The sequence below is a fragment of the Hyperolius riggenbachi genome, chromosome 10 (genome assembly GCF_040937935.1).
Source record: "Hyperolius riggenbachi isolate aHypRig1 chromosome 10, aHypRig1.pri, whole genome shotgun sequence".
Lineage (NCBI taxonomy): Eukaryota > Metazoa > Chordata > Amphibia > Anura > Hyperoliidae > Hyperolius > Hyperolius riggenbachi.
Window position 1 is genome coordinate 260117604 of NC_090655.1, and position 480382 is coordinate 260597985.

At 46.1% G+C, this 480382-nt stretch overlaps 5 protein-coding genes and 1 long non-coding RNA gene across 7 annotated transcripts in view; 2 read left to right on the forward strand and 4 right to left on the reverse strand.

The window, feature by feature from the left end:
• LOC137535361 (zinc finger protein 568-like) overlaps positions 1-15764 on the reverse strand; it is an 18553-nt gene extending 2789 nt beyond the window's left edge. The window contains exons 1-3 of one of the 2 annotated variants that reach the window (XM_068257191.1): positions 15320-15764; positions 10527-11161; positions 1-1349 (exon numbers count right to left, since the gene is read on the reverse strand). The exon at positions 1-1349 is cut by the window's left edge and continues 2789 nt beyond it. In XM_068257191.1, coding sequence (XP_068113292.1) covers positions 472-1349; positions 10527-11037 — 1389 coding nt within the window. In that variant the 5' untranslated portion in view covers positions 11038-11161; positions 15320-15764 and the 3' untranslated portion in view covers positions 1-471. Of the gene's footprint in view, positions 1350-10526; positions 11162-14599 lie in introns of both variants that reach the window. The other variant, XM_068257190.1, reaches the window with a different exon arrangement.
• A 71609-nt stretch (positions 15765-87373) lies between these two features.
• Positions 87374-88332, reverse strand: LOC137536534 (zinc finger protein 300-like). Its single transcript, XM_068258750.1, has one exon. It carries the CDS (start codon positions 88142-88144, stop codon positions 87407-87409), a length of 738 nt encoding a protein of 245 aa, XP_068114851.1. The 5' UTR covers positions 88145-88332; the 3' UTR covers positions 87374-87406.
• Positions 88333-88373: 41 nt separating this feature from the next.
• On the reverse strand, positions 88374-99049 carry LOC137537134 (microfibrillar-associated protein 1-like). The gene is made up of 3 exons (XM_068259264.1): positions 98560-99049; positions 93349-93982; positions 88374-88393 (listed from the first exon to the last, which is right to left on the reverse strand). Exons 2-3 carry the CDS (start codon positions 93908-93910, stop codon positions 88374-88376), a joined length of 582 nt encoding a protein of 193 aa, XP_068115365.1. The 5' UTR covers positions 93911-93982; positions 98560-99049.
• A 15998-nt stretch (positions 99050-115047) lies between these two features.
• On the forward strand, positions 115048-286577 carry LOC137537135 (uncharacterized). Its single transcript, XM_068259265.1, has 19 exons — positions 115048-115086; positions 134180-135235; positions 160283-161988; positions 166134-166345; positions 166470-167245; positions 168393-170166; positions 181513-181645; positions 183552-184526; positions 185076-186040; positions 197341-197822; positions 208118-209913; positions 219741-219828; positions 225628-225780; positions 225894-226062; positions 228394-228526; positions 230375-230417; positions 241764-242483; positions 269640-270581; positions 285030-286577. The coding sequence occupies exons 2-19, from the start codon at positions 134224-134226 to the stop codon at positions 286415-286417; spliced, it is 13467 nt and encodes a 4488-aa protein (XP_068115366.1). The 5' UTR covers positions 115048-115086; positions 134180-134223; the 3' UTR covers positions 286418-286577.
• Positions 286578-301019: 14442 nt separating this feature from the next.
• Positions 301020-435370, forward strand: LOC137537136 (uncharacterized). The gene is made up of 11 exons (XM_068259266.1): positions 301020-301080; positions 315803-317114; positions 336458-337348; positions 378488-379470; positions 391501-391815; positions 395773-395906; positions 397324-399200; positions 403184-403316; positions 404725-404825; positions 421664-422455; positions 433739-435370. The coding sequence occupies exons 1-11, from the start codon at positions 301072-301074 to the stop codon at positions 435208-435210; spliced, it is 8019 nt and encodes a 2672-aa protein (XP_068115367.1). The 5' UTR covers positions 301020-301071; the 3' UTR covers positions 435211-435370.
• LOC137535369 (uncharacterized) lies at positions 346985-349186 on the reverse strand. The gene is made up of 2 exons (XR_011024400.1): positions 349069-349186; positions 346985-347396 (listed from the first exon to the last, which is right to left on the reverse strand). It is a non-coding gene; the product is annotated as an uncharacterized lncRNA (long non-coding RNA).
• Positions 435371-480382: the final 45012 nt, after the last annotated feature.

The following is a 480382-nucleotide window of genomic DNA, read 5'->3' on the forward strand; positions in this document are numbered from 1 at the left end:
AAAAAGACACAGAGAGACAGAGAGAGGGAAATCTCCTTTCCTCAGGTCAGTCTGGATGACTGGGATCATCTAATATTCCCAGATAATAGCATGTTGTTTTATGTACTTTTCAGGAGAGCTGTGACTGCAGATTCTGCATCATTTGCATAAAAAAGCACCTGGTTTATTAACCCTTACAATTAAAAATATAAAACATGAACTCAGGCAAGTTCTATCTCAGGTTAGGACTATATGTAACCATGTTTATCTCCTCATTGTCACCTCCATTCAGCTTTACCAAACCAATAAACTGAGTAGCATGAAAGTGTCCTCAGGACTCCGTGTTGAAATATTTCTATGAGCACTTTGCAAGAGACAAAAATAAAAACATTGTAAAAGACCACTTATGGCCAAAACATTTCCCACACTCAACACAAATATATAACAAGCAGTGATTTCCAAACAACAACATTTCCCATACACAACACATGCTTAGGGCTTCTCACCAGTGTGAGGACACGATATCTCATGACTGACAAGGCTTTCTTTACGCCTAAAACATTTCCCACACTCAGCACAAGAATAGGGCTTCTCACCAGTGTGAGATCTCTCATGTCTGACAAGCTGTGATTTCTGTACAAAACATTTCCCACACTCAGCACAAGAATAGGGCTTCTCACCAGTGTGAGACCTCTCATGTCTGACAAGCTGTGATTTCTGTACAAAACATTTCCCACACTTAGCACAAGAATAGGGCTTCTCACCAGTGTGAGATCTCTCATGATATATAAAGCCTTCTTTAGATGCAAAACATTTCCCACACTCTGTACATGAATAGGGCTTCTCACCAGTGTGAGATCTCTCATGAATAACAAGAATTGATTTTTGAATAGAACATTTTCCACACTCTGCACAGGAAAAGGGCTTCTCACCAGTGTGAGATCTCTCATGCCTGACAAGATTCGATTTCCAAACAAAACATTTCCCACACTCAGCACATGAGAAGGGTTTCTCACCAGTGTGAGACCTCTCATGTCTGACAAGATTTGCTATCTGTACAAAACATTTCCCACACTCAGAGCATGAATAGGTCTTCTCACCAGTGTGAGAGCTCTCATGTCTGGCAAGGTCTGATTTCTGAACAAAACATTTCCCACATGTTGAACAGGAATAAGACCCTCCAGCAGGGGCAGAGCTGTGCTGGGTATGAGGCCCCTCAGGGTTAGACAGGTGAGGGGAGTCTGGGGGAATATTTGGGGTAACCAGGATATCTGCAGGAGATTCTTGTCCAGTGACATCATCATCCGTTGTACAGTCTGTGGATACAGAGAGACGAGTCTCTGAGAGGTTCCTGATGCTGGGACTCCGCACTGCAAATACAGAAACATCATCACTTCCTGTTAAAGAATTCTGGAACAATTATCATTAGGGATGGTCAGTGAGCAGCTGAGAATTCTAAGTTGAGGCAAAGTTTATGCAGTTTGAAAATGGACCGGATGCAGCAGATGCATAACTTTGCATATAATTAGCATAGAATTTGCACCAGCTCAGAGTTAGGCCTGGAACCCACTGGCAGCAATTTTCTAAGTGTTTGTGATTGTAAAACTCTTGCTAATGTAATACTATGGGTAATTAAAAAAAAAATCACATCCCTCAAGTGGGATCGCACCCGTAGCATTACATTATCAAGGGCTTTTTAAATCCCAAGCACTTAGAAAAGGGCTGCTAGTGGGTCCCAGGCTTTATTGGCATGTCACATTTTTGTTTACAATAACAGTGAGAGCTGCGTAGGTATCCCCCTAACGTCTTTTGGGTTAATTTAAGACCATTTTGCAACCCACTGTGTTTTCACTTCATAATGATGTTTGAGCAGCTTTATCCTAATTTATTATTATTTAGTTTTTATCCTAATTTATTTAAGAGTTACATCTTATTACTAGTTTTTCTCCACTTAATGTTATATACGTATATCCATATTAATAAGGTGTGAGTACTGAGGAAGTTAAAAATTCAGACAACAGTACCCAGGTAAACACAAGGTGCAATTTCCCTGCTGTGGCACCTACTGTGAGCTGGGAAGTGTAAGCGATGGGGGTGATGGATGTCACATGGGTGCCCACAAGAGAGGAACAGAAGGAGGAGCAATCAGAGGGAGAGACAGAGCCTTGGAAAGGGAGGATAAGAGTGAGAAGCAGTGAGAGGTTGCAGGAGACAGGAGGCAAACAGGAAAGTGTGAAGTCACCTGGGGTCAGCCAGACACATTGCCCAGTCACTCCTACCGGTACCAGAGCATCAGTACAAGGCTCTGCAGTGTGGGCTTATTTCTGTGTGTCTGCCTGATACAGTACAGAAGCCAAATGCATCCTGTGTCACAAGAGACTTAGTCGTAGAAAGAACAACTTCAATGAGTAAATAATTTTTATTTGGGCAGCACGGTGGCGTAGTGGTTAGCGCTCTCGCCTTGCAGCGCTGAGTCCCCAGCTCGAATCCCATCCAAGTCAACATCTGCAAGGAGTTTGTATGTTCTCCCCGTGGCTGCATGGGTTTCCTCCGGGCACTCAGATTTCCTCCCACATCCCAAAAAACATACAAGTTAATTAGCTTCCCCTTAAATTGGCCTTAGACTAAAACACATGTATTGCACTAAACATACATAAACATATGACTATGGTAGGGATTAGATTGTGAGCCCCTCTGAGGCACAGTTAGTGACAAGACAATATATACTCTGTACAGCGCTGCGGAAGATGATGGCGCTATATAAATACTAAATAATCATAATAATAAAAAATAATAACAATGTAGATGAGGATTGGGAAGATGCCCTTGATGCTGTGAAAAAGGTATCCCCCTATGTTCATGGTAGAATCATGCAATTATATATTCTCCAGCAGGACTATCTGACCCCGAACAGGCTAGTTAAATATAACTCCATGGCCACTGATGTCTGTCCCAAATATCTCCCGCACCCCCCTTTTTTCATCTTATTAAGGATTACCCCGTGATAATAGATTACTGGAAACAACTTACAAAATTCTTGCATGACAAGGTTCCCTATGAACGCTGATCCAATTGTATGCATTTCGGGTGTCATACACGATTAGGGTTTGGCAACTCCCCATAAATCCTTTTTGTCAGGAGTGCTGATCATGGCCAAGCAAGAGGCGGCATGCAGATAGATGGCTTGTGCCCTCGCCACTAACCTTTCAAAACTGGGTTAAAAGAGTAGACAGCTCATTTCCTTATAAAAAACAAACAAAAAAAAAACGAGTGTGTGTAGATAGGAGGCCATCAAGAACTCTAGTATGGGATAGATGGAAGGAGCGCCAATGATACCCCAAAACACAGGTTGTGTATTTTACCCTGCCAGCCTATGGGATGCCTCTGCTAGCTCTCAGCCTGACATACCTGACGGACTGACATCCTACTGCTATGCTAATGACACCCAACTATATCTTTCCTTCAAGCCTGGGGTGACAGACCCAACTCCCAACAATAAACACCTGCCTAGCTGAACTACAGCAATGGATGAGTGACAACTGGCTGAGACTAAATGCAGATAAAACTTAAGTCCTTCTAATCGGAGGGAAGCGAATGACAACAAAAACAACTTCTCCTGAAGTCTTCACCTCTGGGAATAGGAGGCACAGATCTACACAGCTCTGAGCATGTGCGTAGCCTGGGAGTTCTAATTGATGGGGATTTAAACTTCAGAACCCACATCTCTGCTGTGGTAAAATCATCCTATTTTCACTTGAAGAACATCACAAAAATCAAGCACTTCATCCCCACAGATCTGCCAACCTTAGTTCATGCCTTCCTTACATCCCGACTGGACTAGGTCAATGTTCTCTACACCAGCCTTCCAAAAAAGGACTTGTACTGATACAGAATACTGCTGCCAGACTGTTAACCAACCCCGTCACTGCCACATAACACCAGTCCTGCACTCCCTTCACTGGCTACCTATAGAATGGAGGGACCTATTCCAGATTGGCCTACTGACATTTAAATCACTACATAATCTGGCCCTGGATATATGAAAGAAATGTTACAGCTGTGTAGCAATCCCCGCAATCTCAGATCCACACGTTCTAATAATCTAGTCATACCCAGAGTTCACCTGGAAACTTTTGGTCCCAGAGCCTTCTGTCATGCTTCTCCGACATTATGGAAATCCTTACCTCAGCAGATCAGGACAGCTCCATCTCTGGACGTGTTTCAATCCAGACTGAAAACCCACCTGTTTAGTCTGGCATTTGCAGAAATATAATTTCTGTTGTGTCAATACTTCATCCTACTGCCAATTTCTGAATCTGAGAGAGCCTAAGCGCTTTGCGTGCTATGGGAGAAAAGCTCTATAGAAATGTTATTATTATTATTGTTATTGTTAGCTTTCAGTATGTAAATACCTTGTAATCATGGTTAACATGCTTCCCAGCTGGCAATAGATTATTTCATGCATAGCAGACACAATCCCCTTTCCAGTAATGCCAAGATACCAACCTGTTGCTGTCTAGCAGATTTTTTTTTATATCTTCTAACATGTGACAAACTGGCTAACATGCTTAAACATGCTTAATTGAACTGTGCACGTTTTTATGTATATATATATATATATATATATATATATATATATATATATATATATATATATATATATATATATATATATATATATATATATATATCAGCATTTACCTGCCTAAACATTTTAAATTGCTGCCACTGACTGAGAGGCTTGACAAATTTGGGATTACCTGCCTAATACATTTGTGGTTGCAGCCACTGTCTGAGATGCCTGAAAAATTGGGCATTTACCTGCCTAAATATTTTTTTTAGGCCTCTCAGACAGTGGCTGCCACTAAAAATGTTTAGGCAGGTAAATAGTGTGGCTTATTTAACATTTCCTGAAATAAACGCAGCATGGATCTCACAGGGATGCAGCACGGGCGTGTAATTCCCATTCCTCATGCAACTCAAGTGTCCGCCAAATCAGGCGCCGACCTTCACTTTAATACAAAATAGCAGCAAGCCCGGGCCAAAGGGGAAAATGGGGCACTCGGGTACAACACTCTTCTCCAGGCCTTATTAATACAGGGGTATCTACAAATACACATGGTAAGTGTCTGCAAACCACGCTGCCTACTGCACTCACCACGTTTCAGCCCACGTCTTACATCTATTTTCAAAACTGAGTTTTACCTACACTGCACAGGATTCCTGTGTATTAAAGTGACACTGAAATGAAACAAAACTTATGAGATAACGAATTGTATGTGTAGTACGGATAATTAATAGTATATTAGTAGCAAAGAAAAGAGTATCATCATTTTATTTTTAGTTATATAGCTTTTCTCTAAAGAGAGTCTGAAGCCTTTCAAAATACCTGTTTTTATGCTGCAGGCCTCTTCATCATCATAGCTCAAGCTGATTCGCCGTGGGGACGCGGCAGAACAAGGTCTTAATCCCCCTGAAATAGCCGGGGAAAGATTTGGGGCTCCTTCCGGGTAGAGACAGAGCTTTGTGCAGTAGCTCTGCATCTACTCGCATCACTCTGCACTGATCTCCGCCTCTCCCCGCCTCTCTCAGTCTTCTTTCACTGAGAGGGGAGAGGCGGCGATCAGCCAGACTGACTGTACTGGAGGCAGAGCTACAGCACAAAGCTCCGCCTCTCCCCGCCCCTCTCAGTCTTCTTTCACTGAGAGGGGAGAGGCAGCGATCAGCCAGACTGACTGTACTGGAGGCAGAGCTACAGCGCAAAGCTCCGCCTCTCCCCACCCCTCTCAGTCTTCTATCACTGAGAGGGGAGAGGCGGCGATCAGCCAGACTGACTGTACTGGAGGCAGAGCTACAGCACAAAGCTCCGCCTCTCCCCGCCCCTCTCAGTCTTCTATCACTGAGAGGGGAGAGGCGGAGATCAGCCAGACTGACTGTACTGGAGGCAGAGCCACAGCACAAAGCTCCGCCTCTCCCCGCCCCTCTCAGTCTTCTCTCACTGAGAGGGGAGAGGCGGCGATCAGCCAGACTGACTGTACTGGAGGCAGAGCTACAGCACAAAGCTCCGCCTCTCCCCGCCCCTCTCAGTCTTCTTTCACTGAGAGGGGAGAGGCGGCGATCAGCGCAGACTGACTGTACTGGAGGCAGAGCTACAGCGCAAAGCTCCGCCTCTCCCCGCCCCTCTCAGTCTTCTTTCACTGAAAGGGGAGAGGCGGCGATCAGCCAGACTGACTGTACTGGAGGCAGAGCTACAGCACAAAGCTCCGCCTCTCCCCGCCCCTCTCAGTCTTCTATCACTGAGAGGGGAGAGGCGGCGATCAGCCAGACTGACTGTACTGGAGGCAGAGCTACAGCACAAAGCTCCGCCTCTCCCCGCCCCTCTCAGTCTTCTATCACTGAGAGGGGAGAGGCGGAGATCAGCCAGACTGACTGTACTGGAGGCAGAGCCACAGCACAAAGCTCCGCCTCTCCCCGCCCCTCTCAGTCTTCTCTCACTGAGAGGGGAGAGGCGGCGATCAGCGCAGACTGACTGTACTGGAGGCAGAGCTACAGCGCAAAGCTCCGCCTCTCCCCGCCTCTCTCAGTCTTCTTTCACTGAGAGGGGAGAGGCGGCGATCAGCGCGGACTGACTGTACTGGAGGCAGAGCTACAGCGCAAAGCTCCACCTCTCCCCGCCTCTCTCAGTCTTCTTTCACTGAGAGGGGAGAGGCGGCGATCAGTGCAGACTGACTGTACTGGAGGCGGAGCTACAGCCTAAAGCTCCGCCTCTCCCCGCCCCTCTCAGTCTTCTATCACTGAGAGGGGAGAGGTGGCGATCAGCGCGGACTGACTGTACTGGAGGCAGAGCTACAGCGCAAAGCTCCGCCTCCCCGGCAGCACAATCCGCGACATGGAAAGCCGTGGAATTTTGCCCCGGGATTTGGGGGGTATAAGGCCCTCGTTCTGCTGAGACCCTGCGGCGAATCAGCTTGGGTTATATTGATGAAGAAGCCTGCAGCATAAAAAGAGGTATTTTGAAAGGCTTCAGTCTCTCTTTATAACATTGCATTGTTCTGTCATATTTGCAATTACAAACCACACTCTGTATTTCAAACTATAAAACAAAGCGGAGCTAATGATCCTCTGAACTCCCCGGCAGTAAAACCTAATCTGAAGCTGTGTCTCGCTTTCTATTTGATGTATAAGTGCCTCAGAAAACAGGACTGTATTTCACCCAGTGGGTCGGAGAGCTCACAGCAGCTCTTCTGCATAGATAACAACTGAAGTTTCTTAACTCATCCTGTACTGGAAACAATATGAGACTATCTTTGCTACTAATGTTCTTTTTCTTTGCTGTACTACACATAAAATTCATTATATCATTTTTTTCATTTCAGGTTCCCTTTAACTACCATTGAACATCAGCACATTCTATTAGTGATTATCCAGTCATTGCAGCAATTGCAGCTAGTGACTTACATTCACCCGCACAAAGGGAAAAGCAATCTGACCTGCATCATCCTGCATAAGATTTACACTAAATGTGCTACGACTACAAACTGCTAAACTACTTTCAAGCACATTTAATGGTTGATGATTGTTTCACAGAAGCCTGCAGAGCTTATTAGCAGGTTCAATGCATCATTTTGTTTATAAGTAGGTTAATGACATATTTTTGCTTTTCATTTTTTGCTTTTTACTATTTGCTATTTTTGCACACTTTTTCAGGACCCTCCCAGTTCATTTTGTCACTGCAGCGAGTGGAGGTGTCCGTGGTCTGAATGCGTGAGTGGCTGTAGGTACGTACCGATATATACTATTGTCTATTTATTCACGTATTCTTGTTACTGCACATTTTATTCTGATGAATTGCTACATAGCGGTGTTTTAAATGCACTTAGCACTTTTTTGATTATTACACGATATTGTTTATCTTTGTAAGAGAGGTGGATACTCTTATTTTCAAATTAGCTGGTGTTAAATGTACTATTTACTGGTGCAACACTGATCCAGGGCTGTGGAGTAGTTACAAAAATCCATCGACTCCGACTCCTCAGTTTAGGATTCCACCGACTCCGACTCCTCTAATTTGCATATTAAAATCTTGTTGATTGAAAGTATGTAACATGAAATTCGTCTCTTAACTGCCAACGCTTAGGAATTTTAAAATTCATCTGAAGTGAGAAGGATATGGAGACTGCCATATTTTTTCCCTTTAGTCATAGACTAAAACTAGTCCTTGGTAAGATTACTTGTAAAAGGTACAGACTGGAACAAAGAACATCTATCAGGCCCTAGGCAATGTAACTGTGGGTACATGTAAGAGTGATGTGCAGGTACTCTGCAGGGGAATGAGGAGATTCTTCCTCTATTACACATTCTTCATGCACAATCTGAACAAGGTTTATGGATGACAGACAACACCTCTCTGTTCAATGTGCACAACATTCTCAGTGGATTCCCTGCAGCTCTGTGGGGAGTGCATATGTAGAGTATAGTACTACTGTGTACCAAAGTAAACCTGAGACAGATGAAATTAAAGTTTTATACATACCTGGGGCTTCCTCCAGCCCCCTTCAGGCTAATCAGTCCCTCGCTGTCCTCTTTCGCCACCTGGATCTTCTGCTATGAGTCCAGGTACTTGAGCCAGTCTGGCGTAGTGCGCATGCACACACTCCGCTGCCGGGGGCGTACTACACCTGTGCAGAATGCTCCTGGCTGTGGAAGCGGCACGTAGCCAGACTGCTCTGACTGGCTGAATTACCGGGACTCATAGCAGAAGTTCCAGGTGGTGAAGGAGGACAACGAGGGACTGATTAGCCTGAAGGGGGCTGGAGAAAGCCCCAGGTATGTATAACACTCTTCTTTTCATCCGTCTCAGGTACCCTTTAATTTGTAGTCACCAAACCAAATTTTAACAACATATCAATTTATTTGATTTTATGAGCAAAGAGAGTACATTTGCATAAACCAGCATCAATGCAGAATTATTTCCATCTCATTGACCATCTCTATTAGTGACACGGCTACACATCAGGCTTTATTCTTACAGCATAGACGTTATTTAGTATATATAAGAGATTCCTGTGTACACATCATATATACTGTACAGTCACAATCAGATGTGTATATCTGACTTTAAATATGTATATCTGACTTTAAAAATACGGGGACTGCTTTATTGAAGCAGCACAAATAACTAATTCTTGTTCTTTGTTCCGGTCTGTACCCTTTACAAGTACTCTTATAAAGGACTAGTTTTAGTCTAAAGGGAATAAATATAGTAGTCTCCATATCCTTCTCACTTTGGTTGTCTTGTAAAATTCCTAAGCGTTGGCAGTTAAGAGACAAATTTCACGTTACATACTGTTAATCAACACAATTGTAATATGCAAATTAGAGGAGTCGGAGTCGAGGAGTCGGAGGAATCCTAAACTAAGGAGTCAGAGTCGGTGGATTTTTGGACTGACTCCACAGCCCTGGTATACACCCTGTATACAGTCTGTGTGTATGCTCTATCTGCCTGGTCCTGCTGTGCTCTCTGTCACAGGCTCTGCTTCATGCCCATGCAGCTTAGCCACTACTTTAACTAGCCTGTCTGCCTAGTGCTTCAGGCTTAACAGTGGCAGTTGCAGAGTAGTCATTGTAGCTGCAGGGGTTAAGTGTAGTGTAGCTGGGAATGGGGTCAGAAGGTGTTAAGCTGGATCTAGACGGAGCGATCCGGCGGCTCGATTAGCCGCCGGATCGCCTCTGCCGCATCCCCGCCGCGTCCCCACGTGCATCGGATTCGACCCCCCCTCGTCCCCGCCGCCGCCGCTTATCTTCTGCTCGATTCCCTGCCATTGTCCGCTCGTGGGGAATGAGCAGGGAATCGGCGGCGGCGAAATCGGACCTGTCGGAACTTATCAATCGAGCCGCATAAGCAGCTCGATTGATAAGACACATCGCGGCGTCTAGAGCGAGCATTAGAGTAGTGCATTGTAGCATAGCTGGTGGGCATCAGGAGTTAGCTTAGTGTGTTATTGATGGGAATCAGAGGTTAGCATTGTGCAGTGGAGTTTAATTGGTGGGGCATCAAGATTCAAGTTAGCATAGTGTAGTGTATTGGTGGATCATCAGGTGTTAGCAGAGTGTAGTTGGGGCAATGTGAATTTAGTGCTAAAGCTTGATTTGAAGAAAATCGTGAAAAAATCGAAATCGCAATTTTTGAGAGAATTTTTTATTTTCCCTAAAATCGTGCAGCCCTAACAAGTAACTAATTTTGATTGGTTTATTTCATTTTTGTGGACTAAGCACAGCTATTACTGTATGTATAAATTATTTATGATGACTATTATCTGAGAAATAGAACATTTTATCATATTTTCTATTTTAATTACAGTTTAAATTCATTAGGAGTCGGAGTCGGTGCATTTTTCCCCGACTCCAGGCACCCAAAATTGCCCCGACTCCGACTCCACAGCCCTGCACTGATCCTTGCATTCTAACTCCTAATATGGCCAGTCTGTGAGCAGTGACACAGTCATAATAATCAACAAGATATTCAACACTTAATATTGATTACTCACCTGTTCTGCCCTCTGAATATGGGGTTTTCTCTATATTTGTCTTCATCATGTCACCCGGCTCCATAGACTGCTGATCACTCTTCACATATGTCATGTCTTCTTCCTCCTTAATGGTCCCCATCATGTCTCCCTTCTCCATAGACTGCTGATCACTCCTCACATACTTCTCTTCTTCCTCTTCTTTAATTGTCCTCATCATGTCACCCTCCTCCATAGACTGCTGATCACTCCTCACATACTTCTCTACTTCTTCTTCTTTAATTGTCCTTATCATGTCACCCTCCTCCATAGACTGCTGATCATCCTTCACATATGTCATGTCTTCTTCCTCCTTAATGGTCCCCATCATGTCTCCCTTCTCCATAGACTGCTGACCACTCCTCACATACTTCTCTTCTTCCTCTTCTTTGATTATCCTCATTAGGTCACCCTCCTCCATAGACTGCTGATCACTCCTCACATACTTCTCTTCTTCCTCTTTAATTGTCCCCATCATGTCACGCTCCTCCATAGACTGCTGATCACTCCTCACATGCTTCTTTCTCTTTGTCTGTTCTCATCATGTGTTTCTCTTCTACAGACTGCAGAACACTCCTCGGATACCTTCTCTTGTTTTTTTAGCTCAAATCTCAGTTCTGAAATGGATAACAAATTAAAGCTGTAAGATATTAGCAGTAATAAACCGAGCACAGGAAAGAACATAATTTGCTAGGGGGTGATAATATCCCATAAGCTGTGGTATCCTGCACATTCAGTACCACAGTCCTCTCTCCCAGTGTGCCTTGCTCATCATTTGGTGCTTCTCTCCTCCTCTCCATGCACACATTCCTAGGAGGTTACAGCAGTGCCGGCAGCGGTAGATGGATGAGGATGTGAGGAGAGAACAGCTGGAGACAGAGGAAGATAGGAGCAGAGGCCTGCAGCTAATTAGCTACAAATGATCATTACTTATGGCTCTGGCACCTAATGAACTAGGCAGAGGGAACTGCAGCTCCATATCCTGACCTCACCTGTCCATCACCTACTAACCCCAAACCCTCCAAGAGCAACAAACCTCCCAACTGGGACAGTGCCAATACCAAGACCAAAGCAGCAGAGGCCACCCAACCCCTCCCCAGCTGCAGCCTCCATCTTTTCTGCCTGTCCTACCAGCCAAGCCCCTTGTTACCTGGCTCCACCCCCTAGCTGTGACTCACCAGCCATCATCTTTCTGCAGACTCCAACCTCTCCCACTGCGGGACCACCCAACACCAGTGGCTCCTGACTGCACATTGGCTTCTCTCCATCAGAGATACAATGGATATGGTCATCCGGTGGCACTGTCTGAACTGCTGCAACTGGACACAATGGACAGAACCTGCTCCATCAGAACATCCCTACCCTGAGACCTCCACTGACCCACAACAACTGTATTGCACAACATATTATTGATCAAATCAAGGAGCAAAAGGTTGCCGGCACTACAAAACCTGTAGCCGTGTCACTGGGAATGGGGATGGACAGATGTTCTAAAGGCCACCTTGATACTATAACAGATACTACGTGCTCATGACTAATTAGCGAAAAATACACATAGGATCAGCATCAAAAAAGAAAAACAGTTGAATCAGGCACTGCAGTGGTTACTGTTTTAATGGTGTTTCAGATTGTGGATAAAATCACCATTGTTATATCAAAATTGTGACATTCAAAAAGGTAGGTGCAAAACATCATCATCTGTAGAAAAAATCGTCATGTGCAAACATATTGTGCATTCAAATAGTTGCAAGAGGAGGATGTCCTACCATATCAAAAGGTGGCGGTGGTGGGTGCAGGGCTCTTCCGAGTGGATCAGCCTCGGAAGAAGCACCGCCGTGCGAAACGGCGTTAGGCTACCGATTTTGCCCTGCACCCACCACCGCCACCTTTTGATATGGTAGGACATCCTCCTCTTGCAACTATTTGAATGCACAAGATGTTTGAACATGACGATTTTTTCTACAGATGATGATGTTTTGCACCTACCTTTTTGAATGTCACAATTTTGATATAACAATGGTGATTTTATCCACAATCTGAAACACCATTAAAACAGTAACCACTGCAGTGCCTGATTCAACTGTTTTTCTTTTTTGATGCACAACATATTATTGGCTGCCGGCCTTAGTGACTGTTGCTATGAACAGCTGCTGGGAAAAGCTATCAGGGAAAATGTCCTCCTTCACAGGGAAGAGAAACAGGCCGGCCTCCCATAACGGCTGGGATAAACATACAACTCCTGTGACTGCAGTAATAAGCACAGGTCCTGAGGAAGCGCTCCTATGTAGAGTGCGAAACAGCTGTTGATGATCTGTTACATGCTTGCCCCTTTCTCTTCTGGCTGACTGTCGTCTAGTTTGTCTGCACCGATTTTAAATGCATTTCAATAAAGGTCTTTTTTTACTGGATGTGCCCGGCCGCTCCTATCTCTACAGTATCTAACTTGGTGGAACTATTTTGGGCCTTGAGCACTCCGGAGTGACCCAGGCTAGTTGTCCTGTGCACCTCGTTTTCTACCTATCTTACAGATGATAACAGGTGTATTTAGCTGCATAATTTATAGCATAAGAAGTAATAGAAATCCAGAGATAAGGTAATGCAGAGAGTGTGCATATGTGTGAGGCACCAGCTGGAGGTGGCAGCTGCTCCACGAGGATCTTATGGGCTCAGTATTCCATGGCATACAGGATCAGCCAGTCACAGCTCCACTCCACACTATTCACAGATTATATTCCTCTATGTCTCCATCCCTGAGGGGCAATTATCTAACCTAGTCCAATATATAGATACTTTGTATCATTCTCAGGAATAAAGGCCTACTACCCTAAAGTAAAATTCTACTACTCCCTTCAAGGCGTACATTTAAAAGCACCACATGTTAAAATGGGTGCAATGTTCCCTCCACACCTCTACCTAATACTAACCCTTCACCCTACGTACACCTAATTAGAGTTGGGCGAACTGTTAGCGCAACTGCAGCCGAACTGTTCGGCTGCCCAACCTGTCATGTGGCTGTGGCTCTTACTACTTCCGGGTCGCAATGACCCGGAGTAGTACGTCTGCGCGGGCCCGGCGGAGCGCATCCTAGATCGCGCTCCCGTTGCCGGGCACTCTCTGCGCATGTGTGTGGCGTCATGAGTGACGTCACACACATGCGCAGAGAGTGCCCGGCAACAGGAGCGCGATCTAGGACGCACTCCGCCGGGCCAGCGCAGACGTACTACTCCGGGTCATTGCGACCCGGAAGTAGTAAGAGCCACAGCCACATGACAGGTTGGGCAGCCGAACAGTTCGGCTGCAGTTGCGCTAACAGTTCGCCCAACTCTACACCTAATACTAACCTCCCTCTACCTATGCATAACACTAACTCCACCCCCCACATAACACTAACATCCCCTCTACTTATGCCTAACACCAACCTCCCCCCTACCTACACCTAATGCTAACTCCCTTCCTACACTGAACACTAACCTCCCCCTACCTACACCTAACACTAACCTCCCCCTTCCTACACCTAACACTAACCTCTTCCTACCTACACCTAACACCAACCTCCCCCCTACCTACACCTAAAACTAACCTCCCTCTACCGACACCTAACACTAACCTCCCTCTACCTACACCTAACACTAACCCGCCCCCCACACCTTACACTAACTCTTCCCCCCCCACCTTCCCTCAACAACACCAACCTCTCCCATACCTACACCTAACACTAACCTCCTCTTCCCTACACCCAACACTAACCCCCCACCCCATTACTTACACCTAACACTAACCTTCCCCTATGCCTAACACTAACCTCCTCCTCCCTACACCTAACACTAACCTCCCCCCACCTAAACCTAACACCAACCTCTCCCTATCTACACCTAACACTAACCTCCCCCCACCTAAACCTAACACTAACAGTAGTTATAAAAGTCTCTTGTATGGCAATTACTTCAAGGGGGATGATAAGGATAGTGACAGGTGTACTATCACCTCCTCTGTAACAAAGTATGTCCATCCCGACCTCTGCTCTGCTCAATTTATAACAACAATCACACAATTACCTCTTCCATTCGTGTCTTCTCTCCATCTCCTGCAACTTCTCTTCCTGCTGTTACATCATTTCCTGTCAAGAAAAAAATTGTATGACTTGGTGCACAAGTCCCTAAAAAGACTAAGTTCACCTCAAGCGAGTGCCCGAGGGAAGGCAGGTTGAATGATGCAACACCTATAAAATTTAAGAACAACCACCACTCTTCAGAACTTAATGTCAAAAAATACTTTATTAGTAGAAAAATTCCAAAAACCCCTCTGAATATCCCAACCCCCTAAAACCAAAAAGGACACGGGCATCCAAAGCAGGAGTACTCAAACAACAATCACACAATTCCATGTTTCAGCCGTGTGTTCCCTCCATCTCCTGCAACTTCTCTTCCTGCTGTGACATAATTTCCTGTCTTTGGCTTCATTGCCTTCTTTCTGTGCGTTCCACCTGGAAGTGGGAATTCCTCCATCTTGTGGTGAGTAGGCTAACTGCAGCCTCTGGTTGTGCAATGATTGTAATGATTGTAAATCCCCCGATAATTGTAGGTCAATTTTCAGGCCTCCAGCAGCTGATAAGAGCTGGGTGGTCTGCCTGTCCAGTCATGAATGAGCAGAGATGGGCATTGACTGCTGGCTGAATTAAATGTCAGCAGGGGGGCCTGTCCCTCCCCAGGCACAGAGTCCAGCTACGTCATAGAGAGAGTGTTTCGTCACAGTAGAAGTCATCTTGCTGCTGTTACCTAGCAACCCGCTGTACACACAGCCGTGCCACAACTTGTCTGTAAGAGCTTCGAGCAGGCGGGGCGCTGTTTGCTAAAGAGGAGGAGAAGGCTGAGGTGACAGGGAAGATGATAGAGCAGGAGGGGAGAGGGCAGAGGAATGGGTCGTCAGGGAGAGTGCAGAGGAATGCGCCCTCTAGGGTAAGCGCTGAGAGGCTGCAGCCAGTCTGCCTCGTCCCGGTACCGTCCCTGAATAGGAGTAATAAGGCAGTAAATGTTGAATCAGGGCTGGTCATGTTTTCCAAGAGAGGAAGCCTAGATGTGATGGGGATACAGTAGCAGGATGACCCAGCATAAGTTGTCAGTCTAGCGGGGTGGCGACACTAGGCGCCTCTGTACTGGTGTCTCTGCGATCCCCGGCCGTGTAGCATGATGAGTTTCCCCGGCCGGCCGGGCGGCCATGAAGTGAATTGTAGGAGGTGGGGTCTAGCAGAGAGGTAGGCATGTGAGGCCGTGAGTGAGTATGGGACAGCCAATGAGCTTGAGAGAGGCGTGTCGGAGGAGAGATCGCAGATGGAAAAAAAAAGGTGAAGTGCAAATGTTCAAAAAAAGTTAATTGGTGCGACGTTTTCGTCGCACCAGACAGGCTGTAGCGTGTAAAGCAAGCATTGCGCCCACAACGCATCCCATCACGCTGCTCTAATGGGCAGTAGCAGAAGCGAGATCTTGGATCATCGACAGGCGTACTGGCCATTGTGGTATAGTGCTGCCATCTTATGGACGATTTCTGTGCTGCATTATATCCATTATGACATTGGGTATGGATGGAAATGGGGGTTTCTCCATTTTTTTTTCTGGATGGCGGAATACAGGATAGCAGAATAGCTTGTTTGTACCAGGACATTTTTTCAACATTCAACCGGCAAAATAGAAGACGAAGAAGAAATATTATTATATTCAAGGTGACCAAAAAAAAGGGGAATATGATATTCAAAATATTCAAACTTAATATAGTTCAATACAAAGAAATAGAAAAATCATGATGACATCTTATACAAATCAACGCATACAAACAATATGTACACACAACATATCGATTTTTCTACAACAACAACCGCTAGTGGAACATCAACATTCTGTGCTATTCTTACGCCAAATTATGTTCCACAATTCTACTTTTGCTTATTATAGATGATTCCAATATCATTTCTTACATATTATATTAGCAATTACGTCTCTTATTACAAACCTTAAATATGGTCAAATAATCAACAAAAAACAAAATGGTACCAAGGAAGAAAAACTGAAAACTGACAAAAGCATGAGAAAAAGAGAGTAGAGATGCCTCAAACCTACCATTTTAGGTTCACAAACCTCCAACGCAAAAGTTCAGGTTCGCGCGAACTTTGCAAACCGCAATAGACTTCAATGGGCAGGCGAACTTTCAAAACTACAAATACTAATTATGGCCACAAATGGGATGGAAAGGAAGTTTCTAGGGGCCTAACACCTTTAGGGGGGCATGGCGGAGTGGGATACACGCCAAAAGTCCCGGGGAAAATTACGGATTTGAGGCACAGCAGGGTTTTAAGGGCACAAATCACATTGCATTGCTAAACTGGAGGCATAAAGTGCTGCAAAACACCTTGCATGTGTATACATCAATCAGGTAGTGTAATTAGTGTACTGCTTCACACAGGCTTGAGCAAGTTGACCCCATTGATGTTAGTTAGAGGACACTGCCCCCACCCCTTTCCCCCCCAATTCACCCTACCCAACTACGTGGCTTCCAACTGTCCCTCTTTTGGCTACCCTGTCCCTCTTTCATCCTAATTTGTCCCTCTTTCAGGACTGATTTACAGATCTATGTGAATAAATGTATTATTCAATTCAAAAATGTGTTTCATTGACTTTATTCCCATCCTTTAAACTGATTTATTTCATATTTTAAAATGTTAATGTGAAGTAAAATGAACCAGGATAGAAAGGACCAGTTTGGTTTGAGTTTCGTTAGAATTTTAAACAATCTTCATTTTCTTATGAAATCTTTATGGTATGCGTGACTAGGGGTGTGGTTGGGGGTGTGGCAGGGGTGCTGCATAAGTGTCACTCTTTTTTATCTCAAGAAGTTGGCAGGTATGCAACTACCCTCTTTTGGTCTCCCCCTGCTCCCCCTTGTCAGTGTGCTCTTGTGCAGCCCCCAGGCACTCCAGACTTCAGCACCCCAGCACTCCGGATCCAGCGACTCACCACGTAGGTAAATCCAGCTGATCGCCCATGTGACTCTGGCCACAAGGGAATAGAGATGGCCCGAACGGTTTGCCGGCGAACAGTTCCCGGCGAACTTCGGTGGTTTGCATTCACCCGCGATCTCCAACATTATGGCGGTTCGATTCGCCTCGTGTAATTGCTACTGTGCCACTGCCAGGCCCAGCACAGTCACTGCATACCTGTTCACTCACCTGTGTGACTGCACATTGTACTAGTCAAGTCAGTGCATACCTTTCACTTTATCCCCCCTAATATGGGCAAAAAAGGCAGAGGCAGGCCACCCGGCAGGTCTGTTCGAGGTCGTGCTGTCGTGATTTTGTGCAGCCCTGGACCAAAGTACAGTGTTCAGAAGGCGCATGCCATCAACCCCCAAGATTGTCAGGACATAGTTGACTATTTAACACAGAACACAGGTGCCTGGCTCTTCTACTGACCACATATGCTATTGCTCCGTTGTTATTGCCTGATGAAGCGGGGTCAAACCTGAGAAACGCGTTGCATATTTGGAGTTCATAAATAAAATATATTGACTGTCTTTATTACAGTTGTTGTGTGTCTACTTGGAGGAGGTAAGTCCACCACTGCCTCCTCTATTTACCAAGAATTTGGTTTTTAAGCTCATTTAGCTTCCTTTTATCCTCTTGGCTCCTCTGTTCTCCTGCATAATCATGAGTCCACCCTGGGTGGAGGGTTGAACCCCCTTTTTCTCATCTACAGAGAGCGACTTCTTATTCCTGAGTGGGGTCAGGAAGATCTCACCACCTGCCTTTACAGTGGTTGCCTAATGGTAACCCTGGTTTAAGAGTATTAATATTTACTCTATCTAGTAACCATTTACCAGTACATATAACACTATTGGTGTTCTTGGTGTTCCTTGTTTTTATTTAACACAGAACACCTCATCTTCCTCAGCTTCCGCACGGAAGCGTGACATATCTTCCTCCTCCTGCTCTGATTCTGGCACCCCACTTAACACTCAGTCTGCCGCCACCACCAAAGTGCCATCACCCCAGGGCTCAGCGGTGTGGAAATTTTTGTGTGTGTTAGTGTTGGGCGAACAGTGTTCGCCACTGTTCGGGTTCTGCAGAACATCACCCTGTTCGGGTGATGTTCGAGTTCGGCCGAACACCTGATGGTGTTCGGCCAAACTGTTCGGCCATATGGCCGAACTAAGAGCGCATGGCCGAACGTTTGGCTAGCGCTGTGATTGGCCGAACGGGTCACGTGGTTCGGACCTGAACGCGCTCTGATTGGCCGAACGGGTCACGTGGTTCGGGTAAATAAATACCCGATCCACGTCATTTCTCCGCCATTTGTCTGTGGGTTTAGCTTTGGGTAGGCAGGCAGGGTAGTTCTATCTCCAGCCAGGCTAGCCAGGGTCCCCCTAGTCATTGTGTCGCTGCTGGGAACAGTAGTACACCGCTCACCCACACTATATAGCATTGTGTTTACTGCCACTCTGTGTCTCTGCTGGGAACAGTAGTACACCGCTCACCCTGTATAGCATTGTGCTCTGTGTCGCTGCTGGGAATAGTAGTACACCGCTCACCCACACTTTATAGCATTGTGTTTACTGCCACTCTGTGTCTCTGCTGGGAACAGTAGTACACCGCTCACCCTGTATAGCATTGTGCTCTGTGTCGCTGCTGGGAATAGTAGTACACCGCTCACCCACACTATATAGAATTGTGTTTACTGCCACTCTGTGTCTCTGCTGGGAACAGTAGTACACCGCTCACCCTGTATAGCATTGTGCTCTGTGTCGCTGCTGGGAATAGTAGTACACCGCTCACCCACACTATATAGCATTGTGTTTACTGCCACTCTGTGTGTCTGCTGGGAACAGTAGTACACCACTCACCCTGTATAGCATTGTGCTCTGTGTCGCTGCTGGGAATAGTAGTACACCGCTCACCCACACTATATAGAATTGTGTTTACTGCCACTCTGTGTCTCTGCTGGGAACAGTAGTACACCGCTCACCCTGTATAGCATTGTGCTCTGTGTCGCTGCTGGGAGCAGTAGTACACCGCTCACCCACACTATATAGCATTGTGTTTACTGCCACTCTGTGTGTCTGCTGGGAACAGTAGTACACCGCTCACCCTGTATAGCATTGTGCTCTGTGTCGCTGCTGGGAATAGTAGTACACCGCTCACCCACACTATATAGCATTGTGTTTACTGCCACTCTGTGTCTCTGCTGGGAACAGTAGTCACCGCTCACCCTGTATAGCATTGTGCTCTGTGTCGCTGCTGGGAATAGTAGTACACCGCTCACCCACCACTGTATAGCATTGTGCTCTGTGTCGCTGCTGGGAACAGTAGTACACCGCTCACCCACACTATATAGCATTGTGTTTACTGCCACTCTGTGTCTCTGCTGGGAACAGTAGTACACCGCTAACCCACCACTGTATAGCATTGTGCTCTGTGTCGCTGCTGGGAATAGTAGTACACCGCTCACCCACACTATATAGCATTGTGTTTACTGCCACTCTGTGTCTCTGCTGGGAACAGTAGTACACTGCTCACCCTGTATAGCATTGTGCTCTGTGTCGCTGCTGGGAATAGTAGTACACCGCTCACCCACACTATATAGAATTGTGTTTATTGCCACTCTGTGTCTCTGCGGGAACAGTAGTACACCGCTCACCCTGTATAGCATTGTGCTCTGTGTCGCTGCTGGGAATAGTAGTACACCACTCACCCACACTATATAGCATTGTGTTTACTGCCACTCTGTGTCGCTGCTGGGAACAGTAGTACACCGCTCACCCTGTATAGCATTGTGCTCTGTGTCGCTGCTGGGAATAGTAGTACACCGCTCACCCACCACTGTATAGCATTGTGCTCTGTGTCGCTGCTGGGAACAGTAGTACACCGCTCACCCACACTATATAGCATTGTGTTTACTGCCACTCTGTGTCTCTGCTGGGAACAGTAGTACACCGCTAACCCACCACTGTATAGCATTGTGCTCTGTGTCTCTGCTGGGAACAGTAGTACACCGCTCACCAACCACTGTATAGCATTGTGCTCTGTGTCGCTGCTGGGAACAGTAGTACACCGCTCACCCACCACTGTATAGCATTGTGCTCTGAGTCGCTGCTGGGAACAGTAGTACACCGCTCAACCACCACTGTATAGCATTGTGCTCTGTGTCTCTGCTGGGAACAGTAGTACACCGCTCACCAACCACTGTATAGCATTGTGCTCTGTGTTGCTGCTGGGAACAGTAGTACACCGCTCACCCACCACTATATAGCATTGTGCTCTGTGTCGCTGCTGGGAACAGTAGTACACCGCTCAACCACCACTGTATAGCATTGTGCTCTGTGTCTCTGCTGGGAACAGTAGTACACTGCTCACCAACCACTGTATAGCATTGTGCTCTGTGTCGCTGCTGGGAACAGTAGTACACCGCTCAACCACCACTGTATAGCATTTCTGTACTGCCACTGTACTGCTGCCAGTCAGCGTGTACTTTAAGGATAAGTGAAATGAAGAAGAAATCCTGTGAAAGAGGGAGGGGCAAGGGAAGAGGTGTTTCCCCTGACGGTTCACGTACAGGCCACAGTGGAGCACCGAAGAAAACCCACTCAATACCGCCCATGTTGTCCAGGAAATCAACCCTCACAAATCCAAAAGAACAGGACCAGATAATTAATTGGATGAGCTCTCAAGCGTCCAGCAGTGGGTTAAGCAGCACCAGCACATCACGCACGAGGTCTGAGTCCTCAGCCAGTTACAAGGAGCCAGTGGGCACAAAGCTGACACAACCGGCAGCGACACCACGCACACAACTGCCAAATAACCAGTCCGATTTCCTCAGGACACAATGGGGTATTCGCAGGAGCTTTTCCCAGCCCAACAAACGTCCACCTTTCAAAGGTCAATGGAACAGCCAGAAATGTTGTGCCCGGATTCACAACCATTGACTGTGGGAAATGCACCGTGCACTGAAATGCAAGGCAAGTCCGAGGACTTTGAAACCCAAATCCCAGAGCAAGTTGGGCAGGAGGGGTTTCAATTGCAGGAGGTCGGCCGAGAAGATCTGGAAGACGACGTTGGAGTGAGCTGCGCAGAGGTTGTTCTGGGGAGCTCTACTCCACAGCGGCGGCCCACAATCACATATGACGAGTTTGAGGAGATGGAAGAGGAGGAGGGTATGGACAATGTTGACAGAGACCCAGATTTTGTATGTGAAGGAGAACATCGCCGTCGTAGCAGCACAGATGAGTCTGTTGAAGAACCCACTGCTGCACGAGTTCGCCTTGTGCCACAAGGTAGGCGGCGCGAAATTTCAGGCACCACAAGCGTGGAAGTTCAAGTGAGACGCAAAAGAGGCGCAAACAGAAATCGCCAGCAAGGCAGGTGCTCCAAAGTCTGGCCTTTCTTTGAAGACTGCAATTTCGTTGTGTTACACAATGACAATAAAGTGAATTGAATTGTGAATTGAATTGAATTGAGGATGGTACCATGGTGATTTGCAAGGTGTGCAAGACCTGCCTGAGCAGGGGGAAAAATATTAACAACCTCTCCACCACCAGCATGGCCCGCCACATGGTATCCAAACATCCCACTCTGTGGGCGCCAGGACAGGGTACCAGCAACACTGCCTCCCTTGGGGTCACCAGACTCACCACCAGACCCTCCTCAGCAGCAGCAGTAGCCCAGCCATTGCGTGGTTCACAACATTCACAAACATCAGACGACGCTGACACTGTCACTTTCCGGAATAGTGCTCTTGAGGTCTCCCAGTCTTCATCAAACACAACAACCAACAGCCGTTCACTGTGCAGCCCTACGGTTCAGTTGTCTGTCTCGGAGATGCTTGAGCGCAAGAGGAAATTGCCAGCAAATGACCCCCGGGCCGTGGCACTAACAGCCAGCATAGCCAAGCTTCTGGCCTGCGAAATGCTGCCATATCGAGTGGTGGAGACAAACAGCTTCAAGGGCATGATGTCAGTGGCCATCCCACGTTACTTGGTTCCCAGCCGCTACCACTTTGCGCGCTCTGCAGTGCCTGAGTTGCATGAGCACGTGGTCAGCAAAAGAACCCGAAGCTTGAAGAATGCCGTTGCCTGCAAGGTTCACCTCACCACTGACACCTGGACGAGTGCGTTCGGCCAGGGTCGATACATCTCCCTTACCGCGCACTGGGTGAACCTTGTGGAGCCTGGCAGCGATTCCTCACCTGCTACGGCGCGGGTGTTGCCCACGCCGCAAACAGCTGCACCGCCGTCCCTCCCACTGGATAACAACAGCAGCACCTCCCTCTCTGACTCCTTCTCCTCCAACGCATCTCAAAGCTGTACCTCATCCGGAAACGCTAACCCAGCAGCAGTAGGATCGTGGAAGCAGTGCAGCACAGCTGTTGGCATGCGTCAGCAAGCGTTGCTGAAGCTGATCTGCCTTGGGGATAAGCAGCACACAGGGGAGGAAATTTGGAGGGGAATAAAGGAACAGACGGATTTGTGGCTGGCACCGCTGGACCTGAAACCGGGCATGGTTGTGTGTGATAATGGGAGTAATCTCATTCGCGCTTTAAGGTTGGCTAAGCTGACACACATCCCTTGCCTGGCGCACGTGATGAACCTAGTAGTTCAGCGGTTCCTGAGGACATACCCAGGCGTGGCCGATCTTCTGTTGAAGGTGCAACGAGTGGCCAAACATTGTAGAAATTCCAGTACTGCTTCGGGGGCACTCGCCAAGATGCAGGAGCGCTTCAATCTCCCCCACCATCGCTTGCTGTGTGATGTCCCTACGCGCTGGAATTCTACGCTGCACATGCTAGCCAGCTTTTGCGAGCAGAAGAGTGCAGTGGTCCAGTACATGACGGCGCAGTACCGAGGCACATCCGGACAGCTGCCAAGCTTCTGTGGATCCGATTGGGCCAACATGTTGGACCTCTGCCAAGTCGTCCAATATTTTGAGCAATCCACGTTGCTTGTGAGCAGTGACAACTCTTCAGTCAGCATTACCATACCACTGCTGTGTTTACTGAAGAAGTCAATGTTGAAAATCAAGGAAACAGCTGTCATGATGCAACTGGGGGAATCTGAAGGAGAAAACGATCAGCGTGATGATACCAACATCAGGCCATCCGCCTCAGGAAACGCTGGCCCCAGCAGCTATGACAAAGAAGAGGAGGAGGAACAGCTGGAGTTGGAGCAGGAATTTCATGCCACCACTGACGAGGGCCAGAGCGGTGCACGTTGGACTTCCACAATTCAGCGCGAATGGTCAGCAGAAGCAGACCAGGAAGAAGGTGACGACTATGATGCATCACAACAACTATCACAACGCTCACAAGAGGATGATGAGGATTCTGGCAGGACTCTGGCACACATGGCTCAATTCATGCTAGACTGCATTGAACGCGACCCACGCATTGTGCGCATTCTGGACAACACCAATTACTGGGTTTATACCCTTCTGGATCCACGGTACAAACACAATGTTCCAAAACTGCTTGAGGAAAGAGTCAGACAGGTCAAAATGGAAGAATACCAGCAGGCCCTTGTGGAGACTTTAGAGAGGAGATTGACATCCTCCCACTCCTCTAGCCAGTTGTACGCCGACAGACTGACTTCTGCAAACCCAGGACGACCAGGAGGGCAGCAAACAACAGAAGCCGCAGCTAGTGCCCAAAAGGGAATGGTATCGGCAGTGTGCTTGGAGTGGGAAAATTTTCTGACACCCATGCAGCAGCCCACAGAACAGCAAGCGTGCAGATCCACCTCCAACACCGATCGCCTGGAGAAGATGGTCAAGGACTACATGTCAGATGGCGTAGCTGTGTTGAACAATCCATCTGCACCCTTCAACTATTGGGTATCGAAGCTAGACACCTGGCACGAACTGGCAATGTACGCAATAGAGGTGCTGGCTTGCCCGGCAGCCAGCGTTATGTCGGAACGCTGTTTCAGTGCTGCCGGAGGAATCGTCACAGATCAGCGTATCCGCCTCTCCACAGAAAATGCAGACCGTCTGACTCAAATTAAAATGAATCAATCCTGGATTGGAAACGACTACGCAACACTCCCGGACCCCAACCAAGTAACCTGAACAATTAACATCTGTGATGGGTTAGCGTTTCCGGTCCCTGTTTATTGAACCTCTCATCTGTATTACATTTATGAATGCATGGCGACAAAATGCAAATTGCTATCCGCACGCTTCTTGTCCTCCTGCAAGGCCTGGGTTGTTGTGTCTCAAAGCGTGGCCTTCTCCTCCTGCGCCTCCTCCTGTTCCATCACGTGTGCTTCTGCTGGGTTAGCGTTACTGGTCCCTTTTCCTGGAACCTCTTATCTGTATTACATTTATGACTGCATGCATGGCGGCAAAATGCATGCTATCCGCACGCTTCTTGTCCTCATGCAAGGCCTGGGTTGTTGTGTCTCAAAGCGTGGCCTTCTCCTCCTGCGCCTCCTCCTGTTCCATCACGTGTGCTGCTGCTGGGTTAGCGTTACCGGTCCCTTTTCCTGGAACCTCTTATCTGTATTACATTTATGACTGCATGTATGGCGGCAAAATGCATGCTATCCGCATGCTTCTTGTCCTCATGCAAGGCCTGGGTTGTTGTGTCTCAAAGCGTGGCCTTCTCCTCCTGCGCCTCCTCCTGTTCCATCACGTGTGCTGCTGCTGGGTTAGCGTTACCGGTCCCTTTTCCTGGAACCTCTTATCTGTATTACATTTATGACTGCATGCATTGCGGCAAAATGCATGCTATCCGCACGCTTCTTGTCCTCATGCAAGGCCTGGGTTGTTGTGTCTCAAAGCGTGGCCTTCTCCTCCTGCGCCTCCTCCTGTTCCATCACGTGTGCTGCTGCTGGGTTAGCGTTACCGGTCCCTTTTCCTGGAACCTCTTATCTGTATTACATTTATGACTGCATGCATGGCGGCAAAATGCATGCTATCCACACGCTTCTTGTCCTCATGCAAGGCCTTGGTTGTTGTGTCTCAAAGCGTGGCCTTCTCCTCCTGCGCCTCCTCCTGTTCCATCACATGTGCTGCTGCTGGGTTAGCGTTACCGGTCCCTTTTCCTGGAACCTCTTATCTGTATTACATTTATGACTGCATGCCGACAAAAAGCATGTTACCTGTGCAAAGAAAACAGACATTTCCCGCATTTAAAAGACAGTTTTCCCTTTGAAACTTTAAAATCGATTTTCTCAAAAACTATAAGCTCTTTTTGCTAAATTTTTTCCCTCTTGTACCCACTCCCAAGGTGCACATACCCTGTAAATTTGGGGTATGTAGCAAACCCGAACATCCAGGTGTTCGCCCAACACTAGTGTGTGTCTGCCTCAGATGAGAGCAATGCCATCTGTACTCTCTGCCACCAAAAATTGAGCTGTGGAAAGACCAAGACCCGCGTAGGGACAACTTCCTTATGAAGGCACATGATGACAAAGCACAGACAGCAATGGGATGACCACCTGAGGGAAATCAGCACACAAAAGCAAATCCACACACCGCAGTGGAAGATATGCAATTATTTCTCAAAAAAGGCGCTACCCAAACTGTACCGTCCGTGATGTTGAAAGGCAAGTGGTGACATCTCTGGCACACAGCGTTGGGTCAAGGGACCATCTGACCACGTGGTCTGCAAAGCACAGTCAGGCCTGCCCGAAGACTAAGTCAGTCCCCACACACAGCATCTCTGCCTGCACGCCATGTGACTGCCTGCCCCAAGACTAAGTCGCTCCCCACACAGCATCTCTGCCTGCACGCCGTGTGACTGCCTGCCCCAAGACTAAGTCGCTCCCAGTCCCCACACAGCATCTCTGCCTGCAGGCCGTGTGACTGCCTTCTCCGCCACCAGTGGGTCCAGGACTCTAGGCAGTTTCCGGAATTTTTAAGGTCGCTGCTAGCAGCAGCCGCTATAATTTTTTCTGGTGCGTGTACATGCCTACCTTATTTTCCTGGCTGCACTGCAGCTGCAACAACATAACAAAAGGCATGTACATGTGCCAAATGCCAATTCCCCTTCGTGATCGTTACCTTGCCACGGTGAGGAGGCTTGCGTATCACAATGAAGCAATGACCGCCAGCTATATGAGTGTCTCGGGGGGGGGGGGGCGCACACCCAAGATAATAAGGTCGTTGTTTCATTGTGGACAGACCAAATTCGATCAGCTGGACAGTCACTGTTGTTCTATCATTGAGCTACCACAGCCCGGCGACCATATGGGCTTGAAAACCGCCACGGCCTGCACTCTCGCCATGGTGCGCACCAGTCCAGCACGGCCGTCACTACACAAACAGCTGTTTGCAGTGCGTTACACAGTGAGTTTAGTGTGTCAGTGTGAAGCAGTACTCTAATTACACTCCCTGATTGATGTATACGCATGCAAGATGTTTTAAAGCACTTTAGGCCTGCAATTTAGCATTCAATGTGATTTCTGCCCTTAAAATGCCGCATTGCATCAAATCCAGACTTTTCCCCTGGACTTTTGGCGTCTATCCCACTCATCCATGCAAAAACTCAGATGTTAGACCCCTTGAAACATGTTTTCCATCACTTTTCTGGCCAGCATAAGTGTTTCTAGTTTTCAAAATTCACCTACACATTGAAGTCTATTGCGATTCGCGAATGTTCGCGCGAACCGAACTTTCGCGGAAGTTCGCAAACCGAAAATCGGAGGTTCGGGCCATCTCTACAAGGGAACCAGGTCCTTGGATCCATCTGCTGCTGCCCTTGATCCGACCACCACCTCTGCAGGCTATCCAGCTGCCTTGCTTACAGCTCCCAACTGTCCATTCTTTAAGAGGGACAGTCTCTCTTTTGGAACCAAATCCCTTGGTCACTCTTCATCATTAGTCCGTCTTTCAGGATTGATGTACAGATTTATCAGAATCAGGATAATTTATTCACCAAGTACAAATGGGGGTTGTACCTGGAATTGGTTTCAGCCCATACAGGTTCTGAATGGATGGGGGATATAATGTCTGAAAGCCAAGAGCCGAGGCTGCCATACTACGGCGCCACCAGTCACACTTGGCAATCATCTGTCATCCCTAAGGGCCCTTTTCCACCTGCAATCGCTAGCGTTCACGCTGAACGCTAGCGATTGCTGAATCGCAAAACCGGCGATTCCCCCCGACGTTTGCGGCCGCGATTTTGCTATGCTATGCACTGCATAGCAAAATCGCGGCAATTATCGCTCCGCCGCGCGTTCGCGTTCCCCGCAAAAACGAATCGCGGTAGTGGAAATGACCTACCGCGATTCCCATGTTAAAAAGCAAACCGTAGCGATTGTAAAATCGCTAGCGGTTTGCGTTTTTGCGATTCAGCATCGCAAACGCCGCTAGTGGAAAAGGGCCCTAAGGAGACATGGGGGGAGGGGGGCAGAAGGAAATGAGTTATATTACGAGATATTTATGGAAATATACAGATTTTTTTCTACTTAAAAATGTATTTTAATTGACTCCAAACTTTTTTCCCATCCTTAAAATGTACATGTTTTTTATTCTGAAATGTTCACAGGAAGGAAAACTAAGGACTTCAAAAAGGAACAGTGTGGTTAGAGTTTTTAAAACTATGCCTTTTACATATTTATTCTGTTTGGTATATGTGGTGATGTCATGATTAGTGGTGTGACAGGAGGTGTGTCTAAAGGTTCATCTACACCTACCAACTATCTGTCCAACTATCTGCCAAACTTGTCTGTTATGCTGGGAATACACGGCTCCAATCTGAGCCATTTAGTCGGCTCGATAGACAATTTCCGACACGTCCGATCTCCCGCCCGATCGTGTCGCCGCTAGAGTTGGGCCGAACCTCCGATTTTAGGTTCGCGAACCGGGTTTGCGAACTTTCGCGGAAGGTTCGGTTCGCGTAAAAGTTCGCGAACCGCAATAGACTTCAATGGGGATGCGAACTTTGAAAAAAAAAAAAAATTATGCTGGCCACAAAAGTGATGGAAAAGATGTTTCAAGGGGTCTAACACCTGGACCCCCAGGTGGAGGAGTGGGATACATGCCAAAAGTCCCCGGGAAAAATCTGGATTTGACGCAAAGCAGCGTTTTAAGGGCAGAAATCACATTGAATGCTAAATGACAGGCCTAAAGTGCTTTCAAACATCTTGCATGTGTATACATGAATCAGGTAGTGTAATTAAGGTACTGCTTCACACTGACACACCAAACTCACCGTGTAACGCACCGCAAACAGCTGTTTGTGTAGTGACGGCCGTGCTGGACTGGTGCGCACCATGGCGAGAGTGCAGGTTTTGGTGGCTTTACAGCCCATATGGTCGCCTGGCTGATGTTGCTGAATGACAGAACAGTGACTGTCCAGCTGATCAAATTTGGTCTGACCACAATGAGGCAACGACCTTATTATCGTGGGTGTGCCCCCCGAGACACTCATCTAGGCGCCGGTCATTGCTTCATTGTGATACGCAAGCCCCTTCACCACGGCAAGGTAATGATCACGAAGGGGAATGCGCGCATGTACATGCCTTTTCTTTTGTTGTTGCAGCTGCCCGCAGTGCAGCCAGAAAAATTAGGCAGTCATGTACACGCACCAGAAAAATTATTACAGCGGCCGCTGCTAGCAGCGGCCTAAAAAATTCAGCAATCCGCCTGGAGTCCCGGACCCTGTTGGTGGTGGCGGAGTAGGTAGTCAAGCGGCCTGCAGGCAGACATGCTGTGTGGAGGGACTGGGAGCGTCTTAGTCTTCTTGGGGCAGGCCAGGCAGCCAGTCACACGGCGTGCAGGCAGAGATGCTGTGTGTGCGGGGACTGACTTAGTCTTGGGGCAGGCAGCAGCCCTCCGGGATCCATGCCTCATTCATTTTGATAAAGGTGAGGTACTTAACACTTTTGTGACTTAGGCGACTTCTCTTCTCAGTGACAATGCCTCCAGCTGCGCTGAAGGTCCTTTCTGACAGGACACTTGCGGCAGGGCAGGAGAGAAGTTGGATGGCAAATTGGGACAGCTCAGCAGTGTCTACATCCACACTTAAGGCCAGGTAGTCGGCTACCTGCCGTTCCAGGCGTTGGTGGAGGGTGGATCCGGAAGGGCTACGGCGAGGCGTTGGACTAAAGAACGTCCGCATGTCCGACATCACCATGAGATCGCTGGAGCGTCCTGTCTTTGACTGCGTGGACACGGGAGGAGGATTAGTGGCAGTGGTACCTTGCTGGCGTTGTGCTGTCACATCACCCTTAAAGGCATTGTAAAGCATAGTTGACAGCTTGTTCTGCATGTGCTGCATCCGTTCCACCTTCAGGTGAGTTAACAGGTCCGCCACTTTGTGCCTGTACCGAGGGTCTAGTAGTGTGGCCACCCAGTACAGCTCATTCCCCTTGAGGTTTTTTATAAGGGGGTCCCTCAACAGGCAGGACAGCATAAAAGACGACATCTGCACAAAGTCGGATCCAGATGTACCATCCATCTCCGCTTCCTCTTCCTCAGTGACGTCACGTAAGTCAACCTCCTCCCCCAGCCGCGAACAATACCACGGGAAGGTTGAGCAGCACAAGCCCCCTGCGACGCCTGCTGCGGCTGTTCTCCTGCCGCCGTCCCCTCCTCCTCCTCCCCCAAAGAAACACCTTGCTCATCTTCCTCTGAGTCTGACTCGTCTTCTGCACACGACTTCTCTTCTTCCTCCTCCTCCCCCCTCTGTGCTGCCGCAGGTGTTGAGGAAACACTGGGTCTGATGAAAATTGGTCCCATGCCTGTTCCTGCCGTAACTGTTCCTGGTCACGCTTATTCACAGCTTCATCCGCCACTCTACGCACAGCACGCTCCAAGAAGTAAGCGTAGGGAATCAAGTCGCTGATGGTGCCTTCACTGCGGCTCACCAGGTTAGTCACCTCCTCAAACGGCGCATGAGCCTGCATGCATTTCTCATCAGTGTCCAGTTGTCGGGCCAGAACATCCCCATCTTCCCAGACTGTTTCGTTCTACTGTAGTTGTAGAGGTACTGGGTGACGGCTTTCTCCTGTTCTAGCAGGCGGGAGAACATGAGCAGGGTCGAATTCCAGCGAGTCGGGCTATCGCAAATCAGGCGTCTCACCGGCAAGTTGTTTTTCCGCTGAATTTCCGCAAAGCGTGCCATGGCTGTGTAAGACCGCCTCAAATGCCCACAGAACTTCCTGGCCTGCTTCAGGACATCCGCTAAGCCAGGGTACTTTGACACAAATCTTTGAACAACTAGATTCATGACATGTGCCATGCAGGGTATGTGTGTCAGCTTCCCCATATGCAAAGCGGCAAGCAGATTTCTGCCGTTGTCGCACACCACGTTGCCTATCTCCAGGTGGTGCGGGGTCAGCCACTCATCCACCTGTTTCTTAAGAGCAGCCAGGAGAGCTGCTCCAGTGTGACTCTCCACTTTCAGGCAAGACATGTCTAACACTGCGTGACACCGTCGTACCTGGCATGCAGCATAGGCCCTGCGGAGCTGGGGCTGTGTAGCTGGAGAGGAGAACTGCCACTCAGCCAAGGAGGAGGAGGACAGCGAAGAGCATGTAGCAGGAGGAGAGGAGGTGGCAGGAGGCCTGCCTGCAAGCTGTGGAGGTGTCACAATTTGGTCCGCTGCGCCCTGCTTGCCATCGTTCACCAGGTTGACCCAATGGGCTGTGTACGTAATGTAGTGGCCCTGCCCGTGCTTGGCAGACCAGGCATCCGTGGTCAGGTGTACCCTTGACCCAACGCTCTTCGCAAGAGATGACACCACTTGCCTCTCAACTTCACGGTGCAGTTGGGGTATGGCCTTTCTAGAAAAATAAGTGCGGCCTGGCATCTTCCACTGCGGTGTCCCGATGGCCACAAATTTACGGAAGGCCTCAGAGTCCACCAGCCGGTATGGTAACAGCTGGCGAGCTAACAGTTCCGCCACGCCAGCTGTCAGACGCCGGGCAAGGGGGTGACTGGCCGAAATTGGCTTCTTCCGCTCAAACATTTCCTTCACGGACACCTGACTGCTGCTGTGGGCAGAGGAGCAGGAACCGCTCAAGGGCAGAGGCGGAGTGGAGGAGGGTGCCTGTGAAGGTGCAAGGGAGAAAGCGGCAGAAGCAGATGATGCACCTGAAGGAGGAAGAGGAGAAGGAGGGTGACTTTTCTTTTGTGTGCTGCTGCTGCTTTTGCTCAGGTGGCCATCCCATTGCTGTTTGTGCCTTTTCTCCAGGTGCCTTCATAAGGCACTTGTCCCTACGTGAGTGTTGGCCTTTCCACGGCTCAATTTTTGTTGGCAGAGCGAACAGATGGCTTTGCTCCGATCTGAGGCACACACATTAAAAAATGTCCACACCGCTGAGCCACCCTGGGATGTGGGCACTATGGGGACCTCAGCAGCTGATGCTGAAGGGCAAGTTGGCTGGCTGTACATAGGTGGCGATACATGGTGCCGGACACTGCCACCAGCTGTTTCTGACGAAGAGCTGCCCCAGCTTCTTTCAGCAACTTCTCTCCTCCTACTACTCTCTGACTCCCCCTCTGAACTGTCCCCCTCTTCATCTCCACTATTGGGAACATACAGAGGATCCGTATCATCGTCATCATCCTGCCCAGCTTCGCTTGCCTCAGAAAAATCCAAACATGCACCATCAGAAGGTCCTTCATCCTCCTTACACGTTACATCCATAGTGTTGCCGCGTAACTCAGACATATGAGCTGGTGAAAATTCATCTGGCTGTAACAACAATGGCTGTGCATCAGTGATTTCACCACTAAATAATTCTTGCGAAGTGTCAAATGCAGCGGAAGTGGTGCTAGTAGTAGCGCTGGTGGCTGAGCAAGATGAGGTGTTCTGTATCGCTAAATACTCAACCACGTCCTGACAATCTTGGAAGGAGATGGGACGTGCCTTCTTCCGAGCACTGTACTGTGGGCCAGGTCCACACGAAATAACATTTACACGACCTCGCACAGACCTGCCGGGTGGCCTTCCTCTGGCTCTGGCACTACCTCTTCCTCTACCTGTTTTGTCCATATCGGGTATGCACGGAGTGGTATATCACACTGCGTGCACTCACGTAGGTAGGTGGGTTCACTTAACTGCACAGGTATGCGCACTGATGCGGTGGGTTCACTGAACAGAACAGGTATACATTGGCGGGTTCATTGAACAGAACAGGTATGCAGTGGCAGGTTCACTGAACAGGTATACAGTGGCGGGTTCACTGAACAGAACAGGTATACAGTGGCGGGTTCACTGAACAGAACAGGTATACAGTGGCAGGTTCACTGAACAGAACAGGTATACAGTGGCGGGTTCACTGAACAGAACAGGTATACAGTGGCGGGTTCACTGAACAGAACAGGTATACAGTGGCGGGTTCACTGAACAGAACAGGTATGCAGTGGCGGGTTCACTGAACAGAACAGGTATGCAGTGGCAGGTTCACTGAACAGGTATACAGTGGCGGGTTCACTGAACAGAACAGGTATACAGTGGCGGGTTCACTGAACAGAACAGGTATACAGTGGCGGGTTCACTGAACAGAACAGGTATACAGTGGCGGGTTCACTGAACAGAACAGGTATGCAGTGGCAGGTTCACTGAACAGAACAGGTATACAGTGGCGGGTTCACTGAACAGGTATACAGTGGCGGGTTCACTGAACAGAACAGGTATACAGTGGCGGGTTCACTGAACAGAACAGGTATACAGTGGCGGGTTCACTGAACAGAACAGGTATGCAGTGGCAGGTTCACTGAACAGGTATACAGTGGCAGGTTCACTGAACAGAACAGGTATACAGTGGCGGGTTCACTGAACAGAACAGGTATACAGTGGCGGGTTCACTGAACAGAACAGGTATGCAGTGGCAGGTTCACTGAACAGGTATACAGTGGCAGGTTCACTGAACAGGTATACAGTGGCGGGTTCACTGAACAGAACAGGTATACAGTGGCGGGTTCACTGAACAGAACAGGTATGCAGTGGTGGGTTCACAGAACAGGTATACAGTTGCGGGTTCACTGAACAGAACAGGTATGCAGTGGCGGGTTCACAGAGCAGGTATGCAGTGGCAGGTTCACTGAACAGGTATACAGTGGCGGGTTCACTGAACAGAACAGGTATACAGTGGCGGGTTCACTGAACAGAACAGGTATACAGTGGCGGGTTCACTGAACAGAACAGGTATGCAGTGGCGGGTTCACTGAACAGAACAAGTATGCAGTGGCAGGTTCACTGAGCAGGTATACAGTGGCGGGTTCACTGAACAGAACAGGTATACAGTGGCGGGTTCAGAGAACAGGTATGCAGTGGCAGGTTCACTGAACAGGTATACAGTGGTGGGTTCACTGAACAGAACAGGTATACAGTGGCGGGTTCACTGAACAAAACAGGTATACAGTGGCGGTTCACTGAACAGAACAGGTATGCAGTGGCAGGTTCACTGAACAGGTATACAGTGGCGGGTTCACTAAACAGAACAGGTATGCAGTGGCGGGTTCACTGAACAGTACAGGTATGCAGTGGCAGGTTCACTGAACAGGTATGCAGTGGTGGGTTCACTGAACAGGTATGCAGTGGTGGGTTCACTGAACAGGTATGCAGTGGTGCGTTCACAGAACAGGTATGCAGTGGTGGGTTCACAGAACAGGTATGCAGTGGCGGCCGGCGGGTTCACTGAACAGGTATGCAGTGGTGGGTTCACTGAACAGGTATGCAGTGGTGGGTTCACAGTACAGGTATGCAGTGGTGGGTTCACAGAACAGGTATGCAGCCAGGAACAAGCTAAGCCTAACTAATCTTTCCCTATGAGAGACAGTCTGCAGCAGCTCGCCCTACTCTCACTAACGCAGGCACACGAGCGTAATGGCCGCCGCTGCCTGCCTTTTATTAGGGGGGAGTGGCTCCAGGGGCTAGTGTAGCCTAATTGGCTACACTGGGCCTGCTGACTGTGATGTAGAGGGTCAAAGTTGACCCTCAGGGTGCATTATGGGGCGAACCGAACTTCCGCAAAAGTTCGCCTGCGGGACGCGAACGCGAACCACTGAAGTTCGCGTGGAACCGTTCGCAGGCGAACCGTTCGGCCCAACTCTATTCGCCGCACAATTCTGCATTGAGGACAATGCAAAAAGATAAGAAAAACGAGTGGAAGAGAAGAGAATCGCCTGCGGAATCGAGCGGGGAAACGATCGAGCGGGAGGATCGGGCGGCAAAATCGCGCCGTGTATGCCCAGCGTAAAGCCCCCATACACACGCTCAACAGCGATCTTTTATGCAGCACAATTGTCAAACCGCTTTTGTTGTGAAACAAGTTGAAACAACTAAAAAAAGTATTTTGCTCTTGTTCAGAAAGCTGATAAGACTGATAAGAAGTCAGTACAACAGTTGGAATGACTTCTTATCAGTCTTATCAGCTGTTTGAACAATAGCAAAATACTTTTTTTGTCAACTTGTTTCACAACAAACGTTGCATGGGGCTTAACAGACAAGTTTGGTAGATAGTTGGACAGATAATTGGTAGGTGTGTATGAAACCTTATAGGAGTCCCTCCTTCTTATCTTAAAGTGGACCTGAACTGAGAACTTCCTTTCTGCTCTAAAAGGTAATCAACAGCATAATAACCTTTAAACAAAAACACATTCTTGTTACAGCTTATAGAGCTCCTACAGAGATGCTGCAGTGTAGTTACTTCCTGGTTTTATGGTAGCACAGAAAGGGTTAACCTCCTGTGTTTACTTATTAGCTTACAACTCAGAAGACAGTTGACAGCTCAAATTACACTGGCTCATTACTTGCTGAGAAGGGACAATGTGACAGGCTGTTCTCTATAAACACAGGCAGGTTAGACACAGGGTGGATTTCTCTGTGTTTCCATCTCTCCTGTGCAAGAGTTAAGCTAAGACACTGCTGCTCCCTCACGCCATCCTGGACACAGTATGCTGAGCCTGCCAGCCACCAAACATCACTACAGCCACCAGCTCTGACCTCCAGTCCTAAATCCTCTGGCCCTGGATAATCATCATCCAATCCTCACTCTGAAGGACTAGAAGGGGAGTCAGGCCAACAACATTAGTAAGGATTCAGGAAGCCACCGTGTTGGATCCGCCAGCCCAGTCATCGCTGCAGTCCATTCTCTTACTCTGTCCCCCAGGGGAGCAAGGCACCACCACTGACTCTGTCTCTCTAGGGAGTCATGCATCACCAACAACTCTGACCCCAGGGGAGCCTGGCCACCTCCGCTCCTCACACTGGCCAGCAGAATAGCCCCCATACTCGGTCTGACTCCTAACAGCCTAGACCAGGCCCACACTCCTGCACTCTCCTGTCTCCCCCAGAAAGCCAGGCACCCAGAATGGCAGCGTTTCTAGGGATTCAGGTCCACTAGTTACAGCCCACCAATGTAAGTCCCTATGCACCACTGAATGCACCCTGCCTGCTCTGGGGGTCCATGGGAAAAAGGAAGAAGGACAATTTTGGCCCTGTCTTACTATGTGTAACGATTGTGTAATTATTTCCGTGGTCAGCGCACAGGATGCGCGCTGACACTGCGGAAATCCTCCACAAGCGTATAATCGGAGAGAACCCAGCAATGGTGCTATGCACCTGTAGAGGGGAATTCCTGCCGCCAGATAGAGATGTCGCGAACCTCCGATTTTCGGTTCGCGAACTTCCGCGGAAGGTTCGGTTCGCGGTAAAGTTCGCGAACCGCAATAGACTTCAATGGGGAGGCGAACTTTGAAAAATAGAAAAAATTATGCTGGCCACAAAAGTGATGGACAAGATGTTTCAAGGGGTCTAACACCTGGAGGGGGGCATGGCGGAGTGGGATACATGCCAAAAGTCCCGGGGAAAAATCTGGATGTGACGCAAAGCAGCGTTTTAAGGGCAGAAATCACATTGAATGCTAAATTGCAGGCCTAACGTGCTTTAAAACATCTTGCATGTGTATACATCAATCAGGGAGTGTAATTAGAGTACTGCTTCACACTGACACACCAAACTCACTGTGTAACGCACCGCAAACAGCTGTTTGTGTAGTGACGGCCATGCTGGACTACTGCGCAACATGGCGAGATTGCTCTTCCTCACTCAGTGATGTCAGGTAATGTGTGACTTCCTTCTCAACTTTCCATGGCATTGTTAAAAAGCTTACGTTTTGTTTTTAAATTACATTTTCTACTTGCTGTGTACTTGTTCAGTACCGCTACAATGAGAATCCTGTGGAGGCGGGCAAGTCTGCCATTGTGACCCCGGGTAATGGCCGGGGAATGAGGGGTTTGAATCCGGTGTGGAGCCTGAGCAACGGCTACCACTACACATCCAAGGAGGGCAGCGGGCAGGCATGCACGCCCGCCCACCCCGAGGTAGTGACCAAAAATAACAATACAGGAGGAGGACTTTCAAGGCCCTGCTGTGTATTTGAAATGAATGTACTTTAAATCCTTTAACGAGAACCAGTTATGGCGGGCAAAGATGACACCACATTCCTTTCACCAGAATCATATGGAGGCGGGCAAGTCTGCCATTTGTGACCCCGGGTAATGGACGGGGAATGAGGGATGGAATCCGGTGTGGAGCCTGAGAAACGGCTACCACTACACATCCAAGGAGGGCAGCAGGCAGGCATGCACGCCCTCCCCGAGGTAGTGACCAAAAATAACAATACAGGAGGCGGACTTCCAATGCCCTGCTGTGTATTTGAAATGAATTAACTTTAAATCCTTTAACGAGAACCAGTTATGGCGGGCAAAGATGACACCACATTCCTTTCACGAGAATCATATGGAGGCGGGCAAGTCTGCCATTTGTGAACCCGGGTAATGGCCGGGGAATGAGGGATGGAATCCGGTGTGGAGCCTGAGCAACGGCTACCACTACACATCCAAGGAGGGCAGCGGGCAGGCATGTAATACAGGACTTTGAGGCCCTAATTGTAATGAATCAACTTTAAATCCTTTAACGGGAATCCGTTATGGAGGGCAAGTCTGCCATTGTCACCGCGAGGAATGAAGGTTGGATTCCGGTCCGAAGTGGGAGCCTGCTGAGACCCATGCTGTAGCTGCCCTGGCCGTGCTTTGCAGACCAGGCATCTGTGGTCAGATGGACCCTTGAGCCAGCGGAAGACAAACCAAGTCGAAAGCATTTGCCAAGAATGTTTTACAGAGGGCAAGTTTTTTTGCCCTTTTTTTTACATTTTTTGAAAATGATAGATGGCTGTATTTTTAAATTGTTTGAAAGTTTAGATGGTTGTATTTTTAAATTGTTTGAAAGTTTAGATGGTTGTATTTTTAAATTGTTTGAAAGTTTAGATGGTTGTATTTTTAAATTGTTTGAAAGTTTAGATGGTTGTATTTTTAAATTGTTTAAAAGTGTATCCATTCTTCCTCCCCCCAGCCACGAACAATACCATGGGAACGTGGAGCAGCAGAAGCCCCCTGTGACAGCTGCCGCGGTTGTTCTCTGTGGCTTGTCTTTTGAGGGGTGCTGCTTTTCCTCAGGTGTTCTTGCCATAGCTGTTTGTGCCTTCTCTCCAGGTGCCTTCGTAAAGCACTTGTCCCTACGTGACAGTTGCCCTTTCCACGGCTCAATTTTTGCTGGCAGAGACAACAGATGGCTTTGCTCCGATCTGAGACACACACGTTAAAAAATTTCCAAACCGCTGAGCCCCCCTGGGCTGATGGCGCTACGGTGGCATCACCAGCTGACGTTGAAGGGCATGTTGGCTGTCTGGCCATAGCGGGCGATACATGGCGCCGGACACTGCCCCCAGCTGTTTCTGAGGACGAGCTCCCTCTGCTTCTATCATGGAGTCGTCTCCTCCTAGTCCTCTCTGACTCCTCCTCTGAACTGTCCCCCTGGTCATCTCCTCTACCGGGAACATATGTGGTATCCGTATAATCGTCATCATAATCCTCCTGGCCAGCTGCACTTTCCTCAGACACCTCCTCACGATTTTGGGAAGTGATGGCACATGCCTTCTTCTGAGCACTGTATTTTGGGCCAGGTCCGCACGAAATCACAGCAACACCACCTCGCACAGACCTGCCGGTGCCTGGTGGCCTTCCTCTAGGTCTGCCTCTACCTCTTTCTCTACCTGGTTTGTCCATTTTGTCCATCTCGGGGGGATGCTAGGTATATGCAGTGAGCTGGGTTCACTCAACACAACAGGTAGTAGGGCAGCAAACCTGGAGCATCCCTGAGCGCACCCATGCTTCTGTCTACACCCATGCCTGCCACTGCACGTCTACAATAACGCAAGTATTGCCTGCACTGCTCATCTCTTGCTCCTCGCATGTTTTTTGGCTTGGCTCTGTGCTAATTTTCTTATGCCATATGGACAGTTTGGTCATGTTTGCTTAAACGCATAGAAGTGATTTTGATGGTTGATGCTTTGCAGCTGTTTGCTACGTGCATGGAATAGGCAATAAATGACAACAGTTTTATCCATGAGTGCCTGCCTAATTTTTTCTCCTGTGAAACAACAGGTAGTAGGATGCAGTGTGCTGGGTTCACTCAACACAAAGCTAGGTATATGCAGTGATGAGGTGGGTTAAGTAAACACAACAGGTAGTAGGTATATGCAGTGAGCTGGGTTCACTCAACACAACAGGTAGTAGGTATATGCAGTGAGCTGGGTTCACTCAACACAACAGGTAGTAGGTATATGCAGTGAGCTGGGTTCACTCAACACAACAGGTAGTAGGTATATGCAGTGAGCTGGGTTTACTCAACACAACAGGTAGTTATGTGCAGTGATGAGGTGGGTTAAGTAAACACAACAGGTAGTAGGTATATGCAGTGAGCTGGGTTCACTCAACACAACAGGTAGTAGGTATATGCAGTGAGCTGGGTTCACTCAACACTACAGGTAGTTATGTGCAGTGATGAGGTGGGTTAAGTAAACACAACAGGTAGTAGGTATATGCAGTGAGCTGGGTTCACTCAACACAAAGCTAGGTATATGCAGTGATGAGGTGGGTTAAGTAAACACAACAGGTAGTAGGTATATGCAGTGAGCTGGGTTCACTCAACACAACAGGTAGTAGGTATATGCAGTGAGCTGGGTTCACTCAACACTACAGGTAGTTATGTGCAGTAATGAGGTGGGTTAAGTAAACACAACAGGTAGTAGGTATATGCAGTGAGCTGGGTTCACTCAACACAAAGCTAGGTATATGCAGTGATGAGGTGGGTTAAGTAAACACAACAGGTAGTAGTAGGATGCAGTGAGCTGGGTTCACTCAACACAAAGCTAGGTATATGCAGTGATGAGGTGGGTTAAGTAAACACAACAGGTACTGGGTATATGCAGTACTGGGTAGTACAATGTGCAGCTCCCTGTCACACACACAGGTAGTCAGTCACTGAATGTGCTGGGCTGCTGGCAGTGGCACACACACACTATCAATTAGCAAGGCTGTGCAAGCAACAAAAGTGTCAGTTTGACACACAGTAAAAAAAAAAAAAGTACAGGATGAGCTCTGAAAAGAGCTAGGGTGCTATAAAAGCAATAACAATCAGCCAGGAGCAAACTAAGCAGCAAAGAACCTAACTAATCTGTCCCTAGAAGAACAAGTCTGCAGCAGCTGTCCCTTTCCTCTCACTAGCAGGCACACGAGTGAGTGTAATGGCCACCGGACCCTGCCTTATATAAGGGGGGGTGGGGCTCCAGGGCTTACTGTAGCCTGAATGGCTACAATGTGCCTGCTGACTGTGATGCAGAGGGTCAAAGTTGACCCTCATAGTGCATTATGGGGCGAATCGAACTTCCGGAAAAGTTCGCCTGGCGCAGGCGAACGCGAACCCCCAATGTTCGCCTGGAACCGTTCGGCGGCGAACCGTTCGCTACATCTCTACCGCCAGATGGAGCTGTGGAGAACAGAGGAACAACCCCTCTGTACTGCCACAAATGCCAGATAGGAATTGTACGAGGGGAAGCAATGCAGGGCAAGATAGCCTTTAAAAAGAGAGAGAGCACAGAGACAGGATGTATGTGTGTCCACCAATCTAGTCGCCACCCAGCGACGATGAACACGCAACAGTGAAGACCAAGTGGGAAAGCAATCGCAAGAGATGGCGATTGCTAACAGCGACACAAGACTGAATAAGCACAGAGAAGGAATATATGTATGTCCACCAATCTAGTCGCCACCCAGCGACGGCGAACACACAACACCGGAAACCAAGTGAGAACGCAATCGCCAGAGATGACGATTGCTAACAGCGAAACAAGACTGAGTAATCACAGAGATAGAATGTATGTGTGTCCACCAATCTAGTCGCCACCCAACGACGGCGAACACACAAGGGTAATGAAGTGGGAACGCAATCGCAAGTGTAGCGATTGCCAATAGTGACACAAGACTGAACTAGACCGAGCACAAGTATAAAGAAAGAGCACAGGGACAGAATGAATGTGTGTTCACCAATCAAGTCGCCACCCAGCGACGGTGAACACGCATCAGCAGAAACAAAGTATGAATGCAATCGCCAGACTGGCGATTGCCAACAGACACAAGACTGAGCAGGACAGAGCACGAGAGTAGCAAAAGGCACAGCAAGCAACAACAACAAGAACATCAAGGAAAATAACAAACGCTAGCTAAACGCGAACACCGCACTCATTCGCAACAGTGAACGAGTTTAAGCACGATCACCGCGTGTTAGGCGCCCAGTGATAAGCGTGCCACCCTAACTAACCAAAGTACACAAACACGAAAATAGAGAACGCGAACACTTGCTAAACGGATACCTCACTGAGCCTACAGCAAGCGTTCGTACCGGACAAGACAGACAGACAGATGGGGCTACCAGTAGGAACCGCTGCTCTGGCTAGCACCCCTAAGGCAGTATATAGATGGAACCACCGCTGCTACCGCTAGAGCGGATGCGATCCAGACAGACAAACAGATGGGGCTACCAGTAGCAACCGCTGCTCTGGTTAGCACCCCTAAGGCAGAATACAGAAGGAAGCACTGCCACTACCACTAGGGCGAATGCAATCCAGACAGATAGAGCAGCCAGCAGCAACCGCAGCTCTGGCCTACACTCCCAGATAGACAGAACGATTTCTTGTCGACCGCCGCTGGCGACAAGACAATCGAGGTAGAGAAACAGAATAAGGCAATACAAGCAATACAACCTGACTGCACTAGAAGGGATGCCTAGTGCAGTAAGGAATACTCTAAGATAATCTTTAGCAAACAATAGCAAGGCTGACACTCCAGGAGTGTTTAGCAGTAACAAACCATCATGATCAGCAAAGGACTCTGGGAGAACAAGGTATTTATACTGCAAGCCTTCAAAGGAGGCGGGTAGGCAATTTGCATGACAAGTGTATGCTAATACCTCAGCAGAGCAACTCTGAAACTTGCAAAGCGAAGACAGGTCTCTTTTCCAGAGACCTGCAGCCCACAGACATAAGGAATGGTCAAACAGCTGTCTGCCTGTGCAGACAGCTGAGCGGATCATTACACTATGCCACAGTTTCCATTCAGGTCTCATCCACTAGGGGATACTGAAGGTGATTGCACTGTGAGCAAAGTAAACGTTTAGGATTGGATGGTGTGTCCATATATTATACAATCTCAATTGTATGTACAATCAGTAAAACGTAATGATTTAGTGCTGAAAATTGGGATTCCCTATGGTTCCATATAACCACACCTGGGTAGTTGCCCCGTCCCCTCTACCCCATAGGACCTTAAGGCTACTTGCACACCAAGACGTTGCGTTAGGTGGCACGTTAAGGTCGCATAACGTGCAACCAACTCAACGCATGCAGCAGTTAAAGGTGGACGTTATTGTGCAGCGTTGACTAGCGCGTTAGAGTGATCTGACGTCATATGATATGCGGCGGTTAGTGCGCGGTTTACGGCGCACAATGGCGCACAATGATGACTATAAATAGACTTTTTTTTGGCTTATTATTGTGGGTTGTTTGGTGTTGGAAACATGGATGTGGAGGAAGAGATGGTGCTTGGTGGCATGTGCATGTTATTTTTTATGCGTCTTCTTCGTCGCAGGCGTCGACGTCGGCTTTTTTGGGTCCATCCCCTCTTAGTGGACCGTCCTGTAAGTGGGCATTTTCATACCCTCCTTCCTGACCTGTTGCAGGACTCCTCAAAGTTTTTCAGCTACACGAGGATGTCCATTTCCAGGTAATATAGCATAGTTTTGTGTAATGTTTGCAATTATCCAACATAAATTATTATGCATCGCTTAATTGGGTCCCTACTACATAGTGTAATTTGCATAATGTTTGTGCAATGGTTGTTATGTTTCAATTATACCACTAAATGTGTTTATAATCAGAACAAGCTCCTTGCATATCATTTCACCTTGCCTTTCCATTTACTTACAGTGTAAATGACTTAGGTGAGGTTAGTGTGGTAAGCAGGAGGCTGAGTGTTATAGCCATTGCTTTCAGAGGCAGAGGGGAGGAGGGAGGCTGATAGTGGTTTGAATGTAAAGTAAAGCAACACTGAGAGGGATTGTGTATTTCATCTAACAATACCACTTGTTTGCCATCCTGCTGCTGTCTGTGTCTGCAGAAGTGTCTGAATCATACAGCAAAAAGAAACATGCATGTAATGCTGTATACATGTAGTGTGTGCACCTGTTCTGTGTGGTTGTTCAGTGGCTGTGGCAAAAACTATTACAGACCCAAGATCAGCAGGACACTCATGCAACAGGTGTTATTGGCAACTCCCAAACATATCCTATTAAGTTTAGGTGCCCTGTATACACACACAACTTGTTATAAACCCCTGCCCTCAGCCTCTAACAATGGGACAAGCTGACATGTCTGGCCTCATCTTTCACCTATTTAATTATGTTTGTTTAATGACTGATTCGGTTTGCAATACAATAGTGGTAATGTGTTGTTGAAGTTTGTTGTTGTTGTTTTCATTGTAGCTTTTATGTCCTGCTGGATTTGGTGAGATCTGATCTCACCAAGGCTCACACCAACTATCGGCAGAGCATATCTGCGGAGGAGAAGTTGTTGGTGACCTTGATGTATTTAGCTAAGTCATTTGGTATTGTTAATGTGTATGTAATGTATAATTTTAATGAGTACTGTTTTTAATTGGTGTCATTTTTTTTGTTTTTTTCCTTTCAGATACCTTGCAACAGGCCAGTCTTTCTCCTCTCTGCATTTTTGTTTTCGGCTGGGGGTGTCGACCATTGGCTACATAGTGCGCGACACATGCCGAGCCATCTGGGTGCGGGTGGCACCTAGGCATCTTCGCCCACCGGAGGAAGCAAATTGGCAAGAAATTGCTAATTTGTTTTGGGAGAAGACAAAATTCCCCAATTGCCTAGGTGCCATTGATGGCAAACACATACGGCTAGTCATGCCTCCGTTCAGTGGCAGCCGTTACTATAATTACAAGAAGTATTTTTCTCTTGTTTTGATGGCTATAGCTGATGCCAAGTCACGGTTTATTTATATTGATGTGGGCTCATATGGGAGCTCAAGTGACTCATTCATCTTTCAGCATTCCAATTTTTACCGCAACATGATGGATAAAGTGTAGAGAAACCGAGGCGCTACACCTGCTATTGCTGAAATTCTATCTTGTCCCCATTTTTATTGCCTGATGAAGCGGGCTGGGCCTGCGAAACGCGTTGCACTGTTTTGGGGTACTAATTAATAAATGTGACTACTATTCAGACAGTCTTTTGTGTCTGCTTTATGGAGGTAAGTCCACCACTTCCTCCCAGCAAATTTTAAAGTTTTTATCCACTTTTATCCTGCTGGCGCTTCTGTTCTCCTACTGCAACATGATGGATGATCGCTTGAACTTCCCAGCCCCCATGCCTTGGCCTGGCACAACTGGTCCTCCTCGACCATTCACTCTTATTGGTGATGAAGCCTTTGGGCTGAGCCAACACCTCATGCGCCCTTTTTCTTCTAGGTACTTGTTTGTGGATCGCAGGAATCGTACCATGTTTAATTTTCGTTTGTCCCGGGCAAGGCAGGTTGTGGAGTGTGCCTTTGGTGTTTTGGCCAATAAGTGGCGAGTTTTGCATAGCTCCATCAACCTTTCTGTTTCCAACGCCATCTCTGTAGTGAAAGCAACATGCGTGTTGCACAATTTTGTTTTGGACCTTGAGGGTGTGTCGCCAGATGGCAGCGATTTTTGCCATGTGTGCGATGTCCGGGCAAACCCACCACGGGGTACAAGGGATAGCTTGTCACTCCGTGATGATATGATTTTGTATTTTTTGCATGAGGGTAGAGTTGATTGGCAGGACAATTAGCCTATTTTTTTTTTTTTTTTTTTACATTTTTCATGCACATTTTTTTTTTATTTTTTTATTTTTCTGGATGCCTTGTTTTCCTTAGTAGGTAATCCAATGTAAATAGTGTAGGGTCCCCTCTATGAGATAGGCCTTGCCGTTGGCAGAGGGGCTTAACCACATTCATGTTGAATTGTGGGACCAACAATCTCGCAGGAAATAAAATAGTGTATATGTTGTGTTGAATTGTGCAATATGTTATATTTGTAATGCAATGTTGTTAAATTATTATATATTTGGTCTTAAATGCGCCATGTAAGCCGCATGCAAGACAAAAAAAAATAATTTAATTTCATTCTATGTGCGACGTTAGCGTCGCATCACTACCTAAAATGGTTTCATTTCACCATAATGTCGCATCTTGACATTAGACCAGACTGGCACTATAAGGTCGCATATTGAACTCTCGGCAAGACTGGCTCCGTTAAGTCGCATAGTTCGTGTCAAAGTACTAACTTTGTCATTTATACAGTCTTCGCATTGTGTTTGAGGGACAGCTAATGTATGTAGCTCCGCCTCTCACTGCAATATTTTCGCCAGAGCACCGCCTCTATCATACCCTCTCAATCTGCATGTTCAGAGTGGGGCGGGGAGAGGCGGCGATAAGGCTGCAGAATGTTGTAGATGGAGTCAGAGCTGACACTTGTAGCTCCGCCTCCACGAGTTCGAAACAGCACGAACATGAAAGTCTTTAATGTCCTTCCCCTTAATGCGACGTACACGTCGCATCTAGCACATTATGATCGTATTAATGCGAGCGTATGATCGCATTGTATGCGTCCATAATCGGTCATGTGACATATCTGAATCATGTGTCTACAGGAAGCTAATCTACATACTTCCTGTAATTGCTTTTGCATGGGTTGTCTGAAAGATGCCACCAGCAGCATTTACTGAAGATGAGAAACTTCTTTTGGCCAAAGTAAGTTGTAAAGAAACAATAGTTGGGAGTACATAGTTGATGTTTTTTCACTATGATAATGTTAATGTTGGTTACAATCCTTTGGCTAATTATATTTGAAAATACTGTGTGTGTTTATGTTTATGCTCTGTTAGTATAGTTGTGTACATACAGTCTGTAGGATTCATCTAATGATAGGTGTGCTGTGGGGTGACATATTGATGATGAAATATAGTTTGCATATGAAACGATGACTGTAGTCAGCAAAAGATAGTGAGTTATGGTTGAACTCATGTTTGTTTTGTATTTTTTGTTGTTGTTGTAGATAATGATTTCAGCGAGATATGACCTGGTTCGTACCCGGTATCAAAAGCGGAGCATTTTGCTACGTGCCCAGCAGCGCATAATGGAGGCCAATTATGCGTACCACACCATTGAGGCCCTGAAAAAGTGCTGGTCAGACCTCAAGCGCCGGGATCCGGACTTTGTACGCATCGTTCGGCGGGACTTGCGACAGGGTAAGTCATAGAAACTTCTGTATTTTTTGATTGTCATTTAATGCATAATTGATGTTGTTTAAAATGTGTTCTCCATAAGTATTATGTTGATTTTGTGGTAGTTCGAAAACCGTCCTCCTCCATGTGATAGTCACCGGATCAGCCTTAAGGCCCATACACACGCAGGATGGGAGGCAATGACGGGTCTGTTGCTGGCCAGAGTTTAAACCCACAATAGCGTGTGTATGCGTCGGTGTCTGACGGAGAAGCCTGTTCATGAGGGATCCGCTGAGTGGATCTATCACAAACAGCCTAATGAGTCCACCAACAGCGTGTACACAGGCGCTACTGTGTGGTGACAGTGTGCCCAGCCAAACGCAACGACAGACCTGTAGTTGCCTTCCATCTTGCGTGTTTACGTCCCTTTGCACAATTTAAGTCCAACATACATTAGAACAACAAAGAAACAAATCAACCCTCACATTTACAGGAAAAACTTTACTAAAATATTACCAGGAGATTGGTGGTGGGAAGTGGATGCCCTAATAACACATACAAGATGTGTGCAAATGAAATAGGCCACACGTTTGCTCACACATGTTGGCCAATATTGGACCGAGGTTGGTTGTGTGGGTGTGTGGCGTGGCAGGTTTAGAAAAAACAAAACTGGTACGCAACCCCTACAATGCTATATAAATGTATGCAGTGTGTACACCATTTACACATGCCGGCTACATTACTCTTTGCAACATGTTGACAGGCCATATGGTGGTGTTGCGCATACAAGCTGATTATGCTCAGCGTCCAAACTCAGACGCTATGCACTACTAGCGTGTATGCCGGATTGACCACTGAGATCTGCGGACACTGCATTGGGAATGCTGCAGGACTGCTAATGTATACATACACTCAGAGGCGGGACAAGGTCCTCCAGCACCCAAGGCTGAGACACCAAAGTGCGCCCCTCCATCCCTGCCACCCCAGCCATCACACACTGATTGCTATTAGACTAAGAGGCGCCACAGGGCCCACAACCTCCCCAACACCTTAATATCTAGTTATCTGGCTTACAGTCACTGCCGTGTATCCCCTTTTCTTATTTCTTTCTGCTTCAAACACAATTAGGAATGACAGCTGAATGAATTCTGTGCCCCCTCCTACACTGCGCCCTGAGGCTGGAGCCTCTCCAGCCTATGCCTCGGGCCGGCCCTGCATACACTACACACCATACATTACTTTTTTGGCACATGGACAAGGGTGATGCAGCTGCTCAGCCAATTCCCTGATCTTTTTACCTTTAAATCGTATTGAAATCTGCCACTAGGATCTGGCCACAGTAAAAATGTGAACATGTTGTGCATTCAGACGCAATGACATATACATGTGTCTGTGTTGTGAATCAGCACATACTGTTTGGAATGCATCTACACCGTGAAGAAGGCCACACATCATACAATGTTTCTGGTATCTTGACATACAATCTATGTGAATTTTTTGATATTTGATGTATGTTAAACTGGTATAACAATGTCACACTCTGATTGTATTTGAATTGCATGGTGTGAGGCCACCTTCACACACAAACAACAAAATATAAGTCGTACACTGTCATAAACACACCAGGTCATGACTCCAAACCACAAAAACAACATGACTGCAAACCCCCACCCCCAAGGCTGAGCCCTCCCTGCTCAAAATTATTTCAACACAAACATCATCTATCGGCCTCTTCACCTTAGTTTGTTAATGCAAACATGCAGAGTACTCTATGTGGTACAGACCCTTCACCTACATGATGTTTGGATCAACATGGCAAGGTTACGAAGGCTGTGTGCGGAGCGTAAAATGTGTAATTAGTTAACGTTTATTAAATGTTGATGCAAGTAATGCATTGTGAAAATTTTAAATGAAGTGGCAGCCTGTGTATTATGCCTAAATGGAAGCTGATAACCCATTTTTATCATGATATTTACATATTGTTGTGTAACTAATGATCACATCATATGTTTGTTTTATGTCTTCAGCTTCAACACAGAGGAGAGCACAGAGGCCTGGGCAGGCGCTAGCCCCCTCTGCTCCAGCACAGCCTGCTCCACCACCGGCGGCTCAAGCACAGCCTGCTCCACCACCGGCGGCTCAAGCACAGCCTGCTCCACCACCGGCGGCTCAAGCACAGCCTGCTCCACCACCGGCGGCTCAAGCACAGCCTGCTCCACCACTGGCGGCTCAAGCACAGGGCAGACGACGGATTTATGTTCTGTCTGACTCGTCCTCAGAAGAGGACACCTATTTATAATTTTTGTAGAACATTTTGTACTTTTTATGGTGATATACCAGTTGCTCCCCAGTTAATATTTTGGAAATACAGTTTTGTTTAAAAAACAAACATGGCTTCCTTATTTTAGAATATGTTGTTAGTGACCTGCACAGAAATCTAAAAGGTACATACACACCACCTGCTATCCAAACACACTATATATATATATATATGTGTGTTTTGTAGGAGCCTCCACCACTACATCTACAACCTCTATCTCCTGGCACACACAACCACTGTAAGTTGGTGTATGTGCAATGATGGTGGATGCTTGCACAATAACCATCCTTGCTTTGTGTAATGTAATGCTGGATACACATGCTGCATTTTGCCATCCATTCCACACAAGATTATGGTTTTATTGATTGTTGATAAACATGTTACTAAAATATGACGATGTATAGTAATGTTTAAACACATGTACATTTGGGCACATTGACCTAAATACACATGGAAATGACAATTCGACATGTTTCCTATAAAGGAGTATAAGAGAATTGAGGGCAACATATATTGTAGGAAGCCAACGTGTGTAGCCAGCAAAACTGATAAATACACAGATCACCTTAATCAATGTGTCATTAATATTGGTGCCAATAAGTACAACAGACGTAAGATTGTTGGTAATGCAATGGTTTACACATGTGATTAGTCCTATGCGTTGAGTACATGTCTCATTACTGTTTCCGAATGGACATGTATAAACGCAGTTCTTATTACATGGTCAATATATCTTACACACACAAATGCAATGAGAACAGTTGATTAGTTACACAGTTTATTGCATTGTTAGAATGGGGAAATTGCACTCAAACCCAAAAGTAAGCATCACTAATAAGAAATCAACAAAAACATTATCCAAAGTAACTATTTACATCAAGGATATTGTCTATCCTCATGCGGTGGACCATATGAAGGAGGAAGATTTGAGGTATTATCCGGATTTTGCTGAGGATTGGGAGAAGGGTCATATTGAGCTGCAGCATCATAGTGTTGGTGGTATGGATAGGTTAGAGGATACATTTGAGGAGGGTGACTTTCAGAATAGTGACTGTACTGATGTGGAGGCAGAGAGATTTGGGATAACGGTGGGCGGAAAGGGATAATGGGTTGAGAAAACATGGGTGGGTGGGATGGCAACAAGGGGTTTTGTGATGGCATTGGTCCTGTGTAACTTGCCATATGTGGCCTCTGTACAGGCATGTAGTCCTGTGAGGTTGACATTGGTTGTGTGGTGGGGTCAACAGAGTTGGTAGATGCAGGGGGTTGATAGCGCAGGATGACATCCATGATGTCTTTCACCATGTTTGGACGTAGGTGCGTCGGGACTACTTCCATTAGGGGGACAAAGGCATTCGCCAACTTCTGGCAGTCGGTTAGCTGTGACTGGCTATGCTGCCATCTGTCCATCAGCTGCTTAAAAGCAGACAACATACTCATATCAAATTGTTGGCTGGAGGTTGGTTGCCGATTGTATCGCTTGCGGGTCGGTTGATCAGCACCCGCTTCAGAGGTGCCTTCCTCAGCATGAGAAGCCTCCTGGGTCATTACGAGGTTGGGCACATTGTCAGCGGATGCTGACTCTGTTGTTGCCCGTGAACTGTCCTCTGTCCTGTGAACAAATTAGACATGCCGCTATTACATCGTTGTGGAAACATTATGCATTAACACAGCATTATCAACAACATACTTACTGTCGTCCCTCAAAACATGGGCGTAGGAAATCAAGTAGAGCAAAGTGCACATATTTTCCACTACACGCTGATCCGGCACCACTACGCTCCATTTCTTGCATTTTTTGTAGATCGCGCTTGTAATTGTCCCGAAGGGAGCGCCAGCGTTCACGAATATCCAAAACTACAATACAAAAGAAAACACCACATGTAACTATCCAAAAACAAACATACTTCACCGGCAAACGGTTGCTTACAGATACACTTTTAGGTAGACACACATCATAAACATTGACAGACATGGAACAATAAAATAGATCTTTTCCATTTTACTGGAATAAAACATAGTACCAATTAAAATGCATACCATTCTTTATACCTTTTTGCCCTCTATTCAACAATATTGAATGCGCTACACTACGCCTTTCCCAATTTCATCGATCAGCAAAAAAACTCTTGCGACCAATGCAATATCAAAAATTACAACATAGACAAGTAAAAGGCCTAGGGAGGCGGATTATGTGTCAATGGAAAGAGGATCAATACAGCGTCAAAATGGTACGCATCTGTACAAATTTAAAACTATGTTGGGAGTCCATTCCCAATGAGGACAGATTGGTTATTAGTTTGTGGAAAACAGGGCACACAGAGTTGCTTACACTTTTGTGCAATATCAAGACAGCAAACAAAAAGTTGAGGGATGAACTCCATTACACAAATAAAAAGGTGGTGATACACAATACTAATTCCATGTCATTGCAATCTTCCATTGGAATGATAATTACAAGCCTCCATGTACTATAACAACACTTGTAGCTTGATAATAGAGACCAATTAGCTGAACATTGTATGGTGTGTGCTGACCTTAATGCAGAATTTATATAGTCTAGCAAACAATTTACAAAGCCATTACCATTCTCTTTACCATCCCATTAAAAATTAACTGTCGGATCACGTTTCCATTCTATCAAAGCTGATCTACCATTACTAAACAATTGCACATAGAATGACATCTAACCATGATTACACATGCCTAATTTAATAGGATTGCACATATTATGGAAATGGAATCCGAAAAATATTTGTATTGTGTACATTGGCCTTTAGGAGGCCATAACCACCGTCCATTTTACTGCAGAGAGACTTTGACCTTGATACCTGTATGATACCATATGATCATACACCGATTTAATGGTTAATAACAAAGTGTCTTTGTAGTTACAACTAGTGTTGGGCGAACAGTGTTCGCCACTGTTCGTGTTCTGCAGAACATCACCCTGTTCGGGTGATGTTCGAGTTCGGCCGAACACCTGATGGTGTTCGGCCAAACCGTTCGGCCGCATGGCCGAACTAAGAGCGCATGGCCGAACGTTCCCCGAACGTTCGGCTAGCGCTGTGATTGGCCGAACGGGTCACGTGGTTCGGACCCGAACGCGCTCTGATTGGCCGAACTGTCACGTGGTTCGGGTAAATAAATACCCGAACCACGTCATATTTCTGCCATTTGTCTGTGGGTTTAGCTTTGGGTAGGCAGGCAGGGTAGTTCGCGCTACAGCCACGCTAGCCAGGGTCCTCCCAGTCATTGTGTCGCTGCTGGGAATAGTAGAACACCGCTCGCTCAGCATTCTGTTTACTGCCACTCTGTGTACCTCGCTCAGCCACACTATATAGCATTCTGTTTACTGTTCTGTGTCTGCTGGGAATAGTGGTACACCGCTCGCTCAGCCACACTATATAGCATTCTGTTTACTGCCACTCTGTGTCTTCTGGGAATAGTGGTACACCGCTCACCCGCCACTGTATAGCATTGTGCTCTGTGTCGCTGCTGGGAATAGTGGTACACCGCTCACCCGCCACTGTATAGCATTGTGCTCTGTGTCGCTGCTGGGAATAGTGGTACACCGCTCACCCGCCACTGTATAGCATTGTGCTCTGTGTCACTGCTGGGAATAGTGGTACACCGCTCAGCCACACTCTATAGCATTCTGTTTACTGTTCTGTGTCTGCTGGGAATAGTAGTACACCGCTCGCTCAGCCACACTATATAGCATTCTGTTTACTGCCACTCTGTGTACCTCGCTCAGCCACACTATATAGCATTCTGTTTACTGCCACTCTGTGTCTTCTGGGAATAGTAGTACACCGCTCACCCGCCACTGTATAGCATTGTGCTCTGTGTCGCTGCTGGGAATAGTGGTACACCGCTCACCCGCCACTGTATAGCATTGTGCTGTGTGTCGCTGCTGGGAATAGTGGTACACCGCTCAGCCACACTATATAGCATTCTGTTTACTGTTCTGTGTCTGCTGGGAATAGTAGTACACCGCTCGCTCAGCCACACTATATAGCATTCTGTTTACTGCCACTCTGTGTACCTCGCTCAGCCACACTATATAGCATTCTGTTTACTGTTCTGTGTCTGCTGGGAATAGTAGTACACCGCTCGCTCAGCCACACTATATAGCATTCTGTTTACTGCCACTCTGTGTACCTCGCTCAGCCACACTATATAGCATTCTGTTTACTGCCACTCTGTGTCTGCTGGGAATAGTAGTACACCACTCACCCGCCACTGTATAGCATTGTGCTCTGTGTCGCTGCTGGGAATAGTGGTACACCGCTCACCCGCCACTGTATAGCATTGTGCTCTGTGTCGCTGCTGGGAATAGTGGTACACCGCTCAGCTACACTATACAGCATTCTGTTTACTGTTCTGTGTCTGCTGGGAATAGTAGTACACCGCTCGCTCAGCCACACTATATAGCATTCTGTTTACTGCCACTCTGTGTACCTCGCTCAGCCACACTATATAGCATTCTGTTTACTGCCACTCTGTGTCTTCTGGGAATAGTAGTACACCGCTCACCTGCCACTGTATAGCATTGTGCTCTGTGTCGCTGCTGGGAATAGTGGTACACCGCTCACCCGCCACTGTATAGCATTGTGCTGTGTGTCGCTGCTGGGAATAGTGGTACACCGCTCAGCCACACTATATAGCATTCTGTTTACTGTTCTGTGTCTGCTGGGAATAGTAGTACACCGCTCGCTCAGCCACACTATATAGCATTCTGTTTACTGCCACTCTGTGTACCTCGCTCAGCCACACTATATAGCATTCTGTTTACTGTTCTGTGTCTGCTGGGAATAGTAGTACACCGCTCGCTCAGCCACACTGTATAGCATTCTGTTTACTGCCACTCTGTGTACCTCGCTCAGCCACACTATATAGCATTCTGTTTACTGCCACTCTGTGTCTGCTGGGAATAGTAGTACACCGCTCACCCGCCACTGTATAGCATTGTGCTCTGTGTCGCTGCTGGGAATAGTGGTACACCGCTCACCCGCCACTGTATAGCATTGTGCTCTGTGTCGCTGCTGGGAATAGTGGTACACCGCTCAGCCACACTCTATAGCATTCTGTTTACTGTTCTGTGTCTGCTGGGAATAGTAGTACACCGCTCGCTCAGCCACACTATATAGCATTCTGTTTACTGCCACTCTGTGTACCTCGCTCAGCCACACTATATAGCATTCTGTTTACTGCCACTCTGTGTCTTCTGGGAATAGTGGTACACCGCTCACCCGCCACTGTATAGCATTGTGCTCTGTGTCGCTGCTGGGAATAGTGGTACACCACTCACCCGCCACTGTATAGCATTGTGCTCTGTGTCGCTGCTGGGAATAGTGGTACACCGCTCACCCGCCACTGTATAGCATTGTGCTCTGTGTCACTGCTGGGAATAGTGGTACACCGCTCAGCCACACTCTATAGCATTCTGTTTACTGTTCTGTGTCTGCTGGGAATAGTAGTACACCGCTCGCTCAGCCACACTATATAGCATTCTGTTTACTGCCACTCTGTGTACCTCGCTCAGCCACACTATATAGCATTCTGTTTACTGCCACTCTGTGTCTTCTGGGAATAGTAGTACACCGCTAACCCGCCACTGTATAGCATTGTGCTCTGTGTCGCTGCTGGGAATAGTGGTACACCGCTCACCCGCCACTGTATAGCATTGTGCTGTGTGTCGCTGCTGGGAATAGTGGTATACTGCTCAGCCACACTATATAGCATTCTGTTTACTGTTCTGTGTCTGCTGGGAATAGTGGTACACCGCTCGCTCAGCCACACTATATAGCATTCTGTTTACTGCCACTCTGTGTACCTCGCTCAGCCACACTATATAGCATTCTGTTTACTGTTCTGTGTCTGCTGGGAATAGTAGTACACCGCTCGCTCAGCCACACTATATAGCATTCTGTTTACTGCCACTCTGTGTACCTCGCTCAGCCACACTATATAGCATTCTGTTTACTGTTCTGTGTCTGCTGGGAATAGTAGTACACCGCTCGCTCAGCCACACTATATAGCATTCTGTTTACTGCCACTCTGTGTACCTCGCTCAGCCACACTATATAGCATTCTGTTTACTGCCACTCTGTGTCTGCTGGGAATAGTAGTACACCGCTCACCCGCCACTGTATAGCATTGTGCTCTGTGTCGCTGCTGGGAATAGTGGTCCACCGCTCACCCGCCACTGTATAGCATTGTGCTCTGTGTCGCTGCTGGGAATAGTGGTACACCGCTCAGCCACACTATATAGCATTCTGTTTACTGTTCTGTGTCTGCTGGGAATAGTAGTACACCGCTCGCTCAGCCACACTATATAGCATTCTGTTTACTGCCACTCTGTGTACCTCGCTCAGCCACACTATATAGCATTCTGTTTACTGTTCTGTGTCTGCTGGGAATAGTAGTACACCGCTCGCTCAGCCACACTATATAGCATTCTGTTTACTGCCACTCTGTGTACCTCGCTCAGCCACACTATATAGCATTCTGTTTACTGCCACTCTGTGTCTGCTGGGAATAGTAGTACACCGCTCACCCGCCACTGTATAGCATTGTGCTCTGTGTCGCTGCTGGGAATAGTGGTACACCGCTCACCCGCCACTGTATAGCATTGTGCTCTGTGTCGCTGCTGGGAATAGTGGTACACCGCTCAGCCACACTATATAGCATTCTGTTTACTGTTCTGTGTCTGCTGGGAATAGTAGTACACCGCTCGCTCAGCCACACTATATAGCATTCTGTTTACTGCCACTCTGTGTACCTCGCTCAGCCACACTATATAGCATTCTGTTTACTGCCACTCTGTGTCTTCTGGGAATAGTAGTACACCGCTCACCCGCCACTGTATAGCATTGTGCTCTGTGTCGCTGCTGGGAATAGTGGTACACCGCTCACCCGCCACTGTATAGCATTGTGCTCTGTGTCGCTGCTGGGAATAGTGGTACACCGCTCAGCCACACTATATAGCATTCTGTTTACTGTTCTGTGTCTGCTGGGAATAGTAGTACACCGCTCGCTCAGCCACACTATATAGCATTCTGTTTACTGCCACTCTGTGTACCTCGCTCAGCCACACTATATAGCATTCTGTTTACTGTTCTGTGTCTGCTGGGAATAGTAGTACACCGCTCGCTCAGCCACACTATATAGCATTCTGTTTACTGCCACTCTGTGTACCTCGCTCAGCCACACTATATAGCATTCTGTTTACTGCCACTCTGTGTCTGCTGGGAATAGTAGTACACCGCTCACCCGCCACTGTATAGCATTGTGCTCTGTGTCGCTGCTGGGAATAGTGGTACACCGCTCACCCGCCACTGTATAGCATTGTGCTCTGTGTCGCTGCTGGGAATAGTGGTACACCGCTCACCCGCCACTGTATAGCATTGTGCTCTGTGTCGCTGCTGGGAATAGTGGTACACCGCTCACCCGCCACTGTATAGCATTGTGCTCTGTGTTGCTGCTGGGAATAGTGGTACTGTATAGCATTTCTGTACTGCCACTGTACTGCTGCTAGTCAGCGTGTACTGTAAGGATAAGTGAAATGAGGAAGAAATCCGGTGAAAGAGGGAGGGGCAAGGGAAGAGGTGTTTCCCCTGACGGTTCACGTACAGGTCACAGGGGAGCACCCAAGAAAACCCACTCAATACCGCCCATGTTGTCCAGGACAACAACCCTCACAAATCCAAAAGAACAGGACCAGATAATTACTTGGATGACCTCTCAAGCGTCCAGCAGTGGGTTAAGCAGCACCAGCACATCACGCACGAGGTCCGAGTCCTCAGCCAGTTACAAGGAGCCAGTGGGCACAAAGCTGACACAACCGGCAGCGACACCACGCACACAACTGCCAGATAACCAGTCCGATGAATTACCTCAGGACACAATGGGGTATTCGCAGGAGCTATTCCCAGCCCAACAAACTTCCACCTTTCAAAGGTCAATGGAGGAACAGCCAGAAATGTTGTGCCTGGATTCACAACCGTTAACTGTGGGAAATGCACCGCGCACTGAAATACAAGGCGAGTCCGAGGAGGACTCGGAAACCCAAATCCCAGAGCAAGTTGGGCAGGAGGGGTTGCAATTGCAGGAGGTCGGCCAACAAGATCTGGAAGACGACGTTGGAGTGAGCTGCGCAGAGGTTGTTCTGGGGAGCTCTACTCCACGGCGGCGGCCCCCCACAATGACATATGACGAGTTTCAGGAGATGGAAGAGGAGGGTATGGACAATGTGGACAGAGACCCAGATTTTGTTTGTGAACGAGAACATTGCCGTCGTAGCAGCAGCACAGATGAGTCTGTTGAAGAACCCACTGCTGCACGAGTTCGCCTTGTGCAACAAGGTAGGCGGCGCGCAATTTCAGGCACCACAAGCGTGGAAGTTCAAGTGAGAGGCAAAAGAGGAGCAAACAGAAATCGCCAGCAAGGCAGGTGCTCCAAAGTCTGGGCTTTCTTTGAAGACTGCACTGAGGATGTTACCATGGCGATTTGCAAGGTGTGCAAGACCCGCCTGAGCAGGGGGAAAAGTATTAACAACCTCTCCACCACCAGCATGAGCCGCCACATGCTATCCAAACATCCCACTCTGTGGGCAAACGCGGCAGGACAGGGTACCAGCAACACTGCCTCCCTTGGGTTCACCAGACTCACCACCAAACCCGCCTCAGCAGCAGCAGTAGCCCAGCCATTGCGTGGTTCACAACATTCACAAACATCAGACGACGCTGACACTGTCACTTTCCGGAGTAGTGCTCTTGAGGTCTCCCAGTGTTCATCAAACACAACAACCAACAGCCCTTCCGTGTGCAGCGCTACGGTTAAGTTGTCTGTGTCGGAGATGTTTGAGCGCAAGAGGAAATTGCCAGCAAATGACCCCCGGGCCGTGGCAGTAACAGCCAGCATAGCCAAGCTTCTGGCCTGCGAAATGCTGCCATATCGAGTGGTGGAGACAAACAGCTTCAAGGGCATGATGTCAGTGGCCATCCCACGTTACGTGGTTCCCAGCCGCTACCACTTTGCGCGCTCTGCAGTGCCTGAGTTGCATGAGCACGTGGTCAGCAAAATAACCCGAAGCTTGAAGAATGCCATTGCCTGCAAGGTTCACCTCACCACTGACACCTGGACGAGTGCGTTCGGCCAGGGTCGATACATCTCCCTTACCACGCACTGGGTGAACCTTGTGGAGCCTGGCAGCGATTCCTCACCTGCTACGGCACGGGTGTTGCCCACGCCGCAAACAGCTGCACCGCCGTCCCTCCCACTGGATAACAACAGCAGCACCTACCTCTCTGACTCCTTCTCCTCCAACGCATCTCAAAGCTGTACCTCATCCGGAAACGCTAACCCAGCAGCAGTAGGATCGTGGAAGCAGTGCAGCACAGCTGTTGGCATGTGTCAGCAAGCGTTGCTGAAGCTGATCTGCCTTGGGGATAAGCAGCACACAGGGGAGGAAATTTGGAAGGGAATAAAGGAACAGACGGATTTGTGGCTGGCACCGCTGGACCTGAAACCGGGCATGGTTGTGTGTGATAATGGGAGTAATCTCATTCGCGCTTTAAGGTTGGCTAAGCTGACACACATCCCTTGCCTGGCGCACGTGATGAACCTAGTAGTTCAGCGGTTCCTGAGGACATACCCAGGCGTGGCCGATCTTCTGTTGAAGGTGCGTCGAGTGGCCAAACATTGTAGAAATTCCAGTACTGCTTCGGGGGCACTCGCCAAGATGCAGGAGCGCTTCAATCTCCCCCACCATCGCTTGCTGTGTGATGTCCCTACGCGCTGGAATTCTACGCTGCACATGCTAGCCCGCTTTTGTGAGCAGAAGAGTGCAGTGGTCCAGTACATGACGGCGCAGTACCGAGGCGCATCCGGACAGCTGCCAAGCTTCTGTGGATCCGATTGGGCCAACATGTTGGACCTCTGCCAAGTCCTCCAAAATTTTGAGCAATCCACGTTGCTTGTGAGCAGTGACAACTCTTCAGTCAGCATTACCATACCACTGCTGTGTTTACTGAAGAGGTCAATGTTGAAAATCAAGGAAACAGCTGTCATGATGCAACTGGGGGAATCTGAAGGAGAAAACGATCAGCGTGATGGTACCAACATCAGGCCATCCGCCTCAGGGAACGCTGGCCCCAGCAGCTATGACGAAGAAGAGGAGGAGGAACAGCTGGAGTTGGAGCAGGAATTTCATGCCACCACTGACGAGGGCCAGAGCGGTGCACGTTGGACTTCCACAATTCAGCGCGAATGGTCAGCAGAAGCAGACCAGGAGGAAGGTGACGACTATGATGCATCACAACAACTATCACAACGCTCACTAGAGGATGATGAGGATTCTGGTAGGACTCTGGCACACATGGCTCAATTCATGCTAGACTGCATTGAACGTGACCCACGCATTGTGCGCATTCTGGACAACACCAATTACTGGGTTTATACCCTTCTGGATCCATGGTACAAACACAATGTTCCAAAACTGCTTGAAGAAAGAGTCAGACAGGTCAAAATGGAAGAATACCAGCAGGCCCTTGTGGAGACTTTAGAGAGGAGATTGACATCCTCCCCCTCCTCTAGCCAGTTGTACGCCGACAGACTGACTTCCGCAAAACCCAGGACGACCAGGAGGGCAGCAAACAACGCAAGCCGCAGCTAGTGCCCAAAAGGGAATGGTATCGGCAGTGTCCTTGGAGTGGGAAAATTTTCTGACACCCATGCAGCAGCAGCCCACTGAACAGCAAGCGTGCAGATCCACCTCCAACACCGATCGCCTGGAGAAGATGGTCAAGGACTACATGTCAGATGACGTAGCTGTGTCGAACAATCCATCTGCACCCTTCAACTATTGGGTATCGAAGCTAGACACCTGGCACGAACTGGCAATTTACGCAATAGAGGTGCTGGCTTGCCCGGCAGCCAGCGTTATGTCGGAACGCTGTTTCAGTGCTGCCGGAGGCATCGTCACAGATCGGCGTATCCGCCTCTCCACAGAAAATGCAGACCGTCTGACTCAAATTAAAATGAATCAATCCTGGATTGGAAATGACTACGCAACACTCCAGGACCCCAACCAAGTAACATGACCAATAAACATCTGGGATGGTGTAGCGTTTCCGGTCCCTGTTTATTGAACCTCTCATCTGTATTACATTCATGACTGCATGGCGGCAAAAAGCATTGCTGCTATATCCGCACGCTTTTTGTCCTCATGCAAGGCCTGGGTTGTTGTGTCTCAAAAAGCATGGCCTTCTCCTCCTGCGCCTCCTCCTGTTCCATCACGTCTGCTGCTGCTGGGTTAGCGTTGCCGCGTGGTCCCTGTTTATTGAACCACTTATCTTTATTACATTTATGACTGCATGGCGGTACAAAGCATGCTATCCGCACGCTTCTTGTCCTCATGCAAGGCCTGGGTTGTTGTGTCTCACAAAGCGTGGCCTTCTCCTCCTGCGCCTCCTCCTGTTCCATCACGTCTGCTGCTGCTGGGTTAGCGTTGCCGCGTGGTCCCTGTTTATTGAACCACTTATCTTTATTACATTTATGACTGCATGGCGGTACAAAGCATGTTATCCGCACGCTTCTTGTCCTCATGCAAGGCCTGGGTTGTTGTGTCTCACAAAGCGTGGCCTTCTCCTCCTGCGCCTCCTCCTGTTCCATCACGTCTGCTGCTGCTGGGTTAGCGTTGCCGCGTGGTCCCTGTTTATTGAACCACTTATCTTTATTACATTTATGACTGCATGGCGGTACAAAGCATGCTATCCGCACGCTTCTTGTCCTCATGCAAGGCCTGGGTTGTTGTGTCTCACAAAGCGTGGCCTTCTCCTCCTGCGCCTCCTCCTGTTCCATCACGTCTGCTGCTGCTGGGTTAGCGTTGCCGCGTGGTCCTTGTTTATTGAACCACTTATCTTTATTACATTTATGACTGCATGGCGGTACAAAGCATGCTATCCGCACGCTTCTTGTCCTCATGCAAGGCCTGGGTTGTTGTGTCTCAAAAAGCATGGCCTTCTCCTCCTGCGCCTGCTCCTGTTCCATCACGTGTGCTGCTGCTGCTGCTGCTGCTGGGTTAGCGTTGCCGGTCCCTGTTTATGGAACCTCTTATCTTTATTACATTTATGACTGCATGGCGGTACAAAGCATGCTATCCGCACGCTTCTTGTCCTCATGCAAGGCCTGGGTTGTTGTGTCTCACAAAGCGTGGCCTTCTCCTCCTGCGCCTCCTCCTGTTCCATCACGTCTGCTGCTGCTGGGTTAGCGTTGCCGCGTGGTCCCTGTTTATTGAACCACTTATCTTTATTACATTTATGACTGCATGGCGGTACCTCATGCAAGGCCTGGGTTGTTGTGTCTCACAAAGCGTGGCCTTCTCCTCCTGCACCTCCTCCTGTTCCATCACGTCTGCTGCTGCTGGGTTAGCGTTGCCGCGTGGTCCCTGTTTATTGAACCACTTATTTTTATTACATTTATGACTGCATGCGGTACAAAGCATGCTATCCGCACGCTTCTTGTCCTCATGCAAGGCCTGGGTTGTTGTGTCTCACAAAGCGTGGCCTTCTCCTCCTGCGCCTCCTCCTGTTCCATCACGTCTGCTGCTGCTGGGTTAGCGTTGCCGCGTGGTCCCTGTTTATTGAACCACTTATCTTTATTACATTTATGACTGCATGGCGGTACCTCATGCAAGGCCTGGGTTGTTGTGTCTCACAAAGCGTGGCCTTCTCCTCCTGCACCTCCTCCTGTTCCATCACGTCTGCTGCTGCTGGGTTAGCGTTGCCGCGTGGTCCCTGTTTATTGAACCACTTATTTTTATTACATTTATGACTGCATGCGGTACAAAGCATGCTATCCGCACGCTTCTTGTCCTCATGCAAGGCCTGGGTTGTTGTGTCTCACAAAGCGTGGCCTTCTCCTCCTGCGCCTCCTCCTGTTCCATCACGTCTGCTGCTGCTGGGTTAGCGTTGCCGCGTGGTCCCTGTTTATTGAACCACTTATCTTTATTACATTTATGACTGCATAGCGGTACAAAGCATGCTATCCGCACGCTTCTTGTCCTCATGCAAGGCCTGGGTTGTTGTGTCTCACAAAGCGTGGCCTTCTCCTCCTGCGCCTCCTCCTGTTCCATCACGTCTGCTGCTGCTGGGTTAGCGTTGCCGCGTGGTCCCTGTTTATTGAACCACTTATCTTTATTACATTTATGACTGCATGGCGGTACAAAGCATGCTATCCGCACGCTTCTTGTCCTCATGCAAGGCCTGGGTTGTTGTGTCTCAAAAAGCATGGCCTTCTCCTCCTGCGCCTGCTCCTGTTCCATCACGTCTGCTGCTGCTGCTGCTGGGTTAGCGTTGCCGGTCCCTGTTTATGGAACCTCTTATCTTTATTACATTTATGACTGCATGGCGGTACAAAGCATGCTATCCGCACGCTTCTTGTCCTCATGCAAGGCCTGGGTTGTTGTGTCTCACAAAGCGTGGCCTTCTCCTCCTGCGCCTCCTCCTGTTCCATCACGTCTGCTGCTGCTGGGTTAGCGTTGCCGCGTGGTCCCTGTTTATTGAACCACTTATCTTTATTACATTTATGACTGCATGGCGGTACCTCATGCAAGGCCTGGGTTGTTGTGTCTCACAAAGCGTGGCCTTCTCCTCCTGCACCTCCTCCTGTTCCATCACGTCTGCTGCTGCTGGGTTAGCGTTGCCGCGTGGTCCCTGTTTATTGAACCACTTATTTTTATTACATTTATGACTGCATGCGGTACAAAGCATGCTATCCGCACGCTTCTTGTCCTCATGCAAGGCCTGGGTTGTTGTGTCTCACAAAGCGTGGCCTTCTCCTCCTGCGCCTCCTCCTGTTCCATCACGTCTGCTGCTGCTGGTGCTGGGTTAGCGTTACCGGTCCCTTTTCCTGGAACCTCTTCTCTGTATTACATTTATGACTGCATGGCGACAAAAAGCATGTTACCTGTGCAAAGAAACATGACATTTTCCACATTTAAAAGACAGTTTTTCCTTTGAAACTTTACAATCAATTTTCTCAAAAACTATAAGCTCTTTTTCAAATATTTTTTTTCCTCTTGTACCCACTCCCAAGGTGCACATACCCTGCTAATTTGGGGTATGTAGCATGTAAGGAAGCTTTACAAAGCACGAAAGTTCGGGTCCCTATTGACTTCCATTATGTTCGGAGTTCGGCGCGAACACCCGAACATCGCGGCCATGTTCGGCGAACGTTCGCGAACCCGAACATCTAGGTGTTCGCCCAACACTAGTTACAACTAATATATACTTACATTTCGACATAATTGAAAGAGCACCACACATGTGCTTGCCACACTCACACATGTTATCTGACTCCCTGGGGCCATGCAGAGTGTTCCATAGTCGACAGTCATGCTGCCATGATACCTGCACTCATACTCTACCATGCACCTTCAAACAGCTGTACCATGTGACAGCAGGCCATGTAGTGACAGCTGTGCATGTGGTGGTGTTATGTGTTACAGGCACTGTAGCAATCGATCACAATGCAAGCCACATAAAGAGAGCACTAATAACAACACCATTACAAGTGACCATGCAGCACTCAGAAAGGGCCCAGGGGGGGTGAGATACACTTGTTGGAAGAGATGCCAGGAGTTAGGTACATGTCAAATGGCGTTCACAACACACACATGAATAATTAGCCCTTTCATATAAATATCAACATACCATTCCTCTGTGTCATATATATATATATATGTGTGTGTGTGTGTGTGTTTTAAAAAATTGCAACAATTTTTAACACACATATATAATTCAATTAATACTAAACATTACATACATCACTGCTACTTACTTTTGTCTGGTTTATTTTCTTACACTTTCCCAATCATCATAAAAGGTCGCTGTGATCTCCTCCCAGATGAGGGCACTTGCTGCAGTATCCTTATATTTCGGGTGGCTTTGATCATACAGCTGTGGCTTGGCTTGAACCCGAGCCACAAGATCTTCCACATCAAATAAAAACCGTTTGCGGCTGCCTGTGGCCTTGCCCTTGCCCTTTCCGCGCCCACGTCCTCCTGACTTGCCTCGACCCACCATATTGGAGTTGATAAGAGCAAATGGCATTAGAACAAAAGCTATACTTATAGAGGGCCTAATTAATGATGTCTGTCAGGTGCGACCTAATTAAGACATTCAAAATAGTTGCTGCTAGGTGCGTCCTTATTAACGCATAATTAATGATGGTGCGTCCTTATTAACGCATAATTAATGATGTGCGTCCTTATTAACGCATAATTAATGGTAGCTGCGTGATGCGTCTTTATTAATGCATAATTTATTCCGGTTCTGACCTTATTAAGGCATTCATGTGCGATTTTCAAAACGCTAATAATCAATCATTTGACATCGTTATAAAAATTACAATAAATAAATGTTTGCACAGAAAAACACATACATACATAACTTGGTACACAAACAATTGTCATTCTGAGTTCTAAAATTTCAAAATTACTATACTACAGCATGCGCTGTAATGAACGCTACAAAAACCACGTTCATTACATGCAATCCAAACGGCGCATGCGGCATATATCCGCCAAACGGCGCATAGTCAGATAGAACGGTAACGGCGCATGCGTCAAAGGTTTTGTTTTTTTTCCCCACCCTCTCGCACATTCCAAACATGACAATACTGAGCATGTGCAACACCTTCAACGCACTAGATTCATTGTTGAACGCACAGCATGCAGCACTTTTTATAAACGCGACACGTTAGACTGTAGCGCAACGCATGCGATGTGAATGGCGCATAGAGTTTACATTACTATGCGTTGCTGTGCGTTCGAACCGTCTTCAACGTGCGACCTTAATGTCTTGGTGTGTAAGCAGCCTAAAGGTAACACAAGTTACATTATCCCTCCTGCAGCACTTTTGACCTGGAGCTCTTTGCAGTAAGTCACTGCGTCTCCTCAGAGGCGGAGCTAAGGATTTCAGCACCCGGTGACAAAGTTAGTTTTTGCGCCCCCTGGTGACAAGGTGTGATCCATAAGGGTGTCCATCATGCTTTCCCAGAGATGTTTGAGTTTTAGAATAATTTCCTGCATGTTTGAACAGGATCGATTTTCAGATCAGCACTGCACAAAATCGATCCTGTTTTCCATCAGATCGGACATGCTGGATATGATCAATTTCACCCATCCACCCGGCAGGAAATTGCATCGTGTGTACCAGGCATTAGGAGGTTGGGAGATACGCAGAAATACACATCATCTAATTTGCTGATACAAACAGGGCAAGGGCCGGTTACAGCAGGGAGATAAAATACAACAACACTCCGGGCCAGAGAGAAGGAAGCAGGGAAGAAGATTGGATCCTTCCACTGTCTTTCATAGAATCTTCAACAGGAACACATCAGGGAAAGTAAAACCTGTAACTTCCCCCCAGATGCTGCGCCCGGGGACAGATGTACCACTTGCGCCCCCCCCATAGCTACTCCTCTGCGTCTCTTATCCAGGGCTAAAGGGCGATTCCACTTCATTACTATGATAACCCGTCTGAAAAAGTAGTGCGAAAAGCCAGTAAAACCTCCCAGGAGCCCTTCCAAATCAGCAGCAGGTCTTCTATATAACAGCCATACCACTGTATGTGAGCAGAGGAGTTCTCTCCTCCCAAATATGCGGAGCTCCTCCCACCAGCCCATAAAGAGGCTGGCTAGGAAGGGGGTGAATTTAGTCCCCACAGAAGCTCTGCACTTCTGAAGGTAGAAGCCCCCATCAAATATAAAATAATTATAGGCCAATAGATGACTCGTCGCTAATGGGAGGGGAAAAGGCTGCAAGGGCAAGATTGGGCGCTAAGGCTCATCAAAAGGTGGGGAGTGTCCCGAAGGTAACCTGGAAGCCTATGGACAAGGGGTTAAAGGCAGAAGTCCACCCATTCACTCAGACGCTCTCCCAGGGAGCCTATTCCTGCCACAATGGGGCGGCCCTTTAGGGGAACATCTGCTTTATGAACTATGGAATATAGGAATGACTGGGAACACCATAAAAAACTCTCCCTTTTAGTCAAAACTCCTAAGGTCATCCAAAAATTCAATAGCCATGCTACTATTCCCCCTCTGAGTCGTAGCAACTCAGAGGAAGAAGTAATTCAGGGTCCAGCAATCGCCGGGTCTCTGAATCACCCTTACACGGGGTGCGCACTATAGCTTCAGCGCTACGCGGCACGCACTGAAACGCCCTGCCTCGTCTAAACCATCGATGCTTATCCTGATGCTAAAGATGAAACAGCTCTTCTTTAGTATCCGATACCAACAGAGCCAGAGGCGTAACTAGAAATCACCGGGCCCCCCTGCAGAAATTTGGATGCCCCCCCCACTCAGCGACGTTTTGGGGGGCAGGAGTGGGCGCAGCATACGGGGAGAGCTTAGCCACACATCGGCGGGGAGGAGGACAGTCCTCCCCCCTCACCTCGGGCTCTCCCCTCAGCACAACCCTCCAGCATCAATTAGTGGCAGCAGGTGGCGGCAGGAACACATACCTCCATCCACCGTGGAAGTCCGATCACTAAGTGCCTCACGCTACTTCCTGTTTAAACAGGAAGTAGTGTCAGACACTTAGAGAGAGGAAGGTCTGGCAGTGGAACGCAGGAAAATATGTGTTCCTGCCTGCAGACACTAAGTGATGCTGGAGGGGAGCGCTGAGAGAAGAGCCTGAGTTGAAGGGGGGGGGGGGGGGACTGCCCTCCACCCTGCCGATGTGTGGCCAAGCTCTCCCCTCATGCTGTGACTCCTCCTGCCCCCCACGGGAGCAGGGTCTGCATCCACTATTGTTACGCCCCTGGACATTATATCCATTTGTTAAAGATCACCTTGCAGGCAGGGATTGGCTTTCAAGTACAGAAGTACTCGAATTCGGAATGCTAATTTAGGTTGAATAATGCACCTGTGCCTGCGGGATAGAGGGAGTTAACTTAGCCAGAAGTCCGGGGATCCCATCATGTCACCACTGTAATACGTGTTCTATAGGACACATTCCACCACACACTACCTTCTTCCGCCGGAAGGAGGATGTAGACGTGCGGTAGTGAGTGGTGGAACGCGTCTCATAGGACGCATATTACAGCGTTGATACGATAGGAAGAAATACACCCTTATTTCCAAATAATATATTGTCACCATACTATGTACTAGGGCAGTGGTTCCCAACCCATGTGCCGCGACACATACATGTGTCGTGGCAGCTTCGGGTATGTGTCGCGGCTCCCTCGGAGGGGAGCAGCGCAGTGGAGGGAGAGCTGTGGGCAGCGGCGGAGAAGGGGGCCATCTCCCCCCCTTCTCTCACCTTAGGGTGCTCTGCCTCCCTCGCTCTCCCCTCCGATACTAAGTGTGGCGGCGCTTGGCAGCGGGCGGGACTTCACTTTCGTGTCGCTCCAAGCGCCGGCCGGAAGTTCTGGTTCTGCAGCCGCTGCTCTGGTCTGGATCAGGCCAGAATAGTGGCAAATCATCCCGCGCCGGCGACGAGACCAGACGGAGACATGGAAGGTAAGTTCCGCCCCTCTGCCAGCCACCGGACTTCGTTCCGGAGGAGAGAGCGAGGGAGGGAGAGCACCCTGAAGTACCGCTCTCCTTCCCTCGCTCTCTCCTCCTGGGGGGGGGGGGAGCACCTGGCTACATATACTGGGCACATATACCTCTGGCTACATATACTGGGCACATATACCGGGGACATATACACCTGCCTACATATACTGGGGACATATACCCCTGCCTACATATACTGGGGACATATACCCCTGCCTACATATACTGGGGACATATACTCCTGCCTACATATACTGGGCACATATATCCCTGGCTACATATACTGGGGACATATACCCCTGCCTACATATACTGGGCACATATACCCCTGCCTACATATACTGGGCACATATACCCCTGGATACATATACCGGGGACATATACACCTGCCTACATATACTGGGGACATATACCCCTGGCTACATATACTAGGCACATATATCCCTGGCTACATATACTGGGCACATATACCTCTAGCTACATATACCGGGGACATATACACCTGCCTACATATACTGGGGACATATACCCCTGGCATTATATACTGGGCACATATATCCCTGGCTACATATACTGGGCACATATATCCCTGGCTACATATACTGGGCACATATATCTCTGGCTACATATACTGGGCACATATACCTCTGGCTACATATACTGGGGACATATACCCCTGCCTACATATACTGGGGACATATACTCCTGCCTACATATACTGGGCACATATATCCCTGGCTACATATACTGGGGACATATACCCCTGCCTACATATACTGGGCACATATACCCCTGCCTACATATACTGGGCACATATACCCCTGGATACATATACCGGGGACATATACCCCTGCCTACATATATTGGGGACATATACCCCTGGCTACATATACTGGGCACATATATCCCTGGCTACATATACTGGGCACATATACCTCTAGCTACATATACCGGGGACATATACCCCTGCCTACATATATTGGGGACATATACCCCTGGCAATATATACTGGGCACATATATCCCTGGCTACATATACTGGGCACATATACCTCTGGCTACATATACTGGGCACATATACCTCTGGCTACATATACTGGGGACATATACCCCTGGCTACATATACTGGGCATATATACCTCTGGCAACATATACTGGGCACATATACCCCTGGCTACATATACTGGGCACATATACCTCTTCCTACATATACTGGGCACATATACCTCTGGCTAAATATACTGGGCACATATACACCTGCCTACATATACTGGGCACATATACCCCTGGCTACATATACTGGGCACATATACCCCTGGCTACATATACTGGGCACATATATCCCTGGCTACATATACTGGGCACATATATCCCTGGCTACATATACTGGGGACATATACCCCTGCCTACATATACTGGGCACATATACCCCTGCCTACATATACTGGGCACATATACCCCTGGATACATATACCGGGGACATATACACCTGCCTACATATACTGGGGACATATACCCCTGGCTACATATACTGGGCACATATATCCCTGGCTACATATACTGGGCACATATACCTCTAGCTACATATACCGGGGACATATACACCTGCCTACATATACTGGGGACATATACCCCTGGCAATATATACTGGGCACATATATCCCTGGCTACATATACTGGGCACATATACCTCTGGCTACATATACTGGGCACATATACCTCTGGCTACATATACTGGGGACATATACCCCTGGCTACATATACTGGGCATATATACCTCTGGCAACATATACTGGGCACATATACCCCTGGCTACATATACTGGGCACATATACCTCTGCCTACATATACTGGGCACATATACCTCTGGCTAAATATACTGGGCACATATACACCTGCCTACATATACTGGGCACATATACCCCTGGCTACATATACTGGGCACATATACCCCTGGCTACATATACTGGGCACATATATCCCTGGCTACATATACTGGGCACATATATCCCTGGCTACATATACTGGGGAAAACTGGCTGTTTGTCATTATGTACATTTACCCGGTTGAAAAGCTGTCTCTTATTATGTGCATTTACTGGTGAAAAGCTGTCTCTCATTACGTGCATTTACTGGTGAAAAGCTGTCTCTTATTATGTGCATTTACTGGTGAAAAGCTGTCTCTTATGTGCATTTACTGGGGAAAAGCTGTCCCTTATCATGTACATTTACTGGTGAAAAGCTGTCTCCTATTATGTGCATTTACTGGTGAAAAGCTGTCTCTTATTATGTGCATTTACTGGGGAAACGCTGTCTCTCATTACGTGCATTTACTGGTGAAAGGCTGTCTGTCATTACCTGCATTTACTGGTGAAATGCTGTCTCTTATGTGCATCTAGTGGGGAAACGCTGTCTCTCATTACATGCATTTAGTCTACGTGTCACGGAGATCTGAACGTTTGGTTTGATGTGTCACGACTCCAAAAAGGTTGGGAACCACTGTACTAGGGACATCATTTACATCTTGTGATAACCAAGACAAATAGGCATGTACAATGTGTGGGTATTATGTACAGTAGCTTTGTTCATTTTAAAACTATAGGGAATGGAATTTGAGAAATAGTATATTTTTTTCATTGTTTTTCCCTTGACAATGCCTAGAAATTATAGTAACTACTAAAAACAAATATCACCCCCAAAGAGCCAAATTTGTGGCAAAAGAAACAAATTAAATATTTCCCATGCGTTTGTGTTTACAGATTGTGGGCGGGGCATAAAAAATTTCATTGTTCTAAAGCAAAAGGAACTTTAAAGTTCTTGCAGTACTTTGTTTCTCTGCTCTACTCTGCGAAAAAAGGACATTAAACAAACCAGAAACATCTCAATAATGAAGCGAATGAATGGTGGGGGAACTTTTCTCTTTTATAAAAATCTTTAATAACAAATAGAAGAGGGCTTTTTGCATCACAAACGGGCACAAACCAACCATCCCATTGTCATGCCTGTGCGTTGCTGTAGGAAGGCCGGGTGATGCCATCGTCTGGAAAAAAATAATTGCTGTGATCTTCAAAACAAAGCAGCACATGGCCTCATTTTTTTCAGCCCAGTATAGCTTATTTATGCCAATTGTAGGGGGGGGGGGGGGGGTTATTGTGCATCAACTCAGAATTATCTGCATCTCATTGACCATCACCAGTGACAGACTACAGACCTGCAATGTTACAGAGAGCTCTGGCTATAAACACATATATTACAGTAAATCTGAGTGATGCAGGTAATAGTACATCTTACATCACATGCAGAGGAACAAAGCACGTCACACAGTGGGAACAATATACAGCTGATATTCAGCACATTATCCAGAGGAATAACTTTATTAGCAGCTTTACACAGGAGAGATACTTGGAGATGCATCAGATTTCCATTCTAATAGGAGTTATTTTGTTACATAACACAGAATCGTTTCCAGCAACAGCTTCCCACATTTGTGTACAGCAGTGTGAGGAAACGCGGAAAAGCCGCCGCAAATACTCAGAGTGAGGCGGCTGTTTCCGCGTCTAACATGGCGGCGCAACGCGAAGAAACCGCCGCATGCCGCATGGGCAGAGCGGTGGAGTCCGCATTGGATTGTGCACAGGAGAATGCTACTGACAGTATGGTTGGACGCGGGGAAGCCGCCGCTTGCTCGGAAAGCGGTGCGGCGGGCCCCGCGCCCAAACCAGTGGATACATTGCAAAACATGTCTGGTGTGGCTGGGACTGATAGTCCACACAGGTTCAGAAGGACGAGCGCGCGCGCTGAGAGGCAGAGGTTATATGACAGCCAGAAGAGAGTCAGCTGACCAGGCCGGTCAGCTGACATATTCACCAGTTCCTATTGGTCCAGCACTTAGGGGAGGCGCTGGAGAGCGCTATAGTATATATACTGGGTGCTGGTCATTTCTCTGGTGTCTGGCGTTGCGATCACTACGTGGTAGCACTCAGACCTTGTCAGTATCTGTGTTATCTAGTCAGTTTCCAAGGTGTTGATGATCATGGAGCTCACACCTTAGTCTAGGAATTCTGTTATTATCTGTATTATCATCTAGATCAGTTTCCAAGGTGTTGATGACCAGGGAGCTCACACCTTAGCTTAGGCATTGTTGATTATTTGTTATGACCTTCTGCTTCCCTGACTATCCTTCTGATATCTGATTTTGTACCTTTGCCATTCTGATACTCTGTTGCCAAACTCTGCTTGCCTTTAGACTTTGCATCTGTCTCCTGATCCTGTACCTTATCTGTCTGTGTTAACGACCTGGCCTGCCCGACCTCGAGAACTATCTTTCCGTTAGAGATAGTTCACTAGCTGTCAGTGACACTCCTCATTGGTGTCACTTACGTTCTGTCCTTCCCACTCCCAGCTTGACTCCTCCCCCGGGAGAGTCCAGGCTAACGGAAGGAACTTGTATCTGTGCAGTACTCCTTACTGCTTCTGTACCTACTCCTGAGGTGCAGTCCGCAAAGTATTACTGTTGCACCAAACACTCACTTGTCACTCAGGTGTCCAGAGGTTAGAGATATATCTGATTATCGGTGATACTGCAGATCATCAATAATCGGGTATATATCTGCATTCTCTGTGATACTGCAGATCACCGGTAATCAGACCCTCTCTGTGTTACACCGATCGTTACAAGCAGCAGCGAATGTTCATCCGGCTCACTGATAGGCGGCCAGATTCCTCTCTCCCCCACTCCCTCCTTCCCTCCCTGCAGTCCTCCTGAGTGGGCGATTTGCGGAAGTCAAAACTCACTTATCGCCAATTCCATTATCATGTATCCAAGGCAACAGTATCATCAAGACGTTCCAGCGTGTAATACGTTGTCATGTGAAGAGTGTCTGTTGCCATGGAGATGTGGTGCTGGAATGGCCGAGTTTTGAACAGGGCTGTGGAGTCGGTACAAAAAATACTCCGACTCCTCAGGTTAGGATTCCACCGACTCCTCGTCTTCTCTTATTTGCATATTACAATCTTGTTGATTGAAAGTATGTAACATAAAATGCATCTCTTAACTGCCAACGCTTAGGAATTTTAAAAGACAACTGAACTGAGAGGGATATGGAGCCTGCCATATTTATTCCCTTTTAAACAATACCAGTTACCTGGCTATCCAGCTGATCTTCTGCCTCTAATACCTTTAGTCATAGACTTAGGCCTCGTTCACTTCATATACACTTCCGTGCACATTTGGAAGCACGTATGACATGGTAACATGCAAAAACAGCAGAAGGGTATAGACAGCCCTTCTGCCGTTCACATCAAATGCGCTGCGCAGCAGTACAATGTGCTATGATGTGGTTGTGTACTGCTGCATGCATTCGGCCCGCAAGCGCAGAGCTGACCCATTCACCGTCAATGAATGGGATTAGCAATACAGCAGGTAGCAGCGCACATGGCGTGCGATCATACGCGTTGCGTTCCGATCGCACTGCCATCTACGCTGCATAGACGTGAACGAGGCCTAAAACTAGTCCTTGGTAAGAGTACTTGTAGAAGGTACAGACAGGAACAAAGAACATCTATCAGGCCCTAGGCAATGTAACTGTGGGTACATGTAAGAGTGATGTGCAGGTACTCTGCAGGGGAATGAGGAGATTCTTCCTCTATTACACATTCTTCATGCACAATCTGAACATGGATCAGGCCCTAGGCAATGTGACTGTGGGGACATGTAAGAGTGATGTGCAGGTACTCTGCAGGGGAATGAGGGGATTCTCCCTCTATTACACATTCTTCATGCACAATCTGAACATGGATCAGGCCCTAGGCAATGTAACTGTGGGTACATGTAAGAGTGATGTGCAGGTACTCTGCAGGGGAATGAGGGGATTCTCCCTCTATTACACATTCTTCATGCACAATCTGAACCAGGTTTATGGGCGATAGACAACACCTCTGTGTTCAATGTGCACAACTTTCTCAGTGGATTCCCTGCAGCTCTGTGGGGAGTGCATATGTAGAGTATAGTACTACTGTGTAACTTAAAGTAAACCACAGACAGATTAAAGTTTTATACATGCCTGGGGCTTCCTCCAGCCCCCTTCAGGCTAATCAGTCCCTCGCTGTCCTCCTCCACCACCTGGATCTTCTGCTATGGTTCCAGGCACATGAGCCAGTCGGGCGCAGTGCGCATGCACACACTCCGCCGCCAGGAACGTACTACACCGGTGCAGCACTATTGCGCAGATGCAGAACGCTCCTGGCTGTGGAAGCGGCACGTGGCCAGACTGCCCTGACTAGCTGAATTACCGGGACTCATAGCAGAAGATCCAGGTGGTGGAGGAGGACTGAGAGGGACTGATTAGCCCGAAGGTGTCAAATATCTGATCGATATCTGCTTTTAAATGATTACTAATTACCATAAAGGGCCAGCCTTAAGGTCGTCATAATCAATATAAGTCAGTAGTGGGTGCGTAGCTCACTATAAACAGAATATTTATAGGTTAACAGGTTTACCTCTGGAAAAAATACGCAACACTCAGCTGATGAATTTTATAAAATTATATTGTTGTAAAAAATAGATAAAGCATATATATACAGGAATATACATCTCTCCAGTTGTTGTCAATCATCCAAAATACATTTTAAAAGTTCCTTTAGTGAAACAAGTCCATATCAATATAGCAATTCTTCTGCTGTAGATTTTAACCTCAATCGATAGTTGTTATCTCGAGATTGTACAGTGTATGGTACACACATTATAGCTTTATGCTTAAAAAATGATATATGAAGTTTTATTCTTGTATAAAGAACTTAAAGTAGATATATCTTAATCAATCAAAGTTTGGTAATTGTCCCTAAGCTTGCAATTGCATTTAAATAGTAATGCTTACTGATTGTATATGAAGTAGAGCATAAAACAAGTTATCTAAAAAACTTAAAAAACTGCTGAAGTGTGAAAATTACAAGTCTTTAACGTTTATATAAACTATTTGTCAATGAATTCACCAAGAATAATGCATATTACCTCTCTGATGTGGCTTTCAGAATCACGTCTATGAGAAGGCAGACTTTCGGGCCTAGGATGTTTTCATCAGCAAAGATCTCGGGCAATGATAAAAGATACAGTCTGAAAACTCTCTTTTATAGAGACTTTCTCTCCCGAAATAATATAAGTGGCCTTCCAAACTTTTTTAAATTAGTACATTATGACTCAATTGATGTTCTTTTTATAACATTTCTAAAAATACATGTACATGACTTCACTTTTATAATTAGATGGGGGTCTCTAGATGCCCCCTGTGGTCACAAGTGATAATGGCCGGCACAATGCTTCTGGCCTAATAATAGAACAACTGTTTTAAAGAGACACTGAAGCAAAAAAAATACATGATATAATGAATTGGTTGTGTACTATGAATAATTACTAGAAGATTAGCAGCAAAGAAAATATTCTCATATTTTTATTTTCAGGTATATAGTGTTTTTCTAACATTGCATCATTCTCTAATATGTGCAGAATACACAACACTCAGCATTCAAAATGATTCTTTCAGAGCAGTCTGTGAACTAATGACCTCTCCTCTGGTAGAGAAAAAGACATTTGTTTACTTACAGTTGAGATAATAAAAGTCAGAAGACAGCCCTCTCCACAACTTTGAAAGTCGTAGAGCATAATGGCTTCTTTGCATAGAGATAACAACTGGAGTTTCTTAACTCTTCCTGTACTGGAAACAATTAGACTGATGTATCTGATCTTAATGTTTTATTTCTTAGCTGTACTACGCATACAAATCATAATATATTTTTTTTTTCGCTTTAGTGTCTCTTTAATACAATCTGAAATAAAATGTATATTATTGATCAGCTTATTAGATATGTGTGAACACTATGTGATTAACATTTAGCGTATAAAGCAGGCTTTAGTTTCAGCAGGGTATATCTTGACCTTAAATGGTTAAAACTTACTAACACAACAAATACTGCATAGCATATGAACATTTCTTCAAAATTATCTACATTTTAACCTTGTAGGAATAGACAGCTCGCTTCCAAAAATAATACTGAAAATTATAACAATCTAATTCTGATTCTGCTCATACTCACAAATCTTGAAATTCACTGAAATAATTAGCAAACCATTTAAACATTTGTAAATGATCTGGGCAAGGTGGAGATAATTTCTCTGCATGAATATAAGAATCTGACAAAGGGGGCTGGAGGAAGCCCCAGGTATGTATAAAACTTTTCTTTTCATCTGTCTCAGGTACTCTTACATTTCTAGTCACCAAACCAAATTTTAACAACATATCAAATTATTTGATTTCATGAACAAAAGGAGTGCATACATTTGCATAAACCAGCATCAACGCAGAATTATTTCCAGCTCATTGACATCTCTATTAATGACACGGCTACACATCAGGCTTTATTCGTACAGCATAGATGTTATTAAGTATATATAAAAGATTCCTGTGTACAGATCATATATACAGTCACAATCAGATACAGTATGTTTATCTGACTTTAAAAAATACAGGGACTGCTTTATTGAAGCAGCACAAGTAACTATTTTTGATTGGTTTATTTCATTTTTGTGGGCTGAGCACAGCTATTACTGTATATATAATTTATGATGACCATTTTTGAGAAATAGAACATTTTATCATATTTTCTATTTTAATTACAGTTTAAATTCATTCGGAGTCAGAGTCCGAGGATTTTTCCCCGACTCCAGGTACCCAAAAATTGCTCCGACTCCTCAACTCTGACTCCACGGCCCTGGTTTTTACACCTGCATATCACCCGCTCACGACTCTGAAGGGAGGGAGGTTGGGAGGCGGGAGAAATTTTAGGAATCCACATGCAAAGTTTGCCCAGTCCTGATCTATAGCATGTGATTGTAACACATATCTCCATCCCAGAATGCCTGTATCTCACCTCCAGCCCAAACACCTGTATCCAATAATCTCCTAATTTACATTTGGGGTGCAGCACTGAGGCATTGGGGTGTCTATAGCAGTGATTGTAACACATCTAACAATAACCTGTCCCCTCCCCACCCCAGAATTTCTGTATCTCACCTCAACCCCAAACACCTGTATCCAATCATCTCCTTCTAATTTATATTTGGGGCGCAGCACTGAGGCATTGGGGTGTCTATAGCAGTGACTGTAACACATATAACAATAACATAACATGTCCCCCTCCCCACCCCATAATTCCTGTATCTCACCTCCAGCCCAAACACCTGTATCCAATCATCTCCTTCTAATTTACATTTGGGGTGTAGCACTGAGGCATTGGGGTGTCTATAGCAGTGATTGTAACACATATCAATAACCTGTCCCCCTCTCCACCCCAGAATTCCTGTATCTCACTTCTAGCCCAAAAACCTGTTTCCAATCATCTGCTTCTAATTTACATGTGGGGTGAAGCACTGAGGCATTGGGGTGTCTATAGCAGTGAGTGTAACACATATATCAATAACCTGTCCCCCTCTCCACCCCATAATTCCTGTATCTCACTTCTAGCCCAAAAACCTGTTTCCAATCATCTGCTTCTAATTTACATGCGGGGTGCAGCACTGAGGCATTGGGGTGTATCTGCAATACCTGGGAATCATGACTGTGGAGTCAGTAGCAAAAAATCACCTGAATCCAACTCTGACTGGATGTATATGCACGTCAATACCAATCGCAGTATGTTTTGTATTTGCATGCATACACGTCACTACCGTCAAGGAGGTTAAAGCTAATGGGAACCCGATCTGAAAAAAAAAAAAGTCAGACACTCACCTAAGGAGAGGGAAGGCTCGGTCCTAATGAGCCTCCCCTCTCCTCTACCGGTGCCCGGTCCCGCGCAGGATCCCCCGTAGCAGCATTTGACCGTTTCGGTCAAATACTGCCACTTCCGCCGCCGAAGGGAGGTTTCGGAAGTCTTCGGGAGCACTCGGGCTCCCGAAGACGGGCCGCTCCATACTACGCATGCGCGAGTGCCGTCATAGACGCACTTGCGCGTGTCTATGACGTACTCGCGCCTGCGCAGTATGGAGCCGCCGGCCTTCGGGAGCCCGAGTGCTCCCGAAGACTTCCAAAGTCCCCGCGGCAGCGGATTTGCACGAAGGATTTACCGGGCACCGGGAGAGGAGAGGGTAGGCTCATTAGCTTTAAGACTATGACCATCACCACCCTCTCTGGGTACCCGAGTGGAGTTCGTGCCTCTCCCACCTGCTTCCAGTGGTTGGCGGCTCCCTGTGCAGCTTCCCTTAGTGGGTATTCATGTCACCTAATTTCCATCTTTCTATACTTTGTGAGCTAGTGTCCCATTTAGGCTCCTGTTGTCTCTGTGTGTTTACTTCCCAGGGTGCATTGCTCACCCTTCCACACAGTCCTGCAAAGGTGGAAATTGATTGGTCCATTTTCAAGCTGCATACATTTGCATATAAAATGTGCATAATCCTGCAGCAACACAGAATTATTTGCATCTCATTGACAATCCCTACCAGTGACACAGCTACTCGTTGGGCTTTATTCTTACCACAGAGATGCTATCACATTTATAGTAAAGGATTTGTAATACAGCACAAACAAAACGTTACAGTGATTTGCAAATAATAATAATGAAACATCCATCACACTATATCATATAAACATTATACACACAAGTTTCTTCTATAGATCAGCTGGATGTACATCCCATATAGAAACAGAGGTTTGAACATTTTTTTTTTTTTTTTTGATACTTAATATTTTTTTATTGAGGAAAATGCGTTACATCCAAAAGCATCAAAAGAAAGATAATGGGCTCAATTCTGGTAGCGTTTAGTAAATAATTACCTCATGAAATTGGGTTTACCTCATGAAGGAAATCAACTTTTGAATTCTGGTAGTTTAAGTAAAGTTTTACCTCATGTAATTTCATGAGGTAATTCATGTGGTAATTTTCTACAAAAAATGTGTGGTATTTAGTAATGAAATACCTCACACTTGAATTCTGAAGAAAAATAGGGTGCGTGTTTGCATGTCGTTTACCTCACATAATTAGACCTACCTCTACCACATGATAAATGCAGTACTGTGACAGAATTGTGATATCTGTCACATAACATGGAGCCTTTTCAGCTTGTTCTGTTGTTCTGTGTTCAGGACCCCCATATTTTGCTGAAATAAGTAAAAGTGATCTGACCAACGAATCCCCCCCCCCCCCCCCCTCCCAGCTTCCATTTTGTTTTAAAAAAAAAAGAAAAAGTGCTCCAGACCCTGTACAATCCTTCATGATTTTTTTTTTTATATAATGGATGCCTATAAATTGACTTTTCATAGGTTGCTACATAATCAAATACACCTTCCCTCCTCCAAAAAGAAAAAAAAACAAAAAAATGACATCTTCCAAAGACTATCCAAACTTATGGGAGACAATTAAAGACTATTACTTATGTGCTGCATGCTTACCACAGAAATACCTCATGTTTTACCTCGTGTTTGGAAATGAAGAAAAATCTTTCTGAATTGATAAAAGAAGAAGAAAATACCTCATGAGGTATTTTACCTCCTAAAAAATATTTACCTCACATAGCTACCAGAATTGAGCCCAATGTGTATGATACACTGAAAAAAGAAAATATGTAGCAGTTGAAATCCTCAATAGAATTTTACTAAATTTTAAACAGATGGACAGCAGAGAGATATCTGCAGAAGATAGTACCTTTAACACTTAAACAGAACAATATAACAACATAGATAATGTTGGAGACATTGTGAAAATAAACAGGTCGTATCTGAAGTCCCAAGACCCCCTCCCCCGTTCTAACCAAGCCAAATGGAGAACACGTTCCTACGCATAAGTTAATCAGAGAGCGCTTCAGCCATAGTCACATTTATATCCCAGAAGTCCCATATTTTTTCAAAAGCCGGCATCGTATTGTTTTTAACAGCTGTTAAATAATCCATGTTCCTAAGGAACTCAATTTTAGATCAGACTCTATCCAGAGCTGGAGGAGACGTGGAGTTCCAGAGGGCCGCAATTGACAATCTGGCAGCAACCAATATAATATTAGCCATTTTCTGGGTGGAGACCCTAGTATTTGGGATGGGAAGGCCCAATAGCATTATCCATGGATCATATGGAATCTCTTTTTGAATGGTTTGATTGACTAATTTGTGAACTGAAGACCAAAAATTCTGGATTCTAGGGCAGTACCAAAATATATGTTCCAACGAGCCCTTGTGCCCACATCCCCTCCAACACCGGTCAGACGCCGATGGGAAAATGCCATGAAGAATCTCAGGGGTGCGATACCATCTGAAGAGTAATTTATATATATTTTCTTTTACCACTATGCATATAGATGTCCGGCGAGCATTATCCCAAAGCTTTTGCCATTTAACCATGTTCATAGAGCCCGGGAGAACACTCTCCCACTTAACCATATAAGGACAAGGCTCAAAAGATTCCACAGGAGTCAGAGTCCAAGCTTTATATAAAGATGATATTAATCCCTTCTGCCTATCTGAATTCCTAGTCAGATTCAAAAAATGTTAGATGTGTATTCTGCCTCTCCTACTTCAACTCCCCGAATATCCGGGTTAGCTCTTATGGCCTGGGCAAGGGGCTCTATACTTAATGCAAATAGCAACGGTGAAAGGGGACACCCCTGCTGTGTACCATTTTTAATCAGAAAAGAATTTGGGGGCGCATATGGGAGTTTCAGGGCCACCCTAGGACCTAAGTACAGAGAGCGTATTGCTGTAAGGAATGGGCCTCTGAAGCCAAATACTTCCAAAGTTTTAAATAAGAAGGGCCAGGAAAGGTGGTCGAAAGCCTTCTCCGCGTCCAGACTTAGGAGCAAAGAAGGCTACCGACCGCGTCCCATCAGTTCAACTAGATCAATAGTTCTCCGTGTGTTGTCTCCCGCCTGGCGGTTTTTCACAAATCCGACCTGATCCCAAAATACCAAGGATGTCATTCAGCCGATTTGCTAAAACCTTAGTAAATATTTTCAGATCAGAGTTCAACAAAGCAATAGGTCGATAACTCTGAGGCTGCTGAGGATCCTTACCCTCCTTGGGTATAACTGTAATAAAAGAGCTCTGAAGGGAATCCGGAAGAGGTTTTCCCTGTAAAAACAAATTAGTCAGGACCACCAAGCGAGGAGACAGAACCGAAGAAAATTTCTTATAATAGATGTATGGAAAGCCGTCCGGGCCTGGGGATTTTTTATTGGGTAAGGATTTTAAAACCTCTAAGATCTCTTCCAATGTTATTGGGTCATTCAGTAATTTCAGTTGTTCCTCTGATAATGTAGGGAGAGATAATGTCGAAAGGAAATCTGTTATCTTAACAGAATGTCTTTCCTGAGATAGAGGTTGTGGCAAATCATACAACTGCTTAGAATACTGTGTAAAAAATTCTGAAATTTTCAAGGGATCAGTGGTCGAGGTACCATCGGGTAATCGTAAAGAATGCACCATTTGCATGCTCTGCTGTTGTCGGAGCTTCCTAGCTAAGAGAGTATGGGGTTTATTCCCCTTGTTGTAATCAGGGCTGTGGAGTCGGAGTCATGGAGTCGGGCAATTTTGGGTGCCTGGAGTCGGAAAAAAATGCACCGACTCCGACTCCTAATGAATTTGTAACTGTAATTAAAATAGAAAATATGATAAAATGTTCTATTTCTCAGATAATAGTCCTTAAAAATAATGTATATATACAGTATATATACAGTAATAGCTGTGCTTAGTCCACAAAAATGAAATAAACCAATCAAAATTAGTTACTTGTGCTGCTTCAATAAAGCAGTCCCCGTATTTTTAAGGTCAGATATACATATCTGATTGTGACTGTATATATGATGTGTACATAGGAATCTCTTATATATACTAAATAACATCTATGCTGTAAGAATAAAGCCTGATGTGTAGCTGTGTCACTAATAGAGATGGTCAATGAGATAGAAATAATTCTGCATTGATGCTGATTTATGCAAATGTATGCACTCCCTTTGCTGATGAAATCAAATAATTTGATATGTTGTTAAAATTTGGTTTGGTGACTACAAATTAAAGGGTAACTGAGACGGATGAAAAGTAATGTTTTATACATACCTGAGGCTTCCTCCAGCCCCCTTCAGGCTAATCAGTCCCTCGCTGTCCTCCACCACCCGGATCTTCTGCTATGAGTTCTGGTAATTCAGTCAGTCAGCGCTGTCCGGCCGCATGCCGCTCCCACAGCCAGGAACATTCTGCACCTGCGCAATAGTGCTGCACAGGTGTAGTATGCTCTTGGCGGCGGAGTGTGTGCATGCGCACTACGCCCGACTGGCTCAAGTACCTGGACTCATAGCAGAAGATCCAGGTGGTGGAGGAGGACAGCGAGGGACTGATTATCCTGAAGGCGGCTGGAGGAAGCCCCAGGTATGTATAAAACTTTAATTTCATCTGTCTCAGGTTTACTTTGTTACACAGTAGTACTAATAATCTACATATGCACTCCCCACAGAGCTGCAGGGAATCCACTGAGAATGCTGTGCACATTGAACACAGAGGTGTTGTCTGTTTACAATCTCCTCATTCCCCTGCAGAGTACCTGCACATCATTCTTACATTTACCCACACTTACATTGCCTAGGGCCTGATAGATGTTCTTTGTTCCGGTTTGTACCTTTTACAAGTACTCTTACCAAGGACTAGTTTTAGTCTAAAGGGAATAAATATAGTAGTCTACATATCCTTCTCACTTCAGTTGTCTTGTAAAATTCCTAAGCGTTGGCAGTTAAGAGACGAATTTCATGTTACATACTTTTAATCAACAAAATTGTAATATGCAAATTAGAGGAGTCGGAGTCGAGGAGTCGGTGGAATCCTAAACTGAGAAGTCGGAGTCGGTGGATTTTTGGACCGACTCCACAGCCCTGGTTGTAATAGTGCTGTTTTAGCCAAGTTAGAGATTTCTCCACTTGAGCTATTTGTAGGCCATATACTTTTTCTTTGGCAGCAAGGAGATCAGAATAGTGTCTCCGAGAGGGTTGAAGCTGATGGAGATTCTCTGCTCTACTTAAGTCAGCCAAGGCCTCTCGGAGAAGTCTAGTCCGTTGTCATTTGCGCCAGGCTGCCTCAGAAACCATATGCCCTCTTATGAAAGCTTTATGCGCTTCCCATAAAGTAGAAAACTCAGATACTGAACCCTCATTCAGTTAAAAAAAAACCACAAGTTTATCCCTCGTGCTTTGAATAAACGATTGGCCATTTAGAAGTAATTCGTCCAAACGCCATGTTGGGTGCTTAATATATTTCGGATTAGATGATAATTGAAAAATGATAGAGGAGTGATCCGTCCAGGTCATTGTTTGTATATCCACAGACCCCAAGAGGGGCAAAAGGGATCTGCTCCCTAAAAAGTAGTCAATTCTTGTGTATACAGAATGGGGTGGGGAGTAAAAAGTATACCCTCGTTCAGTGGGGTGGGTCATACGCCATAAGTCTATAAGGTGGAATTCACGGACAAGTTGGCGAAAGGATCGAGAGACTGAGTCTATCTTACGTTGAGCCACATCTGATGGAGGCGAGGACCTATCTACATTAGGGGACATGATTAAGTTGTAATCCCCCCCATCAACCAAGGTAACTTCGGCATAATTTCTGCTTTAGAGAAAACTTGACGTATAAATGCGATTTGATTTTGATTGGGGGCGTAGAGATTTCCCAATATTACCTCTGTCCCCGGAATTCAAGCTTGTAATAAGATAAAGTGACCCTGGGAATCAAGAACTGAGTTAAGAATTTGAATCGGGGCATTGCGGTGGATTAATATAGCCACTCCTGCCCTTTTAGTAGATGCAGAAGCATAGAACACCTGAGGATATAGTTGAGATGACAAGGACGGATGACTGGCAGCTTTAAAATGTGTCTCCTGTACCAGGAGAACATCTGCTTTAAGTCGTTTAGCTTCTCGAAGCAATAAAAGTCGCTTACGCGGGGTGTTAAGGCCCTTTGCATTAAGAGATATTATACGAACCATCTATAGACAGGGGCTAGGGGAGTAGCCATAATAGCTATAAACACCATATAAGGGGGCAGCATGAAGTCCAGATTTAGACCTGTAAAAAAAAAAGGTTAACAATGTCCAACATAGACACTAAGAAACCAAACAGAAACCCCTACCATCCGGGAATCCAGGATCCATGACTGAGGTCGAAGGTCAGCATGCCAAGTCATGGAGAGGCCCAAAAAGTCATGCAACAGAAACAAAAATGTTACAGAAAAAGAAAAATTCCCTCCCAGAGTCAAAGCTGGGTAGCGGGGTGACCTCCTAAATGGGGGTACCATGCCGTGAACCAAGGGTCACAGGTGGTGGGGAGCTGTTCCCACCCGGACTGCTTTTAATCTTAATTTGTCCGTCAGGGAGGTCTGTCTTCTCTAGGTGAGCTGCTCCATAAGGGGGAAGAATTCTGACTTCCCGAACGTGAGGATCTCTTCTGAGGTACTGAGGTCCATTCAATCGCAGGTCTGGCCCTTTGCGGTTTGGGTGATGCTGCTAGCTCAGACGTAGTTGCATCTCCACGAGGAGATTGAGGTGCTGGCGCTTGTAAGCCCAATGACTTTAAAAAGGGGACCGCTTCATCAATATCTAACAAGACATAGGTACGGCCAGCTTTTACCACTATTAACTTGAAGGGAAAGCCCCACTTGTACATAAGGCCTGCCTCTCTGAGAGCTTGAGTGGCATGTCGTAGATTCCGTCTCCTTGCTAATGTGATGGGAGACAAGTCATTCTATATTGCAAGCGAGTCCCCTTGAAAGTTCACTGATTGTTGGTTCCGAGTTGCATTAATGTTCAGTTCTTTAGAATCATAGTAGTGCATACGCAGGACTATGTCCTTTGGTAGCTGTGAGTTTTGTAAAGCTGACCCCAGTGCTCTGTGAGCTCTGTCCATTGGCCAAGTGTCAGGGTATCAAGAAATTAAATAAATCCACTAAATAGGGATGAATGTCAGATGCTTGAACTGTGTTAGGGACCCCTCTAATCCTGAGGTTCTGCCTTCTGTCCCTGTTTTCATGGTCTTCCTGAGTTAGACGAAGTGATTTAATGGCAGCTTGGGTTTGCTCATGTTCATCAGCAAGCAAGTTATAATGTTGCACCATCTCATCTACTTTCTTTTCTAAGGCATCAGTACGCTCTCCTATGCCTGTCATTTCTGTTTTCAGGTCAGTGACAGCAGCGTGCAGCATAGAGTTTATAGTAGTAAGAAGTGAGTCCCTGTGTTTTTCTAGGGCCTGTTCTAATATGGCAGCAGTGAGTTGTGGATGGTGTGATTGCTGGGATGAGGCTTGACTCGAAGTGGGGGAGATAGAGCTTGCCCCTTTTGCAGTGTTTCCCCCGTTAGGCTGTTGGGACTGCATAGTACTCACTGTAGGATGTAATGAGATCGACGGGGTCTGCGCCTCCTTCATGTCCTTCTGCCCCTGTGCCTTGCTGAGCGGTGTGAAGCTGCGAGAGGCCAGAGCTTTCTGGGCGTTTCCCACTCCCTGTTGTCCGGCGCCATCTTGGTTCTTCCTCGCATCTTGGAGGAAGAAGCGATCCAGGCGCGGCGCCTCCGTTTTAGAAGCCTGCACCCTCCTCATCCTCCCGACAGGCTGTAGCTGAGATTCCCCAGCGGATTAGTGCGCTCTGTGTTGCGGATGGCGGGGATTTAGTCCGGGCGAGAGCGGAGCTCCTTTATTTAGCGGCCATCTTGGTCCGAGCCGCGCATGCGCCCCCGAGGTTTGAACATTTTATATATAAGCCAGGCCGGGTTTTGGATGGAAATAAAATGATAAGTCTAGCCACAGAGGTTTTGTTCACCACCATAACAGAGAGAGTTGTCTGTTGTTGTGTCACTACATAAAAGCTTCATATAAGCAGTACTGTACTTCCCATAGGCATATATTTTTCCATATGGGGAACAACTGCCAGGAGGGCTGGTCCCCTATGCGAGATTTTTATCCGATATCTTCAGAATGGTAGTGTGGCGTTAGATTGTATCTGTAGACAGACACACACAAAAAAAAAAAAAACACAGAAAAAATACACAGAGAAATTAACCAAAAAATCATCCATACCTTAAAGGAAACCAGAGATGAACGATTCACACAAAATAAACATATCAGTTGATAGCTTGTAAAGAATAAATGCTCTACCCGATAATTTCGCCACTCTGGTGTGCCTTTTTGAGTGTTTTTTATCCATTATTGCTCCAGGAAATATCCAATATGGCCGCCGGCTCATATTCCTTCTGTTTCCAGGTTATGAGGTGTTCTGGATGTGCTGTCTAGGCTATATGAGACTATAGAAAAGCAGGGTGGCTGTAGGCTTTCATCTGTGTGCTTTCAACTTCATATTCTGGTATGCTTTGTGGCTGCCTGTAGGAAGTGTCTCTCATAGTAATGAAACTGCATACAGTAGATAATAATGATGACTGGCTGCACAGACAGAGCACACAGATCACACAGCCACACTTGTCTGTTAGACAGAGATTTTTCCTGCAGCAGCAGCTCCACCCATGTAATCACAGCTCTCAACATGTAAAGCATGAAATTTGAGCCAGGAGGTGGCAGGCTTGGGCTTGAAAACACTCCACAGAAGAGTGACTCAGCTATAATGATTCCAGGTCAAACCTCGACTGAATAGTCGGTGGATTCTTATCACAGTTGATAACAGATAGATTAGACTGAGAAGAATACAACTAAAAGCAGGGTAGGTGTTTACTGTCATGTTCCCACTGATAAATGTAATAAAATACATGAGGGTGCTTCATCTCTGGTTCTCTTTAACAAAGGAAAAAGATGGGGTGGAGTAAATAAGTAGTTACAACAAAGCTTAGATCCACATTTGTGGCAGTTTAGAATGCAGAGATGTTATTATATATAAAAGATTCCTGTGTACACATCACACATACAGTCAGTTACATATCTGTATCTGGTGTTAAGAATATGGTGACTGCTTTACTGCTGCAGCAAAAGTAACTTGTTGTTTGATTGGTTTATTGTTTCATGTTTGTGGACTAAGCACAGCTATTACTGTATATTTCAGATTTTTGTGAGCTATCTGCGAAACAGAATATTGTATCACATTATTTCTTCTAATTAAAGTATCCATTTATTAGGAGTCGGAATCAGTGCATTTGTGGACAACTCCGACTCCAGGTACCAAAATACTGCTCCAACTCCACAGCCGTGCTGCTGGGAATACATCTGACTAATAATACCTTATCTTTTCCTGCTCCCATATTTATACTGTAGTATTATCATGTAAAATAGTAGCCAATCTTCCTCTGTGAGGGCGTAACAATATAGATCTATAACGTTACCCCTAAAATTATGTAGAGAAATCAGGAGATCCCTGGAAGATCCCGTCACAGTCGCAGTGATCCAATCTCTCTGAATATCAGTCCTGTGTGTGTCCAGCGTAACATTGCTGGGAGATAAATCCCTCTCTTCTTATCTTACTGGACTTTGTGCATTCAGCTCAAATCTCTTCATGTTTCCTGAATATAAAAAGACACAGAGAGACAGAGAGAGGGAAATCTCCTTTCCTGAGGTCAGTCTGGATGACGGGGATCATCTAATATTCCCAGATAATAGCATGTTGTTTTATGTACTTTTCAGGAGAGCTGTGACTGCAGATTCTGCATCATTTGCATAAAAAAGCACCTGGTTTATTAACCCTTACAATTAAAAATATAAAACATGAACTCAGGCAAGTTCTATCTCGGGTTAGTACTATATATACCCATGTTTATCTCCTCATGTCACCTCCATTCAGCTTTACCAAACCAATAAACTGAGTAGTATGAAAGTGTCCTCAGGACTCTGTGTTGAAATATTTCTATGAGCACTTTGCAAGAGACAAAAATAAAAACATTGTAAAAGACCACTTATGGCCAAAACATTTTGCACACTCAACACAAATATATAACAAGCAGTGATTTCCAATCAAAAACATTTCCCATACACAAAATATGCCTAGGGCTTGTCACCAGTGTGAGATCTCTCATGACTGACAAGCTGTGATTTCTGTACAAAACATTTCCCACACTCAGCACATGAATAGGGCTTCTCACCAGTGTGAGACTTCTCATGTCTGACAAGCTGTGATTTACGAGCAAAACATTTCCCACACTCAGCACATGAGATCTCACCAGTGTGACATATCTCATGATGTATAAGGCCTGCTTTAGATGCAAAACATTTCTCACACAGTCTGTACATGACTAGGGCTTCTCACCAGTGTGAGATCTCTCATGAATACCAAGAACTGATTTCTGTACAAAACATTTCCCACACTCAGCACAGGAAAAGGGCTTCTAACCACTGTGAGATCTCTCATGCCTGACAAGATGTGATTTCCGACCAAAACATTTCCCACACTCAGCACATGAGAAGGGTTTCTCACCAGTGTGAGACCTCTCATGTCTGACAAGATGTGATATCTGTACAAAACATTTCCCACACTCAGAGCATGAATAGGGCTTCTCACCACTGTGACATCTCTCATGTTTGATAAGGTTTGATTTAGAGCCAAAACATTTTCCACACTCAGCACAAGAATAGGGCTTCTCACCAGTGTGAGATCTCTCATGATGGATAAGGCCTTCTTTAGATGCAAAACATTTCTCACACTCTGTACATGAATAGGGCTTCTCGCCAGTGTGAGATCTCTCATGAACAACAAGAATTGATTTTTGAATAAAACATTTCCCACACTCAGCACATGAGAAGGGTTTCTCACCAGTGTGAGATCTCTCATGTCTGACAAGAAGTGATTTCTGAACAAAACATTTCCCACACTCAGCACATGAATAGGGCTTCTCACCAGTGTGAGATCTCTCGTGTCTGACAAGATGTGATATCTGTACAAAACATTTCCCACACTCAGCACATGAATAGGGCTTCTCACCAGTGTGAGATCTCTCATGTCTGACAAGATGTGATTTCTGAACAAAACTTTTCCTACACTCAGCACATGAATAGGGCTTTTCACCAGTGTGAGTTCTCTCATGTCTGACAAGATGCGATATCTGAACAAAACATTTCCCACACATGGAACAGGAATAAGACCCTCCAGCAGGGGGAGAGCTGTGCTGGGTATGGGGCCCCTCTGGGTTAGACAGGTGAGGGGAGTCTGGGGGAATATTTGGGGTAACCAGGATATCTGCAGGAGACTCTTGTCCAGTGACATCATCATCCGTTGTACAGTCTGTGGATACAGAGAGACGAGTCTCTGAGAGGTTCCTGATGCCGGGACTCCGCCCTGCAAATAGAGAAACATCATCACTTCCTGTTAGAGAATTCTGAGGGGAGGAACAATTATCATTAGGGATGTTCAGTGAGCTGCTGAGAATTCTAAGTTGAGGCAAAGTTTATGTAGTTTGAAAATGGACCAGATGAAGCAGATGCATAACTTTGCATATAATTAGCATACAATTTGCACCACCTCAAAGCTAAGCCTGGAAACCACTGGCAGCAATTTTCTAAGCGCTTGTGATTTGTAAAGCTCTTGCTAATGTAATGCTATGGGGGATTAAAAAAAAAAATCACATCCCTCACGTGTGATCCCACACATAGCATTACATTACCAAGGAAAAAAAAAATCAGCATTTACCTGCCTAAACATTTTACATTTCTGCCACTGACTGAGAGGCATGACAAATTTGGGATTACCTGCCTAATACATTTGTGGTTGCAGCCACTGTCTGAGATGCCTGAAAAATTGGGCATTTACTTTCCTAAACATTTTTTAGGCCTCTCAAACAGTGGCTGCAACTAAAAATGTTTAGGCAGGTAAATAGTGTGGCTTATTTAACATTTCTTGAAATAAATGCAGCATGGATCTCACAGGGATGCAGCACGGACGTGTAATTCCCATTCCTCATGCAACTCAAGTATCAGCCAAATCAGACGCCGACCTTCACTTTAATACAAATTAGCAGCAAGCAAGGGCCAAAGGGGGAAATGGGGCATCCGGGTACAACACTCTTCTCCAGGCCTTATTAATACAGGTGTATCGACAAATACACATGGTAAGTGTCTGCAAACCACGTTGCCTACTGCACTTACCACGTTTCAGCCCACGTTTAACATCTATTTTCAAAACTGAGTTTTACCTACACTCTGCACAGGATTCCTGTGTATTAAAGTGACACTGAAACGAAACAAAACTTATGAGATAATGAATTGTAGGTGTAGTACGGATAATTAATAGTACATTAGTAGCAAAGAAAAGAGTATCATATTTTTTACTTTCAGTTATATAGCTTTTCTCTAAGGAGAGTCAGAAGCCTTTCAAAATACCTGTTTTTATGCTGCAGGCCTCTTCATCATCATAGCTCAAGCTGATTTGCCATGGGGACGCAGCAGAACAAGGTCTTAATCCCCCTGAAATACCCAGGGAAAGATTTGGGGCTCCTTCCGGGTAGAGACAGAGCTTTGTGCAGTAGCTCTGCATCTACTCTCATCAATCTGCACTGATCTCCGCCTCTCCCCGCCCCTCTCAGTCTTCTTTCACTGAGAGGGGAGAGGCAGCGATCAGCGCAGACTGACTGTACTGGAGGCAGAGCTACAGCGCAAAGCTCCGCCTCTCCCCGCTCCTTTCAGTCTTCTTTCACTGAGAGGGGAGAGGCGGCGATCAGCCAGACTGACTGTACTGGAGGCAGAGCTACAGCGCAAAGCTCCGCCTCTCCCCTCCCCTCTCAGTCTTCTTTCACTGAGAGGGGGGGGGGGGGGGGGGAGACGCGGAGATCAGTGCAGACTGACTGTACTGGAGGCGGAGCTACAGTGCAAAGCTCCGCCTCTCCACGCCCCTCTCAGTCTTCTATCACTGAGAGGGGAGAGGCGGCGATCAGCGCAGACTGACTGTACTGGAGGGAGAGCTACAGCGCAAAGCTCCGCCTCTCCCCGCCCCTCTCAGTCTTCTATCACTGAGAGGAGAGAGGCGGAGATCAGCCAGACTGACTGTACTGGAGGCAGAGCTACAGCGCAAAGCTCCGCCTCTCCCCGCCCCTCTCAGTCTTATTTCACTGAGAGGGGAGAGGCAGCGATCAGCGCAGACTGACTGTACTGGAGGCAGAGCTACAGCGCAAAGCTCCTCCTCTCCCCGCCCCTCTCAGTCTTCTTTCACTGAGAGGGGAGAGGCGGAGATCAGCGCAGACTGACTGTACTGGAGGCAGAGCTACAGCGCAAAGCTCCGCCTCTCCCCGCCCCTCTCAGTCTTCTATCACTGAGAGGGGAGAGGCGGAGATCAGCCAGACTGACTGTACTGGAGGCAGAGCTACAGCGCAAAGCTCCGCCTCTCCCCGCCCCTCTCAGTCTTCTTTCACTGAGAGGGGAGAGGCGGCGATCAGCGCAGACTGACTGTACTGGAGGGAGAGCTACAGCGCAAAGCTCCGCCTCTCCTAGTCTTCTTTCACTGAGAGGGGAGAGGTGGCGATCAGCGCAGACTGACTGTACTGGAGGCAGAGCTACAGCGCAGAGCTCCGCCTCTCCCCGCCCCTCTCAGCCTTCTTTCACTGAGAGGGGAGAGGCGGCGATCAGCGCAGACTGACTGTACTGGAGGCAGAGCTACAGCGCAAAGCTCTGCCTCTCCCCTCCCCTCTCAGTCTTCTTTCACTGAGAGGGGGGGGGGGGGGGGGAGAGGCGGAGATCAGTGCAGACTGACTGTACTGGAGGCGGAGCTACAGTGCAAAGCTCCGCCTCTCCACGCCCCTCTCAGTCTTCTATCACTGAGAGGGGAGAGGCGGAGATCAGCGCAGACTGACTGTACTGGAGGCAGAGCTACAGCGCAAAGCTCCGCCTCTCCCCGCCCCTCTCAGTCTTCTTTCACTGAGAGGGGAGAGGCGGAGATCAGCCAGACTGACTGTACTGGAGGCAGAGCTACAGCGCAAAGCTCCACCTCTCCCTGCCCCTCTCAGTCTTCTTTCACTGAGAGGGGAGAGGCGGCGATCAGCCAGACTGACTGTACTGGAGGCAGAGCTACAGCGCAAAGCTCCGCCTCCCCGGCAGCACAATCCGCGACATGGAAAGTCATGGAATTTTGCCCCGGGATTTGGGGGGTATAAGGCCCTCGTTCTGCTAAGACCCCGCGGCGAATCAGCTTGGGTTATATTGATGAAGAAGCCTGCAGCATAAAAAGAGGTATTTTGAAAGGCTTCAGTCTCTCTTTATAACATTGCATCATTCTGTCATATTTGCAATTACAAACCACACTCTGTATTTCAAACTATAAAACGAAGCAGAGCTAATGATCCTCTGAACTCCCCGGCAGTAAAACCTAATCTGAAGCTGTGTCTGGCTTTCTATTTGATGTATAAGTGCCTCAGAAAACAGGACTGTATTTGACCCAGTGGGTCGGAGAGCTCACAGCAGCTCTTCTGCATAGATAACAACTAAAGTTTCTTAACTCATCCTTTACTGGAAACAATAGGAGACTCTATCTTTGCTACTGATGTTCTTTTTCTTTGCTGTACTACACATAAAATTCATTATATCATATGATTATTTTCATTTCAGATTCCTTTTAACTATTATTGAACGTCAGCACAGTCTATTAGTGATTATCCAGTCATTGCAGCAATTGCAGCTAGTGACTTACATTCACCCGCACAAAGGGAAAAGCAATCTGACCTGCATCATCCTGCATAAGATTTGCACTAAATGTGCTACGACTACAAACTGCTAAACTACTTTCAAGCACATTTAATGGTTGATGATTATTTCACAGAAGCCTGCAGAGTTTATTAGCAGGCTAATTGCATCATTTTGTTTATAAGTAGGTTAATGACATATTTTTGCTTTTCATGATTTGCAATTTTTGCACACTTTTTCAGGACCCTTCCAGTTCATTTTGTCACTGCAGTGAGTGGAGGTGGTCGTGGTCTGATTGAATGCGTGAGTGACTGTAGGTATGCACTGATATATACTATTGTCTATTTACAGTATTCATGTATTATTGTTACTGCACATTTTATTTTTTATAAATTGCTACATAGTGGTGTTGAAATGCACTTAGCACTTTTGATTATTACAAGATATTGTTTATCTGTAAGAAAACGCGGAAGAGCCGCCGCCATGAGTCAGCGGCTGGTGGCTCTTTCCGCGCTCAGCGGCCACACACACGGGGAGGCAGCCGCCTCCTCCCAGCATGAGGCGGCTGTCCCCGTTGTGGAGCACGGAGAAACCGCCGCGTCAGACGCGGCGGTTAGCGCGCATGGCCCCGCCACGGAAGTTCCGCAGAGCGGGGCTGGTGTGGCTGGGACACGTAGTCCCTCTGGTTCAAGAGTGACGCGCGCGCACTGAGGCAGAGCAGATATGCCAGCCAGAAGGGAGTCAGCTGACCCTGGTTCTGGCTCCTGATTGGTCCAGCACTTAGGGAGGTGCTGGAGAGGCCTCTGTGCATATATACTGCGGGCTGTTCACTTGCTCTTTGTCTGGCGTGCGATCACATATGTGGGAGCACCCAGATCCGTAGTCAGATCCGCAAGTGTGCCGGGACCAGCTGGAGCTGTAATCCTACACTTAGCTAGATTCTTTTGATAGCTAAAGTACTAGTTTGATTGTGATTATCTGTTATGACCCTTTGCCTGCCTTGACTATCCTCTTGAAACTTTGATCCTGTACCTCGATATTTCTGATACCCTGTTGCCGAACCCTGCCTGTACCTTGACTCCGCCTTTGCTTTACGATACTGTCCGTTATCTGTCCGTGTGTGTACGACCTGGCTTGTCCGACCTCGAGAACCGACCTCACTGTTGGAGGCAGTTCCCTGTCCTGTCAGTAACACCTCCTCCAGAGTGTCACTTTCAGATCTGCCTTCCTACTGTCAGTCTGACTCCTCCCGTCTTGGAGAGCTCAGGTCTGCGGAAGGAATCTGTGCAGTACTCCTTGCTGCACTGAGGCTTAGTCCTCTGTGTTACTGTTACACCAAACACTACACTCTACTCAGGTGAACAGAGGTTAGCTAGTATATCGGATTATCGGTGATACTGCAGATCACATATAATCTGGTATACATCTGTATTCCCCGTGATACTGCAGATCACCGGTAATCAGATCCTGTCTGTGCTCACCGATCGTTACATTATCTTTATAAGATAGGGGGATACTCTTATTTTCAAATTAGCTGCTGTTGAATTTACTAATTACCGGCACAACACTGATCATTGCATTCTAACTCCTAATATGGCCAGTCTGTGAGCAGTGACACAGTCATAATAACCAACAAGATATTCAACATTTAATATTGATTACTCACCTGTTCTGTCCTCTGAAAATTGGGTTTTCTCTTTATTTGTCCTCATTATGTCACCCGCCTCCATAGACTGCTGATCACTCCTCACATATATCTCTTCTTCTTTAATTGTCCCCATCATGTCACCCTCCTTCATAGACTGCTGATCACTCCTCACACACGTCTCTTCTTCTTCCTCTTTAATTGTCCCCATCATGTCACCATCCTTCATAGACTGCTGATCACTCTTCACATATGTCTCTTCTTCCTCTTTAATTGTCCCCATCATGTCACCCTCCTTCATAGACTGCTGATCACTCCTCACATACGTCTCTTCTTCTTTAATCACTTTTATTATTAAACCCTCCTCCATAGACTGCTGATCACCCCTCACATACACCTCTTCTTCTTCTTCTTCTTCTTTGATTGTCCTCATCACGTCACCCTCCTTCATAGACTGCTGATCACTCTTCGCATATGTCTCTTCTTCTTCCTCTGTAATTGTCCTCATCATGTCACCCTCCTCCATAGACTGCTGATCCCTCCTCACATACGTCTCTTCTTCCTCTTTGTCTGTTCTCATCATGTGTTTCTCTTCTATAGACTGCTGAACACTCCTCGGATACCTTCTCTTGTTTTTTGAGCTCAGATCTCAGTTCTGCAAAGGATAAATTATAGCAGTAAGATATTAGCAGTAATAAACGGAGCACAGAAAAGAACATAATTTGCTAGGGGGTGATAATATCCCATAAGCTGTGGTCTCCTGCACATTCAGTACCACAGTCCTCTCTCCCAGTGTGCCTTGCTCATCAGCTGGTGCTTCTCTCCTCCTCTCCATGCACACATTCCTGGGAGGTTACAGCAGTGCCGTCAGCGGTAGATGGATGAGGATGTGAAGAGAGAACAGCTGGAGACAGAGGAAGATAGGAGCCGAGGCCTGCAGCTAATTAGATATAAATTATCATTACTTATGGCTCTGGCACCTGATGAACTAGGCAGATGGGACTGCAGCTCCATATCCTGACCATACCTGAGCCCACCTGTCCATCACCTACTAACCCCAAACCCTCCAAGAGCAACAAACCTCCCAGCTGGGGCAGTGCCAATACCAGGACCAAAGCAGCAGAGGCCACCCAACCCCTCTCCAGCTGCAGCCTCCATCTTTTCTGCCTGTCCTACCAGCCATGCCCCTCGTTACCTGGCTCCACCCCCTAGCTGTGACCCACCAGCCATCATCTTTCTGCAGACTCCAACCTCTCCCACTGCGGGACTACCAAACACCAGTGGCTCCTGACTGCACATTGGCTTCTCTCCATCAGAGATACAATAGATATGGTCATTCGGCAGCACTGTCTGATCTGCTGAAAATGGACACAATGGACAGAACCTGCTCCATCAGAACAACCCTACCCTGAGACCTCCACTGACCCACAACAACTGGATTGCACAACATATTATTGGCTGCCGGCATTAGCGACTGTTGCTATGAACAGCTGCTGGGAAAAGCTATCAGGGAAAATGTCCTTCACAGGGAAGAGAAACAGGCCGGCCTCCCATAACGGCTGGGATAAACATAAACCTCCTGTGACTGCAGTAATAAGCACAGATGATAACAGGTGTATTTAGCTGCATGATTTATAGCATAAGAAGTAATAGAAATCCAGAGATAAAGTAATACAGAGAGTGTGCATACGTGTGAGGCACCAGCTGGAGGTGGTAGCTGCTCCACGAGGATCTTATGGGCTCAGTATTCCATGGCATACAAGATCAGCCAGTCACAGCTCCACTCCGCACTATTCACAGATTATATTCTTCTCTATGTCTCCATCCCTGATGGGCAATTATCTAACCTAATCCACCATACAGAGACTTTGTATCATTCTCGGAATAAAGGCCTACTACTCTAAAATAAAATTCTACTACTCCCTTCAAGGCGTACATTTAACAGCAGCACATGTTAAAATGGGTGCAATGTGATATATTCTACTATAGCCTTATCTTTTTCCTGTTCTCACACTAACCCTGCCCCCCACCTCTACCTAATACTAACCCTTCACCCTACCTATACCTAATACTAACCTCCCCCTACCTATGCATAACACTAACTCCACCCTCCACATAACACTAACCTCCCCTCTACTTATACCTAACACCAACCTCCCCCCTACCTACACCTAATGCTAACTCCCTTCCTACACCTAACACTAACCTCCCCCTACCTACACCTAACACTAACCTCCTCCTAACTACACCTAACACTAACCTCCCCCTACCTACACCTAACACTAACCTCCCCCTACTTACACCTAACACTAACCTCCTCCTAACTACACCTAACACTAACCTCCCCTTACCTACACCTAACACTAACCTCCCCCTACCTACACCTAACACTAACCTCCTCCTACCTACACCTAACACTAACCTCCTCCTAACTACACCTAACACTAACCTCCTCCTAACTACACCTAACACTAACCTCCCCCTACCTACACCTAACACTAACCTCCTCCTACCTACACCTAACACTAACCTCCCCCTAACTACACCTAACAGTAACTTTCTCCTATCTTTAACACTAACCCCCCAACCTACACCTAACACTAACCACCTCCTACATACACCTAACACTAACTTCTCCCTACCTACACCTAACACTAACCTCTTCCTACCTACACCTAACACCAACCTCCCCCTAACTACACCTAACACTAACCTTCCCCTACCTACACCTAACCTCACCCCTACCTACACCTAAAACTATTCTCCTTCTACCTAGACCTAACACTAACCTCCTCCTTCCTACACCCAACACTAACCCCCCCCCCCCCCCCCATACCTACACCTAACACTAACCTTCCCCTATGCCTAACACTAACCTCTGCCTATCTACACCTAAAACTAACCTCCCCTACCAACACCTAACACTAACCTCCCCTACCTACACCTAACACTATACTCCCTCCTACTTACACCGAACACTAGCCTCCTCTCTACACCTAACACTAGCCTTCTCCATACCTACACCTAAAACTAACTTCCCCCTACTTACACCTAACCTCACCCCTACCTACACCTAAAACTAACTTCCCCCTACATACACCTAACCTCACCCCTACCTACACCTAAAACTATTCTCCTTCTACCTACACCTAACACTAACCTCCCTCTACCTACACTTAACACTAACCCACCCCCACACCTTACACTAACTCCCTCCCTACCTACACCAACACCAACCTCCCCCATACCTACACCTAACACTAACCTCCTCCTCCCTACACCCAACACTACCCCCCTCCCCCCATACCTACACCTAACACTAACCTTCCCCTATGCCTAACACTAACCTCCTCCTCCTCCCTACACCTAACACTAACCTCCCCCCACCTAAACCTAACTCTGCCTATCTACACCTAAAACTAACCTCCCCTACCAACACCTAACACTAACCTCCCCTACCTACACCTAACACTATCCTCCCCCCTACTTACACCTAACACTAACCTCCTCTCTACACCTAATACTATACTCCCTCCTACTTACACCGAACACTAACCTCCTCTTTACACCTAACACTAGCCTTCTTCATACCTACACCTAAAACTAACTTCCCCCTACCTACACCTAACCTCCTCCTCTATACACCGAACACTGACTAACCTTCCCCCTACTTAAGCCTAACACTCCTAAACTCCCCCTATGGGATACAAGAGTGCTGTGATATGGCTGACTGTATGAATGTATATCATGTATAGTCAATATGTATATTACAGTCTGATACATTTTCAATAAGAGGTAATAGAATACTGGTTTTTTTTACAGGGTAAGCAGCAGAAATGAGAACCACAGGAGGTTTTGACGCCCTCATGTCTCTCTCCTAGTGTGAGTGAAAGGTAATGGTTAAGGTACAGGGGAAATGCCAGCACTGGAGGGACATGGCTATATTCCATATACATCTTCGCGTGTCTCTATAATGTGACTGAGTTATTACTAGGAAGGTGAGATGCCAGCACTGGGGAGACATGGCTATATTCCATATACATCGTCTCTTGTCTCTGTGATGTGACTGAATTATTACTAGGAAGGTGAGATGCCAGCACTGGAGGGACATGGCTATATTCCATATACATCTTCTCTTGTCTCTGTGATGTGACTGAATTATTACTAGGAAGGTGAGATGCCAGCACTGGAGGGACATGGCTATATTCCATATACATCTTCTCTTGTCTCTGTGATGTGACTGAATTATTACTAGGAAGGTGAGATGCCAGCACTGGAGGGACATGGCTATATTCCATATACATCTTCTCTTGTCTCTGTGATGTGAATTATTACTAGGAAGGTGAGATGCCGGCACTGGAGGGACATGGCTATATTCTATATACATCTTCTCTTGTCTCTGTGATGTGAATTATTACTAGGAAGGTGAGATGCCAGCACTGGGGGACATGGAGATATTCCATATACATCTTCTCTTATCTCTGTGATGTGACTGAATTATTACTAGGAAGGTGAGATGCCAGCACTGGAGGGACATGGCTATATTCCATATACATCTTCTCTTGTCTCTGTGATGTAACTGAATTATTACTAGGAAGGTGAGATGCCAGCACCGGAGGGACATGGCTATATTCCATATACATCTTCTCTTGTCTCTGCGATCTGAGTTATTACTAGTAAGGTGAGATGCCAGCACCGGAGGGACATGGCTATATTCCATATACATCTTCTCTTGTCTCTGCGATGTGACTGAATTATTACTGGGAAGGTGAGATGCCAGCACTGGAGGGACATGGCTATATTCCATATACATCTTCTCTTGTCTCTGTGATGTGACTGAATTATTACTAGGAAGGTGAGATGCCGGCACTGGAGGGACATGGCTATATTCCATATACCTCTTCTCCTGTCTCTGTGATGTGAATTATTACTAGGAAGGTGAGATGCCAGCACTGGAGGGACATGGCTATATTCCATATACATCTTCTCTTGTCTCTGCGATCTGAGTTATTACTAGTAAGGTGAGATGCCAGACATAATTTATGGCACATGTAGGGGGGGGGGGGGGGGTCACTACAACTGGCAAACAAGTCTCAGCAGTTACAAAAGTATGGCAATTACTTCAAGGGATATGATCAGGATAGTGCCAGGTGTACTATGACCTCCTCTGTAACAAAGTATGTCCACCCGACCTCTGCTCTGCTCAGTTTATAACAAGAATCATACAATTACCTCTTCCAGTCGTATCTTCTTCTCTTGCAGGAGGCCTGCAACTTCTCTTCCTGCTGTTACATCATTTCCTGTCTTTGGCTTCATTTCCTTCTTTCTGTGCGTTCCACCTGTAAGTGGGGATTTGTCCATCTTGTGGTGAGTAGGCTAACTGCAGCCACTGGTTGTGCAATGATTGTAATGATTGTAAGTCCCCAGATAATTGTAGGACACTTTTCAGGCTTCTACCTGATAACAGCTGGGTGGTCTGCCTGTCCAATCATCAATGAGCAGAGATGGGCATTGACTGCTGCCTGAATTGATTGGCAGCAGGGGTCCCTGTCCCTCCCCACAGAGTCCAGCTACGTCATAGAGGAGCCTCCCAGGTGCAGTCCACAGTGACAGTGTGCAGGAGTGTTTCGTCATAGTAGAAGTCAGCTTCCTTCTGTTGCCTAGCAACCCGCTGTACACACAGCCGTGCCACAGCTTGTCTGTAAGAGCTTCGAGCAGGCGGGTCGCTGTTTGCTAAAGAGGAGGAGAAGGCTGAGGTGACCGGGAAGATGATAGAGCAGGAGGGGAGAGGGCCGAGGAATGGAGAGTGCAGAGGAATGCGCCCTCTAGGGTAAGCGCTGAGAGGCTGCAGCCAGTCTGCCTGGTCCCGGTACCGTCCCTGAATAGGAGTAATAAGTCAGTAAATGGTGAGTCAGGGCTGGTCATGTTTTCCAAGAGAGGAAGCCTAGGTGTGATGGGGATAGAGCAGGCGGACACAGCATAAGTGATCAGTATAGTTGGGGTGGCGACACTAGGCGCCTCTGTACTGGGGTCTCTGCGATCCCCGGCCGTGTAGCATGATGAGTTTCACCGGGCGGCCATGAAGTGAATTGTAGGAGGAGGTGGGGTCTAGCAGAGAGGTAGGCATGTGAGGCCGTGAGTGAGTATGGGACAGCCAATGGGCTTGGGAGAGGCGTGTCGGAGGAGAAATCGCAGATGAGAAAAAAAAATGTGAAGTGCAAATGTTCAAAAAAAGTTAAGCGGTGCGACGTTTTCGTCGCACCAGGCAGGCTGTAGCGTGTAAAGCAAGCATTGCGCCCACAACGCATCCCATCACGCTGCCCTGATGGGCAATAGCAGAAGCGAGATCTTGGATCATCGGCAGGTTACTGGCCACTGTGGTATTGTGCTGCCATCTTATGGACAATTTCTGTGCGGCTTTATAGAAATTATTACATTGTGTATGGATGCTCGATTTTTTTCTGGATGTCGGAATACAGGATAGCAGAATAGCTTGTTTGTACCATGACATTTTTTCAAGATTCAACCCTGAAAATATAAGAAGAAGAATAAATATCATTATATTCAAGGCGACCTAAAAAGGGGGAATATGATCTTCAAAATATTCAAACTTAATATAGTTCAATAAAAAGAAATAGAAAAATGATGATGACATCTTATACAAATCAACGCATACAAACAATATGTACACACAACATATCGATTTTTCTACAACAAGAACCGCTAGTGGAACATCAACATTCTGTGCTATTCTTACGCCAAATTATGGACCACAATTCTACTATTGCTTATTAGAATATAGATGATTACAATATCATTTCTTACATATTATATTAGCAATTACGTCTCTTATTAAAAACCTTAAATATGTTCAAATAATCAACAAAAAACAATATGGTACTAAGGTAGAAAACCTGAAAACTGACAAAAGCATGAGAAAAAGAGAGTAGAGATGGCTCAAACCACCGATTTTAGGTTCGCGAACCTCCAACGTGAACTTCCGCAAAAGTTCGGGTTCGTGCAAACTTTGCAAACCGCAATAGACTTCAATGGGCAGGCCAACTTTCAAAAATACAAACACTAATTATGGCCACAAACGTGATGGAAAGGATGTTTCAAGGGGCCTAACACCTTTAGGGGGGCATGGCGGAGTGGGATACACGCCAAAAGTCCCGGGGAAAATTACGGATTTGAGGCACAGCAGGGTTTTAAGGGCACAAATCACATTGCATTGCTAGATTGGAGGCATAAAGTGCTGCAAAACACCTTGCGTGTGTATACATCAGTCAGGTAGTGTAATTAGTGTACTGCTTCACACAAGCTGGAGCAAGTTGACCCCATTGATGTTAGTTAGAGGACACTGACCCCACCCCTTTCCCCCCAATTCACCCTACCCAACTACATGGCTTCCAGCTGTCCCTCTTTTGGCTACCCTGTCCCTCTTTCATCCTAATTTGTCCCTCTTTCAGGACTGATTTACAGATCTATGTGAATAAATGTATTATTCAATTGAAAAATGTGTTTAATTGACTTAATTCCCATCCTTTAAACTGATTTATTCCATATTTTAAAATGTTAATGTGAAGTAAAATGAACCAGGATAGAAAGGACTAGTTTGGTTTGAATTTCGTTAGAATTTTAAACAATCTTAATTTTCTTATGAAATCTTTATGGTATGCGTGACTTGGAGTGTGGTTGGGGGTGTGGCAGGGGTGCAGCATAAGTGTCACTCTTTTTTGGCTCAAGAAGTTTGGAGGTATGCAACTACCCTCTTTTGGTCTCCCCCTGCTCCCCCCTGTCATTCTGCTCTTGTGCAGCCCCCAGGCACTCCAGACTTCAGCACCCCAGCACTCCGGATCCAGCGACTCACCACGTAAGTAAATCCAGCTGATCGCCCATGTGACTCTGGCCACAAGGGAATAGAGATGGCCGGCGAACAGTTCCCGGCGAACTTCGGTGGTTTGCATTCGCCCGCGATCTCGAACATTATGGCGGTTCGATTCGCCTCCCATAGTACATCATTAGAGTCAACTTTGACCCTTTACTTCACAGTCAACAGGCACATTGTAGCCAATCAGGCTACACTACCTCCTGGAACCACTCCCCCCCCCCCCCCCCCCCCTTATAAAAGGCAGGCAGCATCAGGCATTGGACTCACTCGTGTGCCTGCAGTAATTAGAGAAGGGGCAGCTGCTGCAGCAGACTCTCATAGGGAAAGCTTAGTTAGGCTCTTGTAGGCTTGTTAGCTTGCTCCTTGCTGATTCTTATTGCTAAAGAAGCACCCCTCAACAGCTCTTTTGAGAGCTAATCTTGTTCTTGTCATCTAATTTTTTATTTTTTTTTTTCTTATTGTGTGACCCACTCAGCCCTGTCAGTCAGTCGCAGCTGGCCTTTAGTGTAATTGCTACTGTGCCACTGCCAGGCCCAGCACATTCAGTGACTACCTGTGTGTGTGACAGGCAGCTGCAGATTTGTAATCCAATCCCAATCACTGCACCTGTTCACTGTTCAGTGCGCTTACCTACCTACCTACATGAGAGCACGCATTGTTAATATCACCAGTCATTGCACCTGTTCACGGCTGTGAGTGTGTGAGTGTGTGTGTGTGTGTGTGTGTGTGTGTGTGTGTGTGTGTGTGGGACAGGTGCACACTTCTAATACCCATCACTGCATATACCTATCTGTTGTGTTCAGTGCACCCACCTACCTACGTGAGCGCATGCTTTGTTAATACCACCAGTCACTGTACCTGTTCACGGCGGCACTTGTGTGTGTGTGAGACAGGTGCACACTTTTAATTCCCATCACTGCATATACCTACCCGTTGTGTTCAGTGCACCCACCTACCTATGTGAGCACACGCATTGTATATACCAGCAGTCATTGCACCTGTTCACGGCGATACCTGTGTGTGTGTGTGACAGGTGCACACTTTTAATACCCATCACTGCATATACCTACCTGTTGTGTTCAGTGCACCCACCTACCTACGTGAGCGCACGTATTGTTAATACCACCAGTCACTGTACCTGTTCACGGTGGTACCTGTGTGTGTGTGGGTAGTGTTCAGAAGAAGGCGCCAACACTTACCCGTGCCATCAACCCCCAAGATTGTCAGGACATAGTTGACTATTTAACACAGAACACCTCATCTTCCTCAGCTTCCGCACGGAAGTGTGACATATCTTCCTCCTCCTTCTCTGATTCTGGCACGCCACTTAACACTCAGTCTGCCGCCATCACCCCAGGGCTCAGCGGTGTGGAAATTTTTTTGTGTGTCTGCCTCAGATGAGAGCAATGCCATCTGTACTCTCTGCTACAAAAAATTGAGCCGTGGAAAGACCAAGACCCGCATAGGGACAACTTCCTTATGAAGGCACATTATGACAAAACACAGACTGCAATGGGATGACCATCTGAGGGAAAGCAGCACACAAAAGCAAATCCATACACCGCCGTGGAAGATCTACAATTATTTCTCAAAAAAGGCGCTACCCAAACTGTATTGTGATGTTGAAAGGCAAGTGGTGACATCTCTGGCACACAGCATTGGGTCAAGGGTCCATCTGACCACGTGGTCTGCAAAGCATGGTCAGGCCTGCCCCAAGACTAAGTCGCTCCCAGTCCCCATACAGCATCTCTGCCTGCAGGCCGCTTGACTGCCTTCTCCGCCACCAGTGGGTCCAGGACTCCATGCGGATTCCGGAATTTTTAAAGTCGCTGCTAGCAGCGGCCACTATAATAATTTTTTCTCGTGCTTGTACATGCCTGACTAATTTTTCTGGCTGCACTGCGGCTGCAACAACAAAACAAAAGGCATGTACATGTGCCAATTCCCCTTTGTGATCATTACCTTGCGCAGTGAGGGGGCTTGCGTATCACAATGAAGCAATGACCACCAGCTATATGAATGTCTCGGGAAGGGGGCACACCCAAGATAATAAGGTTGTTGCTTCATTGTGGACAGACCAAATTCGATCAGCTAGACAGTCACTGTTGTTCTATCATTGAGCTACCACAGCCCGGCGACCATATGGGCTTGAAAACCGCTACGGCCTGCACTCTCGCCATGGTGCGCACCAGTCCAGCACGGCCGTCACTACACAAACAGCTGTTTGCGGTGTGTTACTGTAACGATTGTGGAACCTTCTCCGTGATCAGCGCACACCGCGTGCGCTGACACGGCGAAAATCCTCCACAAGCGTATATTTGCAGGCACCCAGCAAAAGGTGCTACGCACCCATAGAGGGAAAATTCCTGTCGGCAGATGGCGCTGGGGAGTGCAGAGGAACCAATCCTCTGTACCTCCACAAATGCCAGACAGGAATTGTACGAAGCGCAGAACGCAATCGCAAGAGAGGCGATTGCAAATGAGACGAGCAAAGGGACAGGTTGTATGTGTGTGCGCCAACCTAGTCGCCACCCCGCGACAGTGCACACACAACAGCAGATATGAAACAGGAACGCGATCGCGAGAGATGCGATCGCCAGACGTGACACAAGGCAGATCAGGACAGAATACGAGGTTAGCAAAGGCACAGCAAATAATACAATGAGGAGATACAGAAAATAACAAACGCTAGCTAACCGCGAACACCGCACTCATTCGCAACAGTGCACACGGTTATGCGCGTTCTCCACGTGATAAGCACAATAGAGACAAGCACGCCTAACTAACCATTAACAGACAAACATGAAACAGAGGACGCGAGCGCTTGCTTAACGGTTACCTCACCGAGCCTCCAGCAAGCGTAGCAGACAAGACAGACACACGAAAACAGGGACAAGCGAGAGATAGGATCCACAGCACTAGCGAAAAGTGGTTAGCGCGATCCAGGTACAGAGTAGCAGAACAGAAGGATCCACTAGCGGAAAGTGGCTAGCGCGATCCCAGGAGACAGAACAGAAGGATCCACAGCGCTAGCGAAAAGTGGCTAGCGCGATTCCAGGAGACAGAACAGAAGGATCCACAGCGCTAGCGAAAAGTGGCTAGCGCGATCCCAGGAGACAGAACAGAAGGATCCACAGCGCTAGCGAAAAGTGGCTAGCGCGATCCAAAGAGACAGTTTAGAAGAGATAGCTGGTAGCAACCGCTGCACCAGCTATACTCCAAGAACAGAGATCAGAACCATTTCCTGTCGACCACCGTTGGGACAGGACAATGGCAACAGAACAAACAAAACAGATAAACAATCCTAACTGCACTAGGGAAAACCTGCCTAGCGCAGATTCAGGAATTACTCTAAGCTGATCTTCAAACAGAGAGTAAGGCTGACATCCACCAGGAGTGTTACATAGGACGAAATCCTTATGACCAGCGAAGCATTGTGGGAAAGACATAGTACTTATAGTACACGCCTCCAATGAATGTGACCAGGCAATTTGCATGACAACGTATGCAAATTCCTCAGCAAGCACAAGCTGCAAAACTGACATTAGCTCTTCTTTCCAGAGTCCTGCAGCATGCAAACCTACACAATGGTCAAAAAGCTGCCAGCCTGCACAGGCAGCTGAGCAAATTATCACAGTTACACACAGAGTTTGGTGTGTCAGTGTGAAGCAGTATCACTCCTTGATTGATGTATACACATGCAAGATGTTTTCAAGCACTTTAGGCCTGCAATTTAGCATTCAATGTGATTTCTGCCCTTAAAATGCCGCTTTGCGTCAAATCCAGATTTTTCCCCTGGACTTTTGGCGTCTATCCCACTCATCCATGCAAAAACTCAGATGTTAGACCCCTTGAAACATGTTTTCCATCACTTTTCTGGCCAGCAAAAGTGTTTCTAGTTTTCAAAATTCGCCTATTGCGGCTTGCGAATGTTCGCGTGAACCGAACTTTCGTGGAAGTTCGCGAACCGAAAGTCGGAGGTTCGGGCCATCTCTACAAGGGAACCAGGTCCTTGGATCCATCTGCTGCTGCCCTTGATCCGACCACCACCTCTGCAGGCTATCCAGCTGCCTTGCTTATAGCTCCCAACTGTCCATTCTTTAAGAGGGACAGTCTCTCTTTTGGAACCAAATCCCTTGGTCACTCTTCTTCATTAGTCCGTCTTTCAGGATTGATGTACAGATTTATCAGAATCAGGATAATTTATTCACCAAGTACAAATGGGGGTTGTACCTGGAATTGGTTTCAGCCCATACAGGTTCTGAATGGATGGGGGTATAATGTCTGAAAGCCAAGAGCCGAGGCTGCCATACTACGGCGCCACCAGTCACACTTGGCAATCATCTGTCATCCCTAAGGAGACATGGGGGGAGGGGGGCAGAAGGAAATGAGTTATATTACGAGATATTTATGTAAATATACATATTTTTTTCTACTTAAAAATGTATTTTAATTGACACTTTTTTCCCATCCTTAAAATGTACATGTTTTTTATTCTGAAATGTTCACAGGAAGGAAAACTAAGGACTTCAAAAAGGAGCAGTGTGGTTAGAGTTTATAAAACTATGCCTTTTACATATTTATTCTTTTTGGTATATGTGGTGATGTCATGATTAGTGGTGTGACAGGAGGTGTGTCTAAAGGTTCATCCACACCTACCAACTATCTGTCCAACTATCTGCCAAACTTCTCTGTTATGCTGGGAATACACGGCTCCATTCTGAGCCATTTACATGGCTGGATAGACAATTTCCGACACGTCCGATCTCCCGCCCGATCATTTCGCCGCTCGATTCTGCATTGAGGACAATGCAAAAAGATAAGAAAAATGAGCGGAAGAGAAGAGAATCGCCTGCGGAATCGAGCGGGGAAACGATTGAGGGGGAGAATTGGGCGGCAAAATCGCGCCGTGTATGCCCAGCGTAACGCCCCCATACACACGCCCAACAGCGGTCTCTTATGCAGCACAATTGTCAGACAGCTTTTGTTGTGAAACAAGTTGAAACAACTAAAAAAAGTATTTTGCTCTTGTTCAGAAAGCTGATAAGACTGATAAGAAGTCAGTACAACAGCTGGATTGACTTCTTATCAGTCTTATCAGCTGTTTTAACAATAGCAAAATACTTTTGCTCTTGTTCAAACAGGCGATTTTATGGTGAAACATGGCTGCATTACAATTATTTTATGGTGAAACGCTGTCCCATTACAATTATTTTATAGTGAAACACTGCTCCATTATGATTATTTGGCACCTATGTGGGGGGCCCATCCAAATTTTCGCAAGGGGGCCCAGTGATTTCTAGTTACACCCCTGACTACTATCTAAACTGGGGACACCTATAGACCTGGCTACTTACACTGTACTTAGAGGGGTGTGGGAATGTTGGGGTGGAGGGTCCTAGAGGAATGTTTGGGTGGGAGGTCCGAGGTCCGTGGGGTTGGAAGGTCGTGGGGGGCCCTAAAAATGTTTTGCTATGGGGCCCAGTCATTTCTAGCTATGCCCCTGCATCCTTGGCTTTGTCGACGAAAGCGTGATGAACGCATACCACAGCGAGATTGAACAGATCTGCAGGTGGTACAAAGATAACAAGCTTATCCTGAATGCAGCAAAGACTGTGGAATGGATTGTGGTTTTCAGAAGGCCCCCCACCCACACTCAACCCGCTGTTCATCAATAGCACTGAGGTCTACAGGGTACACAGCGCCCGGATCCTAGGCTCTACCTTCACTGGTGATTGGCATTGGGGCGTAAACCCAACAATAATACAAAAGAAAGACAGCAGAAGCTGTTATTCCTGAGGCAACTGAGAAAGTTTGGAATCCCGCAAGAGCTGCTGAGCAGTTTCTATAATGCCACCAATTAATCTGTCCTTTGCTCTTTCATCCTTGTCTGGTACACTGGGGTGAATCAATGCCACTGAGAAGATCACTGGGTCACCCCTGCGATCCCTGGACCTCCTTCATACATTTAGAATGAGGTCCAGGGCCAACCGGATAACCCTGGCAGTGGTTTCTTCACCCTCCTTCCGAAAGGGCAACGCTACAAGACCATCCTCACCACAACCTCCAGGCACAGGAACACCTTCTTCCCCCATGCAGTCCTCCTCCTGAACTCAAGCCCCTCCTGAATGTAACCTCCCAGACTTCATCCCCAGTATCTTTGGGGTGCTAGCATATTGCACCTATGTCTTACACTGTAGTGTCTCCCATCGGTTGCACCGTGTCACTGGTTGTAATGTCATATTTTGCTATTTGCACTATGTTTGTGCTCTATGTAATGGCCGTGTGTACCACAAATAATTTCGGGTGTGGCAACTGCCGCACTTGCTGAATAAAGACTATTCTGATTCTATGGGGTTGATTCACAAAGGTTACTTATTTTTCACCTTAACTAGAGTGACCAGATTTTTGTGGGTCCAACCTGGGACAGGGAGTGGGGGGGCGCGGGGAGGGGGGGCGGCGCGCGCAGCGGCGCAAAGTGGGGAGGAGTGAGGAGCGCGCAGCGATGAAGACCAGGGGGAGGTGGCGAATAATGGGCATGGCCATGACATTGTATGGGCGGAGCTAACGTAATGATGTAACAGCGAGGCATAAGAAAGCAGTGTTTACGCCATGATGTGGACAAACGAGACTTTGCATCATGGGTGTGCAGAAACTGTGTGATGCTAATAGTATACCGTAACCACAAAGCAGCAAACATAGCCATCTATGACCATTAAATAATAAATGCAGTAACAGTTACCCCAGACACCAGAAAATAAACGCAATGGGCAACATGTCAGCACAAAATAAACGCAATGCGGGCAACATGTCAGTATAAAATAAATGCAATGCGGGCAACATGTCAGTACAAAATAAACGCAATGCGGGCAACATGTCAGTACAAAATAAACGCAATGCGGGCAAACATTTCACCAGAAAATTACTGCAATGGGGGCAAACATTTCACCAGAAAATTAACGCAATGTGAGCAAACATTTCACCAGAAAATAAACGCAATGCGGGCAAACATTTCACCAGAAAAGAAACGCAATGCGGGCAAACATTTCACCAGAAAATAAACGCAATGCGGGCAAACATTTCACTAGAAAGTAAACGCAATGCGGGAAAACATTTCACCAAAAAGAAACGCAATGTGGGCAAACATTTTACCAGAAAAGAAACGCAATGGGGGCAAACATTTCACTAGAAAGTAAACGCAATGCGGGCAAACATTTCCCCAGAAAAGAAACGCAATGCGGGCAAACATTTCACCAGAAAATAAACGCAATGCGGGCAAACATTTCACTAGAAAGTAAACGCAATGCGGGCAAACATTTTACCAGAAAAGAAACACAATGTGGGCAAACATTTCACCAAAAAAGAAACGCAATGCGGGCAAACATTTCACTAGAAAGTAAACGCAATGCGGGCAAACATTTCACCAGAACATAAACGCAATGCGGGCAAACATTTCACCAGAAAAGAAACGCAATGCGGGCAAACATTTCACCAGAAAAGAAACGCAATGCGGGCAAACATTTCACCAGAAAAGAAACGCAATGCGGGCAAACATTTCACCAGAAAAGAAACGCAATGCGGGCAAACATTTCACCAGAAAAGAAAAGCAATGCGGGCAAACATTTCACCAGAAAAGAAACGCAATGCGGGCAAACATTTCACCAGAAAAGAAACAATGCGGGCAAACATTTCCCCAGAAAAGAAACAAAATTGCGGGCAAACATTTCACCAGAAAAGAAACGTAATGGGAGCACATTACACCTGGAAAAGAAAGCATTTACTCACCTGGCAGAAGTCTCCATCCTCTGGCGCGCTGCTCCCGGGACCACCTTCCTCCTGCTCGTCTCCCGTGCTGACAGGGCTACGGCAAGATGGCTGCCGAAGCCCTGTACTGGAGACACAAATAGTCTCCAGTACAGGGCTTCGGCATCCATCTTGCCGTAGCCCTGCTCGCCTGCCGGTGTCGGAACAGACAACGGAAGAGGAGGCTGGAGCGGGGCTGCAGGCAATGAACTGGCACGGCGTCTATAGACGCCGCTGCCAGTTCATGAAGATAGAGTGGCCAGAGTCCCGAGGCCGGGACGTCCCGCTGCTGAAAGCCTGGGACAGCGGACCCCGAATCCGGGACGCGTCCCGGGCAATCCGGGACGTCTGGTCACTCTACCTTAACTGTGCAGAGTGCTAGTGCATGAGATAAACAAATAAGGAGAAATAATTCATGAGATATATAGATAAGGAGAGCTAAATCATGAGTTATGTCAAATAAGGAGAGTTAAACCATGAGTTATGTCATATAAGGAGAGCTAATCCATGAGTTATGTCAAATAAGGAGAGATAAACCATGAGTTATGTCATATAAGGAGAGCTAATCCATGAGTTATGTCAAATAAGAAGAGCTAAACCATGAGTTATGTCAAATAAGGAGAGCTAAACCATGAGTTATGTCAAATAAGGAGAGATAAACCATGAGTTATATCATATAAGAAGGAGAGCTAAACCATGAGTTATGCCAAATAAGGAGAGATAAACCATGAGTTATGTCAAATAAGGAGAGATAAACCATGAGTTATGTCAAATAAGGGGAGATAAACTATGAGTTATGTCAAATAAGGAGAGATAAACCATGAGCTATGTCAAATAAGCGGAGCTAAACCATGAGTTATGTCAAATAAGGAGAGCTAAACCATGAGTTATGTCAAATAAGGAGAGATAAAGCATGAGTTATGCCAAATAAGGAGAGCTAAACCATGAGTTATGTCAAATAAGGAGAGATAAACCATGAGTTATGTCAAATAAGGAGAGCTAAACCATGAGTTATGTCAAATAAGGAGAGATAAACCATGAGCTATGTCAAATAAGGGGAGCTAAACCATGAGTTATGTCAAATAAGGAGAGATAAACCATGAGTTATGTCAAATAAGGAGAGATAAACCATGAGTTATGCCAAATAAGGAAAGCTAATCCATGAGTTATGTCAAATAAGGAGAGATAAACCATGAGTTATGTCAAATAAGGAGAGCTAAACCATGAGTTATGTCAAATAAGGAGAGCTAAACCATGAGTTATGTCAAATAAGGAGAGATAAACCATGAGTTATGTCAAATAAGGAGAGATAAACCATGAGTTATGTCAAATAAGGAGAGATAAACCATGAGTTATGTCAAATAAGGAGAGATAAACCATGAGTTATGTCAAATAAGGAGAGCTAAACCATGAGTTATGTCAAATAAGGAGAGATAAACCATGAGTTTATGTCAAATAAGAAGGAGAGATAAACCATGAGTTTATGTCAAATAAGAAGGAGAGCTAAACCATGAGTTATGTCAAATAAGGAGAGCTAAACCATGAGTTATGTCAAATAAGGAGAACTAAACCATGAGTTATGTCAAATAAGGAGAGCTAAACCATGAGTTTATTTTATACAAAAACAACGGACAAGCACCATCAGCATAAATATTAGATTATAATAATAAGGGTGGGATGTGCTTATTGGGCAATAGGAATATGCATATACAACTAGGAGAGAAGTACCCAATTAAAACAGCACCAAACCACACAAGATATTATTCAAAGGTACAAAACTTTATTGAATATGGAAACAGACAGAATAAAAACAACAATAAAATTCACCGAAGGTGAAGGTGGCGGTGTAATTATGTCAAAAATTAATAGTTTATACAAAATAGCAGCTCCTCACAACAATTCCCCTAACAATTATAATTGATCATACAGATCATAGATACCAACACTTCCAATATATATTCAAAATAATAGGTCAAGCAGGTGCCCTAAAAAAATGGGACACCTTGTGATAATGCAAAGAAATCAATTTGAACACAAGGTGCTTGTAATAGTGCAATAATAAATTACCTATAAAAAAGGTGATGGACCTAAAGAGTCCAAGTAGAGTAACAGTTAAAAAACTGCAGTGCACCAACAGTGATAAGGTATAACAACAATAAGTGAAGAAATTCAGCATGACCCGATGCTGTACAGAAATAAGATTGAAGTAGAGAACTTACGTGAGGGAAGAGGAGGAGGAGGATTAGACCACCGCCTTAATGCATCACGCGGGTTCAACCCGCTTCAAAAGGAGGCCCTTTTTTATAGGTAATTTATTATTGCACTATTACAAGCACCTTGTGTTCAAATTGATTTCTTTGCATTATCACAAGGTGTCCCATTTTTTAGGGCACCTGCTTGACCTATTATTTTGAATATATATTGGAAGTGTTGGTATCTATGATCTGTATGATCAATTATAATTGTTAGGGGAATTGTTGTGAGGAGCTGCTATTTTGTATAAACTATTAATTTTTGACATAATTACACCGCCACCTTCACCTTCGGTGAATTTTATTGTTGTTTTTATTCTGTCTGTTTCCATATTCAATAAAGTTTTGTACCTTTGAATAATATCTTGTGTGGTTTGGTGCTGTTTTAATTGGGTACTTCTCTCCTAGTTGTATAAACCATGAGTTTATGTCAAATAAGAAGGAGAGCTAAACCATGAGTTATGTCAAATAAGGAGAGATAAACTATGAGTTATATCAAATAAGGAGAGATAAACCGTGAGTTATGTCAAATAAGGAGAGATAAACCCAGGGCCGGTCCTGGACTTTCTGCTGCCTGAGGCAAAGACCGTGAAGGCGCCCCCCCCCCCCCCCCCCGGTCGACAACCCCTCCCCTCCCTCCTCTAGGATAATGCAATCCTAGGAAAGCCTTTGTAGTGTTCTTCATGTACATTATCTAAATCTCAATTTTAAGTTCAGCATATAAACAATAGGATTAGTCTTGCTTATGTGTTTGAGCATCTGTCTGTGAACTCTGTATAAGGTTCTGGGAGTAAAAGATAAGCTACAAGAGGATGCATCAGCGTGTGGAGGATGCATCAGCGTGTGGAGGGAGGATGCATCAGCGTGTGGATTCCTGTAGGGCGGCAGGTACTCACCTGTTCAGAAACAAGATATGCTCAGAGTCTGATGCCAGCAGAACAATGGCAGAAGCTATGCACCATAAAGCCATATTTACTCAGCTGCTTTTTCAAAGGAAAACATTCTGAAGACTGGGGCAGTCACTGTTTAATAATAGCAGTTGCACAGTCAGTGTCCCGGTCTTATGACTTGTTTACTCGAATGAGTCGAATCTGTCTGAGTTTAGAACCCAGAATCACTGGAACATGTAATATTCTATTTATAGAGGAACTTATCCGCATTTTCAGTACACAATAAAGGATACTGCTACCTCAAAGCATAGTTAAGGAAACCTAACATCCCCCACACGACCGACCAACCGACCATGAAAGAAAGCCTGAGTGAGGCAGCAAAGTGACTGACTCACCGGGGATGGGGTCTCCCTCCGGGTCTGGCGGCGGCGATGGCGAAGGGCGGGCGTCGGGCATCCAGCATGCATCCTGGCTGGCACTAGCAGGCAGGAGACAGATGGCTGTGGCGGCCGCTGGCATGCTCCATCCATCTCGGATCTCGCGCTGGCGGGCAAGGCCAGTGAGCTGCGGCCGGCGGCAGCCAGGCTCATCATCATCGTCACGTCGGTGGCGCTCAGTGACTGACCGTGCCAATCAGGCAGGGTAGCAGACCGGGCGGCAGCCGCCGCCATCAGCAGGCTTAGGCAGCGTGCAGCCTTGGAGGGGACAGGAGAGGCCGCAGAGCTCGGAGTCGTCGGACTCGGAGGCCAGCGGCATCATGTGGGTGGCATGTGGCAGCAGAACTGGCGGGCGGTACACAGCATAATGGGGGGCGGGGCGGGTCGAGTCCGGGCAGACTCGGTCTCGGCGGCGGAGGGTCACTCACGGTGTGTGCAGCCAGGCACGGGTTCGAAGGCACGGTCGGGCACCACAGGAGCAATCGGACTTCACTGCAGAGTCTGCACTGCAGCCTGCACAGCACTCTCTCCGGCTCTGCAGTCACTTCCTCTTTCTGTCTGGTGCCGCCCCTCCACTTCCTGCCACCTGAGGAACCCACCTCACCCCGCCTCATGGGCGGGCCGGCCCTGACTGCTACCTCAAAGCATAGTTAAGGAAACCTAACATCCCCCACACGACCGACCAACCGACCATGAAAGAAAGCCTGAGTGAGGCAGCAAAGTGACTGACTCACCGGGGATGGGGTCTCCCTCCGGGTCTGGCGGCGGCGATGGCGAAGGGCGGGCGTCGGGCATCCAGCATGCATCCTGGCTGGCACTGGCAGGCAGGAGACAGATGGCTGTGGCGGCCGCTGGCATGCTCCATCCATCTCGGATCTCGCGCTGGCGGGCAAGGCCAGTGAGCTGCGGCCGGCGGCAGCCAGGCTCATCATCATCGTCACGTCGGTGGCGCTCAGTGACTGACCGTGCCAATCAGGCAGGGTAGCAGACCGGGCGGCAGCCGCCGCCATCAGCAGGCTTAGGCAGCGTGCAGCCTTGGAGGGGACAGGAGAGGCCGCAGAGCTCGGAGTCGTCGGACTCGGAGGCCAGCGGCATCATGTGGGTGGCATGTGGCAGCAGAACTGGCGGGCGGTACACAGCATAATGGGGGGCGGGGCGGGTCGAGTCCGGGCAGACTCGGTCTCGGCGGCGGAGGGTCACTCACGGTGTGTGCAGCCAGGCACGGGTTCGAAGGCACGGTCGGGCACCACAGGAGCAATCGGACTTCACTGCAGAGTCTGCACTGCAGCCTGCACAGCACTCTCTCCGGCTCTGCAGTCACTTCCTCTTTCTGTCTGGTGCCGCCCCTCCACTTCCTGCCGCCTGAGGAACCCGCCTCACCCCGCCTCATGGGCGGGCCGGCCCTGGATAAACCATGAGTTAGGTTAGATAAGGAGAGGTAAATCGATAATTTGTAAGTTATTAAATAAGGTAAGATCATTTAACAGAAAAGCTTTGTGAATCAGGCTCTATGTGATGTCAGCATATTGTGGGCAATGGAAGGCCATGAAGTTCTGGTGCATTTGAGTGAGTGATGCGTCAGCTGTTGCCATGGTGATTTGTCACTATGAAGGAGGAGGCGGGAGGAATGAGAGGGAGCCGAGCAGATCTTCCTTCTGCATGACACTATCTGCTAGAATGGAAAAGAAGTAATCAATATTAAAGTGAACCTGTGGTGAAAGTGATCTGGAGGCTGCCATATTTATTTTGTTTTAAGCAATACCAGCATGCAGTAGATCAGGTGTTTCTGACAGTATTGTCAAATCTGACAAGATTAGCTGCATGCTTGTTTCTGGTGTGATTCGGATACAACTGCAGCCAAATAGTTCAGCAGAATGCCAGGCAACTAGTATTGTTTAAAAGGAAATAAATATGGCAGCCTCCATATACCTCTCATCTCGGGTTCCCTTTTAAATGGACATCCCAATCCAGACAATTTCTCCAGTAATTCTGCTTCTGCCTCCCAGTCTGGTGCAAGAAACTGACATTTCCTGTAACTATGGAGCCACATCCCTATGGTAGCTCTACACCTCCAGCAACCGTCTGAGGACTTATAATAATAATTATTATTAATCATTATGAAATGGCATGCGTCTGCATAATTAAGATGTTGTTTAATGAAAAGAAAAACATTGCAACACAGTGTTGCAATGTTTTTCTTTTCATTGATCAACATCTTAATTCTGCAGATGCATGCCATTTCATAATGATTAATAATAATAATTATTATTATTATTATAAGTGTTGCCAACACTACGTTATAGTATTAGATGGCTGAATGGAGAGGATTCCACAGAAGCTGCAGTTAGCATATTTACCACAAGATGGAGACCACACCTCCCCCAGCTGGAACGCACAACCTGGAAATAATGAAACCAAAGACAGGAAGAGGCGTAACAGCAGGAGGAGAAGTTGCAGGAAGTGGAGAGAGGACGTGGCTGGAAGAGGTAATCGTGTGATTGTTGTTATATATATTGAGCAGAGCAGAGGTCGGGGTCGACATACTTTGTTACAGAGGAGGTCATAGTACACCTGTCACTATCCTGATCATCCCCTTGAAGTAATTACCATACATCTACCCAACCTAGGCTACTCAATATGGGGTTCATCTGGCTTCCTATATGGGGCCTACTAAAATCGGGCATGCCTGGCTACCTACATGGGGGGTTGTTACCCAATATGGGCCACATCTGGGCTGGCTAACTTTATGGGGGCTGCCTAATATGGTGCGCATCTGGCTACCTGCATGGGGGGGGGGGGGGGGGGGGGAGGCTACCTAATATGTGGCAGATCTGGCTACCTGTATTGGGGGCTACCTAATATGGGGCACATCTGGCTACCTACATTGGGGGGCTACCTAATATGGGGCATATGTGGCTACCTACATGGGGGACTACCTAATATGGGGCGCATCTGGCTACCTAATATGGGGTACATCTGGCTACCTACATGGGGGGCTACCTAATATGGGGCACATCTGGCTACCTACATGGGGGGGGCTACTTAATATGGGGCACATCTGGCTACCTACATGGGGAGCTACCTAATATCGAGCACATCTGGCTACCTACATGGGGGGCCTACCTAATATGGGGTACATTTGACTACCTGCATGGGGGGCTACCTAATAAGGGGCACATCTGACTACCTACATGGGGGGCTACCTAATATGGGGCTCATCAGACTACTGACATGGGGGCTACCTAATATGGGGTACATCTGGTTTGCCCTATTGCAAAGTAGTGGTATGTTCCCACTTTAAAGTTACCAGTGCTTTTGATTTTTTTTTCAGCTGAAACAATCATTGTTTGGTGAAAAATGACTGCATACGGGGTACCCACAGGTCATTTAGCTCTCCTCCAACAACAGATTGAAATTGGCCCAATCAAATGCTATTACAGCTGACTTTGATTGGTCTGCAAACTTATTGACCATCCATATTCCCTACCTTCCTATCACTAGAATCTACTTATTACTGCCTCTCTGTGATAAGAAACCATTTATCAGAATTTGTATTAATAGAATGTCTTTGTGATTTGTATTATGTGCATGTTGTTGGTAATATTAGCCTATATTCGGTAAATCCTACATGTTGTTGGTAATATCTGCACATTGTTGGTATTCTCTACTTGTCTTCGGTAATATCTTCGTTTCCTTTTGTGGTTTTATGTAGTAGGGGAAAAGGGGCGTAGCTTTAGGGGTGTGGTCTGTGTTGAGGGGCGGAGTTTATGGCACAAGATCTTGTGTGCCTATTGGCTCCTGAGTTGTAAATCCATCCCTGATTGCTATATTCCCCATCTTGTGATTACTGGTTAGTGATTATTGAATATTGATCGACTGTTTCCTGCTATTGCGTTTCCTGTATATTGATGATCTGCATATATGTCCCACTGAGATCTGTCCCCCCTACATAGTCTGCTGGGCCATGCTCTTCTCCAGTTATGTACTATGTTCACAAGGAACGCATGGCCAGACTTCATTATACAGAACCCCTACCGGCGCTCCCCCCTCACTTCCGACTTACACTATCCATCCTCTGGCCATCCTATCCACCCTCCTAGCAATTGTCTGATCCCTCCCAAGCAGGGACGGATTTACCATAAGGCACTGAAGGCATGTGCCTACAGGCGCTTCATGTTGGAAAGGTGGCTCACTCCCCTTCCTGAGTGCCTCTCTCCCTCCTTCTCTATGCAGAGTCCTGATGAGAGTATAAATGAGAGGTTACTCACCATATTCTTTGCATTCAACTGATGAGATTTCCTTTCAGTCAGGGGCACTTCTAGCTACTTAATACTGAGGATCCTCTAGATACTTAATGTTAAAGGGACACGTAAGTAAAAAAAAAATGAGTTTTACTCACCTGGGGCTTCCAATAGCCCCCTGCAGTTGTCCGGTGCCCTCGCCGTCTCCCTCTGATCCACCTGGCCCCGCCGGCAGCCACTTCCTGTTTCGGTGACAGGAGCTGACAGGCTGGGGACGCGAGTGATTCTTCGCGTTCCTGGCCACAATAGCGCCATCTATGCTGCTATATCATATACCATATAGCAGCATAGAGGGTGCTAATGTGTCTGGGAACGCGAAGAATCACTCGCGTCCCCAGCCTGTCAGCTCCTGTCACCGAAACAGGAAGTGGCTGCCGGCAGGGCCAGGAGGATCGGAGGAAGACGGCGAGGGCACCAGACAGCTGCAGGGGGCTATTGGAAGCCCTAGGTGAGTAAAACTCATTTTTTTGTTTGACGTAAGTGTCCCTTTAAGGGTATTTCTGGATACGTAATACTAACAGGCACTTGTAGCTATTTATAACAAGCAAGGGAAGTAAGGGAGAAGTGACAGCTGGGACAGCCAGCACACTTGCGGTGCAGTTCGGCAGAAGTTTGTAGGCTCATTGAGGGTGAAGTCTAAGGTGCCAGGACATCTGTACCTATAGGCTCCTGTGAGGTAAATCCAGGCCTGCCCCCAAGTAAACTTAAAGTGGATCCGAGGTGAACTTTTACTCATTGCATAATTGTGTTCCTTTCCTATTGTTTGTAGGGCATTCCTAAAGCAAAATACTTTTTTGTTTTAATACTCTAATTCCCCATAAACTAACTAAACCACGCCCACAGGTTTTCAGAGAGCCTTGGCAATAGCAAGGGCTCATGGGAGCTCAGTCTGGACAGGAGGAGGTGTTACTAGCCATTGATTTCAGAGGCAGAGGGGAGGAGGGGGATTAGGTTTTTTTCACAGTCTTAGTGATCAAGATACAGATAAGCCTGCCGCTGTGTAATGTTTACAAACAACATGGCTGCTGTCATTGTATCACAGGAATAAATAATCATTTTCTATTAAAGCTGTTTGCAGCTAGATTTACTGTGTAAACTATCTAAACGTTAGATAAGTTATATAGACAAGTTACTTGTTATAGTTAGTTTTTCATCTCGGATCCGCTTTAATGAGCTCCTGCTAGTACAGGACCAACCACTTCCCCATCCTCTGCTTCACTGAGACCTGGCTCAACAATAACATCCCAGATAACTCATGAAATCTCCTGAACTTTAGCCTCTTCCGTGCTGACAGAGACACTATATTATCTGCTCCTCCGAGAAGGCGGCATCTGCTTCTACATCAGCTCCGCGTGGTTCCCAGCCACTATAATTCTGACCAAATGCTGCTCCTCTGACATAGAGCACCTCCTCATCAATCCTCACCGATATACCCATGAAGAGAGTTATCCTCTTATGTACTTGCAGGGGTCTACATCTCCCCCCCTGCCCCCCCCCCCCGAAATAGATGGACACTGAGCTCCCTCAGTGACTCCATCTCGTACTGGGTAACCGCCTTGCCAGACTCCCTGGGGAGATTTTAAAAAAGCCAACTTTTGCTCAGAGATGCTACATTACATTCAGCACATCATGATCAACTAGGAATAGCAACATTTTGCACCACTGCTACATTGTCCTCAAAGGTGCCTACAAAGCTCCCCTTTGGGCCGCCCTCAGGAACTCTGACCACTGCCTCATCCAACTAATCCCCACTTACAGGAGGCACCTTGAGTCCTGCATGGATGAAGAACGCAGAAAGGCGGCAAACTGTGTTCTGCAGGCAATTGAGCAAGACGCCTGGGGGCCAGTTCACGGGGCCCTTCTAAACCAGCCCTAAAGGATACCCGAGGCAAATATTAATGTACAAGATGAGGCTGCTGACAGATGTGGGCGTGTTTGCAGAGCTACACCACAGCTTCTGATGACTCCCCAGAGGCTCTGTGCTTCTGTAAGAGGTTCCATTAGTGTTGATGACTTTATAAGTCATCCATCCTTTACCCGGAAGAATTATCTCTGCGCATGACCAAACCTGAATGCCACCACAGCAGCATGGATTTTCCCAGAACGTCTTTCAGGACAGCACCCCTTCTTGAGACTTGTCTCTCTTCCCTCATAGTGGACAGGAAGCTAAAAGATAAAAAAATTTGCATAGCGGATATGCAGGCAGCATAAATACCCCCCAGCTCACCTAGAGCCCTCAGTTGTTTTTTCTGTCCCGGACGGGACGCTTGGCGGAGCCTCCGCAGGTGCCATCTTTGTCAGGCGGCAGGGGCAGCGTGGTTGCGGACTGCAAACAGAGCTGGTCATGGGAGCCAGCGTGCAGTTCGCACAGCGTGGAGGAGGCTTCTCCAGATCTGGCAGCTTCTATATACGCGCATGGGCGCGCAAAGGAAAAATTCCGGCCGGATACCGGAAGTGCGTCACGCGCTGCGTCCCGCGTGACCGGAAGTAGGAAGCGCCGTTTGGCAGTGGCAATTCGGTGCACCTGGACCTACCCCACACTAATCAGGTAATCAGCCAACACTATTTTAATGTTAGCAGTGCATGTTCCCACCTCTCTGGCAACATGGAGGACGCTGCAGGCTCCGCTGCAATCTGCCGAGCCTGGCACTGAACCCTCTCTGGTAAGCGGCACAGGGGTGCTCAAATACCTGGGGAATATGTTTAAGTGTGGGGTATGATAAGATGTATGGGATATGCACTAATTTAGGCCATATTATCCTTTTTTACAGCCTAAAAAGGACAAATCAAGCTCCCAGCATCACTCATCTGCTTCTACATCTTCTAAGGGAGAAAGAAAATGTCCATTATGCAATGCAAAAATTTCCTCTTCTTCAACCAAGAAATTATGTCACCATTGCACTGATAAGATTGTGGGACATTTCGGAAGATGAAGGGGGGGAAAAGTCGGGGAAGAATCAGAAGTTTGCTTTTTCTCCCGATCTTATTAATGATTTATTATCTGCCATGCACAGTACTATGGGTATTGAGACAGAAAGGAAATCTCTATCCCAGTTGGATCAAATGTATGAGGGGTTATCTGATCCTCATTTCTCTTTTATCCCGGTCCACTCTTCTCTCAAAAATATGATAGGAAAGGAGTGGGATAATCCCGAGAAACGGGCTTTTTGGCCAAGGACCCTTAACAGGCGGTACCCTTTTTCCGCTGAGGATCAGAAATTCTGGGGTCCCTCTCCTAAGCTTGATCCAGCTTTATCAAAGATTTCGAGAAATACAGTCAAGCTCATATGATTCTGATAGCCCCGTTTTGGCCGAAGAGGCCATGGTTCATGTTATTACAGGAATTGGCAGTATGTCAGCCAATTATTCTTCCGAATCGGCAGGATCCACTACAGCAGGGCATAGCCTTTCATCCGAACCTACAACTTCTTCACCTTACAGCATGGAAGCTGAGTGGAAAATCTTGAAAGCAAAGGGGTTCTCAGATAAGTTATCAGAGACCCTAATACAATGTCGTAAAAAAGTAACAAGGAATATTTATAATAAGACATGGTCAGTGTATTCAGATTGGTGTAAAGAGAGATCCCTGGATATATCTTTATCTACCTCAGTTCTTGAATTTCTTCAACAGGGACTACAAAAGGGATTAAGTGTTAGTACCTTGAAGGTTCAGACATCTGCAATCAGTGTTTTTCTTGAAAGAAAACTGGCGGCAGAAGAATACTTTATTAGATTTTTTCAGGCTTTAAAGAGAATTCGACCAGTAGTTCGATCCAGAATTCCTTCATGGGACTTAAATACAGTTCTTCAAGCTATGTGTACAGCTCCATTCGAGCCATGGAAGGAGATTTCAGATAAATTTCTTTCTTTAAAAACCGCCTTCAGGCTTTATCGATTCAGGAACCATACTGTATTATTTCAGATGATAGGATTACATTAAGGATAGACAGCGCCTTCCTTCCTAAGGTAGTATCTAAATTCCACAGAACCCAGGAGATATTTCTACCTTCCTTTTGCGCAAATCCATCCAATGAGAAGGAAAAACGTCTGCATTGTCTAGATGTAAGAAGATGTATCATTCATTATCTCGAAAGGACTAAGGAATGGAGAAGGTCGGATTCGATGTTGGTATTGTTTGGGGGAGTGTCTAGAGGGAAGCAGGCCTCCAAAGCTACATTGGCCAGATGGATTAGAGAAGCCATTACTACTTCATACCGATCTCAGGGGAAACTGCTTACTACTTCAATCAAAGCTCATTCGACAAGGGGTATCTCTACATCCTGGGCAGAGAGGGCTGGTGCATCCATCGAACAGATTTGCAAGACGGCCACCTGGTCCAGTCAGAATACTTTTGTCAGGCACTACAGGCTAAATGTCCTATCCAGTGCAGACTTGAGTTTTGGCAGAAAAGTTCTACAAGCAGTCGTCCCACCCTAAGATTTCATCTTGTCTATCTCTCAAGAAGGGGTGCTGTCCTGAAAGACGTTCTGGGAAAGACCACATTTACTTACGGTAAAGTCTTTTCCAGTAGTCTGAAGGACAGCACCCCTGCGACCCACCCAGTGTGGGAAATATTGAGGTAAATATACATATAATTTTTTTGTTTTGTTATTTAAGCATACGTCCGTATAATCTTTTTTATTAACTGAGGGCTCTAGGTGAGCTGGGGGGTATTTATGCTGCCTGCATATCCGCTATGCAAATTTTTTTATCTTTTAGCTTCCTGTCCACTATGAGGGAAGAGAGACAAGTCTCAAGAAGGGGTGCTGTCCTTCAGACTACTGGAAAAGACTTTACCGTAAGTAAATGTGGTCTTTTTTTTACATTTGGGCATCTGCCTTAAATGAATCATCAGCCAAACCTAAAGTACATCCTATTTAATTACCATGGGGCTTTCTCCAGCCCCTCACAGCTAGCTGTCCCACGCTGACAGCTCAGTTCGCAACCGCCAGCTCGGGGTCCCCGCACAGTGCAGAGGACGACCTCAAGGTCGTCCTTACTGCACCTGTGTGAAGCGGCGTACTGCGCAGGCTCAGAACTACTTCGCCTGCACAGTGCGCCATGGACAATGTCGGTGCACGCGATCTCCTGCAAAACCCAGCCCCAGGACTTGACGCCTTTCGGTGTTAGGTGGTCCTGGGGCTGCCACCCTCCTGACGATGATCGATGTTAGATTTTCTTTAACCCCCTCCTGACCGCCTACCAAAGAAACTGTTCTTCTGTAAACCCCACAGTCTGAGCTGAGGGTGGAAAGCAGGGCCCGGTGTCAGGAGATCTGGACGATCTGGCAAAAAGATAGGTTCTGTTATTGCCGAACTCTGCAGTAGAGCAAACCATGGTCTTTAGGGGACAAAGAGCTTCTTTTAGAATAGCTCGGGCCTGGTATCTCCAGATCTTGTTGAGAACCTGCTGTAATAAGTTTAGTGGAGGAAACACACATATTAGATTCGATCCCTAATCCACCGAAAACCCATCTAGAGTCAAAAGTTTGTGGGCATAGAGAACAAAATATTTTGCGTTTGCTGGCAAATAAATCCACCTCTGGAGCCATGTTGTTTAGACAGCATTTGACTCCTTCAGGTGTACTGCTCTTAGGCATTCATAATTCTGTTCTGCCCAATAAAGAATTCGGCAGGTCTAAAACCACAATTGTCTTCTCGCCCCCCTGACGATTTATATACAGTACAGACCAAATGTTTGGACACACCGTCTCATTCAGAGAGTTTTCTTTATTTTCATGACTATGAACATTGTAGATTCTCACTGAAGGCATCCAAACTATGAAGTAACACATGTGGAAGTATAGTACATAACCAAAAAGTGTGAAACAACTGAAAATATGTCATATTCTAGGTTCTTCAAAGTAGCCACCTTTTGCTTTGATTACTGCTTTGCACACTCTTGGCATTCTCTTGATGAGCACAAAACATGTAGAAAGCAGTCCTCGAAAAATCGGATCCAAGTTGAAATGTATCACATGAGGGCCAAGCTGCATAAAAGCCTTCGGCTCCTCAACCAGAACAACTCATATGGGCCCTAAAAACCAAAAAGTAGATTTAGGCAAAAACAGGAGCAATAGTAGCTTAAAGAAGAGCCTCAATGGGATCCAAACATACAAAAACCTTTATTAAAGACCAAGGGCTTGATTCACAAAGCGGTGATAACTCAGTTATCACGCCTAAAAGACTTTAGGCGTGATAACCTTTGCACCACTGAGTTATCACCGATTTGTGCTGCTCTTCGCGCGAAGCTACCGCGCGTACGCGCAAAGTCCCATAGGGCTTAATGGGAGCTTCGCGCGAAGCGCCGGGTGCTGCGCGCGCGGAAAATTCACGCGAGTTTCTCCTTATCACGCCTAAACTGAGTTTAGGCGTGATAAAGGGCTTTTCACAGGCGTGCAAACACTTTGCACCGCTTTGTGAATCAAGCCCCAAATCTCAATTTTCAACACTCAGGTAAAATCAATTAAAAATAAGGGCCCCAGGAGCTCCTCATCCACTCCTCACACACCATACCGCATCACACATACAGCCCACACACTAATACTGGTAGATGAATGCTGCAGCAGCTAAAGCAGAGCAGGTAAGTATCAATAATTGAATCATGTGGCTGTCCCTTTAAGAGCGAATGCATTGCCCGTATATATGTTTTTTTTTAGGGAATCTACTTTTTCAGAGAGGTAGATCAACAAATTCTGAGTCCAGAGCGGTGCTTGAGTGCACTCAAAACAATAAAAGTCGCAAAGTTCCTCTATGGAGATCAACTTGTCGCTTAATCACAGCTTATGGATGCCAGCACATCCTCTCTACTCCCTTGGCGGATTAGTGACAGTTCACATGGATAGAAAACAGTCCCCGCAGCTTACTTGTGTATCCTGATGCGTCCACAGACAGTCGCACTGCTAACCCTCCAGCATATAGTGGGGTCACAGTGGCAGCGGTGAGCGCGATCAACCTGGCCGGGACGCTGATGCTTAGGAGCAACATGTGGGTTGATCGCACTCACCGCTGGATGGTTAGCAGTGCGACTTGTGAGAGCAGAGACTCGGACACAAACGGCGCCTAACCACCGCGGACCGCAGAGTGTTGGGGACCTGTGAGTCCTGTCGGGTGCAAGTTGTTCCGAGTCTGTGGACGCATCAGGATACACAAGTAAGCTGCAGGGACTGTTTTCTATCCATGTGAACTGTCACTAATACGTTCTACGGTTTTTGTATTTTTGGATCCCATTGAGGCTCTTCTTTAAGCTACTATTGCTCCTGTGTTTGCCTATTCTCTTGATGAGCTTCAAGAGGTAGTCACCTGGAATGGTTTTCACTTCACAGGTGTGCCTTGTCAGGTTTAACCTCCCTGCCGTTATATGCCTAGCGCTAGCTACATGCTTCCCCCCTCCCTGCGGCGTCCCCCCGAATGCGCCGATCGCCGCCGGCGCATATACCCATCCGGAAATCCCGTTCTGAACGGGATTTCCAGGAGGGCTTCCCCCGTCGCCACGTTGTGACGTCAGAGGGAGTCCCGAACCACCCCTCGACGCTGCCTGGCACTGATTGGCCAGGCAGCGCACGGGTCTCGGGGGGGCACCCTCTGATGCGGCGGGTTGCGGCGAATCGGCGCGGAGCGGCGGCGATCGTAATTTACACGCAGCTAGCAAAGATATTTTCACCCCTACCTAGCTGGTTCCTCTGGCTGTTTCCACTAGTCGCCTCTGCTAGTGAAGCCCCTAAATAGCTATAAACTAGCTCGGAGGGGACCCCCGTTTTCTGCTGGTCTTTCGGGGGAAAGGTGCAAAGTATAAAGGTATAAAGTACTTAACCGACTAGGAGTATGCATCACTTTAAATTATCTTTTAAACAAAGATTGGTTGTGTTCGGATCCTTCTCACCTTTTCTCCTGCTTTTTTTCTCCGTCTCTGCGTGCGTTCCACTGGTCTCCGCCTATTCCCCACCCTCTCCGATCTGTCTGCACTGTCCTCCTATCCGGCGGTGGCGTACATGCGCTTCACAATGCGGAATTCCGGCCGCATGACGTCATTTCCTCCGCATCTCGCTCCATGATTGGGGCTGAATGACGAAGCGGGGAGGAGTCTATTTAAGCGTACGGCGCGCGCTGGTGGCCGGCTTACCTGCAGAGGACTCTGACACTGCGCACAGCCGAAATGGAGGACGGAATGGAGACACGGGAGGATGGTAGGTCACTATGCTCTGGGACATATATGTATGTTATAGAGGTATTATTAGGACGCAATATTATTCTCACTTTCTTGATTCTCATACTATTTCCTCTGCTCATCCTTGCAGTGGCTTCATCTGCATCTATGGATCCTGTAACACCTAAAACAGACCAGCCACGGGCTGACAGGTAGGGGTAGTTTAAGGTAGGTTCTTGCCCGTTTGTTTATTCATCAGAGTGCAGACTATAGTAACGTCCTGTTGGTTTATGGCAGCCCGAGGAAACGTGCCAAGAAATCATCGAGCTCAAGATCTCGCTCCAGGAGGAGAAGCCCTTCTCACCACCATAGAAGAGATAGAAGCAGTTCAAGATCTAGACGGAGTTCAAGGTCAAGATCTAGGGAGCGTTCCTCGAAGAGATGCTGGGCTTGCAGCAATTACGTAATGCCTGGAAAGACGGTATGCAGAGTCTGCTTTGAGGAGATGGCAAAGGAACCGGATCAGACACCTGTGGATGTGTCCAACCTGATCAAACAGGCGGTACAGGACTCTATGAAGGAGTATATTGCCTCTATCCCAACTATACAGTCTGCGTCGGTAGGACAGCCGCAGGATCTTGAGACAGAAGATGCAGATGATTTAGACGTTGGATTTGACTTTGCGCTTGTGGAACCGTTTGTATGTGCAGTGAGACAAGCAATTGAATGGGAAGATGAGGAAGAAGGATCAGCTGAAGTCGCCAAGAAGCAGAAGCAATATTATGCTCACCTCAAAAAGAAGTTTACACCGTTTCCGCTCATGCAGGAAATATCGGAAATAATTAAAGATGAGTGGAAGAAAGCAAAAAAACGGTCACCTCTACACAATAGGCTAGGGAAGCTTTATCCCATGCTCGAACGTGATTCTAAACAATTAGACAACCCACCAATAGTGGATGCCTGAGTAATGAGATTGGCAAGACCGACTACGCTTCCCCGGGAGGATGCAGTGACCTTTAGGGATGGTATGGACAGGAGAATAGATTCAGAATTGAAGAGAATCTACGCCACTGCCGGCGGAGCTGCAAGACCAGCAATAGCCCTGACTGCGGTCTCAAGAGCCCTTAGAGTGTGGACGACAAATATCGAGGAAGCTATAAAGGCAGATGCTGACAAGGAGGCGATAATAGCTGGCCTGGAAGACCTTAAACTGTCGGCGGATTATATCGGAGAAGTGGCAGTGGACGTAGTCAGATGTTCGGCAAGAACGATGTATTCTTCGGTAGTTGCCAAGAGATCGTTATGGCTAAAGGCATGGATCGCTGACCCATCTTCTCGTCAGGATTGGTGCAAAATATCGTATGATGGAGAGCACCTGTTCGGAGATGAAATGGACACCGCTATAAAGAGAGTGACGGAGGAAAGTCTGGGTTGATACCACTGGATAGGAAGAACAAACGCCCTTTTTCCCAAGAGACTAGTAGATACCAACAACAGAGATTCAGGTCAGCAAGAACTTACAGACCTGGCAAGGAGTTTAGAAGGAATTGGCAGAGTGCCCAGAGTAACCTCCAACGGATAACAAAGCAAAGGAATACAACTAGCCAGCCGTCGTCTCAACAGAAGTCTTTTTGACAGTCAGGAAGCTCAGAGCTGGCCGGTGGGGGGAAGACTAAGTTACTTCGGTCAGGTCTGGGCGGAGAACGTGACCAATCCTTGGGTCGTAAAAACAATTTCACAGGGGCACCACTGCAAATTTATTACAAAACCCCCTCGATCCAGGTTTGTGAAAACGAAGATTCCGATATCCGAAGACAAACGTACAATTCTGACAGATTATGTGTACACACTTCTAGAAAAGAAAGCTATAATTCCGGTACCGACGAACGAAAGATGACAGGGTCTATATTCCCCTTTGTTTTTCGTACTGGAGACTGGCGTCCGGTACTAGATCTGAGGTTCTTAAACAGGCATATTCATCTCAAAAGGTACAAGATGGAAACCCTGCAATCGATAACTCAGGGTATATTAAAGGAAGATTGGATGCTTTCGGCAGATTTAGAGGACGCGTACTTGCATATCCCCATCGCTCCAGCATTTCAAGAGTATCTAAGATTTGCAGTAGGGAAGCAACATTTCCAATTTACGTGTCTCCCGCACGGCATATGCACCGCCCCCCGAACGTTCTCCAAGGTGCTTCTTGCATTAGTGGCTCTTCTTCAAACACGAGGTATTCGCATCTTCCACTACCCCGACGATCTTTTGCTACTGTCTCAAAGTTGGCAGACAATCAACCAGCACAGAGAGATACTACTCAACATGCTGTCTCAGTTCGGTTGGAAGATCAACAGGAAAAAGAGCCTGCTGGAACCAACCCAGGAAATGGTATTTCTGGGGGCACTGATCAACACACGGACCAACTCGCTATCACTACCAGTGGGAAAGATGCAGACAATAATATCGAGATCTCAGAGAATTCGATCATTGAGGAGCCTACCTGCGAGAGAATGTATGAGTTATATAGGGACTCTAACATCTACTATTCCGATGATCCGTTGGGCCCATTGGCATATAAGGCCCTTCCAATGGGGTTTTCTCTCTCAGTGGAACGGGCAATTTCAATCAGACAATACTCCTTATTCCTCTAATGAGGAACAGTTTGGAATGGTGGACGGTAAGAGAAAACCTATCCAAGCATCACCTGATACAGCCTGGAGTTATGATCACACTTACTTCGGACGCCAGTGCCAGAGGCTGGGGAGCCCACTGCGAACACCTAACCGCTCAGGGACGCTGGGAGACATACTCCAACCAAGTGCCAGCAAACATACTGGAGTTGCGTGCAGCTCATCAAGCTTTACTGAGCTTTCAGCAGATAATAGTAGGAAAGACAGTAATGTTAAGGATGGACAACTCCACGGCAATTGCTTACTTGAGGAGGCAAGGTGGAACGAGAAGTCTTCAATTGCTGCAGGAGTCTGCGGAAATCTTCCATTTTGCAGAGCGGAACCTATGGGATCTGAAGGCCATTTACATTCCGGGCAAAAACAACACCACGGCGGACTATCTGAGCAGGCATACCATCAGCAACAACGAGTGGTGCCTGTCTCAGGAGGTTTACCAGTGGATCTGCAACAAATGGGGAACACCAGATCTGGACCTGATGGCAACCCCCCAGAACACCAAGTGCAGCAGGTTCATATCCAGATATCCAGATATCGATGCAGCAAGGCAGTGGCAGTGGATGCGATTACGGCACCTTGGGACACCAAGCTAGCGTATGTTTACCCTCCAACCCCACTCATTCATCGCCTATTAGTCAGTCTACTGAGGGAAAGGGTGACGGTATTAGCCATCATACCACACTGGCCCAATCGCCCATGGTATCCACTGTTATGGGAAATGAGCACACAGCTACCACTACCTCTACCCTGCAGTCAGAACCTTCTGTATCAGGGGAAAGTATATCATCAAAACCCAATGAGGCTGAACCTAATGGCATGAAATTTGAGGGGCAAAGGTTAAGAAAGGAGGGCTGCTCCGAGGCAGTAATACATACTATGTTGAAATCAAGAAAACCCACCACCAATAGAACTTATAGGAGAGTTTGGGACCGTTTTCTTCTTTATACTCAGGAGAAGGGAATAGACCCTTTGAAGCCAGAACCTCATCAGATACTGGAGTTCTTACAAAGGGGTTTGGACTTTGGCCTAGGTGATCATACTCTGAAGGTCCACACTTCGGCACTGTCAACATTTACAGGTACAGCGTGGGCAACTAACCTACTAGTCAAACAGTTTATGAGGGCTGTTCTTAAGGTAAGACCACCTAAGAAGCCAGTCTTCCCCAAGTGGGACTTACCCATGGTCCTTGACGTTTACTCATCACCACCATTTCACCCTATTGAGGGGTGCAACATCTGGAGTAAGACGTTAAAGACGGTCTTTCTTGTTGCTATAGCATCAGCACGGAGGGTGTCGGAACTACAGGCACTAGGATGCAATGAACCCTATTTGACTATTTTTCCGGACTGAATAGTGTTAAGACCCCTACAACAGCTTATCCCAAAGGTGGCCACAACGTTTCACCTTAAAGAGACTCCGTAACAAAAATTGCATCCTGTTTTTTATCATCCTACAAGTTCCAAAAGCTATTCTAATGTGTTCTGGCTTACTGCAGCACGTTCTACTATCACCATCTCTGTAATAAATCAACTTATCTCTCTCTTGTCAGACTTGTCAGCCTGTGTCTGGAAGGCTGCCAAGTTTTTCAGTGTTGTGGTTCTGTGATGCATCTCCCCCCTCCAGGCCTCTCTCTGCACACTGCCTGTGTATTATTTAGATTAGGGCAGCTTCTCTCTTCTCTCTTATCTTTTACAAGCTGGATAAATCCTCCTCTGAGCTGGCTGGGCTTTCACATACTGAGGAATTACATACAGGCAGAGCTGTCTGCACTCTGCAGGAAGAAACAGCCTGACACTTCAGTGGAAGATAGCTGCAGGGGGAAAGAAACACACAAATGATCTCTTGAGATTAAAAAAGGAAGGCTGTATACAGCCTGCTTGTGTATGAATGTATTTTCTATGTGTGGACATACTGTACATCAACCTACTTCCTGTTTTGGTGGCCATTTTGTTTGTTTATAAACAAACTTTTTAAAACTGTTTTTAACCACTTTTAATGCGGCGGGGAGCGGCGAAATTGTGACAGAGGGTAATAGGAGATGTCCCCTAACGCACTGGTATGTTTACTTTTGTGCGATTTTAACAATACAGATTCTCTTTAACCAGGATTGGGCATTACCGGCATTTACATTGGATGAAACACAACAGCCACATCCACTGGACGTGGTACACACAGTAAACCAATATCTTCAGGCTACAGCAGAATTTAGAAAGACTGAAAGGTTATGGGTAATCCCGAATGGCTGCAAGAAGGGTGAGCCAGCATTAGTGAGAACCATTGCCTCCTGGATAGTGAAAGCTATACAACTGGCGTACAGAACTCTTAATATGGCTCCACCGGAACAGATACTGGCACACTCTACCAGAAGCATATCCACTTCATGGGCTGCGTACAATAAGGTGCCAGCGGAGAAGATATGCCAGGCTGCGAACTGGTCTAATATTCATACATTTATGAGACATTACAGAGTTGATATGACGGCACAGTCGTCTGCTTTATTTGGTAAAACTGTGTTATTGTCACATACTGCATAATTAAGTAAAATTTTGTGTTGTGCACAGCATCTGGTCTCCCTCCCTTCATTTGTTTTCCTAGTTAAGTCCCAAGTGTGACGACATGAAGCATAGGGAAAACGGAAAATTGTTACTTACCTATCGGTAATTTTCCTTTCCCGATGCTTACATGTCGTCACGCGACCCTCCCTTCTATGGGTTTCAGTGCTTGAGGCTACATAGACTGGAGAGGTGGGGCCATAGCTAAATATTTATAACATCAGGGTCCTATGGGGTAGAGGGGGCGAGACATCTACCCAAGTGTGACGACATGTAAGCATCGGGAAAGGAAAATTACCGATAGGTAAGTAACAATTTTTCGTTATATACACTCCCACACAGGAAATTAACTCATAGTTGCCTGGAAACCAATCCAAACAAAACAGAAACTATAACAAACCATTGTATCACATGTGTTCAATCACACTTATTTGAAAAAATGAAATAAGAATATCAGTTCATTTTTAACCTATTTTCGTTCCTGGATGTAGAAACTACGTCCAGGAACCATGCGCACTGCCGCGCTCTCCCGCGGCCGATCACGTGCACGCGCGCTCGCGGCCCGCGGTTCGTTAGCCAGGCAATCAGTGTATCGGGCTATGGTGCCCGATCACTGATTCCTCTCCCCCGCTGAAAAAGCGACAGCTTCTCTCGGAAGCTGCGCTTTTTCTGGCTGTTGCCTCCCCCATGCGTCTCTCTAAGCGTATGTTACGCTTAGAGTGACGTCATGTAAACAAACTCATGGCCACCATCTTGTGGCCAAAAAGTAAAACTACAACTAAAAGTAAAAAAAATAAAATTCAAACACACATTTACATTATAAATCTCTTGTTTACATCCCACCCTCCCAAAACTACCCAAATAAAATGTTTAATATAAAAAAACAAAAAACATTACAATAAAAAAAAACAAAAAAACATGTAAATATTTACCTAAGGGTCTAAACATTTTAAATATCAATGTAAAGATGAAATATTTCTATATTTTTTTATTTTAAACTTGTAAATAGTGATAGATGCAAAACGGAAAAAATGCACCTTTATTTCCAAATAAAATATTGTCGCCATACATTGTAATAGGGACATAATTTTAACGGTGTAATAACCGGGACATATGGGCAAATACAATACGTGATGTTTAATTATGGAGGCATGTATTATTTTAAAACTATAATGGCTGAAAACTGAGAAATAATGAATTTTTTTCCGTTTTTTTCCTTATTCTTCCTGTTAAAATGCATTTACAGTAATGTGGCTCTTAGCAAAATGTACCCCCCAAAGAAAGCCTAATTGGTGGCGGAAAAAACAAGATATAGATAAGTTCATTGTGATAAGTAGTGATAAAGTTATTGGCTAATCAGTGGGAGGTGAGCATTGCTCAAGTGAAAACGACGGAACGCGAATGGGTTAAAGTCCAGCAGTAGTTCCATGGTGATGTGGGAAAAAAATCCACGGTGACCTAAAACAATCACAGAAACAAATGCAGGTCATAATCCCTATTTAAACCAGATGGGAACAAAGTCTCTAATTTATGTATCCAAAAGACTTCATGCTGTTTTAGTTTCATGACGCGGTCACCACTTCTCCCCATCTTAAGTATATGGTCTATCACCATAAATTTTAGGTCATTACCCTTGTGTCCTTCTTCCACACAGTGTTTGGGCACCGGAAGCTCACAGCGCTTGCCACGCACACAGCTCTTATGTTGTCCAATCCGGTTGCGCACTCTATGCGTCGTTTCACCGATATAACATAATCCGCATGGACATCGTAAGAGAGACAACTTCTTCTCTGCCTCATTTAATATTTAATTCTTATGCTAATAGCATCCTGTCCAAAGCCGGTTAGGAGACAAGTCTCAAGGAGGGGTGCTTTCCTGAGGATGTCCTGCAGTGTTCTCCCTAGAAATTTTTTCCAGCCGGGTGGCATGAAATAGTAGCCAGGTGGCCTGAAAAAATAGCCGGGTGGGGCGATATGAGAGAATGCAGAGCCGATGCTTCTGTGTGCAACTCTGCTTGCAGAATAAAAGGAAGCGATCCGATGACAGCCGGGTGCTCACCAAAACTAGACGGGTGGAGCACCCAGCTAAAAGAGCCTGGGGAGAACACTGTCCTGGGAAAAACTATTTTCACCATCACTGGCTTTTATTTAAAAAAAATGTACGTATGTATGTACTTTACTGAGGGGGCTCACAGAAAACGACTTCCTTTAACCCTTTAACAGCCAATTTATTTCGAAACTTGAAAGTGCTCAAGGCAAATTCATTTTGGCACATTTTTATTTATTTATTTGTTACATTTTCCTACTTCTAATTAGTACTGCTGTTATGTGTATTTAGTGACAGTTGTCACTAGGGGGCAGGGTGAGACAATAACAGAGGACTTCTGCTTGCTTTTTCTATATTTTCTGGTAGAGCGAGAGACAGAAAAGCATTCCAAGAATTTACAGCACAATGAGTTCTGCCAACTGAGGTAAAAAGCAGCAGAGCACTTATCTCAAAGAAGATAACTCTATTGAAGCTGCTAATGGGATAATAGTTGTGCTTTAAATACTGAGCCCATAAGGTCCTCTTGGAGCAGCTGCCACCTCCTATGTTAATTCTTATGCTATAAATCATGTATCTACATACACCTGTTATCACCTGTGTTTATTACTGCAATCAAAGGAGTTGTATGTTTACCCCGACTGTTTTGGGAGGCTCCCTGTGAAGGAGGACATTTTCCCTGATAGCTGCTTTGCATGTGCTGCAGTTGTGGCTTGTGGTAATCACTGATGGACTGCCGCTGTGCATGTGCTGCAGTTGTGGCTTGTGGTAATCACTGATGAACTGCCGCTGTGCATGTGCTGCAGTTGTGGCTTGTGGTCATCACTGATGGGCTGCGCCTGTGCATGTGCTGCAGTTGTGGCTTGTGGCAATCACTGATGGACTGCCGCTGTGCATGTGCTGCAGTTGTGGCTTGTGGTAATCACTGATGGACTGCCGCTGTGCATGTGCTGCAGTTGTGGCTTGTGGTAATTACTGATGGACTGCCGCTGTGCATGTGCTGCAGTTGTGGCTTGTGGTCATCACTGATGGGCTGCGCCTGTGCATGTGCTGCAGTTGTGGCTTGTGGTAATCACTGATGGATTGCAGCTGTGCATGTGCTGCAGTTGTGGCTTGTGGTAATCACTGATGGACTGCCGCTGTGCATGTGCTGCAGTTGTGGCTTGTGGTAATCACTGATGGACTGCCGCTGCGCATGTGCTGCAGTTGTGGCTTTTGGTAATCACTGATGGACTGCCGCTGTGCATGTGCTGCAGTTGTGACTTGTGGTAATCACTGATGGACTGCCGCTGTGCATGTGCTGCAGTTGTGGCTTGTAGTAATAACTGATGGACTGCCGCTGTGCATGTACTGCAGTTGTGGCTTGTGGTAATCACTGATGGACTGCCGCTGTGCATGTGCTGCAGTTGTGGCTTGTAGTAATCACTGATGGACTGCCGCTGCGCATGTGGTGCAGTTATGGCTTGTGGTAATCACTGATGGACTGCCGCTTTGCATGTACTGCAGTTGTGGCTTGTGGTAATCACTGATGGACATCCACTGTGCATGTACTGCAGTTGTGGCTTGTGGTAATCACTGATGGGCTGCCGCTGTGCATGTGCTGCAGTTGTGGCTTGCATCTGTAGGTAAATTCTGCCTGGTAGATCATTTTCAATTTGTTATTTTTGAAGTAGCTCACAAGCTGAAAAGTGTCAGCTCCTCTGGTCTATGGGAGATTACCAGCCCCTAGAAAAATGTTATTTTGTGTTCTCTGTTTATTAGTACTAATATCTTACATATATAATCTCTTATCCTTTTTAAAAGGTATTACTTTTACAAGACTTTGTTTTTTTCTACCTACTTATCCTTATTTAGAATTAGATCTGAGCAAGAAGAAGAGACATGTTGGTCAGCAGTCTATGGAGGAGGGTGACATGATGAAGACAATTAAAGAGGAAGAAAAAGAGACGTATGTGAGGAGTGATCAGCAGTCTATGGAGGAGTGTGCCATGATGGGGACAATCAAAGAGGAAGAAGAAGATAAATATGTGAGGAGTGATCAGCAGTCTATGGAGGAGGGTCATATGATGAGGACAATTAAGGAGCAAGAAGAGGAGACGTATGTGAGGAATGATCAGCAGTCTGTTGAGGAGGGTGGCATGATGAGGTCAATTAAAGAGGAAGAAGAAAAGTATGTGAGGAGTGATCAGCAGTCTATGGAGGAGAGTGACATGATGAGGACAATTAAAGAGGAAGAAGAAGAGACATATGTGAGGGGTGATCAGCAGTCTATGGAGGAGAGTGACATGATGAGGACAATTAAAGAGGAAGAAGAAGAGACATATGTGAGGAGTGATCAGCAGTCTATGGAGGGGGGTATTATGAGGGTGACAATTAAAGAGGAAGAAAAAGAGACGTATGTGAGGAGTGATCAGCAGTCTATGGAGGAGGGTGACATGATGGGGACAATTAAAGAGGAAGAGACATATGTGAGGGGGGATCAGCAGTCTATGGAGGAGGGAGACATGATGAGGGCAATTAAAGAGGAAGAAGAAGAGAAATATGTGAGGAGTGATCAGCAGTCTATGGAGGAGGGTGACATGATGAGGGCAATTAAAAAGGAAGAAGAGAAGTATGTGAGGAGTGATCAGCAGTCTATGGAGGAGGGTGACAAGATGAGGACAATTAAAGAGGATGAAGAAGAGACATATGTGAGGCGTGATCAGCAGTCTATGGAGGAGGGTGACAAGATGAGGGCAATTAAACAGGATGAAGAAGAGACATATGTGAGGCGTGATCAGCAGTCTATGGAGGATTTAAGAAAGGTGATTAAAGAAGAAACATATGGGAGGAGTGATCAGAAGTCTGCAGAGGAATGTGACATAATGAGGACAACCACAGATGAGGACCCCCTTACAGAAAGCAGAACAGGTGAGTAATCAACATTAAATATTGAATATCTTTAGTAGTTATGACTGTGTCACTGCTTACAGACTGGCCATATTAGAGGTTATGCTACATACAGTACACGTTATATTTTTTTTCATCTAAAACATCTTTCTTTATTGTGTTTAACCGCTTGAGGACTGTATGCTTACACCCCCCTAGTGACCATGCTATTTTTTACAAACTAGGCCACTGCAGCTTTAAGGGCTAGCTGCACGGCCGCAAAACTCAGCACACAAGTGATTCCCCCTCCCACCTTTTCTACCCACCAACAGAGCTTTCTGTCGGTGGGGTCTGATGCCTGGTAGAATAATACACAAAAGAAAACGGACTTCAGCACTCTCCATCAACTTCTTCTTTATTAGGCCATGGTCTCAAACTACAACAAGTGCCCCCTGTCTACATCTGTTTCACGTGTAAGCACGCCTCCTCAGGACACGTCGGGCCTGCCTAATCCACCACCCATCTACCTATCTACATGTATCTGTACACACCCACCCACTAGACAAGGGGAGGGGGGAACAGCAAAGAGAAATGGGGGGGGGGGGGAAAGACAGCAGTAACATAAAATCAATTCGGATAAAATTGCAGGACACATTTATCTGAAAAAGGCATTAATCTCATTTCTTTCATTAAAACCAAGATTCCCCAAAGCATCAGTACGTGCAATCATGGCAGCCTCCCTCTTTAGCAATCTATCATCCCTAGAACCACCCCTTTTGTCAAAATCCACCGTTTCTAATCCTGCAAAAGTTAAACAACTCGCATTTGCATTATGTGTTTCCCTTACATGTTCTATGAGCCGGGTTGCACCTTCCCCATTCTTAACTGATCTTTTATGTTGAAGGAAACCATTTTCCCGATATAATATCGTCCACAAGGACACCAAACACAATAGACCACATACTTGGTACAGCAAATGATGAACTGTCGAACTCTCCATGTGACTGCACCTACCTGTACAGTGTCACCTCTTTTCATAGAGCGACATGCACTGCAACATTCACAGGTGAAGTTTCCCGTCCATTTCTTTTTAGTCAACCAATTATCCACAGTTGTCGTCGCGTTTTTTTCCCACATCACTAATGGTTTTACCTCTACGAAAACTGACTCTAGGGGGTTGCTTAGTTAGATCTTTAAAGTGATTATCAAAATTTAGGAGGTTACACTGTCCGCGTATTACCTGGTGGATTCTATCAGATAGCGGTGAGTAGTCAAACACAAAATTAAACCTACGCTCTCCACAGCGTCTTCTCTCTCTCCTATTCAGGGCCTGTAAAATGGATTTAGGTTGATAACCCCTATTTTGGAGTCACTGGCACAATTCTTCCACCTGTGACTCAAAATCTGCCTCAGAACTATTGTTTCTCCTGAGTCTAAGAAACTGGACGTACGGAATGGCGTCCTTTACATGTCTGGGATGATAGCTGTCGAAGTCAAGGAGGCTGTTGGTAGCAGTCTCCTTCCTATAACCCTTGGTAATTTCCTGGTCATTTTCAATCATCCCCTTCGGATCCAGGTACTCAACTTCCTGCTAGAATGTTTGTTTATTTTGGTTTGTTTATACTTTATAATAAAAGTTTGTATTCATTTATTTTCTTATTTTTTTCAGAACCGCCCTTCCTCCCCCCGCCTGCCAATGACAGTGATCAGCTGTCATAAGCTTCAGCCTATGACAGCGGATCGCTCCTGTCTCCCCCAGGGTGTAACACGGCTGTCCCCAGTACAGTGCTGCCGTGGATCGCAGTGCTGTACACAGTAAATAGAGGGCATTTTAGCCATCTAACAGTCTCCTAGCAGCGATCGCCACTGGGAGACTGATGGCAGAGCTGAGCTCCTTCATCGAAGTGGAGATGTGCGCGCGATCTCCTGCAAAACCCCGCCCCAGGACTTGACGCAGATTGGTGTTAGGCGGTCCTGGGGCTGCCGTCGCGCTTATGGCAGTTGGCGTGAGGCGGTCGTTTACAGGTAATGACAGCTTACTAACAATAACAGTACAGACACCCTTATGGCTTTGGAGTGCCCTTTTCTGTGAAGGGCTACCGGCCTGTAATATGCTGATAATGGCCACTGTACATTACTGTACACAGATTGGTCACAGTAGGGGTGACTTAGTATTACTGGCCTGTAATAAGCTGATAATGGTCACTGTACATTACTGTACACAGATTTGTCACAGTAGGGGTGACTTAGTTTTACCGACCTGTAATAAGCTGATAATGGTCACTGTACATTACTGTACACAGATTGGTCACAGTAGGAGGTGAGTTACTGTTACTGGCCTGTAATAAGCTGATAATGGTCACTGTACATTACTATACACAGATTGGTCACAGTAGGGGTGACTTAGTGTTACTGGCCTGTAATAAGCTGATAATGGTCACTGTACATTACTGTACACAGATTTGTCACAGTAGGGGTGACTTAGTTTTACCGACCTGTAATAAGCTGATAATGGTCACTGTACATTACTGTACACAGATTGGTCACAGTAGGAGGTGAGTTACTGTTACTGGCCTGTAATAAGCTGATAATGGTCACTGTACATTACTATACACAGATTGGTCACAGTAGGGGTGACTTAGTGTGGGCAGCACGGTGGCGTAGTGGGTAGCTCTCTCGCCTTGCAGCGCTGGGTCCCTGGTTCTAATCCCAGCCAGGGCACTATCTGCAAAGAGTTTGTATGTTCTCTCCGTGTCTGCATGGGTTTTCTCCGGGTACTCCGGTTTCCTCCCACATTCCAAAAACATACAGATAAGTTAATTGGCTCCCCCTAAAATTGGCCCTAGACTACAGTACTTACACTACATAATATAGACATATGGCAATGGTAGGGATTAGATTGTGAGCTCCTTTGAGGGACAGTTTGTGGCAAGATATATATATATACATTGTACAGCGCTGCGTAATATGTCGGCACTATATAAATACTAAATAATAATAATAAATAATAATACCCGCCTGTAATAAGCTGATAATGGTCACTGTACATTAATGTACACAGATTGGTCACAGTAGGGGTGACTTAGTGTTACTGGCCTGTAAAATGCTGATAATGGTCACTGTACATTACTGTACACAGATTGGTCACAGTAGGAGGTGAGTTACTGTTACTGGCCTGTAATAAGCTGATAATGGTCACTGTACATTACTATACACAGATTGGTCACAGTAGGGGTGATTTAGTGTTACCCGCCTGTAATAAGCTGATAATGGTCACTGTGCATTACTGTACACAGATTGGTCACAGTAAGAGTGACTTAGTGTTACTGGTATGTAATAAGCTGATAATGGTCACTGTACATTACTGTACACAGATTGGTCACTGTAGGGGTGACTTAGTGTTACCAGCCTGTAATAAGCTGGTGATGGTCACTGTACATTACAGTACACAGATTGGTCACAGTAGGGGTAACTTAGTGTTACTGTCCTATAATAAGCTGATAATAGTCACTGTACATTACTGTACACAGATTGGTCACAGTAGGTGTGACTTAGTGTTACTGGCCTGTAATAAGCTGGTAATGGTCACTGTACATTATTATACACAGGGAGAAAGAAAAAGGAACAATCGAGGGCCCCCAATAGTGTATTATTGTAGATCAGTTAGCGTAGATTAAATAAGTAGTAAATTATACTCACAAGTATGGGTTGCCGCGATCATGCAACCACTTGTATCACAGACGGGGAGATTAGGCCTGTCCCCGCTCAGGCTAAAAGTCGCTCTCTGCATAGAAGAAAAGGGTTTCCACGCCCATCCACCAGGTGGATAATCACGTAATGAAAGAAATAGAGGCGCTAATAGAATAAAAATGATGCCAATTAAAACCAATTAAAATGTGGGTGGCAATGGTGGACTTGCCTACCCTACAAAATCCAAGGACCACTATGTATAGTAAAAGATATAAATTTAATCAATTTTATACTCCCAATAAAACAATTAGTCTGCAACGCGTTTCACGGGACACAAGCCCGCTTCCTCAGGCAAAACACATACAAGCAGGAGCAACTGAAACAACAAAAACACATAACAAAAGACCCATATAAAATCAGAATAATTACACAAAAAATGATCATCATCGTTTATTGTGGTTTTTTATTTGTACTTGTTTTTTTTGTGTAATTATTCTGATTTTATCAGAATACCAGCCTGTAATAAGCTGATAATGGTCACTGTACATTACTGTACACAGATTGGTCACAGTAGGGGTGACTTAGTGTTACCGGCCTGTAATAAGCTGATAATGGTCACTGTACATTACTGTACACAGACTGGTCACAGTAGGGGTGACTTAAGGCCCATACACACGTCGGATTTTAGCGAACGACCCGTCGTTTGAACGTTCCGTCGTTCGGACGTTTCCGCGTCAAATCCGACGTGTGTACAGACTATCGTTCGGGTGATAAGACTGGTTACCAGCGATCCGCCCGGCGGATCGCTGGTAACCAGTCTTATCACCCGAACGATAGTCTGTACACATGTCGGATTTGACACGGAAACGTCCGAACGACGGAACGTTCAAACGACGGGTCGTTCGCTAAAATCCGACGTGTGTATGGGCCTTAAGTGTTACTGGCCTGTAATAAGCTGATAATGGTCTTATGGATTATCAGCAGCCTCAGCTGACTTTAATCTAGCATGTGGGCGGGGCTTTACCTCCATTCCTCTGTGGTCTCAGAATCACAATTGCAGCAAAGTTGCAGTGATTCTAAGAAATTGCAGCAAAGATCATGGCAGAATTGCTGCGACTGGGTCTGGGATTCTGAGCCCTGACACACACGGACGCAGACAGACACAGAAACCTGGCACTTTATTAGGCAGGATGGCCAGCTTGAGTCAGGGAGCACGCTGACCTGAATCATGTGCCTTGTGCTGCACATAGCAGAACACACACTGCAGAACTATCCATTTATAGGCAATGGCCCGCTCGAGAATTGCATGCCATTTGCATATTTCCCATGATTATGAATCTCACAGCTTTCTGCTTTATTATGCACAACACACATTTTTGATTCCAATGTATTTCACTACATCCTAAAAGAAGGGTGTAAGCTGGGGGGTGTTCTGTAAGACGCACGGCCACTTGTGCTGCAGACAAATCATGACAAGTGTGCTCCCTGCCTGAGTCTCTAGAAGGGTGTAAGCTGGGGGCTGTTCTGTAAGACGCACGGCCACTTGTGCTGCAGACAAATCATGACCGGTATGCTCCCTGCCTGAGTCTCTAGAAGGGTGTAAGCTGGGGGGTGTTCTGTAAGACGCACGGCCACTTGTGCTGCAGACAAATCATGACCGGTATGCTCCCTGCCTGAGTCTCTAGAAGGGTGTTAGCTGGGGGGTGTTCTGTAAGACGCACGGCCACTTGTGCTGCAGACAAATCATGACAAGTGTGCTCCCTGCCTGAGTCTCTAGAAGGGTGTATGCTGGGGGTGTTCTGTAAGATGCACGGCCACTTGTGCTGCAGACAAATCATGACAAGTGTGCTCCCTGCCTGAGTCTCTAGAAGGGTGTAAGCTGGGGGTGATCTGTAAGACGCACGGCCACTTGTGCTGCAGACAAATCATGACAAGTGTACTCCCTGCCTGAGTCTCTAGAAGGGTGTTAGCTGGGGGGGGGGGAGGGGGATCTGTAAGACGCACGGCCACTTGTGCTGCAGACAAATCATGACAAGTGTGCTCCCTGCCTGAGTCTCTAGAAGGGTGTAAGCTGGGGGGTGTTCTGTAAGACGCACGGCCACTTGTGCTGCAGACAAATCATGACAAGTGTGCTCCCTGCCTGAGTCTCTAGAAGGGTGTAAGCTGGGGGTTTTCTGTAAGACGCACGGCCACTTGTGCTGCAGACAGATCATGACAAGTGTGCTCCCTGCCTGAGTCTCTAGAAGGGTGTAAGCTGGGGGGTGTTCTGTAAGATGCACGGTCACTTGTGCTGCAGACAAATCATGACAAGTGTGCTCCCTGCCTGAGTCTCTAGAAGGGTGTAAGCTGGGGGGTGTTCTGTAAGACACACAGCCACTTGTGCTGCAGACAAATCATGACAAGTGTGCTCCCTGCCTGAGTCTCTAGAAGGGTGTAAGCTGGGGGTGTTCTGTAAGACGCACGGCCACTTGTGCTGCAGACAAATCATGACAGGTATGCTCCCTGCCTGAGTATTTGATTATTAGGCACACAGATAGGGTAATCTGTTAAAGAAACCGTGAATGCCGTACAGTGTGTTGTCTCCCGGGTTCGGCATGTAGTGGAAGGAATTAGCAGATTATTGGGTGGGGCTGGGCAAGACCCGGCTGTCATGGTACACATTAGTAACAATGACAAAGTTAGTGGGAGATGGAAGGTCCTCAAAAATGACTTTCAGCTACTTGGGAGTTAAACTTAAAGCAAAGACCTCCTTGCGGGCAATCTGATCACCCACCCACACCAATAGATCGCCCGCAGATCCAACGTCCGATCACCTCCCAAGTGCAGTGTTTACATCTGTTCTCTACCCTAAACACCCACTAATTACCCATCAATCACCCATCAATCACCCTCTATCACCACCTGTCACTGTTACCCATCAGATCAGACCCTAATCTGCCCCTTGCGGGCACCCAATCACCCGCCTACACGCTCAGATTGCCCTCAGACCCCCCTTATCAATTCGCCAGTGCAATATTTACACCTGTTCTTCCCTGTAATAACCCACTGATTACCTGTCAATCACCTGTCAATCACCCATCAATCACCCCCTGTCACTGCCACCCATCAATCACCCCCTGTCACTGCCACCCATCAATCAGCCCCTAACCTGCCCCTTGCGGGCAATCTGATCACCCACCCACACCAATAGATCGCCCGCAGATCCGACGTCCGATCACCTCCCAAGTGCAGTGTTTACATCTGTGCTCTACCTTAAACACCCACTAATTACCCATCAATCACCCATCAATCACCCCCTATCACCACCTGTCACTGTTACCCATCAGATCAGACCCTAATCTGCTTCTTGCGGGCACCCAATCACCCGCCTACACGCTCAGATTGCCCTCAGACCACCCCTTATCAATTCGCCAGTGCAATATTTACACCTGTTCTTCCCTGTAATAACCCACTGATTACCTGTCAATCACCTGTCAATCACCCATCAATCACCCCCTGTCACTGCCACCCATCAATCACCCCCTGTCACTGCCACCCATCAATCAGCCCCTAACCTGCCCCTTGCGGGCAATCTGATCACCCACCCACACCAATAGATCGCCCGCAGATCCGACGTCCGATCACCTCCCAAGTGCAGTGTTTACATCTGTGCTCTACCCTAAACACCCACTAATTACCCATCAATCACCCATCAATCACCCCCTATCACCACCTGTCACTGTTACCCATCAGATCAGACCCTAATCTGCCCCTTGCGGGCACCCAATCACCCGCCTACACGCTCAGATTGCCCTCAGACCCCCCCCCTTATCAATTCGCCAGTGCAATATTTACATCTGTTCTTCCATGTAATAACCCACTGATCACCTGTCAATCACCTGTCAATCACCCATCAATCACCCCCTGTCACTGCCGCCCATCAATCACCCCCTGTCACTGCCACCCATCAATCAGCCCCTAACCTGCCCCTTGCGGGCAATCTGATCACCCACCCACACCAATAGATCGCCCGCAGATCCGACGTCCGATCACCTCCCAAGTGCAGTGTTTACATCTGTTCTCTACCCTAAACACCCACTAATTACCCATCAATCACCCCCTGTCACTGCTACCTATCAGATTAGACCCCTATCTGCCCCTAGGGCACTCAATCACCCGCCCACACCCTCAGAACGCCCTCAGACCCCAGCCCTGATCACCTCGCCAGTGCATTGCTTGCATCTATTCCCCCCTCTAATCACACCTTGAGACACCCATCAATCACCTCCTGTCTCCCCCCTAGCACTCCTATCCATCAGATCAGGCCCAATACAACCTGTCATCTAAAAGGCCACCCTGCTTATGACCGGTTCCACAAAATTCGCCCCCTCATAGACCACCTGTCATCAAAATTTGCTGAAGCTTATACCCCTGAACAGTCATTTTGAGACATTTGGTTTCCAGACTACTCACGGTTTTGGGCCCGTAAAAAGCCAGGGCGGTATAGGAACCCCACAAGTGACCCCATTTTAGAAAAAAGACACCCCAAGGTATTCTGTTAGGTGTATGACGAGTTCATAGAAGATTTTATTTTTTGTCAAAAGTTAGCGGAAATTGATTTTTATAGTTTTTTTTTTTCACAAAGTGTCATTTTTCACTAACTTGTGACAAAAAATAAAATCTTCTATGAACTCGCCATACACCTAACGGAATACCTTGGGGTGTCTCCTTTCTAAAATGGGGTCACTTGTGGGGTTCCTGTACTGCCCTGGCATTTTAGGGGCCCTAAACCGTGAGGAGTAGTCTAGAAAACAAATGCCTCAAAATTACCTGTGAATAGTACGTTGGGCCCCTTAGCGCACCTAGGCTGCAAAAATGTGTCACACGTAGTACCGCCGTACTCAGGAAAAGTAGTATAATGTGTTTTGGGGTGTATTTTTACACATACCCATGCTGGGTGGGAGAAATATCTCTGTAAATGGACAATTGTGTGTAAAAAAAATCAAACAATTGTCATTTACAGAGATATTTCTCCCACCCAGCATGGGTATGTGTAAAAATACACCCCAAAACACATTATACTACTTTTCCTGGTACGGCGGTACCACATGTGTGGCACTTTTTTACACCCTAAGTACGCTAAGGGGCCCAAAGTCCAATGAGTACCTTTAGGATTTCACAGGTCATTTTGCGACATTTGGTTTCAAGACTACTCCTCACGGTTTAGGGCCCCTAAAATGCCAGGGCAGTATAGGAACCCCACAAATGACCCCATTCTAGAAAGAAGACACCCAAAGGTATTCCGTTAGGAGTATGGTGAGTTCATAGAAGATTTTATTTTTTGTCACAAGTTAGCGGAAAATGACACTTTGTGAAAAAAAACAATTAAAATCAATTTCCGCTAACTTGTGACAAAAAAAATAAAAACTTCTATGAACTCACCATACTCCTAACGGAATACCTTGGGGTGTCTTCTTTCTAAAATGGGGTCATTAGTGGGGTTCCTATACTGCCCTGGCATTTTAGGGGCCCTAAACCGTGAGGAGTAGTCTTGAAACAAAAATGACCTGTGAAATCCTAAAGGTACTCATTGGACTTTGGGCCCCTTAGCGCAGTTAGGGTGCAAAAAAGTGCCACACATGTGGTATCGCCGTACTCGGGAGAAGTAGTATAATGTGTTTTGGGGTGTATTTTTACACATACCCATGCTGGGTGGGAGAAATACCTCTGTAAATGACAATCTTTTGATTTTTTTACACACAATTGTCCATTTACAGAGTTATTTCTCCCACCCAGCATGGTTATGTGTAAAAATACACCCCAAAACACATTGTACTACTTCTCCCGAGTACGGTGATACCACGTGTGGCACTTTTTTGCACCCTAACTGCGCTAAGGGGCCCAAAGTCCAATGAGTACCTTTAGGATTTCACAGGTCATTTTGAGAAATTTTGTTTCAAGACTACTCCTCACAGTTTAGGGCCCCTAAAATGCCAGGACAGTATAGGAACCCCACAAATGACTCCATTTTAGAAAGAAGACACCCCAAGGTATTCCGTTAGTAGTACGGTGAGTTCATAGAAGATTTTATTTTTTGTCACAAGTTAGCGGAAATTGATTTTTTTTTTTTTTTTTCCACAAAGTGTCATTTTCCGCTAACTTGTGACAAAAAATAAAATCTTCTATGAACTCACCGTACTACTAATGGAATACCTTGGGGTGTCTTCTTTCTAAAATGGGGTCATTTGTGGGGTTCCTATACTGTCCTGGCATTTTAGGGGCCCTAAACCGTGAGGAGTAGTCTTGAAACGAAATTTCTCAAAATGACCTGTGAAATCCTAAAGGTACTCATTGGACTTTGGGCCCCTTAGCGCAGTTAGGGTGCAAAAAAGTGTCACACATGTGGTATCTCCGTACTCAGGAGAAGTAGTATAATGTGTTTTGGGGTGTATTTTTACACATACCCATGCTGGGTGGGAGAAATCTCTCTGTAAATGGACAATTGTGTGTAAAAAAAAAATGAAAAAATTGTCATTTACAGAGATATTTCTCCCACCCAGCATCGGTATGTGTAAAAATACACCCCAAAACACATTATACTACTTCTACTGAGTACGGCAATACCACATGTGTGGCACTTTTTTGCAGCCTAACTGCGCTAAGGGGCCCAAAGTCCAATGAGCACCTTTAGGCTTTACAGGGGTGCTTACAAATTAGCACCCCCCAAAATGCGAGGACAGTAAACACACCCCACAAATGACCCCATTTTGGAAAGTAGACACTTCAAGGTATTCAGAGAGGGGCATGGTGAGTCCGTGGCAGATTTCATTTTTTTTTGTCGCAAGTTAGAAGAAATGGAAACTTTTTTTTTTTTTTTTTTTTGTCACAAAGTGTCATTTTCCGCTTACTTGTGACAAAAAATAATATCTTCTATGAACTCACTATGCCTCTCAGTGAATACTTTGGGATGTCTTCTTTCCAAAATGGGGTCATTTGGGGGGTATTTATACTATCCTGGAATTCTAGCCCCTCATGAAACATGACAGGGGGTCAGAAAAGTCATAGATGCTTGAAAATGGGAAAATTCACTTTTTGCACGATAGTTTGTAAACGCTATAACTTTTATCCAAACCAATAAATATACACTGAATGGGTTTTTTTTTAATCAAAAACATGTTTGTCCACATTTTTTGCGCTGCATGTATACAGAAATTTTACTTTATTTGAAAAATGTCAGCACAGAAAGTTAAAAAAATCTTTTTTTTGCCAAAATTCATGTCTTTTTTGATGAATATAATAAAAAGTAAAAATTGCAGCAGCAATCAATTAGCACCAAAAGAAAGCTTTATTAGTGACAAGAAACGGAGCCAAAATTCATTTAGGTGGTAGGTTGTATGAGCGAGCAATAAACCGTGAAAGCTGCAGTGGTCTGAATGGAAAAAAAAGTGCCTGGTCCTTAAGGGGGTTAAAGCCCACGGTCCTCAAGTGGTTAAGGACGCATTAGAAAGAAAAATGGATATTGATTTAAAGAAAGCTTAGTCCACTTTGGGTTCAGCTTGCAAACCTGGCGTTGCGCTAACGTCCATAGCTAAGGCTCTAAAGTCATGGACAGATAATATTGAGACTGGTTTGAGGGAAGAATACAATAAAGATATATTCTCATTGCTGCACCAGAAAAGTTCAGATCGGCGGCAGAGGTTAAGCCGTTATCGATGTGGTGAGGTGCGCATTCAGATCTATGTTACACACTGTTACAGGTAAAAGGGCTATATGGCTGAGATATTGGTCGGCCGACAGTAACTCTAAGGTTACATGGTGCAAGATTCCATTTGATGGAAACACTTATTTGGAGAAGTCATGGATACAGCTATTTCCAGGGTCACTGGTGGTAAAAATGGTCTGATACCTCAGGAGAGAAGAGGGAAAAAACAACAAGGAATATCAGATAGAATGTCATTTTGTTACATAGGCAGAGATAACCCAGCTGTCGGGGGGGGGGGGGGACGAGACGAGGATACAGGAGATAGTGGCATGGTGCTCAGACTACACTTTCAAAAGATCACTAAACAGAGAAACAGCCAGATCAGCAATCAAATGCAGAAGTCTTTCTGAGGACTCGCCAGCCCACACCCCTGCTGTGGGAGCCTGTTAACAGTTGTTCCTGGAGGTGTGGGTGAGGTATATAACAGACAGATGGGTCTTAGACATGATAAAATGGGGTCACACATGGAGTTTCGTGTTCCAGTCTTCAGAAAACGTATTTGTTGCAACGAAGATCCCTCACGACAGAGAAAAGTTACAAATACTAACATCGTACGTACAGGACTTGTTAACCAAGAATTCCATGGTACAGGTATCGGAAGTGGAAAAATTCAGCGGCATTTACTCCCCGTTCTTCGTCGCAAAAAAATCAGGAGAGCTAAGACCAGTCCTGGGTCTGAGACGTCTGAACAGACATATAGAAAAACTCGGTTTCAAAATCGATCTATATGATAGCAAGGGTGATTCAACCCCAAGATTGGTTAATATCGGTGGACCACTCCAACGCCTACCTGCACATTCCTATACACAAGCACTTCAGAAAGTACCTCAGATTCGCGATAGGACACAACCATTACGAATTCACAAGCTTACCCTTTGGAAACTCAACGGCCCCACGGAAGTTTACAAGGGTTTTGGTAACTGGTATAGCATACTTCAGGCGTTTAGGATTAAAGGTACACCATTACTTGGATGACATACTACTGATTGCAGCCAGTGCAGAAACGTTAAATTTATACAAACAGAAACTGATCAGAACCTTGGAAGATTTTGGATGGATAGTGAACTGTGAAAAGAGTCAATTACAGCCAACACAGACGCTAGTCTACCTCGGAGCACAGTTCACTACAAAGGAAAATGCGATGTTACCAGAGGAAGAAATTACTACAATAATTTCCAGAGTGCTTCACTTCCTTGGAGAGCAATATTGGACGGCCGAGGAATGTCTAAGGCTAATGGGAACTTTAGCCTCGGACATTCCTATGGTTAGGTGGGCAAGGTGGCACTCAAATGTTTCAAGTGGAGTTCCTGAAGCAATGGAACAACAAGATTTTTTCTCAAGTGATGCAAATAACCACTCAAATGAGATCAAAGTTAGCCTGGTGGTTGGAGAAGAAAAATCTAAGTACCTTCTGCTAACAGTATCGCAGTCACAATATTAACATTGGATGCCAGCATGACAGGCTGGGGGGCTTGGATGTAAGACAACTATGTTTAGGGCTGTTGGAAGTTTCAGGTCAGAAACTTGACAGCGAAGATCTTAGAACTGACAGCGGCACTTCTGGCACTCACACATTTTTCAAAGGAATTGATGGGTTTACATGTCATTGTGAGAATGGACAATGCCTCAGCAGTTGCATATATCCAGAACCAGGGGAGAACAAGGAGTATGACCTTGCTGAGAGAGGTGACACCGATTATGCAATGGGCTTAACAAACAGTGCAATCTTTAAAAGCAGTTCACATCCCAGAAGTGGACATAATGGCGAGCCCACAGAATCACAAATGCCCCAGGTCCTTCACGAGATGCAGGACACAGCAGGCAGAGCAATGGGATGCTCTGACATGTCGCTGGAACTTTGCTCTGGGCTATGCTTACCCCCCCCCAATACCGTTAATTATAAAGATTCTTTGCAGAATTCAAACAGAGAAAGTCAAGGTAATAGCAATAATACCGGACTGGCCGCACAGACCATGAAACCCACTATTTAACCAATTGAAAAATCGAACCTCCATTGCCACTGGCCCAGATTTGGGACATAATATCGCAAAGATCATTTCTACATCCAGACCCGGGCAGGCTGAGATTGAAAGTGTGGATATTGAATGGAGCAAGTTTACTCACAGGCTTAGATTACTCACAGGCGGTACAAGATACTTTACTTCAGGCCAGTAAACCGACTACAAATGTTACCTATAATAAAGTCTGGAACAAATGTAAACAGTTCATGTCAGAAAAGGGGCTTAACAAATTGGAACCTGGAGCCACTGATATTCTTGAGGTCTTACAAAGAGACCTGGATCTTAATCTAGCCCTGTATACACTAAAGGTACATATATCGGCAATTTCTGCACTGACTGATATAAGATGGACCGCACATCCACTAATCATACAATTCTTTAAAGCAGTTAATAAGATAAGACCTCCAAAGAGGAATATTTTTCCACAATGGGAACTACCCCTGGTGCTTAAAGCTTTAACTAAAAAAACATTCGAACCTATACATGAAGGTACTTTGCTGGATCTCACATACAAAGTGTTATTTCTTGTAGCAGTAGCATCGGCCAGAAGAGTATCCGAAATACAGGCACTAGGATATAAAGGTCCTTATCTTACACTGTTTAATGATAGAGTGGTCCTGAGACCGGTTCAACCCTTCATTCCAAAGGTGCCAACAACTTTTCACTTCAATCAGGGGTGTGGACGCTTCCTTCATTTACCTTGTTGGAAGAACAGAATCTTCACACTCTTGATATTCCAACTCCTTTGAGGTTATATATTTCTAGAACAGAGGACATAAGGAAATCTGACAGACTTTTCATATGTCCTTCTGGATTAAGGAAAGGGGAAGCTGTCTCTGCGCGGACGATTGCATCGTGGTTAGTATAGAAGATTACCTTAGCATACAAGGCAGAGGGTCAAGAACCACCAAGAGAAATAACCACGCACTCTACCAGAGCATCGTCGTGGGCGGCCTTTGCCAAAGTATCCCCAGGTGTAATTTGTAAGGCAGCCAATTGGTCTACTGTCAATATTTTCATTCAACATTACAAAGTGGATCCGGCGATCCGAACAACAAGAGACTTTGGAACTGCTGTATTAAGTTCGGTATTGAATTCATAGTTATTAATTGAGTTTAATGTCATATTTTTGTTAATTAAGAAGAAAACTAAGAGTATCTTTAAGTGTCCAAGTGGACCCTCAAGTTTTTTTCTTTGGTCTTTGAGAATTTTCTCTGTTGCGTCAAAGTCAAACGTTTTGGTTTTGCACTGCATTTGCTCTCCCAACCTTATTGGTTATGCTAGTTAAATCCCATTCGTATGCTGCCATGAATACTGCAAACATTGTAGATTCACACTGAAGGCATCCAAACTATGAATTAACACATGTGGAAGTATAGTACATAACCAAGAAGTGTGAAACAACTGAAAATATGTCATATTCTAGGTTCTTCAAAGTAGCCACCTTTTGCTTTGATTACTGCTTTGCACACTCTTGGCATTCTCTTGATGAGCTTCAAGAGGTAGTCACCGGAAATGGTCTTCCAACAGTCTTGAAGGAGTTCCCAGAGCTGCTTAGCACTTGTTGGCCCTTTTGCTTTCACTCTGCGATTGGGTTCAGGTCTGGTTACTGTGGAGGCCAGGTCATCTGGCGCAGCACCCCATCACTCTCCTTCCTGGTCAAATAGCCCAGGTGTTTCACACATTTTGGTTATGCTCTATACTTCCACATGTGTTAATTCATAGTTTGGATGCCTTCAGTGTGAATCTACATGAAAATAAAGAATACTCTTTGAATGAGAAGATGTGTCCAAGCTTTTGGTCTGTACTGTATATATGTATATGTGTGTGTGTATATGTATATGTATATATATATATATATATATATATATATATATATACACACACATATATATATATACAGCATAGATAGATAGAGATAGATAGAGATATATAGATAGATAGAGATATATAGATAGATAGATATATACATAGATATATAGATATGTGTGTGTGTGTGTGTATGTATATGTATATATATATATATATATATATATATATATATATATATATATATATATATATATATATATATATATATATATATATATATATATATATATATATATATATATATATATAAATATAATGTGTATGTATACAGGGATGCTCATAAAACCGAATTCGAATGAAATCCAAATAGGTGCTATTCGGATTTCATCCAGTTAATTGCAGCACCTGTGCGGGTGGGCGAGGGGGGGGTTAATCTTACCCATAAGACGTCTTCTTCGCTCGTCCCTCGGCGCCTCCCACGCTGAGTTCCAATCCGGCGTCATGTGACGAATACACTTCCTCCTTCAACCCGGAATGTATATGTATATGTATGTATATACATGTATATCTGTACACACAACTGAAGTAGTTCAAGCCTTTTATTGTTTTAATATTGATGATTTTGGCATACAGCTCATGAAAACCCAAAATTCCTATCTCAAAAAATTAGCATATTTCATCCGACCAATAAAAGAAAAGTGTTTTTAAAACAAAAAAAGTAAACTTTCAAATAATTATGTTCAGTTATGCACTCAATACTTGGTCGGGAATCCTTTTGCAGAAAGGACTGCTTCAATGCGACGTGGCATGGAGGCAATCAGCCTGTGGCACTGCTCAGGTGTTATGGAGCCCCAGGATGCTTCGATAGCGGCCTTAAGCTCATCCAGAGTGTTGGGTCTTGCGTCTCTCAACTTTCTCTTCACAATATCCCACAGATTCTCTATGGGGTTCAGGTCAGGAAAGTTGGCAGGCCAATTGAGCACAGTAATACCATGGTCAGTAAACCATTTACCAGTGGTTTTGGCACTGTGAGCAGGTACCAGGTCGTGATGAAAAATGAAATCTTCATCTCCATAAAGCTTTTCAGCAGATGGAAGCATGAACCCACTTTTGAACCAGAAACAGCGGCAGAAGCACCTGACCTGGGCTACAGAGAAGCAGCACTGGACTGTTGCTCAGTGGTCCAAAGTACTTTTTTCGGATGAAAGCAACTTTTACATGTCATTCGGAAATCAAGGTGCCAGAGTCTGGAGGAAGACTGGGGAGAGGGAAATGCCAAAATGCCTGAAGTCCAGTGTCAAGTACCCACAGTCAGTGATGGTCTGGGGTGCCATGTCAGCTGCTGGTGTTGGTCCACTGTGTTTTATCAAGGGCAGGGTCAATGCAGCTAGCTATCAGGAGATTTTGGAGCACTTCATGCTTCCATCTGCTGAAAAGCTTTATGGAGATGAAGATTTAATTTTTCAGCACGACCTGGCACCTGCTCACAGTGCCAAAACCACTGGTAAATGGTTTACTGACCATGGTATTACTGTGCTCAATTGGCCTGCCAACTCTCCTGACCTGAACCCCATAGAGAATCTGTGGGATATTGTGAAGAGAAGGTTGAGAGACGCAAGACCCAACACTCTGGATGAGCTTAAGGCCGCTATCGAAGCATCCTGGGCCTCCATAACACCTGAGCAGTGCCACAGGCTGATTGCCTCCATGCCACGCCGCATTGAAGCAGTCATTTCTGCAAAAGGATTCCCGACCAAGTATTGAGTGCATAACTGAACGTAATTATTTGAAGGTTGACTTTTTTTGCTTTAAAAACACTTTTCTTTTATTGGTCGGAAGAAATATGCTAATTTTTTGAGATCGGAAATTTGGGTTTTCATGAGCTGTATGCCAAAATCATCAATATTAAAACAATAAAAGGCTTGAACTACTTCAGTTGTGTGTATTTGAATCTAAAATATATGAAAGTCTAATGTTTATCAGTACATTACAGAAAATAATGAACTTTATCACAATATGCTAATTTTTTGAGAAGATCCTGTATATATATATATATATAAGTACAGAGGGGCTGCAGCACACAACAGGAAAACAGTGACAGGGGCTCTTGGTTACGCTTTAACGCGCTTAAGCTCACCAACTGCGCCAAAGTGTCCCCAATCTGGTGAGTCCTACTCTACCATGCAAAATGCCAGTTTTTATAAGCAGTCTAGTGGGAACTAAACCAAAAACCCTAAAATGTCAACTAGATGGGAAAAAAGGAAATTAAAAACACCTCACCCTTCACCTAGCTACCAAACGAACTCTCTTAACATGTGCAAAGCACTCATTTATATACTTAACTGTGCTAGAGGTGGGCGTGGTCATGCAGGCTCACAGGGGAAAATTATAAATAAATTACCAAGGGGTGAGCAGCACAAACCAAATTTTTTTATGCAATTCTATGCAAAGCATGCACGCAGCGCTGGAGGTCCCCAGACTCCATAAGAAATATATAAGTACAGAGGGGCTGCAGCACACAACAGGAAAACAGTGACAGGGGCTCTTGGTTACGCTTTAACGCGCTTAAGCTCACCAACTGCGCCAAAGTGTCCCCAATCTGGTGAGTCCTACTCTACCATGCAAAATGCCAGTTTTTATAAGCAGTCTAGTGGGAACTAAACCAAAAACCCTAAAATGTCAACTAGATGGGAAAAAAGGAAATTAAAAACACCTCACCCTTCACCTAGCTACCAAACGAACTCTCTTAACATGTGCAAAGCACTCATTTATATACTTAACTGTGCTAGAGGTGGGCGTGGTCATGCAGGCTCACAGGGGAAAATTATAAATAAATTACCAAGGGGTGAGCAGCACAAACCAAATTTTTTTATGCAATTCTATGCAAAGCATGCACGCAGCGCTGGAGGTCCCCAGACTCCATAAGAAATATATAAGTACAGAGGGGCTGCAGCACACAACAGGAAAACAGTGACAGGGGCTCTTGGTTACGCTTTAACGCGCTTAAGCTCACCAACTGCGCCAAAGTGTCCCCAATCTGGTGAGATTCACCAGATTGGGGACACTTTGGCGCAGTTGGTGAGCTTAAGCGCGTTAAAGCGTAACCAAGAGCCCCTGTCACTGTTTTCCTGTTGTGTGCTGCAGCCCCTCTGTACTTATATATTTCTTATGGAGTCTGGGGACCTCCAGCGCTGCGTGCATGCTTTGCATAGAATTGCATAAAAAAATTTGGTTTGTGCTGCTCACCCCTTGGTAATTTATTTATAATTTTCCCCTGTGAGCCTGCATGACCACGCCCACCTCTAGCACAGTTAAGTATATAAATGAGTGCTTTGCACATGTTAAGAGAGTTCGTTTGGTAGCTAGGTGAAGGGTGAGGTGTTTTTAATTTCCTTTTTTCCCATCTAGTTGACATTTTAGGGTTTTTGGTTTAGTTCCCACTAGACTGCTTATAAAAACTGGCATTTTGCATGGTAGAGTAGGACTCACCAGATTGGGGACACTTTGGCGCAGTTGGTGAGCTTAAGCGCGTTAAAGCGTAACCAAGAGCCCCTGTCACTGTTTTCCTGTTGTGTGCTGCAGCCCCTCTGTACTTATATATTTCTTATGGAGTCTGGGGACCTCCAGCGCTGCGTGCATGCTTTGCATAGAATTGCATAAAAAAATTTGGTTTGTGCTGCTCACCCCTTGGTAATTTATTTATAATTTTCCCCTGTGAGCCTGCATGACCACGCCCACCTCTAGCACAGTTAAGTATATAAATGAGTGCTTTGCACATGTTAAGAGAGTTCGTTTGGTAGCTAGGTGAAGGGTGAGGTGTTTTTAATTTCCTTTTTTCCCATCTAGTTGACATTTTAGGGTTTTTGGTTTAGTTCCCACTAGACTGCTTATAAAAACTGGCATTTTGCATGGTAGAGTAGGACTCACCAGATTGGGGACACTTTGGCGCAGTTGGTGAGCTTAAGCGCGTTAAAGCGTAACCAAGAGCCCCTGTCACTGTTTTCCTGTTGTGTGCTGCAGCCCCTCTGTACTTATATATTTCTTATGGAGTCTGGGGACCTCCAGCGCTGCGTGCATGCTTTGCATAGAATTGCATAAAAAAATTTGGTTTGTGCTGCTCACCCCTTGGTAATTTATATATATATATATACGTGTGTGTTTGTGTATTATATATATTTTTTTTTTACAATTTGTGTCCTCCACTTTAAAAATTTGTTCTGCCCCTGAGGATGTCACAGCGCTCCTCCGCTGTCATTGGGTCCCTGAAAGAAGAGCGGAGACAGGGAGTTCTCAGCGGCCGAAGAGAACGCTAACTATCTGGATGGAGGGGGAGAAGCCTGGCTGCCCGAAATCAGAGGAGGGACATGAGGATCCTGGCAGCCAAAGATGTTGCACACAGTGGGGGGAGAAGCCGGTCCATCAGATCAGAGACATGGGGATCCCAGCGGCCAGGGATGAGGCACGCAGATAGCGGGGAGAAGTCTGGCTGCCGGGTCCCCGGAATCAGGGCGGGGACCTGGGGATCCCAGCAGTCGGAGCGGAATACAAACAACTGGGGAAAGATGCCTGGCGCACGCTGTATACCGCTGGTCGCGTGCGGGACCCAGGTAGCCAATAGGAGCGGCGGATTTGGCCAGCCCGACCTGAGCTCGAGTTTACCGCTTCCAGCTCCTAAAACTGAGCTCAGGTCGGGATTACCGCCAGGGTGGTTAATGTGACATAGTAACAGTACACGATCACACAGCAGGCAGTGACCTGCCAAGCGGTATTGACACAAATCTATTTTTTTAGGGGGCACACGGACATCACCTACATCACACAGTATGATCACACAGATGTTGAAGTGACACGATAAGTCAGTACACTTGAAACACACAGCAGGCCAGGCAGTGACCAGCCAAGGAGTGTTGTCACAAATCTAATTTATTTATTTATTTATTTTGGCCCACAGAGATCACCTAGAACGCACAGTACAGTCACACAGGTGTTAGTGTGACATGGTAACCGTACACGCTGATCACACAGCATTCAGTGCCCAGCAAAGGGGTATTGCCATAAATGCAAAAAATCCAATGCGCTCCAATCCAGAACTCTCCTCACAAAGAAACGACAGGCTTCCCCAGAGTGCAGCTCCTATCTTACTTGGGAACCAGTAAGGGGCTGTAAAAAACAGTGAAAAAAGGGGAGGACAAAAGAAGCGCTCTCTGGTGCATTACCTTTTTAATATGCTTCCTATAAGCAAATAAAATCACACGTACAATGTTAAAGTTAAAAAGTGCACTTATCACACTGAGGAGCACATCCCCACGTCCTCTGGATGTTGCATCCGTCCAATGCTTCTCCTCACTATGGCCAGTAGCGGGGGAACCGATCGGTGTCTAGCAGCGGCGGATCAGGGAACACGGAGACGCTAATGGCAGCTGCCTTGCGCCTGTTGCGTCATGACGCGTTTCGGCGTTCCACGCCTTCGTCAGATGACGCAACGGCGCAAGGGACGCGAATTTGTATGCGTCTGGTATCGATGATGTATTGATAATATGGGATGGCAAGGAAGAGGAATTCAATTGTTTTGTAGAATATTGTAACAATAACACTTTTAATCTAGCTTTTACACATGTATTTGATAAGGAAAGTATTGTATTTTTGGATCTTACGTTAATGGCTGATCTTTCTAACAATAGCATACAGTCCAAAACACACTTCAAGCCAACGGCAGGAAATTCCTACCTGCATGTATCTAGCTGTCATCTTCCCAGATGGATCCAGAATATACCTAAAAGTCAATTTTGTCGATTAAGGAGAAATTGCTCTTTAAATAAGGATTATGATGAACAGGGCAAGGTTTTGGCAAATAAATTTGTGGAGAAGGGTTATGAGGAACAGTTTATCTCTAGAGTCAAGGATGAGTTTAGAGGTAAGGATAAGGGTAACAATTATAAAAGAAAGGAAAAATTCAAGTCAGCCTATAACAACAGTATGAGAGGAGGCACCAGAGAGCGCTTCTTTTGTCCTCCCCTTTTTTCACTGTATTGCCATAAATGTCTGCCACACTGTTCTTTTTGGTAAACTATTATCACCGATAAGACAGTATGGTCGGTCAAACGGGTCTTGCTGTAATGCTGTATGAGGGTAACACCGCATGCGTCGTGTCAGACCCGAAATTACTTTTGCGCAGGGTGGTGGGCTGTAACCTTGACGCAGCCACACACTATACTGTATATGGTGGTGTTGTGTTGCTACAACACTTCGCGAAAAAGCAACAACAAATAAGATCTATAGCAAGGTCAATGTCTCTGTCAGTCTTTAAAAGTACTTTTATGGTCAGGAAGGTCCCCTAGTTGGGGAACTGCAAGTAGCAGAGCACCTAGGAAGCAGATATACAGCACAATATCACAATACAGCTTCTCTATCACTGTCCTTGTATCAGCAGCAGCAGCAGCTCCTCCCCCTACACTGACTGCTACACAGTACTATATCACACTACAGCCTCTCTAACACTGTCCCTGTATCAGCAGCAGCAGCTCCTCTCCCTACACTGACTGCTACACAGCACTATATCACAATACAGTCTCTCTAACACTGTCCCTGTATCAGCAGCAGCAGCTCCTCCCCTACACTGACTGCTACACAGCCCTATATCACACTACAGCCTCTCTAACACTGTCCTTGTATCAGCAGCAGCAGCTCCTCCCCCTACACTGACTGCTACATAGCACTATATCACACTACAGCCTCTCTAACACTGTCCCTGTATCAGCAGCAGCAGCTCCTCTCCCTACACTGACTGCTACACAGCACTATATCACACTACAGCCTCTCTAACACTGTCCCTGTATCAGCAGCAGGAGCTCCTCTCCCTACACTGACTGCTACACAGCACTATATCACACTACAGCCTCTCTAACACTGTCCCTGTATCAGCAGCAGGAGCTCCTCTCCCTACACTGACTGCTACACAGCACTATATCGCACTACAGCCTCTCTACTAGTGTCCCTGTATCAGCAGCAGCAGCAGCTCCTCCCCCTACACTGACTGCTACACTGCACTATATCACACTACAGCCTCTCTACTAGTGTCCCTGTATCAGCAGCAGCAGCAGCTCCTCCCCCTACACTGACTGCTACACTGCACTATATCACACTACAGCCTCTCTAACACTGTCCCTGTATCAGCAGCAGCAGCTCCTCCCCCTACACTGACTGCTACACAGCACTATATCACACTACAGCCTGTCTAACACTGTCCCTGTATCAGCAGCAGCAGCTCCTCCCCTACACTGACTGCTACACAGCCCTATATCACACTACAGCCTCTCTAACACTGTCCTTGTATCAGCAGCAGCAGCAGCAGCTCCTCCCCTACACTGACTGCTACACAGCACTATATCACACTACAGCCTCTCTAACACTGTCCCTGTATCAGCAGCAGCAGCAGCTCCTCTCCCTACACTGACTGCTACACAGCACTATATCACACTACAGCCTCTCTAACACTGTCCCTGTATCAGCAGCAGCAGCTCCTCCCCCTACACTGACTGGTACACAGCACTATATCACACTACAGCCTCTCTACTAGTGTCCCTGTATCAGCAGCAGCAGCAGCTCTCCCTACACTGACTAATTCTGAATAAAAATGGCCGCCGGGATTGCCATCACTAATAATTTATAATATAGTTTATAACAAATAGCAAATGACCTATGCAATACAGAAATGCATTCATTTATATGCTGTATATCACATCATCCTGTATGTAAGCCACCACTTTTATCCTCAATTGAATTGGTTTCAAACCATTTTATCTTTTCCCCTTTGCATTGTCACCTCCTCACCAGGAGGGATCGGGCTCCAGCTTGGGCCACCAGGCCTGTCCCACCAACTATAGCTTTATCAAGAGTGTGACCAAGACCTAGAGGGAGCCCTGGGGAGCCGAGTGCAGACTGATTCCTCCACATGCCTATATGGCTGGTGCCCTAAAAAGCAGCCTTATTTTGTGAGTTTCCCTTCACACTCCACAAATCACCAGCTCAGCATTAATACTCCACAATCTGGGCTCCCTTTGTCTCTGTATATTTTATAAGGTGATGAACATCTTCTCTCTCAGATGAGGATACAGTGGTAATAAGAATGTGTAAGTGACACCACATTGCCCTACAACCGGGGTGCCCAATAGGTCGATCGCGATCTACCGGTAGATCGCGACCGCCTGGTGAGTAGATCGCGGCTGCTTGGCCGCGTCCTGCTATAATCTGAAGCCGTGCAGCCGCGGCTGTCAGATTTTGCTGCCATAGCAGCATTATGGAGAAGAGGGGAGAGGCGTGGCTGAAGGGGGAGACGAGCTGACGGGGAGAGGAGCGAATGAGGAGACAGGTCTCCTCCCCTCCAAGCTGTGTGACTCACACAGCGTCTCCTCCGCTTCTGGCTGCTAAGGGATGCTGGGAGGGGAAGACTGGCTTGGCACTCAGCTCTCCTTGTTCTGTGCATGTGCAATGTATCTGTGCTGCTGGTGTCCTCGGAGCTCTCTCTCAGAAGGTATCTGACACACATGCATCCGTCCTGCAGCTCTCTTTGCCCTCCGTTTTTCATGTACTCTGCCTAAGCTTTTAACAGCTAGCATCCCCCTTGTCAGCCTGTCTGTGCTGCTGTCAGTGTGCAGTGAGGTGAGCTTAGCTCACCTTGCATGCACAGACCCTGTTGATGCAGACATTCCTGTCCTGCTGAAATAACTGGTTGCCTATCAAGTTTGGGGATGACAGCATGCAAAGCTCAGTCATCTGCCACAAGAGCTAACTAACTTGGCTGAGCTAAAGAATCAGGGTAAGAAGGATGTGTGTATACACTGAAGGGGGGGCGTGTATGCTTGGGGGGGGTTGGGGGAGAGGGTGGTAGATCTCGGGGACTCTGCAGTTTTTAAAGTAGCTCGTGAGCCAAAAAAGTGTGGGCACCCCTGCTCTACAAACACAACACAGATCTCTTGCTATAAGTACATATAGGTCTGTTGTCACAGGAGTAACACATTGCTTCCATTGTCTCAGCAAGCTCTACAACTTGCTGCGTTTCCATGTATGGCCAATGCTTTAGCTGCAGGGATAGTCAATGAGATGCAAATAACTCTGACTTGTATGCAAATGTAATGCAAATTGTATGCAAATAATCACATTTGTCAGGAAATGCATTTGATTGGCCAAACATCAGGCTACATAGAATTTGCTTGCATACCACAGTTATTGGCATGTGAATGGCCGCCTGTAATGTGCACAACCTTCTGCAATTCTCTGTCAGGCTGATAACTAGTGATGTTCAGTGACATGCCAATAACTCAGAGAGGGTGCAAATTGTATGCCGATTTAATGCAAATGTACAGTGAAGATAAGGGAATTGGTCGGCACCTGATGCTACTTTGCAGCCTATAGGGGGTGAGGGGGGGGGGGGGGGGTCAGGTGACTTACTGTGCCTCCAGACAACCAGACACCAATCGTAGAACCAATCAGAAGGAAGAGTCCGGGCACCAGATAAGCTGCAGATCACCACTTTATTTCTTCCCCCATCCAAACGTACTGATAAACAGAAAACAGCGTTTCACGAAACGAGCTTGCTTCCTCAGAGACCAGGTGATCTGCAGCTTATCTGGTGTCCAGACTTTTCCTTATGATTGGTTCTACAATTGCTATATGCAAATGTGCAGCTGCTGCACTTGGTTCATTTCTAATCTGCATAAACTTTGCATCAACTTGGAATTCTCAGCAGCTCACTGACCATCCCTAATGATAATTCTTCCTCCCCTCAGAACTCTCTAACAGGAAGTGATGATGTTTCTCTATTTGCAGCGCGGAGTCCCAGCATCAGGAACCTCTCAGAGACTCGTATCTCTGTATCCATAGACTGTACAACGGATGATGATGTCGCTGGACAAGAGTCTCCTGCAGAGATCCTGGTTGCCGATCAAGAGAGATCGCTCACTAGAGAGAAACCCTTTTTATGTGCTGAGTGTGGGAAATGTTTTGTTAAAAAATTAGATCTTGTTATTCATGAGAGATCCCACACTGGTGAGAAGCCCTATTCGTGTGCTGAGTGTGGGAAATGTTTTGGGCAGAAAAAAAACCTTTTAAGACATGAGAGATCCCACACAGGTGAGAAGCCATTTTCGTGTGCTAAGTGTGGGAAATGTTTTGGAGAGAAAGGAAACCTTGTCACACATGAGAGATCTCACACTGGTGAGAAGCCATTTTCGTGTGCTGAGTGTGGGAAATGTTTTGGAGTGAATGGAAGCCTTGTGAGACATGAGAGATCTCACACAGGTGAGAAGCCCTATTCATGTGCTGAGTGTGGGAAATGTTTTCAGCGCAAAGGACACCTTTTAACACATGAGAGATCTCACACAGGTGAGAATCCCTTTTCATGTGCTGAGTGTGGGAAATGTTTTGGAGAGAAAGGAAGCCTTGTCACACATGAGAGATCTCACACTGGTGAGAAGCCTTTCTCATGTGCTGAGTGTGGGAAATGTTTTGTGCATAAAGGACACCTTTTAAGACATGAGAGATCCCACACAGGTGAGAAGCCCTTTTCATGTGCTGAGTGTGGGAAATATTTTGGAGAGAAAGGAAGCCTTGTCAAACATGAGAGATCTCACACTGGTGAGAAGCCCTATTCATGTGCTGAATGTGGGAAATGTTTTAGAGAGAAAGGAAGCCTTGTCATACATGAGAGATCTCACACTGGTGAGAAGCCCTATTCATGTGCTGAGTGTGGTAAATGTTTTGGAGAGAAAGGAAACCTAGTGAAACATGAGAGATTGCACACAGGTGAGAAGCCCTTTTCATGTGCTGAGTGTGGGAAATGTTTTGGACATAAAGGAAACCTTGTCACACATGAGAGATCCCACACAGGTGAGAAGCCCTTTTCATGTGCTGAGTGTGGGAAATATTTTGGAGAGAAAGGAAGCCTTGTCAAACATGAGAGATCTCACACTGGTGAGAAGCCCTATTCATGTGCTGAATGTGGGAAATATTTTGGAGAGAAAGGAAGCCTTGTCAAACATGAGAGATCTCACACTGGTGAGAAGCCCTATTCATGTGCTGAGTGTGGAAAATGTTTTGGAGAGAAAGGAAACCTCGTGAAACATGAGAGATTGCACACAGGTGAGAAGCCCTTTTCATGTGCTGAGTGTGGGAAATGTTTTGGACATAAAGGAAACCTTGTCACACATGAGAGATCCCACACAGGTGAGAAGCCCTTTTCATGTGCTGAGTGTGGGAAATATTTTGGAGAGAAAGGAAGCCTTGTCAAACATGAGAGATCTCACACTGGTGAGAAGCCCTATTCATGTGCTGAATGTGGGAAATGTTTTAGAGAGAAAAGAAACCTTGTCACACATGAGAGATCCCACACAGGTGAGAAGCCCTTTTCATGTGCTGAGTGTGGGAAATGTTTTGGAGAGAAAAGAAACCTTGTCACACATGAGAGATCGCACACAGGTGAGAAGCCTTTTTCATGTGCTGAGTGTGGGAAAAGTTTTGAACGTAAATCACTGCTTGTGAGACACGTGTGTTGAATGTGGGAAATGGTTTGACCATAAGTGTTATTTTCCAGTGTTTCTTTTACTTCTTGCAAAGCGCACATGGCAGCATTTGTACACTGAATCCCGAGGACTCTTTCATGCGGTGCATTGGATTGTTGCTGCTCTGTTACTGTCTACAGTATATCAAACTCTTTCGACTCCTCAACAGGCATTTACAGGTTGTGGCATTGGCTGGTTGAACGCTCTGCTACCACATATTGGGCTCGATTCACAAAGCTAACCCAGTAAAATATTTTAGGCGTGATAACCATTGCACCACGCTGGTGAAAAGCCAGTTTAGGTGTGATAAGTTTAGGTCGCGCGCAAAGCAGCACCATTAAACTCTATGCGAAGAGCACCAGACTTTGCTAGCGCAAAACTTTTGATCAGCTGTGCACTGCGGTGCTAACCCAGTTGGTGCTTAAACTTATCACGCCTAAACTTATCACGCCTAAACTGAGTTTAGGCGTGATAAGGGGCTTTTCACTAGGGTGGTAACTGTTAGCACCGCTTTGTGAATCAAGCCTATTGTGCTTTTGTTGAGAGTTTACTTGGCATTTAATAGGTAATTTGACTTAAAGCCAAAGGAACCTGGAACTTCTTCTACTGTGCGGAGAGTATGGAGAGTGCTGGAGTGTGTGCTGCTCCCCCCAGGCCCCTGTAAGCCCCAATGCAAAACAAATTAACAGACGGCACTAACTGGGATGGAAGCTGCGGCTCCCCTGGAAAGTACTCGCAGCACACAGTCTGAGAACCACTGCTGTAAGCTTTTCAAAGGGTTGGGGAGATTGTTACCTTCTTTTGGTCATAGAGTCTTCATGTTATCGATAGGAAGATCTCTGTTATTTACATACTTAGATAAGCTTTATATAAAGCTAAGAAAAAACCTTCCCTCAATCACGCTGGCACTGCACAGCTCCTCAAAGTTAGGCAAAGGCACCCAAACCATATAAAAATGGGGGACATATAGACACAGACCATTTATATCACACTTTTCTCCTGGTGGACTCAAAGCACTAGAGCTCCAGCCACCAGGACATGCTCTATAGGTGGTATCAGTATTAGGGAGTCTTGCCCAAGGTCTCCCCACTGAATAGGTGCTGGCTTACTGTACCGGAAGAGGCAAGATTCAAACCCTGGTCTCCTGTGTAAGAGGCAGTTTTTAACTACGATTAAGGGCAGATGGTAGGCCCGATACGTGTGAGTTGATCCTGTGATTTTATTGCATTGTCTGTGGATTTTTTTCAATAAACATATCAGCCTTTTTACTTCAACCTGGTCTGGCTTGCGGATCCTTTCTGCTCATCTACCTGCTATGGTTTGGCTCACCTGATCCTGCAACAACTGGTATGATAGTTGGTGGTCTTGAGCGTACATGAACTCTTTTTGCTATCACTGGGGATAATGACTGTATAGGGACCTGTTTTAGAAAAAACAAAACAAAAAAAAACATGGGTATATGTTTAGATTTGAGGCACTATCTATTGGCAATTTTTGTTTATTTGTGGGTGATACAACCCCCTTTAAGAAGGCCTAAAGTAATACAACATCAGTAAAATACAGTATGTGCAAAAATATTTTACATGAAAACAGGGAACTAAACACTCAGCAGTTTCATACTCCTGTGAGGCGTTATGTGATGTCATCTATAGAAATGGTGCATTTGCCTCTGAAGGCACAAACATGTGAAAATACTCTCTTAAAATGTATCATAAAGCGAGGAAATTAGTCGGAGAGGAGGGTTCTAACTGTTTGCTGAGTTCCCCACTATGGTGCAATCCGAATTTGTCAGCATTTGCTTTCCTTAGTGATGGGGGATTCTGGATCCGGAGGGGGGTAAATATACTCACCAATAAAAGATAAAATGGGGGACTCCTGCGCCCAGGCTGTATATAGCTTGAAATTAATAATTTTAATTAAAAATCAATCTATTAAAATATGCAATACATAATACATGCACATAAAAATTGTTCAAATACCATACATATTGATATCCCAATCAATCAGGAAGCCCTGACGAAGAAAGGCGTATCCTTTTGAAACGCGTTGGCGTGATTGGAGGAAACTGTGTGTGACGTCACGTAAACGGTGTTTCCGGTGTTCGAGGTTGATTCCTCGCAGAGATGCTTACTACAATCTAAGGACTCTCCTGTCTCAAGCTAGCGGCCGCAGCTATACGGGATTGAGGAATCCACCGGAACTTAATTTTTATCCTCCCCCTGTCGCACTTTCATCCACCTATCTGGAAGGATTAACAACGTGCAACAAGACGTTATATATGCGTTACGGTAGCGTGAGTATACGGAACATCGCTACTCAAAGCCAGTACTACTGCTGTTTAACACATTTAACAACATTGCTGACTAATAGGATTTGCTATAAGTACGCATGGACGCTATATGAACTCGGCTATATGATATAGCCAGAAGCTATTTACGTATTGTATGAGTTGCTTATATTTCAATGAAAGAAACATCTTTTGGAACTTTTATATTGGAGAAATTTTTAATTTTCGATATATATATATATATATATATATATATATATATATATATATATATTCACAAAAGGCTCAAAGACGCTTACAATTGATCAAATTATCTTTTAGGTCACGTGTACACGGCCGTTTGGATGTTCAGACGGGCTTTTTATACACAGCCCTGATTGATTGGGATATCAATATGTATGGTATTTGAACAATATTTATGTGCATGTATTATGTATTGTATATTTTAAAATAATTAATTTCAAGCTAAATACAGCCTGGGCGCAGGAGTCCCCCTTTTTATCTTTTATTGATGCAATTGATGGGTGAGTGAACACTATCCCATTTCTCTGTGCTGCCCTAATAATAATCTGTGTTATTCAGCACTGCAATCCTTTTTGTGTAAATATATTCACCACTTGTACCATAATAATCATTGTAAATCGTGGTCTCAAATGGTAGTGGAATTTCACCTTCCTAGGCATTCCCGCTTCAGGTACTGTCACCTCAGGCATGCAGCCCAATGTGGGAGTGTGACTGCTGACCTGGTCCCAGGCACTGTGGAAAGCTGGCTGCTACATAAGGAAAGCCTTATATCCAGGTTCTGCTCCAGTCTTGCTGACTATGAATATGCTCATAGACTAGCTAAGACTGTGGCATTATGGGAGGGGGAGAGATTTCTGGGGAGGAATGGACTGACTATGAGGACACATATATAAAGATGGTAATTTGCTCTCGAGATTAGTTGGTTCAACTGCACTGGTTTCACCAGATATACTTTACTCCTGTTACAATATCCAAAGGGGGGTGGGGGTGTGAGTGATGTTTGTTGGAGGTGTGGTCACAGCCCAGGCTCCTTTAAGCATAATACTTGGGACTGCAGCTCATCCAATCATCTTCCAAGAGTCTTCCTGTTGTGTCCTCTTATAAGTCTTGTCTGTTGTGATTGAAACAGGACTGGTCCTTAAAAAAGAGAAACATTTTTTTCCCAGAACGTCCTCCTGACAGCACCCCTCCTATGAGACTTGTCTCCCTCCTAAACTTTGGACAGGAAGCTAGAAGATACAAATTTGCATAACAGGCAGGCAGGAGTAGTATATAAAGATGTTACTCACAAAAGGTATTCAGTTGTTTTTCCTGTCCCGGACGGGACGCTTTGAGAGGTCTCCAGGTGCTACTACGTCAGGCGGCGAGTGCAGCGTGCAGCGCGGGCATAGTAAGGCTGAGCAGGGGACTCAGCTGGTCCAGCGCACAGCGTGGAGGAGGCTTCTCCTAGAGATGCGGAAGCTTTATGGCGGCAGGAGCGCGAAACCGGAAGTTCCGGGTGGAAGTGACGTCATGCGCATGCGTCCCGCATGACAAGTCAGCTGACGGCATAGCGGCAGGGGCCGCGGCGGTGTTAAGATTGACTTCAGCTGCAGGTAATTAACAGGGGTATATATATGTGAATGTTAGCCACGATCACCATTGCTGTCGGTGATCATGGAGGACGCTGTAGGCCCTTCTCCTCTGACTTCTGCGGAGTCTGGCGCTATCCCCTCTCTGGTGAGCTGTAATTTTTCAGGCTTTGAGGGAGTTGATTTGTAATCATAGGTCCACCTTGTAAGGCTGACAGTCTGTCTTTATTTCTTTTTAGCCTAAAGCCCCAAAAGGTGATAAAGACAAAGACAAGGCTGTGTCTCAGCAAGGTCAAGGGGGACAATCTTCTGGTAGAACTGAGAAACGCTGTGTTATGTGCAACTCTCGCTTCTATTCTTCTTCTACGAAGAAACTGTGCCAGTCTTGTAGAGAGAAAGTGGTAAAGGAGGAATCCCCAGTGGTATTTAAGGACTTGATGGGATGGATGCGGTCTGAGATGGCCTCGGCCATTAAAGAGATAAAGGATTCAGCAATGACGGAATCTACAGTTCCTTCTACTTCTGCTGCTGATACTGTGCCTGCTCCCTTACCAGCCCCGGTGATTGACTAACAGTCAGTTAGAGGCTTCACCTCATCAAGTTGCAGCTAAACGTAAAAGAAAGGATAATGAATCAGGGGATTCAGATTTATCTGGAGAGGAAGGAGAGATTTCATCTTTGGAGGAGATTTCTGGGGAGGAGGAGGAAAACCCAGAGGTTACTCAGAAGTTTGCTTTCGCACCCAACTTAATGAAAGACTTGTTGTCGGCAATGCAAAATACTATGGGGATAACAGTGGAGCGGAAATCTTTGACCCCCTTGGATCAGATGTACGTGAGTTTGGCGGAACCCCAGAATTGTTTCATCCCAGTCCATTCCTCTCTAAAGTCAATGATTGGGAAGGAGTGGGATGACCCTGAAAGGAGGGCATTTTGGCCCAAGTCTCTTTCTCGTCGTTATCCTTTCAGTCTGGAAGATCAAAAATTCTGGGGTCCGGTTCCCAAACTGGACCCGTCGTTTTCAAGGGTGTCGAGAAAATCCGATTTGCAGTTTGAGAACTTTGGGAATTTAAAAGACCCCATTGATAAAAAGATGGACAATCTGTTGCGTAGAGCTTGGGAGTCAGCATCTTTAACATTTAAACCAGCAGTGGCATCCACGGCAGTGGGACGATCCCTTAAAGCTTGGCTCACGCAGACTCAGTCTAAGATAGCTTCGGGGGTGCCCAGAGAAGAAATTTTAGAGGACTTTCCAGATTTGTTTAACGCTACTAATTACTTAACTGATGCAGCGGATGATACGGTTAAATTAACGGCCAGAACAACTGCCCTTGTCAACTCTGCAAGGAGAGGTATATGGGTAAAAACATGGCAGGGGGACAATTCGTCTCGCTCCAAGTTGTGTGGTTTGCCCTGTGAAGGTGAACTGTTATTTGGTTCAAAGCTAGACCAGACGCTAGAGAGAACCTCAGATTATAAGAAAAATTTTCCGACCAAAAAGAGAGCTTTTCAGTACAGGGGCCCAGCTCGCAGCGGCAACAAGGAACCTGAGGCAACGATCCCACCTAAAAAGAAGTGGATTCCAAATAGAAACCAAAAAGGGAAGGCTCTTTTTCCCCGGTCCAACCAACCCAATAAGCAATGACGCCAGTATTCCAGTAGGGGGAAGGCTTTCCCACTACTACGAAACATGGTGCCAGCGGTTCACAAGTCAGTGGCTCTTGAAAATAGTGTTGGAAGGTTACAAGATAGAATTCGAGTATCCCCCACCCCTGCAGTATGTGGTAACTCCACAGCCAAAATCACCAGACCAAAGGAAGGCATTACAGGAGGAGGTTGCTTCCCTTCTGGAAAAAAGAGTGATCCGAGAGGTACCATCCTGCCAGAGAGGCCAAGGGTTCTACTCACCAGTTTTTCTGATAAAAAAGCCTCAGGGAGCCTTCAGATTTATTCTAAATTTTAAAGGGGTTGAACAGGGCCGTAAAATACAGGAAGTTTCGAATGGACAATGTGAATTCGGTAATAACCCTGTTGCAAAAAGACTGTTTTCTAGCTTCTCTGGACCTCAAAGATGCCTACCTGCATGTACCAGTTCATCTAGAGTCCCAGCAATTCCTAAGATTTGCAATTCACCTACAAGAAGAGGTAAGACATTTCCAATTTAATGTGTTACCTTTTGGGCTAGCTTCATCACCTTGGCTGTTCACAAAGGTGATGGCAGAAGTTTTGGCAGTCTTGAGGTGTAGGTCCATTAACATCATTGCTTACCTAGATGATTTATTGATTTGGGGTAATTCTTTACAGTCTGTAAGTGATCAGTTTAAGATATGCATTGATAGTCTAGAGTCTTTAGGCTGGTTAATTAACTGGTCAAAATCGGCGCTAATACCCAGCCAATCTATGGAATATCTGGGGTTTATTTTTTCCTCCCGCCAGCAAAGAGTATTTCTCCCAGAAAGAAAAGTTTCGGCAGTACTTAATTCTGTTCTTTCTTTTCAGAAATCAAGGTCCATCAGTATAAGAAAAGCCATGGCACTTCTCGGTCTGTTAAGCTCAGTCTTCCCTGCAGTACAATGGGGTCAGTTCCATGCCAGGAACCTGCAGTGGTGGATACTAAGGAGCTGGAACAGGAACATTTCAGCACTAGAAAGGAAGATTCTGATCCCATACGGTGTGAAAGTGTCGTTAAACTGGTGGCAGGAACTGTCTCACCTATCGGAAGGCCGCATGTGGTTTTTTCCAGTACAAAGAATCATAACGACGAATGCCAGTACGTGGGGGTGGGGCGCTCACATGGACTCTCTACCAGCACAAGGGCAGTGGTCCAGGGCTATGGCAATAAGATCCTCCAACAGCAGAGAACTGGAAGCAGTATGGAGAAGCCTTCAATTCTTCAAGGATCAAATCAATCAGTGTCATGTCCTGATCAGGTCCGACAACAGCAGTGTAGTGGCTTACCTGAATCATCAGGGAGGAACAAGAAGTCGTCGGTTGTGGTCTCAGACAGCAAGGATTCTGCATTGGGCAGAGAGCAACTTAACATCCGTCAGAGCAGTTCATTTGAAGGGGACTTGCAATGTTGTGGCAGACTATCTCAGCAGGTCAGCAAAATTACAAGACGAATGGTCTCTGAATCCAGAAGTATTTGTTCAGATCAGTCAGGCATGGGGCACCCCTGCAGTAGACTTATTCGCAAGGAGACAAAATTCAAAGTGTCTAAAGTTTTGCTCCCTGTATCCAAAGGACAATCCGTGGGAAATAGACGCTTTCTCGATAGAGTGGCGGTTGAACCTGATGTATGCATTTCCCCCAATACCTCTGATATCAAGGGTTCTGAACAAGATTATGCAGGACAGAGCACAAGTAATTCTCATAGTATCTTTCTGGCCGAAAAGACCGTGGTTTGCTCTGTTACAGAATTTAGCGATGTGTCAACCAATAATGTTACCAGTCAGAACAGATTTGTTGTCGCATGGCCCAGTTCTTCACCCGGACTTCAAGCGTCTTCACCTTTCAGCATGGAAATTGAGTGGGGAATCCTGAAATCAAAGGGGTTTTCGGATAAACTTTCTGAGACGTTAATACAATCCCGCAAGAAGGTGACGAGGCAGACTTATCAGAAGACATGGAAGATTTACTGTGAATGGTGTACAAGGAAAGAGAAGGATTCTAGACTTTCCGCCTCAGCTCTGGAATTTCTTCAGGATGGATTTCAGATGGGGTTAAGTTCCAGCACTCTTAAAGTTCAGACAGCAGCTTTGAGTGTATATTTAGAGAGAAGATTAGCTCAGGAGGAGTTTTTTCTTCGTTTTTTTCAGGGAATTAAACGTCTCAGGCCTGTGGTGATATCTAAGGTGCCCCCTTGGGACTTGAATGTGGTGTTACAGAGTCTTTGTGAACATCCCTTTGAGCCTCTGGATCAGATTCCAGATAAATTGCTGACGTTGAAAACGGCTTTTCTTCTGGCAATCACCACAGCCAGGAGAGTCAGCGAACTTCAGGCCTTATCCATTAAGCCACCTTATTGTACCATCTCGGAGGATAGGATTACTCTACGTCCAGACTTTGCATTCCTTCCTAAAGTGACTTCAAAGTTTCATCGATCTCAGGAGATCTTTCTGCCATCATTCTGTGATAAACCAACTAATGAAAAGGAGAGGAAGCTTCATTGTTTGGATGTTAGAAGGTGTATCCTTCATTATCTTGAAAGGACTGCATCTTGGAGAAGATCAGATGCCTTGTTGGTGCTGTTTGCGGGGAAATTCAAGGGGAGGCAAGCCTCTAAGACATCAATTGCAAGATGGATCAGACAAACTATCACCGTGGCTTATCAGACTCAAGGGAGGCCTTTACCGACCTCAATTAAAGCTCACTCCACAAGAAGTGTATCAACATCTTGGGCAGAGAGGGCAGGCGCCTCGATAGAGCAGATTTGCAGAGCGGCCACCTGGTCCAGCCAAAATACGTTTGTCAAACATTATAGACTAAACTTATTAGCCAATACTGATCTAGCATTCGGAAGAAAGGTGTTGCAGGCAGTAGTCCCTCCCTAACTTATAATGTTCTTGTTTATCGTCTCATAGGAGGGGTGCTGTCAGGAGGACGTTCTGGGAAAGCCAAGCTTACCTCGGGTAATGTCTTTTCCAGTAGTCCGAGTGACAGCACCCCTCCGGCCCACCCTAATAAAGGGCATAATTAAATTAATCGTTTCAGCAGCATTTGGTGTCCGTGTCTTTTTTTATAACTGAATACCTTTTGTGAGTAACATCTTTATATACTACTCCTGCCTGCCTGTTATGCAAATTTGTATCTTCTAGCTTCCTGTCCAAAGTTTAGGAGGGAGACAAGTCTCATAGGAGGGGTGCTGTCACTCGGACTACTGGAAAAGACATTACCCGAGGTAAGCTTGGCTTTTGGTTAGACTGTTGTTCTTTTATGCCAAAATTGCCATTGCTCTAGAGTAGAAAAAACCTCTGAACCCGTCTCACTTTATGGATGCACTTAGTAAATACTTCTCTTCCGTTATATAAACTGATCTGGTTAGTGATAGGGGCGGGCTCCTCATTGGATAAGGTCTGGAAGCCCTGGTTCCAATGTACTGGTTCCTCTATTAATAATCTAGATGCATCTCCCAGCATTGTGGACTCCCTCTGATAGATATTCAAATATGTGCTTGTGGTTCCTCCACACCAAACCTCTGTGATGCTTTGTGCAGCCCTGGTCTGGGATTTCATACTGGTCCATAGATTTTATGTGTGTGACTTGGTCAGCTTATGATGCAATCCTGTATATTCTTCATGCTACTGAATGCCTATATGTCTATTTACTTGCTTTTGTATAATCTTTTATATCTCTGTGATATAGCCTGATATAACCTAAATATGTCTTGTACTGTCAATGGGTTGTTTTGTGTTGCTGTTGTGCGTTTTGATAAACAATAAAAAGAAAGAAAAAATCAACTGTTTTGGTCTATGATGAATCCAAACATTTTGGCAGTAACAGGATACGCACAAAATGCACTCATTGGTACAGATAACAAAAAAACATAAATCACCATAACTGGAGAATACTTGGAAACAAAGGCCAGGGATTAAGGATCAATGATTTCTTTTTCAGAACAACTTGCTGTAGCTTGGTTATGATACATTTGCCACACATTTTTTAGCAATTCCATTGCTAACACAAATATATAGTCGTCTTGGAGACATAAATAAGGCTTTCCTTCTGGAGGTATAAATACTGGTTTCATCCTGTCTGGTTTTGAGGTACATTGTTGTGAAACAGGACGGCTTCAATTACAGCACCCAATACTTTGTTAAATAAATTAATATATTACAAACACAACCATTACTGCATGGGTTTCCTCCGGTTTCCTCCCACATTCCAAAAACATACAGATAAGTTAATTGGCTCCCTCTAAAATTGGCCCTAGACTACAGTACTTACACTACATAATATAGACATATGGCAATGGTAGGGATTAGATTGTGAGCTCCTTTGAGGGACAGTTAGTGACAAGATATATATACGGTATACACTGTACAGCGCTGCGTAATATGTCGGCGCTATATAAATACTAAATAATAATAATAATACATACAAAAGTGCAAACTTGCAGGCCAACAAAATGTATAGCATAGAGGTAGAGACATTGGTGCAATGAGGGCCATTTCTAGCCTTTTTTCACCCCCGGCAATACATTTTGTCACCTCTTAAAGTGGATCCGAGGTGAACTTTTACACTTGCATAATTGTGTTCCTTTCCTATTGTTTATAGGGCATTCCTCAAGCCAAATACTTTTTTGTTTTTGTTTTAACCACCCTGGCGTTCTGATAAGATCGCCAGGGCGGCTGCGGAAGGGTTTTTTTTAAATTAAAAAAAAACTATTCCATGCAGCCAACTGAAAGTTGGCTGCATGAAAGCCCACTAGAGGGCGCTCCGGAGGCGTTCTTCCGATCGCCTCCGGCAAGCATAAGTAACAAGGAAGGCTGCAATGAGCAGCCTTCCTTGTTTGGCTTTCCTCGTCGCCATGGCGACGAGCGGAGTGACGTCATGGACGTCAGCCGACGTCCTGACGTCTGCCGCCTCCGATCCAGCCCTTAGCGATGGCCGGAACTATTTGTTCCGGCTGCGCAGGGCTCAGGCGGCTGGGGGGACGAGCGGCGGCGATCAGGCAGCACACGCGGCTGGCAAAGTGCCAGCTGCGTGTGCTGCTTTTTATTTCATCAAAATCGGCCCAGCAGGGCCTGAGCGGCAGCCTCCGGCGGTGTTGGATGAGCTGAGCTCGTCCAAACCGCTCAGGTGGTTAATGCTCTAATTCCCTATAAACTAAAAAAGCCACGCCCACAGGGTTTCAGAGAGCCTTGGCAGTAGCAAGGGCTTATGGGAGCTCAGTCTGGTCAGGAGGAGGGGGAGGTGTTACTAGCCATTGATTTCAGAGGCGGAGAGGAGGAGAGGGGATTAGGCTGATGGCTCAAGATACAGATAAGCCTGCATCTGTGTAATGTTTACAAACAACATGGCCGCTGTCATTGTATCACAGGAATAATTTATCATATTCTATTAAAACTGTTTGCAGCTAGATTTGCTGTGTAAACCATCTAAACTTTAGATAAGATGTAGACAAGTTACTTGTTATAGTTCGTTTTTCATCTCAGATCCGCTTTAAAGAAGAAAAAACGGACACTATTGAACACATTCCATATGATATAAACCATGTGCCATGTAATACATGCTGCCGCTATGCAACTCCAATAAAAACCGTAGGTATTATGTCACCCACACTAGAAGTTCCAACATCATTTCCCCACAGAACAATTTCAGGTATCCTCTCCTTGCCATTACAAAGTCACATTATCAAGCAGGACAGTCTTCATTTCAGAATACTTTTTCACAAACATTATGAGATGTGCAAATACGATGCCGCCTGTTAGGATAGATGTGGAGTGGAGGGGTATATCATGACATTGAAGGGCTGACATAGTGAGATGGTACAATAGTTTAGGGATCCATAAGCAGTTCTGGAGATAAGCACAGTATGTAGGTGAGACAAGATAAGAGAAGTGGAATGGAGGAAGGAAGGGTAGTAGGTGGGCAGAATTGATGACATGGATGAGTGGATAGATATGAGCAGAACTGAGACAGTGCATTGCAGCATTTTCTCGCGTAAAGTTTTGCGAGCGCAAAATTTTCTTGATCGCGTGCTAATGCAAATTTTAGCGTGAAAGCAAAGGTTAACACATGGAAAAATTTGCGTTAGCGTGCGTTCTCTCAAAACTTTGCACGTAAAAACGCAGCAAAACTTGTGTGAAGTGCATAGTGCGGCCGTGATAACAGTTATCATGCTTTAGTGAATCAAGCCCTATATGTGAGTCAGACCTACATTTCTGATTCAGAGCTGGGGAAGCTCTATCTTCCTATGTTAGTTACTGCAGAGTGAGCCGCAGGGGAAGCCTTTCAGTGCTGTGTGCCGTGTCTTCCTCTTGCATCCTATGCGCTCATGCTGTGGTTAGTGTGATCAGCTTCACTCCAGCTGCCAATGTCATGGCAGCCAGAGGGACACTGATTATGCTGAACAGCATGAGCACATAGGACACGAGAGGAGGTCACATGACACGGAACCCGGCATTGATGTGGCTTCTACCACGGCTCGTAGCATGGGGGGTATAGCAAGAGGTGGGAGCAGAAGCAAGGAAAAATAAGCCTGGTGAAGGCATCCCCTGTGGCTCACTCTGCTATGGAAATGCACATAATGGGGGTACAGAGAGAAGTCTGTTGGCAGAAAAGCACAGACTGCTATTACTCTACTGTGGTTATTATACAGAAGACCTTTTTTTCCCCCATCCTGGCACACCTTGCATAAAAGATGCTGGGGAAGGGGGGATGCGGGAGGCAGATACATTTCACATGGATTAGGCCTGAAAGATAAATCGAAATTAAAACAAAATCGCGATCACCAAGGTCACAATTTCGGAATAGTCAAAGCAGCAATTTCTGTGATTACGTCATTTTCGCATGGGGGGAGTTTGAAGAAGCGGCTTCAAACTTACCCCAAGTCCTGACACGTGAGTCCCGCAGCATCGGCAGTGTTGGACATACCTTCCACATGAGTCCAACACTGTCCATCCTCTCTTGCCATCTGCTGACTCTTGTACATACTTCCTGGTCCCTGTATGTCACTTGACATACAGGAAGTATGCCATGCATTAGAGCCTGCAGGAGACAAAGTGGATAGACTGGGCATCGCTGGACATTTGCTGGAAGGTATGTCCAGCACTGCTGCAGCTCGGGGGCACAGAAGAGGCACAAAGGTGGCAAGATAGAGACCCAGAGCGCAAAGAGAAACGGTGACCGAAGCACGCAGAGGAGGGGAACAGTGCCTGATTTGAAGGAAATCATGAATTGAATTGAATTGAAATCGCGATTTCAGACAGAAATCACTCCATTCAATTTTTCCTAAAATCGTTCAGGCCTAACATGGATTACTGTTCTTATGGAGGGGAACAGGGACAGATGTAGGCTGCCTGTTCTGATTACTTGGTGGGGAGGGGGTGAAATATACTGGCTGCACAGTTACATGGCTTACGAAGGGGGAGTGGATAATTGCTGCACTTTGGGACCAGGAGGGTTACTGGCTGCAATTGGGGACCAAGAAGAGTTATTGTTTTCAATACTTTTTACGGTGCAGCCATTAAACCCTCCTGGTCCCCAAGTGGAAACAGTAATTTTACTAGGTAGACTTATACTGGAGTCATTAAATCCCAGCTTTAGACAATCAGAGATTGGGGTCAACTTATACAAGAGATCGACTTATACACAAGGTCCGAACATATACGGTAGTTATTATTATATAGCTCTTTCTTCTTTCTTTTCCCTCTTTCTATATAAATATATATATATTTCTATACTAAAATGTGTTTGACTCTAGACTTTATTCTCAGCCTTTTAATTGATATATTACTAATTTTAAAATATTACTATGAAGGAAAATTAACCAAGATAGAAAGGACCAGCGTAATTTGAATTATAAAACAACATGTTTTTCTTATGAAATCTTTATTGTATGCGTGACTAGGGGCGTGGTGGGGGCGTGACTTTAGTGTCCCTTTTTCTCATCTCAAAAAGTTGGGAGGTATGAAAATAGTAGTAGTATGGATTAACCTTTCTACTTGGTCCAATTAGAGAGATCTTTTTTCAAGAGTAGCAAAATTAGAGTAAAGCACTGGGCACCGGTGCGAATGCTTCCAAAGTTTAATTCCATCCGGTACATAAAGTTACAGCAAAAGAAAGTAAAGGGACGGCCTAACAGCCGTTTCACGGGTCTCCTCGCTTTGTTAGAGGCACATGGATAAACAGAAGAGCTGTTCCCCTGGTTTATATTGCACGGGGATTGGGACCGGCCCTTCTGGGTGCGTGTCATCAGCCACTGTGGCCAATCAGGATCTAGGCCTTTCGCACAATCCGTGTGCTGTGTCTGCTGGGGTGGGGTCACATGAGCGGGCCTCTGGGTCAGGTGGCATGTGGTCTCCATAGTAACAAGACACATCGGATCTTTCCTTGGCTGTGCACAATGTGGAAGCAGCCGCTTGCCACTGGTTGCCATGGGGACATTCACACTTGGTGATTAAACCTCCGGGGGAACTACCTGAAAACAGAAAGAATAAACAACATTAATAAAATCAAAAGCGGCCATTCCTACCAAGAATTACTGACTTAAGACATGAAAGGAATGCATAACAAGCAAGCATAACAGTACAATGAACTAGATCGTTATATTGTCCCTACACGATACAATCAAAATAGCGCAGGGTAAAAAACAATTCAATAACATTCCAAAAATCAAAATATCTCATTTCCCTCATAAAAACCCAGAGGTCCGCATGCTTTAGTGAGTGAAATATATGTAGCCGCCTCCTGTCCTAGCGATGTCTCATGATCCCCTCCTCTCCGGGGGAGATCAACAGTTTACAAGCCTGTGACCTAAGGAGGGATTTTTGTACCCCATGTTCATCTGCCATGTGTTGAATTAGCCTGCTTGCTCCTTTTTTGGTCTTATGTAAGTTTACATGCTCTTGAAAACATGTACAGATCTGGCGTGTCATTATCTCTGTATAAAATCAGTCACAGGGACAGAGGATTGCTGATACAGTGAACACAGACTGGCAGAAAATCCCTAATCACAAGTTTCACCCCCCAGAGAGACTCTCTTACCTGGTATGAATTGAGCACAGTGGTTACATTTGCCACATTTAAAATTACCTGTGGTCTGGAATGTGTTAGCTAATCCGGCTGTCTCTGTGCCCTACACTCACTTTTTACAAGTAGATCCACAATGGTTTTGGCTCTATGGAAGGTAACCAAGAGTCTGTTAGGAATTCTATCCTTTAACTTGGGAGATTCTTTCAATGTATCCCAGTTTCTACAAATTGAGGTACAGATTGTTTTTCACCATTGGGGAGAATTTAAAGATAAAGGGGATGTTAGCATTCTCCCCCCCCCCCCCCCCGCCAGTCTTACTCAATCTTTTCCTCCCCGACTCTCAACTGATTCACATCTGAGGAGGATCTGGCCCTACAGTAGGCTCTATCAACTCTATTAATCAATGGTAGTGGTTACCCCCGGGCCAGGAATCTCAGTCCTAACGCCTGACTCTGTTGTATAATGTCCTCATCTTTGCTGTTGTTCCTTCTAAGGTGTACAGATGGCCCGAACATCAGATTTTGGTTTTGCAAACCGCTGCAAAAGTTCAAGTTCGCGCGAACCACCATAGACTTCAATAGGCAGGAGATTTTAAAATGTACAGGGACTATTTCTTGCCACAAAAAATATGGAAAAGGTGTTTCAAGGGGTCTAACACCTAGAGAGGGTGTGGTGGAGTGGGATACATGCCAAAAGTCCCTCGGAAAATTCTGTATTTGACAAAGAGTAGGGTTACAATCCCTAAAGGGCAGAAATCACATTGCATTGCTAAATTGGAGGCATAAGGTGCTTTAACCCATTCAGGTTCCGTCGTTTTCACTTGAGAAATGTTCACCTCCCATTCATTAGCCTATAACTTTATCACTACTTATCACAATGAACTGATCTATATCTTGTTTTTTCCGCCACCAATTAGGCTTTCTTTGGGGGGGTACATTTTGCTAAGAGCCACTTTACTGTAAATGCATTTTAACAGGAAGAATAAGAAAAAAACGGAAAAAATCATTATTTCTCAGTTTTCAGCCATTATAGTTTTAAAATAATACATGCCTCCATAATTAAAACTCACGTATTGTATTTGCCCATATGTCCCGGTTATTACACCGTTAAAATTATGTCCCTATCACAATGTATGGCGACAATATTTTATTTGGAAATAAAGGTGCATTTTTTCCGTTTTGCATCTATCACTATTTACAAGTTTAAAATAAAAAAAATATAGAAATATTTCATCTTTACATTGATATTTAAAAAGTTTAGACCCTTAGGTAAATATTTACATGTTTTTTTTATTGTAATGTTTTTTTTTTTTTTATATTAAACATTTTATTTAGGTATTTTTGGGAGGGTGGGATGTAAAGTATATTTTTATAATGTGATTGTGTGTTGTTTTTAATTTTTTTTACTTTTGGTTGTAGTTTTACTTTTTGGCCACAAGATGGCGGCCATGAGTTTGTTTACATGACGTCACTCTAAGCATAACACACGCTTAGAGTGACGCATCGGGGAGGGAACGGCCAGAAACGGCGCAGCTTCCGAGAGAAGCTGTCGCTTTTTCAGCGGGGGAGAGGAATCAGTGATCGGGCACCATAGCCCGATTCACTGATTGCCTGGCTAACGAACCATGGGCAGGGAGCACGCGTGCACGCGCGCGATTGGCCGCGGGAGCGCATGGTTCCTGGAGGTAGATTCTACGTCCAGGAACCAAAATAGGTTAAGAAACATCTTGCATGTGTATACATCGATCACGTAGTGTAAGTAGTGTACTGCTTCACACTGACAGACCAAACTCGCACCGCCACAAACAGCGGCAAAGCGTTGTCATTAGTTGACACTATCTTGTGCTGCGTACAAACACCTGTGCCTGGGAATGTGAAAGCAATCTCTAATCCAACAAAACTGAGATCACGGGTTTAAAACCCGTGATCACGAATTCAGATTCAGCTACCGTCGCCCAAAACCCGCCAACTTTAAGGGTTCATGACAAAGCCACCTTAAACGCCAGAATCACCAAATGTGCAGGTTATGTTAAGAAGAAAAGTGGGAGCAAGTGGATTTTTTTTTTTTTCAAAAAGACCTTATACTTTTTGAGAAAATCGATTTTAAAAGTTCAAAGAAAAAAACGATACATTTAAATGCCGGTCAATGACAGATCGTGGGAAATATTTCCCAGCAGTTAATAGCAAAGGCCCCTTACATCCTAGCAACACCAAATTTGGAGGATATGTTAAAAAAAAAAAATAAGAAATGTTTATTTTTGGGGAATGTTCTGACTGTGGGAAATCTGAAAAAAAAATGACGTGGGGTCCCCCCTCCTGAGCTTCTGTAACCCCTTGTCCCCTATGCAGGCTGGGATAGCCAGAATGCAGAGCCCTGGCCGATTATGGCTTCGCACCCTGAGCTATTCCAGCCCGCATGGTCCATGGTATGGGGGGGGGGGCTCCGGGGGAAAGAGGCAGCCAAGCCTTCCCCTCTCCCCCCGAGCCCTTGTCCAATCTATGGACAAGGGGCTCTTCCCCACCTCCGGTTGCCCAGGAGGAGGTGGGGGAGACGACTCCGTGAGGGGGTTCATGGTGGTATCTGGGAGTCCCCTTTAAGAAAGGGACCCCAGATGTACACCCCCCTCCCTGGAGACATGAGTATAGGGGTACAAAGTACCCCTTACCCATTTCCAAAAAGGGTTAAATGAAATAAAAACACAACCACGAAAAAAGTCCTTTAATAATCTTAATTAAAGCGGTTTAAAGTTTTCAACAAAAATGTGTTTTCCTACTTTTTATAACCCATACAATTATCATATTTGCTTTTGTGCACAAGTATTATTATTCATTTAATAAACACAACATTAATAAAGCGCCCACAAACCACAATACACAAATGCAGCAAGACAGGCCCAACAGGGCCAGCAAGGGATAGAACAATACACCAGTAAATATGAGTGGAGAGCTAGCCTGTTAAGCAGTTCATTAGGTAATAGTAGATAGGAAAAGCGCTCAAAAGTCCAATCCCATAACTCAATTGAAACAATCTTCAGAGTATCTCACAGAGATCATAATACAGTTCAGATAATAGGAAGTGGCACCCCAGTACCACTCCCCCAAGGTAGAACGACTCACCAGATGAAATGGCCTAATTGGGCCCGTCTGCGCTTTAGGGGTATTGGCCACCCCTCAGCCTCTCCGGCAAGCCTCCTCCACTGTATGCTTCCAGATCAGTTGAACCTCCAGGAGAAAAGCACAAAGAGATGCTTCACATAGCGTTAAAAGGGGAGATCTTCCCACGTTTATTAAGATAAAAAAGTTTAAAAAAGTAACAAAGTTAGGAGCAGAGTACTAGCACGGTGTGGGACTGGGGAGTAAGCAACCAAAGCCTGCTATACGGCAAAAAAGTTGCATCCCACCCGTACAAAGGTCTGCACAGAAGGAAACTGCCGCTTGATCAAACACCGTGTGGCGTGCGGCGAACAATCATTGCGTCCGATGACGTCAGACGTCGCGCTGTTCCATAGCTCCGCCCTACGCGTTTCATCGCTATGGCGACTCAGGGGCCCCTGTTGAGTCGCCATGGCGATGAAACGCGTAGGGCGGAGCTACGGAGCAGCGCGATGTCTGACGTCATCGGACGAGGTGATTGTTCGGTGTTTGATCTAGCGCCGGTTTCCTTCTGTGCGGACCTTTGTATGGGTGGGATGCGACTTTTTTGCCGTATTTTATCTTAATAAACGTGGGAAGATCTCCCCCTTTTACGCTATGTGAAGCGTCTCTTTGTGCTTTTCTCCTGGAGGTTCAACTGATCTGGAAGCATACAGTGGAGGAGGCTTGCCGGAGAGGCTGAGGGGTGGCCAATACCCCTAAAGGTGAGTCCTTCTACCTTGGGGGAGTGGTACTGGGGTGCCACTTCCTATTATATGAATTGTATTATGATCTCTGTGAGATACTCTGAAGATTATTGTCTCAATTGAGTTATGGGATTGGACTTTTGAGCGCTTTTCCTATCTACTATTACCTTATTATTCATTTAGACATTATAACTTCCCAAAGTTCAGTTAATTCATTTTTAAAGCTGCTGGAGCATTTTATTCATAACTGTTGTAATTCTGTTGTTAATGCAGCCACCAGTGATTTCTGACCTGTGTTTCACCCCATTACTCATCAGCTGAAGTCCTGCACAGCTAGAGAATGTTTACATAAATGTATCAAGTAAAGAATGTGTACACAAGATAAGCTTAACAGCAGTTCGGATGCGGGTTCTCCCTGCGGATGAAAGAGTCAGCCCTGTGATGTAACCCTTTGAATGCTGTTTTACTAAAAAAACACTGTGTTAGTATATTATATGCTGTAAATAATCTTTTAGAGCAAAGAAGAAATTCTGGGTTATATTCCGCTTTAAAATTAAGGTTTAAGAGTGGGATGTTTTGTATTGATTTCTTGGAAATACAGGCCAAGCTCCTCCTCAGACCCCGTCCAAACAAAGAACAGGTCGTCAATGAATCTGCAGTATCCTCGGATGCTCCCAGGAGACGAAACATCCCACTCTTAAATTCAAAATGGAATATAGTGCGAAGTTACAGCACTTTCTCGACGTAGAAATTAGATTGAAAGGCGACGGTTTCAAGACGGATTTATATCGCAAAAATACGGACAAGAATGGTTTCCTATTGGCCACTAGTTGCCATCCGAAACAATTGATTAATGGACTCCCTAAGAGTCAATATATTCGTTTGAAACGTATCACATCTGATGCTACTTTATATTGGAAACAGGCCGAACTCCTGATTTTGTGAAAGAGGCTACAATCAGAGAAGATGTGAGGAACTAGTGAAAGAGGTGGGAGCAATGGATAGAGGAGCACTGAGAACGTATAGTGTACAGGCTAATGAGGATGGTGACACTGATGTAAATTTCATTACTACATTTTGCAGGGAGTCCCTGATTCTGCGGGACACTGTCCTGCAGTTTTGGTTGCTGGTGGAGGCGGATCCCCAGCTTGCCCAGATCTGCCGAGTTCCACCCAGATTTGTTTACCGTAAGGGTAAATCTTTCAAAGACCAATTAGTAAGGGCCGGTATTGGGAGGTTTAAATTACCCCGCCAACTATTTTTGGGTACCCCTAGGAAAGGCACTTTTCCATGTCTTAATTGCCAACATTGCAACAGTATTATTAGGGGCCCCAATGTCCAGAGCATGAGATCAGTGAAGCCTATTCCCATCAGAGACTTTGCCACATGTGACACTAGAGGTGTCGTGTATCTCATAAAGTGCCCTTGCAGTTTGCCCTTGATGCCAAGATGGCACCGTAAGAGGTGCCTCGGTCACATGGCTCCATGGCTTTTCAGTTAGTTTTAGCCTAGTTTCTCTCTCAGTTTTTTAGTTCTTTAGTTTAGTCTAGTCTAGCTCTGTTTTTTAGTTTAGTGCTGTTCAGATTATTTGAACAAAGGACGGAGGGAACCCACCTAATCGGGTCACCACAGCTGCTGCTCCAAGCCCAGCACTCCGCACTCCGCACCCAAGCCCAGGACTCCTCACTGACCTCAAACTATCGGGCACCCAGACCGCAGCACTAGCCACCAGCTCCCCATCGGTAGGCTTCCACCGCCGCCCGGACACCACGCTCTCCAGACAGCGGCTCCATCTTCAGGCCCGCACACTCCCGGGCACCCGGACTGCAGCACTAGCCACCAGCTCCCCATCGGCAGGCTTCCACCGCCGCCCAGGCCTCACGCTCTACGCTCTCCAAGCAGTGGCTCCATCTTCAGGCCCGCACACTCCCGGGCATCCGGACTGCAGCACCAGCCACCAGCTCCCCATCGGAGGCTCCCACCGCCTCCCCAGGTTACACGCCCCCCGGACCAGCGGCTCCATCTTCAGGCCCGCACACTCCCGGGCACCCGGACTGCAGCACTGACCACCAGCTCCGCCTTGGCAGGCTCCCACCGCCACCGCCTCCCAAGCTCCACGTGCCCCAGACCAGCGGCTCCATCTCAGGCCGGTGCAGGACGTTGCCCCAGCAGCCGCGGACCGCAGAGCAGCCGCGGACCGCCAGCCCTCTCGTCAGAGACAGGGTCTCCATCAAGAAGGCTCTGGGACACTGCTTGCTGTAGACCCCCGAAGGGGGTTCCCGTTCGCCGGGCCATCACTGCTGACACCCAGCCGACCCTCCGGGGCTGCCTGGTCCTCTCACCTCTCCCAGCAAGCGAGCGAATCTGTTCACCCCAGTGAGGGGGAGAACTTGTGCCGCTGCACACCTCGGAACTGTTTGTTGCCTGCTGCCACCACCGGAGTCCCCGCTGCCCTGCCTGACACTGGCCCCACGCTCGTAGGCCGCTGCTGGCCACAACAAGGGCCCCCATGCCCTGCAACCCTGCCTGACACCACTCAGCTCCGCTGATGTCCTGGACAGGATAAGATGAGATGGTGAGACCACGCAAAAACTTTATTTATTCTTTACTGCTGGCACTTTATTTATCGTTTACTGCTGGTACTGTAATGCATTGCTCTTTGTGTCTGCTCTTTGGGCCTGCTTCCACCCGCTCCATGGCACCCCGCTATTAGCCCACCAAGCCTGCTGCTCCCAAGGTGGGCTCCCTATGTATGTACGCTCCTGAGAACTCATGCCTGCTGCCCGCTCTGCTTCCCAGGCCACACTACACCAGCTGCTGCCATCTCAAGCATGAGAGCAGAGAAACTGCCCCCACGGGATGATAAACCCACCCGTGTACTATCCCGCACCGAACTCCTGGAATGGGAGCCCCCTGCTTGCTGCGACCGGCCCTCTGACTCTTCCCTGTGGGAGTTAGTCAGTGCCCACATTGCACACCTGACTGGCAGCGCCAGGGGCCCTCCAAACAAACGTCGCCACAGGGGGAGAAGGGCAGGGGCTCGGGTGAGACTGAAGAGAAGGGGACTACACACTCCTATACCGGCCATACTCCTAGCAAACGTATGCTCTCTTCCAAACAAGGTGGATGAACTGCTCCTACTGCTTAGCCGCAAACTCTCGCTAAGCAGGAACACCCCAGTGCTCTGCTTCACGGAGACCTGGCTCAACGGAAACGTCCCAGACGACGCCTTACAGATGCCAGGCTACTTCCTCTTCCGGGCAGATCGGGACCAAGAACTCTCTGGGAAAATGAGAGGGGGCGGCATATGCTTCTATGTAAACTCCGACTGGTGCACCAACGTAACACCCCTCAGCACGTTCTGCTGCCCAGATGTCGAACTCCTAGCCATCAACTGCAGACCCAGATACTCACCTAGGGAGTTCTCCTCCTTCATTCTGGCAGGGGTCTACATCCCCCTGGATTCCAACACCAAGAATGCCCTGAGAACACTGAGTGACTATATCTCGGGGTGGGAAACAGCTTTTCCTGAGGCCCTCATCATCATCTTAGGTGACTTCAATAGCGCAAACCTGCGACAGGAGCTGCCCCACTTCCAGCAGCACATCACCTGCCCCACCAGGAACCACAACACCCTGGACAAATGCTACACGGCCCTCAGAAATGCCTATAAGGCCACCCGAGGCGCTCCCCTGGGGAACTCAGACCACTGTGTGATCCACCTTATCCCCACCTACAGGAGGCAACTTGAGACGATAAAGCCCATCACTAGAACTGTCAAGAAGTGGACCACGGATGCAAAACTGAGGCTGCAAGCCTGCTTGGAATGCACCGACTGGGTGGTCCTGGAAGCACCCACCTTGGAGGAATGGTCAGATAATGTTCTCTCCTACATCTGCTTCTGCGAAAACGCATGCATCCCGACCAAAACCTTCAAAGTCTTCCCAAATGAAAAGCCCTGGTTCAACAGCAACCTACGATGCCTATGGAAAATCAAGGAGGTGGCGCACAAGACGGGCACTACAGAAGAGTTCAGAGAAGCCAGAAACTCCCTGAATAGAGAACTGAAAACGGCAAAGAGGGCCTACTCTAACAAGGTTGGCCTCAGCCTTCAGTCAAACAACTCACGGGAAGTTTGGAAGGGTCTCAGGGCAGCCACGAACTTTAAGCCCCCCCCCCTCAACATGCAGCCCCCAGCTCCCAACTGGTAGAGGAACTCAATGAGTTCTACTGCAGATTCGATCTACAACCCAAGCAGCCCGCGGCTGCAGCATCCTCCACGGCCCCAGCATCCCAGCCAGCACTGGATCCCTCGGCATCCGCGAAAAAGGATGCCCGGGGCCCCCCAGTGGCCAGTGGCACCCCCGCTCTGACCACAGTGCAAGAGGAGGATGTGCTACGACACCTCCGCAGACTTAATCCCAGGAAAGCCTCGGGCCCGGATGGGGTGTCCTCACGCTGCCTGAGAACCTGCGCAAACCAACTAGCTCCCACCCTCACCTCTCTCTACAACAGATCCCTATCAGAGGGGGGGGGGGGTCCCCTCCTGCTTCAAAAGGTCCACAATCATACCAGTCCCCAAAAAACCTGGGAACATGGAGCTCAACAACTTCAGACCCGTAGCCCTGACCCCCGTCATCATGAAGGTATTCGAGAGGCTGGTGCTGGCCCACCTGAAGCATTCCACCAGCACCCTCCTTGAACCACACCAGTTTGCCTACAGGGAAAACCGATCAGTTGATGATGCCATCAATGTCAGCCTAGCATACATCTCGGAACACCTCGACAGACCAGGGGCCTACGCGAGGGTCCTTTTCCTGGACTTCAGCTCGGCCTTTAATACCATCTGCCCGGACATTCTGATTGACAACCTTGCGCATCTTGGGATAGACTCCCTCCTCTGTAGGTGGGTTAAGGACTTTCTCTCCAACAGAACTCAACGGGTCAAGCTTGGCAGTCACATCTCCAGCGAGAGAACCACTAATGTCGGTGCACCGCAAGGCTGCGTGCTTTCCCCACTCCTGTTCTCCCTGTATACCAACAAATGCACCTCGACCTCCGACTCCGTCAAAGTTATTAAATTCGCTGACGATACCACGCTTATCGGCCTCATCGACAGAAACGGGGAGGACCCTTATCGAAATGAAATTGCGAGGATCTGTGATTGGTGCAAGGACAACAATCTTGTTCTCAACATGGCAAAGATAGTGGAACTGATCGTGGACTTCCGGAAACTCCCCCCTGCCCCCCTCCCTGTGTTCATCGACGGGTCTGAGGTCTCCAAAGTTCGAAGCGTACGGTTCTTAGGCACAACCCTAACAAGCGACCTCAAATGGGAGCAGAACACTACTAAAACCCAGAAGAAAGCACAGCAAAGGCTATTCTTCCTGCACCAATTGAAGAAATTCGGCATGTCACGGGAACTGCTGACCAGCTTTTACACCTCGACCATCGAATCCATCCTCTGCTGCTCCATCATAGTCTGGTATCCACAGAGTGATAAACGCAGCAGAAAAGATCATCGGCGCCCACCTGCCCTCACTAGATCTCCTCTACTCCACGAGGATGAAGACAAGGGCCACCAAGATCCTACTCGACCCCTCCCACCCAGGCAGACGCTACTTTGAGACCCTTCCATTGGGACGCCGGCTCAGATCCATCCCCTCCAAAACCACTAGGCGTATGAACACCTTCTTCCCCCAAGCAGTTCACCTGCTGAACTCACTGAACTCAAGACCCCCGCCCCCCCACCACCACCACCATCACTGGGACACTCTAGCCCCCAGGGCAACCCAAGACTCTAAATGTGTTGCTCTATACGGTTGCGTGTATGTTTTGCTTTGCCTTGATTATGTTTGCCGGGTGTTATATGCTTGCCGGGTGTTAATTGTTATATGTACCTGAACTGCCACTTGCCATGTGAACCACAAGCAATTCCGGGCCCACCAATCGGTGTGCTTGGTGACAATAAAGATGATTCTGATGATTCTGATTCTGATGTGGGTCTGACCTCAAGGGACATCAAAACGAGGCTCAACGAACACAAGAGCAATATACGCAATCCTGAATCACTAACAGAGAAAGGGGAAAAGGATGCGGGAAAAAAGAGGGAATATCCCCTAGCATGACATTTCACTGAATGTAACCATAATGTGAGCCAGCTTCGGTGGCAGGTACTTGAAGTGGTCCAACATCATGAGGGAAGAGAATTTAGAAAGGAGTTGCTTAGGCCTGAGGCTTGGTGGATGGACAGGCTGGGATCGCAGTCCCCCGGCGGCCTCAACGAGGACTTCAGTTTAAGGTGTTTCTTATAATTGGTGTTTGTCCTTTTGACAGTAAGGGTTAAAATTTTGGAAAAGTGTTGTGCCCGCCCCCCAATTGCTGGGAGGGGTGTGTCTATGTAAGTTTGTCTATATGTAAGCTTCAGTTTGTTCAGATGGTTGAGCACTTGAGAAAGGGCATGTAGCCCGAAACATTGTGCTTTCAGTTTGCTGTACAACCACATAAATATGAAATAAATACAGAAGAGTTCCTCTTTAAGGGTCGAGTCCGGATCTGATTGTTTGTGTATGGACAGGAAAGCTGAATGAACATGAGGAGGACTGAGAGGGGGAGGTGATGTCTGCTCCGCCAGTCTTTTTTAGCTGTGCTATTTAGCAGGGTCATGTACAAGAGGATATGAATGAGGGATTAGAGAGATCAGGGTTCAGGGAGGGAGAGTGGAAGAGGGGAGGAAAGTCACAAGGGCAGCCTGACCCTGACTGGAGAGCTTGTTGTAGATTGTATTTGTAGACTTCACCCAACTTGTCTGTCCTGTTCACTGATCATCATTATCATCCACCACATGCTGACATGCAGTGAAGGGAGAAGAGCTTTCTGTTTGATGCTCAACTCGGGTTCCTTTTAAAATGGACATCCCAGTCCAGACAAATTCTCCAGAAATTCTGCCTCTTCCTGGTGTAAGAAACTGTAACTTCCTGTAACTATGGTGACACATCCATACTACATCTCCGACAATGAAATGCATCTGTACAATTAAGGTTTTGTTCAATGAAGAGAAGCATTGAAACACTAATAGTATTAGATGGCTGAGTGGCGAGGATTACACAGAGCATGCAGTTAGCATATTCACCACAAGATGGCAATCTCACATCTCCCAGATGGAACGCACAGTCTGGAAATAATAAAACCAAAGAGAGGAAGAGGCGTAGCAGAAGGAGAAGTTGCAGGAGGTGGAGGGAAAGCACGGATGGAAGAGGTAATTGCGTGATTGTTGTTATATATTGAGCAGAGCAGAGGTCGGAGTGGATATACTTTTACAGAGGAGGTCACAGTACATCTGTCACTATCCTGATCATCCCCCTTGAAGTAACTGCCATACAACTACCCAACCCAGGCTACCCAATATGGGGCACGTCTGGCTCCCTATATAGGGGTGGCTACCTAATGTGGGATACATCTGGCTACCTATATTGGAGGGCTACATAATAATGGATACATCTGGTTACCTATATTGGTAGCTACCTAATATAGGGCACATCTGGCTACCTATATGGGGGTGACTACCAAATATGTGGCAAATCTGGCTACCTATATTGGAGGCCTACATAATATGTGACTGACTGCTTTATTCCCCATCTGGTGATTAGTGATTGAATATCGTTCGACTATTTACTGATATTGCGTTTCCTGTTTATTGATGGCCTGCATACGTATCTGTCTCCCTACATAGTCTGCTGGGCCATGCTCTTCTCCAGTTATGTACTATGTTCCCAAGGAACGCATGGCCAGACTCCCACCTCCATTTTACCCGAGCCCCCACCGGCGCACCCCCTTCTCCCCCTCACCGCTTTTCTGCTGGGAACACCGATCAGGTGTTCTCCCTGATGCCAGGGCCCTAAAGAAGTCCATCTGGGGTCACATCCACATCCTCACTAGACCCGATACACAGGCAGAGAGCTCCACAGAGGCAGACTTGCAGGGGCTCTCATTAGACGGTCCATCCTCCGGCCATCCCATCCATCTTCCTAGCAAACGTCCAATCCCTTCCCAGTAAGCTCAATGAGCTCCTGAGTCCTTTCATTTAGCTCCTGGCTCAACAATAACATCCCAGATAACCCACTACATCTCCCAAACGTTAGCCTCTTCCAAGCCCGATAGAGACGTTATATTATCTGGGAAGGAAAGAGGAGGCGGCATCTGCTTCTACATCAGCTCCGCATGGTGCCCAGCCACTACCATTCTTACTAAATTCTGCTGCTCCTCATCAACTTCACACCCACTTACTCACCAAGAGAGTTCTCCTCCTTTGTACTCATAGGAGTCTACACTACACTACTACAATCTGGCAACCTGTATTGGCGGCACCGATACATGGCTATCTATACTGGCTGCACCTATACCTGGCAACCTGAAATGAAGCATCTATTCTAGGCTACCTATACTGGCTGCACCTATTCCAGGATGGGAAAAGTGGGATACCAATACATAACCTGAAAGCCACCACAGCAGCATGGCCCTTTTTTACATTTGGGCATCTTTTTTAAGGTGGGCAGAAACGATCGTTCAGGCCCACTAGTGGAAGGATAGCTGCTATCCAATTCAATCAGATTAATGGAATCGATCTGAAAAAGGGATCAATGCAATTGATTTTACAATTGAATTGGAGAATTGATCGTTTGAAGAATCATATCGTTTATGGCCACCTTAACCTGCTCCCGACTACGTCACGCCGATGGGCGTGGCTGCGGCAGCAGCCCCAGGACCGCCTAACGCCGATTGGCGTAAAGTCATGGGGCTCTGTTTTGCAGGAGTTCGCGAGCAGGGTGCGCGCGCATCTCCTGCTTGGTGGGCGGAGCTCCGCCTTCAGTCTCCGAGCGGCATCTAATTACATGCACAGCGCTGCGATCTGCAGCAGCACTGTACTGGGGACAGCCGTGTGACACGGCTGTCCCCTCCTGAGACACAGAGGTCATTGGCTGTCATCGGCTGAAGCCTATGACAGCTGATCACCGGGATTGGCTGGCGGGGGGAGGGAGTGTTGGTTACAGCTGGACAAAAAAAAAACACTTATTTTTATAAAGAAAACACACACACATACAAACAAATATACAAACAAACAAACATTGGGGGGGGGGGGGGGGCGATCAGACCCCTCCAACAGAGAGCTCTGCTGGTGGGGGGAATCACTTGTGTGCTGTGTCGAGTGGCCCTGCAGCTTGGCCTTAAAGCCGCAGTGGCCAATTTAATGCAAAATGGCCTGGTCTTTAGGGGGGTTTAACACTGAGGTCCTCAAGAGGTTAATTAGGATAATTGGATAGGGGTGCAAATTCAGTGCTTGCCACAGGCGCTATTACCCCTAGATTCGCCACTGCATGTGGGTAGCTTGGAATGAACAACCAATCTTAGTTACTTTAAGGCATGAAAGAAACTGAGAAAAAATTCTTCTGCCAGTTTTCTTTCTAGAAAAGTACTTAGGCTGAAGTTTGAACCTTAACCACCTGAGCGGTATGGATGAGCTCAGCTCGCCCATACCGCCGCAGGGGATCGCATGGCCCCAGGTGAGTTGTTTTTTTAATACAAATTGTTTTAGATCATGTAGCTAGCACTTGGCTAGCTACATGTAGCCACCGATAACCGCCGGCACCCTCTGATCCCCCCCTATTGCCGCCCTTATACATACCTCCCCCCGGAACCCGCAATGGTACAACCTCTCCAATAGCCTCCAGGCGTCACTATGGGTAGGATCGGGACTGCGCATGACGTCAGACATCATGTCTGATTGTCGCCATAGCGATGACAGAAGCTGTTCCGGGAAGTTGCGGTTCTCGCGGGATCGTGGATAGGTAAATATAGCCGGCAGCGATCGGGGGGAACAGAGCAGTGCCTGGGGACTTGGGGCACATGTGTAGCTAGCCTAGTGCTGGTCACACTATATAAAAGAAGTTTGTAACAAAAATTTCCCTCCCGCGGACGCATGGCCGCAAAAATTGAATGCCAGGGAGGTTAAAAGACAATTAAAGTGAGAGGGATATGGGGACTGCCATATTTATTTCCTTTTAAACATGAAAAGTTGCCTGGCAGCTCTGCTGATCTATTTGGCTGCAGTAGTGTCTGAATAACCCCAGAAACAAGCATGCAGCTAATCTTGTCAGATCTGACAGTTTTGTCAGAAACACCTGATCTGCTGCATGCTTGTTCAGGGTCTATGGCTGAACTGAAGCTGATAGTAAAATGTCTCTGGAGTACTCTGTACACCAGGCGTTATATATCCTCCAAGCTTTATGATCTATTTGTTTCGTTATTGTATTCTTGCTCTGAATCAAAGCCTCAGACAGATTATCTGAAAATCCTTTTGATTTTAGGATACCCCACCACTCAGGTTCCATGTGGAGAGATGAAGAAGTCTGAGCTGAGCAGGGCCCGGTGTCAGGAGATCTGGACGATCCGGCAACAGGATAGGTTCTGTTATTGCTGAACTCTGCAGTAGAGCAAACCATGGTCTTTAGGGGACAAAGAGCTTCTTTTAGAATAGCTCGGGCCTGGTATCTCTGGATCTTGTTGAGAACCTGCAGTAATAAGTTTAGTGGAGGAAACACACAGATTAGATTCAATCCCCAATCCACCAAAAAAGCATCCACCTCAGGGGTGCCCCAAAGAGCCAATATGTCCCTGTAACCTCATTGTTCAGACATTTGTCATGTGTGAGCGCTGATCGGCTGAAATAGTCTGCCAGACAATTCAAAGACTCCTTCAGGTGTACTGCTTTAAAGCCCCGTCTACACGTGGCGACGTGTCTTATCAATCGAGCCGCTAATGCGGCTTGATTGATAAGATCTGACAGGTCGGATCTTGCCACCGCTGATTCCCTGCTCGTTCCCCACGAGCGGAAGATAAGCGGCCCCGCATGGGGATGAGGGGGGATTGAATCCGATGCCCGGGCGAGCAGGGGCGCGGCGGGTAAGCGCGGGGATGTGGAAGAGGCGATCCGGCGGCTAATCGAGCCGCCGGATCGCCTCGTGTAGATGGGGCTTTAGGCATTCATAATTCTGCTCTGCCCAGTGGGGAAGTCTGTGACCAAAACAATTGTCTTCTCGTTTCATCCCCAAAAGCTCCCCCCACCCAAATTTATATATGCTATGATACTGCTGCTGTCAGTCCGTACAGTAACATAATATCAAAATATCTGTACGCTGAAGGGCTTGCCATACAGCCTACAACCAACTCTCTGCTGTTCAAGGATTGATTCTGGATCCATGTGGGCCACCCAACCCCAAGAGCTGCCATCTGTCATGGTTGTCTTTTGGGATGGATAACTCCATTGGCCATTATTCATAAAGTGTTACTGAACGCTTATTGAGCTTTAGGTAATTTAGCACTATCATTTAGGGGAAGTTAGTATTCATAGGTGACATCGGATGTCAGTATTGTGCGTGCGGTATTCTGGCGGTAATTGTGCGGTACATTTTCCGAAACTAGTATTCAAGAAGCAGGAAAGGGGCGTGTCAGGGTGGTAAATTCCGAGCGCAATATCGCCCGCACTGCCCTGTCTTTATTTATGTTTCTGCTGTTGTTGTATCTAAAGGGAACCTGAACTGAGTAAAATTATTTAAAATAAACACATGATGTAGCTGCAAATCAATATTACATCCTTACCTCGCTGTCAGTTCCTCTCAGAAGCTCACAATTTTCTTCTTACAGTGATCCTTTCCAGTTCTGACAATATTTTGTCAGAACTAAAATATACCAGTTACTGTCAGTTATATATCAGCTGCTGTCAATTACAACTGAATGTGTAAGCTAATGCCCATGTTTCCCTATGGCTCAAGTGGGCAATATTGCAGTTTAACAGTGTGCTAACCAGGAAGCTGTTATGGGGTAATGGCCATTTTTTTTTCAAAATGGTGGACAAAAAATTCCATTGATCACAGAGGACAAACAGGATGCTGAAGAGGAGAAAGATTGATGAGTAGACTACACAGGAGGTAAGTATGACATGTTTATGTTTATTTTGACTTTTCATTTGCAGTTCAGGTTCTCTTTAAATTGTAACTATTACTTGTTATGGAGCACATATGAACACACCCCTAGTAGCGCCAAAAGCTTTTTAGCCAGCCTCCGTAGCCCACAATGCACCTTCCTTACCCACAATGCACTTGAAAACGTCTTTTATTCGATAAAAGATTGCTAGTGTCGATATTTACTGCATGCTTACCGCATCATTACCGAACACTAGCGATCTTTTAATGAACAACTGCTGACAACTACAAAAAAAAATTGCTGAATACTACTAAGCATTTGGTACATTTCACATGCGGTAAATTAACGAAAAGCAGATTTTTACCGCAAATTGTTTGATGAATTGAGGCCATAGGCTTCCCTGGATAGATGAGGTGGATTCTGCCACCAGATGAGGGATACTTTCACAACTTCTTGTCTAAGGATCTGAAGTTCTTTGTTCCAGACTTTGAGTATCCATTTTTGTAGGATCGTGGTGTGTAGTTGTCCCCACTGGAGTGCCAGGAATGTGGAGGTCAATATTCTCAGGACTGCCATGGCCTTTCCTATTGATATGGCCCCTGTATTCTGAAAAGCGAGAAAAGAAAAGACTTAAAGTGGATCCGAGGTGAACTTTTACTCATTGCATAATTGTTCCTTTCCTATTGTTTATAGGGGGCATTCCTCAAGCCAAATACTTTTTTTGTTTTAATACTCTAATTCCCTATAAACTAAATACCCCATGCCCACAGGTTTTCAGAGAGCCTTGGCAGTAGCAAAGGGTCATGGGAGCTCAGTCTGGGAAGTAGGAGAGGGAGGTGTTACTAGCCATTGATTTCAGAGGCAGAGGGGAGGAGGGGGGATTAGGTTTTTTTTTTCACAGTCTTAGTGATCAAGATACAGATAAGCCTGCCTCTGTGTAATGTTTACAAACAACATGGCTGCTGTCATTGTATCATAGGAAGAAAAAGTGAATTTGTCCCTGAGGTTTTTGACACAAGGAACACTGGGGGAATAATATCCCTGAAGTTTCTGACGTTTGGAGTGTGAGATTTTGGTGGTGGTTGGGGGAGGGGAGGTGTCACAAGGAAATTTCTTGGGGTTGGGTGTTGACTGAGGAATATTTTCAGATGTGAGCTGGAGTAAAACACTGAGGTAGGTAAATAGTAAACACATAGATGGCAGTTGTGCTGGTTCCTGTTTAGCAGTTAGATGTCAGGTGATCAGCAGGCTGGAGCCAGTGAGCTCATGCAAGTATATACGAAATCCAGCACGTTTCTGATTATCATGAAGACAATTCAATCATGTTAAATAAGTTTTTACGAATCCCATTCCACAATTTAATCCCTCTGTTAATGTCTTAAAGGGGTTCTGTGGAGGGGGTTAAAAAGACAAAATCTGACACTTACCTGGAGCTTCTATTGGCCTCCTGCAGCTGTCATGTCCTGCGCCATCCTCCGATCCTCCATTCCCCACCACCGGTTCCGCTCTAATCTAGCGTGGCCGCACACGTCATCGGGAGCTTACTGTGCAGACGCAGTGCAAGAAAACATTGTACTGCACCTGCACAGTAAGCTCCCGGTGACGTGTGCGGGAGCGCGCACTATTCGTCTATTTAGACGGATAATAGACCGCGGCCGGCAGCGGGGAAACGAGGATCGTAGGAGGACGGTGCGGGACATTACAGCTGCAGGGGCCGATAGAAGCCCCAGGTAAGTGTTGGATTTTGTCTTTTGAGCCCCTCCACAGAACCCCTTTAAACATTTTTCATACATTTTATATTTCTTATTCTTAACCACCTTGGCGGTAATGACGAGCTCAGCTTGTCCATTACCTGACGCGGTGGATTTCTCAGCCCCTGGAGCGTCTTTTTGCACAAAATTTTAGGAGAGGGTGTAGCTAGCACTTGGCTACCTACATCACCCCTCTGATCGGCCCCGGCCTGCTCTGATCCCCCCTGAAAGCCGCTGTTTTGACTTAAACCCCCCCCCCCCCCGGAGCCTGAGCCGGCACAGCCTTTCTGTAGCCTACAGGGGTCGCTATGGCGGCAATCGGAACTGTGCATGACGTCATGTCAGATCATTGCCATAGCAACGCCTGAAACTATGGCGGAAGTCTCGGCCATCGCGGTATCTCTAAAAGCTACGTGGGACGCCATCACATGACAAGTAGGCGGACTTCCGCTGGAACTTCTGGCATGTGGAAATATGCGCGCCCCGGCACTGTCCCCTTCTGCCCAACTTATACAGGGGAGTCCACACAGGCTTCCTCCAAACAGGGAAAACAACTGAAAAGATATGCCTGAGTGTGTATATATATATATATATATATATATATATATATATATATATATATATATATATATATATATATATATATATATATATATATATATATATATATACGTCTCAAGGAGGGGTGCTGTCCTGAGGATGTGCTGGTAAAAACTATTTTCACCATCGTTGGCTTTTATAAAAAAAATAAATAAATAAATGTATGTACTTTATTGATGGGGTTCATAGAAAACTACTTCCTTAATTTATTTCGTTTTTTTATTTCTTTGTTACATTTTCCTACTTCTAATTTGTACAGCTGTGATGTGTATTTATGGCCAGATGTCACTAGGCAGCAGTGTGAGACAATAACAGAGGACTTCTGCTTTCATTTTCTATATTTTCTGCTAGAGAGTGAGATCAAAGTATTCCAGGAATTAACAGCACAACAAATTCTGCCAACTGAGGTGAAAAGCAGCAGAGCACTTATCTCAAACTAGATAATTCTATTGAAGCTGCTAATGGGATAATAGTTGTGCTTTAAATACTGAGCCCATAAGGTCCTCCTGGAGCAGCTACCACCTCCAGCTGGTGCCTCACACGTATGCACACTCTCTGTATTACCTTATATCTGGATTTCTATTACATCTTATGCTATAAATCGTGCATCTAAATACACCTCTTATCATTTGTGTTTATTACTGCAGTCACAGGAGTTTTATGTTTATCCCAGCCGTTATAGAAGGTAGGCCTGTATCTCTTCCCTGTGACTGAGGACATTTCCCTGATAGCTGCTGTGCATGTGCTGCAGTTGTGGTTTGTGGTAATCACTGATGGACTGTGCTGCAGTTGTGGCGTGTGGGAATCAGTGATGGACTGCCGCTGTGCATGTGCTGCAGTTGTGGCTTGTGGTAATCACTGATGGACTGCCGCTGTGCATGTGCCGCAGTTGTGGCATGTGGTAATCCCTGATGGACTACCGCTGTGCATGTGCTGCAGCTGTGGCTTGTGGTAATCACTGATGGACTGCCGCTGTGCATGTGCTGCAGTTGTGGCTTGTGGTAATCACTGATGGACTGCCGCTGTGCATGTGCTGCAGTTGTGGCTTGTGGTAATCACTGATGGACTGCCGCTGTGCATGTGCTGCAGTTGTGGCTTGTGGTAATCACTGATGGACTGCCGCTGTGCATGTGCTGCAGTTGTGGCTTCTGGTAATCACTGATGGACTGCCATTATGCATGTGCTGCAGTTGTGGCTTGTGGTAATCACTGATGGACTGCCGCTGTGCATGTGCTGCAGCTGTGGCTTGTGGTAATCACTGATGGACTGCCGCTGTGCATGTGCTGCAGTTGTGGCTTGTGGTAATCACTGATGGACTGCCGCTGTGCATGTGCTGCAGTTTTGGCTTGTGGTAATCACTGATGGACTGCCGCTGTGCATGTGCTGCAGTTGTGGCTTGTGGTAATCACTGATGGACTGCCGCTGTGCATGTGCTGCAGTTGTGGCTTGTAGTAATCACTGATGGACTGCCGCTGTGCATGTGCTGCAGTTGTGGCTTGTGGTAATCACTGATGGACTGCCGCTGTGCATGTGCTGCAGTTGTGGCTTGTAGTAATCACTGATGGGCTGCCGCTGTGCATGTGCTGCAGTTGTGGCTTGTGGTAATCACTGATGGACTGCCGCTGTGCATGTGCTGCCGGTGTGGCTTGTGGTAATCACTGATGGACTGCAGCTGTGCATGTGCTGCAGCTGTGGCTTGTGGTAATCACTGATGGACTGCCGCTGTGCATGTGCTGCAGTTATTGCTTGTGGCAATCACTGATTGGCTGCCACGGTACATGTGCTGCAGTTGTGGCTTGTGGCAATTACTGATGAGCTGCCGCTGTGCATGTGCTGCAGTTGTGGCTTGTGGTCATCACTGATGGACTGCCGCTGTGCATGTGCTGCAGTTGTGGCTTGTGGTAATCACTGATGGACTGCTGCTGTGCATGTGCTGCAGTTGTGGCTTGTGGTCATCACTGATGGACTGCCGCTGTGCATGTGCTGCAGTTGTGGCTTGTGGTAATCACTGATGGGATGCCGCTGTGCATGTGCTGCAGTTGTGGCTTGTGGTAATCACTGATGGACTGCCGCTGTGCATGTGCTGCAGTTGTGGCTTGTGGTGGTCACTGATGGACTGCCGCTGTGCATGTGCTGCAGTTGTGGCTTGTGGTAATCACTGATGGACTGCCGCTGTGCTTCATGTGCTGCAGTTATTGCTTGTGGCAATCACTGATTGGCTGCCACTGTACATGTGCTGCAGTTGTGGCTTGTGGCAATTACTGATGAGCTGCCGCTTTGCATGTGCTGCAGTTGTGGCTTGTGGTAATCACTGATGGACTGCCGCTGTGCATGGGCTGCAGTTGTGGCTTGTGGTAATCACTGATGGACTGCCGCTGTGCATGTGCTGCAGTTGTGGCTTGCATCTGTAGGTAAGTTCTGCCTGGTAGATCATTTTCAATTTGTTTTTAAAGTAGCTCACAAGCTTAAAATTGGCAGCACCTCTGGTCTGAGAGATCACCAACCCCCAACAAAATGTTATTTTGTGTTCTCTGTTTATTAATACTAATGTTTTACATATATAATTTCTTATTCTTTTTAGAACTGAGCTCAAAGAACAAGAGACATATGTGAGGAGTGATCAACAGTCTATGGAGGAGGGTGACATGATGGGGACAATTAAAGAGGAAGAAGAGGAGACATATGTGAGGAGTGATCAGCAGTCTATGGAGGAGGGTGACATGATGGGGACAATAAAAGAAGAAGAAGAAGAGACATATGTGAGGAGTGATCAGCAGTCTATGGAGGAGAGTGACATGATGGGGACAATAAAAGAAGAAGAAGAGACGTATGTGAGGAATGATCAGCAGTTTATGGAGGAAGGTGACATGATGAAGACCGTTAAAGAAGAGGAGGAAAAAGAGACGTATGTGAGGCGTGATCAGCAGTCTGTGGAAGATTTAATAATGAGTGTGATTAAAGAAGAAGAAGAAACATATGTGAGGAGTGATCAGCAGTCTGCAGAGGGAGGTGACATGATGGGGACAACTATAGATGAGGACCCTCTTCCAGAAAGCAGAACAGGTGAGTTATCAAGATTAAATATTGAATATGTTTAGTTGTTATGACTGTGTCACATGTATACTGTATGTGTGTCACACCCTGTGGACATGTATGGCCAGTTGTTAAAATGTAAATTTTTCCGCATGCGGGAGAAGAAAATGTTGTTGCTTTTTTCACACACTGCATGCAATTCCTATTGCTGTCAGACAACCGCTGCAATGAGAATGGGAATAGGAGAGCAGCAAAGGCTAGACAGATACTGGTGATAAGGGATTTGATTATTAGGCACACAGATAGGGTCATCTGTTGAAGAAACCGTGAATGCCATACAGTGTGTTGTCTCCCAGATGCTCGGGTTCGGCATATAGCGGAACGCATTGGCAGATTATTGGGTGGGGCTGGGGAAGACCCGGCTGTCATGCTACGCATTAGTAACAATGACAAAGTTAATGGGAGATGGAAGGTCCTCAAAAATGACTTTCAGCTTCTTGGAGATAAACTTAAAGCAAAGACCTCCAAGGTGGTATTTTCTGAAATACTACCAGTGCCACGCGCTACATCTGAGAGACAGAGGGAGCTTAGGGAGTTACATAAGTGGCTGAGAAATTGGTGCAGGAAGGGGAAGGGGGGTTGTTCCAGGAGAACTGGGCTGACTTTGCAGTTGGCTACAGGTTCTTCTCCCCAATGCTGTAGGGATGGGCTACAGCTAAAGGGGGAGGGTGCAGCTGCATTGGGGAGAAGTTCGCTAAATGGTTAGAGGAGAAAAATCTCAATGTGTTGACAAGATAAGGTAAAAAAAACAGTTGTAGCCTAATATTACAGGGAATAGATAGGGGGTGGGGGCAGTGTAAAAAGTAAGGAGGTAGTGCAAAGTTCGTGAAGCCCATTAAATGTAACCAAAATTGGAAAATGTGGTGGTAAAACTATAAAGTGCATGGTAACCAATGCTAGGAAAATTGCTAATAAAATGGATGAAGCAAAGTTCGTTCTGATCGACAAAGGCTATGATATTGTGGGAATAACAGAGACATGGATGGATGAAAGCCATGACTGGATAGCAAATTTAGAGGGATACAATGTGTTTAGGAAGGACAGAGCAGGGAGAAAAGGTGGAGGGGTTTGTCTCTTTGTTAAATACTCTTTTACAGCTGCCATGAACGATGAACTGGATAAAGATTGTGAAGATGTGGATTCTGTTTGGGTAAATATTCATGGTGGAGATAATGGTTGTTAATTGCTTATTGGGGTGTGCTTCATGTCGCAATATATTCATGATACTGCCAAATGGCAAATACTACAGCAGATTGAAAGAACTACAAGTAGAAGTGAGGTCATAGTTATGGGTGATTTCAACCTTCCAGACATTGATTGGGATATTGAAACTACTCATTCCAGTAAAAGTGGCAGATTTCTGTCAACCCTACAGAACAATTGACCAGATAAAAGACAAGATAATGTATCAAATGTGCAGGTTCAAGAACATTTTGGGAATAGTGATCACAACATAACGTTTGATCTGGTGATTGATAGGTCACAGAACAGCGGAGCATCTAAAAATATAAAGTTTAGAGAAGCAAAGTTAAGTCAACCCAGGCAGGCACTAAGTTCGGTGGACTGGGATAAAATAATCCCAGGGAAGAACACTGAAGGAATTATTCCATATGGAAACAAAATGTCTAGGAATAGCAAAAAATGCCTCTTTGGATGAATGGAAAGGTTAGAGATAAAATGAAGTGGAAAAAGAATGCTTATAAGGCCTTAAAACAGGAGGGGACCGAGGCTGCATTAAGCAATTATAAGGAGTGCAATAAAAGTTGTAAAAGTTGTTAAGCTGGCAAAGATTGAAACTGAAATTCAAATCGCTAGGAATATCAAATCTAACCCAAAGAAGTTTTAATATTAATTGATTAAATTAATTTTAATATTAAATATTCAATGCAGGAAGGAGTGAAGGCAAGACTAAATAAAATAAAAATGGATAAGGCACCTGGCCCGGATGGCATGCATCCTCGGGTCCTAAGGGAATTAAGTTCAGTTATTGATAAACTCCTTTATCTTATCTATTTGTGACTCCTTTTCAACTGGCAGAGTTCCAATAGACTGGTGTACAACCCACGTTTTCCCATTATTTAAAGTGACACTGAAGCTGAAAAAAAAAATGATGATATAATGAATTGTTTGTGTAGTACGGATAATTAACCATTTATGCCGCCTGGACATGATCCTCACGTCCAGGCGGCTGTTGCAATGCTGATGCGCGCTCCCGCGGGCACGCCCGTGCGCCCCGTGGTGTCCCCTGGTAGCCCAGGGATCAATCAATAGGAACATGGTTCCTGTTCATTGATCTGAGTCCCCAGCAGAAAAACCGACGGCCTCTCATAAGAGGCCTCGGTCTTCCTGGAAAAAAAAAAAGTTTCCGCTTCCGAGAAGCTAGGAGGACTGGAAAAATAAACAAACTCATTGTGGCCATCTTGTGGCCAAATAGTAAACTACATCTACATACTTTTTTTAGTACAAGAAACACATATTACATTAAAATTAACTGTTTATTTCCCACACCAAAAATTACCCAAATAAAATTTTTAATGAAAAAAAAAATTACAATAAAACAAAGAACATAAATAGTTACCTAAGGGTCTGAACTTTTTAAATATGCGTATGAAGAGGGTATATTACGACCGTTTTTTAAATTATAAGCTTGTAAATAGTGACGGAAGCAAAACTGAAAAAAAATGCACCTTTATTTCCAAATAAAATTTTGGCACCATAAATTGTGATAGGGACAAAATTTAAATGGTGTAATAACCAAGAGAAATGGGCAAATAAAATACATAGGTTTTAATTATGATAGCATGTATTATTTTAAAGCTATAATGGCCGAAAACTAAGAAATAATGACTATTTTTTCTTACTTTTCCTGTTGCATTTAAAAAACAATAATTCTTAGCAAAATGTACCACCTAAAGAAAGCCTAAGTAGTGGCGGAAAAAACAAGATATAGATCAATTCATTGTGATAATTATTGATAAAGTTATTAGCAAATAAATGGGAGGTGAAACTTGCTCTGTTGCATAAGGTGAAAAATCCCCGCGGGCTGAAATGGTTAACAGAACATAAGTAGCAAAAAAAATAAATAGTCTGTTTATTTTCAGTTACATAGTTTTTTTTATAACATTGCATCATTCTCTAATATTTGCAGTTTACACACTATGCTCAGCACTGTAAATTATTAAGATGTGGAATGTATTGCCACAGGAAGCAGTTATGGCAAATTCTATATCTGCATTTAAAGGGGGCTTAGAAGCAGTGCAGTTTCTAGGCTAAAATACACCCAGGGCGAGGGTGTAAAAATTGCGCCCCCTCCACAGGAGCAAGGTATGGGTGCCCGCAGTATAGGTAGCCAGCTATAGGTCCCCCCAGAATAGGTAGCCAGGCATAGGTGAGCCAATATAGTTGCCCCCGGTATAGGTTAGCCAGGTAGGTGCCTCCAGTATAGTTGCCCCCAGTATAGGTTAGCCAGGTAGGTGCCTCTAGTATAGGGAGCCAGTATAGTTGCCCCCGGTATAAATTAGATAGGTAGGTGCCCCAGTACAGGTTAGCTAGGTGGGTGCCTCTAATATAGGTAGCCAGAATAGTTGCCCCCAGCATAGGTTAGATAGGTAGGTGCCCCCAGTATGTGTTAGTTAGGTAGGTGCCTCCAATATAGGTAGCCAGTATAATTGCCACCTGTATAGGCTAGCTAGGTAGGTAGGTGCCCCCAATACAGGTTAGATAAGTAAGTGCCCCCAGTATAGGTAAGATAGGTAGCTGCCACCAGTATAGGTTAGATGGGTAGGTGCCCCTCAGTATAGGTTAGATAGGTAGGTGCCCCCCAGTATAGGTTAGATTAGGTAGCTGCCCCCCAGTATAGGTTAGATTAGATAGCTGCCCCCCAGTATAGGTTAGATTAGGTAGCTGCCCCCCAGTATAGGTTAGATTAGATAGCTGCCCCCCAGTATAGGTTAGATAGGTAGCTGCCCCCCAGTATAGGTTAATTAGATATGTAGATGCCCCCAGTATAGGTTAGATTAGGTAGGTGCCCCCCAGTATAGGTTAGATTAGGTAGCTGCCCCCCATAATGGAGGGGGGACCCGGAGCCACGGGGAGGGCAGCCCAACCTCTCCCTCCCTTCCTCTCCTCTCTCGGGACACCCTCCGTGCTCCCCCCTCAGATGTAGAGTAAGCAGGAAGCGCTGTATACAACTCACCTCCCTGCATTCCAATCGCCACTCTCTCGCTGTCAGTCTCCTCTCTGCATACACGCTGATACACACGCTGCTTCCGGCTAAACAGGAAGCAGCGTGTGTATCAGCGTGTATGCAGAGAGGAGACTAGCGGCGAGAGAGTGGCAATTGGAACGCAGAGAGGTGAGTTGTATACAGCGCTTCCTGCTCACTCAGCATCTGAGGAGGGAGCACGGAGGGCGGCCCGGGAGAGTAGAGGAAGGGAGGGAGAGGTCAGGCTGCCCTCCCCGTTGCTCCGGCTTCTCCCTCCATTACAGCGCCCCCCTCCCAACAGCGCTGAGGGCGGCGGCACGGCCCTAGAAACGGGCATGCGTAGATGCTTTCCTTGCATTGAAAGACATCCATGGCTATAATTACTAGGTAATGCCCAGTGGTGTTGATCCAGGGATTTTATCTGATTGCCATCTGGAGTTGGGAAGGAATTTTATCTCTTTTAGGGCTAATTGGACGATGCCTTGTAAGGGTTTTTCGCCTTCTTCTGGATCAACAGGGTTATGTGAGGGAGTAGACTGGTGTTGTACTTTATTTTCTGGTTGAACTCGATGGACGTATGTCTTGTTTCAACCCAAATAACTATGTAACTGCTGCCAGCTGGCCGTCATGTGCGGAAAACACAAAGAATTATCCGCCAAAAACCAGCATCCATTTTCAGCGAACTCAGGTGTCATCACTGTCATCAGCTCCTCCCCCTACACTGACTGCTACACAGCACTGTATCACACTACAGCCTCTCTAACACTGTCCCTGTATCAGCAGCAGCTCCTCCCCTTACACTGACTGCTACACAGCACTATATCACACTGCAGCCTCTCTAACACTGTCCCTGTATCAGCAGCAGCTCCACCCCCTACACTGACTGCTACACAGCACTATGTCACACTACAGCCTCTCTAACACTGTCCCTGTATCAGCAGCAGCAGCAGCAGCTCCTCCCCTTACACTGACTGCTACACAGCACTATATCACACTACAGCCTCTCTAACACTGTCCCTGTATCAGCAGCAGCTCCTCCCCCTACACTGACTGCTACACAGCACTATATCACACTACAGCCTCTCTAACGCTGTCCCTGTATCAGCATCAGCAGCTCCTCCCCCTACACTGACTGCTACACAGCACTATATCACACTACAGCCTCTCTAACACTGCCCCTGTCTCAGCAGCAGCATCTCCTCTCCCTACACTGACTGCTACACAGCACTATATCACACTACAGCCTCTCTAACACTGTCCCTGTATCAGCATCAGCAGCTCCTCCCCCTACACTGACTGCTACACAGCACTATATCACACTACAGCCTCTCTACTAGTGTCCCTGTATCAGCAGCAGCATCTCCTCTCCCTACACTGACTGCTACACAGCACTGTATCACACTACAGCCTCTCTAATACTGTCCCTGTATCAGCAGCAGCTCCTCCACCTACACTGACTGCTACACAGCACTGTATCACACTACAGCCTCTCTAATACTGTCCCTGTATCAGCAGAAGCTTCTCCCCCTACACTGACTGCTACACAGCACTATATCACACTACAGCCTCTCTAACACTGTCCCTGTATCAGCAGCAGCTCCTCTCCTACACTGACTGCTAAACAGCACTATATCACACTACATCCTCTCTAACACTGTCCCTGTATCTGCAGCAGCAGCTCCTCCCCCTACACTGACCGCTACACAGCACTATATCACACTACAGCCTCTCTAACACTGTCCCTGTATCAGCAGCAGCTCCTCCCCCTACACTGACTGCTACACAGCACTATATCACACTACAGCCTCTCTAACACTGTCCCTGTATCAGCAGCAGCTCCTCTCCTACACTGACTGCTAAACAGCACTATATCACACTACAGCCTCTCTAACACTGTCCCTGTATCAGCAGCAGCAGCTCCTTCCCCTACACTGACTGCTACACAGCACTATATCACACTACAGCCTCTCTAACACTGTCCCTATATCAGCAGCAGCTCCTCCCCCTACACTGATTGCTACACAGCACTATATCACACTACAGCCTCTCTAACACTGCCCCTGTCTCAGCAGCAGCATCTCCTCTCCCTACACTGACTGCTACACAGCACTATATCACACTACAGCCTCTCTAACACTGTCCCTGTATCAGCAGCAGCTCCTCCCTCTACACTGACTGCTACACAGCACTATATCACACTATAGCCTCTCTAACACTGTCCCTGTCTCAGCAGCAGCATCTCCTCCCCCTACACTGACTGCTACACAGCACTATATCACACTACAGCCTCTCTAACACTGTCCCTATATCAGCAGCAGCTCCTCCCCCTACACTGACTGCTACACAGCACTATATCACACTACAGCCTCTCTAACACTGTCCCTATATCAGCAGCAGCTCCTCCCCCTACACTGACTGCTACACAGCACTATATCACACTACAGCCTCTCTAACACTGTCCCTGTATCTGCAGCAGCAGCTCCTCCCCCTACACTGACTGCTACACAGCACTATATCACACTACAGCCTCTCTAACACTGTCCCTGTATCAGCAGCAGCAGCTCCTCCCCCTACACTGACTGCTACACAGCACTATATCACACTACAGCCTCTCTAACACTGTCCCTGTCTCAGCAGCAGCATCCCCTCCCCCTACACTGACTGCTACACAGCACTATATCACACTACAGCCTCTCTAACACTGTCCCTATATCAGCAGCAGCTCCTCCCCCTACACTGACTGCTACACAGCACTATATCACACTACAGCCTCTCTAACACTGTCCCTATATCAGCAGCAGCTCCTCCCCCTACACTGACTGCTAAACAGCACTATATCACAGTACAGCCTCTCTAACACTGTGACTGTATCAGCAGCAGCTCCTCTCCTACACTGACTGCTAAACAGCACTATATCACACTACAGCCTCTCTAACACTGTCCCTGTATCAGCAGCAGCAGCTCCCCCCCCCCCTACACTGACTGCTACACAGCACTATATCACACTACAGCCTCTCTAACACTGTCCCTATATCAGCAGCAGCTCCTTCCCCTACACTGACTGCTACACAGCACTATATCACACTACAGCCTCTCTAACACTGTCCCTGTATCAGGAGCAGCAGCTCCTCCACCTACACTGACTGCTACACAGCACTATATCACAATACAGCCTCTCTAATAATGTCCCTGTATCAGGAGCAGCAGCTCCTCCCTCTACACTGACTGCTACACAGCACTATATCACACTATAGCCTCTCTAACACTGTCCCTGTATCAGCAGCAGCAGCTCCTCTCCCTACACTGACTGCTACACAGCACTATATCACACTACAGTCTATCTAACACTGTCCCTGTCTCAGCAGCAGCATCTCCTCCCCCTACACTGACTGCTACACAGCACTATATCACACTACAACCTCTCTAACACTGTCGCTGTATCTGCAGCAGCAGCTCCTCCCCCTACACTGACTGCTACACAGCACTATATCACACTACAGCCTCTCTAACACTGTCCTTGTATCAGCAGCAGCAGCTCCACCCCCTACACTGACTGCTACACAGCTCTATATCACACTACAGCCTCTCTAACACTGTCCCTTTATCAGCATCAGCTCCTCCCCCTACACTGACTGCTACACAGCACTATATCACACTACAGCCTGTCTAACACTGTCCCTGTATCTGCAGCAGCAGCTCCCCCCCCCCCTACACTGACTGCTACACAGCACTATATCACACTACAGCCTCTCTAACACTGTCCCTGTATCAGCAGCAGCAGCTCCTCCCCCTACACTGACTGCTACACAGCACTATATCACACTACAGCCTCTCTAACACTGCCCCTGTCTCAGCAGCAGCATCTCCTCTCCCTACACTGACTGCTACACAGCACTATATCACACTACAGCCTCTCTAACACTGTCCCTGTATCAGCATCAGCAGGTCTTCCCCCTACACTGACTGCTACACAGCACTATATCACACTACAGCCTCTCTACTAGTGTCCCTGTATCAGCAGCAGCATCTCCTCTCCCTACACTGACTGCTACACAGCACTGTATCACACTACAGCCTCTCTTATACTGTCCCTGTATCAGCAGAAGCTTCTCCCCCTACACTGACTGCTACACAGCACTATGTCACACTACAGCCTCTCTAACACTGTCCCTGTATCAGCAGCAGCTCCTCCCCCTACACTGACTGCTACACAGCACTATATCACACTACAGCCTCTCTAACACTGTCCCTGTATCTGCAGCAGCTCCTCTTCCTACACTGACTGCTACACAGCACTATGTCACACTACAGCCTCTCTAACACTGTCCCTGTATCAGCAGCAGCTCCTCCCCCTACACTGACTGCTACACAGCACTATGTCACACTACAGCCTCTCTAACACTGTCCCTGTATCAGCAGCAGCAGCAGCTCCTCCCCTTACACTGACTGCTACACAGCACTATATCACACTACAGCCTCTCTAACACTGTCCCTGTATCAGCAGCAGCAGCTCCTCTCCCTACACTGACTGCTACACAGCACTATATCACACTACAGTCTATCTAACACTGTCCCTGTCTCAGCAGCAGCATCTCCTCCCCCTACACTGACTGCTACACAGCACTATATCACACTACAGCCTCTCTAACACTGTCCCTGTATCTGCAGCAGCAGCTCCTCCCCCTACACTGACTGCTACACAGCACTATATCACACTACAGCCTCTCTAACACTGTCCTTGTATCAGCAGCAGCAGCTCCACCCCCTACACTGACTGCTACACAGCTCTATATCACACTACAGCCTCTCTAACACTGTCCCTTTATCAGCATCAGCTCCTCCCCCTACACTGACTGCTACACAGCACTATATCACACTACAGCCTCTCTAACACTGTCCCTGTATCTGCAGCAGCTCCTCTTCCTACACTGACTGCTACACAGCACTATATCACAATACAGCCTCTCTAACACCGTCCCTGTATCAGCAGCAGCAGCTCCTCCCCCTACACTGACTGCTACACAGCACTGTATCACACTACAGCCTCTCTAATACTGTCCCTGTATCAGCAGAAGCTTCTCCCCCTACACTGACTGCTACACAGCACTATATCACACTACAGCCTCTCTACACTGTCCCTGTATCAGCAGCAGCTCCTCCCCCTACACTGACTGCTACACAGCACTATATCACACTACAGCCTCTCTAACACTGTCCCTGTCTCAGCAGCAGCATCTCCTCCCCCTACACTGACTGCTACACAGCACTATATCACACTACAGCCTCTCTAACACTGTCCCTGTATCAGCAGCAGCAGCTCCTCCCCTACACTGACTGCTACACAGCACTATAATACACTACAGCCTCTCTAACACTGTCCCTGTATCAGCAGCAGTAACTCCTCTCCCTACACTGACTGCTACACAGCACTATATCACACTACAGCCTCTCTAACACTGTCCCTGTATCAGCAGCAGCAGCTCGTCCCCCTACACTGACTGCTACACAGCACTATATCACACTACAGCCTCTCTAACACTGTCCCTGTATCAGCAGCAGCTCCTTTCCTGGCATTGACTGTATGCCAATTTAATGCAAATGTGCAATGAAGATAAGGGAATTAGTCAGCACCTGATGCTACTTTGCAGCCTATAGGGGGCTGGGGTGGTCAGGTGACTTACTGTGCCTCCAGACAACCAGACACCAATCATAGAACCAATCAGAAGGAAAAGTCCAGGCACCAGATAAGCTGCAGATCACCACTTTATTTCTTCCCCCATCCAAACGTACTGATAAACAAAAAACACAGCGTTTCACGAGATGAGCTTGCTTCCTCAGAGGCCAGGTGATCTGCAGCTTATCTGGTGTCCAGACTTTTCCTTATGATTGGTTCTACAATTGCTATATGCAAATGTGCAGCTGCTGCCCTTGGTTCATTTCTAATCTGCATAAACTTTTCATCAACTTGGAATTCTGAGCAACTCACTGTCCATCCCTAATGATAATTCTTACTCCCCTCAGAATTCTCTAACAGGAAGTGATGATGTTTCTCTATTTGCAGTGCGGAGTCCCAGCATCAGGAATCTCTCAGAGACTCGTCTCTCTGTATCCATAGACTGTACAACGGATGATGATGTCACTGGGCAAGAGTCTCCTGCAGAGATCCTGGTTTCCGATCAAGAGAGATCGCACACTAGAGAGAAGCCCTTTTTATGTGCTGAGTGTGGGAAATGTTTTGTTCAAAAATCAGATCTTGTTATTCATGAGAGATTCCACACTGGTGAGAAGACCTTTTCATGTGCTGAGTGTGGGAAATGTTTTGTATCCAAAGCAAGCCTTCTATATCATGAGAGATCTCACACTGATGAGAAGCCCTATTCATGTGCTGTGTGTGGAAAATGTTTTGGGCATAAAGGACACCTTTTAAGACATGAGAGATACCACACAGGTGAGAAGCCCTTTTGTGCTGAGTGTGGGAAATGTTTTGTTCAAAAATCAGATCTTGTTGTTCATGAGAGATCCCACACAGGTGAGAAGCCCTATTCATGTAGAGAGTGTGAAAAATGTTTTGTATCCAAAGCAGGCCTTCTATATCATGAGAGATCTCACACAGGTGAGAAGCCCTATTCCTGTGCTGAGTGTGGGAAATGTTTTGTATCCAAAGCAAGCCTTCTATATCATGAGAGATCTCACACAGGTGAGAAGCCCTATTCATGTGCTGTGTGTGGAAAATGTTTTCGGCGGGAAGGACACCTTTTAAGCCATGAGAGATCCCACACAGCTGAGAAGCCGTTTTCATGTGCTGAGTGTGGTAAATGTTTTGGATTGAAAGGAAGCCTTGTCAAACATGAGAGATTGCACACAGGTGAGAAGCCCTATTCATGTGCTGAGTGTGGGAAATGTTTTGGATGGAAAGAAAGCCTTGTCAAACATGAGAGATTGCACACAGGTGAGAAGCCATTTTCGTGTGCCGAGTGTGGGAAATGTTTTGGGGATAAAGGACACCTTTTAATACATGAGAGATCGCACACAGGTGAGAAGCCATTTTCGTGTGCCGAGTGTGGGAAATGTTTTGGAGAGAAAGGAAATCTTGTCAGCCATGAGAGATCTCACACTGGTGAGAAGCCCTATTCATGTGCTGAATGTGGGAAATGTTTTCGGTGGAAAGGAAACCTTTTAAGCCATGAGAGATGCCATACAGGTGAGAAGCCATTTTCGTGTGCTGAGTGTGGGAAATGTTTTGTAGAGAAAGGAAACCTCGTCAAACATGAGAGATCCCACACAGGTGAGAAGCCCTTTTCATGTGCTGAGTGTGGGAAATGTTTTGGACATAAAGGAAACCTTGTCAAACATGAGAAATACCACACAGTTGAGAAGCTCTTTTCATGTCCTGAGTGTGGGAAATGTTTTGGAGAGAAAGGAGACTTAAAAAAACATGAGCGATCCCACACAGGTGAGAAGCCCTATTCGTGTGCTGAGTGTGGGAAATGTTTTGGAGAGAAAGGAGACCTCAAAAAACATGAGCGAACCCACACAGGTGAGAAGCCCTATTCATGTGCTGAGTGTGGGAAATGTTTTGTGCAGAAAGGAAACCTTGTAAGCCATGAGAGATCCCACACAGGTGAGAAGCCCTATTCATGTGCTGAGTGTGGGAAATGTTTTGTGCAGAAAGGAAACCTTGTAAGCCATGAGAGATCCCACACAGGTGAGAAGCCCTATTCGTGTGCTGAGTGTGGGAAATGTTTTGGAGAGAAAGGAAACCTCGTCAAACATGAGAGATCCCACACAGGTGAGAAGCCCTATTCGTGTGCTGAGTGTGGGAAATGTTTTGAACGTAAATCACTGCTTGTGAGACACGTGTGTTGAATGTGTGGGAAATTGTTTGACCATAAGTTTTCTTTTCCAGTGTTTCTTTTACTTCTTGCAAAGCGCACATGGCAGCATTTGTACACTGAATCCCGAGGACTCTTTCATGCGGTGCATTGGATTGTTGCTGCTCTTTGACTGTCTATAGTACAGACCAAAAGTTTGGACACACCTTCTCATCCAAAGAGTTTTCTTTATTTTCATGACTATGAACATTGTAGATTCTCACTGAAGGCATCCAAACTATGAATTAACACATGTGGAAGTATAGTACATAACCAAAAAGTGTGATAGAACTGAAAATGTCATATTCTAGGTTCTTCAAAGTAGCCACCTTTTGCTTTGATTCCTGCTTTGCACACTGTTGGCTTTCTCTTCATGAGCTACAAGAGGTAGTCACCATGTCTTGAAGGAGTCCCCAGAGATGCTTAGCACTTGTTGGGCCTTTTGCCTTCACTCTGCGGTCCAGCTCACCCCAAACCATCTCGATTGGGTTCAGGTCTGGTGACTGTGGAGGCCAGGTCATCTGGCGCAACACCCCATCACTCTCCTTCCTGGTCAAATAGCCCTTACACAGCCTGAAGGTGTGTTTGGGGTCATTGTCCTGTTGAAAAATAAATGATGGTCCAACTAAACGCAAACCAGATGGAATAGCATGCCGCTGCAAGATGCTGTGGTAGCCATGCTGGTTCAGTATGCCTTCAATTTTGAATAAATCCCCAACAGTGTCACCAGAAAAGCACCCCCACACCATCACACCTCCTCCATGCTTCACGGTGGGAAAGAGGCATGTAGAGACCATCCGTCTACCTTTTCTGCGTTGCACAAAGACACGGTGGTCTGATGACTCAAAATCTCAAATTTTGAGTCATCAGACCAAAGCACAGATTTCCACTTGTCTAATGTCCATTCCTTGTGTTCTTTAGCTCAAACAAGTCTCTTCTGCTTGTTGCCTGTCCTTAGCAGTGGTTTCCTAGCAGATATTCTACCATGAAGGGCTGATACACACAGTCTCCTCTTAACAGTTGTTCTAGAGATGTGCCTGCTGCTAGAACTCTGTGAGGCAATGCTCTGGTCTCTAATCTGAGCTGCTGTTAACCTGCAATTTCTGAAGCTGGTGACTCGGATGAATTTATCCTCCGCAGCAGAGGTGACTCTTGGTCTTCCTTTCCTGGGGCGGTCCGCATGTGAGCCAGTTTCTTTGTAGCTAAGACAAAGGGACACCGAGAGCCCAATATAGTGTAGTATGCACTGGACAATGTGGAATGTTAGTGAAGTGAGGTAAATATACTCACAAACATGGGTTACCACTAAGGCAACCACTGTGTAGGCAGGTGAGGAGATTAGTCCTGTCCTCACTCAGGATGAAAAAGTAGCTCTCTGTAGTACAGGAAAAGTAGGGCTTAGCACCCCTCCACTAGGGGTGGACTTTATATGTAGATAACGGAACAGAGGCGCCAGCAGGATAAAAACATATATTAAAAGTTCTAAAAATGCTATGGAGGTAGTGGTGGGCTCACCTCGCGAAAGCAGACACTTAACAACTGTCTGCCAAGCATCAAAACACTTATTTATAAATACCCCAAAGGTGCGACGCGTTTCGCAGGCAAAGCCCGCTTCCTCAGGCAATAGAAGGGGATCACAAACAGAGGCGCTAAACCCGTCCTACACGAGCTACTGTTTGTGATCCCCTTCTATTGCCTGAGGAAGCGGGCTTTGCCTGCGAAACGCATCGCACCTTTGGGGTATTTATAAATAAGTGTTTTGATGCTTGTCAGACAGTTGTTACGTGTCTGCTTTCGGGAGGTGAGTCTACTGCTACCTCCATAGCATTTTTAGAACTTTTAATATATGTTTTTATCCTGCTGGCGCCTCTGTTCTGTGATCTACAGTTTCTTTGTAGCGTTTGATGTTTTTTGACACTGCACTTGGGGACACTTTCAAAGTTTTCCCAATTTTTCGGACTGACTGACCTTCATTTCTTAAAGTAATGATGGCCACTCGTTTTTCTTTACTTAGCTGCTTTTTTCTTACCATAATACAAATTCTAACTGTCTATTCAGTAGGACTATTAGCTGTGTATCCACCTGACTTCTCCACAACGCAACTGATGGTCCCAACCCCATTTATAAGGCAAGAAATCCCACTTGTTAAACCTGACAGGGCACACCTGTGAAAAGAAAACCATTTCAGGTGACTACCTCTTGAAGCTCATCAAGAGAATGCCAAGAGTGTGCAAAGCCGTAATCAAAGCAAAAGGTGGCTACTTTGAAGAACCTAGAATATGACATATTTTCAGTTGTTTCACACTTTTTGGTTATGTACTATACTTCCACATGTGTTAATTCATAGTTTGGATGCCTTCAGTGTGAATCTACGATGTTCATAGTAATGAAAATAAAGAAAACTCTTTGAATGAGAAGGTGTGTCCAAACTTTTGGTCTGTACTGTATATCAAACTCTTCCGACTCCTCGTCAGGCATCTTACAGATTGTTGCATTGGCTGGTTGAACGCTGTGCTACCACATATTGTGCGTTTGTTGAGAGTTTACTTGGCATTTATTGGGTATCGTGACAGAAAGCCAAAGGAACCTGGAACCTTTCTTCTACTGTGCGGAGAGTATGGAGAGTGCTGGAGTGTGTGCTGCTCCCCCCAGGCCCCTGTAAGCCCCAATGCAAAGCAATATAACAGACGGCAGTAACTGGGATGGAAGCTGCGGCTCCCCTGGAAAGTACTCGCAGCACACAGTCTGAGAACCACTTGTGTAAACTTTTCAAATAGTTGGGGAGATTCAGTTACCTTCTTTTGTTCATAGTCTTCATGTTATCGATAGGAAGCTCTCTGTAATTTACATGCTTTATATGTAGTTAAGAAGAAAACCTTCCCACAATCCTGCTGGCACTGCACCGCTCCTCAAAGTTAGGCAAAGGCACCCAAACTAGGTACAAATAGAAATGGGGGACATATAGACACAGACCATTTATATCACACTTTTCTCCTGGCGGATTCAAAGCACTAGAGCTGCAGCTACCAGGACATGCTCTATAGGCAGTAAAATTGTTAGGGAGTCTTGCCCAAGGTCTCCTACTGAATAGGTGCTGGCTTACTGAAAAGGAAGAGCCAAGATTCAAACCCTGGTCTCCTGTGTCAAAGGCAGAGCCCTTTACCAGTACACACTATGCAGCCACTGGGGATAGTGACTGTATAGGGACCTGTTTTAGAAAAAACAAAACAAAAAAGATAAACAACGGGTATACATATAGATTTGAGGCACTATCTATTGACAGTTTTTTTATTTGTTGGTGATGCAGCCCCCTTTAAGAAGGCCTAAAGTAATACAACATCAGTAAAATACAATATGTGCAAAAATATTTTGCATGAAAACAGGGAACTAAACACTCAGCAGTTTCATACTCTTGTGAGACGTTATGTGATGTCATGTAAGGAAATGGTGCATTTGCCTCTGAAGGCACAAACATGTGAAAATACTCTCTTAAAATGTATCATAAAGCGAGGAAATTAGTTGGAGAGGAGGGTTCTAACTGATTGCTGAGTTCCCCACTATGGTGCAATCCGACTTTGTCAGAATTTGCTTCCCTTAGTGATGGGGGATTCTGGATCCGGAGGGGGGTAAATATATTCACCACTTGTACCATAATAATCATTGTAAATCGTGGTCTCTAATGGTAGTGGAATTTCACCTTCCTAGGCATTCCCGATTCAGGTACTGTCACCTCAGGCATGCAATGTGGGGGTGTGACTGCTGACCTGGTCCCGGGCACTGTGGAAAGCTGGCTGCTACATAAGGAAAGCCTTATATCCAGGTTCTGCTCCAGTCTTGCTGACTATGAATATGCTCATAGACTAGCTAAGACTGTGGCATTATGAGAGGGGGAGAGATTTCTGGGGAGGAATGGACTGACTATGAGGACACATACTGTATATAAAGATGGTAATTTGCTCTCGAGATAAGTTGGTTCAACTGCACTGGTTTCACCAGATATACTTTACTCCTGTTACAATATCCAAAGGGGGGGGAGGGGTGTGAGTGATGTTTGTTGGAGGCGTGGTCACAACCCAGGTTCTTTTAAGCATATGACTTGGAACTGCAGCTCATCCAAGCATCTTCCAAGAGTCTTCCTGTTGTGTCCTCTTATAAGTCTTGTCTGTTGTGATTGAAAGAGGACTGGTCCTTAAAAAGAGAAACATTTTTTTTTGGTTAGACTGTTGTTCTTTTATGACAAAATTTCCATTGCTCTAGAGTAGAAAAAACTTCTGAACCCGTCTCACTTTATGGATGCACTTAGTTAATACTTCTCTTCCGTTATATAAACTGACCTGGTTGGCGAGAGGGATGGGCTCCTCATTGGATAAGGTCTGGAAGCCCTGGTTACAATGTACTGGTTCCTCTATTAATAATCTAGATGCAACTCCCAGCATCGAGGACTCCCTCTGATAGATATTCAAATACATGCTTGTGGTTCTTCCACACCTCTGTGATGCTTTGTGTAGCCCCGGTCTGGGATTTCATACTGGTCCATAGATTTAATGTGTGTGACTTGGTCAGCTTATGATGCAATCCTGTATATTCTTCATGCTACTAAATGCCTATATGTCTATTTACTTGCTTTTGTATAATCTTTTATATCTCTGTGATATAGCCTGATATAACCTAAATATGTCTTGTACTGTCAATGGGTTGTTTTGTGTTGCTGTTGTGCGTTTTGATAAACAATAAAAAGATTAAAAAAAAAAATCAACCGTTTTGGTCAATGATGAATCCAAACATTTTGGCAATAACAGGATACGCACAAAATGCACTCATTGGTACAGATAACAAAAAACATAAATCACCATAACTGGAGAATACTTGGAAACAAAGGCCAGGGATTAAGGATCAGTGATTTATTTTTCAGAACAACTTGCTGTAGCTTGGTTATGATACATTTGCCACACATTTTTTAGCAATTCCATTGCTAACACAAATATATAGTTGTCTTCTTGGTGACATAAATAAGGCTTTCCTCCTGGAGGCATAAATACTGTTTTCATCCTGTCTGGTTTTGAGGTACATTGTTGTGAAACAGGACTGCTTCAATTACAGCACCCAATACTTGGTTAAATAAATTAATATATTACAAACACAATCATTACATACAAAAGTGCAAACTTGCAGGCCAACAAAATGTATAGCATAGAGGTAGAGACATTGGTGCAATCAGGGCTGTTTCTAGCCTTTTTTCACCCCCGGCAATACATTTTGTCACCTCTTAAAGAAGAAAAAACATTGAACACATTCCATATGATATAAACCATGTGCCATGTAATACATGCTGCCACTATGCAACTCAAATAATAACCGTAGGTATAATGTCACCCACACTACAAGTTCCAACATCATTTCCCCACAGAACAATTTCAGGTATCATGTCCTTGCCATTACAAAATCACATTATCAAGCAAGACAGTCTTCATTTCAGAATACTTTTCCACAAACATTATGAGATATACAAATACGATACCGCCTGTTAGGATAGATGTGGAGTGGAGGGGGTATATCATGACATTGAAGGGCTGACATAGTGAGATGATACAATAGTTTAGAGATCCATAAGCAGTTCTGGAGATAAGCACAGTATGTAGGTGAGACAAGATAAGAGAAGTGGAATGGAGGAAGGAAGGGTAGTAGGTGGTTAGAATTGATGACATGGATGAGTGGATAGATATGAGCAGAACTGAGACAGTGCATTGCAGCATTTTCTCGCGTAAAGTTTTGCAAGCGCAAAATTTTCTTGATGGCGTGCTAACGTGAATTTTAGCGTGAAAGCAAAGGGTAACACATGCAAAAATTAGTGTTAGCGTGCGCTCTCGCAAAATTTTGCACGGAAAAACGCAGCAAAACTTGTGTGAAGTGCATAGTGCGGCCATGATAACAGTTATCACGCTTTAGTGAATCAAGCCCTATATGTGAGTCAGACCTACATTTCTGATGCATAGCTGGGGAAGCTCTATCTTCCTATGTTAGTTACTGCAGAGTGAGCCGCAGGGGAAGCCTTTCAGTGCTGTGTGCCGTGTCTTCCTCTTGCATCCTATGCGCTCATGCTGGTTAGTGTGATCAGCTTCACTCCAGCTGCCAATGTCATGGCAGCCAGAGGGACACTGATTATGCTAAACAGCATGAGCACATAGGACACGAGAGGAGGTCACATGACACGGAACCCGGCATTGATGTGGCTTCTACCACGGCTCGTAGCATGGGGGGTATAGCAAGAGGTGGGAGCAGAAGCAAGGAAAAATAAGCCTGGTGAAGGCTTCCCATGTGGCTCACTCTGCTATGGAAATGCACATAATGGGGGTACAGAGAGAAGTCTGTTGGCAGAAAAGCACAGACTGCTATTACTCTACTGTGGTTATTATACAGAAGACCCCTTTTTCCTCATCCTGGCACACCTTGCATAAAAGATTCTGGGGAAGGGGGGATGCGGGAGGCAGATACATTTCACATGGATTAGGCCTGAAAGATAAATCGAAATTAAACCGAAATCACGATAACCAAGGTCACAGTTTCAGAATAGTCAAAGCAGCAATTTCTGTGATTTCGTCATTTTTGCATGGAGGGAGATTGAAGAAGCGGCATAAAACTTACCCCAAGTCCTGACGCGTGAGGCCCGCAGCATCGGCAGTGTTGGACATACCTTCCACATGAGTCCAACACTGTCCATCCTCTCTTGCCATCTGCTGACTCTCGTACATACTTCCTGGTTCCTGTGTGTCACTTGACATACAGGAAGTATGCCATGCATTAGAGCCTGCAGGAGACAAAGTGGATAGACTGGGCATCGCTGGACTCTTGCTGGAAGGTATGTCCAGCACTGCTGCAGCTCGGGGGCACAGAAGAGACAGAGGGAGCACAAAGGGGGCAAGATAGAGACCCAGAGGGGACACACAGGGGCACAAAGAGAGACGGTGACAGAGGCACGCAGAGGAGGGGAACAGTGCCTGATTTGAAGGAAATCATGAATTGAATCGAAATTGCGATTTTGGACAGAAATCACTCAATTCAATTTTTCCTAAAATTGTTCAGGCCTAACATGGATTACTGTTCTTATGGAGTGGAACAGAGACAGATATAGGCTGCCTGTTCTGATTACTTGGTGGGGAGGGGTGAAAGATACTGGCTGCACAGTTACATGGCTTACAAAGGGGGAGTGGATAATTGCTGCACTTTGGGACAAGGAGGGTTACTGGCTGCAATTGGGGAGCAAGAAGAGTTATTGTTTGCAATACTTTTTACGGTGCAGCCATTAAACCCTCCTGGTCCCCAAGAGGAACCAGTAATTTTACTAGGTAGACTTATACTAGAGTCATTAAATCCCAGGTTTAGACAATCAGAGATTAGGGTCAATTTATACAAGAGATCGACTTATACACAAGGTCTGAGCATATATGGTAGTTATTATTATATAGCTCTTTCTTCTTTCTTTTCCCTCTTTCTATATAAATATATATATATATATATATTTCTATACTAAAATGTGTTTGACTCTAGACTTTATTCTCAGCCTTTAAATTGATATTACTAATTTTAAAATGTTACTATGAAGGAAAATTAACCAGGATAGAAAGGACCAGCGTGGTTTGAATTATATAACATGTTTTTCTTATGAAATCTTTATGGCATGCGTGAGTAAGGGGCGTGGCGGGGGCGTGACTTTAGTGTCCCTTTTTCTCATCTCAAAAAGTTGGGAGGTATGAAAATAGTAGTAGCATGGATTAACCTTTCTAATTGGTCCAATTAGAGATATCTTTTTTCAAGAGTAGCACAATTAGAGTAAAGCACTGGGCACCGGTGCGAATGCTTCCAAAGTGTAATTCCATCCGGTACATAAAGTTACAGCAAAAGAAAGTAAAGGGACGGTCTAACAGCTGTTTCATGAGTCTCCCCGCTTTGTTAGAGGCACATGGATAAACAGAAGAGCTGTTCCCCTGGTTTATATTGCACGGGGATTGGGACCGCCCCTTCAGGGTGCGTGTCATCAGCCACTGTGGCCAATCAGGATCTAGGGCTTTCGCACAATCCGTGTGCTGTGTCTGCTGGGCTGGGGTCACATGAGCGGGCCTCTGGGTCAGGTGGCATGTGGTCTCCATAGTAACAAGTCATGACGGATCTTTCCTTGGCTGTGCACAATGCGGAAGCAGCCGCTTGCCACTGGTTGCCATGGGGACAATCACACTTGGTGATTAAACCTCCGGGGGAACTACCTGAAAATAGAAAGAATAAACAACATTAATAAAATCAAAAGCGGGCATTCCTAACAAGAATTACTGATTTAAAAGATGTGAAAGGAATGCATAACAAGCAAGCATAACAGTACAATGAACTAGATCGTTATATTGTCCCTACACGATCCAATCAAAATAGTGCAGGGTAAAAAACAATTCAATAACATTCCAAAAATCAAAATATCTTATTTCCCTCATAAAAACCCAGAGGTCCGCATGCTTTATTGAGTGAAATATATGTAGCCGCCTCCTGTCCTAGCAATGTCTCATGATCCCCTCCTCTCCGGGGCACATCAACAGTTTTCAAACCTGTGAACCTAAGGAGGGATTTTTTTTTACCCCGTGTTCATCTGCCATGTGTTGAATTAGCCTGCTTGCTCCTTTTTTGGTCTTATGTAAGTTTACATGCTCTTGAAAACGTGTACAGAGCTGGCGTGTCATCATCTCTGTATAAAATCAGTCACAGAGATGAGAGGATTGCATATACAGTGAACACAGACTGGCAGAAAATCCCTAATCACAAAAGTTTCACAACCAGAGAGACTCTCTTACCTGGTATGAATTGAGCACAGTGGTTACATTTGCCACATTTAAAATTACCTGTGGTCTGGAATGTGTTAGCTAATCTGGCTGTCTCTGTGCCTGTAATGATTAGTGATGTATCTGATGATCAGAACAAGCTCTATCAGCACAATAGTCAGTATTTTATTCAAAGTGTGATCACACGTGTTTGGGTGCACAGTAATATATCAGAGCACTAGAGAGGGATAGCCCTTCAGTGATAGGGGCTATCACTTAACAATAGAGTGGTCGTACAGGCAAAGTCGGTAACAGGTCAGTCAGGTAGAGGTACAGAATCGTAAGGCAAAATTGGAGTGAGTATTCAGACAGAAGTCGGCAACAGATCAGATTGGCAGAGGTACAGAATCGAAAAGCTAAATCAGAGTGAGTGTTCAGGCAGATGTCGGCAACAGATCAGATTGACAGAGGTACAGAATTGGTAGGCAGAGAGTAGTCGGAGGTACAGGCAAAGGTAATACACAGTAATAATCAAATACAGTAATAATAATAATCCTAAGCTAAGTGTGAATCCCCGGGGTCCTGCCGGTTCAAGCACACATGGATCTGACTAAGGTCTGAGAGCTTTCACTGCAAAGTTTCAGCAACAATAGACAATGAACTAGTGACATCCCCACGCTGAAATGCAGGAAGGCAATTCCAAGCGTCCCGCCCAGAATACTTCCACCAATCAGCAAGGAGAACAGCAGCCAGATGTCAGCTGACCGGCCGGTCAGCTGACTCGTCTCCTAAGTCCATAAAGGTCCTGCCGCTCCATGCGCGAGCGTGCCGACCTGAGCCGATGCGCGGCAGAGAGACCTGTTCTGCCGGAGGCCGCGAGGGATGCCTGCGACAATGCGGCAACAGCCGCCATGACGTCAGACATGCTGACACTACCCCCCAAGCGTGGACTCTGGACATGCCCAGAATGGTTTCTCAGGATGTAATGAGTGAAATTGTTGTTTTAATTCCTCAGCATGAAGACGCTTGGCAGGAACCCATGATCTTTCCTCAAGACCATAACCCTTCCAGTGGACCAGATACTGCACAGAATTCAGCACCCTGTGAGTATCCAGGATCTCCTCAATTTCATATTCAGGCTCCCCATCAATCACCACAGGGGGGGGGGGGAGGAATCCACATGCACAGCAGGCTTTAACAATGAAACATGAAAAGATTTTACACTCCTCATATTGGCCGGAAGTGCCACCCTGTATTCCACCTCATTAATCTTTTCACTAATGGGATATGGACCAATATATCTAGGCCCCAACTTGGCTGAAGGTTGTCTTAAGGCAATATGACGGGTGGAGACCCAGACCATGTCCCCTGGTGCAAAAACCCACTCAGGGAATCACTTCTTATCAGCTTGCCTTTTTTGAACCTCAAAGGCTTTCTCCAGATTAACTTTCACCATGGCCCACATTCTTTTTAATTACTCTTGCCATCCTTTCAATGCAGGAAAGGGGAATTACTCACAGGTAATGGAGTGAATTTAGGTGATCTCCCTGTGACTACCTGAAAAGGTGAAAAGCCTGAGGACGAGTTCCTAAGATTGTTATGTGCGAATTCTGTGAAGGGAAGGAACTTAACCCACTCATGCTGAGCATCAGCCACATAACATCTCAGAAACTGTTCATGGGACTGGTTCATTCTTTCAGTTTGACCATTCGTCTGGGGGTGATAACCCGAAGAAAAAGACAAGGTCAAACCCAATGACTGACAGAAAGCTCGCCAAAATCTAGAAACAAACTGAACTCCCCTGTCGGAAACCACATTCACCGGTTTCCCATGTAGCCAGAAAATGTGGACGATAAATAGGTCAGCAAGTTCCTGAGCAGAGGGAAGTTATTTCAAGGGCACAAAATGAACCATTTTACTGAAACGGTCCACTACTACCCATATAATGGTCATTCCCTCAGAACTGGGGAGTTCCCCCACAAAGTCCATGGAGATGTGAGTCCAAGGCTCCGCAGGCACCGGTAAAGGTTGCAATGTCCCTGCAGGGGCTTGCCTGGAAGCTTTGCTCCAAGCACAAACTGAACAGGACAATACAAACTCCTTGCAGTCATTCTTAAGAGACGGCCACCACACACATCGAGACAACAGCTCCTGGGTTCTGGTTATGCCAGGGTGTCCCATATTCTTATGACTGAAATAGTTGTAAGACATGAAGAGGCAGATGAAGTGGCAGAAACAGGTGATTATCAGGCTTCCCCTCAGGAGAGTCTTGTTGATAAGACCCCAGAGTGGTTGTCAGATCCTCCTGAGGTTCAGTGGCTGCCACCACTAAATGCTGAGGGCTGAACTGTCTCAGAATCAAAGCTACGGGACAATGCATCTACTTTGATGTTTTTGTTACCCGGTTTATAAGTTATTATGAACTTGAATCTAGAGAAAAAGAGTGCCCACTGAGCTTGTCTTGGGTTAAGCCTCTTAGCCCCTTCAATGTACTCCAAATTCTTATGATCAGTATAAACCGTAATCACGTGCTCAGCTCCCTCCAACCAATGACGCCACTCCTCGAATGCCATTTTAATTGCCAACAACTCCCTGTTACCGATGTCATAGTTTTTCTCTGCTGATGAAAACTTGCGAGAGAAAAATGTGCATGGGTGCAAACGTCCCTGAATCCCTGAATGCTGAGACAGAACAGCCCCCACTCCTATCTCAGAGGCATCTACCTCCACAATGAAAGGACGGGTTACCTCCACATGTCTGAGGATAGGGGCAGAACAGAATAATGTCTTTAACTGAGAAAATGCTGCACAAGCTTCCTCAGACCAGTTGCAGACATCTGCCCCTTTTTTTGTCAGGTTAGTGAGGGGGCGACCACAGCAGAGAACCCTTTAATACATTTTCTATAATAGTTTTCAAACCCCAGGAATCTTTGGAGTGCCTTCAAACCGGAGGGTTGAGGCCACTCCAACACAGCAGAGACTTTTTTAGGATCCATGGACAGGCCAGTAGTGGAGATAATGTAACCCAAAGGGACCTCAGAGACTTCAAACAAACACTTTTCAATCTTTGCGTACAAACAATTTTGTCTAAGCTTATTCAATACAAATTTAACATGCTCCCTGTATTCCTTGAGATTCCTAGAGAAAATCAAAATGTCGTCCAAATAGACAACAACGAACCGGGCCAGTACATCTCTGAAAATTTAATTCACCAACTCCTGAAACACTGCGAGAGCATTACACAACCCGAAGGGCATTACTACGTATTCATAGTGCCCGTCGGGTGTGTTGAAGGCCGTTTTCCACTCGTCCCCTTGTCTGATACGTATTAAGTTGTATGCCCCTCTCAGGTCTAATTTGGAGAACAGTTGGGCCCCAGATACTTGTGAAAAAAAATCCTCTTAACGGTAGGGGGTAGCGATTCGGGATGGTTATTTTGTTCAAAGCTCTATAGTCGATACAAGGACGGAGTCCACCTGTTTTTTTTTTTAACCAAAAAGAATCCTGCCCCAGCCGGTGATTTAGAGGGATGAATGAAACCTTTCTCGAGGTTCTCTTTGATATAATTCTTCATGGCCAACTGCTCTGGACCTGAGAGGTTGTACAAATGTCCCCTGGGAGGCATGGTACCGGGCCTTAAATCTATGGGACAATCAAATTCTCTGTGAGGAGGAAGTTTATCGGCAGAGCGTGGGCAAAAAACATCTGAGTATGCGGTGTTTTTGACAATCTGGGGACCAGGCCAGTAATTGCCCTGTGTTCCAATCAATTTGAGGAGAATGTTTACGTAACCAAGGGAGACCAAGGACAATAGTAGAAGAGGACATGTTCAAAACATAAAATTGTATTTCTTCCTTATGCAGAACCCCCACACGACAGGTGAGGAGAGGGGTCTGCGAGAGCGGTTGCTTGTTCTGTTGGGGAGAGTCATCGATAGCGGTTACATAGATCTGCCTTTCCATGGAGAGAATTGGAATATTCCATTTTGAGGCTAGATCTAAATCAATGAAGTTTGCTACAGAGCCTGAATCAATAAAGGCCTGGGTACAGTAGACTTGATTCCCCCATGTAATCGAACAAGGTAATAACATTTTAGCATTCTTTTGAGGTAAAACAGGTTTGCCTAGGGTAGTACCTCCCACTACACCTAGGCGGAAAAGTTTTCCGACTTCTTACAACAATTTTGGACAAGATGACCCTTCTCCCCACAGTATAGGCAAAGACCCTCCTTCCTTCTCCTAGTTTTCTCAGTCTCTGATAGTTTGGAGTGACCTATTTGCATAGGCTCATCAGTACTAGTCGTGACCGAGGGAGTGGAAAAAACAGCCTTAGGAGAAGCACGAGTTCTGCCCTGCTTATGGTACCCAAATCTACGATCGATTTTGATAGCCAAGGTGATAGCCTCATCTAATGACTTAGGATCTGGATGGCTAATCATAACGTCTGATACTGACTCTGACAACCCCATTAGGAAATGATCCAATAAAGCAAAATGTTCCCACCTGGAAGAAACTGCCCACTTCTTAAATTCAGAAGCATAATCTTCGACAGTATTGTGGCCCTGACGAAGATTTTTCAGCTTCCTCTCTGCTGAGGCGACAATGTCGGGGTCATCATATATGACTGCCGTGGCCTTAAAGAATTCCTGCACGGACGTCAAGGCTTCATGTCCGTCAGGAAGACTATACGCCCAGGTTTGCGAATCACCATGTAACAACGTTTTAATCAGAGTTACTCGCTGTAATTCTGTACCTGATGCAATAGGTCTCATCTCAAAATAAGACATGCATCTGTTTCTAAAGTTTCTAAAATCTGATCTATCTCCTGAAAATTTTACTGGGAGGGCCATCTTGGGCTCCAAGACATGAGTGGGAGGCGCTGACGAAGCAGGGCCCTGCAAAGTACGCACAGCATCAGACAAAAGGTTCAATTGTGCCTGTTGTGAGCTAACAGTGGTGGTTAACTGATTCACTGCTGTGGTTAAGGCCTGGACCTGCTGGCATAAAGCCTCCATAATGTTGGTCTGTTGTTATGTAATGATCAGTGATGTATCTGATGATCAGAACGAGCTCTATCAGCACAATAGTCAGTATTTTATTCAAAGTGTGATCACACTTGTTTGGGTGCACAGTGATATATCAGAGCACTAGAGAGTGATAGCCCTTCAGTGATAGGGGCTATCACTTAACAATAGAGTGGTCATACAGGCAAAGTCGGTAACAGGGCGGTCAGGTAGAGGTACAGAATCGTAAGGCAAAATCAGAGTGAGTATTCAGACAGAAGTCGGCAACAGATCAGATTGACAGAGGTACAGAATCGATAGGCAGAGAGTAGTCGGAGGTACAGGCAAAGGTAATACACAGTAATAATCAAATACAGTAATAATAATAATCCTAAGCTAAGTGTGAATCCCCGGGGTCCTGCCGGTTCAAGCACACATGGATCTGACTAAGGTCTGAGAGCTTTCACTGCGAAGTTTCAGCAACAACAGACAATGAACTAGTGACATCCCTACGCTTAAATGCAGGAAGGCAATTCCAAGCGTCCCGCCCAGAATACTTCCACCAATCAGCAAGGAGAACAGCAGCCAGATGTCAGCTGACCGGCCGGTCAGCTGACTTGTCTCCTAAGTCCATAAAGGTCCAGTCGTTCCGTGCGCGAGCGTGCCGACCTGACCCGATGCGCGGCAGAGAGACCTGTTCTGCCGGAGGCCACAAGCGATGCCTGCGACGATGCGGCGACAGCCGCCATGACGTCAGACGTGGAAGCGGCGGTCGCGTTGCTTTCCGCCGCTGAGGTAATTCCACCATTCCTGACAGTGCCCTACACTCACTTTCTACAAGTAGATCCACAATGGTTTTGGCTCTATGGAAGGTAACCAAGAGTCTGTTAGGAATTCTGTCCATTAACTTGGGAGATTCTTTCAATTTACCCCAGTTTCTACACATTGAGGTACAGATTGTTTTTCACCATTGGGGAGAATTCAGAGATAAAGGGGATGTTAGCATTCTCTCACCCCCCCCCCCCCCTAGTCTTACTCAGTCTTTTCCTCCCTGTCTTTCAACTGATTCACATCTGAGGAGGATCTGGCCCTACAGTAGTCTCTATCAACTCTATTAATCAATGGTAGTGGTTACCCCCGGGCCAGAAATCTCAGTCCTAACTCCTGACTCTGTTGTATAATGTCCTCATCTTTGCTGTTGTTCCTTCTAAGGTGTACAGATGGCCCGAACATCAGATTTTGGTTTTGCGAACCGCTGCAAAAATTTGCGCGAACCACCATAGACTTCAATGGGCAGGTGAATTTTAAAACATACAGGGACTATTTATGGCCACAATAATTATGGAAAAGGTGTTTCAAGGGGTCTAACACCTGGAGGGGGCGTGGAGGAGTGGGATACATGCCAAAAGTCAATCGGAAAAGTCTGTATTTGATGCAGAGTAGGGTTACAATCCCTAAAGGGCAGAAATCACATTGCATTGCTAAATTGGAGGCATAAAGTGCTTTAAGAAACATCTTGCATGTGTATACATCGATCACGTAGTGTAAGTAGTGTACTGCTTCACACTGACAGACCAAACTCGCACCGCCACAAACAGCCGCAAAGCGTTGTGATTAGTTGACACTATCTTGTCCTGCGTACAAACACCTGTGCCTTCTCAAGTTGGGAATGTGAAAGCAATCTCTAATCCAACAAAACTGAGAAGTATCGCATAGAAAATGTATCTGCAGGTAAATTGCAAGCTTGAAGGAGAGCTGTGGGGAGTGGACATTCCCCTGAAAAATCTGATGGTGATCGAAATGGATCGACCACGATGCTGGCCCGGAATTCCCGTTCAGTGACCGGCTTTGTTGTGTGGTCAACATAAATTCTTTCCTGACCCGCTGCTACTTCTGTGTAGTCTTTCATCAGCGACCACATCAGGATAGAATGGATGGTTTGAAGCCGTGCCTTGTGGATGCTCTCCAGAAATACTACAAGGTAAATCATACGCTGCCAGAGAACATTGTGGTGTACCGAGATGGAGTGTCAGATGGACATTCCCCTGAAAAATGTAATGGTGATCAGAATGTATCTACCATGATGCCGACCGTAGTTCCCGCTCAGTGACAGGATTTGTTGTGGCTAGTATAAATTCTTGCCTGACCTTCTGCTACTTCTGTGTAGTCTTTCAGCTACCACATCAGGATAGTATGGATGGCTTGAAGCTGTGCCTTGTGGCAGCTCTCCAGAAATACTATGAGGTAAATCATGCGCTGCCAGAGAAGATTGTGGTGTACCGAGATGGAGTATCAGATGGACAGCTCAGCACAGTGCAGAATTATGAGATCCCGCAGTTATAGACCTGCTTTGGTACTTTTGAAAATTATTCCCCTCACATAATTGTCATCGTAGTGCAGAAAAGGATCAGCACCAATCTGTACTGCTTCGTGTCCAGAGCATTTGTTTCCCCTGCTCCCGGTACCATCGTGGACCACGCTGTCACCTTCACCAACCGCGACTGGGTGGATTTTTTCCTGCTCTCCCGCCGTGTCAGGCAATGGTGTGCCATTCCCACTCACTATATACTGTATGTCATGATGAACACTGCAAACCTCAGCCCTGACCATCTACAAAGCTTGACTTTCAGATTGTGCCATATGTACTGGAACTGGCCTGCGACCATCCGAGTGCCAGCACCCTGCAAATATGCCCACAAGCTGGCTTTCCTGTCCGGGCAGTTTCTTCACCATGAGCCTTCCATTCAGCTGTGTAATAATAAGCTTATCTTTCTTTAAGGGCTCTTCCACACTAGGACGTTGCGTTTGATGCGACATTATGGTCACACATCGTGCCCCTAACGCAACGCATGTCACTTTTGAAGTGTGACGTTAAATGGCCCTACGTTATGTTTCTCGCAGTGCGCCATTTTCGTTGCATGCTGATAGAACGAAAACGGCGCATGCGTCCCATTTTTAAAAAAAATCAAAAACATTACTGAGCATGTGCAAACAGTCCAACGTAACTAATAACACAGAGAATGCACAGCATTCAGCACTTTCTAAATATTGCTACACGTTACACACAACGCAATGTGAGCACTGTGAATATCACACATACTTTGTGTTGCTGTGCTTTAGTCTGCGTTATTACTTTGTATAACGTGAAGAGCCCTAAGTGTTAGGAACCAGTGGTGCTCTCCAGAGATCACAAATTCAAATTTACCCACTTTTTTATGAATCCAGAAGTCGATTTTGAAGATCGATACCGATCACAAATTCCATTGTATCCAAATTTTACTCTCGAATTCGGCCGTGATCACGGGTGTTAAACCCGTGATCACGAATTCGGATTCAGCTACCATCGCTCAAAACCCGCCGAATTTAAGGGTTCATGGCAAAGCCCCCTTAAATGCCAGAATCGCCAAATTTGCAGGTTTTGTTGAGAAGAAAAGTGGGAGAAAGGGGAAATTTTTTTTTTCAAAAAGACCTTATACTTTTTGAGAAAATTGATTTTAATAGTTCAAAGAAAAAAACAATACATTTAAATGCCGGTCAATGACAGATCATGGGAAATATTTCCCAGCAGTTAATAGCAAGAACCCCTTACATCCTAGCAACACCAAATTTGCAGGATATGTTAAAAAGATAGTGGGAAACAATATATATATATATATAAATTGTATTTTTGGGGAATGTTCTGACTGTGGGAAATCTGAAAAAAAAAGTGACGTGGGGTCCCCCCTCCTGAGTCTCTGTAACCCCTTGTCCCCCATGCAGGCTGGGATAGCCAGAATGCGGATCCCCGGCCGACTGGGGTTTTGCACCCTGAGCTATACCTGCCCACATGGTCCATGGTATGGGGGGGCTCCGGGGGAGAGGGGCAGCCAAGCCTTCCCCTCTCCCCCCGAGCCCGTGTCCAATCCATGGACAAAGGGCTCTTCCCCACCTCCGGTGCCCCAGGAAGATGTGTGGGCGATCATGGTGGCATCTGGGAGTCCCCTTTAAGAAGGGGACCCCAGATGCCCAACCCCCTCCCAGGAGAAATGAGTATAGGGGTACAAAGTACCCCTTACCCATTTCCACAAAGGGTTAAATGAAATAAAAACACAACCACAAAAAAATGTCCTTTAATAATCTTAATTAAGATTAAGGTTTAAGAGTGGGATGTTTCGTATTGATTTCATGGAAAAACAGGCCAAGCGCCTCTTCAGACCCCCGTCCAACCAATGATCAGGTCGTCAATGAATCTGCAGTATCCTCGGATGCTCCCGGGAGACGAAACATCCCACTCTTAAATTCAAAATGGAATATAGTGCGGAGTTGCTTCACTTTCTCGACATAGAAATTAGATTGAAAGTCAACGGTTTCGAGGCGGATTTATATCGCAAAAATACGGACAAGAATGGTTTCCTATTGGCCACTAGTTGCCATCCGAAACAATTGATTAATGGACTCCCTAAGAGTCAATATATTCGATTGAAATGTATCACATCTGTTGATACTTTATATTGGAAACAGGCCGAACTCCTGACTCAGGATTTTGTGAAAAGAGGCTACAATCAGAGAAGATGTGAGGAACTAGCCAAAGAGGTGGGAGCAATGGATAGAGGAGCACTGAGAACGTATAGAGTACATGCTGATGAGGATGGTGACACTGATGTAAATTTCATTACTACATTTTGCAGGGAGTCCTCGATTCTGCGGGACACTGTCCTGCAGTTTTGGCCGCTGGTGGAGGCGGATCCCCAGCTTGCCCAGATCTGCCGAGTTCCACCCAGATTTGTTTACCGTAAGGGTAAATCTATCAAAGACCAATTGGTAAGGGCCGATATTGGGAGGTTTAAATTACCCCGCCAACTATTTTTGGCTACCCCTAGGAAAGGCACTTTTCCATGTCCTAATTGCCAACATTGCAACAGTATTATAAGGGGCCCCAATGTCCAGAGCATGAGATCAGTAAAGCCCATTCCCATCAGAGACTTTGCCACATGTGACACTAGAGGTGTCGTGTATCTCATCAAGTGCCCGTGCGGTTTGCCCTATGTGGGTCAGACCTCAAGGGACATCAAAACAAGGCTCAACGAACACAAGAGCAATATACGCAATCCTGAATCACTAACAGAGAAAGGGGAAAAGGATGAGGGAAAAAAGAGGGAATATCCCCCAGCATGACATTTCGCTGAATGTAATCATAATGTGAGCCAGCTTCGGTGGCAGGTACTTGAAGTGGTCCAACATCATGAGGGAAGAGGATTTAGAAAGGAGTTGCTTAGGCCTGAGGCTTGGTGGATGGACAGGCTGGGATCTCAGTCCCCCGGCGGCCTCAACGAGGACTTCAGTTTAAGGTGCTTCTTATAATTGGTGTTTGTCCTTTTGACAGTAAGGGTTAAAATTTTGGAAAAGTGTTGTGCCCGCCCTGCAATTGCTGGGAGGGGTGTGTCTACATAAGTTTGTCTATATCAGGCATGGGCAAACTCGGCCCTCCAGCTGTTACGGAACTGCAAGTCCCACAATGCATTTGCCTTTATGAGTCATGACTGTGGCCGTCAGACTCCTGCAATGCATTGCGGGTCTTGTAGTTCCTTAACAGCTGGAGGGCCAAGTTTGCCCATGCCTGCGGAGCAGTGCTTTTCAGCACTGCTAGATTTGGGCGCAGCCATAGACAATAATGGGAATCAGTCTATAGCGGCGCTCAGTGAGTAACGTCGGCGCCGTCAGAAGATGGAGCCGAGGTTGCTTAAAAATCACAATAATTTGGCCTCCAGCAATAGCTGAAAGCCGAATTATTTCATTCCCTACCATCCATGGCGGCCTGGAGGGGGAATAGTAATTAACACGGCCCGGACTTGTGCAAAAGCAGGATCAGCCATATACCGGCTGTATCCTGCGCCCAAGTCTACCGACGCTGATTTTAAATGTACTCCATGCCTGGTCTATATGTAAGCTTCAGTTTGTTTGATGGTTGAGCACTTGAGAAAGGGCATGTAGCCCGAAACATTGTGCTTTCAGTTTGCTGTACAACCACATAAATATGAAATAAATACAGAAGAGTTCCTCTTTAAGGGTCGAGTCCGGATCTGATTGTTTGTGTATGGACAGGAAAGCTGAGATCAGGGTTCAGGGAGGGAGAGTGGAAGAGGGGAGGAAAGTCACAAGGGCAGTCTGACCCTGACTGGAGAGCTTGTTGTAGATTGTATTTGTAGACATCACCCAACTTGTCTGTCCTGTTCACTGATCATCATTATCATCCACCATATAATAATCCGAGGAGAAGAGCTCCGTGTTTGATTCTCAACTCGGGTTCCTTTTAAAATGGACATCCCAGTCCAGACATATTCTCCAGAAATTCTGTCTCTTCCTGGTGTAAGAAACTGTAACTTCCTGTAACTATGGTGACACATCCATACTACGTCTCCAGCAATTAAATGCATCTGTACAATTAAGATTTTGTTCAATGAAGAGAAACATTGCAACACTAATAGTATTAGATGGCTGAGTGGCGAGGATTACACAGAGGATGCAGTTAGCATATTCACCACAAGATGGCAATCTCACATCTCCCAGGTGGAACGCACAGCCTGGAAATATTTCATTATTTCCAGGCTGTGCGTTCCACCTGGGAGATGTGAGATTGCCATCCAAAGAGAGGAAGAGGCGTAACAGCAGGAGGAGAAGTTGCAGGAGGTGGGGGAAAGCACGGATGGAAGAGGTAATCGTGTGATTGTTGTTATATATTGAGCAGAGCAGAGGTCGGAGTGGACATACTTTGTTACAGAGGAGGTCACAGTACATCTGTCACTATCCTGATCATCCCCCTTGAAGTAATTGCCATACAACTACCCAACCCAGGCTACCCAATATGGGGCACGTCTGGCTCCCTATATGGGGGTGGCTACCTAATGTGGGACACATCTGGCTACCTATATTGGAGGGCTACATAATAATGGATACATCTGGTTACCTATATTGGTAGCTACCTAATATGGGGCACATCTGGCTACCTATATGGGGGTGACTACCAAATATGTGGCAAATCTGGCTACCTATATTGGAGGCCTACATAATATGTGACTGACTGCTTTATTCCCCATCTGGTGCTTAGTTATTGAATATCGATCGACTATTTACTGCTATTGCGTTTCCTGTTTATTGATGGCCTGCATACGTATCTGTCTCCCTACATAGTCTGCTGGGCCATGTTCTTCTCCAATTATGTACTATGTTCCCAAGGAACGCATGGCCAGACTCCCACCTCCATTATACGGAGCCCCCACCTGCGCACCCCCGTCTCCCCCTCACCGCACTTCTGCTGGGAACACCGATCAGCTGTGCTCCCTGATGCCAGGGCCCTAAAGAAGTCCATCTGGGGCCACATCCGCCTCCTCACTAGAGCTGATACAGAGGCAGAGAGCGCCACAGAGGCAGACTTGCAGGGGCTCTCATTGGACTATCCATCCTCCGGCCATCCAATCCATCTTTCTAGCAAACGTCCGATCCCTCCCAAGTAAGCTCAATGAGCTCCTGTCACTCAGCTCCTGGCTCAACAATAACATCCCAGATAACCCACTACATCTCCCAAACATTAGCCTCTTCCAAGCCTGATAGAGATGTTATATTATCTGGGAAGGAGAGAGGAGGCGGCATCTGCTTCTACATCAGCTCCGCGTGGTGCCCAGCCACTACCATTCTTACTCAATTCTGCTCCTCCTCATCAACTTCACACCCACATACTCACCAAGAGAGTTCTTCTCCTTTGTACTCACAGGAGTCTACACTCCTCCCCCCTCAAGCTCCCCCCCCCCCCCGACACGGATGTTAAGAAAGACCACTGCCTACTGCCTTATCCAACTAATCCCCACCTACAGGAGGTGCCTGGAGTCCTGCATGGATGCAGAATGCTGAAAAGTTCCAAATTCTGTTCGGCAGGCATTTAAGTGAGACCAGAGGCAAATATTGCATATTATGGATACAAGAGCACCAAAAAAATAAAAGTATCTAAAACGTTTAAAACATGACAGAGGTGCCTGCCACTTCTACTGACCATATCTCAGTGTTCTCCCCAGGCTCTTTTAGTTGGGTGCTCCACCCGGCTAGTTTTAGTGAGCACCCGGCTGTCATTGGCTCACCACCTCCTCTGCTGTAAACAGAGTTGTGCAGAAAAGTGCCGACCCTGTATTCTCTCATCTCGCCCCACCCGGCTAGATTTTCATGCCACCCAGCTGGAAAAAAATTCTGGGGGAGAACACTGTATCTGCTATTACTCTGTTATTGCCTGATGAAGCGAGCTCAAACTTGTAAAACGTGTTGCATTGTCCCCTGTTGTATGTAAATAACCTTGTTCTATTTGACAAACGCATTGGCAATATTTGTGTCTGCTTGGAGGAGGCACGCCCACCACTGCCTCCTCATGTTTTAACCTTTTTAAAAAAACTTTTATCCTTTTGGTGCCTATGTATCCATACTACGCTATATCAAGGTCACCCCTGGTAGAGGGGTGTTACACCCTTTTTTTCCACATCTACGGAGAGCGACTTTTTTGAGTGGAGTCAGGTCAAATCTCCCCACCTGCCTATACAGTGGTTGCCTTTGAGGTAACCCTGGTTTGTGAGTATAGCTTATTACTCTTGCTGCAAAATCACAGAAAACACAGCGCTCTCCGGAAAGCCATTAAAAGCTAAGCTGTTAAACGCCAGCATTCTTGGAAAAAAAAAACCACAGCGTTTGAACGAGACGCTGAGCAGAAGCCTGTGTGAACCAGCTCTTATACTTCATTTTTACCACCAGTACATACTACACTATATTTGGCTCTTGGGTCATCCCTACTCTGTGTTCTGAGGCAAATATTAACCCTTACTGCCAAACACGTACCCAGGTACGTTGTGGCAGGTAAATGCTTTAACTGCCAGCAATGTACCTCCTATGTTATTGGAAAGTAGTGTTATTGGAAAGCAGTGGGAATGGGGCCAACATCATTCCTCCCTCCTTCCACATGCACCCCCCCGCCTCCCTGCATGACTGGATTAGCTGTCAGGAGTGCAATTACTCACCCGACTGCTTCACCATGTAGCGTGTCCCACGCCGGCAGTCATTCTCTTTCTCTTCCCGTAGTAACAATGCATCATACAGAGATCGGGAGAGGAGAGAGAGGGGACACCGTTTGGAGCCAGCGATCGGGTGAGTTTATTACACACCAACCTCTGCGCTCCAGCCATGCAGGGGGGCCCATGTGGAGGCCACAGTGTCCCCTATACCTGCTACCTATACTGGCTACACCTATACCTGGCTACCTGGACTTGGTGCATCTATTTTTGGTTACCTATACTGGCTGCACCTATATCTGGCTACCTGTGCTGGCGGCACCGATACATGGCTATCAATACTGGCTGAACCTATACCTGGCAACCTGGAATGGGGCATCTATTCTAGGCTACCTATACTGGCTGCACCTATATCTGGCTACCTGGATGGGGCATCTATTCTTGGCTACCTGTACTGACTGCACCTATACCTGGTTACCTGGACTTGGGCATCTATTCTTGGCTAGCTATACTGGCTGCACCTATATCTGGTTACCTGTACTGGCGCACCTATTCCAGGATGGGAAAAGTGGGATACTAATACATAACCTGAAAGCCACCACAGCAGGTTGGCCCTTTTTTACATTTGGGAATCTTTCTTAAGGTGGGCAGAAACGATCGTTCAGGCCCACTAATGGAAGGATAGCTGCTATCCAATTCAGTCAGATTAATGGAATTGATCTGAAAAAGGGATCAATGCAATTGATTTTACAATTGAATTGGAGAATTGATCGTTTGAAGAATCGTATCATTTATGGCCACCTTAATAAGGATAACTGGATAGGGGTGCAAATTCAGTGCTTGCCACAGGCGCTATTACCCCTTGATTCGCCACTGCATGTGGGTAGCTTGGAATGAACAACCAATCTTAGTTTCTTTAAGGCATGAAAGAAACTGAGAAAAAATTCTTCTGCCAGTTTTCTTTCTTGAAAAGCACTTATGGCTGAAGTTTGAACCTTAACCACCTGAGCGGTATGGATGAGCTCAGATCGTCCATACCGCCGCAGGGGATCGCATGGCCCCGGGTGGGTTTTTTAATACAAATTGTTTTAGATCACGTAACTAGCAATTGGCTAGCTACATGTAGCCCCCGATCAATGGCAATAGCGCAGCTTCTCCAATAGCCTCCAGGTGTCGGTATGGGGAGGATCAGGACTGCGCATGACGTCAGACATTATGTCCGATCATCGCCATAGCAATGACAGAAGCTGTTGCGGTTCTCGCGGGATCGTGGATAGGTAAATATAGCCAGCAGTGATCGGGGGGATCAGAGCGGTGCTGGGGGACTTGGGGCACATGTGTAGCTAGCCTAGTGCTGGTCACACTATATAAAAGAAGTTTGTAACAGAAATTTCCCTCCCGCGGTCGCTTGGCCGCAAAAATTGAACGCCAGGGAGGTTAAAAGACAATTGAAGTGAGAGGGATATGGGGGCTGCCATATTTATTTCCTTTTAAACAATACCAGTTGCCTGGCAGTTCTGCTAATCTATTTGGCTGCAGTAGTGTCTAAATAACCCCAGAAACAAGCATGCAGCTAATCTTGCCAGATCTGACAGTTTTGTCAGAAACACCTGATCTGCTGCATGCTTGTTCAGGGTCTATGGCTGGACTGAAGCTGATAGTAAAATGTCTCTGGGGTACTCTGTACACCAGGCATTATATATCCTCCAAGCTTTATGATATATTTGTTTCGTTATTGTATTCTTGCTCTGAATCAAAGCCTCAGACAGATTATCTGAAAATCCTTTTGATTTTAGGATACCCCACCACTCAGGTTCCATGCGGAGAGATGAAGAAGTCTGAGCTGAGCAGGGCCCGGTGTCAGGAGATCTGGCTGATCCGGCAACAGGATAGGTTCTGTTATTGCTAAACTCTGCTGTAGAGCAAACCATCGTCTTTAGGGGACAAAGAGCTTCTTTTGGAGTAGCTCAGGCCTGGTATCTCCGGATCTTGTTCAGAACCTGCAGTAATAAGTGTAGTGGAGGAACCACACAGATTTAGATTCAATCCCCAATCCACCAAAAACGCATCCAGAGTCAAAGGATTGTACTGTGGGCATAAAGAACAAAATATTTTGCATTTGCTGAGAAACAAATCCACCTCTGGGGTGCCCCAAAGAGCCAATATGTCCCTGTAACCTCATTGTTCAGACATCATTTGTCATGTGTGAGTGCTGATCGGCTGAAATAGTCTGCCAGACAATTCAAAGACTCCTTCAGGTGTACTGCTCTTAGGCATTCATAATTCTGCTCTGCCTAGTGGGGAATCCGGCAAGTCTGGGACCAAAACAATTGTCTTCTCGTTTCATCCCAAAAGCTCCCCCCACCTAAATTTATATATGCTATGATACTGCTGCTGTCAGTCCGTACAGTAACATAATATCAAAATATCTGTACGCTGAAGGGCTTGCCATACAGCCTACAACCAACTCTCTGCTGTTCAAGGATTGATTCTGGATCCATGTGGACCTGTATTGTGCAAAAGTCCATGTGGGCCCCCCAACCCCAAGAGCTGCCATCTGTCGTGGTTGTCTTTTGGGATGGATAACTCCATAGGCCTTGATTCATGAAGTGTTACCGAACGCTTATTGAGCTTTTGGTAATTTAGCACTATCATTTAGCGGAAGTTAGTATTCATAGGTGACATCAGATGTCAGTATTGTGCGTGCGGTATTCTGGCGGTAATTGTGCGGTACATTTTCCGAAACTAGTATTCAAGAAGCAGAAAAGGGGCGTGTCAGGGTGGTAAATTCCAAGCGCAATATCGCCTGCACTGCCCTGTCTTTATTTATGTTTCTGCTGTTGTTGTATCTAAAGGGAACCTGAACTGAGTAAAGTTATTTAAAATAAACACATGATGTAGCTGCAAATCAATATTACATCCTTACCTGGCTGTCAGTTCCTCTCAGAAACTCACCATTTTCTTCTTACAGTGATCCCTTCCAGTTCTGACAATATTTTGTCAGAACTAAAATATACCAGTTACTGTCAGTTATATATCAGCTGCTGTCAATTACAACTGAATGTGAAAGCTAATGCCCATGTTTCCCTATGGCTCAAGTGGGCAATATTGCAGTGTAACAGTGTGCTGACCAGGAAGCTGTTATGGGGTAATGGCCATTTTTTTTTTCAAAATGGCGGACAAAAAATTCCATTGATCACAGAGTACAAACAGGACGCAGAAGAGGAGAAAGATTGATGAGTAGACTACACAGGAGGTAAGTATGACATGTTTATTTTGACTTTTTATTTGCAGTTCAGGTTCTCTTTAAATTGTAACTATTACTTGTTATGGAGCACATATGAACACACCCCTAGTAGCACCAAAAGCTTTTTAGCCAGCCTCCGTAGCCACAATGCACCTTTCTTACCCACAATGCACTTGAAAACGTATTTTGTTCGATAAGATTGCTAGTGTCGATATTTACTGCATGCTTACCGCATCATTACCGAACACTAGCGATCTTTTAACGAACAACTGCGGACAACTAAAAAAATTGCTGAATACTACTAAGCATTCGGTAAATTTCACATGCGGTAAATTAACGAAAAGCAGATTTTTGCCGCAAATTGTTTGATGAATTGAGGCCATAGACTTCCCTGGATAGATGAGGTGGATTCTGCCACCAGATGAGGGATACTTTCACAACTTCTTGTCTAAGGATCTGAAGTTCTTTGTTCCAGACTTTGAGTATCCATTTTTGTAGGATCGTGGTGTGTAGTTGTGCCCACTGGAGTGCCAGGAATGTGGAGGTCAATATTCTCAGGACTGCAATGGCCTTTCCTATTGATATAGCCCCTGTATTCTGAAAAGAGAGAAAAGAAAAGACTTAAAGTGGATCCGAGGTGAACTTTTACTCATTGCGTAATTGTGTTCCTTTCCTATTGTTTATAGGGCATTCCTCAAGCCAAATACTTTTTTGTTTTTGTTTTAATACTCTAATTCCCTATAAACTAAATAAACCACGCCCACAGGTTTTCAGAGAGCCTTGGCAGTCGCAAAGGGTCATGGGAGCTCAGTCTGGGCAGGAGGAGGGGGAGGTGTTACTAGCCATTGATTTCAGAGGCAGAGGGGAGGGAGGGAGGAGGGGGGATTAGGTTTTTTTCCACAGGCTTAGTGATCAAGATACAGATAAGCCTGCCTCTGTGTAATGTTTACAAACATGGCTGCTGTCATTGTATCACAGGAAGAAATAATCATTTTCTATTAAAGCTGTTTGCAGCTATATTTGCGGTGTAAACTATCTAAACTTTAGAAAAAATATATAGACAAGTTACTTGTTATAGTTAGTTTTTCATCTCGGATCATCTTGGAGACTACTGAATGAATGTTGTCCATTCAAAATCACCTGAATTGTACTGCTTCAACCTTTTCAGATTCAGGATAAAGTGAAATTGTCCCTGAGGTTTTTACACAAGGAACACTGGGGGAATAATATCCCTGAAGTCTCTGACATTTGGAGTGTGAGATTTTGGTGGTGGTGGTGGTGGTGGGGGGGGGGGGGTGTAGCCAGTGAGCTCATGCAAGTATATAAGAAATCCAGCACGTTTCTGAAGATCATGAAGACAATTCAATCATGTTAAATAAGTTTTTACGAATCCCATTCCACAATTTAGTCCCTCTGTTAATGTCTTAAAGGGGTTCTGTGGAGGGGGTTAAAAAGACAGAATCTGACACTTACGGTACCTGGAGCTTCTATCGGCCTCCTGCAGCTGTCATGTCCTGCGCCGTCCTCCGATCCTCCATTCCCCACCACCGGTCCCGCTCTAATCTAGCGCGGCCGCACGCGTCATCGGGAGCTTACTGCGCAGATGCAGTGCAAGAAAACATTGTACTGCGCCTCCACAGTAAGCTCCCGATGATGCGTGCGGGAGCGAGCACTATTCGTCTATTTAGACAAATATTAGACCGGGACCGGCGGCAGGGAAACGAGGATCGTAGGAGGACGGCGCGGGACATTACAGCTGCAGAGGGCCGATAGAGGCCCCAGGTAAGTGTTGGATTTTGTCTTTTGAGCCCTTCCACAGAACCCCTTTAAACATTTTCATACATTTTATATTTCTTATTCTTAACCACCTTGGCGGTAATGACGAGCTCAGCTTGTCCATTACCTGACGCGGTGGATTTCTCAGCCCCTGGAGTGTCTTTTTGCACAAAATTTTAGGAGGGGGTGTAGCTAGCACTTGGCTACCTACATCACCCCTTCGATCGCCAACGGCCCGCTCTGATCCCCCCCGATCGCCGCTGTTTTGACTTAAACACCCCCCCCCCCCCCCGGAGCCTGAGCCGGCACAGCCTTAATGTAGCCTACAGGGGTCGCTATGGCGGCAATCGGAACTGTGCATGACGTCATGTCAGATCATTGCCATAGCAACGCCTGAAACTATGGCGGAAGTCTCAGCCTTTGCGGTATCTCTAAATATTGCCGCCGGCGAGCGGAGGGGGGGGGGGGGGACACAGTGCCGGGGGACTAGAGCTAGCTACAGTAAAAAATAACAATTTTATTTCAAAAAAGCCACCCGTGGCTGCAATAAATGGAATGCCAGGGTGGTTAAGGGTAACTTCAAAAATGAACCAAGAAACATTTCTAGTACACATTTATGAAACAGTTCAAGACATTAACAGAGGGTTCAAATTATAGAATGGGTTTCATGCCACCTTATTTAACATGAATGACTTGGCTTCATGATCTTCAGAAACCTGCTGGATTTCCTGTATACTTGCATGAGCTCACTGTCCAGTAAGCAGTAACCTAATGTCCGTTACCAGCTGTAGCCGCAGTTTGTGTTACCTGTCACTGGTTAGATATATGCTGAAATCGGCAGGCTGGAAGACAAAAGCTACGTGGGACGCCATCACATGACAAGTAGGCGGACTTCCGATGGAACTTCTGGCATGTGGAAATATGCGCGCCCCTGCACTGATCCCTTCTGCCCAACATATACAGGGAAGTCCACACAGGCTTCCTCCAAACAGGGAAAACAACTGAAAGGATATGCCTGAGTGTGTACATACACAGTATATATATTTGCCTCATGTAATATTTAAATCTTATGCTAATAGCATCCTGTCTAAAGCTGGGAAGGAGACAAGTCTCAAGGAGGGGTGCTGTCCTGAGGATGTGCTGGTAAAAACTATTTTCACCATCATCGGCTTTTATATAAAAAAAAAAAAAAAATGTACTGTATGTACGTACTTTATTGATGGGGTTCATAGTAAACTACTTCCTTTATTTTTGTCTTTTTTTTTTATTTCTTTATTTGTTACATTTTCCTACTTCTAATTTGTACAGCTGTGATGTGTATTTATGGCCAGATGTCACTAGGCAGCAGTGTGAGACAATAACAGAGGACTTCTGCTTTCATTTTCTATATTTTCTGCTAGAGAGTGAGATCAAAGTATTCCAGGAATTAACAGCACAACAAATTCTGCCGACTGAGGTGAAAAGCAGCAGAGTACTTATCTCAAACTAGATAACTCTATTGAAGCTGCTAATGGGATAATAGTTGTGCTTTAACCTCCTTGCCGGTCTAATTCCCCCGGCAAGGAGGCAGCGCAGCACTTTTTTTTTTTATTTTTATTTTTTAAATCATGTAGCGAGCCCAGGGCTCACTACATGATAGCCGCTTAGCAGCGGCAGCTCTGCAGCCACTCCGATAGCTTCCGGCGATCGGAGTTAGCAGGAAATCCCGTTCAGAAGGGGAGTTCCTGCTGGGCTTCCCCGGTCGCCATGGCGACGGGGCGGGATGACGTCATCGACGTTGGGACGTCATAGGGAATCCCGGACCACCCCTCAACGCTGCCTGGCCCTGATTGGCCAGGCTGCGCAAGGGGTCTGGAGGGGGGGCGGCGCGACGTGGCGGATCAGTGGCGAGCGGCGGCGATTGGATGTTACAAGCAGCTAGCAAAGTGCTAGCTGCTTGTAACAAAAAAAATTATGCAAATCGGCCCCGCGGGGCCTGAGAAATCCTCCTGCGCAGGTTACCCCGAGCTGAGCTCGGGATAACCGGCAAGGAGGTTAAATACTGAACCCATAAGGTCCTCTTGGAGCAGCTACCCCCCTTAGCTGGTGCCTCACATGTATGCACATTCTCTGTATTACCTTATCTCTTGATTTCTATTACATCTTATGCTATAAATCATGCACCTAAATACACTTCTTATCATTTGTGTTTATTACTGCAGTCACAGGAGTTTTATGTTTATCCCAGCCGTTATAGAAGGCAGACCTGTATCTCTTCCCTGTGACGGAGGACATTTCCCTGATAGCTGCTGTGCATGTACTACAGTTGTGGCTTGTGGTAATCACTGTTGGGCTGCCGCTGTGCATGTGCTGCAGTTGTGGCTTGTGGTCATCACTGATGGACTGCCACTGTGCATGTGCTGCAGTTGTGGCTTGTGGTAATCACTGATGGGCTGCTGCTGTGCATGTGCTGCAGGTGTGGCTTGTGGTAATCACTGATGGGCTGCCGCTGTGCATGTGCTGCAGTTGTGGCTTATGGTAATCACTGATGGGCTGCCGCTGTGCATGTGCTGCAGTTGTGGCTTGTAGTAATCACTGATGGGCTGCCGCTGTGCATGTGCTGCAGTTGTGGCTTGTGGTAATCACTGATGGACTGCTGCTGTGCATGTGCTGCAGGTGTGGCTTGTGGTAATCACTGATGGGCTGCCGCTGTGCATGTGCTGCAGTTGTGGCTTGTGGTAATCACTGATGAGCTGCCGCTGTGCATGTGCTGCAGTTGTGGCTTGTGGTAATCACTGATGGGCTGCCGCTGTGCATGTGCTGCAGTTGTGGCTTGTGGTAATCACTGATGGACTGCCGCTGTGCATTTGCTGCAGTTGTGGCTTGTGGTAATCACTGATGAGCTGCCGCTGTGCATGTGCTGCAGTTGTGGCCTTTGGTAATCACTGATGGACTGCCGCTGTGCATGTGCTGCAGCTGTGGCATGTGGTCATCACTGATGGGCTGTCGCTGTGCATGTGCTGCAGCTGTGGCTTGTGGTAATCACTGATGGACTGCCGCTGTGCATGTGCTGCAGCTGTGGCATGTGGTAATCACTGATGAGCTGCGCCTGTGCATGTGCTGCAGTTGTGGCTTGTGGTAATCACTGATGGACTGCCGCTGTGCATGTGCTGTAGTTGTGGCCTTTGGTAATCACTAATGGACTGCCGCTGTGCATGTGCTGCAACTGTGGCTTGTGGTGGTCACTGATGGTCTGCCGCTGTGCATGTGCTGCAGTTGTGGCTTGTGGTAAACACTGATGGACTGCCGCTGTGCATGTGGTGCAGTTGTAGCTTGTGGTAATCACTGATGGACTGCCGCTGTGCATGTGGTGCAGTTGTAGCTTGTGGTAATCACTGATGGACTGCCGCTGTGCATGTGCTGCAGCTGTGGCATGTGGTAATCACTGATGGACTGTCGCTGTGCATGTGCTGCAGCTGTGGCTTGTGGTAATCACTGATGAGCTGCGCCTGTGCATGTGCTGCAGTTGTGGCTTGTGGTAATCACTGATGGACTGCCGCTGTGCATGTGCTGCAGTTGTGGCTTGTGGTAATCACTGATGGACTGCCGCTGTGCATGTGCTGCAGTTGTGGCTTGTGGTAAACACTGATGGACTGCCGCTGTGCATGTGGTGCAGTTGTAGCTTGTGGTAATCACTGATGGACTGCCGCTGTGCATGTGGTGCAGTTGTAGCTTGTGGTAATCACTGATGGACTGCCGCTGTGCATGTGCTGCAGTTGTGGCTTGTGGTAATCACTGATGAGCTGCGCCTGTGCATGTGCTGCAGTTGTGGCTTGCATCTGTAGGTAAATTCTGCCTGGTAGATCATTTTCAATTTGTTTTTGAAGTAGCTCACAAGCTTAAAATTGGCAGCGCCTCTGGTCTGAGAGATCACCATCCCCCGGCAAATCGTTATTTTGTGTTCTCTGTTTATTAATACTAATGTTTTACATATATAATTTCTTATACTTTTTAGAACTCAGATCTGAGCTCAAAGAACAAGAGACATATGTGAGGTATGATCAGCAGTCCATGGAGGAGGGTGACATGATGGGGACAATGAAAGAGGAAGAAGAAGAGACATATGTGAGGAGTGATCAGCAGTCTATGGAGGAGGGTGACATGATGGGGACAATTAAAGAGGAAGAAGAAGAGACATATGTGAGGAATGATCAGCAGTCCATGGAGGAGGGTGACATGATGGGGACAATGAAAGAGGAAGAAGATGATACATATGTGAGGAGTGATCAGTGGTCTATGGAGGAGGGTGCCTTGATGGGGACAATTAAAGAGGAAGAAGAAGAGACACATGTGAGGAGTGATCAGCAGTCTATGGAGGAGGGTGCCATGATGGGGACAATTAAAGAGGAAGAAGAAGAGACATATGCGAGGAGTGATCAGCCGTTTATGGAGGAGGGTGCCATGATGGGGACAATTAAAGAGGAAGAAGAAGAGACATATGTGAGGAGGGATCAGCAGTCTATGGAGAAGGGTGACATGATGAAGACCATTAAAGAAGAGGAGGAAAAAGAGACGTATGTGAGGTGTGATCAGCAGTCTGTGGAAGATTTAATAATGAGAGTGATTAAAGAAGAAGAAGAAGAAACATATGTGAGGAGTGATCAGCAGTCTGCAGAGGGAGGTGACATGATGAGGACAACTATAGATGAGGACCCTCTTCCAGAAAGCAGAACAGGTGAGTTATCAACATTAAATTTTGAATATGTTTAGTTGTTATGACTGTGTCACATGTATATGTGTGTCACACCCTGTGGACATGTATGGCCAGTTGTTAAAATGTACGTTTTTCCGCATGCGGGAGAAGAAAACGTTGTTGCTTTTTTCACACTCTGCATGCAATTCCTATTGGAGAGGTGAGATATGCGTGGCTTTCATTGCACAATACTCTGCATTTATACTGCACACATAGATCACCTAGAACACACAGTATGGTCACACAGGTGTTAATGTGACATGGTAACAGTACACGCTGACCACACAGCAGGCAGTGACCAGCCTAGGGGTATTGGAACAAATCTAATTTTTTAGGGGACACACGGACATCACCTACAACACGCAGTACGGTCACACAGATGTTGAAGTGACACGGTAACAGTCAGTACACTTTGAACACACAGCAGGCCAGATAGTGACCAGTCAAGGGGTGTTGTCACAAAACTTATTTATTTATTTATTTGGCCCACAGAGATCACCTAGAATTCACAGTACGGTCACACAGGTGTAAACGTGACATGGTAACAGTACACGCTGATCACACAGCAGGCAGTGACCAGCAAAGGGGTATTGCCCCAAATGTCTGCCACACTGTTCTTTTTGGTAAACTGATATCACTGATAAGTCAGTATGGTCGGTGACACGGGTCCTGCTGTAATGCTGTATGAGGGTAACACAGCATGCGTCGTGTCACAAGTGTCAGACACAAAATTACTTTTGCACAGGGCGGCGGGCTGTAACTGTGACACAGCCACACACTATACTGTATATGGTGGTGTAGTGTTGCTACAACACATCACAAGAAAGCAACTACCAATAATAACTACAGCAGGGTTAATGTCTCTGTCAGTCTTTAAAAGGATTTTTGTGGTTAGGAAGAGTCCTCAAATGGACTATTGGGGGGTCCCCTACTTGGTTAACTGCAAGTAGCAGAGCAGCTAGGAAGCAGATATACAGCACAATATTACAATTTAGCCTCTCTAACACTGTCCCTGTATCAGCAGCAGCTCCTCCCCCTACACTGACTGCTACACAGCACTATATCACACTACAGCCTCTCTAACACTGTCCGTGTATCAGCAGCAGCAGCTCCTCCCCCTACACTGACTGCTACACAGCACTATATCACACTACAGCCTCTCTAACACTGTCCCTGTATCAGCAGCAGCTCCTCCCCCTACACTGACTGCTACACAGCACTATATCACACTACAGCCTCTCTAACACTGTCCCTGTATCAGCAGCAGCAGCTCCTCTCCCTACACTGACTGCATGCCAATTTAATGCAAATGTGCAATGAAGATAAGGGAATTAGTCAGCACCTGATGCTACTTTGCAGCCTATAGGGGGTGGGGGTGGTCAGGTGACTTACTGTGCCTCCAGACAACCAGACACCAATCGTAGAACCAATCAGTAGGAAAAGTCCAGGCACCAGATAAGCTGCAGATCACCACTTTATTTCTTCCCCCATCCAAACGTACTGATAAACAAAAAACACAGTGTTTCACGAGACGAGCTCATTTCCTCAGAGACCAGGTGATCTGCAGCTTATCTGGTGTCCAGACTTTTCCTTATGATTGGTTCTACAATTGCTATATGCAAATGTGCAGCTGCTGCACTTGGTTCATTTCTAATCTGCATAAACTTTGCATCAACTTGGAATTCTCAGCAGCTCACTGACCATCCCTAATGATAATTCTTCCTCCCCTCAGAATACTCTAACAGGAAGTGATGATGTTTCTCTATTTGCAGGGCGGAGTCCCGGCATCAGGAACCTCTCAGAGACTCGTCTCTCTGTATCCATAGACTGTACAACGGATGATGATGTCACTGGACAAGAGTCTCCTGCAGAGATCCTGGTTGCCGATCAAGAGAGATCGCACACTGGAGAGAAGCCCTTTTTATGTGCTGAGTGTGGGAAATGTTTTGTTCAAAAATCAGATCTTATTATTCATGAGAGATCCCACACTGGTGAGAAGCCCTATTCATGTGCTGAGTGTGGGAAATGTTTTCGGCAGAAAGGAAACCTTTTAAGCCATGAGAGATGCCATACAGGTGAGAAGCCATTTTCGTGTGCTGAGTGTGGGAAATGTTTTGTAGAGAAAGGAAACCTCGTCAAACATGAGAGATCCCACACAGGTGAGAAGCCCTTTTCATGTCCTGAGTGTGGAAAATGTTTTGGACATAAAGGAAATCTCGTCAAACATGAGAGATACCACACAGTTGAGAAGCTCTTTTCATGTTTTGAGTGTGGGAAATGTTTTGGAGAGAAAGGAGACCTCAAAAAACATGAGCGATCCCACACAGGTGAGAAGCCCTATTCATGTGCTGAGTGTGGGAAATGTTTTGGAGAGAAAGGAGACCTCAAAAAACATGAGCGATCCCACACAGGTGAGAAGCCCTATTCATGTGCTGAGTGTGGGAAATGTTTTGGGCAGAAAGGAAACCTTTTAAGCCATGAGAGATCCCACACAGGTGAGAAGCCCTTTTCATGTGCTGAGCGTGGGAAATGTTTTCGGCGGAAAGGAAACCTTTTAAGCCATGAGAGATCCCACACAGGTGAGAAGCCCTTTTCATGTGCTGAGTGTGGGAAATGCTTTGGCTATAAAAGAAACCTCGTCAAACATGAGAGATCCCACACAGCTGAGAGCCCTTTTCATGTGCTGAGTGTGGGAAATGTTTTGGAGAGAAAGGAAACCTCTTCAAACATGAGAGATCCCACACAGGTGAGAAGCCCTATTCGTGTGCTGAGTGTGGTAAATGTTTTGAACGTAAATCACTGCTTGTGAGACACGTGTGTTGAATGTCGGAAATAGTTTGACCATAAGTTTTCTTTTCCAGTGTTTCTTTTACTTCTGGCAAAGCGCACATGGCAGCATTTGTACACTGAATCCCGAGGACTCTTTCATGCGGTGAATTGGATTGTTGCTGCTCTTTGACTGTCTATAGTACAGACCAAAAGTTTGGACACACCTTCTCATCCAAAGAGTTTTCTTTATTTTCATGACTATGAACATTGTAGATTCTCACTGAAGGCATCCAAACTTTGAATTAACACATGTAGAAGTATAGTACATAACCAAAAAGTGTGAAACAACTGAAAATATGTCATATTCTAGGTTCTTCAAAGTAGCCACCTTTTGCTTTGATTACTGCTTTGCACACTCCTGGCATTCTCTTGATGAGCTTCAAGAGGTAGTCACCTGAAATGGTCTTCCAAGAGTCTTGAAGGGGTTCCCAGAGATGCTTTGCACTTGTTGGCCCTTTTGCCTTCACTCTGCGGTCCAGCTCACCCCAAACCTTCTCGATTGGGTTCAGGTCTGGTGACTGTGTAGGCCAGGTCATCTGGCGCAGCACCCCATCACTCTCCTTCCTGGTCAAATAGCCCTTACACAGCCTGAAGGTGTTTTTGGGGTCATTGTCCTGTTGAAAAATCAATGATGGTCCAACTAAACACAAACCAGATGGAATAGCATCCCGCTGCAAGATGTTGTGGTAGCCATGCTGGTTCAGTATGCTATCAATTTTGAATAAATCCCCAACAGTGTCACCAGCAAAGCACCCCCACAACATTACACCTCCTCCTCCATGCTTCACGGTGGGAACCAGGTATGTAGAGACCATCCGTTAACCTTTTCTGCGTCGCATAAAGACACGGTGGTTGGAACCAAAAATTTCAAATTTTGAGTCATCAGACCAAAGCACAGATTTCCACTGGTCTAATGTCTATTCCTTGTGTTCTTTAGCCCAAACAAGTCTCTTCTGCTTGTTGCCTGTCCTTAGCAGTGGTTTCCTAGCAGATATTCTACCATGAAGGCCTGATTCACACAGTCTCCTCTTAGCAGTTGTTCTAGAGATGTGTCTGCTGCTAGAACTCTGTGTGGCATTGCTCTGGTCTCTAATCTGAGCTGCTGTTAACCTGCGATTTCTGAGGCTGGTGACTCGGATGAACTTATCCTCCGCAGCAGAGGTGACTCTTGGTCTTCCTTTCCTGGGGCGGTCTGCATGTGAGCCAGTTTCTTTGTAGCTAAGACAAAGGGACACCGAGAGCCCAATATAGTGTAGTATGCACTGGACAATGTGGAATGTTAGTAAAATGAGGTAAATATACTCACAAACATGGGTTACCACTAAGGCAACCACTGTGTAGGCAGGTGAGGAGATTAGTCCTGTCCTCACTCAGGATTATAAAGTAGCTCTCTGTAGTACAGGAAAAGTAGGGCTTAGCACCCCTCTGCCAGGGGTGGACTTGATATGTAGATCACGGAACAGAGGCACCAGCAGGATAAAAACATATATTAAAAGTTCTAAAAATGCTATGGAGGTTAGGTAGCGGTGGACTCACCTCCCGAAAGCAGACACGTAACAACTGTCTGACAAGCATCAAAACATTTATTTATAAATACCCCAAAGGTGCGACGCGTTTCGCAGGCAAAGCCCACTTCCTCAGGCAATAGAAGGGGATCACAAACAGAGGCGCTAAACCCGTCCTACACGAGCTACTGTTTGTGATCCCCTTCTATTGCCTGAGGAAGCGGGCTTTGCCTGCGAAACACGTCGCACCTTTGGGGTATTGATAAATAAATGTTTTGATGCTTGTCAGACAGTTGTTACGTGTCTGCTTTCGGGAGGTGAGTCCACCGCTACCTCCATAGAATTTTTAGAACTTTTAATATATGTTTTTATCCTGCTGGCGCCTCTGTTCCGTGATCTACAGTGTCTTTGTAGCGTTTGATGGTTTTTGAGACTGCACTTGGGGACACTTTCAAAGTTTTCCCAATTTTACGGACTGACTGACCTTCATTTCTTAAAGTAATGATGGCCACTCGTTTTTTCTTTACTTAGCTGCTTTTTTCTTACCATAATACAAATTCTAACTGTCTATTCAGTAGGACTATTAGCTGTGTATCCACCTGACTTCTCCACAACGCAACTGATGGTCCCAATCCCATTTATAAGGCAAGAAATCCCACTTATTAAACCTGACAGGGAACACATGTGAAGTGAAGACAATTTCAGGTGACTACCTCTTGAAGCTCATCAAGAGAATGCCAAGAGTGTGCAAAGCAGTAATCAAAGCAAAAGGTGGCTACTTTGAAGAACCTAGAATATGACATATTTTCAGTTGTTTCACACTTTTTGGTTATGTACTATACTTCCACATGTGTTAATTCATAGTTTGGATGCCCTCAGTGAGAATCTACAATGTTCATAGTCATGAAAATAAAGAAATCTCTTTGAATGAAATGGTGTGTCCAAACTTTTGGTCTGTACTGTATATCAAACTCTTTCGACTCCTCGTCAGGCATTTACAGGTTGTGGCATTGGCTGGTTGAACTCTGTGCTACCACATATTGTGCGTTTGTTGAGAGTTTACTTGGTGTTTAATAGGTATCTTGATAGAAAGCCAAAGGAACCTGGAACCTTTCTTCTACTGTGTGGAGAGTATGGAGAGTGCTGGAGTGTGTGCTGCTCCCCCCAGGCCCCTGTAAGCCCCAATGCAAACCAAATTAACAGGCGGCACTAACTGGGATGGAAGCTGTGGCTTCCCTGGAAAGTACAACATCAGTAAAATCCAATATGTGCAAAAATATTTTGCATGACACCAGGGAACTAAACATTCAGCAGTTTCATACTCCTGTGAGGCGTTATGTGATGTCATCTATAGAAACGGTGCATTTGCCTCTGAAGGCACAAACATGTGAAAATACTCTCTTAAAATGTATCATAAAGCGAGGAAATTAGTTGGAGAGGATGGTTCTAACTGTTTGCTGAGTGCCCCACTATGGTGCAATCCGACTTTGTCAGAACTTGCTTCCCTTAGTGATGGGGGATTCTGGATCCGGAGGGGGGTAAATATATTCACCACTTGTACCATAATAATCATTGTAGATCGTGGTCACAAATGGTAGTGGAATTTCACCTTCCTAGGCATTCCCGATTCAGGTACTGTCACCTCAGGCATGCAGCCCAATGTGGGGGTGTGACTGCTGACCTGGTCCCAGGCACTGTGGAAAGCTGGCTGCTACATAAGGAAAGCCTTATATCCAGGTTCTGCTCCAGGCTTGCTGACTATGAATATGCTCATAGACTAGCTAAGACTGTGGCATTATGGGAGGGATGGGGAGAGATTTCTGGGAAAGAATGGACTGACTATGAGGACACATATATGAAGATGGTAATTTGCTCTCGAGATAAGTTGGTTCAACTGCACTGGTTTCACCAGATATACTTTACTCCTGTCACAATATCCAAAGGGGACGGGGGGGTGTGAGTGATGTTTGTTGGAGGTGTGGTCACAGCCCAGGTTCCTTTAAGCATATGACTTGGGGCTGCAGCTCATCCAAGCATCTTCCAAGAGTCTTCCTGTAGTGTCCTCTTATAAGTCTTGTCTATTGTGATTGAAAGAGGACTGGTCCTTAACCTCCCTGGCGGTAAGCCCGACCTACGCTCGGGCTAGCTGCCGGAGAGGATCGCATGGCCCCCCTGAGTGTGTTTTTAAATAGAATTTGTGTTAAATGGTTCAGTTAGCACTTCGCTAGCTAAATATCCCTCCCATTCAGTCCCCTCCGATTGCCTGCGATAACCGCCGGTATATGTACCCCCCAGGGATCCCGCAATGGTGCAGCCTCCCAATCAGCTCCCGGCTTCACTATGGGGAGGATCGGGACTGCGCATGACGTAGATGACGTCATGGCGACGAGTGACGCTGATTGCTGATGTTGCGGCTCTCGCGGGATCGCGGACAGGTAAATATTGCCGGTAGCAATCGAGGGGATCAGAGGGGGGGGGGGGGGGGGAATATTTAGCTAGCGAACTGCTGGCTGGGGCATTAAAAACAAATTTTATTTTAAAAAAATCCTCCCGTGGACGCAGCATCGGACACTGCGTACCGCCAGGGAGGTTAAAAAAGAGAGAAAAAATTTGGTTAGACTGTTTTTCTTTTATGACAAAATTTCCATTGCTCTAGAGTAGAAAAAACTTCTGAACCCGTCTCACTTTATGGATGCACTTAGTTAATACTTCTCTTCCTTATATAAACTGACCTGGTTGGTGAGAGGGGCAGGCTCCTCATTGGATAAGGTCTGGAAGCCCTAGTTGCAATGTAGTGGTTCAGCCATTAATAATCTAGATGCATCTCCCAGCATTGTGGACTCCCTCTGATAGATACTCGGATATGTGCTTGTGGTTCCTCCACACCACACCTCTGTGATGCTTTGTGCAGCCCTGGTCTGGGATTTCATACTGGTCCATAGATTTTATGTGTGTGACTTGGTCAGCTTATGATGCAATCCTGTATATTCTTCATGCTACTGAATGCCTATACAGGGAGTGCAGAATTATTAGGCAAGTTGTATTTTTGAGGAATAATGTTATTATTGAACAAAAACCATGTTCTCAATGAACCCCAAAAACTCATTAATATCAAAGCTGAATATTTTTGAAAGTAGTTTTTAGTTTGTTTTTAGTTTTAGCTATTTTAGGGGGATATCTGTGTGTGCCGGTGACTATTACTGTGCATAATTATTAGGCAACTTAACAAAAAACAAATATATACCCATTTCAATTATTTATTTTTACCAGTGAAACCAATATAACATCTCAACATTCACAAATATACATTTCTGACATTCAAAAACAAAACAAAAACAAATCAGTGACCAACATAGCCACCTTTCTTTGCAAGGACACTCAAAAGCCTGCCATCCATGGATTCTGTCAGTGTTTTGATCTGTTCACCATCAACATTGCGTGCAGCAGCAACCACAGCCTCCCAGACACTGTTCAGAGAGGTGTACTGTTTTCCATCCTTGTAAATCTCACATTTTATGATGGACCACAGGTTCTCAATGGGGTTCAGATCAGGTGAACAAGGAGGCCATGTCATTCGTTTTTCTTCTTTTATACCCTTTCTTGCCAGCCACGCTGTGGAGTACTTGGACGCGTGTGATGGAGCATTGTTCTGCATGAAAATCATGTTTTTTCTTGAAGGATGCAGACTTCTTCCTGTACCACTGGTTGAAGAAGGTGTCTTCCAGAAACTGGCAGTAGAACTAGGAGTTGAGCTTGACTCCATCCTCAACCCGAAATGGCCCCACAAGCTCATCTTTGATGATACCAGCCCAAACCAGTACTCCACCTCCACCTTGCTGGCGTCCGAGTCGGACTGGAGCTCTCTGCCCTTTACCAATCCAGCCACGGGCCCATCCATCTGGCCCATCAAGACTCACTCTCATTTCATCAGTCCATAAAACCTTAGAAAAATCAGTCTTGAGATATTTCTTGGCCCAGTCTTGACATTTCAGCTTGTGTGTCTTGTTCAGTGGTGGTCGTCTTTCAGCCTTTCTTACCTTGGCCATGTCTCGGAGTATTGCACATCTTGTGCTTTTGCGCTCTCCAGTGATGTTGCAGCTCTGAAATATGGCCAAACTGGTGGCAAGTGGCATCTTGGCAGCTGCACACTTGACTTTTCTCAGTTTATGGGCAGATATTTTGCGCCTTGGTTTTTCCACACGCTTCTTGCGTCCCTGTTGACTATTTTGAATGAAACGCTTGATTGTTCGATGATCACGCTTCAGAAGCTTTGCAATTTTAAGAGTGCTGCATCCCTTTGCAAGATATCTCACTATTTTTGACTTTTCTGAGCCTGTCAAGTCCTTCTTTTGACCCATTTTGCAAAAGGAAAGGAAGTTGCCTAATAATTATGCACACCTGATATAGGGTGTTAATGTCATTAGACCACACCCCTTCTCATTACAGAGATGCACATCACCTAATATGCTTAATTGGTAGTAGGCTTTTGAGCCTATACAGCTTGGAGTAAGACAACATGCATAAAGAGGATGATGTGGTCAAAATACTCATTTGCCTGATAATTCTGCACTCCCTGTATGTCTATTTACTTGCTTTTGTATAATCTTTTATATCTCTGCGATATAGCCTGATATAACCTAAATATGTCTTGTACTGTCAATGGGTTGTTTTGTGTTGCTGTTGTGCGTTTTGATAAACAATAAAAAGATAAAATAAAAAATCAACCGTTTTGGTCTATGATGAATCCAAACATTTTGGCAATAACAGAGTACCCACAAAATGCACTCATTGGTACAGATAACAAAAAAAACATAAATCGCCATAACTGGAGAATACTTGGAAACAAAGGCCAGGGATTAAGGATCAGTGATTTATTTTTCAGAACAACTTGCTGTAGCTCGGTTATGATACATTTGCCACACATTTTTTAGCAATTCCATTGCTAACACAAATATATAGTCGTCTGGGAGACATAAATAAGGCTTTCCTCCTGGAGGTATAAATACTGTTTTCATCCTGTTTGGTTTTGAGGTACACTGTTGTGAAACAGGACTGCTTCAATTACAGCACCCAATACTTGGTTAAATAAATTAATATATTACAAACACAATCATTACCTACAAAAGTGCAAACTTGCAGGCCAACAAAATGTATAGCATAGAGGTAGAGACATTGGTGCAATCAGGGCCATTTCTAGCCTTTTTTCACCCCTGGCAATACATTTTGTCACCTCTTAAAGAAGAAAAAACAGACACTATTGAACACATTCCATCTGATATAAACCATGTGCCATGTAATACATGCTGCCACTATGCAACTCAAATAAAAACCGTAGGTATTATGTCACCCACACTAAAAGTTCCAACATCATTTCCCCACAGAACAATTTCAGGTATCATGTCCTTCCCATTACAAAATCACATTATCAAGCAAGACAGTCTTCATTTCAGAATACTTTCACAAACATTATAGGATATGCAAATACGATACCGCCTGTTAGGATAGATGTGGAGTGGAGGGGGTATATCATGACATTGAAGGGCTGACATAGTGAGATGGTACAATAGTTTAGAGATCCATAAGCAGTTCTGGAGATAAGCACAGTATGTAGGTGAGACAAGATAAGAGAAGTGGAATGGAGGAAGGAAGAGTAGTAGGTGGTCAGAATAGATGGCATGGATGAGTGGATAGATATGAGCAGAAATGAGACAGTGCATTGTAGCATTTTCTCGCGTAAAATTTTCTTTATCGCGTGCTAACGCGAATTTTAGCATGAAAGCAAAGGTTAACACACGCAAAAATTTGCATTAGCGTGCGTTCTCTCAAAATTTTGCCAGTCCAACACTGTCCATCCTCTCTTGCCATCTGCTGACTCTTGTACATACTTCCTGGTCCCTGTGTGTCACTTGACATACAGGAAGTATGCCATGCATTAGAGCCTGCAGGAGACAAAGTGGATAGACTGGACATCGCTGGACTCTTGCTGGAAGGTATGTACAGCACTGCTGCAGCTCGGGGGCACAGAAGAGACACAGAGGGGGCATAAAGGGGGCAAGATAGAGACCCAAAGGGGCACAAAGAGAGACGGTGATAGAGGCACGCAGAGGAGGGGAACAGTGCCTGATTTGAAGGAAATGATGAATTGAATCGAAATTGCGATTTTGGACAGAAGTCACGCAATTCAATTTTTCCTAAAATTGTTCAGGCCTAACATGGATTACTGTTCTTATGGAGGGGAACAGGGACAGATATAGGCTGCCTGTTCTGATTACTTGGTGGGGAGGGGGTGAAAGATACTGGCTGCACAGTTACATGGCTTACGAAGGTGGAGTGGATAATTGCTGCACTTTGGGAGCAGGAGGGTTACTGGCTGCAACTGGGGACCAAGAAGAGTTATTGTTTGCAATACTTTTTACAGGCAGCCATTAAACCCTCCTGGTCCCCAAGTGGAACCAGTAACTTTACTAGGTAGACTTATACTGTAGTCATTAAATCCCAGCTTTAGACAATCAGAGATTGGGGTCAACTTAGTCACTTCCTGTCTGAGTCAGGACTGAATTATCCACTTACATACCTGATATTTAACTCTTTCAGGCAGAGAAAAAAGCATAATTATTTGTGTGATAGGCACTGTACATATACATGTCTATCTTATGTCACATGTCACCTCGGGTATCCTTTAAAACAATCCACACAAGAAGGATCCTCTTCCTGAAGCAGCGTCTGTGACTACAGCACCAATGTCTGTAGCAAGAGCCAATAGTCCATAAGCCAAGGGCTAGATTGGTAAAATAGCATAGCTCCCAACTGTCCCTCTTTCGGAGGGACAGTCCCTTTTTTAGGAGCCTTGTCCCTATGTCTCTCTTTCCTCCTCATTTGTCCCTCTTTCAGGACTTTGTCCCTCTTTCTATATAAATATATATATTTCTATACTAAAATGTGTTTGACTCTAGACTTTATTCCCATCCTTTAAATTGATATATTGCTAATTTTAAAATGTTACTATGAAGGAAAATGAACCAGGATAGAAAGGACCAGCGTGGTTTGAATTATAAAACAACATGTTTTTCTTATGAAATGTTTATGGTATGCGTGACTAGGGGCGTAAGTAGGGGCATGGTGGGGGCGTGACTTAAGTGTCCCTTTTTTCATCTCAAAAAGTTGGGAGGTATGAAAATAGTAGTAGTATGGATTAACCTTTCTACTTGGTCCAATTAGAAAGATCTTTTTTTCAAGAGTAGCAAAATTAGAGTAAAGCACTGGGCACCGGTGCGAATGCTTCCAAAGTTTAATTCCATCCGGTACATAAAGTTACAGCAAAAGAAAGTAAAGGGACGGCCTAACAGCCGTTTCACGGGTCTCCTCGCTTTGTTAGAGGCACATGGATAAACAGAAGAGCTGTTCCCCTGGTTTATATTGCACGGGGATTGGGACCGGCCCTTCTGGGTGCGTGTCATCAGCCACTGTGGCCAATCAGGATCTATGGCTTTCGCACAATCAGTGTGTTGTGTCTGCTGGGGTGGGATCACATGAGCGGGCCTCTGGGTCAGGTGGCATGTGGTCTCCATAGTAACAAGACACATCGGATCTTTCCTTGGCTGTGCACAATGCGGAAGCAGCCGCTTGCCACTGGTTGCCATGGGGACATTCACACTTGGTGATTAAACCTCCGGGGGAACTACCTGAAAACAGAAAGAATAAACAACATTAATAAAATCAAAAGCGGCCATTCCTACCAAGAATTACTGACTTAAGACATGAAAGGAATGCATAACAAGCAAGCATAACAGTACAATGAACTAGATCGTTATATTGTCCCTACACGATACAATCAAAACAGTGCATGGTAAAAAACAATTCAATAACATTCCAAAAATCAAAATATCTCATTTCCCTCATAAAACCCAGAGGTCCGCATGCTTTAGTGAGTGAAATATATCTAGCCGCCTCCTGTCCTAGCAATGTCTCATGATCCCCTCCTCTCCGGGGGAGATCAACAGTTTACAAGCCTGTGACCTAAGGAGGGATTTTTTTACCCCGTGTTCATCTGCCATGTGTTGAATTAGCCTGCTTGCTCCTTTTTTGGTCTTATGTAAGTTTACATGCTCTTGAAAACATGTACAGAGCCGGCGTGTCATTATCTCTGTATAAAATCAGTCACAGGGACAGAGGATTGCTGATACAGTGACCACAGACTGGCAGAAAATCCCTAATCACAAGTTTCACCCCCCAGAGAGACTCTCTTACCTGGTATGAATTGAGCACAGTGGTTACATTTGCCACATTTAAAATTACCTGTGGTCTGGAATGTGTTAGCTAATCCGGCTGTCTCTGTGCCCTACACTCACTTCTTACAAGTAGATCCACAATGGTTTTGGCTCTATGGAAGGTAACCAAGAGTCTGTTAGGAATTCTATCCTTTAACTTGGGAGATTCTGTCAATGTATCCCAGTTTCTACAAATTGAGGTACAGATTGTTTTTCACCATTGGGGAGAATTCAAAGATAAAGGGGATGTTAGCATTCTCCCCCCCCCCCCCCGCCAGTCTTACTCAATCTTTTCCTCCCCGACTCTCAACTGATTCACATCTGAGGAGGATCTGGCCCTACAGTAGTCTCTATCAACTCTATTAATCAATGGTAGTGGTTACCCCCGGGCCAGGAATCTCAGTCCTAACTCCTGACTCTGTTGTATAATGTCCTCATCTGTGCTGCTGTTCCTTCTAAGGTGTACAGATGGCCCAAACATCAGATTTTGGTTTTGCAAACCGCTGCAAAAGTTCAAGTTCGCGCGAACCACCATAGACTTCAATAGGCAGGAGATTTTAAAATGTACAGGGACTATTTCTTGCCACAAAAAATATGAAAAAGGTGTTTCAAGGGGTCTAACACCTGGAGGGGGCGTGGAGGAGTGGGATACATGCCAAAAGTCCCTCGGAAAATTCTGTATTTGACAAAGAGTAGGGTTACAATCCCTAAAGGGCAGAAATCACATTGCATTGCTAAATTGGAGGCATAAGGTGCTTTAACCCATTCAGGTTCCGTCGTTTTCACTTAAGAAATGTTCACCTCCCATTCATTAGCCTATAACTTTATCACTACTTATCACAATGAACTAATCTATATCTTGTTTTTTCCGCCACCAATTAGGCTTTCTTTGGGGGGTACATTTTGCTAAGAGCCACTTTACTGTAAATGCATTTTAACAGGAAGAATAAGAAAAAAACGGAAAAAATCATTATTTCTCAGTTTTCAGCCATTATAGTTTTAAAATAATACATGCCTCCATAATTAAAACTCACGTATTGTATATGCCCATATGTCCCGGTTATTACACCGTTAAAATTATGTCCCTATCACAATGTATGGCGACAATATTTTATTTGGAAATAAAAGTGCATTTTTTCCGTTTTGCATCTATCACTATTTACAAGTTTAAAATAAAAAAAAATATAGAAATATTTCATCTTTACATTGATATTTAAAAAGTTTAGACCCTTAGGTAAATATTTACATGTTGTTGTTTTTTTTATTGTAATGTTTTTTTTTTTTTATATTAAACATTTTATTTGGGTATTTTTGGGAGGGTGGGATGTAAAGTATATTTTTATAATGTAATTGTGTGTTGTTTTTAATTTTTTTTACTTTTTGTTGTAGTTTTACCTTTTGGCCACAAGATGGCGGCCATGAGTTTGTTTACATGACGTCACTCTAAGCGTAACACTCGCTTAGAGTGACGCATCGGGGAGGGAACGGCCAGAAAAGGCGCAGCTTCCGAGAGAAGCTGTCGCTTTTTCAGCGGTGGAGAGGAATCAGTGATCGGGCACCACAGCCCGATTCACTGATTACCTGGCTAACGAACTGCGGGCCGGGAGCGTGCACGCGCGCGATCGGCCGCGGTAGCGCGCATGGTTCCTGGACGTAGATTCTACGTCCAGGAACCAAAATAGGTTAAGAAACATCTTGCATGTGTATACATCGATCACGTAGTGTAAGTAGTGTACTGCTTCACACTGACAGACCAAACTCGCACCGCCACAAACAGCGGCAAAGCGTTGTCATTAGTTGACACTATCTTGTGCTGCGTACAAACACTTGTGCCTTCTCAAGTTGGGAATGTGAAAGCAATCTCTAATCCAACAAAACTGAGATCACGGGTTTAAAACCCGTGATCACGAATTCAGATTCAGCTACCGTCGCCCAAAACCCGCCAACTTTAAGGGTTAATGGCAAAGCCACCTTAAACGCCAGAATCACCAAATTTGCAGGTTATGTTAAGAAGAAAAGTGGGAGCAAGGGGAATTTTTTTTTTTCAAAAAGACCTTATACTTTTTGAGAAAATAGATTTTAAAAGTTCAAAGAAAAAAACGATACATTTAAATGCCGGTCAATTACAGATCGCGGGAAATATTTCCCAGCAGTTAATAGCAAAGGCCCCTTACATCCTAGCAACACCAAATTTGGAGGATATGTTAAAAAGATAGTGGGAAACAATATTTAAAAAAAAAATTAGAAATGTTTATTTTTGGGGAATGTTCTGACTGTGGGAAATCTGAAAAAAATGACGTGGGGTCCCCCCTCCTGAGCTTCTGTTATCCCTTGTCCCCTATGCAGGCTGGGATAGCCAGAATGCAGAGCCCCGGCCGATTGGGGCTTCGCACCCTGAGCTATTCCAGCCCGCATGGTCCATGGTATGGGGGGGGGGCTCCGGGGGAAAGAGGCAGCCAAGCCTTCCCCTCTCCCCCCGAGCCCTTGTCCAATCTATGGACAAGGGGCTCTTCCCCACCTCCGGTGGCCCAGGAGGAGGTGGGGGAGACGACCCCGTGAGGGGGTTCATGGTGGTATCTGGGAGTCCCCTTTAAGAAAGGGACCCCAGAAAGGGACCCCAGATGTACACCCCCCTCCCTGGAGACATGAGTATAGGGGTACAAAGTACCCCTTACCCATTTCCAAAAAGGGTTAAATGAAATAAAAACACAACCATGAAAAAAGTCCTTTAATAATCTTAATTAACCTCCTTGGCGGTATAAAAAATCCGCCAGGAGGGAGCGCAGCAGTTTTAAAAAATTTTTTTTTCCTATATCATGTAGTGAGCCCAGGGCTCGCTACATGATAGCCGCTGCTCAGCGGCATCCCCCCGCCCTCTTCGATCGCCTTCGGCGAACTCCGATCAGGAAATCCCGTTCAAAGAACGGGATTTCCTGGAGGGCTTCCCCCGTCGCCATTGCGACGGGGCGGGATGACGTCACTGACATCGGGACGTCATTGGGAGTCCCGGGCCACCCCTCGCCGCTGCCTGGCACTGATTGGCCAGGCAGCGCACGGGGTCTGGGGGGGGGGGCGTGCGGCGCGACGGATAGCGGCGATCGTGCGCGGGGCGGCGGGGTTACCGCCAAGGAGGTTAAAGCGGTTTAAAATTTTCAACAAAAATGTGTTTTCCTACTTTTTATAACCCATACAATTATAATATTTGCTTTTGTGCACAAGTATTATTATTCATTTAATAAACACAACATTAATAAAGCGCTCACAAACCACAATACACAAATGCAGCAAGACAGGCCCAACAGGGCCAGCAAGGGATAGAACAATACACCAGTAAAAATGAGTGGAGAGCTAGCCTGTTAAGCAGTTCATTAGGCAATAGTAGATAGGAAAAGCGCTCAAAAGTCCAATCCCATAACTCAATTGAAACAATCTTCAGAGTATCTCACAGAGATCATAATACAGTTCATATAATAGGAAGTGGCACCCCAGTACCATTCCCCCAAAGTAGGAACGACTCACGACTCACCAGATGAAATGGCCTAATTGTGCCCGTCTGCGCTTTAGAGGTATTGGTCACCCCTCAGCCTCTCCGGCAAGCCTCCTCCACTGTATGCTTCCAGATCAGTTGAACCTCCAGGAGAAAAGCACAAAGAGACACTTCACTAAGCGTAAAAGGGGGAAATCTTCCAACGTTTATTAAGATAAAAAAGTTTAAAAAAGTAACAAAGTTATGAGCAGAGTACTAGTGCGGTGTGGGACTGGGGAGTAAGCAACCAAAGCCTTCTGTGCGGACCTTTGTATGGGTGGGATGCGACTTTTTTGCCATATTTTATCTTAATAAACGTGGGAAGATCTCCCCCTTTTAAACTATGTGAAGCGTCTCTTTGTGCTTTTCTCCTGGAGGTTCAACTGATCTGGAAGCATACAGTGGAGGAGGCTTGCCGGAGAGGCTGAGGGGTGGCCAATACCCCTAAAGGTGAGTCCTTCTACCTTGGGGGAGTGGTACTGGGGTGCCACTTCCTATTATATGAACTGTATTATGATCTCTGTGAGATACTCTGAAGATTATTGTCTCAATTGAGTTATGGGATTGGACTTTTGAGCGCTTTTCCTATCTACTATTACCTTATTATTCATTTAGACATTATAACTTCCCAAAGTTCAGTTAATTCATTTTTAAAGCTGCTGGAGCATTTTATTCATAACTGTTGTAATTCTGTTGTGAATGCAGCCACCAGTGATTTCTGACCTGTGTTTCACACCATTACTCATCAGCTGAAGTCCTGCACAGCTAGAGAATGTTTACATAAATGTATCAAGTAAAGAATGTCTACACAAGATACGCTTAACAGCAGTTCGGATGCGGGTAACCCTTTGAATGCTGTTTTACTAAAAAAAAAAACACTGTGTTAGTATATTATATGCTGTAAATAATCTTTTAGAGCAAAGAAAAAATTCTGGGTTATATTCCGCATTAAGGTTTAAGAGTGGGATGTTTTGTATTGATTTCTTGGAAAAACAGGCCAAGCTCCTCCTCAGACCCCGTCCAACCAAAGAACAGGTCGTCAATGACTCTGCAGTATCCTCGGATGCTCCCAGGAGACGAAACATCCCACTCTTAAATTCAAAATGGAATATAGTGCGGAGTCGCTTCACTTTCTCGACGTAGAAATTAGATTGAAAGGCGACGGTTTCAAGACGGATTTATATCGCAAAAATAGCAGGGTCATGTACAAGAGGATATGAATGAGTGATTAGAGAGATCAGGGTTCAGAGAGGGAGAGTGGAAGAGGGGAGGAAAGTCACAAGGGCAGTCTGACCCTGACTGGAGAGCTTGTTGTAGATTGTATTTGTAGACATCACCCAACTTGTCTGTCCTGTTCACTGATCATCATTATCATCCACCATATAGTTGATATGCAGTAAAGGGAGAAGAGCTTTCTGTTTGATGCTCAACTCGGGTTCCTTTTAAAATGGACATCCCAGTCCAGACAAATTCTCCAGAAATTCTGCCTCTTCCTGGTGTAAGAAACTGTAACTTCCTGTAACTATGGTGACACGTCCATACTACATCTCCAGCAATGAAATGCATCTGTACAATTAAGATTTTGTTCAATGAAGAGAAACATTGAAACACTAATAGTATTAGATGGCTGAGTGGCGAGGATTACACAGAGGATGCAGTTAGCATATTCACCACAAGATGGCAATCTTACATCTCCCAGGTGGAACGCACAGCCTGGAAATAATAAAACCAAAGAGAGGAAGAGACGTAACAGCAGGAGGAGAAGTTGCAGCCAGGAGGTGGAGGGAAAGCACGGATGGAAGAGGTAATTGTGTGATTGTTATATATAGAGCAGAGCAGAGGTCGGGGTGGACATACTTTGTTACAGAGGAGGGCACAGTACACCTGTCACTATCCTGATCATCCCCCTTGAAGTAATTGCCATACAACTACCCAACCCAGGCTACCCAATATGGGGCACGTCTGGCTCCCTATATGGGGGTGGCTACCTAATGTGGGAGACATCTGGCTACCTATATTGGAGGGCTACATAATAATGGATACATCTGGTTACTTATATTGGTAGCTACCTAATATGGAGCACATCTGGCTACCTATATGGGGGTGACTACCAAATATGTGGCAAATCTGGCTACCTATATTGGAGGCCTACATAATATGTGACTGACTGCTTTATTCCCCATCTGGTGATTAGTGATTGAATATCGATCGACTATGTACTGCTATTGCGTTTCCTGTTTATTGATGGCCTGCATACGTATCTGTCTCCCTACATAGTCTGCTGGGCCATGCTCTTCTCCAATTATGTACTATGTTCCCAAGGAACGCATGGCCAGACTCCCACCTCCATTATACGGACCCCCCACCTGTGCACCCCCTTCTCCCCCTCACCGCACTTCTGCTGGGAACACCGATCAGCTGTGCTCTCTGATGCCAGGGCCCTAAAGAAGTCCATCTGGGGCCACATCCACCTCCTCACTAGAGCCGATACACAGGCAGAGAGCGCCACAGAGGCAGACTTGCAGGGGCTCTCATTAGGTCTATCCATCCTCCGGCCATCCCATCCATCTTCCTAGCAAACGTCTGATCCCTTCCAAGTAAGCTCAATGAGCTCCTGTCACTCAGCTCCTGGCTCACCAATAACATACCAGATAACCCACTACATCTCCCAAACATTAGCCTCTTCCAAACCCGATAGAGACGTTATATTATCTGGGAAGGAGAGAGGAGGCGGCATCTGCTTCTACATCAGCTCCGCGTGGTGCCCAGCCACTACCATTCTTACTAAATTCTGCCCGTCTGACACAGAGCTCCTCCTCATCACCTTCACACCCACATACTCACCAAGAGAGTTCTCCTCCTTTGTACTCACAGGAGTCTACACTACACTACTACAATCTGGCAACCTGTATTGGCGGCACCGATACATGGCTATCTATACTGGCTGCACCTATACCTGGCAACCTGGAATGGGGCATCTATTCTAGGCTACCTATACTGGCTGCACCTATTCCAGGATGGGAAAAGTGGGATATCAATACATAACCTAAAAGCCACCACAGCAGCATGGCCCTTTTTTTACATTTGGGCATCTTTCTTAAGGTGGGCAGAAACGATCGTTCAGGCCCACTAATGGAAGGATAGCTGCTATCCAATTCGATTAGATTAATGGAATCGATCTGAAAAAGGGATCAATGCAATTGATTTTACAATTGAATTGGAGAATTGATAATTTGAAGAATCATATCGTTTATGGCCACCTTAACCTGCACCCGACTGCGTCACGCCGACTGGCGTGGCCACGGCGGCAGCCCCAGGACCGCCTAACGCCGATCGGCGTAAAGTCCTGGGGCTCTGTTTTGCAGGAGATCGCGCGCAGGGTGCGTGCGCATCTCCTGCTTGGTGGGTGGAGCTCCGCCTTCAGTCTCCGAGCGGCATCTGTTAGACGGCGTAGCCACTGTCTAATTACATGTATAGCGCTGCGATCTGCAGCAGTGCTGTACTGGGGACAGCCGTGTGACACGGCTGTCCTCTCCTGAGACACAGAGGTGATTGGCTGTCATAGGCTGAAACCTCTGACAGCTGATCACGGGGATTGGCTGGCGGGGGCAGGGAGTGTGGGTTACAGCTGGAAAAAAACAACAACTTATTTTTATTAAAAACACACACACACACACACACACACACACACACACACACACACACACACACACACACACACCGATCAGACCCCACCAACAGAGAGCTCTGTTGGTGGGGAGAAAAGGGGGGGGGGAATCACTTGTGTGCTGTGTCGAGTGGCCCTGCAGCTTGGCCTTAAAGAGGCACTTAAGTGAGGAAAAAAAAATTGAGTTTTACTCACCTGGGGCTTACCTCAGCCCCCTGCAGCTGTCCGATGCCCACGACGAGTCGCTCTGATGCTCCGGGTCCCGCTGGTGGCCACTTCCGGTTTCGCCGTCAGGACCCGTCAGGCTGGGGCACGCGGCTGATTCTACGTGTTCCCAGCCTAAATAGCACCCCTATGCGGCCATATGTCCGCATAGGCACCCCTATGCGGACATATGGCCGCATAGGCACCCCTATGCGGACATATGGCCGCATAGGGGTGCTATTTAGGCTGGGAACACGTAGAATCAGCCGCGTGCCCCAGCCTGACGGGTCCTGACGGCGAAACCGGAAGTGGCCGCCAGCGGGACCCGGAGCATCAGAGCGACTCGTCGTGGGCATCGGACAGCTGCAGGGGGCTGAGGTAAGCCCCAGGTGAGTAAAACTCAATTTTTTTTTCTCACTTAAGGTTCACTTTAAAGCCGCAGTGGTCAATTTAATGCAAAATGGCCTGGTCTTTAGGGGGGTTTAACACTGAGGTCGTCAAGAGGTTAATAGGATAATTGGATAGGGGTGCAAATTCAGTGCTTGCCACAGGCGCTATTACCCCTAGATTCGCCACTGCATGTGGGTAGCTTGGAATGAACAACCAATTTTAGTTTCTTTAAGGCATGAAAGAAACTGAGAAAAAATTCTTCTGCCAGTTTTCTTTCTAGAAAAGCACTTAGGCTGAAGTTTGAACCTTAACCACCTGAGCAGTATGGATGAGCTCAGCTCGTCCATACCGCCACAGGGGATCACATGGCCCCGGGTGAGTTGTTTTTTGTTAATACAAATTGTATTAGATCACGTAGCTAGCACTTGTAGCACATGTAGCCCCCAATTGACGCAATTGACGCCGGCACCCTCTTATACCCCCTATCACCGCCCTTATACATACCTCCCCCCCCCCCCCGGAACCTGCAATGGCGCAGCCTCTCCAATAGCCACCAGGCATCAGTATGGGGAGGATCGGAACTGCGCATGACGTCAGACATCATGTCCGATCGTTGCCATAGCGATGACAGAAGCTGTTCCGGGAAGTTGCGGTTCTTGTGGGATCGTGGATAGGTAAATATAGCTAGCAGCGATCGGGGGGTCAGAGCGGTGCCGGGGGACTTGGGGCACATGTGTAGCTAGCCTAGTGCTGGTTACACTATATAAAAGAAGTTTGTAACAAAAATTTCCCTCCCGCGGTCGCATGGCCGCAAAAATTGCTTGTTATTGTATTCTTGCTCTGAATCAAAGCCTCAGACAGATTAGCTGAAAATCCTTTTGATTTTAGGATACCCCACCACTCAGGTTCCATGCGGAGAGATGAAGAAGTCTGAGCTGAGCAGGGCCCAGTGTCAGGAGATCTGGCCGATCCGGCAACAGGATAGGTTCTGTTATTGCTGAACTCTGCAGTAGAGCAAACCATGGTCTTTAGGGGACAAAGAGCTTCTTTTAGAATAGCTCGGGCCTGGTATCTCCGGATCTTGTTGAGAACCTGCTGTAATAAGTTTAGTGGAGGAAACACACAGATTAGATTCAATCCCCAATCCACCAAAAACACATCCACCTCTGGAGTGCCCCAAAGAGCCAATATGTCCCTGTAACCTCATTGTTCAGACATCATTTGTCATGTGTGAGCGCTGATTGGCTGAAATAGTCTGCCAGACAATTCAAAGACTCCTTCAGGTGTACTGCTTTAAAGCCCCGTCTACACGTGGCGACGTGTCTTATCAATCGAGCCGCGGATGTGGCTCGATTTTGCCACCGCTCTGCTCGTTCCCCACGAACGGAAGATAAGCGGCGCCGCGCGGGGCCGAGGGGGGATCGAATCCGACGCGCGGGCGAGCAGGGGCGCGGCGGGTAAGCGCGGGGATGCGGAAGAGGCGATCCGGCGGCTAATCGAGCCGCCGGATCGCCTCGTGTAGATGGGGCTTTAGCATTCATAATTCTGCTCTGCCCAGTGGGGAATCTGGTAAGTCTAGGACCAAAACAATTGTCTTCTCGTTTCATCCCCAAAAGCTCCCCCCACCCAAATTTATATATGCTATGATACTGCTGCTGTCAGTCCGTACAGTAACATAATATCAAAATATCTGTACGCTGAAGGGCTTTCCATACAGCCTACAACCAACACTCTGATGTTCAAGGATTGATTCTGGATCCATGTGGACCTGTATTGTGCAAAAGTGCATGTGGGCCCCCCAACCCCAAGAGCTGCCATCTGTCATGGTTGTCTTTTGGGATGGATAACTCCATAGGCCTTGATTCATTAAGTGTTACCGAATGCTTATTGAGCTTTTGGTAATTTAGCACTATCATTTAGCGGAAGTTAGTATTCATAAATGACATCGTATGTCAATATTGTGCGTGCGGTATTCTGGCAGAAATTGTGCGGTACATTTTCCGAAACTAGTATTCAAGAAGCAGAAAAGGGGCGTGTCAGGGTGGTAAATTCCGAGCGCAATATCGCCCGCACTGCCCTGTCTTTATTTATGTTTCTGCTGTCGTTGTATCTAAAGGAAACCTGAACTGAGTAAAATTATTTAAAATAAACACATGATGTAGCTGCAAATCAATATTACTTCCTTACCTCGCTGTCAGTTCCTCTCAGAAGCTCACCATTTTCTTCTTACAGTGATCCTTTCCAGTTCTGACAATATTTTGTCAGAACTAAAATATACCAGTTACTGTCAGTTATATATCAGCTACTGTCAATTACAACTGAATGTGTAAGCTAATGCCCATGTTTCCCTATGGCTCAAGTGGGCAATATTGCAGTTTAACAGTGTGCTAACCAGGAAGCTGTTATGGGGTAATGGCCATTTTTTTTTTCAAAATGGTGGACAAAAAATTCCATTGATCACAGAGGAAAAACAGGACGCAGAAGAGGAGAAAGATTGATGAGTAGACTACACAGGAGGTAAGTATGACATGTTTATGTTTATTTTGACTTTTCATTTGCAGTTCAGGTTCTCTTTAAATTGTAACTATTACTTGTTATGGAGCACATATGAACACACCCCTAGTAGCGCCAAAAGCTTTTTAGCCAGCCTCCGTAGCCCACAATGCACCTTCCTTACCCACAATGCACTTGAAAATTTCTTTTATTCAATAAAAGATTGCTAGTGTCGATATTTACTGCATGCTTACCGCATCATTACCGAACACTAGCGATCTTTTAACGAACAACTGCTGAAAACGAAAAAAAAAATTGCTGAATACTACTAAACATCCGGTAAATTTCACATACGGTAAATTAACGAAAAGCAGATTTTTACCGCAAATTGTTTGATGAATTGAGGCCATAGACTTCCCTGGATAGATGAGGTGGATTCTGCCACCAGATGAGGGATACTTTCACAACTTCTTGTCTAAGGATGTGAAGTTCTTTGTTCCAGACTTTGAGTATCCATTTTTGAAGGATCGTGGTGTGTAGTTGTCCCCACTGGAGTGCCAGGAATGTGGAGGTCAATATTCTCAGTACTGCCATGGCCTTTCCTATTGATATGGCCCCTGTATTCTGAAAAGAGAGAAAAGAAACGACTTAAAGTGGATCCGAGGTGAACTTTTACTCATTGCATAATTGTGTTCCTTTCCTATTGTTTATAGGGCATTCCTCAAGCCAAATACTTTTTTGTTTTTGTTTTAATACTCTAATTCCCTATAAACTAAATAAACCACGCCCACAGGTTTTCAGAGAGCCTTGGCAGTAGCAAAGGGTCATGGGAGCTCAGTCTGGGCAGGAAGAGGGGGAGGTGTTACTAACCATTGATTTCAGAGGCAGAGGGGAGATTATGTTGTTTTTTTTTTTGTAATAGTTAGTTTTTCATCTCGGATCGTCTCGGAGACTACTGAATGAATGTTGTCCATTCAAAATGACCTGAATTGTACTGCTTCAACCTTTTCAGATTCAGGATAAAGTGAACTTGTCCCTGAGGTTTTTACACAAGGAACACTGGGGGAATAATATCCCTGAAGTCTCTGACGTTTGGAGTGTGAGATTTTGGTGGTGGAAGGAAGGGGGGGTGTTAGATGTCACAAGGAAATTTCTTGGGGTTGGGTGTTGACCGAGGAATATTTTCAGATGTGAGCTGAAGTAAAACACTGATGTAGGTAAATGGTAAACACATAGATGGCAGTTGTGCTGGTTGCTGTTTAGCAGTTAGATGTCAGGTGATCGGTAGGCTGGAGCCAGTGAGCTCATGCAAGTATATATGAAATCCAGCACGTTTCTGAAGATCATGAAGACAGTTCAATCATGTTAAATAAGTTTTTACGAATCCCATTCCCAAATTTAATCCCTCTGTTAATGTCTTAAAGGGGTTCTGTGGAGGGGGTTAAAAAGACAAAATCTGACACTTACCTGGAGCTTCTATCGGCCTCCTGCAGCTGTCATGTCCTGCGCCGTCCTCCAATCCTCTATTCCCCACCACCGGTCCCGCTCTAATCTAGCGTGGACGCACGCGTCATCGGGAGCTTACTGCGCAGACGTAGTGCAAGAAAACATTGTACTGCGCCTGCACAGTAAGCTCCCGGTGACGCGTGCGGGAGCGAGCACTATTTATCTATTTAGACGGATATTAGACCGGGACCGGCGGCGGGGAAACGAGGATCGTAGAAGGACGGTGCAGGACAATACAGCTGCAGGGGGCCGATAGAGGCCCCAGGTAAGTGTTGGATTTTGTCTTTTGAGCCCCTCCACAGAACCCCTTTAAACATTTTCATACATTTTATATTTCTTATTCTTAACCACCTTGGCGGTAATGACGAGCTCAGCTCGTCCATTACCTGACGTGGTGGATTTCTCAGCCCCTGGAGCGTCTTTTTGCACAAAATTTTAGGAGGGGGTGTAGCTAGCACTTGGCTACCTACATCACCCCTCCGATCGCCCCCGGCCCGCTCTGATCCCCCCCCCCCGATCGCCGCTGTTTTGACTTAACCCCCCCCCCCCCCGGAGCCTGCGCCGGCACAGCCTTTCTGTAGCCTACAGGGGTCGCTATGGCGGCGATCGGGACTGTGCATGACGTCATGTCAGATCATTGCCATAGCAACACCTGAAGCTATGGCGGAAGTCTCGGCCATCGCAGGATCTCTAAATATTGCCGGCGGCGAGCGGAGGTGGGGGGGACACAGTGCCGGGGGACTAGAGCTAGCTACAGTAAAAAATAACCATTTTATTTCAAAAAAGCCACCCGTGGCTGCAATAAATGGAACGCCAGAGTGGTTAAGGGTAACTTCAAAAATGAACCAAGAAACATTTCTAGTACACATTTAGGAAACAGTTCAAGACATTAACAGAGGGTTCAAATTATAGAAAGGGTTTCATGCCACCTTATTTAAGAACGAATGACTTGGCTTCATGATCTTCAGAAACCTGCTGGATTTCCTGTATACTTGCATGAGCTCACTGTCCAGTAAGCAGGGAGCAGTAACCGAATGTCCGTTACCAGCTGTAGCCGCAGTTTGTGTTACCTGTCACTGGTTAGATATATGCTGAAATCAGCAGGCTGGAAGACAAAAGCTACCTGGGACGCCATCACCTGACAAGTAGGCGGACTTCCGCTGGAACTTCTGGCATGTGGAAATATGCGCGCCCCCACACTGACCCCTTCTGCCCAACGTATACAGGGGAGTCCACACAGGCTTCCTCCAAACAGGGAAAACAACTGAAAAGATAAGCCTGAGCATATATATATATATATATATATATATATATATATATATATATATATATATATATATATATATATATATATATATATTTTGCCTCATGTAATATTTAAATCTCATGCTAATGGCATCCTGTCTAAAGCTGGGAAGGAGACAAGTCTCAAGGAGGATGTGCTGGTAAAAACTATTTTCACCATCACTGGCTTTTATTAAAAAAAAATAAAAAAATGTATGTACTTTATTGATGGGGTTCACAGAAAACTACTTGCTTTTTTATTTCTTTATTTGTTACATTTTCCTACTTCTAATTTGTACAGCTGTGATGTGTATTTATGGCCAGATGTCACTAGGCAGCAGTGTGAGACCATAACAGAGGACTTCTGCTTTCATTTTCTATATTTTCTGCTAGAGAGTGAGATCAAAGTATTCCAGGAATTAACAGCACAACAAATTCTGCCAACTGAGGTGAAAAGCAGCAGAGCACTTATCTCAAACTAGATAACTCTATTAAAGCTGCTAATGGGATAATAGTTGTGCTACAAATACTGAACCCATAAGGTCCTCCTGGAGCAGCTACCACCTCCAGCTGGTGCCTCACACGTATGCACACTCTGTATTACCTTATCTCTGGATTTATATTACATCTTATGCTATAAATCATGCATCTAAGTACACCTCTTATCATTTGTGTTTATTTCTGCAGTCACAGGAGTTTTATGTTTATCCCAGCCGTTATAGAAGGTAGGCCTGTATCTCTTCCCTGTGACGGAGGACATTACCCTGATAGCTGATGTGCATATGCTGCAGGTGTGGCTTGTGGTAATCACTGATGGGCTGCCGCTGTGCATGTGCTACAGTTGTGGCTTGTGGTAATCACTAATGGACTGTGCTGCAGTTGTGGCTTGTTGTAATTACTGATGGACTGCCGCTGTGCATGTGCTGCAGTTGTGGCTTGTAGTAATCACTGATGGACTGCCGCTGTACATGTGCTGCAGTTGTGGCTTGTGGTAATCACTGATGGGCTGCCGTTGTGCAGGTGCTGCAGTTGTGGCTTGTGGTAATCACTGATGGACTGCCACTGTGCATGTGCTGCAGTTGTGGCTTATGGTAATCACTGATGGACTGCCGCTGTGCATGTGCTGCAGTTGTGGCTTGTGGTAATCACTGATGGGCTGCCGCTGTGCATGTGCTGCAGTTGTGGCTTGTGGTAATCAGTGATGTACTGCCGCTGTGCATGTGCTGCAGTTGTGGCTTGTAATCACTGATGGACTGCCGCTGTGCATGTGCTGCAGTTGTGGCTTGCATCTGTAGGTAAATTCTGCCTGGTAGGTCATTTTCAATTTGTTATTTTTGAAGCAGCTCACAAGCTTAAAATTGGTAGCACCTCTGGTCTGAGAGATCACCAACCCCCAGCAAATTAGTTATTTTGTGTTCTCTGTTTATTAATAATGTTTTACATATATAATTTCTTATACTTTTTTAGAACTCAGATCTGAGCTCAAAGAACAAGAGACGTATGTGAGGTATGATCAGCAGTCCACGGAGGAGGGTGACATGATGAGGACAATTACAGAGGAAGAAGAAGATACATATGTGAGGAGTGATCAGCAGTCTATGGAGGAGGGTCATATGATGAGGACAATTAAAGAGGAAGAAGAAGAGACATATGTGAGGAGTGATCAGCAGTCTATGGAGGAGGTTGCGGTGATGGGGACAATTAAAGAGGAAGAAGAAGAGACATATGTGAGGAGTGATCAGCAGTCTATGGAGGAGGGTGACATGATTAGGGCAATTAAAGAGGAAGAAGAAGAGACATATGTGAGGAGTGATCAGCAGTCTATGGAGGAGGGTGACATGATGAGGACAATTAAGGAGGATGAAGAGGAGACGTATGTGAGGAATGATCAGCAGTCTATGGAGGAGGGTCATATGATGAGGACAATTAAAGAGGTAGAAGAAGAGACATATGTGAGGAGTGATCTGCAGTCTATGGAGGAGGGTGCCATGATGGGGACAATTAAAGAGGAAGAAGAGACGTATATGAGGAGTGATCAGCAGTCTGCAGAGGAGGGTGACACGATGAGGACAATTAAAGAGGAAGAAGAAGAGACGTATGTGAGGAGTGATCAGCAGTCTGCAGAGGAGGGTGACATGATGAGGACAATTAAAGAGGAAGAAGAAGAGACATATGTAAGGAGTGATCAGCGGTCTGCAGAGGAGGGTGACATGATGGGGACAATTAAAGAGGAAGAAGAAGAGACATATGTGAGGAGTGATCAGCAGTCTGCTGAGGAGGGTGACATGATGGGGACAATGAAAGAGGAAGAAGAGGAGACGTATGTGAGGAGTGATCAGCAGTCTGCAGAGGGAGGTGACATGATGGGGACAACTATAGATGATGACCCTCTTCCAGAAAGCAGAACAGGTGAGTTATCAACATTAAATATTGAATATCTTTAGCTGTTATGACTGTGTCACTGCTCACAGACTGGCCATATTAGGGTTGTAAATGTTAGATTTTTCTCATCTAAAACTTTCTTTCTTAATTGTGTTTAATGACAGTTTGCTAGCAGGCACAGTACAGTCACCCTGATGGCTTTGGAGTGCCCTGTTCTGTTTTTGAAATGTAGTTACCGGCCTGTAATAAGCTGATAATGGCCACAATACATAACTGTACACAGTTTGGACGCAGTAGGGGTGACTTGGTGTTACTAGCCTGTAATATGTTGATGATGGTCACTGTACATTACCATATACAGATTGGTAACAGTAGGGGTGACTTAGGGTTACTGGCCTGCAATACTTGCCTTGCAGAAAAATCATGACAAATGTGCTCCCTGCCTGAGTCTCTAGAGGGGTGTAAGCTGGGGGGTGTTCTGTAAGATGCACGGCCACTTGTGCTGCAGAGAAATCATGTCAAGTGCTCTCCCTGCCTGAGTCTCTAGAAGGGTGTAAGCTGGGGGGTGTTCTGTAAGATGCACAGCCACTTGTGCTGCAGACAAATCATGACAAGTGGGCTCCCTGCCTGAGTCTCTAGAAGGGTGTAAGCTGGGGGGTGTTCTGTAAGAAGCATGGCCACTTGTGCTGCAGACAAACCATGACAAGTGTGCTCCCTGCCTGAGTCTCTAGAAGGGTGTAAGCTGGGAGGTGTTCTGTAAGATGCACGGCCACTTGTGCTGCAGACAAATCATGACAAGTGCTCTCCCTGCCTCAGTCTCTAGAAGGGTGTAAGCTGGGGGGTGTTCTGTAAGAGGCATGGCCACTTGTGCTGCAGACAAATCATGTCAAGTGCTCTCCCTGCCTGAGTCTCTAGAAGGGTGTAAACTGGGGGGGTGTTCTGTAAGACGCACGGCCACTTGTGCTGCAGACAAATCATGACAAGTGCTCTCCCTGCCTCAGTCTCTAGAAGGGTGTAAGCTGGGAGGTGTTCTGTAAGACGCACGGCCACTTGTGCTGCAGACAAATCATGACAATTGCGCTCCCTGCCTGAGTCTCTAGAAGGGTTTAAGCTTGTGGGTGTTCTGTAAGACGCATGGCCACTTGTGCTGCAGACAAATCATGACAAGTGCGCCCCCTGCCTGAGTCTCTAGAAGGGTGTAAGCTGGGGGGTGTTCTGTAAGATGCACGGCTACCTGTGCTGCAGACAAATCATGACAAGTGTGCTCCCTGTCTGAGTCTCTAGAAGGGTTTAAAGTGAACCAGAGACGAAGCACCCTCATGTATTTTACCGTAGAAATCAGTGGAAACATTAGAGAAAACATTTACCCTGCTCTCTGTTTCATCCTCACTGCTAAAAGTGTCTGTTATCTAGCTGAGATAAGAATCCCGGACTGAGCATTGAGTCTGGCTTTGCTATAATGACTCAGCTATGATTCCTGAGCAGAGCCAGCAGGGGGCAGGCTTGGACTTGAAAAGACACCAAAGAACACAGTCTCAGCTATAATTATTCTGTAGCAAAGCCAGACCGACTGCTCAGTCGGGACTCTTATCAGAGGTGATAACAGGCAAATTAAACAGAGAACAATGAAACAAAGAGCAGATTAGGTGTTTACTGTCATGTTCCCACTGATTTATAAGGTAAAATACATGAGGGTGCTTCATCTCTGGTTCTCTTTAAGCTGGGGGGGGGGGATGTTCTGTAAGATGCACGGCCACCTGTGCTGCAGACAAATCATGACAAGTGCTCTCCCTGCCTGAGTCTCTAGAAGGGTGTAAGCTGGGGGGTGTTCTGTAAGACACACGGCCACTTGTGCTGCAGACAAGGCAGCCATATGCTTAGGCCCTTATCACCATGTAACAAATGTATAACTTGTGTGTGTCATGTATGACATATTCAGGCAGGGATCACACTTGGGGTAATTGCAGGCATTCTGCTGTGATAAATCACATGAGAAAACTCAAGTAATGCTTTCCTGTGGACATGTATGGTCAGTTGTTAAAATGTACATTTTTCGGCATGCGGGAGAAGAAAACGTTGTTGCTTTTTTCACACACTGCCTGCAATTCCTATTGCTGTCAGACAACCGCTGCAATGAGAATGGGAATAGGAGAGCAGCAAAGGCTAGACAGATACTGGTGATAAGGGATTTGATTATTAGGCACACAGATAGGGTCATGTGTTGAAGAAACCGTGAATGCCGTACAGTGTGTTGTCTCCCGGATGCTCGGGTTCGGCATATAGCGGAACGCATTGGCAGATTATTGGGTGGGGCTGGGGAAGACCCGGCTGTCATGCTACGCATTAGTAACAATGACAAAGTTAATGGGAGATGGAAGGTCCTCAAAAATGACTTTCAGCTACTTGGAGATAAACTTAAAGCAAAGACCTCCAAGGTGGTATTTTCTGAAATACTACCAGTGCCACGCGCTACATCTGAGAGACAGAGGGAGCTTAGGGAGTTAAATAAGTGGCTGAGAAATTGGTGCAGGAAGGGGAAGGGGGGTTGTTCCTGGAGAACTGGGCTGACTTTGCAGATGGCTACAGGTTCTTCTCCCCAATGCAGCAGGGATGGGCTACACCTAAATGGGGAGGGTGCAGCTGCATTGGGGAGAAGGTCGCTAAATGGTTAGAGGAGAAAAATCTCAATGTGTTGACAAGATAAGGTAAAAAAAACAACAGTTGTAGCCTAATATTACAGGGAATGGATAGGGGGTGGGGGCAGTGTAAAAAGTAAGGAGGCAGTGCAAAGTTCATGAAGCCCATTAAATGTAACCAAAATTGGAAAATGTGGTGGTAAAAATATAAAGTGCATGGTAACCAATGCTAGGAGAATTGCTAATAAAATGGATGAAGCAAAGTTCGTTCTGATCAACAAAGGCTATGATATTGTGGGAATAACAGAGACATGGATGGATGAAAGCCATGACTGGATAGCAAATTTAGAGGGATACAATGTGTTTAGGAAGGACAGAGCAGGGAGAAAAGGTGGAGGGGTTTGTCTCTTTGTTAAAAACTCTTTTACAGCCTCCATGAACGATGAACTGGATGGAGATTGTGAAGATGTGGATTCTGTTTGGGTAAATATTCATGGTGGAAATAATGGTTGTTAATTGCTTATTGGGATGTGCTTCATGTCGCAATATATTCATGATACTGCCGAATGGCAAATACTACAGCAGATTGAAAAAACGTCAAGTAAAAGTGAGGTCATAGTTATGGGTGATTTCAACTATCCAGACATTGATTGGGATATTGAAACTACCGTATATACTCGCAAGCAAGCCACATTTTTCACCCCCCTAAAAGTGGCCCAAAAGTTGGGGGTTCGGCTTGCTTGCGAGTGATGTGCCAGGCCAGCATGGGTAGGTGGGTGGGCGTGGTAGTACCCCTCCCCGCTCCCCCCACGGCCGCCGCTGCCATTACCTTAGGCGGCGCCGCTTCCTCTATCCCCGTCATGCTCCGGTAACTGACTCACAGCAGTGCGCCCCTCGGCGGCTGCTGTGATGACGGAGGAAACCATAGAGAGCGGTTCCCATAGTAACGGCATCGCCGCTACAGGAAGCCGCTCTCTATGGTTTCCTCCATCATCTCAGCAGCAGCCGCCGAGGGGCACGCTGCTGTGAGTCAGTTACCGGAGCATGACGGGGATAGAGGAAGGGGCGCCGCCTAAGGTAATAGCAGCGGCGGCCGCGGGGGGAGCGGGGAGGGGCACTAACAACCTACCCACCCACCTACCCATACTGGGACTATACTGGGGCACTATGCTAGCTATACTGCGGCACTATGCTAGCCATACTGGGGCACTATGCTAGCCATACTGGGGCACTATGCTAGCCATACTGGGGCACTATGCTAGCTATACTGGGGCACTATGCTAGCTATACTGGGGCACTATGCTAGCTATACTGGGGCACTATGCTAGCTATACTGGGCACTATGCTAGCTATACTGGGGCACTATGCTAGCCATACTGGGGCACTATGCTAGCTATACTGGGGCACTATGCTAGCTATACTGGGGCACTATGCTAGCTATACTGGGGCACTATGCTAGCTATACTGGGGCACTATGCTAGCCATACTGGGGCACTATGCTAGCCATACTGGGGCACTATGCTAGCCATACTGGGGCACTATGCTAGCTATACTGGGACACTATGCTAGCTATACTGGGACACTATACTAGCTAAACTGGGCACTTTACTAGCTATACTGGGGGACTACCTACCTATACTGGGAACTATACTAGCTATACTGGGGGACTACCTACCCATACTGGGCACTTTACTAGCTATACTGGGCACTATACTAGCTATACTGGAACACACTGGGGGGGATCACGTGGCCAGCATTTCCTACCCCCGGCTTATATGGAGGTCAATCATTTTTTCCTGGTTTTCCAGGTAAAAGTTGGGGGGTCGGCTTACATGCGGGTTGGCTTGCTTGTGAGTATATACGGTACTCATTCCAGTAAAAGTGGCAGATTTCTGTCAACACTACAGAACAATTGACCAGATAAAAGACAAGATAATGTATCAAATGTGCAGGTTCAAGAACATTTTGGGAATAGTGATCACAACATAACGTTTGATCTGGTGATTGATAGGTCACAGAACTGCAGAACATCTAAAACTATAAAGTTTAGAGAAGCAAAGTTAAGTCAACCCAGGCAGGCACTAAGTTCGCTGGACTGGGATAAAATAATACAAGGGAAGAACACTGAAGGAAATATCCCATATGGAAACAAAATGTCTAGGAATAACAAAAAATACCTCTTTGGATGAATGGAAAGGTTAGAGATAAAATGAAGTGGAAAAAGAATGCTTATAAGGCCTTAAAACAGGAGGAGACCGAGGCTGCATAAAGCAATTATAAGGAGTGCAATAAAAGTGGTAAAAAATAAATTAGGCTGGCAAAGATTGAAACTGAAATTCAAATCACTAGGGATATCAAATCTAACCCAAATAAGTTTTAATAGTAATTGATTAAATTAATTTTAATGTTAAATATTCAATGCAGGAAGAAGTGAAGGCAAGACTAAATAAAATAAAAATGGATAAGGCACCTGGCCTAGATGGCATGCATCCTCGGGTCCTAAGGGAATTAAGTTCAGTTATTGATAAACTCCTTTATCTTATCTATTTGTGACTCCTTTTCATCTGGCAGAGTTCCAATAGACTGGTGTACAGCCCACATTTTCCTATTATTTAAAGTGACACTGAAGCGGAAAAAAATGATATAATGAATTGGTTGTGTGGTACGGATAATTAACCATTTATGCCGCCTGGACATGATCCTCACGTCCAGGCGGCTGTCGCAATGCTGATGCGCCCTCCCGCGGGCACGCTCGCACGCCCCCGTGCTGTCCCCCGGTAGCCCAGGGATCAATCAATAGGATCATGGTTCCTGTTAATTTTCCGAGTCCCCAGCAAAAAAAAACGACGGCATCTCATCAGAGGCCTCTGTCTTTGTGAAAAAGAAAAAAAATCTGTCCTCTATATGCTTCCGAGAAGCTAGGAATGGAAAAATAAACAAACTCACTGTGGCCATCTTGTGGCGAAATGGTAAACTACATCTACATACTTTTTTTTAGTACAAGAAACACATATTACATTTAACATTAACTGTTTATTTCCCACACCAAAAATTACCCAAATAAAATTTTTAATGAAAAAAAAATGACAAACAAAAAAAACAAAGAACATAAATAGTTACCTAAGGGTCTGAACTTTTTAAATATGCATATGAAGAGGGTATATTACGACCATTTGTTAAATTATAAGCTTGTAAATAGTGATGGACACAAAACTGAAAAAAAAATGCACCTTTATTTCCAAATAAAATATTGGCACCATAAATTGTGATAGGGACAAAATTGAAATGGTGTAATAACCAAGAGAAATGGGCAAATAAAATACATAGGTTTTAATTATGGTAGCATGTATTATTATAAAGCTCTAATGGCCGAAAACTACGAAATAATGACTTTTTTTCAATTTTTTTTCTTTCTTTTCCTGTTAAAATGCATTAAAAAAAACAATAATTCTTAGCAAAATGTAGCACCTAAAGAAAGCCTAATTAGTGGCGGAAAAAACAAGATATAGATCAATTCATTGTGATAATTATTGATAAAGTTATTAGCGAATAAATGGGAGGTGAAAATTGCTCTGTTGCATAAGGTGAAAAATCCCTGCGGGCTGAAATGGTTAACAGAACATTAGTAGCAAAAAAAAAAAAAAAAAAAAAAAAAAAAAAAAAAAAATTAGTCTCCTGTTTATTTTCAGTGATATGGTTTTTTTTTTTAATTTTTTTTTTTTTATTATTTTTTTTTACAACATTGCATCATTCTCTAATACTTGCAGTTTACACACTATGCTCAGCACCCTAAATGATTAAGATGTGGAATGTATTGCCACAGGAAGCAGTTATGGCAAATTCTATATCTGCATTTAAAGGGGGCTTAGATGCAGTGCAGTTTGTAGGCTAAAATGCACCCAGGGCAAGGGAGTAAAAATTGCGCCCCCCCCCAGTATAGACTACTGCCCCCCAGTATAGACTAGATTAGGTAGGTGCCTCCCAGTATAGGTAAGATTAGGTAGGTGCCCCCCAGTATAGGTTAGATTAGGTAGGTGCCCCCCAGTATAGGTTAGATTAGGGAGGTGCCCCCAGTATAGGTTAATTAGGTAGGTGCCCCCCAGTATAGGTTAGATAGGTAGGTGCCCCCACTATAGGTTAGATTAGGTAGGTGCCCCCAGTATAGGTTAGATTAGGTAGGTGCCCCCAGTATAGGTTTATTAGGTAGGTGCCCCCCAGTATAGGTTAGATAAGTAGCTGCCCCCCACAATGGAGGGGGGAGCCGGAGCCACGGGGAGGGCAGCCCGACCCCTCCCTTCCTCTCCTCTCCCGGGCCGCCCTCCGTGATCCCCCCTCAGAGGCAGAGTGAGCAGGAAACTCTGTATACAACTCACCTCCCTGCGTTACAATCGCCGCTCTCTTGCCGACAGTCTCCTCTCTGCATACATGCTGATACACACGCTGCTTCCCAATTAGCTGGAAGCAGCGTGTGTATCAGCGTGTGTATCAGCGTGTATGCAGAGAGGAGACTGTTGGCGAGAGAGCGGCGATTGTAGCGCAGGGAGGTGAGTTGTATACAGCGCTTCCTGCTCACTCTGTATCTGAGGGGGGAGCTCGAAGGGAGGCCAGGGAGAGGAGAGGAAGGGAGGGAGAGGTAGGGCTGCCCTCCCCGTGGCTCCGGCTCCCCCCAACCAACAGCGTTGAGGGCGGCGGAACGGCCCGCACGGCCCTAGAAACGGGCATGCTTAGATGCTTTCCTTGCATTGAAAGATATCCATGGCTATAATTACTAGGTAATGCCCAGTGGTTTTGATCCAGGGATTTTATCTGATTGCCATCTGGAGTTGGGAAGGAATTTTTTCCCTTTTGGGGCTAATTGGACCATGCCTTATAAGGTTTTCGCCTTCCTCTGGATCAACAGGGATATGTGAGGGAGCAGACTGGTGTTGTACTTTGTTTTCCGGTTGAACTCAATGGACGTATGTCTTTTTCAACCCAAATAACTATGTAACTGCTGCCAGCTGGCCGTCATGTGCGGAAAACACAAAGAATTATCCGCCAAAAACCAGCAGCCATTTTCAGCAAACTCAGGTGTCATCCCTGCCTCACTGTAACAATGTGTGTGAAGCATGTTCTGATGTCTCTGTATGTGTGTTAGTGTCTGTTGTAAATAAAGTCGGTTTAAATGAAAAAGTAAAGTGTATTTGTTTGGTTGGTATGGACTGAGCATGTGCAGATATGACATCATATGCACATACTTTTGTAGCCAGAAAAAATGGACACTAAGACCCGCCCCTTCCACACCATTCGCTATGACCATTTTGCAGCCATGTGCCCCTTAGGCCTCTTGCACACTGCATGCATTTCCGATTCAGATTCTGCTTTTTAATCGGTTTTTACATCCGGTTCCGATTCAGATTTTTAATCTTTACTGCATGCTGCATTTTTTGATCCGTTTTTCTGTTGAATGTATGCAGGGAAAATCGGAATCAGAAAACTAATTTGCAGTGTGCAGGGAGCCTTATACAGCTTTTTTGTTTCTACTTGTCCCCCTCCCACACCTAAACCATTCCTTGGTGCCTAGTAACCCCCTCTTCCCCAGTACAGTTTCCCTGCTGGTGGGTTTCCCCTTCCCTCCCCAACAGCTTCCCCCCTCCCTCCCCAACAGCTTCCCCCCTCCCTCCCCAACAGCTTCCCCCCTCCCTCTCCCACAGCTTCCCCAGTGGTGGTGGGCTCCTCTCTCTCTCCCCTACAGCTTCCCTGGTGGTGGCTGGCTTCCCCTCCCTCCCCCCACAGCTTCCCTGGTGGTGGTGTGCTTCCCCCCTCCCTCCTCCCACAGCTTCCCTGGTGGTGGCGGGCTTCCTCCCTCCCTCCCTCCACAGCTTCCCTGGTGGTGTGCTTCCCCCCCTCCCTCCCTCCACAGCTTCCCTGGTGGTGGCGGGCTTCCTCCCTCCCTCCCTCCACAGCTTCCCTGGTGGTGTGCTTCCCCCCTCCCTCCCTCCACAGCTTCCCTGGTGGTGGCGTGCTTCCCCCCTCCCTCCCTCCACAGCTTCCTCAGTGGTGGTGGGCTCACCTTTCTCATCCCCTACAGCTTCCCTAGTGGTGGTGGGCTACTCTCTCTCTCCCCTACAGCTTCCCTGGTGGTGGCTGGCTCCCACCTTCCGCTTGCACAGCTTCGCTGATGGTGGTGGGCTCCCGATCCCTCCTCCACAGCTTCCCTAGTGATGGTGTGCTTCCCTCCTCCCTCCCCTCACAGCTTCCCTGGTGGTGGTGGGCTCCCCTCTCTCTCCTCCATAGCTTCCCTGGTGGTGGTGTGCTGCCCTCCCTCTCCTCCATAGCTTCCCTGGTGGTGGTGTGCTGCCCTCCCTCTCCTCCATAGCTTCCCTGGTGGTGGTGTGCTTCTCCCTTCCTCCCCCCACAGCTTCCCTGGTGGTGGTGTGCTTTCCCCTCCTCCCCCTTCTTGTCTGCACAGCTTCCCTGATGGTGGTGTTAGTGCCCCCCTCCTGTGCTTCCCCCACTTGTCAGTATAAGTGCAGAGTATGGTGATGTAGAAGCCTTGCATCTCTTACCTCTCTAGCACTGTGAATTCTCCAGCCACTGACCCCCTTAGTGTCCGGCATCTCCACTTCCTCATATCATTATGCGACACACGAGAAGATGCCGGGCACTTGAGGCAGCGGTGACAGGGAGGTTCAAAGTGATGGAGAGGTGAGAGATGCGCGGCTTTCATTGCACAATACTCTGCATTTATACTGCACACATAGATCACCTAGAACACACAGTACGGTCACACAGGTGTAAATGTGACATGGTAACAGTACACGCTGATCACACAGCAGGCAGTGACCAGCAAAGGGGTATTGCCACAAATGTCTGCCACACTGTTCTTTTTGGCAAACTGATATCCCTGATAAGTCAGTATGGTCGGTGACACGGGTCCTGCTGTAATGCTGTATGAGGGTAACACAGCATGCGTCGTGTCACAAGGGTCAGACACGAAATTACTTTTGCACAGGGCGGCGGGCTGTAACTGTGACACAGCCACACTATACTGTATATGGTGGTGTTGTGTTGCTACAACACATCACAAGAAAGCAACTACCAATAATAACTACAGCAGGGTAATGTCTCTGTCAGTCTTTAAAAGGATTTTTGTGGTTAGGAAGAGTCCTCAAATGGACTATTGGGGGGTCCCCTAGTTGGTGAACTGCAAGTAGCAGAGCAGCTAGAAAGCAGATATACAGCACAATATTACAATACAGCTTCTCTCTCACTGTCCCTCTATCTTCAGCAGCAGAAGCACCTCTCCCTACACTGACTGCTACACAGCACTATATCACACTACAGCCTCTCTAACACTGTCCCTGTATAAGCAGCAGCTCCTCCCCCTACACTGACTGCTACACAGCACTATATCACACTGCAGCCTCTCTAACACTGTCCCTGTATCAGCAGCAGCTCCTCCCCCTACACTGACTGCTACACAGCACTATACCACACTACAGCCTCTCTAACACTGTCCCTGTATCTGCAGCAGCTCCTCCCCCTACACTGACTGCTACACAGCACTATATCACACTACAGCCTCTCTAACACTGTCCCTATATCAGCAGCAGCAGCTCCTCCCCCTACACTGACTGCTACACAGCACTATATCACAATACAGCCTCTCTAACACTGTCCCTGTATCAGCAGCAGCTCCTCCCCCTACACTGACTGCTACACAGCACTATATCACACTACACCCTCTCTAACACTGTCCCTGTATCAGTAGCAGCATCTCCTCTCCCTACACTGACTGCTACACAGCACTATATCACACTACAGTCTCTGTAACACTGTCCCTGTATCAGCAGCAGCAGCCTCCTCCCCCTACACTGACTGCTACACAGCACTATATCACACTACAGCCTCTGTAACACTGTCCCTGTATCAGCAGCAGCAGCAGCCTCCTCCCCCTACACTGATTGCTACACTGCACTATATCACACTACAGTCTCTGTAACACTGTCCCTGTATCAGCAGCAGCAGCTCCTCCCCCTACACTGACTGCTCTATATCACAATACAGTCTATCTAACACCGTCCCTGTATCAGCAGCAGCAGCTCCTCTCCTTACACTGACTGCTACACAGCACTATATCACACTACAGTCTCTGTAACACTGTCCCTGTATCAGCAGCAGCAGCAGCTACTCCCCCTACACTGACTGCTACACAGCACTATATCACAATACAGTCTATATAACACCGTCCCTGTATCAGCAGCAGCAGCTCCTCTCCCTACACTGACTACTACACAGCACTATATCACACTACAGCCTCTCTGTCCCTGTATCAGCAGCAGCAGCTCCTCCCCCTACACTGACTGCTACGCAGCACTATCACACTATCACACTACACAGCACTATCACACTACAGCCTCTCTACTAGTGTCCCTGTATCAGCAGCAGCAGCTCTCCCTACACTGACTAATTCTGAATAACAATGGTCGCCGGGATTGTGCTTTTTATAAGGGGAGGAGTGGCCCGGGTGGGGATCATGTCTGTTTGGCTGTCATGTCCCATCTGACTTCAGGGTGAAGGTTGAAAACTGGCACTACAAAAAAGTATAGGGCAGACGCAAAATTTTGATGTTTGGCCATCACCAATAATTTATAATATAGTTTATTACAAATAGCATATGACCTATGCAATACAGAAATGCATTCATTTATATGCTGTATATCACATCATCCTGTATGTAAGCCACCACTTTTTTCCTCAATTTTATTGGTTTCAAACCATTTTATCTTTCCCCCTTTGCATTGTCACCTCCTCACCAGGAGGGCTCGGGCTCGGGCTCCAGCTTGGGCCACCAGGCCTGTCCCACCAACTATAGCTTTATCAAGAGTGTGACCAAGACCTAGAGGGAGCCCTGGGGAGCCGAGTGCAGACTGATTCCTCCACATGCCTATATGGCTGTTGCCCTAAAAAGCAGCCTTATTTTGTGAGTTTCCCTTCACACTCCACAAATCACCAGCTCAGCATTAATACTCCACAATCTGGGCTCCCTTTGTCTCTGTATATTTTATAAGGTGATGAACATCTTGTCTCTCAGATGAAGATACAGCGGTAATAAGAATGTGTAAGTGACACCACATTGCTCTACAAACATAACACAGATTTCTTGCTATAAGTACATATAGGTCTGTTGTCACAGGAGTAGCACATTGCTTCCATTGTCTCATCAAGCTCTACAACTTGCTGCGTTTCCATGTATGGGCAATGCTTTAGCTGCAGGGATAGTCACTGAGATGCAAATAACTCTGACTTGTATGCAAATGAAATGAAAATTGTATGCAAATAATCACATTTGTAAGGAAATGCATTTGATTGGCCAAATGTCAGGCTACATAGAATTTGCATGCATACCCAAGTTATTGGCATGTGATTGGCCGCTTTTAATGTGCACAACCTTCTGCAATTCTCTGTCAGGCTGATAACTAGTAATGTTCAGTGACATGCCAATAACTCCGAGAGGGTGCAAATTGTATGCCAATTTAATGCAAATGTGCAATGAAGATGTAACGATTGTGGAATCCTCTCCGTGATCAGCGCACAAGACGTGCGCTGACACTGCGGAAATCCTCCACAAGCATATAATTTGAGGGAACCCAGCAAAAGGTGCAATGCACCTGTAAAGGGAAATTCCTGTCGGCAGGTGGAGCTGTGAAGTGCAGAGGAACAGCTCCTCTGCCCTGCCACAGACGCAAGACAGGAATTGCACGAAGGGCAGAAACGCAGGGCAAGATAGCCCTAAAAGAGAGAGATCAAAGCGACAGAGGGTATGTGTGTTCACCAATCTAGTCGCCACCCTGCGACGATGAACACACAACCAGGAAGATAAAGTGAGAAGGCAATCGCCGGAGATGGCGGTTGCTAACAGCGACACAAGACCGAATAAGCACAGATGAGGAATGTATGTATGTCCACCAATCTAGCCGCCAAATTGCGACGGCGAACACACAACAAAGGAAATCGAGTGAGAACGCAATCGCCTGAGAAGCAATTGCGAATGAGATTGACCAAAGGGACAGATTGTATGTGTGTGCACCAAACTAGTCGCCAACCCGCGACGGTGCATACACAACAGCAGATATGAAGTAGGAACGCAATCACGAGAGAGGCGATTGCTAGAGGTGACACAAGGCTACAGCAAGGCAGAGCACGAGAGTAGCAAAGGCACAGCAAATCATACAATGAGAAGATAAGGAAAACAACAAACGCTAACTAAACGCAAACACTGCACTCATTCACAACAGTGCACGCGTTTATGCGCGGTCTCCGCGCGTTAAGCACAACAGAGACAAGCACGCCTAACTAACCACCGACAGACAAACATGAAACAGAGGACGCGAGCGCTTGCTTAACGGTTACCTCATCGAGCCTCCAGCAAGCGTTCGTAGCAGACAAGACAGATACACGAAAACAGGAATAAGTGAGAGAGACGGATCCACAGCACTAGCGCAAGGTGAGTGCGATCCAGGCAAGATAGATCAGAAGGGGCTACCAGTAACAACCGCTGTTCCGGTTAGCACCCAGACACACAGAACGACTTCCTGTCGGCCACCGCTGGGACAGGACAATCGTAACAGACAAACAAACAGATAAGCAATCCTAACTGCACTAGGGAACCTGCCTAGTGCAGTCCCAGGAATTACTCTAAGCTAATCTTTAAAGGGACACTTAAGTCAAACAAAAAAAAATGAGTTTTACTCACCTGGGGCTTCCAATAGCCCCCTGCAGCTGTCCGGTGCCCTCACCATCTCCTTCCGATCCTCCTGGCCCCGCCAGCAGCCACTTCCTGTTTCGGTGACAGGAGCTGACAGGCTGGGGACGCGAGTGATTCTTCGCGTTCCTGGCCACAATAGCGCCATCTATGCTGCTATAGCATATATCATATACCATATAGCAGCATAGAGGGTGCTAATGTGTCTGGGAACGCGAAGAATCACTCGCATCCCCAGCCTGTCAGCTCCTGTCACCGAAACAGGAAGTAGCTGCCGGCGGGGACAGGAGGATCGGAGGGAGACGGCGAGGGCACCGGACAGCTGCAGGGGGCTATTGAAAGCCATAGGTGAGTAAAACTTTTTTTTTTTTTTTTACTTAAGTGTCCCTTTAAACAATGAGCAAGGCTGACACTCCAGGAGTGTTACACAGGACTAACCCTTATGACCAGCGAAGGTCTGTGATATCACATGGAATTTATAGTACAAACCTCCAGAGGATGTGGCTAGGAAATTTGCATGACAAACGTATGCAAATTCCCCAGCAGCAGCAAGCTTCAAAACTGACAAAAGGTCTCTCTTCCAGAGACCTGCAGAATGCAGACCTGAACAGTGGTCAGCTGAGCGGATCATTACAGAAGATAAGGGAATTGGTCGGCACTTGATGCTACTTTGCAGCCTATGGGGGAGGGGAGGGGGGGGGGGGGGTTCAGGTGACTTACTGTGCCTCCAGACAGCAATTGTAGAACCAATCGGAAGAAAAAGTCTGGGCACCAGATAAGCTGCAGATCACCACTTTATTTCTTAGCCCATCCAAACGTACTGATAAACAAAAAACACAGCGTTTCACGAGACGAGCTCGCTTCCTCAGAGACTAGGTGATCTGCAGCTTATCTGGTTTCCAGACTTTTCCTTATGATTGGTTCTACAATTGCTATATGCAAATGTGCAGCTGCTGCACTTGGTTCATTTCTAATCTGCATAAACTTTTCATCAACTTGGAATTCTCAGCACCTCACTGACCATCCCTAATGATAATTCTTCCTCCCCTCAGAATTCTCTAACAGGAAGTGATGATGTTTCTCTATTTGCAGCGCAGAGTCCCAGCATCAGGAACCTCTCAGAGACTCGTCTCTCTGTATCCATAGACTGTACAACGGATGATGATGTCACTGGACAAAAGTTTCCTGCAGAGATCCTGATTGCCGATCAGGAGAGATTGCACACTAGAGAGAAGCCCTTTTTATGTGCTGAGTGTGGGAAATGTTTTGTTCAAAAATTAGATCTTGTTATTCATGAGAGATCCCACACAGGTGAGAAGCCCTATTCAAGTGCTGAGTGTGGGAAATGTTTTGGACATAAAGGAAACCTTGTCAAACATGAGAGATCTCACACAGGTGAAAAGCCCCTTTCATGTGCTGAATGTGGGAAATGTTTTCGGCGGAAAGGACACCTTTTAAGCCATGAGAGATCTCACACAGGTGAGAAGCCCTTTTCATGTGCTGAGTGTGGGAAATGTTTTGGATTGAAAGGAAACCTTGTCAAACATGAGAGATCTCACACAGGTGAGAAGCCCTTTTCATGTGCTGAGTGTGGGAAATGTTTTGGAGAGAAAGGAAGTCTTGTCAGCCATGAGAGATCTCACACTGGTGAGAAGCCCTTTTCATGTGCTGAATGTGGGAAATGTTTTCGGCGGAAAGGACACCTTTTAAGCCATGAGAGATCTCACACAGGTGAGAAGCCCTTTTCATGTGCTGAGTGTGGGAAATGTTTTGGATTGAAAGGAAACCTTGTCAAACATCAGAGATCTCACACAGGTGAGAAGCCCTTTTCATGTGCTGAGTGCGGGAAATGTTTTGGGCATAAAGGACACCTTTTAAGCCATGAGAGATCTCACACAGGTGAGAAGCCCTTTTCATGTGCTGAGTGTGGGAAATGGTTTGGGCATAAAGGAAACCTCGTCAAACATGAGAGATCTCACACAGGTGAGAAGCCCTTTTCATGTGCTGAGTGTGGGAAATGTTTTGGAGAGAAAGGAAACCTCATAAAACATGAGCGATCCCACACTGGTGAGAAGCCCTATTCATGTGCTGAGTGTGGGAAATGTTTTGGGCATAAAGAATACCTTTTAAGCCATGAGAGATCTCACACAGGTGAGAAGCCCTTTTCATGTGCTGAGTGTGGGAAATGTTTTGGGCAAAAAGGACACCTTTTAAGACATGAGAGATCCCACACAGGTGAGAAGCCATTTTCGAGTGCTGAGCGTGGGAAATGTTTTGTAGAGAAAGGAAGTCTTGTCAGCCATGAGAGATCACACACTGGTGAGAAGCCCTTTTCGTGTGCTGAGTGTGGGAAATGTTTTGGGCGTAAAGGACACCTTTTAACCCATGAGAGATCGCACACAGGTGAGAAGCCATTTTCGTGTGCTGAGTGTGGGAAATGTTTTAAACGTAAATCACTGCTTGTGAGACACGTATGTTGAATGTGGGAAATGGTTTGACCATAAGTTTTCTTTTCCAGTGTTTCTTTTTACTTCTTGCAAAGCGCACATGGCAGCATTTGTACACTGAATCCCGAGGACTCTTTCATGCGGTGCATTGGATTGTTGCTGCTCTTTGACTGTCTATCGTTTTCTTTATTTTCATGACTATGAACATTGTAGATTCTCACTGAAGGCATCCAAACTATGAACTAACACATGTGGAAGTATAGTACATAACCAAAATGTGTGAAACAACTGAAAATATGTCATATTCTAGGTTCTTCAAAGTAGCCACCTTTTGCTTTGATTACTGCTTTGCACACTCTTGGCATTCTCTTGATGAGATTCAAGAGGTAGTCACCTGAAATGGTCTTCCAACAGTCTTGAAGGAGTTCCCAGAGATGCTTTGCACTTGTTGGCCCTTTTGCCTTCACTCTGCGGTCCAGCTCACCCCAAACCATCTCGATTGGGTTCAGGTCTGGTGACTGTGGAGGCCAGGTCATCTGGCGCAGCACCCCATCACTCTCCTTCCTGGTCAAATAGCCCTTACACAGCCTGAAGGTGTGTTTGAGGTTATTGTCCTGTTGAAAAATAAATGATGGTCCAACTAAACACAAACCGGATGGAATAGCATGCCGCTGCAAGATGCTGTGGTAGCCATGCTGGTTCAGTATGCTATCAATTTTGAATAAATCCCCAACAGTGTCACCAGCAAAGCACCCCCACACTTTCACACCTCCTCCTCCATGCTTCACGGTGGGAACCAGGCATGTAGAGACCATCCTTTTCTGCGTCGCACCAAGACACGGTGGTTGGAACCAAAAATCTCAAATTTTGAGTCATCAGACCAAAGCACTGATTTCCACTGGTCTAATGTCTATTCCTTGTGTTCTTTAGCTCAAACAAGTCTCTTCTGCTTGTTGCCTGTCCTTAGCAGTGGTTTCCTAGCAGATATTCTACCATGAAGGCCTGATTCACACAGTCTCCTCTTAACAGTTGTTCTAGAGATGTGTCTGCTGCTAGAACTCTGTGTGGCATTGCTCTGGTCTCTAATCTGAGCTGCTGTTAACCTGTGATTTCTGAGGCTGGTGACTCGGATGAATTTATCCTCCGCAGCAGAGGTGACTCTTGGTCTTCCTTTCCTGGGGCGGTCCGCATGTGAGCCAGTTTCTTTGTAGCTAAGACAAAGGGACACTGAGAGCCCAATATAGTGTAGTATGCACTGGACAATGTGGAATGTTAGTAAAGTGAGGTAAATATACTCACAAACAAAGGTTACCACTAAGGCAACCACTGTGTAGGCAGGTGAGGAGATTAGTCCTGTCCTCACTCAGGATAAAAAAGTAGCTCTCTGTAGTACAGGAAAAGTAGGGCTTAGCACCCCTCCACCAGGGGTGGACTTGATATGTAGATAACGGAACAGAGGCGCCAGCAGGATAAAAACATATATTAAAAGTTCTAAAAATGCTATGGAGGTATCGGTGGACTCACCTCGCGAAAGCAGACACGTAACAACTGTCTAACAAGCATCAAAACATTTATTTATAAATACCCCAAAGGTGCGACGCGTTTCGCAGGCAAAGCCCGCTTCCTCAGGCAATAGAAGGGGATCACAAACAGAGGCGCTAAACCCGTCCTACACGAGCTACTGTTTGTGATCCCATTCTATTGCCTGAGGAAGCGGGCTTTGCCTGCGAAACGCGTCGCACCTTTGGGGTATTTATAAATAAATGTTTTGATGCTTGTTAGACAGTTGTTACGTGTCTGCTTTCGGGAGGCGAGTCCACCGCTACCTCCATAGCATTTTTAGAACTTTTAATATATGTTTTCATCTTGCTGGCGCCTCTGTTTCGTGATCTACAGTTTCTTTGTAGCGTTTGATGGTTTTTGAGACTGCACTTGGGGACACTTTCAAAGTTTTCCCAATTTTTCGGACTGACTGACCTTCATTTCTTAAAGTAATGATGGCCACTCGTTTTTCTTTACTTAGCTTCTTTTTTCTTACCATAATACAAATTCTAACTGTCTATTCAGTAGGACTATTAGCTGTGTATCCACCTGACTTCTCCACAACGCAACTGATGGTCCCAATCCCATTTATAAGGCAAGAAATCCCACTTATTAAACCTGACAGGGAACACCTGTGAAGTGAAAACCATTTCAGGTGACTACCTCTTGAAGCTCATCAAGAGAATGCCAAGAGTGTGCAAAGCAGAAATCAAAGCAAGAGGTGGCTACTTTGAAGAACCTAGAATATGACATATTTTCAGTTGTTTCACACTTTTTGGTTATGTACTATACTTCCACATGTGTTAATTCATAGTTTGGATGCCTTCAGTGAGAATCTACAATATTCATAGTCATGAAAATAAAGAAAACTCTTTGAATGAGACGGTGTGTCCAAACTTTTGGTCTGTACTGTATATCAAACTCTTTCGACCCCTCGTCAGGCATTTACAGGTTGTGGCATTGGCTGGTTGAACGCTGTGCTACCACATATTGTGCGTTTGTTGAGAGTTTACTTGGTGTTTAATAGGTATTTTGACAGAAATCCAAAGGAACATGGAACCTTTCTTCTACTGTGCGGAGAGTATGGAGAGTGCTGGAGTGTGTGCTGCTCCCCCCAGGCCCCTGTAAGCCCCAATGCAAAACAAATTAACAGACGGCACTAACTGGGATGGAAGCTGTGGCTTCCCTAAAAAGTACAACATCAGTAAAATACAATGGGCTCGATTCACAAAGCGGTGCTATCCCAGTTAGAGAATTTAGGCATGATAACCATTTCACCACGCTAATGAAAAGCCAGTTTAGGCATGATAAGTTTAGATAAGTGTAGATAGCGCACAAAGTCCCGCACGCAAATCAGCGCCATTAAACTCTATGCGAAGTGCACCAGACTTTGCTAGCGCAAAACTTTTGATCAGCTGTGCACTGCGGTGCTAACCCAGTTGGTGCTTAAACGTATCACACCTAAACTTATCACACTTAAACTTATCATGCCTAAACTGAGTTTAGGCATGATAAAGGGCTTTTCATCAGCATGCTAACTGTTAGCACCGCTTTGTGAATCAGGCCCTATATGTGCAAAAATATTTTGCATGAAACCAGGGAACTAAACATTCAGCAGTTTCATACTCCTGTGAGGCGTTATGTGATGTCATCTATAGAAACGGTGCATTTGCCTCTGAAGGCACAAACATGTGCAAATACTCTCTTAAAATGTATCATAAAGCAAGGAAATTAGTTGGAGAGGAGGGTTCTAACTGTTTGCTGAGTTCTCCACTATGGTGCAATCCGACTTTGTCAGAATTTGCTTCCCTTAGTGATGGGGGATTCTGGATCCGGAGGGGGGTAAATATATTCACCATTTGTACCATAATAATCATTGTAAATCGTGGTCTCAAATGGTAGTGGAATTTCACCTTCCTAGGCATTCCCGATTCAGGTACTGTCACCTCAGGCATGCAGCCCAATGTGGGGGTGTGACTGCTGACCTGGTCCCAGGCACTGTGGAAAGCTGGCTGCTACATAAGGAAAGCCTTATATCCAGGTTCTGCTCCAGTCTTGCTGACTATGAATATGCTCATAGACTAGCTAAAACTGTGGCATTATGGGAGGGGGAGAGATTTCTGGGGAGGAATGGACTGACTATGAGGACACATATATGAAGATGGTAATTTGCTCTCGAGATCAGTTGGTTCAACTGCACTGGTTTCACCAGATATACTTTACTCCTGTTACAATATCCAAAGGGGGGTGGGGGTGTGAGTGATGTTTGTTGGAGGTGTGGCCACAGCCCAGGTTCCTTTAAGCATATGACTTGGGACTGCAGCTCATCCGAGCGTCTTCCAAGAGTCTTCCTGTTGTGTCCTCTTATAAGTCTTGTCTGTTGTGATTGAAAGAGGACTGGTCCTTAAAAAAGAGAAACATTTTTTTTGGTTAGACTGTTGTTCTTTTATGCCAAAATTTCCATTGCTCTAGAGTAGAAAAAACCTCTGAACTCGTCTCACTTTATGGATGCACTTGGTTAATACTGCTCTTCCGTTATATAAACTGACCTGGTTAGTGAGAGGGGCGGGCTCCTCATTGGATAAGGTCTGGAAGCCCTGGTTGCAATGTACTGGTTCCTCTATTAATAATCTAGATGCATCTCCCAGCATTGTGGACTCCCTCTGATAGATATTCAAATACATGCTTGTGGTTCCCCCACACCACACCTCTGTGATGCTTTGTGCAGCCCTGGTCTGGGATTTCATACTGGTCCATAGATTTTATGTGTGTGACTTGGTCAGCTTATGATGCAATCCTATATATTCTTCATGCTACTGAATGCCTATATGTCTATTTACTTGCTTTTGTATGATCTTTTATATCTCTGTGATATAGCCTGATATAACCTAAATATGTCTTGTACTGTCAATGGGTTGTTTTGTGTTGCTGTTGTGCGTTTTGATAAACAATAAAAAGATTTTTAAAAAAAATCAACCGTTTTGGTCAATGATGAATCCAAACATTTTGGCAATAACGGGATACCCACAAAATGCACTCATTGGTACAGATAACAAAAAACATAAATCACCATAACTGGAGAATACTTGGAAATAAAGGCCAGGGATTAAGGATCAGTGATTTATTTTTCAGAACAACTTGCTGTAGCTTGGTTATGATACATTTGCCACACATTTTTTAGCAATTCCATTGCTAACACAAATATATAGTCGTCGTCTTGGAGACATAAATAAGGCTTTCCTCCTGGAGGCATAAATACTGGTTTCATCCTGTCTGGTTTTGAGGTACATTGTTGTGAAACAGGACGGCTTCAATTACAGTACCCAATACTTTGTTAAATAAATTAATATATTACAAACACAACCATTACTGTGTGGGTTTCCTCCGGGCACTCCGGTTTCCTCCCACATCCCAAAAACATACAGATAAGTTAATTGGCTCCCTCTAAAATTGGCCCTAGACTACAGTACTTACACTACATAATATAGACATATGGCAATGGTAGGGATTAGATTGTGAGCTCCTTTGAGGGACAGTTAGTGACAAGATATATATATATATATATATATATACGGTATACACTGTACAGCGCTGCGTAATATGTCGGCGCTATATAAATACTAAATAATAATAATACATACAAAAGTGCAAACTTGCAGGCCAACAAAATGTATAGCATAGAGGTAGAGACATTGGTGCAATCAGGGCCATTTCTAGCCTTTTTTCACCCCCGGCAATACATTTTGTCACCTCTTAAAGTGGATCCGAGGTGAACTTTTACACATTGTATAATTGTGTTCCTTTCCTATTGTTTATAGGGCATTCCTCAAGCCAAATACTTTTTTGTTTTTGTTTTAATACTCTTAATTCCCTATAAACTAAAAAAGCCACGCCCACAGGGTTTCAGAGAGCCTTGGCAGTAGCAAGGGATCATGGGAGCTCAGTCTGGGCAGGAGGAGGGGGAGGTGTTACTAGCCATTGATTTCAGAGGCAGAGAGGAGGAGAGGGTATTAGGCTGATGGCTCAAGATACAGATAAGCCTGCATCTGTGTAATGTTTACAAACAACATGGCCGCTGTCATTGTATCACAGGAATAATTTATCATATTCTATTAAAACTGTTTGCAGCTAGATTTGCTGTGTAAACCATCTAAACTTTAGATAAGATATAGACAAGTTACTTGTTATAGTTCGTTTTTCATCTCAGATCCGCTTTAAAGAAGAAAAAACAGACACTATTGAACACATTCCATCTGATATAAACCATGTGCCATGTAATACATGCTGCCACTATGCAACTCAAATAAAAACCGTAGGTATTATGTCACCCACACTAGAAGTTCCAACATCATTTCCCCACAGAACAATTTCAGGTATCATGTCCTTGCCATTACAAAATCACATTATCAAGCAAGACAGTCTTCATTTCAGAATACTTTTCCACAAACATTATGAGATGTGCAAATACGATGCCGCCTGTTAGGATAGATGTGGAGTGGAGGGGTATATCATGACATTGAAGGGCTGACATAGTGAGATGGTACAATAGTTTAGAGATCCATAAGCAGTTCTGGAGATAAGCACAGTATGTAGGTGAGACAAGATAAGAGAAGGGGAATGGAGGAAGGAAGGATAGTAGGTGGTCAGAATTGATGACATGGATGAGTGGATAGATATGAGCAGAACTGAGACAGTGCATTGCAGCATTTTCTCGCGTAAAGTTTTGCGAGCGCAACATTTTCTTGATCGCGTGCTAATGCAAATTTTAGCGTGAAAGCAAAGGTTAACACATGGAAAAATTTGCGTTAGCGTGTGTTCTCTCAAAACTTTGCACGTAAAAACGCAGCAAAACTTGTGTGAAGTGCATAGTGCGGCCGTGATAACAGTTATCATGCTTTAGTGAATCAAGCCCTATATGTGAGTCAGACCTACATTTCTGATGCAGAGCTGGGGAAGCTCTATCTTCCTATGTTAGTTACTGCAGAGTGAGCCGCAGGGGAAGCCTTTCAGTGCTGTGTGCCGTGTCTTCCTCTTGCATCCTATGCGCTCATGCTGGTTAGTGTGATCAGCTTCACTCCAGCTGCCAATGTCATGGCAGCCAGAGGGACACTGATTATGCTAAACAGCATGAGCACATAGGACGCGAGAGGAGGTCACATGACACAGAACCCGGCATTGATGTGGCTTCTACCACGGCTCGTAGCATGGGGGGTATAGCAAGAGGTGGGAGCAGAAGCAAGGAAAAATAAGCCTGGTGAAGGCTTCCCCTGTGGCTCACTCTGCTATGGAAATGCACATAATGGGGGTACAGAGAGAAGTCTGTTGGCAGAAAAGCACAGACTGCTATTACTCTACTGTGGTTATTATACAGAAGACCTTTTTTTCCCCCATCCTGGCACACCTTGCATAAAGGATGCGGGGGAAGGGGGGATGCGGGAGGCAGATACATTTCACATGGATTAGGCCTGAAAGATAAATCGAAATTAAAACAAAATCGCGATCACCAAGGTCACAGTTTCAGAATAGTCAAAGCAGCAATTTCTGTGATTACGTCATTTTCGCATGGGGGGAGTTTGAAGAAGCGGCTTCAAACTTACCCCAAGTCCTGACACGTGAGTCCCGCAGCATCGGCAGTGTTGGACATACCTTCCACATGAGTCCAACACTGTCCATCCTCTCTTGCCATCTGCTGACTCTTGTACATACTTCCTGGTCCCTGTATGTCACTTGACATACAGGAAGTATGCCATGCATTAGAGCCTGCAGGAGACAAAGTGGATAGACTGGGCATCGCTGGACATTTGCTGGAAGGTATGTCCAGCACTGCTGCAGCTCGGGGGCACAGAAGAGGCACAAAGGGGGCAAGATAGAGACCCAGAGCGCAAAGAGAGACGGTGACAGAGGCACGCAGAGGAGGGGAACAGTGCCTGATTTGAAGGAAATCATGAATTGAATTGAAATCGCGATTTCAGACAGAAATCACTCCATTCAATTTTTCCTAAAATCGTTCAGGCCTAACATGGATTACTGTTCTTAGGGAGGGGAACAGGGACAGATATAGGCTGCCTGTTCTGATTACTTGGTGGGGAGGGGGTGAAAGATTCTGGCTGCACAGTTACATGGCTTACGAAGGGGGAGTGGATAATTGCTGCACTTTGGGACCAGGAGGGTTACTGGCTGCAATTGGGGACCAAGAAGAGTTATTGTTTTCAATACTTTTTACGGTGCAGCCATTAAACCCTCCTGGTCCCCAAGTGGAAACAGTCATTTTACTAGGTAGACTTATACTGGAGTCATTAAATCCCAGCTTTAGACAATCAGAGATTGGGGTCAACTTATACAAGAGATCGACTTATACACAAGGTCCGAACATATACGGTAGTTTTTATTATATAGCTCTTTCTTCTTTCTTTTCCCTCTTTCTATATAAATATATATATATTTCTATACTAAAATGTGTTTGACTCTAGACTTTATTCTCAGCCTTTTAATTGATATATTACTAATTTTAAAATATTACTATGAAGGAAAATTAACCAAGATAGAAAGGACCAGCGTAATTTGAATTATAAAACAACATGTTTTTCTTATGAAATCTTTATTGTATGCGTGACTAGGGGCGTGGTGGGGGCGTGACTTTAGTGTCCCTTTTTCTCATCTCAAAAAGTTGGGAGATATGAAAACAGTAGTAGTATGGATTAACCTTTCTACTTGGTCCAATTGGAGATATCTTTTTTCAAGAGTAGCACAATTAGAGTAAAGCACTGGGCACCGGTGCGAATGCTTCCAAAGTTAAATTCCATCCGGTACATAAAGTTACAGCAAAAGAAAGTAAAGGGACGGCCTAACAGCCATTTCACGGGTCTCCCCGCTTTGTTAGAGGCACATGGATAAACAGAAGCGCTGTTCCCCTGGTTTATATTGCACAGGGATTGGGACTGCCCCTTCTGGGTGCGTGTCATCAGCCACTGTGGCCAATCAGGATCTAGGCCTTTCGCTCAATCAGTGTGCTGTGTCTGCTGGGCTGGGGTCACATGAGCGGGCCTCTGGTTCAGGTGGCATGTGGTCTCCATAGTAACAAGTCACATCGATCTTTCCTTGGCTGTGCACAATGTGGAAGCAGCCGCTTGCTACTGGTTGCCATGGGGACATTCACACTTGGGGATTGAACCTCCGGGGAAACTACCTGAAAACAGAAAGAATAAACAACATTAATAAAATCAAAAGCGGCCATTCCTACCGAGAATTACTGACTTAAAAGACGTGAAAGGAATGCATAAACAAGCAAGCATAACAGTACAATGAACTAGATCGTTATATTGTCCCTACACGATACAATCAAAATAGTGCAGGGTAAAAAACAATTCAATAACATTCCAAAAATCAAAATATCTAATTTCCCTCATAAAAACCCAGAGGTCCGCATGCTTTAGTGAGTGAAATATATCTAGCCGCCTCCTGTCCCAGCAATGTCTCATGATCCCCTCCTCTCCGGGGGAGATCAACAGTTTTTAAGCCTATGAACCTAAGGAAGGATTTTTTTTACCCCATATTCATCTGCCATGTGTTGAATTAGCCTGCTTGCTCCTTTTTTGGTCTTATGTACGTTTACATGCTCTTGAAAACGTGTACAGAGCTGGCGTGTCATCATCTCTGTATAAAATCAGTCACAGGGACAGAGGATTGCTGATACAGTGACCACAGACTGGCAGAAAATTCCTAATTACAAGTTTCACCCCCAGGGAGACTCTCTTACCTGGTATGAATTGAGCACAGTGGTTACATTTGCCACATTTAAAATTACCTGTGGTCTGGAATGTGTTAGCTAATCCGGCTGTCTCTGTGCCCTACACTCAATTTTTACAAGTAGATCCCCAATGGTTTTGGCTCTATGGAAGGTAACCAAGAGTCTGTTAGGAATTCTGTCCTTTAACTTGGGAGATTCTTTCAATGTATCCCAGTTTCTACAAATTGTGGTACAGATTGCTTTTCACCATTGGGGAGAATTCAAAAATAAAAAAGCCCTTTCTTTAAGAGCTCTCCCACACTAGGACGTTGCGTTTGATGCGACATTATGGTTGCACATCGTGCCCCTAACACAATGCATGTCACTTTTGAAGTGTGACTTTAAATGGCCCTACGTTATGTGTCTCGCAGTGCGACATTTTCGTTGCATACTGATAGAACGAAAACGGCGCATGCGTCACATTTTTAAAAAAAATTAAAAACATTACTGAGCATGTGCAAACAGTCCAACGTAGCGAATAACGCAGAGAATGCACAGCATGCAGCACTTTCTAAATATTGCTACACGTTACACACAACGCAATGTGAGCACTGTGAATATCACACATACTTTGTGTTGCTGTGCGTTAGTCTGCGTTTATTACTTTTTATAATGTGAAGAGCCCTAAGTGTTAGGAACCAGTGGTGCTCTCCAGAGATCACAAATTCGAATTTACCTAGTTTTTTATGAATCCAGAAGTCGAATTCGAAGATCGATACCGATCACAAATTCGATTGTATCCGAACTTTACTCTCGAATTCGGCCGTGATCACGGGTGTTAAACCCGTGATCACGAATTCGGATTCAGCTACCATCGCTCAAAACCCGCCGAATTTAAGGGTTAATGGCAAAGCCCCCTTAAATGCCAGAATCACCAAATTTGTAGGTTATGTTAAGAAGAAAAGTGGGAGCAAGAGGAAATTTTTTTTTTTTCAAAAAGACCTTTTACTTTTTGAGAAAATCGATTTTAAAAGTTCAAAGAAAAAAATGATACATTTAAAAGCCGGTCAATGACAGATCGTGGGAAATATTTCCCAGCAGTTAATAGCAAAGGCCCCTTACATCCTAGCAACATCAAATTTGCAGGATATGTTAAAAAGATAGTGGGAAACAATATTTATATATATATAAAAAAAATTGTATTTTTGGGGAATGTTCTGACTGTGGGAAATCTGAAAAAAAAGTGACGTTGGTTCCCCCCTCCTGAGTCTCTGTAACCCCTTGTCCCCCATGCAGGCTGGGATAGCCAGAATGCGGATCCCCGGCCGACTGTGGTTTTGCACCCTGAGCTATACCAGCCCACATGGTCCATGGTATGGGGGTGTTCCGGGGGAGAGGGGCGACCAAGCCTTCGCCTCTCCCCCCGAGCCCTTGTACAATCCATGGACTGTTGCCCCAGGAAGAGGTGGGGGCGATCATGGTGGCATCTGGGAGTCCCCTTTAAGACGGGGACCCCAGATGCCCAACCCCCTCCCAGGAGAAATGAGTATAGGGGTACAAAGTACCCCTTACCCATTTCCACAAAGGGTTAAATGAAATAAAAACACAACCACGAAAAAAGTCCTTTAATAATCTTAATTAAGATTAAGGTTTAAGAGTGGGATGTTTCGTATTGATTTCTTGGAAAAACAGGCCAAGCGCCTCCTCAGACCCCGTCCAACCAAATATCAGGTCGTCAATGAATCTGCAGTATCCTCGGATGCTCCCGGGAGACGAAACATCCCACTCTTAAATTCAAAATGGAATATAGTGCGGAGTTGCTTCACTTTCTCGACATAGAAATTAGATTGAAAGTCAACGGTTTCGAGGCGGATTTATATCGCAAAAATACGGACAAGAATGGTTTCCTATTGGCCACTAGTTGCCATCCGAAACAATTGATTAATGGAGTACCTAAGAGTCAAAATATTCGATTGAAACGTATCACATCTGTTGATACTTTATATTGAAAACAGGCCGAACTCCTGACTCAAGATTTTGTGAAAAGAGGCTACAATCAGAGAAGATGTGAGGAACTAGCCAAAGAGGTGGGAGCAATGGATAGAGGAGCACTGAAAACGTATAGAGTACATGCTAATGAGGATGGTGACACTGATGTAAATTTCATTATGTAACGATTGGTCTAGCACACAGACCTCTGATTATTGTGTGATCTGCAGAATCACCAATAATGCAAGTATAGACGACTGAGAAACAGAGGTGTAAGGTGTTTGGTGCAACAGTAGATTAAATGGATAGATCGCACCAGAGAAGCTTTTGAGTACTATCTGAAACAACAGTGCTAGACCTCACCAGGGGAGCTGGTGGGTATTAGCTGCAATAACAGTGCTAGCCCTCACCAGGGTAGCTGGTGGGTACTAGCTGCAACAACAGTAGTATAAATAATAGGTTTTACCAGAGGAGCTGGTAAAGTACTAACAACAGGAGTGACAACAAAATTTGGTTAAACCTTACCAGGGGAGCTGGTAAGGTACTATCAGCACAAGCGACTGAATAGTTTAACTAGACCTTACCAGAGGAGCTGGTAAGGTACTATCAGTCACAGGAGCTGTATAACTTAAACTAAACCTCACCAGAGGAGCTGGTGGGTATTTAATCAAAAGAGCACCTCACCAGTGGCAAGGGCCCACTGGTGAGTAGAGAGGTCAGACAGGCAAGGTTTGTCAACTGAGAGGCGAATACAGTACAGAAACGTGAGGCAGAAGAATAGTGAGTTATCAGGCAGAGGTTCACCAACTAAGGTCAGATAGGCAGAAGTTCAGAATCGATGAGCAATAGCAAGGTCAGAGTATAGCCAGAATCATACACAGGTAATCAGTAATACAATATAACAATAGTCCTAGTCTCGTAAGGTCTGAGCGCTAACACGAGTGTATTCATAACAGCAGACAAGTTGAAAATGACCAGTGAAGGCTTAAGAAGCCGAGGAGAGCTCACAGCCGCGCCCCTTACCAATCAGCCAATCCTAGCGGCGTGAGTCACCTGTGACGTCAGCCGACCGGCAGGTCAGCTGACGCGCTTTCTTCCAGCATAAAGGTCCACGCGATACAGCGACCCTATGAGCACGAGACAGAACCGTTCCCGGCGTGCTAGATGCCGACGGAACGGATGAGGCCTGAGAACAGGGAACAAAGGCGGCCGCAGGTATACCCTGCATGTCCGCAGCCGCCATAGTTGCAGATGTTACACATTACTACATTTTGCAGGGAGTCCTCGATTCTGCGTTACACTGTCCTGCAGTTTTGGCCGCTGGTGGAGGCGGATCCCCAGCTTGCCCAGATCTGCCGAGTTCCACCCAGATTTGTTTACCGTAAGGGTAAATCTATCAAAGACCAATTGGTAAGGCCGGTATTAGGAGGTTTAAATTACCCCGCCAACTATTTTTGGCTACCCCTAGGAAAGGCACTTTTCCATGTCTTAATTGCCAACATTGCAACAGTATTATTAGGGGCCCCAATGTCCAGAGCATGAGATCAGTAAAGCCCATTCCCATCAGAGACTTTGCCACATGTGACACTAGAGGTGTCGTGTATCTCATCAAGTGCCCTTACGGTTTGCCCTACGTGGGTCAGACCTCAAGGGACATCAAAACGAAGCTCAACGAACACAAGAGCAATATACGCAATCCTGAATCACTAACAGAGAAAGGGGAAAAGGATGAGGCAAAAAAGAGGGAATATCCCCTAGCATGGCATTTCACTGAATGTAATCATAATGTGAGCCAGCTTCGGTGGCAGGTACTTGAAGTGGTCCAACATCATGAGGGAAGAGAATATAGAAAGGAGTTGCTTAGACATGAGGCTTGGTGGATGGACAGGCTGGGATCACAGTCCCCCGGCGGCCTCAACGAGGACTTCAGTTTAAAGGGAACCTAAACTGAGTGGGACATTGATTTTTCCTTTTAAAATAATACCAGTTGCCTGACTCTCCCACTGATCATGTGTCTCTAAGGGCTCGTCTCCACTAGTCTGCGAGACGCACACCGGCACTGAGCGGGTGGGCGGGATTGCAGGCGAATCCCATGAGCCGTGCCATGCACGGCTATGGGATTCGCAGCCTCTGCCGCGAATTCTGCGGGGGGTTCCGGCCGAATCGCTCCCGCAAGCGATTCAGCCGCGGCGCCGTTATCCCCTATGGCAGAGTTTCCCTGTGCGATCCATGTGCGGGGAAACTCTGCGGAATCGCGGCGGAAACCACAATAGTGGAAACGGGCCCTAATACTTTTAGCCACAGCCCCTCAACAAGCATGCGGATCAGGTGCTCTGACTGAAGCCAGACTGGATTAGCTGCATGCTTGTTTCAGGTGTCTGATTCAGCCACTACTGCAGCCAGAGATCAGCAGGACTGCCAGGCAACTGGTATTGTTTAAAAGGAAACGTCCATATCCCCCTCAGTTAAGGTTCCCTTTAAGGTGCTTCTTATAATTGGTGTTTGTCCTTTTGACAGTAAGGGTTAAAATTTTGGAAAAGTGATGTGCCCGCCCCCCAATTGCTGGGAGGGGTGTGTCTATGTAAGTTTGTCTATATTTATGCTTCAGTTTGTTCAGATGGTTGAGCACTTGAGAAAGGGCATATAGCCCGAAACATTGTGCTTTCAGTTTGCTGTACAACCACATAAATATGAAATAAATACAGAAGAGTTCCTCTTTAAGGGTTGAGCCTGGATCTGATTGTTTGTGTATGGACAGGAAAGCTGAATGAACATGAGGAGGACTGAGAGGGGGAGGCGATGTCTGCTCCGCCAGTCTTTTTTAGCTGTGCTGTTTAGCAGGGTCATGTACAAGAGTATATGAATGAGGGATTAGAGAGATCAGGGTTCAGGGAGGGAGAGTGGAAGAGGAGAGGAAAGTCACAAGGGCAGTCTGACCCTGACTGGAGAGCTTGTTGTAGATTGTATTTGTAGACATCACCCAACTTGTCTGTCCTGTTCACTGATCATCATTATCATTCACCATATAGCTGACATGCAGTGAAGGGAGAAGAGCTCCGTGTTTGATTCTCAACTCGGGTTCCTTTTAAAATGGACCAGACAAAGTCTCCAGAAATTCTGCCTCTTCCTGGTGTAAGAAACTGTAACTTCCTGTAACTATGATGACACATCCATACTACATCTCCAGCAATTAAATGCATCTGTACAATTTAAGATTTTGTTCAATGAAGAGAAACATTGCAACACTAATAGTATTAGATGACTGAGTGGAGAGGATTCCACAGAGGCTGCAGTTAGCATATTCACCACAAGATGGCGACCTCACCTCTCCCAGGTGGAACGCACAGCCTGGAAATAATGAAACGAAAGAGAGGATGAGGCGCAACAGCAGGAGGAGAAGTTGCAGGCGGGAGGTGGAGGGAAAGCACGGATGGAAGAGGTAATTGTGTGATTGTTATATATTGAGCAGAGCAGAGGTCGGGGTGGACATACTTTGTTACAGAGGAGGTCACAGTACACCTGATCATCCCCTATTCCCCTTGCAGTAACTGCCATACAACTACCCAACCCAGGCTACCCAATATGGGGCACGTCTGGCTCCCTATATGGGGGTGGCTACCTAATGTGGGAGACATCTAGCTACCTATATTGGAGGGCTACATAATAATGGATACATCTGGTTACCTATATTGGTAGCTACCTAATATGGGGCACATCTGGCTACCTATATGGGGGTGCCTACCAAATATGTGGCAAATCTGGCTACCTATATTGGAGGCCTACATAATATGTGACTGACTGCTTTATTCCCCATCTGGTGATTAGTGATTGAATATCGATCGACTATTTACTGCTATTGTGTTTCCTGTTTATTGATGGCCTGCATACGTATCTGTCTCCCTATATAGTCTGCTGGGCGGAGCAGTGCTTTTCAGCTCTGCTAGATTTGGGCGCAGCCGGCGCCTCCTTAGATTACAATAGGAAACATTCCTATTGCAGCGCTCAGTGAGTAACGTCGGCTCCGTCAGAAGACGGAACCGAGGTTGCTTAAAAACATAATAATTCGACCTCCAACAATCGCTGAAAGCCGAATTATTTCATTCCCCTACTATCCATGGCGGCCTGGAGGGGGAATAGTAATTACATCGGCCCAGACTTGTGCAGAAGCAGAATCAGCCATATACCACTGTATTCTGCGCCCAAGTCTACCGGCGCCGATTTCAAATGTACTCTCTGCTGGGCCATGCTCTTCTCCAATTTTGTACTATGTTCCCAAGGAACGCATGGCCAGACTCCCACCTCCATTATACGGAGCCCCCACCTGCGCACCACCTTCTCCCCCTCACCGCACTTCTGCTGGGAACACCGATCAGCTTTGCTCCCTGATGCCAGGGCCCTAAAGAAGTCCATCTGGGCCACATCCACCTCCTCACTAGAGCCGATACACAGGCAGAGAGCGCCACAGAGGCAGACTTGCAGGGGCTCTCATTAGACTATCCATCCTCCGGCCATCCCATCCATCTTCCTAGCAAACGTCCGATCCCTCCCAAGTAAGCTCAATGAGCTCCTGTCACTCAGCTCCTGGCTCAACAATAACATCCCAGATAACCCACTACATCTCCCAAACATTAGCCTCTTCCAAGCCCGATAGAGACGTTATATTATCTGGGAAGGAGAGAGGAGGCGGCATCTGCTTCTGCATCAGCTCCGCGTGGTGCCCAGCCACTACCATTCTTACTAAATTCTGCTGCTCCTCATCAACTTCACACCCACATACTCACCAAGAGAGTTCTCCTCCTTTGTACTCACAGGAGTCTACACTCCTCCCCCCTCAAGCTCCCCCCCCCCCTTCCCCGACATGGATGGCAAGAAAGACCACTGCCTACTGCCTTATCCAACTAATCCCCACCTACAGGAGGCACCTTGAGTCCTGCATGGATGCAGAATGCTGAAAGGTGCCAAATTCTGTTCAGCAGGCATTTAAGTGAGACCTGAGGCAAATATTGCGTAGTATGGCTACAAGAGCACCAAATAAATAAAAGTATCTAAAACGTTTAAAACATGACAGAGGTGCCTGCCACTTCTACTGACCATATCTGCTATTACTCTGTTATTGCCTGATGAAGCGAGATCAAACATGCAAAACATGTTGCATTGTCCCCTGATGTATGTAAATAACCTTGTTCTATTTGACAAACTCATTGGCAATATTTGTGTCTGCTTGGAGGAGGCACGTCCACCACGGCCTCCTCATGTTTTAAACTTTTAGTGCCTATGTATCCATACTACGCTATATCAAGTTCACCCACCCCTGATGGAGGGGTGTTACCCCCTTTTTTTCCACATCTACGGAAAATGACTTTTTTGAGTGGAGTCAGGTCAAATCTCCCCACCTGCCTATACAGTGGTTGCCTTTGAGGTAACCCTGGATTGTGAGTATAGCTTATTAATCTTGCTGCAAAATCCCAGAAAACACAGTGCTCTCCTGAAAGCCATTAAAAGCTAAGCTGTTAAACGCCGGCATTCTTGGAAAAAAAACCACAGCGTTTGAACGAGACGCTGAGCAGAAGCCTGTGTGAACCAGCACTTATACTTCATTTTTACCACCAGTACATACTACACTATATTTGGCTCTTGGTGTCCCTACTCTGTGTTCTGAGGCAAATATTAACCCTTACTGCCAAACACGTACCAGGTACGTCGTGGCAGGTAAATGCTTTAACTGCCAGCAATGTACCTCCTATGTTATTGGGAGTTTTGTCCCCTGGAAAGCAGTGGGAAGGGGGCCGACATCCTTGCTCCCTCCCTCCACTGCCCCCCCCCCCCCCCCCCGCCTCCCTGCATGACTGGATTAGCTGTCAGGAGTGCAATTACTCACCCGATCGCTCCTCCATGTAGTGTGTCCCACGCTGGCAGCCATTCTCTTTCTCTTCCCGTAGTAACAACACGTCATACAGAGAGGAGAGAGGGGACACCGTGTGGAGCCAGCGATCGGGTGAGTTTATTACACACCGACCGCTGCGCTCCAGCCATGCAGGGGGCCCATGTGGAGGGAAGGTGATGTGAGCCCTGCTCCCCGCAGTGGCCCCTATACCTGCTACCTTACAGCTGGGAAAAAATACACTTATTTTTATTAAAAGAAACACACACACACATATAAACAAACAAACAAACATTGGGGGGGGGGGGATCAGTCCCCACCAACAGAGAGCTCTGCTGGTGGGGGGAATCACTTGTGTGCTGTGTCGAGTGGCCCTGCAGCTTGGCCTTAAAGCCGCAGTGGCCAATTTAATGCAAAATGGCCTGGTCTTTAGGGGGGTTTAACACTGAGGTCCTCAAGAGGTTAATAGGATAATTGGATAGGGGTGCAAATTCAGTGCTTGCCACAGGCGCTATTACCCCTAGATTCTCCACTGCATGTGGGTAGCTTGGAATGAACAACCAATCTTAGTTTGTTTAAGGCATGAAAGAAAATGAGAAAAAAATATTCTGCCAGTTTTCTTTCTAGAAAAGCATTTAGACTGAAGTTTGAACCTTAACCACATGAGCGGTATGGATGAGCTCAGCTCGTCCATACCGCCGCAGGGGATCGGGGGATGGCCCCAGGTGAGTTGTTTTTTTTTAATACAAATTGTTTTAGATCACATAACTAGCACTTGGCTAGCTACATGTAGCCCCCAATCGCCGCCAGAACCATCTGATCCCCCCCCCCCCCCCCAATCGCCGCCCTTATACAGGGAGTGCAGAATTATTAGGCAAGTTGTATTTTTGAGGAATAATTTTATTATTGAACAACAACCATGTTCTCAGTGAACCCAAAAAACTCATTATCAAAGCTGAATATTTTTGGAAGTAGTTTTTAGTTTGTTTTTAGTTTTAGCTATTTTAGGGGGATATCTGTGTGTGCAGGTGACTATTACTGTGCATAGTTAGGCAACTTAACAAAAAACAAATATATACCCATTTCAAGTATTTATTTTTAACAGTGAAACCAATATAACATCTCAACATTCACAAATATACATTTCTGACATTCAAAAACAAAACAAAACAAAAACAAATCAGTGACCAATATAGCCACCTTTCTTTGCAAGGACACTCAAGCCTGCCATCCATGGAGTCTGTCAGTGTTTTGATCTGTTCACCATCAACATTGCATGCAGCAGCAACCACAGCCTCCCAGACACTGTTCAGAGAGGTGTACTGTTTTCCCTCCTTGTAAATCCACATTTTATGATGGACCACAGGTTCTCAAAGGGGTTCAGATCAGGTGAACAAGGAGGCCATGTCATTAGTTTTTCTTCTTTTATACCCTTTCTTGCCAGCCACGCTGTGGAGTACTTGGACGTGTGTGATGGAGCATTGTCCTGCATGAAAATCATGTTTTTCTTGAAGGATGCAGACTTCTTCCTGTACCACTGCTTGAAGAAGGTGTCTTCCAGAAACTGGCAGTAGGACTGGGAGTTGAGCTTTACTCCATCCTCAACCCAAAAAGGCCCCACAAGCTCATCTTTGATGATACCAGCCCAAACCAGTACTCCACCTTGCTGGCGTCTGAGTCGGACTGGAGCTCTCTGCCCTTTACCAATCCAGCCACGGGCCCATCCATCTGGCCCATCAAGACTCACTCTCATTTCATCAGTCCATAAAACCCTAGAAAAATCAGTCTTGAAATATTTCTTGGCCCAGTCTTGACGTTTCAGCTTGTGTGTCTTGTTCAGTGGTGGTCGTCTTTCAGCCTTTCTTACCTTGGCCATGTCTCTGAGTATTGCACACCTTGCGCTTTTGGGCACTCCAGTGATGTTGCAGCTCTGAAATATGGCCAAACTGGTGGCAAGTGGCATCTTGGCAGCTGCACGCTTGACTTTTCTCAGTTCATGGGCAGTTATTTTGCGCCATGGTTTTTCTACACGCTTCTTGCGACCCTGTTGACTATTTTGAATGAAACGCTTGATTGTTCGATGATCACGCTTCAGAAGCTTTGCAATTTTAAGAGTGCTGCATCCCTCTGCAAGATATCTCACTATTTTTGACTTTTTTAAGCCTGTCAAGTCCTTCTTTTGGTCCATTTTGCCAAAGGAAAGGAAGTTGCCTAATAATTATGCACACCTGATATAGGGTGTTGATGTCATTAGACCACACCCCTTCTCATTACAGAGATGCACATCACCTAATATGCTTAATTGGTAGTAGGCTTTCGAGCCTATACAGCTTGGAGTAAGACAACATGCATAAAGAGGATGATGTGGTCAAAATACTCATTTGCCTAATAATTCTGCGATCCCTGTATATACCCCCCCCCCCCCCCCCCCCGGAACCCGCGATGGCGCAGCCTCTCCAATAGCCTCCAGGCGTCACCATGGGGAGGATCGGGACTATGCATGACGTCAGACATCATGTCTGATCGTCGCCATAGCGATGACAGAAGCTGTTCCGGGAAGTTGCAGTTCTGGATGGGTAAATATAGCCGGCGGCGATCAGGGGAATCAGAGCAGTGCAGCGGGACTTGGGGCACATGTGTAGCTAGCTTAGTGCTGGTTACACTATATAAAAGAAGTTTGTAACAAAAATTTCCCTCCTGCGGACGCATGGCCGCAAAAATTGATTGCCAGGGAGGTTAAAAGACAATTGAAGTGAGAGGGATATGGGGGCTGCCATATTTATTTCCTTTTAAACAATAAAAGTTGCCTGGCAGCTCTGCTGATCTATTTGGCTGCAGTAGTGTCTGAATAACCCCAGAAACAAGCATGCAGCTAATCTTACCAGATCTGACAGTCTTGTCAGAAACACCTGATCTGCTGCATGCTTGTTCAGGGGCTATGGCTGAACTGAAGCTGATAGTAAAATGTCTCTGGAGTACTCTGTACACCGGGCATTTTATATCCTCCAAGCTTTATGATATATTTGTTTAGTTATTTTATTCTTGCTCTGAATCAAAGCCTCAGACAGATTATCTGAAAATCCTTTTGATTTTAGGATACCCCACCACTCAGGTTCTATGCGGAGAGATGAAGAAGTCTGAGCTGAGCAGGGCCCGGTGTCAGGAGATCTGGCCGATCCGGCAACAGGATAGGTTCTGTTATTGCTGAACTCTGCAGTAGAGCAAACCATGGTCTTTAGGGGACAAAGAGCTTCTTTTAGAATAGCTCGGGCCTGGTATCTCCGGATCTTGTTGAGAACCTGCTGTAATAAGTTTAGTAGAGGAACCACACAGATTAGATTCAATCCCCAATCCACCAAAAACGCATCCAGAGTCAAAGGATTGTCCTGTGGGCATAGAGAACAACATATTTTGCATTTTCTGGGAAACAAATCCACCTCTGTGGTGCCCCAAAGAGCCAATATGTCCCTGTAACCTCATTGTTCACACAGCATTTGTCATGTGTGAGCGCTGATCGGCTGAGATAGTCTGCCAGACAATTCAAAGACTCCTTCAGGTGTACTGCTCTTAGGCATTCATAACACTGCTCTGCCCAGTGGGGAATCCGGCAAGTCTGGGACCAAAACAATTGTCTTCTCGTTTCATCCCCAAAAGCTTCACCCACCCAAATGTATATATGCTATGATACTGCTGCTGTCAGTCCGTACAGTAACATAATATCAAAATATCTGTATGCTGAAGGACTTGCCATACAGCCTACAACCAACTCTCTGCTGTTCACTGATTCTGGATCCATGTGGACCTGTATTGTGCAAAAGTCCATGTGGGCCCCCCAACCCCAAGAGCTGCCATCTGTCATGGTTGTCTTTTGGGATGGATAACTCCATAGGCCTTGATTCATGAAGTGTTACTGAACGCTTATTGAGCTTTAGGTAATTTAGCACTATCATTTAGCGGAAGTTAGTATTCATAAGTGACATCGGATGTCAGTATTGTGCGTGCGGTATTCTGGCGGTAATTGTGCGGTACATTTTCAGACACTAGTATTCAAGGAGCAGGAAAGGGGCGTGTCAGGGTGGTAAATTCCAAACACAATATCGCCCGCACTGCCCTGTCTTTATTTATGTTTCTGCTGTCGTTGTATCTAAAGGGAACCTGAACTGAGTAAAATTATTTAAAATAAACACATGATGTAGCTGCAAATCAATATTACATCCTTACCTCGCTGTCAGTTCCTCTCAGAAGCTCACCATTTTCTTCTTACAGTGATCCTTTCCAGTTCTGACAATATTTTGTCAGAACTAAAATATACCAGTTACTGTCGGTTATATATCAACTGCTGTCAATTACAACTGAATGTGAAAGCTAATGCCCATGTTTCCCTATGGCTCAAGTGGGCAATATTGCAGTGTAACAGTGTGCTAACCAGGAAGCTGTTATGGGGTAATGACCATTTTTTTTTCAAAATGGTGGACAAAAAATTATATTGATCACAGATGACAAACAGGACGCAGAAGAGGAGAAAGCTTGATGAGTAGACTACACAGGAGGTAAGTATGACATGTTTATGTTTATTTTCACTTTTCATTTGCAGTTCAGGTTCTCTTTAAATTGTAACTATTACTTGTTATGGAGCACATATGAACACACCCCTAGAAGCTCCAAAAGCTTTTTAGCCAGCCTCCGTAGCCCACAATGCACCTTCCTTACCCACAATGCACATGAAAACGTCTTTTATTCGATAAAAGATTGCTAGTGTCGATATTTACTGCATGTTTACCGCATCATTACCGAACACTAGCGATCTTTTAACGAACAACTGCTGACAACTAAAAAAATAATTGCTGAATACTACTAAGCATTCGGTAAATTTCACATGCGGTAAATTAACGAAAAGCAGATTTTTACCGCAAACTGTTTGATGAATTGAGGCCATAGACTTCCCTGGATAGATGAGGTGGATTCTGCCACCAGATAAGGGATACTTTCACAACTTCTTGTCTAAGGATCTGAAGTTCTTTGTTCCAGACTTTGAGTATCCATTTTTATAGGATCGTGGTGTGTAGTTGTCCCCACTGGAGTGCCAGGAATGTGGAGGTCAGTATTCTCAGGACTGCCATGGCCTTTCCTATTGATATAGCCCCTGTATTCTGAAAAGAGAGAAAAGAAAAGACTTAAAGTGGATCCGAGGTGAACTTTTACTCATCGCGTAATTGTGTTCCTTTCCTATTGTTTATAGGGCATTCCTCAAGCCAAATACTTTTTTGTTTTTGTTTTAATACTCTAATTCCCTATAAACTAAATAAACCACGCCCACAGGTTTTCAGAGAGCCTTGGCAGTAGCAAAGGGTCATGGGAGCTCAGTCTGGGCAGGAGGAGGGGAAGGTGTTACTAACCATTGATATCAGAGGCAGAGGGGAGGAGGGAGGAGGGGGATTAGGTTTTTTTTCACAGGCTTAGTGATCAAGATACAGATAAGCCTGCCTCTGTGTAATGTTTACAAACAACATGGCTGCTCTCATTGTATCACAGGAAGAAATAATCATTTTCTATTAAAGCTGTTTGCATCTATATTTGCGGTGTAAACTATCTAAACTTTAGATAAAATATATAGACAAGTTATTTGTTATAGTTAGTTTTTCATCTCGGATCATCTCGGAGACTACTGAATGAATGTTGTCCATTCAAAATCACCTGAATTGTACTGCTTCAACCTTTTCAGATTCAGGATAAAGTGAAATTGTCGCTGAGGTTTTTACACAAGGAACACTGGGGGAATAATATCCCTGAAGTCTCTGACGTTTGGAGTGTGAGATTTTGGTGGTGGTGGGGGGAGGGGAGGCGTCACAAGGAAATTTCTTGGGGTTGGGTGTTGACCGAGGAATATTTTCAGATGTGAGCTGAAGTAAAACACTGATGTTGGTAAATAGTAAACACATAGATGGCAGTTGTGCTGGTTGCTGTTTAGCAGTTAGATGTCAGGTGATCAGCAGGCTGGAGCCAGTGAGCTCATGCAAGTATATATGAAATCCAGCACGTTTCTGAAGATCATGAAGACAATTCAATCATGTTAAATAAGTTTTCACGAATCCCATTCCACAATTTAATCCCTCTGTTAAGGTCTTAAAGGGGTTCTGTGGAGGGAGTTAAAAAGACAAAATCTGACACTTACCTGGAGCTTCTATCGGCCTCCTGCAGGTGTCATGTCCTGCGCCACCCTCTGATCCTCCATTCCCCACCACCGGTCCCGCTCTAATCTAGCGTGGCCGCACGCGTCATCGGGAGCATGCTGCGCAGATGTAGTGCAAGAAAATATTGTACTGCGCCTGCACAGTAAGCTCCCGGTGACGCATGCGGGAGCGAGCACTATTCGTCTATTTAGACGGATATTAGACCGGGACCGGCGGCGGGGAAACGAGGATCGTAGGAGGACGGCGCGGGACATTACAGCTGCAGGGGCCGATAGAAGCCCCAGGTAAGTGTTGGATTTTGTCTTTTGAGCCCTTCCACAGATCCCCTATAAACATTTTCATACATTTTATTTTTCTTATTCTTAACCACCTTGGCGGCAATGATGAGCTCAGCTCGTCCATTACCTGACGTGGTGGATTTCTCAGCCCCTGGAGCGTCTTTTTGCACAAAATTTTAGGAGGGGGTGTAGCTAGCACTTGGCTACCTACATCACCCCTCCGATCGCCCCCGACCTGCTCTGATCCCCCCGATCGCCGCTGTTTTGACTTAAACCACCCCCCCCCCCCCCCCGGAGCCTGAGCCGGCACAGACTTTCTGTAGCCTACAGGGGTCGCTATGGCGGCGATCGGAACTGTGCATGACGTCATGTCAGATCATTGCCATAGCAACACCTGAAGCTATGGCGGAAGTCTCGGCCATCGCGGGATCTCTAAATATTGCCGGCGGAGGGGGGACACAGTGCTGGGGGACTAGAGCTAGCTACAGTAAAAAATAACCATTTTATTTCAAAAAAGCCACCCGTGGCTGCAATAAATGGAACGCCAGGGTGGTTAAGGCTAACTTCAAAAATGAACCAAGAAACATTTCTAGTACACATTTATGAAACAGTTCAAGACATTAACAGAGGGTTCAAATTATAGAATGGGTTTCATTGGGTCCTGTGACGTCATGTCCGATCATCGCCATAGCAACGCCTGAAGCTATGGCGGAAGCCTCGGCCATCGCGGGATCTCGGCCAGGTAAATATCGCCGGCGGCGAGCGGAGGGGGGCGGTCACAGTGGCGGGGGACTAGTGCTAGCTGGAGTAAAAAGTAACCTTTTTTTTTTTTTTTTCAAAAAAGCCACCCGTGGCTGCAATAAATGGAACGCCAGGGTGGTTAAGGGTAACTTCAAAAATGAACCAAGAAACATTTCTAGTACACATTCATGAAACGGTTCAAGACAGTAACAGAGGGTTCAAATTATAGAATGGGTTTCATGCCACCTTATTTACCATGAATGACTTGGCTTCATGATCTTCAGAAACCAGCTGGATTTCCTGTATACTTGCATGAGCTCACTGTCCAGTAAGCAGGAAGCAGTAACCTAATGTCCGTTACCAGCTGTAGCCGCAGTTTGTGTTACCTGTCACTAGTTAGATATACAGTGGTGTGAAAAACTATTTGCCCCCTTCCTGATTTCTTATTCTTTTGCATGTTTGTCACACTTAAATGTTTCTGCTCATCAAAAACCGTTAACTATTAGTCAAAGATAACATAACTGAACACAAAATGCAGTTTTAAATGATGGTTTTTATTATTTAGTGAGAAAAAAAACCTCCAAATCTACATGGCCCTGTGTGAAAAAGTGATTGCCCCCCTTGTTAAAAAAGAACTTAACTGTGGTTTATCACACCTGAGTTCAATTTCTGTAGTCACCCCCAGGCCTGATTACTGCCACACCTGTTTCAATCAAGAAATCACTTAAATAGGAGCTATCTGACACAGAGAAGTAGCCCAAAAGCACCTCAAAAGCTAGACATCATGCCAAGATCCAAAGAAATTCAGGAACAAATGAGAACAAAAGTACTGTAATTGAGATCTATCAGTCTGGTAAAGGTTATAAAGCCATTTCTAAAGCTTTGGGACTCCAGCGAACCACAGTGAGAGCCATTATCCACAAATAGCAAAAACATGGAACAGTGATGAACCTTCCCAGGAGTGGCCGGCCGACCAAAATTACCCCAAGAGCGCAGAGAAAACGAATCCGAGAGGCCACAAAAGACCCCAGGACAACATCTAAAGAACTGCAGGCCTCACTTGCCTCAATTAAGGTCAGTGTTCACAACTCCACCATAAGAAAGAGACTGGGCAAAAATGGCCTGCATAGCAGATATCCAAGGCGCAAACCACTTTTAAGCAAAAAGAACATTAAGGCTCGTCTCCATTTTGCTAAAAAACATCTCAATGATTGACAAGACTTTTGGGAAAATACCTTGTGGACCGACGAGACAAAAGTTAAACTTTTTGGAAGGTGCGTGTCCCGTTACATCTGACATAGAAGTAACACAGCATTTCAGCAAAAGAACATCATACCAACAGTAAAATATGGTGGTGGTAGTGTGATGGTCTGGGGTTGTTTTGCTGCTTCAGGACCTGGAAGGCTTGCTGTGATAGATGGAACCATGAATTCTACTGTCTACCAAAAAATCCTGAAGGAGAATGTCCAGCCATCTGTTCGTCAACTCAAGCTGAAGCGATCTTGGGTGCTGCAGCAGGACAATGACCCAAAACACACCAGCAAATCCACCTCTGAATGGCTGAAGAAAAACAAAATGAAGACTTTGCAGTGGCCTAGTCAAAGTCCTGACCTGAATCCTATTGAGATGTTGTGGGCCAAAATTCCTCCAGAGCGCTGTAAAAGACTCGTTGCAAGTTATCGCAAATGCTTGATTGCAGTTATTGCTGCTAACGGTGGCCCAACCAGTTATTAGGTTCAGGGGGCAATTTCTTTTTCACACAGGGCCATGTAGGTTTTGAGGGTTTTTTTCTCACTAAATAATAAAAACCATCATTTACAACTGCATTTTGTGTTCAATGATGTTATCTTTGACTAGTAGTTAACAGTTTTTGATGAGCAGAAACATTTAAGTGTGACAAACATGCAAAAGAATAAGAAATCAGGAAGGGGGCAAATAGTTTTTCACACCACTGTATGTTGAAATCGGCAGGCTGGAAGACAAAAGCTACGTGGGACGCCATCACATGATAAGTAGGCGGACTTCCGCTGGAATAGCCTTGCCTCATGTAATATTGAAAACTTATGCTTATAGCATCCTGTCTAAAGCTGGGAAGGAGACAAGTCTCAAGGAGGGGTGCTGTCCTGAGGATGTGCTGGGAAAAACTATTTTCGCCATCGTTGGCTTTTATAAAAAAACTAAATTATGTACGTACGTTATTGATGGGGTTCACAGAAAACGACTTGCTTTTTCTATTTCTTTATTTGTTACATTTTCCTACTTCTAATTGGTACAGCTGTGATGTGTATTTATGGCCAGATGTCACTAGGGGGCAGTGTGAGACAATAACAGAGGACTTCTGCTTTCATTTTCTATATTTTCTGCTAGAGAGTGAGATCAAAGTATTCCAGGAATTAACAGCACAACAAATTCTGCCAACTGAGGTGAAAAGCAGCAGAGCACTTATCTCAAACTAGATAACTATTGAAGCTGCTAATGGGATAATAGTTGTGCTTTAAATACTGAACCCATAAGGTCCTCCTGGAGCAGCTACCACCTCCAGTTGGTGCCTCACACGTATGCACACTCTCTGTATTACCTTATCTCTGGATCTCTATTACTTCTTATGCTATAAATCATGCATTTAAATACACCTCTTATCATTTGTGTTTATTACTGCAGTCACAGGAGTTTTATGTTTATCCCAGCTGCTATGGGAGGCCGGCCTGTATCTCTTCCCTGTGACGGAGGACATTTCCCTGATAGCTACAGTGCATGTGCTGCAGTTGTGGCTTGTGGTAACCACTGATGGACTGCCGCTGTGCATGTACTGCAGTTGTGGCTTGTGGTAATCATTGATGGGCTGCCGCTGTGCATGTGCTACAGTTGTGGCTTATGGTAATCACTGATGGACTGCCGCTGTGCATGTGCTGCAGTTGTGGCTTGTGGTAACCACTGATGGACTGCCGCTGTGCATGTACTGCAGTTGTGGCTTGTAGTAATCATTGATGGGCTGCCGCTGTGCATGTGCTGCAGTTGTGGCTTGTGGTAATCACTGATGGGCTGCTGCTGTGCATGTGCTGCAGTTGTGGCTTGTGGTAACCACTGATGGACTGCCGCTGTGCATGTGCTGCCGTTGTGGCTTGTAATCACTGATGGACTGCCGCTGTGCATGTGCTGCAGTTGTGGCTTGTGGTAATCACTGATGGGCTGCCGCTGTGCATGTGCTGCAGTTGTGGATTGTGGTAATCACTGATGGACTGCCGCTGTGCATGTACTGCAGTTGTGGCTTGTAGTAATCACTGATGTGCTTCTGCTGTGCATGTGCTGCAACTGTGGCTTGTGGTAATCACTGATGGACTGCCGCTGTGCATGTGCTGCAGTTGTGGCTTGTGGTAATCACTGATGGGCTGCTGCTGTGCATGAGCTGCAGTTGTGGTTTGTAGTAATCACTGATGGACTGCCGCTATGCATGTGCTGCAGTTGTGGTTTGTAGTAATCACTGATGGACTGCTGCTGTGCATGTGCTGCAGTTGTGGCTTGTGGCAATCACTGATGGGCTGCCGCTGTGCATGTGCTGCAATTGTGGCTTGTGGCAATTACTGATGAGCTGCCGCTGTGCATGTGCTGCAGTTGTGGCCTTTGGTAATCACTGATGGACTGCTGCTGTAAATGTGCTGCAGCTGTGGCTTGTGGTAATCACTGATAGACTGCCGCTGTGCATGTGCTGCAGTTGTGGCTTGTGGTAGTCACTGATGGACTACCGATATGCATGTGCTGCAGTTGTGGCTTGTGGTAATCACTGATGGACTGCCGCTGTGCTTCAGGTGCTGCAGTTATTGCTTGTGGCAATCATTGATGGGCTGCCGCTGTGCATGTGCTGCAGTTGTGGCTTGTGGTAATCACTGATGGACTGTTGCTATGCATGTGCTGCAGTTGTGGCTTGTGGTAATCACTGATGGACTGCCGCTGTGCATGTGCTGCAGTTGTGGCTTGTGGTAATCACTGATGGACTGTCGCTATGCATGTGCTGCAGTTGTGGCATGTGGTAATCACTGATGGACTGCCGCTGTACATGTGCTGCAGTTGTGGCTTGTGGTAATCACTGATGGGCTGCGCCTGTGCATGTGCTGCAGTTGTGTCTTGTGGTAATCACTGATGGACTGCCGCTGTGCATGTGCTGCAGTTGTAGCTTGTGGTAATCACTGATGGACTGCCGCTGTGCATGTGCTGCAGCTGTGGCTTGTGGTAATCACTGATGGGCTGCCGCTGTGCATGTGCTGCAGTTGTGGCTTGTGGTAATTACTGATGGGCTGCCGCTGTACATGTGCTGCAGTTGTGGCTTGTGGTAATCACTGATGGACTGCCGCTGTGCATGTGCTGCAGTTGTGGCTTGCATCTGTAGGTAAATTCTGCCTGGTAGATCATTTTCAATTTGTTTTTGAAGCGGCTCACAAGCTTAAAATTGGCAGCGCCTCTGGTCTGAGAAATCACCAACCCTCAGCAAATTGTTATTTTGTGTTCTCTGTTTATTAAAGAGACTCTGTAACAACAAAAACCTCCCCTGGGGGGTACTCACCTCGGGTGGGGGAAGCCTCCGGATCCTAATGAGGCTTCCCACGCCGTCCTCTGTCCCACGGGGGTCTCGCCGCAGCCCTCCGAACAGCCGGCGACTGTGCCGACTGTCAGTTCAATATTTACCTTTACTGGCTCCAGCGGGGGCGCTGTGGCGACTTTCGGCACGGAAATAGACGGAAATACCCGATCTCCGTCGGGTCCGCTCTACTGCGCAGGCGCCGGAAACTTGCGCCTGCGCAGTAGAGCAGACCCGGCGGCGATCGGGTATTTCCGCCTACTTCGGCGCCGAGAGGCATCAGAGCGCCTGCGCAGGAGCCAGGAAGGTAAATATTGCGTCACGGCTGTACGGAGGGCTACAGCGAGACCCCCGAGGGACGCAGGACGGCGTGGGAAGCCTCATTAGGATCCTGAGGCTTCCCCCACCCGAGGTGAGTACCCCCCAGGGGCCGTTTTGTCGTTACAGTTCCTCTTTAATACTAATGTTTTACATATATAATTTCTTATACTTTTTAGAACTCAGATCTGAGCTCAATGAACAAGAGACATGTGAGGAGTGATCAGCAGTCCATGGAGGAGGGTGACATGATGAGGACAATGAAAGAGGAAGAAGAGACGTATGCGAGGAGTGAGCAGCAGTCTATGGAGGAGAGTGACATGATTGGGACAATTAAAAAGGAAGAAGAAGAGACCCATGTGAGGAGTGATCAGCAGTCTATGGAGGAGGGTCATATGATGACAATTAAGGAGGAAGAAGAGGAGACGTATGTGAGGAGTGATCAGCAGTCTATGGAGGGGGGTGACATGATGGGGACAATTAAAGAGGAAGAAGAAGAGACGTATGTGAGGAGTGATCAGCAGTCTATGGAGGAGAGTGAGATGATGAGGACAATTAAAGAGGAAGAAGAAGAGACATATGTGCGGAGTGATCAGCAGTCTGTGGAGGAGGGTCATATGATGAGGGCAATTAAGGAGGAAGAAGAAGATACATATGTGAGGAGTGATCAGCAGTCTATGGAGGGGGGTGACATGATGGGGACAATTAAAGAGGAAGAAGAAGAGACATATGTGCGGAGTGATCAGCAGTCTGTGGAGGAGGGTCATATGATGAGGGCAATTAAGGAGGAAGAAGAAGAGACATATGTGAGGAGTGATCAGCAGTCTATGGAGGAGGATGACATGATGGGGATAATTAAAGAGGAAGAAGAAGAGACGTATGTGAGGAGTGATCAGCAGTCTATGGAGGAGGGTGACATGATGGGGACAATTAAAGAGGAAGAAGAAGAGACGTATGTGAGGAGTGATCAGCAGTCTATGGAGGAGGGTGACATGATGGGGACAAATAAAGAGGAAGAAGAAGAGACGTATGTGAGGAGTGATCAGCAGTCAATGGAGGAGGGTGACATGATGGGGACAATTAAAGAGCAAGAAGAAGAGACGTATGTGAGGAGTGATCAGCAGTCAATGGAGGAGGGTGACATGATGAAAACCATTAAAGAAGAGGAAGAAGAAGAGACGTATGTGAGGAGTGATCAGCAGTCTATGGAGGAGGGTGACATAAGGACAATTAAAGAGGAAGAAGAAGAGACGTATGTGAGGAGTGATCAGCAGTCTATGGAGGAGGGTGACCTGATGAGGACAAATAAAGAGGAAGAAGAAGAGACGTATGTCAGGAGTGATCAGCAGTCTGCAGAGGAGGGTGACATGATGAAGACAAGGAAAGATGAAGAAGAAGAAACATATGTGAGGAGTGATCAGCAGTCTATGGAGGAGGGTGACATGATGGGGACAACTATAGATGAGGACCCTCTTCCAGAAAGCAGAACAGGTGAGTTATCAACATTAAATATTGAATATCTTTAGCTGTTATGACTGTGTCACTGATCACAGACCGGCCATATTAGGGGTGTAAACGTTAGATTTTCCTCATCTAAAACTTTCTTAATTGTGTTTAATAGTCAATATTTGTGTGACAGCGCTCCTCTTCAGATCTACAAAGTAAAACACAAAATAAAATCGCACATAGTGCATTACTGCAATTTCAAATGACAGAGTTCACACGGCCCCAAACGTGCATATGTGATATCAGTGTGCTCCACTCGTGATAAACAATATCCCCTCCACACCAGCAGCTCACCAGATGGACACCACCTCACAATCCAGGTGGGTCTAGCGCTTAGCCTTAGAGCGGCAAACTTCAAAATCACAGCCTCCACACTATCTTTGTTCACAATTGGATCAATCCACTTTTAATATACAGTTCCACTTGTAAAAGATAAATAAAAACATACATAGCGTAACACAGTTTTGCTAGTCAGAACGGCCTGCGCAGTTTCAGCGCACTCACGTAAGTTTGAAGACAAAGGGCATCTCGGGCATCACAGCCCAACAGTATCTATCCCCTGCTCGCGGTGCCGGCGTCCCGATCCTCCGCTCCCCGTGGCTACTGTTTCCTCAACGTGCGCGTCTCTCTCCTGCTGCCCAGTGACGTCAGCGCTCCTGGTCACGCCCTATTGATCTTAACAATTTACATACAAGATTGTGGGACATCTATCTAATTCCGGCAGGCGCAGTTTGTGTTTAAAGAAGTATAATTGTGTTTAATGACAGTTTACTAACAGTCACAGTACAGTCACCCTGGTGGCTTTGGAGTGCCCTGTTCTGTTTTGTCACACATAGCGTTACCGGCCTGTAATAAGCTGATAATGGCCACAATACATAACTGTACACAGTTTGGACACAGTAGGGGTGACTTGGTGTTACTAGCCTGTAATATGCTGATGATGGTCACTGTACATTACCATATACAGATTGGTGACAGTAGAGGGTGACTTAGGGTTACTGGCCTGCAATACTGGCCTTGCAGACAAATCATGACAAGTGTGCTCCCTGCCTGCGTCTCTAGAAGGGTGTAAGCTGGGGGTGTTCTGTAAGACGCACGACTACTTGTACTGCAGACAAATCATGACAAGTGTGCTCCCTGCCTGAGTCTCTAGAAGGGTGTAAGCTGGGGAGGGTGTTCTGTAAGATGCACGGCCACTCGTGCTGCAGACAAATCATGACAAGTGCGCTCCCTGCCTGAGTCTCTAGAAGGGTGTAAGCTGGGGGAGTTCTGTAAGAGGCACGGTCACTTGTGCTGCAGACAAATCATGACAAGTATGCTCCCTGCCTGAGTCTCTAGAAGGGTGTTGTGAGAGAACGTGGAAAAGCCGCAGCGTGTACTGACAGCAAGGCGGCTGATTTCGCGTCCAACGCGGCAGTCTGCACGCGGAAGCGTGCGTCTGGTAACATGGCAGAACGCGGAAAAGCCGCCGCATGTACTGACAGTAAGGCGGCTGGTTCTGCGTCCAGCGCGGCGGTTTGCACGCAGCAGCGTGCATCTGGTGTGGCTGAGTCTGTTAGTTCACACAGGTTTAGGAATACGCGCGCGCACGCTGAGAGGCAGAACTTTTATGATGGCTAAGGGGGGATCAGCTGACCAGGCCGGTCAGCTGACCTCAGATTACTGCTGGCCACTCTCAAATTGTCTGCCGTTGCGAACACTACGTGGAATCACTCAGACCTTAGTCAGATCCAACAGTGTGTTTGAACCAAGGACCTGGGAATTCACACTGAGCTAGATTACTTGTGTTATCTTTCTGTTATACTTCAGACTAGTTCCAGGGTGTAGACACCACGGACCTCACACCCAAGACTAGGGAACTTGTGTTATCATTCTGTTATACTTCAGACCAATTCTAGGGTGTAGAGACCACAGACCTCACACCCAAGACTAGGGAACTTGTGTCATCATTCTGTTATACATCAGACTAGTTCCAGGGTGTAGTGACTACGGACCTCACACCCAAGACTAGGGAACTTGTGTTAGCATTGTATTATACGTCAGACTAGTTCCAGGGTGCAGAGACCCTGGCCCTCACACCCAAGACTAGGCATTGTTTGATATTTGTTATGACCTGTTGTTTTCCTGACTATCCCTCTGCTCTCTGATTCGGTACCACGCATATCTGATATTGCGTTGCCAAACCCTGCCTGCCCTGGATACTGAATCAGCCTTCTGTCTTTGTACTTTGTCTGTCCATGTGTTGCCGACCAGGCGTGCCCGACCTCGAGTGCTATCTCTCCTCTTAAGAGATAGTCTCCAGATCAGATAGTGACATCCACCTTCAGGTGTCACTCACTCTCTGCTCCTTCCTACCTTCAGCCTGACTCCGCCCCTTGGAGAGTCTCAGGCTGCTGGAAGGTTTCTGTACTCTCTATAGCAGTACCTCCTGTACTGCCTAGGGCAGGGGTAGGGAACCTATGGCTCGGGAGCCAGATGTGGCTCTTTTGATGGCTACATCTGGCTCACAGACAAATCAGTTTGGGTTGATTCACTAAGCTACATTGCTCAAGCAGCGCAGCTTAGGCCCTTTTTACACTCAGTTGCTTTTAGTTGAAACTGAAAGAAAACTGATTTTTCAAAGCAATGCCCATGTTTTCTATGGCACAGTTCCCACTATACACGTTTTAACTGAAAGCTTTTTCACAATGCACTGCTATTGAAAAATGCATACCAACGCATACTAACGCATTAAGTGTAAAAGGACCCTTAGTGTGGCACGCAAGAAAAATTTTCAAAGTAGGCACGCTACTGCTGTAGCATGCATTACTAACTTACTCGCGCTACCCCAAAACGAACTGTTGCTCTAATTGTCCCACTCTGGACCCTGTCAGATCCAGTGACTTTGTAGGATGAGATCCCTGCACATTGATTGGCCCAATAGGCTGCCTGGTAACCTATTGGGCCAAAGTGCGAGGATCTTGTCCTACAAATCGAATCAACCCACAAGTCAGCTAGCTAATTGTGCAAGCTGTCAGTATTTCTCCTGTTTGCCTCTCGGGGGAAATTGCTGATGTTGCTGAAACCCAAGAAAAGCTGAAGAAGTGTCTGACACTTCCACTTTCTGGAGGATCAACTGTATACACATAACCATGGCAACAGGGACATGAGCCCTACTGCCCCAGTTTGAAACATTGTATGGCTCTCACAGAATTACATTTTAAAATATGTAGCGTTTATGGCTCTCTCAGCCAAAAAGGTTCCTGACCCCTGGCCTAGGGCCACCTGCTCATCAGGTGAGTTACTCAAAGTCATACTGTTACACCAAACACTCACTATATATATATATATTTAGAGGTGTCCAGAGGTTCGTACTATATCTGTATTATTAGTGATTCTGCAGATCATCCATAATCAGGTATAGATCTGTATTCTTGGTGATACTGCAGATCACCAATAATCAGATTCTCTCTGTGTGCTGACACCGATCGTTACAGAATGGCAGACCAAAACCAAATGGACGCACTGTATAGTCATGTTGAAGTCCTGACTACCGCGGTAAACAATCTTTCCGGGGTAATTTTGAACCAACAGACCCAGATCAGCCAGCTATTTGGGGCTATTCAGGAACTTCAATCAGCTATAAACTTAGTGCGATCTCCTCCTAGCACAGACATACGTATGCCTGTACCCGAAAGGTTTTCTGGTCACAGATCTGACTTTCAGAACTTTAGAAATAGAGTGTTATCATACTTTGAGTTGAGACCTAATTCATCTGGAACCGTGGCACAGAGAATTACGTTTATTAAGACTCTGTTGTCAGGGGATTCCCAGACCAGGGCATATAGTCTCCCGATAGGGCATGAGGCCCTAGCCTCAGTTGAGGAATTTTTTAAAGCAATGGCTATAATTTATGATGATCCAGACATTGCCTCTACCGCTGAGCGGAAGCTCAAGACGTTGCTGCAGGGCAAGGATCCGGTTGAAAATTACGCAGCTGAGTTTAGGAAATGGGCAGTATCTGCGAGATGGGGGTCATTTGCACTGTTGGACTGTTTTTTTGGCAGGGTTGTCTGATACAATTCATGATGTGATGATTGGACATCCTGAGCCCAAATCTGTAGATGAGGCAATTTCGTTGGCCGTGCAGATAGATCGCCGTTTGCGCTACCAGAGACAGAATATTCAGACTAGGGAACCCAAGACTAGGGAACTTGTGTTAGCATTGTGTTATACGTCAGACTAGTTCCAAGGTGTAGAGACCACGGCCCTCACACCCAAGACTAGGCATTGTTTGATATTTGTTATGACCTGTTGCTTTCCTGACTATCCCTCTGCTCTCTGATTCGGTACCACGCATATCTGATATTCCGTTGCCAAACCCTGCCTGCCTTGGATACCAAATCAGCCTTCTGTCTTTGTACTTTGTCTGTCCGAGTGTTGCCGACCTGGCTTGCCCGAACTCGAGAGCTATCTCTCTCCACTAAAGAGATAGTCTCCAGATCAGTCAGTGACATCCACCTTCAGGTGTCACTCACTCTCTGCTCCTTCCTACCTTCAGCCTGACTCCGCCCCTTAGAGAGTCCCAGGCTGCTGGAAGGTTTCTGTACTCTCTATAGCAGTACCTCCTAGGGCTGCACGATTTTAGGGAAAAATCGAAATTGCGATTTTTCTCTCAGAAATTGCAATTTCGATTTTTTTTTTCCCCCGATTTTTTTTTTTTCTTTCACAACATGGTTTTGCACTTTAGGGCAGCGGGGGGGAGGGGGTCGGCCGCAGTTCATGTTGACGATCTGGTGCAGCAGCAGCTTTCATAGTGCCCGCACTGCCCAGTCTGCTATCTGTAGTACCTTGTGTCTGCCTGGCCCGCTGTGCGCGGATTGGCCAGAAGCAGGGAATATGTATGAGTGTTAATGAGCGTGGGGGCGGATCCACTCGAGCAGCGGCTGAGCACATACAGCTTTACCTATCACTGGATAGCGATGGAATGACGGCAGCGGTAGGCGGAGCTGTATGCTCTGTACAGCTCCGCCTACCGCTGCCGTCATTCCATCGCTATCCAGTGATTGGTAAAGCTGTATGTGCCCAGCCGCTGCTCGAGTGGATCCACCCCCCCGCTCATTAACACTCATACATATTCACTGCTTCTGGCCAATCCGCGCACAGCAGGGCCAGGCAGACACAAGGTTCTACAGACAGCGGACTGGGCAGTGCGGGCACTATGAAAGCAGCTGCTGCTGCACCAGATCATCAACATGAACTGCGCCCGCCTCCCGCTCATTAACACTTGTATATATGTATGTATAAGTGTTAATGAGCGGGGGGCGGGCACAGTTCATGTTGACGATCTGGTGCAGCAGCAGCTTTCATAGTGCCCGCACTGCCCAGTCCGCTGTCTGTAGTACCTTGTGTCTGCCTGGCCCCGCTGTGCGCGGATTGGCCAGAAGCAGTGAATATGTATGAGTGTTAATGAGCGGAGGGCGGATCCACTCGAGCAGCGGCTGGGCACATACAACTTTACCAATCACTGGATAGCGATGGAATGACGGCAGCGGTAGGCGGAGCTGTACAGAGCATACAGCTCCGCCTACCGCTGCCATCATTCCATCGCTATCCAGTGATTGGTAAAGCTTTATGTGCCCAGCCGCTGCTCGAGTGGATCACCCAACCCGCTCATTAACACTCATACATATTCACTGCTTCTGGCCAATCCGCGCACAGCGGGGCCAGGCAGACACAAGGTACACTACAGACAGCGGACCGAAAAACCGAAGCTACTGACGATCAGTAGATCGTCTTGCCACAAACCACGGTTTCGGTTTTAAACCGATAAACCGTGCAGCCCTAGTACCTCCTGTACTTCCTAGGGCCACCTGCTCATCAGGTGGGTTACTCAAAGTCATACTGTTACACCAAACACTCACTATATATATTTAGAGGTGTCCAGAGGTTAGTACCATATCTGTATTATTGGTGATTCTGCAGATCATCCGTAATCAGGTATAGATCTGTATTCTTGGTGATACTGCAGATCACCAATAATCAGATTCTCTCTGTGTGCTGACACCGATCATTACAGGTGTAAGCTGGGGGTGTTCTGTAAGAGGCACGGCCAATTGTGCCGCAGACAAATCATTACAAGTGTGCTCCCTGCCTGAGTCTCTAGAAGGATGTAAGCTGGGGGGTGTTCTGTAAGACGCACGGCCACTTGTGCTGCAGACAAATCATGACAAGTGTGCTCCCTGCGCAGATATACTCTTAGTAGAAAGTGGTACTCAAGCCCCTCAACTCGATCCTGTGTTGAGGGGCTTGAGTACCACTTTGGGTGGGAAGCGTTACGAGCCAGGGAGGGTCCTAAGTGGATTAGGACCCTCTTAAAGTAAGAGCCTATCCTCTAATTGCCTGTATTTGACTTTTATCCAGTAGTAAAAGTTCTTGTATAGTCCACTAAAAAGCCTCCCTGTTTGCTCTATCTGCACAGTGAGTGCATACAGGTGGAGGAGTGGAGAGACAGATCATCTACTAAGAAGAGTATATCTGCGCTGTGTTAACTTTGTATATCTGACTATCTGGATGCGAGGATTCATCCCCACTCAGCAGCACTGTATTCAGTAGTAATTGGGGCGCCACGGTCATTCTTTTGAAAAGTGTGCCCCCTGCCTGAGTCTCTAGAAGGGTGTAAGCTAGGGGGTGTTCTGTAAGATGCACGGCCACTTGTGCTGCAGACAAATCATGACAAGTGTGCTTCCTGCCTGAGTCTCTAGAAGGGTGTAAGCTGGGGGGTGTTCTGTAAGATGCACGGCCACTTGTGCTGCAGACAAATCATGACAAGTGTGCTCCCTGCCTGAGTCTCTAGAAGGGTGTAAGCTGGGGAGTGTTCTGTAAGATGCACGGCCACTTGTGCTGCAGACAAGGCAGCCATATGCTTAGGCCCTTATACACAAGTTATACATTTGTTACACGGTAATGTCATGTATGACATATTCAGGCAGGGATCACACTTGGGGTAATTGCAGGCATTCTGCTGTGATGATAAATCACATGAGAAAACTCAAGTAATGCTTTCCTTTGGACATGCATGGTCAGTTGTTAAAATGTACATTTTTCGGCATGCGGGAGAAGAAAACGTTGTTGCTTTTTTTCACACTCTACAATTCCTATTGCTGACAGACAACCGCTGCAATGAGAATGGGAATAGGAGAGCAGCAAAGGCTAGACAGATACTGGTGATAAGGGATTTGATTATTAGGCACACAGATAGGTTCATCTGTTGAAGAAACCGTGAATGCCATACAGTGTGTTGTCTCCCGGGTTCGGCATATAGCGGAACGCATTGGCAGATTATTGGGTGGGGCTGGGGAAGACCCGGCTGTCATGCTACGCATTAGTAACAATGACAAAGTTAATGGGAGATGGAAGGTCCTCACAAATGACTTTCAGCTACTTGGAGATAAACTTAAAGCAAAGACCTCCAAGGTGGTATTTTCTGAAATACTACCAGTGCCACGCGCTACATCTGAGAGACAGAGGAAGCTTAGGGAGTTAAATAAGTGGCTGAGAAATTGGTGCAGGAAGGGGAAGGGTGTTTGTTCCTGGAGAACTGGGCTGACTTTGCAGTTGGCTACAGGTTCTTCTCTCCAATGCAGCAGGGATGGGCTACACCTAAATGGGGAGGGTGCAGCTGCATTTGGGAGAAGGTCGCTAAATGGTTAGAGGAGAAAAATCTCAATGTGTTGACAAAATAAGGTAAAAAAAACAGTTATAGCCTAATATTACAGGGAATGGATAGGGGGTGGGGGTGGGGGCAGTGTAAAAAGTAAGGAGGTAGTGCAAAGTTCATGAAGCCCATTAAATGTAACCAAAATTGGAAAATGTGGTGGTAAAAATATAAAGTGCATGGTACCCAATGCTAGGAGAATTGCTAATAAAATGGATGAACCAAAGTTTGTTCTGATCGACAAAGGCTATGATATTGTGGAAATAACAGAGACATGGATGGATGAAAGCCATGACTGGATAGCAAATTTAGAGGGATACAATGTGTTTAGGAAGGACAGAGCAGGGAGAAAAGGTGGAGGGGTTTGTCTTTGTTAAAAACTCTTTTACAGCTGCCATGAACGATGAACTGGATGAAGATTGTGAAGATGTGGAGTCTGTTTGGGTAAATATTCATGGTGGAAATAATGGTTGTTAATGTTGTTAATTGCTTATTGGGGTGTACTTCATGTCGCAATATATTCAGGATACTGCCGAATGGCAAATACTACAGCAGATTGAAAAAACTGCAAGTAAAAGTGAGGTCATAGTTATGGGGGATTTCAACTATCCAGACATTGATTGGGATATTGAAACTACTCATTCCAGTAAAAGTGGCAGATTTCTGTCACAGCGGAACATCTAAAACGATAAAGTTTAGAGAAGCAAAGTTAAGTCAACCCAGGCAGTCACTAAGTTCGCTGGACTGGGATAAAATACTACAAGGGAAGAACACTGAAAGGAATATTCCATATGGAAACAAAATGTCTAGGAATAACAAAAAATGCCTCTTTGGATGAATGGAAAGGTTAGAGATAAAATGAAGTGGAAAAAGAATGCTTATAAGGCCTTAAAACAGGAGGGGACCGAGGCTGCATAAAGCAATTATAAGGAGTGCAATAAAAGTTGTAAAAAAGAAATTAGGGTGGCAAAGATTGAAACTGAAAATCAAATCGCTAGGAATATCAAATCTAACCCAAAGAAGTTTTAATATTAATTTATTAAATTATTTTTAATATTAAATATTCAATGCAGGAAGGAGTGAAGGCAAGACAAAATAAAATAAAAATTGATAAGGCACCTGGCCTGGATGGCATGCATCCTCGGGTCCTAAGGTAATTAAGTTCAGTTATTGATAAACTCCTTTATCTTATCTATTTGTGACTCCTTTGCAACTGGCAGAAATCCAGTAGACTGGTGTACAGCCCACGTTTTCCCATTATTTAAAGTGACACTGAAGCGAAAAAAAAATGATGATATAATGAATTGGTTGTGTAGTACGGATAATTAACCATTTATGCCACCTGAACATGATCCTCACGTTCAGGTGGCTGTCGCAATGCTGATGCCCGCGCGCCCCCGTGCTGTCCCCCGGTAGCCCAGGGATCAATCAATAGGAACATGGTTCCTGTTAATTGATACGAGTCCCCAGCAGAAAAACCGACGGCCTCTCATAAGAAGCCTCGGTCTTTCTGGGAAAAAAAAAGTTTCCGTCCTCTATATGCTTCCGAGAAGCTAGGAGGACTGGAAAGATAAACAAACTCACTGTGGCCATCTTGTGGCCAAATAGTAAACTACATCTACATACTTTTTTTTAGTACAAGAAACACATATTACATTTAAAATTAACTGTTTATTTCCCACACCAAAAATTACCCAAATAAAATTTTTAATGAAAAAAAAAAATGACAATTAAACAAAAAAACAAGAACATAAATAGTTACCTAAGGGTCTGAACTTTCTAAATATGCATATGAAGAGGGTATATTACGACCATTTGTTAAATTATAAGCTTGTAAATAGTGATGGACGCAAAACTGAAAAAAAAATGCACCTTTATTTCCAAATACAATATTGGCTCCATAAATTGTGATAAGGACAAAATTTAAATGGTGTAATAACCAAGAGAAATGGGCAAATAAAATACATAGGTTTTAATTATGGTAGCATATATTATTTTAAAGCTATAATGGCCGAAAACTAAGAAATGACGACTTTTTTCCTTTTTTTTTTTACTTTTCCTGTTAAAATGCATTTAAAAAACAATAATTCTTAGCAAAATGTACCACCTAAAGCAAGCCTAATTAGTGGCGGAAAAAACAAGATATAGCTCAATTCATTGTGATAATTATTGATAAAGTTATTAGCGAATAAATGGGAGGTGAAAATTGCTCTGTTGCAAAAGGTGAAAAATCCCTGCGGGCTGAAATGGTTAATAGAACATTAGTAGCAAAAAAAAATAAAAAAAAATAGTGTAATGTTTATTTTCAGTTATATAGTTGTTGTTGTTTTTTTTTTTTTATAACATTGCATCATTTTCTTATATTTGCAGTTTACACACTATGCTCAGCACTGTAAATTATTAAGATGTGGAATGTATTGCCACAGGAAGCAGTTATGGCAAATTCTATATCTGCATTTAAAGGGGGCTTAGATGCAGTGCAGTTTCTAGGCTAAAATACACACAGGGCGAGGGTGTAAAAATTTCGCCCCTCCCCTCCCCCCTACCGGAGCAAGATATGGGTGCCCGCAGTATAGGTTAGCCAGGTCTAGTTGCACTTAGTATAGGTCCCCCCAGTATAGGTAGCCAAGAATAGGTACCCCAGTATACGTACGTAGCCAGCTATAGGTCCCCCCAGTATAGGTAGCCAGGCATAGGTGAGCCAATATAGTTACCCCCGGTATAGGTTAGCCAGGTAGGTGCCTCTAGTATAGGTAGCCAGTATAGGTTAGCCAGCTATAGGTCCCCCCCCCCACTATAGGTAGTCAGGCATAGGTGAGCCAATATAGTTGCCTCCGGTATAGGTTAGCCAGGTAGGTGCCTCCAGTATAGTTGCCCCCAGTATAGGTTAGCCAGGTAGGTGCCTCTAGTATACGTAGCCAGTATAGTTGCCCCCAGTATAGGTTAGATAGGCAGGCGCCCCCGGTATAAGTTAGATAGGTAGGTGCTCCAGTACAGGTTAGCTAGGTGGGTGCCTCTAATATAGGTAGCCAGAATAGTTGCCCCAGCATAGGTTTGACAGGTAGGTGCCCCCAGTATAGGTTTGACAGGTAGGTGCCCCCAGTATAGGTTAGTTAGGTATGTGCCTCCAATATAAGTAGCCAGTATAATTGCCACCTGTATAGGCTAGCTAGTTAAGTAGGTGCCCCCAATACAGGTTAGATAAGTAAATGCCCCCAGTATAGGTAAGATAGGTAGCTGCCCCCCAGTATAGGTTAGATAGGTAGCTGCCCCCGTATAGGTTAGATAGGTAGGTGCCCCTCAGTATAGGTTAGATAGGTAGGTGCCCCTCAGTATAGGTTAGATAGGTAGGTGCCCCCCAGTATAGGTTAGATTAGGTAGGTGCCCCCCAGTATAGGTTAGATTAGGTAGGTGCTCCCCAGTATAGGTTAGATTAGGTAGGTGCCCCCCAGTATAGGTTAGATTAGGTAGGTGCCCCCCAGTATAGGTTAGATTAGGTAGGTGCCCCCCAGTATAGGTTAGATTAGGTAGCTGCCCCCAGTATAGGTTAGATTAGGTAGGTGCCCCCCTGTATAGGTTAGATAGGTAGCTGCCCCCCACAATGGAGGGGGGAGCCGGAGCCACGGGGAGGGCAGCCTGACCTCTCCCTCCCTTCCTCTCCCGAGCCGCCCTCCGTGATCCCCCCTCAGATGCAGAGTGAGCAGGAAGCACTGTATACAACTTATCTCCCTGCGTTCCAATCGCCACTCTCTCGCCGACAGTCTCCTCTATGCATACACGCTGATACACACGCTGCTTCCGGCTAAACAGGAAGCAGCGTGTGTATCAGCGTGTATGCAGAGAGGAGACTGGCGGTGAGAGAGCGGTGATTGGAACGCAGAGAGGTGAGTTGTATACAGCGCTTCCTGCTCACTCTGCATCTGAGAGGGGAGAACGGAGGCGGCCCGGGAGAGGAGAGGAAGGGAGGGAGAGGTCGGGCTGCCCTCCCCGTGGCTCCGGTTCCCCCCTCCATTACAGTGCCCCCCTCCCAACAGCGTTGTGGGCGGTGGCACGGCCCGCACAGCCCTAGAAACGGGCATGCTTAGATGCTTTCCTTGCATTGAAAGACATCCATGGCTATAATTACTAGGTAATGCCCAGTGGTGTTGATCCAGGGATTTTATCTGATTGCCATCTGGAGTTGGGAAGGAATTTTTTCCCTTTTGGGGCTAATTGGACCATGCCTTATAAGGTTTTTTCGCCTTCCTCTGGATCAACAGGGATATGTGAGGGAGCAGACTGGTGTTGTACTTTGTTTTCTGGTTGAACTCGATAGACGTATGTCTTTTTTCAACCCAAATAACTATGTAACTGCTGCCAGCTGGCCGTCATGTGCGGAAAACACAAATAATTATCCGCCAAAAACCAGCAGCCATTTTCAGCGAACTCAGGTGTCATCCCTGCCTCACTGTACCAATGTGTGTGAAGCATGTTCTGATGTCTCTGTATGTGTGTTAGTGTCTGTTGTAAATAAAGTTGGTTTAAATGAAAAAGTAAAGTGTATTTGTTTGGTTGGTATGGACTGAGCATGTGCAGATATGACATCATATGCACACCTCCCAACTTTTGTAGCCAGAAAGAATGGACACTAAGACCCGCCCCTTTCACACCATTAGCTATGACCATTTTGCAGCCATGTGCCCCTTAGGCCTCTTAGGGCCCTTTTCCACTAGAGCGATTGCTGAATCGCAAAATCGCAAATCGCTAGTGATTTTTAAATCGCTAGGGTTGTTACTTTATCATAGAAATCACGAGAAGTATTTTCCACTACAGTGATTCGATTTGGAAATCGCTAATCGCAAATCGCAATCGCTTGCTGGAGCGATTTTTACAATGATAATGCAATGCAATTGCAATGCAATGAAAATCGCAAATCGCAATCGCATAACAGAATTAATGAAAAATCGCAATCACTGGCGTTTGTGATTTGTGATTGCGATTGCTAGTGGAAAAGGGCCCTTACACACTGCACGAATCAGATTCCGCTTTTTAATCGGTTTTTACATCCGATTCCGATTCAGATTTTTAATCTTTACTGCATGCTGCATTTTTTGATCCGTTTTTTTTCTGTTGAATGTATGCAGGGAAAATCGGAATTGAAAATCGGAATTGGAAAGGGAATCGGAATCAGAAAACTGATTTGCAGTGTGCAGGGAGCCATATACAGCTTTTTTGTTTCTACTTGTCCCCCTCCCACACCTAAACCATTCCTTGGTGCCAAGTAACCCCCTCTTCCCCAGTGCAGTTTCCCTGCTGGTGGGTTTCCCCTTGCCTCCCCAACAGCTTCCCCCTCCCTCTCCCACAGCTTCCCCAGTGGTGGTGGGCTCCTCTCTCTCTCCCCTACAGCTGCCCTGGTGGTGGTGGGCTTCCCCCTCCCTCCCCCCACAGCTTCCCTGGTGGTGGCTGGCTTCCCCCCTCCCTCCCCCCACAGCTTCCCTGGTGGTGGCTGGCTTCCCCCCTCCCTCCCCCCACAGCTTCACTGGTGGTGGTGTGCTTACATCCTCTCTCCCTACCCAGCTTCCCTGGTGGTGGTTGGCTTCCCTCCTCCCTCCCTCCACAGCTTCCCTAGTGGTGGTGTGCTTCCCCCCCTCCCTCCCTCCCTCCCTCCACAGCTTCCCTGGTGGTTGCTGGCTTCCCTCCTCCCTCCCTCCACAGCTTCCCTGGTGGTGGCTTCCCCCCTCCCTCCCTCCCTCCACAGCTTCCCTGGTGGTGGTGTTCTTCCCCCTCCTTCCCCCCACAGCTTCCCTAGTGGTGGTGTGCTTCCCCCCTCCCTCCCTCCCTCCACAGCTTCCCTGGTGGTGGCTGGCTTCTCCCTCCCTCCCTCCACAGCTTCCCTGGTGGTGGCTGGCTTCTCCCTCCCTCCCTCCACAGCTTCCCTGGTGGTGGTGTGCTTCCCCCCTCCCTCCCTCCACAGCTTCCCTGGTGGTGGCTGGCTTCCCTCCTCCCTCCCTCCACAGCTTCCCTAGTGGTGGTGTGCTTCCCCCCTCCCTCCACAGCTTCCCTGGTGGTGGCTGGCTTCCCTCCTCCCTCCCTCCACAGCTTCCCTGGTGGTGGCTGGCTTCCCTCCTCCCTCCCTCCCTCCACAGCTTCCCTGGTGGTGGTGTGCTTCCCCCCTCCCTCCCTCCACAGCTTCCCTGGTGGTGGCTGGCTTCTCCCTCCCTTCCTCCCTCCACAGCTTCCCTGGTGGTGGCTGGCTTCCCTCCTCCCTCCCTCCACAGCTTCCCTGGTGGTGGTGGGCTTCCTCCCTCCCTCCCTCCCTCCCTCCACAGCTTCCCTGGTGGTGGTGTTCTTCCCCCTCCTTCCCCCCACAGCTTCCCTGGTGGTGGTGTGCTTCCCCCTCCCTCCCCCCACAGCTTCCCTGGTGGTGGTGTGCTTCCCCCCTCCCTCCCTCCACAGCTTCCCTGGTGGTGGCTGGCTTCTCCCTCCCTCCCTCCACAGCTTCCCTGGTGGTGGTGGGCTTCCCCCTCCCTCCCCCCACAGCTTCCCTGGTGGTGGGGGGCTTTCCCCTCCCTCCCCCCACAGCTTCCCTGGTGGTGGTGTTCTTCCCCCTCCTTCCCCCCACAGCTTCCCTGGTGGTGGTGTGCTTCCCCCTCCCTCCCTCCACAGCTTCCCTGGTGGTGGTGTGCTTCCCCCCTCCCTCCCCCCACAGCTTTCCTGGTGGTGGTGGGCTTTCTCCCTCCCTCCCTCCACAGCTTCCCTGGTGGTGGCTGGCTTCTCCCTCCCCCCACAGCTTCCCTGGTGGTGGTGGTGGTGGTGGGCTCCCCTCTCTCTCCCCCACAGCTTCCCTGGTGGTGATATGCTCCCCCTCCTTCCCTCCACAGCTTCCCTGGTGGTGGTGGGCTTCCCCCTCCCTCCCCCCACAGCTTCCCTGGTGGTGGTGGGCCTCCCCCTCCCTCCCCCCAAAGCTTCCCTGGTGGTGGTGGGCCTTCCCCTTCTCCACAGCTTCCCTGGTGGTGGTGGGCTTCCCCCTCCTCTACAGCTTCCCTGTTGGTGGTGGGCTCCCCCTTCTTGTCTGCACAGCTTCCCTGGTGGTGTTGTGCTTCCCCCCTCCCTCCCTCCACACTGTTGGGGTTGTTCCTGGAGAACTGGGCTGACTTTGCAGTTGGCTACTGGTTCTTCTACCCAATGCAGCAGGGATGGGTGGTGGTGGGCCTTCCCCTCCTCCACAGCTTCCCTGGTGGTAGTGGGCCTTCCCCTCCTCTACAGCTTCCCTGGTGGTGGTGGGCTCCCGCTCCCTCCTCCATAGCTTGCCTAGTGGTGGTGTGCTTCCCTCCTCCCTCCCCCCACAGCTTCCCTGGTGGTGGTGGGCTCCCCTCTCTCTCCTCCACGGCTTCCCTGGTGGTGGTGTGCTTCCCCCCTCCTATACAGCTTCCCTATTGGTAGTGGTGGGCTTCCCCCTCCTCTACAGCTTCCCTGGTGGTGCTGGTGGTGGTGGGCTTCCCCTCCTCTACAGCTTCCCTGGTGGTGGTGGGCTCCCCCTTCTTGTCTGCACAGCTTCCCTGATGATGGTGTTAGTGCCCCCCTCCTGTGCTCCCCCCACTTGTCAGTATAAGTGCAGAGTATGGTGATGAAGCCTTGCATCTCTTACCTCTCCAGCACTGTGACTCCTCCAGCCACTGACCCCCTTAGTGTCCGGGATCTCCATTTCCTCATATCATGCGACACACGAGAAGATGCCGGGCACTAGAGGCAGCGGTGACAGGGAGGTTCAAAGTGATGTAGAGGTGAGATATGCGCGGCTTTCATTGCACAATACTCTGCATTTATACTGCACACATAGATCACCTAGAACACACAGTACGGTCACACAGGTGTTAATGTGACATGGTAACAGTACATGCTGATCACACAGCAGGCAGTGACCAGCCTAGGGGTATTGGAACAAATCTAATTTTTTAGGGGGCACACGGACATCGCCTACAACACGCAGTACGGTCACACAGATGTTGAAGTGACACGGTAACAGTCAGTACACTTTGAACACACAGCAGGCCAGACAGTGACCAGCCAAGGGGTGTTGTCACAAATCTAATTTATTTATTTTGGCCCACAAAGATCACCTAGAATGCACAGTACGGTCACACAGGTGTTAATGTGAGATGGTAACAGTACACTGCTGATCACACAGCAGGCAGTGACCAGCAAAGGGGTATTGCCACAAATGTCTGCCACACTGTTCTTTTTGGCAAACTGATATCACTGATAAGTCAGTATGGTCGGTGACACCGGTCCTGCTGTAATGCTGTATGAGGGTAACACAGCATGCGTCGTGTCACAAGTGTCAGACACAAAATTACTTTTGCACAGGGCGGCGGGCTGTAACCGTGACACAGCCACACACTATGCTGTATATGGTGGTGTAGTGTTGCTACAGCACATCACAAGAAAGCAACTACCAATAATAACTACAGCAGGGTTAATGTCTTTGTCAGTCTTTAAAAGGATTTTTGTGGTTAGGAAGAGTCCTCAAATGGACTATTGGGGGGTCCCCTAGTTGGTGAACTGCAAGTAGCAGAGCAGCTAGGAAGCAGATATACAGCACAATATTACAATTCAGCCTCTCGAACACTGTCCCTGTATCAGCAGCAGCAGCAGCTCCTCCCCCTACACTGACTGCTACACAGCACTATATCACAATACAGTCTCTCGAACACTGTCCCTGTATCAGCAGCAGCAGCTCCTCCCCCTACACTGACTGCTACACAGCACTATATCACAATACAGCCTCTCTAACACTGTCCCTGTATCAGCAGCAGCAGCTCCTCCCCCTACACTGACTGCTACACAGCACCAAATCACAATACAGCCTCTCTAACACTGTCCTTGTATAAGCAGCAGCAGCTCCTCCCCCTACACTGACTGCTACACAGCACTATATCACACTACAGCCTCTCTAACACTGTCCCTGTATCAGCAGCAGCAGCAGCTCCTCCCCCTACACTGACTGCTACACAGCACTAAATCACAATACAGTCTATCTAACTGTTAAATGTTGGATTTGTTGTATAAAAACAAAGTCTTTCAGAGACCAGAATAAATCATTTTAAAGATGTGGTTGTTTAATTAAGCATTATTGATCTTCCATGAATATTCAAAAATAAATCAATAAAGGTACAAATCTTAGTTACGTTATAAATAATTACAAAATATAAACAAATTGATTGCTGAATAATTTGTAAGTATATTAATAAAAGGCCTATTCTAGCTTATGTGTCTGCATGTGTGTGGATGAGTGTGTGTGAAAGGCTGAAGGAAGAAAGAATGACTGACTGTCCCATCCTTCCCGCCTAACATATGAAATGGGATGGCCCCATTGTGCATTACGATCCTATTTCTGACTACTGAATCTAACTGTTTCAGCTAACTCCTCATTTATCTCAAAGCGCATGGTCAAACTAGTTAAAACTAGAATTCTAACAGCTTCATTGTACTGCTTTGGACTAGAAACATAATGAGATACAGCTGTTTGACCAGCTTCTAACTGGGGGGATGGTTAGCATGTACATTCCAAGTGAGGGGGGTAGTTCACAGACATCATAGACCAAGTCTTATGTTAAATTCCCACTAAAGCCTAGTACTCCTATCCTAAATAATTAAAGATTTCTTTTCAATCAAGCTTATCAATATCACATATATAATTGATCTATAGCTTTGATATCTCAATCGCGTCACATCCAATATAGACAATTCTCCTTCTCATCACAGCAGGGCCCTAGCTATGTAGAGAGCTCAAATCATCAAATATTTAGATTACTTGATTAAAATATCAAAACTACTTATTACACTAACACTGTCCCTGTATCAGCAGCAGCTCCTCCCCCTACACTGACTGCTACACAGCACTATATCACACTACAGCCTCTCTAACACTGTCCCTGTATCAGCAGCAGCTCCTCCCCCTACACTGACTGCTACACAGCACTATATCACACTACAGCCTCTCTACTAGTGTCCCTGTATCAGCAGCAGCTCCTCCCCCTACACTGGCTGCTACACAGCACTATATCACACTGCAGCCTCTCTAACACTGTCCCTGTATCAGCAGCAGCAGCTCTCCCTACACTGACTAATTCTGAATAAAAATGGCCACCAGGGTTGTGCTTTTTATAAGGGGAGGAGTGGCCCAGGTGGGGATCATGTCTGTTTGGCTGTAATGTCCCACCTGACTTCAGGGTGAAGGGTGAAAACTGGCACTATAAAAAAATTATAGGGCAGACGCAAAATTTTGATGTTGGCCATCACTAATAATTTATAATATAGTTTATAACAAATAGCATATGACCTATGCAATACAGAAATGCATTCATTTATATGCTGTATATCACATCATCCTGTATGTAAGCCACCACTTTTTTCCTCAATTTTATTGGTTTCAAACCATTTTATCTTTCCTCCTTTGCATTGTCATCTCCTCACCAGGAGGGCTCGGGCTCCAGCTTGGGCCACCAGGCCTGTCTCACCAACTATAGCTTTATCAAGAGTGTGACCAAGACCTAGAGGAAGCCCTGGTGAGCCGAGTGCAGACTGATTCCTCCACATGCCTATATGGCTGGTGCCCTAAATAGCAGCCTTATTTAGTGAGTTTCCCTTCACACTCCACAAATCACCAGCTCAGCATTAATACTCCACAATCTGGGCTCCCTTTGTCTCTGTATATTTTATAAGGTGATGAACATCTTATCTCTCAGATGAGGATACAGCGGTAATAAGAATGTGTAAGTGACACCACATTGCTCTACAAACATAACACAGATTTCTTGCTATAAGTACATATAGGTCTGTTGTCACAGGAGTAACACATTGCTTCCATTGTCTCATCAAGCTCTACAACTTACTGCGTTTCCATGTATGGGCAATGCTTTAGCTGCAGGGATAGTCAATGAGATGCAAATAACTCTGACTTGTATGTAAATGTAATGCAAATTGTATGCAAATAATCACATTTGTCAGGAAATGCATTTAAATGGCCAAATGTCAGGCTACATAGAATTTGCATGCATACCAAAGTTATTGGCATGTGATTGGCCGCCTGTAATGTGCACAACCTTCTGCAATTCTCTGTCAGGCTGATAACTAGTGATGTTCAGTGACATGCCAATAACTCCGAGGGTGCAAATTGTATGCCAATTTAATGCAAATGTGCAATGAAGATAAGGGAATTGGTCGGCGCCTGATGCTACTTTGCAGCCTATGGTGGGGGTCAGGTGACTTACTGTGCCTCCAGACAACCAGACACCAATCGTAGAACCAATCGGAAGGAAGAGTCCGGGCACCAGATAAGCTGCAGATCACCACTTTATTTCTTCCCCCATCCAAACGTACTGATAAACAAAAAGCACAGCGTTTCACAAGACGAGCTCGCTTCCTCAGAGACCAGGTGATCTGCAGCTTATCTGGTGTCCAGACTTTTCCTTATGATTGGTTCTACAATTGCTATATGCAAATGTGCAGCTGCTGCACTTGGTTCATTTCTAATCTGCATAAACTTTGCATCAACTTGGAATTATCAGCAGCTCACTGAACATCCCTAATGATAATTCCTCCTCCCCTCAGAATTCTCTGACAGGAAGTGATGATGTTTCTCTATTTGCAGCGGGGAGTCCCAGCATCAGGAACCTCTCAGAGACTCGTCTCTCTGTATCCATAGACTGTACAACGGATGATGATGTCACTAGACAAGAGTCTCCAGCAGAGATCCTGGTTGCCGATCAAAAGAGATTGCACACTAGAGAGAAGCCCTTTTTATGTGCTGAGTGTGGGAAATGTTTTGTTCAAAAGTCAGATCTTGTTATTCATGAGAGATCCCACAAAGGTGAGATGCCCTTTTCATGTGCTGAGTGTGGGAAATGTTTTGGAGACAAAGGAAACCTCATAAAACATGCGAGATCCCACACAGGTGAGAAGCCCTTTTCATGTGCTGAGTGTGGGAAATGTTTTGGGCAGAAAGGACACCTTTTAAGCCATGAGAGATCCCACACAGGTGAGAAGACCTTTTCGTGTACTGAGTGTGGGAAATGTTTTGGGCTGAAAGGACACCTTTTAAGCCATGAGAGATCGCACACAGGTGAGAAGCCCTTTTCATGTGCTGAGTGTGGGAAAAGTTTTGGATTGAAAGGAAGCCTTGTCAAACATGAGAGATCCCACACAGGTGAGAAGACCTTTTCATGTGCTGAGTGTGGGAAATGTTTTGGTCATAAAGGACACCTTTTAACCCATGAGAGATTGCACACAGGTGAGAAGCCATTTTCGTGTGCTGAGTGTGGGAAATGTTTTGGAGAGAAAGGAAACCTCGTCAAACATGAGAGATCTCACACAGGTGTGAAGCCCTTTTCATGTGCTGAGTGTGGGAAATGTTTTGGGCGTAAAGGACACCTTTTAACTCATGAGAGATCACACACAGGTGAGAAGCCATTTTCATGTGTTGAGTGTGGGAAATGTTTTCGGCAGAAAGGACACCTTTTAACCCATGAGAGATCGCACACAGGTGAGAAGCCATTTTCATGTGCTGAGTGTGGGAAATGTTTTGGAGAGAAAGGAATCCTCGTCAAACATGAGAGATCCCACACAGGTGAGAAGCCCTTTTCATGTGCTGAGTGTGGGAAATGTTTTGGGCGTAAAGGACACCTTTTAACCCATGAGAGAACGCACACAGGGAAGAAGCCATTTTCGTCTGCTGAGTGTGGGAAATGTTTTGAAAGTAAATCACTGCTTGTGAGACACGTGTGTTGAATGTGGGAAATGGTTTGACCATAAGGTTTCTTTTACTTCTTGCAAAGCGCACATGGCAGCATTTGTACACTGAATCCCGAGGACTCTTTCATGAGGGGAATTGGATTGTTGCTGCTCTTTGACTGTCTATAGTACAGACCAAAAGTTTGGACACACCTTCTCATCCAAAGAGTTTTCTTTATTTTTCATGACTATGAACATTGTAGATTCACACTGAAGGCATCCAAACTATGAATTAACACACGTGGAAGTATTGTACATAACCAAAAAGTGTGAAACAACTGAAAATATGTCATATTCTAGGTTCTTCAAAGTAGCCACCTTTTGCTTTGATTACTGCTTTGCACACTCTTGGAATTCTCTTGATGAGCTTCAAGAGGTAGTCACCATGTCTTGAAGGAGTCCCCAGAGATGCTTAGCACTTGTTGGCCCTTTTGCCTTCACTCTGCGGTCCAGCTCACCCCAAACCATCTCGATTGGGTTCAGGTCTGGTGACTGTGGAGGCCAGGTCATCTGGCGCAGCAACCCATCGCTCTCCTTCCTGGTCAAATAGCCCTTACACAGCCTGTGTAAGTCATTACACCTTGGGGTCATTGTCCTGTTGAAAAATGATGGTCCAACTAAACACAAACCAGATGGAATAGCATGCTGCAGCAAGATGCTGTGGTAGCCATGCTGGTTCAGTATGCCTTCAATTTTGAATAAATCCCCAACAGTGTCACCAGCAAAGCACCCCCACACCATCACACCTCCTCTTCCATGCTTCACGGTGGGAACCAGGCATGTAGAGACCATCCGTTCACCTTTTCTGCGTTGCACAAAGACACGGTGGTTGGAACCAAAAATCTCAAATTTTAGGTCATCAGACCAAAGCACAGATTTCCACTGGTCTAATGTCTATTCCTTGTGTTCTTTAGCCCAAACAAGTCTCTTCTGCTTGTTGCCTGTCATTAGCAGTGGTTTCCTAGCATATATTCTTCCATGAAGGCCTGATTCACACAGTCTCCTCTTAACAGTTGTTCTAGAGATGTGTCTGCTGCTAGAACTCTGTGTGGCATTGCTCTGGTCTCTAATCTGAGCTGCTGTTAACCTGTGATTTCTGAGGCTGGTGACTCGGATGAATTTATCCTCCGCAGCAGAGGTGACTCTTGGTCTTCCTTTCCTGGGGTGGTCCGCATATGAGCCAGTTTCTTTGTAGCTAAGACAAAGGGACACCGAGAGCCCAATATAGTGTAGTATGCACTGGACAATGTGGAATGTTAGTAAAGTGAGGTAAATATACTCACAAACATGGGTTACCACTAAGGCAACCACTGTGTAGGCAGGTGAGGAGATTAGTCCTGTCCTCACTCAGGATAAAAAAGTAGCTCTCTGTAGTACAGGAAAAGTAGGGCTTAGCACCCCTCCACCAGGGGTGGACTTGATATGTAGATAATGGAACAGAGGCGCCAGCAGGATAAAAACATATATTAAAAGTTCTAAAAATGCTATGGAGGTTAGGTAGCGGTGGACTCACCTCGCGAAAGCAGACACGTAACAACTGTCTGACAAGCATCAAAACATTTATTTATAAATACCCCAAAGGTGCGACGCGTTTCGCAAGCAAAGCCCGCTTCCTCAGGCAATAGAAGGGGATCACAAACAGAGGCGCTAAACCCGTCCTACACGAGCTTCTGTTTGTGATCCCCTGAGGAAGCGGGCTTTGCCTGCGAAACGCGTCGCACCTTTGGGGTATTTATAAATAAATGTTTTGATGCTTGTCGGACAGTTGTTACGTGTCTGCTTTCAGGAGGTGAGTCCACCGCTACCTCCATAGCATTTTTAGAACTTTTAATGTATGTTTTTATCCTGCTGGCGCCTCTGTTCCGTGATCTACAGTTTCTTTGTAGCGTTTGATGGTTTTTGAGACTGCACTTGGGGACACTTTCAAAGTTTTCCCAATTTTTCGGACTGACTGACCTTCATTTCTTAAAGTAATGATGGCCACTCGTTTTTCTTAGCTGCTTTTTTCTTACCATAATACAAATTCTAGCAGTCTATTCAGTAGGACTATTAGCTGTGTATCCACCTGACTTCTCCACAATGCAACTGATGGTCCCAACCCCATTTATAAGGCAAGAAATCCCACGAATTAAACCTGACAGGGAACACCTGTGAAGTGAAAACCATTTCAGGTGACTACCTCTTGAAGCTCATCAAGAGAATGCCAAGAGTGTGCAAAGCCGTAATCAAAGCAAAAGGTGGCTACTTTGAAGAACCTAGAATATGGCATATTTTCAGTTCTTTCACACTTTTTGGTTATGTACTATACTTCCACATGTGTTAATTCATAGTTTGGATGCCTTCAGTGAGAATCTACAATATTCATAGTCATGAAAATAAAGAAAACTCTTTGAATGAGACGGTGTGTCCAAACTTTTGGTCTGTACTGTATATCAAACTATTTCGACTCCTCGTCAGGCATGTACAGGTTGTGGCATTGGCTGGTTGAACGCTGTGCTACCACATATTGTGCGTTTGTTGAGAGTTTACTTGGTGTTTAATAGGTATCTTGACAGAAAGTCAAAGGAACCTGGAACCTTTCTTCTACTGTGCGGAGAGTATGGAGAGTGCTGGAGTGTGTGCTGCTCCCCCCAGGCCACTGTAAGCCCCAATGCAAAGCAAATTAACAGACGGCAGTAACTGGGATGGAAGCTGTGGCTTCCCTGGAAAGTACAACATCAGTAAAATACAATATGTGCAAAAATATTTTGCATGAAAACAGGGAACTAAACACTCAGCAGTTTCATACTCCTGTGAGGCGTTATGTGATGTCATCTATAGAAATGGTGCATTTGCCTCTGAAGGCACAAACATGTGAAAATACTCTCTTAAAATGTATCATAAAGCGAGGAAATTAGTCACATAGGATGGTTCTAACTGTTTGCTGAGTGCCCCACTATGGTGCAATCCGAATTTGTCAGAATTTGCTTCCCTTAGTGAAGGGGGATTCTGGATCCGGAGGGGGGTAAATACAGGATCTTCTCAAAAAATTTGCATATTGTGATAAAGTTCATTATTTTTTGTAATGTACTGATAAACATTAGACTTTCATATATTTTAGATTCTAATACACACAACTGAAGTAGTTCAAGCCTTTTATTGTTTTAATATTGATGATTTTGGCATACAGCTCATGAAAACCCAAATTTCCTATCTCAAAAAATTAGCATATTTCATCCGACCAATAAAAGAAAAGTGTTTTTAAAACAGAAAAAGTCAACCTTCAAATAATTATGTTCAGTTATGCACTCAATACTTGGTCGGGAATCCTTTTGCGGAAATGACTGCTTCAATGCGGCGTGGCATGGAGGCAATCAGCCTGTTGCACTGCTCAGTTGTTATGGAGGCCCAGGATGCTTCGATAGCGGCCTTAAGCTCATCCAGAGTGTTGGGTCTTGCGTCTCTCAACCTTCTCCTCACAATATCCCACAGATTCTCTATGGGGTTCAGGTCAGGAGAGTTGGCAGGCCAATTGAGCACAGTAATACCATGGTCAGTAAACCATTTACTAGTGGTTTTGGCACTGTGAGCAGGTGCCAGGTCGTGCTGAAAAATGAAATCTTCATCTCCATAAAGCTTTTTAGCAGATGGAAGCATGAAGCCACTTTTGAACCAGAAACAGCGGCAGAAGCGCCTGACCTGGGCTACAGAGAAGCAGCACTGGACTGTTCCTCAGTGGTCCAAAGTACTTTTTTCGGATGAAAGCAACTTTTACATGTCATTCGGAAATCAAGATGCCAGAGTCTGGAGGAAGACTGGGGAGAGGGAAATGCCAAAATGCCTGAAGTCCAGTGTCAAGTACCCACAGTCAGTGATGGACTGAGGTGCCATGTCAGCTGCTGGTGTTGGTCCACTGTGTTTTATCAAGGGCAGGGTCAATGCAGCTAGCTATCAGGAGATTTTGGAGCACTTCATGCTTCCATCTGCTGAAAAGCTTTATGGAGATGAAGATTTCATTTTTCAGCATGACCTGGCACCTGCTCACAGTGCCAAAACCACTAGTAAATGGTTTACTGACCATGGTATTACTGTGCTCAATTGGCCTGCCAACTCTCCTGACCTGAACCCCATAGAGAATCTGTGGGATATTGTGAAGAGAAGGTTGAGAGACGCAAGACCCAACACTCTGGATGAGCTTAAGGCCGCTATCGAAGCATCCTGGGCCTCCATAACACCTGATCAGTGCCACAGGCTGATTGCCTCCATGCCACGCCGCATTGAAGCAGTCATTTCTGCAAAAGGATTCCCGACCAAGTATTGAGTGCATAACTGAACATAATTATTTGAAGGTTGACTTTTTCTGTTTTAAAAACACTTTTCTTTTATTGGTCGGATGAAATATGCTAATTTTTTGAGATAGGAATTTTGGGTTTTCATGAGCTGTATGCCAAAATCATCAATATTAAAACAATAAAAGGCTTGGAACTACTTCAGTTGTGTGTAATGAATCTAAAATATATGAAAGTCTAATGTTTATCAGTACATTACAAAAAATAATGAACTTTATCACAATATGCAAATTTTTTGAGAAGATCCTGTATATTCACCACTTGTACCATAATAATCATTGTAAATCGTGGTCACAAATGGTAGTGGAATTTCACCTTCCTAGGCATTCCCGATTCAGGTACTGTCACCTCAGGCATGCAGCCCAATGTGGGGGTGTGACTGCTGACCTGGTCCCGGCACTGTGGAAAGCTGGCTGCTACATAAGGAAAGCCTTATATCCAGGTTCTGCTCCAGTCTTGCTGACTATGAATATGCTCATAGACTAGCTAAGACTGGGGCATTATGGGAGGGGGAGAGATTTCTGGGGAGGAATGGACTGACTATGAGGACACATATATGAAGATGGACAAAAAGTAGGGATAATAAAAATTGCACCCTGCAGGAAGAAAACACAGAGACAACAGGAGCCTAAATGGTGCAGTATGTCACAGTACCAGAAGCATGTAAAATATGCGAATGTATTATACTCACAAAGGTGGGTTGCAGAAGGGCAACTGACCACTAGAAGCAGGTGGAGATGTATAACCCCGACTCCACTCGGGTGACCAGACAGAGCTGGTGATGGTCGCACTCTTGATAAAAAGCAAACCTCAAATGACCAAAACTGGTCAAAGAGGGTTGATCCCCCTCCAAAAGGAGGGTGAAGGCACAAGGTAAAGGGGGAAGAGGCGCCCAGAGCAGATAAAATACGTTAAAAACAAATAAAATGAAAAAAGTGAGGTGGCTTACCTCAATGAAGACAATATCTCGTATTAATAGAATTTTATTGCACTGGCAACGCGTTTCGTGGGTGCATACCGACTTCCTCAGGCCAAATAGCAGTGCCTAATAGTGCTTGTAGCCAAATAAGGCTTGTAGCCTTATTTGTGGCTACAAGCACTATTAGGCACTGCTATTTGGCCTGAGGAAGTGGGTATGCACCCACGAAACGCGTTGCCAGTGCAATAAAATTCTATTAATACGAGAATTTGTCTTCATTGAGGTAAGCCACCTCACTCTTTTCATTTTATTTGTTTTTAACGTATTTTATCTGCTCTGGGCGCCTCTTCCCCCTTTACCACATATATGAAGATGGTAATTTGCTCTTGAGATAAGTTGGTTCAACTGCACTGGTTTCACCAGATATACTTTACTCCTGTTACAATATCCAAATTCTCAAAGGGGGGGGGGGGGGGGGGTGAGTGATGTTTGTTGAAGGTGTGGTCACAGCCCAGGTTCCTTTAAGCATATGACTTGGGACTGCAGCTCATCCAAGCATCTTCCAAGAGTCTTCCTGTAGTGTCCTCTTATAAGTCTTGTCTGTTGGGATTGAAAGAGGACTGGTCCTTAAAAAAGAGGAAAAAAAATGGTTAGACTGTTGTTCTTTTATGACTAAATTTCCATTGCTCTAAAGTAGAAAAAACTTCTGAACCCGTCTCACTTTATGGATGCACTTAGTTAATACTTCTCTTCCGTTATATAAACTGACCTGGTTGGTGAGAGGGGCGGGCTCCTCATTGGATAAGGTCTGGAAGCCCTGGTTGCAATGTACTGGTTCAGCCATTAATAATCTAGATGCATCTCCCAGCATTGTGGACTCCCTCTGATAGATACTCGGATATGAGCTTGTGGTTCCTCCACACCAAACCTCTGTGATGCTTTGTGCAGCCCTGGTCTGTGATTTCATACTGGTCCATAGATTTTATGTGTGTGACTTGGTCAGCTTATAATGCAATCCTGTATATTCTTCATGCTACTGAATGCCTATATGTTTACTTACTTGCTTTTGTATAATCTTTTATATCTCTGTGATATAGCCTGATATAACCTAAATATGTCTTGTACTGTCAATGGGTTGTTTTGTGTTGCTGTTGTGCGTTTTGATAAACAATAAAGAAATAAAAAAAAAATCAACCATTTTGGTCTATGATGAATCCAAACATTTTGGCAATAACGGGGTACCCACAAGATGCACTCATTGGTACAGATAACAAAAAAACATTAATCACCATAACTGGAGAATACTTGGAAACAAAGGCCAGGGATTAAGGATCAATGATTTCTTTTTCAGAACAACTTGCTGTAGCTTGGTTATGATACATTTGCCACACATTTTTTTAGCAATTCCATTGCTAACACAAATATATAGTCGTCTTGGAGACATAAATAAGGCTTTCCTCCTGGAGGCATAAATACTGGTTTCATCCTGTCTGGTTTTGAGGTACATTGTTGTGAAACAGGACGGCTTCAATTACAGCACCCAATACTTTGTTAAATAAATTAATATATTACAAACACAATCATTACCTACAAAAGTGCAAACTTGCAGGCCAACAAAATGTATAGCATAGAGGTAGAGACATTGGTGCAATCAGGGCCATTTCTAGCCTTTTTTCACCCCAGACAATACATTTTGTCACCTCTTAAAGAAGAAAAAACAGACACTATTGAACACATTCCATCTGATATAAACCATGTGCCATGTAATACATGCTGCCAGAATGCAACTCAAATAAAAACCGTAGGTATTATGTCACCCACACTAGAAGTTCCAACATCATTTCCCCACAGAACAATTTCAGGTATCATGTCCTTGCCATTACAAAATCACATTATCAAGCAAGACAGTCTTCATTTCAGAATACTTTGACAAACATTATGAGATATGCAAATACGATACCGCCTGTTAGGATAGATGTGGAGTGGAGGGGGTATATCATGACATTGAAGGGCTGACATAGTGAGATGGTACAATAGTTTAGAGATCCATAATAGATATGAGCAGAACTGAGACAGTGCATTGCAGCATTTTCTCGTGTAAAGTTTTGCGAGCGCAAAATTTTCTTGATGGCGTGCTAACGTGAATTTTAGCGTGAAAGCAAATGGTAACACATGCAACAATTTGCGTTAGCGTGCGTTCTCGCTAAATTTTGCGCGTAAAAATGCAGCAAAACTTGTGTGAAGTGCATAGTGCGGCCGTGATAACAGTTATCACGCTTTAGTGAATCAAGCCCTATATGTGAGTCAGACCTACATTTCTGATGCATAGCTGGGGAAGCTCTATCTTCCTATGTTAGTTACTGCAGAGTGAGCCGCAGGGGAAGCCTTTCAGTGCTGTGTGCCGTGTCTTCCTCTTGCATCCTATGCGCTCATGCTGGTTAGTGTGATCAGCTTCACTCCAGCTGCCAATGTCATGGCAGCCAGAGGGACACTGATTATGCTAAACAGCATGAGACATAGGACGTGAGAGGAGGTCACATGACACAGAACCCGGCATTGATGTGGCTTCTACCACGGCTCATAGCATGGGGGGTATAGCAAGAGGTGGGAGCAGAAGCAAGGAAAAATAAGCATGGTGAAGGCTTCCCCTGTGGCTCACTCTGCTATGGAAATGCACATAATGGGGGTTCAGAGAGAAGTCTGTGGCAGAAAAGCACAGACTGCTATTACTCTACTGTGGTTATTATACAGAAGACCCCTTTTCCCTCATCCTGGCACACCTTGCATAAAAGATTCTGGGGAAGGGGGATGCAGGAGACAGATACATTTCACATGGATTAGGCCTGAAAAATAAATCGAAATTAAACCGAAATCGCGATCACCAAGGTCACAATTTCGGAATAGTCAAAGCAGCAATTTCTGTGATTACGTCATTTTCGCATGGGGGAAGTTTGAAGAAGCGGCTTCAAACTTACCCCAAGTCCTGACGCGTGAGGCCCGCAGCATCGGCAGTGTTGGACATACCTTCCACATGAGTCCAACACTGTCCATCCTCTCTTGCCATCTGCTGACTCTTGTACATACTTCCTGGTCCCTGTGTGTCACTTGACATACAGGAAGTATACCGTGCATTAGAGCCTGCAGGAGACAAAGTGGATAGACTGGGCATCGCTGGACTTTTGCTGGAAGGTATGTCCAGCACTGCTGCAGCTCGGGGGCACAGAAGAGGCACAGAGGGGGCATAAAGGGGCACAAAGAGAGACGGTGACAGAGGCATGCAGAGGAGGGGAACAGTGCCTGATTTGAAGGAAATCATGAATTGAATCGAAATCGCGATTTCAGACAGAAATCACTTAATTCAATTTTTCCTAAAATCGTTCAGGCCTAACATGGATTACTGTTCTTATGGAGGGGAACAGGGACAGATGTAGGCTGCCTGTTCTGATTACTTGGTGGGGAGGGGGTGAAAGATACTGGCTGCACAGTTACATGGTTTACGAAGGGGGAGTGGATAATTGCTGCACTTTGGGACCAGGAGGGTTACTGGCTGCAATTGGGGAGCAAGAAGAGTTATTGTTTGCAATACTTTTTACGATGCAGCCATTAAACCCTCCTGGTCCCCAAGTGGAACGAGTAATTTTACTGGGTAGACTTATACCGGAGTCATTAAATCCCAGCTTTAGACAATCAGAGATTAGGGTCAATTTATACAAGAGATCGACGTATACACAAGGTCCGAGCATATACGGTAGTTCTTATTATATAGCTCTTTCAGGCCTTTTCCCTCTTTCTATATAAATATATATATATTTCTATACAAAAATGTGTTTGACTCTAGACTTTATTCTCAGCCTTTAAATTGATATATTACTAATTTTAAAATGTTACTATGAAGGAAAATTAACCAGGATAGAAAGGACCAGTGTAGTTTGAATTATAGAACATGTTTTTCTTATGAAATCTTTATGGTGTGCGTGAGTAAGGGGCGTGGTGGGGGCGTGACTTTAGTGTCGCTTTTTCTCATCTCTAAAAGTTGGGAGGTATGAAAATAGTAGTAGTATGGATTAACCTTTCTACATGGTCCAATTAGAGATATCTTTTTTCAAGAGTAGTAAAATTAGAGTAAAGCACTGGGCACCGGTGCAAATGCTTTCAAAGTTTAATTCCAACTGGTACATAAAGTTACAGCAAAAGAAAGTAAAGGGACGGCCTAACAGCCGTTTCACGGGTCTCCTCACTTTGTTAGAGGCACACGGATAAACAGAAGAGCTGTTCCCCTGGTTTATATTGCACGGGGATTGGGACCGCCCCTTCTGGGTGCGTGTCATCAGCCACTGTGGCCAATCAGGATCTAGGGCTTTCGCACAATCAGTGTGCTGTGTCTGCTGGGCTGAGGTCACATGAGCGGACCTCTGGGTCAGGTGGCATGTGGTCTCCATAGTAACAAGTCACATCGGATCTTTCCTTGGCTGTGCACAATGCGGAAGCAGCCGCTTGCCACTGGTTGCCATGGGGGCATTTACACTTGGGGATTAAACCTCCGGGGGAACTACCTGAAAACAGAAAGAATAAACAACATTAATAAAATCAAAAGCGGCCATTCCTACAAAGAATTACTGACTTAAAAGATGTGAAAGGAATGCATAAACTAGGGTGACCATATTTTGATTTCCAAAAAAGAGGATGATCACAACAGCATGTGGGTGTGGTCATGGGTGGGGCCAAATATATAAGACCTTAGCAGTGTGCTGTCCAACTTCACGGGCATGGAGGGCAGTTTTTTTTTTCCAGACCACATGGTGGAGGGCCGGCCGACCACCAAATGCAATCAGATTCGCAGAAGATTTCCCCACAAATGGAATCAGATTGGCAGCATATTTTTCTACTAATGCAATGAGATTGGCAGCATATTTCCCCACAAATGGAATCAGATTGGCAGCATATTTTTCTACTAATGCAATGAGATTGGCAGCATATTTCCCCACAAATGCAATAAGATTGGCAGCATATTTCCCCACAAATGCAATAAGATTGGCTGCAGATTTCCCCACAAATGCTATGAGATTGGCAGCACATTTCCCCACAAATGCAATCTTACTAGGGGAGGGTGGCAGAGAGCAGTCATCAGGTGAGGGAAGGCTGGTATAGAGACAGGAGGGTCAGCAGGGGAGGGTGGTATAGAGGTGACGGGGGGAGGGTGGCAGAGAAGGATCAGCAAGGGTGTGGGTGGCAGAGAGGGGAAAGGAGGGGAGGGTGGTACAGAGGTGACAGGAGGGGGGGTGGCAAAGAGGGGACAGCAGGCGAGGAAAGGGTGGCAAAGAGCTAGAAGCAGGGGAGTAGAGGGTGGCAGAGAGAGGTGACCATAGGAGATGGGAGAGTGGATGATAAATTACAGCAACCTGCTGAAAGTGAGAGTGGCATGTGGCAGAGAGGTGACTGGCTGCAGCCTGCTGAGGGTGAGGAAACGGTCCGCCAGAGTAGGGGGGTTGAGAAATCAGAATGAAAGAGCAATAAGAGTTGATAGGATAGTCAGGAGCTGCTGCAAATAGTACCTGACATCTGATCCTCGACCTCCAGCTCCCTGCAGCGTGGCTTCCCTATAAGTTCTCCTTCCTGTGCACTTAGCTTTTTGCACAGGGAAAGCATCATTGCGGGAGAGGGGGGATCAGCAAGGCTAAACTGAGAGCCCTGCTTGTGACTGCTCTACTGTGAGTTCAGCACTCACCCTTCCTTGCCACTGGTTTCGCCCTGCCCCCAGTGAGTCTCATGTGTACATCTTTGCACATCTTTGAGAAGTTGTTGCTGCAGCATCTAGGAGTCGGGACTGCCTCTCTCCCCTTGCACGCAGAACAGACCAACCTCATTCCCCCTCCTTCACTCACTCACCATGGCCCCCCCACCTGCGTCTCATCTCCTATGTGCAGAGCGCAGCGTGCGGCTGATACAATCTCACCTGCCCCTGAAGTTCTCTCTGTGACCGTGCATCACCCGCCAGCCGCTCTCTGCCTGCTCTCCCTGCACATCCCGTGTAATCACGTGACCTGCAGAGAACAGGAAGTTGTGAGAGCGGCCGGCGGGTGATACACGGTCACGGAGAGAACTTCAGGAGCAGGTGAGAGAGATTGTATCAGCCGCATGCTGCGCTCTGCAAATAGGAGCGGCACAGGAGGGGGGCATGGGAGGAATGAAGTTGGGCCCCCTTCTCCATATCTGCAGACTCCTCACCACATATTGCCCTGCCGTCACTGTACTTCTGCCTGGGTGTCACCCCATTACCATGGTGACACCCAGAGTGCTTTGCCCTTTGCACACGCCTCTTCGGACGCCACTGCTCAGGCCCTAGCCAACTCCACCCCTCGCCACCGTCCCTCTGCTCTGCAATTTGCTCTCAGTGGATGGGGGCGGAGCAGAGCAGCAGGGATTGATTTCCGAAGAGCAATCAATCCCTGCTGCTCAAGAGAGCCGAGCGGCCAGAAGAGCCGATGTAAGAGCCGGCTCGTGTTCGCTCCAAACGGCTCTTCCCCGGACATTTCAAAAAACCATCCGGACGGCCCGGACAGGTCGGAAAAAGAGGACCTGTCCGGGGAAAAGAGGACACATGGTCACCCTACATAAACAAGCAAGCATAACAGTACAATGAACTAGATCGTTATATTGTCCCTACACGATACAATCAAAATTATGCAGGGTAAAAAACAATTCAATAACATTCCAAAAATCAAAATATCTCATTTTCCTCATAAAAACCCAGAGGCCCGCATGCTTTAGTGAGTGAAATATCTAGCCGCATCCTGTCCTAGCAATGTCTCATGCAGAGCTGGGACAAGGTCCTCCAGCACCCAAGGCTGAGACACCAAAGTGCGCCCCTCCATCCCTCCCACCCCAGCTGTCACACACTGGTTGCTATTAGACTAAGAGGGCCACAGGGCCCACAACCTCCCCCACACCTTAATATCTAGTTATCTGGCTTGCAGTCACTGCTATGTATCCCCTTTTCTTATTTATTTCTGCTTCAAACACAATTAGGAATGACAGCTGAATGAATTGTGTGCCCCTCCTACACTGCGCCCTGAGGCTGGAGCCTCTCCAGCCTATGCCTCGGCCCGGCCCTGGTCTCATGATCCCCTCCTCTCCGGGGCAGATCAACAGTTTTCAAACCTGTGAACCTAAGGAAGGATTTTTTTACCCCATGTTCATCTGCCTTGTGTTGAATTAGCCTGCTTGCTCTTTTTTTGGTCTTATGTAAGTTTACATGCTCTTGAAAACGTGTACAGAGCTGGTGTGTCATCATCTCTGTATAAAATCAGTCACAGGGACAGAGGATTGCTGATACAGTTAACACAGACTGGCAGAAAAACCCTAATCACAAGTTTCACCCCCAGGGAGACTCTCTTACCTGGTATGAATTGAGCACAGTGGTTACATTTGCCACATTCAAAATTACCTGTGGTCTGGAATGTGTTAGCTAATCCGGCTGTCTCTGTGCCCTACACTCACTTTTTACAAGTAGATCCACGATGGTTTTGGCTCTATGGAAGGTAACCAAGAGTCTGTTAGGAATTCTGTCCTTTAACTTGGGAGATTCTTTCAATTTATCCCACTTTTTACAAATTGTGGTACAGATTGTTTTTACCATTGGGGAGAATTCAAAGATAAAGGGGATGTTAGCATTACCCCCCCCCCCCCCCCCCCCGCCAGTCTTACTCAATCTTTTCCTCCCGTCTCTCAACTGATTCACATCTGAGGAGGATCTGGCCCTACAGTAGTCTCTATCAACTCTATTAAGCAATGGTAGTGGTTACGCCCGGGCCAGGAATCTCAGTCCTAACTCCTGACTCTGTTGTATAATGTCCTCATCTTTGCTGTTGTTCCTTCTAAGGTGTAGAGATGGCCCGAACATCAGATTTTGGTTTTGTGAACTGCTGCAAAACAAACAAACAACACAGAACATTTATATTGTGCTTTTCTCCTGGCGGACTCAAAGCGCCAGAGATGCAGCCACTAGGACGCGCTCTACAGGCAGTAGCGTAGTAAGGGAGTCTTGCCCAACGTCTCCCACTGAATAGGTGCTGGCTTACTGAACAGGCAGAGCTGAGATTTTAACCCAGGTCTCCTGTGTCAGAGGCAGAGCCCTTAACCATTACACTCTCCAGCTGCAAAAGTTCAAGTTTGCGCGAAACACCATAGAATTCAATGGGCAGGTGAATTTTAAAACATACAGGGACTATTTATGGCCACAAAAAATATGGAAAAGGTGTTTCAAGGGGTCTAACACCTGGAGGGGGCGTGGCGGAGTGGGATACATGCCAAAAGTCCCTCAGAAAAGTCTGTATTTGATGCAGAGTAGGTTTACAATCCCTAAAAGGCAGAAATCACATTGCATTGCTAAATTGGAGGCATAAAGTGCTTTAAGAAACATCTTGCATGTGTATACATTGATCACGTAGTGTAAGTAGTGTACTGCTTCACACTGACAGACCAAACTCGCACCGCCACAAACAGCTGCAAAGCGTTGTCATTAGTTGACACTATCTTGAGCTGAGTACAAACACCTGTGCCTTCTCAAGTTGGGAATGTGAAAGCAATCTCTAATCCAACAAAACTGAGAAGTATCGCACAGAAACTGTAGCTGCAGTTAAATTGCAAGCTTGAAGGAGAGCTGTGGGGAGTGGACATTCCCCTGAAAAATCTGATGGTGATCGGAATGGATCGACCACGATGCGGGACGGAGTTCCCATTCAGTGACAGGCTTTGTTGTGTGGCCAACATAAATTATTTTCTGACCCGCTGCTACTTCTGTGTGGTCTTTCATCAGCGACCACATCAGGATAGTATGGATGGCTTGAAGCCGTGCCTTGTGGCAGCTCTCCAGAAATACAGTACAGACCAAAAGTTTGGACACACCTTCTCATTCAAAGAGTTTTCTTTATTTTCATGAGGCTACAATCAGAGAAGATGTGAGGAACTAGCCAAAGAGGTGGGAGCAATGGATAGAGGAGCACTGAGAACGTACAGCGTACATGCTAATGAGGATGGTGACACTGATGTAAATGTCATTACTACATTTTGCAGGGAGTCCTCGATTCTGCGGGGCACTGTCCTGCAGTTTTTGGCCGCTGGTGGAGGCGGATCCCCAGCTTGCCCAGATCTGCCGAGTTCCACCCAGATTTGTTTACCGTAAGGGTAAATCTATCAAAGACCAATTGGTAAGGGCCGGTATTGGGAGGTTTAAATTACCCCACCAACTATTTTTGGGTACCCCTAGGAAAGGCACTTTTCCATGTCTTAATTGCCAATATTGCAACAGTATTATTAGGGGCCCCAATGTCCAGAGCATGAGATCAGTAAAGCCCATTCCCATCAGAGACTTTGCCACATGTGACACTAGAGGTGTCGTGTATCTCATCAAGTGCCCGTGCGGTTTGCCCTATGTGGGTCAGACCTCAAGGGACATCAAAACAAGGCTCAACAAATGCAAGAGCAATATACGCAATCCTGAATCACTAAAAGAGAAAGGGGAAAAGGATGAGGCAAAAAAGAGGGAATATCCCCTAGCATGACATTTCGCTGAATGTAATCATAATGTGAGCCAGCTTCGGTGGCAAGTACTTGAAGTGGTCCAACATCATGAGGGAAGAGAATATAGAAAGGAGTTGCTTAGGCCTGAGGCTTGGTGGATGGACAGGCTGGGATCTCAGTCCCCCGGCGGCCTCAACGAGGACTTTAGTTTAAGGTGCTTCTTATAATTGGTGTTTGTCCTTTTGATAGTAAGGGTTAAAATTTTGGAAAAGTGTTGTGCCCATTGTGCTTTCAGTTTGCTGTACAACCACATAAATATGAAATAAATACAGAAGAGTTCCTCTTTAAGGGTTGAGCCTGGATCTGATTGTTTGTGTATGGACAGGAAAGCTGAATGAACATGAGGAGGACTGAGAGGGGGAGGGGAGGCGATGTCTGCTCCGCCAGTCTTTTTTAGCTGTGCTATTTAGCAGGGTCATGTACAAGAGGATATGAATGAGGGATTAGAGAGATCAGGGTTCAGGGAGGGAGAGTGGAAGGGGGGAGGAAAGTCACAAGGGCAGCCTGACCCTGACTGGAGAGCTTGTTGTAGATTGTATTTGTAGACATCACCCAACTTGTCTGTCCTGTTCACTGATCATCATTATCATCCACCATATAGCTGACATGCAGTGAAGGGACAAGAGCTTTCTGTTTGATGCTCAACTCGGGTTCCTTTTAAAATGGACATCCCAGTCCATACAACTTCTCCAGAAATTCTGCCTCTTCCTGGTGTAAGAAATTGTAACTTCCTGTAACTATGGTGACACATCCATACTACATCTCCAGCAATGAAATGCATCTGTACAATTAAGATTTTGTTCAATGAAGAGAAACATTGCAACACTAATAGTATTAGATGGCTGAGTGGAGAGGATTACACAGAGGATGCAGTTAGCATATTCACCACAAGATGGCAATCTCACATCTCCCAGGTGGAACGCACAGCCTGGAAATAATAAAACTAAAGAGAGGAAGAGGCGTAGCAGAAGGAGAAGTTGCAGGAGGTGGAGGGAAAGCACGGATGGAAGAGGTAATCGTGTAATTGTTGTTGTATATTGAGCAGAGCAGAGGTCGGGGTGGACATACTTTGTTACAGAGGAGGGCACAGTACACCTGTCACTATCCTGATCATCCCCCTTGAAGTAACTGCCATACAACTACCCAACCCAGGCTACCCAATATGGGGCACGTCTGACTCCCTATATGGGGGTGACTACCTAATGTGGGACACATCTGGCTACCTATATTGGAGGGCTACATAATAATGGATACATCTGGTTACTTATATTGGTAGCTACCTAATATGGAGCAAATCTGGCTACCCAATATGGGGCACGTCTGGCTCCCTATATGGGGGTGACTACCTAATGTGGGACACATCTGGCTACCTATATTGGAGGGCTACATAATAATGGATACATCTGGTTACTTATATTGGTAGCTACCTAATATGGAGCACATCTGGCTACCTATATGGGGGTGACTACCAAATATGTGGCAAATCTGGCTACCTATATTGGAGGCCTACATAATATGTGAATGACTGCTTTATTCCCCCATCTGGTGATTAGTGATTAAATATCGATCGACTATTTACTGCTATTGTGTTTCCTGTTTATTGATTGCATACATATCTGTCTCCCTACATAGTCTGCTGGGCCATGCTCTTCTCCAATTATGTACTATGTTCCTAAGGAACGCATGGCCAGACTCCCACCTCCATTATATGGAGCCCCCACCTGCGCACCCCCTTCTCCCCCTCACCGCACTTCTGCTGGGAACACCGATCAGCTGTGCTCTCTGATGCCAGGGCCCTAAAGAAGTCCATCTGGGGCCACATCCGCCTCCTCACTAGAGCCGATACACAGGCAGAGAGCGCCACAGAGGCAGACTTGCAGGGGCTCTCATTAGACTATCCATCCTCCGGCCATCCCATCCATCTTTCTAGCAAACGTCCGATCCCTCCCAAGTAAGCTCAATGAGCTCCTGTCACTCAGCTCCTGGCTCACCAATAACACCCCAGATAACCCACTACATCTCCCAAACATTAGCCTCTTCCAAACCCGATAGAGACTTTATATTATCTGGGAGGAGAGAGGAGGCGGCATCTGCTTCTACATCAGCTCCGCGTGGTGCCCAGCCACTACCATTCTTACTAAATGCTGCTCCTCTGACACAGAGCTCCTCCTCATCAACTTCACACCCACATACTCACCAAGAGAGTTCTCCTGCTTTGTATTCACAAGTCTACACCCCTTCCCCTCAGCACGGATGTCAACAAAGACCACTGCCTACTGCCTTATCCAACTAATCCCCACCTACAGGAGGTGCCTTGAGTCCTGCATGGATGAAGAATGCTGAAAGGTGCCAAATTCTTTTCGGCAGGCATTTAAGTGAGACCAGAGGCAAATATTGTGTTGTATGGATGCAAAAGCACCAAATAAATAAAAGTATCTAAAAAGTTTAAAACATGACAGAGGTGCCTGCCGCTTCTACTGACCATATCTGCTATTACTATGTTATTGCCTGAAGAAGCGAGATCAAACATGCAAAACGCGTTGCATTGTGTCCTGTTGTATGTAAATACCTTGCTCTATTTGACAAACGCATTGGCAATATTTGTGTCTGCTTGGAGGAGGCACGTCCACCACTGCCTCCTCATGTTTTAAACTTTAAGAAAAAACTTTTATCCTTTTGGTGCCTATGTATCCATACTACGCTATATCAAGTTCACCCCTGATGGAGGGGTGTTACCCCCTTTTTTTCCTCATCTACGGAGAGCAACTTTTTTGAGTGGAGTCAGGTCAAATCTCCTCACCTGCCTATACAGTGGTTGCCTTTGAGGTAACCCTGGTTTGTGCGTATAGCTTATTACTCTTGCTGCAAAATCCCAGAAAACACAGCGCTCTCCTGAAAGCCATTAAAAGCTAAGCTGTTAAAACGCCGGCATTCTTTGAAAAAAAGAAAACCCAGCGTTTGAACGAGACGCTGAGCAGAAGCCTGTGTGAACCAGCCCTTATACTTCATTTTTACCACCAGTACATACTACACTATATTTGGCTCTTGGCGTCCCTACTCTGTGCTCTGAGGCAAATATTAACCCTTACTGCCAAACACGTACCAGGTACGTCGTGGCAGGTAAATGCTTTAACTGCCAGCAATGTACCTGCTACGTTATTGGGATTTTTGTCCCCCGGAAAGCAGTGGGAAGGGGGCTGACATCCTTCATCCCTCCTTCCACATTTCCACATGCCCCCCCCCCCCCCCCCATGACTGGATTAGCTGTCAGGAGTGCAATTGCTCACCCGATCGCTACTCCATGTAGCGTGTCCCACGCCGGCAGTCATTCTCTTTCTGTTCCCATAGTAACAACGCGTCATACAGAGATCGGTAGAGGAGAGAGACGGGACACCGTGTGGAGCCAGCGATCGGGCGAGTTTATTACACACCGACCGCTGCTCTCCAGCCATGCAGGGGGGCCCATGTGGAGGGAGGGTGATGTGAGCCCCCCTCCCCACAGTGGCCCCTATACCTGCTACCTATACTGGCTGCACCTATACCTGGCTACCTGGACTGGTGCATCTATTCTTAGCTACCTATACTGGCTGCACCTATATCTGGCTACCTGGACTGGTGCATCTATTCTTAGCTACGTATACTGGCTGCACCTATATCTGGCAACCTGTATTGGCGGCACCGATACGTGGCTATCTATACTGGCTGCACCTATACCTGGCAACCTGGACTGGGGCATCTATTCTAGGCTACCTACACTGGCTGCACCTACTGTATATCTGGCAACCTGGACTGGGGCATCTATTCTAGGCTACCTATACTGGCTGCACCTATATCTGGCTACCTGTACTGGGGCATCTATTCTTGGCTAGCTATACTGGCTGCACCTATATCTGGTTACCTGTACTGGCGCACCTATTCCGGGATGGGAAAAGTGGGATACCAATACATAACCTGAAAGCCACCACAGCAGCATGGCCCTTTTTTACATTTGGGCATCTTTCTTAAGGTGGGCAGAAATGATTGTTCAGGCCCACTAATGGAAGGATAGCTGCTATCCAATTCGATCAGATTAATGGAATCGATCTGAAAAAGGGATCAATGCAATTGATTTTACAATTGAATTGGAGAATTGATAGTTTGAAGAATCGTGTCGTTTATGGCCACCTTAATAAGGATAATTGGATAGGGGTGCAAATTCAGTGCTTGCCATAGGCGCTATTACCCCTAGATTCGCCACTGCATGTGGGTAGCTTGGAATGAACAACCAATCTTAGTTTCTTTAAGGCATGAAAGAAACTGAGAAAAAATTCTTCTGCCAGTTTTCTTTCTAGAAAAGCACTTAGGCTGAAGTTGGAACCTTAACCACCTGAGCGGTATGGATGAGCTCAGCTCGTCCATACCGCCGCAGGGGATCGCATGGCCCCAGGTGAGTTGTTTTAATACAGATTGTTTTAGATCACGTAACTAGCACTTGGCTAGCTACATGTAGCCCCCGATAACCGCCGGCACCCTCTGATCCCCCCCTATTGCCGCCCTTATACATACCTCCCCCCGGAACCCGCGATGGCGCAGCCTCTCCAGCAGCCTCCAGGCATCACTATGGGGAGGATCGGGACTGCGCATGACGTCAGACATCATGTCCGATCGTCGCCATAGCGATGACAGAAGCTGTTCCGGGAAGTTGCGGTTCTCACGGGATCATGGCTAGGTAAATATAGACGGCGGCGATCGGGGGGATCGGAGCGGTGCCGGGGGACTTGGGGCACATGTGTAACTAGCCTAGTGCTGGTTACACTATATAAAAGAAGTTTGTAACAAAAATTTCGCTCCCGCGGTCGCATGGCCGCAATAATTGAATGCCAGGGAGGTTAAAAGACAATTAAAGTGAGAGGAATATGGAGGCTGCCATATTTATTTCCTTTTAAACAATACCAGTTGCCTGGCAGCTCTGCTGATCTATTTGGCTTGTCATACAGCCTACAACCAACTCTCTGCTGTTCAAGGATTTATTCTGGATCCATGTGGACCTGTATTGTGCAAAAGTCCATGTGGACCCCCCAACCCCAAGAGCTGCCATCTGTCATGGTTGTCTTTTGGGATGGATAACTCCATAAGCCTTGATTCATAAAGTGTTACCGAACGCTTATTGAGCTTTTGGTAATTTAGCACTATCATTTAGCGGAAGTTAGTATTCATAAATGACATCGAATGTCAGTATTGTGCGTGCGGTATTCTGGCGGTAATTGTGCGGTACATTTTCCAAAACTTGTATTCAAGAAGCAGAAAAGGGGCGTGTCAGGGTGGTAAATTCCGAGTGCAATATCTCCCACACTGCCCTGCTGTTGTTTATGTTTCTGCTGTCGGTGTATCTAAAGGGAACCTGAACTGTGTAAAATTATTTAAAATAAACACATGATGTAGCTGCAAATCAATATTCCATCCTTACCTCGCTGTCAGTTCCTCTCAGAAGCTCACAATTTTCTTCTTACAGTGATCCTTTCCAGTTCTGACAATATTTTGTCAGAACTGAAATATACCAGTTACTGTCAGTTATGTATCAGCTGCTGTCAATTACAACTGAATGTGTAAGCTAATGCCCATGTTTCCCTCTGGCTCAAGTGGGCAATATTGCAGTTTAACAGTGTGCTGACCAGGAAGCTGTTATGGGGTAATGGCCATTTTTTTTCAAAATGGTGGACAAAAAATTCCATTGATCACAGAGGACAAACAGGACGCAGAAGGGGAGAAAGATTGAGGAGTAGACTACGCAGGAGGTAAGTATGACATGTTTATGTTTATTTTGACGTTTCATTTTCAGTCCAGGTTCTCTTTAAATTGTAACTATTACTTGTTATGGAGCACATATGAACACACCCCTAGTAGCGCCAATAGCTTTTTAGCCAGCCTCCGTAGCCCACAATGCACCTTCCTTACCCACAATGCACTTGAAAAGTCTTTTATTCAATAAAAGATTGCTAGTGTTGATATTTACAGCATCACTACCGAACACTAGCGATCTTTTAACGAACAACTGCCGACAACTAAAAAAAAAATTGCTGAATACTACTAAGCATTTTGTAAATTTCGCATGCGGTAAATTAACGAAAAGCAGATTTTTACCGCAAACTGTTTGATGAATCGAGGCCATAGACTTCCCTGGATAGATGAGGTGGATTCTGCCACCACATGAGGGATACTTTCACAACTTCTTGTCTAAGGATCTGAAGTTCTTTGTTCCAGACTTTGAGTATCCATTTTTGTAGGATCGGGGTGTGTAGTTGTCCCCACTGGACTGCCGGGAATGTGGGGGTCAATATTCTCAGTACTGCCATGGCCTTTCCTATTGATATGGCCCCTGTATTTTGAAAAGAGAGAAAAGAAACGACTTAAAGTGGATCCGAGGTGAACTTTTACTCATTGCATAATTGTGTTCCTTTCCTATTGTTTATAGGGCATTCCTCAAGCCAAATACTTTTTTGTTTTTGTTTTAATACTTTAATTCCCTATAAACTAAATAAACCACGCCCACAGGTTTTCAGAGAGCCTTGGCAGTAGCAAAGGGTCATGGGAGCTCAGTCTGGGCAGGAAGAGGGGGAGGTGTTACTAACCATTGATTTCAGAGGCAGAGGGGAGATTATGTTTTTTTTTTTTGGTAATAGTTAGTTTTTCATCTCGGATCGTCTCGGAGACTACTGAATGAATGTTGTCCATTCAAAATCACCTGCATTGTACTGCTTCAACCTTTTCAGATTCAGGATAAAGTGAATTTGTCCCTGAGGTTTTTACAAAAGGAACACTGGGGGAATAATATCCCTGAAGTCTCTGACGTTTGGAGTGTGAGATTTTGGTGGTGGAAGGAAGGGGGGGGGGGAGGGATAGGTGTCACAAGTAAATTTGTTGGGGTTGGGTGTTGACCGAGGAATATTTTCAGATGTGAGCTGAAGTAAAACACTGATGTAGGTAAATGGTAAACACATAGATGGCAGTTGTGCTGTTTGCTGATGTCAGGTGATCAGCAGGCTGGAGCCAGTGAGCTCATGCAAGTATATATGAAATCCAGCACGTTTCTGAAGATCATGAAGACAATTCAATCATGTTAAATAAGTTTTTACGAATCCCATTCCACAATTTAATCCCTCTGTTAATGTCTTAAAGGGGTTCTGTGGAGGGGGTTAAAAAGACAAAATTTGACACTTACCTGGAGCTTCTATCGGCCTCCTGCAGCTGTCATGTCCTGCGCCGTCCTCCGATCCTCCATTCCCCACCACCGGTCCCGCTCTAATCTAGCGTGGCCGCACGCGTCATCGGGAGCTTACTGCGCAGACATAGTGCAAGAAAACATTGTACTGCGCCTGCACAGTAAGCTCCCAGTGACGCGTGCGGGAGCGCGCACTATTCGTCTATTTAGACGGATATTAGACCGGGACTGGCGGCGGGGAAACGAAGATCGTAGGAGGACGGCACGGGACATTACAGCTGCAGGGGGCCAATAGAAGCCCCAGGTAAGTGTTGCATTTTGTCTTTTGAGCCCTTCCACAGAACCCCTTTAAACATTTTCATACATTTTTATATTTCTAATTCTTATCCACCTTGGCGGTAATGACGAGCTCAGCTCGTCCATTACCTGACGTGGTGGATTTCTCAGCCCCTGGAGCATCTTTTTGCACAAAATTTTAGGAGGGGGTGTAGCTAGCACTTGGCTACCTACATCACCCCTCCGATCGCCCCCGGCCTGCTCTGATCCCCCCCGATCGCCGCTGTTTTGACTTAAACCCCCTCCCCCCGGAGCCTGCGCCGGCACAGCCTTTCTGTAGCCTACAGGGGTCGCTATGGCGGCGATCGGAACTGTGCATGACGTCATGTCAGATCATTGCCATAGCAACACCTGAAGCTATGGCGGAAGTCTCGGCCATCGCGGGATCTGTAAATATTGCCGGCGGCGAGCGGAGGGGGGGGGGGGGGGGGGAACCCAGTGCCGGGGGACTAGAGCTAGCTACAGTAAAAAATAACCATTTTATTTCAAAAAAGCCACCCGTGGCTGCAATAAATGGAACGCCAGGGTGGTTAAGGGTAACTTCAAAAATGAACCAAGAAACATTTCTAGTACACATTTAGGAAACAGTTCAAGACATTAACAGAGGGTTCAAATTATAGAATGGGTTTCATGCCACCTTATTTAAGAACGAATGACTTGGCTTCATGATCTTCAGAAACCTGCTGGATTTCCTGTATACTTGCATGAGCTCACTGTCCAGTAAGCAGGGAGCAGTAACCTAATGTCCGTTACCAGCTGTAGCCGCAGTTTGTGTTACCTGTCACTGGTTACATATATGCTGAAATAGGCAGGCTGGAAGACAAAAGCTACCTGGGACGCCATCACATGACAAGTAGGCGGACTTCCGATAGAACTTCTGGCATGTGGAAATATGCGCGCCCCTGCACTGATCCCTTCTGCCCAACGTATACAGGGGAGTCCACACAGGCTTCCTCCAAACAGGGAAAACAACTGAAAAGATAAGCCTGAGCATATATATATATATATATATATATATATATATATATATATATATATATATATATATATATATATATATATATATATATATATATATATATATATATATATATATATATAATGTGTATATATATATTTTGCCTCATGTAATATTTAAATCTCATGCTAATGGTATCCTGTCTAAAGCTGGGAAGGAGACAAGTCTCAAGGAGGATGTGCTGGAAAAAACTATTTTCACCATCACTGGCTTTTATTAAAAAAAAATAAAAAAATGTATGTACGTACTTTATAGATGGGGTTCACAGAAAACTACTTGCTTTTTTTATTTCTTTATTTGTTACATTTTCCTACTTTTAATTTGTACAGCTGTGATGTGTATTTATGGCCAGATGTCACTAGGCAGCAGTGTGAGACAATAACATTTCATTTTCTATATTTTCTGCTAGAGAGTGAGCTTAAAGTATTCCAGGAATTAACAGCACAACAAATTCTGCCAACTGAGGTGAAAAGCAGCAGAGCACTTATCTCAAACTAGATAACTCTGTTGAAGCTGCTAATGGGATAATAGTTGTGCTATAAATACTGAACCCATAAGGTCCTCCTGGAGCAGCTACCACCTCCAGCTGGTGCCTCACACGTATGCACACTCTCTGTATTACCTTATCTCTGGATTTATATTACATCTTATGCTATAAATCATGCATCTAAGTACACCTCTTATCATTTGTGTTTATTTCTGCAGTCACAGGAGTTTTATGTTTATCCCAGCCGTTATAGAAGGTAGGCCTGTATCTCTTCCCTGTGACGGAGGACATTACCCTGATAGCTGATGTGCATATGCTGCAGGTGTGGCTTGTGGTAATCACTGATGGAATGCCGCTGTGCATGTGCTGCAGCTGTGGCTTGTGGTAATCACTGATGGGCTGCCGCTGTGCATGTGCTACAGTTGTGGCTTGTGGTAATCACTAATGGACTGTGCTGCAGTTGTGGCTTGTTGTAATCACTGATGGACTGCCGCTGTGCATGTGCTGCAGTTGTGGCTCTTGGTAATCACTGATGGGCTGCCGCTGTGCATGTACTGCAGTTGTGGCTTGTGGTGGTCACTGATGGACTGCCGCTGTGCATGTGCTGCAGCTGGGGCTTGTGGTAATCACTGATGGACTGCCGCTGTGCATGTGCTGCAGTTGTGGCTTGTGGTAATCACTGATGGACTGCCGCTGTGCATGTGCTGCAGGTGTGGCTTGTGGCAATCACTGATGGACTGCCGCTGTGCATGTGCTGCAGCTGTGGCTTGTGGTAATCACTGATGGACTGCCGCTGTGCATGTGCTGCAGTTATGGCTTGTGGTAATCACTGATGGACTGCCGCTGTGCATGTGCTGCAGTTGTGGCTTGTGGTAATCACTGATGGACTGCCGCTGTGCATGGGCTGCAGTTGTGGCTTGTGGTAATCACTGATGGACTGCTGCTGTGCATGGGCTGCAGTTGTGGCTTGTGGTAATCACTGATGGACTGCCGCTGTGCATGTACTGCAGTTATGGCTTGTGGTAATCAGTGATGGTCTGCCGCTGTGCATGTGCTGCAGCTGTGCCTTGTGGTAATCAGTGATGGTCTGCCGCTGTGCATGTGCTGTAGTTGTGGCTTGCATCTGTAGGTAAATTCTGCCTGGTAGATCATTTTCAATTTGTTATTTTTGAAGCAGCTCACAAGCTTAAAATTGGTAGCACCTCTGGTCTGAGAGATCACCAACCCCCAGCAAATTAGTTATTTTGTGTTCTCTGTTTATTAATAATGTTTTACATATATAATTTCTTATACTTTTTAGAACTCAGATCTGAGCTCAAAGAACAAGAGACGTATGTGAGGTATGATCAGCAGTCCATGGAGGAGGGTGACATGATGAGGACAATTACAGAGGAAGAAGAAGATACATATGTGAGGAGTGATCAGCAGTCTATGGAGGAGGGTCATATGATGAGGACAATTAAAGAGGAAGAAGAAGAGACATATGTGAGGAGTGATCAGCAGTCTATGGAGGAGGGTGACATGATTAGGGCAATTTAAAGAGGAAGAAGAAGAGACATATGTGAGGAGTGATCAGCAGTCTATGGAGGAGGGTGACATGATGAGGACAATTAAGGAGGATGAAGAGGAGACGTATGTGAGGAATGATCAGCAGTCTATGGAGGAGGGTCATATGATGAGGACAATTAAAGAGGTAGAAGAAGAGACATATGTGAGGAGTGATCTGCAGTCTATAGAGGAGGGTGCCATGATGGGGACAATTAAAGAGGAAGAAGAGACGTATATGAGGAGTGATCAGCAGTCTGCAGAGGAGGGTGACACGATGAGGACAATTAAAGAGGAAGAAGAAGAGACGTATGTGAGGAGTGATCAGCAGTCTGCAGAGGAGGGTGACATGATGAGGACAATTAAAGAGGAAGAAGAAGAGACATATGTAAGGAGTGATCAGCGGTCTGCAGAGGAGGGTGACATGATGGGGACAATGAAAGAGGAAGAAGAGGAGACGTATGTGAGGAGTGATCAGCAGTCTGCAGAGGGAGGTGACATGATGGGGACAACTATAGATGATGACCCTCTTCCAGAAAGCAGAACAGGTGAGTTATCAACATTAAATATTGAATATCTTTAGCTGTTATGACTGTGTCACTGCTCACAGACTGGCCATATTAGGGGTGTAAATGTTAGATTTTTCTCATCTAAAACTTTCTTTCTTAATTGTGTTTAATGACAGTTTTCTAGCAGGCACAGTACAGTCACCCTGATGGCTTTGGAGTGCCCTGTTCTGTTTTTGAAATGTAGTTACCGGCCTGTAATAAGCTGATAATGGCCACAATACATAACTGTACACAGTTTGGACGCAGTAGGGGTGACTTGGTGTTACTAGCCTGTAATATGTTGATGATGGTCACTCTTCCATATACAGATTGGTAACAGTAGGGGTGACTTAGGGTTACTGGCCTGCAATACTTGCCTTGCAGACAAATCATGACAAATGTGCTCCCTGCCTGAGTCTCTAGAGGGGTGTAAGCTGGGGGGTGTTCTGTAAGAGGCACGGCCACTTGTGCTGCAGAGAAATCATGTCAAGTGCTCTCCCTGCCTGAGTCTCTAGAAGGGTGTAAGCTGGGGGGTGTTCTGTAAGATGCATGGCCACTTGTGCTGCAGGCAAATCATGACAAGTGCTCTCCCTGCCTGAGTCTCTAGAAGGGTGTAAGCTGGGAGGTGTTCTGTAAGACGCACGGCCACTTGTGCTGCAGACAAATCATGACAAGTGCTCTCCCTGCCTCAGTCTCTAGAAGGGTGTAAGCTGGGGGGGTTTCTGTAAGAGACACGGCCACTTGTGCTGCAGACAAATCATGACAAGTGTGCTCCCTGCCTGAGTCTCTAGAAGGGTGTAAGCTGGGGGGTGTTCTGTAAGACGCACGGCCACTTGTGCAGCAGACAAATCATGACAATTGCGCTCCCTGCCTGAGTCTCTAGAAGGGTTTAAAGTGAACCAGAGACGAAGCACCCTCATGTATTTTACCGTAGAAATCAGTGGAAACATTAGAGAAAACATTTACCCTGCTCTCTGTTTCATCCTCACTGCTAAAAGTGTCTGTTATCTAGCTGAGATAAGAATCCCGGACTGAGCATTGAGTCTGGCTTTGCTATAATGACTCAGCTATGATTCCTGAGCAGAGCCAGCAGGGGGCAGGCTTGGACTTGAAAAGACACCAAAGAACACAGTCTCAGCTATAATTATTCTGTAGCAAAGCCAGACCGACTGCTCAGTCGGGACTCTTATCAGAGGTGATAACAGGCAAATTAAACAGAGAACAATGAAACAAAGAGCAGATTAGGTGTTTACTGTCATGTTCCTACTTATTTATAAGGTAAAATACATGAGGGTGCTTCATCTCTGGTTCTCTTTAAGCTGGGGGGGGGGATGTTCTGTAAGATGCACGGCCACCTGTGCTGCAGACAAATCATGACAAGTGTGCTCCCTGCCTGAGTCTCTAGAAGGGTGTAAGCTGGGGGGTGTTCTGTAAGACGCACGGCCACTTGTGCTGCAGACAAATCATGACAAGTATGCTCCCTGCTGAGTCTCTAGAAGGGTGTAAGCTGGGAGGTGTTCTGTAAGACGCACGGCCACTTGTGCTGCAGACAGATCATGACAAGTGCTCTCCCTGCCTGAGTCTCTAGAAGGGTGTAAGCTGGGGGGTGTTCTGTAAGATGCATGGCCACTTGTGCTGCAGACAAATCATGACAAGTATGCTCCCTGCTGAGTCTCTAGAAGGGTGTAAGCTGGGAGGTGTTCTGTAAGACGCACGGCCACTTGTGCTGCAGACAGATCATGACAAGTGCTCTCCCTGCCTGAGTCTCTAGAAGGGTGTAAGCTGGGGGGTGTTCTGTAAGATGCATGGCCACTTGTGCTGCAGACAAATCATGACAAGTATGCTCCCTGCCTGAGTCTCTAGAAGGGTGTAAGCTGGGGGGTTTTCTGTAAGATGCACGGCCACTTGTGCTGCAGACAAGGCAGCCATATGCTTAGGCCCTTATCACCATGTAACAAATGTATAACTTGTGTGTGTCATGTATGACATATTCAGGCAGGGATCACACTTGGGGTAATTGCAGCCATTCTGCTGTGATAAATCACATGAGAAAACTCAAGTAATGCTTTCCTGTGGACATGTATGGTCAGTTGTTAAAATGTACATTTTTCGGCATGCGGGAGAAGAAAACGTTGTTGCTTTTTTTCACACTCTGCATGCAATTCCTATTGCTGTCAGACAACCGCTGCAATGAGAATGGGAATAGGAGAGCAGCCAAGGCTAGACGGATACTGGTGATAAGGGATTTGATTATTAGGCACACAGATAGGGTCATGTGTTGAAGAAACCGTGAATGCCATACAGTGTGTTGTCTCCCAGATGCTCGGGTTCGGCACATAGCGGAACGCATTGGCAAATTATTGGGTGGGGCTGGGGAAGACCCGGCTGTCATGCTACGCATTAGTAACAATGACAAAGTTAATGGGAGATGGAAGGTCCTCAAAAATGACTTTCAGCTACTTGGAGATAAACTTAAAGCAAAGACCTCCAAGGTGGTATTTTCTGAAATACTACCAGTGCCACGCGCTACATCTGAGAGACAGAGGAAGCTTAGGGAGTTAAATAAGTGGCTGAGAAATTGGTGCAGGAAGGGGAAGGGGGGTTGTTCCTGGAGAACTGGGCTGACTTTGCAGATGGCTACAGGTTCTTCTCCCCAATGCTGTAGGGATGGGCTGCACCTAAATGGGGAGGGTGCAGCTGCATTGGGGAGAAGGTCGCTAAATGGTTAGAGGAGAAACATCTCAATGTGTTGACAAGATAAGGTAAAAAAAAAAAAACAGTTGTAGCCTAATATTACAGGGAATGGATAGGGGGTGGGGGCAGTGTAAAAAGTAAGGAGGTAGTGCAAAGTTCATGAAGCCCATTAAATGTAACCAAAATTGGAAAATGTGGTGGTAAAAATATAAAGTGCATGGTAACCAATGCTAGGAGAATTGCTAATAAAATGGATGAAGCAAAGTTCGTTCTGATCGACAAAGGCTATGATATTGTGGGAATAACAGACATGGATGGATGAAAGCCATGACTGGATAGCAAATTTAGAGGGATACAATGTGTTTATGAAGGACAGAGCAGGGAGAAAAGGTGGAGGGGTTTGTCTCTTTGTTAAAAACTCTTTTACAGCCTCCATGAACGATGAACTGGATAAAGATTGTGAAGATGTGGATTCTGTTTGGGTAAATATTCATGGTGGAAATAATGGTTGTTAATTGCTTATTGGGGTGTGCTTCATGTCGCAATATATTCATGATACTGCCGAATGGCAAATACTACAGCAGATTGAAAGAACTGCAAGTAAAAGTGAGGTCATAGTTATGGGTGATTTCAACTATTCAGACATTGATTGGGATATTGAAACTACCGTATATACTCGCAAGCAAGCCACATTTTTCACCCCCCTAAAAGTGGCCCAAAAGTTGGGGTTTCGGCTTGCTTGCGAGTGATGTGCCAGGCCAACATGGGTAGGTGGGTGGGCGTGGTAGTACCCCTCCCCGCTCCCCCCACGGCCGCCGCTGCCATTACCTTAGGCGGCGCCGCTTCCTCTATCCCCGTCATGCTCCGGTAACTGACTCACAGCAGCGCGCCCCTCGGCGGCTGCTGTGATGACGGAGGAAACCATAGAGAGCGGTTCCCATAGTAACGGCATCGCCGCTACAGGAAGCTGCTCTCTATGGTTTCCTCCGTCATCTCAGCAGCAGCCGCCGAGGGGTGCGCTGCTGTGAGTCAGTTACCGGAGCATGACGGGGATAGAGGAAGCGGCGCCGCCTAAGGTAATAGCAGCGGCGGCCGCGGGGGGAGCGGGGAGGGGCACTAACAACCTACCCACCCACCTACCCATACTGGGACTATACTGGGGCACTATGCTAGCTATACTGGGGCACTATGCTAGCTATACTGGGGCACTATGCTAGCTATACTGGGGCACTATGCTAGCTATACTGGGGCACTATGCTAGCTATACTGGGCACTATGCTAGCCATACTGGGGCACTAAGCTAGCCATACTGGGGCACTATGCTAGCCATACTGGGGCACTATGCTAGCTATACTGGGCACTATGCTAGCCATACTGGGGCACTATGCTAGCCATACTGGGGCACTATGCTAGCCATACTGGGGCACTATGCTAGCCATACTGGGGCACTATGCTAGCCATACTGGGGCACTATGCTAGCCATACTGGGGCACTATGCTAGCCATACTGGGGCACTATGCTAGCCATACTGGGGCACTATGCTAGCCATACTGGGGCACTATGCTAGCCATACTGGGGCACTATGCTAGCCATACTGGGGCACTATGCTAGCCATACTGGGGCACTATGCTAGCCATACTGGGGCACTATGCTAGCCATACTGGGGCACTATGCTAGCCATACTGGGGCACTATGCTAGCTATACTGGGACACTATGCTAGCTATACTGGGACACTATACTAGCTAAACTGGGCACTTTACTAGCTATACTGGGGGACTACCTACCTATACTGGGAACTATACTAGCTATACTGGGGGACTACCTACCCATACTGGGCACTTTACTAGCTATACTGGGCACTATACTAGCTATACTGAAACACACTGGGGGGGGATCACGTGGCCAGCATTTCCTACCCCCGGCTTATATGGAGGTCAATCATTTTTTCCTGGTTTTCCAGGTAAAAGTTGGGGGGTCGGCTTACATGCGGGTTGGCTTGCTTGTGAGTATATACGGTACTCATTCCAGTAAAAGTGGCAGATTTCTGTCAACACTACAGAACAATTGACCAGATAAAAGACAAGATAATGTATCAAATGTGCAGGTTCAAGAACATTTTGGGAATAGTGATCACAACATAACGTTTGATCTGGTGATTGATAGGTCACAGAACTGCAGAACATCTAAAACTATAAAGTTTAGAGAAGCAAAGTTAAGTCAACCCAGGCAGGCACTAAGTTCGCTGGACTGGGATAAAATAATACAAGGGAAGAACACTGAAGGAAATATTCCATATGGAAACAAAATGTCTAGGAATAACAAAAAATACCTCTTTGGATGAATGGAAAGGTTAGAGATAAAATGAAGTGGAAAAAGAATGCTTATAAGGCCTTAAAACAGGAGGAGACCGAGGCTGCATAAAGCAATTATAAGGAGTGCAATAAAAGTTGTAAAAAATAAATTAGGCTGGCAAAGATTGAAACTGAAATTCAAATCACTAGGGATATCAAATCTAACCCAAATAAGTTTTAATAGTAATTGATTAAATTAATTTTAATGTTAAATATTCAATGCAGGAAGAAGTGAAGGCAAGACTAAATAAAATAAAAATGGATAAGGCACCTGGCCTAGATGGCATGCATCCTCGGGTCCTAAGGGAATTAAGTTCAGTTATTGATAAACTCCTTTATCTTATCTATTTGTGACTCCTTTTCATCTGGCAGAGTTCCAATAGACTGGTGTACAGCCCACGTTTTCCCATTATTTAAAGTGACACTGAAGCGGAAAAAAATGATATAATGAATTGGTTGTGTGGTACGGATAATTAACCATTTATGCCGCCTGGACATGATCCTCACGTCCAGGCGGCTGTCGCAATGCTGATGCGCCCTCCCGCGGGCACGCTCGCACGCCCCCGTGCTGTCCCCCGGTAGCCCAGGGATCAATCAATAGGATCATGGTTCCTGTTAATTTTCCGAGTCCCCAGCAAAAAAAAACGACGGCATCTCATCAGAGGCCTCTGTCTTTGTGAAAAAGAAAAAAAATCTGTCCTCTATATGCTTCCGAGAAGCTAGGAATGGAAAAATAAACAAACTCACTGTGGCCATCTTGTGGCGAAATGGTAAACTACATCTACATACTTTTTTTTAGTACAAGAAACACATATTACATTTAACATTAACTGTTTATTTCCCACACCAAAAATTACCCAAATAAAATTTTTAATGAAAAAAAAATGACAAACAAAAAAAACAAAGAACATAAATAGTTACCTAAGGGTCTGAACTTTTTAAATATGCATATGAAGAGGGTATATTACGACCATTTGTTAAATTATAAGCTTGTAAATAGTGATGGACACAAAACTGAAAAAAAAATGCACCTTTATTTCCAAATAAAATATTGGCACCATAAATTGTGATAGGGACAAAATTGAAATGGTGTAATAACCAAGAGAAATGGGCAAATAAAATACATAGGTTTTAATTATGATAGCATGTATTATTATAAAGCTCTAATGGCCGAAAACTACAAAATAATGACTTTTTTTCAATTTTTTTTCTTACTTTTCCTGTTAAAATGCATTAAAAAAAACAATAATTCTTAGCAAAATGTAGCACCTAAAGAAAGCCTAATTAGTGGCGGAAAAAACAAGATATAGATCAATTCATTGTGATAATTATTGATAAAGTTATTAGCGAATAAATGGGAGGTGAAAATTGCTCTGTTGCATAAGGTGAAAAATCCCTGCGGGCTGAAATGGTTAACAGAACATTAGTAGCAAAAAAAAAAAAAAAAAAAAAAAAAAAAATTAGTCTCCTGTTTATTTTCAGTGATATGGTTGTTTTTTTTTTTGTTTTTTTTTGTTTTTTTTTACAACATTGCATCATTCTCTAATACTTGCAGTTTACACACTATGCTCAGCACCCTAAATGATTAAGATGTGGAATGTATTGCCACAGGAAGCAGTTATGGCAAATTCTATATCTGCATTTAAAGGGGGCTTAGATGCAGTGCAGTTTGTAGGCTAAAATGCACCCAGGGCAAGGGAGTAAAAATTGTGCCCCCCCCCCAGTATAGACTACTGCCCCCCAGTATAGACTAGATTAGGTAGGTGCCTCCCAGTATAGGTAAGATTAGGTAGGTGCCCCCCAGTATAGGTTAGATTAGGTAGGTGCCCCCCAGTATAGGTTAGATTAGGGAGGTGCCCCCAGTATAGGTTAATTAGGTAGGTGCCCCCCAGTATAGGTTAGATAGGTAGGTGCCCCCACTATAGGTTAGATTAGGTAGGTGCCCCCAGTATAGGTTAGATTAGGTAGGTGCCCCCAGTATAGGTTTATTAGGTAGGTGCCCCCCAGTATAGGTTAGATAGGTAGCTGCCCCCCACAATGGAGGGGGGAGCCGGAGCCACGGGGAGGGCAGCCCGACCCCTCCCTTCCTCTCCTCTCCCGGGCCGCCCTCCGTGATCCCCCCTCAGAGGCAGAGTGAGCAGGAAACTCTGTATACAACTCACCTCCCTGCGTTACAATCGCCGCTCTCTTGCCGACAGTCTCCTCTCTGCATACATGCTGATACACACGCTGCTTCCCAATTAGCTGGAAGCAGCGTGTGTATCAGCGTGTGTATCAGCGTGTGTATCAGCGTGTATGCAGAGAGGAGACTGTTGGCGAGAGAGCGGCGATTGTAGCGCAGGGAGGTGAGTTGTATACAGCGCTTCCTGCTCACTCTGTATCTGAGGGGGGAGCTCGAAGGGAGGCCAGGGAGAGGAGAGGAAGGGAGGGAGAGGTAGGGCTGCCCTCCCCGTGGCTCCGGCTCCCCCCAACCAACAGCGTTGAGGGCGGCGGAACGGCCCGCACGGCCCTAGAAACGGGCATGCTTAGATGCTTTCCTTGCATTGAAAGATATCCATGGCTATAATTACTAGGTAATGCCCAGTGGTTTTGATCCAGGGATTTTATCTGATTGCCATCTGGAGTTGGGAAGGAATTTTTTCCCTTTTGGGGCTAATTGGACCATGCCTTATAAGGTTTTCGCCTTCCTCTGGATCAACAGGGATATGTGAGGGAGCAGACTGGTGTTGTACTTTGTTTTCCGGTTGAACTCAATGGACGTATGTCTTTTTCAACCCAAATAACTATGTAACTGCTGCCAGCTGGCCGTCATGTGCGGAAAACACAAAGAATTATCCGCCAAAAACCAGCAGCCATTTTCAGCAAACTCAGGTGTCATCCCTGCCTCACTGTAACAATGTGTGTGAAGCATGTTCTGATGTCTCTGTATGTGTGTTAGTGTCTGTTGTAAATAAAGTCGGTTTAAATGAAAAAGTAAAGTGTATTTGTTTGGTTGGTATGGACTGAGCATGTGCAGATATGACATCATATGCACATACTTTTGTAGCCAGAAAAAATGGACACTAAGACCCGCCCCTTCCACACCATTCGCTATGACCATTTTGCAGCCATGTGCCCCTTAGGCCTCTTGCACACTGCATGCATTTCCGATTCAGATTCTGCTTTTTAATCGGTTTTTACATCCGGTTCCGATTCAGATTTTTAATCTTTACTGCATGCTGCATTTTTTGATCCGTTTTTCTGTTGAATGTATGCAGGGAAAATCGGAATCAGAAAACTAATTTGCAGTGTGCAGGGAGCCTAATACAGCTTTTTTGTTTCTACTTGTCCCCCTCCCACACCTAAACCATTCCTTGGTGCCTAGTAACCCCCTCTTCCCCAGTACAGTTTCCCTGCTGGTGGGTTTCCCCTTCCCTCCCCAACAGCTTCCCCCCTCCCTCCCCAACAGCTTCCCCCCTCCCTCTCCCACAGCTTCCCCAGTGGTGGTGGGCTCCTCTCTCTCTCCCCTACAGCTTCCCTGGTGGTGGCTGGCTTCCCCTCCCTCCCCCCACAGCTTCCCTGGTGGTGGTGTGCTTCCCCCCTCCCTCCTCCCACAGCTTCCCTGGTGGTGGCGGGCTTCCTCCCTCCCTCCCTCCACAGCTTCCCTGGTGGTGTGCTTCCCCCCCTCCCTCCCTCCACAGCTTCCCTGGTGGTGGCGGGCTTCCTCCCTCCCTCCCTCCACAGCTTCCCTGGTGGTGTGCTTCCCCCCTCCCTCCCTCCACAGCTTCCCTGGTGGTGGCGTGCTTCCCCCTCCCTCCCTCCACAGCTTCCTCAGTGGTGGTGGGCTCACCTTTCTCATCCCCTACAGCTTCCCTAGTGGTGGTGGGCTACTCTCTCTCTCCCCTACAGCTTCCCTGGTGGTGGCTGGCTCCCACCTTCCGCTTGCACAGCTTCGCTGATGGTGGTGGGCTCCCGATCCCTCCTCCACAGCTTCCCTAGTGATGGTGTGCTTCCCTCCTCCCTCCCCTCACAGCTTCCCTGGTGGTGGTGGGCTCCCCTCTCTCTCCTCCATAGCTTCCCTGGTGGTGGTGTGCTGCCCTCCCTCTCCTCCATAGCTTCCCTGGTGGTGGTGTGCTTCTCCCTTCCTCCCCCCACAGCTTCCCTGGTGGTGGTGTGCTTTCCCCTCCTCCCCCTTCTTGTCTGCACAGCTTCCCTGATGGTGGTGTTAGTGCCCCCCTCCTGTGCTTCCCCCACTTGTCAGTATAAGTGCAGAGTATGGTGATGTAGAAGCCTTGCATCTCTTACCTCTCTAGCACTGTGAATTCTCCAGCCACTGACCCCCTTAGTGTCCGGCATCTCCACTTCCTCATATCATTATGCGACACACGAGAAGATGCCGGGCACTTGAGGCAGCGGTGACAGGGAGGTTCAAAGTGATGGAGAGGTGAGAGATGCGCGGCTTTCATTGCACAATACTCTGCATTTATACTGCACACATAGATCACCTAGAACACACAGTACGGTCACACAGGTGTAAATGTGACATGGTAACAGTACACGCTGATCACACAGCAGGCAGTGACCAGCAAAGGGGTATTGCCACAAATGTCTGCCACACTGTTCTTTTTGGCAAACTGATATCCCTGATAAGTCAGTATGGTCGGTGACACGGGTCCTGCTGTAATGCTGTATGAGGGTAACACAGCATGCGTCGTGTCACAAGGGTCAGACACGAAATTACTTTTGCACAGGGCGGCGGGCTGTAACCGTGACACAGCCACACTATACTGTATATGGTGGTGTTGTGTTGCTACAACACATCACAAGAAAGCAACTACCAATAATAACTACAGCAGGGTAATGTCTCTGTCAGTCTTTAAAAGGATTTTTGTGGTTAGGAAGAGTCCTCAAATGGACTATTGGGGGGTCCCCTAGTTGGTGAACTGCAAGTAGCAGAGCAGCTAGAAAGCAGATATACAGCACAATATTACAATACAGCTTCTCTCTCACTGTCCCTTTATCTTCAGCAGCAGAAGCACCTCTCCCTACACTGACTGCTACACAGCACTATATCACACTACAGCCTCTCTAACACTGACCCTGTATAAGCAGCAGCTCCTCCCCCTACACTGACTGCTACACAGCACTATATCACACTGCAGCCTCTCTAACACTGTCCCTGTATCAGCAGCAGCTCCTCCCCCTACACTGACTGCTACACAGCACTATACCACACTACAGCCTCTCTAACACTGTCCCTATATCAGCAGCAGCAGCTCCTCCCCCTACACTGACTGCTATACAGCACTATATCACACTACAGCCTCTCTAACACTGTCTCTGTATCAGCAGCAGCAGCTCCTCCCCCTACACTGACTGCTACACAGCACTATATCACAATACAGCCTCTCTAACACTGTCCCTGTATCAGCAGCAGCTCCTCCCCCTACACTGACTGCTACACAGCACTATATCACACTACACCCTCTCTAACACTGTCCCTGTATCAGTAGCAGCATCTCCTCTTCCTACACTGACTGCTACACAGCACTATATCACACTACAGTCTCTGTAACACTGTCCCTGTATCAGCAGCAGCAGCCTCCTCCCCCTACACTGACTGCTACACAGCACTATATCACACTACAGCCTCTGTAACACTGTCCCTGTATCAGCAGCAGCAGCAGCCTCCTCCCCCTACACTGATTGCTACACAGCACTATATCACACTACAGTCTCTGTAACACTGTCCCTGTATCAGCAGCAGCAGCAGCTCCTCCCCCTACACTGACTGCTCTATATCACAATACAGTCTATCTAACACCGTCCCTGTATCAGCAGCAGCAGCTCCTCTCCTTACACTGACTGCTACACAGCACTATATCACACTACAGTCTCTGTAACACTGTCCCTGTATCAGCAGCAGCAGCAGCTCCTCCCCCTACACTGACTGCTACACAGCACTATATCACAATACAGTCTATATAACACCGTCCCTGTATCAGCAGCAGCAGCTCCTCTCCCTACACTGACTACTACACAGCACTATCACACTATCACACTACACAGCACTATCACACTACAGCCTCTCTACTAGTGTCCCTGTATCAGCAGCAGCAGCTCTCCCTACACTGACTAATTCTGAATAACAATGGTCGCCGGGATTGTGCTTTTTATAAGGGGAGGAGTGGCCCGGGTGGGGATCATGTCTGTTTGGCTGTCATGTCCCATCTGACTTCAGGGTGAAGGTTGAAAACTGGCACTACAAAAAAGTATAGGGCAGACGCAAAATTTTGATGTTTGGCCATCACCAATAATTTATAATATAGTTTATTACAAATAGCATATGACCTATGCAATACAGAAATGCATTCATTTATATGCTGTATATCACATCATCCTGTATGTAAGCCACCACTTTTTTCCTCAATTTTATTGGTTTCAAACCATTTTATCTTTCCCCCTTTGCATTGTCACCTCCTCACCAGGAGGGCTCGGGCTCCAGCTTGGGCCACCAGGCCTGTCCCACCAACTATAGCTTTATCAAGAGTGTGACCAAGACCTAGAGGAAGCCCTGGGGAGCCGAGTGCAGACTGATTCCTCCACATGCCTATATGGCTGTTGCCCTAAAAAGCAGCCTTATTTTGTGAGTTTCCCTTCACACTCCACAAATCACCAGCTCAGCATTAATACTCCACAATCTGGGCTCCCTTTGTCTCTGTATATTTTATAAGGTGATGAACATCTTGTCTCTCAGATGAGGATACAGCGGTAATAAGAATGTGTAAGTGACACCACATTGCTCTACAAACATAACACAGATTTCTTGCTATAAGTACATATAGGTCTGTTGTCACAGGAGTAGCACATTGCTTCCATTGTCTCATCAAGCTCTACAACTTGCTGCGTTTCCATGTATGGGCAATGCTTTAGCTGCAGGGATAGTCACTGAGATGCAAATAACTCTGACTTGTATGCAAATGAAATGAAAATTGTATGCAAATAATCACATTTGTAAGGAAATGCATTTGATTGGCCAAATGTCAGGCTACATAGAATTTGCATGCATACCCAAGTTATTGGTATGTGATTGGCCGCTTTTAATGTGCACAACCTTCTGCAATTCTCTGTCAGGCTGATAACTAGTAATGTTCAGTGACATGCCAATAACTCCGAGAGGGTGCAAATTGTATGCCAATTTAATGCAAATGTGCAATGAAGATGTAACGATTGTGGAATCCTCTCCGTGATCAGCGCACAAGACGTGCGCTGACACTGCGGAAATCCTCCACAAGCATATAATTTGAGGGAACCCAGCAAAAGGTGCAATGCACCTGTAAAGGGAAATTCCTGTCGGCAGGTGGAGCTGTGAAGTGCAGAGGAACAGCTCCTCTGCCCTGCCACAGACGCAAGACAGGAATTGCACGAAGGGCAGAAACGCAGGGCAAGATAGCCCTAAAAGAGAGAGATCAAAGCGACAGAGGGTATGTGTGTTCACCAATCTAGTCGCCACCCTGCGACGATGAACACACAACCAGGAAGATAAAGTGAGAAGGCAATCGCCGGAGATGGCGGTTGCTAACAGCGACACAAGACCGAATAAGCACAGATGAGGAATGTATGTATGTCCACCAATCTAGCCGCCAAATTGCGACGGCGAACACACAACAAAGGAAATCGAGTGAGAACGCAATCGCCTGAGAAGCAATTGCGAATGAGATTGAGCAAAGGGACAGATTGTATGTGTGTGCACCAAACTAGTCGCCAACCCGCGACGGTGCATACACAACAGCAGATATGAAGTAGGAACGCAATCACGAGAGAGGCGATTGCTAGAGGTGACACAAGGCTACAGCAAGGCAGAGCACGAGAGTAGCAAAGGCACAGCAAATCATACAATGAGAAGATAAGGAAAACAACAAACGCTAACTAAACGCAAACACTGCACTCATTCACAACAGTGCACGCGTTTATGCGCGGTCTCCGCGCGTTAAGCACAACAGAGACAAGCACGCCTAACTAACCACCGACAGACAAACATGAAACAGAGGACGCGAGCGCTTGCTTAACGGTTACCTCATCGAGCCTCCAGCAAGCGTTCGTAGCAGACAAGACAGATACACGAAAACAGGAATAAGTGAGAGAGACGGATCCACAGCACTAGCGCAAGGTGAGTGCGATCCAGGCAAGATAGATCAGAAGGGGCTACCAGTAACAACCGCTGTTCCGGTTAGCACCCAGACACACAGAACGACTTCCTGTCGGCCACCGCTGGGACAGGACAATCGTAACAGACAAACAAACAGATAAGCAATCCTAACTGCACTAGGGAACCTGCCTAGTGCAGTCCCAGGAATTACTCTAAGCTAATCTTTAAAGGGACACTTAAGTCAAACAAAAAAAAATGAGTTTTACTCACCTGGGGCTTCCAATAGCCCCCTGCAGCTGTCCGGTGCCCTCACCATCTCCTTCCGATCCTCCTGGCCCCGCCAGCAGCCACTTCCTGTTTCGGTGACAGGAGCTGACAGGCTGGGGACGCGAGTGATTCTTCGCGTTCCTGGCCACAATAGCGCCATCTATGCTGCTATAGCATATATCATATACCATATAGCAGCATAGAGGGTGCTAATGTGTCTGGGAACGCGAAGAATCACTCGCATCCCCAGCCTGTCAGCTCCTGTCACCGAAACAGGAAGTAGCTGCCGGCGGGGACAGGAGGATCGGAGGGAGACGGCGAGGGCACCGGACAGCTGCAGGGGGCTATTGAAAGCCATAGGTGAGTAAAACTTTTTTTTTTTTTTTTTTACTTAAGTGTCCCTTTAAACAATGAGCAAGGCTGACACTCCAGGAGTGTTACACAGGACTAACCCTTATGACCAGCGAAGGTCTGTGATATCACATGGAATTTATAGTACAAACCTCCAGAGGATGTGGCTAGGAAATTTGCATGACAAACGTATGCAAATTCCCCAGCAGCAGCAAGCTTCAAAACTGACAAAAGGTCTCTCTTCCAGAGACCTGCAGAATGCAGACCTGAACAGTGGTCAGCTGAGCGGATCATTACAGAAGATAAGGGAATTGGTCGGCACTTGATGCTACTTTGCAGCCTATGGGGGAGGGGAGGGGGGGGGGGGGTTCAGGTGACTTACTGTGCCTCCAGACAGCAATTGTAGAACCAATCGGAAGAAAAAGTCTGGGCACCAGATAAGCTGCAGATCACCACTTTATTTCTTCCCCCATCCAAACGTACTGATAAACAAAAAACACAGCGTTTCACGAGACGAGCTCGCTTCCTCAGAGACTAGGTGATCTGCAGCTTATCTGGTTTCCAGACTTTTCCTTATGATTGGTTCTACAATTGCTATATGCAAATGTGCAGCTGCTGCACTTGGTTCATTTCTAATCTGCATAAACTTTTCATCAACTTGGAATTCTCAGCACCTCACTGACCATCCCTAATGATAATTCTTCCTCCCCTCAGAATTCTCTAACAGGAAGTGATGATGTTTCTCTATTTGCAGCGCAGAGTCCCAGCATCAGGAACCTCTCAGAGACTCGTCTCTCTGTATCCATAGACTGTACAACGGATGATGATGTCACTGGACAAAAGTTTCCTGCAGAGATCCTGATTGCCGATCAGGAGAGATTGCACACTAGAGAGAAGCCCTTTTTATGTGCTGAGTGTGGGAAATGTTTTGTTCAAAAATTAGATCTTGTTATTCATGAGAGATCCCACACAGGTGAGAAGCCCTATTCAAGTGCTGAGTGTGGGAAATGTTTTGGACATAAAGGAAACCTTGTCAAACATGAGAGATCTCACACAGGTGAAAAGCCCCTTTCATGTGCTGAATGTGGGAAATGTTTTCGGCGGAAAGGACACCTTTTAAGCCATGAGAGATCTCACACAGGTGAGAAGCCCTTTTCATGTGCTGAGTGTGGGAAATGTTTTGGATTGAAAGGAAACCTTGTCAAACATGAGAGATCTCACACAGGTGAGAAGCCCTTTTCATGTGCTGAGTGTGGGAAATGTTTTGGAGAGAAAGGAAGTCTTGTCAGCCATGAGAGATCTCACACTGGTGAGAAGCCCTTTTCATGTGCTGAATGTGGGAAATGTTTTCGGCGGAAAGGACACCTTTTAAGCCATGAGAGATCTCACACAGGTGAGAAGCCCTTTTCATGTGCTGAGTGTGGGAAATGTTTTGGATTGAAAGGAAACCTTGTCAAACATCAGAGATCTCACACAGGTGAGAAGCCCTTTTCATGTGCTGAGTGCGGGAAATGTTTTGGGCATAAAGGACACCTTTTAAGCCATGAGAGATCTCACACAGGTGAGAAGCCCTTTTCATGTGCTGAGTGTGGGAAATGGTTTGGGCATAAAGGAAACCTCGTCAAACATGAGAGATCTCACACAGGTGAGAAGCCCTTTTCATGTGCTGAGTGTGGGAAATGTTTTGGAGAGAAAGGAAACCTCATAAAACATGAGCGATCCCACACTGGTGAGAAGCCCTATTCATGTGCTGAGTGTGGGAAATGTTTTGGGCATAAAGAATACCTTTTAAGCCATGAGAGATCTCACACAGGTGAGAAGCCCTTTTCATGTGCTGAGTGTGGGAAATGTTTTGGGCAAAAAGGACACCTTTTAAGACATGAGAGATCCCACACAGGTGAGAAGCCATTTTCGAGTGCTGAGCGTGGGAAATGTTTTGTAGAGAAAGGAAGTCTTGTCAGCCATGAGAGATCCCACACAGGTGAGAAGCCCTTTTCGTGTGCTGAGTGTGGGAAGTGTTTTGGGCGTAAAGGACACCTTTTAACCCATGAGAGATCGCACACAGGTGAGAAGCCATTTTCGTGTGCTGAGTGTGGGAAATGTTTTAAACGTAAATCACTGCTTGTGCGACACATGTGTTGAATGTGGGAAATGGTTTGACCATAAGTTTTCTTTTCCAGTGTTTCTTTTTACTTCTTGCAAAGCGCACATGGCAGCATTTGTACACTGAATCCCGAGGACTCTTTCATGCGGTGCATTGGATTGTTGCTGCTCTTTGACTGTCTATCGTTTTCTTTATTTTCATGACTATGAACATTGTAGATTCTCACTGAAGGCATCCAAACTATGAAGTAACACATGTGGAAGTATTGTACATAACCAAAAAGTGTGAAACAACTGAAAATATGTCATATTCTAGGTTCTTCAAAGTAGCCACCTTTTGCTTTGATTACTGCTTTGCACACTCTTGGCATTCGCTTGATGAGATTCAAGAGGTAGTCACCTGAAATGGTCTTCCAACAGTCTTGAAGGAGTTCCCAGAGATGCTTTGCACTTGTTGGCCCTTTTGCCTTCACTCTGCGGTCCAGCTCACCCCAAACCTTCTCGATTGGGTTCAGGTCTGGTGACTGTGTAGGCCAGGTCATCTGGCGCAGCACCCCATCACTCTCCTTCCTGGTCAAATAGCCCTTACACAGCCTGAAGGTGTGTTTGAGGTTATTGTCCTGTTGAAAAATAAATGATGGTCCAACTAAACACAAACCGGATGGAATAGCATGCCGCTGCAAGATGCTGTGGTAGCCATGCTGGTTCAGTATGCTATCAATTTTGAATAAATCCCCAACAGTGTCACCAGCAAAGCACCCCCACACTTTCACACCTCCTCCTCCATGCTTCACGGTGGGAACCAGGCATGTAGAGACCATCCTTTTCTGCGTCGCACCAAGACACGGTGGTTGGAACCAAAAATCTCAAATTTTGAGTCATCAGACCAAAGCACTGATTTCCACTGGTCTAATGTCTATTCCTTGTGTTCTTTAGCTCAAACAAGTCTCTTCTGCTTGTTGCCTGTCCTTAGCAGTGGTTTCCTAGCAGATATTCTACCATGAAGGCCTGATTCACACAGTCTCCTCTTAACAGTTGTTCTAGAGATGTGTCTGCTGCTAGAACTCTGTGTGGCATTGCTCTGGTCTCTAATCTGAGCTGCTGTTAACCTGTGATTTCTGAGGCTGGTGACTCGGATGAATTTATCCTCCGCAGCAGAGGTGACTCTTGGTCTTCCTTTCCTGGGGCGGTCCGCATGTGAGCCAGTTTCTTTGTAGCTAAGACAAAGGGACACTGAGAGCCCAATATAGTGTAGTATGCACTGGACAATGTGGAATGTTAGTAAAGTGAGGTAAATATACTCACAAACAAAGGTTACCACTAAGGCAACCACTGTGTAGGCAGGTGAGGAGATTAGTCCTGTCCTCACTCAGGATAAAAAAGTAGCTCTCTGTAGTACAGGAAAAGTAGGGCTTAGCACCCCTCCACCAGGGGTGGACTTGATATGTAGATAACGGAACAGAGGCGCCAGCAGGATAAAAACATATATTAAAAGTTCTAAAAATGCTATGGAGGTATCGGTGGACTCACCTCGCGAAAGCAGACACGTAACAACTGTCTAACAAGCATCAAAACATTTATTTATAAATACCCCAAAGGTGCGACGCGTTTCGCAGGCAAAGCCCGCTTCCTCAGGCAATAGAAGGGGATCACAAACAGAGGCGCTAAACCCGTCCTACACGAGCTACTGTTTGTGATCCCATTCTATTGCCTGAGGAAGCGGGCTTTGCCTGCGAAACGCGTCGCACCTTTGGGGTATTTATAAATAAATGTTTTGATGCTTGTTAGACAGTTGTTACGTGTCTGCTTTCGGGAGGCGAGTCCACCGCTACCTCCATAGCATTTTTAGAACTTTTAATATATGTTTTCATCTTGCTGGCGCCTCTGTTTCGTGATCTACAGTTTCTTTGTAGCGTTTGATGGTTTTTGAGACTGCACTTGGGGACACTTTCAAAGTTTTCCCAATTTTTCGGACTGACTGACCTTCATCTCTTAAAGTAATGATGGCCACTCGTTTTTCTTTACTTAGCTTCTTTTTTCTTACCATAATACAAATTCTAACTGTCTATTCAGTAGGACTATTAGCTGTGTATCCACCTGACTTCTCCACAACGCAACTGATGGTCCCAATCCCATTTATAAGGCAAGAAATCCCACTTATTAAACCTGAGAGGGCACACCGGTGAAGTGAAAACCATTTCAGCCGACTACCTCTTGAAGCTCATCAAGAGAATGCCAAGAGTGTGCAAAGCAGAAATCAAAGCAAGAGGTGGCTACTTTGAAGAACCTAGAATATGACATATTTTCAGTTGTTTCACACTTTTTGGTTATGTACTATACTTCCACATGTGTTAATTCATAGTTTGGATGCCTTCAGTGAGAATCTACAATATTCATAGTCATGAAAATAAAGAAAACTCTTTGAATGAGACGGTGTGTCCAAACTTTTGGTCTGTACAGTATATCAAACTCTTTCGACTCCTCGTCAGGCATTTACAGGTTGTGGCATTGGCTGGTTGAACGCTGTGCTACCACATATTGTGCGTTTGTTGAGAGTTTACTTGGTGTTTAATAGGTATTTTGACAGAAATCCAAAGGAACATGGAACCTTTCTTCTACTGTGCTGAGAGTATGGAGAGTGCTGGAGTGTGTGCTGCTCCCCCCAGGCCCCTGTAAGCCCCAATGCAAAGCAAATTAAGACGGCAGTAACTGGGATGGAAGCTGTGGCTTCCCTAAAAAGTACAACATCAGTAAAATACAATGGGCTCGATTCACAAAGCGGTGCTATCCCAGTTAGAGAATTTAGGCATGATAACCATTTCACCACGCTAATGAAAAGCCAGTTTAGGCATGATAAGTTTAGATAAGTGTAGATAGCGCACAAAGTCCCGCACGCAAATCAGCGCCATTAAACTCTATGCAAAGTGCACCAGACTTTGCTAGCGCAAAACTTTTGATCAGCTGTGCACTGTGGTGCTAACCCAGTTGGTGCTTAAACGTATCACACCTAAACTTATCACACTTAAACTTATCATGCCTAAACTGAGTTTAGGCATGATAAAGGGCTTTTCATCAGCATGCTAACTGTTAGCACCGCTTTGTGAATCAGGCCCTATATGTGCAAAAATATTTTGCATGAAACCAGGGAACTAAACATTCAGCAGTTTCATACTCCTGTGAGGCGTTATGTGATGTCATCTATAGAAACGGTGCATTTGCCTCTGAAGGCACAAACATGTGCAAATACTCTCTTAAAATGTATCATAAAGCAAGGAAATTAGTTGGAGAGGAGGGTTCTAACTGTTTGCTGAGTTCTCCACTATGGTGCAATCCGAATTTGTCAGAATTTGCTTCCCTTAGTGATGGGGGATTCTGGATCCGGAGGGGGGTAAATATATTCACCATTTGTACCATAATAATCATTGTAAATCGTGGTCTCAAATGGTAGTGGAATTTCACCTTCCTAGGCATTCCCGATTCAGGTACTGTCACCTCAGGCATGCAGCCCAATGTGGGGGTGTGACTGCTGACCTGGTCCCAGGCACTGTGGAAAGCTGGCTGCTACATAAGGAAAGCCTTATATCCAGGTTCTGCTCCAGTCTTGCTGACTATGAATATGCTCATAGACTAGCTAAGACTGTGGCATTATGGGAGGGGGAGAGATTTCTGGGGAGGAATGGACTGACTATGAGGACACATATATGAAGATGGTAATTTGCTCTCGAGATCAGTTGGTTCAACTGCACTGGTTTCACCAGATATACTTTACTCCTGTTACAATATCCAAAGGGGGGTGGGGGTGTGAGTGATGTTTGTTGGAGGTGTGGCCACAGCCCAGGTTCCTTTAAGCATATGACTTGGGACTGCAGCTCATCCGAGCGTCTTCCAAGAGTCTTCCTGTTGTGTCCTCTTATAAGTCTTGTCTGTTGTGATTGAAAGAGGACTGGTCCTTAAAAAAGAGAAACATTTTTTTTGGTTAGACTGTTGTTCTTTTATGCCAAAATTTCCATTGCTCTAGAGTAGAAAAAACCTCTGAACTCGTCTCACTTTATGGATGCACTTGGTTAATACTGCTCTTCCGTTATATAAACTGATCTGGTTAGTGAGAGGGGCGGGCTCCTCATTGGATAAGGTCTGGAAGCCCTGGTTGCAATGTACTGGTTCCTCTATTAATAATCTAGATGCATCTCCCAGCATTGAGGACTCCCTCTGATAGATATTCAAATACATGCTTGTGGTTCCCCCACACCACACCTCTGTGATGCTTTGTGCAGCCCTGGTCTGGGATTTCATACTGGTCCATAGATTTTATGTGTGTGACTTGGTCAGCTTATGATGCAATCCTGTATATTCTTCATGCTACTGAATGCCTATATGTCTATTTACTTGCTTTTGTATGATCTTTTATATCTCTGTGATATAGCCTGATATAACCTAAATATGTCTTGTACTGTCAATGGGTTGTTTTGTGTTGCTGTTGTGCGTTTTGATAAACAATAAAAAGATTTTTTAAAAAAATCAACCGTTTTGGTCAATGATGAATCCAAACATTTTGGCAATAACGGGATACCCACAAAATGCACTCATTGGTACAGATAACAAAAAACATAAATCACCATAACTGGAGAATACTTGGAAACAAAGGCCAGGGATTAAGGATCAATGATTTCTTTTTCAGAACAACTTGCTGTAGCTCGGTTATGATAAATTTTCCACACATTTTTTAGCAATTCCATTGCTAACACAAATATATAGTCGTCGTCTTGGAGACATAAATAAGGCTTTCCTCCTGGAGGCATAAATACTGGTTTCATCCTGTCTGGTTTTGAGGTACATTGTTGTGAAACAGGACGGCTTCAATTACAGTACCCAATACTTTGTTAAATAAATTAATATATTACAAACACAACCATTACTGTGTGGGTTTCCTCCGGGCACTCCGGTTTCCTCCCACATCCCAAAAACATACAGATAAGTTAATTGGCTCCCTCTAAAATTGGCCCTAGACTACAGTACTTACACTACATAATATAGACATATGGCAATGGTAGGGATTAGATTGTGAGCTCCTTTGAGGGACAGTTAGTGACAAGATATATATATATATATACGGTATACACTGTACAGCGCTGCGTAATATGTCGGCGCTATATAAATACTAAATAATAATAATAATACATACAAAAGTGCAAACTTGCAGGCCAACAAAATGTATAGCATAGAGGTAGAGACATTGGTGCAATCAGGGCCATTTCTAGCCTTTTTTCACCCCCGGCAATACATTTTGTCACCTCTTAAAGTGGATCCGAGGTGAACTTTTACACATTGTATAATTGTGTTCCTTTCCTATTGTTTATAGGGCATTCCTCAAGCCAAATACTTTTTTGTTTTTGTTTTAACCACCCTGGCGTTCTGATAAGATCGCCAGGGCGGCTGCGGAAGGGTTTTTTTTAAATTAAAAAAAAACTATTCCATGCAGCCAACTGAAAGTTGGCTGCATGAAAGCCCACTAGAGGGCGCTCCGGAGGCGTTCTTCCGATCGCCTCCGGCAAGCATAAGTAACAAGGAAGGCTGCAATGAGCAGCCTTCCTTGTTTGGCTTTCCTCGTCGCCATGGCGACGAGCGGAGTGACGTCATGGACGTCAGCCGACGTCCTGACGTCTGCCGCCTCCGATCCAGCCCTTAGCGATGGCCGGAACTATTTGTTCCGGCTGCGCAGGGCTCAGGCGGCTGGGGGGACGAGCGGCGGCGATCAGGCAGCACACGCGGCTGGCAAAGTGCCAGCTGCGTGTGCTGCTTTTTATTTCATCAAAATCGGCCCAGCAGGGCCTGAGCGGCAGCCTCCGGCGGTGTTGGATGAGCTGAGCTCGTCCAAACCGCTCAGGTGGTTAATGCTCTAATTCCCTATAAACTAAAAAAGCCACGCCCACAGGGTTTCAGAGAGCCTTGGCAGTAGCAAGGGCTTATGGGAGCTCAGTCTGGTCAGGAGGAGGGGGAGGTGTTACTAGCCATTGATTTCAGAGGCGGAGAGGAGGAGAGGGGATTAGGCTGATGGCTCAAGATACAGATAAGCCTGCATCTGTGTAATGTTTACAAACAACATGGCCGCTGTCATTGTATCACAGGAATAATTTATCATATTCTATTAAAACTGTTTGCAGCTAGATTTGCTGTGTAAACCATCTAAACTTTAGATAAGATATATAAGACAAGTTACTTGTTATAGTTCGTTTTTCATCTCAGATCCGCTTTAAAGAAGAAAAAACAGATACTATTGAACACATTCCATATGATATAAACCATGTGCCATGTAATACATGCTGCCACTATGCAACTCAAATAAAAACCGTAGGTATTATGTCACCCACACTAGAAGTTCCAACATCATTTCCCCACAGAACAATTTCAGGTATCATGTCCTTGCCATTACAAAATCACATTATCAAGCAAGACAGTCTTCATTTCAGAATACTTTCACAAACATTATGGGATATGTAAATGTGATACCGCCTGTTAGGATAGATGTGGAGTGGAGGGGGTATATCATGGCATTGAAGGGCTGACATAGTGAGATGGTACAATAGTTTAGGGATCCATAAGCAGTTCTGGAGATAAGCACAGTATGTAGGCGAGACAAGATAAGAGAAGTGGAATGGAGGAAGGAAGGGTAGTAGGTGGGCAGAATTGATGACATGGATGAGTGGATAGATATGAGCAGAACTGAGACAGTGCATTGCAGCATTTTCTCGCGTAAAGTTTTGCGAGCGCAACATTTTCTTGATCGCGTGCTAATGCAAATTTTAGCGCGAAAGCAAAGGTTAACACATGGAAAAATTTGCATTAGCGTGTGTTCTCTCAAAACTTTGCACGTAATAACGCAGAAAAACTTGTGCAAAGTGCATAGTGCGGCCGTGATAACAGTTATCACGCTTTAGTGAATCAAGCCCTATATGTGAGTCAGACCTACATTTCTGATGCAGAGCTGGGGAAGCTCTATCTTCCTATGTTAGTTACTGCAGAGTGAGCCGCAGGGGAAGCCTTTCAGTGCTGTGTGCCGTGTCTTCCTCTTGCATCCTATGCGCTCATGCTGGTTAGTGTGATCAGCTTCACTCCAGCTGCCAATGTCATGGCAGCCAGAGGGACACTGATTATGCTAAACAGCATGAGCACATAGGACGCGAGAGGAGGTCACATGACACAGAACCCGGCATTGATGTGGCTTCTACCACGGCTCGTAGCATGGGGGGTATAGCAAGAGGTGGGAGCAGAAGCAAGGAAAAATAAGCCTGGTGAAGGCATCCCCTGTGGCTCACTCTGCTATGGAAATGCACATAATGGGGGTACAGAGAGAAGTCTGTTGGCAGAAAAGCACAGACTGCTATTACTCTACTGTGGTTATTATACAGAAGACCCCTTTTCCCTCATCCTGGCACACCTTGCATAAAAGATGCTGGGGATGCGGGAGGCAGATACATTTCACATGGATTAGGCCTGAAAGATAAATCGAAATTAAAACGAAATCGCGATCGCCAAGGTCAAAGCAGCAATTTCTGTGATTACGTCATTTTCGCATGGGGGAAGTTTAAAGAAGCGGCTTCAAACTTACCCCCAGTCCTGACGCGTGAGGCCCGCAGCATCGGCAGTGTTGGATATACCTTCCACATGAGTCCAACACTGTCCATCCTCTCTTGCCATCTGCTGACTCTTGTACATACTTCCTGGTTCCTGTGTGTCACTTGACATACAGGAAGTATGCCATGCATTAGAGCCTGCAGGAGACAAAGTGGATAGACTGGGCATCGCTGGACTCTTGCTGGAAGGTATGTCCAGCACTGCTGCAGCTCGGGGGCACAGAAGAGGCACAAAGGGGGCAAGATAGAGACCCAAAGGGGCACAAAGAGAGAAACAGATGGTGCACAAAGAGAGATGGTGACAGAGGCATGCAGAGGAGGGGAACAGTGCATGATTTGAAGGAAATCATGAATTGAATCGAAATCGCGATTTCAAACAGAAATCACTCAATTCAATTTTTTCCTAAAATTGTTCAGGCCTAACATAGTTTACTGTTCTTAGGGAGGGGAACAGAGACAGATATAGGCTGCCTGTTCTGATTACTTGGTGGGGAGGGGGTGAAATATACTGGCTGCACAGTTACATGGCTTATGAAGGGGGAGTGGATAATTGAATCACTTTGGGACCAGGAGGGTTACTGGCTGCAATTGGGGACCAAGAAGAGTTATTGTTTGCAATACTTTTTTACGGTGCAGCCATTAAACCCTCCTGGTCCCCAAGTGGAACCAGTAACTTTACTAGGTAGACTTATACTAGAGTCATTAAATCCCAGCTTTAGACAATCAGAGATTGGGGTCAACTTATACAAGAGATCGACTTATACACAAGGTCCGAGCATATACGGTAGTTATTATAGTTAGCAATATTGGAGTTCTAATTTAAAGGATACCCAAGGTGACATGTAACATGATGAGATAGACATGTGTATGTACAGTGCCTAGCACACAAATGTCTATCAGTCACAAAAAGAAATGAAAACATCCGGCACTGCAGTAAACAAAGCAGATCAATCAGAGGAACAATACAGGCTGCCCGTACTACACCCTGCGCCCACTGCCATCCATATGCCTATGGTAGGACTGTATTGTTCCTCTGATTGATCTGCTTTGCTGTATGCACGCTATTGAACACAGTCTGGATGAAATGCCAATCCCGTTTACTGCAGTGCCGGATGTTTTCATTTCTTTTTGTGACTGAAGTTTGATACTTTGCCATCCCATCCTGAGCACGCTGATGGGGCCATAGGTGTATATACGTGTCACTTCTGCCATAATTCAATGGGCAGTTTCTCTATGTAGTGCTGACCACTAGTTGCTTTTCCTCCATTGAACACAAATAACTAGGCTGTGTTCCTTTTTTTCTTTCTCTGCCTGAAAGAATTAAATATCAGGTATGTAAGTGGCTGACTCAGTCCTGACTCAGACAAGAAGTGACTACAGTGTGACCCTCACTGATAAGAAATTCCCCTTTCTATCTCTTTCTTGCTCTCAGAAGCCGTTTTCTGCTAGGAAAGTGTTTTATAGTTGGAATTTCTTATCAGTGAGGGTCACACTGTAGTCCCTTCCTGTCTGAGTCAGGACTGAATCAGCCACTTACATACCTGATATTTAACTCTTTCAGGCAGAGAGAAAAAGTATAGTTATTGTGTGATAGGCACTGTACATACTCATGTCTATCTTATCATGTCACATGTCACCTCGGGTATCCTTTAAAACAATCCACACAAGAAGGATCCTCTTTCTGAAGCAGCGTCTGTGACTACAGCACCAATGTCTGTAGCAAGAGCCAATAGTCCATAAGCCAAGGGCTAGATTGGTAAAATAGCATAGCTCCCAACTGTCCCTCTTTCGGAGGGACAGTCCCTTTTTAGGAGCCTTGTCCCTATGTCTCTATTTCCCCCTCATTTGTCCCTCCTTCAGGACTTTGTCCCTCTTTCTATATAAATATATATTTCTATACTAAAATGTGTTTGAGTCTAGACTTTATTCCCATCCTTTAAATTGATATATTACTAATTTTAAAATGTTACTATGAAGGAAAATGAACCAGGATAGAAAGGACCAGCGTGGTTTGAATTATAAAACAACATGTTTTTCTTATGAAATGTTTATGGTATATGTGACTAGGGGCGTGGTGGAGGCGTGACTTAAGTGTCCCTTTTTTTCATTTCAAAAAGTTGGGAGGTATGAAAATAGTAGTGGTATGGATTAACCTTTCTACTTGGTCCAATTAGAGATATCTTTTTTTTTAAGAGTAGCAAAATTAGAGTAAAGCACTGGGCACCGGTGCGAATCCTTCCAAAGTTTAATTCCATCCGGTACATAAAGTTACAGCAAAAGAAAGTAAAGGGACAGCCTAACAGCCATTTCACGGGTCTCCCCGCTTTGTTAGAGGCACATGGATAAACAGAAGAGCTGTTCCCCTGGTTTATTTTGCACGGGGATTGGGACCGCCCCTTCTGGGTGCGTGTCATCAGCCACTGTGGCCAATCAGGATCTAGGGCTTTCGCACAATCAGTGTGCTGTGTCTGCTGGGCTGGGGTCACATGAGCGGGCCTCTGGGTCAGGTGGCATGTGGTCTCCACAGTAACAAGTCATCACGGATCTTTCCTTGGCTGTGCACAATGCGGAAGCAGCCGCTTGCCACTGGTTGCCATGGGGACAATCACACTTGGTGATTAAACCTCCGGGGGAACTACCTGAAAATAGAAAGAATAAACAACATTAATAAAATCAAAAGCGGGCATTCCTACCAAGAATTACTGACTTAAAAGAAGTGAAAGGAATGCATAACAAGCAAGCATAACAGTACAATGAACTTGGTCGTTATATGTTCCCTACACGATACAATCAAAATAGTGCAGGGTAAAAAACAATTCAATAATATTCCAAAAATCAAAATATCTCATTTTCCTCATAAAAACCCAGAGGTCCGCATGCTTTAGTGAGTGAAATATATCTAGCCGCCTCCTGTCCTAGCAATGTCTCACGATCCCCTCCTCTCCGGCTCTGGAATGTGTTAGCTAATCCGGCTGTCTCTGTGCCCTACACTCACTTTTTACAAGTAGATCCACAATGGTTTTGACTCTAGGGGCCTGATTCACAAAACGGTGATAAGTCAGTTATCACGCCTAAAAGACTTTAGGCGTGATAACCTTTGCACTAGCAGAGTTATCACCGCTTTGTGCAGAGTTATCACCGCTGATCGCGCAAAGCTCCCGTGCGCAAAGTTTTTCACGCGCAAACGCGTAGGCGCGCGCGCAAAGTCCTATGCGGCTTAATGGGCACTGCGCGCTTGTGCGGGAGATTCGCGCGAATTACTTGTTATCACGCCTAAACTTAGTTTAGGCGTGATCGAGGGCTTTTCACAGGCGTGCAAAGTGTTTGCACCGCTATGTGAAGCAGGCTCTATGGAAGGTAACCAAGAGTCTGTTAGGAATTCTGTCCTTTAACTTGGGAGATTCTTTCAATTTACCCCAGTTTCTACAAATTGCGGTACAGATTGTTTTTCACCATTGGGGAGAATTCAAAGATAAAGGGGATGTTAGCATTCTCCATCCCTCCCCCTCCCCCCCCCCCCAGTCTTACTCAATCTTTTCCTCCCCATCTCTCAACTGATTCACATCTGAGGAGGATCTGGCCCTACAGTAGGCTCTATCATCCCTATTCATCAATGGTAGTGGTTACCCCCGGGCCAGGAATCTCAGTCCTAACTCCTGACTCTGTTGTATAATGTCCTCATCTTTGCTGTTGTTCCTTCTAAGGTGTACAGATGCCCGAACATCAGATTTTGGTTTTGCGAACCACCGAAAAAATTTGAGTTCGCGCGACCCACCATAGACTTCAATGGGCAGGTGAATTTTAAAACGTACAGGGACTATTTCTGGTCACAAAAAATATGGAAAAGGTGTTTTGAGGGGTCTAACACCTGGAGGGGGCGTGGTGGAGTGGGATACATGCCAAAAGTCCCTCGGAAATTTCTGTATTTGACGCAGAGTAGGGTTACAATCCCTAAAGGGCAGAAATCACATTGCATTGCTAAATTGGAGGCATAAAGTGCTTTAAGAAACATCTTGCATATGTATACATCGATCACGTAGTGTAAGTAGTGTACTGCTTCACACTGACACACCAAACTCGCACCGCCACAAACAGCTGCAAAGCGTTGTCATTAGTTGACACTATCTTGTGCTGCTTACAAACACCTGTGCCTTCTCAAGTTGGGAATGTGAAAGTAATCTCTAATCCAACAAAACTGAGAAGCATCGCACAGAAAATGTATCTGCAGATAAATTGCAAGCTTGAAGGAGAGCTGTGGGGAGTGGACATTCCCCTGAAAAATCTGATGGTGATCGGAATGGATCGACCACGATGCTGGCCGGAGTTCCCGTTCAGTGACAGGATTTGTTGTGTGGCCAGCATAAATTCTTGTCTGACCTTCTGCTACTTCTGTGTGGTCTTTCATCAATGACCACATCAGGATAGAATGGATGGCTTGAAGCTGTGCCGTGTGGCAGCTCTCCAGAAATACTACAAGGTAAATCATGCACTGCCAGAGAAGTTTGTGGTGTACCGAGATCATGGATTGTCAGATGGACAGTTCAGCACAGTGCAGAAGATCCCGCAGTTACAGACCTGCTTTGGTACTTTTGAAAATTATTCCCCTCACATAATTGTCATCGTAGTGCAGAAAAGGATCAGCACCAATCTGTACTGCTCCGCGTCCAGAGCATTTGTCACCCCTGCTCCCGGTACCATCGTGGACCACACTGTCACCATCACCAACCACGACTGGGTGGATTTTTTTCCTGCTCTCCCACCGTGTCAGGCAATGGTGTGCCATTCCCACTCACTATATACTGTATGTCATGATGAACACTGCAAACCTCAGCCCTTACCATCTACAAAGGTTGACTTTCAGATTGTGCCATATGTACTGGAACTGGCCTGGGACCATCCGAGTGCCAGCACCCTGCAAATATGCCCACAAGCTGGCTTTCCTGTTCGGGCAGTTTCTTCACCATGAGCCTTCCATTCAGCTGTGTAATAAGCTCATCTTTCTTTAAGTGTTAGGAACCAGTGGTGCTCTCCAGAGATCACGAATTCGAATTTACCCATGATCACGAGTAGTTTTTTATGAATCCAGAAGTCGTATTCGAAGATCGATACCCATCACAAATTCGAATTCGATTGTATCCGAATTTTACTCTCGAATTCGGCCGTGATCACGAATTCGGGTTCAGCTACCATTGCCCAAAACCGCCAACTTTAAGGGTTAATAGCAAAGCCCCCTTAAATGCCAGAATCACCAAATTTGCAGGTTATGTTAAGAAGAAAAGTGGGAGCAAGGGGAACATATTTTTTTCAAAAAATATACTTATACTTTTTGAAAAAATCGATTTTAAAAGTTCAAAGAAAAAAACGATACATTTAAAAGCCGGTCAATGACAGATCGTGGGAAATATTTCCCAGCAGTTAATAGCAAAGGCCCCTTATATCCTAGCAACAACAAATTTGCAGGATATGTTAAAATGATAGTGGGAAACAATATTTAAAAAAAAAAAAATTTGGGGGGGGAATGTTCTGGGTGTGGGAAATCTGGAAAAAAAATGATGTGGGGTCCCCCCTCCTGAGCTTCTGTAACCCCTTGTCCCCCATGCAGGCTGGGATAGCCAGAATGCGGAGCTCTGGCCGACTGGAGCTTCACACCCTGAGCTATACCAGCCCGCATGGTCCATGGTATGGGGGGGACTTCGGGGGAGAGGGGCGTCCAAGCCTTCCCCTCTCCCCCCGAGCCCTTGTCCAATCCATGGACAAGGGGCTCTTCCCCACCTCCGGTGCCCTAGGTGGAGGTGGGGGCGACGACTCCCTGGGGGGGTTCATGGTGGCATCTGGGAGTCCCCTTTAAGAAGGGGGCCCCAAATGCCAGACCCCCTTCCAGGAGAAATGAGTATAGGGGTACAAAGTACTACTTACCCATTTCCACAAAGGGTTAAATGAAATAAAAACACAACTATGAAAAAAAATCCTTTAATAATCTTAATTAAAGCGGTTTAAAACTATGACAACATCTTCAATAAAATGTGTTTTCCTACTTTTTTTTATAACCCATACAATTATCATATTTGCTTTTGTGCGCAAGTATTATTATTCATTTAGACATTATAACTTCCCAAAGTTCAGTTAATTTATTTTTAAAGCTGCTGGAGCATTTTATTCATAACTGTTGTAATTCTGTTGTGAATGCTGCCACCAGTGATTTCTGACCTGTGTTTCACCCCATTACTCATCAGCTGAAGTCCTGCACAGCTAGAGAATGTTTACATAAATGTATCAAGTAAAGAATGTGTACACAAGATAAGCTTAACAGCAGTTTGGATGCGTATTCTCCCTGCAGAAGAAAGAGTCAGCCCTGTGATGTGACCCTTTGAATGCTGTTTTACTAAAAAAAACAACACTGTGTTAGTACCGTATTTTTCGGACTATAAGACGCTCCGGACCATAAGACGCACCTAGGTTTAGAGGACAAAAACATGGGAAAAAAATATATACTAAACCTGGTGCATCCATGGTGCAGTAGCGTCTTGAGTATCTTCTCCCCCCCTCAATTATTATGTCCCTGTGTCCCCTTGTACCTTTTGTGTCTCCCTTGTGTCCTCATATGTGCTATGTAGAAGGAAACAGGATGGCGTGGCACTTCTCCTTTAAGGGGTGCGTTGCTTCCAGTCTTGGTGCGAGCGAGGCGTGCCCAAGGTGGTCAATATAATGGCTGACAGGCTATACTTTCATATGCTTGTAGACAGTTGCTTATACAAGACGTGTGCTCCGCTCCACAACTTGGAAAGAAGAGGTTTGAACATTATACATATAGAGACAGATAGCGTGCATCTTCCGTCTTAAGCATGTAGATTTATTGTCAGTGTTGTACATCAAAATTGAATTCTGTGCATTGCATATTCCATAACTGCATACAAAGTTTGTCAAGTATTGCGCATATATAGTACCTTGCGGTTCCTTGTGAGGGCCTGTCAGCGTGGGAGGTGGGAGTGAGGGACTGATGTGGGCCTAGCGACGGCCGTTTCGCGTCCTCCTGGACGCTTGGTCACGCCGTGTTCCACTGCAAGCCTGCGCCGCCTCGCCACTGCATACATACGGGGAAACCCCGCCTCCACAGTGGCGTCACAGCGCCGGCCGTGATTGGGGCTCAAGTTTCCACCAATGGGAGAGCCGGAGGAGTTACACCATGCGTACGGTGCCCGGCAAGGGACAATGCACGCGGACAGACTGTCGCATAAACACACGTCATTAATGACGCGTGTCATGCGGCTCACCTCCAGCGCATGCGTAAATCACACGTACCACTGGAGAGCTCGCGCACTGGATGAAATATCACCAGTAGAGAGCGCCAACGCTGTAAGTCCCTTCTTTAGCCGGCACATCGCAAACGTCTGGCACATATATTTCTGTCACCATTGGGTAGACACCCCTAGCTCATCCACCAGTGGAAAAATAAAATAAAATTAGTGATAGTGCATAATGTGACACACCATTAAAATTAATTACTGGGACTGAGAAGCAGGATATTTACAATTACATTTGTTATTTCTTCGGACAGTTGTATCTACTCATGTGGCCTTTAACCTCAAACAGACACAAAAGTATGGAATAGAAAAGGGACAGGGGAGAAGAATATATGCCGGCCATCACTGGCCGTCTCAGACATGTATGTAAATTATACTCAAGTATAAACCATTGGATACATAAATACTGACTGAACAATCATATATAACACTTGTCAGCAGCATACTCATGCCTAACACTAACAATTGGTACTGACCTCGGCATAAAATCTGCCACACCCCATTTCCTTACAAATCGGTACCCCAATTTGTGTCGCTCGACCCGGAGTTTAAGGATCCAAAGTGCTTGCAAGCTCCACCTTATCATTAAGGCCTAATGGGCCCAGGGCTTCGGTTTGTAAAATCAACCAGGTCTCCCTTCTCAACAATAACCTGTCCCTGTTACCACCCCGTCTTGCCTTATCTACTCTCTCCAAACCCGCAAATTTTAAACCCTTGGTATCTCCTTGGTGGTGTTCTTTCATATGGGCAATGAAACGGGCACAACCCCTACCACTTTTAACCGATCCTAGATGTTCCCCTACCCGTTCTTTTAGTGGACGCGTGGTTTGCCCTATGTAGAACCGTTTACAAGGGCAAAAGAGGACGTAGACCACATACTTGGTTTGGCAAGTGATTAGGTCCTTAACCATCAGACATTCCTTCCCTACTTGTACATATCTCTGAGAAATCATGCGGGGGCAGAACTTACAATGTCCACATCGGTGATTGCCTTTTAGCATACCTTTACTCAACCATGTATCTTTCCTAGGGGAAATAAACTCACTGTGGGTAAGCATGTCCCCAAGTGTTGGTGCCCTCCTAAAGGCCACTCTCGGGGGGCCTCCCACAATCTGTTTTAGGGACTCATCTCTCTCTATCAGCGACCAATTAGTAAAGATGGCTTTTCTAACCGTGTCGGCCATGGGTGTATAGTCAAAGGTGAAGGTCATGCGATCCTGCATAGACCTGGACTTATTCCTGGGTGTCAGTAGCTCCCGTCTGGGTTGGCGTTTAGCCCTTCCATATGCCTCCTCTAACAAACTGGCATCATATCCCCTATCGGTCAGGCGTTTGGTGAGATCTGCTGCCTGCATTTCATATTGCATTTCATCTGTATTATTCCTCCTCAGCCTCAAGTATTGGCCATATGGAATGGCTTTTATAACATGTTGCGGGTGAAAACTTTTAGCGTGGAGGAGGGAATTGGTTGCCGTAGGCTTTCTATATCCCTCGCAACACAAAACTCCATTCTTAACCATAATTCGTAGGTCAAGGAAGGTCACCTCTGTATCGCTTTTCTCAGCGGTGAACTCCATGTTAATTGTGTTGCTGTTGATATACTGCAGAAAGCCATCGAACTGTTCGTCCGTTCCCGACCACACCACCAGGACGTCGTCCACGTACCTCGACCATTGTCTGATGTGCCCACGGAATGGATTACTGTCCGAGAGCACAGCAGACTCCTCCCACGCCCCCAGAAAGAGGTTCGCAAAGGAGCATGCCACAGGGGTCCCCATGGCCGTACCCGCTGTCTGATGGTACCAATGTCCATCAAACAGGAAGGCATTGTGCTTTAATACAAAGCCCAGGCATTCACAGACGAAGTCTATGTATTCGTCGTCTCTGTCTGTGCGAGTCAGAAAATGTCTGACAGCCTCAATCCCCAAATCCTGGGGGATACGGCTGTACAGACTGACCACGTCGATAGTGGCCAGTCTGTCACCGGGGACCCATGTGGCACGCTCCACCATCTGCAGAACCTCCAACGTATCCCTCAAATAGGAGGGCACCCCCTTAAGGAGGGGGCGCAGGAGATGGTCGAGATACCTGGACAGCCTCTCAGTGAGAGACCCACAGCCAGAGACAATGGGACGTCCCGGCGGTGCGGTCACGGATTTATGCATTTTTGGTATGTGGTACCATACCGGACGGCGCGGACAGAGAGGAAGCAGATCACGGGCTAGTTTTTGTGAAAGATATCCTCGCTCCGCACCTCTGCGTAGCAGAGTGCGCAACTTGTTTTGGTATTTAGGAGTTGGATCTCCCTGGAGCGGACAATATGTGGCTATGTCACTCAGTTGCCTTTCGGCTTCATTTTTATACTGAGTTGCTGACATGATAACCAGGTTTCCACCCTTGTCCGCTCCCCTTATCACCAAGTCCTTGTTTTGTTTCAGCCACTTAAGGGCCTCTCTCTCCGCGCCGCCCAGATTCGGCACCGCAGTTTGATAAATCTCCGCCTTAATGTCTTTCATCACCCTATCAAAAAAATGATCTATACTCGATCCCGGTGTGACAGGGAAAGGCTGTATAGACTTGCAGGCCCTGAAATCACCACTGCTACCCAGGCTAAGAGCCTCTGGCCTCCCAAAGTCCGTCCACACTTGGTGGCCCCCATCTGCCCACAGTTCTTCCATCATCTGACTAAGCTCCTCATCCGTGGGGTCCCACTGAACCAGCGGGCTGAACCCCAAGGTATCAGTGTTGTTCCCCTGCGTCATATGAGGAGACTGAGCTGAAAGCAAGAGTTGAGAGAACCCCTCTACTGGTCCACTGGCAGTTTCGGGTATACACCCCTGCTGACCAGTACTCAGACCTGTTGTCACTGGGGCTTTACTTGGATCAATGGGTTCTTTGTTAAACCTCTGGCATATCACGATCTTTCTTGTGGACTTGTAAAGGTCTATTGTGAAGGCCACTATGTCGAAGTTCCTCGTTGATCCAAGTAAAGCCCCAGTGACAACAGGTCTGAGTACTGGTCAGCAGGGGTGTATACCCGAAACTGCCAGTGGACCAGTAGAGGGGTTCTCTCAACTCTTGCTTTCAGCTCAGTCTCCTCATATGACGCAGGGGAACAACACTGATACCTTGGGGTTCAGCCCGCTGGTTCAGTGGGACCCCACGGATGAGGAGCTTAGTCAGATGATGGAAGAACTGTGGGCAGATGGGGGCCACCAAGTGTGGACGGACTTTGGGAGGCCAGAGGCTCTTAGCCTGGGTAGCAGTGGTGATTTCAGGGCCTGCAAGTCTATACAGCCTTTCCCTGTCACACCGGGATCGAGTATAGATCATTTTTTTGATAGGGTGATGAAAGACATTAAGGCGGAGATTTATCAAACTGCGGTGCCGAATCTGGGCGGCGCGGAGAGAGAGGCCCTTAAGTGGCTGAAACAAAACAAGGACTTGGTGATAAGGGGAGCGGACAAGGGTGGAAACCTGGTTATCATGTCAGCAACTCAGTATAAAAATGAAGCCGAAAGGCAACTGAGTGACATAGCCACATATTGTCCGCTCCAGGGAGATCCAACTCCTAAATACCAAAACAAGTTGCGCACTCTGCTACGCAGAGGTGCGGAGCGAGGATATCTTTCACAAAAACTAGCCCGTGATCTGCTTCCTCTCTGTCCGCGCCGTCCGGTATGGTACCACATACCAAAAATGCATAAATCCGTGACCGCACCGCCGGGACGTCCCATTGTCTCTGGCTGTGGGTCTCTCACTGAGAGGCTGTCCAGGTATCTCGACCATCTCCTGCGCCCCCTCCTTAAGGGGGTGCCCTCCTATTTGAGGGATACGTTGGAGGTTCTGCAGATGGTGGAGCGTGCCACATGGGTCCCCGGTGACAGACTGGCCACTATCGACGTGGTCAGTCTGTACAGCCGTATCCCCCAGGATTTGGGGATTGAGGCTGTCAGACATTTTCTGACTCGCACAGACAGAGACGACGAATACATAGACTTCGTCTGTGAATGCCTGGGCTTTGTATTAAAGCACAATGCCTTCCTGTTTGATGGACATTGGTACCATCAGACAGCGGGTACGGCCATGGGGACCCCTGTGGCATGCTCCTTTGCGAACCTCTTTCTGGGGGCGTGGGAGGAGTCTGCTGTGCTCTCGGACAGTAATCCATTCCGTGGGCACATCAGACAATGGTCGAGGTACGTGGACGACGTCCTGGTGGTGTGGTCGGGAACGGACGAACAGTTCGATGGCTTTCTGCAGTATATCAACAGCAACACAATTAACATGGAGTTCACCGCTGAGAAAAGCGATACAGAGGTGACATTCCTTGACCTACGAATTATGGTTAAGAATGGAGTTTTGTGTTGCGAGGGATATAGAAAGCCTACGGCAACCAATTCCCTCCTCCACGCTAAAAGTTTTAACCCGCAACATGTTATAAAAGCCATTCCATATGGCCAATACTTGAGGCTGAGGAGGAATAATACAGATGAAATGCAATATGAAATGCAGGCAGCAGATCTCACCAAACGCCTGACCGATAGGGGATATGATGCCAGTTTGTTAGAGGAGGCATATGGAAGGGCTAAACGCCAACCCAGACGGGAGCTACTGACACCCAGGAATAAGTCCAGGTCTATGCAGGATCGCATGACCTTCACCTTTGACTATACACCCATGGCCGACACGGTTAGAAAAGCCATCTTTACTAATTGGTCGCTGATAGAGAGAGATGAGTCCCTAAAACAGATTGTGGGAGGCCCCCCGAGAGTGGCCTTTAGGAGGGCACCAACACTTGGGGACATGCTTACCCACAGTGAGTTTATTTCCCCTAGGAAAGATACATGGTTGAGTAAAGGTATGCTAAAAGGCAATCACCGATGTGGACATTGTAAGTTCTGCCCCCGCATGATTTCTCAGAGAGATGTACAAGTAGGGAAGGAATGTCTGATGGTTAAGGACCTAATCACTTGCCAAACCAAGTATGTGGTCTACGTCCTCTTTTGCCCTTGTAAACGGTTCTACATAGGGCAAACCACGCGTCCACTAAAAGAACGGGTAGGGGAACATCTAGGATCGGTTAAAAGTGGTAGGGGTTGTGCCCGTTTCATTGCCCATATGAAAGAACACCACCAAGGAGATACCAAGGGTTTAAAATTTGCGGGTTTGGAGAGAGTAGATAAGGCAAGACGGGGTGGTAACAGGGACAGGTTATTGTTGAGAAGGGAGACCTGGTTGATTTTACAAACCGAAGCCCTGGGCCCATTAGGCCTTAATGATAAGGTGGAGCTTGCAAGCACTTTGGATCCTTAAACTCCGGGTCGAGCGACACAAATTGGGGTACCGATTTGTAAGGAAATGGGGTGTGGCAGATTTTATGCCGAGGTCAGTACCAATTGTTAGTGTTAGGCATGAGTATGCTGCTGACAAGTGTTATATATGATTGTTCAGTCAGTATTTATGTATCCAATGGTTTATACTTGAGTATAATTTACATACATGTCTGAGACGGCCAGTGATGGCCGGCATATATTCTTCTCCCCTGTCCCTTTTCTATTCCATACTTTTGTGTCTGTTTGAGGTTAAAGGCCACATGAGTAGATACAACTGTCCGAAGAAATAACAAATGTAATTGTAAATATCCTGCTTCTCAGTCCCAGTAATTAATTTTAATGGTGTGTCACATCATGCACTATCACTAATTTTATTTTATTTTTCCACTGGTGGATGAGCTAGGGGTGTCTACCCAATGGTGACAGAAATATATGTGCCAGACGTTTGCGATGTGCCGGCTAAAGAAGGGACTTACAGCGTTGGCGCTCTCTACTGGTGATATTTCATCCAGTGCGCGAGCTCTCCAGTGGTACGTGTGATTTACGCATGCGCTGGAGGTGAGCCGCATGACACGCGTCATTAATGACGTGTGTTTATGCGACAGTCTGTCCGCGTGCATTGTCCCTTGCCGGGCACCGTATGCATGGTGTAACTCCTCCGGCTCTCCCATTGGTGGAAACTTGAGCCCCAATCACGGCCGGCGCTGTGACGCCACTGTGGAGGCGGGGTTTCCCCGTATGTATGCAGTGGCGAGGCGGCGCAGGCTTGCAGTGGAACACGGCGTGACCAAGCGTCCAGGAGGACGCGAAACGGCCGTCGCTAGGCCCACATCAGTCCCTCACTCCCACCTCCCACGCTGACAGGCCCTCACAAGGAACCGCAAGGTACTATATATGCGCAATACTTGACAAACTTTGTATGCAGTTATGGAATATGCAATGCACAGAATTCAATTTTGATGTACAACACTGACAATAAATCTACATGCTTAAGACGGAAGATGCACGCTATCTGTCTCTATATGTATAGTCCTCATATGTGCCCCTGTGTCCTCATAAGTGCCCCCCACTGTCTCCTACCCTTCTCTGTCCTGAGTCCTATGTGTGTGTTCTGTCCTGAGTCCTCTGTGTCCTTTGTGTTGACTGTCCGGAGTCCTGTGTGTTCTCTGTCCTGAGTCTTGAGTGCAGTGGCATGTCTGGGTTATATGGCACCTATTGGCAAACACTGAAATGGTGCCTGCTCCCACCCCCATCAGTCAGAGCTTCCTTCCCCTGTAAAAACAGCACCTGTCCCCCCAGCTCGACACACTTCCCCCCCCCATCAGCATATGACACACACCCCTATCCTTCCCCACATGACACCCCTGTCACATGACTTCCCCTGCAAATGACAACCCTGTCCTGCCTGTCCCTGCTCACCACATAATATGCCCTCCCAAACCGCACATGACACCCTGCCCCGTCCCTCCAGCACATTATGCTCAGCAATAGCATGTGGCACCCATGGCCCCCGGGGTAATGCGCGGCACGGAAGTGAGGAATAATTTGTACCTGAAGCGGAAGAAGTTGGATCCGACATCTGCAGCGATCGCAGCCCGCACCATGGGAGAGGGGACAGAGCGGCAGGGCATCCCAGCTGACCTTGGTCGCAGCGGCTTACAGCATACCGGGGCCACAGAGTTGAAATGAGTAGCGGTAATCCTTCGTAGCAAAGCCGTTCGGGGGTCCGTGCACGCTGCCATAGCGTCTCTCTCGTCACTTCCGCATTAGTGACATAAGCGGAAATGACGAGAGAGACGCTATGGCAGCGTGCACGGACCCCCGAACGGCTTTGCTACAAAGGATTACCGCTACTCATTTCAGCTCTGTGGCCCCGGTATGCTGTAAGCCGCTGCGACCAAGGTCAGCTGGGATGCCCTGCCGCTCTGTCCCCTCTCCCATGGTGCGGGCTGCGATCGCTGCAGATGTCGGATCCAACTTCTTCCGCCTCAGGTACAAATTATTCCTCCCTTCCGTGCCGCGCATTACCCCGGGGGCCATAGCTTGAACAGATGCTGTGGAATGCCCCTAAAGACACTAGGACAGATGTGGGGACAAGGGACAGCAGCCAGGAAGACACTACAGCAGACGGGACTCAAGAAAGGGGGCAGACACCCGGCCAAAATTGTTGTATTCGGACCATAAGACGCAGTGACTTTTCCCCCCCATTTTTGGGGGAGAAAAAGTGCGTCTTATGGTCCGAAAAATACGGTATATTATATGCTGTAAATAATCTTTTAGAGCAAAGAAGAAATTCAGGGTTATACTCCGCTTTAATGCTGGGTACACACGATGAGATTTCCCGTTCGATTTGCGGATCGATTCGATTAATTCAAACATGTTCGATTGGATTTCGATCTTTTTTTCCGTCGATTTTGCATACCTATCATGAAAAAACGATCAAAATCCAATCGAACATGTTTGAATTAATCGAATCGATCTGCAAATCGAACGGGAAATCTCATCGTGTGTACCCAGCATTAGATTAAGGTTTAAGAGTGGGATGTTTCGTATTGATTTCTTGGAAAAACAGGCCAAGCGCCTCCTCAGACCCCGTCCAACCAAAGAACAGGTCGACAATGAATCTGCAGTATCCTCAGATGCCCCCGGGAGACGAAACATCCCACTCTTACATTCAAAATGGAATATAGTGCGGAGTTGCTTCACTTTCTCGATGTAGAAATTAGATTGAAAGGCGACGGTTTCGAGATGGATTTATATCGCAAAAATACGGACAAGAATGGTTTCCTATTGGCCACTAGTTGCCATCCGAAAACAATTGATTAATGGACTCCCTAAGAGTCAATATATTCGATTGAAACGTATCACATCTGATGCTACTTTATATTGGAAACAGGCCGAACTCCTGACTCAGGATTTTGTGAAAAAGAGGCTACAATCAGAGAAGATGTGAGGAACTAGCCAAAGAGGTGGGAGCAATGGATAGAGGAGCACTGAGAACGTACAGTGTACATGCTAATGAGGATGGTGACACTGATGTAAATTTCATAGTTACATAGTTATTTTGGTTGAAAAAAGACATACGTCCATCGAGTTCAACCAGTATAAAGTACAACACCAGCCTGCTCCCTCACATATCCCTGTTGATCCAGAGGAAGGCGAAAAAACCCCTACAAGGCATGGTCCAATCAGCCCCCAAAGGGAAAAATTCCTTCCCGACTCCAGATGGCAATCAGATAAAATTCCTGGATCAACATCATTAGGCATTACCTAGTAATTGTAGCCATGGATGTCTTTCAACGCAAGGAAAGCATCTAAGCCCCCTTTAAATGCAGGTATAGAGTTTGCCATAACGACTTCCTGTGGCAATGCATTCCACATCTTAATCACTCTAACTGTAAAGAACTCTTTCCTAAATAAATGGCTAAAACGTTTTTCCTCCATGCATTTTTACTACATTTTGCAGGGAGTCCTCGACTCTGCGGGACACTGTCCTGCAGTTTTGGCCGCTGGTGGAGGCGGATCCCCAGCTTGCCCAGATCTGCCAAGTTCCACCCAGATTTGCTTACCGTAAGGGTAAATCTATCAAAGACCAATTGGTAAGGGCCGATATTGGGAGGATTAAATTACCCCACCAACTATTTTTGGGTACCCCTAGGAAAGGCACTTTTCCATGTCTTAATTGCCAACATTGCAACAGTAATATTAGGGGCCCCAATGTCCAGAGCATGAGATCAGTAAAGCCCATTCCCATCAGAGACTTTGCCACATGTGACACTAGAGGTGTCGTGTATCTCATCAAGTACCCTTACGGTTTGCCCTACGTGGGTCAGACCTCAAGGGACATCAAAACGAAGCTCAACGAACACAAGAGCAATATACGCAATCCTGAATCACTAAAAGAGAAAGGGGAAAAGGATGGGGCAAAAAAGAGGGAATATCCCCTAGCATGACATTTCGCTGAATGTAATCATAATGTGAGCCAGCTTCGGTGGCAGGTACTTGAAGTGGTCCAACATCATGAGGGAAGAGAATATAGAAAGGAGTTGCTTAGGCCTGAGGCTTGGTGGATGGACAGGCTGGGATCGCAGTCCCCCGGCGGCCTCAACGAGGACTTTAGTTTAAGGTGCTTCTTATAATTGGTGTTTGTCCTTTTGACAGTAATGGTTAAAATTTTGGAAAAGTGTTGTGCCCGCCCCCCAATTGCTGGGAGGGGTGTGTCTATGTAAGTTTGTCTATATGTAAGCTTCAGTTTGTTTGATGGTTGAGCACTTGAGAAAGGGCATGTAGCCCGAAACATTGTGCTTTCAGTTTGCTGTACAACCACATAAATATGAAATAAATACAGAAGAGTTTCTCTTTAAGGGTCGAGTCCGGATCTGATTGTTTGTGTATGGACAGGAAAGCTGAATGAACATGAGGAGGACAGAGAGGGGGAGGGGAGGTGATGTCTGCTCCGCCAGTCTTTTTTAGCTGTGCTGTTTAGCAGGGTTATGTACAAGAGGATATGAATGAGGGATTAGAGAGATCAGGGTTCAGGGAGGGAGAGTGGAAGAGGGGAGGAAAGTCACAAGGGCACTAGGGCAGCCTGACCCTGACTGGAGAGCTTATGGAGATTGTATTTGTAAACATCACCCAACTTGTCTGTCCTGTTCACTGATCATCATTATCATCCACCATATAGCTGACATGCAGTGAAGGGAGAAAAGCTCCGTGTTTGATGCTCAACTCGGGTTCCTTTTAAAATGGACATCCCTTTCCCAGTCCAGACAAATTCTCCAGAAATTCTGCCTCTTCCTGGTGTAGGAAACTGTAACTTCCTGTAACTATGGTGACACATCCATACTACATCTCCAGCAATGAAATGCATCTGTACAATTAAGATTTTGTTCAATGAATAGAAACATTGCAACACTAATAAATAGTATTAGATGGCTGAGTGGAAAGATTTCTACAGAGGCTGCAGTTAGCAAATTCACCACAAGATGGCAATCTCACATCTCCCAGGTGGAACGCACAGCCTGGAAATAATGAAACCAAAGAGAGGAAGAGGCGTAACAGCAGGAGGAGAAGTTGCATGAGTTGGAGGGAAAGCACGGATGGAAGAGGTAATTGTGTGATTGTTGTTATATATTGAGCAGAGCAGAGGTCGGGGTGCAGGGGCGTAACTAGAAATCACTGGGCCCCCCTGCGAAACTTTGGATGGGGCCTCCCCAACCCCCGTATAGGTGCCCGCCCCCAGTATAGCCAGGTATAGGTGCCATCAGTTTAGGTGCCCACAGCTTAGCCAGGCATGGGTGCCCCTAGTGAAGTCAGGCATGGGTGCCCCCAGTTTAGCTAGGTGTAGGTGCCCTCCCTCAGTGTAGCCAGGAGGGGACACTGCACATGAAGGGGGAGCGATGCCCACACACAGCGGTGGGGAGGGGGGGGGGGCACTCCCCCATCCCTCACCTTGGGCTCCCCCATCAGCACTTCCTCCTCCGGCATTAATTAGCAGCAGTAGCAGCGGCGGTGTAAAGGGAACGCGGACTTACTACCATGTTCTACCAATACTCTTCAAGATTGGACTGCTGACATTCAAATCCCTGCACAATCTGGGCCCTGGATACATGAAGGACTTGCTGAAGTTGCACCACACCTCTCACAACCTCAGATCAGCAAGTTCTATAAACTTGGTCACTCCCAGAGTGCACCTCAAAAGATCTGGAGATAGAGCCTTCTTTCATGCTGCCCCTACTCTTTGGAACTCCCTGCCACACCCAGTAAAGACAGCACCATCCCTGGAGCTATTCAAATCCAGACTGAAAAGCCACCTGTTTAGCCTGGCATTTCAAGACTTATAAAATTCTTCCTCTGTACCACGATAGTTGGAGCCATGCTTATGCGCTTTGAGTCCCACGGGAGAAAAGCGCTTTACAAATGTTATTTGTTGTTGTTGTTGTTCCACGGGCCGGAGATTCTTCTCTGTAACAGCACACGATGACGCCACTTTCTTTTTATCAGGAAGTAGCGTCATCGGGCGCTGATACAGAGAAGATTCTCTAGCGTGAAACGCGGAAGTAAGTCCACGTTCCCTTTACACCGCTACTGCTGATGGGGGAGCCCAAGGTGAGGGAGGGGGGAGTGGCCCCCCTCCCCGCCGCTGTGTGTGGGCATCGCTCCCCCTTCATGCGCTGCATCCCCTCCTGGTTCCTGCCCCCCAAAATGGCCCTGGGCGGGCCCGGGCCCCCCTGCGGCCGCATCCCTTGCAGCCCCTATTGTTACGCCCCTGTCGGGGTGGACATACTTTGTTACAGAGGAGGTTATAGTACACCTGTCACTATCCTGATCATCCTCCTTGAAGTAACTGCCATACAACTACCCAACCCAGGCTACCCAATAGGGGGCACGTCTGGCTCCCTATATAGGGGTGGCTACCTAATGTGGGACACATCTGGCTACCTATATTGGAGGGCTACATAATAATGGATACATCTGTTTACCTATATTGGTAGCTACCTAATATGGGGCACATCTGGCTACCTACAGTACAGACCAAAAGTTTGGACACACCTTCTCATTCAAAGAGTTTTCTTTATTTTCATGACTATGAACATTGTAGATTCTCACTGAAGGCATCCAAAGTATGAATTAACACATGTGGAAGTATAGTACATAACCAAAAAGTGTGAAACAACTGAAAATATGTCATATTCTAGGTTCTTCAAAGTAGCCACCTTTTGCTTTGATTACGGCTTTGCACACTCTTGGCATTCTCTTGATGAGCTTCAAGAGGTAGTCACCTGAAATAATTTTCACTTCACAGGTTTGCCCCGTCAGGTTTAATAAGTGGGATTTCTTGCCTTTTAAATGGGGTTGGGACCACCAGTTGCGTTGTGGATAAGTCAGGTGGATACAAAGCTGATAGTCCTGCGGAATAGACTGTTAGAATTTGTATTATGGCAAGAAAAAAGCAGCTAAGTAAAGAAAAATGAGTGGCCATCAATGAAGGTCAGTCAGTTCGAAAAATTGGGAAAACTTTAAAAGTTGAAAGTGTCCCCAAGTGCAGTCTCAAAAACCATCAAACGCTACAAAGAAACTGGCTCACATGCGGACTGCCCCAGGAAAGGAAGACCAAGAGTCACCTCTGCTGCAGAGGATAAGTTCATCCGAGTCACTAGACTTAACTAGGTTAACAGTAGCTCAGATTAGAGACCAGGTCAATGCCACACAGAGTTCTAGCAGCAGACACTTCTCTAGAACAACTGTTAAGAGGAGACTGTGTGAATCATGCCTTCATAGTACAATATCTTCTAGGAAACCACTGCTAAGGACAGGCAACAAGCAGAAGAGACTTGTTTGGGCAAAAGAACACAAGGAATGGACATTAGACCAGTGGAAATCTGTGCTTTGGTCTGATGAGTCCAAATTTGAGATTTTTGGTTCCAACCACTGTGTCTTTGTGCGACGCAGAAAAGGTGAACGGATGGTCTCTACATGCCTGGTTCCCACTGTGAAGCATGGAGGAGGAGGTGTGATGGTGTGGGGGTGCTTTGCTGGTGACACTGTTGGGGATTTAATCAAAATTGAAGGCATACTGAACCAGCATGGCTACCACAGCATCTTGCAGCGGCATGCTATTCCATCCGGGTTTGCGTTTAGTTGGATCATCATTTATTTTTCAACAGGACAATGACCCCAAACACATCTCCAGGCTGTGTAAGGGCTATTTGACCAGGAAGGAGAGTGATGGGCTGCTGTGCCAGATGACCTGGCCTCCACAGTCACCAGACCTGAACCCAATCGAGATGGTTTGGGGTGAGCTGGACCGCAGAGTGAAGGCAAAAGGGCCAACAAGTTCTAAGCATCTCTGGGAGCTCCTTCAAGACTGTTGGAAGACCATTTCAGGTGACTACCTCTTGAAGCTCATCAAGAGAATGCCAAGAGTGTGCAAAGCAGTAATCAAAGCAAATGGTGGCTATTTTGAAGTACCTAGAATATGACATATTTTCAGTTGCTTCACACTTTTTTGTTATGTACTATACTTCCACATGTGTTAATTCTGATTCCTTCAGTGTGAATCTACAATGTTCATAGTCATGAAAATAAAGAAAACTCTTTGAATGAGAAGGTGTGTCCAAACTTTTGGTCTGTACTGTATACTGGGGTGACTACCAAATATGTGGCAAATCTGGCTACCTATATTGGAGGCCTACATAATATGTGACTGACTGCTTTATTCCCCATCTGGTGATTAGTGATTGAATATCGATCGACTATTTACTGCTATTGTGTTTCCTGTTTATTAATGGCCTGCATACGTATCTGTCTCCCTACATAGTCTGCTGGGCCATGTTCTTCTCCAGTTATGTACTATGTTCCCAAGGAATGCATGGCCAGACTCCATTATACGGAGCCCCCACCTGCGCACCTCGTCTCCCCCTCACCGCACTTCCGCTGGGAACACCGATCAGATGAGCTCTCTGATGCCAGGGCCCTAAAGAAGTCCATCTGGGGCCACATCCACCTCCTCACTAGAGCCGATACACAGGTAGAGAGCGCCACAGAGGCAGACTTGCAGGGGCTCTCATTAGTCTATCCATCCTCCGGCCATCCCATCCATCTTCCTAGCAAACGTCTGATCCCTTCCAAGTAAGCTCAATGAGCTCCTGACTCAACAATAACATCCCAGATAACTCACTACATCTCCCAAACATTAGCCTCTTCCGACCCCGAAAGAGACGTTATATTATCTGGGAAGGAGAGAGGAGGCGGCATCTGCTTCTACATCAGCTCCGCGTGGTGCCCAGCCACTACAATTCTTACTAAATTCTGCCCCTCTGACACAGAGCTCCTCCTCATCACCTTCACACCCACATACTCACCAAGAGAGTTTTCCTCCTTTCTACTCACAGGAGTCTACCCCCCCCCCCCCCCCCCCGACACGGATGTCAAGAAAGACCCCTACCTACTGCCTTATCCAACTAATCCCCACCTACAGGAGGTGCCTTGAGTCTTGCATGGATGAAGAATGCTGAAAGGTGCCAAATTCTGTTCGTCAGGCATTTAAGTGAGACCTGAGGCAAAAACATGTTTAAAACATGACAGAGGTGCCTGCCACTTCTACTGACCATATCTGCTATTACTCTGTTATTGCCTGATGAAGCGAGATCAAACATGCAAAACACGTTGCATTGTCCCCTGTTGTATGTAAATAACCTTGTTCTATCTGACAAATGCATTGTCAATATTTGTGTCTGCTTGGAGGAGGCACGCCCACCACTGCCTCCTCATGTTTTAACCTTTTTAAAAAAAAACTTTTATCCTTTTGGTGCCTATGTATCCATACTACGCTATATCAAGGTCACCCCTGGTGGAGGGGTGTTACCCCCTTTTTTTCCTCATCTACGGAGAGCGACTTTTTTGAGTGGAGTCAGGTCAAATCTCCCCACCTGCCTATACAGTGGTTGCCTTTGAGGTAACCCTGGTTTGTGAGTATAGCTTATTACTCTTGCTGCAAAACCCCAGAAAACACAGCGCTCTCCTGAAAGCCATTAAAAGCTAAGCTGTTAAACGCCGGCATTCTTGGAAAAAAAAAAACACAGCGTTTGAACGAGACGCTGAGCAGAAGCCTGTGTGAACCAGCCCTTATACTTCATTTTTACCACCAGTACATACTACACTACAGTATATTTGGCTCTTGACGTCCCTACTCTGTGTTCTGAGGCAAATATTAACCCTTACTGCCAAACACGTACCAGGTACGTTGTGGCAGGTAAATGCTTTAACTGCCAGCAATGTACCTCCTATGTTATTGGGAGTTTTGTCCCCCGGAAAGCAGTGGGAAGGGGGCCGACATCATTCCTCCCTCCTTCTACATGATACCCCCCGTCTCCCTGCATGACTGTATCAGCTGTCAGGAGTGCAGTTACTCACCCGATTGCTCCTCCATGTAGCGTATCCCACGCAGCCATTCTCTTTCTCTTCCCATAGTAAGAATGCGTCATACAGAGATCGGGAGAGGAGAAAAAGGGGACACCGTGTGGAGCCAGCGATTGGGTGAGTTTATTACACACCGACTGCTGCGCTCCAGCCATGCAGGGGGGCCCATGTGGAGGGAGGGTGATGTGAGCCCCCCTCGCCACAGTGGCCCCTATACCTGCTACCTATACTGGCTGCACCTATATCTGGCAAACTGTATTGGCAGCACCGATACATGGCTACCTATACTGGCTGCACCTATATCTGGCTACCTGGACTGGGGCATCTATTCTAGACTACCTATACTGGCTGCACCTATTCCAGGATGGGAAAAGTGGGATACCAATACATAACCTGAAAGCCACCACAGCAGCATGGCCCTTTTTTACATTTGGGCATCTTTCTTAAGGTGGGCAGAAACGATCGTTCAGGCCCACTAATGGAAGGATAGCTGCTATCCAATTCGATCAGATTAATGGAATCGATCTGAAAAAGGGATCAATGCAATTGATTTTACAATTGAATTGGAGAATTGATCGTTTGAAGAATCATATTGTTTATGGCCACCTTAACCTGCGCCTGACTGCGTCACGCCGATGGGCGTGGCCACAGCGGCAGCCCCTGGACCGCCTAACGCCGATCGGCGTAAAGTCCTGGGGCTCTGTTTTGCAGGAGATCGCGCGCAGGGTGCTTGGTGGGCGGAGCTCCGCCTTCAGTCTCCGAGCAGCATCTGTTAGACGGCATATCCACCGTCTAATTACATGTACAGCGCTGAGATCTGCAGCAGCGCTGTACTGGGGACAGCCGTGTGACACGGCTGTCCCCTCCTGAGACACAGAGGTGATTGGCTGTCATAGGCTGAAGCCTATGACAGCTGATCACGGTGATTGGCTGGCGGGGGGAGGGAGGTGGAGTTACAAAACAGTTATTTTTATTAAAAACACACGTACACACACACACACACACACGTACACCCACCACCACCACCACGCTCTGTTGATGGGGAGAATCACTTGTGTGCTGTGTCGAGTGGCCCTGCAGCTTGGCCTTAAAGCCGCAGTGGCCAATTTAATGCCAAATGGCCTGGTCTTTAGGGGGGTTTAACACTGAGGTCCTCAAGATGTTAATAAGGATAATTGGATATGGGTGCAAATTCAGTGCTTGCCACAGGCGCTATTACCCCTAGATTCGCCACTGCATGTGGGTAGCTTGGAATGAACAACCAATCTTAGTTTTTTTAAGGCATGAAAGAAACTGAGAAAAAATTTCTGCCAGTTTTCTTTCTAGAAAAGCACTTAGGCTGAAGTTTGAACCTTAACCACCTGAGCAGTGTGGATGAGCTCAGCTCGTCCATACCGCCGCAGGGGATCGCATGGCCCCAGGTGAGTTGTTGTTTTTAATACAAATTGCTTTAGATCACGTAACTAGCACTTGGCTAGCTGCATATGTCCCCCGATCGCCGCCAGCACCCTCTGATCCCCCTGATCGCCGCCCTTATACATACCTCCCCCCGAAACCAGCGATGGCGCAGCTTCTCCAATAGCCTCCAGGCGTCGCTATGGGGAGGATCGGGACTGCACATGACGTCAGACATCATGTCCGATCATCGCCATAGCGATGACAGAAGCTGTTCCAGGAAGTTGTGGTTCTTGCGGGATCGTTGATGGGTAAATATAGCCAGCAGCGATCGGGGGATCAGAGCGGTGTCGGGGGACTTGGGGCACATGTGTAGCTAGCCTAGTACTGGTAGCAAAAAATGTCCCTCCCGCGGCCATATTTATTTCCTTTTAAACAATACCAGTTGCCTGGCAGCTCTGCTGATCTATTTGGCTGCAGTAGTGTCTGAATAACCCCAGAAACAAGCATGCAGCTAATCTTGCCAGATCTGACAGTTTTGTCAGAAACACCTGATCTGCTGCATGCTTGTTCAGGGGCTATGGCTGAACTAAAGCTGATAGTAAAATGTCTCTGGAGTACTCTGTACACCGGGCGTTATATATCCTCCAAGCTTTATGATATATTTGTTTAGTTATTGTATTCTTGCTTTGAATCAAAGCCTCAGACAGATTATCTGAAAATCCTTTTGACTTTAGGATACCCCACCACTCAGGTTCCATGCGGAGAGATGAAGAGGTCTGAGCTGAGCAGGGCCCGGTGTCAGGAGATCTGGCCGATCCGGCAACAGGATAGGTTCTGTTATTGCTGAACTCTGCAGTAGAGCAAACCATGGTCTTTAGGGGACAAAGAGCTTCTTTTAGAATAGCTCGGGCCTGGTATCTCCGGATCTTGTTTAGAACCTGCGGTAGTAAGTTTAGTGGAGGAATCACACAGATTAGATTCGATCCCCAGTCCACCAAAAACGCATCCAGAGTCAAAGGATTGCCCGGTGGGCATAAAGAACAAAATATTTTGCATTTGCTGGGAAACAAATCCACCTCTGGAGTGCCCCAAAGAGCCAATATGTCCCTGTAACCTCATTGTTCACACAGCATTTGTCATGTGTGAGTGTTGATCGGCTGACTCCAGGTGTACTGCTCTTAAGGCCCATACACACATTGGATTTTTCCGAACGACAGGTCGTTTGAACGTCCCATCGTTCAGTCGTCCGCACGTCAAATCGGGCGTGTGTACAGTCCGTCGTTCGGGTGATAAGACTGGTCTTGAGCGATCCGCCTGACGCATTAGGCATTCATAATTCTGCTCTGCTCAGTGGGGAATCCGGCAAGTCTGGGACCAAAACAATTGTCTTCTCGTTTCATCCCCAAAAGCTCCACCCACCCAAATGTATATATGCTATGATACTGCTGCTGTCAGTCCGTACAGTAACATAATATCAAAATATCTGTACGCTGAAGGGCTTGCCATACAGCCTACAACCAACTCTCTGCTGTTCAAGGACTGATTCTGGATCCATGTGGACCTGTATTGTGCAAAAGTCCATGTGGGGCCCCCAACCCCAAGAGCTGCCATCTGTCATGGTTGTCTTTTGGGATGGATAACTCCATAGGCCTTGATTCATAAAGTGTTACCGAACGCTTATTGAGCTTTAGGTAATTTAGCACTATCATTTAGCGGAAGTTAGTATTCATAAATGACATCGTATGTCAATATTGTGCGTGCGGTATTCTGGCGGTAATTGTGCGGTACATTTTCCGAAACTAGTATTCAAGAATCAGAAAAGGGGTGTGTCAGGGTGGTAAATTTCAAACGCAATATCGCCCGCACTGCCCTGTTGTTATTTATGTTTCTGCTGTCGTTGTATCTAAAGGGAACCTGAACTGAGTAAAATTATTTAAAATAAACACATGATGTAGCTGCAAATCAATATTACTTCCTTACCTCGCTGTCAGTTCCTCTCAGAAGCTCACAATTTTCTTCTTACAGTGATCCCTTCCAGTTCTGACAATTTTTTGTCAGAACTAAATTATACCAGTTAATGTCAGTTATATATCAGCTGCTGTCAATTACAACTGAATGTGTAAGCTAATGCCCATGTTTCCCTCTGGCTCAAGTGGGCAATATTGCAGTGTAACAGTGTGCTGACCAGGAAGCTGTTATGGGGTAATGGCCATTTTTTTTTCAAAATGGTGGACAAAACATTCCATTGATCACAGAGTACAAACAGGACGCAGAAGAGGAGAAAGATTGATGAGTAGACTACACAGGAGGTAAGTATGACATGTTTATTTTGACTTTTTATTTGCAGTTCAGGTTCTCTTTAAATTGTAACTATTACTTGTTATGGAGCACATATGAACAAACCCCTAGTAGCACCAAAAGCTTTTTAGCCAGCCTCAGTAGTCCACAATGCACCTTCCTTACCCACAATGCACTTGAAAACGTATTTTATTCGATAAGATTGCTAGTGTCAATATTTACTGCGTGCTTACCGCATCATTACCGAACACTAGCGATCTTTTAACAAACAACTGCGGACAACTAAAAAAAATTTGCTGAATACTACTAAGTATTCTGTAAATTTCACATGCGGTAAATTAACAAAAAGCAGATTTTTACCGCAAATTGTTTGATGAATTGAGGCCATAGACTTCCCTGGATAGATGATGTGGATACTTTCACAACTTCTTCTCTAAGGATCTGAAGTTCTTTGTTCCAGACTTTGAGTATCCATTTTTGTAGGATCGTGATGTGTAGTTGTCCCCACTGGAGTGCCAGGAAGGTGGAGGTCAATATTCTCAGGACTGCCATGGCCTTTCCTATTGATATAGCCCCTGTATTCTGAAAAGATAGAAAAGAAAAGACTTAAAGTGGATCCGAGATGAACTTTTACTCATTGCGTAATTGTGTTCCTTTCCTATTGTTTATAGGGCATTCCTCAAGCCAAATACTTTTTTGTTTTAATACTCTAATTCCCTATAAACTAAATAAACCACGCCCACAGGTTTTCAGAGAGCCTTGGCAGTAGCAAAGGGTCATGGGAGCTCAGTCTGGGCAGGAGGAGGGGGGAGGTGTTACTAGCCATTGATTTCAGAGGCAGAGGGGAGGAGGGGGGATTAGGTTTTTTTTCACAGGCTTAGTGATCAAGATACAGATAAGCCTGCCTCTGTGTAATGTTTACAAACAACATGGCTGCTGTCATTGTATCACAGGAAGAAATAATCATTTTCTATTAAAGCTGTTTGCAGCTATATTTGCGGTGTAAACTATCTAAACCTTAGATAAAATATATAGACAAGTTACCTGTCATAGTTAGTTTTTCACCTCGGATCATCTCGGAGACTACTGAATGAATGCTGTCCATTCAAAATCACCTGAATTGTACTGCTTCAACCTTTTCAGATTCAGGATAAAGTGGAATTGTCCCTGAGGTTTTTACACAAGGAACACTGGGGGAATAATATCCCTGAAGTCTCTGACGTTTGGAGTGTGAGATTTTGGTGGTGGAAGGAAGGGGGGGGGGTGTTAGGTGTCACAAGGAAATTTCTTGGGGTTGGGTGTTGACCGAGGAATATTTTCAGATGTGAGCTGGAGTAAAACACTGATGTAGGTAAATAGTAAGCACATAGATGGCAGTTGTGCTGGTTGCTGATGTCAGGTGATCAGCAGGCTAGAGCCAGTGAGCTCATGCAAGTATATATCAAATCCAGCACGTTTCTGATGATCATGAAGACAATTCAATCATGTTAAATACGTTTTTACGAATCCCATTCCACAATTTAATCCCTCTGTCAATGTCTTAAAGGGGTTCTGTGGAGGGGGTTAAAAAGACAAAATCTGACATTTACCTGGAGCTTCTATCGGCCTCCTGCAGCTGTCATGTCCTGCGCCGTCCTCCGATTCTCCATTCCCCACCACCGGTCCCGCTCTAATCTAGCGTGGCCGCACGCGTCATCGGGAGCTTACTGCGCAGACGTAGTGCAAGAAAACATTGTACTGCGCCTGCACAGCAAGCTCCTGGTGACGCATGTGGGAGCAAGCACTATTCGGCTATTTAGACGGATATTAGACCGGGACCGGCAGCGGGGAAACGAGGATCGTAGGAGGACGGCGCGGGACAATACAGCTGCAGGGGGGCGATAGAAGCCCCAGCTAAGTGTTGGATTTTGTCTTTTGAGCCCCTCCACAGAACCCCTTTAAACATTTTCATACATTTTATATTTCTTATTCTTAACCACCTTAGCGGTAATGATGAGCTCAGCTCGTCCATTACCTGACGTGGTGGATTTCTCAGCCCCTGGAGCGTCTTTTTGCACAAAATTTTAGGAGGGGGTGTAGCTAGCACTTGGCTACCTACATCACCCCCGATCGCCGCTGTTTTGACTTAAACCCCCCCGGAGCCTGAGCCGGCACAGCCTTTCTGTAGCATACAGGGGTCGCTATGGCGGCGATCGGAACTGTGCATGACGTTATGTCAGATCATTGCCATAGCAACGCCTGAAGCTATGGCGGAAGTCTCGGCCATCGCGGGCTCTCGGCCAGGTAAATATTGCCTCCGGCTGGCGAGCGGAGGGGGGAGGGGGGACACAGTGTCGGGGGACTAGTGCTAGCTGGAGTAAAAAGTAACCTTTTTTTTTTTTTTTTTCAAAAAAGCCACCCGTAACTTCAAAAATGAACCAAGAAACATTTCTAGTACACATTTATGAAACCGTTCAAGACATTAACAGAGGGTTCAAATTATAGAATGGGTTTCATGCCACCTTATTTAACATGAATGACTTGGCTTCATGATCTTCAGAAACCTGCTAGATTTCCTGTATACTTGCATGAGCTCACTATCCAGTAAGCAGTAACCGAATGTCCGTTACCAGCTGTAGCCGCAGTTTGTGTTACCTGTCACTGGTTACATATATGCTGAAATCGGCAGGCTGGAAGACAAAAGCTACCTGGGACGCGATCACATGACAAGTAGGCGGACTTCCACTGGAACTTCTGGCATGTGGAAATATGCGCGCCCCTGCACTGATCCCTTCTACCCAACGTATACAGGGAAGTCCACACAGGCTTCCTCCAAACAGGGAAAACAACTGAAAAGATATGCCTCAGCGTATATATATATATATATATATATATATATATATATATATATATATATATATATATATATATATATATATATATATATATATATATATATATATATATATATATATATATTTGCCTCATATAATATTTAAATCTTATGCTAATAGCAACCTGTCTAAAGCTGGGAAGGAGACAAGTCTCAAGGAGGGGTGCTGTCCTGAGGATGTGCTGGGAAAAACTGTTTTCACCATCGTTGGCTTTTATAAAAAGAAAAAATGTATGTACTTTATTGATGGGGTTCACACAAAACTACTTCCTTTATTTATTTCGGCTTTGTTTATTTCTTTATTTGTTGCATTTTCCTACTTCTACTTTGTCCACCTGTGATGTGTATTTATGGCCAGATGTCACTAGGCAGCAGTGTGAGACAATAACAGAGGACTTCTGCTTTCATTTTCTATATTTTCTGCTAGAGAGTGAGATCAAAGTATTCCTGGAATTAACAGCACAACAAATTCTGGCAACTGAGGTGAAAAGCAGCAGAGCACTTATCTCAAACTAGATAACTCTATTGAAGCTGCTAATGGGATAATAGTTGTGCTTTAAATACTGAACCCATAAGGTCCTCCTGGAGCAGCTACCACCTCCAGCTGGTGCCTCACACGTATGCACACTCTCTGTATTACCTTATTTCTGGATTTCTATTACTTCTTATGCTATAAATCATGCATCTAAATACACCTCTTGTCATTTGTGTTTATTACTGCAGTCACAGGAGGTTTATGTTTATCCCAGCCGTTATGGGAGGCCGGCCTGTATCTCTTCCATGTGATGGAGGACATTACCCTGATAGCTGCTGCGCATGTGCTGCAGTTGTGGCTTGTGGTAATCACTGATGGATTGCTTCTGTGCATGTGCTGCAGTTGATACTTGTGGTAATCACTGATGGACTGCCGCTGTGCATGTGCTGCAGTTGTGGCTTGTGGTAATCACTGATGAGCTGCTGCTGTGCATGTGCTGCAGTTGTGGCTTGTGGTAATCACTGATGGACTGCCGCTGTGCATGTGCTGCAGTTGTGGCTTGTGGTAATCACTGATGGGCTGCCGCTGTGAATGTGTCGGTAAGGCTTGTGGTAATGACTGATGGACTGCCGCTGTGCATGTGCTGCAGTTGTGACTTGTGGTAATCACTGATGGGCTGCCGCTGTGCATGTGCCGGTAAGGCTTGTGGTAATCTTTGATGGACTGACGCTGTGCATGTGCTGCAGTTGATGCTTGTGATAATCACTGATGGACTGCCGCTGTGCATGTGCTGCAGTTGTGGCTTGTGGTAATCACTGATGGACTGTCACTGTGCATGTGCTGCAGTTGTGGCTTGTGGTAATCACTGATGGACTGTCACTGTGCATGTGCTGCAGTTGTGGCTTGTGGTAATCACTGATGGGCTGCCGCTGTGCATGTGCCGGTAAGGCTTGTGGTAATCACTGATGGACTGACGCTGTGCATGTGCTGCAGTTGTGGCTTGTGGTAATCACTGATGGACTATTGCTGTACATGTGCTGCAGCTGTGGCTTGTAGTAATCACTGATGTGCTTCTACTGTGCATGTGCTGCAGTTGTGGCTTGTGGTAATCACTGATGGACTGCTGCTGTGCATGTGCTGCAGTTGTGGCTTGTGGTAATCACTGATGGACTGTCACTGTGCATGTGCTGCAGCTGTGGCTTGTGGTAATCACTGATGGGCTGCCGCTGTGCATGTGCTGCAGTTGTGGCTTGTGGTAATCACTGATGGACTGCCGCTGTGCATGTGCTGCAGTTGTGGCTTGTGGTAATCACTGATGGACTGTTGCTGTACATGTGCTGCAGATGTGGCTTGTGGTAATCACTGATGGACTCTCACTGTGCATGTGCTGCAGTTGTGGCTTGTGGTAATCTCTGATGGGCTGCGCCTGTGCATGTGCTGCAGTTGTGGCTTGTGGTAATCACTGATGGGCTGCCGCTGTGCATGTGCTGCAGTTGTGGTTTGTGGTAATCACTGATCGGCTGCCTCTGTGCATGTGCTGCAGTTGTGGCTTGTGGTAATCACTGATGGACTGCCGCTGTGCATGTGCTGCAGCTGTGGCTTGTGGTAATCACTGATGAGCTGCTGCTGTGCATGTGCTGCAGTTGTGGCGTGTGGTAATCACTGATGGACTGCCGCTGTGCATGTGTTGCAGTTGTGGCTTGTGGTAATCACTGATGGACTGCCGCTGTGCATGTGCTGCAGTTGTGGCTTGTGGTAATCACTGATGGACTGCCGCTGTGCATGTGCTGCAGCTGTGGCTTGTGGTAATCACTGATGAGCTGCTGCTGTGCATGTGCTGCAGTTGTGGCGTGTGGTAATCACTGATGGACTGCCGCTGTGCATGTGTTGCAGTTGTGGCTTGTGGTAATCACTGATGGACTGCCGCTGTGCATGTGCTGCAGTTGTGGCTTGTGGTAATCACTGATGGACTGCCGCTGTGCATGTGCTGCAGCTGTGGCTTGTGGTAATCACTGATGGACTGCCGCTGTGCATGTGCTGCAGCTGTGGCTTGTGGTAATCACTGATGGACTGCCGCTGTGCATGTGCTGCAGCTGTGGCTTGTGGTAATCACTGATGGACTGCCGCTGTGCATGTGCTGCAGTTGTGGCTTGTGGTAATCAGTGATGAGCTGCTGGTGTGCATGTGCTGCAGTTGTGGCTTGTGGTGGTCACTGATGAGCTGCTGCTTTGCATCTGCTACAGTTGTGGCCTTTGGTAATCACTGATGGGCTGCTGCTGTGCATGTGCTATAGTTGTGGCTTGTGGTAATCACTGATGGGCCGCTGCTAGTCATGTGCTGCATTTGTGGCTTGTGGTAATCACTGATGGACTGCTACTGTGCATGTGCTGCAGCTGTGGCTTGTGGTAATCACTGATGGGCTGCTACTGTGCATGTGCTGCAGCTGTGGCTTGTGGTAATCACTGATGGACTGCCGCTGTGCATGTGCTGCAGCTGTGGCTTGTGGTCATCACTGATGGACTGCCGCTGTGCATGTGCTGCAGCTGTGGCTTGTGGTAATCACTGATGAGCTGCGCCTGTGCATGTGCTGCAGTTGTGGCTTGTGGTGGTCACTGATGAGCTGCTGCTGTGCATGTGCTACAGTTGTGGCCTTTGGTAATCACTAATGGTCTGCCGCTGTGCATGTGCTGTAGTTGTGGCTTGTGGTAATCACTGATGGACTGCTACTGTGCATGTGCTGCAGCTGTGGCTTGTGGTAATCACTGATGGGCTGCTACTGTGCATGTGCTGCAGCTGTGGCTTGTGGTAATCACTGATGGACTGCCGCTGTGCATGTGCTGCAGCTGTGGCTTGTGGTCATCACTGATGGACTGTCACTGTGCATGTGCTGCAGCTGTGGCTTGTGGTAATCACTGATGAGCTGCGCCTGTGCATGTGCTGCAGTTGTGGCTTGTGGTGGTCACTGATGAGCTGCTGCTGTGCATGTGCTACAGTTGTGGACTTTGGTAATCACTAATGGTCTACCGCTGTGCATGTGCTGTAGTTGTGGCTTGTGGTAATCACTAATGGACTGCCGCTGTGCATGTGCTGTAGTCGTGGCTTGTGGTAATCACTAATGGACTGCCGCTGTGCATGTGCTGCAGCTGTGGCTTGTGGTAATCACTGATGGGCTGCCGCTGTGCATGTGCTGCAGTTGTGGCTTGTGGTAATCACTGATGGGCTTCTGCTGTGCATGTGCTGCAGTTGTGGCTTGTGGTAATCACTGATGGACTGCCGCAGTGCTTGTGCTGCAGTTGTAGCTTGTGGTAATCACTGATGGACTGCCGCTGTGCATGTACTGCAGTTGTGGCTTGTGGTAATCACTGATGGACTGCCGTTGTGCCTTTGCTGCTGTTGTGGCTTGTGGTAATTACTGATGGGCTGCCGCTGTGCATGTGCTGCAGTTGTGGCTTGTGGTAATCACTGATGGACTGCCGCTGTGCTTGTTCTGCAGTTGTGGCTTGTGGTAATCACTGATGGACTGCTGCTGTGCATGTGCTACAGTTGTTGCTTGTGGTAATCACTGATGGACTGCCGCGGTGCATGTGCTGAAGTTTTGGCTTGTGGTAATCACTGATGGACTGGTACGGTGCATGTGCTGCAGCTGTGGCTTGTGGTAATCACTGATGGACTGCCGCTGTGCATGTGCTGCAGTTGTGGCTTATGTTAATCACTGATGGGCTGCCGCTGTGCATATGCTGCAGTTGTGGCTTGTGGTAATCACTGATGAGCTGCTGGTGTGCATGTGCTGCAGTTGTGGCTTGTGGTGGTCACTGATGAGCTGCTGCTTTGCATGTGCTACAGTTGTGGCCTTTGGTAATCACTGATGGCCTGCCGCTGTGCATGTGCTGTAGTTGTGGCTTGTGGTAATCACTGATGGGCCGCTGCTAGTCATGTGCTGCATTTGTGGCTTGTGGTAATCACTGATGAGCTGCGCCTGTGCATGTGCTGCAGCTGTGGCTTGTGGTAATCACTGATGGGCTGCTGCTGTGCATGTGCTGCAGCTGTGGCTTGTGGTAATCACTGATGGGCTGCCGCTGTGCATGTGCTGCAGCTGTGGCTTGTGGTAATCACTGATGAGCTGCGCCTGTGCATGTGCTGCAGTTGTGGCTTGTGGTGGTCACTGATGAGCTGCTGCTGTGCATGTGCTACAGTTGTGGCCTTTGGTAATCACTAATGAACTGCCGCTGTGCATGTGCTGTAGTTGTGGCTTGTGGTAATCACTAATGGACTGCCGCTGTGCATGTGCTGTAGTTGTGGCTTGTGGTAATCACTGATGGACTGCCGTTGTGCCTTTGCTGCAGGTGTGGCTTGTGGTAATTACTAATGGGCTGCCGCTGTGCATGTGCTGCAGCTGTGGCTTGTGGTAATTACTGATGGACTGCCGCTGTACATGTGCTGCAGCTGTGGCTTGTGGTAATCGCTGATGGACTGCCGCTGTGCATGTGCTGCAGTTGTGGCTTGTGGTAATCACTGATGGACTGCCGCTGTGCATGTGCTGCAGTTGTGGCTTGTGGTAATCACTGTTGGACTGCCGCTGTGCATGTGCTGCAGTTGTGGCTTGTGGTAATCACTGATGGACTGCCGCTGTGCATGTACTGCAGTTGTGGCTTGTGGTAATCACTGATGGACTGCCGCTGTGCATGTACTGCAGTTGTGGCTTGTGGTAATCACTGATGGGCTGCCGCTGTGCATGTGCTGCAGTTGTGGCTTGTGGTAATCACTGATGGGCTGCCGCTGTGCATGTGCTGCAGTTGTGGCTTGCATTAGTAGGAAAATTCTGCCTGGTAGATCATTTTCAATTTATTGTTGAAGCAGCTCACAAGCTTAAAATTGGCAGTGCCTCTGGTCTGAGAGATCACCAACCCCCAGCAAATTGTTATTTTGTGTTCTCTGTTTATTAATACTAATGTTTTACATATATAATTTCTTATACTTTTTAGAACTCAGATCTGAGCTCAAAGAACAAGAGACATATGTGAGGTATGATCAGCAGTCCATGGAGGAGGGTGACATGATGGGGACAATTAAAGAGGAAGAAGAAGAGACGTATGTGGGGAGTGATCAGCTGTCTATGGAGGAGGGTGACATGATGAGGACAATTAAGGAGGAAGAAGAGGAGACGTATGTGAGGAAAGATCAGCAGTCTATGGAGGAGGGTGACATGATGAGGACAATTAAAGAGGAAAAAGAAGAGACATATGTGAGGAGTGATCAGCAGTCTATGGAGGAGAGTGACATGATGAGGACAATTAAAGAGGAAGAAGAAGAGATATATGTGAGGAGGGATCAGCAGTCTATGGAGGAGGGTGCCATGATGAGGACAATTAAGGAGGAAGAAGAGACATATGTGAGGAGTGATCAGCAGTCTATGGAGGAGGGTGACATGATGAGGACAATTAAAGAGGAAGAAGTGGAGACGTATGTTAGGAATGATCAGCAGTCTATGGAGGAGGGTGACATGATGAGGACAATTAAGGAGGAAGAAGAAGAGACGTGTGTGAGGAATGATCAGCAGTCTATGGAGGAGGGTGACATGATGAAGACCATTAAAGAAGAGGAGGAAAAAGAGACGTATGTGAGGCGTGATAAGCAGTCTGTGGAAGATTTAATAATGAGAGTGATTAAAGAAGAAGAAGAAGAAACATATGTGAGGAGTGATCAGCAGTCTGCAGAGGGAGGTGACATGATGGGGACAACTATAGATGAGGACCCACTTCCAGAAAGCAGAACAGGTGAGTTATCAACATTAAATATTGAATATGTTTAGTTATAATGACTGTGTCACTGATCACAGACTGGCCATATTAGGGGTGTAAACGTTAGATTTTTCTCATCTAAAACTTTCTTTCTTAATTGTGTTTAATGACAGTTTACTAACAGTCACAGTACAGTCACCCTGATGGCTTTGGAGTGCCCTGTTCTGTTTTGTCACACATAGTGTTACCGGCCTGTAATAAGCTGAAAATGGCCACAATACATAACTGTACACAGTTTGGACACAGTAGGGGTGACTTGGTGTTACTAGCCTGTAATATGTTGATGATGGTCACTGTTCCATATACAGATTGGTAACAGTAGGGGTGACTTAGGGTTACTGGCCTGCAATACTGGCATTGCAGACAAATCATGACAAGTGTGCTCCCTGCCTGAGTCTCCAGAAGGGTGTAAGCTGGGGGGTGTTCTGTAAGATGCACGGCCACTTGTGCTGCAGACAAATCATGACAAGTGTGTGTAACGATGGGTGTGAGCACACAGAGAGAATCTGATTATTGGTGATCTGCAGTATCACCAACAATACAGATGTATACCTGATTATTGATGATCTGCAGAATCACCAATAATACAAGTATGTCTAACCTCTGGACACCTAATCGAGTGTAATGTATAGAGCAGCTGGAGGCTATCTCCCGGGGAGCGGGAGACACAGGTAAGATCGAACAGGAACCTCCTGATGAGCAGGTGGTCCTTAGCGGTGTGAGACCTATCTCCTAGGAGAGGAGGTAGCGGTAATCTGACAGCCCGTGATTCCCTGGAGAACTGGGAATCAGACGATACTGCAGCCAGGAAACTCCTAGGGGATAGAGGCCCCGGCTGTACTGCGGGAGAACTCCCTGAAGAGCAGGGGGTCCCCGCAGCTAACTGACACTAGGTGGAATAGTATCACAGGTAGTATAGAGAGACTGTAGACTCTAGGTATGAGCGACAGCCAGAAGGGTCGGGCAGGCCAGGTCGGCAACACACGGGCAGATAAGATACAGAGACAGAAGACTGATTCGGTAACCGGTTACAGGCAGGGTTTGGCAATAGGTAGGCAGATATGCAGAGGTACCGAATCAGAAAGCAAGAGAGGAGTCAACAGAGCCAATAGTCATAACGGGAAGGATCCTAGTCTGGGGTGTGAGGTCCGTGGTCTCGACACCCAGGAACTAGTCTAAAGTATAACACAGTAATGACACAGTACTCCTAAGCTTGGGTGTGGTCCTTGGTCTCAACAGCCCGGAACTAGTCTAAGGTATAACACAGTAATGACACAGTAATCCTAAGCTTGGGTGTGAGGTCCTTGGTCTCGACACCCCGGAACTGGTCTAAAGTATAACACAGTAGTAATCTGGCTAAGTGTGAATTCCCATGTCCACCTGGTTCTAACACACTGAGAGATCTGACTGAGGTCTAAGTGCTCACACGTAAGTATTCGCAACGGCAGACAACCAGAGACTGACCAGCGAGATCTATATATAGTGCAGCGCTCCCCAGCGCCACTCAGCCAATCAAGGACTGCGCTGAGATCAGCTGATCTACCTGATCAGCTGATCCCTCTCCTGCTGGCATAAAGGGCCTGCCTCCTAGCAAATGCGCGCAGCTCTCCATCTGTGTGCACTAGAAGGCTCAGGTAAATCGGACGCATGCTGCTGTACGGAAACCGCCGGTGTGAACGCGGAGATAGCCGCCCCGCCGCCAGACCGCGCGGCGGTATCTCCGCAATCCATTACAGTGTGCTTTTTGCCTGAGTCTCTAGAAGGGTGTAACCTGGGGGGGGGGGGGGGGTTCTGTAAGACACACAGCCACTTGTGCTGCAGACAAATCATGACAAGTGTGCTCCCTGCCTGAGTCTCTAGAAGGGTGTAAGCTGGGGGGTGTTCTGTAAGACGCACGGCCACTTGTGCTGCAGACACATCATGACAAGTGCTTTCCCTGCCTCAGTCTCTAGAAGGGTGTAAGCTGGGGGGTGTTCTGTAAGATGCACGGCCACTTGTGCTGCAGACAAACCATGACAAGTGTGCTCCCTGCCTGAGTCTCTAGAAGGGTGTAAGCTCGGGGGTGTTCTGTAAGACGCACGGCCACTTGTGCTGCAGACAAATCATGACAAGTGCTCTCCCTGCCTGAGTCTCTAGAAGGGTGTAACCTGGGGGGGGGGGGGGTCTGTAAGACACACAGCCACTTGTGCTGCAGACAAATCATGACAAGTGTGCTCCCTGCCTGAGTCTCTAGAAGGGTGTGAGCTGGGGGGTGTTCTGTAAGACGCACGGCCACTTGTGCTGCAGACACATCATGACAAGTGCTCTCCCTGCCTCAGTCTCTAGAAGGGTGTAAGCTGGGGGGTGTTCTGTAAGATGCATGGCCACTTGTGCTGCAGACAAACCATGACAAGTGTGCTCCCTGCCTCAGTCTCTAGAAGGGTGTAAGCTGGGGGGTGTTCTGTAAGATGCACGGCCACTTGTGCTGCAGACAAACCATGACAAGTGTGCTCCCTGCCTGAGTCTCTAGAAGGGTGTAAGCTAGGGGGTGTTCTGTAAGATGCACGGCCACTTGTGCTGCAGACAAAGATTGAAACTGAAATTTTAATCGCTAGGGATATCAAATCTAACCCAAAGAAGTTTTAATATTAATTTATTAAATTAATTTTAATATTAAATACTCAATGCAGGAAGGAGTGAAGGCAAGACTAAATAAAATAAAAATGGATAAGGCACCTGGCCTGGATGGCATGCATCCTCGGGTCCTAAGGGAATTTGTGAGGAAATGCGGAAAAGCCGCCACATGTACTGATAGCAAGGCGGCTGGCTCCGCGTCCAGCGTGGCGGTTTGTACGCAGCAGCATGTGTCCAAGACTGTGAGAGATCGCGGAAAAGCCGCCGCATGTGCTACTGAGCAGGCGGCTGATTCTGCGTCCAGTGCGGCGGTTTGCACGCGGAAGCGTGTGTCTGGCAGCAGGGCAGAACGCGGAAAAGCCGCCACATGCAGCAACAGTAAGGCGTCTGGTTCCGCGTCCAGCGCGGCAGCGTGTGTCTGGTGTGGCTGAGTCTGTTAGTGCACCTGGATGGAGAATTACGCGCGCGAGCCAGAAGTCAGGACCTTTATACCAGCAGGAGATGGGTCAGCTGATCAGGACGATCAGCTGATTCCTGCTGGACTCCTGATTGGCTGAGTGGCTCGGGCGGGGCGGCAGAGTCCAGCAACTATATATACAGCTTGCTTGCCAGTTGCTGGTTGTCTGCCATTGCAAACACTTACGTGGAAGCATTCAGACCATAGTCAGATCCTACAGTGTGTTTGAACCAGGAGGACCTGAGAATTCACACTGAGCCAGATTACTTTTGTTTATCATTGTATTATTATTCAGACTAGTTCCAGGGTGTAGAGACCAAGGACCTCACACCCAAGACTAGGGAACTGTATTATCATTTGTGTTATACTCCAGACTAGTTCCAGGGTGTAGAGACCAAGGACCTCACACCTAAGACTAGGGAACTGTGTTATCATTTGTGTTATGCTCCAGATTAGTTCCAGGGTGTCGAGACTACGGACCTCACACCCAGACTAGGGACTCTGTATTATTATTTGTGTTATACGTCAGACTAGTTCCAGGGTGTAGAGACCACGGACCTCACACCAAGTCTAGGCATTGTTTGATATCTGTTATACTTTGGGAGCTATCTCTCTCTCCCTAAGAGATAGTCTCCAGACCTGCTAGTGACATCCACCCTTCAGGTGTCACTCCCGCTCAGGTTCCTCCTACCTTCAGCCTGACTCCACCCCTTGGAGAATCTCAGGCCGTTGGAAGGTTCCTGTGTCCTCAAAAGCAGTATTCCAGGCTGCTTCTGATCACTTGCTCAGCAGGTGCATGTCTCAAAGTATTACTGTTACACCAAACACTCACATACCTTAGGTGTCCAGAAGTTAGCAATATATCTGTATTATCGGTGATTCTGCAGATCATCAATAATCAAGTATATATCTGCATTCTTGGTGATACTGCAGATCACCAATAATCAGATTCTCTCTGCGTGCTGACACCAATCGTTACAGAATTAAGTTCAGTTATTGATAAACTCCTTTATCTTATCTATTTGTGACTCCTTTTCAACTGGCAGAGTTCCAATAGACTGGTGTACAGCCCACGTTTTCCCATTATTTAAAGTGACACTGAAGCGGAAAAAAAAATTATGATATAATGAATTGGTTGTGTAGTACGGATAATTAACCATTTATGCCGCCTGGACATGATCCTCACGTCCAGGCGGCTGTCGCAATGCTGATGGGCGATCGCGGGCACGCCTGTGCGCCCCTGTGCTGTCCCCTGGTAGCCCAGGGATCAATCAATAGGAACATGGTTCCTGTTCATTGATCCGAGTCCCCAGCAGAAAAACCGACGGCCTCTCATAAGAGGCCTCAGTCTTCCTGAAAAAAAAAAAAAAGTTTCCGCTTCTGAGAAGCTAGGAGGACTGGAAAAATAAACACTCGTGGCCATCTTGTGGCCAAATAGTAAACTACATCTACATACTTTTTTTTTAGTACAAGAAACACATATTACATTTAAAATTAACTGTTTATTTCCCAAACCAAAAATTACCCAAATTAAATTTTTAATGAACAAAAAATTACAATAAAACAAAGAACATAAATAGTTACCTAAGGGTCTGAACTTTTTAAATATGCATATGAAGAGGGTATATTACGACCATTTTTTAAATTATAAGCTTGTAAATAGTGATGGACGCAAAACTGAAAAAATGTACCTTTATTTCCGTATAAAATATTGGCACCATAAATTGTGATAGGGACAAAATTTAAATGGTGTAATAACCAAGAGAAATGCGCAAATAAAATACATAGGTTTTATTTATGGTAGCATGTATTATTTTAAGGCTATAATGGCCGAAAACTAAGAAATAATGACTTTTTTTTCCATTTTTTTCTTACTTTTCCTGTTGCATTTAAAAAAAATAATTCTTAGCAAAATGTACCACCTAAAGACAGCCTAATTAGTGGCGGAAAAAACAAGATATAGATCAATTCATTGTTATAATTATTGATAAAGTTATTAGCGAATAAATGGGAGGTGAAACTTGCTCTGTTGCATAAGGTGAAAAATCCCTGCGGGCTGAAATGGTTAACAGAACATTAGTGGCAAAAAAAAAATAGTCTGTTTGTTTTCAGTTATATAGTTTTTTTTTATAACATTGCATCATTCTCTAATACTTGCAGTTTACACACTATGCTCAGCACTGTAAATGATTAAGATGTGGAATGTATTGCCACAGGAAGCAGTTATGGCAAATTTTATATCTGCATTTAAAGGGGGCTTAGATGCAGTGCAGTTTGTAGGCGAAAATGCACCCAGGGCGAGGGTGTAAAAATTGTACCCCCCCCCCCCCCCTCCCCGGAGCAAGGTATGGGTGCCCGCAGTATAGGTTAGCAAGGTCTAGTCGCACTTAGTATAGGTCCCCCCAGTATAGGTAGCCAAGAATAGGTACCCCAGTATAGGTAGCCAGCTATAGGTCCCCCAGTATAGGTAGCCAGGCATAGGTGAGCCAATATAGTTGCCCCCGGTATAGGTTAGCCAGGTAGTCGCCCCCAGTATAGTTGCCCCCAATATAGGTTAGCCAGGTAGGTGCCTCTAGTATAGGTAGCCAGTATAGTTGCCCCCAGTATAGGTTAGATAGGCAGGCGCCCCCGGTATAAGTTAGATAGGTAGGTGCCCCAGTACAGGTTAGCTAGGTGGGTGCCTCTAATATAGGTAGCCAGAATAGTTGCCCCAGTATAGGTTAGCCAGGTAGGTGCCTCTAGTATAGGTAGCCAGTATAGTTGCCCTAGTATAGGTTAGCCAGGTAGGTGCCTCTAGTATAGGTAGCCAGTATAGTTGCCCCCAGTATAGGTTAGATAGGCAGGCACCCCCGGTATAAGTTAGATAGGTAGGTGCCCCAGTTTAGGTTAGCTAGGTGGGTGCCTCTAATATAGGTAGCCAGAATAGTTGCCCTAGTATAGGTTAGCCAGGTAGGTGCCTCTAGTATAGGTAGCCAGTATAGTTGCCCCCAGTATAGGTTAGATAGGCAGGCACCCCCGGTATAAGTTAGATAGGTAGGTGCCCCAGTACAGGTTAGCTAGGTGGGTGCCTCTAATATAGGTAGCCAGAATAGTTGCCCCCAGCATAGGTTAGATAGGTAGGTGCCCCCAGTATAGGTTAGTTAGGTAGGTGCCTCCAGTATAATTGCCACCTGTATAGGCTAGCTAGGTAGGTAGGTGCCCCCAATACAGGTTAGATAAGTAAGTGCCCCCAGTATAGGTTAGATAGGTAGCTGCCCCCCAGTATAGGTTAGATAGGTAGTTGCCCCTCAGTATAGGTTAGATAGGTAGGTGCCTCCCAGTATAGCTTAGATTAGATAGCTGCCCCCCAGTATAGGTTAGATAGGTAGCTGCCCCCCAGTATAGGTCAATTAGATAGGTAGTTGCCCCCAGTATAGGTTAGATTAGGTAGCTGCCCCAGTATAGGTTAGATTAGGTAGCTGCCCCAGTATAGGTTAGATTAGGTAGCTTCCCCCCATAATGGAGAGGGGAGCCGGAGCCACGGGGAGGGCAGCCCGACCTCTCCCTCCCTTCCTCTCCTCTCCCGGGCCGCCCTCCGTGCTCCCCCCTCAGATGCAGAGTGAGCAGGAAGCGCTGTATACAACTCACCTCCCTGCATTCCAATCACCACTCTCTCGCTGTCAGTCTCCTCTCTGCATACACGCTGATACACACGCTGCTTCCGGCTAAACAGAAAGTAGTAGGAAGCACGGAGGGCGGCCCGGGAGAGTAGAGGAAGGGAGGGAGAGGTCGGGCTGCCCTCCCAGTGGCTCCGGCTCCCCCCTCCATTACAGCGCCCCCCTCCCAACAACGCTGAGGGTGGCGGCATGGGCCTAGAAACGGGCATGCTTAGATGCTTTCCTTGCATTGAAAGACATCCATGGCTATAATTACTAGGTAATGCCCAGTGGTGTTGATCCAGGCATTTTTTCTGATTGCCATCTGGAGTTGGGACGGAATTTTTTCCCTTTTGGGGCTAATTGGACCATGCCTTGTAAGGGTTTTTCGCCTTCTTCTGGTTCAACAGGGATATGTGAGGGAGTAGACTGGTGTTGTACTTTATTTTCTGGTTGAACTCGATGGACGTATGTCTTGTTTCAACCCAAATAACTATGTAACTGCTGCCAGCTGGCCGTCATGTGCGGAAAACGCAAAGAATTATCCGCCAAAAACCAGCAGCCATTTTCAGCGAACTCCGGTGTCATCCCTGCCTCACTGTAACAATGTGTGTGAAGCATGTTCTGATGTCTCTGTATGTGTGTTAGTGTCTGTTGTAAATAAAGTTGGTTTTAATGAAAAAGTAAAGTGTATTTGTTTGGTTGGTATGGACTGAGCATGTGCAGATATGACATCATATGCACACCTCCCAACTTTTGTAGCCAGAAAAAATGGACACTAAGACCCGCCCCTTCCACACCATTCGCTATGACCATTTTGCAGCCATGTGCCCCTTATACAGCTCCTTTGTTTCTACTGGTCCCCCTCCCACACCTAAACCATTCCTTGGTGCCTAGTAATCCCCTCTTCCCCAGTACAGTTTCCCTGCTGGTGGGTTTCCCCTTCCCTCCCCAACAGCTTCCCCCCTCCCTCTCCCACAGCTTCCCCACTGGTGGTGGGCTCCTCTCTCTCTCCCCTACAGCTTTCCTGGTGGTGGCTGGCTTCCCCCCTCCCTCCCCCCACAGCTTCCCTGGTGGTGGTGTGCTTCCCCCCTCCCTCCCCCCACAGCTTCCCTGGTGGTGTGCTTCCCCCCTCCCTCCCTCCACAGCTTCCCTGGTGGTGGTGGGATCACCTCTCTCATCCCCTACAGCTTCCCTGGTGGTAGTGGTGGTGTGCTTCCCCCTCCTCTACAGCTTCCCTGGTGGTGGTGGGCTCCCCTCTCTCTCCTCCACGGCTTCCCTGGTGGTGGGCTTTCCCCTCCTCTACAGCTTCCCTGGTGGTGGTGGTGGTGGTGGGCTTCACCTCCTCTACATCTTCCCTTGTGGTGGTGGGCTCCCCCTTCCCATCTGCACAGCTTCCCTGATGGTGGTGTTAGTCCCCCCCTCCTGTGCTCCCCCTACTTGTCAGTATAAGTGCAGAGTATGGTGATGTAGAAGCCTTGCATCTCTTACCTCTCCAGCACTGTGAATTCTCCAGCCACTGACCCCCTTAGTGTCCGGCATCTCCATTTCCTCATATCATTATGCGACACACGAGAAGATGCCGGGTACTAGAGGCAGCGGTAACAGGGAGGTTCAAAGTGATGGAGAGGTGAGATATGCGTGGCTTTCATTGCACAATACTCTGCATTTATACTGCACACATAGATCACCTAGAACACACAGTACGGTCACACAGGTGTTAATGTGAGATGATAACAGTACATGCTGATCACACAGCAAGCAGTGACTAGCCTAGGGGTATTGGAACAAATCTAATTTTTAGGGGGCACACGGACATCGCCTAAAACACGCAGTACGGTCACACAGATGTTGAAGTGACACGGTAACAGTCAGTACACTTTGAACACACAGCAGGCCAGACAGTGACCAGCCAAGGGGTGTTGTCACAAAACTTATTGATTTATATTTTTGGCCCACAAAGATCACCTAGAATGCACAGTACGGTCACACAGGTGTAAACGTGACATGGTAACAGCACACGCTGATCACACAGCAGGCAGTGACCAGCAAAGGGGTATTGCCACAAATGTCTGCCACACTGTTCTTTCTGGCAAACTGATATCACTGATAAGTCAGTATGGTCGGTGACACGGGTCCTGCTGTAATGCTGTATGAGGGCAACACAGCATGCGTCGTGTCACAGGGGTCAGACACAAAATTACTTTTGCACAGGGCGGCGGGCTGTAACCGTGACACAGCCACACTATACTGTATATGGTGGTGTTGTGTTGCTTCAACACATCACAAGAAAGCAACTACCAATAATAACTACAGCAGGGTTAATGTCTCTGTCAGTCTTTAAAAGTATTTTTGTGGTTCGGAAGAGTCCTCAAATGGACTATTGGGGGGTCCGCTAGTTGGTGAACTGCAAGTAGCAGAGCAGCTAGGAAGCAGATATACAGCACAATATTACAATACAGCCTCTCTAACACTGTCCCTGTATCAGCAGCAGCATCTCCTCTCCATACACTGACTGCTACACAGCACTATATCACACTACAGCCTCTCTAACACTGTCCATGTATCAGCAGCAGCAGCTCCTTCCCCTACACTGACTGCTACACAGCACTATATCACACTACAGTCTCTCTAACACTGTCCCTGTATCAGCAGCAGCAGCTCCTCCCCCTACACTGACTGCCACACAGCACTATATCACACTACAGCCTCTCTAACACTGTCCCTGTATCAGCAGCAGCAGCCTCCTCCCCCTACACTGACTGCTGCAGAGCACTATATCACACTACAGCCTCTCTAACACTGTCCCTGTATCAGCAGCAGCTCCTCTCCATACACTGACTGCTACACAGCACTATATCACACTACAGCCTCTCTAACACTGTCCCTGTATCAGCAGCAGCAGCTTCTCTCCCTACACTGACACCTACACAGCACTATATCACAATACAGCCTCTCTAACACTGTCCCTGTATCAGCAGCAGCTCCTCCCCTACACTGACTGCTACACAGCACTATATTACACTACAGCCTCTCTAACACTGTCCCTGTATCAGCAGCAGCAGCTCCTCCCCCTACACTGACTGCTACACAGCACTATATCACACTACAGCCTCTCTAGCACTGTCCCTGTATCTGCAGCAGCTCCCCCCCCCCCTTACACTGACTGCTACACAGCACTATATCACACTACAGCCTCTCTAACACTGTCTCTGTATCAGCAGCAGCAGCTCCTCCCCCTGCACTGACAGCTACACAGCACTATATCACACTACAGCCTCTCTAACACTGTCCCTGTATCAGCAGCAGCAGCTCCTCCCCCTACACTGACTGCTACACAGCACTATATCACACTACAGCCTCTCTAACTCTGTCCCTGTATCAGCAGCAGCAGCAGCTCCACCCCCTACAATGACTGCTACACAGCACTATATCACACTACAGCCTCTCTAACACTGTCCCTGTATCAGCAGCAACAGCTCCTATCCCTACACTGACTGCTACACCGCACTATATCACACTACAGCCTCTCTAACTCTGTCCCTGTATCAGCAGCAGCAGCTCCACCCCCTACAATGACTGCTACACAGCACTATATCACACTACAGCCCCTCTAACACTGTCCCTGTATCATCAGCAGCAGCTCCTCCCCCTACACTGACTGCTACACAGCACTATATCACACTACAGCCTCTCTAACACTGTCCCTGTATCAGCAGCAGCAGCTCCTCCCCCTACACTGACTGCTACACAGCTCTATATCACACTACAGCCTCTCTAACACTGTCCCTGTATCAGCAGCAGCAGCTCCTCCCCCTGCACTGACTGCTACACAGCACTATATCACACTACAGCCTCACTAACACTGTCCCTGTATCAGCAGCAGCTCCTCCCCCTACACTGACTGCTACACAGCACTATATCACACTACAGCCTCACAAACACTGTCCCTGTATCAGCAGCAGCTCCTCCCCCTACACTGACTGCTACATAGCACTTTATCACACTACAGCCTCTCTAACACTGTCCCTGTATCAGCAGCAGCAGCTCCTCCCCCTACACTGACTGCATGCCAATTTAATGCAAATGTGCAATGAAGATAAGGGAATTGGTCGGCACCTGATGCTACTTTGCAGCCTATGGGGGAGGGGGGGGGGGGTGGTCAGGTGACTTACTGTGCCTCCAGACAACCAGACACCAATCGTAGAACCAATCAGAAGGAAAAGTCCAGGCACCAGATAAGCTGCAGATCACCACTTTATTTCTTCCCCATCCAAACGTACTGATAAACAACAAACACAGCGTTTCACGAGACGAGCTCGCTTCCTCAGAGACCAGGTGATCTGCAGCTTATCTGGTGTCCAGACTTTTCCTTATGATTGGTTCTACAATTGCTATATGCAAATGTGCAGCTGCTGCACTTGGTTCATTTCTAATCTGCATAAACTTTGCATCAACTTTGAATTCTGAGCAGCTCACTGACCATCCCTAATGATAATTCTTCCTCTCCTCAGAATTCTCTAACATGAAGTGATGATGTTTCTCTATTTGCAGCGCGGAGTCCCAGCATCAGGAATCTCTCAGAGACTCGTCTCTCTGTATCCATAAACTGTACAACGGATGATGATGTCACTGGACAAGAGTCTCCTGCAGAGATCCTGGTTCCCGATCAAGAGAGATCGCATACTAGAGAGAAGCCCTTTTTATGTGCTGAGTGTGGGAAATGTTTTGTTCAAAAATCAGCTCTTGTTATTCATGAGAGATCCCACACTGGTGAAAATCCCTATTCATGTAGAGAGTGTGAAAAATGTTTTGTATCCAAAGCAGGCCTTCTATATCATGAGAGATCTCACACTGGTGAGAAGCCCTATTCATGTGCTGAGTGTGGGAAATGTTTTGGATGGAAAGGAAACCTTGTCAAACATGAGAGATCTCACACAGGTGAGAAGCCATTTTCGTGTGCCAAGTGTGGGAAATGTTTTGGGGATAAAGGACACCTTTTAAAACATGAGAGATCGCACACAGGTGAGAAGCCATTTGCGTGTGCCGAGTGTGGGAAATGTTTTGGAGAGAAAGGAAATCTTGTCAGCCATCAGAGATCTCACACTGGTGAGAAGCCCTATTCATGTGTTGAGTGTGGGAAATGTTTTCGGCAGAAAGGAAACCTTTTAAGCCATGAGAGATGCCATACAGGTGAGAAGCCATTTGCGTGTGCCGAGTGTGGGAAATGTTTTGTAGAGAAAGGAAACCTTGTCAAACATGAGAGATCCCACACAGGTGAGAAGCCCTATTCGTGTGCTGCGTGTGGGAAATGTTTTGGACATAAAGGAAACCTCATCAAACATGAGAGATACCACACAGTTGAGAAGCTCTTTTCATGTCCTGAGTGTGGGAAATGTTTTGGAGAGAAAGGAGGCCTCAAAAAACATGAGCGATCCCACACAGGTGAGAAGCCCTATTCATGTGCTGAGTGTGGGAAATGTTTTGGAGAGAAAGGAGATCTCAAAAAACATGAGCGATCCCACACAGGTGAGAAGCCCTATTCATGTGCTGAGTGTGGGAAATGTTTTGGGCAGAAAGGAAACCTTTTAAGCCATGAGAGATCCCACACAGGTGAGAAGCCTTTTTCATGTGCTGAGTGTGGGAAATGCTTTGGACATAAAAGAAACCTCGTCAAACATGAGAGATCGCACACAGGTGAGAAGCCCTTTTCATGTGCTGAGTGTGGAAAATGTTTTGGACATAAAGGAAACCTTGTCAAACATGAGAGATCCCACACAGGTGAGAAGCCCTTTTCATGTGCTGAGTGTGGGAAATGTTTTGGGTATAAAGGACACCTTTTAAGCCATGAGAGATCTCATACAGGTGAGAAGCCCTTTTCATGTGCTGAGTGTGGGAAATGTTTTGGACATAAAGGAAACCTCGTCAAACATGAGAGATCCCACACAGGTGAGAAGCCCTTTTCATGTGCTGAGTGCGGGAAATGTTTTGAACGTAAATCTCTGCTTGTGAGACACGTGTGTTGAATGTGGGAAATGGTTTGACCATAAGTTTTCTTTTCCAGTGTTTCTTTTACTTCTTGCAAAGCGCACATGGCAGCATTTGTACACTGAATCCCGAGGACTCTTTCATGCAGTGAATTGGATTGTTGCTGCTCTTTGACTGTCTATAGTACAGACCAAAAGTTTGGACACACCTTCTCATCCAAAGAGTTTTTTCTTTATTTTCATGACTATGAACATTGTAGATTCTCACTGAAGGCATCCAAACTATGAATTAACACATGTGGAAGTATAATACATAACCAAAAAGTGTGAAACAACTGAAAATATGTCATATTCTAGGTTCTTCAAAGTAGCCACCTTTTGCTTTGATTACTGCTTTGCACACTCTTGGCATTCTCTTGATGAGCTTCAAGAGGTAGTCACCTGAAATGGTCGTCCAACAGTCTTGAAGGAGTTCCCAGAGATGTTTAGCACTTGTTGGCCCTTTTGCCTTCACTCTGCGGTCCAGCTCACCCCAAACCATTTCGATTGGGTTCAGGTCTGGTGACTGTGGAGGCCAGGTCATCTGGTGCAGCACCCCATCACTCTCCTTCCTGGTCAAATAGCCCTTACACAGCCTGGAGGTGTGTTTGAGGTTATTGTCCTGTTGAAAAATAAATGATGGTCCAACTAAACACAAACCGGATGGAATAGCATGCCGCTGCAAGATGCTGTGGTAGCCATGCTGGTTCAGTATGCTATCAATTTTGAATAAATCCCCAACAGTGTCACCAGCAAAGCACCCCCACACTTTCACACCTCCTCTTCCATGTCTCACAGTGGGAACCAGGCATATAGAGACCATCCGTTCACCTTTTCTGCGTCGCACAAAGACACGGTGGTTGGAACCAAAAATTTCAAATTTTGATTCATCAGACCAAAGCACAGATTTCCACTGGTCTAATGTCTATTCCATGTGTTCTTTAGCTCAAACAAGTCTCTTCTGCTTGTTACGAGATATAAACAAGGAACACCAAGAGCCCCAATAGTGTAATATGTACTGGTAAATGGGTACTAGATAGAGTAAATATTAATACTCACAAACCAGAGTTACCATTAGGCAACCACTGTAAAGGCAAGTGGGGAGATTTTCCTGACCCCACCCAGGAATAAGAAATCGCTCTCTGTAGATGAGAAAAAAGGGGTTCAACCCTCCACCCAGGGTGGACTCAATATTATGCAGGAGAACAGAGGCGCCAAAAGGATAAAAGGAAGCTAAATGAGCTTAAAAACCAAATTCTTGGTAAATAGAGGAGGTAGTGGTGGACTTACCTCCTCCAAGTAGACACACAATGACTGTAGTGAAGACAGTCAATATATTTTATTTATGAACTCCAAATATGCAACGCGTTTCGCGGGTTTGATCCCGCTTCATCAGGCAATAACAACGGAGCAATAGCATGTGGTCAGTAGAAGAGCCAGGCACCTCTTCTGCTTGTTGCCTGTCCTTAGCAGTGGTTTCCTAGCAGATATTCTACCATGAAGGCCTGATTCACACAGTCTCCTCTTAACAGTTGTTCTAGAGATGTGTCTGCTGCTAGAACTCTGTGTGGCATTGCTCTGGTCTCTAATCTGAGCTGCTGTTAACCTGCGATTTCTGAGGCTGGTGACTCGGATGAATTTATCCTCCGCAGCAGAGGTGACTCTTGGTCTTCCTTTCCTAGGGCGGTCCGCATGTGAGCCAGTTTCTTTGTAGCTAAGACAAAGGGACACCGAGAGCCCAATATAGTGTAGTATGCACTGGACAATGTGGAATGTTAGTAAACTAAGGTAAATATACTCACAAACATGGGTTACCACTAAGGCAACCACTGTGTAGGCAGGTGAGGAGATTAGTCCTGTCCTCACTCAGGATGAAAAAGTAGCTCTCTGTAGTACAGGAAAAGTAGGGCTTAGCACCCCTCCACCAGGGGTGGACTTGATATGTAGATAACGGAACAGAGGCACCAGCAGGATAAAAACATATATTAAAAGTTCTAAAAATGCTATGGAGGTTAGGTAGCGGTGGACTCACTTCCCGAAAGCAGACACGTAACAACTGTCTGACAAGCATCAAAACATTTATTTATAAATACCCCAAAGGTGCGACGCGTTTCGCAGGCAAAGCCCACTTCCTCAGGCAATAGAAGGGGATCACAAACAGAGGTGCTAAACCCGTCCTACACGAGCTACTGTTTGTGATCCCCTTCTATTGCCTGAGGAAGCGGGCTTTGCCTGCCAAACGCGTCGCACCTTTGGGGTATTTATAAATAAATGTTTTGATGCTTGTCAGACAGTTGTTACGTGTCTGCTTTCAGGAGGTGAGTCCACCGCTACCTCCATAGCATTTTTAGAACTTTTAATATTTGTTTTTATCCTGCTGGCGCCTCTGTTCCGTGATCTACAGTTTCTTTATAGCGTTTGATGGTTTTTGAAACTGCACTTGGGGACACTTTCAAAGTTTTCCCAATTTTTCGGACTGACTGACCTTCATTTCTTAAAGTAATCATGGCCACTCGTTTTTCTTAGCTGCTTTTTTCTTACCATAATACAAATTCTAGCAGTCTATTCAGTAGGACTATTAGCTGTGTATCCACCTGACTTCTCCACAATGCAACTGATGGTCCCAATCCCATTTATAAGGCAAGAAATCCCACTTATTAAACCTGACAGGGCACACCTGTGAAGTGAAAACAATTTCAGGTGACTACCTCTTGAAGCTCATCAAGAGAATGCCAAGAGTGTGCAAAGCCGTAATCAAAGCAAAAGGTGGCTACTTTGAAGAACCTAGAATATGACATATTTTCAGTTGTTTCACACTTTTTGGTTATGTACTATACTTCCACATGTGTTAATTCATAGTTTGGATGCCTTCAGTGAGAATCTACAATGTTCATAGTCATGAAAATAAAGAAAACTCTTTGAATGAGACGGTGTGTCCAAACCTTTGGTCTGTACTGTATATCAAACTCTTTCGACTCCTCGTCAGGCATTTACAGGTTGTGGCATTGGCTGGTTGAACGCTGTGCTACCACATATTGTGCGTTTGTTGAGAGTTTACTTGTTTAATAGGTATCTTGACAGAAAGCCAAAGGAACCTGGAACCTTTCTTCTACTGTGTGGAGAGTATGGAGAGTGCTGGAGTGTGTGCTGCTCCCCCCAGGCCCCTGTAAGCCCCAATGCAAAGCAAATTAACAGACGGCAGTAACTGGGATGGAAGCTGTGGCTTCCCTGGAAAGTACAACATCAGTAAAATACAATGGGCCTGATTCACAAAGCGGTGCAAAGTGTTTACACGCCTGTGAAAAGCCCAAAACTTTACGCGCGATCAGCAGCACAAAGCGGTGATAACTCAGCTAGTGCAAAGGTTATCACCGCTTTGTGAATCAGGCCCAATATGTGCAAAAATATTTTGCATGAAACCAGGGAACTAAACACTCAGCAGTTTCATACTCCTGTGAGGCGTTATGTGATGTCATCTATAGAAATGGTGCATTTGCCTCTGAAGGCACAAACATGTGAAAATACTCTCTTAAAATGTATCATAAAGTGAGGAAATTAGTCGGAGAGGATGGTTCTAACTGTTTGCTGAGTGCCCCACTATGGTGCAATCCGAATTTGTCAGCATTTGCTTCCCTTAGTGATGGGGGATTCTGGATCCGGAGGGGGGTAAATATACTCACCAATAAAAGATAAAATGGGGGACTCCTGCGCCCAGGCTGTATATAGCTTGAAATTAATAATTTTAATTAAAAATCAATCTATTAAAATATACAATACATAATACATGCACATAAAAATTGTTCAAATACCATACATATTGATATCCCAATCAATCAGGAAGCCCTGACGAAGAAAGGCGTATCCTTTTGAAACGCGTTGGAGTGATTGGAGGAAACTGTGTGTGACATCACGTAAACTGTGTTTCCGGTGTTCGAGGTTGATTCCTCGCAGAGATGCTTACTACAATCTAAGGACTCTCCTGTCTCAAGCTAGCGGCCGCAGCTATACGGGATTGAGGAATCCACCGGAACTTAATTTTTATCCTCCCCCTGTCGCACTTTCATCCACCTATCTGGAAGGATTAACAACGTGCAACAAGACGTTATATATGCGTTACGGTAGCGTGAGTATACGGAACATCGCTACTCAAAGCCAGTACTACTGCTGTTTAACACATTTAACAACATTGCTGACTAATAGGATTTGCTATAAGTACGCATGGACGCTATATGAACTCGGCTATATGATATAGCCAGAAGCTATTTACGTATTGTATGAGTTGCTTATATTTCAATGAAAGAAACATCTTTTGGAACTTTTATATTGGAGAAATTCTTAATTTTCGATATATATATATATATATATATATATATATATATATATATATTCACAAAAGGCTCAAAGACGCTTACAATTTATCAAATTATCTTTTAGGTCACGTGTACACGGTCGTTTGGATGTTCAGACGGGCTTTTTATACACAGCCCTGATTGATTGGGATATCAATATGTATGGTATTTGAACAATATTTATGTGCATGTATTATGTATTGTATATTTTAATAGATTGATTTTTAATTAAAATAATTAATTTCAAGCTAAATACAGCCTGGGCGCAGGAGTCCCCCTTTTTATCTTTTATTGATGCAATTGATGGGTGAGTGAACACTATCCCATTTCTCTGTGCTGCCCTAATAATAATCTGTGTTATTCAGCGCTGCAATCCTTTTTGTGTAAATATATTCACCACTTGTACCATAATAATCATTGTAAATCGTGGTCTCAAATGGTAGTGGAATTTCACCTTCCTAGGCATTCCCGATTCAGGTACTGTCACCTCAGGCATGCAGCCCAATGTGGGGGTGTGACTGCTGACCTGGTCCCGGGCACTGTGGAAAGCTGGCTGCTGCATAACGAGCTGGAAAGTCTTATAGCCAGGTTCTGCTCCAGTCTTGCTGACTATGAATATGCTCATAGACTAGCTAAGACTGGGGCATTATGGGATGGGGAGAGATTTCTGGGGAGGAATGGACTGACTATGAGGACACATATATGAAGATGGTAATTTGCTCTCGAGATTAGTTGGTTCAACTGCACTGGTTTCACCAGATATACTCTACTCCTGTTACAATATCCAAAGGGAGGTGGGGGTGTGAGTGATGTTTGTTGGAGGTGTGGTCACAGCCCAGGTTCCTTTAAGCATATGACTTGGGACTGCAGCTCATCCAATCATCTTCCAAGAGTCTTCCTGTTGTGTCCTCTTATAAGTCTTGTCTGTTGTGATTGAAAGAGGACTGGTCCTTAACCTCCCTGGCGGTAAACCCGACCTACGCTCGGGCTAGCCGGCGGAGAGGATCGCATGGCCCCCCCTGAGTGAATTTGTGTTAAATGGTTCAGCTAGCAAAATATCCCTCCCAAGTCCCTCCGGGCCCCTCCGATTGCCTGCGATCACCGCCGGTATACGTACCCCCCAGGGATCCCGCGATGGTGCAGCCTCCCAATCAGCTCCCGGCTTCACTATGGTGAGGATTGGGACTGCGCATGACGTCATGATGTAGATGACGTCATGTCCCGATCGTCGCCATAGCGATCGTTGCCGGCAGCGATCAGAGGGGTGCCGGGGGGCTTGGGGGGGAATATTTAGCTAGCGAACTGCTAGCTGGGGCATTAAAAACAAATTTTATTTTAAAAAAATCCTCCCGTGGACGCAGCATCGGACACTGCGTACCACCAGGGAGGTAAAAAAAGAGAAAAAAAAATTGGTTAGACTGTTGTTCTTTTATGACAAAATTTCCATTGCTCTAGAGTAGAAAAAACTTCTGAACCCGTCTCACTTTATGGATGCACTTAGTTAATACTTTTCTTCCGTTATATAAACTGACCTGGTTGGTGAGAGGGGCGGGCTCTGGTTGCAAAGTACTGGTTCAGCCATTAATAATCTAGATGCAACTCCCAGCATTGTGGACTCCCTCTGATAGATATTCAAATATGTGCTTGTGGTTCCTCCACACCAAACCTCTGTGATGCTTTGTGCAGCCCTGGTCTGGGATTTCATACTGGTCCATAGATTTTATGTGTGTGACTTGGTCAGCTTATGATGCAATCCTGTATGTTCTTCATGCTACTGAATGCCTATAAGTCTATTTACTTGCTTTTGTATAATCTTTTATATCTCTGTGATATAGCCTGATATAACCTAAATATGTCTTGTACTGTCAATGGGTTGTTTTGTGTTGCTGTTGTGCGTTTTGATAAACAATAAAAATATTTTTTTTTAAATGCACTCATTGGTACAGATAACAAAAAAACATAAATCACCATAACTGGAGAATACTTGGAAACAAAGGCCAGGGATTAAGGATCAATGATTTCTTTTTCAGAACAACTTGCTGTAGCTTGGTTATGATACATTTGCCACACATTTTTTAGCAATTCCATTGCTAACACAAATATATAGTCGTCTTGGAGACATAAATAAGGCTTTCCTCCTGGAGGTATAAATACTGGTTTCATCCTATCTGGTTTTGAGGTACATTGTTGTGAAACAGGACGGCTTCAATTACAGCACCCAATACTTTGTTAAATAAATTAATATATTACAAACACAATCATTACCTACAAAAGTGCAAACTTGCAGGCAAACAAAATGTATAGCATAGAGGTAGAGACATTGGTGCAATCAGGGCCATTTCTAGCCTTTTTTCACCCCCGGCAATACATTTTGTCACCTCTTAAAGGGGAACTTCAGCCTAAACAAACATACTGTCATTAAGTTACATTAGTTATGTTAATTAGAATAGATAGGTAATATATTTTTTTACCCACCCTGTTTTAAAAGAACAGGCAAATGTTTGTGATTCATGGGGGCTGCCACCTTTGTCATGGGAGCAGCCATCTTTTTGGTTGAAAGGAAATGACAAGGAGCAGGAGACACAGTTCCAACTGTCCTGTGTCCTGATAACTCCTCCCAGCTGCACACGCTAGGCTTCAAATGTCAAATTCAAAATGTAAAAAAAAAAAAATTGCACCAAAACAGCAGAACGAGAGCAACAACATCAGAAATCCCATCATGCTTTGCACAGCATCAGTGGAAAAAAGCCCGGGCAGTTTTCTTCTGTGCAGCTAAAAATGAGGCTTGGATAAGAGAAAAAGTTCTGATGCTGTGAAACTGTTAAAGAAACACCAAGCCTTTTCAGTGCTGCTGAGTCGATTTTTTAGTCCGGAGGTTCACTTTAAAGAAGAAAAAACGGACGCTATTGAACACATTCCATATGATATAAACCATGTGCCATGTAATACATGCTGCCACTATGCAACTCAAATAATAACCGTAGGTATAATGTCACCCACACTACAAGTTCCAACATCATTTCCCCACAGAACAATTTCAGGTATCATGTCCTTCCCATTACAAAATCACATTATCAAGCAAGACAGTCTTCATTTCAGAATACTTTTTCACAAACATTATGAGATGTGCAAATACGATGCCGCCTGTTAGGATAGATGTGGAGTGGAGGGGTATATCATGACATTGAAGGGCTGACATAGTGAGATGGTACAATAGTTTAGAGATCCATAAGCAGTTCTGGAGATAAGCACAGTATGTAGGCGAGACAAGATAAGAGAAGTGGAATGGAGGAAGGAAGGGTAGTAGGTGGTCAGAATTGATGACATGGATGAGTGGATAGATATGAGCAGAACTGAGACAGTGCATTGCAGCATTTTCTCGCGTAAAGTTTTGCAAGCGCAAAATTTTCTTGATGGCGTGCTAACGTGAATTTTAGCGTGAAAGCAAAGGGTAACACATGCAACAATTTACGTTAGCGTGCGATCTCGCAAAATATTGCACGTAAAAACGCAGCAAAACTTGTGTGAAGTGCATAGTGCGGCCGTCATAACAGTTATCATGCTTTAGAGAATCAAGCCCTATATGTGAGTCAGACCTACATTTCTGATGCATAGCTGGGGAAGCTCTATCTTCCTATGTTAGTTACTGCAGAGTGAGCCGCAGGGGAAGCCTTTCAGCGATGTGTGCCGTGTCTTCCTCTTGCATCCTATGCGCTCATGCTGGTTAGTGTGATCAGCTTCACTCCAGCTGCCAATGTCATGGCAGCCAGAGGGACACTGATTATGCTAAACAGCATGAGCACATAGAGCGTGAGAGGAGGTCACATGACACGGAACCCGGCATTGATGTGGCTTCTACCACGGCTCGTAGCATGGGGGGTATAGCAAGAGGTGGGAGCAGAAGCAAGGAAAAATAAGCCTGGTGAAGGCTTCCCCTGTGGCTCACTCTGCTATGGAAATGCACATAATGGGGGTACAGAGAGAAGTCTGTTGGCAGAAAAGCACAGACTGCTATTACTCTACTGTGGTTATTATACAGAAGACCCCTTTTCCCTCATCCTGGCACACCTTGCATAAAAGATGCTGGGGATGCGGGAGGCAGATACATTTCACATGGATTAGGCCTGAAAGATAAATCGAAATTAAACCGAAATCACGATCACCAAGGTCACAGTTTCGGAATGGTCAAAGCAGCAATTTCTGTGATTACGTCATTTTCGCATGGGGGAAGTTTGAAGAAGCGGCTTCAAACTTACCCCAAGTCCTGACGCGTGAGGCCCGCAGCATCGGCAGTGTTGGACATACCTTCCACATGAGTCCAACACTGTCCATCCTCTCTTGCCATCTGCTGACTCTCCTACATACTTCCTGGTTCCTGTGTGTCACTTGACATATAGGAAGTATGCCATGCATTAGAGCCTGCAGGAGACAAAGTGGATAGACTGGGCATCGCTGGACTCTTGCTGGAAGGTATGTCCAGCACTGCTGCAGCTCGGGGGCACAGAAGAGACAGAGGGAGCACAAAGGGGGCAAGATAGAGACCCAGAGGGGACACACAGGGGCACAAAGAGAGACGGTGACAGAGGCACGCAGAGGAGGGGAACAGTGCCTGATTTGAAGGAAATCATGAATTGAATCGAAATTGCGATTTTGGACAGAAATCACTCAATTCAATTTTTCCTAAAATTGTTCAGGCCTAACATGGATTACTGTTCTTATGGAGTGGAACAGAGACAGATATAGGCTGCCTGTTCTGATTACTTGGTGGGGAGGGGGTGAAAGATACTGGCTGACAAACACTGCCGAGAGGAGTACAAGGGAAATAGTAACAAACACTAAGTCCGGATGGACAAGCCCTATGTGTACATAAAGGATAGCAAGCGTATCACTTGTAAACGAGTAAATACTAAAATAGGTACAGTGAAATCATATCGTCATATGTTTCTTCAGATGGGGTCACTGATATCAAAGTGCAGCGAGAGCTGCTCAAAATGGAGGTCTTTGCTGATCCCCCACACTCTTGGCACAGCCAAACAGAGTATGGTGTAGCTATTCCATATAAAATACAATCAGGCCCCACTGACACTGAGTGCTGCACTCCAAGAATCTCCCTGTCAGGTGTATAACCCAGGCATGGAGTTCTCATCAAGTATTGGTGCATACATTCAGAACGGCTGAAAAGGTATATACAGGGTGAATGGTGCTCTATAATACAGGTGCTGTGATGTATATCTCTGACATGTTTCACCTCACGGCTTTTTCAAAGAGATGCTATACATATTAACAGTAGAATTAGTTTACATATATACAAGAGTGCCCCCCACCACCAATAGCATAACCCCCAGCAAATGCCCCAGTCATGGTATGGGTATGGTATGCGCGAGTAAGGGGCGTGATGGGGGCGTGACTTTAGTGTCCCTTTTTCTCATCTCAAAAAGTTGGGAGGTATGAAAATAGTAGTAGTATGGATTAACCTTCCTACTTGGTCCAATTAGAGATATCTTTTTTCAAGAGTAGCAAAATTAGAGTAAAGCACTGGGCATCGGTGCGAATGCTTCCAAAGTTTAATTCCATCCGGTACATAAAGTTACAGCAAAAGAAAGTAAAGGGACGGCCTAACAGCCTTTTCATGGGTCTCCCCGCTTTGTTAGAGGCACATGGATAAACAGAAGAGCTGTTCCCCTGGTTTATATTGCACAGGGATTGGGACCGCCCCTTCTGGGTGCGTGTCATCAGCCACTGTGGCCAATCAGGATCTAGGGCTTTCGCACAATCAGTGTGATGTGTCTGCTGGGGTGGGGTCACATGAGCGGGCCTCTGGGTCAGGTGGCATGTGGTCTCCATAGTAACAAGTCATCACGGATCTTTCCTTGGCTGTGCACAATGCGGAAGCAGCCGCTTGCCACTGGTTGCCATGGGGACAATCACACTTGGTGATTAAACCTCCGGGGGAACTACCTGAAAATAGAAAGAATAAACAACATTAATAAAATCAAAAGCGGGCATTCCTAACAAGAATTACTGACTTAAAAGACGTGAAAGGAATGCATAACAAGAAAGCATAACAGTACAATGAACTAGATCGTTATATTGTCCCTACACGATACAATCAAAACAGTGCAGGGTAAAAAACAATTCAATAACATTCCAAAAATCAAAATATCTAATTTCCCTCATAAAAACCCAGAGGTCCGCATGCTTTAGTGAGTGAAATATATCTAGCCGCCTCCTGTCCTAGCAATGTCTTATGATCCCCTCCTCTCCGGGGCAGATCAACAGTTTACAAACCTGTGTACCTAATGAGGGATTTTTTTACCCCATGTTCATCTGCCATGTGTTGAATTAGCCTGCTTGCTCCTTTTTTGGTCTTATGTACGTTTACATGCTCTTGAAAACGTGTACAGAGCTGGCGTGTCATCATCTCTGTATAAAATCGGTCACAGGGACGGAGGATTGCTGATACAGTGAACACAGACTGGCAGAAAATTCCTAATCACAAAAGTTTCACCCCCCAGAGAGACTCTCTTACCTGGTATGAATTGAGCGCAGTGGTTAAATTTGCCACATTTAAAATTACCTGTGGTCTGGAATGTGTTAGCTAATCTGGCTGTCTCTGTGCCTGTAATGATTAGTGATGTATCTGATGATCAGAACAAGCTCTATCAGCACAATAGTCAGTATTTTATTCAAAGTGTGATCACACATGTTTGGGTGCACAGTAATATATCAGAGCACTAGAGAGGGATAGCCCTTCAGTGGTAGGGGCTATCACTTAACAATAGAGTGGTCGTACAGGCAAAGTCGGTAACAGGTCGGTCAGGTAGAGGTACAGAATCGTAAGGCAAAATCGAAGTGAGTATTCAGACAGAAGTCGACAACAGATCAGATTGGCAGAGGTACAGAATCGATAGGCAGAGAGTAGTCGGAGGTACAGGCAAAGGTAATACACAGTAATAATCAAATACAGTAATAATAATAATCCTAAGCTAAGTGCGAATCCACGGGGTCCTGCCGGTTCAAGCACACATGGATCTGACTAAGGTCTGAGAGCTTTCACTGCGAAGTTTCAGCAACAACAGACAATGAACTAGTGACATCCCCACGCTGAAATGCAGGAAGGCAATTCCAAGCGTCCCGCCCAGAATACTTCCACCAATCAGCAAGGAGAACAGCAGCCAGATGTCAGCTGACCGGCCGGTCAGCTGACTCGTCTCCTAAGTCCATAAAGGTCCTGCCGCTCCATGCGCGAGCGTGCCGACCTGAGCCGATGCGCGGCAGAGAGACCTGTTCTGCCGGAGGCCGCGAGGGATGCCTGCGACAATGCGGCAACAGCCGCCATGACGTCAGACGTGCTGACACTTCCCCCGCCCCCCCCCCCCCCCAAGCGTGGACTCTGGACATGCCCAGAATGGTTTCTCAGGATGTAATGAGTGAAATTGTTGTTTTAATTCCTCAGCATGAAGACGCTTGGCAGGAACCCATGATCTTTCCTCAGGACCATAACCCTTCCAGTGGACCAGATACTGCACAGAATTCAGCACCCTGTGAGTATCCAGGATCTCCTCAATTTCATATTCAGGCTCCCCATCAATTACCACAGGGGAGGGGGGGGGGAGGGATCCACATGCACAGCAGGCTTTAACAATGAAACATGAAAAGATTTTACACTCTTCATATTGGCCGGAAGTGCCACCCTGTATGCCACCTCATTAATCTTTTCACTAATGGGATATAGACCAATATATCTAGGCCCCAACTTGGCTGAAGGTTGTCTTAAGGCAATATGACGGGTGGAGACCCAGACCATGTCTCCTGGTGTAAAAACCCACTCAGGGAATCGCTTCTTATCAGCTTGCCTTTTTTGAACCTCAAAGGCTTTCTCCAGATTAACTTTCACCATGGCCCACGTTCTTTTTAATGACTCTTGCCATCCTTCCAATGCAGGAAAGGGGAATTACTCACAGGTAATGGAGAGAATTTAGGTGATCTCCCTGTGATTACCTGAAAAGGTGAAAAGCCTGAGGACGAGTTCCTAAGATTATGTGTGAATTCTGCGAAGGGAAGGAACTTAACCCACTCATGCTGAGCATCAGCCACATAACATCTCAGAAACTGTTCAAGGGACTGGTTCATTCTTACAGTTTGACCATTCGTCTGGGGGTGATAACCCGCAGAAAAAGACAAGGTCAAACCCAATGACTGACACAAAGCTCGCCAAAATCTAGAAACAAACTGAACTCCCCTGTCGGAAACCACATTTACCGGTATCCCATGTAGCCAGAAAAAAGGGCCATAAATAGGTCAGCAAGTTCCTGAGCAGAGGGAAGTTTTTTCAAGGGCACAAAATGAACCATTTTACTGAAACGGTCCACTACTACCCATATAATGGTCATTCCCTCAGAACTGGGGAGTTCCCCCACAAAGTCCATGGAAATGTGAGTCCAAGACTCCGCAGGCACCGGTAAAGATTGCAATGTCCCTGCAGGGGCTTGCCTGGCAGCTTTGCTCCGAGCACAAACTGAACAGGACAATACAAACTCCTTGCAGTCATTCTTAAGAGACGGCCACCACACACATCGAGACAACAGCTCCTGGGTTCTGGTTATGCCAGGGTGTCCCATATTCTTATGACTGAAATAGTTGTAAGACATGAAGAAGCAGATGAAGTGGCACAAACAGGAGATTATCAGGTTTCCCCTCAGGAGAGTCTTGTTGATAAGACCCCAGAGTGGTTGTCAGATCCTCTTGAGGTTCAGTGGCTGCCACCACTACATGCTCAGGTAGAGTGTTCACAGGTGATGAGGGCTGAACTGTCTCAGAATCAAAGCTACGGGACAATACATCTGCTTTGATGTTTTTGTTACCTGGTTTATAAGTTATTATGAACTTGAATCTAGAGAAAAAGAGTGCCCACCGAGCTTGTCTTGGGTTAAGCCTCTTAGCCCCTTCAATGTACTCCAAATTCTTATGATCAGTATAAACCGTAATCACATGCTTAGCTCCCACAAACCAATGATGCCACTCCTCGAATGCCGTTTTAATTGCCAACAACACCCTGTTACCGATGTCATAGTTTTTCTCTGCTGATGAAAACTTGCGAGAGAAAAATGCGCATGGGTGCAAACGTCCCTGAATGCTGAGACAGAACAGCCCCCACTCCTATCTCAGAGGCATCTACCTCCACAATGAAAGGACGGGTTACCTCCACATGTCTGAGGATAGGGGCAGAACAGAATAATGTCTTTAACTGAGAAAATGCTGCACAAGCTTCCTCAGACCAGTTGCAGACATCTGCCCCTTTTTTTGTCAGGTTAGTGAGGTCGGCGACCACAGCAGAGAACCCTTTAATAAATTTTCTATAATAGTTCGCAAACCCCAGGAATCTTTGGAGTGCCTTCAAACCGGAGGGTTAAGGCCACTCTAACACAGCAGAGACTTTTTTAGGATCCATGGACAGGCCAGTAGTGGAGATAATGTATCCCAAGAAAGGGACCTCAGAGACTTCAAACAAACATTTTTCAATCTTTGCGTACAAACAATTTTGTCTAAGCTTATTCAATACAAATTTAACATGCTCCCTGTGTTCCTCGAGATTCCTAGAGAAAATCAAAATGTCGTCCAAATAGACAACAATGAACCGGCCGAGTACATCTCTTAAAATTTCATTCACCAACTCCTGAAACACTGCGGGAGCATTACACAACCCAAAGGGCATTACTAAGTATTCATAGTGCCCGTCGGGTGTGTTGAAGGCTGTTTTCCACTCGTCCCCTTGTCTGATACGTATTAAGTTGTATGCCCCTCTCAGGTCTAATTTGGAGAACAGTTGGGTCCCAGATACTTGTGAAAACAAATCCTCTATTAACGACAGGGGGTAGCGATTCGGGATGGTTATTTTGTTCAAAGCTCTATAGTCAATACAAGGACGGAGTCCACCGTTTTTTTTTTTTAACAAAAAATCCTGCCCCTGCTGGTGCTTTAGGGGGATGAATGAAACCTTTCTCGAGGTTCTCTTTGATATAATTCTTCATGGCCAACTGCTCTGGACCTGAGAGGTTGTACAAATGTCCCCTGGGAGGCATGGTACCGGGCCTTAAATATACGGAACAATCAAATTCTCTGTGAGGAGGAAGTTTATCGGCAGAGCGTGGGCAAAAAACATCTGAGTATGCGGCATACTGAGGAGGAAAACCCTCAATGTAGATCAGAGCAGAACAAAGAGTAATTCTCTCTAGACAGTGTTTTTGACGATCTGGGGACCAGCCCAGTAATTGCCCTGTGTTCCAATCAATTTGAGGAGAATGTTTACGTAACCAAGTGAGACCAAGGACAATAGTAGAAGAGGACATGTTCAAAACATAAAATTGTATTTTTCCCTATGCACACGGCCGGCCTTTGACCTGAGCGACCAGAGCGGTCGCTCAGGGCGCCGAGCCGCCGGCTTCCAGGGGGGCGCTCCTGTCCTGCCGCCCTGGCAGCATGTTATTTTATGCTGCGGACGGCTGTGGGCTTCGGCTGCGTGCATTGGGTCTTGCTCCGCCCCCTGGTGCCGCCGGGGGTGATGGGATCGAAGATCAGGAACTGCTGCGGCGCTGCCTCTTGGAGTCAGTGCGAGACTCTGCCCAGCCCCACGATAGGATGGATAGAGCCCTGAAGCGCGCAGCAAGTGTGCCAGCCATCCTGTGTGACTGAGAGAGTGACACGAGTCCTGGCCATCCTGCTCCCAGAATCCATCTCAGCTGGCACCAAGTGACCAGCAGCAAGTAAGGCTCCCCAACCTACCTATGCTGAGGGGAGGGGGATATCTGCTGCCTACCTAAATACACTAAAGGGGATCTGCAACTAGTAGCCTAAGCCTATACACTACGGGGGATCTGCCTATATATACACTAAAGGGAGGATCTGCCTACATATACAGGGCTAGCAGCCTATATACACTAAGGGGGGATCTGCCTATAATAGGCAGATCCCCCTTAGTGTATATAGGCTGCTAGTCTTTTATATGTAGACAGATCCCCCCTTTAGTGTATATATAGGCAGATCCCCCTTAGTGTATATAGGCTGCTAGTCTTGTATATGTAGGCAGATCCCCCCCTTTAGTGTATATAGGCTGCTAGTCTTTTATATGTAGGCAGATCCCCCCCTTTAGTGTATATATAGGCAGATCCCCCCTTAGTGTACATAGGCTACTAGTCTTGTATATGTAGGCAGATCCCCCCTTTAGTGTATATAGGCAGCGTATATATATTAAAGGGGGGATCTGCCTACATATACAAGTCTAGTAGCCTATATACATTAAGGAGGAATCTCCCTATATATACTAAAGGGGAGATTGCTCCTTTGAGAGACTCCCTGGACTTATTTTTCCCTTTGGGGGTCCTTGGATTGCCTCCCTCTCTGTGGTGGTCCCAGGAGTGATCTTTTGAGGGAGTCCCTGGACCTCTTACCTGGAGTAGGGGTCCTGGTGGGGCAGCTCCCTCTCTGTGGGGGGTCCCAGCAGTGCTTTTTTGAGGGGGACCTGACAGTACTTTGTTTAGGGGGTCCTGGATTTCTTTCCCCTGGGTGGGGGTTCTTGGACTGCCCCCCCCCCTGTGGTGGTCCCAGAAGTGCTCCTTTGAGGGGGTTTTGAGAGTGCTCTGTTGAGGGGGTCCCTCAATTTATCTTTCCCCTGGGTGGGGGTCCTTGTACTGCAGAACTCTGCTATGTCTGGGGGAGCTTCCTGCTGCTGAACTCTACTGTATTGCCTCTTTGCGGCATGGTATGTAGTGTACAGATGTGTCTCTGCATTGTGGGCTGTGTCTGCTTCTGACAGTCTGAGCAGCACAGCTTTACATGGACTTCATCATTTGCAGCTTTCTAGGAACACATCTGGCTAGAGGTTGTGTAGCTGCAGTCATGGGACAGTGCTGCATTCCATGGGGCTTGACTGACACAGTACTACTTTATTTCTTATTTTTTGTTGTAGTTTTCTTTTTAGTATACTTTGAAGTGTTTGTGTTCCTCAGATTACTGTATGAGTGACCTCCTCTCCCTGCCCATGATCCCAGGATCTGCCTTTAATCACAGAAATGGCATATTACTGCTTTGCATTGGGCCACGTTGAAATCCATGATCTTATTAGTACTGTTATTTTTTTTTATAATTGGCTTTTATTATGTCCTGGAGTTTCCATATTCTATTTGTTCCCAGAGTGTCCCCCTCTCTCTCCTCTGCCTCGAGATCTTATGCCAAGTTCAGCTAAGCCTTGTACATACGTCCAGGGGTGTAGCAATAGGGGGTGCAGAGGTTGTCACCGCATCGGGGCCCTTGGGCCAGTATTAGCTCTTTATTGGTCCTGTGCTCATAATAATCACTTCTATAGATACTTTGAATAGTGGTGATCAGTAACAAACTGCTCCCCATCCCCTTCTTGCACCCTAGCAGCCTATATACACTAAGGGGGGATCTGCCTATAATAGGCAGATCCCCCTTAGTGTATATAGGCTGCTAGTCTTTTATATGTAGGCAGATCCCCCCTTTAGTGTATATATAGGCAGATCCCCCCTTAGTGTATATAGGCTGCTAGTCTTGTATATGTAGGCAGATCCCCCCTTTAGTGTATATATAGGCAGATTCCCCCTTAGTGTACATAGGCTACTAGTCTTGTATATGTAGGCAGATCCCCCTTTAGTGTATATAGGCAGCGTATATATATTAAAGGGGGGATCTGCCTACATATACAAGTCTAGTAGCCTATATACACTAAGGGGGGAATCTCCCTATATATACTAAAGGGGGGATCTGCCTAAGTGGGGGGGAATCTGCCTTCACTGTCTATATACACTAAAGGGCGTATCTGCTGCCTATATATATAGTTAGGTGTGTGTGTGTGTGTGTGTGTGTGTGTGTGTGTGTGTGTGTGTGTGCACGCGAAGAGGATGAATGGGGGGGGGCACCAAAATATGGTTACGCTCAGGGCGCTGTGAAACCTAAGGCCGGCCCTGCCTATGCAGAACCCCCCCCCCCACGACAGGTGAGGAGAGGGGTCTGCGAGAGCAGTTGCTTGTTCTATAGGGGAGAGTCATCGATAGCGGTTACATAGATCTGCCTTTCCATGGAGAGAATTGGAATATTCCATTTTGAGGCTAGATCTAAATTAATGAAGTTTGCTGCAGAGCCTGAATCAATAAAGGCCTGGGTACAGTAGACTTGATTCCCCCACGTAATCGAACAAGGTAATAACATTTTAGCATTCTTTTGAGGTAAAACAGGTTCGCCTAGGGTAGTATCTCCCACTACACCTAGGCGGAGAAGTTTTCCGACTTCTTACAACAATTTTGGACAAGATGACCCTTCTACCCAAAGTATAGGCAAAGACCCTCGTTCCTTCTCCTAGTTTTCTCAGTCTCTGATAGTTTGGAGTGACCTATTTGCATAGGCTCATCAGTACTAGTCGTGACCGAGGGAGTGGAAAAAACAGCCTTAGGAGAAGCACGAGTTCTGCCCTGCTTATGGTACCGAATCCTACAATCGATTTTGATAGCCAAGGTGATAGCCTCATCTAATGACTTAGGATCTGGATGGCTAATCATAACGTCTGATACTGACTCTGACAACCCCGTTAGGAAATGATCCAATAAAGCAAAATGTTCCCACCTGGAAGAAACTACCCACTTCCTAAATACAGAAGCATAATCTTCGACAGTATTGTGGCCCTGACGAAGATTTTTCAGCTTCCTCTCTGCTGAGGCGGCAATGTCGGGGTTATCATATATGACTGCCATGGCCTTAAAGAATTCCTGCACGGACGTCAAGGCTTCATGTTCCTCAGGAAGACTATAGGCCCAGGTTTGCGAATCACCATGTAACAATGTTTTAATCAGAGTAACTCGCTGTAATTCTGTACCTGATGCAATAGGTCTCATCTCAAAATAAAAATAAAAAAATACATATATCCAGGCACATCGCCTCTAGTTAGGACATTAAATAAGTTATTAAGGAAAGGGAGGTGCTGAAGGGGGTGTGGCTAGAAAACAGCAAAAATCTATTAACCCTTCGCACTCTCGCGTGCAAATGTTCAAACAAATGCATTCACAGATTCACTCATCCAGGCACACAGCATGCACACAGCTTATGCTGGTGTATGTGCATGGTGCACATGGACACATAACATTAGCTCCCTTGTGCGATTGGTAAGATGCACCGTCTGTCCCAGGAGAGGATGTTAGAGGACGTTAGGATGTGTGCTCCTAATCCATTGATAGGTTTGATGCAATGAATGTGTTTGCATGTCTGCACTATGCATGTTACAGGGCCAGAGTTAGGACACCTATGTTTACCTGGGTACTTCTGCGCAGTATAGGTGACTAAGCATAAGAATGCATTCTTCTGTGAACTAAAACCCCGGCTTTTAACTTAGCTGTAGGGATAACAGTTGTGCCTGGATGAGTGAATCTGTGAATGCATTTGTTTGAACATTTGCATGCAAGAGTGCGTAGGGTTAATAGATTTTTGCTGTTTTCTAGCCACACCCCCTTCAGCACCTCCCTTTCCTTAATAACTTATTTAATGTCCTAACTAGAGGCTGTAACGATCGGTGTAACACAGAGAGGGTCTGATTACCGGTGATCTGCAGTATCACCGAGAATGCAGAATATACCCGATTATTGATGATCTGCAGTATCACCGATAATCAGATATATATTCTAACCTCTGGACACCTGCGGGATGCGAGTGTTGGTGTAACAGTAATACTTAGAGTATTGCACCTTAGGAGAAGGTACAGAAGCAGTAAGGAGTACTGCACAGAAGTAAGTTCCCTCCGTATGCCTAGACTCTCCCGGGGGAGGAGCTAGGCTGAGGATAGGAAGGACAGAACGTGAGTGACACCAGAGAGAAGGTGTCACTAACAGGTCTGGGAACTGCCTCTAACAGTGAGGCCAGTTCTCGAGGTCGGGCAATCCAGGTCGTAAACACACAGACAGATACGGTACAGATTCAGGAGACAGATACGGAATCCAATAAACAGGCAGGGTTTGGCAACGGAGTATCAGAAATAGCGGGGTACAGAATCGAGAGGCAAATACAGGGTCCAGGAACGAGCAGAGTTTGGCAACAGGATATCAGAGATAGCAAGGTACAGAGTCAGAGTTCAGCAGGATAGTCAGGCAGGCAGAAGGTCATAACAAATAATACAGTTCAATATTCCTAACGCTAAGGTGTGAGGTCCGTGATCGTCAACACCTTTGGAAACTATGCTAGAACACAGATACAGACAAGGCCTGAGTGCTACCACGTAGTGATCGCAACACCAGACAACCAGAGAATGACCAGCACCCAGTATATATCCACCTGTGCTCTCCGGCACCTCCCTAAGTGCTGGACCAATGAAATTTGCTGTACTTGTCAGCTGACCGGCCTGGTCAGCTGACCCTTCTCTGATTGCCATAAAAGTTCTGCCTCTCCGCGCGCACGCGCGTCATCCTGAATCTAGGTGGACTATCAGCCCCAGCCACACCAATACTGCTTTGCAATGTCCCCGCTGACCCATGCGCGGGGTTGGTCGCACCGCTATCTGCACCGGCGGCCGCCTCCCCGCGCTGGGTCAAAGTGTCAGCAACAGGGCCATGCGTGCTAACCGCCGCGTCAGACGCGGCGGTTTTTCCGCGTTCCGCCATGCTCTCCATGGAAACAGCCGCCTCACGCTGAGTAGAGGCGGCTGATTTTCCGTGTTTCCTTACAGAGGCAATGTGCCTGGATATATGTATTTTTTTCTTGTTACTGACCCCTGTGGCTAGGGTCTAATTCAGTGCACTCCCTCCTTCCCCTGTATGCGTTTGTCAGCATGCACACAGCTTATGCTGGTGTATGTGCATGGTGCACATGGACACATAACGTTATCTCCCTTGTGCGATTGGTAAGATGCACTGTCTGTCCCAGGAGAGGACGTTAGGATGTGTACTCCTAATCCATTGATAGGTTTGATGCAATGAGTGTGTTTGCATGTCTGCACTATGCATGTTACAGGACCAGAGTTAGGACACCTATGTTTAACTGGATACTTCTGCGCAGTATAGGTGACTAAGCATAAGAATGCATTCTTCTGTGAACTAAAACCCCGGATTTTAACTTAGCTGTAGGGATAACAGTTGTGCCTGGATGAGTGAATCTGTGAATGCATTTGTTTGAACATTTGCATGCAAAAGTGCGTAGGGTTAATAGATTTTTGCTGTTTTCTAGCCACACCCCCTTCAGCACCTCCCTTTCCTTAATAACTTATTTAATGTCCTAACTAGAGGCGATGTGCCTGGATATATGTATTTTTTTATTTTTATTTTGAGATGAGATGAGACCTATTGCATCAGGTACAGAATTACAGCGAGTTACTCTGATTAAAACGTTGTTACATGGTGATTCGCAAACCTGGGCCTATAGTCTTCCTGAGGAACATGAAGCCTTGACGTCCGTGCAGGAATTCTTTAAGGCCATGGCAGTCATATATGAGGACCCCGACATTGCCGCCTCAGCAGAGAGGAAGCTGAAAAATCTTCGTCAGGGCCACAATACTGTCGAAGATTATGCTTCTGTATTTAGGAAGTGGGTAGTTCCTTCCAGGTGGGAACATTTTGCTTTATTGGATCATTTCCTAACGGGGTTGTCAGAGTCAGTATCAGACGTTATGATTAGCCATCCAGATCCTAAGTCATTAGATGAGGCTATCACCTTGGCTATCAAAATCAATCGTAGGATTCGGTACCATAAGCAGGGCAGAACTCGTGCTTCTCCTAAGGCTGTTTTTTCCACTCCCTCGGTCACGACTAGTACTGATGAGCCTATGCAAATAGGTCACTCCAAACTATCAGCGACTGAGAAAACTAGGAGAAGGAAGGAGGGTCTTTGCCTATACTTTGGGTAGAAGGGTCATCTTGTCCAAAATTGTTGTAAGAAGTCGGAAAACTTCTCCGCCTAGGTGTAGTGGGAGGTACTACCCTAGGCAAACCTGTTTTACCTCAAAAGAATGCTAAAATGTTATTACCTTGTTCGATTACATGGAGGAATCAAGTCTACTGTACCCAGGCCTTTATTGATTCAGGCTCTGCAGCAAACTTCATTAATTTAGATCTAGCCTCAAAATGGAATATTCCAATTCTCTCCATGGAAAGGCTATGTAACCGCTATCGATGACTCTCCCCTATAGAACAAGCAACTGCTCTCGCAGACCCCTCTCCTCACCTGTCGTGGGGGGGGGGGGGTTCTGCATAGGGAAAAATACAATTTTATGTTTTGAACATGTCCTCTTCTACTATTGTCCTTGGTCTCCCTTGGTTACGTTAACATTCTCCTCAAATTGATTGGAACACAGGGCAATTACTGGGCTGGTCCCCAGATCGTCAAAAACACTGTCTAGAGAGAATTACTCTTTGTTCTGCTCTGATCCACATAGAGGGTGTTCCTCCTCAGTATGCCGCATACTCAGATGTTTTTTGCCCACGCTCTGCCGATAAACTTCCTCCTCACAGAGAATTTCATTGTCCTGTATATTTAAGGCCCGGTACCATGCCTCCCAGGGGACATTTGTACAACCTCTCAGGTCCAGAGCAGTTGGCCATGAAGAAATATATCATAGAGAACCTCGAGAAAGGTTTCATTCATCCCTCTAAATCACCAGCAGGGGCAGGATTCTTTTTTGTTAAAAAAAAAAAACCGGTGGACTCCGTCCTTGTATCGACTATAGAGCTTTGAACAAAATAACCATCCCGAATCGCTACCCCCTATCGTTAATAGAGGATTTGTTTTCACAAGTATCTGGGACCCAACTGTTCTCCAAATTAGACCTGAGCGGGGCATACAACTTAATACGTATCAGACAAGGGGACGAGTGGAAAACGGCCTTCAACACACCCGACGGGCACTATGAATACTTAGTAATGCCCTTTGGGTTGTGTAATGCTCCCGCAGTGTTTCAGCAGTTGGTGAATGAAATTTTTAGAGATGTACTGGGCCGGTTCGTTGTTGTCTATTTGGACGACATTTTGATTTTCTCTAGGAATCTCGAGGAACACAGGGATCATGTTAAATTTGTATTGAATAAGCTTAGACAAAATTGTTTGTAAGCAAAGATTGAAAAGTGTTTGTTTGAAGTCTCTGAGGTCCCTTTCTTGGGATACATTATCTCCACTACTGGCCTGTCCATGGATCCTAAAAAAGTCTCTGCTGTGTTAGAGTGGCCTCAACCCTCCGGTTTGAAGGCACTCCAAAGATTCCTGGGGTTTGCGAACTATTATAGAAAATTTATTAAAGGGTTCTCTGCTGTGGTCGCCGACCTCACTAACCTGACAAAAAAAGGGGCAGATGTCTGCAACTGGTCTGAGGAAGCTTGTGCAGCATTTTCTCAGTTAAAGACATTATTCTGTTCTGCCCCTATCAGAATCAGAATCAGAATCAAGTTTATTTCGCCAAGCATGACTGGGTCATGCCTGGAATTGGGTTCGGCACAAAAACAGAGAACTCAGCGGCAAAAAAAATAAATAAAAAAATAAAAAAAAAAGGTAACAACAAAGACATTAAAAACAACCATGACAACTTACAACAAAAACAGTAGGTAGATGTACGCTAAAAGTTGTGGCTTTACAGAATTAAGGCACTAATAAAGACAGGGGTGGCAGGAAAAACAAAAACACACAGCCAGTGGATGACCTATCACTCATATCAATGGACCATATGATCTGCCTGCCGGCCTGAGGGAGGGAGCCAGTGAATAGAGTTCAAGAGTTTAACGGCAGCAGGGAAGAAAGAGTTCATATGTCTGGTTGTCTTGGTGGAAATGGTCTGTAGCCTTCTTCCGGATGGGAGCACATTAAAGTAACGGTTGCCTGGGTGTGAGCGGTCATTTGCGATCCTTTGTGCTCTGGAACGCAGTCTGGAGTTGTAGAGGAGGTCAAGCGAAGGGAGTGATTTCCCAATGATTCTCTCCGCTGACCTGATGACCCTCTGAAGCTTGTATTTGTCCCTGTTTGAGGATCCAGCATACCACACCAGGATAGAGGTGCAGATGACGGATTCTATAGTGGCAGAGTAGAAGTTTGATATGAGCTCCTGTGCCATCACGAACTTCCTCAGTTGGCGAAGAAAGAAGAGTCTCTGTTGGGCCTTTCTCTGTGTGGTGCTCGTGTGAGTCTTCCAGCTCAGGTCCCTGGCGATCTGGGTACCGAGGAGGCGGACACTAGATACCCTTTCCACCTCAGTGCCTTCAATGAAGATTGGAGGTGGGGTGGGGGCCTGCTTCCTGAAGTCAATAACCATCTCAACGGTTTTGGCTGTGTTGAGGACCAGCCTGTTTTCCTTGCACCAACGGCAAACTCTGTCGACTTGTTGACGATAGTCTTGCTCATCATTTTTGGTCACAAGACTGATGATGGTGGTGTCATCCGCGAATTTGACGACCTTGACCGAGTCTGCTGTGGATCTGCAGTTGTTGGTGTAGAGGGAAAACAGGATTGGCGACAGGACGCAGCCCTGTGGGGCACCTGTGTTAGCAGACCTTGCTTGGGAGGAGATCTTGCCCAGCTTGACGACTTGTGATCTGTTGGTCAGGAAGTCCGTGATCCAGTGGTGTAGGGACGAGTGGACGTCAAGTGCCTCCAGGTTGTTCTGGAGGATGCGAGGGCAGAATGTATTAAATGCTGAGCTGAAGTCGAGTAGGAGGATTCTGGCGTATGAGTCAGGTTTATCCAGGTGGTCACTGATGAGCTCTAGGCAGATGTTGATGGCATCGTCAGTGGACCTGTTTGCTCTGTACGCGAACTGAAACGGGTCTAGTCGGGGGAGCATGGAGTTCTTGAGTTCGGACAGGACTGCTTTTTCTAAGGTCTTCATGATGACCGAGGTGAGGGCCACAGGCCTGTAGTTATTTAGATCGGACATGCCCAGCTTTTTGGGAACGGGGATGATTGTGGACCTCTTGAAGCATTTGGGGACTTTGCCCTCCTGTAGGGACTTTGCATAGATGGAGGAGAGGACGGGGGCTAACTGCTGCGAGCAGGATTTTAGGCATGCTGGTGACACTCTATCCGGGCCGGCGGCTTTTCTAGGGTTGAGTGAGGCCAGAAGGCCTCTGACCTCGGCCTCGCTTGCCCTCGGTAGAGGTGGGCTCGATTCTGACTCAGCATCTGCAGGGGGGGGGGGCACAGGGTATTTGGGTCTCAACTGATTCTGGCTGGTTCTCGAACCTGCAGTAGAAGGCACTGAGCTCTTCGGCTAGCTTGATGCTAGGTGTGGCGTGCTGAGGGGGGGGGGGCTTATAATTGGTGGCAGTCTTGAACCCCTTCCAGACGGCTCGTGGGTCGTTTGAGCTAAGATTGTGCCTCAGCTTCTCAGAGTATTCTTTCTTGGCTGCCCTGAGTTCCCTGTTGAGGTTGTTCCTATCCTCAGACATGAGGAGGTAACCCATCCTTTCATTGTGGAGGTAGATGCCTCTGAGATAGGAGTGGGGGCTGTTCTGTCTCAGCATTCAGGGACGTTTGCACCCATGCGCATTTTTCTCTCACAAGTTTTCATCAGCAGAGAAAAACTATGACATCGGTAACAGGGAGTTGTTGGCAATTAAAACGGCATTCGAGGAGTGGCATCATTGGTTGGTGGGAGCTGAGCATGTGATTACGGTTTATACTGATCATAAGAATTTGGAGTACATTGAAGGGGCTAAGAGGCTTAACCCAAGACAAGCTCGGTGGGCACTCTTTTTCTCTAGATTCAAGTTCATAATAACTTATAAACCAGGTAACAAAAACATCAAAGCAGATGTATTGTCCCGTAGCTTTGATTCTGAGACAGTTCAGCCCTCATCACCTGTGAACACTCTACCTGAGCATGTAGTGGTGGCACCCACTGAACCTCAAGAGGATCTGACAACCACTCTGGGGTCTTATCAACAAGACTCTCCTGAGGGGAAGCCTGATAATCTCCTGTTTGTGCCACTTCATCTGCGTCTTCATGTCTTACAACTATTTCAGTCATAAGAATATGGGACACCCTGGCATAACCAGAACCCAGGAGCTGTTGTCTCGATGTGTGTGGTGGCCGTCTCTTAAGAATGACTGCAAGGAGTTTGTATTGTCCTGTTCAGTTTGTGCTCGGAGCAAAGCTTTCAGGCAAGCCCCTGCAGGGACATTGCAACCTTTACCGGTGCCTGCGGAGCCTTGGACTCACATCTCCATGGACTTTGTGGGGGAACTCCCCAGTTCTGAGGGAATGACCGTTATATGGGTAGTAGTGGACCGTATCAGTAAAATGGTTCATTTTGTGCCCTTGAAAAAACTTCCCTCTGCTCAGGAACTTGCTGACCTATTCATGGCCCTTTTTTCTGGCTACATGGGATACCGGTGAATGTGGTTTAGACAGGGGAGTTCAGTTTGTTTCTAGATTTTGGCGAGCTTTGTGTCAGTCATTGGGTTTGACCTTGAACTCCAACAAGGACCGGCACCACTCCAGTGTGTTTATAGCTCAAATACTTTAATGATACATCACAAGCAACGACAGACTGCTGTTTCGGCCTTCCATAGGCCTTTGTCAAGTTGCACAAGAAGATACAACCATAGAATACATCACATCACACTTATATACAAACATGCACCGCCCATTGGGTGCCATGGGACCAAAAATGACCAATCCTGTCCAGACAGTCAAGGCGGACCTGATGGGGAACATCTAATGCATCAAAACCACCAATCAGGTAAACAGGATTCAAAGCTTACCCACCTGTGGCATGCTGGCGGAAAACCGCCGCTCAGATGACCCGAGACGCGCCGCCAATGCACTCAATACTGCCAGGTACACGTCAGGCGGGGGCGGAAGTGACGTCATGATCACATGACACACCAGCGTCCAATCATCATAGCCGGCAAGCGTCCAATGGGGACACCGAGCGGCTCCATCGTCATGACAGTGGGCGGTGCGGCAACCCAGCGTAGCCATAGCTACACAAAACATAAACATACAAACGCTTATACCGCACTATACTCACAACCCACTGTCCGCAACTTAGACTGTCAGGTCAGGGTGATCTGAAAGATAAAAACATATAAAAACAACATTAAGTATGAGAACAATAACACACATATGTTAAATATAATAGACAGTAGAACAAGTGTTATAAAGATATATTCAAATACAAAAAGAGAAATCAATTTCTCTATTTAAGCCTGCTCTATCCATGGCCCCCAGTCTCTTGATCCACCCGGCTTCCCTGCGGAGTAGCTCCTTAACACGATCTCCTCCCCTCCAGTCCCTGGGCACCCCATCAATGGCCATCACTTTGAATTGAGCTACACTATGCTGGCACATGGTAAAATGATCAGACACTGCTTGTCCTGCCGTGTAATTCCTAATGGCAGTTTTGTGTGATGAAACACGGCTTTTAAGGGTTTGTGTAGTCATACCTACATAGATGTAACTACAGGGACACTTAATAAGATACACCACGTGAGTGGAATCACATGTGTATCTGTCACGGATATGAAAAGTAGCCCCTGAAGTGGGGTGATGGAATGTATTACCACGCATGACATTACCACACATGTGGCATGCCATGCAAGGAAACATACCATTCCTACCCCTTGGAACCTGTGGTCTGCGGGCAGTACGGATACGTAACTTATCCCTGACTGTTGGGGCCCGGCGAAAGGACATTAGGGGCGGATAACGAAATTCCGGTACTCTCGGTAAACCGTCGCGTAGGATATACCAATGGCGACGTAAAGATCGCGCTATTAAATCGCTGCAAGTATTGTAGGTTGATACAAATGGTATGCGATTCGTTTGTCTGGGCCTGGACCGCCGAGATGGCGCATCCACCTCCAGACTAGCGGCTGGGTATCCTAGTGAACGAAATTTGCAGGCTAATTCCGCCTTACGTCTCTCACAGACCCCAGGTTCACTGACAATCCTATCTACTCTCATGAACTGACTGCGAGGGATACTATTTTTGACACACTCAGGATGGAAACTATGATAATGTAGTGTGGAATTTCTATCTGTCGGTTTAGTGAACAGATCAGTAGATATTACATTCCCACTCCGAACCACCCTGACATCAAGAAAAGAGACAGATTCCCTGTCACAAGTTGCAGTCAATTTAATGGGTGGGCACTGACTGTGGACTTGTTGGATAAAATCGTCCAAAGTCGAACGCGGCCCCCTCCAAATGCAAAATATATCGTCTATAAATCTCCACCAGCAAACTGAGTGCTGGCAGAATAGGGGGTTGAGGTAGACAAATGTCTCCTCATACAACCCCATATAAAGATTTTGCATAGGAGGGGGCCACGTTCGAACCCATCGCAGTGCCCCGTAGCTGTCCATAGAATTGCCCCTTGTATTCAAAGTAATTAAACTTGAGAACCACTTTCAACAAGGCAATAAGAAATTTCCGTTGTTCAACCGTACAATCAGAGTGTGTCATGAGAAACCAGTCGGTAGCCTCCACACCCCCATCATGAGGGATGGAGGTGTAGAGGCTCTCCACATCCAAAGTCACAAAAAACATATCATCATCCAGGGTAGGGATAGACCGTAATCTGTCAAGAAACATACCAGTATCCTTTAGGTATGAGTCAACCAGCTGTACAATAGGTTGCAATGTTTTGTCCAGATATTGTGCCAGGGGGACAAAAACAGAACCCACTCCTGCCACAATGGGATGCCCAGGTGGGCGTACCAAAGTTTTGTGTATCTTAGGTAATATGTATAAGTGTGGCACAGAGGGGTTCTGCTGTTGTAAATACTTAAACAAGGCTTCATCAATCACATTATTGGACATAGCATGTTGTAAGATCTTAAGGATATATCGTTGAATCCTGGGCAAGGGGTCAACATCAAGTAATACATAAACATCATGATCAGCAAGTTGTCTTTCTATTTCACCAGAATAATGTACACGGTCCATTAGAACCACAGCCCCGCCCTTGTCTGCTGGACAGACCACAATGTCCTCATTACTCTGTAGTGACATAAGTGCCATACTCTCAGATCTAGACAGGTTATGGCTAACTTTAAACAGGCCTCCCTTGAAGTTCCGCTCAAGTTGTTTCATATCCTCACTAACTTTAGCCACGTATGAATCAATTAGAGCATGACTTGGTGGCCTAAAGGAACTAGAATTACGTAGACCAGTGTCTTTCAAATGTAGACAACTATCTTGATCACGGTCATGATCCTGATAGGAGCTAGTAGGGGGAACATTACTGAAGAAGTTCTTTAACTTAACAGTACGAAAAAAACGATAAAGGACCTGTTCCAATTGAAAAAAGTCAGGAAAATTGGTCAGGCTGAATGACAATCCAAAATGAAGGACTCGCTCCTCTGTAGTAGTAAGAGTGTAGGATGAAATATTTACCACTAAGGTCTTTTCCATCAATGGCCCCTCCTGGGGCGTAGGTTCATCACCTTGACCGGAGGTTTCCCTTTTGGCCCTCCACCGGCGGCCGCCCCTCCGCCTCCTACTTCTTGGGGGTGAACCGGGGAGGGTTCTCCAGAAGTGGCTTGATCATCAGAGGAACCAGTTCCTGAGATACCACCACCAGGTTGTCTCCTGGGTGGTGCCCTCCTCGGACGTCTGTGCGGTTTCTGGTGTGTTGATGACACAACCTTCTGCCATGGATATACATATCCTGAAGAATAATCGTTTTTGTCCCGATTAAATTTGGCTCGCTTGCCATCCTCCATGGTTTTAGTGTAGCTCTCCATCTTAGTATCAATGGATTCAATGTATGCCTTGAACTCCTCTTGGGATAGATGTTCCTCAATGGAACGTTTAGACTCACGGATCTTAGTTTCCAAGATAGGTAGCTCTTTCTGTATGCGTACAATGGTGAGCAACATGGAATCATAGGAAGCCTTGTTCCAGATCTTCTCCCAGGTGTTGCAGAACTCAGTGTCCTTGGGGAAGATCAAAGGGGCCACATGTGCTCTAACCTCCCTGGGGATCCTTCTGGCCCTGCAGTAATCAGCCAGCGTCTTGGCATGAAGATCAAGGTTGATCCAGGTCTTTCTGTAAGCTTCAAATTCAAATTGAAGTGGTTTAACATCAGGTCTAGCCAAAAAGGGTGTACCAGTCCCCACAGATGCCAGGATAGAAGCTGCTTGTGCACCAGAGTAGAAAAAAAGTGTCCTCCACCCATTCCTCTGTATTAGTCATCGTGCTTCAGCTGGAAAATGGTACAATCAAACGTGTGCAAAAGTGGTTCCAGGAGCACCGAAGAAAATGAAAAAAGGGTGCCGCGGTCCCACCCCAGTACCAAGGGGTCACAATCATGAACTCCAACAAGGACCGGCACCACTCCAGTGTGTTTATAGCTCAAATACTTTAATGATATATCACAAGCAACGACAGACTGCTGTTTCGGCCTTCCATAGGCCTTTGTCAAGTTGCACAAGAAGATACAACCATAGAATACATTACATCACACTTATATACAAACATGCACCGCCCATTGGGTGCCATGGGACCAAAACATGCGGACAGTGGGTTGTGAGTATAGTGCGGTATAAGCGTTTGTATGTTTATGTTTTGTGTAGCTATGGCTACGCTGGGTTGCCGCACCGCCCACTGTCATGACGATGGAGCCGCTCGGTGTCCCCATTGGACGCTTGCTGGCTACGATGATTGGACGCTGGTGTGTCATGTGATCATGACGTCACTTCCGCCCCCGCCTGACGTGTACCTGGCGGTATTGAGTGCATTGGCGGCGCGTCTGGGGTCATCTGAGTGGCGGTTTTCCGCCAGCATGCCACAGGTGGGTAAGCTTTGAATCCTGTTTACCTGATTGGTGGTTTTGATGCATTAGATGTTCCCCATCAGGTCCGCTGCCTTGACTGTATGGACAGGATTGGTCATTTTTGGTCCCATGGCACCCAATGGGCGGTGCATGTTTGTATATAAGTGTGATGTGATGTATTCTATGGTTGTATCTTCTTGTGCAACTTGACAAAGGCCTATGGAAGGCCGAAACAGCAGTCTGTCGTTGCTTGTGATGCATCATTAAAGTATTTGAGCTATAAACACACTGGAGTGGTGCCGGTCCTTGTTGGAGTTCATGATTGTGACCCCTTGGTACTGGGGTGGGACCGCGGCACCCTTTTTTCATTTTCTTCGGTGCTCCTGGAACCACTTTTGCACACGTTTGATTGTACCATTTTCCAGCTGAAGCACGATGACTAATACAGAGGAACGGGTGGAGGACACTTTTTCTACTCTGGTGCACAAGCAACTTCTATCCTGGCATCTGTGGGGACTGGTACACCCTTTTTGGCTAGACCTGATGTTAAACCACTTCAATTTGAATTTGAAGCTTACAGAAAGACCTGGATCAACCTTGATCTTCATGCCAAGACGCTGGCTGATTACTGCAGGGCCAGAAGGATCCCCAGGGGGGTTAGAGCACATGTGGCCCCTTTGATCTTCCCCAAGGACACTGAGTTCTGCAACACCTGGGAGAAGATCTGGAACAAGGCTTCCTATGATTCCATGTTGCTCACCATTGTACGCATACAGAAAGAGCTACCTATCTTGGAAACTAAGATCCGTGAGTCTAAACGTTCCATTGAGGAACATCTATCCCAAGAGGAGTTCAAGGCATACATTGAATCCATTGATACTAAGATGGAGAGCTACACTAAAACCATGGAGGATGGCAAGCGAGCCAAATTTAATCGGGACAAAAACGATTATTCTTCAGGATATGTATATCCATGGCAGAAGGTTGTGTCATCAACACACCAGAAACCGCACAGACGTCCGAGGAGGGCACCACCCAGGAGACAACCTGGTGGTGGTATCTCAGGAACTGGTTCCTCTGATGATCAAGCCACTTCTGGAGAACCCTCCCCGGTTCACCCCCAAGAAGTAGGAGGCGGAGGGGCGGCCGCCGGTGGAGGGCCAAAAGGGAAACCTCCGGTCAAGGTGATGAACCTACGCCCCAGGAGGGGCCATTGATGGAAAAGACCTTAGTGGTAAATATTTCATCCTACACTCTTACTACTACAGAGGAGCGAGTCCTTCATTTTGGATTGTCATTCAGCCTGACCAATTTTCCTGACTTTTTTCAATTGGAACAGGTCCTTTATCGTTTTTTTCGTACTGTTAAGTTAAAGAACTTCTTCAGTAATGTTCCCCCTACTAGCTCCTATCAGGATCATGACCGTGATCAAGATAGTTGTCTACATTTGAAAGACACTGGTCTACGTAATTCTAGTTCCTTTAGGCCACCAAGTCATGCTCTAATTGATTCATATATGGCTAAAGTTAGTGAGGATATGAAACAACTTGAGCGGAACTTCAAGGGAGGCCTGTTTAAAGTTAGCCATAACCTGTCTAGATCTGAGAGTATGGCACTTATGTCACTACAGAGTAATGAGGACATTGTGGTCTGTCCAGCAGACAAGGGCGGGGCTGTGGTTGTAATGGACCGTGTACATTATTCTGGTGAAATAGAAAGACAACTTGCTGATCATGATGTTTATGTATTACTTGATGTTGACCCCTTGCCCAGGATTCAACGGTATATCCTTAAGATTTTACAACATGCTATGTCCAATAATGTGATTAATGAGGCCTTGTTTAAGTATTTACAACAGCAGAACCCCTCTGTGCCACATTTATATATATTACCTAAGATACACAAAACTTTGGTACGCCCACCTGGGCGTCCCATTGTGGCAGGAGTGGGTTCTGTTTTTGTCCCCCTGGCACAATATCCGGACAAAACATTGCAACCTATTGTACAGCTGGTTGACTCATACCTAAAGGATACTGGTATGTTTCTTGACAGATTACGGTCTATCCCTACCCTGGATGATGATATGTTTTTTGTGACTTTGGATGTGGAGAGCCTCTACACCTCCATCCCTCATGATGGGGGTGTGGAGGCTACCGACTGGTTTCTCATGACACACTCTGATTGTACGGTTGAACAACGGAAATTTCTTATTGCCTTGTTGGAAGTGGTTCTCAAGTTTAATTACTTTGAATACAAGGGGCAATTCTATGGACAGCTACGGGGCACTGCGATGGGTTCGAACGTGGCCCCCTCCTATGCAAATCTTTATATGGGGTTGTATGAGGAGACATTTGTCTACCTCAACCCCCTATTCCGCCAGCACTCAGTTTGCTGGTGGAGATTTATAGACGATATATTTTGCATTTGGAGGGGGCCGCGTTCGACTTTGGACGATTTTATCCAACAAGTCCACAGTCAGTGCCCACCCATTAAATTGACTGCAACTTGTGACAGAGAATCTGTCTCTTTTCTTGATGTCAGGGTGGTTCGGAGTGGGAATGTAATATCTACTGATCTGTTCACTAAACCGACAGATAGAAATTCCACACTACATTATCATAGTTTCCATCCTGAGCGTGTCAAAAATAGTATCCCTCGCAGTCAGTTCATGAGAGTAGATAGGATTGTCAGTGAACCTGGGGTCTGTGAGAGACGTAAGGCGGAATTAGCCTGCAAATTTCGTTCACTAGGATACCCAGCCGCTAGTCTGGAGGTGGATGCGCCATCTCGGCGGTCCAGGCCCAGACAAACGAATCGCATACCATTTGTATCAACCTACAATACTTGCAGCGATTTAATAGCGCGATCTTTACGTCGCCATTGGTATATCCTACGCGACGGTTTACCGAGAGTACCGGAATTTCGTTATCCGCCCCTAATGTCCTTTCGCCGGGCCCCAACAGTCAGGGATAAGTTACGTATCCGTACTGCCCGCAGACCACAGGTTCCAAGGGGTAGGAATGGTATGTTTCCTTGCATGGCATGCCACATGTGTGGTAATGTCATGCGTGGTAATACATTCCATCACCCCACTTCAGGGGCTACTTTTCATATCCGTGACAGATACACATGTGATTCCACTCACGTGGTGTATCTCATTAAGTGTCCCTGTAGTTACATCTATGTAGGTATGACTACACAAACCCTTAAAAGCCGTGTTTCATCACACAAAACTGCCATTAGGAATTACACGGCAGGACAAGCAGTGTCTGATCATTTTACCATGTGCCAGCATAGTGTAGCTCAATTCAAAGTGATGGCCATTGATGGGGTGCCCAGGGACTGGAGGCGAGGAGATCGTGTTAAGGAGCTACTCCGCAGGGAAGCCGGGTGGATCAAGAGACTGGGGGCCATGGATAGAGCAGGCTTAAATAGAGAAATTGATTTCTCTTTTTGTATTTGAATATATCTTTATAACACTTGTTCTACTGTCTATTATATTTAACATATGTGTGTTATTGTTCTCATACTTAATGTTGTTTTTATATGTTTTTATCTTTCAGATCACCCTGACCTGACAGTCTAAGTGGCAGCGCTCCATTGCGGACAGTGGGTTGTGAGTATAGTGCGGTATAAGCGTTTGTATGTTTATGTTTTGTGTAGCTATGGCTACGCTGGGTTGCCGCACCGCCCACTGTCATGACGATGGAGCCGCTCGGTGTCCCCATTGGACGCTTGCCGGCTACGATGATTGGACGCTGGTGTGTCATGTGATCATGACGTCACTTCCGCCCCCGCCTGACGTGTACCTGGCAGTATTGAGTGCATTGGCGGCGCGTCTCGGGTCATCTGAGCGGCGGTTTTCCGCCAGCATGCCACAGGTGGGTAAGCTTTGAATCCTGTTTACCTGATTGGTGGTTTTGATGCATTAGATGTTCCCCATCAGGTCCGCCTTGACTGTCTGGACAGGATTGGTCATTTTTGGTCCCATGGCACCCAATGGGCGGTGCATGTTTGTATATAAGTGTGATGTGATGTATTCTATGGTTGTATCTTCTTGTGCAACTTGACAAAGGCCTATGGAAGGCCGAAACAGCAGTCTGTCGTTGCTTGTGATGTATCATTAAAGTATTTGAGCTATAAACACACTGGAGTGGTGCCGGTCCTTGTTGGAGTTCATGATTGTGACCCCTTGGTACTGGGGTGGGACCGCGGCACACTTTTTTCATTTTCTTCGGTGCTCCTGGAACCACTTTTGCACACATTGGGTTTGACCTTGTCTTTTTCTGCGGGTTATCACCCCCAGACGAATGGTCAAACTGTAAGAATGAACCAGTCCCTTGAACAGTTTCTGAGATGTTATGTGGCTGATGCTCAGCATGAGTGGGTTAAGTTCCTTCCCTTCGCAGAATTCACACATAATCTTAGGAACTCGTCCTCAGGCTTTTCACCTTTTCAGGTAATCACAGGGAGATCACCTAAATTCTCTCCATTACCTGTGAGTAATTCCCCTTTCCTGCATTGGAAGGATGGCAAGAGTCATTAAAAAGAACGTGGGCCATGGTGAAAGTTAATCTGGAGAAAGCCTTTGAGGTTCAAAAAAGGCAAGCTGATAAGAAGCGATTCCCTGAGTGGGTTTTTACACCAGGAGACATGGTTTGGGTCTCCACCCGTCATATTGCCTTAAGACAACCTTCAGCCAAGTTGGGGCCTAGATATATTGGTCCATATCCCATTAGTGAAAAGATTAATGAGGTGGCATACAGGGTGGCACTTCCGGCCAATATGAAGAGTGTAAAATCTTTTCATGTTTCATTGTTAAAGCCTGCTGTGCATGTGGATTCCTCCCCCCCCCCTGTGGTGATTGATGGGGAGCCTGAATATGAAATTGAGGAGATCCTGGATACTCACAGGGTGCGGAATTCTGTGCAGTATCTGGTCCACTGGAAGGGTTATGGTCCTGAGGAAAGATCATGGGTTCCTGCCAAGCGTCTTCATGCTGAGGAATTACAACAACAATTTCACTCATTACATCCTGAGAAACCATTCTGGGCATGTCCAGAGTCCATGCCTCGGAAGGGGGGGGGGGGGGTAGTGTCAGCACGTCTGACGTCATGGCGGCTGTTGCCGCATTGTCGCAGCCATCCCTCGTGGCCTCCGGCAGAACAGGTCTCTCTGCCGCGCATCGGGTCAGGTCAGCACGCTCGCGCATGGAGCGGCAGGACCTTTATGGACTTAGGAGACGAGTCAGCTGACCGGCCGGTCAGCTGACATCTGGCTGCTGTTCTCCTTGCTGATTGGTGGAAGTATTCTGGGCGGGACGCTTGGAATTGCCTTCCTGCATTTCAGCGTGGGGATGTCACTAGTTCATTGTCTGTTGTTGCTGAAACTTCGCAGTGAAAGCTCTCAGACCTTAGTCAGATCCATGTGTGCTTGAACCGGCAGGACCCCGTGGATTCGCACTTAGCTTAGGATTATTATTATTACTGTATTTGATTATTACTGTGTATTACCTTTGCCTGTACCTCCGACTACTCTCTGCCTATCGATTCTGTACCTCTGCCAATCTGATCTGTTGCCGACTTCTGTCTGAATACTCACTTCGATTTTACCTTACGATTCTGTACCTCTACCTGACCGACCTGTTACCGACTTTGCCTGTACGACCACTCTATTGTTAAGTGATAGCCCCTATCACTGAAGGGCTATCCCTCTCTAGTGCTCTGATATATTACTGTGCACCCAAACATGTGTGATCACACTTTGAATAAAATACTGACTATTGTGCTGATAGAGCTTGTTCTGATCATCAGATACATCACTAATCATTACAGGCACAGAGACAGCCAGATTAGCTAACACATTCCAGACCACAGGTAATTTTAAATGTGGCAAATTTAACCACTGCGCTCAATTCATACCAGGTAAGAGAGTCTCTCTGGGGGGTGAAACTTTTGTGATTAGGAATTTTCTGCCAGTCTGTGTTCACTGTATCAGCAATCCTCCGTCCCTGTGACCGATTTTATACAGAGATGATGACACGCCAGCTCTGTACACGTTTTCAAGAGCATGTAAACGTACATAAGACCAAAAAAGGAGCAAGCAGGCTAATTCAACACATGGCAGATGAACATGGGGTAAAAAAATCCCTCATTAGGTTCACAGGTTTGAAAACTGTTGATCTGCCCCAGAGAGGAGGGGATCATGAGACATTGCTAGGACAGGAGGCGGCTAGATACATTTCACTCACTAAAGCATGCGGACCTCTGGGTTTTTATGAGGGAAATTAGATATTTTGATTTTTGGAATGTTATTGAATTGTTTTTTACCCTGCACTATTTTGATTGTATCGTGTAGGGACAATATAACGATCTAGTTCATTGTACTGTTATGCTTGCTTGTTATGCATTCCTTTCATGTCTTAAGTCAGTAATTCTTGGTAGGAATGCCCGCTTTTGATTTTATTAATGTTTATTCTTTCTATTTTCAGGTAGTTCCCCCGGAGGTTTAATCACCAAGTGTGATTGTCCCCATGGCAACCAGTGGCAAGCGGCTGCTTCCGCATTGTGCACAGCCAAGGAAAGATCCGTGATGACTTGTTACTATGGAGACCACATGCCACCTGACCCAGAGGCCCGCTCATGTGACCCCACCCCAGCAGACACATCACACTGATTGTGCGAAAGCCCTAGATCCTGATTGGCCACAGTGGCTGATGACACACACCCAGAAGGGGCGGTCCCAATCCCTGTGCAATATAAACCAGGGGAACAGCTCTTCTGTTTATCCATGTGCCTCTAACAAAGCGGGGAGACCCATGAAACAGCTTTTAGACCATTCCTTTACTTTCTTTTGCTGTAACTTTATGTACCGGATGGAATTAAACTTTGGAAGCATTCGCACCGGTGCCCAGTGCTTTACTCTAATTTTGCTACTCTTGAAAAAAGATATCTCTAATTGGACCAAGTAGGAAGGTTAATCCATACTACTACTATTTTCATACCTCCCAACTTTTTGAGATGAGAAAAAGGGACACTAAAGTCACGCCCCCACCACGCCCCTTACTCACGCATGCCATAAAGATTTCATAAGAAAAACATGTTCTATAATTCAAACCACGCTGGTCCTTTATATCCTGGTTAATTTTCCTTCATAGTAACATTTTAAAATTAGTAATATATCAATTTAAAGGCTGAGAATAAAATCTAGAGTCAAACACATTTTAGTATAGAAATATATATATATATATTTATATAGAAAGAGGGGAAAGAAAGAAGAAAGAGCTATATAATAATAACTACCGTATATGCTCAGACCTTGTGTATAAGTCGATCTCTTGTATAAATTGACCCTAATCTCTGATTGTCTAAACCTGGGATTTAATGACTCCAGTATAAGTCTACCTAGTAAAATTACTGGTTCCTCTTGGGGACCAGGAGGGTTTAATGGCTGCACCGTAAAAAGTATTGCAAACAATAACTCTTCTTGCTCCCCAATTGCAGCCAGTAACCCTCCTTGTCCCAAAGTGCAGCAATTATCCACTCCCCCTTTGTAAGCCATGTAACTGTGCAGCCAGTATCTTTCACCCCCTCCCCACCAAGTAATCGGAACAGGCAGCCTATATCTGTCTCTGTTCCACTCCATAACAACAGTAATCCATGTTAGGCCTGAACAATTTTAGGAAAAATTGAATTGAGTGATTTCTGTCCAAAATCGCAATTTCGATTCAATTCATGATTTCCTTCAAATCAGGCACTGTTCCCCTCCTCTGTGTGCCTCTGTCACCGTCTCTCTTTGTGCCCCTGTGTGTCCCCTCTGGGTCTCTATCTTGCCCCCTTTGTGCTCCCTCTGTCTCTTCTGTGCCCCCGAGCTGCAGCAGTGCTGGACATACTGTACCTTCCAGCAAGAGTCCAGCGATGCCCAGTCTATCCACTTTGTCTCCTGCAGACTCTAATGCATGGCATACTTCCTGTATGTCAAGTGACACACAGGAACCAGGAAGTATGTACAAGAGTCAGCAGATGGCAAGAGAGGATGGACAGTGTTGGACTCATGTGGAAGGTATGTCCAACACTGCCGATGCTGCGGGCCTCACGCGTCAGGACTTGGGGTAAGTTTGAAGCCGCTTCTTCAAACTTCCCCCATGCGAAAATGACGTAATCACAGAAATTGCTGCTTTGACCATTCCGAAACTGTGACCTTGGTGATCGCGATTTCGGTTTAATTTCGATTTATCTTTCAGGCCTAATCCATGTGAAATGTATCTGTCTCCCGCATACCCCTTCCCCAGCATCTTTTATGCAAGGTGTGCCAGGATGAGGGAAAAGGGGTCTTCTGTATAATAACCACAGTAGAGTAATAGCAGTCTGTGCTTTTCTGCGAACAGACCTCTCTCTGTACCCCCATTATGTGCATTTCCATAGCAGAGTGAGCCACAGGGGAAGCCTTCACCAGGCTTATTTTTCCTTGCTTCTGCTCCCACCTCTTGCTATACCCCCCATGCTACGAGCCGTGGTAGAAGCCACATCAATGCCGGGTTCTGTGTCATGTGACCTCCTCTCGTGTCCTATGTGCTCATGCTGTTTAGCATAATCAGTGTCCCTCTGGCTGCCATGACATTGGCAGCTGGAGTGAAGCTGATCACACTAACCAGCATGAGTGCATAGGATGCAAGAGGAAGACACGGCACACAGCACTGAAAGGCTTCCCCTGCAGCTCACTCTGCAGTAACTAACATAGGAAGATAGAGCTTCCCCAGCTCTGCATCAGAAATGTAGGTCTGACTCACATATAGGGCTTGATTCACTAAAGCGTGATAACTGTTATCACGGCCGCACTATGCACTTCACACAAGTTTTGCTGCGGTTTTACGTGCAAAATTTTGCGAGAACGCACGCTAACGCTAATTTTTGCATGTGTTACCCTTTGCTTTCGCGCTAAAATTCACGTTAGCACGCCATCAAGAAAATTTTGCGCTTGCAAAACTTTACGCGAGAAAATGCTACAATGCACTGTCTCAGTTCTGCTCATATCTATCCACTCATCCATGTCATCAATTCTGCCCACCTACTACCCTTCCTTCCTCCATTCCACTTCTCTTATCTTGTCTCGCCTACATACTGTGCTTATCTCCAGAACTGCTTATGGATCCCTAAACTATTGTACCATCTCACTATGTCAGCCCTTCAATGTCATGATATACCCCTCCACTCCACATCTATCCTAACAGGCGGTGTCGTATTTGCACATCTCATAATGTTTGTGAAAAAGTATTCTGAAATGAAGACTGTCTTGCTTGATAATGTGACTTTGTAATGGGAAGGACATGATACCTGAAATTGTTCTGTGGGGAAGTGATGTTGGAACTTCTAGTGTGGGTGACATAATACCTACGGTTTTTATTTGAGTTGCATAGTGGCAGCATGTATTACATGGCACATGGTTTATATCATATGGAATGTGTTCATTAGTGTCCATTTTTTCTTCTTTAAGAGGTGACAAAATGTATTGCCGGGTGTTATAATTTAAGTAGGCCTCAGTTATTCGGACTGAGTTTAGGTAAAAGGCTTGTTCGCAGAATATACCTTGTAAAATAGAGTTTCTTGTGATGTAGGCAGAAGCATCTCAGTGTCTGCTTGAAGCAGATGGATAACAAGCAGACACTGAGAACATGTTCCTGAAGGAAGGCCACAGGCCTACACTGTCCCAGACAAATGGACTACGAGAACAATCAACATAGGTCATGTTTACAAAATATCACATTCCTGTAAGTAAGGGAAAGGCATCATTATATATTAATCGAGTAGGTGTGTATTAGGACACCACGAGGGGTCTAAGCCAATAGTCGGGTCTGGGGAATGGCTAAAATGAGGTCACATTTAACGCTTTCCTAGTCGGTATTAAAGGGCCGGAGGGGCTGACGGAGCTCACTCTGATTCCTACTTTCATGCTCTCTATCTGATGACTAGAACACCTAATAATTTCCTCTCTTTATGTAAGCTGATATAATGTATGCTGTACATAGGTAGTCTAGAAGATGCAACTTAGAATAGATATAAGAGGACCTGATTATCTTCAGCAGGAAGATAATCACGCTGCTGTAAAGCAACATGTAACGCAACATGAGGATTTGCTTGGCTAGGATATGATGAACTATATCTGTATAGCTGTGTACTTAATAAACTCCATCAAACTTTGAAGAAGCCTGAGAAAGTCTATCTCCTGCTTGCTGTGATGAGTCGTGTGTGCAACTCTCGTTGATGAGTTTGCTGGTGCCGGAGGAAAAGGTGATTTATAACAGTTTATAACCCCGGGGGTGAAAAAAGGCTAGAAATGGCACTGATTGCACCAATGTCTCTATCTCTATGCTATACATTTTGTTGGCCTGCAAGTTTGCACTTTTGTATGTAATGATTGTGTTTGTAATATATTAATTTATTTAACAAAGTATTGGGTGCTGTAATTGAAGCAGTCCTGTTTCACAACAGTGTACCTCAAAACCAGACAGGATGAAAAGAGTATTTATACCTCCAGGAGGAAAGCCTTATTTATGTCTCCAAGACGACTATATATTTGTGTTAGCAATGGAATTGCTAAAAATAATGTGTGGCAAATGTATCATAATCAAACTACAGCAAGTTGTTCTGAAAAAGAAATCACTGATCCTTAATCCCTGGCCTTTGTTTCCAAGTATTCTCCAGTTATGGTGATTTATGTTTTTTTGTTATCTGTACCAATGAGTGCATTTTGTGGGTACTCTGTTATTGCCAAAATGTTTGGATTCATCATTGACCAAAACAGTTGATTTTAAAAAAAAATCTTTTTATTGTTTATCAAAATGCACAACAGCAACACAAAACAACCCATTGACAGTACAAGACATATTTAGGTTATATCAGGCTATATCACAGAGATATAAAAGATTATACAAAAGCAAGTAAATAGACATATAGGCATTCAGTAGCATGAAGAACATACAGGATTGCATCATAAGCTGACCAAGTCACACACATAAAATCTATGGACCAGTATGAAATCCCAGACCAGGGCTGCACAAAGCATCACAGAGGTTTGGTGTGGAGGAACCACAAGCATGTATTTGAATATCTATCAGAGGTAGTCCACAATGCTGGGAGTTGCATCTAGATTATTAATGGCTGAACCAGTACATTGCAACCAGGGCTTCCAGACCTTATCCAATGAGGAGCCCGCCCCTCTCACCAACCAGATCAGTTTATATAACGGAAGAGAAGTGTTAACTAAGTGCATCCATAAAGTGAGACGGGTTTCAGAAGTTTTTTCTACTCTAAAGCAATGGAAATTTTGTCATAAAAAAACAAAAGTCTAACCAAATTTTTTTACTCTTTTTTTAACCTCCCTGGAGTGTCCGATGCTGCGTCCGCGGGATGATTTTTTAAAATAAAATTTGGTTTAAATGCCCCAGCTAGCAGTTCGCTAGCTAAATATCCCCCCCCCCCTCCCAGCCCTCCTCTAATCCCCCCGATCGCTACCGGCAACATTTACCCGTCCGCAATCCTGCGAGAGCCGCAACTTCAGCAAGCGGCTTCACTCTTCGCTATGGCGACGATCGGGACATGACGTCATCTACGTCATGACGTCATGCGCAGTCCCGATCCTCCCCATAGTGAAGCCGGGAGCTGATTGGGAGGCTGCGCCATCGCGGGATCCCTGGGGGGTATATATACCGGTGGTGATCGCAGGAAATCGGAGGGGACCGGAGGGACTTGGGAGGGATATTTAGCTAGCGAAGTGCTAGCTGAACCATTTAACACAAATTCTATTTAAAAACACACTCAGGGGGGCCATGTGATCCTCTCCTGCGGCTAGCCCGAGCGTAGGTCAGGCTTACCACCAGGGAGGTTAAGGACCAGTCCTCTTTCAATCACAACAGACAAGACTTATAAGAGGACACTACAGGAAGACTCTTGGAAGATGATTGGATGAGCTGCAGTCCCAAGTCATATGCTTAAAGGAGCCTGGGCTGTGACCACACCTCCAACAAACATCACTCACACCCCCACCTCCCTTTGAGAATTTGGATATTGTAACAGGAGTAAAGTATATCTGGTGAAACCAGTGCAGTTGAACCAACTTATCTCGAGAGCAAATTACCATCTTCATATATGTGTCCTCATAGTCAGTCCATTCCTCCCCAGAAATCTCTCCCTATCCCTCCCATAATGCCACAGTCTTAGCTAGTCTATGAACATATTCATAGTCAGCAAGACTGGAGCAGAACCTGGATATAAGGCTTTCCTTATGTAGCAGCCAGCTTTCCACAGTGCCGGGACCAGGTCAGCAGTCACACCCCCACATTGGGCTGCATGCCTGAGGTGACAGTACCTGAATCGGGAATGCCTAGGAAGGTGAAATTCCACTACCATTTGTGACCACGATTTACAATGATTATTATGGTACAGGTGGTGAATATATTTACCCCCCTGGATTCAGAATCCCCCATCACTAAGGGAAGCAAATTCTGACAAATTCGGATTGCACCATAGTGGGGCACTCAGCAAACAGTTAGAACCATCCTCTCCGACTAATTTCCTCGCTTTATGATACATTTTAAGAGAGTATTTTCACATGTTTGTGCCTTCAGAGGCAAATGCACCGTTTCTATAGATGACATCACATAACGCCTCACAGGAGTATGAAACTGCTGAGTGTTTAGTTCCCTGGTTTCATGCAAAATATTTTTGCACATATAGGGCCTGATTCACAAAGCGGTGCTAACAGTTAGCACGCTGATGAAAAGCCCTTTATCATGCCTAAACTCAGTTTAGGCATGATAAGTTTAAGAGTGATAAGTTTAGGTGTGATAAGTTTAAGCACCAACTGGGTTAGCACCGCAGTGCACAGCTGATCAAAAGTTTTGCGCTAGCAAAGTCTGGTGCACTTCGCATAGAGTTTAATGGCCCTGCTTTGCGTGCGGGACTTTGTGCGCTATCTACACTTATCTAAACTTATCATGCCTAAACTTATCATGCCTAAACTGGCTTTTCATTAGCGTGGTGAAATGGTTATCATGCCTAAATTCTCTAACTGGGATAGCACCGCTTTGTGAATCGAGCCCATTGTATTTTACTGATGTTGTACTTTTCAGGGAAGCCACAGCTTCCATCCCAGTTAGTGCCGTCTTAATTTGTTTTGCATTGGGGCTTACAGGGGCCTGGGGGGAGCAGCACACACTCCAGCACTCTCCATACTCTCCGCACAGTAGAAGAAAGGTTCCAGGTTCCTTTGGATTTCTGTCAAAATACCTATTAAACACCAAGTAAACTCAACAAACGCACAATATGTGGTAGCACAGCGTTCAACCAGCCAATGCCACAACCTGTAAATGCCTGACGAGGAGTCGAAATAGTTTGATATACAGTACAGACCAAAAGTTTGGACACACCGTCTCATTCAAAGAGTTTTCTTTATTTTCATGACTATGAACATTGTAGATTCTCACTGTAGGGATCCAAACTATGAAGTAACACATGTGGAAGTATAGTACATAACAAAAAGTGTGAAACAACTGAAAATATGCCATATTCTAGGTTCTTCAAAGTAGCCAGCTTTTGCTTTGATTACTGCTTTGCACACTCTTGGCATTCTCTTGATGAGCTTCAAGAGGTAGTCACCAGAAATGTTTTTCACTTCACAGGTGTGCCCTGTCAGGTTTAATACGTGAGATTTCTTCTTATAAATGGGGTTGGGACCATCAGTTGCATTGTGGAGAAGTCAGGTGGATACACAGCTACTAGTCCTACTGAATAGACTGTTAGAATTTGGATTATGGTAAGAAAAAAGCAGCTAAGTAAAGAAAAACGAGTGGCCATCATTACTTTAAGAAATGAAGGTCAGTCAGTCCGAAAAATTGGGAAAACTTTGAAAGTGTCCCCAAGTGCAGTCTCAAAAACCATCAAACGCTACAAAGAAACTGTAGATCATGGAACAGAGGCGCCAGCAGGATATAAACATATATTAAAAGTTCTAAAAATGCTATGGAGGTAGCGGTGGACTCACTTCCCGAAAGCAGACACGTAACAACTGTCTGACAAGCATCAAAACATTTATTTATAAATACCCCAAAGGTGCAACGCGTTTCGCAGGCCAAGCCCGCTTTCTCAGGCAATAGAGGGGGATCACAAACAGTAGCTCGTGTAGGACGGGTTTAGCGCCTCTGTCTGTGATCCCCTTCTATTGCCTGAGGAAGCGGGCTTTGCCTGCGAAACGCGTCGCACCTTTGGGGTATTTATAAATAAATGTTTTGATGCTTGTCAGACAGTTGTTACATGTCTGCTTTCAGGAAGTGAGTCCACCGCTACCTAACCTCCATAGCATTTTTAGAACTTTTAATATATGTTTTTATCCTGCTGGCGCCTCTGTTCTGTTATCTACATATCAAGTCCACCCCTGGTGGAGGGGTGCTAAGCCCTACTTTTCCTGTACTACAGAGAGCTACTTTTTCATCCTGAGTGAGGACAGGACTAATCTCCTCACCTGCCTACACAGTGGTTGCCTTAGTGGTAACCCATGTTTGTGAGTATATTTACCTCACTTTACTAACATTCCACATTGTCCAGTGCATACTATACTATATTGGGCTCTCTGTGTCCTTTTGTCTTAGCTACAAAGAAACTGGCTCACATGCGGACCGCCCCAGGCAAGGTAGACCAAGAGTCACCTCTGCTGTGGAGGATAAATTCATCTGAGTCACCAGCCTCAGAAATCGCAGGTTAACAGCAGCTCAGATTAGAGACCAGAGCAATGCCACACAGAGTTCTAGCAGCAGACACATCTCTAGAACAACTGTTAAGAGGAGACTGTGTGAATCAGGCCTTCATGGTAGAATATCTGCTAGGAAACCACTGCTAAGGACAGGCAACAAGCAGAAGATACTTGTTTGAGCTAAAGAACACAAGGAATAGACATTAGACCAGTGGAAATCTGTGCTTTGGTCTGTGTCTTTGTGCAACGCAGAAAACGTGAACGGATGGTCTCTACATGCCTGGTTCCCACTGTGAAGCATGGAGGAGGAGGTGTGATGGTGTAGGGGTG

Excerpts from the sequence above, each read along its gene's own strand:
- LOC137537136 (XM_068259266.1), top strand. Across the intron at positions 399,201-403,183 it reads TGGGGACATGCTTACCCACA|GGAGTCCTCGACTCTGCGGG; the intron begins GTGAGTTTATTT and ends TACATTTTGCAG. Across the intron at positions 404,826-421,663 it reads GGAAAGCACGGATGGAAGAG|AACTCAGATCTGAGCTCAAA; the intron begins GTAATTGTGTGA and ends TATACTTTTTAG.
- LOC137536534 (XM_068258750.1), bottom strand. The coding sequence starts at position 88,144 with ATGTGTGGGAAATGTTTTGTTCAGATATCGCATCTTGTCAGACATGAG.
- LOC137537134 (XM_068259264.1), bottom strand. The coding sequence starts at position 93,910 with ATGATGAGAACAGACAAAGAGGAAGAAGAGACGTATGTGAGGAGGGAT. Across the intron at positions 88,394-93,348 it reads ATTTTCAGAGGACAGAACAG|AATTCTCTAACAGGAAGTGA; the intron begins GTGAGTAATCAA and ends TCCTCCCCTCAG.
- LOC137537135 (XM_068259265.1), top strand. The coding sequence starts at position 134,224 with ATGGAGGAGGGTGACATGATGAAGACAATTAAAGAGGAAGAAAAAGAG. Across the intron at positions 181,646-183,551 it reads AATCTTTCAAAGACCAATTA|GTGGATGAACTGCTCCTACT; the intron begins GTAAGGGCCGGT and ends CTTCCAAACAAG. Across the intron at positions 209,914-219,740 it reads AATCACTGCTTGTGAGACAC|CATGAAGACGCTTGGCAGGA; the intron begins GTGTGTTGAATG and ends TTAATTCCTCAG.